Source organism: Grampus griseus (genome assembly GCF_964374135.1).
Source record: "Grampus griseus genome assembly, chromosome: 5".
NCBI classification, from domain to species: domain Eukaryota; kingdom Metazoa; phylum Chordata; class Mammalia; order Artiodactyla; family Delphinidae; genus Grampus; species Grampus griseus.
This window is the reverse complement of record NC_138998.1, coordinates 132,200,810-132,777,525: the sequence shown is the minus strand read 5'-3', so window position 1 is coordinate 132,777,525 and position 576,716 is coordinate 132,200,810. Positions and strand designations below refer to the sequence as shown.

The following is a 576,716-nucleotide window of genomic DNA, read 5'->3' as shown; positions in this document are numbered from 1 at the left end:
TCAATTAAGGAAAAAAAAAAAGTCCATGTGGAAAGAATTGTGTTAAGTTCTACAGGAGATGCAAAGTTGGATAAGAAATAGTTCATGTCTTCAAGAAGTTATAATCCAGGTAGAGAGAGAAGATATAAGTGTGTTTAAAATTAAATTATCTAATAAAGTATAAGTATCAATTCTAAAAAAATAGAAATCATTTAAAAAGAGAGTGATTAACCGCCTAATGAAGAGTACAGGCAAAAATTTCCAAAGAGTTACTTTGGGCTGGGCTGGTTCAAGAATGTTTCATGTAGGATGTGGGATTTGAGCTGGAATGGATAACATTTAGATAGATAGGAGGAGTAAAGAGAATAAACACAAGATGCTTTGATGAGGTCAGAGGATGGTGACATTGAGTGAATAAGTTGGATGGGAAGAAAGGTTTCTGTAGAAGAATGACAGGACTTACCCCTACAAAAGTGGGACCAGAGTTGGAGGGTCTTGAGCATCAGGCAGAGTCTAAGCCCCCAGCCTTTATTTCGTCCTAACATGAAAAGGAACTTGCGAGGTAGTGAACCTTTCATGGTTGGAATCATTCGGCAGAGAGTGTATGAGCATATGTGAGGAATATAGAAAGGAGATAACTTCCCTGAATGGACAAGTTCCTCCCAATCCCAAGACACGGGTCACAGATTCATGGGTTTTGAAAGAATCATTAGAAGTAGCACTGGAAAGTTGTCTGATACTATCTTGGTTCCTCCTGGAGGGAGTACCTGACTTCCTCGTCAGAGTCAACAGGGACCTTATTTTCCCCTCGTCCACCCCGTGTTCAGCCAGGGAATGGAAGATGATCTAGGTGCAACCATAAGACTCTCTCTCCCATGATCCTGACTCCTGAGTGAATGGCTCAGAGACGTGAGGACCAGTTAGAAGTCATCCATCATGCTGATTAGACCCTGCCTGCTCCATGGCTGTGGCTATGCTTCCTGCTAACCAGCCTTCCGGATACTCTTGATTCCTGGCCAGTGCTCTGATATACGGTTAATTCTGTGATTTCCCCCCGAAATATCATTCCAACAAATTTTGTTTTTGCCTAAGACATTAGAGTCTGCTTCTGTTGCTTAAAGCCAAGAACCAGAACTGACATGGAACTCTGGATCTTAGGGGTTCAATTCCCTGCATACCCTATTGGTCTTACTTCAGCCCCCTGGGGTCATATGGAGCAAGTCTATCCTCTCTTCCACATGAGTTCTTCCTAAATCTGATGACAGCTCTCCAACCTATCCTAACCTTTTCCCTCCATAGACTAAATGCCCCATGTTCCTTTGGGCACTCCTCATTTCACATGAGCTGGATTGCTTCACCAGCCTGGACACTGTTTCCAAAGGTGATAGGCTGTGACTCAATAAATATTTGTTGAATGAGTGAATTGCACAAATTTAAAGTTTTACTTTTGGCTATACTACCTTCTGTAGAAAACAATCATTCATTTCTGGTTTTTTTCCATGCAAAGACTGTGTTATAGTTAAGGTGCTGGCTCAGCTACTGAAACAGAAGTCAAAATAACAGGGACTTAAATAAGATGGCTTATTTCTCTCACATGGAAAAGTCTAAATGTAAGTAGGGCTGGAGACCCAGGCTCTTTCTAGACTTTTGCTTTCCATTTACAGCACATGACTTCTATCTTGTGGTCTAGCCTGGCCATTCCTGCTGCCAGTCTATGTTCACGTTCCAGAAGGAAGGGGAAAAGTAGACTTGGGATGTTCCTTTAAGGGAATGTTCTGGACGTTGCCGCCATCATGTCCACTCCTTTTTTATGGGTCAGAACTTAGTCTTATGGCCTTCCTTTGCCTTCAAGGGGGGCTGGGAAATGTAGCTTTTGCTGGGAGAGAATGGTAAACTAATAGTTTCAACCATGGACTATATAATGCAATTTGGAGATCTTCCAATAGACTAAGTATAATGAGATGCTACACGAGTCACAGGTGGTTAATTGTCTGTAACTTTCTTATACTCAGTGTTGGGTACTTTGCAAGTGATTATCAGGCCAGAGTTACTCTGAGTTGAGCTTTAGGTAAATTGGATTTTGTGGACTTACCAGGGGACATAGCTTGGACCAGTACTTAAAATCCAGAAGTCAGAACTACACTGGAAATTTCCTCTAATTGAGACAACTAAGCAGCTATTTCTTTTTAAAATAAAACCCATGAGTTTGCTTCATACGAAGAGTTTAATATCTTTTCAGGCATATTAGATAGTATTCTTTTGGCTACAAATAATAGAAACTGACTCTGTTTTGCTCAGAAGGGAGAGATGAATTATTATTAGTGTACCAGATGTCTCCCAAGCCTCAAGGCAATGTGCAGCTGACTGGGCTTCTGGAACAGACTAGAACCCGATGCTCTCCATCTTTTGTTTCTGTTTATCTGCCATCAGCTTAATTCTTCTCTCTCTAAAAGGACCGTTTTTCTCTGCTCACCAGTCTCCAAAAGTAGAGGATAGCTGTTCCCAGTTCTGTGGTCTACATATGATCCTTCTAGCCACCTAGATATAGTCTGAGGCTCTCTTTCAACTGGCACTCTTATTAGCTTTGCTTGGGTTAGTGGTTACCATGGGCCAATAGTCAAGTCTAAATGGTGGGTCAAATCATATTACAACAGCAAGATACCTCTGAACCCTGTAGATATGGAGGTTCATGGGTGCAGAGAAACAGTATGCAGCAAAGAGGACAGGCATCCCAATAGGCATCTTCTCCACCCATGTGTGTTTGGAGGGTTGTCATAAGCAGAACAAAATTTAGAAATATAGCTGTGTGATCTATGACACTGAGACAGGCTAGAAACATGATATAATGGGGTTAGGGGAAAAACTGAGTCTTTCTCAATACTTTTTTGGTTGTAAGTAACATAACCCATCCAAAGGCTCATAAACATGGCACTTGAGAGTTTTCATATCTGAAGGCTTTTATGTGCAGAGGATCACCTATAGCTACTTGTTTTAATGAATATTCAAGTTGTTAAAGTTGTAATATTTTTTTACATCCTTGGTACTTATTTATCTTACATTCCTAGTACTTATTTATCTTGTAACTGGAAGTTGGTACCTTTTGGCTACCTTCATCCAGTTCAACTTCCCCCAACACTCACCTCTGGTAACCACAAGTCTGACCTTTTTGTCTATGAGTCTGTTTGTTTTTGAGGTATAATTGACCTACAAAACTATGTTATTTCCTGTTATACAACACAGTGATTTGATATTTCTACCTATTTCAAAATAATCACCATAAGTCTAGTTATGATCTGTCACCATACAAAGATATTACATGATTATTGACTTTATTCTCCACACTGTACATTTTATACCTGTGACTCATTTATTTCACAACTGGAAGTTTGTACCTCTCACCTATTTCTTTCCTCCCTCACCCCCTCCCCTCTGGCAACCACCTGTTTGTTCTCCATAACTCTGTTTCTGTTTTGTTATGTCTGTTCATTTGCTTTGTTTTTGTAGATTCCACATATAAGTGAAATCATGCCGCATTTATCTTTCTCTGCTTGATTTATTTCACTTAGCATAATACCCTCTAGGTCCATCCATGTTGTCACAAATGCAAGCTTTCATTCTTTTTATGGCTGAGTAATATTTCACTATATATATAGTGAAATATATATATATATATATATATATATATATATATACCTACACCATATCTTCTTTATCTATTCATCTATTGGTGGGCGCTTGCTTGCTTCCATATCTTGGCTATAAACAATGCTATAATGAACATAGGGGTGCATATATCCTTTTTAATTTTTAATAGATCTTTATTAGAATATAATTGCTTCACAATACTGTGTTAGTTTCTGTTGAACAACAAAGAGAATCAGCCATATGCATACACATGTCCCCATAACCCCTCCCTCTTGAGCCTCCCTCCCATCCTCCTATCTCACCCCTCTAGGTCATCGCAAAGCACCAAGCTGATCTCCCTGTGCTATGCTGCTTCTCCCCATCAGCCAACTATTTTACATTCCGTAGTGTATATATGTCGATGCTACTCTCATTTCACCCCAGCTTCGCACTCCCACCCCATATCCTCAAGTCTATTTTCTATGTCTACCTCTTTATTCCTGCCCTGCAACTGGGTTCATCAGTACCATTATTTTTTTTAAAGATTCCATATATATGCGTTAGCATACAGTATTTGTTTTTCTCTTTCTGACTTACTTCACTCTGTGTGACAGACTCTAGGTCCATCCACCTCACTACAAATAACTCAATTTCGTTTCTTTTTATGGCTGAGTAATATTCCATTGTATAAATGCGCCACATCTTCTTTATCCATACATCTGTTGATGGACATGTAGGTTGGTTCCATGTCCTGGCTATTGTAAATAGTGCTGCAATGAACATTGTGGTGCATGTCTCTTTTTGAACTATGGTTTCCTCAGGGTATATGCCCAGTTGTGGGATTGCTGGGTCATATGGTAGTTCTATTTTTAGTTTTTTAAGGAACATCCATACTGTTCTCCATAGTGGCTGTATCAGTTTACATTCCCACCAACAGTGCAGGAGGGTTCCCTTTTCACCACACCCTTTCCAGCATTTATTGTTTCTAGATTTTTGATAATGGTCACTCTGACTGGCATGAGGTGATACCTCACTGTAGTTTTGATTTGCATTTCTCTAATAATTAGTGATGTTGAGCATCTTTTCGTATGCCTCTTTGCCATCTGTATGTCTTCCTTGGTGAAATGTCTATTTAGGTCTTCCACCCATTTTTTAACTGAATTGTTGGTTTTTTTGCTATTGAGCTCCATGAGTCATTTGTATATTTTGGAGATTAATCCTTTGTCTGTTGTTTCATTTGAAAATATTTTCTCCCATTCTGTCTTTTTGTCTTGTTTATGGTTTCCTTTGCTGTGCAAAGCTTTTAAGCTTATTGAGTCCCATTTATTTATTTTTGTTTTTATTTTCATTACTCTAGGAGGTGGGTCAAAAAAGATCTTGCTGTGGTTTATGTCAAAGAGTGTTTTTCCTATGTTTTCCTCTAAGAGTTTTATGGTGTCTGGTCTTATATTTAAGTCTTTAATCCATTTGGAGTTTATTTTTGTGCATGGTGTTAGGGAGTGTTCTAGTTTCATTCTTTTACATGTGGCTGTCCAGTTTTCCCAGCACCACTTATTGAAGAGGCTTTCTTTTCTCCATTGTATGTTCTTGCCTCCTTTGTCATAAATTAGGTGCCCAATATGTGCGTGGGTTTATCTCTGGGAGTTCTATCTTGTACCATTGATCTATATTTCTGTTTTTGTGCCAGTACCATACTGTCTTGATTACTGTAGCTTTGTAGTATAGTCTGAAGTCAGGGAGCCTGATTCCTCCAGATCCCTTTTTCTTCCTCAAGATTGCTTTGGCTATTCGGGGTCTTTTGTGTTTCCATACGAATTGTAAAGTTTTTTGTTCTAATTCTGTGAAGAATGCCATTGGTAGTTTGATAGGGATAACATTGAGTCTGTAGATTGCTTTAGGTAGTATAGTCATTTTCACAATATTGATTCTTCTAATCCGAGAATGTGGTATATTTCTCCATCTGTTGATGTCATCTTTGATTTCTTTCATCAGTGTTTTATAGTTTTCTGAGTACAAATCTTTTGCCTCCTTAGGCACATTTATTCCTAGGTATTTTACTCTGTTTGTTGCAATGGTAAATGGGAGTGTTTCCTTAATTTCTCTTTCTGATTTTTTGTTGTTGGTGTATAGGAATGCCAGAGATTTCTGTGCATTGATTTTGTATCCTGCAACCTTACCAAATTCACTGATTACTTCTAGTAGTTTTCTAGTGGCATCTTTATGATTTTCTATGTATAGTATCATGTCATTGGCAAACAGTGACAGTTTTACTTCTTCTTTTCCAATTTGTATTTTTTAATTTCTTTTTCTTCTCTGATTGCTGTGGCTAGGACTTCCAAAACTATGTTGAATAATAGTGGTGAGAGTGGACATCCTTGTCTTGCTAGGCCACAAAACAAGTCTCAGTAATTTTTAAGAAAATTGAAATCATATCAAGCATCTTTTCCAAGCACAACACTGTGAGACTAGAAACAAACTATAAGAAAAAAATGCAAAACAAAAACAGCTGGAGACTAAACAATATGCTACTAAACAAGCAATGGTTCACTGAAGAAATCAAAGAAAAAAAATTGAAAATACCTGGAGAGAAATGAAAATAAAAACACAATGATCCAAAATCTAGGGGATGCAGCAAAAGCAGTTCTAAGAGGGAAGTTTGTAGCAATACCAGCCTACCTCAGAGAACAATAAAAATCCCAAATAAATAACTTAACCTTACACCTAAAGGAACTAGAAAAAAAAAGAACAAACAAAAAACAAAGTTAGTAGAAGGAAAGAAATCATAAAGATCAGAGCAGAAATTAATAAAATAGAGACTAAAAAACAATAGAAAAGATCAATGAAACTAAGAGCCAGTTCTTCAAAAAGATAAACAAAATTGATAAACCTTTAGCCAGACTCTTCAAGAGAAAAAGAGAGGGCCCAAATCAATAAAATGAAAAAAGAAAAGTTACAACTGACACAAAGGATCAAGAGATTACTACAAACAATTATATGTCAATAAAAATGGACCTCCTAAAAGAAATGGACAAATTCCTAGAAATGCACAATCTCCCAGGACTGAACCAGGAAGAAATAGAAAATATGAACAGACTAATTACCAGTAATGAAATTGAATCAGTGATTTTTAATTTTTTTTTTTTTTTTGCGGTACGCGGGCCTCTCACTGTTGTGGCCTCTCCCGTTAAGAGCACAGGCTCCGGACGCACAGGCTCAGCGGCCATGGCTCACGGGCCCAGCTGCACCGTGGCATGTGGGATCTTCCCGGACCGGGGCACGAACCCGTGTCCCCTGCATCGGCAGGCAGACTCTCAACTGCTGCGCCACCAGGGAAGCCCGAATCAGTGATTTTTAAAACTCCAAACAACAAAAGTTCAGGGCCAGATGACTTCACCGGTAATATTTTTCTAAAGATTATTTCTTTAGAGCTATTTTAGATTCACAGGAAAATTGAACAGAAGGTATAGAGATTTTTCATGCACTCCTTGCCTCCACACATACACAGCCTCCACCACAGCCAACATCCCCCAGCAGAGTAGTACATTTGTTACAATTGATGAATCTACAATGACACATCATCACCCAAAGTCCATAGTGTACATTAGAGTTCACTCCTGGTATTGTACGTTCTATGGGTTTGGACAAATGTATAATGACATGTTTTCACTGTTGTAGTATCATACAGATTATTTTCACTTCTCTAAAAACCCTCTATGGTCCGCCTATTCATCCTTTCCTCCTCCCTAACCCCTGGCAATCATTGATCTTTTTACTGTCCCCATAATTTTACCTTTTCCAGAATGTCATGCAATTGAAATAATATAGTATGTAGCCTCTTTAAATACAATGCTAAAGGCACAATCTATGAAAGAAAGAACAACTCAACGGTAAAACAGGCCCAAAACCTTAACAGACACACCACCAAAGAAGATATACACATGGCAAATAAGCATATGAAAACATGCTGCACATCATAGTCATCAGGAAAATGCAAATTAAAACAATAGTAAGATATCAAAACACACATATTAGAATGGTCAAAATCCAGAACACTGACAACACCAAATGTTGGTGAGGATACAGAGCAACAGGAACTATCATTACTGGTGGGAATGCAAAATGGTACAGCCAGTATGGAAGACAGTCTGGTGATTTCTTACAAAACTAAACATACTCTTAACATACGATCCAGTAGTCATACTGCTTGGTATTTACCCAAAGGAGTTAAAAACTTACGTCCACACAAAAACCTGCACATGGATATTTATAGCAGCTTTATTCATAATTGCCAAAACTTGGAGCAACCAAGGTATCCTTCAGCAGGTGAACGAATGAAGAAACTACGAAATGTGAAATAAAATAGAGTCGCTTATGTCAAAGGGTTTTAAAATGGAGCAGAGAGAACATTAAGAAGAGCAAACATATACATCCTCCCCAGGTGGATTCAAAGCACTTTGCAAGAGCCCCTGCAACTTGTCACAGTAATGAACTTTTTCTTCTCTCTAGCGATAGACTTAGCAGTCAATCTTGCTTAGCCAGGACTAGTTTCTGCCTGCAACTCTAATTAAAATTCTTTGTAATGCAAACCTTTCTTCTTTGTCCTTAAAAGCCCCTGACTTTTATTCCATAGTGGGAGACTGTTTGGGTTGCTACCTGAATTTGTGTGTCCCGAATTGCAATTCTTCAATCCCAAATAAAGGCCTTTTGCTTGATTATTGCCTCCTAAGTTTACTTAGTTGACAAAACTATGGTACATCCAAACAATTTGATATTATTCAGCAATAAAAAATAAATGGGCTAAAAAAAATAAAATAAAATAAAAATAAATGGGCTATCAAGCCATGAAAAGACACAGAGGAAACTTAAATATATGTTACTAAGTATAAGAAGTCAATCTGGAAAGTTTTAACATTTTAAAACCTAGGGTTTTTGTAACCCTTTATGTTTAACTCACAATCTTATTCTTAATTATGTGCAGTAGTTTTTATATAAAAATAATATTAATTGCTTTCATTTTCTCTGATTAATGTTGAATTGACTCTTAAGTTTAACATAGTAAGTCTTCCTAAATAATTAACCCTATTTATAAACTTATTATCTAGTTTCTTGAAACATTTTAAGTGCATTTGAAATTAAAATATATCTGTTTCTCTAAAACACTTCACACACCTGCCATGGCAAACTTATAAAACTGACAAGTGAAATCTTTCTAAGCCTTTAATCAATTACTGAAATTTAATAAATCTAGTGAGTGAAGTTTCTTAAGACTCAAGGTGGATGACTGCCAAATATTTTCTAGTGTTAATTCTCCCATTTTTTCCCTTTAGCTAAAACCCCTGAGTTTTAGCTGGACACATGTCCACCCAACAGTAGGCTATGTTTTACAGCTAGTTGTGGCCATGTGACTAAGCTGGGCCAATAGGATATAAGCAGATATGATGTGTGCTTCTTTAAGACACTTGCCCTGGACTCTCTTCTGTCTTACTTCCCTTGGATGTGGTGGTGTGCCAACATCATCCAGGCTGATGAAGATAACACCTTAGGCCATGGCAGAGCCAAAGTAGAGAAGGAGCCAATTCCCTAGAAGACCTCACATAGCAAAGCTGCTTGGCCCACAGCTCTGGACCACTCACCACTTGACTGTTACAGGAGCATGAAGTAAACTCCTATCATCTTTGAGCCATTGTAATTTTGGGTTAGATTGTACCCTGATAATACAATTTCCAAAGACTGTCCCTAAGCTTAATTAACTATATACTCTTAAACGTTTCAAATTAAAATCACAAGTCTAATATGCCAGGTTTTCTAATATGTTAGATTTTCTTAAATGTTTCAAGGTTCTTTAAATAACACACAGATTATGATGATTAAAAGCTTATTTCTAACCTTACTGCAAAAGGAATGCTATACAGTTGACCCCTGAACAATACAGGGGTTAGGGGCACTGATCCCTCTTGTAGTTGAAAAATCATGTATAACTTGACTCCCCCAGGACTTAACTACTAATAGCCTACTATTGACTAGAAGACTTACTGATAACATAAAAAATTGTTGATACACATATTTTGTATGTTATATGTACTATATACCATATTATTACAATAAAGTAACCTAAAGAAAAGAAAATTTTATTAAGAAAATCATAAGGAAAAGAAAATACATTTACAGTACTGTATTGCATTTACGGTACCATAAATTTACATTGTCTGTTTACAAAATGAATTGTTTGTCATCAGTAGCGTCTTCAATGATACAAAACACTATAGATGTTATATGTATTACTAAAACTAGACATCAAAAATGAAAAGATAATGTGAAACAAAAATTCATATTTATTTACAGGTATAACGATTCATGCATTGATAACAAAGACGCAACAATATGATTGACTTATCATAGCCTAGTGTAATCGATATGAGATTGCCTCATGGTAGCCTATCTTATACACTAATGCACGAATTGTTATAAAATATCTATGGCATACAGTATTATAACAATGTTCATAATACAGTATTAGAAACATTGTTACAGAGACTTCCCTGGTAGTCCAGTGGTTAAGTCTCTGAGATCCCAATGCAGGGGGCCCAGGTTCGATCCCTGGTCAGGGAACTAGATCCCACGTGCATGCTGCGACCAAGAAGTCTTCATGCTGTAACTAAAAAGATCCCACATGCCGCAACGGAGATGCCACATCTAAGACCTGCTGCAGCCAAAATAAATAAATATTAAAAAAAAAAGAAAATAGAAACATTGTTACATTTAAAAAAACACTTTCCTGTGATGATAGGCTGATATGCACTTTCTCCAATTACAAGGGAGAGAGGCATACTATATGGTAATGTAATTCTTTGGAAGCAAAGTTGTAAGGCAGTAAGAAAACTAATGTATTATTAACTTTACATTCACTATGACTCACCTTATGCTGATGTAAGGATACACTACCCACTTCAATGCAAGTCTTGCCCACGATGTTCTACATGACGAATACTTCCATGATGATGGTACAAAAACATCTCACACAGTTCTTGATGCACAGTTATCAGATTTTTACACAAAGCCACTCACACATACACAGAAGATATGTTTATGAACTGTATGGCGTGGTGATTATTTACTATTCATTAAGTGGAAGTGGGTCGTCATAAAGGTCTTCATCCTCATCATCTTCATGTTGAATAGGCAGAGGAGGAAGGGGACGGTTGGTCCTGCTGTCTCCGGATGGCAGAGGTGGAAGAGGGGGAGGAGGGGGAAGGGGAGGCAGGAGGAGCAGGCACACTTTGTGTAACTTTACAAAAATATATCATAACTTCTGTCTGACTTCTTTGCTTTTTCATTTCTCTATAAGTATTTCTACATGGTACCAATCATTCTTCCACTGTTTGCTTTAGTTTCAGTGTCCATATCATAAAAGGGTCCATGTTGTTAAAGAAGTCAAAAGCAGTCTTGAGAGCTTCCCTGGTGGCGCAGTGGTTGAGAGTCCGCCTGCTGATGCAGGGGACACGGGTTCGTACCCCAGTCCAGGAAGATCCCACATGCCACGGAGCGGCTGAGCCCGTGAGCCATGGCCGCTGGGCCTGCGCGTCTGGAGCCTGTGCTCCGCAACGCGAGGGCTACAACAGTGAGAGGCCCGCGTACCGCAAAAAGAAAAAAAAAAAAAAGCAGTCTTGAATAATCGGAACTCCTTTTTTTTTTTAATTTTTTTTTTTTTTGCTGTGTTGGGTCTTCGTTGCTGTGCGAGGGCTTTCTCTAGTTGTGGCAAGCGGGGGCCACTCTTCATCGCGGTGCGCGGGCCTCTCACTATCGCGGCCTCTGTTGTTGTAGAGCACAGGCTCCAGACGCGCAGGCTCAGTAGCTGTGGCTCACGGGCCCAGTTGCTCCATGGCATGTGGGATCCTCCCAGACCAGGGCTCGGACCCGTGTCCTCTGCATTAGCAGGCAGATTCTCAACCACTGCGCTACCTGGGAAGCCCGGAACTCTTCCTCCAGATTGTCTGATGTCAATTTGTTTTCTGGCACTGTCTTTTCTACATCTTCTTCTTCATCATCTGGCACTGGTTTGGAAGCGCTCATCTCGATCAAGTCATCTTCTGTTAATTACTCTGGTGTGGTGTCTATTAGCTCTTGAACTTCTCCAAGGCCCATATCTTGAAACCCTTCACCCTCACTTTTTTTTTTTTCCATGTCCACAATCTCTTTCATGATTTCCTTGATTGGCTCCATTGTAAATCTTGTGAAGTCATGCTCAACATCTGCACACAGTGTTCTCCAGCAGGAATTCATTGTTTCAGGCTTGATGGCTGTCACAGCTTTTCTACAAAAACAATGGCATCTTCAATGATGTAATCCTTCCAGACATCCTTCATGATGTTCTCTCTATTGGGGTTCTCTCTCATAACATTGACAATCTTTTCCATAGAGTACAAGGTATAATGATCCTTAAAGGTTCTTATGATCTAGAGGCTGAATTAGAAATATTGTGTTTGGGGGTAGGTAGACCACTTCAGTGCCTTCGGTGTTGAACTCATGGGGTTCTGGGTGGCCGGGAGCATTGTCCAATAACAAAAGAATTTAAAAAGGCAGTCCCTTACTGGCAAGGTACTTCCTGACTTTAGGGATAATGCATCGATGAACCAATCCAGAAAAAGGGTTGTTGTTGTTCAAGCCTTCTTGTACAACCAGCAGTCCTGATCATAAACCCAGCTGCATTTGCACAGAACAGTAGAGCTAGCCTGTCACTTCCTGCCTTAGATCTTGGTGCTCACTTCTCTTCCTTACTAACGTATGTCCTTTGTGGCTTTTTTTTTCCCCAGAATGGGGCCTTTTCACCTGCATTTAAAACCTGTTTGGGCAAGTTTCTTTCTCCTCAATGATTTTCTTAATGGCAACTGGGAACTCATCTGCCTCTTGGTCAGCAGAAGCTGCTTCTCCTGCTATCTTGAACTTTTTTGAGCCAAATCTCTTTCTAAAAGTATCAAACCATCCTTTGCTGGCATTAAATTCTCCTGTTTTAGATCTTTCACTTTCCTTTTGCTTTAAGTTGTCATATAATGACTGTGCTTTTCCTCAAATCACATTAGAGTCTGTAGGCATGCCATTCTTATAGCAATCCTGCCCCCACACAATAGCTGCATTTTCAATACGAGATAAAAAGGTACTTCACAGAAGCTCAAGGTTTTCACATCCATTGGAGTAGCTGCAGCAATGCCTACATGAATTTCTTTTTCTTTTTTTACAGTGGTCCTTACATTGGATTCATTTATCTTGAAATGGTGGGCAACTGCCTCCTCTGTGGCACATGTCAAGCAATTCAACTTTTTCTTGTTAATGTCATGGCTTTTTTCTGCTTCTTGGGAGCACTTCCAGCATCACTAGTGGCACTTCGTATGGGTCCCAGGGTGTTATTCAAGGTTTATGGTATTGCACTAAACACAATGAAAAGTAAGCAAGAACCGTGAGAGGTCACTTTTTACTTTGAAACACAATTTACTGGAGAGAGGAACTGCTCACTTGGAAATGATGAGCATCACACTGCGTTTTTAAGTGGATATCACAACACTTGAAACACTGCCAAACAACAGAAGGTGGCTACAAATTGTTACAGTAGCGCAGTATGTATTACAGTTAACTTTATGCTGTTATGATTTAATACATCTTTAATGCATCTTTACATTTGTTTACATTTCTCTCAGCAGTAAATGGCACGATGTATGGTCTGTAAGTGTTTGTGTGCATATTTTGATAAATTTAACTTTTTATAATAGACTTGTGTTTATTTTATGGTAATAAATGATAAAATGGACTAGCATCTATGTATATTTTGTGCATTCATGACTTACCTTTTTCTTTCTTTCTTTCTTTTTTATATTTCTAGGCTACGCAATTTGTCTGTGAGTTTTTTCAAATTGTTGCAAATCTCAAAAAAATTTTCCAATCAATTTATTGAAAAAAAACCTGCATATAAGTGGACCAGCACAGTTCAAACCTGTGTTGTTCAAGGTCAACAGTATTTCATGGGATCTAAGATATCTTCAGTTATAAGATTCATCATTATTTTATAATATCGTTAAAGAAGAAGTACCACCCTTTATAGTTGTATGACACCATTGATTGTACAATGCACTACAATTTGCAAGATGTTAAAATCGATAAAATATAGCAATACTCTGGTCTTGACTTAGCTCATTTTCTGTTCTGATCTCCACATTTTCCTGGGGTTTCAAAGTTACTTACCCAACAGCCAAGAGGAGGATATTTGCTATCTTGGGCCAACTTGGTCTATCTGTGAGAGATTCAGGATCCTGAAGTAGTTACAGATTCCAGTTCTTGATAGAGAAGTGAAGACTGGAAGTGGATGTGGGTGCACGGTACTTCCAGAATGATCCTGCCTGGGCAGCTGTGAATACTGGGTTTGGGAAACTAGAGCTGGAATCTATCTCCTGTGTCAAGAGGAATCTCTGCCTATACTCTTCACCTGGAATTTCATTTCATAACACTGCCTCATGTGTTTTCTAGGTGGCTTCCAAGTTTCTCCTTTAAACTATTTTAATTGAAGGCTCTTTCAACTTTCTATCACCTGATTTGAGTAGACACACCCTATAAATACATGCAGGCTCAAACCCACACACAGCAGATTGCAGCTAATCTCTTATCTGTAAAATTAGGGTTAATTGAATGCTGTCTGCAACACTCTTTTTATGACTTTGCCTATCTCAACGGCCATCATTTTGTAGTTATTACAATGAAAAAGCAAAAAACAGGAACTTACTAAAGGATTCCAGAGTATATCCTGGAATATAATCTGGGACAGGACGTGAGGCCGAGGCTCCTGAAGAAATAGATGTGACAATTTTGGTGTCTCCGGAACTACGTGTATCTGTCTCTGCTCTGCTCTAGAAGTATCTTGTCTCTCTGCTTCTCCACCCCCACTGTGGAAGATGGCTGGCCCATAGCCTGACTGTCCTGAGGACACATGTGCTGAGTTCAAGTGACTGCTGACATTGACCATCACCTTTGGTCTGAAGAAGGAATCTCACTTGAGATCCACCTTAGAAGGTGCATCCACCCTGAATCCAAGAGAGTGTGGCCATGAAGGACAAATGCTTGGTTCTCAGGGAAGAGTTGTCCTCAGAGGAGATCTCACCAAAGGTGGCTGTTTCGGGGCAGTAGAGCTTGCTGGTAAACGGTACAGAGCCAAAGCCAGACTGCCTGGATCCAAACCCATGGTCCCATGGTTTAATGACTTCGTGACCTTGACGCAGTAACTGAATTCTCTGGGCCTCAATTTCTCCATCTGTAACATAATCATACCTAAGGCATAGGACTGTGGTCCTATGGGTTACACGGTAGTACGTGGAAAGCATGAGGAAACCTGCCTGCCATGTGGGAAGTGTTTAACAACTGTTTGCTGTGTATTCTGATTGAAAAAACAGACAAGTAAACAGATGGAGGTTGCATGAACTTTCTCCCCACCTCAGGTGCTAGAGTTATTGCATTCATTCATTAATTTATCTATATATATATATCTATCTAAATCAGATCTTCTGGTTTGGCTCCCACGTACCAAACCTGACAAGAGATTCCATTTCAGTCATGATTTGCCCCCTGGGATGTTCGTTCTCCATCTAGAACAAAGTGATGCATCCAAAGATAGGGGACTCCGTCCCTCCAGGCCAAGCACGAGTGTGGGGTTCACTGATGGACTCACCGTGGAGTGGTCACTGTACTTGCTGGGGACTGGACACAATGGCAACCGAAACCACACACCTTTCTGCCTCTTGAAAAACTTAACAGGTAAAATCAGTGAGGCTTGTTGCTTGAGTGGCTGTGGAGGGGGGAGCAGAAGAAGGTGTCAGCAGTGCCTTCTGGGCTGTGGTTCTCTGTCATTGGATGGGTACTGGTGACATTTAGGGTGATGATGTGAGAGGGAAATCACAATTTTTGTTTAGGGCAGGAAACAGGACATTTGGTAGTGTACAGAATCAGGCTGCCCGGGTTCCGGCCCAGCTCTCCGCTCACCAGCTGCACATCAGGCAAGCCCCTTGACCTCTTTATCAGGTTTCCTCTCTGAAAATGAGGAAAGTACTGTTGTGAAGATGAAATTAGTTTATACACGTAAAGCATCTAAAAGGGTGCCTGGCTCTGTAAGCGTGTAGTACATAATGGGTTTGTGGTGCCTTTGAGACATCAGCAGGATGCAGGCTCTCCAGAGCAGGGGTTGCTCCTGGTCCTTGAGACAACGCCTGACACAAAGAGGGCACTCAATAAATATTTGTTGGCAGTACAAGGTAGGGTTTCGTTGACGGGGTGGACTTTGGGTATCAACCTGTGAGTCCCTGTATGGGTGGTACCCAAGCCTTTAGCTCAGGGGAGCCCCCAGGGACGGAGACTAGAGAAAAAAGAAGAGCCTCAAACTTGGGGCCTTGGGTTCCATTTGGGACACAGGTCTCTGCCATTTCTGCCCCCATGTACCCTCCCCCTAGGGAGTCCCTTCAGCATCATTCCCCTCAGGGGGCCTGAATCAAAAACATTCTAGGAGGAACTCAAAGGCAGTTCAAACCTTAGGATAAATGCTGGCCTCTCCATCCTAGTGTCGGGTGGAAAAGGGTGACATTCTCCTTTCCTGGGTCCACAGTTGTGCAAAACAACAGCACTGCAACATCATTGGTATTTTATCTCCCTAATAATTCATCCCGCAGAGAGTCAGCTATAACACAGGCTGGCTGTCCTGTTCCTGTAGTCCAGCCCTTATTTTACTGCACCATCCATTACCCCCTCCCTCACCTCCCTCTACTCCCATCTGCACCTCTCAGGTACCAGAGACTGGTCTCTGCCACCGCTGGTGTGCCTTCCTGGGCCAGCTGTCAGCTGGCTTGCCTCATCCGGAGTCTCCCAGAGGGGACCTGCCCCTACCCCATGACACCATCCCCCTGCCTTGGATGGAGTTATTTCCCTATGGCCTGGGAGTCTACTCTTGGTACACCAGGGTGGGACATTAACTAGAGTGGCCACAGGAGGCTGAGTGCCCCACCCTCATGACCCTACCTACTGGGGGCTTCATGACTAGGGTCAGGGACAGGCTGCGAGAGTGGCTCTCAAGAACTTTCCGGAAGCTTCCCCTGCTCACCGTGTGCTACTCTTTTTTTTTTTTTTTTTTTTTTTTGCAGTACGCGGGCCTCTCACTGTTGTGGCCTCTCCCGTTGCGGAGCACAGGCTCCGGACGCGCAGGCTCAGCGGCCATGTCTCACGGGCCCAGCCGCTCCGCGGCATGTGAGATCCTCCCGGACCAGGACACGAACCTGCATCCCCTGCATCGGCAGGCAGACTCCCAACCACTGCGCCATCAGGGAAGCCTTCGTGTGCTACTCTTTAAAACTTGTGTTTAATAGGTTTTGCACACTTTAAGTGCCCACATCTCAGGACGGCACCCTATCTGCCCCACACCAAGGAGGAGATCTAGTTTCCAGGCGAGGCCCTGCCTAGACAGATCAACAGATGAACCCCAGGCCACAGAGGACAGAGGGAGTCAGAGGGAGGACCAGGACAGCCTGGTTCTTGAAAAGCCTGAGAAGAGAAGGTAGCTGTCAAATGAGATTTCAGGGTTTTAAAAAGTTATTTTTGTTATATGTATTTTTCCATTGTAAGATCAATATAACCTCATTACGGAAAAACTGGGAAACAGGAAAGAAATGCCCATAATCCCACAATCTAAACACAGCCACTGTTGAGACTTTAGAGGTTCTTTCTAGACTTCTTGTGTGTTTTTATTTACATAGTTTTAATCATACTATACACATCATTTTGTATTCTATTCCTTTCCTTGATATCTAATCAGCAGCATTTCCACGTTCTTAACTAATCTTCGTAACTAGTATTAAAACTGTGGTGTTATATTCCACCCAAGGAAATGCCATTGTCCTCTTAATCATTCCTCTGCTTTGGGCCATTTCACTTCACAATTTTTCATTCTTCATTCTTCAAACCAATCCCAAGATGAATGTCTTTGTGCATCGGATTTTTCTGCCTTTAGGAATGCCTCCGGAATGCCTCCTTCACTTGGCCTCTCAAAGAAGAATTTCCCAAATCGTTTATGGTCTACAGCCACACTGTTTTCCCAAAGAGAACAGGCCTCAGATTAGAACCAGAACTTGGAGAAACTGAGCCCCAAACGGCAAGGATCCTATGTTCTCAGTCCCCGACAAACTGCAACCAAACTTCCCCAGAACAAGGAAGCGGAAGAGGTCAGGGGATCTAGGAAGAGGAACTGGGAATGGCTGGAGATGCCTGATTTATGTGAAAATCTGTGCCAGAGAATGTGAGTAATAAGTCTAGACATGTAATTGCCCACGTGCAGATGGTGCACCTGGACCCCCCTCTGGCTGCACCACCTCAAACAGCTGATGGCTCACGTGCTGTACAGCAGAGGCTGGGTGGCGGAGAAGTACAGGAGAAGCACAGGAGAAGGCCACCATCCCAGGGGCATAATTTTTAGAGAAGCTCTAACCTCCTGGGAGATGGCATTGAAAGTTACGAAAAGACAGAAACTGTCCCATCCCTGCTTGTTCCAGGCTGCCTGCCTTGGTCCATTCCTCCCACCTCACTCCATCCTGGATTTTATCCTTTCAGCTTTCAGTCTTATTGGTCATTCTTTCATGCTTCAATTGTGTTTAATGGCAAAATCCTTTTGCCTCTGACATTGGTTCCTTCAAACCATGATTCTTGGTCCACCACCACCTCTGAGGTAGTTTTGGGTCACCTCTCTGCTTTGTCCTTTCACCTGCCTCCAGGACCCCTGCAGCCCCCTCCCTGGAGAGCTCCCTCCCTGGGCTCCCTCCTCACGCTGTCAGGTTCCATGCATTACCTAGACCCTGCTGGTGTCCACGTCTTCTTTCAGCCCAGACCTCTCTTTTGGGTTCCAGGCCCACATTTTGGCTGACTATTAACGTCTCTACCAGGATGTTCCAAATACAGCTCAGATTCAGGGGTCCAGCTGAATCCAGTAGCTCCCCTTTGGGTCCCATGTCCTGTGAGTGGCACCAGCAAACACCCAGGTCTTATGCCAGAAATCTGCAACCTTCCTAGCCTTGATCTTACTTCTTACTTCCCATGCAACCAGTCATCAAGTAACTCTCAAATCCATCTTATCCTTCTGACCTACCTCACTCCAGGATCCTTAAATTCACTCCCGATCACCCCTCACTGACTTGAATCTTCCTCCTTCTGCTTTCAGAGTGGTCTATCTCAAAAGTCAATCTGATCAGGTCCCCTCCTTATTTAAAACTCTAATTGGCTCCTGGAGCAAGGGTTGCTCTGGGGTAGCATTCCAAATCCATTCACTCATTCAGCAAATATTTACAGAGGTCCTACCATCTGACAGGCACTGTGGATATACAGTGGGAAATATCCAGCAGTGGATATACAGTGGGAAATAGAGCAGACATGGTGATATAAAATTCAGTGAAATTCAAGGTCATCTGTGAATGGCTCTCCCATACATATCCAGTTTAATCTCTCAATGCATCCCTGCCTTGTACCATACAGTTCCCTAAAAGTACCCACTTCCTTGCCTTTAATAAGTCGGTGCCTTGTATAGGCTTCCCCACTTATCTGGGTAATTATTATGTTCTTCCTAACTCAGCTGCTTTCTCAGCTCCCCTTGAAAGTTTTCCCTAACACTCCACCGCAATCCCCCTTTGTATTCACCTCCCCTTCCTCTATGCCATCAGCATCTGTTTACCTCTATAATTGCATTTACTACACAGTATGGTGACATTGTTTACTTGCCTGTATCCTCTTTCCCACCCACACCCTGCACACACACACACACACACACACACACACACACACACACACACACACACACACTTATAAGCTCCTTAAGTTAAGGGTAATTTTTATCACCCATACCCAACAATGCGTGGTACATAGTCAGCATTTGGTAAATGAACTATATACAGATAACATACATCATTCTTGTTGTTGAGTTAATATCATATTTAATGTACAGTTGAGCCTTGAATAACACAGGCTTGAACTGTGGGGGTCCACTTATACACAATTTTTTTCACTAAATATATTAAATATTTGGGGGAGATTTGAGACAGTTTGAAAAAACTCACAAACTGTGTAGCCAGCCTAGAAATATCTTAAAAATTAAGGAAAAGTTAGGTCTGTCATGAATGCATAAAATATATGTAGGTGTACATACAACATACAAAATATATGTTAACTGACTGTTTATGTTATCGGCAAGGCTTCTGATAAACAAGGCTATTATTATTTAAGTTTTGGGGGAGTCAAAAGTTATACACAGATTTTTCAACTGAGCAGGGGATCAGTGCCCCTAACCCCAGTGCTTTTAAAAGTTCAAACTGTACTTATTTATATGATTCATTATAAATGCAAGTAACTATCTTGGACACTTTGGATGTAACATTTCATAAACCCCGGAGGGACTAGCTTTAAGCTCACCTGTTCAGTGCCTAGTGAACAAAGTTTTCTTGAGTGTCTACCATGTGTCAGGCATCATTCTGGCACTTGGGATATGGCAAAGTTAGACAAAGTCCCTGTCCTCCTGGAGCTTGTAGTCTAGTGGGGAAAGATGGACTATAAACACATAGGCAAATAGAAATCTCAGAGAGTAATAAGTGCTGTGAAGAAAACCCAAGAAAAATGGGAGAGAGCATTTGGGTGGAGACGGCGGAGGGGCACTCCAAATTAGCTAGAGGGATTTGGGAAGACCTCTCTTTATCTCAACTTCCTCAACTGTGAGGTGGGAATCTAAGAACAGCTCCAAGGATGCTTGAAGGATTGCATTAGAATATATGGAAGCAGCACTGACATTTCATAAAAAGTGTCATCATTGCAGGGCTTTAAATCAGGGAGAGAGGTGATCTAATTTTCTCTCTGAAAGGAATACTCAACTGCAGGTAGGGAATCAATTGCAAGACCAGAAAGGGCAGCAGGGAGTCCACACAAGAGGCTATTGTGATGGCAAGATGAAGCTTCTGATCCCAAGTATCCCTGTGATTTACTGACACTCCCCACTATATAGGAGAGTTAGAAAATTTTCTGCTGGGTATGAAGAGCATGTCTGTGCCTGATGGGATGTTGAGAACATGTCCGTGTTTCCTGCATCTCAGAGGAATCACACAGCTGTCCTGTGTCAAGTTCTGTAGGGATCACATCTAGGCAGATGTTCACATCTGGTTCTCCGGTGTGATTGTGTCTCTAATTCCTTTCTTGTCTCCTTGGGGTTTCACACTCGTCACTGTGTCTACGTATTTGAACGCTTAAAGTTTCAACATCCCCCCTAGAGTTTCCCAGAGTTCCTAGAAGCTCCTCTGCCACTGTTACACTTTTAAGGCTTTTAAAGATTTGATGAACCAAATAAAGAAGAATGTGTGCAATTCTTAGATTACGTAACTAAACACTCAGAAATGCACGTGTTTCTTATAAACCTGATCTACCTGCCACCTGTTAATGGTGAAGTTTTTGAATGTCATGAAGGCGAGATTGGCTTGATATTATCAAATACTTGTCCATTCAATGGCTGGACTGAAACATGAAAATTACAAACAGGTCTACTTCAGGGAACACAATAATACGTATGTTTGTTGAATGAATGAATGAACTAATTCTTGACTAATGGCACCCCCAAGTGTGGATGGAAGAAAGAAACATCTAGGGAATATTCTAAGTGAAGCTGCTCTAGACTACCTCCATTGTGATCTTGGGTGGCTTGGCTCAAAATTCTGGGCTTGGTCTTTCCTTCCTCCCTCCCTCCTTTCCTTCTTTGTTTGTTTATTTTTAGTTATGCAAGTCATACATACAGCCACGCCCACCCCAGCATGCACACAGGCCTCTCCCTAGAAGTAACCACTGTTTTTAGATTTGCATAGATGCTTCTGCAATTATTTCTATGTAATGAAGAAGTATATGTAGGTATATTTGTATGTATGTACTATAGAAGTGCATGTATGAAGGTATATACAAAAATATATAGTATTGTTTGTTTTGATATAAATGTATCACATTGTGTGCATCATTCTGTAATTTAATAATGGTAGTAATATGTCTTCAAAAACTCTCCAATGTTGCTATGTATAAATCTACCTCATTTTGTTAAACTGCTACTCATCATCTCAGCACACCATAATTTACATGTATCTTAATGTAGTTAATCATTCTTTTTTCTTTTTGTAATTGTGTGTGTGAGATTGTGTGTGTGTGTGTGTGTGTGTGTGTGTGTGTGTAAGAGAGAGAGAGACAGAGAGAGAGGAGAGAGAGAACCCAAATACAGAAAAGGGAGAAAACAAAAATGTATAGTTTAATCGTTTGAGTGAACATCTATATAACCAGTTCAAAAAATAGAATATTACCAGCAGCCTAGAAGTCTTCTCAATATCTCAATCATCATTCTTCTCTGATAAAGGTGGCCATTATCCTGATTTTTATGGAAGCCACTTCGAATTAAAAAAAACTTTTTTTTACCTCCTAAGCTTATATCCCTAAACATTATTGTTTAGTTTTACTCGATTTTTGAATTTCATATAAATGGAATCTTGCAGTATACATTCTTTTGCATTTTGTTTCTTTCCTTCAAAGTTATGTTTACAAGATTAATCCATGTTGTTCCATACAGCTGAAGTTCATTCATTTTTATTGCTTACCTTATTTTATTTTATGAATATGTTACCATTAATTTATCCATCCTACTGCTATAGGACATTTTGACTGTTTAAAGTTTGAGGCTCCTGGGAACTTTCACTGGACATTCTTGTGCATACACGTGTACATGCATTTCTATTGGGCATAGATATAGGAGTGGAACTGTAGGAGCATAATGTGTGTGTGTTTTCAAACTTAATAGGTAATGCTAAACTGTTTTTCAAAGTGGTTGCAATATTTATTCTCTAACTAGCTGTGTATGAGAGTTCTTTTTGCTTTATATCTTCATCAACACTTAGTATTATCAGTCTTTTTAATTGTAGCAATTCTGATGAATCTGTTGATTCTCACTGTGGTTTTGATTTGCACTTTTCTGATTTATAGGTATATTGGCCACTTGGATAACGTTTTTTGTGAGTTGCCCGTTCAAGTGGCTTGCCTCTTTTTCTTCTAGTGTCTTTTTCTTACTGGTTTGTAAGAGTTGCTTTTTAAAAAATTCCAAATAGTTGTTGCCCTTTCACTATGTTAATGGTATCTTTTGTTGAACAAACATTCTTTTTTTTTTTTTTTTTTTTTTTTTGCGGTAAGCAGGCTTCCCACTAGGGAAGCCCATACCTTAATTTTTATGTCAATAGAAACTACAATGGAGGCTAGTGTAAAAGGGTGATGCTCCTTTACTATACAAGAGTTGACATATGAACAGTTTTTGTTGTGCTTTAATTTTTCCTATCTTAGGATGTTATTTTACTGTCTTATCAACAAAATATCTTCTTATATTATTTTTGTGACGTTTCTATAGTTGTGAGTTTATATAGACTATAGGATTAATCTATTATCTCTCAATCAGTAGTTTTTAAACTGAGCCCTTCTGTATAATTATCACCATCTGAGTTCTATGGGAAGCTTGACAAGTCTTTGTCACTACCTGCAGAATGTATAGTTTGATTAGAGGGCACAAAATAATAAAACAGAAAAAGCATATAATTAAGGACAAATTGAGGTATAAAGATAAAAATATATAGATATCCAGAGAAGAAAGAAATTAGTGCAGAATGAGATAATCATCAAACAAGACCAAGAAACTTGTATGGAAGCTTAATGGATGAGTGTCATTTGAAAAGGAGAGAAGTGAAGTCTGGCTTTTCAGATGAGAGAAACAACAATGGAAATGGTGTTTGTGAGACAGTAAAGATTCAGGCCTGATTATATTTAAAGTAGACCAGAGTCAGAAATTAAAAGAGAGACATCACTACAGATCCTATAGGCATCAAAAAAAAAAATCCAAGTATCAAAATAGATTCAAGAAAACATTACCTGAATAACTGTTAGAGAAACTGAATCTGTTGTTTAACACTTTTTCCCACAGTCAAACTCTGTTCCCTGAAGTCTTCAATGGTGAATTTAAAGAAACATTTAGAGAAGAAATAACATCAGTCTTATACCTATGGTCCCAGAAAATAGAAAAGGGGGAATTTTCCAAAACTTGTTATATGAGGAAAGCAAAACCTTGATGTCAAAACTTGACAAGGGCATTACAAGAAAGGAAAATTCAAGTCAATCATACTCTAGAACTCACAAGCAAAAATCCCAAACACTGACCAACCAAATCCAGCATTATGAAAAGATAATATCATGATTAAATTTGTTCTGAGAATAACATTAGAAAATAATCAATGTAATTTGCCTCATTAACAATAAACTATGACTATCCCAGAGATTCGGAAAAATCTTTTGATAAAATATATCATCCATAAAAGTTTTTTTTAGAAAATTGAGAATAGAAGAGAACTTAATGTGGTAAAAGTTATCTAGAAAAAAAAACTATAGCAATAGCAAACATCATACTTATTGGATGAAATGTTGCAAGTTTACCCTTTGAAAATGGGAATAAGACACAAATGTCCACTCTTATTCCCATTCAACGTTGTGCTGGAACTCCTAGCCAGTGTAGAAAAACAAGATAAGGAAATGAAAGATATACAAATTAGAAAAGAGAATATAAAACTCTCATTATTTATAAACAGTGTCATAGTATGTGTCAAAAACCTACAGGTATTGAAATGCAAAGGGCCAAGAACTGCAAAGCACTCTTAAGAAGAGTAATAAGGCGGAAGGATTTGCTCTACTGGATATCAAGTTATAAAATCACACTAATTAAAATAATGTGTATTAGTGGATGGATAGACAGATGTTTCAATGGTATAAAACAGAGAAATCTAGAAACAGACTCATGCATATTTGGACCCTGGGTATTTGACACAGCTCTCTTCAATAAATGATACAGGACAATGGATATCTACATGGAAAAAAAAAAAAAAAAGAAACTCAACCTATATCTCACACCATACATAAAATTCAGTTTCAGATGGATTCTAGATCTAAATGTGAAAGGTAAAACCAACCTTCTACCTTTGATAATATAGTATACTCTTTTCCTACTTTGATAATAAGTATACTCTTTTCCTACTTTGGGGTAGAAAAAGCCTTCTTAAACAGGACACATAATGCATTAACCATTAAAATAAAGATTGATAAATTGTACTTTATTAAAATTAAGAATTTTTGTTCGGGCTTCCCTGGTAGCACAGTGGTTGAGAGTCCGCCTTACGATGCAGGGGACACGGGTTCGTGCCCCGGTCCGGGAAGATCCCGCATGCCGCAGAGCGGCTGGGCCCGTGAGACATGGCCGCTGAGCCTGCGCGTCCGGAGCCTGTGCTCCGCAACGGGAGAGGCCACAGCAGTGAGAGGCCCACGTACGGCAAAAAAAAAAAAAAAAAATTAAGGTATGAATTGAATAAGCTTACGTAGTAAAATGTTAACTTTACAGTTCATTTAAAAAAACTGTAGGGGAGGAAATAAGCAAAATGAAACTAAAATAGAGAAGAATAATTCTAACTGGAACTAAGAAAAACCCCAACGTTTTATTACAAACTCTGAAGAATATTATCCAGATATAATGTGGATTAAATTGAAAGAGAACTCCAGGAGTCACTACACAGTTCCACAGTGTATGGACCTAGTGCATTGGAACAGGTAAACCCATTTGGAGAGCCATTGGAGAAGGAAAAACATGAAGTCATTGGAAATACTACAGAAAACATGAAGAAACTTCCAAAAAACATCTTGTTTTCATCCTTGTCTTAGTCTGTTCAGGCTGCTATAACAAAAATACCATTGACTAGGTGGCTTATAACAGAAGGAATTTATTTCTCATGACACTGGAGGTTGAGAAATTCAAAATCAAGGTACCAGGAGAGTCAGTGTCTGAGGAGGGCACTCTTTCTGGCTCATAAAGCTGTCTTCTTGCTGAGTCATCATGCAAGTTCTTTAGGGTCTTTTTTATAAAACACTAACCATATTCACAAGGGTTCCACCATCACGAACTAATCATCTCCCAAAGGCCCCACCTTCCAGTATATCACATTGGGGATTAGGTTTCAACATATGAATTTTGGGGGGACACAAATATTCAGTCTATGGCAAAGTTTACATTCACAAATCAAGCTACCACAACAATAGAAAAGATACCTTGGAAGTTTAAAAAAAAGTACATCAAAAAACTTCAATGGGGATGCTGAATAGTAAAAAGAACATTTATGAAATTCAATACATGAATAACTAAAAATTTTTTCAAAAAACAAAGACCAAAGAAATAGACATTTTAAGACTAAGATATGAAATATGAGGAAAGATCTAAGAGAGTCAGCCACTTAAATCAATTCCAATAGACAATAATTCACTTGGAAGAGAACTCATAATCCAATTAGTAATAAGAGAAAATTCTCCTATGCTAAAAGAAAGACTTGGAGCTTCACATCAAAAGAAACCAACAAACACTAGGCAGGAATACTAAATAGAAGACAGTCAACCAAAACTGCTATGGTGAAATGTCTTTTATTTTCCCCAGTTTTACTGAGGTATAATTAACAAATAAAAATTATACATATGTAAGGTATATAAAGTAATGATTTGATAGATGTGTACATTGTGAAATAATTACCACAATCAACCTAATTAACACATCCATCACCTCACATAGTTACCTTTTCTTGTTTGTTTTTGGTGAGAACACAAGATCTATTCTCTTAGCAAATTACACGTATACAATACAGTACTGTTAACTGTATTAATTGTTATTAACAGTATAGTCAACATGCTGTGTATTAGATCCCTAGAACTTAGTCATCTTATAACTGAAAGTTTGTACCCTTTGACCAACATGCCCCGTTTTCCCTACCTCCCAGCCCATCAAACACCACTCTACTCTCTGTTTCTATGAGTTTAACTTTTAAAAATTCCACATATATGTGAGATCACACACTATTTGTCTTTATGTATCTGGCTCATTTCACTTAGCATAATGTCCTCCAGGTTCATCCACATTGTCACAAAGGAGACATGAAGAGAAATGTCACGTGAAGAGGGAATCCTACACACTTCCAAACAAAAATAGAAGACCGTGTATTGAGGACTGACATTGAAATTCTCATCTGCAGTTTTCAAATGCTAGGAGAGTGAAACAACATTGACAGAATTCTGTGGGAATTCTAGAGCCAAACCATGATTCATGTGTGATAATAAAAGGAAGATGGGCTCGGACATACAAAGATTCAAATTACGTACCACCCGTGTACTTTCTGAAGGTTTTACTTGAAGAAGTTCTCTAAACCAATGAAAACAGATCAGAATAAAGATGACAAGAAAGGGAAGATTTTGTATATACTAAATATAATAGGTAAAATTTATTGAGCACTGACTATTATCAAACATGATAATCAAAGGGAGAGACTTTTGGAATGCAGGAAAATAGAGCATTCACATGCCCTTACCCTTTCTGAGAAAATTACTTAAGAATATACTGTACCCAAATAATAAAAAAGAATCTGAATCAAGAAAAAAGTCTAGTATGTAATAGTAATAATAGTGATAGTCAACATTTATTGAAGGCTTACACTGATGAAAGCACCACTATTCTAAACAACTTTACATTTAATATCTCATTTAATTTTCCCAATATCACTATAGGTATGAACTATTATTTTCCCCATTACACAGATGAAGGAATAAGAATAATTTGTCCAAGGTTAAACAGCCAGAAGGGTGGCAGAGCTGGTTCTTTGGACCCAAGAAGTTGGCTACACAACCAATGCTCTTACCCGTCTCTTTACTCAATGATGAACATGGATGGAAACCATTTGTTCGATTTTTCTAGGTGATACAGTTACAAGAGGAAATAAAACAAAATATGTATCATATCTGCATGCTTCTGGACATAAAGTCAACAAACATACATGTTCTATAAAGGAAAACAATGTAGGGTAAAGAGAGTGAGTGGAAGGAGCTGCTGTTATAGACAGGGGTGTTGGTCAGAGAGGGCTTCTCTGAAGTTGACACTGAAGCAAAGACCCAAATGAGGTGAGGGAGGCTACGATGAGGCTATGGGGGGCAAGTGTTCCAAGCATCATAAGGCACAGATGGTCTCAGAAAACTGAAGAAACAATAAGGAGGTGAGTGTGGCTGGGGTCAAGTGAAGTCAAGGAGAGCAGTGGGAGGGGAAGGAGAGAGGTATTAAGAAAGCAGATCACCTAAGGTCTTCAGACCATAGGAAGGAATTTGGATTATACTTTAGTGTGATGGGAAACAATAGAAAGGCTCACTCTGTCTTGGGTTTGGGGACAAGAGTGTAGGGAGGCAAGAGGAAATGAATCAAGATAGATAAGAGTCTATTGTGATAATCCAGAAGATATGTGACATTGTTTTGGACCAGGATGATATTAGTAGAGGAAGTGGAGATTTACATTGAAGATAGAAAAAACAGAATTTACTATTGGATTGAATTTGTAGAGTATGAGAGAAAGAGAGAATTCAAGTTTGATTCTTAAGTTTTTGACCTAAGTAACTGGATTAATACGGTGCCATTCACAGAGATGGAGAATATCAGAGGAAGACCAAGTCTGGGTATGGTTTTGGACATGCTGAGATGCTTTTTGAACATCCAAGTGGAGATGTCAAATTGGCAGGTGGAGTTTAGGAAAAAGGTCAGGATTGGAGATACAAACTTGAGAATTATCTGTGAAAGATGGTGTTTAAAGCCATGGGACTGGGTGAGGTCACCTAAAGTGTGAGGTAAATGAAGACAGGAGAGGTCTCAAGACTCAGTCTTGGGGCACTGCAATATTTAGAAGTTAGGAAGAAGAGGAGAATCAAGCAAAAGAGAATGATAGGAAGTCTCCTAGAAGTGAGAGAACACTGGGATTCTGTGGTGTCAAAGAAGCCACAGAAGGAAAGTGGCTTTAAGAAATCAATAGAAAAAATCATCAATAGTGTTGTTACATACTTAATTTTAAATTGTTTGATGGAGGCTTAAAATAGAAGACAGTGTTTTTCAAAAATCCCTAAACAGTCTGAGGAGTAGTTTGAGATGGTAGTTAAGAGCTAAGGAAAAATGAGACAGTGTGTATAAAACAAACAAGGTACTTGGCAGTTAGCACTCAACAAGTAGTAAGTGTATTATTATTTCCACTATCATTATTAACAAAAGGATTTAGGTTGTAGAGAGGTGAGTAGGGAGAGTAAGAATATGTTTAATTCTCAGATTGTGGGGATAATAGAATGGAAATTGATTTATAAAGGCTATTTCATTCTTGATGTTGATAGATAAATGTAGGTTAAAATAGGTTTGTTAAAAATTTAAGAGTATCTAGTAGTAAAAAATTTTCTCCAATCTCTTTTTTTAAATTCCTTTAAAAAATTTTTTTAAATTGAGATATAATTTACGTACCATAAAATTCATCTTTTTTAAAGTGTACAATTTAGTATATTTTAGTATATTCACAAAGTTGTGCAACCATTACCATTATTGTATTTTAATCACCACTAAAAGGAAACTACATACCCATTAGCAATCATGCCCCATTTTCCCTCCCCCCACTACCCCTGGCAACCACAAATCTACTTTTTGTCTGTATGGATTTGCTTATTCTGGATGTTTTATATTAATGGAATCATACAACTTGTGTTTTTTGATGTCTGACTTCTTTCATTTAGCGTGATGTTTTTAAGATTCATCCATGTTGTATCATGAATCAGTACTTCATTCTTTTTAATAGCTGAATAATATTCCATTATATAGATATAACACATTTTGTTTGTTCATCTTTTGATGGGCATTTGGGTTGTTTTCACTTTCTGGATACTATGAATAATGCTGCTATGAAGTTCACGTACAAGGTTTTGTGTGAACATGTGTTGTCATTTCTCTTGATTATGTATCTGAGAGAGGAATTTCTGGGTCATATGGAAACTATGTTTAACTCTTTGGGGAAATGTTAAACTCTTCCAGAGCAACTGCCAATTTTATATTCCTATCAGTAATGTATGAGGAGTTCAATTTCTCCACATCCCTGCCAACACTTGTTATTGTCTGTCTTTGATTACAGCCATTCTAATGGGTATGAAATAGTATCTCACTGTGGTTTTTTTTGCATTTCCCTAATGGTTAAAGATATTGAGCATATTTCCATGTGCTTATTAGCCATTTGTACATCTTCACTGGAGAAATGTCTACTCAATTCCTTTCCCATTTTTAAATTGGGTTAATTGCCTTTTTTATTGTTAAATTGCAATAGTCATTTTATATTCTGGGTGCTAGACCTTTATCAAGTACATGATTTGCAAATATTTTCTGCCATATTGTGGCTTGTCTTTTCACTTTCTTGGTAGTGTACTTTGAAGCACAGATTTTTTAAATTTTTGATGAAATCCAACTTATCTATTTTTCCTTTAATTGCTTGTGGTTTTGGTGTCATATCTAAGAAAAAGTTGCCTATTCCAAGTCATGAAGATTTACACCTATGTTTTTTTCTAAGAGTTCTATAGTTTTAGCTCTCACACTTAAGTCTTTGATCCATCTTGAGTTAAATTTTGAAGATGGTGTGATGTAAGAGACACAATTTCATTCTTTTACACATGTGGATACCTAGTTGTCCCAGCACAATTTGTTGAAAAGATTATTTTCCCCCAGTGAATTGTCTCTGCAGTGTTGTTGAAAGTCAATCGACCGCAAATATATGGGTTTATTTCTGGACTCTCAATTCTATTCCACTCTCTATGTGTCTATCCTTAATGCCGGTACCACACAATCTTGACCACTGCAGCTTAAGTTTTGAAATTGGAAAATGTGAATTCTCCAACTTTTTTCTTCTTTCTCAAGATTGTTTTGTCTATTATGGATCCCTTGTACTTTCATACGAATTTTAGGATCATCTTGTCAATTTCTTCAAAAAGCAGCATCTGGAATTGTGATAGAGATTGTATTGAACATGAAAATCTATTTGGGAAGTATTGCCATCTTCCAATCCATAAACATAGGTGTCTTTCTATTTATATGGGTCTTCCTCAGTTTCTTTCACCAATGTTTTGTAGTTTTCAGTGTACAAGTTTGGTACTTCTTTTGTTAAATCTATTTTTAAGTATTTTATGGATGCTATTGTAATTGAAATTGTTTTCTTAATTTCATTTTTGGAATGTTCATTGCTATTGTATAGAAATACAATTGATTTTTGTATACTGATCCTGTATTTTTTGTGGATTCTTTAGGATTTTCTATATACAGGACTTTTTTCCCTTTAGTTCTTTAGCCATGGTTTCCTTCAGTTTTTAACAACATATTTAACGTAGCTGACTTACTTTGCATGGTAAATCCAATGCCTGTGCTTCCTTAGAGACTGTTTCTATTGACTGCTTTTCTTTCCTGCGTGTGGGACATACTTCCTTGCTTCTTTGTATGTCTCATAATTTTTTGTTGAAGACCAGACATTTAAAATAATATAATGTAGCAACTCTGGAAATCAGATTCCATCCCAGGTTTTGTTGTTGTTTGTTGTATGTTTGTTTGTTTGTTGACTTTTCTGAAGTAATTCTGTAAATTGTATATTGCTTGTTGTATGAGAACACCGAAGTCTCTGATTAGTGATCAGTTAATGATTCAACAGACACTTCCTTAGATGATTGGAACGAACAAAGCTCCCAGTTTTCGCCAGGAAGTTCTGTGGGTGTTTTGGGGGACACCATCAACATTCAGTCAAGCACTTTACAACTCCATCTTAAGCAGGGGTGAGAACTAGGACCTCCTCAGGTCTTTCCTAAACACACACACACACACACACACACACACACACACACACAGCCCCGGGCATGCACACAACCCTACTTTTGCATGAACTTCTAGACTCCCAGGAATATGGTGGAGATTTTCAAAGTCCCCTATGGGTATCCATTCCCCAGATTTTCCTTTTAAGCTTTTTGTTTAGCCTATTGTTTGTCCCAACTCTTATTCCACTATCTCAGGCTGCCATGATGTTCAATAACTGCCTCTGGTATTTTCAACACACACCCCTGGGGAAAAGGCTGCTTGCACTAGATGAGCTCTGAGTGGGATAAAATAAAGACAGCATTGCAAGGGGGGTCTTCCAAAGAACCATCAACCAGGTCAAATTATGACAGTTCTCTAAGGATGGGGCTTTGAAGGAGCTCCAACCCCATTCTGCCCCCTCCTGAGGCTGCTGGGCTGCTGTGGTGCTGGGGAGGGAGTAAGGGAATACAGCAAGAGAAAATGACACAAAGCTCATTGTTCTTACCAGGATTCAGCTATTTTTCTTGAATAAATGCTCCCAGATTGCTGCAAGCTTTTGGTTGATTTCCAGAGTTCCAAAAATGTTGATTCTAACATTTTTGCCAGTGTTCTTGTTGCTTTTATGGAGGAGAGAATTTTTGGAGGTCCTTACTTCATCATTTTTGCTGACATCCTAGAATATAATTTTGATGGAGACTTTCAAACCTCTAGAAGTGTGCTCTCTAGGTAGCTATTAGCCACATGAGGCTAGTGAACCCTTGAATGTGGCTAGTGCAAATTGAGATGTGTTGTAAATATAAAATACATACTGGATTTCAAAGCCAACACAATAAAAAAAGAATTTTAAATTCTTCTTAATAATTTTTACTTTGAATATATGTTGAAATGATAATATATTGATTATCTTCGATTAAATAACACATATTATTAAAATTAATTTCATTTTTTGAAAATCTTTTCTAATGTGTGTGGTAGTCAGAATTCTAAGATGATCCCCAATGAGTCGTGCCTTTGTGACTGCTAGAAAATTTTAAATTGCATATGTGGCTCTAACTATATTTCTATTAGTGTTTGTCTAGAATGAAGAAAGTACAAAGGAAAATACTAATCTGGTAAAATAAAACAAAATAAAATCTATTAAAAATTAGAAGGAAACAGCAAGAAAGAATACTAAACAGAAAATGTAAAACATGATTATAGGAATGAGACTAAACATATTTGTTAGATTCTGTATGATGGAATACTCTGCAGATATTGAAAAGACGGGCATTGTCGTGACTGGCTCCTGGGACATAGACTCTGAGACGGAGGTTGGCAGGCCAGACTTTTACTGGGAAATGCCCTCAGGGACAACACCTGTACAGGCGTGAAGGCAGTAGGAGGGCACAAAAGGAGGAGTTAAACTGAGATGCAGTTGGAACAGGGGTCTCAGCTGATCCCACAGGAGACTCTGGAGCTGGCTGGGAAGGCTTTTCAGAGTGAAGGCTGAGCCTTTATACCCTGCACTGACCAGCCCCTGGATATGAGCTGTCCCCTGGGAGAAGGTGTTATTTTGGCCAGGGGCAATTCCAGGGGAAGGACTTAGCTGTGATCTGTCACCAATCAACTTCCAGACAGCTGGGGAAATGAGTGTCTCCACTCGGAAGTAGGATCTAGGGAGCACACCATACTTCCACTATGGAAGTTCTCTGCTATACATTAAGTGAAAAGAAGCAGATTTTAGATACTGTGGTTCATGTGTTAAGTATTAAAATATATGTTTGTATACAGGCAAATCACTAGCAGAGGCTCTTTGGGGAGGGCTAAAGAAAGTGTTGGCAGTGACTGGCATGGGGAAAAATACGTGCTTTCAGCTATTCTAATTTTTTTTACAATGATCATATATTACGGGTGAACATATGGAAATTAACGAGAGGTTTCCAGTACAGGCATACCCTATGGTGATCAACTGTGGTTCAGGATTAAAAAGCTTCAACTTAGAATTGCTTTCCGAATTTTGCCTCCAACGTGCCCCAAGACTCTACAAATAGACAATGATCTGGATAGTTATGACATTAAAGAAAATGATCCCATTTTCATTGAATTCCTACTGGGCCAGATGGCATCTGTCTCACTGTACAAACCTCATATTTTTTAGGCCACATGTCTGCTTATTTTATCTGATTGAATTATTTCAGTGACTTTCTTACTACCAAAGAAAAAAAATAGCCAATATTAATTCTGGTCCTTGTCAATGAAGGGTCTTCTCTCAACTGAGTTTTCTCAATCACCTAAACAAAGATAATGGTTAGGGGCTCCTTTCATCCTGAAAGAACCATGGAGACTTTTCCAAGCAAGGGAATGCATGGTACCTCCCACCACCTATGTGGATGGAAATTTGTTTTAATTGTCCATAAGCTGGGATGACAACTATTTAACGATCAGTGTGGTAACAGGCATTGATCAATTAGCATGGACACAGACCCTTGGGGATGTTGCAAAGTGTCCAGTCAATGGTTATTTGGCAACAAACGTGAAAGTAGCTCAATATTTTAATAGACTGAGCTGTATGTGCCAAATATCAGCCCTGACCACAGGTGCAAATGCAGGCACATGACGGGAGGGCAGGTCGATTAAGCTTACTGGGTGAATGAGTGGCCCCAAGTCCAAAGTGCCTTAATGACCCTTCTGACTTAAGCTCTGGAACATGTCAGATGGATAGGAAAGCACACGCACGTCGTTCACTTATGACTCGCCCACTTGCTCCCCATGATCCAACCTGAGTCACCAGCATCTGTAGGTTTGTCATGCACTTCAGCAAAGATAGAGGTGCCCAAATAAAGGATGAACAGTCTCCTCTTGATGGAAAGTCCGCGTGTGCGCTGCCGTCTCCAAAAGACCAGGAGTGGGAGGCAGGAAAAGGAAAGGGGAGGGCGGTTATTACACTTTAAAATTCCTCCGGACTTGTGGTAAATTGAAACATTGTTTTCAGGAATTGTAGGTATTTCCAGGCGGGAGAAATATGAGATCAGTTTGATCGCAGTAATGTTGACTTTAATTTTAACTAGTGTTCCTTGGGCAGAAATCTAAAACCATTGTGGACAAATGGATGTTCTAAAACACCTCACCGTGGGCAGAGCACTAAAGGTTTAGGACCTACTGCTGCTTTTTATTTAAATTGAAGAACTGTGCCAGCCGTCTCTTTCCGACTCATCCGACCTTGGTTATTAGACCCCTTTATGGGTCAAATCACCTGACAAGCCTCGCCAAGGTCTCACCTCCACACTGAGTCCAAATCTCCTCACCAGCCATCATCCTCCTCTCCGAGTAAAAGCCGTCTCGTTGGGTACCATCCTTCTGACCAATACACACTCTTCCCTGAGTACTAACCTCCTCCCTGGCTCCCACCCCTTCTCTGGGTGCTAATCTCGCTGGGTGCCATTTCCCGCCAAGGACAAGGCCTCTCTCATGCTGCCTGAATGCGTATTGCCCCCAACCAAAAACAAAGATCACCCGCCTCTATGTGGCCTTGACAGTTGACCAAGTACGTTCATTCACAAGGTCTCCTTTGCCCCTCCCCCATCGCCTTGGGAGGAAGTGAGAGTAGCATCCTCCATTTCACAGATGAGGAAGCGAGAACTCAGCAAGAGTAAAATCCATTCACGTCCTCATCTCCGGACCCTGGTCTCCTGTTCTTTTCGTGGTGCTCTGCAGCATCATGGCTCCCACGGAGTGTAGACTTTTGTGCTCATTTGCTCCACCTGAAGAGGACAGGCATGTGCCCATACCCCACGCTGCTCTCACATTCCAGAACCACAGGGTGCCAGCTCTCAGGGTGCCTGGCTTGGGAAGAGATGGATAGGTGTGTGTGTGCCTGAAAGGAGTTGCCCTACTGTTTCCCTACCTCCCTTCCAGATAAGGTGAGAAGACAAAGAGATGATGATAGGTCAAGCATGTATTGTCAAGCCTGGTACAACAAATGGCTGGCATTGTTACGAATTCAACCTAGAATATGCTCTGGGAGGAAAGTCTCATGTAAACCTTGCACAGCACTTTCCATGCCAAGGAGAGTTATCCGAGCAGTTGCACCCCTTACTCAGGGTCAAGCCTGGGGCCTCTGTCCAAATACCTTCCTCCGCAAGGCCATGTACCCTGCCTCCCAGGAGGCGTCCACTTTTGTGCAAGCTCATGCTCGTACCACATGCTGTGCTCCCATTCCACAGCTTTTATGACTGCACAGCAGGGAGAGGACTTGTCCCACCATGTGCAAAGAGGTCTCCCAGATGGACATCCGGCCAGGCCCAGCAAGGGAGCCCCATTCAGTCACTGCCAAGGGACCATCCCTGAGTTCCAGGACTAACAATCAGGACGGGTCCAGCCCCCCTGATATTGTACAAGACTCTCCTTGGGCCCAAAGGGTCCCAAATGACAGCCAGGATCTTGAGTTCCCAAGCTTATCAGTATGGCCAGCAGACCATGGAAATATACCAGGGTGTATACAGATGTAAACTCAGAAGTGTCAAATGATGTACCAGAATTTAACACGTGCTCACACGGAAGGTGCGTGCTTGGAAGGTTACATGCTATGCAGCTACTACTACGTGGATATTATAAATGGGAAGGGATGGGAGAAGTGTTTTAGCAAGCTGATGGACCATTTTTTAAAGATTAGTGATCTGAGCAGGTTTGAGAATCATGGGGGAATAAACCAGCTGACCCCCAAATTCCAGATCCTCTTTCAGGTGTCAAAACTTGGCTCACCAAGGTTGCATCTGGAAAACAACTGCCTCTTTGTTCTTGAGCTTAACCTCAGAAGACTTCTGGAATCTAGAGGGATCAGGATTGGAAGTGGCCCTGGAACATTTTCTTTAGGTGAAAAAAACCAAAGCAAGAATAACAATAATAAGAAAAAACACCAATAGATCTGGCAGGATTTTCCCCTCTCTTTCCCTCGTCCCTTTTCTTTGAGTGTTTTATCAACTACTGTTCGTGGGAGGCATCTGGGCTACTGGTGTTTTTCTACTTAGAGGAGCAAGAAAATTCCATTAACTGAAGAATAATATGGTTGACTGCCCCAACAGGAAAGGCATTCAGAGTGCTGCATTCATGCTTTCTGTGTCACTGTCAGGACCCCGAGGTCTAGACTTGCTGGCTCCTATTCCCTGGGTCGTCCAGGTCTCTGGGGGTGTGACTCTCATCTACAGAGAAAGTACAGTGCATGCTAATGGAGTGCCCACAGGGACAGAGGGAAGAGAAAAGAGGGTGGGGGCAATTAGGCAGGTGAATTATTTCTTTTTCAAGAAAAGAAAATAAAAGGGGAAAAAAATCCAGGCATAAATCTATCCTGGAGCTCATGCTGAGGACCCTGGAAATACAAGCAGGTTCTGGAATCATCCAGAAAAGAACCAGGAATTGACTCCCACCAATCCCTTACTTTTTGGGGTGAACGATCTCAGCCTTCTTATTTGTGTTGGTTTTTAAAAAGAGGACCAGGTAACATGCTTTGTTGGTGGACATGTAAAATAGTATAATCACTGTGAAAACTGGAAGTTTTTTATAAAGTTAAACACACACTTGTTCTATGCCCCAGTAATTCCATTCCAAAGTATATGTACTCAAGAGAAATGAAAACATAGGTCCACACAAGGCCCTGTATAAGAATATTCCTGGCAGCTTAATTCAGAAGAGCCTCAAATAGCAAACAATTCAAATGTATCAAGAAGTGAATGGATCAGCAAATTGTGGTGTATCCATACAATGGAAAAATAATGATTTCCTGTTGCTGTTGTAACAAATTCCCACAAACTGAAAGGCTTAAAACAACAGAAATTTATTTGCCAATAGTTCTGGGGGTCAGAAATCTGGAATCACTTTCACTAGGTTAAAAATCAAGATGTGGGCACGGCTGGTTCTTTCTGGAGCCTCCAGGAGAGGATCTTGATTCCTTGCCTTTTCCAGCATCTAGTGGCCTCCTGTGTTTCTTGGCTTATGGCCCTTTCAAAGTGCATCAATTTAATCTGTGACTCTGGTCACATCACATTGCCTTCTCCTCATTTGTAGTGAAACCTCCTCCTTCCTCCTATGTATTTGTGATTACATTTAGGACCAACCTGGATAATCCAAGCTAATCTTCCCATCTCAAATTCCTTTGCTTGACCACACCAGCAAAGTCCCTTTTGCAACATAAAATATGATTCAAAGGTTCCAAGGATTAGGACCTGGATATCTTTGAAGCCATTATTCAGTCAACCACAAGAATATACTACCCAGAGGATGAAGAGAACGAGCTGCTAATACATGCAAAGGGAATGAATCTTGCAAACAGTATATTGAGCAAAGGAGGGCAGACCAAAAAAAGAGAACATCTGTATGATTGCATTTATATGAAGATCTAGAACAGGCAATACTAATCTATGCTGATAGAAATCGGAACAGTGATCGCCCGGAGGTAAGGGGATTTCTGGAAAGGGACACAGAGAACTTTCTTGGGGATAAAAATGTTCTGTATCTTGACTGGTGAGTATACATGAATGTGTGCATTTATCAGAACTCATGGAACTATACACTCCATATCTGTGCATTTAATTGTGTCTAAATTGTTCCTTAATGGAAAAAAGAGTATGGTGGGCAGGGAGTAAATAACAACAAGGGAAAAAAGAAGGAGGAGGACAGGCAGAGTAAAGCAAAGCCCAATGTACTTAGGACACATTTTCCTCCCTATCACCAAGACAAACTCCCTGGTGTGGAAGGAGCTTGGACACAGAGGTAGGAGGGCCTGGAATCTCACCCATTTGAGGTCAGTCATCCTCCAGCAGCTTCTAGCATTTCAGGCACCTGAAGCCGTTGGTCTACCTCAGGTAAACTTACAAGACACCCAATGCAAAGCCTTAAATATATTGGAAACCTCCCTCCTCTCACAAGAAGTGAGAGAATAACCATATTTTTTACATATCAACTGTTTGTACTTTTGGTACTCCCTTCTAGAATTTTTATATATTCCTGTATATTTTCTAGATTGCTGTTATCATGACAGAGGGATCATTTATCGTTTGCCTTTTTCATTTAACACCATACAAAAACATGTTCCTGTTTCACTAGAGAGTCTTCATAAACACCCCCTTTGATCATTGGGTAATATTTCAGTGAGGTGATTGACATCACAATTCACTTAGCCTTTTCCTTTTTATTGGACATTACGCTATTTCTTTTTTCTCTCCCCGCTGTGGAAAAATAAGGGAGCTCTGGTTGACTTTGTTCTTCTTTTGAATTATTTAAGAAATGAATATTGAAATAAGAAATCAAGAAGAGGAGAAGGAAGCGTCAAAGAAACCTGTGGCACAGAATTCAGAGCTTGAGGAACCTCCAGAATTATCTGGTCTAAAACCCTAATTTTACAGAAGCGGAAACCAAGGCCAGGGCATATTTGAAGTGAGACTTAGCTTGGGTCTCAGCTAAGTCACAGAGCTGAGACCCAAGCTCAGAAGCCCTAAGTTTAATTCAAACAATATAAGGACAAGCTATGCTCTCTGCTTTGCCTGCACAGCAAGCACCAGCAGGGATGAATTTCTCCCATCTAACCTTGTCCTACAGTTGTGTCTCCCAGGTCAATTGTGAGAGAAATAACAACTAAAAAGAACAGTTGGTTAACAGATACACACTACTATATATAAAATAGATTAAAAACAAGGATCTACTGTATAGTACAAGGAACTACATTCAGTATCTTGTAATAAGAATGGAAATATATATATATATATATGTAAAACTGAATCACTTTGCTGTACATCTGAAACATTGTAAACCAACTATACTTCAATTAAAAATTAATTAATTAGAGACTTCCCTGGTGGTCCAGTGGTTAAGACTCCACACTTCCACTGCAGGGAGCATGGGTTCGATCCCTGGTCAGGGAACTAAGATTCTGCATGCTGCATGGCATGGCCAAAACAAAAAATTTTTAGTTAATTAATTAAAAAAAGAACAGTTGATCAGAGACTATAATGTTAGCATAAGATTAGAATTTAAGCTATCCTTTAGCTCAGCTTGAAAGGGAAATACTTCATCTGAAAAATGGAGAGAAGATATTTTTCTTTGCCTTTGTGTGTCTGGGAGATCCTCTGAGCATGTGGGTGTTAACATGAAAGATTGATGGCTCTCAATTCACTGGACTAATAGCAGGAAACCCTGTCGTAGATCATACAAAGTAGAAACAAATGCAAAAATAATTTGCAAGTGCTTTACATAATTTCCCGGCAGCAGATTCACCTTCTTAATTATGTTTACCACAAAACTTGGGTTTCTAGAATATTCATCAATTGGAGCTTAGCACGTGGCTTGTTCTATATCGTGCTAGAACGTAGAGAAGAACAGCTATTTACAATGTGCCTGTTTGGTGCCAGGCAATAAACCAGACACTTTACATATGCTCCTTCAGGGATTTTTATCCCCAATAAGTAGGAATCTGAGGCTCGGCTACATTAAGTAACTTTCCCAAGGTCACCCAATTACAGTATCAAAGTCAAGATTCCATTCCAGCACTGTCTGAAGCTGAAACCCACATGTTTTCAACTCTACCAGAGAAATCAGATCAAATTTTATTCAACAAATGCTTATTTAGGGCATCTTCCCTGACACAGGGGCTCAGTCAACAAGGATAAGGGGGTGGGTGGGAGAGGCAACCACACCTCTGCTTGAGCCCACATTCCATGCTGTCTAGCAACCCACTATGTCCCCTGTCAGCCCTCTCGCTCTGCCCATAGGCTGTGGCCAACCTTGTTCTCACTTCTCAAACCTCCAAGTGGCCCTACCCTGCCTGCCCTCAGGACAGCCTTGTATTGCAGGCCCTGGAGAGCTGTCCGGTCAAATCACTTGGCTTCCTGCAGCCAAACCTCCAGACCTACCAGTGTCTTCACCTGAGCTCACGAGCCTCCACTCTGGAGCCCATCCCTACCCCTTTAAGAGACTTTGCTTGTGACAAATTCTTCCCTTTCCTGTATTTTCAGAAAATGTTTTCCTCCCTAATGGCTCTTTCCATTAGCATTTAAATATGATCAGATCCTCATATTAAAAATAAAATCTCAACACCTTCTAGCTATTGCCCTCTGTTTCCTTATATAGCCCGATTTTTTGAGAGTCACCTGTGCATGGTCTCCATTTCTCCCCTGTCATTAGCTCCACTGTCCTCTGAAGTCAAGGGCCCCTCACTGCTACACTCATGCTGCTCTCACCGAGGTTTCTTATAACTTCCTCGTTGTGAAATCTGATGGACACTTTCCCTTCCTGTATTAGTTTCTTAGGACTGCTGTAACAAATTACCACAAATACAAGTGGCTTAAAACAGTAGGAACTTCTTCTCTCTCAGTGCTGGAGGCTCAAAGTCTGAAATCAAGGTGTGGGCAGGACCATGAACTGTCCTTGTCTCTTCTAGCTTCTGGTGGCTGCTGTGAATCCTTGGCTTTTCGCTTAGAGCTGCATCACTCCAATCTTTGCCTTCATCTTCACATGGCCTTCTTCCCTGTGTGTCTCCGTGTACAAACTTACCTCTTCTTTTAAGGACACTAGTCATTGGATGAGGGCCCGCCCTAAAATCTGGTATGACCTCATCTTAACCTGATTGTATCTGCAATGTAGATTGTATCTACTTCCAAATAAGGTCACACGCACAGATACTGGGGTTAGGACTGCAACATATTTTGTGGGGATGGGGAGGTGGGAGAGACAGAGTTCAAACCCATAACACTTTCATATCTAAACTTGACATGGCAACATTCCTTCCCTCCTTGGGACACCATCTATTCCGGTCTTCTCTGGGCCTCTCTGAAATCTTTTTCTCACTTTCCTCCTTGGCCTTCATTCCCTCTGTCCATCCTTATATGGTTAGTGTCTCTCAGGGTTTTGGGCAGGCCGCCTCCTTTTCTCACTTATCTGGAAAATTCCAACCACTCTTATGGCTTCAGTTACTATTTATTGACTGACCTTTGTGCAGAAAATGCTCAAAACATCACAGCATATTCCACTGAAAAGCCCACGCAGAAAATTCATCATCTTCACTCCAAACCTGCTCTCCCACTATCTCCTCCATCTCAGTGAACGGCACCCCGCCCCCAGCCCCGCACAAATCTCCTGCCTCCACTCCTGATTCCTGGGTCTTCCCTCTCCCTCATTCCCCTGCCATCTGAGCATCAAGGTTTATCGACTCTACCTCCCAAATACCTCTCCCTAAACTGCAATGGTCCTAGTTTACATCATCACCATCTTGCTCCCAGGCCATTGTAGGAGTTTCTCATAGTTCCCAGCTGCGGAAACCCAAATCTCAGAGTCACTTTCACATTTCATGCTTTGATTGTCTTTATTACCCTCAGAAGAAAATCCAAACTCTTTAATTTGGTTTACAGGGCCCTTCATGATCTGGCGCTATGTACCCTCTAGTCTCATCTCTCCATATTCCACCCTCATATGTTAATACTCCAGCTAAACCAAATGCTATAGGCTGAATGATTGTGTCCCCCCCCCACCCAATTCTTATGTTTAAACCTAATCCCCAATGTGATGGTGTTTGGAGGTTGGGCCCTAACAACCTTGAGAGGCAGGTCTGGCAAGAACTCTTATCCTCATATCCAGAGACAAGAAGTAACTTGTGCAAAAATCATGCTGTTGGTTGGAATCAGGACTTGGGTCCTCAGATTCTGCTTGGCCCTCTCAGGAGGTAGAGCCAGGTACACGGAGGTGAGGGTGCTTGGGGAGGTTCACCTTTGGGGGATCCAGAAAGGCTTCATGACGGAGGGGACATCTGAGGAAGTCCTTAAGAAAAATCTGAGGAAGAAGGGAGCTTTCTAATTACAGTTATGTGCAAAGGGCTGTCAACTGGAGGTGTCCCTGAGCTGCACAGTCCTTGGGCGACGTGGTTTTCTCACCGGATAGGCATCATCCATCACTATAGTCTGAATGTTTGTGTTACCCCCACATTCATATGTTGAACTCTTAATGCTCAGTGTGATGGTATTAGGAGGTGGAGTCTTTGTAAGGTGATTAGGTCATGAGGGTGGAGCCCTCGTGAATGGGATTAGTGCCCTTATAATAGAGACCCCAGAGAGCTCGCTGCCCCTTCTACTGTGTGAGGACACAGCGAGAAGATGGCCAGCTGTGAACCAGGAAGAGGGCCTTTACCACACACCAAATGTGCTAACAACTTGGCCTTGGACTCCCAGCCACCAGAACCGTAGAGATGAATGTTGTTTATAAGCCCCCCAGTTTATGATATCCTGTTACAGTAGCTCATACAGACCAAGACACAAAACCACCTGCACTCTGCCTCTTGGCCCTTGCTATGCTTATTCCTTACCTGGAATATTCTTTCCTGTTCATGTAATACATACATTTCCCATTCATTCTTTCAACAAGTGTCTTCTGAGTGCCTACTATGTGCTATGAACTATTCTAGCCACTGAGGATACAGTAGGGAACAAAAGAAAAATATCTAAATTTATGAGCTTATATATTGGATGAGGGAGATAGACACAAAGCATAAATAAGTAGACACATAGAGTGTGTTAGATGGCAATAAGTGCTATAAAGGGAAGTAAAGCTGGAAGAGGGATAGGGTGTACAAGAGGCTGGTCTAAGTTTTTAAATAAGGTGAGCATGAGCGTCCCCACCAAAAAGATAACATTTAAGCTCAGCTTGGACATTACTTCCTCCTAGAAGCCTTCTGGAAATTTTCCAAGTCCGGGTTCAGTGCCATATTTATGAACTTCCAGGCAGTCTCTATCTCCCCATCATAGCCCTTTACATGCTACAGAGTATTTTTCTGTTTACTTGTGTCAACTGTAAACTTTGGGGGACAGGAAATGAGTCTGTTATTTATTGTATATCACCAACTCCTTGTAGATGTTCGTTATGTTTGTTGAACCAACAAATGAAGCAAGAGCTTACAAGTCCTACAGATAATTTATATAACATTTATGGTAATGCTGTGTTTTACAAGGCACTCTCGCACCCTCTGCCTCATGTGAGACAGACAGGTAGCATTATCCGCTTTTAGCAGACTCTCAGAAAGGTTAGGTTTCTTGCCCAGAGTGTCACAGTAAGAGGAAATTCCAGCTCAATCCCACCTCTCATGTCTCCAGAACCAACATGCTTTCCAGAAAAATCCCACTGTCTTCCTGAATCATGTTCTGTAAAAACACAAACCACCAACTCAAGTGCATTCGCCATCCACAGCCAAGGTCTATTCAATTTTTATCATGAAAGGACGTCCACTTTCCCCCGGGTTCCCGTATTCCCATCTCCAAATGCTAAAGCCAATGTGCAAACCCAAAGGTAAGCCTTCTGGGATTCCTTGATGTGGCCACTGCGTGGCCTGCCTAAGTTTTCACATTATTTAACCGAATGTTTACTGCCTTCCTCTGAGTAAACTTTTAGTGGATCCATTCAGACAACCACAGAGTGGGGATCAATTCAAGTACTGTCATCACTGGCACTTTTGAGCTGATGTTGCCTTTGCGATGTGTTAATTAAAACATGTGGGGTTCATAAAAAGCTACAGGCAGAATCGCAAACAGGCGTCATTTAGCAATAATTACTACCCCCACCCCCCGTCTGCCCACCAGCTGACAAAGTGTTACTCCATTTGGACAAGAGGAACTGAGAAGGGGGCTGGGCAAGAAAACTCAGTGTTTGGCAAAATCTCTGCCCCTTAGAGCAGCTGGGCCTCGAAGGACCGCAGAGTGGGGAAGTGAACCTGAGCTACCCTCACTTCAGTGAAGTGACTTAAGTTGCAGGCAGGGTTGACCAGGTCTTGGTAGTTTTCCACTTGCTGCTCACAAGTCCTTACCCTCTTTGGTTCTTTGTCACTTGGCCCCATAAAAACGCCCACTTCAGGGAACTTGAACGCTTGCTCATGCCACCCACTACCCCACTGGCATGCGGGGAAGAGAGTTAGAAGTTCACATACCCTTCCCCCTTTGTTTTCTTGTGCTTCTTTTTGCTTAAGCACCTCTAAACAGGCCAAATGGTTGTCGTTGTTGCCACAGGATTTTGTACTGGTGGTTTCCTTCCATCCTCCCATCCTCCAGGCTGGTGGGCAGCAGGGGAGAGTTAACTCTTTGATGGCCAGTTTATAGGATGAGTGGGCACAGACTATAAAGCAAGCGTGGATGCTTTGAAGTGGGCTGCTTTGTAATCGAAGGGTTTATTTCCACCTGCAAGACTTCTTTACAGTCGAATAGACACTGCAAAGAATAAGCACTCTTATCTTTCTTGGAAAAAATGTGTTTTCTTAGGGAGCTGAAAAATTCTCTCGTGAGTATAAACATTTAGGGGGAAAGAAAGAGATAAGCTCCCTAATTCCAGTAACTAAGGATAACCTATTGGCTCATATGTTCTCACTGCCATCACAGTTCATCTCTAAGGCCTGTGCAGACCATATTCTGCGCACATTAGCTTTCAAGAAGGAAGAAGCAACTCTTCCATTCCTCTCCACGCTTCCGACTCAGAGCGTTCAAACAGCTGGACTCCTCTGAAAAAATGACTCCTTTAATAAATGACAAAAACACATTACTTGCAGCCCAGAATTGAGAGGGAAAAGAAAAACATTTTCTGTGATGGTTTTTCCTTTGCGCTTCTGAAAAGTGAGGGAAATTTTCATTTAAAAAAAAACCCATAAAACTGTCTCAGGATGCACTCCACATAGATGAGAGAAGACAGCTACGAAAAGAAATTACAGAATGAGAAACGGCACCATTATGATCCTCTACTGCTTCTTTTCAGAAGTGGCTTTTTCCAGAAATTTCTAGACATCTAATAAAAAGCCAAATGTTTTTAAGTCATGAGTGCCTTTTCAGAAAGGTGTCCCTTTGCCTCAATTATGACTAACAAAAACGAATAAGATAAATCTGAACGAAAGCAAGAACTCCATCCAAATGAATCAGCTTCCTTCTCAGCTAGAGATTGGTCTAAAGGGTTGTGCTGAACCATCATTCTTGGTGACTGTAGACTGAAGTCTCTGGAAGTAAAGTGCTCTGGGAAACAGGGAGTATGGTTAGGAGAATGCCTTGGAGTTTGTACTCGGTTCAAATCCGGCCTGAGTCATTTCCTAACTGTGTCTTCTTGAGCAAGTTACTTGGCTTCTCTAACCTGAGTGCCCTCATCTATAAAATGGAAGTAAAAATAATACAGCCCCATCCATCATAGGTTGTCAAGAAGATGAAAAGATAAGACAAAATGCTTAGAGATACTAACTGCGTAGGATGGCACCTGGTACCTTTTAAGGAATTGTTAAAAGAAAACCACCATTATTACTTGCATATGGAATAGCCAGAAAAATGATTCACTGCCACTGGCACACATGAATTTTCCTCATGTGTACAGGACTTGAAGCTAAAGCAAATTGTTGGAGGTATTCTCATATGGAAGCATGTTTAGCGTGGACACAAAACCAGACTAAATCATATTTGCAAAATCAACTAACAAACTTTCATCATGTCAGGTCACATGGAGAGGTTCTCAGAGATGGGAAGAAAGTGCTATAGACCAAATTTTGTCCTCTCAAAGCTCATATGCTGAAGTCCTAACCCCCAAGTGATTGTATTTGGAGTCAGAGCTTTTAGGAGCTAATTAAGGTTACGTGAGGTCATAAAGGTGGGGTCCTAATCTCACAGGATTGGTGGCCTTCTAAGAAGAAGAGAGGGAGATCTCTTTCCCCAAATGCAGGCACTGAGGAAAGGCCATTTGAGGACAAAGCAAGAAGGCGACCACGTGCAAGCGAGGAAGACAACTCTCACCAGGGTCCAAACTGGCCAGCACCTTACTCTTGGACTTCCCAGCCTCCAGAACTGATAATAAATGTCTACTGTTTAAGGCACCCAGACTGTGGTACTTTTTTATGGGAATGTGAAATGACTAAGACAGAAGGAAAGATGTCACTTTTCTTTCCCCGCCAGCAAAAAATTGAAAATGTGCCTTAATGAACACAGAATGCCTCCTTTCTTGAATAACCCTGTCCTAGTCTTGAGGGATGGTCAAACGTGCATAAAATTCGTAACAGTTTTATCTGATTTTGGAAGATAAATACATCAAATCCCATTTTTTTAGGTTAAGTCACTTTCACATGGGGGAAAAAGTTCACCTCCCACTGGAGAGCCATAACGTGCACAACCGTCAACTGGAGAATATACTTTGCTGCCCGATTCAAACCTTTCAGCAGGACTGAATAAGAAAGCTCCTCCCAATGACTTTCATAAGAAACCTCCTTAAAACTAGGAGGCTTAGTTCTTGCTGATGTACATGTCTGCAGACGATTTCTGAAGACAGATGTTATCACCAGTTATTGAAATTGTAGTTTCCCAAGGGAGTGGGCAGTGCCCCAAGAGAGATAAGAATGTAGATAGAGGATGAGTAAACTCTGAAATGTTCTGGTAATTTCTGCAGAAACAAGTTAGATGGCCTCCAGCTCCACTCTAAGCAAAATGTTGCACAGCCCTTTGAACCTTAAAAGGGTAGATGCTGCCAGACAGTGGCAAAGGCACTGGGCTGGGATTTAGAAAATTCCAGTTCAAATCCATTAGCTCGATGACTATTCGTGGAGGACCTATTACACTTTATAGTAAAGTGGAAGGGAACAGAGACGAAGCTGAACTACCAGGTCAAGTCCTGGCCCTGCCCTTGACCGGGGCCAGGTGACCTTGGGCAAGTCAGTCACTCTTCTCATGCCTTAGTGTCCTGAGGTTGATGGGATGGACTGAGAACAGTACCTGTATGTCATCAGAGGCCCCACGTGTGTTTGTTGTTGTTATCATCACTGTCATCTGGGCCAGGGTCCACCTCAGGTACTGGCATCGGTATCCCCTTCCCGATACTTCACAGCTCTGTGTGACTTTTCACAAAACATTTAGCCTTCAAGTGCTTCGGTTTTCTCATCTATAAAATGGAGATGGTAGTGGCTGCCTCACAGGATTATATGAGGATGAAATGAAATAAAATATGCAAAGTGCATGGTATAAAATGATTACTCAGGGAATGTTTTCCGATTAATAAGGTTAATTGGAAGGAAATCCAAAAAAGAGGGGATATATGTATACGTATAGCTGACTCACTTTGCTGTACAGCAGAAACTAACAACATTGTAAAGCAACTATACTCCAATAAAAATTAATTTAAAAAATAAGGTTAATATTCTTTTTTCTTTCACTTCCATCTCCCCCACTCTCCCATCACCACTGAATTATTCACCACGGAGAGTCCTTCTCAGCCCCGAGCCACAGACAAACCCTGATGATACCTTTGGATGAGAAAGGGCACTGTGATTTCTTTACGTGAACTTTCTCTCTTTGATCATCTGTGGTCAGGGTCTTACACACCCAGCGCATAGTGGAAACTGAAATAATTATTTAAATCAGGAGTCCACAGACTTTTTCTGTAAAGGGTCAAATAGTAGATATTTTTGGCTTTGTCAGACATACGGTCTCTGTCACAACTATTCAACTTGTGAAGTGTGTGAAAGCAGCCTTAGACAATCTGTAAACAAATGAGCATGGTTGTATTCTAATAAAACTTTATTTACAAAAACAGGCAGTGGGCCGGATTTAGCCTGTGAGCTGTACTTTACTACCCCTGATCTAGACTCATCCAGTCAACAAACAGATACTCTGTGTCTCATACGTAACAGGCACCATCCCAGGTACTGGGGATATTGTTGTAAATGAAATAAAGTCCTTGCCCTAACAGAGCTCTCATCATATCATAAAGGCATTTGTTATTGTCTATTTCCCACACCGAAGAGACCAAGTGAAGACACTTTTTCCAAAAAGGAATAATCATTTGTGGGAGATGCTACTAAAAGCTTGAGTAAGCTGAGGACTGAGAATTGGCCATCAGATTTGACAAGGAAGAAGCCATTGGGTGACAAGGGCAGTTTCCCTGGAACGGTAGGAACAGAAACCTGACTCGAGTGAAATCAAGAGGTGATGAACTGGAAACAGTGAGGACAGGGCAGAAGTGGGCTGTAAAAGGGGAGCACAGGAGTGAGGTGGAGGGTAGAGAGGGTTCAGGCTCAAGGAGGATTTTGTCATTGTTTCAAGATGAGAATCTTAGCACACGTTTGCATAGAGCATGATCCAGGACAGAGGGACAGTTGAACATTATGACACAGGAGAGAGAAAAGAGCGTTGTTCTGGAGTGATGTTCTAGGGTGGCGAGAGGACACAGGCCCCAGAACCCAGGTGAGGGCTGACCTCTGTGAGGGGCAGGCACAGCTCATCCCAGGTAATAGGAGGGAAGGCAGTGCAAAGGACTCAGAAACAGTTCCTTCCGATTGCTTCTCTTTTTTCACTAAAATCATCAGATGAGAATGGGGAGGGGAAGAAGTTCTGAGGGGAGATAAAAACACTCAAAATGGCCATCTCAGAGGGTAGGAGACTGTATGGATCCATGACATGGAACCAGCTTGCCAGGCAGCACTGAGGTCCCTCATAGGGGGTGACAAGCCAGCAGAGCTGTGTCTTTCTCTAGCTATTGTCCCTTGTGGGAAGAACTGTCTCACTAGGACCCTTGCTAGGCCTCTGGCCAGCCTACAGAGTGTGCCCCTTCTGGTTGGAAGTCTACTTCCGGTGCAATCAGCTGAGTCTGAGGCAATGGCCTTGGGGCATGAATCACAGCCTCTTCTCTCTGCATAACTGTCTTGCTCCATAAGTGGCTGTGTGTTGAGTCGGGGGGGGGGGGCGGGGAGGGGTCATTTCCCTAGAGGGATCTGTAGGCATCAAGCCCTAGAAGTGGGTGAGGGAGTGAATAACAGTCTCGAGTTAAGCCTGGGAAGATCCACTTGGCATCAGTGGATCAGACCTTGATTTAGCACATGACAACGAAATCCAGACATTATATAATATTCAGAGTATCCAAGACACAATGCTGCCAGATCCTCCTCTGTTTTTTAAGTTCTTGCAAATGATGACACACCCTATATCTGTAATGGGAGGCAACTCCAGTTTTGTACCACCTATTCTGTCCTTAATATGTGCAAGGCACTGTGCTAATAGCACTTAAAATATGTTCGTTCAAGTCATCCTTAAAACGATACAGTGGTCAGAACTGCTATTGAGTCCATTTTATAGATGAAGTATCCAAAGTTGAGTATGTTCAAAGTCACGTAGCAGAACACATCACTAGGTCTGTCAGACCTCAAAGTCTGTACTCTCATCCATGAGCGTAGACTAAAAATACCTCTCATGCAGTTAGATGTTGGATTTGACCGCAAGTTAGAGAAACTCCCAAAATATCAACTTAAACAAATTAGGGTTGTTGTTTTTTTTTCTCATGTAAAAAAATTCAGCGGTAAGTAGTTCAGGACTGGTATGGCAGCTGCACAACACCCTCTAGAAATGATGTTTCTTCTATCTTTCTGCATTCCTATCCTTAGTTTGTGGACGTTGCACTCATGGCCACCTCATGGCTACAAGGTGGCAACTCTACCTCCAGCATTGCATCAGCATTCCAGGCAGAAGAAAGAAAAAGACAGAGGACAAAATGTTCATGTCAATTTATTCCACCCCCACCACTCCACCTTTTTTTCTGTCCTCTTTTAAAGAGTTCACCTGGAAGCCCCATCCACACAACATCTGCTTATATCTCATTGGCTGGAGCTGCCACAGGGCCCTCTCTGGCTAAAAGTATAGAATTTTTGCTGGGTCCAACCTTAAAGAAAAATGATGTTCTGCTGCAGCTTCCATTGTTTCTCTAGCAAACCCCTTTGCCAGCATTGCTGAGGCAATATCATTCTTTAAGATTAAAAGAGCCACACTGTATTGCTGGAACATTTCTATGCACGTGAAGTGCGGTCATGTCACAGAGAAGCTCCCACTTATCATCTTAAGGAAATACTGAACTTCTTCAGAATGACTGATTCTCCCCACGAGGAGCAGAATCCAAGACCTTTATCCACCAGAACAGCCCAACTATCAAAATTCATGCACCAATTTCCCAGTGCATTTCCTAAGGATCTCGGGTTTCAAAAAGGGGACAGGCATAATTCATCCAGGGCTCACTGCACCACTACCCTTAGCAGCTAGAAAGATCCCTCTTCTTTCTCTTTCTTGGAAAGAAGACCCCCCCTCTTTGGATAAGAGACTGAGAAGAATTTATGCTTCCAAGGAAACAGGATGCTCTTAAACCAGTTACATATGTACCTGATGGGTTGACCCCAGTGTGTTTAAGGCTTAATGATAGCATCTTGCATTCGTGTGGTCCATTTATTTCAATTGATGAGCCAATATTGATACGTCATTATTAACTGAATTTCATAGTTTACGTTAGGGCTCATTCTTTGTGTGTACATTCTATGGGTTTGAACAAATGTATAATGATACATATTGCCCATTGTAGTATCATACAGAGAAATTTCACTGCCCTAAAAATCCTCTGTTCTCCACCCTTTTATTCCTCCCTTCCCCCAGCCCACGAGGAGCAGAATCCAAGACCTTTATCCACCAGAACAGCCCAACTATCAAAATTCATGCACCAATTTCCCAGTGCATTTCCTAAGGATCTCGGGTTTCAAAAAGGGGACAGGCATAATTCATCCAGGGCTCACTGCACCACTACCCTTAGCAGCTAGAAAGATCCCTCTTCTTTCTCTTTCTTGGAAAGAAGACCCCCCCTCTTTGGATAAGAGACTGAGAAGAATTTATGCTTCCAAGGAAACAGGATGCTCTTAAACCAGTTACATATGTACCTGATGGGTTGACCCCAGTGTGTTTAAGGCTTAATGATAGCATCTTGCATTCGTGTGGTCCATTTATTTCAATTGATGAGCCAATATTGATACGTCATTATTAACTGAATTTCATAGTTTACGTTAGGGCTCATTCTTTGTGTGTACATTCTATGGGTTTGAACAAATGTATAATGATACATATTGCCCATTGTAGTATCATACAGAGAAATTTCACTGCCCTAAAAATCCTCTGTTCTCCACCCTTTTATTCCTCCCTTCCCCCAGCCCCTGAACACCACAGACCTTTTTACCGTCTCCATAGTTCTGCCTTTTCCAGAACGTCATACCATTGGAATCATACAGCATGTAGCCTTTTCAGATTGACTTCTTTCACTTAGTGATATGCATTTAAGTTTCCTCTATATCTTTTCATGGTTTGATAGCTCATTTCTTCTAATTGCTGAAAAATATTCTATTGTCTGGATGTACCACATTATTTATCCATTCACCTACTGACAGACTTCATGGTTGATTCCACTTTTGGGCAATTACGACTAAAGCTGCTATAAACATACCTGTGCAGGTTTTTGTGTGGACATAAGTTTTCAACTCCTTTCGGTAAGTATCAAAAAGTGGGATTGCTGGATTGTATGGTAAGAGTATGTTTAGTTTTGTAAGAAACCGTCAAACTGACTTCCAAAGTGGCTGTACCATTTTGCGTTCCCATCAACAATGAATTAGAGTTCCTTTGTTCCATATCCTCACCAGCCTTTGCTGCTGTCAGTGTCTTGAATTTTAACCACTTCAGTATTTTTTAATTCATCCATTCAATAAATATTTAATGTGTACCTATTTAGTGTCATACATTAGAGAGAGTCAGTCTCTTAAGGTTCTTAGAGTTCAAAACGCCTTTAGTTTTAAGGTTGAAAGTTTGGGAAAGTCCTGTATCCTTTTGATCAATGGTTCCTAAACTATATCTGGCATCTGAATCACTTGGAGGGCTTGTTAAAACATATATTGTAATAGGCAGGGGAGAGAGGCAGGGCTCACCTCCAGAATTTCTGATTCAGTAGGTCTGGGATGGGACCCAAGAATTTATATTTCTACCAAGTTCCTAGAGGCTGATGATACTGCTGGTCTAGGAGCCACACCTTGAGCATCACTGTTCTAGATGCTTCTCAGGTTAAAGAAAAACACCAAATGGAACCACCACAACCTCTATATTAAGCTCGATTTTAAGACTTTGGGGACACACCTAACTCCAGGGAAAGTTCATGACATCTATGCTTCACCTGCTCCTAAAAGGTCTTAAGACTCTCTGAAACACTTAGTTTAAATACTGTTTTCCTTCCGGAACAGGAAACATTTGTTAGGCTCATCATCACCGTCTGGGGGGAGCAGCTCTGGGGTGGAGAACCCTAGCATGAAACTCCCTTCTGGAATGTCAAGCATATGTTGACATTGGAGGCTATGCTAATGCATTTTGATAAGCATGAATCACAGGTGGCGGGTGGCGGGGGGGGGGGTGGCGGCGGTGGGGGGGTGGCAGCAGATGCCTCACCTCCTGGTGCTAAATTTTGTGCTGAGCCACCAAATGCCAGGTGACCCCAAGACCTCTATCGTTTACGGTTTACTTCTCAAAAACAATGTCATCTGCAGGACAGACCTGACTGTGACCCCAGGAGTCAGCCTGTTCCACAGCCACGTCTTTTGGCTCTGCCTTTACAAACTGTGTTAATTACAGCCTCTTCTGCATCCCTAAGAATGAGATGACACTCAAGACACGTTGCTTCAAGAAGGACACCAGCTTTCATTGCCATTCTGCTTCCCAGCATTTGTTGTTCCTGACTACACCGGACACTGTGCCAGGCATTCCACATGCCTTCGGCTTAATCTTCCCAAAGCCCTCTAAAGGTGGGTCCTTTTGGCATCACCATCCCCAATTTACAGATGAAGAAACCGAGGTACAGTGCAGTTAAGACACTGGCTCCAGGTCACATAGCTAATAAGTGGCAGAACCAGAAATTAAACTCAGGTCAGGCTGATATTATAGACTGTCATGTGGAAGGGTAGTTACGAGCCAAGCTACTAAGATATGGCCCTGGAAGATAGGAGGTAAAGTCTAGAATCAAGAACAAAGACTTCTGTGATATGGATCTCCAATTGGAAATCTCCTTCCAGTTATCATGGAGCTCTATTCATACCCTGTGGGCAGTGCTTCTCTTGGACCATGGAGTAATAGAATTACCTGCACTTCATTTGTCTCATCTGCTCCAGAGTCTTGCCCAAAGTTGACACTGGGAAAGGTGTGCGTTTAGGAAATGGATGGATAGATTAAAAGTGGGCCAAACTGAGCACATCTAGCAGCTAGATCTTGGTTTCTAAAACTGTTCTCCAAAATAAGGATCCAGGTCTCCTTAGAGAAATGGTTGATTCTAGGTCTGGAGCAGGAAATATACAAGATGAACCTGATACAGGATGTAGTACCAGAAAGGAAGTGTAAGCAGATAGGGTAGTGTGTCCCCGGAGAAAGAGAACCAAGCATGGCTTTCTTGACAGAAGAGAAGCCATTTTGGCTTAAGACATTTTGTGATCTGAGCCTGGCCACAGTGCTCGTCCTTGAACAGATCTGAGTAATTACTGATCTTAAAGGAACAAAAGAATACAGAAACGAACGACTGGTTCCAGACAAGAGAACCAACAATAGCAAAGATAAAGTATCAGTTGTAAAGACTCCCAGTTCTGTTTCAATGGTGAAGATTAGCCTGAAGCTCAACCACCAGATCGACTGGAAACTAAGGGAGGAGGACGTTGCCCTTTTCTGACCCTCGTGACTTCAATCAACTAAAGCTTGGACTCTGTCACCAGCCCAAGCCTGTTCATACATATGTCCTTAGCTTAAAACTTCCCCAGTTTTGCTGTTTAGGGAGACGCTGATTTGGGAAAGATCCCCGGTGTTCTCCTTACTTTTGCTGCAAGTAGTAAATCCTTCTCTCTCCTGATCTTTGGCTTGGTTATGTCTTTTGGCTCAACACCCACTAAGAGGTGAACCCAGTTTTGGGGTGACATGGGGAGGAGGGGATCAGTGCAGAAAATGGAAAGCATTTACAGTTCTCAACATGAATTTTTTCCCAGGAAGGATGCATTTTATACGTGGATTGTTGTTCTAATAATTGCTATATTTTAGTTAAATAGTATAAGTCAGTACAACTATCCAAAGGGATATACTTTTCCTTGGAAAAAACCAGTTTGGCTTAATAAAGAGCCTCCATCCCAGATTCACAGCCCATTCCTGAAAAGGATCTCTGAAAGTTGTGGTCCTCTTCCTAGCGGCCCTCGAAGGACTTCTAGTTCCATTTCTAACCTTTTTCAGAACCACCACACTGGCCCAGCCAGCCACAGCAGGTAGACACCAAGGATAGCGGTTATCCAGCACAAGGATAAAGGTCTGCATTTGCCTTATCTGTATTGATGATCATGGCATATCCCACTCAAGCAAATAAACGGTTCAGAAGAAAAGTTGCCCTACAGGGCGTGGTCAAGATGCTGGGCCAGAGTTCCATAGTTCAATGACTTCCATGTTTGACAGCAAGGAGTGAGTCCTGCCGTATTCCCAATGGGGTGATGTGCTGGTTAAATCCATCCTTCCTCCTTCCCATGAGCTGATCACATGGAAACTAACCCCTGCCAATTGTGTTTTCCAGGCTTCCTGGTGAGTCTGGCTGAAGGACAGCAATGGAAAAAGATTGAGGAATAGAAAGAAGGGAGAAGCCAGGGAGTCGCTCTCCTTCTCTCTTTGCCTCATGGGCTGTCTCAGCAGCTGCTGCTGCAATCTCTGGCATGGTTCCAGCTCCCACCAGACATGCCCACCGTGGGTGCTGGATGACCCAGCTCCTAGCTCTGCTAACACCCCTCCTTCCTCTGATTCCCCAGCCTAGGGGACTGGCGGCCTCCTGCTTTTGGATTCCTTCACTGGCCCTTTGTTTGGCTTCTCAGAACTTTCATCACCTGCTTAACCAATTCCCTGTATTAAATATCCTCTATTTAAAATACTGAGTGGATTCTCATTTCCTGATTAAACTCTGCAATGCCTTAAGACCTGATTTTTTTCGTTTTCATCCAGATGGAGAAAAGGAAACACATACATTTTGAAATCACTTTTCATCTGTCCTCCTCATTTTATATCATAACGTTTAGAGTATATTGGAATATGGGAGCTGAACAAGGTGGATCCCCATCACTATGATCAAGTAATAAGAGGACCTGAGAGAACGGTCTAGAGAAGCATGGCTGGACTTTACAGGACCTCCTGGATCAACAACCCCAGCAAAAACATTCAGTGTATCTCATCTGAAACTAACAAATTTGTTCGCTACACACTTGCAAAACTCTCCATGGTCACACAGTGAAGGAGGCAACATTCTTCTTTCTCACCCGGAAGTCTCAGGGCACCACCCTGGTATTTCTAGGTTAACTAGACAAACTACAAAGAGCTTCCTTGATGGCTAAAAGAGTCCTCTGTCCATAAGAAGAAATGTCGTACCTTTGGTTTAATGTTGGGATCTTCATTTTGTCTTATTGACTTCATGTGGCCGGTCCCTAGGTGTCATGGCTTGGGGTATTTTAGAGAACTAGAGTTGTTTTGCAGTAATTAAGGACTATTTGGTTGAAGATCCACTTGTTACTTTGCGGGGGAGGGGTTGCCATTCGTTTTCATTGCTCTCTAATGTAATAAACTTTGCCTAAGGTAACCAGATAGTTTAAAATTAAAACTAAATGTGTCCTAACATAAGCAATTCAGATCCACCGAAATTTATCCAGAAATGGTCAATGCACTTTTTGACTTCTTGCTACGTTGATCAGACATCAGTGTCCTTTAAGCAACAAACATCATTCTAGACTTGAGTATGGTGTAAATTTGAAAAAGCATGTTTTTTGAGGACCAGGCAACTCAGACTCTTGGGTGATCATGTGTGCAGGGATCAGTATATGAATACACAAGTACATATCCATTCTGTCGTGTAAACTCGTGAACAGTAAGTTTCACTGAATTGCTTTTTTATCACTTAAAAACTGTTTGCTTCAGAAAAATGAGAAACTCGACAAAACAGTTTTATTGTTTTTCTCTTGCTTTTATCAACATGTTGCAATCACATATATTGAAGGACAAATTCTTTCCAGAAGATACACAGAAACAACCTCTTAGAAATACTGTTCTTGGGCAGATGATGACCCCTAACTGGGAAGGGACAAGATACACGTATCAGTCAGCAAAAACACAGGCTTAGAGTGATCCCTGTCTTTTGTGGTTCAAACTTTCCTTCCAACAGACATACAATTAAACAAGTTCAAAAAGAAACCAATCTCATTCTTTTCATATCCAGTGGCTCACAAACCTTGGGGTATATCAGGATTGCCTGGGGGTTGGTACAATGCAAACTTTGGGCTCCCGCTCTCACATATTTGGTGATTAGGAGACTCCAAATCTGCTATTGAAACAGATCCCATGGCTCTGATGCAGGAATGTCTCAAGATCATGTTTTGAGAAATGCTGGATGAGGCACAACTCAGAAGAAGACACAGCCCCAACCTTGAACATAATGCATTTTTACCTTAAGGGCAATTTCAATTTTCATTGGACAGGTGTCACCAACTGTACTGTAGTTAATTAGCTGATGAGGACAGGTATCCTAGAGATGGGACAAAACGTTCTTCACTTGGTCCATGCATGGAGGGTCCTTGATGCCTTCACTTGTGTGAAACTCTTGTGGGGACACCAGGAACACCTTGTGCACTTTCATTCCATGTGTTCTTTTCCAAGGAAGGAAAGGTCATTTGAAGAGCAAATCACTTGCCCTCCTCAACTGAACTCCCTGGGGAGACTCAGCAAGTATTTTTTAGAGCATGGCCTTCTGATCAGGCCCCTCTGGCCAGTCCTCTCCCAACTGATGCTTGGACAAGATTTGACAGTCTGGGCCAAATCTGGAATGGGTTTCTGAAAGCCAATTTTGGAGCATTTGTGATTGAGACCGGCCAAATCATGTCAGGAATATCTAGTTCCTTCCCCGTGAAGAGTGACAGTGTTTAATGAAAAAACACAGCTCTGAAAATTGAGACGTTCCATGCATTATCCATATTCATTAAAACTGGAACAAAACCCCAGGAAACCCCAGACACCTCCTATCATCAACACTTCACCTTTTTCTGGTGGTTATTTAATACAAATGCCATGGAAGCTATTCTACAAGGACATACCACGTGGCAGCATCTGCCAGGCCACTGTCCCCTCTCTTCCTGTCCAGGCTGATGCTGGGCAGTGCGGGGGTGGTGCAAATTAAATAAAACCTTTAAAAACAAGATTCTGGCCGGGATGTCTACTGTGCAGATTACCAAATGGATAGGCATTTTATTTTGCTAAATGAAAGGGCTAGTTTATATCTTCCCTGGATCATTTTCTAACCTAACTGCAGTGGAAACATTCTCAGAAAGAAAGACTCTCTTGTCTTTTTGCCCTTTATATTGCCACTGGTCATCCCACTCGTAGAACTTGGGCAGTGATCTGCTGCTTCTGCTTGGGGACCAGGCCAGCCAGCAAACTCTTCCAGGAGTTGACTGACACCAGCGTTTCATTAGATCACAGTCAACTCAGAAGCCCTCAGCAGTGTCGTGTTTAAGGGTTGACAGCATTCCAAGCCCATCTTTGATGGATGGACATGGGTTGTTTCCCTGGCTTCTCTAGACAGGGAACCACGACTAACCCAAGCTGTGTAAATTCTATAGACTGGTCTTTTGTTTGCGGCTTTGTTTTTGCTGTTACGCATCTAACAGGAGTTTTCCTCTGAAAGGAAGCCATGAAAAGATGGCTCCCCTGTACAGCACAGAGAACGATATTCAGTATCCTATGATAAACCATAACGGAAAAGAATATAAAAAAAAGAATGTATATATGTATAACTGAATCTCTTTCCTGTACCCCAGACATTAACACAACATTGGAAATCAACTGTACTTCAATTTAAAAAAATAAAAAAACAAGAACAAACAGAACAAAATTAATATAAAGCCAAGAAAAGAAAAGATGGTTCCCCAAGAACTACAAGGAATCCCCTAGACCTGGTCCGTGGTTGATCTTCTCTTACCATCAAACGTCATGGTTTCCTTCTCCGAATAAAGGTCAGGGGGTGGGTGTGGCCAATGTCTGCCTCTGCCTCCCCACTTTGTACTTTCCTCCCTCTTCCTCTGGCAGCAGCTAGTGGCAGAAACAGACTGACCCTGGAAAGCGTTTGCATTCCAGTTCTCCTTCTACCCACATGACCGCTGGCAAGTTTCTGAGCTGTTCTGGGCTGTTCTCCTTTCCTCAACTGATAAAATCAGCACGGATAATACCTCAAAAGATTTGGGGGTGAATTCCGTGAGCTAGGGAACATAAAAGAGCACTAAAGGATGGGTCTTTCTTTCTGTTTTGTTTTTTTTCCATGAGAGGGAAAAAGATTCGAAGGTGGGAGGAAACTGAGGTTGTTCACTTGGTACTTGGAAAATCTCTTCCTTACTGAAGCTTTGGCGTGTCTTCACTCTAACCACACAGCTGTAGTGATGCTTCAGCCGCCTTTCTGCAGAGTTCTGTCCATCTAGATCTGAGTGCACTGCACGCACTCTACAGGGGGCCTTCCGTGCAGCCTCTTTGACGATCATGATGATGAAGCCATTTCCTGCCTAGAGGAGCACAGTAATGCTTCTCACTAAAGTGATCTAATTTCACAGGAACACATTTTGTGCATATTTTGAGTGTAAATGGAAAACAACCTTTAAAATAGTCATTTTAGAGTTCCATAGCTGGGATTTCAAGGGGTCTGCAATACCTCTGAAATTATATGAATGTTTACGTGTACTGTGTACAAAAGAACATTTCCAAAGAGAATCTCTATAGCTGTACTTCCAATGAAAATATAATGTGAGCCATACACGTCATTTAAAATTTTCTAATGGCCATGTTTTAAATCAATTCTAATATATTTTATTTAACCCAATATATCCAAAATATTATCACTGGAACATATCACCAATATTTTAAAAGATCGTTAGTGAAATATTCTACAACTTTTCTTTCTTTCTTTGCTTTTAATTTTTTTTACAAAGTTCACATCCTAGTGTGCATCTCAGTTCAGACTAGCTCTATTTCAGGTGTCCAACAGTCCCCTGTGGCTAGTGGCTCCCATACTGGACAGGGCATCTCTATACCTTTCTTCAGATTTTCACATCCCATTGCTAACAGAGAGTGTCACAATGTGGCAGTGAACAGCAAGAGATTATCACTGAAAACTCCAAAACTGAGTTCTTGGTAGTCTCAATAACAACTCAGATTTCTCCTTATGAGTTCAAAAGGGCTTTCAAATAAATGATCTCATCAGATCCTCATAACAGCCCATGACATGGACAGGGCAAGCAGATGTAATTTCCTCATTTTTTAGTTTAAAAATATTAAATAATTGGCCCAAAGTCAAAGAACTAGAGGTTGGTGAGTTAGGAACTTGAACTGAGGCTTGGGATTCTAAATCCCGGGGCCTCCCTGAGGAAGAGGCAGCTGCCTCTGTCTGCCGTCACACTGCTACGGGAGCAACGTTTGTTTGCATCCCCCGCGGCATAATAAGGTTCAAGAGGGTGGGAACTGATAGGCCTCCTGTCCACAGTACCTGGCACAGAGCAGGCACGTGGTTCTTACTTGAATTAAATTCAGCTGAACCAAAAGAGTCATCCATACCAGACCCCTCATAGTTATCACCCAATCCACTCCATCTCTGGGACCTTTCGGTGAAGCCAAAACCACAAAAACCACCTACATGCTGAAGTCCTGAGTTGCCTTTGTTCACCCTTTGATGCCCCTTTAGTCCCCAACACACAAAATATAGCTTAGGGATTTTTTTCTGGACAAATAACCTTCATTGTGGCTCTGTTTTCATGCTCACATTGCATTTTTTAATGGAAATTTACATCTCTAGTGGGAAAAACACCTCCAAAGTAGTTTCAAAGTTCCTTAAAAAACTAAAAATAGACCTACCATATGATCCAGCAATCCCACTCCTGAGTATGTATCCAGAGAAAAACCATACTTTGAAAAGATACATGCAGGCTTCCCTGGTGGCGCAGTGGTTAAGAATCCACCTGCCAATGCAGGGGACACGGGTTCGAGTCTTGGTCCAGGAGGATCCCACATGCTGCAGAGCAACTAAGCCTGCACACCACAACTACTGAGCCTGCTCTCTAGAGCCCGTGAGCCACAACTACTGAGCCCATGTGCCACAACTACTGAAGCCTGCGCACCTAGAGCCTGTGCTCCACAACAAGAGAAGCCACTGCAATGAGAAGCTCGTGTACTGCAACGAAGAACAGCCCCCGCTCACCACAACTAGAGAAAGCCTGCATGCAGCAACAAAGACCCAATGCAGCCAAAAATAAATAACAAGTATATAAATACATTTATTAAAAAAGATCCATGCACCCCAATGTTCATTGCAGCACTATTTAAAATAGCCAAGACATGGAAGCAACCTAAATGTCCATTGACAGACGAATGGATAAAGATGTGGTGTATATATATACATATACAATGGAATACTACTCAGCCATAAAAAGAATGAAATAATGCCATTTGCAGCAACATGGATGCAACTAGAGATTATATTAATTGAAGTAAGTCAGACAGAGAAAGACAAATATCATACGATATCACTTATATGTGGAATCTAAAAAAAGATACAAATGAACTTATTTACAAAACAGAAACAGACTCAGAGACTTCAAAAACAAATTTATGGTTTCCAAGGGGAAAGGTGTGGGGGAGGGATAAATTAGGAGGTTGGGATTAACATACACACTCCTAAATATAAAATAGATAATCAACAAGGACCTACTGTATAGCACAGGGATCTCTACTCAATACTCCATAATAACGTATATGGGAAAAGAATCTGAAAAAGAATAGATATATGTATATGTATAACTAAATCACTTTGCTGTACACCTGAAACTAACACAACATTGTAAATCAAGTATACTCCAATATAAAATAAAAATTAAAAAAAGAAAGTAGATTCAGTCTGACTTGTGATTTGGATGCCAATTTCCACCTACCCAAGACCACCTAGAGAAGCCCAGGGACCACCACAGGAGCCTGGTGAAGCTACAGCACCAGGGAAACACCTCATTGCCCCTCCACCTTGCCAGGCGGGCTGGGTTGAATCACACAGACCTGGGAGATTGGTAAAACCCCTGACAAGCGATGTCGGAGGGCGGCTTGAAACCTTGGTGGAGACACAAGCCTATTCCCAGCCACTCCCGGCACAATCTCCAGCTGGCCCCTGGCTCACTTTGATGTCCCTGTCAGCTCCAGCCTCCTTCACTGAAGGTGCCTTTCCTGCCTGTGCAGCAGCCTGGCATTTTGGGTTACTGTGCCAAGGTTTCCCTGAGACCCGGGCCAGGTGCTGAGAGCTGCTATCTTGCCAGAGTTGTTGGGGTATCAGAGCAAAGGCAGAGCTCCAGGACTGACCCTGTCTGCCACACATCCTCATCAGCTGCTTCTTGCCAGCTTGCCACTGGGCACGAAAGAGGAATTTAGAGTGCGGGGTACAAGCAAAAGCTTATTCTGAACTTTGCATGAGCTCCTTAAATCAGACAGGCAAACATGCCATAACTCAGGACCCCACATGTGCCCCTACAAACGCAAAATGCGATCCAACTGAGTCCCATACTATTCCTGTCAAATGTGCCTTATTTTTGCAACGTTTCTCCATGAACTAGTTTTTCTGGAAAACACCCAAAATCATATCCACATTTTGGTTGAAATAATAATTTTTTAAAGCTTTGTTAAATGAACAAACTGAGCTAAGTGCAGTGAAAGAGTCACGATTCATTCCGTTAATAATTGAATACCTCCTGTTCCTGAATGTCAGAGTTTCAGGCACTAGAGAGAACAAGGTGATTAAACCACAGAGTCCCTTGTGAAGTTTACAATCTAGTGGGGATGGGGCAGACAGTAGATAAGAAGACAAATCCATAAATAAGATCATTCTAATGGTCATACGTGCTATGAAGACACCAAAACAGGGTCATGGGGCACAGAAACACACTGGGATGGGGAAGGCCACTTAGAAGGGTGGTCTGGGAAAGCTTTTCAGAAGAGGTGACACAGGGGCTGTGGAATGAATGACAAGGGGCAGCCAGCCACAGGAAGACCTGGGGAGGGGTGTGTTGAGCAGAAGGAACAGCCAAGGCAGGAGTGAGCTCGGAGCGCTGGGAGAGGCCAACATGGCCAGAGCGTGGCGAGCAAGGGGGAAAGTGGTAATGAACAACATTGGGAGGTCATCAGGGCCCCATGGTGATGAGTATGGATTCTACTCAAAGCAACAAGCAAAGCCATTGGAGGTCACCAAGCACAGGAAGTGATCTGAGCTCATTTGGGCTTTCTGAGGTCCACCTCAGCTGCCACTGGGGATGGGTGGTGGAAGGGCCAGAAGGGAAGCAAAGGGCTGTGGTGGCTTCCCTGAAGGACATCTTGATTTAGAGAAGGAGCAAACCCAAAATCCCTAGAACTCAGGTCAGAGTGCTCCAGTTAAGTTTTACAACAGAGCTTTAAATTAGAGGCTGAGAAAACAGCCAGTGAGAAAAAGCTATTCCAGCTGAGGAAATGGGAGGATTCAACGGAGCTGCAGCAGGGGCCAAGCCTGAGGCTGCAGGTAGAACACATCTTTTTTTTTTTTTTAATATGTGTTTTATTTATTTATTTAGGCTGCACCAGGTCTTTAGTTGCAGCACATGGGATCTTCATTGTGGCATGCAAACTCTTAGTTGTGGCATGCAGACTCCTTAGTTGCAGCATGTGGGATCTAGTTCCCTGACCAGGGATCAAACCTGGGCCCCCTGCATTGGGAGCACTGAGTCTTACCCACTGAACCACCAGGGAAGTCCAGAACACATCTTGAGTTTTGTCTCCCACTGACTTGAATTTCTCAGTCTCCACATGAGTTTAGTCTGATACCAAATAACCATTCTCAATCTCCCCAGCCCCGTGGGGGGCATAATTGCTGTCTTCTACAACCTTATACCCTGGTCATGGGGTATAGAGCCAATCTTTCCATAGGAACAGTACAGTCACTTCCATGTGGGTAATAGCAACAGGAAGACATCTGATTTTTTGACATGGGGAATTCAAAAGATGCTGGAAACCACAAAGGGCAAGGCCTTATTTGCTGGTTGGTTACTAAGACACATCCTGGGTGGAGCTCACTTTGGTGAAACTGTGAAGCCCTCCCAATTTGCAGGGATCAGAGCAGTTCAGAACTGCACAGGACCTCGCTCACCATCCGGTCTAGCATCTCCAGACTCAAAGAGTGGTCCTACAGCAGCAGCATCAGTATGACAGGAGCATACTGCAGATGCAATCTCCAGCCTCATGATCCCATGAACCACAATCTGCATTTTCATAAGGTCACCAGGTGATTTGTGTGCATATTTCACTTTGCAAAACACTGCTCTAGATGTTCTCAACCTTCAATGGGTAGCAAAATCACCAACACAGTTTTTTAAAATACTATACAGATGCTTGTGGCCTGCTCTAAAGATTCAGTTTCAACTGGTCTCGGGTGAGCCCAGATAGTGTTCATATTTTTTTAAATGTCCTTGCATGTCCAGGAGAACCTCTGATGTAATCCAAAGTCCTTATCTTACAGATGTGAAGCTCAGGCTCAATAAATTGAGATTTATGTCTTGCTAAAATACAGGCATTTTTTAAAAATGTAGGTTCCGTGGTGGGCCCCAAGACTCTGCATTTCTAACAAGTTCCTAGGGGAGGCCAACACTGCTCCTTGGACTATACTTTAAATAACAGGTAATGCTTGATTTTATGTATCTACTTGGCTGGGCCGTGGGGTGCCCAGATATTTGGCCAAAAATGTATTCTGGATGTGAGAGTGTTTCGGGATGGGATTAACATTTAAATTGGTGGACTTTGAGTAAGCAGATTTCCTTCCATAATATGGGTGAGCCTTACCCAATCAGTTGAAGGCCTGAATTGAAAAGAGACCAACCTCCCCCAATCAAGAGAGAATTCCCCAGCAGACTGCCTTTGGACTCAAACTGGAACACTGGCTCTCCTGGGTCCCCTGGATCTCCAGCTTACCAACACACCCTGAAGATTTTGGACTTCCCAGTCTCCATAATCACATGAGCCAATTCTTTATAATAAATCTTATAAAAATTCCTTATAATAAATATAAATATATACATATATATGTATATTTTATATAAGATTTAAATAAATCTTATATAAGATATGTAAATGTATCCTATATAAATAAGACATATCTATACTTTATTTTAACTTATATAAATCTTATAATTCCTTATTATATATATAAAATATTAATATAACATATATCCTTACATACCCTGTATCTTATAATTCCTTATTCTATATATACATATAAATCTTAAGGATACATATATCCTTTCTCTGGCCTGATTAATAGAGCATGGTTGCAGAGTGCTCTGTTGAGGTTCCAATTCCTGCCACAGTGGAGAATTCACACATACCACACATGCCACAATGGAGAATTCACACCTGTCCCTTCAGAGTCAACTCAATTGAGAAAGGAAACCCAAAATCCAAGAAACAAAGGAAAAACTATGAGAACTCTGGAAAACGACTGCTATATATATGAGTGTTAGGTGGGAGAGGGGTGTGGTAGCCTGGGACAGGGACAGCAGCTGGTGCCACTCTAGGAGGATAAAGTAGAAAAAGCAGCTTGAGTTCTGCTCTTCTTCCCTACCACTGCCTTGGGACTATCAATAGTTTCCCCCTCCCCTTTAGAAAGTAATAGTAATAGCCCAGACTGCTGGTTTAGGAGCAAAACTGGAGCAGCTCAGGAGTCACGTTCCAGTAAAATGTTTCTGAACACAAGTGAAGGCTGAGTAGCCTCTGCATTCCCTGCTCCCCCAACCCAGGGTTGGTCAATGATAATCTGTGAGTTTCTCTTCCCAGAGCTGCTTCCCCCTCACAATCTGAAGAAGAAGACTTGGTCTCAAGAGTTGCTTGCTGGATGATACCAAATGGGGGTGTCCTATTTGGGGCTTTTCCCTGGGCTTCCCCTGTTTCTCTCCTTGTTCATGACAACAAAGGTATATAAAACAAAGATAGGGAGAAATACAAGGTATGAAAATTATATAATGGGAATAAATAACACAATTAAGTCTGCTACATGGTTAAATGAATACAGCTGAAGAATAAATTAGTGAGTTGGAAAACCAGATGAGAGTATATATATCTCCAGAAAGAATATAGGGAAAGATTCAGAAATGAAAAATGTAATTTGTAGAAGCATCCAGAAAATAGGAGTAATGGAATAGAAAAAATAAAATAAAATAGAAATGGAGAGAAGGACACATTCTAAGAATTAATGGAGACAAATTCCCCCAAATTAAAGAAGACAAATAACTTCAAATTGAAAGGGTGCATAGCATTCCAAAAGGAGAAATAAGGAAAATCCAACACTTACACACATTTGAATGAAATTTAAGAACACCAAACTCAAAGAGAAACTTCTGAAAACTGTCCAAAAGAGCACATCACACAAAGGATAAAGAATCACATTTTTTAACCACAATGCTGAATGCAAAAAGATACCAGAGTATTAGTTTTAAAGCACTGGAAAAAGTGCTTTGAACCTAGAATTCCATTCCCATTAAGGTTGTCATTCAAATAAGAGAATGTAATAAAAAATATTCTCCAACATACAAGGCTTGAGGAAATCAGCCATGCTAAGGCTCACATTAAAACTTTTTGAAGATGTGATACTCAAAAAAAAGAAAAAAAAATCCAGAAGAAACTGCAAGAAATACACAAAATGAAAGGGATCACACATCTTGGAATTTTTGTTGTTGCTGTGGATATTAACATGGGGAAGATATGTTCAGAGGGTATGAAAGCATGCTAAAGCTATATAAAAGATATTGGTATGAAATTTTCTAAATAACTGAAACAGGAATTTTTAATCTTTTACTGAAATTAAAATTAAGAAGACAGAAAAAAATTTAAATACATCAAAAATTAAATAAATATAAATGACCTAAATTTTCCAATTAAAAAATCAAAGTTTTCAGATTAGATTTTAAAAACAAAATCCATCTATGTACTATTTGTAAGATAGATCAAAAGCATTAAAAACATGAGAAAGTTAAAAATGAAAAAGATAGCAGACATATGTCAATATTAGATAAAACATACTTCAAGAGAAAAAGCATAATTAGGACTTGAAAGGATCACTCAATAGCAGTGACAGGGTTAGTTCTCCAAGAAGACATAGCAATTCATAATATGAATGCATCTAATTAACTAGCCTCAAAATACAAAAAAAAAGAAGTTCATAGGAAAATTGACAAATCCACCAACACAGAGGGAGATTTCAATTATTGGTAGGTCCCAATTATTGAAAAGTTGGGCAGACAAAAACCAGCAACACAATTAACAAGCTAGACCTAATGACCATATACAGAATTCTGCAACAAATAATTAGAAAATTCACAGCCTTCTCACATATGCATGAAACATTTATTTTTTTAAATCTTCTAATAATTAATAGAGGTTTTAGTTGAGTTCACAGACACTCAGAAAAAGACTACATTTCCCAGCTTCACTTGCCTCTAGGTATGGTCATGCAATGCGACTGACCGCTTGCACCTGGGATATGACAGAAGTGATATATTTAACTTCTCCCTCAGGCCCTTAAAGGGCCTCCTACTGCCTGGATCAAGAAACCGTTGATAGGTATCTTAGATCATGCAAAGGGGGCAGAGCAATAAGACAGAAAGAGCCTGGGTTTCCTGTCCTGACACTAAGGGTTGCTCACTGCTTATTCTCAAGATATTTCATGAGAAAGAAAATTGTATCATGTTGAAATCTCTTCTTGAAGTGGGATGAGTCCCCTTCCGTTTTGTCTCCCTCAGGACCCCTAGCACAGAGTACGTATTGGAACTGACAAAACTAAAGCAATGCACACCAGACTCACCCCAGATAGAGAAGACATTAATAAGGATGATAGACAGGAAACCAGTCTTTGTCTTGCAGCAAAAATCTTAGATGCCGGTGGAGATTTTGAAGGACGAGCTCAACATGATCAGAATCTTCCACCAGTCAGTTCTGGGACACCGATCAGATATGCAGGGCCTGATGGGAGGGGTCCCACCCACCCTCATTCCCACAGAGGGGGAAAGGCAGAGAAATAAAGAGGAACAAAGGGAGGAAACACATGCTTCGCACACGTGAAGGAAGTGACAGCAACTGGTACAGGAGAGCAGCCGTTACCTTAGAGTAGTCAGGCTCAGTATGCCAAAACCATACTTGTTTTGAGATTGGATTGGAGGGAGGAGTGCTCCTTTGTAAAAACTAACTAGTTTCTGAAAGCAACAGGAAAACTGGGAGGCAGGTGGCAAGCGCAGGCCACAGTGGAAAAACACATCCTTTCATCACAAATTGCTGAAGCTCGGCGGACACAAGACTGAGGAGAACCAATGATGGAGAATGACTCAGAGGAGGAAAACTTTCTGTGGTGACGCCGACAGACTCATCGCATCACCAGAACAGGGGGCAGCCGAAGCTTAAAGTCCCTGCGTGGAGCCCCAGCCCTCTATGCCATCGTAGGGGAGGACGTGCCAGGAGTTCTAGAAGCACAGATCAACACATGAAGTGGAAAAGTACTGACCTTAGGTGGTTGCGCCAGGGTTTCCTTCCAGGAATTTCCTTAGCAGGCCGACATGCTCCACCCACCACAGGGAAGGGGCGAGGCTGGAAATGAGCCCTCTCGGAGGTCCAGGGGCGGGGCATGCCCAGCAAATCCCCAGCAGCTGGAGGCGTCTTTGGTGTCTTCTCTTCTTCCTTCTGGAAGCCTTTCCTACCACCTAGACCTTCTCTACCTTGTCCCTTTCTTCCTTGCCCCAATACGCCCAATGCTGCCATGGTCCAAACTCCTTCCAGAACGTTCTTTCGGAGCCCTCCTCTGAACCCCCAACACCCCACACCCTAAAGCCACTCGAACCCCGCTGCGTGTCTGGGAAGGCAGCTGGGTAAAGTCCAGAGCAGCGCCACCTCCCCAGGGCTATTTACAACTTAAAAGAGAACGCCGAAGAGCACCCATGAGCCTCCAAGTCAATACCTCAACCCAGGTGAGATACCTGAATCCCCGTGGAACTTTACAAAATACAGATTTTGGATTTCCACTGCTCATCTAGGTAAACAGAACACCCAGGAAAGGGGGTGAGGTGGCAATGTGCAGTTTCCAACCTTTTGTTTAAGGGATTCTGATGCCTGCCAAGACTGACAACCAGGGCTGGAGGCAATGTCCAGAGAGATGATGATACTTTGGAGCTCCAGCTCCACTAACTCACAGGTGTAGAAAGTTAAAATGAGAGTAAAGATATACCGAGAACTACAGAAAGAATTCAAACTGTTGTTCTTGCCTTCCTCACTCATCTTCCAGCCCGCCTGGGCATGGTGTACAGCTTTTTCATTCGGAAAAGGGAGTGGGGTGAAGAGAAAGGAGAAGGACCAGGTATTACCGACCCCCTTCAAAGCCACCTGCACCTGTACCTTTCTGCTTCCTCTCCCTCCCCAGAGACTGGCAATAAATGGCTATAAATAAGTAGCAGCTATTAATAATTTCCTTACTATTAGGGTAATGTTTAATCTCTTATTGTCAACCAAACTGGTCTGTGGACAGAGGATTTCTGATTTATTATAGTCATCACTACCTTAGTGTTAGTCTTATCAAAAAAATATTTTTGCTTCATTTTTATTAGTGAGGTATAGACTCTTGAATTTCTTGACAAACCAAAATTCAATCAGTATTTTTATTATTTGTTCCCCAGCCTCTAAGTCTTCTAAAACCCAACCAATTATGGTCCTACTTATTAAGGGCCTTAATTAGCTTGCTAATAGGCATTCCCTGTTTAAGGACATGATCCTGAGCAAGCACACAGACGTCTTCAACCTCAAGTGTCATTTACATTGAGTTACTCGTTGAACTTGACTGTTGCCCCCATCATGTCTCAAATTAAATTAAAACCAGGTTTCCGATCAAGGCTCTCCACCATCAGCCTTCCCCTACCTAAGAAACTTCTTGTGTCCCCCTCCCGCAATGGATGTCTTCCATTCCCTCTTCCTGGAATCTTCTCCTCCCTACGCTATCTGGCAAGCTCTCCTTCTCCATTTAGGATGGAGACCTACACCCCCCTTCCCTCTCTAGGAAGCCTTCTACACCCTCTCCAGCAGGGTCTGCATCTTCTTCCTCCAAGCTTGCTTTGACCAGAGCTCAGATATATTGTCCTGGAATATCTACACCTCTATCCTCCCAGACTTTGAACTCTTCAAGTGCTGGAAATGGGGCTTGGTTCATCACTGTATCCCCAGTGTCTTGCACAAAACCTGTCTATGGCAGGTGATCAGTAAATGCTGGAGGAGTGGAAAGAAAGTACAAATGAAAAAAGCCCACATGCAGCTCATTTACACAACACTCACTCTCTCCTCCAACTTTCTCAACTTTCATTCTTTTGGCTTAGAATAACCTGAAAGCCACACACCTACCATGAGGGCAGGGATGGTGTCCATTCTGTTCTCTGTTGTATCCCCAGTACCTAGGACCGTGCTTGGCACATGGTAGATGCTCAAGAGCTATCTGTTAACTATATGGATCAATCCTTTAAACCTGTTGCTCAAAATCCACCTCCTCTACCAGTTCTCTCCATCCCCTCCCAGCACTATCCCCAATAGTGCTCTCCTCTTGCTTCCACGTCTCCATGGCGTGACTAAGTCAAACATGACAGAAGAAGCAAACCCATGCTTGGATAAAGCAATCATTTCAGGAGCTTCCTGCACAAAAGCAGATATGATCTGATAATCCATTCGATTACTGCTCAAGTAAAGACGAAGGTAAGTACCAGAATGAAAAGCCACCTTCTGTAAATCTCTATTCATCCTACCATTCTGTCTTGATCTGGAATTTTGGTGCAAATATACTGGTTTGGAGTTTAGGTAAAGTTTTTCCACTGTGATACAATCCAGAAATTGACCATGTACTTATTTTTCCCTAGATACAAAAGAGAGAAAAGAAAAAGAGTCTGCTGTGCAAACTTTATAGGTAAATATTAGTTATTATTATTAGTCAGGTAAATATCTGAGTAGGCAGAAGAACAGGGTATTCTGCTCTGTTAAACACTGTGGTGGATAGAGAATTGCTGTTTACATCATTCATTCCTCCCTAAGTTTCCAAGAATTAGAACACAATGAAATACACTTCACAGTAAAAAACCTACCAAAAGCGAGCGGAACTTTCTTTGCTCTGGATCTACATGGCCCCTACGTGGCTCCAGGATCACTCTGAGAGGCATTATCTGTTTACAAAAGGTACAGAGGAGAGGTCCCGTGGTTAAAGGACCCACTTGAAAGGGTGCTGCGTGCGTGAGCTGGGTACACGCTGCCCCTCCACATGCTCTGGGTCTGTCTGTACCTCGGTGCCCACCGTATAACACTTTCATGTCAATAAACTCCACTGACTTCTTGTACCGGCCTGTTTGCTGATAAAACCAGCCAGCGACCTACCCCTCCAGCTCTCGCACTCCCAAACTCCATCTTCTTGCAAACTCTAGTGGGAAACTCATTTATTTTACTTTAGCTTACTCTTTCAATTTCCTTCCCCTTCTATTTATTTTTCTGAAAGTTAGAGCTACAGAGGACCTTGGTATACCCAACGAGCCATCATTTTTATAAAACAGTGCTTGAGGGCCACGCACCACAGGATAAAACAGCAGTAAAAACCTTATGCTTCGGGCTTCCCTGGTGGCGCAGTGGTTGGGAATCTGCCTGCCAATGAAGGGGACACGGGTTCGGGACCTGGTCTGGGAAGATCCCACATGCCACGGGGCAACTGGGCCCGTGAGCCACAACTACTGAGCCTGCGCGTCTGGAGCCTGTGCTCCCCAACAAGAGAGGCCGCGACAGTGAGAGCCCCGCGCACCGCGATGAAGAGTGGCCCCTGCTCACCACAACTAGAGAAAGCCCTCGCACAGAAAGGAAGACCCAACACAGCCAAAAATAAATAAATAAAAATAAATAAATTTATAAAAAAAAAAAACCTTATGCTTCAAGCTTAAGTTAATCGTTTTCGAAGGATTTTGATGGCTCTCATTTTAAGGTGAAAAAGATGACTTGACCTTCTGCATCCGGAGAGACAGGTGAAAAACCTGGAAGATTGATCTAATCAGACCTTGTAGTTAGGCCCTGACAGATGTGTCACAACATGGCTATCGTGATATTTCTAATAATAACATCAACAACGATAAAAATAATGGCTTCCATTTTATGAAGTAGGCATTATTATTCCCCTTTTACAGGTGAGAAAACTGAGGCTTAGGTTGTAAAAAGCCAGGATCAAAAGCTATTAAGTGAGGTTGCTGATACTCAGACACATCTGTGTGATACCAGAGCTCACCCTCTTAGCTACTCTACTCATCTGAGGTCATTACCAGCCCCGTTCTCTGCATGCGTGCATGCACACACTCATCCCAACATCAGAGAGCATTTGTGATTATTTTGGTTGCCTGGCATCTCTGAATTTGGGGGCTGCTTCATCCTATGGATGCATCTGGTGGGAGACAAGGTCAAGAATGTCCTCGAACAGAAGCTGAAAACACAAACTACCCCCCCTTCCCAGCCAATGTTGCCATTAGGGCTTAAGCATATGGCCAGGGCTCAGCCCATCCAGAGTCTGACTCAGGAGCGGTGATGGTGAGAAGCAGAGCCCACAGGAAGTTGTTCCAGTGCAGCCACAGAGGCCTCCACGCTGCAGGACAGAACCGAGGGCCAGTGTCCAGGGTGGGTGTGCAGTGGTCGGCTAGGGTCCTGGCTGTGGTCTTGGCTTCCTCTGTCCTGTCCACAGCCTTCTGGTTTGTTTTATGAGCTTGGTTTGTGATCAGAGTGGGTCTACCCACCAAGGCCAAGCATCTCCACACTGAGAGTATCAATGCCAAGTATGTCCTGAGGGTGCCTGGGTGTGGAGGGGAGCTGACTAGCCAGTGAGCCTCTCCAGCCTCCACCACGTGACTCCTTAACTCCACATGTAGCCAAAAGTGAGAAAGTGCTAGACAGCCTTTCCAAGCAGGACAACCCGTTTAATGGTCTGCTTGGGCTGCCATAGACTAGACAGCTTAAACAACAGACATTTATAGTCTCACAGTTCTGGAGGCTGGAAGTCCAAGATCAAGGTGTCTGCAGGGTTGGTTTCTCCTGAGGTCTCTCCCCTTGGCTTGTGGATGGCCATCTTCTGGCTGTGTCCTCAGATGGTCATTCCTCTGTGCCTTTCTGTGTCCTAATCTTCTCTTTTCATAAGGACACCGGTCCAGTTGGATTAGGGTCCACCCTTATGGCCTTATTTTAACTTAATCACCTTTTGAAAGGCCCCCATCTCCAAACACAGTCACATTCTGAGCTACTGGGGGTTATGGCTTCAACATGTGGATTTGGAGAGGGGACACAATTCAGCCCATAGCCGTATCAAATAATTTAACTTGTCCTCATTATACTTTAATACATGTTAAATGTTAGCATAGGTTAAGTGAGGATCTATTGAATGAGGGTATGTTAATAAAACATTGAAATTGGTATTTCATCATCACAACATCACCTGTACTTGAAATTTGCATTTGAGGAAGTGGGAAACTCATCAGCACAGCCTGGGTCAACTCCTTACAATGTCCTCAGCTACCTAGGGTCTGACACCCAGCATCTGGGACCTGGTGTCTGGCTAGGGTGATGGCCCCAAATCTGAGCTGACTGCTGCCACAAGGAGGCTTCAGAGAGAGGAACAGCCTTCTTCCCAGCCTGCCTGTCTGGTCATCCTGTGTGTCCCCAGCTCCTCACTGATCACTTGGGGTCTCTGGGCTCAGACCCCATGCTCTCAGCCCGAGGCCATCTTGAGGTCATCAGCTGTTGGGAACCAGACTCCGTCTTGCTCCCCTGTAGATGTCACACAGCAGACACACTCACTTGTCAGCAGGCTGGGCCCTCAGCCACCTGAAGTGTTTTACCTGCCACCTGAGCCTGCGCTTAAATGGGAAGAAGTGATTAGCAAAAGGGCTTTGCTTTAAACAGGCAAAACAGTGCATGTGTTCCAGAAGAGACTGAGGGGAGAGCTGGTAAGTGTCCTTAACCGAATCAGTTACCCATTTCCACAAGCCTTACCTTTCTTCTTAGTTTTAAATGCAATCCACAAAGCCTCTCCTCCAAGCTTGGTAGACACCATCTTTTCCCCCAGAAAAATGACTCATGGGAGGATTGCAGACCCTCCTGGGAACTCTGAGGCTCTTAACAGCACCCACCCCACCCCACCCCCATCCTTTTGCAAATCAAGCAGTCTCTGTGGAGGGTTCTTCTGCAGGGATATCAGATGCGTCCTCTGTCAAGAAGCTGCCTCCACCCAGAGGCCATGTCATGTTGGGAAAGGAGGCTTGAGCTTGAATCAGAAGAGATGAGTTTAGTCTCACTCGAAGCTTGCTGACTGTGGGACCTTGGGCAAGTCACAGAGGGCTCTTTTCCCCAGCTCTAAAAATGGCAAGAATAGGATTGGCCCAGTCTGCCAAGGAAGCTCTTCAAGGAAGCAGACAAGATAATGCACCAGAAAGCACCTGGGAATAGCACTGAGCTCTTCAACCGTTTGCAGCCTGCCCTCTCCCCCACTTTCCTGCCTGCCAAGGTCCTGCCCATCCTCCAAGGCCCATCCTAGCTTGTGGGGTGGGGGGAGTGGGGAGGGCTGGAGGCCTGGGCAATGTGCAGAGAAGAGCGTGGCTCTGCTGTGGGAAGGATCCTAGAGGCCAGAGCCAGCATGACACAGCTGAGGTCACTTTCCTCCCAGGGTTGGAGGGATTGTAGGTGGGAATCTTGCCTTGGACGTGCTGTGATCCAGAAGGGGGTTGAGCAATGGGGTAGCAGAGGGTGCCCTAACAGATCCCCAAATCCAGCTTGGTGTCATCCTCTGTGTTTATTTGCATTAATTGGCACTCACCAAGGCCGCTGGGAGTATCTTGTTGAAGGAGGAAAATTTAGAGGAGTATTTAAAGGAAGATCGGTTCTGTTGGTCTCAAGGACTGGATGAGCCCCATGGAGAGAAAGTTGTAAGGGTTTCTATTTTTGAATAGTTGGGGTAAATGGGGAGGCATGGGTGAAAGTGGGTATCTTAGTCTGTTTGGACTGCTGTAACAAAATACCACAGACAGGGTAGCTTATAAACAACAGAAATTTTTTTTCTCAGTTATGGAAGTGGAAGTCCAAGCTCAGGGTGCTAGCATGGTCAGGTGAGGACTCTCCTTTTGGTTGCAGACTTCGCACTGTGTCCTCACATGGTCGAAGGGGCAGCAAACTCCCTGTGGCACTCTACTAGTGCTCTCTATTATAAGGGCACTAATCCCTTTCATGAGATCTCCACCCTCATGACCTAATCACCTTACAAAGACTCCACCTCCTAATACCATCATACTGGGCATTAAGAGTTCAACATATGAATGTGGGGTCAGCACAAACATTCAGACTATAGTGATGGATGATGCCTATCTGGTGAGAAAACCACGTCGCCCAAGGACTGTGCAGCTCAGGGACACTTCCAGTCGACAGCCCTTTGCACATAACTGTAATTAGAAAGCTGCCTTCTTCCTCAGATTTTTCTTAAGAACTTCCTCAGATGTCCCCTCCGTCATGAAGCCTTTCTGGATCCCCCAAAGGTGAACCTCCCCAAGCACTCTCACTCCCATGTACCTGGCTCTACCTCCTGAGAGGACCAAGCAGAATCTGAGGACCCAAGTCCTGATTCCAACCAACAGCATGATTTTTGCACAAGTTACTTCTTGTCTCTGGATATGAGGATAAGAGTTCTTGCCAGACCTGCCTCTCAAGGTTGTCAAGATGTGAGGCTCAAATGGATAATAAGCATGGAAATACCTTCCCAGCTATGATGCGTTAGGCAATTGTCAAGTTTTATTATGACCAGACTGTACGTTTCTTGAGGACCAAGGGACACACAGGTCTTTACTTACCTTTGTATTTTTCATAATACCAAGTACCTAACCTGCTCAAAATCCTGGGCCTCTTGTTTGGTCCCCAGGTATATAGTCAAGAAGCCCTACGTCTTGCCTCTAGAGTCCAAAGCCCCAGAGGGCTATGAGCCCCAGCAGCTGGGCACTCATATACCTGGTGTGATGGACTGAACGGTGTCCCCCAAAATTCATGTGTTGACCCCCTAACCCCCAGGACCTCGGAATGTGACCTTGTTTGGAAATAAGATCATTGCAGATATAATTAATTAGGATTAGGTCATACCCGAGTAGGGTAAACCCTAATCCAAAATGACTAGTATCCTTATAAAAAGGAGAAATTTGGACACAGACATGCATACGAGGAGAACACCATGTGACCATGAAGACAGAGACGGAGTGATACATTTACAAGCCAGGGAACTCCAGAAATGTCCAGCAAACCATCAGAAGCTGGAGGCAGAGCCAGGGACAGCTTCTCCCTCACAGCCTCAGAAGGAGCCAAGCCTGCTCACACGTTGATCTCAGACTTCTGGCCTCCAGGACTGAGAGACAATCAATTTCTGTTGTTTCAGCCACTCAGTCCATGGTACTTTGTTTTGCAGCCCTAGCAAACCAATACACCTGGCAATCCTGTCAAGTAATGATTTGCCATATTTCCCAGACAAGCAACTGCTGGCTGGGTGACGGGAACCCTAAGAAACAATTATCTAGCTTGTTTCTCCAGGAATATGAGCTCTCCTGAGGAGCTCCCTACACAACCCCACAGGACATGTGGTGTGTGTGTGTGTGTGTCTGTGTCTGTGTGGTGTGTATGGGTATGTGTGTGCTGTGCATGTGGTGTGGTGGTATGTGTGTGGTATTGGTTATATGTGTGGTGTGGAGGGGGGTGGGTGGTATAAGGGAATGTGTGGTGTTGGGTATGTGTGTGGTGGTGTGTGGTGTGTGTGTGTGGTGTGTCTGTGGTGTGGTGTGTGTGTGGTGTGGTGTGTGTGTGTGTGTGGTGTGGTGTGTGTGTGTGTGTATGGTGTGGGGGGTGTGTGTGTGTGTGTGTGGTTGTGTGTGTGTGGTATGGTGTGTGTGTGGTTGTGTGTGGTGTGGTGTGTGTGGTGTGTGTGTGTGTGTGGTGTGTGTGTGTGGTGTGGTGTGTGTGTATGTGGTGTGGTGAGTGTGTGTGGGTGTGTGTGGTGTGAGGTGTGTGTGTGTGGTATGGTGTGTGTGGGGGGTTGTGTGTGTGTGTGTGTGTGGTGTGTGTGTGTGGTGTGTGTGTGGTGTGGTGTGCGTGTGTGGGGGGTGTGTGTGTGTGTGTGTGTGTGGTGTGGTGTATGTGGTGTGTGTGTGGTGTGTGTGTGGTGTGTGTGTGTGGTGTGTGTGTGTGGTGTGGTGTGTGTGTGTGTGGTGTGGTGAGTGTGTGTGTGTGTGTGGTGTGGTGAGTGTGTGTGTGGTGTGGTGTGTGTGTGGTGTGGGGTGCATGTGTGTGTGGGGTGTGTGTGTGTGTGTGTGTGTGTGGTGTGGTGTATGTGGTGTGTGTGTGTGGTGTGTGTGTGTGGTGTGTGTGTGGTGTGTGTGTGTGGTGTGTGTGTGTGGTGTGGTGTGTGTGTGTGTGGTGTGGTGCGTGTGTGGTGTGGTGTGTGTGTGTGTGTGGTGTGGTGAGTGTGTGTGTGTGTGTGGTGTGGTGTGTGTGTGTGGTGTGGTGTGTGGGTGTGGTGCGGGGTGTGGGAGTGTGTATGGTGTGGGGGGTGTGTGTGTGTGGTGTGGTGTGTGGGTGTGGGGGGGGTGCGGGGTGTGGGGGTGTGTATGGTGTGGTGTGGGGGTGTGTCTGTGTGTGTGTGTGTGTGTGTGTGTGTGGTGTTGGGGGTGGTACTGTGTGTGTGGGGGGGGTTGTTTAGGGGGTGTGCATTCGGGGGTAAGTGGGAGCCAGAGCAGGGAAGGAGGCCGTGTAGCAGGCAAGCTCAGGGACAAAAGGCTTCCCTCAAGCCTCTTCTCTACCCCACCCGCCTTCCACCCAGGGCCTGTCAAGCCAAACTACTTTTATTCATCTTCCCATCAGCTTAGAAGCAGAGAACGGAAGAGACAGAAGGAAAGCAATACTAACCTTCCAAGATGCCTCTCCATTTCCTTTCCCTCTCCTTCCTGCCCCTAAAACTCTGTGCCAAGTGTCAACCTGGAGAATTGAGGTGAGCTGACATTTTCTTAGCAAGCGGTTCAGTTCTGGGCCCTGCAGCAAAAAGCAGACATCTGTCTCCTTTGACTGAAAAAGAAAAAAGTTGGCAAGACCAAAGCACACACACACACACACAAAATAAAAGCAGAAGATGACACGGACCCTCCCACTATTAAAGTCCCTTCCATTCCCCAGTATCTTCAAATATAAAATATTGTGCGGAATCTACGCCAGGCCTACAGCACAGCTTCGGAGATGGGGACAGATTTCACGTGAAGTGAAGTACACACGTTTGGGGGCTGTGAGCGGTACTAGCAACGTGTCCTTTGCCTTTGGAATCCTGAGCCCCGCACAGACCCCACAGGTGAGGCAAAGGCCAAAAGCCAGACCTGGAGGCTGATTCCTGAACAGACAGCCAGGCTCTCACCAGAACTCCGAGGCAGGGGCCCGCGAAAATTATGCAGCCTCATGTGCTCAGCGGTATCACTCATGTGCCTGCATATTTTGGACCTTCCCTCGGCTGGTGGGGATTGTTTGCGTGGAGTGACCCGGTGCTACCAGGCCAGGGACAACTTTGTTTTTGAAAACATCGTTTCCCATAATAGCTCGTGAAGAACTAAAAACCGAAATGGAATGCATCCAGGCGCCAGAAACAGTCTCCTGCCGCATTCCCCAGACCGAGATGATTCTCATCAGATTCTCCTCAGATGTTACCACCTCCTCTACGTCCTCCTGAGGCAGGCGCCCAGCCTCAAAGCTGCTTTGGGCCAGACCTCCACTTCCAGAATGTTCTTCAAAATACATCCCAGCAGGAAGATGCGGTGGGCTGTTTGGTCATCCAAGGCAAGCATGGTAAGAAATGGCTCCATTCTGTCAGGGGATAAAAATGCTGCCACATGAAAGAGGTGTTCTCATCTACTTCCTCACAGTGACCCGGAGGCATCGTTCTGTGGGGGTTTTATCCCCACATAAGAGAAGAAGAAGGAGAGATGAATGCCCAAGTTCACACCACCAGACAGAGGGATCCTTTGACCCCATGTTCTTTCCATCACTCTAGAACACAGCGTAAACAATACGTGTACTTACATAACTCAGCCCGGTTGGTTGTGTATAAATGGTTACTGTGGGTTCTGTGTGAGCTCATGGCGCGTGTCTGAATGTAAACTGGGATGCCTCTTCTTCTCCCCTAAGAGACTGTGGAATGTTCTTTGAGGATCAAAGAGCTGGAGGGCAGTAGAAGAAAGTGTCCAGGACAAGAGAAAACCCGAAGGGGGCTTCCCTGGTGGTGCAGTGGTTGAGAGTCCGACTGCTGATGCAGGGGACACGGGTTCGTTCCCCGGTCCGGGAAGGTCCCACATGCCGCGGAGCGGCTGGGCATGTGAGCCATGGCCGCTGAGCCTGCGCTTCCGGAGCCTGTGCTCCGCAACGGGAGAGGCCACAACAGTGAGAGGCCCGCGTACCGCAAAAAAAAAAAAAGAGAGAAAACCCGAAGGGACCAGCAGACCAATGCAGCAGAGTAAGGAGTTGCCAGAAGATGTGGGCTGGGGGTGAACAGATCCCCTCGACTTGACTCCTCAGCCAGCAGGGCCAGGCAGGAGGCAGCCAGGAAGAGGAACTTGATTCAGATCAAGTCCAGGACCACAGGGACTGTCCCCACACTGGACAGAGCTGTCCTCTGCCCCCATGACTGCCGCAGAGGTTCTGGTCAGCTGCACCCATATCCTCACTCTAGGGTCATCTCTGTGGTTCTGGAAGACCTGCCCAAATGAGTGGACCAGAGTGGGTGACCTGCTAGCTGCTCCCAGGGCCTCCGGCTACAGCAGGAAAGACAGACAGCAAGCAGCTGGCTGGCCCAGGAGGGGTTATTGCATTTAATAAACCAAGTGTTCAGACATTATCCAGGAGAAACTGAACCCTCATGCATGCTGATGGGAATGCAAAATGGTGCAGCCACCATGGAAAACAGTCAGGCAATTCCTCAACAATTCAAACATAGAGTTACCATATGACCTGACAATCCCACTCCTGGGTATGTACCCAAAAGAACTTGAAAGCAGGTGTTCCAACAAGAATTTATACACGAATGTTTATCGTAGCACTACTCATAATAGCCAAAAGGTGGACACAAAACAAAGGTCCATCCAATGCATGAATAGATAAACAAAATGTAGCATATCTACACAATGGAATATTATTCAGCCATAAAAAATGAAATACTGACACAGGCTACAACATGGATGAGCCTTGGAAACGTTATGCTACGTGAAAGAAGCCATACATAAAAGGCCACGTTTTATGCATCCGTTTAAAGGAAATGTTCAGAATAGGTAAATTCATAGATACAGAAAGCAGACTTGTGGTTGCCAGGGGCAGGGAGGCGGGTGAGCAGAAACGGTGAGTTACTGCTTGACAGGAACGGGGCTTCTGTTTGGGATGATAAAATATTCTGGAAGTAGAATGCACTTAATGCCACTGAATGGTACACTTTGAAATGGTTAAAATGACAAAATTTCAGTTGTGTGTATTTTACTACAACTGGAGGGGAGACAAAAGAAGACTGAAAAAAGAGTTATCCAGAAATTTTTCCAGTTTGAAAAATTTGATTCATTGAAAAGAAACTTGATCCATGACAGACGAAATGCTAAGTGTCAAGCTTTCAGTCATTCTATGAGGTCAGGTTTGCTTCATCTGGAAACAGCATCACGTTTGCAGAGTGCTTGCTGGGTCCAAGTCCTCAGATTTCCTCTCATCCTCATGGCAGCACCGAGAGGGAGATAGAGCCGTGGTGATCTCCTTCCTGCAGGAGAAGCTGAGGATCATGGGAACAAGGAGCAGGGACTTGCTGAAGGTCACGCAGCCTCGCGGTGGCAGCCCCTAGACTCTGGTTCAATGCTCCTTCTCCCACAATCTCCTCGCTGCCTCTTTACGTGGCATCTCAGGCCCGAGCCTCGGAATCCCTGGCAGAAAACCTCTGCCCGAAACTCAGGAAACTCCGTAGCGGGTTGCCTGAGTTCGGTGATGACATCAGAGAAGCTTGTGTTATTCTTCTGTCCAAATTCTGCCCATGGGGAGGCAGCTGGTCTGCCCAAAGGCAGTGGGGGAGTGGTGAGAATCTTAAAACCATTAAAGGGATTTTTTTTTCTTTTTTTCCTCCCCAAGATCAGTCGCCTGGCTGTGTCCTTATAAAAAACGTCTCTAGAACTCAAGCACTCTTAGATTAAACCATGTGACATCTGCGTCTGCAAGTATAGTGGGTAGAATTGTGTCCCCCAAAAGATATGTTAAAGTCTTAACCCTGGTACTTGTGACTGGGACCTTATTTGAAAATAAGGTCTTTGAAGATGTAATCAAGTTAAGACGAGGTCACACTGAATGAGAGTGGGCCCTAGCCCCATGACCGGTGTCCTTATAAGAAGAGGGAAATTTGGACACAGAGACACAGGGAAGAAGGCATGTGAGGACAGAGGCAGAGATTGGAGTGGTCCAACTATAAGCCGGGGGATGCCAAAGACTGGGCATTAGAAGGTGAGGAGAAGCAAGGAAGGATCCCTCCACGGAGCCTTTGTCAGGAGCACGGCCCTGCTGACACCTTGATTTCAGACGTGTGCCTTCTAATACTATGAGAACAAATGTTAAAGTTACCCAGTTTGTGGTGACTTGTGATGGCAGCCTTAGGAAGTTAATACAGTGAGGAAAACAAGGTTGGACATCAGCCATTTCACATGCTTCCAGCTAATGGATATGCCTGTCATGAGCCGCTATGACCTCAGCTGTCCAGAAGATGCTAAGCTGGCCCGGTTTGCTGGGCCCCTGGACGCAGTTGCTCATAAAGGTGATACCATCTTGGTGCCCTGGCCTCACAGGGACAGTGGCTGACCCTTGACAAGCCCTGCCCAGGCCTCAGCCCCTGTATCTCTTCTCTTTCTTCCTTCCCTCACTCATTCCCTAGGCCAAGAAAGCAGCCACAGACGATGATGAACTGAGTTCCTATTTTAAAATTTATACAGAAAGCAAAGTCTCCTTGAAAATTTCAAAAAACTAAAAAGACTATACCTCAACAAATGAGCGTAGTTGGGTTCCTATAAAACTTTATTTGTGAACACCGAAATTTGAATTTCATATAATTTTCATGAGTCACAAAATATTATTCTTTTAAACATTTTTTTTCTAACATTCAAAAATGTAAAAACCATTGGTACAAAAAGAGGCAGCAGGCTAGATTTGGCCCGTGGGGAATAGCTTGCCGACCCTCGTCAATCTCACTGGGTTCCCGGGGCTAAAAATGCTAAATCTGTACGATAACCCCACAAATCAAATTCCTATCTTTTACCCAGACTTCTCTCTGAGCTTCAAAGACCTCAGCCATGTCCACTTGGATGTCTAATGTGTATTTGACTTTCCAAATGTAACATTCTAAGCACAACTTTTGATTTCCCTACCCACTTGAAACCTATCCCATCCCTCTGGTCCCCGTCTCAGTTAATGGTGTTACCATTCCCTATCAGGCCAAAAATCTGTCATCATCCTTGACTCCTTTCTTCTTCTCAAACTCCGTATTCAATCCATCTGCAAAATCTGTCAACTCTACCTTCACAGTACACCCAGATCTGACAACTTCCCACCTCCTCTGCTCTCATCCTTGTCCAAGCTACCAGCACCTCCCAATTTATCTCCGGGGTCTCCTACCATCTATTCTCCACACAGTGACCAGTGAGATCCTTTTGAATTTGAGCATCCTGTTCTCCTACCCTCAAGCCTGCCTCTCATCCACTGAATGCTCCCTACCGCCCTTAGAATAAAATCCAACACCTGCAAATCAAAACCACAATGAGATACCACCTCACATCACTTAGGATGGCTACTATCAAAAAAAAATTAGCAAATAACTGTTGGAGAGTACGTTGGAGAGAAATTGGAACCTTTGAGTACTGTTGGTGGGAACATAAAATGGTCAAGCAACTACAGAAAACAGTATGGTGGTTCCACTAAAAAAAAAAAAAACACACACACACACACAGAATTACGTTATGATCTGGTAATTCTGGGTACATACCCAAAAGATTTGAAAGCAGGGTCTGGAAGAGATATTTGTACACCCATGTTCATACATAACAGCTTTATTCACAATAGTCAAGAGAAAGAACCCAGGTGTCCAACAACAGATGAATGAAAAAGCAAAATGTGATATATATACATACAATGGAATATTATTCAGCCTCAAAGAGGAAAGAAATTCTAACACACGCTACAACATGGATGAAGCTTGAGGACATTATGCTAAGTGAAAGAAGCCAGAAACAAAGGACAAATTCTGCATGATTCCATTTGTATGCGGTCCCTAGTGTAGTCAAGTTCATAGAGACAGAAAGTAGAATGGTGGTGACCAAGGGCTGGGGGCAGGGGGAATGGGAATTTTTGTTTAATGGGTACAGAGTTTTAGTTTTATAAGAGAAAAGAGTTCTGGAGATTGGTTGCAAAATGTGACTGCACTTGACACCACTGAATGTACACTTTAAAACGGTTAAGATGGTAAATGCTACGTTATTTTTGTTTTACCACAATTTTTTTAAAAAGGCAACTCCTTCCATGTTCTTTGCACCCTTATGTGATCTGGTGCAGCCTCTGTCTCTGACTTCATTTCCCAGCCCACCCCCTTCCTCCTCATCTCTAGCCATCCTGGCCTTCCAGTTGACATCCTCCCTTCCACCTGGAATGATGTTTTTCCTCCAGACATTCTCAGGACTTACCCTCCCAGCACTGCAGGCCTGCGCTCGGGGAGACCTCCCCTAACTACCCTTTCCAAAATGGCATCCTCCCTTGCTTTTTTTCTCTTTGTGGCATTTCCCACACTTGGCGTTACGTTACAAGTGCAATTGTTTGCTTCTTTATTGTTTCTCTCTTCTTTGTGTGCACAGGGGCTTTTTCTGTTTTGCTCACCACTCTCTCTCCAGCTCCTGGCACACAGTAGGTGCTCACTCAATACGGTGGCTTAGTGAGAGAATGAATGTGGCCCTACAATGCAGTCTTATATCAAAAGACAAGGGTAGGGGTCCCCAGGCACCCAAACCACCCACCTACTAATCAATAAATCCAATTTCCTCCCTGGACAGTGGGGTCCCTTCAAATGCCTCAAAGGCTGAGATGGTAAGTAATGGAATCCTATACGTAAAATACTGTGAACTCTTAGAGATAATAATTATGAAATGCGTAATAAGCAGCACACAGCAATGCTTGTTGTTTGTAGAATACAAATATTTGTGTTGGCATGATTTAAAATTTTAAACATAAGCTGTTTTTCCATTTTCTCCAACCACAAGAAGGCTGCTGGTCGGGGGTCAGGACATCTGAACTCTAGCACTGGTGCCACCAGATACCTGCTTTGTGAGCTTGGGCAAGCCAGTTTCCTCTCTGGACCGTAGTTTTCTTTCTGGTCCTGTAAAAGGACTAAGCTGGTATCCCATGAGTCCTTTTCTCCTTGAAGATTCTAGCATCTTTGATTAGTTGTAGTTCATTCTCCCTGCAAGATTGTTGAGATTTTAAGTTCATCTCAAATTACTAATTAATCAGATTCCTTTTGCATGCTTCCATCAGTTGGCAATGCAATAACAGTAGAAAAAACAATTCTACCCAGGAGCAAAACCTCAATGATTCATGACTTGTTAAACCTACATGTAATGGGGGAGGGGAGGAAATACAGGAGAAATGGGAAATTTACTGATTCTTGGAATAAGAGGAGCTTCAGCTCAAAACTGCATTATTCACGGTAACATCGTTCATCGTGACAAGCTGCTGTGTTTTTCATGAGGGTGTAAGATGTGATTCCTCAGGCATTCATATGATATTAGGATGGTGGAGTCCCCTCTTGTCAATGAAAATGGAATAAACTGCACTTTTAGGGAGTCCAGGAGTGAGTCCCAAGGGACAAGCACAGAGGGTGACACTGTTCTGGGAGCAGTCCCTGGGACTGGACATAGAGTGTCCGGGATTAGGAGGGCGGGGACTGTGGGTGCCCCTCTCCCCAAGCTCACAGCTGACTCCCAGTCCACTTAGGTGAAACAGGAAGTAGGCAGGCAGGCATGCCCGGGCACACCAGCTCCGAGGCTGGGAGGAGGGTGGCAGGGACTTTCAGAGTGTGGCTGTAGGAAATTTACCAAGTGGAACCTGGGGACTTGAAAGAGTGCATGTGCTTTCCCGAAGAAGAGCTCAAGGCACTTAGGCCAAAAATAGATGAGTAGCAGGTGTGAGTGAATGTGTGTGTGTGTGTGTGTGTGTGTGTGTGTGTGTGTGTGTGTGTGTCAGGTTCGGTAATTTATAAAGCAGGTTCTGTGGCTCTCCCCATTCAAATCCTCCCACCCCCATCCTCACCCCCACGTCCCCCTCCCAGGTTCCATGTGTCTGAGAATGTCTGGCAGCGTGTGAGGTGCCCCCCACCCCCGCCCCAGAAGCTAACCTGCGTGCACCGCGTCACTCAAGTGAGTACCTGAAAGGAAGGGAAAGTTAGGCTTGAAAAGCTTGACTGCCCTCTGAAAAAAACGTAACCACTATCAGCAAATGGGAGGGGCTGTTATATTTACAGTCTACTCTGATCCCTGTGACCAGAATTGTCCACGTGGGCTATAGCCAGAGGAACTACAAGTGAATATGGAAGGAGTTGTTTTACTCAAAATATTAAAAACTGGCCCAAGCAGCTTAGGGACCCACCACCGCCTCTGCCACCCACGTGTGTCACTGTTGCACAGATAGCTGTGGGGCTGCAGCTTTCTGAGAACCTCAGAGGATACAGACTCACCCGGATCCTCTGAGCGTCACTTAGTGTTTTGGCACAATAAGCAAGAGTGACATTGGTTGTCTGTGGAAGAGGCAATGACCTGCGGGAGGCAACTTTCACTGAAGGCAAACATGAGGTGACTTCACGCAACTCTGCAGATGGCAGAGGCTTCTCCTTGAACGTGACTGAGGGCTACCAGGGCAGGAGAGGAAGACCAAGCAGAACGCTGGGGAATCGTGGACAGGTTATGTCCCTGATGTGTGCCCTCTCGGCATGCCCAGAAAAAACTGGAGCTGGTCATATTCAAAGACAACCAGACATACAAGAAAACACGACACCATGAGTGAGAGCCAACAGACAAGAGAAACACCAAGATTTCAGATATTTGAATTACTAGACACAGACTCAAACAATTCTGTCAAAGAAATAATCAGCAAGTTTGAAAATTTTAGCAAAGAACTGGAAGCTATAAAAAGGGTCATAATTGATGTTAAAAAGAATTTCTAGGTGTGAAAAATACGTTAGCTAAAATTAAGGACCTAGTGGATGATTTTAACCACACTTTTATACACAGCTGAAGAGAGAATTTGTATACCAAAACTAAAGCAGAAGAAACTATCAAGATTATAGTATGGGAAGATAAAAAGATTATAAAGACAGAAGAGAGGGTAATAGAGTATACAATGAATAAACCTAATAAACATTTAATGTATGTATCAGATGGAGTAAAAAGAGGAAAAGACACAGCAAAAAAATATTTGAATATCTGATGATGGATGATTATTGAGAACTAATGACACTCATCCCCAGAATCGAGACCAATGAATCCCAAGCAAGACAATGAAAAAGACACTCATATTCAGAAAAGAGAAAAAGAGACAGAGACAGAAAGAGAGGGAGAGGAAAAGAAAATCTTAAAGCAGCCTGAGAAAAAAGAGATTGCCTTTAAAGAAGCCATAGAAAAACAATCAGCTGACTTCTCGAAAGCCACAATGAAAGCCAGAACACTATGCAATGATGTCTTCAATTTGCCAAAAGAAAAACCCAGATCCTCTAGGCATGGGAAATATCCTTCAAGAATAAAGGTTAAATGCAGACATTTTGGGACAAGATAAAATGCAAAATCCCAAGGGCATTCACCACCAGCAGATCAGCATCTAAAACGAAAAGGAGAATTACCCCAAATGGAAGGTTAGAAGTAAAAGAAGGAGTGAGAATTAAAGAATGATGAATATCTTCATGTGGAAAAAGTGACCAGATTTTCATCAAATCAGGAGTGTATTTGGAACGACCTAAGCTTGGGCTCCATGGCATGTGAGTCATTGACTTTGGGGAGCCTTGGGCAGACCTCAAAGGAATCAGGCCAGCAGCCATCCTCCAGGGCAGCTGAAGCTGAGCCAGCGGGACCCACCTGGCAACTGACCAGGAGAGGCATGCCGTGTCTAGTAAGATTCAGAGAAAGCAAACCAGGTTTCCCAATAGGAGGGAGAAATGGAAGGTCACAAGGACATTTGCTATGGCAGCTAATGGTTGACAGCAACACTGATTCTCTCCTGACACTCTTCCGTGTGCCCCAGGGTGAGAAACCTCAGGGGTCTCTTTATTCAACATTGGTTAATGATCACCCTGTCTCCCTAGTAATCCATGAAGAAAACTACACCTAGAGTAGGGGTAAAAATCTGCACGGTCATGCAAGTTGGAGATGACATTGGCTTGGAGCAGAGTGGTGGCCGTGCAGGTGGAGTGGAGTGGACACGTATTTTGGAGGGAAATGCAGCTCACCTACAAACAGACCGGATAGGAAGTCTGCAGTGGGGATCGAGGATTACTCAAAAAAATTTAACGAGAGACTGGGGGTGCCTTTGACGGAGATGAGAAAGACACAGAAAAGAGCACATTTCTAAATTTTGGGACAGGAGAAAGCAGATTCAAATTGTCCATTGTAGACTTTTAAAGTGATAACACCTGTAAGACCTCCGAGTGGAACCATCACTTCTGCAGTCGGAGCCCAGAGGAGGGGTTTGTGCTACAGACATAAACCTTGGAATTATTAGCACATTATAGATGGTATTTAAAGCCTGGGATATGGATGAAATTCATCTAACAAAAATGTGTACAATTTTAAAATACACGTAAGTTTTAGAAAGAAAATAAAAATCATCTGTAGTCTATGAACAGATATCATCTATAAATGATCTAACCACTTAAATATAAATTTATAGAATTTTATGTTATTCACATGTAAGTATATGTATCATCGGGAGGATAATATTATTGAAATAATAAACAAAGATCTTAGCCACAATTTCCTTGTACCCTTAGCCCTCTCTTCTTTCCTCCAAACTTTAGAGGGAGCAGCTGAGTCATTTGATGCCCAGTGCCTCGGCGAAGGGATGTGATAATAGCATATCTTCTAGTTTTGGAGTTTCCAAGGGACATGGAAAGGACCAAGATCACCCCTAGGTGACAGGTTGGGAAGAGCATCCAGTGAACACGTGTTCCAGTCTAAGTAAAGCTCTTCTGGATGGGAGGAGAAAGAGGACCACATGGAAGCAATGGGCCACAGGTGCTGATGGGTCCCAATGAGAAGAGCCCTCCATCCCCACTCCAGGCCAAGTGCTGGACCAACCTCCATGTGGACTCTGATAGCAGGGGAATCCTGGGCCTCTTTGCTCAGGTAGCACCCAACAAGCAGGGCCTAGACCCCAGAGGAGGAAAAACTGCTAGGTAAAATGACCTTGGCCCCCACTGTAGGGCAGAAGCAGTGGCAGGTTACCGTGCACCCAAGTGTGGATGGGAAACACAGAGCTGATGGACTGAACAGAGCTTGCAGCAAGGGAGGGATCCTGGCAACCTGTGTGGACCAACGACCATAGACAACTCCACGGAAATCAGCAAGGACTGGATGGACTCCCAGACATATCTTGGCCCATCAAAGCCCCCTGGAACATATATATCCCCAGGGGAAACATGGGAACCCTAACATGACATGGCAAAGTGGGGGTTCAAGATAGGAGTTAAATTCAGCTAGGGAAAGGACTTTCCTGGTGGCACAGTGGTTAAGAATCCACCTGCCAGGGCTTCCCTGGTGGCACAGTGGTTGAGAGTCTGCCTGCCGATGCAGGGGACACGGGTTTGTGCCCCGGTCTGGGAAGATCCCACATGCCGCGGAGCAACTAAGCCCCTGCGCCACAACTGCTGAGCCTGCGCTTTAGAGCCCGCAAGCCACAACTACTGAGCCCACGCACCACAACTACTGAAGCCCATGTGCCTAGACCCCGCGCTGCTCAACAAGATAAGCCACGGCAATGAGAAGTCCATGCACCACAATGAAGAATAGCCCCCACTCGCCTCAACTAGAGAAAGTCCTCGCACAGCAACGAAAACTCAAACGCAGAAAAAACGTTAAATAAATAAAATAGTAGTAACTAAAAAAAAAATTCAGCTAGGGAAGATTTTTTTTTTTTTCAGTACGCGGGCCTCTCACTGTTGTGGCCTCTCCCGTTGAGGAGTACAGGCTCCGGACACTCAGGCTCAGCAGCCATGGCTCACGGGCCCAGCCGCTCCGTGGCATGTGGGATCTTCCCAGACCGGGGCACGAACCCGTGTCCCCTGCATGGGCAGGCGGACTCTCAACCACTGTGCCACCAGGGAAGCCCGGGAAGAATTTTTTAAAGTTATACTTCCTGTGATATATCAATAAACTCTTGGAGGTGGGCTTTGCAGAGTGGTTGGAGATTCTGCAAGAGCAGGCACAGGCAAACGTGGAAGAAACACCATCGGTTACTATTCACAGCATAGCATCGTACCTCCCAGGGTGGTGGGGCTTGGGAAAGAAAGAAAGGAGGGAAGGGAGAAGACAAAGACAGAGGGAGAGCCCTCGCCAGTACCTGGGACACAGATGGTGAGTTTGGAGAGAACGCCAAACACGCCCACTTCGCTCATCACTGGCACAATTCCTCAATCAATGTTAAGCATCTAATGAACGTTTGTGGAATGACTGAATGGTAGGAACACAATAAATATTTGTTGAATAAACACACATATCGTATATGTGAGATGTAGAGTTTATTGAAGCAACATAATATTGTTGGAGAACAAAATAGAAGAAAAAAATTTTTTATGTCATCTAAATCCCATCATCCCCTGAAGTCAAAGCATTAACTTTTTTGATACTCCCTCCTGTTGTGTTCTGGATAAAGGTGGAGTCAGAACATCTAGCCATGACTTATTTTCCTGAAAAAGTTTTCCTTCTCTTGAAGTAAGCATTTGCAATTACAGCTGTTAGCCTCCTAGAGGCAGGAGTCTCATGCCGATGTCCCCACTGTCACCGTGAAGGGCTAGAGTCAGCACACTCCATCAGCGCCTGCGCAGTGGGACCACAGCCTCCTGTCCCCGTGGTCCTGAGGGCCGAGGCAGCCGGTGGCGGAAGTTGCCGCAGCCTGAGCAGCGGATGGACCCCGTTCTGGTCCTGACACTGGCACCACCATCCCTCCATCAGCAGCCCGGGCTTCTGTTCCCCATCTGAGCTGATGATCTTGGAGATGCCTTTCAGCTTAAATGTTTGATGATTTTGAGTTTCTTTGATTAAAGTAGCCGATTGTCACGGGGGATTGATTCCAAACGCGTGTGTCAGCACTGAAGCTGACATGTGAAGAAGCCTGCATCTCCCCCGGACGGGAAACCCAGGCATGGGGAACGTTCTCCTGCATGGCCAATGAGCCAGGCTTAACTTACATCCCCACCCCTGGCCCTTCCACAAAAGAGGAGAAACTCTTGCTGGGAGACCGAGGGTTAGGGCGAGAGGTGGGGAGCTGCCAGCGTGTGTGCCCCCCTCTGGCCCGGCAGCAGCGTCTGCACTGGTGCCTGGGTCTCTGGTGACTCCAGCTTCCACGTGTCAGGCCCACCCTGGCTCCAGCACCCAAGGGTGACCCCAACCCCCAGGTCCAGTAGCCCTTCCTCCTTCCTGCAGCCTAGGGGTGGTTGTGGCATCTGTTGTTGCTAGTCTCTGAGTTGTCTGACTCTTCCCTATTTGGCTTCTCAGTTTTCCCACCAATTTCCTGGATTATGTATGTTCCCTTGTTTAAATACTTAGAAGGCCTATTTCCCCAATCGGACCTTGACAGACGCAAGGGCTGTGCAGCTCCTGGAGAATGCAGGCCAGACGCAGGCACTCTCCCCCCGAGTCCCCTCTGCACAGGGGATTGGGTGTTTATGGGAGGCCGTACAAAGGGTGACAAAGTCGTCTCAATTTGCTCAGTTTTAGAACTGAAAACCTCACAGACCAGAAAACCCCTTAGTGCTGAGCAAACGGTGATGGCCGGTCACCCTATACCTCAACAAGATGGCTCTGAGGAACATAAAATACAGTCTTCAAACTGAATAAATCCATAAGAGGGGTCAGAAACAGGCAAGTTCCTGGTTCTTGGCGTCATGAACAGAGCCCTGGACTCAGGCTTGGCCACGTGTGTTGCGTGTCTCTGAAAAGCCACTCAAGCTCTCTGAGCCCGGTTCCTGTGGAGTGGAGACTAAGACCTCTGATGTTACATCTCACCCATCCCCTGAGTTACCAGGAGAGTCAAAGGAGGGACTCTCGGCAGGCTCCTGGTAAGGCAAGAAGAGCCGTGGGGGCAGGGGGTGATGGTTGCCTCATCTCCCTCCCTTCCAGGGACCGAAAGAGTATCATTTGGGCTCAGGCACTTAAGCAGATGACAAATGCATCAAAGCTCCTGTGATAGGAATTCACAGGTGCATCGAGCAGAAGCCCAACTGTAATTCCTCATCCCGTGACTAGACTTGGGGGACCCACGTGTTCCCTAGGAGAGCCCCTCTCCAGGCCTTGCCCCCTCTCCTGACCACGGGCCTGTGAGCCCATTCTTGCTGGCTGCACCCATGGAATTCCCAACATACTTCCATCTCTGAGCACTCTGGCAGCTCTCTGTCAGAGGCCAGAAGGATGGTGACAATTCCAGGGGAGTGGCTGCACACACTGGCCCCAACCCCCCTGCCCTAAGAATGCTGAGGAGTAATCTCATTCCCCAGGATAATAAAGGTCCACGGGGAAGAGGGATTATGTAAAGATCAAGAGCCCACAGGGTTCCATAGGCAGTGACCACACTGCCTTCCTGGAAACAAAAGACGTTTGTGTGGCTTCTCTTCCTATATAATAACATCATAACTGCCTGGTGAATATCCAGCTCAAGAAAAAGGAAGAAGGTATTTGCCGCTGTGGCTAGAGCTGGGGCCCCAAATGCATTAAGACTCTTGATGGCGGTGTTCAACCTGACACCTCCTGGCATTACAAGGTAACCAGGTACTATCAGATCTCTAAGCAGTAAAAAATAATAATCTTCCCACTTGGGAGAAATGAATCGTCGTCATGCTCGAGCAAGGTCAGAAAGCCTGGACTTCTCTGGTCATTAGCACCTGGGTCTCTTTCTTGAAGCATCTTCTGCCTTCCTCTGAACTTTGCTCCTGGAGTCATTCTATGGCCAAGGGCACTGGCACCTATAGCCAACTCAGACCCTGAACATTCCCCAGCCCACATCAGTCCTGGCCCTGTCACTCTTTATTGTGTCCATCTGGGGTAGAGACTGGCCAATGGGAGGGCAACTCCTCGCTCTTCCAGACTCAGTGACATTTATTGAATTCCACTATGTATATTTTCACAAATGTTGCCTCTTTTAATTTTTGTGTCCTTTAGGATAGGAATTACTATCTTTGCTTAATAAATGAGTGTGGTAGGCTGAATAATGGCCCCCAAAGATGTCCATGCCCTAATCCCTGGAATCTGTGACTATTACCTTATATGGAAAAAGAGCTGTTACAGACGTGATTAAGTTAAGGTCTTGAAGCTATTATTCTGGATTATCCAGATGGGCACTAAATGCAATCACAAATGTTCTTATAAAAGGGAAGTAGGGGCTTCCGTGGTGGCACAGTGGTTAAGAATCCGCTTGCCAATGCAGGGGACACAGGTTCGAGCCCTGGTCTGGGAAGATCCCACATGCCACGGAGCAACTAAGCCCGTGTGCCACAACTCATGAGCCCGTGCGCCACAACTACTGAGCCCGTGCGCCTAGAGCCCGAGCTCCACAACAAGAGAAGCCACCGCAATGAGAAGCCCACACACCACAGCGAAGAGTAGCCCCCGCTCACCGCAACTAGAGAAGGCCTGCACACAGCAATGAAGACCCAATGCAGCCAAAAATAAATAAATATTTTTTTTTTTAAAAGGGGGATGTAGAGGGAGATTCGACAGGAAAGAAGGCAGTGTGACCACTGAAGCAAGATGTTTTGCTGTTTGAAGATGGAGGAGGGAGACAAGAACCACAAAATGCAGGGAATATGGCATTAGAAGCTGGAAAAGGCAAAGAAACGGACTCCCTGCTGGAGCCCCCAGAAGGATCGTGGCCTTGCCAACACATGACTTTAGCCCAGTGAACTTGATTTCAGACTTCTGACCTCCAGAATTCTAAGAGAATAAATGAGTACTATTATTATTTTTTTGCGGTAATTGGACCTCTCATTGTTGTGGCCCCTCCCACTGCGAGCACAGGCCCCGGATGCGCAGGCCCAGCAGTCACGGCCCACGAGCCCAGCCGCTCCGCAGAACGTGGGACCATCCCGGACCGGGGCACAAACCCGTGCCCCCTGCATCTGCAGGCGGACTCCCAACCACTGCGCCACCAGGGAAGCCCTAAATGAGTATTATTTTAAGCCAACAAGTTTGCGGTAATATATTACAGTGGCAATAGGAAACTAATAAAATGAGTAAACAGGGAAATTTACTCTGACTCGCTTCAAGCCACCCAGCAAGTAAGTGGAGCTAGACTTCACACTCTGGCCTTTGACCCTAAGCCTCACATTCTTTCTGTTACACCACGTTGCTTCTGAGACTGCTGCAGTTTGCGATACAATAATTGGGAAACAGATAAGTAAGCATGCGGATGTGTACACACACACACACCTGCGCATGCACACACACACTATTAGCAGGAGGAGAGAGAAGCATGAGAAAGAGAACATATCATTGAACTGCATTCATTCCTCAAACCGTAGCCAATGGAAAACTGAGAAGCACCAGATAAAAACTTGACTAGGACGAGTCATTTTTAAAAGCCATCATTGAGCTCAATGTTGTGCTTTGTTGGTCCTGTCTACCTCACATGCCCACCTCCAGCAGTGGACTTAAAGAAAGGTTTGCAGGAAAGCAAAGGTCCTGCCCCTTGAGAGTCCTGCTAAATAACAGAATGTGAGTAGGATGGATACCACCAAGGGTTCTCATTTGGAAGGTCTTGAACTCCAACGTTTGCCTTTCCTGAAGTTGATCAGAAGGCAGGCACATCATGAATAGACGCTGGTCACCTTTGTGCCGGAGCCCATCCTTGAGGCCTGTTCACCTGACTCGTGTTGAATTTTCTCTTTCATTTTTAGCTCCTCCAAAACCCCAGGAATGGTAGACTGAGAAAGTACCTCATTTAACTTAACAAGGACTCTGAGGCCCAGAGAGGTGTAAGGTTGGCTCCAGGGCTCACTAGAAGGAGTGGGGGAAGCTCCTCTGACTTTCTGGATGCTCTCAATGGAAGAACTGCAAGTATCTGTCCTTGTCTCATCTTCTGAGAAAACAATTTATCAGGAAAGCCTGTCTGTTGCTGAGCTAGTCAGTATTCTTTTACATATGAAAGCTTCTCCACGAACGACTCCCTTTGATACAGAAATTTTGACCTCACCTAGCTTTAATAATGTATATGTTTATGTATAAATAAAGGCCGGTTAGATACATACTACTTGGACATGATACCACAGTATTATCGGAGGGATCACAGCACATTTCATGCCCTGGGTTAAAGAGAACAAATAAAAGTGAAAGACCCCTAGCCAGAAGATGACAGCATGTCAAAGCTTAATGTGAAGGGGCTTTCATTTCTATTTTTGGCACCTTTAACTTGGGCAAACATACCAAGTAACAAACACTGAGAAATGTAAGTTGGGTAGGTCCCTCTAGTTGATTAAACTCTCTCATTCTTTTCCAGGGTTCCCCACCTCCCAAACTCTAAAATCCCCTATCAGCTCTCATAAGGACGACAGAAGGAAACAAGCATTTTCTAAACACTTAATCCTATGCCTACCTAACCTCCCTCGCTGACTGTGCCAGGCTTCCTGTTTCTTTTTTTTTTTTTTTTTTTTTTTTGCGGTACGCGGGCCTCTCACTGTTGTGGCCTCTCCCGTTGCGGAACACAGGCTCCGGACGTGCAGGCTCAGTGGCCATGGCTCACGGGCCCAGCCGCTCCGCGGCATGTGGGATCTTCCCGGACTGGGGCATGAACCCATGTCCCCTACATCGGCAGGTGGACTCTCAACCACTGCACCACCAGGGAAGCCCTGGCTTCCTGTTTCTTTAACTCAAACTCCACCGCTGGTTTAAAAGCCACCAACACCATCTCTGTTGCCAGGAATTTTCTGTAGCTGGGACCCACTTGGCTTGTTTTAATTAGGGGGGTTGAGGTGGGAAGCTGTCTGAAGCCCACCTTGGGGGACCAGTGTGGAATCAAGGTAGATTATTGATGGCTGGGGTAGCCATCCTCAACTGAGACGAGGTCGGCTCAATGAACGACAATCACAAGATCTGCTGAGGAGATCTTTGCTCAGGGCCTGCACCTTTCGCTTGGCAATTCCTCACGGATGCTGACCGCATACCAGACAAGAAGGCAGGAGTTTAAATAGCATGGCGGAAGATATCTAGAGCCATCCCTAAATTCTAATTCCCTGAACCAGAGGACTTTGCTGAGGGAAACATGCTTATTTTGTCAATGACATCTACTGGCAGAGAATCCGAGGCCAGGGAAGCAGTGGGCATCCCTACAGGCAGGAAGAGTCACCAGTTACTTTGGCACATCCCTGGTTTCTCTCCACAGTTGACAGCTTGATGGCATTAGACAACATCTTCTACAACGACTTCTACAACCTTGCCTTTCTGTTTCAAGTTGCCCTCTTTGGAAACTCTGATCAAATTCTTATGGGCTAAAAGTGTGCTATCTTAAATCCAGCTAAATGCAAAGATTCCCAGGTTTGCTTTGAGGAATCCACCGGACTGATGGCCACTTGTTCAAAATTCAGCAGCTACTCTATTTGGTTAAATCCAACAAATCGTTACTGAGCGGTGCTGTGGCCAGGCTCTGCGGAGCGCAGGGTCTTCTGGTCGTCTCTGACCTCCTAGAGCTCCCAATCTCGCTGGGAAGGCACGTTTAAATAGGGAATCACAAGTGTGATGAGCTTTGCAGAGTGTGCTATAAATAGCAAGGGAGTTAAAGCTAATCTAGAGGGCCAGCTGCTGCTGCTGTTGCTGCCACCGCAACAAATGGAAGCCAGAAAGAGAAGGAAAGAAAATGCAGGAAATGTGCCTGAAAAAAAAAAAATAATAGCCTGGTGGCCACACACAATGGTGATCAAGTTTTTTTTTTTTCCCCCAACTTCCAATGAAGCATCCATTCATTTTTATTTTGTGAGATTGAAGCAGTAATAGCTGGGCGTACAAAGAATTTCCTGTAGATTAAATGAAGCTGGAAGGAGTTGATACACTTCAGGCAGCGATTTGGGCTATTAATCCAAGCCAGTCATTCATTAACCCTCAGGAAGTTTTCTGTGCCAAAGTCATTATTATTATTATAAACTAAACCCCAAGCCTCAAATGGGTGTACAGCTACTTTTCTCTCCAGGATGTTCAATGTATGAGTCAGCCAGGGAGCCTGAATCATTTCCTAAATTCCCCCCGGTGTGCGGGGACTTGAGCGTTGTATAGTGTATTGCTGCTGCTGGAATCCAGCAAAGAGCCCTCTTGAAATGTATCACTCTTGCCTTTTTAATGAGGTCCTGAGAGGCTCTGACAGGCTGCTGATTGTCCCCCAATTTCAGTTCTCCTTTCCTTTCACCATGTAACCTTTTAGCTGGCAACGTGGACATCTGGCTAAAGACCACATTTCCCGGCCTCCCCAACAGTGGGCGTGATCACGTGACTAGGTAAGGTTGGCAGAAGCGATGAGGGTCGTTTCTTGACCTTGCCCTCAAAGAATTGGAAGGATAATCCCCTCCCCACTCCCAGTCCCTTTCCCCTTTTCCTTTGCTGGAAAGAGATGACAGGAACTAGAGCAGACTCCTCAGAGCACAAAATGGTCCAGGTAGCCATTCTCCACGTAGAGGATGAAGAGCTGACCCAACAGCCCTGAATGGCTGACTGGTACATGGGAAAAACATCAACTTCTATCTTGGTAAGTCACCACACTTTGGAATGTCTTTGTTACAGCAACCAAGCCAGTACTCCTACAAATACAGTTAACTACTGAGCAAGCGCTGTGGCCCCAGATCAAGCCCCTTCCCACAGCCTAAATCTGATGTATTGGGGCAGTAGTTTTTATCCTGAGCATATGTAATATGGGGTGCATTCTATGTAATGAGTGTTTTTTTACATTATCTCATTTAATTCTCCCAATAGCCCTATGTGGTTGGTACCACTGCTGTCCCATTTTAAAGATGAGGAAACTGATGTACAAATATATCAAAAAACTTGCCCAAGATCCCACAGGCAAGTAGGTGATGGAATAAGGATTCAAACCCAGGCAGTGTAACTCCACCTTCCTGTGCTGCCTCTAACCAGTAAGATGACATGTTCACATAAACATTCCCTTTGGAGTCCAAATAAACACATACCCAAAGTTAAACAAGTCCAGAAAATAGTCAACTATTTGCTCTGTGCATCTAACCCACATCTCTCGCTTTTCTAAAGGCACCATTGATCAGCCACCCTCAGAATCTCTGCCTGGAGGTTCAATAGTTCAGCAGCTCCGCATTGATTGAATTCCTATTGTTTTCCAGGCACTGAGTTTGGGGACATAAAAATGGGTAACACATGGCCCTGGGTCTCAAGAGACCTGCCTTCCAATGGGAAAGAAAAAGACTTGAATGGATTCTTTTAGTATAATGAATGCGACAAGTGATGAGAGGATGCGTAGAGCATCACTGCAAGCTGTGAGATTTTGTTTTTTTAAGGCTTCCTGAGGGGTAAAGAACTACCCATTTGGTACTTGAAGGGGAAGGTAAATAAAAGAACATCTGCTGAGACCCCGTGCTATTTTGTAATACATGTTATGTTATCTAATCTTTACCATAAAACTAAGAGGGGTATAATTTTATCCCCATTTTACAGAGGAGGAAAGTGAGGCCAACAGAACCTAAGTAATGTTCCCAAGTTCCTACACTCTGCAGCAGAAGCAAGATTTAAATCTAGTTTTGTCTGACTTCAGAGCCCATGTCTTGTTGTTGTTGCTTGTTTTTTGTTTTGTTTTTTAAACTGAGGTCTATTTAACACATAACATTATATTTGTTTCAATATTTTTTATATATTGTGAAATGATGACCACGATAAGTCTAGTTAACATCCATCACCATCCACAGTTACAAACTTTTTTCTTGTAATGAGAACTTTTAAGACCTACTCTCTTAACAACAACATCCAAATATGTGATATGGGATTATTAACTATAGTCATCGTACTGTATATTATATCCCAAAGACTTACTTATTTTATAATTGGAAATTTGTACTTTTTGACCCCTTCAGCCATTTTGCCCAGCTGCTCCCCTCCCCCGCCTCTGGCAACCACCAATCAGCTCTCTGTATCTATGAGTTCTATTTTTTGTTTGTTTTTTTAGATTCCACATAAAAGTGAGATCATATGATATTTGTCTTTCTCTGTCTGACTTGTTTCACTCAGCATAATGCCCGCAAGGTCCATTCATGCTTTCACAAGTGGCAGTATTTCATTCTTTTTTTTTTTTTTTTTTTTGGCTGAATAATATTCCATTATGTATCTATAAAGAAAACATGAGGAGTCCTGGGGACTGCGAGCTGGAGGAGCTTCAAGATGGCGGAAGAGTAAGACACGGAGATCACCCTCCTCCCCACAGATACATCAGAAATACATCTACACGTGGAACCACTCCTACAGAACACCTACTGAACGCTGGCAGAAGACCTCAGACCTCCCAAAAGGCAAGAAACTCCCCACGTACCTGGGTAGGGCAAAAGAAAAAAGAAAAAACAGAGACAAAAGGATAGGGATGGGACCTGCACCAGTGGGAGGGAGCCGTGAAGGAGGAAAGGTTTCCACACACTAGGAAGCCCCTTCAAGGGCGGAGAATGTGGGTGGCGGAGGGGGGAAGCTTCGGAGCCGCGGAGGAGAGCACAGCAACAGGGGTGCGGTGGGCAAAGCGGAGAGATTTCCGCACAGAGGATCGGTGCCGACCAGCACTCACCAGCCCGAGAGGCTTGTCTGCTCACCCGCCAGGGCGGGCAGGGCTGGGAGCTGAGGCTCGAAATGGTCAGAGCGTAGGGAGAGGACTGGGGTTGGCGGCGTGAACACAGCCTGCAGGGGGTTAGTGCGCCACGGCTCGTCTGGAGGGAGTCCGGGGAAACGTCTGGACCTGCTGAAGAGGCAAGAGACTTTTTCTTCCCTCTTTGTTTCCTGGTGCGCGAGGAGAGGGGATTCAGAGCACCGCTTAAAGGAGCTCCAGAGATGGGCACGAGCCGCGGCTAAAAGCACGGACCCCAGAGACGGGCATGAGACGCTAAGGCTGCTGCTGCCGCCACCAATAAGCCTGTGTGCAAGCACAGGTCACTATCCACACCTCCCCTCCCGGAAGCCTGTGCAGCCCGCCACTGCCAGGGTCCCAGGATCCAGGGACAACTTCCCCAGGAAAACGCATGGTGCCTCAGGCTGGTGCAACGTCACGCCGGCCTCTGCCACCGCAGGCTCACCCTGCATCTGTACCCCTCCCTCCCCCCGGTCTGAGTGAGCTGGAGCCCCCAAATCAGTGGCTCCTTTAACCCCGTCCTGTCTGGGCAGGAACAGACACCCTCAAGCGACCTACACGCAGAGGCGGATCCAAATCCAAAGCTGAACCCCAGGAGCTGTGCAAACAAAGAAGAGAAATGGACATCTCTCCCAGCAGCCTCAAGAGCAGCGGATTAAATCTCCACAATCAACATGATGTACTCTGCATCTGTGGAATACCTGAACAGACACCGAATCATCCTAAATTGACGAGGTGGACTTTGGGAGCAACAATATATATATATTTTTTTCCCCTTCTTCTCTTTTTGTGAGTGTGTATGTGAATGCTTCTGTGTGTCATTTTGTCTGTATAGCTTTGCTTTTAACATTTGTCCTAGGGTTCTGTCTCTCCATGTTTCTGGTTTTTTTGTATAGTTCTAAGAGCTTGTTATCACTGGTGGATTTGCTTTTTGGTTTGGTTGCTCTCTTCTTTCTTTTTTTTTCTTTTTTTATTACTTTTTAAAAAATTTTTTAATAATTATTTTTTATTTTAATAACTATTTTATTTTATCTTCTTTCTTTCTTTCCTTCTTTTCTCCTTTTTATTCTGAGCCACGTGGTTGACAGGCTCTTGGTACTCCAGCCAGGCATCAGTGCTGTGGCTCTGAGGTGGCAGAGCCAAGTTCAGGACACTGGTCCACAAGAGACCTCCCAGCTTCACGTGATATCAAATGGCAAAAGTCTCCCAGAGATATCCATCTCAACACCAAGACCCAGCTCCACTCAACGACCAGCAAGCTACAGTGCTGGACACCCCATGCCAAACAACTAGCAAGACAGGAACACAACCCTACCCATTAGCAGAGACACTGCCTAAAATCATAATACGGCCACAGACACCCCAAAACACACCACCAGACATGGACCTTCCCACCAGAAAGACAAGATCCAGCCTCATCCACCAGAACACAGGCACTAGTCCTCTCCACCAGGAAGCCTACACAACTCACTGAACCAACCTTAGCCACTGGGGGCAGACACCAAAAACAATGGGAACCATGAACCTGCAGCCTGCAAAAAGGAGACCCCAAACACAGTAAGTTAAGCAAAATGAGGATACAGAGAAACACACAGCAGTTGAAGGAGCAAGATAAAAACCCACCAGACCTAACAAATGAAGAGGAAATAGGCAGTCTACCTGAAAGAGAATTCAGAGTAATGATAGCAAAGATGATCCAAAATCTTGGAAATAGAATGGAGAAAATACAAGAAACGTTTAACAAGGACCTAGGAGAACTACAGAGCAAACAAACAGTGATGAACAACACAATAAATGAAATTAAAAATTCTCTAGAAGGAATCAGTAGCAGAACAACTGAGGCAGAAGAACAGATAAGTGACTTGGAAGATAAAATAGTGGAAATAACTACTTAAGAGCAGAATAAAGGGAAAAAAATGAAAAGAATTGAGGACAATCTCAGAGACTTCTGGAACAACATTAAACGCACCAACATTTGAAATATAGGGGTCCCAAAAGAAGAAGAGAAAAAAGAAGGGACTGAGAAAATATTTGAAGAGATTATAGTTGAAAACTTCCCTAATATGGGAAAGGAAATAGTTAATCAAGTCCAGGAAGCACAGAGAGTCCCATACAGGATAAATCCAAGGAGAAACATGCCAAGATACATATTAATCAAACTACCAAAAATTAAATACAAAGAAAAAATATTAAAAGCAGCAAGGGAGAAACAACAAATAACATACAAGGGAATCCCCATAAGGTTAACAGCTGATCTTTCAGCAGAAACTCTGCAAGCCAGAAGGGAGTGGCAGGACATATTTAAAGTGATGAAGGGGAAAAACCTATAACCAAGATTACTCTGCCCAGCAAGGATCTCATTCAGATTTGATGGAGAAATTAAAAGCTTTACAGACAAGCAAAAGCTAAGAGAATTCAGCACCACCAAACCAGCTTTACAACAAATGCTAAAGGAACTTCTCTAGGCAGGAAACACAAGAGAAGGAAAAGACCTACAATAACAAACCCAAAACAGTTAAGAAAATGGTAATAGGAACGTTCATATCGATAATTACCTTAAATGTAAATGGATTAAATGCTCCAACCAAAAGACATAGACTGGGTGAATGGATACAAAAGCAAGACCGGTATATATGCTGTCTACAAGCAGCCCACTTCAGACCTAGGGACAAATACAGACTGAAAGTAAGGGGATGGAAAAAGATATTCCATGCAAATGGAAATTGAAAGAAAGCAGGAGTAGCAATTTGCATATCAGACAAAATAGACTAAAACAAAGACTATAACAAGAGACAAAGAAGGACACTACATAATGATCAAGGGATCAATCAAAGAGGAAGATATAACAATTGTAAATATTTATGCACCCGACATAGGAGCACCTCAATACATAAGGCAAATGCTAACAGGCATAAAAGGGGAAATTGACAGTAACACAATCATAGTAGGGGACTTTAACACCCCACTTTCACCAATGGACAGATCATCCAAGATGAAAATAAATAAGGAAACGCAAGCTTTAAATGATACATTAAACAAGATGGACTTAATTGATATTTATAGGACATTCCATCCAAAAACAACAGAGTACAGTTTCCTCTCAAGTGCTCATGGAACATTCTCCAGGATAGATCATATCTTGGGTCACAAGTCAAGCCTTGGTAAATTTAAGAAAATTGAAATCCTATCAAGTATCTTTTCCGACCACAAAGCTATGAGACTAGATATCATTACAGGGAAAAAACTGTAAAAAAAAAAAAAAAAACCAACACACAGAGGCTAAAAAATACACTACTTAATAACCAAGAGGTCACTGAAGAAATCAAAGAGGAAGTTTTAAAATACCTAGAAAAAAATGACAATGAAAACATGACGACCCAAAACCTATAGGATGCAGCAAATGCAGTTCTAAGAGGGAAGTTTATAGCAATACAATCCTAAGTTAAGAAACAAGAAATTTCAGGGCTTCCCTGGTGGTGCAGTGGTTGAGAATCTGCCTGCCAATGCAGGGGACACGGGTTCGAGCCCTGGTCTGGGAAGATCCCACATGCCGCAGAGCAACTAAACCCGTGAGCCACAACTACTGAGCCTACGCGTGTGGAGCCTGTGCTCTGCAATGGGAGAAGCCGTGACAGTGAGAGGCCTGCACACCGCGATGAAGAGTGGCCCCCGCTCTCCACAACTGGAGAAAGCCCTCGCACAGAAACGAAGACCCAACACAGCCAAAAATAAATAAATAAATTTATAAAAAAAAAAAAGACACAAGAAATATCTCAAATAAACAATCTAACCTTTCACCTAAAGCAATTAGAGAAAGAAGAACAAAAAAACCCCCAAAGGTAGCAGAAGGAAAGAAATCATAAAGATCAGATAAGAAATAAATGGAAAGAAATGAAGGAAACTTTAGCAAGGATCAATAAAACTAAAAGCTGGTTCTTTGAGAAGATACACAAAATTGATAAACCATCAGCCAGACTCATAAAGAAGAAAAGGGAGAAGACTCAAATCAATAGAATTAGAAACGGAAAAGGAGTAGTAACAACGGACACTGCAGAAATACAAAGTATCATGAGAGATTACTGCAAGCAACTATATGCCAATAAAATGGAAAACCTGGAAGAAATGGACAAATTCTTAGAAAAGCACAACCTTCCAAGACTGAACCAGGAAGAAATAGAAAATATGAACAGACCAATCACAGGCACTGAAATTGAAACTGTGATTAAAAATCTTTCAACAAACAAAGGCCCAGGACCAGATGGCTTCACAGGCAAATTCTATCAAACATTTAGAGAAGAGCTAACACCTATCCTTCTCAAACTCTTCCAAAATAGAGCAGAGGGAAGAACACTCCCAAACTCATTCTACGAGGCCACCATCACCCTGATACCAAAACCAGACAAAGATGTCACACAGAAAGAAAACTACAGGCCAATATCACTGATGAACATAGATGCAAAAATCCTCAACAGAATACTAGCAAACTGAATCCAACAGCACATTAAAAGGATCATACACCATGATCAAGTGAGGTTTATCCCAGGAATGCAAGGATTCTTCAATATATGCAAAACAATCAATGTGATATACCATATTAACAAATTGAAGGAGAAAAACCATATGATCATCTCAATAGATGCAGAGAAAGCTTTCAACAATATTCAACATGCATTTATGATAAAACCCTCCCGAAAGTAGTCATAGAGGGCACTTACCTCAACATAATAAAGGCCATATATGACAAACCCACAGGCAACATCTTTCTCAATGGCAAAAAACTGAAACCATTTCCCCCAAGATCAGGATCAAGACAAGGTTGCCCACTCTCACCACTATTATTCAACTTAGTTTTGGAAGTTTTGGCCACAGCAATCAAAGAAAAAGAAATAAAATGAATCCAAGTTGGAAAAGAAGAAGTAAAGCTGTCACTGTTTGCAGATGACATGATACTATACATACAGAATCCTAAAGATGCTACCAGAAAACTACTAGAGCTAATCAATGAATCTGGTAAAGTAGCACGATACAAAATTAATGCACAGAAATCTCTTGCATTCCTATACACTAATGATGAAAAATCTGAAAGAGAAATTAAGGAAACACTCCCATTTACCATTGCAACAAAAAGAATAAAATATCTAGGAATAAACCTACCTAAGGAAACAAAAGACCTGTATGCAGAAAATTATAAGACACTGATGAAAAAAATTAAAGATGATACAAATAGATGGAGAGATATACCATGTTCTTGGATAGGAAGAATCAACACTGTGAAAATGACTATACTACACAAAGCAATCTACAGATTCAATGCAATCCCTATTAAACTACCACTGGCTTTCTTCACAGAACTAGGACAAAAAATTTCACAATTTGTATGGAAACACAAAAGACCCTGAATAGCCAAAGCAATCTTGAGAAAGAAAAATGGACCTGGAGGAATGAGGCTCCCTGACTTCAGACTATACTCCAAAGCTACAGTAATCAAGATAGTATGCTACTGGCACAAAAACAGAAATATAGATCAGTGGAACAGGATAGAAAGCCCAGAGATAAACCCATGCACTTGTGGTCACCTTATCTTTGATAAAGGAGGCAAGAATATACAGTGGAGAAAAGACAGCCTCTTCAATAAGTGGTGCTGGGAAAACTGGACAGGTACATGTAAAAGAATGAAATTAGAACACTCCCTAACACCATACACAAAAATAATCTCAAAATGGTTTAAAGACCTAAGTGTAAGGCCAGACACTATTAAACTCTTAGAGGAACACATAGGCAGAACACTCCATGACATAAATCACAGCAAGATCCTTTTTGACCCACCTCCTAGAGAAATGGAAATAAAAACAAAAATAAACAAATGGAACCTAATGAAACTTAAAGCTTTTGCACAGCAAAGGAAACCATAAACAAGACCAAAAGACAACCCTCAGAATGGGAGAAAATATTTGCAAATGAAGCAACTGACAAAGGATTAATCTCCAAAGTTTATAAGCAGCTCATGCAGCTCAATATCAAAAAAACAAACAACCCAATCCAAAAATGTGCAGAAGACCTAAACAGACATGTCTCCAAAGAAGATATACAGATTGCCAACAAACACATGAAAGGATCCTCAACATCACTAATCATTAGAGACATGCAAATCAAAACTACAATGAGGTATCACCTCATACCAGTCAGAATGGCCATCATCAAAAAATCTACAAACAATAAATGCTAGAGAGGGTGTGGAGAAAAGGGAACCCTCCTGCACTGTTGGGGGGAATGTAAATTGATACAGCCACTATGGAGAACAGTATGGAGTTTCCTTAAAAAACTAAAAATAGAACTACCATACGACCCAGCAATCCCATTACTGGGCATATACCCTGAGAAAACCATAATTCAAAAAGAGTCATGTACCACAATGTTCATTGCAGCTCTATGTACAATAGCCAGGACATGGAAGCAACCTAAGTGTCCATCAACAGATGAATGGATAAAGAAGATGTGGCACATATACACAATGGAATATTACTCAGTTGTAAAAAGAAATGAAACTGAGTTATTTGTAGTGAGGTGGATGAACCTAGAGTCTGTCATACAGAGTGAAGTAAGTCAGAAAGAGAAAAACAAATACCGTATGCTAACACATATATATGGAATCTAAAAAAAGAAGAGAAAGGTCATGAAGAACCTAGGGGCAAGACGGGAATAAAGATGCAGACCTACTAGAGAATGGACTTGAGGATATGGGGAGGGGGAAGGGTAAGCTGGGACAAGGTGAGAGAGTGGCATGGACATATATACACTACCAAACGTAAAACCAATAGCTAGTGGGAAGCAGGGAGATCAGCTCGGTGCTTTGTGACCACCTAGAGGGGTGAGATAGGGAGGGTGGGAGGGAGGGAGACGCAAGAGGGAAGAGATATGGGCATATATGTATATGTATAACTGATTCACTTTGTTATAAAGCAGAAACTAACACACCATTGTAAAGCAATTATACTCCAATAAAGATGTTAAAAAATAATAAATAAATAAATAAATTTAAAAAAGAAAACATGAGATCATATATATATATATATATATATATATATATATATATAAAATCACTTTCTTTATCCATTCATCTGTTGATGGGCACTTTGTTTCCATGTCTTGGCAATTGTAAATAATGCTGCAGTGAACATGGGAGCACATATATCTTTTCAAATTAATGTTTTCGTTTTCTTCAGGTAAATACCCAGGAGTGGAATTGCTGGATCTTATGGTAGGTTTATTTTTAGTTTTTTGAGGAGCCACCATACTGTTTTCCACAGTATCTGCACCAATCTACATTCCCACCAACAGTGCAAGAGTGTCCCTTTTCTCCATATCCTGGCCAACATTTGTTATTTCTTTTCTTTTTGATAATAACCATTCTAACAGGTATGAGGTGATATCTCACTGTGGTTTTGATCTGCATTTCCCTGATGATTAGTGATGTTGAGCATTTTTTCATGTATATCTCAGCCATTTGTATGTCTTCTTTGAAAAAATGTCTCTTCAGATCCTCTGCCCATTGTTTTTTTTTTTTTTTTTTTGAGGTACGCGGGCCTCACACTGTTGTGGCCTCTCCCGTTGCGGAGCACAGGCTCCGGACGCGCAGGCTCAGCGGCCGCGGCTCACGGGCCCAGCCGCTCTGCGGCATGTGGGATCTTCCCGGACCGGGGCACGAACCCATGTCCCCTGCATCGGCAGGCGGACTCTCAACCACTGCGCCACCAGGGAAGCCCCTCTGCCCCTCTGATTGTTTCTTTGCTATTGAGTTGTATGAGTTCTTTATATTTTTTGGATATTAGCGCCTTATGAGATATATGATTTGCAAACATTTTCTCCCATTCAGTAGGTTGCCTTCTCATTTTGTTGATGGTTTCCTTTGCTGTGCAGAAGTTTTTTGTTTAATGTCAGAGCCCACATTTTATCAACCGCTCCCCAAATAAAAAAATAAATTGATCTTTAGATTGGGGAATTTTTCATCCAAGTCTTTGACTGGAATGCAAAATACCTGGATTGTGGAAACATCCAGGCGAAAGGGCTCTATAAACATTCTTTAAGAAGCAGTGCTTTGTATCAGCCTCAGAGAGAAAATGTCTTTTGTTAGCATGGGGAAAAAAGGCTCAGATTATGATTGTTGTTTCCTTTCCCTGTTCCTTTGAGGAGCTGCTTCTCCCCAAGTTGATGTGGTTCTGCAGGGCTGAGCCTCAGTGCCCCCTGAGAAGGTAGTGACAATGGCGCAGGTCTGGCCAATCACGGGCCCCCTCGGCTCCTGCCAACCTGGAAGGCCAAGGGAGAGGCATGTGACCAAGCAGGGCCGTCCAGCTCGTCCACAATTTCACATGTCCCTGCTGGGAGAAAGAGATGCTTCCTTTGCTCCTCTGGGCATCAAGCCATAGCGACCTGGGAGTGAGGCATCACGTTTCTCTGGTCAGAGGACGCTGGTCTGCAGACAGAGCCGGAAGGTATGATGCCTGGGAGAGCCAAGCTGCAGGGACCAAGGGGAGGTGGACAGACTCCCAACCCTGCTCATTCCCGAGCAGAAGCAATAAATAAATAAGTAACATCCCCCTTTGTCCTAAGCTAGGCTGGGTTCACTTTCTCTTACTTGCCAATTAAAGCATCCTAATACCATAGGGAAGTGGGTCTGAGTGAAAAGAGCCAGCTCACAATTTCAATACTTCTATTTCTTATACCTATTTCTTACTTTATATGTTATATCCTTACATAATATTATATGTCATATTATTACTCATTGTATTTATACTTATGTAGAGAATATTTTTATACTTTTATTGATGATCATCATATTTATATTCTATATCATATTCTTATGTATTTCATAAATTTTGTAAATTCTGAGAATTTCAGGCATACTCCATTTTCAAATGAAATCACGAAGACAAATGCCAAGGTCAAAGCTCTGGAACTGCCATATTTCCTCTGGCTCCTGTAGCATTGGTCTTCTGTGTATTTCATAACTTAAGTCTGGTCCCCATTTTTAGCTTGTATGTTACCAAGGATGCAGACGGTAACTTCTGGCTTAACCCCACCCCCATGAGATGTCATCTGTGCATACTGAGGAGTCTTTACATGTGTGTTTCTACCTGAATTGCCAGTTTTGTCTAACAAAACTCATCCTATGATTAACTTCTTTCATTTTCTCTTCTTTCTAAAAGGTGTCACTCAAAATGGATTTCCCTAGCTTTTCACGGCTTTCTAGAGTTTGTGGCCAAAAGTAGGACTATTTTTCCATTTCTATTCTCTGGGACCTGGCCTGATGTGTGGACAGATTTGGGGGCGACTTCAGGGCTTTGGGGTCCCTGCCTATCCCAGGGCCTCACCACTTGCTTCCTGAGGTTTAAAAGTCCTTCTTGGTGGAGCACGGCCTCTCATTCCTCAGAGATAACTTAAAACTGGACTCCACCTGGCAGAGGGGTGAATTATTTAGTGACTGCCGACTGTGTGCCTGGCCGTCATAATTTCCATGTGAAATGAAAATAGGTGAGAGGGTTTATTCAAAACATATTAAGGATTTCAAGATATGGACGACAGAGCATTAAACCAAGCGCAGGGCCCTGTGAGCACAAGACCAACATGCCTGCACAGGCTGGCCATGAAGCTGGCTCTGCTGGCAGTGTTTTAGGAGCCAGGGACACAACGGTGACAAAATAAACAAACATTTATACCGTCGTGGGGTTTACACTCCAGCAAGAAGAGGTAGACAGTAAATAAAATAAATAATAAAACAGAGAGAGAGAGAATAGTAGAAGTGCTATGGGGGAAATAGATCAGGAAGGTGGGGTAGGGGGTCAGGAAAGGGGGGTTATTTGCTATTTTCATTAGGATGATCAGGGAAGAGCTCACCAAGAAGGGGGATTTGCATAAGGACTCAAAGAGACAAGGGATGCACCGTGCAGGTATGTGGCAGAAAGACTTCCAGGCAGAGGGAACAGCAGATACAGAGGCTCTGAGTGGGAGCCAGCCCACTGTGCCAAAGAGCATGGGGCGGGAGGGGAGTTAGGGAGGGCAGAGCAACATCAGGTGACGTCAGAGAAGAGAAGGATCTGAAGGACTCCATCTGAGGCCATCCTCATTATCCAAGTGACAGATGGTGGTAGCTTAAAGCAGGGTGGGGACTTCTCTGGTGGTGCAGTGGTTAAGAATCTGCCTGCCAATGCAGGGGACATGGGTTCGAGCCCTGGTCCGGGAAGATCCCACATGCCATGGAGTAACTAAGCCCATGTACCACAGCTACTGAGCCTGCACTCTAGAGCCCGCGAGCCACAACTACTGAGCCCACGTGCCACAGCTACCGAAGCCTGCATGCCTAGAGCCCATGCTCCGCAACAAAGAGAAGCGACCGCAATGAGAAGCCCGTGCACCAAAACAAAGGGTAGCCCCCTCTCACCACAACTAGAGAAAGCCTGCATGCAGCAACAAAGACCCAAAGCAGCCAAAAAAAAAAGCGGGGTGGGACGGGCAGATGGTGAGAAGTGGTCAGGCTGCAGATGCATTTGGAGGGTAGAGCCCAAAGGAAAGGGCATCAGAGAGGAACAAGGATGACTCCAAGCTTCTTGGCCTGAATAATGAGAATAAAGTTGCCATCAACGGAGAAGAGAAGTGTGTGGGGAGGAGCAGTTTGGAAGCATCTTAGGAGCTCAGTCTTGGACAGGTTACGTCTGAGATGCCTCTTAGTTGTTCCAACAGAGGCACCAAGTGGGCAGCTGAAGATATGAATTTTGGAGTTGGGGGAGGGAGATACTTATGTGGGCGTCTTCAGAGGTGATGTGGGACACAAGAGGAAAGGACCCTCTGAGAGCTTCGGTCCACCTGGAGATAAGACACACACAGAAGCTTCAAGCAGAACTGGACGTTGTGTGACGAGAATGGAAAAGAGACAAAGACAGTAAATCTGAAAGGAGTTCAAAGTCAGGTGTCAGAATGTGGGGAGTGGCCAGGGCCAAGCCTGGAGGATTGAGGATGAGGAAAGCAGACAGACTGGCCAAGAACAGGACCAGCGGAGCCCACGAGGCCAAGTGCGGAGGGCCCCAGGGCTGCTCCCTGACAGCTCACCCACTACCTCGCAGCCACCATCAGGTCCCGTCCCTTCTACCTCTGAAATACCTTCCAAATCCACCTGTCCCTTTCCTTCTTCATTACCAGCACCCCAGGGACAACCACAGAACTCACCTCTGCTGTTACTTGCCCCTGATGCTTCCTCTTCTCAAGACTACCTGGTCTTAGCATATAAATCACATCTCATCACTCATTTGTTTAAAACCTACATCTATATGGCTTCTCACTGCATTTCAGGTTCAGCCAAACTCTTTTCCAGGGCTTCCCGAGTCCTGCATGATCTGGCCCCTGCCAACGTCTCAGGCCACTTCCCTTCCTTTCTGTGCTGTGACCACACTGTTCTCCTTTGATTCCTGGGGGCAGGGTGGTCCAAGGAGGTGGTGAAAAGTGAACGATTCTGGATATAGTAGGAAGGACTTGAATTGAAGCTTGAGACTCTAAGCTTTTTCCCATCTAGGGGCCTTTGCATGTACAGTTCCCACAGCCTAGAACATTCTCTGTACCATCTTCCTCTAACCCGTCTGGTTTCAGAGGGGTCTGGACCCTTCCATATCCCTTACGGCACTTTGCACAGTTTGAAAGGATAGATGTACTAGTTTGTTGTTGGCTTGTGTTTATTCTCTCACAGCGGTCCACAGGCCCCATGAGGGAAGGACCATGCTTGTATATACTGCCGTCTGATCAGCTCCCCTACCCTGGGCGCTAGGCAAACAGACTCTGGATCTAAAGTCGATCCTCATTATTCATGGATCCCATATTTGAAATTCTCCTACTTGCTAAAATGTATTTGTAACCCCCAAATCAACACTCGTGGTGGTTTCATGACCAGTCACGCACAGAGGACGGGTGAAGAGTTTGTGTCACCTCTGCATATGTTCCCGGTGAGGCTGATCAAGGCAGGGCTCTTGGTTCTTATTTCAGCTCTCAGGCTGTAAACAAGTGTCCCTTTCCCGGGCTCTTCACTGTCACACTTTTCACATTTGGTACTTTCTGTTGGTGACCTCACTGTTAAAGTGTCCCCCAAGCACAAGCTGAGATGCTGTCTACTGTCTCTACACACAAGAAGGCTGGGATGGGCCTTATGGAGAAAAGACGTATGTTAGAGGAGCTTCTTCAGGCTTGTGGTCTTCTGTTGGGCATGAGTTCAATGTCAGTGAGTCAACAACGTGTATTATACATGGTGTCTTTAAACAGAAACACACATAAAATAAGGTTAGGTGTTGTGTCCATGAAAATGTTGTGACCAGAGGCTTGCAGGAACCTAACCCTGATTTTCTGCTGGGGCAATGATGCGTTATTCGCTAATTCTCTTCTAGAGGAGCAAGGCAAGGACCACCCTTCATAGGGCCACCCCAGGAGCGAGCAGGAAAGAGCTGCCTAAGCATTCGCTATTTGGTAGCCACACTACTACCCTGAGAGCCTACCACTCACCCATGCTCAATGCTGGGGGTCTATAAATCCTGTTAACTAAAGTCAAAGCAGAGATGAGGGCAGAGTTACAGAAACCTAACTAAGAAGTCTGGAACATAAGGCCAGAGGTTTACTCTATATCCTCAGAACTGCTTCACAGAGCTTCAGAAACTACCGTCAACAAAAGCAGGTTTGACCCTAATCAGAGCTGAGGCTGTACTGCAGGTAGATGTCAAATGGCTTCCTCGGTAGTGGGGTGGGGTGGGGGGGGCGGTCCAGAGCTGAGAACTCATTCCAGAACTGGCAGCCCACAGCAATGAGGATCATGTGAAGACTTCTCAGAGAAGGTGGGTCTTAAGTGGGTCTTGGAAGTAGCCACTGGAGAGGGGCAAGGAGCTCATCATTCCAGGCCAAAGGAATCATGGAAACCAGTGTTTCTCAAACTCCTTTTGGCCAAAACCCACAGTAAGAAAGAGATTTTACACCCATACCCAGAAACAATAATTACCCTAACTACACACAGTTCAACTTTTTAAAAATTCTATTCTATTCTAACCTATTCAGTTCTATTCCATTCCATTCTACCTCATTCTATTCTATTCTATATCATTTTTATTCCAATTTTTTGCAGGTGAATCAGTCTGGCTAATAATGGCTGATATGTATTGAGCAACGTGCCAAACATTATGCCAGGTACTTTGGTACAATATTATATTTATTCCTCAAAATAAAACACTTAGGGTTAGGTAATGTATACCTATTATACAGTTGAAGCCTTCTGAGGTTTAAAGAGGTTGAGTTCTTTGTCCATGCTCAGCCAGCAAGAAGTTTTCCTGACTCTAAATCCTAGGCACTTAGCCCCTACACTGGTGTAGTTATATAGGGGACTACAGGGAAATGAGATGGGATGGTCAGATTTGGGCCAGACATCTTGAGATCATATATGATTTTATCTCAGAGGCAAGGGGAATCATGGAAGGGTTTGGAGAAAATTTATTTTTCCAAACTCCTTTTGTTATTATTATAAATATTTCACACGTTATAGTATAATAACAATAGAATTAACTCAAAGGTACCTACCACCTGGTTTTATTATTTTATCCTATTTGCTTTATCTCATTTCCTTTTTTTTAACCTAGGTCATTACATTTAAACTGGGGTTTTTTTGTTGACAGCTTATTTTGGGGTCTTCTTTGTTATCCAATCTGACATTCTCTGTTTTTTAATTGGTGTGTTTAGATCATTTACATTTAATGTAATTATCAGTATGGTTAGATTTAAGTCTATCATTGTAGTATTTGTTTTCTGTTTGTACCTTCTGTTTTTCCATCTCATTCCCTCTTACCCATTTTATTTCAGACTATTTGAAATTTTTTATTTTGTTTTAATATATCTGTTGACTGTTTGGCTATATCTTTTCATCTATTTTTTTAGTAGCTGTTCTAGGGATTACAATATACATTTCTAACCTTTCATAATCTACTTCAAGTTGATATTTTACCCCTTCCTAGTAAAATGTAGACACCTTACAACCATATACATCTTTTTTTCTCTCCCCTCTTCCTGCAATTGTTGTCATATGTAATATTTCTAAATACACTGAGAACCCCACTAATGTTATAATTTTTGCTTTCTAACATACTTGAAGAGCTTAAGAGGAGAAAAACAGTTTATTTTATTTACCCGGATGTTTACATTTCTTTTGCTTTTCCTTCACACCTGAAGTTCCAAGTTTCCCTCTGATATGATTTACCTTTGGCCTATAGAGCTCTCTTTAGCATTTATTTTAAAGCAAGTCTGATGGAAAAGAATTCTCTTACTTTTCCTTAATCTGAGAATGTCTTTATTTTACCATTATTCCTGAAAGATATTTTCTCTTCATATAGAATTCTGGGTTAACAATTCTTTTCTTTAAGCACTTTACTATTCTACTATCTTCTGGCCTCCACAGTTTCTGGTGACAAATCCTCAGTCATATGAGTCATTGTTCCCCTAAGTACAATACGTTACCTATCTCTGGCTGCTTTCCAGAATTTTCCATTGTATTTGGTTTTCAACAGTTTGATTATGATATATCTAGGCATGATTCCCTTTTGTTTATCCTGTTTGAGGTTTGTTGAGATTCCTGCATCTACAAATATATGTTTTTCACCAAATTTGGGATGTTTCAGCAATGAATTCTTCACATATTTTGTTTCCGCTCCAATCTCTTTCCTCTCTCCTCCTGGTGCTCCAACAAGAATATTAGAACTTTTGATCTTATTCCACAGGCTACCTGAGATTGTTAAATTTGTTTTTAATCATTTTTCTCTCTATTTCAGATTTGATCATTTTTTAAATCTATCTTCAAGTTCACTGACTTTGCCACCTCCACTCTGCTACTGAATTCATTCAATGAATATTTTAATGTCAGATATCATTTTCATTTCTAAAACTTCTCTTGCACTCTTTTTCAGTGGTTTCTGTTATCTGCTGACCACTTATGTCTTTCCATTTGAGAGTGTTTACCTTTACTTTATGGGCATGATTCTAATAACAAAGTATTTGTCTGATGATTCCAACATCTGGGCCATCTCAGGATTAGCATCATTAATTGCCTTTTCCTTGGAGAAATGGTCATTTTCCTGGTTCTTTGTATGTCAAGTAAGTTTGCACCGTATCCTGTACATTTTGAATATTATTCTGTAAAACTCTAGATCCTGTTTAAAACAAAAGCAAACCAAAAACCTCTACAGAATGTTGGCTTTTGTTTTGTTTTGTTTACGCAGGCAGTCAATCCAGTTGGGTTCAGATCATAAGTGCTGTCTTGTCTTCTGTTTGTGGGGTTCCATTGTCAGGTCAGTTGTCAAAGCCTTTGCAGCACTGCTTTTAGGTTTGCCCTGGGCATATGCAGCTCTGGACCAAGCCCAGGATTTGTGTTGGTTCACACAGAGAATTAGGGGACCCCCTTCTCTGGCTCTCTCCTCTTCAGAATTTCTCCTACTCTCTAGCTCCGCATCCCTTTTCTCAGTCTTCTGGCCAGAAGACAGGATTTCTCTCAGAATTTTTGCCCACAACTAAGTTGCCTTCTGATCAAAGCTGAGACATGAAAGGGGGGAAAAATGAGCCTCTCACCCCTGAATGAGTCATTCTTCAAGTTTTTACTTCCCTCCCCAGTCTGATCGCGATTACCTGAGAGTCCTCTCGTAGCTACTCCTTCTGTCCTGCATTTTGGGTATAATTAGTGGGAGAGATAGGCTTAGAGGGTACACTCCATCTGTACCAGGACAGGGAGCTGATCTTTTCTTTTCTTTAAGTTATTTTTAAAAGCACTTCAGATACTGTTGGCTATACCCTAATATGTCCTTCTCTCATCCGCCTTTTCTCCTTTCGTGTCCAGAAAAACAGCAGCCTGAACTTGGGACTTACTGCTTCCATGTGTTTTACACTTTTAATATGTGTAATATTCACAAATATTGTATAGTATAGTTTTACAAGTTTTTAAACATTACATAAAATGGCCTCATAATGTAAATGCCTAGTATCTAGTCAACTTCTATAAATCTTCCATACTTGCTTAGAAAGCACATATATGCTCTACTGCTGAGTATAGAATTACGGGTATGATTATTGTTCAAGCTTATTCATTGTGTTGTCCAAATCTCCTATAATCTTACTGTCTGTCTTCCTGGCTTATCAATTACTATGGAAGATATGTTAAAATCTCCCACCATGATCGTGAATTTGCCAATATTTCCCTGTAATTACATAAGTTTTTTCTAGATATATTTTAAGGTGATCTTGTTAGATGCAATCCAGGTGGACACATCTTAATGAACTGTTCCTTTCATCATATGTCGTGACTATTTTTCTCCCCAATAGTGCTTTCATACTTAAAGACTATTTTGTCTCATATTATTATAGCTACACTAACTTTCTTTTGGTTAGTATTCTATTGGTGTATATTTTCTCATTATTTTATTTTCAACCTTACTGTTTTACTCTTGAATAATGTATTCTACATATATACTTATTATGATTACTCATACATTTAGGTTTATTACTATTGCCTTATTTTGTACTTTTCTCCTTACCCTACCTTTTCTTTTCTCTTTTTCTCCTTCTATTGGATTGTTTGAGTTTTCTTGATTTTTCTTTCCCTCTACACTACAGATACATATTTTTTAATTCTGCTCAGGACTTAAATGGGCTTCCTGGCTTTTAGGATTCAAGTCTTTAATCAATTCTAAAACTTGTTGAGCCATTATCACATTGAGTACTGCTTCTTTTCTTCCCCATTATCTATCTTCTTACTTTCTGAAAATCCCATTATACCTGTATTGAAAATCTCATCCTGTCCTCCTGTCTCTTAACCTCTCATTCATATTTCCCATTTTTAATCTCTCTGAGCTGCTTTCTGTGAAATATCCTCTGCTCTACCTTCTGATTTCCTAATTCTCCTTCAGCTTTGCCTAACTTGCCCATTGACTTTTTAATTTAATGACTATATAGTTTTCATTTTTATTAGTATTATTAGATTCTCTTTCAGATCTGCCTCATTCTTTTTAATAATGCCTAATTCTCTTTATATGTTTAATACTGTCTTTTAAGTACTTATTTTAAATACATTTATTTTATAGTTTATTTGATAGTTCTATTATCTTAAGTTGCTGGGACCTAATCTCGCACTTGCTTATCTGCTGACTCCAGCTCATGCTGGACTTTGGTTCATTGCATGTTTTGGAATGTTGGTTTGTGAACTCATATTTAGTATGCTTCTACTTTAGCAATCTTGAGCTCCCTGGATTGAGGGCATATCCCTCCAAGGAGGTTCTTTATTTCCTTCTGACAGGCATTGCAGGGATATTATCACTGCTTGGGAACAGTTTTATATTAACTTCTCAACTTGGAAATTTCCAGACCAAATGGGTAGTGTACATTTGAACCTTGAACCTACATAAGGAATTTACAGTAGCTTCAATAAAACATCAAATACCTAGGTATTCGTGTAATGGAAGTTGTACAAGAGCTTTACCATGTTCATATATTGGAAGATTCAAAATTGTAAAGATATAAAAACTCTACCATTTGATATATTTAGAGTTTTCAAAGTAACCTTTTATTTTTAACATCTTTATTGGAGTATAATTGCTTTACAATGGTGTGTTAGTTTCTGCTGTATAACAAACTGAATCAGCTATATGTATACATATGTCCCCATATCCCCTCCCTCTTGCTTCTCCCTCTTACCCTCCCTATCCCACCCCTCTAGGTGGTCACAAAGCACCGAGCTGATCTCCCTGTGCTATGCAGCTGCTTCCCACTAGCTATCTATTTTACATTTGGTAGTGAATATATGTCCATGCCACTCTCTCACTTTGTCCCAACTTACCCTTTCCCCTCCCCATGTCCTCAAATCCATTCCCTACATCTGTGTCTTTATTCCTGTCCTGCCCCTAGGTTCTTCAGACCACTTTTTGGCTTTCCTTTTTTTTTTAGATTCCATATATATGCGTTAGCATATGGTATTTGTTTTTCTCTTTCTGACTTACTTCACTCTATATGACAGACTCCAAGTCTATCCACCTCACTACAAATAACTCAATCGTTTTTTTTCTGGCTGAGTGATATTCCATTGTACATATGTGCCACATCTTATTTATCCATTCATCTTTCGATGGACACTTAGGTTGCTTCCATGTCCTGGCTGTTGTAAATAGAGCTGCAGTGAACATTGTGGTACGTGACCCTTTTTGAATTATGGTTTTCTCAGGGTATATGCCCAGTAGTGGGATTGCTGGGTCGTATGGTAGTTCTATTTTTAGTTTTTTAAGGAAACTCCATACTGTTCTCCATAGTGGCTGTATCAATTTACATTCCCACCAACAGTACTAGAGGGTTCCCTTTTCTCCACACCCTCTCTAGCATTTATTGTTTGTAGATTTTTTGATGATGGCCATTCTGACTGGTGTGAGGTGATACCTCATTGTAGTTTTGATTTGCATTTCTCTAATGATTAGTGATGTTGAGGATCCTTTCATGTGTTTGTTGGCAATCTGTATATCTTCTTTGGAGAAATGTCTATTTAGGTCTTCTGCCGATCTTTGGATTGGATTGTTTGTTTTTTTGATATTGAACTGCATGAGCTGCTTGTAAATTTTGGAGATTAATCCTTTGTCAGTTGCTTCATTTGCAAATATTTTCTCCCATTCTGAGGGTTGTCTTTTTGTTTTGCTTATGGTTTCCTTTGCTGTGCAAAAGCTTTTAAGTTTCATTAGGTCCCATTTGTTTACTTTTGTCTTTATTTCCATTTCTCCAGGAGGTGGGTCAAAAAGGATCTTGCTGTGATTTATGTCATAGGGTATTTTGCCTATGTTTTCCTCTAGAGTTTTATAGTGTCTGGCCTTATCTTTAGGTTTTTAATCCATTTTGAGTTTATTTTTGTGTATGGTGTTAGGGAGTGTTCTAATTTCATTCTTCTACATGTACCTGACCAGTTTTCCCAGCACCACTTATTGAAGAGACTGTCTTTTCTCCACTGTATATTCTTGCCTCCTTTATCAAAGATAAGGTGACCATATGTGCATGGGTTTATCTCTGGGCTTTCTATCCTGTTCCATTGATTTATATTTCTTTTTTTGTGCCAGTACTGTACTCTCTTGATTACTGTAGCCTTGTAGTATAGTCTGAGGTCAGGGAGCCTCATTCCTCCTGCTCTGTTTTTCTTTCTCAAGATTGCTTTGGCTATTCGGGGTCTTTTGTGTTTCCATACAAATTGTGAAATTTTTTGTTCTAGTTTTGTGAAAAATGCCAGTTGTAGTTTGATAGTGATTGCATTAAATCTGTAGATTGCCTTGCGTAGTATAGTTATTTTCACAATGTTGATTCTTCTAATCCAAGAACATGGTATATCTCTCCATCCGTTTGTATCATCTTTAATTTCTTTCATCAGTGTCTTATAGTTTTCTGCATACAGGTCTTTTGTCTCCTTAGGTAGGTTTATTCCTAGGTATTTTATTCTTTTTGTTGCAGTGATAAATGGGAGTGGTCCCTTAATTGGTCTTTCAGATTTTCCATCATTAGTGTATAGGAATGCAAGAGATATCTGTGCATTAATTTTGTATCCTGCTACTTTACCAAATTCATTGATTAGCTCTAGTAGTTTTCTGGTAGCATCTTTAAGATTCTCTAGGTATAGTATCATGTCATCTGCAAACAGTGACAGTTTTACTTCTTCTTTTCCGATTTGGATTCCTTTCATTTCTTTTTCGTCTCTGATTGCTGTGCCTAAAACTTTGAAAACTATGTTGAATAATAGTGGTGAGAGTGGGCAACCATGTCCTGTTCCTGATCGTAGTGGAAATGGTTTCAGTTTTTCACCATTGATAATGATGTTGCCTGTGGGTTTGTCATTTATAGCCTTTATTATGTTGAGGTAAGTTCCCTCTATGCCTACTTTCTGGAGGGTTTTTATCATAAATGGGTGTTGAATTTTGTCGAAAGCTTTCTCTCCATCTATTGTGATGATCATACGGTTTTTCTCCTTCAATTTGTTAATATGGTTTATCACACTGATTGATTTGCATATATTGAAGAATCCTTGCACTCCTCAGGTAAACCCCACTTGATCATTGTGTATGATCATTTTAATGTGCTGCTGGATTCTGTTTGCTAGTATTTTGTTGAGGATTTTTACATCTATGTTCATCAGTGATATTGGCCTGTAGTTTTCTTTTTTTGTGATATCTTTGTCTGGTTTTGGTATCCGGATGATGGTGGCCTCGTAGAATGAGTTTGGGAGTGTTCCTCCCTCTGCTATATTTTGGAAGAGTTTGAGAAGGATAGGTGTTAGCTCTTCTCTAAATGTTTGATAGGATTCACCTGTGAAGCCATCTGGTCTGGGCTTTTGTTTGTTGTAAGATTGTTAATCACAGTCTCAATTTCAATGCTTGTGATTTGTCTGTTTATATTTTCTATTTCTTCCTGGTTCAGTCTCAGAAGGTTGTGCTTTTCTAAGAATTTGTCCATTTCTTCCAGGTTGTCCATTTTATTGGCATATAGTTGCTTGTAGTAATCTCTCATTATCCTTTTTATTTCTGCAGTGTTAGTTGTTACTTTTCCTTTTTCACTTCTAATTCTATTGATTTGAGTCTTCTCCCTTTTTTTCTTGATGAGTCTGGCTAATGGTTTATCAATTTGTTTATCTTTTCAAAGACCCACCTTTTTATTTTATTCATCTTTGGTATTGTTTCCTTCATTTCTTTTTCATTTATTTCTCATATGATTTTTATGATTTCTTTCCTTCTGCTAAATATGGGATTTTTTTGTTCTTCTTTCTCTAGTTGCTTTAGATGTAAGGTTAGGTTGTTTATTTGAGATGTTTCTTATTTTTTGAGGTAGGATTGTATTGCTATAAACTTCCCTCTTAGAACTGCTTTTGCTGCATCCCATAGGGTGTGGGTCATTGTGTTTTCATTGTCATTTGTTTCTAGGTATTTTTTGATTTCCTTTGATTTCTTCAGTGATATCTTTGTTATTTAGTTCAAAGTAATCTTAATAAAAAATCCCAGCAGGTTTAGTGAGTATACCTGGAAATTGACAAGTGGATTCTAAACTTTATACATGAATGCAAAGGATCAAGAAGAACCAAGACAGGGACTTCCCTGGTGGTCCAGTGGTTACGACTCTGTGCTTCCAATGCAGGGGGTGCAGGTTTGATCCCTGGTCAGGGAACTAAGATCCCACATGCTGTGTGGTGCAGCCGTAAAGAAAAATAAATAAGTAAATAATAGAAGAACCAGGACAAGCTTGAAGAAGTTGAAGGACTCTCTCCACCTGTTATCAAGACTCATTATAAAGCTAGGTAATGATATAAAACGTGATATTGTCACAAGGGTAAACAAACAGACTAGCGGAACAGAATAGAAAATCCAGAAACTGACCAATACATATATGGTCACTTGACTTATTACAAAGGTGACAATGCAGTACAAGGGAGGAAAGAATACTCTTTTTTTAATTAAATGGTTGGGATCGATTGGATAACTCAATGTGAAAAAATAATATCAACCTCTACATATACAAAAAACATCTATATGTACAAAAAATGAATTCTAGATGGATTGTAGATATAAATGTGAAAGATAAAACAAAAGCTTCCAAAAGAAAACATAAGGAATATCTTTATTATTTTGGAGAAAACAATAATTTCTTAAATAGGTCACATAAAGCAAGTACTATGAAGAAAATCTGATAATTGGACTTTATTAAAATCAAGGACATCTATTCATCAAAAAACATCACTAGGTTAATGAAAATGCAACTTACAGAATAGGAAAAGATATTTGCAATACAGGTACCTGACAAAGATCTATATTTTAAGTATAGAAAGAACTATAAATCAGGTAAGAAAAAACAGAAAAATGAAAAAAATACTTGAACAGACATTTCACAAAAGCATATGCCAAATTGCCAAAATACTTATGAAAAAGTGCTCACTCTCATTAGTCATCATGGAATCACAAATCCAACCAGAGTGGCTCAAATGAGGCAGAGAAGAAAAAAGACAATATCAATTGTTGGGGAGAATATGGAGCAACTAGAATGCTCATTCACTGGGAATTTTAAATGGTCAAGCACTTTGAAAAACTGTATAACAGTGTCCTTCAAATCTGAGTTTATGAATATCTAAGATTCAATAATTTTTCTTTTAGATATTTGTCCAACAGTAATGTCTTATGTACAACCAAAATTAAGGTACTAGAATGTTCAAAGCAGCACTGTTCATAGTATCCCCAAACTGGAAACCACAAAATGTTGTGGATGAATCTTCAAACCCAAGTGCCTATATTAACAAAAGCAGCCTGTACATCCTACCTCCATCCCCAGGGATGTCACTGCTTTAGTCATATGCTTGATGCGCTATCTTGCAATTCCCTTTGTCCCCTTTACTTTCTTATGACCTTAGATCTACACTTAAAAGACTGTGCCTGACAGTTCATCCAGAACATCAGGAGGTTTTGCAACAGAAGTGTCACTAGGTTACATGGTTCATAACGTGCACCATCATCTTTCCATGTCCCCACCAAGGTGTGAAAAGTCTTCCTGACACTGTTTTTACAGTCTAAAGATGATGTTTGGTTGGAATAGAAGAGGAGAGAGTAGAGAGGGAGAGAGAAAATACTTTCACTTAACACCAAAGGGGCAGGGGAGCATAGTGGAGGAAGTACCTCTCCCTGCATTTCCTTTGCTAAGACGCCCAGGTGTAATACATTCCACATCCTTGCTGCCCAACTGGATAGAGACCAACTGCCTGGCTGCTCTAAGGACCCACCTCTGGTCCCATGAGGTTGGCAGCTCTTTGCGGAGCCTCCATTCACCCCTGTCAGGCCCCAGGTTTCTGCTATAGCCAGTCTGGGATTTAGGCTGCCAAGCCCTGCTGACAGGTGTGCAAAGAAGGTGGATGTGAGGGCAGCCACTCCCACCTGTTGCCCTGCCTCCACAGTCCTTGTGAGATCCCCTTCAAGGTCACACCTCTGTGAAGGAAGAACAGGTTTAATCCCTGGGTACAGCTTGTACTTCTTGTGTCCTAATTTTCAACAGCCCATGAGGCCCCAGTGCTACGCCCCAGGCCACCCAAAATTAGGAAATTGTTGGCAGGCTGGGAAAACAGTAGTTCTTCCCAGGGAGCTGGACTCGACCCCAGAGCATGGTGGTGAGTTTCCTGAAGACCACTTCCCTGTGGTTGAGTGAACAGGCTTTCACATTTTGAGGTAGAACTGGGGCTTCTTACAACCCACTGTCATCTTTAACCCGTAGCAAAAGAACAAGTGTGGGTAAACAGCTTCTTTTCCAGAGAGATGTTTAGGCCATAACAACACACACAAAAAAGAGTTAACAGTTCTAGAGTATTCTGTGTGCCAGGCACTGTACAAAGTGCTTTAAATGGATTATCTCATTTGTCTCAAAATAACCCCAAAGGTATGTATTATTATCCCCGTTTTCCCTGATGAGGCTCTAAGAGGTTATATGTCTTGCTGGAAGTGACAAAGCCAGGACTGAAAGCTAATAAGTCTGGCTCATGTTCCTTGACCAGCGTTGTAGATGTGAATATTTTGTCACTGATCCTGGACTCTAAGTCACCTCTACTGCACAGAGTGTCCTGCCTTTGGAGGAATGCTTCTTACCTTTTCATGGTTCGGGGCTCCAAAGCACTCTTGGGTGGCAATGGGAGTAGGGGAGACCCTCCCTGGTAGGACTCCCAAGAGCCCCTCCTCACCCATTTCCCTCTTCCTGGCCATTGGTGCAGCCCTCCGCATAGCCAGGGTCTCCCGAATGCACTGACCTACCTGTCTCCTTCGAATTTACTTTGCCCATCAGTCTTCTCACTCAACTCTGACCTGGAGTCAACCTAGACTGATCCCTTGTTCCTCTTCCCAGTCTCCTAAAAAGGAGTGGCACACCCCTCGGACCATGGGATGTGGCTGCCTCAGGCTAGTGTTGAGGACTGTCTCCTTGGCCCTTCCTTGGCTGGTAACACCAGACCAGGAAGGCCCCCGGGGTTTCCTTCAAAGGGAGTGGTTTCTCTAAGAGCAAATGGTTCGGATTCTTGGGAGTGAGAGGCAGAGCCTTTAAATGTACAAAATAGTATTTTGGGTACCAACTGAGGAGGACTTACTGGAACCAACCATCTTCAGTGGTTGTGGTTTAAAAGCTAGAATCAGAAAGTCACCTTCAGATAAGGCATCCCACATATTTCCTGTTTGAGATCTCGACCTCTGTGGGGCATTAGACACAGCTCTAACAGCTTCAGAGCAGAGGTAGCATAACGTGCTGGAGTTGTCGGACCCAGCAAAGTCATCCTCCCAGGTTCCCGGGGCACATCCTTCAGCTTCATCAGACCTCCATCAAATTCCAGGTCTTGACCACCACCAAAATCTCACAGTCAGACAAGGGTTCCTGCCAACCAACCTTGTTCAGTCCTATAAGGCGGAACATCGGTCCAGGGTAAGGCCCCCAAAGCCAAGGGATAACTTTAAGGAAGGCAAACAGATATCATAATGGGCCCAGAAAAAAGATCACTGAGCCAGGAGTCTGAGAACTTATAACCCAACCCAATCACCAAGCATCAACTTTGACAATCCAGCTGGATCCTGCCCCAATGATCCACTGGAAGAAGTAGGGGGATTAGAATTCCTTGTTGGGCTGAACCAGATGACATCTTAAATTCCCTTCCAACTGGGAATCATCTATGATTCGCTCAATCCTTGTAATACCTGCCACTTAGTAAACACTGGGAACCAGGCATATTGATGCATTGCCACACTCAGCCCTCCCCAAAACCCAGTGAGGTGGGTTTTATTAACATCTTTTTCAGAAATGGGGAGAGAAACTTGCCAGGATGCCAGAGCCGGTTGCGGAAGAGAAAGGATTTGAATGTAGGTCTGTCTAACCCCAAAGCTGATACCCTTTCCTGCCCATCCCTCTGCCTCTGGCACTGGATCAGCTACTCGGCCTGCTGCCCCTTGAAAGGAAGTAAAAAGCACCGACAGATGGGGCCCAGGTAGAGACCCTACCCAGAAAATGGGCACTTCCGGAGCAAAACAGCCACAGCGACAGGCCTTGTAAACGACAGCCTCCAACGGTTAACCACAGGGCTGCCTCCCATGTAGAAACAGGCTCCCTTTTGTCCACACAGCCCCACACACAAACAATAGCTCTATCATACAGGAGACCACAGAACAAAGGGAGGGGGAAAGATATGGACAGAACAGGGTATAAATAAGATGCTGTATGGGCAGAGAGAAAAGAAAATGATTTAAAGGCAGAAACACCGGCATATTTGACATGTAGGCTTTTAAATTATGCCTACACTCTTTATGTGAAGAGTGTACACAAATGAGTGTGTATTTTCAACTACGTCACATGCCCTGCTTTGTAACCAAAAACAATATTTGTGCTTCATGTGCTGCACTGTGGTGTTTTATACACAGAATCACCTGGCACAGGTCCTGTACCCTAGATGCAAATTAATGCTTTCATGGGGGAGGGGTTCGAGGGAAGGCGAGGGGGAGGCGTGTTCTGCCGGCCACACTCCAGCGCTGACATTGCTGGGCATGATGGATGCTGCCAGCGCTGTTGCTTAGCAACCCAATACCCTTCAAGAAAATCCAGCCGTCTCGCTGGCTTGAAGAAGCAAGCAGGGCTGGTTCAGCATGGCATTGGGCATGGAAAGATAATAATGGTTTTGTTCCAGTTATTAATAATCATTCTTTCTGATTTCCTGTATAGATCAACATACCTGAGGGTACCCAGAGCCCTGCACTAGACTGGGGCTGAAAAAAGCCCAGGGTTTTTAAATTACCTCCAAAGCGGCTTCAGAGAGTAGTGGAATTTTACTGGCTGGTCCCATGATGCTTCTTCAATCCCAGGCCCTTTCCACAACATAAAGGCAAATCTCCACGCCGTGACTCACCAGCATACCTTCAGATAGTTGTTTGTTAGCCCTGTCATGAGTCATCCTTTCTTCAGCTTTCTTTTTTCTCAAAACTGAAACACTTGACATTTTAGAATGGGGTTGGGGGAAGGTTTTTGATTTTTTTTTCTTGAAGTCGCTCTGTGGCTTTGTGTGCAAGTGTCGGGGTGTGTGGGACGAGGTGAGTAATGGCTGCGAGAACAGGTAAACAGGAGGGAGGTTCTCCATGCCATCAGTCGCCTGGAAAGCCACCAAGTGTGAGAATGCTGTCATTTGTATCACGCAGGAACGGAACGCCCCTGGGCTACATGCTAGAAGGGACAGTACCCCGGTCAGCATTCTGCCGTCCACCCGTTCCTTTTCAGCAGTGAACTGCTCCCTGTATCCCTGACAAAGAGATCTGCTTCACTTTGTGCAGCACAGATGACAGCATCATTGTAAGGCTTTAAGAAAAATCCTGCAGGAGTTATAAGGAACAAAGGAAATTGGGATTTTCAGGAAAAAAAAGAGAAGCGTAATTGCCACACAGAAATTGTGCTGGACCAAACAGACGGCAGGACCCCTGGGTTCTGGTTCTGATTCTGACATTCACTGGGAGTGGGATGAACTTCTGCTTATTTTGCATGGCCCAGCACAAGTCTCTTCTTCTCAGTGAAGCCCTCAACCCTGTACACTTATTCACTTAGCACTGTTTTCCTTCCCCAGGTATGAGCACCTCAAAGTCAGGCACTATTTTATGTGTGTCTGTATCATGTCAGTCCAGCATCTTAACAGATGTATAGTAGATGCTCAATGCATGCTTCTTGTCTGGAGGAGAGATAAACAAAAGAATTAATTAACCAGGGGCTTCCCTGGTGGCGCACTGGTTGAGAGTCTGCCTGCCGATGCAGGGGACATGGGTTTGTGTCCCGGTCTGGGAAGATCCCACATGCTGCGGAGTGGCTGGGCCCATGAGCCATGGCCGCTGAGCCTGCGCGTCTGGAGCCTGTGCTCCGCAACGGGAGAGGCCACAACTGTGAGAGGCCCACGTACCGCAAAAAAAAAAAAAAAAAAAAAAAAAAAGGAATTAATTAACCAGCCCAATAACTGGATAGTTAACCTCTTGGACCTTTATTTGTTCCCATGCTTAACGATACGCACTGTCTATTCACAGAAAAGGAATGAGGGTCTAGGAGTAGCAAATGAAAGCATTTTGAACACTACGTAACACCATGTTATTACAGAGCATTATTAGAAAAGAAAAAATAATGATGATCAAAAGTGTCCCCAGGGCTTCCCTGGTGGCGCAGTGGTTGAGAGTCCGCCTGCCGATGCAGGGGACACAGGTTCGTGCCCCGGTCCGGGAAGATCCCACGTGCTGCGGAGTGGCTGGGCCCATGAGCCATGTCCACTGAGCCTGCGCGTCCGGAGCCTGTGCTCCACAACAGGAGAGGCCACAACAGTGAGAGGCCCGCATACTGCCAAAAAAAAAAAAAAAGTGTCCCCAAAGGCAGGGATCAGGACCAATTCTGCACATAGACAAAGTAGGGAAGGAGAAAGTGTGAGCTAATACAAAATATTTCTTCTATCAGGTTGGGGTAATGCCTGAAATTTCCAAAGTATTTCTTACTTTGTCATAACAATGTATTTCTTCGTTAAGACATTACAGATCTTTGCTTAAAATGTAAATGCTCTCTTACAGCAATCAGATATTAATCCATTATTAACCTCGAGTGCTTTAGTTACACGTATTAAATCCACTCGTAGAGAGTAAGGGACACGCGACAGGAAGTTACTTTTTACTCTTCATTATGAAAATATTCAAACATACAAAACTAGAGGCAATAGTATAATAAGCCCCTATGTGTCCATCAGCTTCAACAACTGTCATCCTAAAACTGATCCTGTTTCATTCATCTACCTCCCCAAACTGGATTTTTAGAAGAAAATCCAAAACCTCCTGATATTTAATTTCTGTGTATTTCAGTATAGAGCTATAAAATACAAGCACTCTTTTTAAATTAATTTTTATTGGAGTGTAGTTGCTTTACAATGTTGTGTTAGTTTCTGCTATACAGTAAAGTGAATCAGTTATACATATACACATATCCACCCTTTTTTAGATTTCCTTCCCATTTAGATCACCGCAGAGCACTGAGTGGAGTTCCCTGTGCTATACAGTAGGTTCTCATTCATTATTTATTTTATACATAGTAGTGTATATATGTCAATCCCAATCTCCTTATTCATCCCCCCCCTTCCCCTCCTTGGTATCCACAAGTTTGTTCTCTACATCTGTGATTCTATTTCTGATAAGCACTCTTTTTTAACATAACCACAATATCAGTATCATACCTAAGATGATAGTACTGATAATTCCTTAATGTTAGCAAATAGCCAGTCAGTAATCAGTGTTCAAGTTTCCCTGATAGAATAGTTCAGTTCTTAGGTAAAAGTAACATTTGATTCAGAACATGGCAGGGGCTGGTCCTAGGGCTGGTCTTACCCAGGGGAAGAAGAAATGAATTTCACTCGTTTCACTGTGTTGTTTTGTTTCGTTTTCCAGTTTCACAATTGCCAAGAGCCATCCACACATGAGGAAAGACATGAGTATGTAAGACAAAATATGAATTACTCTCCCTATTAGCCGATGGCATTCACCAGTTTCTCCCAGCTCCTATAAAAATAATAAAGCGTTAGGTTTCCTTAACCTGACAACAGTAGGACTTGATTACTTAATCCTGTTGTCAACTTCATCTGATCATAGATAAGCCAAACATACTTGTCTGAGCCTCAGTTTCCTTGTACAACAGAGGCAATAACAGGACCTACAACGGAGGGCTTTTAGGAGCAGTAAAGAACATAATGTATGTAAAGCACTTAGAGAAGCTCTTGGCACAGTAAATGTGTAATGAACATGAACCATTGTGTTGTTATTTCCAAGTGTCCTTGGAAACCAAAGCTTGGGCAAGCTGATGCTTGATGAAAAGCCTGACGTTCTTCTCTTGGCAGCCTCCTCTGCTTGACAAAATACTACACCTGAAATACTTTAAGCTAGTATTCCTGAAAGTGTGCTTTTCAGACCACCTGCATCAAAATCACCCTGAACAATTATTTAAAATGTGGATCACTATGGGCAATTCTTAAGAACCCTAAAGTTTGAGAACTTCTACTTTCAACTTGCTTGAGTGGTTGTAGAGTGACTTTTCCAACCAGAGAGGAAATGGGGTGTCTGAAAGGCAATGAGGAGTAGCAGAAGGGACCTGGGACCTGGAATCAAGAGGCCAGCAGAGGAAACTGGCCATCCATTTACCTGTGGAACGGAACTAGTCATATCTCCCTCATGGAGCTACAGAGAGAGCCAAATGGGATCTGGAGAATGGGAAAATATTTTCCATTAACCAACTGATATTCGATGTTACTCACTTGTATTTTTATCCAAATTCCAAGAACCTAAATATAGAATTCCTATTTGGTGCTTCCAAAAGAGGACCATGTGGTCTAATGATGTTTGTGACAAAGGACATCATTCATGAGCATCTCATCCATTCATTCATTAACAAATATTTGTTAAGTGTCAATTCTTTGCCAGGGACTGTGCTGGCGTAAATCAGGGGAAAAGTAGTCACACTCCCCGCCTTCCTGAGCACATAGAGGGCTCTGAAATATCCAAGGACAAAGAAGGGACAAGGAGAAACTTAAAGCTCACAAGAGTCTAGAGCTAGGAAAGGACCTTAATGGACACGATTCCTTCATAGAACTGGTGAAAAGACAAAGACCCAAAGAGGCGAAGCACCTCCTCGCCCCCCAGTGAATTGGTAGCTAGAAAGGCACTTATTCCTTAGTTCATGGAACTATTCCTACCCTGTCTGTTTCACCCTTTCCTGCACCAAGAAAAGCAAAGAAGCAAAACAAATATTGAGTTGCCATTTCTCCATGTCATCAGCATGAGTCATTTGAGTTGACGGCAACAAAATTCTTCCCACTTAATGCAGTGCTTTTAAATTTTCATTTTCCATTTAATTTCAAAGCGGGTTACAAAACAGCGTGCAGAGCGGGATCTCGTTTTTGTAAACAATCTACCTGTGGTGTATACGTGTGCGTAGAAAAATGGCTGTACAGATCAAAGGCTATCGATAGATATTCCCTAGGGGCTAGGATTAGGGGCACTTTTTATTTTCTCCTTTATATTCCTGGAACTTTCTCAGAATTTTCCAAATCTTCTACAATGAGCACAAATTACTTCTGTAATGAATAAAAAGTTTATTTCAAAATAATGTTGGGTTATTTTTTTTTAAGTCACTGAGTTTTGCCTTTTTGAGACTAAATCTATTCTCATGAGAGGGTTCTAGAATCTTTTTGTCCAGATTACAGCCAAAGATTAAACTCAGTGTTGGTCTTCCAACAGAAGTGATGAAGCACAAAATAGCCACCTACTGACAGAACTCCTGGGATATTCCTTGCACGTATCTGGGCAAAGACAGCTGTAGTCCTGAATGGAATCAACTCTTCTAAAAGTATTTCCTGAACCCTACCAAGTTCAAGGAACTGCACTGTGCCCTGTGTCCCAAGGTCAAAGATGCGTAAGACACGTAAAACACAATCCCAGTCTTCAAGAAACTCAGGATTTAGCTGAGGACTTTGAATATATACAAAGTTTAGTAACAGAACATGAACAAGAAAGTGATATTGGAAAGTACACTGTGCGCTGGGCCCACAAGGACAGTTTATTTCAGGAGCCAAGTGGCAGAGAGGAGATGGGGGACAGTGGGGAGCCATGAAGGTTTTTTAGGGGGAGGTGGCATATGATCTGTGTTTCAGGAAGACTAAGGTCTGTGCAATGCACAACTATATTTGCACAGGGAGAGACAGAGAAGAGGGAAAAAAACAAATGCAAAAGAGGTCAAGTGAAAAGAACACTGGGTTTCAGGTCCAGCTCAACCACTAACAAGATGACCTTGAACATGTCACTTCTACTGCCTGCAAGTAGCTTTCTCACCTGCCAAGTGAGAGAGTCAGACCAGACTCTCCAAGGTCCTTTTCAGCTGTCAAAATTCTTTAGTTCCTTTATCTTTAGGCAAGAATGATAAAGGCCTGAAAGAGGGTGTTGCTGTGGCAAGCATGTGGTTTTTTCCAGCAAATGCCTCGCAAGGAGAGCGGCTAAATCACCTTCACACAGGCACCAGCAAGATCACATCAGATTGTCCCCCTTACTCTTCTTATTTTTAACCCTTGGGAGGCTTGGGGGCAAATTTTTTCTTTTTACTTTTTTTTAACTGAGGTGTAATTTAGATACCGTGAAATTCACCGTTTTAAAGCACACAATTTAGTGGGTTTTAGTATATTCACAAAGTTGTGCAACTATCACCACTATCTAATTTCCAGAATATTTTCATCACCTGCAAAAAAGAAATCCCGTAGCCGTCAGCGGGCACTCCCCAGTTCCGCTTCCCCAGCCGCTGGCAACCAGCAATCTGCTTTCTGTCTCTATAGATTTGCCTCTTTGTGGACATTTCACATTAATGGAATCATACAACCTGTGACCTTTCGTGTCTGGCTTTTTTTACTCAGCATGCTGTTTTCAAGGTCTGTCCATGTGGTAGCACGTGTCAGGATTTCATTCCTTTTTTATGGCTGAATACTATTTCGTTGTAGAGATATGACTACTTTTTTTTATCTTTTCATCCACTGATGGACATTTGGGTTGTTTCCACTTTTCAGCAGTGCACTGAATCTTATTCTCTTTGCTATCAGAGGTAAAGCTGTCACATAAGCTTCCACTATTTGAATTTAAAAAGAAGTGGAAATTTTGGGTGGAGAGAGCATGGTCAATTCCGGATGGTGACAAAACCCACTTCATCTGCGGTAACCATTACAGACAACATTCTGACAAGTTTTTCCATAGATACTGCAGGGGTACACAAAATATTTGTACCTCCAAAGAGTGTGTGACTTCAAGTGAGAATTTTTGAGCAGCAAATGCCACAGGATTAGGGGATAATCTTTAGCTTTCATGTTCTGCCAATGAGATGGCATTGAGTTTGTAGATTCCCAGGCATGACGGAAGCTGCGTCTCAGCCTTTGTGTGTGACCTGCTTTTCACTCCAGAAACAACCAGTTCAGACCCATTCCTATCAGAGCTTCAGCATAACTTCTCTTTTTCCCACAGTCCAAGCTGTTCATTTCCTCACTGTATTTTTAGGAGCCAGAAAAACATGAACTATCACTGAACTGTCAATGTTCGTTTTACATTATAAGACCCAAGATGTCTTTGTCTTTTCCTAAATCAAACTGAATTTCTTAAAGTCCAATAAAACATTTATCTGGTTGACATGAGACCTCTGCGTTCAGGCCTTCCTAAATGGGAAGGGGAGGGGGGAAAACTCAGCTGCATGTTTTCTTCTTCCAGTCATTTACTATCATTTTTAAATTACCACACAGACCGAGAAAGAAAGGAGAGTCTTAAGGCTGAGAACTTTATCACCAAGAAAAAAACATTTACTGAGCACCTACTTTGTGCCAGGAAGAGTAATGAGTTCCATGGTCTCTTGTAATCTAGTTGAAAAGATATAACCATTAAAAATCATCATAATTTGCCAGAGGCTGTTGGGGGCAAAGAATGGGGGGGGGTGATTGTAACGGGTATGGAGTTTCTTTTTTGCCGAGGTGAAAATGTTCTCGGATCAGATAGTGGTGATAGTTGCACAACCTTGTGAATATACTAACAACCACTGATATGTACATTTTAAAAGGGTACATGAATTTTATGGTATGTAAACCGTATCTCAGTAAAATTAAAAATTGAGATAATAATAATACCCCATCATTTTATTACAAATAAGAGTGGGGAAAAAAAAAACATGCCTGGGAGTAGAGTAGAAGATAGCTTTTCTTTCAAATGTGAGTTTCACTCCTAGGCAAAAACTGTAGTATATTTCCCTGCATCCTTGTCACTGCCCAAATTTCCCAAAGCCCTCCCTTAGCTGTTCCCACTGCAAGGGGCTGGCCTCCCCAAATCCCCAGCTTGCCCTGGTTCAATGGACACCCCACTCCACAGACTTCTGTGGAAGTTCTCTTAACTGCTTTGCCCCCGAGAATGTTTCAGGAGAACGCTGCCTGGCTTACAACGTGATTTGGAAATATGCTGCTGGCTGTGTTTTATGCATTTTATCAAGTGTTTTTAACTTTGTACTGGCTGGGACCATGAAGGGCACAGTTTTCGAAGGTTGAAGTTAATAATTTCACACCAGAAAACGTTCAACCGGGGTCGCCAAGCAGCAAGCTGCCTGAGTCTCAATATTCTTGAGCCCTGGAGGCAGCCTCACAACGAGAGGTTGCACAGTGGCCATGGGTCGAGTTTGAGGCTGGATAACATAGTAGTTGAGCCCAGGCTTTCTTGGAGACAAGCCAACTGACTGGCCACGTAATCTCAGGCAGGGTAATTAATCTCTCTAAAACCTCAGTTTCCTCATCTGTAAAATGGGGTAGGTAACCTCTGGGTTTTTGAGAGAATTCAATAAAATGCTTAGCGCTTCCCTGGTGGCACAGTGGTTAAGAATCCACCTGCCAATGCAGGGGACACGGGTTCGAGCCCTGGTCGGGGAAGATCCCACATGCCACGGAGCAACTGAGCCCGTGCACCACAACTACTGAGCCTGCGTGCCGCAACTACTGAAACCCGTACACCTAGAGCCCGCAACAAGAGAAGCCACCACAATGGGAAGCCCACACACCGCAACGAAGAGTAGCCCCCGCTCGCCGCAACTAGAGAAAGCCCGCGTACAGCAACGAAGACCCAAGACAGCCAAAAATAAAAAAATTTAAAAATGCTTAGGCAAGTGGCTGGCAGGCACTAACCACTTCCTAAGCAGTGGCTGCTGTCAGAATTGCTATGACTCCTCGTGCTGTTGCTCTCTGACTGTCCTTAAGGAAGGAAGGTGTTTGCCTCATCAAATGACCCTCACGGAGGCTGGCAATCTGGCTGGGTATATTTTGATTGTCATCCCACTTAGATATGTCACATTCTAAAATAAGACAGCTAAGGAGCATGTGTCCAAGGACATCCTGGGGGAACTTAGTAGACATTCCATGATGAAACCAACAGATCAGGTTTTCACATTCTCCATTTTCATCATCTTTAGACTTTAAGCTATTTAAGGTCAAGGGCCCATTCCTCACAGGTTCCCAAAGGATGGTACCAGAGAGTCTGTCAGAACCACACAGGGTGTTTGTTTAACATGGGCAATTCCCAGCCCCGCCCCCCTCCAGATGTACTTCACTGGCACCTGCAGGGAGGGAACGTGCCTGTCAACGAGGTCCTCACAGCCTCTTCTGCTGGATTTGAGGAAACTGAGCCTCTGCGGCCCAAGTGCCTAAAACTGTCAATGTATAGCACACAGCAGGTGCTTAAGACATTTTTTCCTTAATAAATAGAAAATAACATTAAATAATATTAATAGAAAATTTTTAAAGGCTAAATAGAAATCACGAATGAATGAATGAATGAGACAGTCATGTGTATCTAGTTTCCTTTGCTCCTTCTCACCACATTGTCCCTGATGGGGAAACCACTAACATTTACTGAAGGAATTTTTCCCCAGTACAAAAACAATATACGCTTGATGCTTAAAACTTAGAAAAGACAGAAAAGCACCGAGGAAAAGACTAACGGTGGTTACCACCTTAGGCGTATTTGTGCGGTTCCTTCTGGCTTTTTGTACGATGCATACAAATACATGATTATTTAATAAAATATCATCAGATTATACACCAAATGCTCTTTTCAGCCTCCTTTCTTTTTAACTTAGCAATGCATTATGAATAGGTTCTCAGCTCAGCAAATATTCCTCACTATAATTTTAAATGGCAGCAAGGTATTCTATCTAGACATACTACATGTTATTTAATCCCTGTCCAATCACTGAACATTCAAGCTCAATAATTAATTTAAAATAAAATGTACACGCAGATTCTAATTCACACGTCTTCGGTGGCTATCTGTAGTTTTTTAAGTTCCACAACTGATTCCAATCAGTAGCCAGGACCGATGGCTGAAAAACCACAATGAAAAGCTACTTCTAGGATGTTCTCTCAGGAAACCTCCGGAGTTGGAATACAAATGAGGAAAATTTCCATGCCTCAAGAATGTCAACAAATCTGGATTACAAAAACTCTGCTGATTCCAGGGTGCACAGCACTGTCACAGATCACAAAAAGAAAGAACATTGGTCCTCTTGTCATCGTCAAAAGTGGATCAATTTGGGGCTTCCCTGGTGGCGCAGTGGTTAACAATCCGCCTGCCAATGCAAGGGACACGGGTTCGAGCCCTGGTCCGGGAAGATCCCACATGCCGTGGAGCAACTAAGCCCGTGTGCCACAACTACTGAGCCTGAGCTCTAGAGCCCACAAGCCACAACTACTGAGCCCACGTGCCACAACTACTGAAGCCTGCACGCCTAGAGCCTGTGCTCTGCAGCAAGAGAAGCCACGACAACGAGAAGCCCGCGCACCACAATGAAGAATAGCCCCCACTCACCACAACTAGAGAAAGCCCACACTCAGCAATAAATTTATTAAATAAATAAATTTATCTTTTTTTAAAAAGTGGACCAATTTGATCCAGTGCCACCAAGAGGGTATCAACTTTATTTCTGATAAACAGCCACTTTGAGAACTATACAGTGACGCTTTGCCAGCTGGAATGGTTTATTTTTATCATTTCTTCCCCTTTCGTTGCTTCAATTAGTTGCCAAGATATGATAGGAGGAGGTTGCTGTCCCTTAGGAGCCCAGATGTAGAAGGGATTCCTACAAAATAAAAAGATTTAAAGATAGCCCAGAGTTTATAAAATTATGTTGCAATTTAGTTAGTTTGATTTTTAGCCAAACACCATACCAATTTCTTTTCCAATGTGTAGAACAAAGGGGAGGTCATTTTAAAAAGTGAAAAACTGGGAGTTCCTTGGTGGCCTAGTGGTTAGGATTCAGTGCTTTCACTGCTGTGGCCCAGGTTCAATCCCTGGTCAGGGAACTGAGATCCCACAAGCCACGCAGTGCATGCAGCCAAAATCTTTTAAAAAATAAAAATAATAAATGAAAAACTCATTCAAAGGGAGCTGGCAACAGCTCCTTGAAGGCAAAGTCATTCTTGGTTGCCTTCATTCTCTACAGCATCTATCATGATCTCTAACATGCAGCTAATGTTTGGTAAATGAATTAATGCCTGAAAGAATGAGTTAATGAATTAGGGGATGGTCCTCTATCCCACTTCAAGCCATATAGTATAAATGGTCTGAACTACTCAGTTTTCCTGCAGATTGGCCTTAATCTCCAAAGGCCACCCGACCAATAACTTCCCCGTTACTGAAAAACTCAAAATAGTTAGTGTTCTTATTCAACCTTGCAATTCAAAGCACAGAATCAAAAACCCACAGAAATAAGTCACCAGTCTCCCCCTAGGAGGTACTGTCAACTGAAGTAACAATAATAATGATGATGATGACGCAGGATGCTGCAAATAAGAAAAAGAGTTTATTTGGGGGTCTTAAGAATTGCAATTCAGAAGACACAGATTCAGGTTACTTGGAAAGAGTGTTCTGGGAAGGAAAAAAGTCAGGGGCTTATAAAGCCAAAAATCACAAGGTTATTAAAAAGTTGCCTGGAGAGAATTATGATTGGCTCTGATGCAAATCAGAAAATATTTGTCCTTAAGGAATCATAATCTGTTTTAGGGTAGGGGTCTGAGAATTAGATAGACTGTCATGAGTTTCTGGTAGATGTTCTGGATGATTTGATCAAGTCACAGGTCAGATTCCATCCAGGCTGAGACATGCACAAGTCACCCTCTCAATGGCCTCCCAGCTCCATTTCAGAGAGCTCTCTTAGCAATACTGACTCCATCTTGAGCTTCCTTTCCCAGTACCCAGTTAGCAAAACGAAAAGTCTCATTATTCCTTGTCACTTCCAGGTCACAAGGGCCATCTGCAAGGTCACACTAATTCATTTGCTACAGAGACAGTGGCTGTCTTTAAACTCGGAGGTGGAAAAAAGTCTCCTTTATTCTGAAGTCACCTTATGTACACTGTTCCCAGGCGCTCAGCTCCATGAGACTGGACTGGCCGTTGTTCTTCTCCATCTTCCTTGTACTAAAGTGCACCACCCCAAACAGCTCCAGCCCGATTTACCAGGAACCTCAAAGTAAGCGTTCCTCCCTGTGTGCTTCTTTATTGATAAAAACGACACAGTGGTTGGTCTGCCACCAGGGTTCATCAACACTTTGTTGGGTGCTGCATCCCACTGTGAGATCCAGAATGATCCCATCTCTCTACTGGGCATTTCGAAATCTGACTGGACCACACACTGTCCCGTGTTCTGAGAACGCTTCCCCTCCTCTCTGTATACATTTCATTCCCTGACTTTTATTTTCCCTTTTACTACAGCTAAATAACTGTGCAAAGAAAAAAAAAAAGTATAATTTTTTTCTTTATCAAACAATTTCCTTTTCCACACCAAACTCCTACAAAGCCTTCACTATTCTCACATTTTTACTTGCACCAAATATACATACTGCTTTTTTTTTTTAAGTAATCAGTGTTCAATGCTTTCTTGTTCACCAGTATATCCTGAGAGCCGATTGTTCTAAAAACACCAGTCCGTCTCTTGTAACCTCCCACATGAGGAGACCCAGTTGGGACTCACCAGCTATGGCCCTTCCCCCTGCAGGCAAGCTCCTTCAAAAAGGAGCTGCTTTTGACGATAACAATTTCCCAGCTTTCAGAAGCCACAGTGAAGCTCTGCTCTACGTTCTGGGCCACAGCACAAGAAGGAGATGAAAATAAGAATTAAAATTCCATAATGAAGAATGACCCGGGTTTGTGTTCCTCCTGCCTCTGTATGGAAAGATGCTATTTAGAGAGATGGTCTTGAGGAGAGTAACAGTTCAACTCCATGGCGCGCTGGTTAGCTCACATGACCTGTATGGTTCCTATCTGCATTCTCCAGGTGGGGAAACCGAGGCACAGCGGTTAAGGGACTCACCCAAGCCACACAGCTGGTGAGTGGCAGGGCTGGGATTCCAACCCCGGCCGGGCCTCGGGGCTGCAGAGCCTGGCACTACCTCTGCAGGAACAGCAGACAATGACCAAACCGCAGGGAACCAGGGCCTCCCACGCCCCCAAAGCCCCATCTGGACCACCAAAGAGAAGCAAGAATGGGAGCTGCGGAGCGCTTCATTACATCAGAAAAGCCCCCAAACATACACTGTTTACTGTCAACATTTTTATCAAATCAACAAACAGAAGAATGTTCTGCATTTATCATTTGCTCGTTCCTTCCGTCATTACCACCTCCCGGAACAGGGCACCCATTGAACGGTATAACTTTTCCCTGAACTGTCCCAAACCCAGAAAGAAAAAGGACTTTGATAAGAAAGACTTCGGTCCGCTCTAACCCACGAGCGATGATCTCTAAAGCCTGTGGAAGCAAACGCCGAACCAGCCCCAGGAAGTGTGAGGGCTGAGGAGGAGGCGGGGCCCGCGCCGACTGGAAGGAACATGGTGGGGGGGAGGGGGGAGGGGGGAGGGGGGAGGGGGAGGGGCGGGGAGGGGAGGGTGAGGGGAGGGGAGGGGGAGGGGAGGGGAGGGGAGGGGGAGGGGAGGGGAGGGGAGGGGAGGGGGAGGGGAGGGGAGGGGAGGGGAGGGGGAGGGGAGGGGGGAGTGTCCCTGGGGGTCCTAAGACCGGCTTCCCCACTGAGGCTGGGTGACAATAACAAGAAACTGTGAGCCCCGAAACACAAGCAGCCCGGATTAGAGCATCTCTCAGGAACCAGTTTGTTAGTCAATCTCACAATACTCTGATTCATACTTGCTTGTGTGAGCTGTGACACGGGGGTTTGAATGGCGAAAGCTCTGGAAAGAAATTGATTCCAAGGCCAGAGGCTGAGTTGACAACGTGAGGAGATGGCGCCCCCCAGTGTCAGGATGATGCTTCGGAAACCTGGACCAGGCTGAGCGCGCACAGTGACCTTGAGGCCTCAAGGTAGGCACGACCGCTGCAGAAGGGGCGGGAAGGTGCCCGTGGCCGGGGAGGCGAACCGGTTCCCGCAGTACCTGGTTCTCCCTCTGTCGCCGTCCAGGTCCCGGCTCTGTGCTGCAGACCCATCTAACGCAGCTTTCTCCAAAGACTCAAAAATATCACCAAGCCGTTTTCATGTGTTTTATTCACTCTTTTCTTCTGTAGTAGATGCATCAAATCCCGAGGATAAACAGTTTAAAATCATACGGTCTCAGCACCTGGAGCCCCACTGTCAACAATTTTTCTTGTTCAAAGCCAGATCAGTTCCAGCCCAGGGGCCTCTGCTGATTGGCAGGACTGGCCTTAAACCCCCTTTAACGCCATAGACATGTGTAGAAAGCTACCAAAGTCACTTTCCCATGCTTAAGGTTTAAATGGAAAGACAAGCTACCTATGAAGTTCTAAATCGGGGCTGCCAGCCTGGGTCCCCAGGACAGCAAGTGGCTCTGGTCTGCTGTAAAGTATCCGTGTACAGTTCTCAAAATAAACTTGGAGGGGGAGAGAACTAAAAGAAAGAGAAAACCGATGGAAATTCCCTCCAAGATAAACAAATATATGAATAATGCAAACACTTCCCGGGTCCTTTCAGTGTAACAAAATGTGTAGGGAAAATCTTAACACCCTTTGCCCTGAAGATAACATCCTTAGTATGGATTCTGCAAAGCTCAAGAAAATGTTCCCTGGGCTGGTGGAGTCTAGTTGAAGCTAACCTTGGAAAGAAATCTTAGAAGTCCTTTGGTCCAACTTTGGAGCCTGGTCCCTCATGGAACTCATCAACTTGAAGCATTTCCCTGCAGGTCAGAAGCTGGGCATTATCAGAAAAGAGAGTGGATGGATCTCTTCTTTACTGGGAACATAGTTAAGGGACAGGATCACGGTATTCCGCCCCCCCTTTTTCTCTTCTGATTATGGTAGCGACACGTGCTCATTATAGAAAAATACACAATGTGGTTTGGAATTTTTTCCTCAGTGTCATTAAATATTTTTCTATGTCACTAAATACTTTTCGAAAATTTCACGGTATCAGCTGCACAATATTCCATTTTTAAAACCATTCTCTTATGCTCAGACATTTGTTTCCAATTTTTTGCCATTTTAAAGTGAGTGCAGTGAACATTTTGCATATTAACCTTCATCCAGATTTCTGAGTTTTAGAAGGTTCTTTCTGGGTCAAGGGGAAAATCACTTCACTTTTTAAAACATGTGCAATTGAGGGTCTCATGACACCACGCTGCTGGTTTTCATGACAGCCTATGGTGCCTTTAAAGAGAAAATAAAATGGTGAGAAATATATTTGTTTTGAATTGAAAATCAGCTTAAAACAAAAAAGCTGAGATTTGATGTCTGGATTTCACTACCGCTGTAGCCCTGGACTGTGGCCTTGGGCAAATCCCTTTGACTCTGTCAGCCTCAGAGTTAAAATAACTATTTTTTAAACAATTTAGTTTGTACAGGAGGAAAGCACTATAAAAGTAAAGTGTTAAGTCTTTTCCCTTCTTCTGTGGGACAAAATTCTTTTTTTCTTTCAAATTCTCTCTTCTTGCATTTAAGAAGTTTCGATAGTCCCCCATCTGGGAAACTGCTGTCAGGGTCCCTCGTGAGAGTTTGTCTCTGAGGTCCTGGCTGGTCATTGCTGGGCTTTGCTTGCTGTGAGATTTCAGCAGACACCCAGGAATCCATGAGCAGGTGGAGGGAGGCTTGACTGTGGAGGCGTCAGGCATCAGGGCTGCTCCTGTGTTTCTCCAACTGTCCAGATCACCAAGATGTAAGCAGCGTACACTGGCATCAAAATCTGACACCCGGAAATGCATCCTGAGACCCAGAACTGCCATTTCCTAGATGAGCTGCCCAAACAGGATCCAAGAAGTTTCAGCACCTATAAAGTAGGGGAGTACCAGACTACTTACATCTTAGAGTTATCCTGAGACTCAAAATAAAAATGAAACCATACATGTGCAACCATCTGATAAACCCTAAAATTCAAACGACCACAAACTATTATTTTGGCAAAATGCAAAGGGCTGAAGTGAGATGGGGGTAAATACAAAGGAAATAGAGGGACTCTCCCTGTTGCTATGCAACCTTACCGCTTCCTTATAATTAATTATTAATGAGATAGTCTAGAATTTTCCAAGTATATTTGGCCCCAGAACTTTTGATTTGAATTACATTTAATAACACCCACACATTAGGAAACATGGGGTTTGTGGTTTGGTTCCACATAGAATATAAGGTCCATGAAGGCAAGCACCTTGTCTTGTACCCTGCTGTACCTCCAGGGTATAGAAGAGCTGCCTGCACATAATAGGTGCTCAATAAAATCTGTTGCATAATGCATATACTTTCCATTAGACATGTTTGAAGACAGCCTCCCAAAAGAGTTTGCAGAGAAAAGTAAAACAAGGGTTTTTATGCACTGCTAGTGAAAGCATAAATTGGTTTAAAGTTTTGAAAAGAGCATGGCCTCATTCATCAAAGATTTTGAAAGTGCTCATACCCTCTCGCCAAGTTGTGCCAGCTCTGGAAATCTATTTGGAAGTTATCCTAAGGAAGAAGAAAAAAAAATTTGTGTCTGAAGATGCTCAGGAGATGAAGTGTTGTTTAAAATGGAGAGAAAGAAAAAGGCAACCATCTGAATTATGTTCAAAATTATTGAATGATTAAGTTACAGAATATAAAAACAAAATAGAGAATATTATTCAGTGCCAGTCTGTCAGACAATTGTTCTAAATCTATAGATAGATGGATAGATAGACAGATAGATATACAACTTGTTCATTTTTTCCTAACAGCCCTAAGGTAGGTGCTATTCTAATACTCATAGATTAGAACACTGAAGCACAGAGACGTTATATAATTGGGCCAAGGTCAATGAAAGGACTGGGATTCAAGCCTGGGCAGTCCAGGCTACTATCTGAAAAAATAATGGGAGACAACACACTCTGAGTGTTCGAAAAGAGGGCAATTACATCCCTTCTACTTTTCTGCATTTTAACAAGTTTATGTAATGATGAGAAACCTGCACTCGAAAAGGGTAAATTAAGGACTTAATCTGTGTTCCTATAATAGATCTGAGCAGAAAGACATCTTAATTGACCATAGGACCCCATTACTGCAACCAGGAAACTCCAACCAACAGCCAACTCTTCTGTACACAAGAGAAAATTAGAGTAAATTCCATTTAGAGGGAAGTGGGTTGAAAATAGGTTGTTTTTATGAATGCAGAGAAACTAGCCAAAGCTAGTGTTGGGTTCCCAGTTTCAATGTCACACTTGCTCAAACACCAGTTCTATTTTTAGGTATGGTTCTCAGATAATCACTCTGCCTTACCCAGAAGGAAGTGTTTAAACACCAGAACCTCACGCGTCCGCACAAACCAAGAGGTCAGCGCTGTACTCAGGTGAGATGGGGCGGAGGTGGGATAGAGGTATGCAGGAGCAGTCACGGCCCAGGCACTGGGCACGTAGTGTCCGCTGCTGGAGCTGTAAGGCTCGGGGTTTATATATACATACAGCGCGAGGAAGTGCGCTTGATCACCTTTTAGCGTGGTAGGAAGAAAGGGTAAACACGCTAATGATGCTAGTGATGAATGTGAAATGGAACAAATGCCACCGTACTTATCTAAATGGAAATTTTAAGCTAAGGGCACTATATCTATTCTACAATAAGGGTCACTTAGTAACTCTAGAATTTCATTTCCAGGTGCTGTCTGAGCCCACTAGTCCCAACCCCTAGCCCTGTGGGTCCAGCCCTGACCACTCGCTTCTAAGGACTACAACTCCCAGTCTGAGGGAGATCCCTACGCATGCGGCCTGACGACCTACGCCTACATTTCCCAGCAGGCCGAGCGGCTACGCTGACGCACGCGTGCGCTCTTGGTCGCTTTTGCCAACTCTGGTTTGACCTACAGCCGCCAGGAGAAGATGGCCGCGCCGGTAGTGTCTGGGCTCTCCCTGCAGGTGAGAGAACGGAGGTCCTGAAAGCCAGCGGGAGAAGCCCTCCTGGGGTGACTCGTACCAGACCCCTAAGTTCCACGGTTCCAGGCCACAGCTGGGGAGCGTGGCCGCCGTTCAAGGTCGCGGGGCCAGGCGAGTGGGGGGCGACGCCAGGCTGCCTGGGCAGCCCCGCTTTCCCCTCGGGATGCGCGCGGGCCGGTGGGCTTGGGGCTGCGCGTGTCCTACCTTGGCGTCCTCTGAGCACAGCCTCGAGAAGCAGCTGGTTTGAAGGGCACAGGTGAAGGGGGATCGCTCTTTGTTGTGGTGGTCACACCTGGCTGGGGTCACCAGTAATGCTAAGGAATATTTGTAAAAACACATTTCACGTTTTAATAAAAAAGTGAGGCCGAAAAGTTAAAATGACTCGTCCTTGGCTTGTCAGCCAATAAGGGGTAGAGCTGAGATTCGAATCCACAGAGCTGGAAAGAAAATTCGTGCTCTTTATATTACACGATGCTTTACATATCATGACAGCGTACAGCTTCCGTAAGTTTTCCATAAGTGTTATAAAGTCTTTTAACCCTCACAACCGGTATAGTACATTTAGAGCTGGAATTATCTGAAGGTGACCTGTGCCTTTGCAGGTGCCTTTTAAACTCTGGATTCCAACTCTTGATAGACAAGATACCATCTCAACAATATCAAGGTAGTATTTTGCTAGACAAGGTACTAGGGCCTGTTCTCACATCAGACGGCTGGAGTACCCAAAGAATTCGTCTGTATTTTCAGATAGCATTTGGATTCTAAGAAGGTCCATCTCTTGCAGATCATGCCTGGAATCCTCCCACTTTTTATTAAAATCATGCTCGAGGGTGGTAATATAAATGCCGAAAATCTTGTTAACATTTTTGGAAGACACATTTCACCAAACTTAGTGTTTCCTCTCTCAGTGGTGTGCTTGCCTCAGCCTACTCCTAGGAAACCAGGAAGTTAGAAGTAGAAAAGCAATTTCCCAAGCAACCTGGAATGATTTCCAGTGGGGAAATTTACTCCTAGGTAATAAAGAGCAGCTCACCCTCATGTAATCTACGTGATGATACAAGGAAACATGAGAAGCGAATCATCTAGAAGTCATGTTTACTGTTTATTATTGCAGGTTTAACTGCAGAAACCCTTTAAGTAGTCTCATTTGGATCTACTCTCTCTTTGTTTTAAAGGTGCGATGCTTCAGTACATCTGTGGTCAGGCCGTTTGCCAAGCTTGTGAGGGTATGTCTTTTGTGATTGTAAAGCAGATGAATGTGTGTGAATCAGACAGCCGTACACTTAGGGGCATGGATTTTGTATAGTTACCCCTGAACCTTTCTGCATGATCTGTGGTTCCCCAAATATGATGGGGGTGGAGGGGCTAGGGGACGGAATAATGTTGAATGCCTGCCGTGGGACAGGCCCGTGCATAACCTTTAAGTAGGAGAATTTCTTAAAACCCGATAACAGTGATGGGAGGTAGCGGGTCTTCCCATTTTACAAAAAAGGAAACAGACTTTGGGAAAACTTGCCCAAGGTTATTCAGCTTAGTCTTTTTTCTTTTTTTCTTTTTTTTTTGGCAGTATACAGGCCTCTCACTGTTGTGGCCTCTCCCGCTGTGGAGCACAGGCTCCGGACGCGCGGGCCCAGCCGCTCCGCGGCGTGTGGGATCCTCCCGGACCGGGGCACGAACCCGTGTTCCCTGCATCGGCAGGTGGACTCCCAACCACTGTGCCACCAGGGAAGCCCTTCAGCTTAGTCTTAAAGCTGGACTGAAACTAAATCTCATCCAAAGCCTAAGCTTTTCCACTACAATCACACAGTACCACTAAGCATATGTAGTCATACACTGATGGTAGTGTGGTTTTAAAAGCCAGTGGTTCATTGTAAAAAATAATTCAAGCCTCAGGCACTTAGTAAATTGCTGAAGGGCTCCATTAAACTGAACATTCATGGAGCTCTGTAAGGGATATTTGCAGTATTACTCTGAAATGTATAAAAGTGTGCTTGTGTGTGTTTCATAAACACCTGTTTGCCTGGTTCTAACGTGTTCAAAACTGCCTTCTATCAGTGTTTAAAACCTCCCAAACTTGGAATTAAGTAGTTATTGAATTCAAAGGAATCCTAAGCTCATCTCATAATTAACATAGTTGAATTATAGATAGTTAGAGCAGAAGGGGACTTCAGACACCAAGTTTCCTAAACCTCTCGTTTTAAGGTGAGAAATTGGAAGGTCACAGATAGAGTGACCTGGCCAAGGAAACATCCCTCATTCTGAGACTTGTCATTCAGGATAGCTCTTTGATGACATATTTAAACTGTTTTGTGCTATAAAAGATGTATTTTTAAAATTATAAATATTTCTTTCTGCTATTGATACCGTAGTATTGTCTTAACTGATTTTCCTTTTCGCTTCCTCCCCTCCTCCACCCTTGTTTTTAAAGCCACCTGTTCAGGTATACGGTATCGAAGGTCGTTATGCCACTGCTCTTTATTCTGCTGCATCTAAACAGAATAAACTGGAACAAGTAGAAAAGGAATTGTTGAGAGTAGCAGTAAGTAGCCTTTCCTGTTCATTACTTATTAAGTTCTCGTTGTATATATTTTGCTTAGATATTTGACTCTGCATCCCTAATGAGGTATATCCTAAGAGAAAGAGTTGCAAGAAAAAGGAAAAGCATATTTTCTGTAATGATGTTGATAGTAATAATACTGGGTATTATCGTTCTGAACCTATTGTATAATAGGTACAAACTGACGCAGGTAAGGATATTAATATTAGGAACCAAGATTTGGGGCTCAGAGAAGAAATAGAAAATCTAAATTTAAGATGGTAATTTAAGAAACATTGTCATTTCAAAAGAGAATTAAAAAGTCACCTTGATAATCTTTGCTTGTATTTCCAGGTATTTCCAAAACAGTCTTTAGAATATATTATGATTTTGTTTAACTGGGAATTTATTTTCCTTATGAAGCCTTTTGTGAGGAGAAAATGAGCGGAGCACGCTGGGCAGCAAAATTAGTGAAGGTGCAAGAGTTTCATGACGATAATAGAGAACTGGCAAAGACCACAAGGCTACAGGGGAAAGTTTATTTTTACGTGTTTTTTAAACATGAAAAGAAGAGTAAATGAACTGAATTAACAAAAGCCTACAGTGTAACTTAAATAGAAGAATCGCCACTGCAGTTTCCCCTGAGTTTTCTAGTTAACACATTTTGTTTCTTCCCCTGCTCCTTTTACAGTAAGTCCCCTACATAAAAACGAGTTCCGTTCCAAGAGCACGTTCATAGGTCCAACAGAGTTAGCCTAGGTACCCAACTAACACAATTGGCTGTATAGCACTGTACTGTAGTAGGTTTATAATACTTTTCACACAAATATATAAAAACTAACAAACAAAAAACAGAACATTTTTAACCTTACAGTACCTTGAAAAGTACAGTAGTACAGTGCAACAGCTGGCATCCAGGGGCTGGCATCGAGTGAACAGGCAAGAAGAGCTACTGACTGGAGGAGGGAGAGGAGGTGGGAGATGGTAGAGCAGAAGGGTCATCAGCAACAGGAGACGGAGGGCTGCAATTTCACTCACATCCCGGGCTTGAAATAAAGATACTGTACTCTATACAGTACAGTACTTTCTAGTTCCCGCCTCTGGCAGTAAGTTCTGCATTAAAGAAGGGGGATGTACAACTAGTATATAATCTCTCCAGAGAAAGTTGTGTTCTTTTTTTTGATTTTATGTTTTAAGAATTTCTTATAATTTTTAAACAACTTCTAAAGATTTTTTTTTTTAATCTTACTGTTTGTTAGAGGGGATAAAAACCTTCACAGACTAGTTGTATAGAACAATAAGTTTTGTTCGTTTTTTCATTTTGAGCTTTTGTGGGAACTTTTGTCCTAACAGACAGTAATTTTAGCTCTGTTTTCCTCCCTTCGTCCATCTATCTCTGCAGATAACGCTTTTGATCTCAGTTGGTACTGTCAACTGTTCTGACCCTCACAGAATCATACTTACTGTTGGAGACACTCGGGGGACGGGTAGCAGGAGCAGACAGGGTCACAAACAGGCTTTCGGGAGGTGACGGTGACTGCCCGCCGCTCGTCCCACGCACCCACTTTAAACCTGAGCACCGGTGCTCGCCAAGGGGCCAGTGGCTGGCTTGTGGACGTTAGAATGGGGTTTAATTAAAACTTGAAGTCGGTTAAGACGTGGAGACATAGAGAGGACGCCATTACCTTAAGACTCTTTATAAAAGAAAATCAGCCATTTCTTGGCACTGAGAGGAAAATATGCTGCCCAGGTGTCACTAACTGTCCATGGGTGATGCAGCAAAAACAGATAAGAAACATGAAAAACTGTATGGTTCCAACTCCAGAATGCTTGTAGTTTGTATAAGCTAGCAGTTTTTATGGAAAAATATTGTTTCTTTGGGGTCGCTCAAGTTGAAGTTTTAGCATTAGATGGCAGTGTAGGCAGGTAGCTAGGATCAGAGACAGAAATTGTCCAGGAGCCCAGGAGAGGGTGCTGACAGAGGGGTTGAGGGGCTAATAGAGGTTCATGACTGAAAGATGCCCAAATGGAAACAGCCGTTGGTTTGCTGGAGCTCTGGCCTGACACTCAGGGGAGCAGAAGCTGCACGTGATCACTGACCAGACGTTGGTGACGTAACATAGCGGAGACAAAGTTGTGTCTCTCATGGTAGTTGCACTCCCGTTTTTTGGCCGTTTTTCCTCCCAGACTGGCTGAGGCTGCTCTGGAAGCCCCAGAGCTCCCGCACAGCGCTGGGTTGGTTCTCCTGAGCTCTCTGAGGGGCAGGACAGAATCCGGGTCAGCCTGAGAGGGAAAGGCCAGGAGGCCGCCTGCAGTCAGCACATCTTGTCAGGTCTACACTTGAGTGTGGGCATCATTAGCGCCCTCTTAGCATGGGAAAAACTAGAGCATTACCCATAGTAGGTACATTAAAATAGGTGGTGAATTGAATCTTTTGGCTGCTTAGGTTTTCTTTAATCTCTCTTGAAAGGCAAAAATAAATTTAAGAAACTTCATTAAAGTGGTTTTAAGTATTTTCAAGAAATACTGTATCCTGTGTAAAATCATCTTAAAAGCAAAGAAAATTTTGTGATTGTAAGCTTCCCTTCATGTGCTTTGAGAGTGCTAATTTTATTTATGAAATGTATGATTCATCAGAACATATGTGTACGGCAGCTAGGATCATTTATCGCTTAAAGAGTTTAAGAAGTTATTTTTTTGGTACTTTTAGCAAATCTTGAAGGAACCCAAAATGGCTGCTTCTGTCATGAATCCCTATGTAAAGCGTTCCATTAAAATGAAAAGCCTAAATGACATGACAGCAAAAGAGAAGTTTTCTCCCCTCACGTCCAACCTGATCAGTAAGTATTAGATGTTTTTTATTGAAGTCTCTGAAAATTCTGCTACTGAAACTGTCCTGCATGGGCCAGGAGCCCCAGCACCGCCTGCCTTTCGGCAGTGAGGAATCTTGGTCTCCCCCAGCCTGCTGAGTCACAATCTACATCTTAACTGGCTCCCCAAGTGAATTGTTTGGGCGTTAAAGTTTGAGGAGCATTGTCTAAAGGATATTAAGATGCAAGAATGTCTGATTGCACAGTTTCAACCCATGGACGAGACCAGTGGGACTCATACCAAGAAAATGGTTTGTAACCAGTGGCTGTGCCCCTGTCCTTGAAGACATTTGCATTCTTTAGTACATTTGAGTTGCTTTTCAAATCCCATGATCACTCAGAATTCAAAGAAAGCGTGTAGTGAATATAGACAGCGTGTTAATTTCAGGATTTATGGCCAACACTGGTATCTGTGGCATAAACCTGAAAATCAGATTGAAAGCCGTATCAAGAAATCTACTGCAAATCCATGTAAGACACACACACCCTTACAAGTTTAAATCCTTGTTTGTGCAGTCTTTTTTTTTTTTTGAACATTGCATATTCTTTTTAAATAAGTTGTGTCTTCTCCATTCACATTCTTAAATGACATTGAATTTTAAGGCCACAAATCTAAGTTTGCGTTTGAGGTGAATATAATGTTTCATGAATGACCTGATTTAAGTGAAATACCTTTACTTTCCCAGGTTTGCTTGCTGAAAATGGTCGCTTGAACAATACCGCTGGGGTCATTTCTGCCTTTTCCACCATGATGAGTGTCCACCGGGGAGAAGTGTCTTGCACAGTTACCACCGCATCTGTAGGTGACGGGCTGTTGCTGCTGCATTTGCCTTGACATCCCCTGTGTCACATTTTGCAGAACAAAAAGAAAAAGGCTAAAATCAAGAAATCGGGACAGGCGGCTTGGCACTTGGGCGGTTTGCTTCATTTATACCAGCTCTGTGCACCTCTGCTTTGCAAGGGCCAGCGTGTCTTCTTGGTGCTTCCCTAACCAGTGATTATTCATAAAGAGTGTAGATTGAGTTAAAAATGTGTCGGGAAATACTGGTTTACGTTCCTTTAAGGTTTAAGTTATTTTGTAAATATCACACTATGTAGTTTACTGAAATGCGTGTCTAATCTTTTGCGGTGGTGAGTGGGAAGGGGTAAGGCGGAAGGGCCCTTTGGTCTTACTGACTCGCTGAAGTGGACTGAATTTTGAAACCTACACTATTCTGGGTGCTTTATTTTAATATCAAAGGTCTGTGTGAAGCAGAAGTGTTACTATCTTCATTTTACTGGTGAGGAAACTGAAGCCCAGGGGAATAAGTTGCTTGCTCGAGGTCACAGAATGTGGAACTAGGATTTGAACACAGGCCTCTCTCTCAGAAGTCCGTGTTCCTTAATCTGCACTACCTCCCCAGAATTAATTTTGTTGTTGTTGTCTTAAGTATGTATTCTCTTCCCACTGTAGTTCAGTCAAGGTAGGGAAACAGTCTGTGGGGCTTAATTATCAGTAGAGCATGGTAGATTTACTTGGGGTACGCAGCACCTGACCTCACCTAGATTAACATTTCTAGTGTTGAAAAGATATTCTAACTCTCCAAAAGAGCATAATGTGAAGGAGACATTTTGGCACATAGTACCTATTCGTACATTTGTAGTTCAGTAGTTGGTGCCCCCAAAGCACATTCCTGGCTGAGAGTCAGCATAGCTCAAATGTTTTCCAGAGCCCACCGTGACTGCACTGGTTCTCCTTGACCATAGAGCTCAGACCAGGCTTCCCTGGCCAGATGGTCACGCCATCCCCATGGCCAAGCACTGGTGCAGGTCATTCTTCAGTGATTACAAGGACATGATTTTGTAAGTTTCTTAGAACCAACTGATGCTAATGTTTTTGACATTGAGTCTCCCGGGTAAATAATTTCCACCCTTAAATATATATATATATATTTTTTAATATATATATTAAATATATATATATATATATACCTTGATTAATGACTAGGGGCACAGACTTTAGAAATAGACTGATTTCAAATATTGGCACTAGTCCTCACTTGCTGATGGGACCTTAGGTGAGTTCTTTTTTCTTTTAATTAATTTTTATTGGAGTATAGTTGATTTACAATGTTGTGTTAGTTTCAGGTGTACAGCAAAGTGAATCGGTTATACATATATCCACTCTTTTTTAGATTCTATTCCCATATAGGGCATGACAGAGTATTGAGTAGAGTTCCCTATGCTATACACTAGTTTCTTACTAGTTATCTATTTTTTATAGGTATATATATATATATGTGTGTGTGTATATGTTTATCCCAGTCTCCCAATTTATCCCTCCTGCCCAGGTGAGTTCTTCTCAACCACTGTGAGCCTCAGTTCTCCCGCACGTAAAATGGGAACAGTAACTCCTGACCTCCCGGAGTTGTCCAGGTTAAGGAGATGGTGGCCTAAAGTGCCTGGCACACACGGGTGCTTAGCGCGCAGCATGTGTCTGAATAGACGGTGGGGCGTATACTTCTGAGTTCTCTAACCTCAGAGCCTCAGCGAATGATTGATGGAGCACTGATAGACTTCCCCACCACCACCCCCCAAAAGACACTGTCGGATCTTTGCAGAGCTTAAAGGCTTCTTTGCTAGCTTTTGGACTCTTGGGTGTGTGGGTTGGGAGGTAGGATTTGTGACAGGTGAAATGCCGCTCCTTCAGCAACATTTGCCGTTCTCACCCAATCAGGGGTAAAAGTTGGGGCAAAAAGGAGAGAACACTGTCTGGATGGTCAGGGCACTTGTTCTGTAGGAACAAGATTACAGAGCTGTACTGACTTCAGGAGCCAGCCGCCTGCGCGGGCTCTCTGTGAGCTGCAGAGAGTGGAGCGGCATGCCAGAGCTCCTGGTACCCGCAGATTCCAGGTCAAACTGCAGCTTTTCATCCAAGGGAATAATAGACTCAGGCTGCACCCGGGGGAGCTGCGCGGAGGAGAGGCCTGTCCTCAGGCATTATAAACTTCAGGTTTTTCCCCTAATCGTTACTTCTAAGTTGTACTGCTAGTACCATGGAGCAGAGATGGGCAGTAAGTGAACCTAACCTCCCAGTGTGAGCTGCCCATGTGTTCTTGTGAGGCAGGGCCTTTGCACACCCCGACACCAGCATTGATGAGTGACCATTGCGGCACAACTCCAGGATGGGTCCTCAGATATCTAAGAGAGGAATTCACAAGGCCTGTCTTGGTGATACGTTGCCAGAGGGATGTTTTTTCTCTCCTTCAACTATAGTAACTTTCTGTTTTGCTTTATCTAAATTTAAAGGATGGTTTTGTCCTTTTTTAGCCTTTAGATGAAGCCACTCTTACCGAATTAAAAACAGTCCTGAAGAGCTTCCTAAGTAAAGGCCAAGTATTGAAATTGGAAGTTAAGGTAGGTTTTTAATTACGTACGGTACGTTTCCTCAGGTTGTTTGACACCTAAAATGGCTATAGAAAGTGGAAAATTAGATTTGATTATGTAAAAACTTGCCTATAGTAGAACCTTCATATTTATATTCAATATAAATGATTATTGAGTCCATTCACAATTTGACTTGTCATTTTCTAGGTATAATTGTTACCGCTTACAGTTATGTAGCACGTAGACTTTTCAGAGCACTTTTTCATCTTTCTTTTTGATTAATGAAATGTCAATGTGTTTTCACATTTCCAACCTATTTTCTTTCCTAGGTTGATCCATCAATCATGGGTGGAATGATTGTCCGTATTGGAGAGAAATATGCTGATATGTCTGCAAAAACCAAGATTCAGAAGCTGAGCAAAGCGATGCGGGAGATTCTCTAAAAGTGTTGATTTCCTAAAAGTGAAAGTTCTTAAACTTGGAGCAACAATAAAATGCTTCCTGAACAGAATATACTATGTTTGCTGTCTTTTAAAGTGGAAATATAGGGAGCCTTATTTTTATATCTTTCACAATCCCCTTAGTTTAAAGGTTAAAAGGCCCTTTGGAACTTAGTTTGTGTCGATTATTCTTAGGAATTTATGGAAGCTTGTATCCCTTAGGAAAAAGTTAACCTTTATACCAGGGACTGTTAAGTACTTCATGTATCTTACCTCATTTCCTTTGTCTTCAAGGCCTGAGCCTGCACGTGGAGTTAAGGTAAAGCAAACCGGTTGTCATCTCCAAGTTTCAAGTGCTGGGGCCCATCTCTAGTCAGACACTGAAAGTGGTCCCTGAGCCCACGCTGGTCAGACACTGGCAGCTGCTCCTCCTCTGCTGCTTCACGCTTCTTGCAGCTTCTGCAGCACGTGGGCCAGCCCCTACTGCTATGCCCCTGGGGTCCCATGTCAGCCAGGTGACTGGGCTGCACAGAGTCCTTCAAATAGGCCCAGGTTGTGCTCACCTGCTGAACTCTTAACAAGTACTTCCAGCGTGTGCATTCGGACTTGTTTGAGCCCAAAGTGATTTGGCCTACAGTCCCACCCTCCACATTATCCTGCTTTTAAAGGGAGTAATGTTTTCTGTAAAAGCTTTCAGAGAGATTATTTCCGAAGAGATGCCTCTAGTCTAGAATCTAGAAAATCTAAAAGCAGTTACTCTGCTAACAAGCATTCATTCCCTCACCCCACTGAGCACAGAGGTCCCCATCAGAGCTGTGCCCTTCGCAAGGGAAGGCAGCGGAATGGCAGCTTTCTCAGCCAGCCGGGTGCACAGCCCCCGAGAATGTCCTCTGAACCAAGGAATGGCCAGGAGTGTCTGCACAGAATGGAATCACAGGATTTTCTCCCCTCTTGGGAGCAGGTATTCCGATGGAAGGTACACTGATAGTTAGAAGTCACTGCTCTTTGGGGCTTCCCTGGTGGCGCAGGGGTTAAGGATCCACCTGCCAGTGCAGGGGACATGGGTTTGTTCCCCGGTCTGGGAAGATCCCACATGCCGCGGAGCAACTAAGCCCGTGCGCCACAACTACTGAGCCTGCATGCCACAACTACTGAAGCCCGTGCACCTAGAGCCCGTGCTCTGCAACAAGAGAAGCCACTGCTCACCACGACTAGAGAAAGCCCACATGCAACAATGAAGACGCAACGCAGCCAAAAATGTAAATAAATAAATAAATGCAAGTCCCTGATGTGTGGCAGAACTTCTGCCCATTGGTCCTGCCAATTAAGGCCTTTCCAGCCAGGCTGAGGGAGCCAAACTTGAAATAAATCTTTTTGCTTCTCTGATAATTACAATTATCCTGAAACTGCCCGAAGAGATATCTCAAACACAACCTGGTGTACATGCAGCCACCACACTTGAGGTCATAAAATACATCCTGACAGGACTATAACATCTGCACCCACAGTGAACGTATTACTTCACTGGGGTAGTAACCCTTTCCCAGACTGTAGAGTGACCTAGTCGGGAGTAATAACCACTCTACAAAACTCGTTCAACAGGAAGTTTCATAAGGGGATATGACATGCTGTCCGCGGTGAGTCCTGTGATGTTCACTGCTTTGCTCTCTGCAACAGTAGACGAGGTGACTGAGAACGCATCTTGGGGCATTTGGGGGGTGTATGTGCAAGGCTCTGCTGTTCCAACCCATGAAGCATCCCACCTTCAAGGCTCGGTTTCCACCCCTGTAAATGGAAGAAGCAGTAATGCCCACTCCCTGAGTGGCTGCGAGAGTGAAGCAAGATTATGATGAGCTTAGTACCAGGTCTCACAGATGTAAAGGTGTCAGCAAATGGTGCTGGTTACTAAGGTCCAAAGACCTCTGACATCTCTGGGCCATCTGACCCCGGGGGTTAAACACTGCACCTGACAGGTAGTAGTCACTCAAGCAAGGTCATCTGGCAAGTCATTCTGCCTGCCAGACTCTCCTGTCTTCAAGAGTCATTCAGAACTCCTGGTTCCTACTAGATCATTAGGATGACTCGCTCCATCGGTCCTCCAGGGAAGTCTCTCCCCAGTAAAATGCCCTTAATCCTGACATAACACCCCTAAGTGAAGGATGCTCTGCAGTTTTCAAGGCCATTTCATGTATATCTTACTAAGCTTTGTAACAGCCTTGTGGTCCAGGTGGGACAGACATCACCCCACTCTACAAATGAGGAAAGAGATGGAGGGGCCTTAGAGATTTGCTCAGGACCACGGGCTTGGATGGCTAGTGGGACAGGTCCCAGAGCCCAGGTCCTTCACTACTCCTGCCCCCACCTCTGCCCCATTTTGTGCTTGTTCCAGCTTGTCACTGGCCACACCCTGGCACATGGTCCCTCATCACTGGAGCCAACAAGCCAAGCTAATCTTAGGTGAGTCCCTGTGTCCCTTCCCACTTTGTCCCTAAGATGCTCCCGATTCACCCCTTAACCCGGGTCAACTCTCCCCTACACTTTCCCTCCTGTGGGCCTTGTTAGAGAAGATAGAGTGGTCCAGACAACAGCCATCGCAGGCGCCCATTCCTTGGTCACCCTCCAAGTGTTTGGACAGCAAACTGATTCTCTTCCCAGAACTACCTCTGGGTGGGCAGGGGCAGGACGACGGCAGCTAGGAAGTCCTGCAGGGCAATGAGGGACCCAGGGCCACATCCTAGGGCTCAGATCAATGTGCCCTCCATCTGCCATGACATTTCCCTCCTGGCTGTCACGTTGCTGAAAATCTGGCCTCCTCCTGGCAAACCAGCTCCACAATCACCTAACATGTCCACTGACAGAGACACCACTTTGGGTTCCGCGGTTCTTTCCCAGGAGCCGGGAGTACTCAGACTGGTGTGTGGCCCCAGTATCCAGTCACCTAACTTTCACCTGGACATCTGGCCACCCAGCCGGGGACTACATTTACCAGCCTCCCTTGAGATATGTGACCACGGAGCTAAGTTCCAGCAGATGAGAGGAGAGGAAATGATGTGTGTGCCTTCCCGACTGACCTCATGAGAACCAGGCACACAATTCCCTTTCCCTCTGGCTAGATGCGGACGAGACAGCGGGAGCTGGAGCAGCTGCACTTCAAGGTAAAAGCTAAGTGATTTCAAGGCCTTGCCAGGCCTGACCTCGGACCTCTGGGCTGTTAACATGAAGGAGAATAAACCTGTCACTGAAGCCACGGGATGATGGGTCTCTGAGTCTCAGTAGCTGCGTCTGTAACCCAGCCAACACTCTGGTTCGCCAAGACTCACCTGCCTTCCTCCTGGCTTGCTTCCTGATGGCAGCAGGGCTCACACTGCACCAGACAGGGCATCACACACTGCATACCCCTGTCAAACCACAAGTTTCCAAGATACGTGACGGCTGATAGACAAAATATCTTTGGGGGTAATACTGCCCATATCCTTCAGAATCAAACTCAACAACCTCCCTGTAAATTAAGCGCATAGAAATGGGGGGAAATGGTGACATGCTTCAAACACTGCCTTACATGGTCATCAGAGATTAACCCAGAGATCTGTGGACAATGATATTCTTCACGGCACTTTTTTACCACGGTGAAAATTTTAAAGCAGCCTCAACATGTAACCATTCATGATTCTTTTTAAAAATTAGGGTAAACTGGAATACATTCAGGCAATGGGATACTATGAAGTTCTTAAAAATCAAGTTGTTGAAGAATGGAGATAGATGATAGATAGATAGATGATAGATATAGATATAGATCTGATTGAAAAGAAAGCAATCAAAATATAAGTGAGATGATTTATGTAAATTGTGTAATTGAACAGGGCCTTGCATAAGGGAATTGTTCAAGTTTATTGGTTATAAACAGTACAAGAGCATCTAAAATGCAATGCACACACACACACACACACACACACACACACACACACACGCACAGAAAAATAACAGGAAGAGTGTGCATCAAAATGCTAACATTTTTTTTGTGGGAAGAATACCCCATTAAGTGATTTTATTTCCTTTGTATTTTTCTGTGTTTGCTGAATGATCTGCATTAACAAATATTACTTCTGTAATTAGAAGGAAAGCAATAGATATTCTAGAACAAAATATTGCCTTGATTATGCTGGTTACTAAATGTAGTGAAATAGGCAATTATTCAACATGTTTCATACCAGTGATTCACTCCACCCACCAAGGGGGACCTTGTCAATCTCACAGAAAACTAGGTGTAGTTCGGAAAAAGTACTTTATTTTCTTTGTTTTTCAATGACGTTTAATTTATTTTTAGAACTTCAAATAACAACCAAGAAAATAGCCTAAGATTTTTTATGTTTGTCAAAAATGGGGCCTACTGGTTTAAAAAAGGCAAAGATTTGTTGCTTCAGAATCAGTCTTTTTAATGTGCTATAATAATTCAACTAGTGTCCAAGCCAACCAGCAAATTTAAGGGATTTGATCATATTTAGATAAATCAGTGATGAAATAAGGAGGAATTACCTTAAAACCAGAACTGAAGAAAATGCTAGAGCTTTCCCATGGAAATTTAGGTTACAATAAAATTCTATGTTGGTTTGCTAATTCAACCCAGAGTTAAGTCAAAGTTCTGAACATGTGGAGTTTTTTGTGTTGGAAACTTCTTTGGGGAAAGCCTGAGGAATCTCTCTGAATGTCTCTGTAAGACAATATTCACTTTTGCTTTCCCCTCACATCCCCTGGCATGTCTCATGATACACAACATAGAACTTCTGAAATTCTCAGAAATACTTGGTACAGGAAATCCATTTCTACTTTGTGCTAACATTTGTCTGAAGAAGACATGGGGGGTGTTGAAAGGGTGGTTGGTTTGGTTTGGTTTTTTATGTTTCTTTTTGCATAAATTTCCTTCCACAACTATAGCCTTGTCTGTGGGAAAAGGAAACACACAGAAAGAGATGCCATTTGCACAGCTGTCAGTCTGCTCAGAAAGGAGGTGGGGCAGAAAGAACCCAAATCAATCCACTGTAACAGGGTTGGTTTTTCTCCTTTTATTCATGAACTATGTGAATTTAAACCATACAGGTCAAAATGACCAAAGAGTTGTTTGGAAGAGATTCTTCTTTTTAGATTCAAGATACACAGGAATAGCCATCTGTATTGATGTTGCTACTGGTTTAAAGAAGGAAAAAAAAAAAAACTCAGTTATCATAATCTTGACCAGTAAAATTTAACATTTCTTACATAAATAAGGTGCCAAAGGAATGCTCAGACAGCAAAAGTAACCTCAGCTTCTTTCAAACAAAAAAGAAACCTAATGTTTTGGCCCTGTTTCATCAAACCTTAGACAAATATGTAATTCTACAATTTATAATAGTGTCTAGTAATTTTTGGAACTCCATTGACATTACACATCAAACAATATAGTCTCCCTTTGATGGGAAATTAAACAGTACCATTATTTGGCAACAGAAGTATATTACAGTCAACAGGACGTCCATCAGGGGTGGCTTAGTCCCACCCCTGGGCAGGGCTGTAAGGGGAGCAATATGCCACCAGCACTGTGACCCATTTGTCACTGGAAACACAAAGGACTCATGTTAGGATTGATACATTCTTTTCTAAACAGATGAAGGCTAAGTGGAATGGCTTGAAGCAGTCACTACTGGGCAGGACCCCACATCCTCTGGCTTTTCTTGACCCCAGACTTTTGCAACAACCAGGGCCCAAAGGGCGGTTGACCGGCTGACTCATTCCCACTCACAGCCCTCTTGCCACACCAGCCACGAGGGCTTGGTGCCCAGGAAGAAGGTCAGGACTTACACTGGGTGAGTGGACCGGAGCTTGTCCACTTCTGCTGGCTGGCTTTAGATGGCCTTCCCTGGCCACCTTGAACAAAGAGATCTCTAAACAGCTCCATGTTTGGAAATGAAGTCAGTTACATCCACATGGACAGTTCCTCAAGGAGATTTGCAGATTACTCATATGACAAGAGACTCCAGGAAGCTTCCAGAAATCACAGCTCCCCACACCCCAGAAGTCCAGGAGGTCACTTGGACTCCAGCATTTGCCGATTTCAGGCATGTCGAAAAAGGACTTTGACTGTTGGTTGACATTATTAGGAAGCACACAACTTGTTGAAAACCGAAGGCACGCACTCCCCATTTGTCTTTTCAAGCCATGGCCCTCAACTTTCCACAAATGGTGATCCACATGCAACACCCCCAGATCACCAGGAACTGGCTATTTTCGCCACTTCATCATTCCCAGCTTGTTAAGGGAGGGGTTGCACTCACGGGGTTGCCACCTCCTGAAATGACCTCTGAATGTACCTCTCAGGGGTTTAGACCTTGAGTTTCACAGGATTTTGCATTCCATCCCTCCCTAGGTGGCCTGCGGGGACATTTCTGGTAGCAAAGTATAAAAAGTCTGTGCCCCAGAAGTAGCCTGGACCTCTGACCCTTTTCTGGGACAGAGAAAAAGAGGAAGGCCTCTTGCCCAGGGGTCTCCATCATGGACACAGGCACCTAGGAGGCTGCTCTGTGCTGCCTGTTCTGTGTGCCAGAAACAGCTTAACCCACAAAGCCCCAAACTTCATCCTTCAACCCACCCAGCAGTGCCATAGGTGAAGACGGTGAGGATGCCCCAGGAAATTTCATGGAAAACGCAAACACCAAAGGGATGTGCTGAATCTATCCAGGAAGAGAACTGCAAAGGGTGAGCCAGGGTGGGTCAGGGGGTGGCCTCCCTCCCACGTCAGGAACTCTCTAGAAGGATGGTTAGGTCCACCCAAGATTCCTGACCAATATGCCAGAACCCATGGAAGCTTCTGGAGCACATCACACAGATCTGATGGGAAACAGGCTCTCAATCCTCCTGTCCTACCTGTTTAATGAAATACCTGGGTCTCATCCAAGGTCATGGCTAGAAGGTACTTATCAGTTTATCACAACACCACCCACTTTATTTAAATTCATCACATTCTATGCCCCTCAAAAATGACTTCTTTGAATTTCTAACGTATGTAACTCGGATTTTCTTTTTAATATAAGAAATTTAGTTGGGTTGAACCCAAGTAATCTGATTAAGTATTTTCTACTCCTGGGATAGGTTTTTAATTTTTTTTCTATAGTTTTATGCACTTAAATTAGATTCCTAAAATACTCTCATATACATACAGAAAAATAATCTCTCAATGACAAATCACGTTTTACAATAACAAGTTAAATATTTATAACTACAGAATCTGTGTTAGTTTATGCAACATTTAACCATAGCCTCTTACACGCTATATGTACATTTAGTCATGGACATTCCCATAAACATACAGCAGAGATTTCTGGACAGACCATTTAAAGAGCGTAACTTTTTCACTTTATGTAGTGGAATTCTGCATTTTTCTTAGCTGGAAACTGTATAAAACGCAGAAAATCAGAAGCTAAGAACTGATTATCATACACAGGACATTTTTGTTGCAGATTCTCATCTGTTTACATGTATTTACACATATATTGACCACCTATAGATGTGAAGGTACAAAGCTGATGTAGCAAAGGCAATAGGACATGAATTGTATGATTGATTGCCAAGTTGTCTATCTAGGCAGGGCTATGAAGGGGTAAAAGAAGTGGGTCAGGAGGATACAGACCTCAGCCTGCTGGGCTTCAGCAGACAAGATCTGAAGTTGGTTTTACAGTCCAAAGACACTTGGGCTATTGGCAATGTATGTTTTAAATGCATGTGTTAAAATAAATATCATTACCAAAGATCTTGCTAGAATATCTACTTTCCAATAGTGAATATTTAGCAGATGACATTATAAGGATGTTGATTTGTAAAATGTACACCAAAATGTTCATTCATGAAAACTAACGTTGACACAATATTAATTAAATGCTTCTAGAAAACACTTCTGAACTTTCAGTAGTCTGGACGATGGCACTACACGTAGAAACAAAGCTATAATTTGCTATTTCGTTCAGAGCGACGCCATCAAATCCATGCAAGGTGAATTTGATATTTCTGTTCAACTTTCTTTCAACACTTTTACTTAGCAAACTTTATAATCCCAGACAGAATCGGGAAACATAGACGGGATTATTGCTCTGTGTGTGTAGAAGTGAAATCGATTTGCAAAGACAAAGCAGAAGTGCAAAGGTTTTGGAGCATCCAGCGGAGTGCTAGAAAACGCTAGCGAAAGAAAGTAACAATAACCACACGGCAGGAGGGGCAACTCCGTGGTCAGCTGCCTCCCCGGCACGTGGTCTTCTAGAACTCGAGGCTACTCACGCAGTGGGGTCGTTCCTCTCTCCCCACATCACCCTGCTCATGGATGGGATCCCATGGGGGAGAGCCCAGCTGGGAAGCTGCTGCCCTTCTGAAGCAGGAGCCCTCCGGACACCTGTGGAGCAAGGGACCAGCCTGGGCAGGGTGGCAGCGGGCTTCCCTCTCTCCAGGGAGTGGAGATGCAGGTGCAACGTCCAGCCCCAGGGGAGGGGGCACTGAGCACTACCCTACCCCCGCCAGTTCCCCATTCTTGTTACCATCACCTGGATGGTCACTTGAAAGGCAGAGGCTGGAAAAGCCTCTCTGTCCTACCAGCAAAGAGGAGACAAGCCCCCAGTGGATGACTAACGACTGAAAGGAAGGGTTTTATTTCAAATCAGTGGGTTAAATGGTAAAGGCTTGGAGGCCTCTTGGCACACATGGCCTGCCCTGGACTTGGAGCCCGGAGACCAGGCGCATCTGTCAGCTAGAGGCTTGGGTCCTGTACCCTGTGATTGGTCCAGACCATCTGTGCCTTTACAAAGTAAGAAGCCAAAGGTGAAGCCCCACTTGCTTCAAAAATCAACTGAAAATACAGTGTGACCAGGTCCAGCTTCACGGGTGTCCAACCTGTGCAGTCACATGGGACCCTGTGCTTAAGGGGGCCTGCTCTTGGTTTAATTCTCTGCTGTCATCACCTCAAAATTCTTCATAATTTTGAACAAGGGGCCTCACACTTTCATTTTGTACTCAGCCCACAAATTATGTAGCGGGTCCTGAGTGTGACTCTGGGAGGGTCAGACCAACCTGTTTTCCTGTTCAATCCCCATATCCACTCATTCCTCCCGGTGCACATGCAAACACACACACACACACACACACACACACACACACACACACACACACACACACACACACACACACACACACACACACACACACACACACACACACACACACACACACACACACACACACACACACACACACACACACACCATGCAATGATCTGCATGGCCCCAACAGTCCCTTTACATCCGAAAGCCCAGAAGTCACAGTCTCCAAGTAGAGACTCTGCTATCCAATCAAGCAGAGGGGACCTTACTTCTAGAACCCTTCTTGGGGAGAGGGCGCCTCACCCAGTGCACCCGCCCCGCGTCAGCCCAGCAGTGGGGGGACACCTCCGACTTGCAACTAAGGCCCCTGCTGGGATGAATCTCAGGGGCCTTCATCAAAGCAGATGCAGAAAAGGCAGGAAGGCTAAGAACCCCTTATAGCCCCAACCCCAGCAGGAGAGAAAGGCAAGGTGTCACCAGGTACCCCAGGGGTGCTGGGTTCGAGTCTCACGCCGGCTTCTAACCCTCCCCCCACCCCTTCCGTCTCAGACCCAGCAAGTTCGTTCCGTGATTTACACGAGAGCAATGCCCGGGAGCTTCAGTAGGTGGAGCCAGCGCCCAGGGATCCGCCAGTGGGACCTGCAAGTTCCCAACAGGGAGATCGCCCCCTAGCGGTGATAGTGGGTATAACGGCAGCTGCTGGTTCCTCAACCAGGCACTGCAAAGACTCCACCAGCACCCACCCCTTTTCTGGCTCCTGCATCACCCTCTTTGCTCCAGGCCCCATTCTGTTTAGACAGAGAAATGGGAGGAAATAAGGGGTTTGAGTATGAGAGGAAAAATGCAAAGGAACTCAGTTTTAGGAACACCGCCGCATAGGAATGTTATTCTTTTCAACGAAAAAAGTACAAAAGCAGAGTTCCTAGCAGAAAAATATGCATTCTTTCCACTGCATAAAAAGAAACCCTGGTTACTGGATAATTCTCAGTAAATATCAGAGAAACGTTCAACTTTTTTCAAGGCTGACCACGTAAGCCCACTTCTGAACAGTTTATTTGGTGGGCTTTGAATCCTAAATATTCACTCTCTTCAGATGATTTTAACAATGTAGGCTGGTATAGAAAGTAGAACAAAATATTAAAAAATGACTCACAAAACACCCTGACATACACTAGGGGCAAATTTACCCTGAAATATGACAACCACACATAGTGATGAACACGTTATTATGTGGGTGTTTTCTGGTTCCCCGGGGCCAGATTAAAGAGGGTTCCTTTCAGTGGAGGAACTGACTGAACCTGCATGTCACTGAAGTAATTATTTGGAGGTGGAGATGAATTTTTACAAGCACTGGCTGTTATTCAAATGACTTAAAGTTAGATCTACAATTAGTCTGTGAAAGCCACAACGGCAGGCCCCTCTTCACCACCTCCCAGCCCCTCGGATGGTGTTTTGGTCCAGAATGGGGACTCCCTGAATGAACAGCGCGCTATTAACAGTGTTGACTGTGTTACTGAGAGGCCACAACCCGGACATGGGACTTTCCAACTGTTGGCATCTGGGTTTTAGTGCTTCCAAGATAGGGAGCTATTAGAAGTTTTCTATCTTTCATGTGGCATGAGTTTTCCATGCTTATCAGGAATAGATTTTGGTTCCTAAAGATAGCAGGTTATGTACCTTAGCTGAGCCTGGTGACCTACAAACATATCCTGGAACTGACACAATGCAGGGTGAAGAAATGGGAGTTCTAGAAGGTTCCTTTCCTCTAGCTCAAATAAACAGCTGCTTTCCAGGTGCAATAAACATCCCAACCATATTGACACAATACTAAGTGGCCCCCATAAAACATGGCTCAGGGCACTGCCAGCTGAGTCTTGGCATCAGATCTGAGCCATTCCCTGCAGTCAGGAGAAGCCCCTGAGTGCAAAGAGAAGGCGGTATTAGTTTTACCAGATACCCCTTAGGGTGGCTCAGGCCACAGCATCTGAGGGCTTCACCGTGTCACTGATTCACTGATTATGCTTCCACCTGGTAGGAATTAAAGTTCTAATCCTAAAATCCAAACAAGAATATCCAGCCTCATCTGTTGTCATCTCCTCACGTTCTGTACAGGAAGCTCTGAACTTTCAAAGCAAGTACATCTGGAGTAGGCAGACCCAATGCTAACCTCACACTAACTTCAAGTCTGAAATTACCCTGCCACCTCTAAAGTATGCAGGCGTCCATTTCAAAGTGCTAGTGTCCGCTGTAAGCTCATCTCCAGCCTCAAAGAGAAGGGAGAATGCAGTGAATTGAAATAAAATGAAAAACTACTTGCTGTTCCCAATGGAAATTCTTCAAATCTTTACATACACAAAACAAATATTCTTCTTGCGAATCAAAAAGGCCCAACCAATTAGGAAAAAATTATTTGGAGTAGAGATAGAGAAGTCTTTTTCTGCTCATACAAAGTACTGGCAAACTCTCAAACAGACTCCAAGGATCTCCTTTTAAATAGAACCAGAAGACTTCATTCACTCCCCTTTGTTCTCCAGTCCCATCAGATTCTAGAATGCCCCTGTTCTGTTGTGGTCAGTGGCTTTACGCTTGCACCAGCCAACTCCTGGAGAGACAGGAGTTTGGGGTACCAGGTCACCGAGACAATGCAAGTGAGCAATTTATCCATTTTCCAATGGATTTTTTTTCCAACTAAATTCAATGCCACTCAACCAGCTGAAATCAGTTACTTTCATAGACTTAGGTCATGCTTAAATTGTTCAAAAACCAAAGAAGAAAAGAATGATCCTTTTAACATGAACGTTCTTTGGGAGCATAGCTCTCTCCTCTGCCATCAGAGGTCAGGGGCACATAGGAAGCCTGGTCCCAGTTTCTCAAGCATCCGTGGAGACCCCAGCCTAGAAAGGTCTCTCTCTGTGTGTCAGGCCAGCCCTGGGTCTGAATGAAGCCCAGGGCACAGCCCTGTGAGCAGAAAGGCCCCTGGCTGGGCTTAGAGGAGGTCAGCGTAGCTCAGAGAAAAGGGAAGCTTGTGGGGGTGTCTAGAGGGCTGGGGTCGGAATGCCAGGAGGTAGTGGCCTGGAGAAACCCTGTGTTTCGAAAGCAAAGAGCTAGGGCTTCCCTGGTGGCGCAGTGGTTGAGAGTCCGCCTGCCGATGCAGGGGACGCGGGTTCGTGCCCCGGTCCGGGAAGATCCCACATGCTGTGGAGCGGCTGGGCCCGTGAGCCATGGCCGCTGAGCCTGCGCATCCGGAGCCTGTGCTCCGCAACGGGAGAGGCCACAACAGTGAGGGGCCCGCGTACCGAAAAAAAAAAAAAAAAAAAAAGCAAAGAGCTAGGAGATAGAAAGTTATTGGCAATGGACATTTCATCTCTATGAAACACAGCCCGGGCAGCCCAAAAGGTAGAAGGGAAGGACTAGAGGTCAAAGAATTTGAGACTCCACGCATCACCCACATTCCTGTATCACACATGACTCACGAGTCACACCTGGATCTGAGGGCCAGCCTATCTCATCCATAAGGAGGATCAGTCACCTCACAAATTACCCCAGTGAGTACAAAGGACAGAACTGCTACCCTGGAGGAGCATCTAAAGGATGCTCAGTATAGTCACTTGGGAAAAAAATTCATATATTGCTTCTTCATGCTACATTAATTCCGATAATGGGACTCTGCGGGTGGGGGACCTGGTGGACCTAGAAAGGTGACAAGATGTTTGTCATTGAGCACATCGCATCCTCCCTACATGAACCGAGATGCCCGGCATTCACACGCAAAGAAAGCCGATGAAAAAAAGGGAGAACAGAAAGAAAGGGATTGGAATGGTGACCCAATATGACCCCATTTTCACAGGTAACCCTTCTTTTTCTACCATAGTAATATGTCCTTCTTCAGAAGTACACTGAACAAACTGTATTTGTTATAGAATAGGAAAGCATGATTGGTAGGTCTATTCATAGATTTAAGTTAAAACAGTTTCCTAACAACATCAAAAAATATAAACTTAAAGTATTTGAACCATGTCTGCTGCTGGAAAGTGGTAAACGAATGCATGCTTGAAGTTGAACCTGGTCTCTAAGGTCTTCAGTTGAGAGTTTCTAACTAAAGGGTATATCTGCTTGCTTCAAAAAATACTTATGTCTGTTGTTCTTGATACAAAAGTCTACACTATCTTTAATAAATAAATAATAGAGTGTTTCTTAAAAGTATGAAATGTAAACTTTGTTGCCTTTTCTGACACACACATTTTAAAAATCGCTTGAACAATGACAGGGCTCTTATGGGAAAGGATGACACGACATATTCAGTTCCCAGCAAAGTGGGTAGTTCACTCTGCCACTAGGTTGATGCTATCTTCAAAAAGTGTTTCTACAACCCTAATTAAATTCTAAGGACCTGCAATCAAAGAGAACGCCATCTCACACAGGAAAGCTAGATTCAAGGACCGAGAGAACGCGCAAAGAACATTAGATGAAAACCACGAACTGGGATGATGAGAACATTATCATGCAAACAAAATACGGCCCACGCTTTTCATTAGCGAATCAAGTTCTTATGTGGTTAAGCAGCCTATCTCCTGGCATTTAAGGAGAGAAACTCAAAGAGCACAAGCCAGACTTCGCACGTGTTCATACACTCCTGACTGCCAACGCGCCATGTATTTTTCCGTTACTGAGAGGTTGCTTGTGTTACAGCAGGGTTTGGGAAGGAGTCTCAGGTCTTCTTCCCTGGAACTGAGGGGCTTCCATGCTTCTCAGGTCTCTCCCCCACCACGTAATAGATTTCCTCCACCGATTGTCACTTCTCCTTCTCACACCTTGGGGATGCCTTTGCGGGGAACGTACCAAAGACATCTGCAGAAATTTCCCATGATAATCAGGCAGGAGTAGGCTCAGATCTGGTCACCAACAACTACTCTTGTGAAACATCACAGGACCTCCAAGCCAAGAGAGCATTTTCCAACCGGCCTGGCAACCAGGACCCCATAATGTCGGAAATTAGCCTTTCAGGTGACCTGCAGTGATCTAATCCAGCAGAGTATAACTTGGTAGGTAACAACCTTCCTTAACCACCTTCCAAGCATGCTGGAAATCAGAATCAGATCACCTGATAGTAGCCAGTGATAGTTTTCATTGGCGTCTAGCAATAAAAGACCTGGAGGAGACTGGAAATGCTCTAACAGCACAACTGCTGGAATCTTCCATGGACCAGCTCTTCGAAGAGCTAGACCAGTGTCTGATCAGGCGACCGTCTCCCGAGTGATCAGATGCAGGGGAGCATTTCAAATAAGGTCCCAGTGGGAGAATGAGATTCTGAAGCAATAACAAGATCATCATGATTATTTCTAAACACACCAAGGACTCAGGCATCATAGGTCAGGGGGCCTACCTGGAGGCTGGTGGAGGTAAGAAACAGGAGGATTACATGAGTTCTCCAAAAATACAGACATGGCATTTATAAATCTATTTTACAGTAACCAGACCCAAGCCTCAGGCCCAGGGATGGGTCAGACTCCCAACCGAACGTAGCTAGGGGCGATGGGATTTCAAAGACCCTGGAAGCCATGATGAGTCCTGCAGTGAAAACAAAGGAAAACACAGTTTCGCTTCACAAAATGGGAAATTGTTTAGGGGGCAGGATTGTCAAGAAGTATTCCCAGAAGCTTTGAGGGTCCTGTCTTTGCTGTCCTGTTGCCCTGTGGCTGAACACCAAACAGTGGTCCTCGAAAAGCAACACCATTTCCAGACAGCATCCGCTGCCTCAGGCTGGAACGCTGCCAAGCACACCCTGGGCCGGCTCCCTAGGGCTCATCAAACAACTGCAGGTCCAAGCGGACCACGATCTCTCCCGTGGGAACTTCATGCAGCAGGAGACACTTTGTAACTGGACCCTTGGAACCCTGGTCCTTCTTGATGTCAGCCACGCGGATCTCCGTCCGACCCAAAAAATCTGAAAGGAGAAACACACAGACCCTCCTCAGAGAGGATGCCTTCTCTTCAAGGCAGGTACTTGCCATATGGGGAATGTCCCAGCAAATTGTTATACTCTTCCTTCTTCCAAAAGGGAGTTAGGTCAGTTTCCGAGAATCCAGGGACGACAATGACAGCATAATTTTTATTTTCTTAATTTTTTTAAATAAATTTATTTATTTTATTTATTTATTTTTGACCCCATTGGGTCTTTGTTGCTGCGCGCGGGCCCTTTCCAGTTGCGGCGAGCGGGGGCTACTCCTCGTTGCAGTGCAGGGTCTTCTCATTGCAGTGGCTTCTTTTGTAGCAGAGCACGGGCTCTAGGCACACGGGCTTCAGTAGTTGTGGCATGCAAGCTCGGTAGTTGTGGCTCGGGGGCTCTAGGGCACAGGCTCAGTAGTTGTGGCACACGGGCTTAGATGCTCCACGGCATGTGGGATCTTCCCGGACCAGGGCTTGAACCCTTGTCCCCTGCATTGGCAGGCGGATTCTTAACCACTGCACCACCAGGGAAGCCCAGCATAATTTTTAAATGAATTGAAAACAAAAAGGTACCAGGATGGGGATGAAGGAGAGCCCAGAAGGAGCTCAAAACACAGACTTTCCTCACACTTGAGGACCCCCAAAGGGCTATGAGCTTCCTGGGAGGCAATGCAGAACCAGATGTCCTATCAGCTGCACAATTTGCAACTTACATGAAATTTAAAGAAATTGCCCAGAAGAAAGTCAGCTATTTCTGGGACAAAAATTGGACAGTAGTTTCTCCCAGGGGTTGACCCAGGAACATGCTTCGCGATGTTACACTCCTTTTGGAAAAGTCAAGGATGGTGAACAAGGGCTGGTCCTTATAATGCACCACTGTAAGTGCCAGAGAGCAAACTTGAGGGGGTGGGGAGGAGGTGACAGCACGGGAGCTGCGTGCTTCCAGCCATGCTCCCAGGACTATCTCAACACCACTTTTTATCAAATATTGAGTCAGTATGAGAATGGACGTGAGCGTGTTTGAAACAATTTTTGACGCTGTGCAAATGCACAAGGGTGTTAAACGGGCCTCCAGACCATTAACTCCTTCATTTTTTCATTCAACGATTAGTTTTTGGAATATACTATGATCCAGGAACACTTGTACAGGAAATAGCTTTTCTTTCAACGGTTAAAACCTGGGAATTTTTTCTGGTGGAAGATACCGGTTTATTTTTCCCCTTGTGCATTTCATGGAAATGATCTTTGAAGTAAGAACAATACTAGGATTTGCAATTTAAACTCTAATGGAGCTGCCATTGTGTCGTGGTATTTCACTACTAAAATAAATCCAACCTCAAGCCTTTATTTATCAGAATAAACACTGCCAATGAGGGACTTCCCTGGTAGCTCAGTGGTTGAGAATCCACCTGCCAATGCAGGGGACACGGGTTCAATCCCTGCTCCGGGAAGGTCCCACGCGCCGCGGGGCAACTAAGCCTGTGTACAACAAGTATTGAGCCTGTGCTCTAGAGCCCGTAAGCCACAACTAGCGAGCACGCTCGCTGCAACTAGAGAAAGCATGTGCGCAGCATGGAAGACCCAACGCAGCCAAAAATAAATGAATAAAATAAATTTAAAACCAAATTGCCATTGAAACACAGTGCTTCAGAGCCCAGACTTATGAGTCAGATGGGTCTGGTCATGTTCTAACATCTAGCCAGCTATGTGACCATCTCTGGGCAACAATTAATAGTAACTAACTCACAATGAGATAATTCATATAAAAGTACGAAAAGACAAAAGCCACGTGGAGCAATTTAAGCCTTGCACAGATCATGCCTGCACTGGACCCTCACTCCTAGCACTTAATTTTACTCCTTTGAATATAATTAGGTTGAGACCGCAATCTTTAAACTTACTCTCTTATTTTTGTTGCGTTGAGGAAGGGAGAGAGAAGTTTCTCAGAATCATTGCCAGTCCCATTTTTTTTCCAGGCTCAAGCAGAAACAGAAAGTTGGTTGAAGGGATGATGCATCCAACACGATCCCATCCCTTTAATTAACCAGAAATGTCACCCAAAGGGCACTGATTGATTCTGCCACGTTTTTTGTGGGCTAATGTTCTTCTTGCTCTACTGGCTAATTTTATGAATTTTCACCATAGCTTTTAGCCAAGGACTAAAGAATTGGGTGGAGGCTTTGTGGTATAGCTCTCTCTGCATTTACTTGCTTTGGGGAAACGCGGGACCATGGTCTTTGTCTAGGGCAGCTGGACCACTCTAGACCAAGCATGCTTTGTCCACCTTCTCTGAGACAACCTGGCATCAGTGAAGGCCTCTTTCCAAGGGATGCTGAGTCTTGTCTAATGCCAGCCTCATCTCTCTGGCAGGAAGCCCAAGAAATTCTGGGCACCAAGTTCCCAGGTAGAAAATATTTATCCATGAAAGCCAAGTGACAGCGAAAGGGGAAGGGTACCTCGGGGCAGCTTTTTACTCACCGTCTGGAGAGAACTGGTCCCTCTCGAACACGGTGATGCAGAGGACCTCCTGCTCCAGGTCTTTGATGAAGAACTGGCAGTTGGAATTCCACTTGGGATTCAGAGTGTCCTGGATTGTCTTGGTGATGTGACACTGGGAGCCCATGGTCACCTCGCAGTACGGGTTACTCTTTCCTAGAGGTAACAGAGCCTGCTTGACTCCCGCCTGCCGCCCAGCTCTTCTGGGTGAGCGTGGCGGGGTCACAGTCATGTGGCAGCTGTTCCCGCCACACCCCCTCATTTTGATCTCACTCCAATGCCACACTTAATAAGCTGCATAAAATGGAGAATCCAGGCGGAAACTCACACAATCCAGCATCACACTTAAAGTATACTACTTAAATATTCATAATACTTAAATAATTACATTAGTGGGCTTCAAAACTAAGCCTTTCCTGTCTCCTCACTTTAGCCCTAGATTGTGTCAAAACCACAGTCATCCCTCAGTATCCACGGGGACTGGTTCCAGAACCCTCCACAAATACCCAAATGCTCAGATACTCAAGTCCCTTAGATAAAATGGTATAGTCTTTGCTACCCACATCCTCCCATATACTTTAAATCACCTCTAGATTACATGTAATAACCTAATACAATGTAACTGCTATGTAAAGCATTGCCAGTGTGTGGCAAATTCAAGTTTTGCTTTTTGGAAAATTTTCAAATTTTCTTCGAATATTTTCGATCAGCAGTTGGTTGAATCCGCAGGTGCAGAACCTGCAGATACAGAGGGGTTGACTGTACTGTGAAAGGGCGGCCACTCAGATCTTTCTCAAAAGCAAAACGGTGGAAAAGAATTAAAAAAAAACTTTTTTTAAACAAGTGCTACAAAAACCAAGTCTGGAAAGAAATTGAGGATTATGGAAACAGCACATTTGTTTTAAAGCCAGGTGGAGGGGATGCAGAAAAGGCTTCCACCACTAATATGTGACAGAGGGGGCCTCTTGGGTCCTTACCGTGTGACCGACAGGGTTTCAGTTCAATGCCCTCAACCACGTTCACCATCAACCTTCCAATGCCTGTGGCCCTTTGGGAACGGACTATGACGGCAAGAGAAACAACACAAAATGCTCCCGTTTAGGATTTGCTGCCTTTCTGGTTTGCCTCATGATCTGTCTTATGCTCCCCTGCAAGAACAATTCCCCACCCCTACTCCACCTTGAATTCTCGCTTCCTTGATCCTGTAATCTGCCCTCCACCCCTCACCTTGCAACCCGCTCTCCCTCTTCCGCGTGCCTGCCCCCTCAGGCTCTCCCCTACCCCCAGGCCCATCTTCCAGCTCTAAGGGTTCTAGGCACAACCAAATGGCTCTGTATTTACCCAGGTACGCCTTCTCCCGCTTCTTCTTCTCCGTCTCTATGTAGAGTTCAGAAGCAGCTTTGATTTTCTGCACCCAGGCGGTCCTTGGAAAGGGAGAGACAGAACGGTGCCAAACAGAACTCAGGCTTCAGGTCTGTACAAATTCAGTTTCTAGGACTCTGCCTTGCTCGTTTGATTTTTACAACAAAGGCTCAGCAAAGAAAGTCTGGTTTTATGTCACATGGTGCTAATCATGATTTCTATCATGCACAACGAAGGCACAAGTGACATTTTTACTGATGTACTCAAGACCTGAGTTTGCGTCCCCATGGAAGAAAATCTATGATGATAAATGCTGCCCTGGAGGAGATGTTGGCAACAACACCTCTTCCTTCCTTCTTGAAAAGCATCACATATTTGCCTAATCCAATAAGGCCAGAAGGATTTCTCTTACTAAACCATACAAGGAAAGAAACCATTTCCCAGATAAGGAACCACTTTCTGTGAAAGAGCACACACACGCTGGGGAAAGCATCTTGGCTTTCCCCAACATCTTGGCGTGATGTTTTCGCCTTCCTTTTCCTGAGAAGCATATGCATGACGACTTTAGCCAATTTCCTGCTTTTTGCCACAAATGCTCTTGGAATGCTGTAGGTCGTATGTCAAGTTCACCCTTCAGAAAATAATCTGTTTCATTTGGCTCCGGGGCAGAACCTTGAAGAAGAGATTAAAGCAAAAATGCCCACAGTTCTAGGATCCAGAAAGTCTGTCTAGGGGAGCCAGCTGAGGAGGGGGTCAGGATTAGGTGGTCCTATCCATCCCCAAATCACTTTCCTACTGGTTTCTGCCACCTGGGAAACCTTGGGAAATGAGATGCTCCATTTATCTCAAACTCTGAAAATTGCTTTTTAAAAAATTCTCAAGCAAAATTCATTTCAATGTCTTTTACTTTGCAAAATTCATGCCATGGGTCAAACTTCCGAGAGGCTCTAGAAAAACGTATTAAGACCGCTCCACCCTCATGCCCCCACCCCACCTCCAGCCAGAGGGGGTGGCATTGCAACTGAAGGAACGTTGGGACCTGCTGATTAATTAAATGTCCCACATCTGTCCTACACCTGGTGGGACCTGGGCGCCCAGTGCCAGTGAGGAGGCAGGTCTTACCTTTCGTTTATGCTTTCTGCTCGGAGGGTGTAGACTCGGTCAATGTGGGAAATGTGGAAGATGGGTTCATCCCCGGAAGGGTCAGTGGGCAATTTTACTAGAACCTCATTTAGGAAAATAGGCTGAAAAATAATGCACAGCCATTACAAAACCAGACTGGGGGCCGTGTACTGCAATAAACTATGAGTACGTGTGTGTGCTTATGTGCACGTGTTCTAATAAACTAGACTGAGGGTGAAGGGTGTGTGTGTGTGTGTGTGTGTGTGTGTGTGTGTGTGTGTGTGTGTGTGTGTCTACGGCGGGGGTGGGAGGATGTTTCAGTAAACTATACCAGAATAATGATTTTGTGTTCATATTAACTTTCAGATACTGCAAATTATAAATATGGATTTCCCCCCTCTGTTTTGCAGGTATGTTTAAAGTCCTCCAGAATAAGAACTGATGGGTCTGTTTTTCTCATAGTATATCCTAATCAGCAGTTTCCATCAACTCTACCTCCAAGCAATTCTCTCCAAGTTGTTCATACAAAGCTGCTAGTGGCAATCTACTAAGTACATTGTGCTTTTCCCCAAAATAAAGCTAACTGCTGCTTCAGAGAGAATTCTTCTGTGAAAATACCCACACAGAGACAAGTTTAGAAAAACAATATCCCATGACACAAAGACACACAAACACAGCCACGCACGTAGAAGCAGACCACATAAACAGCTTAGGAAAATTCTCTACACGTTGACTATTTAGACTGGCTTTTGCTGGAAAAAGGTGAGGGGCACAGATGTTCCAAACAATCTGGAGAAGTTTGGAGGGAGATCTGGGAATGTTCGGGAAGAGGGTGCTTGAGTTCTAGTCTCGAACTTTCCCACACCTGCCACACTAGACCGGGAACCCCACCAGGGCAAGGCATACCTTCAACACATCTGGGGGACCCACAGTAGCCACTTGACAGCTAATAGATGTTTTGTCAATGGATTTGAGCGTCGTTCCTTTTCTGATACTGCTGGACTCGTGATGCTGTGGTCACCCTAAATCCTGTCTCAGCCCCTGCACTTCCTGTATACCACAGCCCCCAAACCCTGCTGAAATGCTCCTTTTGGAAACTTCCTCCTCCCCCCAAACATCAACCCTGATAGTGCACTCTAGAATCAAACTTACGGTTTTGTACATTTTATACTGCAGGTTTGATTTGGGGCTGAAGACTTTGTCGGTGCCCGAAGAGCCCAGGGGCTTTATGATTTGGGTCAGCAGGAGGAAGTCGTTGAAGAGGAAGCCATACAGCTCCTTGTTGCTCTTGGCCTTGTAGAGTTTCCCACTGTGAAGAAACTTGCGTGGCCCCAAGCAATTGGTCACTGAATTGAACACAAGTTGCTGAGAAAGGAAAACAAAACCCAAAGAAGACACGATGAAGTGAGGTCATTTTTTTTGTTTGTTTTGTTTTGTTTTTCTGCATCTGAAAGCATGGGTTCCATCAGAATCTGAGGCCTGTAACTTAGGCTCACATCAAGGACTGCTTTGAAAACTTCAGGCAGGGACTTTTGAAGCCAAGAAGTCAAAGTCGTGGTTCTGGAGGTTCCACGTGTCAAGATGATCGTTGGCTATAATTCCAAATGCTTTTCCTTGAGGTCTGCTCAGTGTCCCAGGGCGACTGCTGCTTTTCTCCCTTGTGTTTATGGGGGAAACTGGGCAGCAGGAAGAAAACACCCAGCCCTCTCCCTCCTTGACGGGTATGTGCTGTGTGCAGGCTAGTCCGCCGGAGGTGGCGTGAACCAGCTCCAATGATGGCCCTGCACAGGCTCAGACAGTCCTACGCGGTTCTGGAAAGCAGCAGCGACTCTCTCTGTACAGTTCTACAGGACAAATGCTACTTTCCCAGGCGCAGCTTGAGTCCAGGCCCCTACCACATGGGTGGACTACAAAACTCAGTGGTGCTGACAGATGCCTCGAAGCCAAGCAGAACAGACACTGTCGGTGCCCATTAAATCTCACCCAATTCAATGGTCCTGAAAATGTGAAGGGGACAGGCAGCTCTCTTCCTTCCACTCCCCAAAACTTGGAGACAGATCTAAGTGTGGAAACGCAGCTCTGTCATCCCCCTGGGCTCTATCATCTCATGCTCTATCATCCCCCCCCCCGGGCTCTATCATCTACTGTGAGCAGGTTCTAAAGGGGCAGGGGGAGACTGTAGAAGATATGACCCTACTAAGGCCACCCTTTTGGATAGCAGGGGAGAGATTGAGGGAGGGGAAGGCCACAGCTGTGCCCAGGAAGTGATACGATCCAGGCAGGAGTCAGAACTTCGGGTCTCCACCTGCCCACACTTGGGTCCCAGGGGTATCCTCCATCCAGCAGCCTTCAAGGCTGAGGCTCTCTCCAGAGCTATGAACCCTACAGACCTCCCTGAGAAGAGTATTAATGAAGAGGTGACAGTTCACAACACACATTCCCCAAGAGATGCTGCTGGCCACCTGTCTGCCTCCAGTGTGGGAGAAAGAATCAGTGGGGCCTCTATGACCAGCGACCTATAGGCAGCAAGGAAGAGTGATCAGTCCACTCTGTTCTCAGGTACAAGGAGGGACGAGGGCCTCTAACCTCCCACTGAGGTTCTGAGGGAGCCCCAAAGACTGAAGGTGACACCACAAAGAGAGCCTTCAAAGGATGTCAATCTAGCCCTTTTTACTCACCAAGAGAGAGTTCAAGCCACTTGGGGGCAATGAATCTGGCAATTCACTTGGATGACATAGAGTTGATGTGGTTTATTCACACTCAAAGGTTAGAGCCTCCAACTGGCCAGGCTAACACTGAACATATGTGAATTGGGAACAGACTTGATAGCTCTTGATCTTAAGACAAGAATGCCAAAGACGGCATTTATTTGAAACTTAATCACCGGTGTGTGTCCAGATCTGGGCCAGGAAACAGAAGCCAACACGCCCCCTCCCCACGATTGTGAACCCTGACTGTACAGACAAAACAGACCATACAGAAAGCTAGTGTACAACAGCCAGGAAGGATCGATCACTAAAGAAGGACAACAGTCTATTTCAAAGAGGGTATATACATCCCAAAAAAGCAAATGACAAGAGTTTATTTTATTCTTAATGTTTTGAGGGGTTTTTTATTGCTGTGCCATGTGGCATGCAGGATCTTAGTCCTCTGAGCCCATGCCCCTGCAGTGGAAGTGTGGAGTCCTAACCACTGGACCACCAGGGAATTCCCTATTCTTAATGTTCTAAGATGAAGACACAGGCCTCACTGAGTCCCGTGACTGCAGCCCTGAGACTCAGGGAAGGACTCCTTTAAAAGTGCACAGTGAGGGGAATTCCCCAGCAGTCCATTGGTTAGGACTCTGTACTTTCACTGCTGGGGCTGGGTTCGATCCCTGGTCAGGGAACTAAGATCTTGCAAGCCACGCAGTGTGGCAAAAAGGAAGGAAGGAAGGAAGGAAGGAAGGAAGGAAGGAAGGAAGGAAGGAAGGAAGGAAGGAAGGAAGGAAGGAAGGAAGGGAGGGAGGGAGGGAGGGAGGGAGGGAGGGAGGGAGGGAGGGAGGGAGGGAGGGAGGAAGGGAGGGAGGAAGAAAAAAGATAGGGAACACTGAAAAAAAAAAAGAAAAAGTGCACAGTTGCACTTCAGCCTGGCAGATTCAGGAGCTGTTCATGTCCAGTGTCTTCAGGATCAAGTTAATGCTCCTTGGAATGATACACAGCCCTTCCTTGCCCTGGTTTCAACTTGCCTTAAAGCTTATCACCTGTCACCCTACATTGCTCACCGAAGTCCTGCACAGGCTGTGCCCTCCACTGAAATGCCCTCCCCCTGGATTCTTTCCTGGAGAGGTATCTTCATCCTTCAACACCCAGCCAAGTGTCACCTTCTCCAACATGTCCCTGAATCCCTCCATGACGGTTCCTTCCTCCATGAGTGTCCAACAGCACTTGGCACCTAGATCTGCCTCATGATGTCTCACACTGTGTGGTAAATATTGGTTTGATCCCTCTACTTGGTCCAGGACTGTAGGCTTCTTGAGATGGCGTAGGTCACATCTTATTGATTTCCATGTTCTCAGTGTTTAGTACTGAGCAAGGCACATGGGCAGTAAATGTTTATTGAATGAATGAATGAATAAGTAAGCCAGCCAACCAGTGAATGCCCCTGGATTGCTTATCAACACAGTTCCAAAATGGGAACCCACATCCATCACCTTGGTTTCCACATGGCTGCTTCCATAACTTTGGTTATCCCACACCTTCACGGAAGGGGGACAGGAGGCAGGGCAGAGAGGAAGCAGTGGTGTAACTTCCTCAGGTAGTGAATGCCTTTGAAGCTTGTAAGAAGGAAGGAGCCACAGGAAGAGTGGGTGAGGGAGACAGTCTGCCTGGGCATTTTGGTAAACCCTAGTCAATGGTGTGTGTGCATGAATGTGTGTATGTATGTGTGTATCTGTGTGTGTGTACAGAGGCAAAGAGAAAGAGAGTGAGAACAGGCAGAAAGAATGAATGAGACTAAAGTAAAGATAAGGGACAAGAAGAGAATCAAATACTACAGGAGAGACTCTGTTTCTGGTAGTATGGTGGACTAGAGACTCTGACTCACCCAGTGAAAAATTTCAAAACCGAATAAAATATAGAACTGTAGTTTTTAAATGCAAGTGAGGTGGTAAAAATTAAAAATGAAAATAAGAAATTTGCAGAGGCCAAAAACAGCATGAAAATGTGAACCCTGGAAGATAAACAAGTCCCTAAGCTGGCTTTAGCCCTGAGAGTCTTTCTTAAATCTGGTGACCTTAAGCTTCCATTTTAAAGGCTATGGAGGGTGCAAGAGACAGGAGATATATCCAGGGCCCACATGAGATAACAGGAGATCCCAAAACGCTGGACTCCAAAGGAAGAATGACAAGTAAACTCAGCACAGAAGGGATGACCAAGAAAACTTGCTTGTTTTTGAACTTGGTGTAAGTGGAGGAAAAAAAAATGTCCCTGAGAATGTGTAACCACGATGCAGTTCTCATTTAAGTTTACAACCACAATTCACACACTAGTGTGATCTGAAAACCCCTCTATATCTAATTTAGGGTGATCCTGGTAGCTAGCAACCCTTGCAGGAGGAATACAACTTCAGACCTCAAAGAACCCACAGATAAGTTCCAAGGAATGTTGAGCTCACAATCAAAAATCAAAGTACATACAGAGAAACAGACATGTGTGGTGAGAGCTAGCAGAAGCAACAGACAAAACAGTGAAACTCATAACCTGAGTTAATGGAATGATCAGATCTGAAATATACAAGAATAGATTTTAAATGTGTTAGGAAACAAATGAGAAGCATGGTCATTTGTGAAAGGACCAAGACAAGAAAGAAACCAGCAGATTAGAGAAAATAACTAGAATGCTGGAAAGGGTAAAAGAAAATAATTGAAATTTAAAAAACTCAGTAGATGGATTAAACAGCAGATTAGAAGCAGCTGGAGAGAGAATTAGCAAACTGGAGGCCAATAGGGAGGACATTCATGTTTTTTTTCTCGTCCTCCTTCAGGCCAGCTTCCAAGGCTCAGTGGGGGAGACCCAGGTCACACCCTAAGGCGCTACCTCAGACAGGCCTTCACACTGCACATGGGCCTGGATCCACTCCAGCCGGTCCGAGTTCTCCTTCTCCCGCACCCCTTCGTTCACCTGGGAGCACAGCTCCTCTGCCTTCTCCAGGGCGTGCTTCAAATGGCTGTGGTCTGGGTGGTTTTCAGGAGTGTTTTCCAGGATCTATATTGGAGAACAGAAGACAACATCCTTAGGCAGTGTGGGTGAGCCTGTGGTTCACTGTCCTGGAGGGCCAGACCCAACAGAGGTAGGGCATAGCACAGACCTTTCCTGAACAGTGCCCACAAGAGCAACTGAAGCTCTAAGCACGCACCTTGGCAATGACATGGAGAGAGATGACCACTCTTTGTTGGCAGGGGACCCTTGGGGGGGCAGGGGCTGCCACATTATCTATACTTGGGGTATGAGGAGGGCAGTGGCTACAGCAAGGGCAATATCGCACCACATGTGGCTTTCTCCCTGGAGAATGGCTCTTTCCTGGGTCCATGCACAGCTGTAGGCATCTATGGACCCATGGAACTACATGCTAATGGGTGCATCTGAGCAAAGGCATTTTTCTGGATAAATTATTCCAAGCCAGTGGTTAAAAGTGCCAGCTCTAGAGCAAGACCTCCTGGGTTAAAATCCCTGCCCTGCCACTGACCAGCTATGATATGGGTCAGTCACATAAATATTCTGAGCCTCATTTTCCTAATATGAAAAATGGAGAAACTAATAGCACCTCCTTCATAAGGTTGTTTGGAGGACTAAATGGCTTGATACAAGTAAAGCACTTTGCAAAGTACCTGGCCCTTTGAAGGTGCTCAGTAAGTGACAGCAGTTACCATCAGATTCTCAAAGGACTTTGAGGACATTGAGAACAGTCATACTGAGGAAAGACACTAAGAATGAAGAAAGGTCCTAACCCATCTTTGCAATGTAGTAGGATTATGTGGAGGGTGTACTTGCCCAGGTCTTGTCCATATACAAATAAGTCAAGTGGGTTTTACCCTGAATAATATCTCATCCCTAGGGTATACTTTGGTTTAAAGTCCTAAGGAGGCATCCAGTTTGAGGAAAACACCCAATCTGGGTCCTGTGTGTCCACCAATCATCTCCAAACAACAACCCCAGTCCCGGGTGGATCTTGGGTGTACATAGAGTCCCTCTGAAAAGTCCTGATGCCTCAACTCTGACCATATCAGAATCCCCAGGGGTGGGACTCAAGCATTGGAATTTTCTAGAGCTCCCTGTGTGATTCTAACGTACAGCCAAGACTGAGGACAACTGCTCTCGACAGGAAGCCCACATAGCTGAATTGTGTGAATTCTTTTTTTGTTTGTTTTTTGTTTTTCAAAATGAAAATAGGTTTATGTTTTTTCTCATTGTAAAATTATTATTGTATAAAATTTAGAAAGTTATAAAAAAAACCTAAAAACCACCCATAATTGCACCATCAGGAAATAACCTCTGCCTATCTATTCATTAATACACTCTGCATAGATATAAATACATATAGTTTAAAAAAAATAAACATTGGATCATGCTACCATACTACACTGTACCATTTTGTACTTGCTTCTTTCCCATTTCATGTCAGTTATAGCACAGCATTTAGTGTCCACTTTATATGGACCTAGATCATTATTTTATTATTTTTTAATTGAAGTATATAGAGCATCATTTTTAAAGATTCTATAATATGTCATTGTAAGGATGAACCACAATGCATTTAAACAGCTTCCTTCCCATAAAACTTAATGTTTCCAATTTTTCAATATTTCTCTGATTATTTCTTTAGAATAAATTCCTAGAGATGGTAGTGCTGAGCCAAAGAGAGCGTGGAGTTTGATGTATACATCACCCTCCAAAAGGCTGAACCAGTCTACCTTCCACAAGCAAACTTGCCAACACTGAGGACTCACAATCTTCTCAATATATGCCTACCTGGCAAGCCAAAAGCAGGTATTTTCTTGTTTGCTTATGCATTTCTTTTATTACCAGAGAATTTGAATTTTGTGTACACTTAGGACATAAGTACACTAAATGATAAAGCTAACATTTATATACAGCTTAGTAGGAGCCAGACATACATATATTCACTCAGCTGATTTCTCACAACCCTATGCAGTAGGTACTATTAGCATATCTATTTTACATATAAGGGAACTGAGGCCCAGAGAAGTTAAGTAACTTGCCCAAGGGCACACAGGAGTGGTACCAAGATTCAAACACAAGCAGCCTGGTGCCTGACATCATTTTCTGTAATTATTTTTTTAACATCTTTATTGAGGTATAATTGCTTTACAATGTTGTGTTAGCTTCTGCTGTATAACAAAGTGAAGCAGCTATACATATACATATATCCCCAAATCTCCTCTCTCTTGCATCTCCCTCTCACCCTTCCTATCCCATCTTCTAGGTGGACACAAAACACCAAGCTGATATCCCTGTGCTATGCTGCTGCTTCCCACTAGCTATCTATTTTACATTTGGTAGTGTATATATGTCCATGCCACTCTCTCACTTCATCCCAGCTTACCCTTCCCACTCCCTGCATCCTCAGGTCCATTCTCGACATCTGTGTATCAATTTACATTCCCACCAACAGCGTAAGAGGGTTCCCTTTTCTCCATGCCCTCTCCAGCATTTATTTTTTGTAGATTTTTTGATGATAGCCATTCTGACCGGTGTGAGGTGATACCACATTGTAGTTTTGATTTGCATTTCTCTAATGATTAGTGATGTTGAGCAGCTTTCCATGTGCTTCTTGGCCATGTGTATGTCTTCTTTGGAGACATGTCTATTTAGGTCTTCTGCCCATTTTTGGATTTGGTTGACTGTTTTTTAATATTGAGCTGCATTAGTTATTTATATATTTTGGACATTAATCCTTTGTCTGTTGATTCATTTGCAAATAACTACTCCCATTCTGAGGGTTGTCTTTTCGTCTTATTTATGGTTTCCTTTGCTGTGCAAAAGCTTTGACGTTTCATTAGGTCCCATTTGTTTATTTTTGTCTTTATTTCCATTACTCTAGGAGGTGGATCAAAAAAGATCTTGCTGTGATTTATGTCAAAGAGTTTTCTTCCTATGTTTTCCTCTAAGAGTTTTATAGTGTCTGGTCTTACATTTAGGTCTTTAATCCATTTTGAGTTTATTTTTGTGTATGGTGTTAGGGCGTGTTCTGAATTCATTCTTTTACATGTAGCTATCCATTTTCCCAGCACCACTTATTGAAGAGACTGTCTTTTCTCCATTGTATATCCTTGCCTCCTTTGTCATAGATTAGCTGACCATAGGTGCATGGGTTTATCTCTGGGCTTTCTATCTTGTTCCATTGATCTATATTTCTGTTTTTGTGCCAGTACCCTATTGTGTTGATTACTGTAGCTTTGTGGTATAGTCTAAAGTCATGGAGTCTGATTCCTCCAGCTCCACTTTTTTCCCCTCAAGGCTGCTTTGGCTATTTGGGGTCTGTTGTGTCTCCATACAAATTTTAAGATTTTTTGTTCTAGTTCTGTAAAAAATGCCAATGGTAATTTGATAGGGATTGCACTGAATCTGTAGATTTCTTTGGGTAGTATAGTCATTTTCACAGTGTTGATTCTTCCAATCCAAGAACATGGTATATCTCTCCATCTGTTGGTATCATCTTTAATTTCTTTCATCAGTGTCTTACAGTTTTCTTCATACAGGTCTTTTGTCTCCCTAGGTAGGTTTATTCCTAGGTATTTTATTCTTTTTGTTGCAATGGTAAATGAGAGTGTTTCCTTAATTTCTATTTCAGAGTTTTCATCATTAGTGTATAGGAATGCAAGAGATTTCTGTGCATTAATTTTGTATCCTGCTACTTTACCAAATTCATTGATTAGCTCTAGTAGTTTTCTGATAGCTTCTTTAGGATTCTGTATGTATAGTATCATGTCATCTGCAAACAGTGACAGTTATATTTTTTCTTTTCCAATTTGGATTCCTTTTATTTCTTTTTTTTTTTTCTCTGATTGCTGTGGCTAAAACTTCCAAAACTATGTTGAATAAAAGTGGCGAGAGTGGGCAACATTGTGTTGTTCCTGATCTTACTGGAAATGGTTTCAGTTTTTCACTACTGAGAACAATGTTGGCTGTGGGTTTGTCATATATGGCCTTTATTATGTTGAGATAAGTTCCCTCTATGCCTACTTCCTGGAGGGTTTTTATCATAAATGGGTGTTGAATTTTGTCAAAAGCTTTTTCTGTATCTATTGAAATGACCATGTGGTTTTTCTCCTTCAGTTTGTTAATATTGTGTATCACATTGATTGATTTGTATATATTGAAGAACCCTTGCATTCCTGGGATAAACCACACTTGATCATGGTGTATGATCCTTTTAATGTGCTGTTGGAATCTGTTTGCTAGTATTTTGTTGAGGATTTTTGCATCTATGTTCATCAGTGTTATTGGCCTGTAGTTTTCTTTTTTTGTGACATCTTTGTCTGGTTTTGCTATCAGGGTGATGGTGGCCTCGTAGAATGAGTTTGGGAGTATTTCTCCCTCTGCTATATTTTGGAAGAGTTTGAGAAGGATAGGTGCTAGCTCTTCTCTAAATGTTTGATAGGATTCACCTGTGAAGCCATCTGACTGGGCTTTTGTTGGAAGATTTTTAATCACAGTCTCAATTTCAGTGCTTGTGATTGGTCTGTTTATATTTTCTATTTCTTCCTGGTTCAGTCTCAGACGGTAGAATTTTCTAAGAGTTTTACCATTTCTTCCAGGTTGTCCATTTTATTGGCATATAATTGCTTGTAGTAATCTCTCATGATCCTTTGTATTTCTGCAGGGTCAGTTGTTACTTCTCCTTTTTCATTTCTAAGTCTATTGATTTGTCTTCTCCCTTTTTTTCTTGATAAGTCTGGCTAATGGTTTATCAATTTTGTTTATCTTCTCAAAGAACTAGCTTTTAGTTTTATTGATCTTTTCTATTGTTTCCTTCATTTCTTTTTCATTTATTTCTTATCTGATTTTTATGATTTCTTTCCTTCTGCTAACTTTGGGGTTTTTTGTTCTTCTTTCTCTAACTGCTTTAGGTGTAAGGTTAGGTTGTTTATTTGAGATTTTTCTTGTTTCTTGAGGTAGGATTGTATTGCTGTAAACTTCCCTCTTAGGACTGCTTTTGCTGCATCCCATAGGTTTTGGGTCGTCATGTTTTCATTGTCATTTGTTTCTAGGTATTTTTTGATTTTTTCTTTAATTTCTTCAGTGATCTCTTGGTTATTTAGTAGTGTATTGTTTCGCCTCCATGTGTTTGTGTTTTTTACGGTTTTTTTCCCTGTAATTCATTTCTAATCTCATAGAGCTGTGGTCGGAAAAGATACCTGATACATTTCAATTTTCTTCAATTTACTGAGGCTTGATTTGTGACCCAAGACGTGATCTATCCTGGAGAATGTTCCATGATCACTTGAGCAGAAACTGTATTCTGTTGTTCTTGGATGGAATGTCCTATAAATATCAATTAAGTCCATCTTGTTTGATGTATCATTTAAAGCTTGTGTTTCCTTATTTATTTTCATTTTGGATGATCTGTTCACTGGTGAAGGTGAGGTGTCAAAGTTCCCTACTATAATTGTGTTACTGTTGATTTCCCGTTTTATGGTTGTTAGCATTTGCCTTATGTATTGAGGTGCTCCTATGTTGGGTGCATAAATATTTACAATTGTTATATTTTCTTCTTGGATTGATCTCTTGATCATTATGTAGTGTCCTTTTTTGTCTCTTGTAATAGTCTTTATTTTAAAGTCTATTTTATCTGATATGAGAATTGCTACCACAGCTTTCTTTTGATTTCCATTTGCATGGAATATCTTTTTCCATCCCCTCACTTTCTGTCTGTATGTGTCCCTACAGACTTCCGTCTGAAGTGGGTGTCTTGTAGACAGCATATATACGGGTCTTGTTTTTGTATCCATTCACCCAGTCTATGTCAGTGGGTCTCTTGTAGACAGCACATATACGGGTCTTGTTTTTGTATATATTCACCCAGCCTATGTCTTTTGGTTGGAGCATCTAATCCATTTACATTTAAGGTAGTTATCGATATGTATGTTCCTATTACGATTTTCTTAATTGTTTTGGGTTTGTTATTGTAGGTCTTTTCCCTCTCTTGAAGTTCCTGCTTAGAGAAGTTTAGCATTTGTTGTAAAGCTGGTTTGGTCGTGCTGAATTCTCTTAGTTTTTACTAGTTTGTAAAGGTTTTAATTTCTCTGTTGAATCTGAATGAGATCCTTGCTGGTAGAGTAATCTTGGTTGTAGGTTCTTCCCTGTCATCACTTTAAATATGTCCTGCCACTCCCTTCTGGCTTGCATAATTTCTACTGAAAGATCAGCTGTTAACCTTATGGGGATTCCCTTGTTATGTTATTTGTTGGTTTTCGTTGCTGCTTTTAATATTTTTTCTTTGTATTTAATTTTTGATAGTTTGATTAATATGTGTCTTGGCGTGTTTCTCCTTGGATTTATCCTGTATGGGATTCTCTGTGCTTCCTGGACTTGATTAACTATTTCCTTTCCCATATTAGGGAAGTTTACAGTTATAAGCTCTTTAAATTTTTTCTCAGTCCCTTTCTTTTTCTCTTCTTCTTCTGGGACCCCTATAATTCGAATGTTGGTGCATTTAATGTTGTCCCAGAGGTCTCTGAGACTGTCCTCAATTCTTTTCATTCTTTCTTCTTTATTCTGCTCTGTGGTAGTTACTTCCACTATTTTATCTTCCAGATCACTTATCCGTTCTTCTGCCTCAGTTATTCTGCTATTGATTCCTTCTATATAAATTTTAATTTCATTTATTGTGTTGTTCATCATTGTTTGTTTGCTCTTTAGTTCTTCTAGGTCTTTGTTAAACGTTTCTTGTATTTTCTCCATTCTATCTTCAAGATTTTGGATCATCTTTACCATCATTACTCTGAATTCTTTTTCAGGTAGACTGCCTATTTCCTCTTCATTTGTTTGGTCTGGTGGGTTTTTACTTTGCTCCTTCATCTGCTGTGTGTTTCTCTGCATCCTCATTTTGCTTAACTTACTGTGTTTGGGGTCTCCTTTTCCCAGGCTGCAGGTTCATAGTTCCCATTGTGTTTGGTGTCTGCCCCCAGTGGCTAAGGTTGGTTCAGTGGGTTGTGTAGGCTTCCTGGTGGAGGGGACTGGTGCCTGTGTTCTGGTGGATGAGGCTGGATCTTGTCTTTCTGGTGAGCAGGACCACATCCAGTGGTGTGTTTTGGGGTGTCTGTAGCCTTCTTATGATTTTAGGCAGCTCTCTGCTAATGGGTGGGGTTGTGTTCCTGTCTTGCTAGTTGTTTGGCATAGAGTGTCAAGCACTGTAGCTTGCTGGTTGTTGAGTGGAGCTGGGTGTTGGCGTTGAGATGGAGATCTGTGGGAGAGCTTTCGCCATTTGATATTATGTGGGTCCGAGAGGTCTCTGGTGAACCAGTGTCCTGAACTCAGCTCTCCCATCTCAGAGGCTCAGGCCTGACACCCAGACGGAGCACCTAGACCCTGTCAGCCCCACGGCTTTTTTTCTTTTCCTCTGTGCTCAGTGTAGTTCCACTTGCTCATAGAGGGCCACGTTCAGAGGCCTCCCCCCTGCACTTCAGACCAGACTTTCTCATGAGAAATGGTGACAGTGACACCTCAGCTCGAGGGCAATAGTTGTGACTCTTCTTCTCTGTCCAGTTTCATGTGCTTATAGGGGGTCGTGTGCAGAGGCTTTGTGTCTAACGCGTCAGATCACAGATTCCATGGCAGACTTCTGCACGACACCTCATTGAAGATGACAGCATGTTCTTTACCGCTATTCTACACTCCTCTCAGAAATGTCTAGTTGTATATTTTACCTATTTTTCTATTAGGGTATTTGTCTTTTTCATTCTGAGTTATAAGAGTGCTTGAGATGACAGATAGATAGATAGATAGATAGATAGATAGATAGATAGATAGATAGATAGATAGATAGATATTATAGATAGATAATCCATGTGTATTTCAGTATCTTCTTATATACAGTTAAAATCTGTTTACTCAGCTTATATCTGTCATTTGTCTTTTAATGTTCATTATATTTTGTTACACAACATTTTTTAAGAAAAATGTTTATTCAAATAATATGAACACATTCTTGATATGCAAGAGTCAAACAACACAGAAGTATAGATAACAACTGTGCTCTATCCCCTTTGCTCTCCTGCCTCAGAGGTAACTGTACCCAGGCTTAAGGGCATCCCTTTATTTCCCTTCAGATGCTCCACATACATTTAACAGTCACACAGAGTTTTTCCTCAGTTTTGCAAAATGGACCATATTGTAGGATTGCTTGTGAAAGGTTGTTTTTGGGATTTGTTTGTTTGGTTGGTTTGTTTTGTTTTAACTTAACAGCATTTCCTAGATATCATTCCAGCTAATATAAAAAAGTCTCTTTCATAGTATAAACTCACCACTTTATTTAACTACTCTCCCTAATGAACATCTAGGTTTCTCCCAGAGGAAAAAAAATTTTTTTCAAGTTGCTACAACTCAAAATTCTTTAAAGTTCTGTCTTTGGTGCCATGCTAAGAATTTCTCCACCTCAGTATTATAAAGAATATTTAATCTTAGTATTTTTACAGTTTTCCATATGTATGTTATAACTGGCCAACTTTAAAAATTCTCTTCTTAGGTTTGCTAGTTTTCAGTTCGTTCTTTTGGGTTCTCTAGGGTAACAATCATGTTTCTGCAAAGAATGATAATTTGATTTTTCTTTTTTGATATTTATGTCTCTCAGTCCTTTTCTTGTTTTTGTTTTTCTCCCCATTAGCTAGATCTAGAACACCTATTTTATTTTTTTTAATATTTATTTTATTTATTTGGCTGCTCCAGGTCTTAGTTGCAGCATGCAGGATCTTTGCTGCAGCATGTGGGCTCTAGTTGCCTGACCAGGGATCAAACCTGGGCCCCTTGCACTGGGAGTGTGGAGTCTTAGCCACTGGACCACCAGGGAAGCCCTTAGAACTTAAAAAGCTTGTTTCCAACTTCAATTCCCAACTAAATATTGGGGGAAGTAAAGAAAGGTGTTGAGTTAGTTTAACAGTAACTGTCAAGTTGGAGAAAAGGAAACAGTAGATTGAAAGCTTCTTTCAAAACTAATTCTTTAGGGCTTCTGTGGTGGCGCAGTGGTTGAGAGTCCGCCTGCCGATGCAGGGGACACGGGTTCGTGCCCTGGTCCAGGAAGATCCCACATGCCGCGGAGCGGCTGGGCCCGTGAGCCAGGGCCGCTGATCCTGCGCGTCCGGAGCCTGTGCTCCGCAATGGGAGAGGCCACAACAGTGAAAGGCCCGCGTACCGCAAAAAAACAGAACTAAACAAACAAACAAAAACTAATTCTTTAACTCAACCAATGTGGCCACAGTGTATTTTGTGGGGTCAAACTGGGCTTGGACTGAGGAACTGGCGTATATGAGAGGGAAATTTGCTACATATAAGGGGATTCAGCAAATAAGTAAATCTATTGAGGATAATGAGAGCCAGGCTTCTCATGGAGAAGAGAGTTATATACAGAGAAAGGGGAAAGGCTAGAATAAATTCCATGATACTAGATTAGAACAGGAAGTACTGGTGTAAACTCATGGGTTTTAATACATATTATAATATATATAAATCTTGAAATAAATATGTTTGCACACTTATGTTATGTAAATATGTGGGTATGAATATATACACATATATATATTGCCTGGCTTGGCCACTGAGAGAGTCAAAAGGCAACAACACCTCAGTATCAGTGAGCACACCAGTGTCTAGATCTGGGTTTCTAAATTCTCCATTGAAAGGAACCAGATCTAAAACTTCTCTCCAGGAGCTTTCCTCCCTGTGGTTATAGAGTCACAGGCTCAGAGGATGTCTAAGTCTGCTCACTCACTTTACAGATGGGCATGTTGAAACCCTAATTTTTCTATTCTTTTCTTTTGGTATTGGCTTTCTTAAAATGACAGGAGAAAAACAATCATCTAATATCAACATAGAGTATCTCACAATGGCTTTCTGAAGATGAGTGGTGGAAACTATATTTCTTTCTCTCTTTCTTACTAGGAAAACCAAGGCCTAAAGACACTCTGCCTGTATTAGGAAAAGAACTGAGCTCTCATGTTCCGACTTAGAAGGTGGAGGCCACTTGGTTGCACAGCTGAAGGCTGTGTATTATTAGCTCTTTTCATGATAAGCCAGCTTTTCTTTCTGAGTTACCAAGTAGATGCCTCCTGCAGCCGGTTGGTATAAGATTTCTACACAATAGATACCAGGTGTGTTGGCTGGCTAACCTGCCCATGGCCCCAGATTCCTGACCTGCTGGGAAAGCATTCCTCTACTTGAAAAGGCAAGACAGTTACTTACATTTTTAATGATCAGTGGGTATCTCGTTACCCGTTGCATAGGCTTCAGTATAAAACTAGAGAGTGGCATTCCCTTACAGCGAGGGTCCATGGCCAGTCTCTGCAATAAGAGATTTTTTTAAATGTACTTAAGAAGTTTGCAAAATCTGGTCAGTGACATCAACATCGATGTTATTCAGGACTCCCCACCCATCACATTGTCTCATTTAGTTGAATGACAGCTGAGGAACCGGAGCTGGAAGAGCCGGGCTGGTTATCCCCAAGCCAGGAGGAGGCACGTTCCAGATGGAGAGTGGGAATCTACCTTGGACGTGACTCAGCTGCAGGGTTGACCCCTACTCCCCAGATCCAGTGGACCTTCCATGGGACATGCGGTTCCTTACTTCCAGAGATGAGATTCTGGCTTTAAAGAGAATATTTCCTCTGGATACCTACCAAAACTTTATAACATTCCCAGGAGCAAGGAGAGTCACAAGACTATAGGGTCAGAACAAAAATCCCCCTTAAGTCCCAGAGATGCTGGAAGCGCCTGGCCGGATCTCACTATCTGTTTTGGGTGAAGCCTGCACTCGCCGGTGGGAGCCCCAGAAGGGTAGGGTTGGTGAAGCCGAGACATGAGGGTCAGGCCCCCAGTCCCAGGGGCTGTGGTTATCTCCACTCTGGACTCCCTGCCTCTTTCCTTCCACCACTTTTGTCAACTTGACTGGAGGACAAGAGTTCTTTTACCTCCAAAAGGTGACCCTGTCTACAAGTCACAGGGGTTATATGGTGACAGCTCTCAAAGGTTTAATGTCTTAGGAACAGGTTTAATGCCATGACCTGGACCCCAAGCCCTGGGACCTGTCAGTGCCTGAACCTGCTCCATCCGTGGACACCATTATTCCAGGAACACTTTGCAGCAGGCAAAGGCATGTCAAAGTCCCACAGGAATAAGGCAGGGAGAGGGGATGAGGGGAGGGGTGAGAAGGGGAGGGGCAACAAGGCCCCTCCTGGGCTGGTGTCAGCATTTTCCTCAAGTTCAAGTACATCCAGTGATGAACTCATCCTGCCTGCACCCAGGGAGGATGCGGCCCTTGGCTGGAACCCCAGGTGGCCCATGGCACCTGGCAGCCCAGTATCTGCTCTCCAGTCTCCAGCCCACCCTAGGCCTACTTCATAGCAGTGTTTCTTCCCTTAGATGCCCCACTCATTGGGTAGAAAATCAGAGCATTTAATATTGAGAAATAGGGTGAAAAAGAAAGAACAAGAACATCTGATGCTACGGCTGAGAAGAGATGGCATTTTCCCCTCCCAGTGATGACTCCACAAACTTGGTTACTCAGGGGAGTGGGAAAGGCCTGCCCCCAAAATGCAGGAGGTACAAAGATAAGCCTGTCATTAGTATGATTATTTTGCTGTCTGTTCATCAAAATGTGCCTGTTTAGCAGACGTTATTTTATTCTCTTTTTTCTTCCCCTCTGGGAGAGGTTGGGGCTGATTGCATGGGCTGGCCTGGCCAGCAGGGACCCACCCCAGCGAAGGGCAGTAGACCCAAAGCCTGGGGTCTCCAGCAGCATGGGGCCCACTTCCCCACAATGTCCCTTGGTGGGCACATGGCTCTCCAGACCCTTGTTATCCTCCAAGGCAGAGGTCCTGGCATCCCACATTCACCCCCATGGGCTTCTTAGAGCTTGAGCCCATCAAAAAGAACCAATTGGGAAAAAAACAAAGGGTCCATTGGGATTGCTGGCCATTCCCTTTGCAGGTGAAGGGCAGAGAGCAGCAAAGAACTGAGGATGCTCAGATTAAACAGAATAGGAAACCTGAGACCCACCAGCCCTCCTAGGCCTAAAATTGAGATGGAGGATTTAAACGTGTATTCAAATAACACCACTCACACCTGGCCAAGGCAGAGCTTCTAGGCCAGCACTGGTCCCTCCTCTCCAAGCCCACCCCTTTGGTCCCAGCCACTCGCCAGCAAGAGGCAGCCCCTACTGTTCAGCCGGGACCTCACCCTTGTTGGCCTTCTGTAAATGTGTGAATCAGCCCCTCACATGCCCAGCTGCTGGAAGACGGCCACTCGGCAGGGGCAGAGACTCAGCTCAGCCTGGGCTCCTTACTTTGACAAACTCCTTGAAGTCGGGGGCCTCATCTGTCTTCTGCTGGATCAAGGCAGCCCCGTTGAGTTGGCAGCTGCAGAAGCGGATGTAGGGTTGCATGTGTGGCAGCTGGGCAGTCAGGATGTCCCCGATCATCTTCACAGGCATCTTCTCCCCAGACATCTTCTTGCGAACTCTCAGCGCTCTGCACAGAAACACGAGAAGTGAGCGCCCTCTTCACGCTCTCTGACGCGTACACAGCACACTTCTAGGTGGTACAGAAATGGGATGTGTGTGAGGGGCACAAACCCAGGGCCACTAAAGCATCTATGTGGCAGACAAGGAACAGGAAAAGAAATGAGTCTAGTGCTACAAAGAGGTATCACTGGGGCATTTTTCTTTGACATGAAGTCTGTTTACTGGCTCTTCGGAAGAAAAACTTAAAATAAAAAAACACAACTTTGCTGAACAAGTCAGCATAAAAGACAATTTTTTCTTGTGGAAATATATGGAATCCTGTTTTTGAATAACTCAGACAGGATCCCTGGGTGGATGTCTCACTTTATGGTGATCTGTCCAGGCTGGTATGGCCCCAACACTGAACCTGTTTCCGGGGCCAGTGCTACCCAAGGGAAGCTGCTGTTGCCAGGGGCCATGGAGGCTCAATTTCAGACCAAACAAAACATAATCAAGATGGTAAATCAACTGCCACAGAAAAACAATCCCATTGTGTTCACGAAAGCCAGGTATAAATGATTGTCTGAACAATCTGTGCCATTCTTTGGTTCACTGCTCCATCGCTGTGGCTAATTTGAAGTTGACTGGATTAAGAGGAGTTCTGAAGAGAGAAGCCTATTCATATGATAATGGGTCATAGACTCAAACAATTTATATCCTGGAAGCTGAGAAGGGACTAGAGGGACTGGAAAGTGTTTGTTCAGGAGTCCAGCTGCATCTGAGTGTTCAAGACCATAACAATCAGGACTGTGCATCCCACCCTTCTAACTCGTATGTCAACTCCTAACCCAGCATCTATAAGAAGGGCGTGGCACCGAGCTTTTATGCAGCAAGGATAGCAAGGTACTATAAGGGCAGGACCTCGACATATGAGGCCATGGGTGTGTTCTGCCTACCCTGGTGATTATGGATGATGGATGGCTGGATGGCTGGATGCCTGGATGGATGGATGGATGGATGGAAGGAACAGAATGGTATGATATGGGATTTTTACATAAGGCTGGGAGGATGTTACTATGAATTCCTCTGGCTGCTTTCAAGGTCATGGGTAGGGCTATATAATTCTAAGAAGGCTCTGCAATCTTTGTATTAAAAACTTCAGATCACTTTATTTTCTTTCTCCTACATTTTTGGTTAAAGAAAAAAAAATCTTTGGACTGGGAAACAAGCCAAGGAGAAAAACTTTAGGGACAGTGCGTTATGTGGTCCAAACAATGAGCCACTCCCCCTCAAGCAGGTGCCCTTGTGGGGAGAGGTGCTGGTCTGCGCTGGCTGCCTGGGGTGTGAGGAGTGGCAGGTTGGTACCCTCAGGATGGCCAGGTGGCCACTGCTCATTGCGGGGTTGGTGTGGAATATCTCCCAGTGTGTAGAAATTTGCTCAAGGGTTACGTCACTACCAATCCTGGGGGATGAGAGTGCTGAATAACGATGTTACAAACTTGCTATGGACGGAAATGGGAAGAAATTCCATCATTCCATGATCTTCCAATGAGGAGCAACACAATCTTTCTGCAAGGGAATAAGAGTGCGTTCACCTGCTCCCCTCCTTGTATTTATTTATTTTAATGATGGGGAGAGAAGAAAAAGGGAAAAGAAAAAAGATCACACGCAGATCATCCCTGTCTTGAGGAAGTCAAGCCAGTTCCTGGGTTCTGGAGGCCCACACTTGGAGACCTGAGCTGTTCAACTGCGAGACAGACCTAAAATCAGGCCCCTGCTATGGACAGGCACCTGTTAGGTTGAACTGTGAGTCAACTTCTGGGATGTTCTACCATACAGGCAAGGCTTTTGAGGACTGAGTTGGAGTGGGTTGAAACAGGGCACGTCACCAGGCTCAGGGGTCACATGAGTCCATTGCTGCAGCCTCAGCCCCGCCCTTGGGTGAGCTGATTTGTCATCTCATATAGAGGTCTATGGAGTCAAGGTCAGCTAATGAACACATCAGAGAGCCTGACATTTGCTGACCGAACAAGTAGCCCTCTGAAGTTCTCAGATCAAGGGGATGGTCAAGAGAGCTGGCCTTTATGAAGGTGTCCTATGTGTCAAACAATTTTTTTTAACCTATATGACTTCTTATCCCTATTGACAGTTGGGGAAACCGAGGCATGCAGAAATCGAGTGACTTGACCAGAGTCACACAGCTCATGGGTGGCAGGAAGCCCTGGTCTCCAGAGCCCACAGTCTGCAAGAACCGCATGTGAGAACAAGCACCGTGCCCAGCCCCGCCTCCCCTCAAGCTGCTCGGGGCTCCTGGCCTGTCCTCACTCCAGAAGCAGCTCCTGCCATCCCACCAAGGGGGGCTTCCACGGCCCCTCTGCTCTTCCCTTCCCTTCTGTCCTTCCTCTTCATTTCCTCGAGCCTCTCCCTCCTTTCCTCCCACCCTGCCCACTCCCACCCAAAGCCCCTTCTTTCCTTCTCCCCACCCTGTCTTTACCCCACAAGGTATCTTTTTCACTTTTTATTTTTCTTTGTTTTTCTGCCTAAAATAAAATCATGGCTATTCTTCTTAAGTTAAAAAGAAAACTGAATACTTAATATTTAATAAAAACTTTTTTGGAGGGGGAGAAGTTCTTTCATTTATTTATTTTTCAAGCAAGGAGGCAGGAAAGGATCTTGATTAAAGAAACAGCTGCAGTACGTGGCTCTACACACCCTATCTCACTTCTGCGTCCCTACTGCTATCGCTTCTAACAGCCACCCCTAGGGGCCTGCGCCTAGCTCTTAACTTTAAAATGTTCTAGATTCTTTTCCCCTACTCTGCTCATTGAAGACAAACTTCTCAGCTCTCTGCTCACAGGTAAGACGGTCAACCATCCATTTTCACCCCCAACCAGAGGCGGCATTAGTAGGAAGTCTGTGTGCCCCAGGTAGATCCCTTTTATGATCATTTTATTTGTTTCTTATTTATCTGTTTGATAAATCCTACGTCCCCCCTCTAAGTACAAGGAGTCGCTGGCCCTTGTATCAGGAGTGAGAGATACGTGGCTGCCCACTGCGGCCTTCCAGGGAGAGCTGCCTTAAGTTCTCTTCATCTTCTTCCATCCTGCCAGGAGTCCTAAATCTTCCCATCATTGGGATTAGTCCTTTGCACAAAGAAATTAAGTCTATGCAGCAAAAGTGTATAATCTACAATATGGGCGCTCACCATAAAATTCTTTCAATTTTTTCTGGTATGTTTGAAAATGTTCATAATAAGATTTTGAAAAGGAAAAAAAAAAAAAGAAAAGAAAGGAAGAAAGAAATCAGGTCCCCGGAAAGCTCCTGCTAAATACAAGTATTTTATCTGGAAAATGAAAAGATCAGCCCAACTAACCAATCAGGTCATCAGAGGAAGGCGCAGAGCATACCTGTGACGGGAGAGGGGGTGTCTGTGCCCGCTGGTGCCATGATTGACAGGACGCCAGCTGTACACCTGATCTCCTTGCTCCCTGGGATAACCCTGCATGCTAGACAGGGCAGGCGCCCTGACTGCAATTTTACAAGCTCTAAAACAAAGGGGTGGGGAGTTATCCGCCCGAGGTAACTGCCCAAAACGAGTTAGAAGGCACTGGAGCGCAGATGAAAACTTGAGACGTCTGCCTCCTGGTCTCACCTTCTTTCCATCGAGGGCAGGACAGTGTGGAACCCCTAGTGGGACCCTGGGCGTTGTCCACTGAGCAGCCCAGGGCACCCTGATCGCCTTCTGTGTGACTTTGGACAAGTCACTCAACCTCTCTGAGCCTCGTTTCCGCGGTTGCAAGAGCGTTCTCAATTCCTACCTCTGGGGCTGTGGAGCCCATCAGCGCTAATGGGAGGAAGGAGCACGCAGGCCTGGCCCTGACAGAGCTCAGGAAAGGGGCTTCTGCTTTCCTGACAGGAGCAGGACGGAGGGTTAAAAGTACAGAGACAACAGAAAGGCATGGGGAGCGCCGATGCTGGGAGGGCTGGGGAGGGGTGTCACTCGGGAACATCAGATCCATTTCCCGCCTCCCCACCCCCATGCAGCCGCCCAAGGAAAGAGGTGTTAACTTGTAGGTATATGTTCAACAGAAAACCTCTTCATCTATTTCAAAACAACCTGTCTCCAACACTTGAGGTTTAGTACTTGTAGGTTCAGGGGTTAACTAGCCCACCTGCCTCAAGTGACAAGGCAGCCTCTCTCCAAGGCAAGAGTGGGTGCTCAGCCCACCCTGGGGCCCAAGCCCAGCACTTATGAGGGACCAGGCAATCGCTGTCTAAATGCTCCCTAAGGAGAACCGTACATGGTAGATACTATTATCACCCCCATTTTACAGATGAGGACACTGAGGCCCAGGGAGCATAGGCGACTTGCTCAAAGCAGGTAGGCAACAGCAGGGTGTGAACCCAAGAGTCTGACCCAGACCTACGCTAGAAACCTCTACAATATGCTTCTCAAGGGGGGTAATGGAAATACTTTCTCCAAGCCACCCCCATGCCGTCATCTTTGATTAACGTCTTCTAGAACATAGAGACAGAAGACGTTATAGTTTTTCTTCACATCCACCTCTCTGTCCATCCCTTCATCGACTCCCAAACACACTCAGGAAAGTGGGGACCTGAAATCCCTTTATAAAATCCCAGGGACCACATTCAGGGAATAGCTGCTTCCCGATTATATGAACCTAGAGAGCTGGAATGGACACCAGTTCCCAGGGCCTGTGCTTCCTCCTGGCCCCCAGGATCACCACAGACTTCATCTGTTTTCTAGCAAATGATGTTATACCGAGGGCCTGGTGGACACAGATTTGGAAGTTCTTTTAAGAACTGGAAAGGACTTTTGTGATGATGTAATCCAATCCCTTCCTTTTACCGGTGGGGAAACTGAGGAAGGGCAGCAAGTTGGGCTCCAAACCCAGGTCTCCAGACTCCTGGCCCAGTGTTTCTCCCTGGCCCTGCAGCTGCCTCTGAGAATTAAAACAGGAATAAATAAAATAGCAACCGCTCCAGGCCAGCTCCTCAGAGGCCTATGCTGAGAACTGCCGCTGACCGTGGCCATGCGCGGTCCCACCGTTTCCCATCTTCAGGAGCCAAGAGAGTCTCAAGAGACCAACATTCCCCCAATGGAACCAGGGTCTGAGGCATGGGGGGCTGCCCCCCGCCTGGATGGAGCTGGCCAGCGATTAGGAGCCAGAATTGGCCCAGCTCTGTTCATTCTAGAACCACGGTAAAAGCAGGAACCGGGATGCCTGAGCAATCCGTTCTCCCCAGTGAAAAATTGGGGGTGTGTTTCCAGAAAGCACCAGGGCAAGAAAGAGCGATGGTTCTCGTGAGTGGAAATGAGGAAGAGAGGCAGAAAGAAACACAGGGCGGCATGCACGGAGGGGACACACGGACGAAGCCGCGTGGCAGGGCCGGTGCGCGAGGGCTAAGGCGGGCTGGGGTAGAGAAGAGGCTTACTTCAGCAGTTTGATATTACACATAATCAGGTCCTTCCAGTTAACAAAAATCATAGCACCCTCTTTCTCTGTCAGCAGCTCAGACTCCATCAGGGGTTTCTGAAAGATCTACAGATGCAGAAAACGAAGCAGTACAGAAAGCAAACAGTTAGCTTAAAACTCAAACGCACGCACACACCGGCCTGTTCAGAGCCACGGGAAGGACCGAGGCATCTGCAGCTTTGGCTGGGAGGCCCAGAAGCTGCAGAGTTTCTGAAGCAGGTGGCCCTCCCTCTGCCGGGGGCTATGGGGGGTGGTGGGTTCCCATCAGGTCCACACTGTTTTACAAGGAGGCCCACTAAACCCTGGAGGACAGGCCTTAACTCCGCCAGGACTCAGCCGGGGGTCTGGACAAAGGCACTCAAGCCCTCACCTGCCACGGTGAGGAATTGGGCACAGGGGGGAAGTGGAGGGCCGAGAGATGCATGGGGTGGGGGGCACTCCCGCATTCCTGCTCCCAGCATCGGCTGCACAGACAAGCCTCAGGAAGCCCAGGGGAGCAGCCCTGGCAGCCGGGCCCCCAACCAGCAGCCTGGGGACAGGATGGACTCCTCTGCTCTGCCCGCAGCCTGGGCTGGGCCTGGGACGGAGCCAGTGAGTGAAGGCCTGGTACCAGGTGGGCGCTGCCCCCCTCCGGGGCTCCAGGAAATTGAGGAGCGTCACCAAGCTCCGCGTGGGTGGGCAACTCACAGCAGACCACAGGTCTTGACTGAGCCCCACGTGGTGAGCCCCTGCCTAGAAAGAGGTCATAGCTGCCATTGCAGGCAGGCCACTCGCTGGAAGGTAACTTAGGGACCGGGGCAGGCTGAGGCTGATCCCTGGGAGCCCAGAGCACTTCATGAGTCTTTAAGCCGATGTTGAACCTGGCATATACCAGGCCACTGCACGACGTACCGTATCTAAGAGGGTGACATTCACAGCCTAGACATCCAAGACTGTATACTTAGTGACAGTCACATGTCTTGAGAAAGGGACACCTCTTCATACCGATGCTCCCTAAGCATGAATGATGGCCTTGGGGGCCATCAACTCATCCTGCATCCTGTACTCATCAACACTGGGTAACCGAGCAATGCCTTTCGGGGTCGTTAAGACTATCAGAGGAGATGGTTTCACAATAGTTGGGGTACAGGGGTTCCCAAACGATGATGGTACTTTTCAAACTGTAGGGTGACCCCGACGTCCAGCTCTGCAAACCCCTGTCTCCTAATATGGCAACCTCCCATGAGTATGGACCAAAGGCTTCCTGAAAAGCAGAACTTCCCAACTCTGCACCTCCCCATCCTCTGGACTAGGCAGACAAGGCCCTTCAACAGCTCCCTGGGAGGAGAGCCAAAATGAGACATCGTCCAGGACGGGGGAGGGAGGGTACGCACGGGGTGCCGGGAGGAAACATCTTCATTCTCTGCAACAGATTTTTCTGGTGGGTAATATGTAGCATGAGGAATAACCAAGATATCAGCAGATGACTGCCATCTTTCAGATGTCACTGCTGAGGGCCAGGGAGATGATGCTCTATGGCATCAATTAGCTGGTGGCTGAGCTGCAAGTTCTCTGAGCCGAGCTCAGACTCCCACCTCACAGCCCGTGTGTCCCCTCTCATGCACTCCTCACAGGCTCATCTATCCCTGGCTTGAAGGGTCTCTGCCCCTCTGTGGGTAGGACTCACAGATGAGAATTGAGTCCGTGGCCGCGGATGAGAATTAAGCATCTTCTCTTGGGTAAGACTCTCCTCTGTGATGTACCGTCCTGATGCTCCCGTACCTCAGAAAGCTTCTCACACTGGGAATCAGGACCCAGCCCTCCTTGACAGAGTCGCTGCCTTCCCCACCCTCTGCCAGTGCCCCCCACCCTGCCCCAGCACCCCCAGCTGCCCTTACCTCCGTGACCAGCTGCAGGTCATTCACATAGTTCTCCTCCGTGACAATGAGCTCGTGGATGTAGCCCTGTCGCTTTCTCTCAGTTGGGGTCAACATATCCAAGAGGTGTAAGTCTGAACACCCTGCAAAACACAACCATGGGGACAATTTAGTCCAGGTCTGGGGAAGCCTGTACAGCTTCATGGGGAAGATCCCCAGGGTCCTCGTGGCCTCGTGGTCTCACTCCAGTTAGACAGTGTTGTCCCCTAAAAAAATATGTTCAAGCCCTATCCCTGGTAACTCTGAAGGGGACTTGTTTGGAAATAGGGTCTCTGCAGATGCAATCTAATTAAGACAAAGTCATATTCAATTAGGGCGGGCCCTAGTCCAATATGACTGGCATGCTTATAAGAAGACTACACAGAGACAGACAGAAGGAACGCCACATGACGACAGAGGCAGAGCCTACAGTGACGTGTCTACAAGCCAAGGAATGCCAGGGATTGCTGGCAGCAACAGAAGCTAAGGGAAAGGCATGCAATAAATTCTCCCCTGAAGCCCGCAAAGGAACATGGCCCGGCCCAAACCTTGATTTTGGACGTCTCACCTCCAGAACTACGAGAAAATAAATTTCTGTTGTTTTAAGCCCACCCAGTTTGCGGTCATTTGTTACCGCAGCCTCAGGAAGCTATTACAGGCCTCACACTCCTGCTTCAGCAAAACCACTAAAAGAGTGTCAAGAGAGAAGACTTAGTGGGGACTTCCCTGGCAGTCCAGTGGTTAAGACTCCGTGCTCCCAATGCAGGGGGCACGGGTTCGATCCCTGGTCGGGGAACAAAGATCCCACATGCCACATGGGGCGGCCTAAAAACAAACCAAAACAAACAAACAAACAAACTAAACAGAGTAGACTTAGTAACAACTGGCTGACATTTCCTGAGGGCTCTCACCATGCCAGGTGCTCTACCAGGAGCTGAACACTGACAGTTGTGTTTAATGCTTACATAGACACTAAAATCATCCCCATTGTACAGACAGGGAAACTGAGGGTCAGAGAGGTTGCCTCACCCAAGCTCTCTCAGCTGGGTGGTGGAGAAGCTGAGATGGGAACCTGACACTTTGACCCCAGAGACTGGGCTCTACCCCAGATCACTGCTGTTAGATCCGAGCTACAGGAGGGCACATGGTTATCCTGAGGTTGGTTTTTGGAGGATGAAATGGCGGTGCTGAGGCTCCTGATGGGCCCGGGGATAGGGCAGAGGTGGGGCACATCCAGACGCTGCTGGGCAAACTCTCCTGGACCAGGCTGCTGTCCTGCACTCACGGGAGCTGAGCAGTGAACCTACAGGCGGACAGGGAATTCCTCCAGGTGCAGATGGCCGGACACAGCTTTGGCTGCAGGTCCACGAGGAGTAGGCTCTGCTGACGTGGGGTGGGGCAGGCACAGCAGGTGGCGCCCGCCCTGGCCTCTGCTCACTCAGCCAGTTACTTGGGGTTGGTCTGCTTTGGATGCTCTCGGGTTTTGGGCAGAGGCTGTCCCCTGCCCCAGGCACACTGGAATGAGGGGCGGGGAAGCTCGCGGCTCTAGGGAGTACCCCTCCTGCAGGTCTGGACCTACCTCTTCCAGGTCAGTGGTCCCCTCAGCCCTGTCCTTTTTATCAGGGGTTCTTTGTTTAATCACCAAAACCAGATTTGTAAAGAAGACTGGGAGGTGTCTTGGATGTAGGTGGGGGTGAGGCGCTGAGTCCCATTCACTTGCTTTCCGCATCCCTTCTTCTCCCCACAAGGGGGTGCGGTGGAGCACAGTGCGGAACCCCCTGCTGGACACCAGTGGTTCTCAAAGTCGGGTCCCTAGACGGGCAGCATCAGCAGCACCTGGGAGCTTATTAGAAATGCAGATGCTCAGGCCCCTGCTGACTAGACTGTGGAGTCAGGGCCTGGAATCTGATATAATAAGCTATCCAGGGGGCTTCCCTGGTGGCGCAGTGGTCGAGAATCTGCCTGCCAATGCAGGGGAAATGGGTTCGAGCCCTGGTCTGGGAAGATCCCACGTGCCGCGGAGCAACTGGGCCCGTGAGCCACAACTACTGAGCCTGCGCATCTGGAGCCTGTGCTCCGCAACAAGAGAGGCCGTGATAGTGAGAGGCCCGCGCACCGTGATGAAGAGTGGCCCCCGCTTGCCACAACTAGAGAAAGCCCTCGCACAGAAACGAAGACCCAACACAGCAAAATAAATTAATTAATTAAAAAAAAAAAAGAAACAAGCTATCCACGTAACTTTTTAGGTACACTCAAATCTGAGAAGACTGCTCTGAACTATCAGGGGTTCCTCAGAGTTTCCATCTTCCCCCGAGGGAGCTTCTAGGCTCGTGACTGATCTAGTCTATATGCTGGAAGCTTCTGCAAATAGAACGATCCCTCTGGGGCGAATGATATCATAGACTTCTTGGTAAATGCTTCACTAGGCCCAAGATTAACTCTGAGCTGGCGCTTCCAGCCTTCAGTTGTCCCCTCCCCTGGCCAAATGCCCTCTCTAGAATGCTGGAGCTTCTCTTCCTGGGACAGGATAATCCCAGGATGGGCAGATGGATGCCAGGAAAGCATCAAGGCTTTCATGTTAACACCCTCCACGCCCTTCCATCCGAGACCTCATTCAAAGCCAAGGCAGTGCGGCTAAACTACAATTCCACAGGGCCACGGGCTGAGTATGAGCCTTCGCGTAGGTCTGCAGATGTTTCTGGGACTCGGGCCCTCTGTTCAGCCACCAGCTTGGTCTAGCTGTCCTTCCTGCCTCGGTGCATTGACTGTGTTTTATTAAAACAATTGCATCAACAATGAATTCTCAGGGAGGAAGCAAGTCATGACTGCTCATCTGGGGGGCTCAGCCAACCTCTGCCAAGGTGACGCGTGAGCCCCGGCTTACCGGAAGCTGAGTGATGTCACCAGTTTCTTTAGCTTTCTTTAGGAAAGCCACCCAGGAAACACTCTTGAATTTGGGAGGAAAATATCTCATTCCTGCCTTATTCTTACCAAACTTTCCTGTTAGTGAGTCCAAGGGCCCAGGGGTAAGTCCATTTCTTGTTAAAGGGTAGAATACAGCCCTTGCATTACAGACTTGTATGAACTCAGGGAAGCAGAGTCTCCCCTGCAATTTTCAGGACATTCCTTTCTTCAGGGATATGAGTACTGGTACAGACCAGCAGCTCTAAAACTCAGTTCCCACACACTGTGCAGTGACATTTGCAGGGACACAAACATCGGGCTAGTAGTGGACACTGGTTGGAACAGTCTTCCAAATGTCCCCGTAGGTCACAATTCCTCTTGCAGAATCTGGTGGATGCTATGAACTCTTACCTCAGAAAACATATGCATACAATGCACACAATATACACATTCTGCACACAATTTTAAAGGATTTGCAGACCCTCTTGAAGCTTGCTCATGGATCTCATTCCTTCATTCCTTTGACAAATATTTACTGATATCCTACTGTGCTGGGTGCTGGGAATTCATGATGGAAGAGGAGAAACGCCTGACCCCCAGAACATAGCGCTAAGAACCCTGGGGTCGTCAGCTGGGGGTGATGCCGCCCCCCCCAACAGTACTGAAGGCAGTACTGCCCCCCCACAGGCTGAAGACGGTACTGCCCCTCCTACAGGCTGAAGACGGTACTGCCCGCCCACAGGCTGAAGATGGTGCTGCCCCCCTACAGGCTGAAGATGCTACTGCCCCTCCCCCAGGCTGAAGACGGTACTGCCCCTCCCCCAGGCTGAAGACGGTACTGCCCCACCTACAGGCTGAAGACGGTACTGCCCCCCTACAGGCTGAAGATGGTACTGCCCCCCCCAGGCTGAAGACGGTACTGCCCCTCCCCCAGGCTGAAGACGGTACTGCCCCTCACCCAGGCTGAAGACAGTACTGCCCCACCTACAGGCTGAAGACGGTACTGCCCCACCTACAGGCTGAAGACAGACTGAGGGTGGTATTGCTCCCCACCAGGCTGAGGGTTGCACTGCAACCACCACTCAACTCCAGGCTGAGAATGAATTCTTGGTTGTCATGACTGGAGGTGGCTGCTGGAATTTGGGGGGCTGAACCAGGGCTGCTAGATGACCTGCAATATACAGGACAGAGAATGGCCCACCTCCAGTGCCAATAGCACCCCACTGAGAAACGGTGACATTCCTAGAAACTGATAACTCTGCAGCAAGGATGGTGCACGTGACCAGAGACACACAGAACGACTGAGGAACCGGACACAAGGACCTGTGAGGAAAGATGACAGGAACTGGCTTGCTTTGGATTTCAGAAGTTCATTCTTCTGAGTCTTCAAGTTTCCCACAGTGTGGTTTTGAAGAAGCTCAGAGCCAGAGCAACAGCAGAAGGTCCAGGGTGGATTTTGGGCCACTGGTCTAAGAATCCCAGGTGCTGAGGCCAGTTCAGGGTGAACTGACCGTCTCCTGCTCATGGAGGTGGGGGACATGAGAAGGCTGCATGGCTTCCTACTCCCGGCAGCTCCAGCCTTCGGTCAATCCACCCAGCAGGCTGAGAAATATGGGGGGCCAGTGCTGTGTGACTCTAGGCTACTTGCCCCAACAAATCCCACCCTGTGCTGGCCCCCCAACCAGCCTGCCTGGAGACAGAGTGATGGTCCAGATGGCCTCTCCAGGACCCAGAACCCAATGAACAGCAAAGATTTTGTGGGGAGATTCGTCTCAGCATTATGTGCCAACAATGTTGGCTTGGAAGAGTCTTTTCAGCTACTGAACTGACCCACAGGATGCTGTTTTAAAAATTCTTGCTGATGAATGCCAGACCAAGAGAACCATTAAAGACTTGAAATAGGTACTTTGAACTCAAAAATATCCTTCCTTTGAAAATTTAATATTTAGAAAAACAAAAGAGTTTAGAAACTCCATTATTCAGAGCAGGGTAAGTGGAAAAGACATTTCAAATAGAGAGTTTTCTTTAGGGGTGGAGGGATGTGGTCTTTCTCTCCTTTGGGAACCAGTATAAACATGCTTTGCTGGCTTCCTTTCCCAGTGAAAAACGAGAGGGCAAAGCACAGCAAATAAATTTCGTGGCCATCTCGGCATGATGGAGGGATTCTTATAACTAACTATAATCCACTCGCAGCTGAAATAATATTGCAAATGACTCCAGGCAGTCAGAAATGATCCCCAATTACAACCCATGTAAAATTCCTAATCTGTGTGCTGTCCCTTATAATTTCATATAGTTAAACACATTTACAGAACAGAGAGAGCCGTAATGCCCCTCTGAAAGGATTTGAGTCTGGGGCACTGCAGAAAAGTATCTTACCCCCAAAGATCATCTTGTCCCCTCGGTGGGACATTGCTCATAGGAACAGCATAATCTAAATAAATCGCTTTTTCACAAAAGTAATGCACGAACACATGCTTATTGTAAACAGTTCCAAAGACACGAAGTGTCGAGATGTAGGGTAAAAAGCCCCCTCTCCCTACCCCAATCATTCTACTTCCTTTCCCAGCGGGGACCATAATTTTTAAAACCAAACCAGGCCCCACAGCAAGCTGGCCACAGAGCAAAGCAAATAAACAGGCTTCATTCCTCTTATGAAAGGGCCAAAATATACAATGAGATGGTCAATAAATACGCATTGCATTCCCCCTGAAGTCCAAGAGACACAGAAATAAGCAAGGTAATGTCCTTGTCCTCAAGGAAACTCAGCCCTGGGGGTGACTGGACATGAAAATTAAATTTAAAATAGCAAGCAACAAAGAATGGTCCTGCGGGCTGTGCCAACGGTGGAGAATGCAGCAACTCAGAAAATGAGATGCTCTCCATCCTGATGGAGGAAGGTTGTACAAGGACCTGGTCCTCCTTGCGCCAGGCTTCTATACGGCCAGGGAGGATGGGGCCATTATGTTGGGGACGTGTGGGCCAGCATGCCAGGTAAACACAGAGATGCTATGGAAGGTAAGTGTAGACAGTAGATAAGGTGGGAAGTAGGTTACAGAGGCCATGATGCCAGAGGGACAGGGGAGAAGCAATATGGAAGCTTGGGCTATGGTTTTTCATCTTTAAGGGAAAGGATCTACCAGTGTCTGTGGGGACATTCGGTCCAAATCCTCTGGCTAAATGGCCCTGGGTCAGCACGATCCATATTAACTGGGATCCTGGAGCTCCCGTCTACACAGAAGGCTTCTCCAGGGTTGGCCTGAATGTAGGAAATGGGAGCGTCATGGCCCTGGTGTCTCCTGCCAGGTGGGCGCACTTCCCTCAAGGCCACACTAGATTCTCCTGGGAAAATGAATCTAATCGTGTTGCCCTTATTGCCCACAATGGATGTGACCACAAGAAGGTTCTGTGGTCAGAGCACTTCGTCCTTGCCCTGCAGCCGATGTCTAAGCCCCCTCTTCTCTAAGCTGTGGCCCGCTATGGCCGCAACTGTGCTTGATGCTGGGATTCACTGATGAAGGAGCAGGACAGGCTGTTGTCCTGCAGGAGCTTCAGTCTGCTGGAGGCTGGGGCATCCCATCCACACTCTGGTCCTTGCTGATTCACAGGTACCTCACAGAGGACACCATACACCCTGTCATCCATCCCTGAGACCTCAGAGGTGCAAATCCTTAAGACTGGATTTTTTTGTTGTTGTTTTTTGCGGTACGCGGGCCTCTCACTGTTGTGGCCTCTCCCGTTGCGGAGCACAGGCTCCGGACGCGCAGGCTCAGCAGCCACGGCTCACGGGCCCAGCCGCTCCGTGGCATGTGGGATCTTCCCCGACCGGGGCACGAACCCGTGTCCCCTGCATCGGCAGGTGGACTCTCAACCACGGCGCCACCAGGGAAGCCCAAGACTGGATTTTGATGGGGGTCTAGAAATGCCAAGTGGGCACGGAGGCCTGTGGTGAGAGGTGGGGGAAATGCTACCGGATGGCACCAAAGAGCCCCTGAGCTATGTCCAGCTGAGCCCAGGCATCCCTCTGCAGCCTGTCCGGGGACTCATCAGGGCCTTCTGCTCAGCTGCACTCAGTCACAACCCGGAAGTTTAAAAGCGCCAATGTGGTTTCCAGATAAGCTTAATTGTCTCCCAAGAAGGAGAATCCAGCTACATGGGCTGCTGGGCAATTTAATGACTGTTGAGAAGTGGCGAAAATCAAATTACTCTCAGGGATAAATCATCTCTTAATTTTGCATCAAAAAGAATGTTAGTAATTTTTTTTTAATCAAAGGCATATCATTCATGGCTTTATAACCGATGTTGGAATTCCTGGCGTGCCATCAAGTGCCCCATGGTCTGCATTTGTTAGCTCATTCCTGGCCCCGTTTATGTCACCATCCTTGTTTTTCTTTCTTTCTGAGTTCCCGCTGTCAATGAGCTCTAACCTGCAGTATTTTAGGGGTCCTTACTAGCCGCCGTAAATAAATCTTTTGAGTACACAAGGCAGATCGGTGTGTTAGAAGTACAAACACATTTCTATTGCAGTATGAGGAAGGAGGCCATAGTGTTTTTTTTATATAAGTTTATTTATTTTATTTATTTATTTTTGGCTGCATTGGGTCTCTGTTGTTGCACATGGGCTTTCTCTAGTTGCAGAGAGCAGGGGCTACTCTTCTTTGTGGTGCACAGGCTTCTCATTGCGGTGGCTTCTCTTGTTGTGGAGCACGGGCTCTAGGTGCGCGGGCTTCAGTAGTTGTGACACGTGGGCTCAGTAGTTGTGGCTCATGGGCTCTAGAGCACAGGTTCAGTAGTTGTGGCGCACAGACTTAGTTGCTCCGCAGCACGTGGGATCTTCCGGGACCAGAGCTCGAACCCATGTCCCCTGCATTGGCAGGCGGAATCTTAACCACTGCGCCACCAGGGAAGTCCCAAGGCCACAGTTTTGATGAGAGGGATCTGGGAATATTTTCCAGAGGAGGAGGAATTTGAGTTGAGCTTTCCTCAGGCAAATGTCAGGGTGGGTGAGTAGGAGTTAGGGATCAGAGCAGAGGGGCAGTCGGAGAAAAGGGCAGCAAGAGTGGGGTGGTAGGGCTAGAAGGCAGGTGTGGAAGAGGGAAGCAGAGGCTGGGGTACCAGGGAGAACGGAAAGTTCACACGGATGCTACTCTGAGCCACATGGTTCCAAGTGCTGTACGTTCATGGACTCACGAAATCCTCCCCAGTAATCCTATGTGGTAGCCACTGCTGTTATTCCCCATTGAACAAACAGGGAAACAGGCACAGAGAAGTTAAAGTAACTTGCCAGGGACTCAGTTAATAAAAGGCAGAGGGGATCTTACCCCAGCGTTCTTTCTCTTGATCACTATGCCTCTCGCCTGGTGGAAGGGTGATGCATCAGTCAGCCGGCCTGCTGTAACAGAGTTCCACAGACTGGGCGGCTTGGACAACAGAATGTATTGTCTCACAGTTCTGGAGGCTGGAAGTCCAAAATCAAGGTGTCAGCAAGTCTGGTGTCTTCTGAGGCCTCTCTCCTCAGCTGGCCATCTTCTCGCTGTGTCCTCACATGACCTTTCCTCTCTGTGCGATCATCCCTGGCGACCCTTTGTGCCCAAATCTCCTCTTCTTAGTAAGGATACCAGTCAGATCGGATGAGGACCAAACTTGATGGCCTCATCTTAATGACCTCTTTAAAAGTCCCTTCTCCAAATTCAGTCGTATTCTGTGGTATGAAGAATAAGGGTAAGGGCTTCAACATATGAATTTTGGGGACACAATTCACCCCTAACAGGTGGGGAAGTACAGTCGAGGAGGCTCTGAACAATGTAGCTAGGTGTCTGGATTTTCGTCTTTGCTTGGGGAGCCAGGGAAGGTCTGGCTGTATTTTGGGAGGGTGTCTGTGGCAGCTGTGTGGAGGATGGAGGGGGCCGTGGCTCTCGAGTTTGGCTGCACGTCGGAATCACCTAAGGAGCCTTTAAAAAGCCTGGCGTCCCCGCTGTACTGCAGACTCATCGAATATGACTGGCTGGGGTGCGACCCGGGTGTCCATGACTTGTAAACCTTCCAGGAGGTTCTGATGCGCAGCCAACGGTGAGGACCACGCCATGAGAGGGAAGCTTGCCTGGAAACAAGGCGCCTGGCGTGAAGAAGGAGTAAGACTCAGAAACTAGATCAGTCCAGGCACATGCAGGATGAGAGTGGCCACAACCGCTGAACCGACTCCAGCCCAAGGCAGCTCACTCACGCCACTTGTCCAAGGAGATGTGATGGCCGTAACCACAGAATGCCATCCTCTAAGGCCATCCACACCCCAGAGCCCAGAGAACCTCTGATGCTCTGTTCCCGGAGGCCACACTGCCACCACCACCTGACCCCCAACTCCAGGGCTAGAGCTTGTAAGATCAGTCTGCTTGATGCCCTCATTTTATGGATGGGAGAGCAGAGTCCAGAGATGGACGGTGACTTCTGAGATCAGGAATAAAACCTTTGCTCTTGCTGTCTTGGAAAGTGGAGACTCACAAGGAAACCACGAGCTTTTGAAAGAGTGGGGCTGAGGGTGGCCCATACCCATGGCTCTCCCAGTCCATTCCTGGATGACCCAGTTGAGAGGACACTCCTGTCCTCGGAGCCAGAGGCTGGTGGGGGTTGGTGGCAACCAGACTGGGTCAAGGCTGCCAGGTCTCCTCTGAAAATGACCCTGGCTGACCAGTCCCAGGGCAGCCCCAGCCCATGGGAAGCTCCGGACACCAAACCAGCCCTGGGTGGTCCACAGGGGCATGGGTGGACTTCTCATCCCAGTGGAACTTTCTTCACAAGGGTCTAAGAACAACCTGGTCCCCTGTGGTCTCTCCTAACTTGGCAAACTGACCCCACTGGAACACAAGAGACCACCCGAGCCCATGACATCTCGTTCTCTTTCTTAGCAACTGCAGAGATGCCCTCAAGTCCCTGCTTCCATGGAGCTTCCATTCTAGTGGAAGGGAGACATAAAACCAAACACAAAATCAATATATATTATTCAGGGTGGCGTAAGAATGGTGAATAATAAGTCTCATGATTAACAAGCTCATTTCCTGTTCTAAGGTCTTCTCACATGGATTTTTTTTTTTTTTTTTTTTTGGCTGCAACCGCACAGCTTGCGGGATCATAGTTCCCCAACCAGGGGTCGAACCCAGGACATGGCAGTGAAAGCGCCACGCCCTAACCACTGGACCACCAGGGAATTCCCTCATGTGGATTTATCTTTTCAGAGCGGTGCCTTCCCAGGTGCAGTTGGTGCAAGGCTCTAGGCCACACACAGCGGGGAGACTGGACACTGGGGTGCATCCTTTCCCTCCAGCCTCGCTGGGGATGAAGAAGTAAGCCTGCGGAACGACAGGGGGGCAACACCAGACTGTCCACCACTGACACTTCCTGAGCAACGGCCGAGAGTGAGGTACCGTGGGGAATACACAAGTGTGAGAGGTAGGGGCTGCCCTCCAGTTTCTAAGCAGATGGGGAGACTGGGCATCATTCAGTACTAAATACAAAGGCAGGTACCTTTGCTATTTAGTGTTTGTAGGTCTTCATGGGATAGGACCTGGCTCCCAAGAAGCTCACAGTCTGAGGAAGGAGGTACGAGTATCTCTGTCTATGCATCAGCTTCCACCCACTCAGCTTATGTACGGTAAGTAACTAGTATTCAGCAAAGAGCTCAGACATGGCGGGTTAGAGGGGCTGGCCAAGGCAGCAGAGAAAGGAGGGGTGAAGGTGGGCAGACACAGCAGGGAAAGATGGGGTGAGGGCATTCCAGCTGGGGCCCACCAGTGGCTTCAGCTGAATGCAAGAATCTTGGAGAGGTGGTGAGGAAAGTGTGGTGATAGAAGGCCTGGCTGCGTAAGACTCGACAGGCAGGGCGGGGCCGGTGATGGGGGTCCATGGACCCGAGCGCACATACCACCTCCCCCGGACATGCAGGCACACAGAACCCTGGGAGGAAGACGAAGCTCAGGGAGGTTGAGTCGTGTGATCTACAAGGCAGGGAAAGGCTCCACGTCCATGCTGTCTGCCCAGCCAGGATGCCACAGTGGAGACCAGTGATGAAAGTGGACCTTTCTTTTTTTTCTGGCTGCATCACACGGCATGCGGGACCTTAGTTCCCCGACCAGGGATTGAACCCGTGCCCCCTGCACTGGAAGCGTGGAGTCTTAACCACTGGACCACCAGAGAAGTCCCAAAAGTGGACCTTTCCGTAAGTAATTTGGAGGTCAGAGGAGGCAGTTTTCAAGAGAGCCAGTTGGAAACCCACTGGGCCAACAGAAGCCCAGACTTCTGTTTAGGGTCATCATGGTGACCCAAAAGGTAGCAGAAGGAAATAGAAAGAACATTACACCAGGATGCTGGACACCAGCCTGGGACTGCACCTCTTTAAGCATCAGTATCTCCTCCTGGAAGCCAGAGTAGCTGCAGCCCCTGCACCCGCAACCCGTTCTGATGCCAGAAACGTGGAAGGTTTGTAGATGACAGAGGCCACTAATGGTGGTCCCGTCAGCAGCTCAGAAAGGAAGACCCTGGTTGGGGAAGGCTGAGCACAAAATGGGCAAACAGGTAGGAATAAATGATGAGAGGGCAGGGCAGGGGCTGCGCATGGGCAGGAGAAGGGAGCAGATCAAGCGGGGCCTCATGGACCAAATGCAAGATTTGGGTCATTATCCCAGGGACCTCCCTGGATGATTTTAAGCAGAATTAATTGGGTTTTTAAAATAGTTCTCTGCCCATGGTGTGGAGAAGAGGCTGGAAGATGGCAAGCATGGAGCAGGTACCAGGTAGAAGACTAGTGCATCCTTACGGGAGGAGCAGGAGAAACTCATCAACCCTTGGGGCCTTCGCACTGGTTGTTCCTGGGGCTTGGAATACGCTTCCCCTTGACGTTTGCATGCCGACTCTTTTTCTGCAGTCAGATCTCCACCCCTCCACGTTACCTCTCCAGAGAGGCCATCTGCTATAGCCCTGGCCTTCCGTCACACTTGTCCCAGGTCATCCACCACTAGCTGAAACGATTCTGCTTATTTGTCTGCTGGTGGCCTCTTCCCGCTCGGAGAGCAGGCACCCTGTCTGCTGGGGTTCTGCTGACCCCAGCCTCATCGCCTGGATCCGTATTCCTCAGCTGAGATTCTCAAGGAAGTAGCGGGAAAGGAGGTGCTTGCTGGAAATCAGCATGCAGGCGGTGTCCTGAGCCTGTGATACAGTCAGGAGGAAAAGGGACGGAGAGGATGTACTTCTGCCCCTTGAGGATGCGGTAGGGTGAAGGTTCCTACAGGAGGTCACATCAGCGGGGGATTCAGATGCGTGGGGCCCTTCCCAAGGGGTCCTCAGAACCCCAAGGCAACGCCCCAGAGAGGAGAGGGGGCATCCTGGCTTTGCCTCCTGAGCTGGGGCAGACTGTAGGGCTTGCGGTCTGCTGGAGGCCCGGCAAAGAGGGCAGAGATGCCCAAGGCCCAAAGCTCTGGATCCTGAGAAGCATCTCAGGGTGTGCACAGGGGGGTAGGAGAGAATTAACCTCCAGTCTTCAAGTGTGCTGGGGGTGGTTGCTCTGGAGACAGTACCTTGGGGAAGCAGCCCCTAGTGATACACATCCCTTAGGCAAGCTACATGGTTGCTTTAAAAAACAACGAGCTTCTGGCATATTTGGGGGCTGAACGTTCCAATCTTTGCTGGCAAGAGAACACAAGGCCACAGAATGCAGTGATGAGAAATAAAGGACCCAGTGACTCAATGCCTGTGTGACAGGTTTATTGTGGAGCGCCGCATGGGCCTGCCAACACAGTCCACAGACGTGACATTTAAAAGCCTTGTGCATTCCACTGGCTCTGTTGGTCTCCCCACTGCCAACCAGCCGTGTGAAACCCAGGGCGGCTTCTCCCCCTCTGCCAGGACATCTGCCGAGACTGTGGCCCAAATCCCAAATGTCCCTGCACGTTTAGGGAGCACAGGAAGGTGTTTGAAAAAGCTGCTTGCTTTGACATGGGCCAGCCTCCTGCTAACTGAGAAGGGCCCCGATTTGCGCACAAATGAATGAGACGTCTGACAGTTTTCAGGGAAGCTGTCCAAGCTTTTTTCTCTGAAATCCCCATCTGCAAAAGCGTGTTTTCTGAAAGTCTTAAATGCACACAATCCTGTGCTGTCTGGGTTTAATGCAAGAAAACAGGAAGCCAGTTAAATGGATTCCGTGATGCTCACCGACCAGGCACAGATGCCTTTTCTCCTCAGCAACAGTAACAACAAAGCTAATATCTATTGGGAGCTTACTATCTGCTAGGTGTTATTATTATCTCTCCATATGTAAACGAGGAAAATGAAGCACAGAGGTTAAGTAATCTGCCCACGACCACACAACCAGTGAGGGGCAGAGCTGGGATTTGAACCCCTGCTCTGAACTGCCATCTTGTATTGCTTCCTAGCCTCTAAAAGGGCCCAGGATACAGTTATGTGGATCCCCCACGCTCCCCTCTACTATCTACCCAAATAGAATGTTCCAGGGAATTCCCTGATGGTCCAGTGGTTAGGACTCGGCGCTTTCACTGAAGTGGGCCCAGGTTCAATCCCTGGTCAGGGAACTAAGATCCCACAAGCTGCACAGCACAGCCAAAAAAAAGAAAGAAAGAAAAGCAAGTGTTCCAAAATTTTAAGAGAAATGGAGTCAAATATTACACTAAACTTGTAGATAAGTTGTGTTATTATATACAGCGGCCAGGGAATGAAAATTGAGAAGCTACAGCAACACGTGTTCCTAGGTTGGTCCAGAGTGAGGGCAAGCCTGTGTCTTTGGAAAATCTGCCTGCAGTTGCAGTGAGAAGGACTACGGTTGAGGAAGCCAGTGGCGTCTTGAGCCCATGTGCTGAAAGGGGCAGCAATATGTTGGAATCCTTCCCTCCCATGGCAGCCCCAGGAGTGGGAGGACCACACAAGGGAAGGGGAACTCGCTCTCCATCTTTCCACAGATGCAGTCACTGATGACGTGGAGGTGGGTGGCTCTGAAGCCCTGGCAGAGATAGGGCTGCTCTTCTCAAATGCACAAGCCAGAGAGTCTGGGAGCTGCCTTTGAGAATGTCACTGTAGCTCCCAGACCGTCAGTGCCCTCAGCTACAAAGTGCAGGGCGTGTGCCCAGTGTTCTCCAAGACTTCAACCTCCTCAAATAATCCCGGGGGGCAGGGGGTAGCACCTCTGCACGTACCTGCGGCCACCGTAGACCTTTTCCTATGTGGGGCCTGGACTGCAACTAAGTGGACTGGGACCAAAGGGGACTGTGTGTGGCAGGGACCGAGGGGGGAAGGGGCAGCTTGGGGCATGTAAGGGGAGTCAAGTTGTTCAGTACTCTGAGTGAAGCAGCATCGTTGATGAAAAATGGCAGCTCAAAAGTGCCTTTCCCCCTCCTGTGTCAGTTAGGAGAAAATACACAGAGGAGACTCTGTCCAACTTTTAAAAACATGATGGGCTGGGTCAAAGGAAGGGATGCTTCCTCTTTGGAAGCTTGTGGCATCATCTGACATTATGTGCCAAGCAGATGTGGGAACAGCGGCTGTCAGCCTGTGCCAGGATCTTCGAGAGTGATACTTGTCTGCTTACTGGTGGTACTACGAGCTCACCATTCACCCACTATTACCAAGCTACTGACGTGGGCATTTAAGTCACCTGTAAATCATTGTCTCTCTTTGTCTGTCTGTCTGTCTCTCTCTCTCTCACACACACAAACACACACACACCCAGTCTGCTGACAACATAAAATAATAACATCGTAGCTTCAAAGAGGTAGCATGCTTAACAGGAAGTTGCACTGATACAATTTTATAGCTGATTCTCATTTTCTACAAACAAAACCTTCAGTTTTTGTGACTCAAGTTATATTATTAAAAAATGCCCAGGGAGTTTTCAGTGTCAAGAACAGAACCTTCCTAAGAGGCAATGGAAACCTTTGATATGGAATCACCACACACCAGGAAACATTTTGGAAGTCTGGTTTTTATGTGTGGAGTTTTCTTAAAGAAAGGCCCAAGAGAAGTTTGGCTGAAGTGAGATGTTCACATCAAGCTATCGTGATCCTTGACCTCATTATGTTTCCCTATCCTACCAGATCCAAAATATCAGACATTTTGAAGAAAGGGCTATTTTTCTGTGCAGTTTTGGGACTGTTGGCATTCCATGTCGTTTCCATAAAAATTCTCTTGGGTATTTTGGGAACTAAAAAGAATGAATAGGATTAACTTACAATTTTGCTAGAAGGAAAAATGAATATTCACTTTCTCTCATAAGTGATTTTCACTCTGCCAGGAAACAGGACTGACTGATTTGTTAGGCCTGTTCCCCAGATAAGACCCGGGCTGGCATGGAGACCTGGTCCAGACGCAGGGGAAGACGCCCTGGCATCCCAGTCCTCAGCCTCCTGCACTGACCAATGAGCGAGAGGCTTCAGGAGCAGCCCCTTCTAAGGAGACTGTTGCTCTCAGGAAGCTCACACCTAAAAGCGGAAGGGAACTGCAGAGACAGCCCGGCCTCTCCTCTCCTCTCCGGGGGTGATAGACTGCGACCCAAGAACCGGAAGTCGGTGCTTTCCTCTCATTCACTAGTTCCCGGTCCCACCCACTGGACAGGCATTCTTGAGCACCTACCCTAGTATGTGCCCAGAGATCATACAGTGTATTGGGTTGAACCACATGAAACTGCCGTTTTATAGGTCAGAAACAGGAGTACTGGCAAATACTTCATACAGTTAAACCCACCACTTCGAAGGTTTTCCTAAGCTAGTGTTAGCAGGTTTTTCTTCTGATGCCATCAGAGAAGGTGGAGAGGACCCAGTCACCACTTGCTAGGGGATCTGGGCCTAATTCCAGAACAGGGTGGACATGCAATGATGTAATACACTGTAACTTTACAGGGGAATGAATCCTTGCTTTAGATCGGCTTCTCCCAGATACCATTTTATGCAGAGGCAGCCTGGAGCTTGGGCCACGTGGCTGCCTTCAGCTCTCTGGGTCCTGCTCTGCATGGGCGGGGCAGGCGGACACAGGAAAGCACGTTGTCCTCTTCTTGTCCACGTGCCACTGGGGCAAAACTGTACCCAAAGTTCAGTCGCAAGTATATTCACCCAGAGCAACCAGGAGAGCATTACCCACAGCAGCCAGTGGGATGAGACCAGGGTTTCTCAACCTTGGTACTGGTGACACCTGGGGCCGGATCGCTGTGGCCCCAGGGGGACTGTCGCTGTGGGGGACTGTCCGGTGCACTGTAGGATGTTTAGCAGCATCCCCAGCCTCTACCCACTGGATGCCGTGGTCTTCCCTCCCTCTGGTTGAGGAGCACTGGGTCAGATGGCTACTCTACAATCCAGTGCAAACTGAATGATCTGGGAGGGGGAAAGAGCAGTTTCCTGGGGACCAACCTGTGTCAACAAACTCAGAACACAGCCTAGAGGGATGATCTATGGAGAGGGGCCTGGAGAGAGTTATAGAGAGTATTAGAGAGCATTACCCACCTTGGCAACTGCGTCCCTGCTAGCCGAGCTCAAGGCTGGAAACACTGACTTATACAGGTGAAGGGGTCCCGGCCAAGAGACCGCTCACAGGGGGGTGGGCTGGGGGACAGTGACAGGGATCTCTCCGCCCACCTCTGGGCCTCCGTGTGACATCTCTGCCTCAAACAGCCACTTCTCTTCCCGGCTTCATCCGGCTCCTACCCATCCTTCCGGTCTCAGCTTACACATCCCTTTCTCCCGGAAGGGTTCTCTGATCCCTCCCTTCAACGCCCTCCCCGCCCGGTCGGCTCTGGATGTCCTGCTCAGTGTTACCTGGCGTCCATATTTCTCCTAGCATAGAACGTATCACCTTAGCACACACACGCACACGCACACACCCACCCCACATATATTTATGTACAGATACTTATGCAGTAGTTTGGTTTTCTGCTTGTTCCTCCCATTAGAACATGAACTTCATGAGGACAGGGACCCTGTCTCTACTGACGGAGCAGCACGCTCTCCCCAGAACCCAGAGGGGCGTCCACACCCGATGGATCTCTCCCCCACAATATTTGGTGAACTGATGAAGGAAATCACTTTTCCACTGAATGGCAGGGGAGGACCAATAAGTGAAGTTCCTGAACGGAATCAAGCACGTGGTCATCGTAGCCAACAGTTCCATCAACGTGTACACCAGTCTGTTTCTGCAAAGGCAACGAGACTGGAGTGTGCAAGGCAGAAACGGATGGAGAACAACAGTATGGAAGATGTGAAAGTTTCCGTATTTACCCACATCTGTATGTTCAACAGACCCTTATCGTGATATATCTTTTGGACAAATGTTTTATACTCTGAGTCACATCACACACCTGCCAATGTATCAGCACCATGTACCAAAAGCCCAATGAGACAGTTAAGCACGAAGCTGGGTGGTAGTTCTATTCTTCAAAACCAGTATTATGAGGGTTAACTGTTTGCAGATTGATCAGGGAGGGGTGGGTAGCAGGGGAAGAGGGAGGGCCATTCAAAGAACACTCAGTGAGGCTCTCATGGTGTCTGTATCACAATGGACAGCAGGCCACCTGCTCACGTCCAGTCTGCTTGTTCCCCGTCACCACTGCCAGCTTCCAACATCAAGAACACAGAGACATTTCCATCTAACTTTTATATGAAGAATTTAATTATCTATACACATAACTAATTCAAAAGTTGTATTACAGTTGTTAAAGCCGCAGGTTTATATATTTATATATTTTACATTCATATCCATGAAAATACTGACGCGCCAGTGAATGAGGGGGAGTCCTCGTTCTCGGCACCATGTGAGTGGAGAAAGACCTCTACACAATCGCCAGCATGGAATCCCCAAGGGGAGAGATGTAGAAACAGAAGTTCACTACTGTTAAAAAGTCATTAGTAGAACCGCTAGGTTGTGCTTGAGGCTCCCTGCCCCCCGCCCCATTTTCTGTGCTGTCGGCAACGGCGTTTTTATTGAGAGCTTCCAACTAGTGTTTAAAAGACAAACATGGCTTCAGCTACAACATATCCAACACATTAACGGACCATGAGCTCCATTTCATATTAATCTGTAGAAATTCCACAGTCTAGTTTAAAAATGTAAACATTGGAAATTAATTGCAGGGAGACTCCTATACATTCTTTCTTGTCAAGAAAATTACTTGTTCAAAATACGTCATTCCATGAAAAGTCACTGGAATAAAACTTGGTGTAACAGAGACTAAGGCGAGATTGTAGATATTGTTGATCGTAACAACCTCAGTGGCGTTGTCTACGGATTTATGGTATGAAAACACGCAAAATTAAAAACCCAAAACAGAAAACACCAACTCAACCAGATAAATCTGAGACCGAACAAAAACACAGGTGCTTTCTCGTGTGGCTACAAGGTCACTGTGCAAAATAAAATTAATGTAATGTGATTAGAGCATCATACAAGATAACAACTTTTGCCATGGAAAGAACTAATTTCTTATGTACAGGATGTATTATTACATGCTCAACAAGGTACATCTGATACACACAAACAAGCACAAAACAGCTTCTGTTTAATTGGCCTCGTTCTACACGTCTTTAAAACAGATATACTGAACTCCTCTGTACTTCTATAGTAGGGGGTCAAAAACCCAAACGACACAATTTAGTTGGTAACACTGGACAAAATGAAAAAAATACATCGAGTCTCAGATTTATGGACATTTGGAACATTTTTTAATAGCACATGCAGCATTCCTTGATAGTGGGTCTTTTTGCAAAACCAAAATAGCAAAGAAGTAATTCACTTTTTTTTATTAAAAGGCTAAGATATTTATTTTAAAATAATTTGAAAACTATTGGAAGCACCTGTGCAAAGGTGGGGGGAAGTCAATTTGAGTCACTAGGAAAGCCACAAAAGGACCCACTACCCTGTGTATTTTTGTAATTTTTTTGCTTCTATCTGTGCAAGTAATAACTCAACATTGCCATCACATGCAACTAAGGTAAAATGAGGTAAACTGCTCTGCAGTGAGTTCTTCTACTCAGAAGGCAGTAGGTGATCATGCTGGAAGTCACATGATCAAGGCTGCATCTCCCATCATCCCTCTGGGCAGTGATATGGGATAGTGGGTCTCTTTGAGGACTTTCAAGCCTGAGGGGGGGATGGACAACATATGATTCCTAGAAAAAGGAGGAAAACAACACATAAGCAAAACAAAACAATGAGCAAAATTCAAGCTAGGAAAATGAGTCAGGCATGTAAACAGCATGGTGCCAAAATGATTAAAAAGAAAAAAAAAAAAGGAAAAGGGGGGGAGGGAAGGGAGGGGACATGCTACAGAAGGAATGATTTTTTTTTTAAAGAAACAAAACAAAACAAAAACCCCACGAGATAAAGTCTTGCATTACAGAAGGTCTTCAAAGAGACTGTTGCGAATGCAGCAATGGTCTAGCTTTAAGTTCTGCAAACAAAGCTCAGCAGAATCAGAGCAATGCTGCATGTTTCACCATGAGACACCAGAGAGGAGAGGCAACCGAGGCACCAGGGCACTTACATTGCTGGCTGGGGTCCATGTCTGTGGTCAGCTTCACGTAATTGGACGGGAAGAGCCCCACTTGCCCGTGGACTTCTCCTTTCCACCAGTCGGGGTCCTCCTTGTTGAGGACGTTGATGATCTGGCCCTTGTTGAAGGCCAGCTCGTCGTCATTCTGCGCGGTGTAATCGTACATCCCGATCACCTGGCACACTGCAGGAGACAGGCCAGGTGAGGGGCGGCGGCACACCTGCGTGGCTCGCGGGACGGGCTACCTGGGGGTATTAGGTACTCTCGTGTCTCATCTGTGTCCTTTCCGAAGAGGACAGAAGTAAGTGGAGGGCTCTGATGGGCTTTGTGTAGTGGGGGCAGTAGAGGAAGACGGAGGATTGAAAACCAAGACGACAGCAAAAATGTCAGACCAAGCCTTGAGTTTCTATAATATCTTCCTCTTTTACACGTTTAGTTGTCAGCAGAAAATGTACAGTGATAACTGAAAGCTTCCATGGAATCATTTCTATTTGAGTGCAGCGGCACTCCTTCAAAATGCTGACTCTGAACATTGGCCCAACTTCACACACAGCTGCATATCATGGGGACTTCACTGTTGCTCTTTATTTCTTTCTTTTTTTTTTTTTTTTTAAGGTGGAAGGTAATTATCATCTGACCTCCAAAAAGTTCGACTCTTAGTGAAAAGTAAAATCAGTGTTTTATTCTGCTGTACCTTTGTGTCTCAAAATTTTTTCTCAAAGAAACACACAATTTCCACATTCAAGAACAATTTTTCTTTTCTCATTTTCCCCTCAAAACTATAGGAGGTTACACTGCCTTTATGCCCTGGCATTTTTACACTTCAGATAAAGTTTGCCTAGTTAGGTTTTACCCCCAGTTAATCTTTCCTAACCAACCTCTATACAGTCTCAGGCTTTAAAGATGCTCCAGCTAATCCAATCACCTCAGCAAACTATTTCTGCGGGTTTTAACCAACCTGATGAAGGGGACGCCGCCAGGCCTCCCCAAGGGAGAGGAGATCCAGCTGGTACCACACTCCTCTGCCCACATGAGGCCACGGCTCAAGCAAAGGGGCCCAGCTGTGGTTGGGAACCAGTCACAGTGTTGGCCAGTCCTTTCATTTCTTGCAAAGGCTGCCAGGCTTTAATCTGATTTCGCTGGGGATGTACAGCATAGACATTTAACCACAAGGTACTGGAATGAAACTTCTGCATTTTCCACAAGTGCCACCCAAGCACTGATGGCTTAAAGACCTAAAGCAGAAGTCTGCTCCCCTAACCTCGCCCATCTCAACTATTACCGAAGCATCTAATTTGGTCTCTTCAATCAGAAAACAGCCAACCATCTAAGCTGCCGAGCCTCTGTTCCTTTTTAGCCCTTTAGCAGAGCGTGTATAACATCCTGTCCATTAAGCGCAGCCCCTGTGTTCACAGGAAATGTCGCAGGGGAGCTATTTCAGTCTCAACTGAGCGGCACATTACAACCAACAGAGCCCTGGGGCCTCCCAGCTCAATCTCCTGACCTATTTAGACCCCGGCCATTTATTTTTAGGAGGCCCTTTTTGTCCCCTCGCCCCCAGCCCAAATTCCAATTTAAATAGCTGGAAGGAAATCAAGAGAAAAATCTGGCTTCAATGGCATAGCATTCAGGGCCCCTTTAGGAAGCCGGTTCCAACAAGGGCTCTGTTGTACCCAGCACAGCAAAGCTGCTTCGATACTTGGTCCTTTTGAAAAACATACTCCATATCACATTAGCTGGGTGTCAGCCCCAGCAAGTACAAGAAGCGCTTACAGCCAGTGTGAAAGACAATCTAAGCTAAAAAAATTGAGTGGAAAGGCTACCATGACGCATAGACCATTTTCTGAGCAGAGAGTATAAGCTGCTTACCTGCTGGGAATGCTGCGGGCTTAGGTGGCTCTGTTGGAGTGATTTTGCTCATCCCAGGGCTTAAAAGTTTGACATAGTTAGCAGGGAACCAGCCTATCTGGCGCTTTTTCCCACGTGCCTAATAACAAAAAATTACATTACAATGTTTCAAAGGTTCATGTTCTTTCATGTTATACTTTGCACTTATACCAAGTTTACATATAACTGAAAAACAAATGACATCAATAGTAGAATCTACGGATTACTGTATTACAAAATGAAAACATGCCAGCTAAAATTCAAATCGTGGCAGCTATCAATCAGCAAAGCCTAGAATGTTCTGGCATGGGCTGGACTGTGTGGATCACAGAGCACTATGTAGTATGTACAGGATGGGAAACTGCTCATTTAACAGCTCTCAGCTGTCATTTTCAGGTAATGTAGAGGTTATGGTTTATGCCAATGTTATATATGGATTTTAGGAATGATAATAATGGCAGTCAGCACGTGCTGGGTGCTTTTTATGAGCCAGGCCTGTGCTAAGCACCTTATCTGCATTTACCTACACAACAATTCCAGAAGGATAATACTATTACTATTTCCGTTTCCCACTATTACTATTCCTAGTTCCCAGATAAAAAGAGTAAGGCTCAGAAAAGTTAAGTGACAATCTCAAGGTTACAGGCTAATCAGTGGCAGGCCAAGATTCACAGTCACATCTGCGATCTTCCTATGGAGAATAACTGTACATATACGAGATGACATACACGCAATATGTGGAGGACACAAGGAGTCTAAACTTCACCTTGTTTTCAAAAGCCATCAGGCTTATGTGATGGATCAGCCACATTTTCCACCACCATTCCTGCCTCCTTCTCTTTTATCTAATTCGACACAAAATCCATTCATTGAGTGTTTACATGCCGGGAGTTGTTGGAAGGGGATAGTATATGACACAGAGGAACTTATAATGAAGTTGGCGAACGAAGACTTGCACTCCTGACACAATTCCATGAGATGAAGACTCTAGTTAGGGATGATGATAAGTGTTATAACTACCCTTCTGCACATCACCAGGAGCAGAGAACTTAACTTACAGCACGTATACACACACACACACCCCCCCTCTAGAAGCAAGGCTTTGATAAAAACAGCTGCCTTTGGGGACAGGGTGGGAGGGAGACATTTGAATTCCCTTTCGTAATTTTAATTAATTAATTAATTAATTTTCTGGGGGTCACGACACGCAGCATGTGGGATCTTAGCTCCCCGACCAGGGATTGTACCCGCGCCCCGTGCAGTGGAAGCACGGAGTTTTAACCACTGGACCGCCAGGGAAGTCCCTTGTAATTTTAAAATTTGAAACCATGTGAATATATTACCTATTCCCAAAATAAGGAAATAAAATTAAGAGAAAAGGAAACTTCCCACCATCTTACCTCTGCCCTCTCATCTGATTCAGTTTATCAAGAGGGATACTTCTGGGTTACTTTTAGAATGCCAATCAAATTTCACTTTCCTTGGAGTCATAGATTTCATGCCCTTGGCTCAAGGACTAAAGTTCTAATCCACTGTTAATCCACCAATGGTTGAAGCCACTCTTTTAAAAGCTCCCCCATGTTAATCTATTGAGCATATACTGCCGTAGGTCTCCCATCCCTGCAGCTTCACAAGGGCAGAACACAGAGCTCACTGGCAATTTCTTCATTTGTGTATCCACTGGGGAGAAGGGCTGGTGAAAGCACCAGAAGCCCCCCTGGGCACGGCAATTATGGATTGCAAGAGCCACTCAGGACTCTCTTTTGAGCAAGGTACAAGGAACGTGATGATGAAAAAATACGGTTTCTGCCTTCAAAGAGCTGATAGCCTACAAGAGGAAGTAAGAAATATGCATGGAAGTAATAATATCCACATCAACACTAAATACCAAGAGTGGTGCAGGCATCGGGGCCACCACGGTTCACGGGAAGAAGGCGTCGCTTCTGGTGGGATGGTCACAGAAAGCTTCCGGAAGAAGTGGGATTTGGCCGGCTCTTGAACGGGGGAGAGGTGGAGATGACCATGTGGGGAGGCGCTATGGGCAAAGGCAGTGAGGCATCGGGGTCTGAGGGTTGCTGCTTGTTTTCAAGAGAGCAAATCACCGAATGAGGCTGGAGTAGAGATGTCGCTGTGAGAGGCCAGACTGGTAAGACAGATGCTGGAAGGGGAAGAGGGCATCTGAGGGGAGTCTTGGCCAGCGGGCTGATAAGGAGGGCCAGTGGGGACACCCCCTTTTTTAAAAAAAATTTTTTATTGGGGTATAGTTGTTTTACAATGTTGTGTTAGTTTCTACTGTACATCGAAGTGGAGTTCTCTGCGCTATACACAGGTTCTTATTAGTTATCTATTTTAGTACATATTACTGTATGTATGTCAAGGGGACACCCCTTAAGTCTTCAGAACAGGGGAGTCACATATGGATGGGAAAGCCAATGAGGTGGCAACTCTCTACAAGAAATGAGACCCACCGGTCTGAGGAAGGCCTCCTCCTACCCAGTGAAGGAAGAGACATATTAAAAGGGGGAGTGGAGGGCATTCTCTGCCAGTCCAGCGGTTAGGACTTGGCGCCCTCACTGCCGGGGCTTGGGTTCAATCCCTGGTCTGGGAACTAAGATCCTGTGCGCCATGCAGCCAAAACACTCCATCACTTAAAAAAAAATTAGAAAAAAAAAAGGGGAGGGGGGGTGGATTCCAGGACCCCAATGGAATCCTAAGCCAATAAACTGTATCTCGTCCTCCCTGCTCGATAGGGCTTTTATGGCTGCCCACCAGCAAGCTCCCAGGGGAACTTTTGCCTTTGGGTACTCCAGGCTGTGCCTTCTATTCCAGCCAAGATACATTTCTTCAGTCCACCAGCTCACTCTTCACTCTCCGGCACTTTAGTTTTTAATTAGCTGCACAGAAAGGTGCTGTATTTCTTTACCTCACCACAACATAGACCTCTGCCTTCCTGACCAAGGTTTGCCTTGACAGAATGATGAATTGAGGACACACAAACACACACACACACAGGAACTAAAACTGTTGTGCTGTACAGATGTGGCTTTGAATGCAAAGGCTACTCTGGTACCACACCTTATAGCACCGCTCATGGAAAGCTCCGCTCCTACAACGCTGTGACTTAAGGATGACTCCGTCATGAATTCTCACATCCTACCACTCACTGTCTGAACTCAAGAATCCAATAGATTTAGACACATCTTCAGAAGCATTCTTAGCTCTCACAATTCTGTTCCTGGCTGCCCAAAGCTTAGGAACCAAATGGATTCAGATAACATGGCATCCCTCACTACACAAACGCAGGATTTAGGTGGTGCAGGGTTATCTGTACTTTGCAACGAAACGGTGTCCCTTTGAGATCTTGCATATTGAAATTTGGGCAGAGAATTTTAAACAAATGGAAAAGACACTGACTTGCAGCTCTCCTTCCCACCATCCACCTGGGTTCTTTTTTCGGATCAAAATCAGCTGACCAGGGGCGAGGGTAAGCTGCTCGGGACCAGTAGCAGTGTAGGACGCAATAACCTGGGCAATTTCTGGAAAACAAGACCAAACATAGCAGTGCACCATTAGAGTCAGGAAAAGGAGAGCCTAAGAAGACACAGCCACCTCCCAGGGTCACGGGTCAACATCGTCAAAGCCGGTGTACGGGCCAGTTTTCTATTAAACGAAGAAGGCTCGGTGGCCCTTCTTTGACCACACGGCAAATGCAGTATTCAGGAGCTGGGCTTGTCTTCCGGTTCTGCCCAGTCTGCTCGAGGACCCCCTCATCTCCCAGAACGTACCAACTTGCCTCCACAACCTCCCACTCTCCCCCAAGTCCGCACCCTACCCCCACTGCCCCAATTCCCAAGAACACCCCGATGCAGCAGCTGGGCCTCATTCATCCCCAACTGCCCTCCGCCCTCACACAGTGCTGATTATTATTAGCACATGGTCCAGTCAAGGATGGTTGAGCGAATCAAGGAACTCAAGTGAACCTTTTCCACCTGCCAAGTACAGTAGAAAGAGAAATCTGTTTTCTTCAGAAACCACCAGGAGTGTGCACTAGCTAATTTCTTTCTATGTTACGACTTTCTTTAGACTCTCTCTTCTACCCACAAGCCCATTTTCTTTGAGGCTCACATTTTGAGGGTGATCCCTGAATATCAGGTAGGAATCACATCAATGTAAGTTTACTTCTTTTTACTTCAAGTTAGAGGACGATCCTGCAGTCAAGAGGAGGGATTTTATGCAAAACAACAATTCAGCACAGAAAACAAAAAATGTAAACAGTTCTGTACTTTTCCTGAATGTGAACAGTCTCATGGGAAAAATTCCAGCAGTACCACAGACCAGGCTCTGAAAAGTACATTTCTCCTGGCACAGGAGTTCAACTACGAAAGGACAAAATCCTCCTCTGACCGAATGCTGGTGTATCCGCAGCGACAGCCTTGTGAACTTCTAGAAGCAAGACAGAACAGATTGTTCTATTCCTCTCCACTCTCTCCCCATCATAACTGTTCTTGAAAGAAAGAGATGAAGAAAGAAGGAATGAAGTAAAGACAGACAGACAGAAGGAAAGAGGTGAAAGGCCCATGCTCCTGCTTCCCTGAAGGCACATTAGCCCCCTAGGACCCTGTTCTGTAATAAGCGGCCACCAGGCTAGGAGCACCAGACCGTCCCGGTGCAGACTGGCCCTGACGCATGCATCCCAGAGCTCAGGCGAAGCGAGAAAGAGCCCAGCGTACACATACGTGGGCTCCACTGAGAGCTCAAGCTGGGGAATCTCTGCTGGGGATGAGAATTCTCCCCCAACATGCCAAGGACTAGCTCTAAACTCCACGAGTTTTCCATTTGGAAAAGATCCAAATCAGTGCCCGATTTGGCCCCTGATGTCCCTGCTCCTCAAAGGACCTGGCCTGCGTAGCCAGTGACCTGCCCTGACACTCTTTTCTGTCTTTTCCAGCTTTTTTGAGCAGCTCGCTGGTTTCAGTGCAAAGTGAAGCCCCTCTGGAATGACAATTCAAAATGTAGCATACTCCTGGTTAAAACAGACATTTGACCGGGGTGGTCCAACATCTGAGTCAGACTAAAATCCTACAACTGCCTAAAAACCCACCTTTCCTTGCCAGGTAAGCCCATTTGGAGCTGAGCACCAGACACAGATACACATCCCTGTCAGCACTGCGGTGACTCTTTCAACCTGTAATTTCTTAAGGCTGTAATAGCACAAAAGCTCAAATGACCTAGAGAGGAAGACAGGCCATACAACCGTATGATTTCACATCTGCTTCTTTCTTCTTTCAGCTTGTATGTATAGAATATGTGATTTTGTTGAAATAAACTAAAACACTCTGAGTTCAGAGGGATGACTGTGATTTTTGTACCTTCACCGTGTACCTGAGGAAAACCACCCAATGGCTTCTAAATTAATAGGACCTGCACTCTGATAATACATGTTGCTCTCTCATCTCCTCCGTTATTTATGTCCTGGGACTAAATATGCTTCCAGGAAACAAACAAGGGCTTCCTGAACCTAACGAGAGGAGGACTAAGCAGCTGCTGACCCCAAATCCTACAGGTTCATGCATTATAACTTCCCACCATCTTGCCTGAATTATTTCTTCACATCCCAAGAGAACATTGTCTGGTAATGTCCCTACTCTCCATGTGTGAGGCAACAGCCACATTTCATAACCATCTATAAATACATTATTAATGGATTCCAAGGAAAGGATCTCCTCCAACCACTCTTCGGACAGATTCTTTTGTCTTTTCTTTTCTTTTTTAAGGCTTCTGGCCCCAATAAACAAAGATTGGGAGCAACTATCAATTACATTTAAAATATTGAAAAATAAGCATCAGGGTTTGTCACTTACCAGGTTTTTTTCCTAAACTCCCTGTTTTCCCAGCAGTTCCAGAGCCCTTAAAACAGAGCAGAAGGTCTCATTTGCATACTGAAGAGTTTTGGTCAAGCAACTTAAAAACGATTAATGATGACACAAACCCGCTTGAGCCCCTAAATTCCCCTTTTCATTCCGGGGAAACATAGCATTGTATCTCCTGACATTATGATCTGTATCAAGGAAAACATGGGGCGAAATAAGTACTTTAAAAGCATGTAGCTTTTACTCTCTTCTTAAGAGAAAAATTAGCGAAGTAAGTGGCATTGTAGGACCCCAGAGGGCTCAGGTATTGACTGTGTGTAACATGGGCGCATCCTGTCCCTGGGTCAGGTGAAACAGGGGCTGCCCCGCCAGGAAGACTGTTAGTCTACAGCCTAAACACTAAGCTCATGCTTGATGTCCAAATGGTTAATTATTAAACACTTCACACATAAAAAATGTACAGAGACTATAATAGACATCCATGAGTGCAATGGATGTCTATTATAGTCTCCATATACTAGAGACTAAATATGTGAAAATATTAATATTATTAATATTCTAATTAAATTAATATTAACAATACATGGAAATATTAATATTTTGGTACATTTGCTTTAGGGCTTTCTTTTTTTTTTTAAAGAAGGAAAACAGTACAGTGGCAATTCAAACACCCCTTCCCCCATCCCATTATCCAAAGAGGCAGCCACTCTCCTGTATATCCTTTCTACCCAAACCTTAACACTGTTTAAACACTGAAATTTCTCTTGTAATGCTGGACACACCGCCCATAGAAGCAGACCATTTTTTTCCCCAACTACTAAGTGCTTCAAAAGTGCTCTGGGGTTGAATTCCTTCATAGATACTCATGGAATTTTAAACCAGCTGAGCAAGCCAAGCCAGCAGAGACTCAGCTGGGACAGGGGCCAGGCCGTAATCTGTCCTTGCAAAGTGATTTATTCCAGATTAATTTTCACTCTTGTGTCCCTATCTTCCAGTAAATTAAGTATTCCAATTAAAACAGAATAAAACAAAAGGTTTAATTAACTAAATGAGAGTAACTTTAAGAATAAAAATATGTAATTATCTACCAGGAACACAACTTATCATTGTCCCTACCTATATTTATACTGAAATTCAATAACCATTTACCAGGGAAAGTTTGAATTAAAATGTTTACTCTGATTATGCTTTCTGTATTAACCAAGTTATACAATACCCATCTTCCTTGCAATTTTTATAGGCTGCATATAAAATGAAGGAACACTAATGATAGAAGATTCCAAATGACCAGTTACTTTCCCAGTACAGGCTTAAATATACTCTCTCTATTCCATAAAAAGAACAAAGCAATTAGCAAGCCAGTGATAGAATTCAAGCAGCTTCAATGTGCTCCCTTTTAAACACCACAGCCAGCACTTAAGCTGAGACGCAGTCAGATGGCCAGGTTCCATCCTGGCGTTTCTTAAGAATGCAGCAGAAAAGTTGATCCAGGCTACGTGCCCCAGCCCTGCTCGTGTAGAGAAGGGAAGCAGGTTTAGGACAACCTCCCCCTTGTCCACGGGTCAATTTTGGTATCTGAAGCTGGGTCTGGTTTTTAAGTTTGGCGGGATATGGCCTTATAATATTGAAGTCTATGTCCAAGTAGGATGAAAGAGCTGCCTTTTTTGATTTTTTCATTATTATGAACTAATGTTGCTAAATGTCTAAAATCTTTGGCACTGTTAGTTCTTCTGTGGCTGATATTTAAGGCTGCGGTTAAGAAAGCACTTTACAACTCAACTTACCTTTAGAAAATGTCACAGTGCATTTTTTGAAACTTACTGACTTTGGATGGTTTTTGGTAGAAAACTCTAATTTATTAAAATCTAATGCAAGTAATGGCTTTTGTGTTTAACTGATCCCAAAGGTAAAGCCATTTTAAGAGGTTTTGTGCATGGGAGCAGAAATCCAGTTTAGTTTTTAATGTTTTCCCTCTACTCCCCTGAAATATCTCCATGGTTCTTATTGGATATAACTGGCTGGCCTGCAGAAGAGTTGAATTTTCCCTCTCCAGGTCTGCAGAGGACAATACAATGACTGTCCTACAGAAAAGAAGTACTTTCTTTCCAGCTTCTGCCAAATTCTCCAAGGGTAAAACACTTATGCAAATCCCTCCAGGGGAATTTCAGCAAGCTGCTCTCAAGACCAAAGCAAGGGAAAACAAACCAAAAACTCCCCAAACAACAATGACATTCCTTAAAAAGAAAAACAAAGCAGCAAATAAAACTATTCCTAGGAACTGCAGGGAAGGTGAGAAGGCTGACATGGAAGAACTACCATAGCTTATCACCAGGCCCAGCTTCGCTCCCCAGGCAGCCATGGGTCTGTTAAATGACTACATCTATAACCTGAAATTCCCACTAACTTGAAATTGGCCACTACGAGATAGGCTCCCATACTCTAGTAGGCCCACACCACCATTTCCTTAATCTTGTGCTATCTCAAGGCCACTTCATGCAACTGAATTTTTAGGGCCCCATTAACAACAATGGGGAGCTACTTCCAATTTGTAAGGATAACAGCATTTAAAATAAATTCAGTCCAGGGGGCTTCCCTGGTGGTGCAGTGGTTGAGAGTCCGCCTGCCGATGCAGGGGACGCGGGTTTGTGCCCCGGTCCGGGAAGATGTCACATGCTGTGGAGCAGCTGGGCCCCTGAGCCATGGCCGCTGAGCCTGCACGTCCGGAGCCTGTGCTCCACGGCGGGAGAGGCCACAACAGTGAGAGGCCCGCATACCTCAAAAAATAAATAAATAAATAAATAAATTCAGTCTCTGATCAACGGAGATACTAAGTTCTAGCCAAAGTGTACCAATTTCTTAGATCTTGAGTCTTCCTAGTGTGTAGGCAAAAATACAAATTCTAAAAACTCTACTGCCCAATATTCTGGGGCCAGTATCACCAAAATACTTTTGTTTACATGGGCAAGATATTGCTGTGTATCTTTCTTGAAGTTTCTCAAATCAGTGACCCTGAAGACTAAATCTAGAATATTTACTCCAAATCCTAAGTCAGTTACATTCAGGAATAGAGATGAATCCTGAGTATTATCCCAGCTGACGCAGACCAGCCTCATTATGAGCAGTCTCCACTGAGCCCCGGGGGGGGTTCTTCTGCTTCTGGGAAGCCAAGGCTGACCCTGCGGCACCAATAGACAATTTCAAACAATTACAGGTCACACTGTATTTGCTGTCACGTTCCAGAACTTAGCAAAACCCAACAATGATGTTCCACCGGCAAACATCATGACTCCCTGAAAAGAGAATCGCTGCACAGAAAGGGAGAGGAAACAGTTAATGTGGGTTTACCTCTGAATCTTTAAGCCTCACATAGTTAGAAGGGAAGACTCCGGACTTGTCGCCCACTGTTCCTGTCCACCAGTCACCATCTTTCTTGGTAACCAAAATCACATCCCCTTGCTGAAAGGTTAAATCGCCTTGCTCAGAACTCTCGTAAGTGTACATGGCAATAAATTCTGGTGGGGAGAAATATTGAGATACGGAGAGAGCTTGATCGTTTACAGAAATCCCAGACAACTTTGCAAAAGCAAGATTATGAATAAGGAAATTATTAGGATAAGGTCCATTCAAGAGAAAGGCTAGTCACTGATAAAATGCAGAGTTACAGAACCCCCTGGGCTCCAAATTCCCCGACTGCACATAAAAATTCAATAACTGCAGCCGGGGAGACAATTCCTGTGAAGACCCAGGACCAGGAACAACAACAAAAAAAACCCAACTGCATGTCCACCAACACCAGTACTGACAGTGATCCCCGATTTAACACCATGGTTTCTTTTTACATGAAAATGGTTTTCACGTTCACTTTTAGCTAACATTTACTGAGTACCTAGGTCATGCTGAGCACTGGGTTAGATGCACTGACATGCCAGGCTCCTTGGTGACCTCGTCAAATATCTGTGATTCACTTTTGAAGATACCAAGTCACCATTTTAGAGAGCTTTTAGACATGGTATATCCTTTATGTAAATTAAGTAAGACACGTTTTTCATTATTCAAGTGCCTCGGTGAAAATTTAAGTCCTATTGTGCCATATACACAGATGGCAGGAAGCTGTTAGAACACAAAATTTAAAATATATATTCTTTGGTTAAAAACGGACACCTACTTGTCATTCAAGTATAAACAGGTAGAGTGGACTGCTGACAAAAGTAGTGTCTACCCAATCCCAGAAAATAATCACACCTTTCTGAACAAGTGGAAAAGACAAATCACAGTTTCTTACATTTGATTATTCATGTAATTTAGTCGTAAAGGACAAGAATTAATGTTCTTTACTGTCCTGAATGTGAAGGATGTGCATTCCAGAGGAAGTTTTTCTTTTGAATTATAAACAGCTGACTTTACTAAGGCTTAGAAACCAAGTCACACTCTCAGAAAGATCACTTGACACAAAGTTCTAGACACTACACTAGGTAGAGAATAAAAGATTTCCGGAAAGATGAACATACGTTTCTTATTTCCACTTTTTGTCCATTTTATCCTAGGCCTTTGTGTATTTTTTAAAAAGCAAAAAGCAAAAAACTCCCCCCCAAAAACGACAAAACAAAAAAACACCATTTACCGGAAAAGTTCATTTTATGATGGATGATGGATGGAGTGTTTCTTGCTAAAATTTCATATGATAGTCCTTAAATGCAGAGCTTAATGTAAATTAATTTAGTATGGAGGACTACATTAATTTAGTCCTAATTATAAGAGCCTCTGCAGGAGGCACTAATGAAAGCTAAAACAAACACCAAAAAACACAAACCCTCCTAATGCTTATGCTAATGTGGGCAGCTCTCCAAGGGGCTGCTTCAGCCTCCCTGTGCTGACCTGTAGGCTGAGGCCAGCAGACCCCGAGATACAAGGTCATCCAAATGTACAAGGCAGAACAGAAGCCTCTCTGTCTTTAGCCCTCCAGCACTGGTGACACACACCTCCACAGTTAAAACTGGAAAAATGATTTCCCGCACAAGGAAATCAAAGTTTGGCAGCTTGAATAAGGACATTGTTTTTTCATTAATATATTCCTTTTTCGGATTTCTCAACATTCTGACCCTTCCCTTTTCATTTTGTTCCGTTACTTGTTCCTTAGCTCATGTTTGGCCATTTCAGATTGGATCCTTGGCAATCAATCCTTTTCCCAGTGATTCCTGCACTTAAAAGTCACTTTCTTAAAATGGATCCAAAGTTTGAAGTCACTTTCGAAATGCTTAAGAAACTTCAGAAGTGTGAACTCTAGCTGAACTTCACACTGCAGCAGAAGATACCAAGGAGACAGGAAAGACTGTGGCTTTACTTGCCCTGTGTGCATGCAGGCATCTGCGAGGACCCTCTGGATTCAATGAAAATGGGGAGACGTGAGGACCGCTATGCGGGGCCTCCTCACCACTCAGACCCTCTTCCCCAGACACGTAACACAGGGCACTGGCAATTCCCAAGCCCATATTTTAAGAGCTAACCAAATTAACCATCTATTTAATCTGGTTTCTGGTTTACGTGAAATCTGATTACATTTAATACAGTACTGATAAGTGGTCCATTAATATAATTAAGTATCTTTTCTCAGAATTTCAGATGTCAGTGCGCTCTCACACCCCTCCAGAAAGTCAGCAATCTCTCCTCAAATTTCTAATACCTAAATCATTTCACAATGGATGTAATAAATGTCAACCAAGGTTAGAATTTAACTCTCTTCTGTTGCCCAACTTTAAGGATGTGTGTGGTTCATCTGTAACCTACTTGTTGAGGCCTCAAGCGTAGAGGCCTCTCTCTGTACAATGTTTCAAAACAAATCAACATTCATCAACCCAGCTGTTGGAAACTAACACACCATTGTAAAGCAATTATACTCCAATAAAGATGCTAAAAACAAAAACAAAAAAACCCAGCCTTTGGATGAGAAAGCTCACTGCTTTAAGTGACTATCGATAAATCCAGGAAATGAAGCAAAAAGGAAATAAGAGTAGCAGACATTTACTGACCTTTATTCCAAAAGCTTACACTATTATCTCATAAGCCTTGTAATAATTTCCTACCTCAAGTGGTGATTATTATGCCCATTTTACAGATGAGGGAGTTAAGGCATGACTAAAAGTAAATGGTCACTAGGTGAGAGAGTCAGGATACAAACTCTGGTGCTCCAGTGAGACTGAATGGATATAACACACTGAATTTGGGGGGACGGGAGGCACACATAATTTGCCTGACATAATACTGACTACACGTGCTGTGTTTAAAAGACCTTCTTGCCTGTTCTCCTAACAGTGGATAAAAAAGTCATTAAGATGACAAAAAATGTATGAAGAGAACTATCTTAATGATTGTTTTGGCAGTAATGGCAAAAACTGGATACAATAAAATACTGGATTTGTTCAGTGATGATGAAGTTTTACAGCTATACCTATAAACCAAAAAAAACTTTTTACTTCTGAAATTCCTCTTGAAAAAGTAACTTTGTTACTACCTGAAATACCATTAAATTTTAACCCTTGCTGTCTCCATTGAAACAATTGCTTTAATAATTCTATTTTTCATAAGGCAAAGTTTCTAAGAAATGTAAGTCTCATAATGGCAAACAAACTGAACGAAAGATTCCACCCTCGTGGAATTTATTCAAGGAACCTATGAAAAACTACTATACAGTTGTGTAGACATCTGTTAGCTACAAACACTGTTCATACTTCAACATGGAAAGCCTGTCTAACTTGGGTAGCGCTCATTCTTCACTTAGTACTCTGATAATGGCTGGACCAAATGAAGAAAAGACATGAGATTTTTACCATTAGAGCCTGAATTATGCAGGTTTTGTTCATTTTTAAACCTATACTATATATTGGCATATATAATCGAAAAGATTATGTCATGAAGAAGAGGAAATAAAGCAATTAATTATTTGTGTAATAAACACTCAAAATACAATTTTTAGGCCTAAATAATCTGCTGTGGTTATTTACATGGAACACAGAAATGAAACTTCTGTTTCATTTGGGGTACAAATGGCACTGACGTTACTGTGACAGTTTTCCTGAACTGTATAGTTATGGCTTTAAGCCTTAATACTTACCTGTATAAAGTCAGAAAAATAGCAACTACCACAAATTACCTGTAGAGATGCTCAGAGAACTTGGTCCTTAGTGACTGTGATGGGCCTCTTTCAAGAGTCAAAGGGCTCATAATCAAACATAATTAGAAAATTCAGTTTTTATGATCAATATATCTGATAGTATTTTGAAAGTCTCCATAAAGTACTATGACTTTGTGAAGAGCTAAACCTCATTTTAGCTTAGAGTTTAATATAATGAACGTAAATTAATGTAAACTATTTAAACATGAAATCCAACTTCATTTCCAACATTCACTGTATTACACGATTCCCTCCACCTTCTAAAGAACATGATCTGAGTCAGGTTCTCACCTTCTCCTGACACGGCCGGCTTGGCTGCTGGGGAAGCTACTCTCTTTAGACTAGCAGGACTTTCTGAAGAACCAGAATCCATGCTGGAAGAGGGGGGAAAGTATTTTAATTTTCGCCCTCAAAGAAAACAGTACAAATGACACTGACTTTTCTTTTTAAAAACTGTTTAACATTTAAAGCATTGATAATCTACAGCTGAAATAGATGCACTCAGCTAAGTCAAAACACATCACAAGGGGCCACAGAGGCCTGATTCTAAGCTCACATCCTTGTTTGTCAGCACTTTGCTTTGCTGGATACACAGCTAATGTATTGGTCTATTTCAAAGCATGACTGACAGATGCTCATTCAGTAATTTTGCTCTTCATTTCTTCTTGAAGCTCATAATTTGTTTTGACCACCTACATGGTTAGAACAATTAAACAACAACCTTTATGTTAAGGTTGCATGCTATAAGTTTCCTAATGAAAAAGATAATTCATTCTTCCATAAATTTTCCCAAATGCTTTGGGCCTCTAAGTAGTCCTGTACGTCTGGAACAGTACTGGATACTAAGCATGAAGAGGGGCATAATCTCCAACAAATCCACAAGAATGTTCCAGGTCTCAGAGTAGAATTCCCTCATGCATAAGTCAATGAAAAACAGGATATACAGGTTTCTATGAGCAAGGAAAAAAATGACCATTTATCTGTAAGAGGCTCTCCCCTGTTGCCATGTACCCTAATTTTTGCAGTTAAAAGATCCAGTTTAAAGACAAAACAATCCTGCAACTCCTATCTATGAATCTTAACTAGTGCAAACAATAATTTCATGCCTGACATGGTTTTCATCCAATAGAAGCAGATAAATACAAACATACCTCGTAGATTTCCTTATCGGCCCTGAAATGAGTTTCACGTAGGACTTGGGGAACCACCCCTTCTGGCCTTGAACTTCTCCAAACCACCACATGTCTTGCTGCTCCAGGACTGTGATGACATCATTTTTGTTAAAATTTAAATGGTTGTCTTTTTTGGCTCTCCAAGGATACAGGGCTTGTGCTTGTAGCCCCTCCACCTTTTCGCCCTTGTGTGGAAGAACATAAAGGACCTCTCATCACTCTGTGATTTGTTATCCATTCAGGTGACGTGAACACCGGCTCCTCCCCTGCGACGGGCACACGCAGGCACATGCTCAGCCGCAGAGGACCCTGCCTCAGCACAGCACTGGTGCCACATGCTCCACTGTTTTCAGTAACTGTTTATTTCCAAAAGTGGAGGTGAAAATCTGCTAGCCTATTCACAAAGCCGTGGTCGGGCCATCTAGAATTCTCTATTTAAACAAGCCAGGAGGTCGTGTTTATTCTGTTGCACCCGGCTGTGTGCCTTTTCTGTTTGGGTTCTATTTTAAGTCTCAAGTTGCTCAGGGCACTCCCACTCCTGCCAATTTCCAATCGGATTTGGGTGTTTAGTGGGGGATTAATACCAGAGCAGAAACCTTATAAAATCTCAAAAGGTAATTAACTGATATCTTAGTTTAGGTGGACACAGGGAAATACACCTTGCATTGGATTAGGCTTGTTTCAGTTCCTTTTTAGAGGAACAGGGGTTTGGCAAGCATAAATCCACTGTAATCCTCATTTACTGTAAATACATCTATATGCAAACCATATACAAAGATGAATAAAATGCCATCTCTGCTCCCCCAAATAATTTAGGTTAAAACACTTTATTAACCAGAAAGCACTATAAAAATGGGCAGTATGATATTATTACCAAGGAACTCATAATTAATGAGGAAGAAAGAGATACAAACAACTATGCCTACCACCCGGCAGAATGAAATAGGCTAAGAAGAGGTTCCAACTATTCACTGCCGGAACAGAGAGAAAAGAGGGATTAATGCTGCCTGAGGGCAACATGGGGAGTTTCACAGAGGAGGCAGCATTTGAGCTGAGCCTTGAAGGATGAGAAGGATTTTGGTAGCTAGGGCTTCGGAGGAGGGGCACTCCAGGCGGAGGGCACGGCCGCGCGACGCTGTCCCGCAAGGTCCAGGAGGAGAAGCGCGATCTGGGGGTGCATGTGGCCTAGTCTCATGGAGGGGTGGAGTAGGAGGTGAGGCTGGAAAGGTGGGGTGAGGCATTTATTACCTTTTTTAAGACTGTAACATAAAACAGTTACAGTATCTTAAAACAGTACTAAAAAATACAACAACATCAACTTTCAATTATATACGTAAATGGACAAGAACAAGGGATAATGCCCAATGACAGTTCATTCAGAACCAACTTGGACTTGCCTGTACAAGATATTTTCATAATGACATTTAACTGTGATTATGTCTGACAAGTGGAGAATTTATGAGAGGTCAAAGAGTTTCGGCTTCCATGTTGGTCTCCATGGGTTCTCGCCTTCTTAGACCTATGACATCCCTATTTCTTTCCATCTCGACTGTACACTCCACCCAGTCTTCAGAACTGAGGAGGGGTCTCTGGATTCCAAACGCCCCCCAGGACCACAGAGTCTCTGCCCACCGTGTCCCCACCTCGTGCTTGCAGGGAGCCTCACACCGGAGCCGTGGATCTCAGTGCTTCTGTGTTGCCCAATCCTCTCCATCACTTCCGTTTAGTCTCTGCCATTTCACCTGGGCTCCAGTATTTCATAACCTCTCACCCCGAGAAATCTTTGCTGCACCTGCCCTGTCCATCTTTCCACGTGGAGACGCCTGAATAACCAGCATGGAATCAGGCAGAACACGGACTCTGGGTTTGAATTCCAAGTCTGTCACTTACTAATTGTGTGACCTTGGACAACTGTTTAATCTCTCCAGGCCTCAGTTTCCACATCTCTAAAACAGAGACACTTTCTTCAAAAGGTGGTTAAGAAAGTGTAACAGGATCTATCTTTAGAGCAGCTATGAGAGTAATAATCTTAACAGGGGTGGCTTATGTTACTATTATTATTTCTAGTCCCAAACTGTGCAGTATTGCTGAAGAAAGCCAAGATAATGTGTGATGACCAGTTACACGTTCAGGTTAAATTCAGCCACGTCAGGCTTCATCGTTCTTTACGCAATTCCTTTTATGCATGCTCCGAAGGCCCTCGGGCGCCCCTCCTGAAAAAGCTGCCCAGAGCACAACCTGATCTCCTTTCCCTCTTTCTCCAACCTCTCTTCACCCTTCCTCTCCCAGAAGAAAAAGAAGCCTGTCTTCTTTTCTGTGCTTTTAATGCTTCTCCCACTTAGGTTCACAGATATGTTCTACTTGCCTCTTTGCCCAGACCACCGCCTTTAATAATATGAGCACCACCACCCCCGCTTTCTGGAAACAGCCTTCAACTTCGCCTCATTTTCCTGGTCCTGAGCCCTCCTCCACCAGAGTCACCACGGCTGAGCATGACACTTGTGCCACCTGCTGAGCTGGAACAGATGCAAAGAAAAGGAACAGCTCCTCTCAGGAGCTGCCCTACTTCCAGGTCAGAGAAGACACACGCTCTGTGCAATTTCCATCTTCGTGCACTCTCTCTCCTTTGAAGAGCTCACTCATTTCCTGAGATCTGATCTATGTCCCAATTCCTGCCAGACAGAATGACCTGGCTGTCCCCCTCTCACCTTAAAATTAACACGTCTAAAACCCAACTTCTTTTCGCTAAAAATCAATTTCTCTTTCTGCCTTCCTTGTTCCCCTGTAAAGTCAAATCTTTTTCTCAGTCCCAGACCTTTCCTTTCCCTTTTGCTCCCACAGGCACTGGGGCTCCACCCTCTTCAACTGTTGTCAGTGCCCCTGTGTCCCCGACTCGAATCTTCCTGCACACACCACCCTCCACGTGAATCTGCCCGGAGCCTGTGTTCACTCTGGCTGTTCCCCGAGCAGAAACTGTCCCTGACCCCAAATGCCTGCCAGATGGGCAATTTCACTGTTTGGTTTGACAATTTATAGAAATTTCATTCCTTTATTTATTAAGTAAATAAATAAGGGAATAAATTCCTTTACTTATTATCCTTTCAGAAATTACTTTCTTAGCAAGGCATTTAAGAGCTTCCCATTAATCTGTAATCGGTCTATCTTTTTGGGTAAATATTCAATGGTCTAGCCAAATGGATTGACCCACGACTTTCCTGAAACACTCTCTGACCTCCTACCTAAAGCCTCTCCTCACATTATTTTCTTTTTATCTTTTTATTTTATACTGGAGTAGAGCTGATTAAAAATGCTGTGACACCCTCACAGTATTTTCTGTCTGACATGCCAGCCCTCTCCGTTTCCTAAGAAGCTCTTACCCACTGTTCAAGATGGAGTTCAAATGTCTGAACTCCATCCTCTGAACTGTCACTATTCCCTCTACTGGGAAAATGTGAACTGGATCCCGCCCTGCCAGCCGACCCAGATGCATATAATGAGGCTTTACTCCTAAATGACATTGACAACAAGCACTGGCTGAATCTGTCCGCCCCACACAGGCACTTGAGGTCCTCCCTGCTCCCATCGATGCTGTTACCTGGCCTAAAACAGGAGATGGAGAGGAGCCCGTGGCTGTGGCTGGAGTGAAGGCTGATCTCTGTCTCAACTGCCCGGCGCTCGGAACGGTGAGGGAGGGCTGGGCTGCCCATGCATCCCAGTTGTCGGTTTCTGGTTTCTCGTTCGTGCTGGTGGGCCACCTGGAAGGCGAAGCACGCCACCGTGAGTGGCAAGGACTTCCTGATGCACCGACATTTCTCCCCCCATAAACATACACCCAGGATGTGCCTGGGGCTTGTTTAAGAACAAGGAGGGGGGAAAGAGCACTGGACTTGGGTTTGGGTCTGACCGTCACACACTAGCAATGGGTCTCAGGCAAATTCTAGTCGTTTCTCTGAATCTTGATTTCCTCGTTGATAAAATGGGAACAATATTGTGCCACTCTCGTTAGTTGTGAGGGTCACATGAAATACCACATAGAGAAGTACTTTGCAAGGAGAAAGCACCAGAGAAACATCCTCTCGTGATCATTATCTTCATTTGTAACGACAATCCTAAATAAGCAAAAAGAAGTTTCGCACCACATATGAAAACATGCCAGCCCAGCGGCTGGTGCATCTCTCTGTCCCATCATCACACAGCAAGCACCAGGCCATGTGCTTGGATACTATGGTAACTACCAGTGGTATCCTTACAGCAACCTGTTGTCCTGATATCAGGGATGGTTTTAATTTTGCGATTTTATAATTTTAAATAAACACATCTGTGTCAGTGCAGATTTAAATTCAATTGACTTTTTAAAAATCTTTATAAGACATAAACAAATCTGAAAATTAGAATATTTCCTTTGATAGATGGCACATCCTGATTCAGGGTTTGGAAAATAAGAAGCCTGGAATTATAGCAGGAGAGTTGCAGACCACACATTTATCGAGCAAGAGAGTAACACTGACTGGATCCACAGCAAAACAAAATCCTGGAAAACACAGCACTTGTCTTCTTAAAATTTTAGTGTAAGCTTTAGTTTCAAAAGTCAGAACTTTTTTTTTTTTTTTTGCGGTACGCGGGCCTCTCCCATTGCGGAGCACAGGCTCTGGACGCGCACGCCCAGCAGCCACGGCTCACAGGCCCAACCGCTCCGCGGCATGTGGGATCTTCCCGGACCGGGGCACGAACACCGTGTCCCCTGCATCGGCAGGCGAACTCTCAACCACTGCGCCACCAGGGAAGCCCAAGTCAGAACTTTTCAATCAAAATCAGGACAAGGGAATACAAACTACTATACACAAAAAAGACAGGCAACAAGGATTTACTATACAGCACAGGGAACTATAATGTCATGTAATAACCTATAATGGAAAAGAATATGAAAAAATATATACAGTAAGTCCCCTACATATGAACAAGTTCTGTTCCAAGAGCGCATTCGAAAGTCCAATCTGTTCATAAGTCCAACAAAGTTAGCCTAGGTACCCAACTAACATAATCGGCTATATAGTACTGTACTGTAATAGGTTTATAATACTTTTCACACAAATAATACATAAAAAACAAACACAAAAATAAATAAAACATTTTTAATCTTACAATATAATACCTTGAAAAGTACAGTTCAGTACCAGCTACATTATTGCTGCTTTTATGCTTGCTTCCCGACATCCTGGGGTTGAAATAAAGATACTGTACTACTGTACTCTATACAGTACAGTATAGTAAAGTACACAAAAACACAACCATGTGACAATGTACGCCAGATGCGTGAACTGACTTATGTGATTGGACATGCGAACGCACGTTCACATCTTTGAAAGTTCGCAACTTGAAGGTTCGTACGAGGGGACTTACTGATATATAACTGAATCATTTTGCTGTACACCTGAAATTAACACAATATTATAAATCAACTATACTTCAATTAAGAAAAAAAATCGAGAGGAGAATTTCCACTTGTTTTCAATCATCTAATAAAAGACTACTTTTTAGCAGAGATTAGATAGGGAGGACCTTCTTTAGCACTTTCAACCATTTATGTGAAAATGTAAGTATGAAAAACTTGCTATTCCTTACATCCTTCCCTCTACTTCCTCCTGCCTTTGGTCATCACTCACCTCTCTTTCCTCTATTTCCTCCACCTGGTCTTTCTCCAACATTAAGCCCTGACTCCTTGCCTTCAATTTGTTTCTTCTGAAAGATGATCAGACTTGAAAACAAATTTTAAACACTTCTTACGTCCCTTTTACTTGAAAGCCAGTATAAAATATTTTTAGACTACTGCACACCTAGACCAGTCCTATAACTGGAAGCGTGGACAGCGGCTTCATCTCTGCTTTCAAACCTCTGCTTACACACTGTTTTTAATGCCATTTCCTGATGACCAAAGGCATAGCACGAACAGTGGCCAAGAGTACACATCTCTTCGCTCTGGTGTACGTTTGTACAGGACTGATGAAAGAGAAAAGCTTCACAGGAAACAGCTTTCTATCTTATTCAAAACCACATGACTAAATTCAATTTCTGTTTCTGTCCAGGAAAAAAAAAGTGCTATTTCCGTGCAGGAAATGACTCTAAATATTTGCTGTCATGGGTGTCAAGCACATTATTAGGAAACTGTAGTTCTCCATTTCTTCCACAAGAATGTAAGATACAGACAAATTATTGAACAAAACAAGGGTCATAGGCTTAACTTTATCCCAGGGCAAATCACTGTTGAGCAATGATATAGTTAAATCCGGGTCAGAGAATGCAATCCACAATTTGCCAGAAGACCAGAGAAAGTGGCCATGAAAATTACTCAGAGGTACAACCCAAGACTATAACAACACTTAAAAGATCACTAAGCTGGGATTTCAAAAATCATCAGAAGTAGCATCCTACACATACGTGGAGCTGAAGTCGGCCCAGTTGTTGGGGGTCGTGGAGGGCTCTGCAGAGGTCACCGCGGAAGGAGCAGGGGTCTCACGTAGAGCCAGTTTGGGTGCAGGGGTGGAGGCAGCATCAGTCACTGGTTTGACTGGGGCAGGAACCTCGTTTTCTGGGATTTTCTCTGCGTAGTTTGCAGGGAACCATCCTGTCTTTCCTTTTAATTCTCCTCCAAGCCAACCCGGTTCTCCAGTTTGGCTTTCATCCACCTGCAGGAAAGTCATAAAGTTTAATTCAGTGGAACTAAATCAACCCCTAAAGACACCAAACACTCTACCAGAACAAAGCCCCCGCCTCTGACCCGGTCAGACTAACACACGGCACAGACATTTCTTCACTTTATTCTTAGTCTAAGAGTCTGGAAAAATGGTCTCTAAACTTTAACTCTGAGGAAACAGTAGGTGCTATAATTCAAGTTCTTAGTCTTTTGTGCCTGTTTAGCTTCTTCTTTTTCCCCTAATAATAGCAGTTAAGACCAATAAGGAATCCTAATAAAGCCTACAGTTTAAATTTTTAGAGCTACTTTGAATTAGAAAGTGATTGACAGACTTCATCACTCAGGAAGTCATGTAATTATTAGAAATAATTTGACTTAGGTTTATTATTTAAAATTGAAAGCAAAGGGTGCAATCAATATGAATTTAGCACTCTGAAAAAAATCTCTAAACTAAGCAGTACTTATTCAGCATAGGGACAAGGAGATAAAAAACAGAGCCTTAGATGGTTTCTACAGCAAGTAAAACTGGCTGCTGTGTTTAGCCATTTAAAAGCTCCATAGATACATGACGAGAAAATTAAGGAAATGATTATTTACAGCAACAATTAATTTTATTAAAGTACTAGAGTTTTCTTTTGTATAAATTTCACTTTAATATTCACAAACATGCACATGAGAATATAGAATTCCGCTGTTAAAAAATTTCAGAGATTTATTACACCCGTGTTTTTAATGCTTGCATTTTATTTTAATTCTGACCAAAAGGATTAGTCAAAATCCCCAGAATGATTCTACTTATCTTTAGAAGTTACCCTCACTATTTTATGAGCAACAGGAGATCAATATGAGGACAAGTACATTCACTAGTAGGAAATTATTTTCATTACAATAAGTCAAATAAGGTTCTGTCAGAGACCTTATCCTATTTTGATTGCATAATATACTGCCTAAGGAGTAAAACATTGGACCTTAATGTTGCTTTTTCGAAATCACAGAAATGAGTATGTAGGGTCTTAACAATGATTTTGGAAAAAGGGGCAAAAATACCAGTTTTCTAACCCAAATATTCAGTTAAAAAAAAAAAAAAACCCAAAGCAAATAACTATGGGACCAAACATCTGTTTGTATTCAGTGTAGAGTAATATGGTATAATGTTTCTTAGCTTATTTGAATTAAAAAAAAAATGCCTGGGGTAGGGGTGGAGAAAGTAGAATACAGGACTTCCTACTTAATTCTGCATGTTATTTATAAAATATTCAGTCCGTAGGAGAGCTTCCTTGCTGCTCTACCTTAGGAACCCTATTGTCATGGGTAAAAGCAGTTTTTAAAGCTGAGAATTCTCCAAAAAGGAGTTCCCCGAGATAGCCGCTGCTTCCAAAGGTTCTATTTTTGGCTTTACAGTTCTGGTGCTAACACTTGTATCAATGTGAGCACGTGGGCCACTTCTCATTCAGCCGCCCAGCATTGTTTTCTTCTTTCTTTCCTTTTTCTGGGCAGCCCGAATTGTTTCTCCAGGTGAGGATTTAAGGTGACATTTTTTTCCCACTTGGATCTTATTTTCTGCTGAACTCAAATGGCTAGATGCCTTTTCTCTCTTGTTTATATTTATTGGTGAGATTACGACGCACTTTAACTTTATTGCTGTTTTGCACTGGAAACACAGCTGTTTCTAGGTCAGGCTGAGCCGGGGCCTCCCCAGCTTCTCAGCCGGTTAAACAGCCCAGTTCCTGCCCCTTCCACACGTCCCAGGACCAGAGGTAAGGTCTGGCAGCAGTGAGTGAAGACCTGGAGCCAGACACAATCACTCCGCCTCAAGACTGCAAAGTGGGGCTTCCCTGGTGGCGCAGTGGTTAAGGATCCGCCTGCCAATGCAGGGGACACGGGTTCGAGCCCTGGTCTGGGAAGATCCCACATGCCGCAGAGCAACTAAGCCCCTGCGCCACAACTACTGAGCCTGTGCTCTAGAGTCCATGAGCCACAACTACTGAGCCCGCGCGCCTACAGCCCGTGCTCTGCAACAAGAGAAGCCACCACAATCAGAAGCCTGCGCACCATAAGGAAGACCCAACACAGCCTAAATTAAATAAATAAATTAAAAAAAAAAAAGACTGCAAAGTGTCATGATTAAGAGTAGGGCTCTGCAATTAGACTGCCTCAGTTTTAACACCACTTCTACGTTATTAGCTGGTTGACTTTGGGCAAAGTGTAATCTCTTGGTGCCTTGGTTTCTTCATCTGTAAAATGAAGGATAATACCAGTACCTGTTTTATAATAGTTGTTGTAAAGAATGATAAGTATCTAGAACACTGCTTGGCATATGAGACGTACTTAATGACAGATTTTCTAAAGCCATCTCTCCTGTTGTCCAGGTCTGACTCTACTGCAGTTCTCTTTTGCCCTGTTCTAAAAGCCTGGCCTCTATTTGACCCTGTTTACTTTAGGTAACCAGAGATTTCTGGTTCTCTATGGGGAGTTCCCTGCTCTAGAAACCCGTCTAGCACCTTAGGCCCTCGGGGTTGGCCTTCCTATCTTCCTGTAGGGGCTGGAATGTGATCCCTGATCACGACCTATCAAACTCCTACTGGTCTAAGCTAGTTGGACCTCCTTGAATGCCAGCTGCTTTACCTAATTATGTCCTGTGACCCACTGTCATTCCCTTGAGACATGGGTCTTACCAGGTTAACCAGACTTTTGGTTGACATCTGGAATTAGATCTGAAGCCCTGAGGAAATGTTCCACCCTATGGGCAGGTCTAGCTCACACCCTAGTTGATCACACCCAGCCTTGTCCCCTGATATGACAGAAAGCAGGCTTCACCACTGAAAGGTGCTTGTGTGTGCTCAGGAAGGGGAGAGGGTGCCACATCAGCTCCTTATCCCTGCAAATAAGAGTTTCTGCCATCCTTGAGGGCAATGGTGAAATCAGTATTTCACTTTTAACCAAGGAAATCCATCAGTCAACTTGAACAAACAATAATCTCAATTAGTTTGATCTATTCTTATATGAATCCATTAATTTTAATGAGTAATTAAAATTTAATTTTAAGGTTCAGAGGTTATAATAAAAATTCCCTCCTAACATTAAATTATCCACTTAGAAAAAGCATAAGGGGTCTCATATGAAAATGAGAAATATTCCTTCCTGGATTTGAAAAGCTTTACTCAAAATGCCAATCCCCTTGTGGAAAAACGGGACATAAAATTAGGATAGAATAAGCAAAGTCAAGCACACAAACTTCTTTGTAATGTGGCTGGCTATAATGTGGACTTATACACACATAGGGTAGATTCATCTATCGGTGGCTGTAAGTCAGGGGGATTTTGATATTAACAATATTGGTCTTTTTAAAAAATTAATTAATTAATTTATATTTATTTTTGGCTGCGTTGGGTCTTCGTTGCTGCGCGTGGGCTTTCTCTAGTTGCAGTGAGCGGGGGCTACTCTTCATTGCGGTGCACGGGCTTCTCATTGTGGTGGCTTCTCTTGTTGCGGAGCACGGGCTCTAGGCGTCGCAGGCTTCAGTAGTCGTGGCATGCAGGCTCAGTAGTTGTGGCTCGCGGATTTAGTTGCTCCGCAGCATGTGGGATCTTCCTGGGTCAGAGCTCGAACCCGTGTCCCCTGCATTGGCAGGTGGATTCTTTACCACTGCACCACCAGGGAAGCCCAACAATATTGGTCTTAATACAATTTCATTTAATCAGCCCCACAGCAACACCTCAAAGCATTTGGGGTCATTCTAGTGAAACATCAAAGTGGGAAGCACAAACCCCAAATGTTGCTTAAATGTCTGGGAATATGTTACAGATCTAGTCTACGAACTGTTAATAATTATGCACTGCATACTGTAGGGCACTGATGCAACAGTCAAATGCACATAGCGTATCAGGTTCAAGTACACGTGGCTGAAACCCAATAATATTTCTTTTCTCAATGTTCATATGCTTCATGACCGCCATCTTCATGGTGACACTAAGATTTTTAAAGCCTCTGACCTTGTCACAAAGAAGGGTAACAGAAATTCCCTCTCCCCTCACAAGCAGGACAAAGGGCATGGACAGCAAGCAGGTTTAAACTGTGTACCAACTTAGACCCACCAGTGCAGCTGCCTGGGATGTGCTGCAGAATGTAGGGAGAAGCACGTTTTGTACATTTGCTAGTTTGGAAGTAAAAGGTTTCCCCCTAAGATCCTGGATGAGGATATTAAAACTGTTTTCTAAAGCGCGAATCTAGAGGTTGGCAAAATTCTCCTTAACTTGCGCAGTGACTGAACTGTGCAGCTGTAGCACAAAAGCAGCTGTAAGCAATATGTAAATGAACACGCCTGAATGTGTTCCAATAAAACTTTATTACAAAACAGGCACGGGCTGGATTTGGTCCACCCCTGGAATCAGGTATGTGCTGATCCCTCAACACAGCAATGGCTCAGATGTTAAGATTATAGAAATCTAAGAAAGGCAGGAAATAAAAGGTACTGACTACATCGAAACAAAACAAAACAAAACAAAAAAACCCCAAAACAATTCTCCATCAAGAAAAGGAAAGGAAAAAAGAATGAGTTTAAATTGTTACAAAAGAAACACTAAATTAGAAGATAAACAACTTTCTGAATGAACTAATGGGTTGATGACTGACAGCCCCTAAAGAAGTCTCCTTTTTTGGATATCTCTAAGAAGAGGATATTTCCCAGAATGACTTGGGATTAGTCCAGACAGAAAAGAGATTAGGTTAGATCAGTGGTTCCCTAAACTGACTCCCTGATAGAACCACCTGGACAAGATTTTGAATCCTAAATATGGATGAAAAGTTCCCACAGTCTCTGGGGGTGAGCCCTGGATTGGTTGTGGGGTTTTTTTGTGTTTTTTTTAAGGTCCCTGAGCAGGATTGATGCACTCAGCCCTGCACCATTTAAAACCAGCTGAGTAGATCATCAGCCTGTATTCTTAAGATAAACTTCAACAAAATGGCAGTGAGCAGAGGTGTTCCAATTTCTTTTTTTTTTTCTGGCTGCGTGGCATGTGGGATCTTAGTTCCCTGACCAGGGATCGAATCTGCGCCCCCTGCATTGGAAGTGTGGTCTTAACCTCTGGACTGCCAGGGGAGTCCCTAATCTCTTATGCTATTCCAATACATTGTGGATATCAAATTGGACTTATTCACCCTCCAGGTATTGGGACCTCCAGATCAGAAGACAGGCCATAGATTTGCAAAGTATCTAAGCCTTAGTTGTCCAGGTCAAACTCAATTAAGATGTTTCCATTCAGAAGTCTTCCCTGAGCACCTTAGTTCACTCTGATTTCTTTCCTCTTTTACATTCCTAGCAGTTAGTGAGCATTCATTGGGAACTTCATCACACAATGGCCTTTTCATGTATTTCTCCCTATTTTTCTAAAGAGATTTTAAACATATGAGTGGGAGAATTATCTTATATTTTTTTGTATTATCAACAACATTTAGAACAGGATGATATATAAAATACCACTTTAATTTTTGTTAATCATGAAAAAATATTTTTGGAGAAAATTGCGCTGATAATCAAGTTTTTTTAACAACAAAATATTTTTTAAAGCCCCCTCCAAGACTGCCTACATTAAAACAGAAAACATTGCTAGACTTCTAAAATCTAACAGGTATAGTTAGCTACTTTTCAGAGAAGTTTGAGAAATCTGAGAAGCCGATGATTACTGTGCCCACAAAAGTAAGTGAACTCCTGATTATTCAACCGAGACAGATTGCTAGGAATGTTCTATTGCATATTTTTCATGATCGTGTTTCTCAACTGCAAACTTCATGAAATAAAAAAATTGCTATGATTACATGTCCATTTCCACTTGTTGGGTACCGATCATTAGCCTCACAAACATAATACAGTAGAATGCCATTTGAGGTGTCTTGCTGCATCTTGTGGTACAAAATGAAGACACCAACGCTGTCCCCTCCGCAAGAGAATACAGTATACCTCACAGCACAGCCCCTTCGTTAACATATGTGGGATGTCTGAGATAAAATAAACACCATTCCGGGCCTGGGGACACATTCTCTGTTAATAGTTGTCAAAGTTGGATTTATCTTTAGTGTTTCATTAAAAATTACAAATGTTAATACATTTGTAAACATGAATATAGAATTACATAGAATTAAACGTGAAAGACACCTCTCTAACTGCCCAGTGGTAACCACTGTGAACAGTTTGATGCCTATACCGCGAGACTGTAAACTATATACGTAAAAACATTCATACACACACACAGAGCTTTTTATTTAACCAAATGCAATTATGCTATACATATTGTTTCTGCTTTTTTACTAGAGTTTATTTGTATATGTAGATCTGTGTAATTTTTAAAAACATCTTCATTATATTTATTGTTTAGCTGTATCACAATTTATTTAAACTATTCCCTTACTGATGGATACTGGGCTGTTCCTTGTTTGCTTTTACCAACAATGCTGCAGTGAACATCCATGGACACATTATTTGTGCACTTGCTAAAAACAGCCTAGAGGAGGGAGAGTAACAGAATTCCTAGGTCAAGGGGAATGAGAATTTTAAATTTGAATAGGTACTGCCAAATTGCCCTCCAAATGGCTTAGCCAATTCATACAACCATGCTGACGATGTATACTGTATCCACTTTCCTATTCCTACACTCTTGACAAAGCTTAATATTATCAAACTCTTAAACTTGCTCTCTGGAGAGATGAAATATGCTATCTCATTTTTAATATTTACATTTTCCTGATCACCAAAGAAAGAAGCATCTTTTTGTATTTTTTTTTTTTTTTTTTTTTTTTTGCGTTACACAGGCCTCTCACTGTTGTGGCCTCTCCTGTTGCGGAGCACAGGCTCCAGACGCGCAGGCTCAGCGGCCATGGCTCACGGGTCCAGCCGCTCTGCGGCATGTGGGATCCTCCCGGACCGGGGCACGAACCCGTGTCCCCTGCATTGGCAGGCGGACTCTCAACCACTGTGCCACCAGGGAAGCCCCTTTTTGTATTTTTTTAAAATCATTTACTTTTCTTCATCTGTATATGTCTCTTTATATCCTCAGCCAACTTTTTAAAGCTGTGGGTTTCTTTCATATTAACTTTTCAGAGTCTTTATGTAATATGGATAGTGACCCTTTGTCTCCTATGTATTTTGCAATCTACTGGATTTAATTTTTTAATATTGTCAAATCTGTCCATATTTGTCATTGATGGTTTCTAGTTCTAACTCAGAAAGGCATTTCTTAGAAAACTATTCCAATATTCTCCTTAAAAAGAAAGGAAAAAAAAAAGCCTTTTAAAAAAGAATTTTAACTTTTAAGTTTAACACTACTTGGAACTTATTTTTGTCCATGATCTGAGACAGAGACTTGACCTAATAATTTGCCAATACGGAAACTTCAAGTTAGTCCTTTCATGGAATCTAGCAAACAGAAACCTGGTAACACAAACTTTTACACCTTTTTCTTCATTTTCTATTTTAAGCACAACCTACTACACAAACTCAAAACATCTTTTTACTGCCACGACAACACCCAAAGATATGTGTACTTACACAGAATTAAACTGATTTAAGAGAACAAAACATTTAATAAGATGCAGACTTCCTGACAGTCACAAGGCACTCACCCATTCCCCTTTAACCTCCACCAGGAAAGCAAAGGTTTGAAAGCAAGGCAAAATACATGTTTAATGAAATGTTTCATTCTCATGGTATATCTACACTCTATTCTTCTAGTGGGCTGGTAGTTAACTAGTCAGTTTGAGGAAAAGGACTCAGTACCATTGTAACAAGACTATGTTTCAAAAAAAATAGCAATATATACTCATTAAAATATAGATCATCTGTAACATTTCCTTATCGTAGTATTTGGTAACACTTCCTTATTTCAGGAAGAGAACATTACTTTTCTGCACCTTGTGTTGCAACAAAATCCAGTTTCAAATGTTAGGCTTTTTTTTTTTTTTTTTAAAGCAGTATAAAAATCAACTTTGTAATGAGGTCTTCTCTGCTATGGCATTGTACCTTCATAATGTTTAGATTCCTGCTATTGCATGGTATTTAGATAATTTCCAATTAATCTGCTTTAAAAGGCACAAGATATTTCAAAGACTAGGCAGGAGGAATAAAGCAGCCTCAGGCCATTAGGAAAAAGAAGATGGGGAAGAAGCTGCGAAACACTCGGCCCGGGTCACCATTCACGTGCAGTGTGGTGCGTCCACACTTGAGAGAAACCAGCAGTTCTTTCTGTAAAGAATGAGTGAGGCTGGTGCCCAAGCAATCAAAACTCTGTGCTGGATGAAGGCAGAGAGATTACTGGAAGAGGGTTTCGTTACTGTCAGGGAGATGTTGACTTTGAAAACTTCTGGAGCATTGGGCACGACTCCCTTATTTCCAGCCCATAAGAACTAGAGAAAAAGCTATCAGAAAATAAGGGGAGAAGGGATTGAGTTCTTTGAGGACCAAACACACTGTTCTTTCTATATATTTTGGCCCATGAAAGATCACATACTCTAAATACAGATACGATGCATAAATGGAAGAGGAATGCATGAGTAATTACAGTGACTGCATGACACCCTTTTATACTTCAAAGACATGGGTCCTACTATGGGAAGTGTGTTTGTCTCAATTCTTAACTTTCATAGTTCTTAAAAAATATTATGAACATTTCCATAATAAAAAGAAAAAAAAAAGCCAACAGTAATGCAAAGCTTAACCACTTCTAAGGCTTACGTTAATAACTGGATTGAGGAACTACTATTTTCTTTTAGGAAATAATTTAGGTCAACCACATTGCTTTATTCTTTCTTAAACTGGTTACTCTAGTTTTAGTTACAATCATAAGATTATTATTATTATAATTAAACAAGCTGTAACAAGCAAAGTTCTAAACTCTTTCATCTGTTCATTTATAGAGTAGGAAAGCAGGTTAACTGTATTTAATTCATTACTCTTCACACAATTCAAAGTTTACACAAAGGGAAAAAAAGATGCTTTGACCCAAAGATACAAAAATTATCAGTGGCAACTATGAAAATGATGATCAAGCATTTTGCATTTAAAACTATTTCTGAAAGACTACTTTTAATATCTAAGTAGTAATCTAAACTCTAAAATTACCAGAGCTTTACACATTTAAAATTATGCAAGGCTATGTTAAGAACCCATTTTCTTTTAACAATCTTATTTTAAAGTGACGCTGGGATACGTTTTTAAGTGCCAACTTTCATTCTAATAGAAAAGGAAGAAGAGTGAGGCTATACTTCAAAAACTCAAATGCTGGGTTACTGGATTTCACACTCACTAACCATTTTACAATTGTCAAATAAAGTACAAAAAGAGGACAGATGTTAACCATGAACAGAAAGCATGCTTTCGCTGGAGTCTTTCTTACCATGACTATATCTCCTGGCTGGATCGTGATTTCATCGTGACTTCTGGACTCAAAGGGATAGAGTGCTCGGTAATACACCACCTTTACATTCTCCTGTGCAGAAATGCTAAGTGGACCTTTTTCTGTTTACGAGGAAAGAAGGAGAAGGGAACAAAAATAAAACGTTACACGGAACACAAATGCATGACACAAGCCAAATTACAGACATCTATCTCCTCTGCTGCCTATCTTAACATCTGAACAATTTATAACTCCTCAAGGAATTTCTGGAACACATAGTGAGGAGGTGTTTGGTTCTGAAACCAAAGGAGAGCCAAATCTGATGTCAGCAACTAGGACCCATCAGAGAGGTCATTAGTGGACGCTAAACCAAGGTCATCCCAGTGCTGGGTGCAGTGAGGCTGCCTGAAGTCCCTGTTCTCTGCTCCCTGGCTTAGGCGTCAACAGTGCGCCCCTATAAAGCATCCAGACCTCTTTCCCCCATGCAGGGTGTCTAGCACGATGCAGCAGTTCGAATGTGATGCAAATTTGAAACAGCCAACTCATAGGGGAGGGGGCAAAGAAGCACAACTTTAACTTTCCATATTAAGAGACATGGAAAGGTTGATGTTTTAGGCCCTCAATGTGGTCATGTAAAACATAAGTGCTGATTTCACCAAGAACCGTTCTTATTGATCATTCAATTGTAATTCCTGGTGAATTACACGTCCTAGAGAAAAAAATGAACCAAGGACAGACCCTAGATGAAAATAATGTAGCTTTACAATGAAGTAAAATTTTTAAAAATGCAAGTGAGCAGAGGATATTTTGGATCCTGATTAATAACTACTCACAGCCCTCTGAACTGTTTTTACCCAAGAGCTGCAAGTATTTTGATACACACCTATTTTCTCTGAAAAGCCGTGAAAGTACTATCTTTGTGTCATCTTGAACTGAATGATGTGCATAATTTCCCACTGACCAAAGGAGAAAAAATATCCTCATTTTATACCAAGAGGACGCATAAGGAACTTAAGATCAAGTCATGGTGAAATAATTTTCAGATCAAAAAAAATATTAAAACATATATTTTGTCCTCGTATGGCACAGGCTCCTGTGTGGATCTGATGGCTTGCCAGTCTTTCTCCCTGGACTGCATGCATCTTGAGGCAGGGAGGGTGTCGGCCAACTCTGAACCCTCACTCCCATCCCTGCCCGCTGTGCAAACAGGAAACAAACATTTGTCATTTGCCAAACAAAGGAAAAGGCCATCACTTTCCTCAGCTGAGTATTATCTCCTAAGCTTTACAATATCGTACAGCCACACAAGAATTTAAAAAATACATTCTAGTTTGCATCTGATAAAAGGGATAATGTTTTCTAGCTATTTCAAAGTCTTTCATTTATCGTTATTTATAAAGATGTAACTTATGTTCAAAGGGCAAAAAAAAAAAAAGTTTCAAAAGGTAAGAACACAGTTGTACGCAGTGCAGACTGAGGACAGTGAATGTCACGTCACTATAGGCAAGGGGAAGAAGTGCCACTTCCTGCTTTTGAGACAGCCCTGAAGTTCCCAGAGAACATAACAAAACAGAGAAGCAGGAAGGGTTACGACCTCCATTTGGAATACAGGTGTATGAATGGGGCTTGGCAATGAAACTTCATGCCACTGTCGTCTGCAGAAGACTTCTGGATGCCAAAGGTTGGCACGGTGTGGGGAGAACTAAACAGACATCTGATGATGCTAGAAGATGAACAGCTGCACCATCCAAAAAAAGACGCTGACGTTCTCATCGCTATGAACACAGCCAAGATAGAGCCTGATAAGACATGAATATTTCCCAAGAGGATCCGGGAGAACAGGATTTTTTTTTTTAATTTTTATTTTATATTGGGGTATAGTTGATTTACGATGTTGTGTTAGTTTCAGGTGTAGAAAAGGACTTATTTGCTAGAATAATTTTGGCCTCTCATACCTGCGGTGGACCAGGGTGCTTGGACAGCTGGCTTAGCTGGCTCTTGTTGATGGAAAAGCCGACTCAGCTTGTCTTGCATTTCCTGTTTGCCCTTTTCCTCACTCTCCTTCTTTTTGACACTCTCTTCCCTTTTGAGTTTTTCCTCCTCGTGGGGTTTTCTTGGCCGCTGATGCTCATCTTCTTGTTGCACGTGCTCCAGCCACTGCTGGTCCCTTTCCTGAGCTCGTCTGTCAACAAAATGCCTGATTACAGCAGGGAAGCAACTCCCAAGTTAACACTGCTGTGTGGCCTCTTTGCACAAAGAGCTCCATCTAGTCAATGGGATGCTAAACACCAAGGGATATTGTTCTTCAGATGGAGGGATCGGAATCAATGAAACAGAGGCTCTCAGGGCTCCCTTTCTGAGTGAGATGAAATCACATGATGTAGAAAAACACAGAAAGAAAATTCCTGATGTAGCTAGCTTATAAAGTGATTAGAAAAAAATCACAAAAATACTTCTCGGTTTTAAAACTGGCATAAAATTGCAAAGAAAAATAAAAGCCATACAACATAGGAACATAACTTCCATGAAGAGAAAGTATACCCAGCACTGCAAATGAAATATTGCTTAAAGAAGTCCATGAACAATTAGATCACTGAGGGGACACACTGTATGTACACGCACACAAGTAGCTCCCCAGAACTGAAGCGGGAACCAACAGGTTATTTTGAACCCTTCAGGTAGTAACCAACCCTTACTAAGCAACAGTTTCTATGTATCTTACTGAATTCGACTGCTTTGTTTTTTAAACTAGCTGACACAAAGTGCAATTAAATATAGGCCTTGAAAAATATGATGGCCTCAACCTGAAATCCATAGGAAAAGATCAGGGATGATTTTTCCCTCATTCCATAATATTTTAGAAAATCAGAAAACACTTTAAATGATCACACATTAAATGAAACTAATGTGGGACTTCCCTGGTGGCACAGTGGGTAAGACTCTGAGCTCCCAATGCAGGGGGCCTGGGTTTGACCCCTGGTCAGGGAACTAGATCCCACAGGCATGCCGCAACTAAGAGTTTGCTTGCCACAGCTAAGGAGCCCGCCTGCCGCAACTAAGGAGCCCATGCACTGCAACTATGACATGGTACAACAAAATAAAGAAAGAAAGAAACTAATGTACAATAATAAATGATACCATGTTAATAATAACTAGTCCTCCACGTTTGTTAACTACTTTAACCCTCACACTAGGTAGGTAGGTCCTATCATTATCATCCAAATTTTACAGATGAAAATGAGGCAGAGGGAGTGAATGACTTGTCCAAGGTCACACAGCCACACCAGCTTGGGGACCACTTCAGGCAGCCTGGTTCTAAAGTCTACAGCATGAATCGCTAGCCTGTGACATGGCTAACGCACAAAGGTCATCTCCTGGAACTAGGAAACTGCTAAGGGAACATGATATAAACAAATAAAACTTTTATTCTCCATTAAAAAATATTATATTTATTTCTACTCTGTATAAACGTGAAGCTTTACTGCAGTAGAATTCTTTTCAATTTAAATCAAGCATTTCACTTACAATTTTCAAAACATCTTTTAAGAAAGCATAACAGACATTTTTTGGAGGGGTAGGAATGTTAATTGTTATTCATAACAACAAATAAAATTTGCTTAACATATTCCACCAATAAAGGCCACCATTTATAAAAGCATATAACCACGTAATTTCTGAAGTTAAATTTTGGGTGCTATTTATCATACAATTGTAAGCAGAAAATTTAAACTTTTATATCATGACACTGTATGTGTATTTCTACTCTGTAGGAAAGTGAAACTTTGGTGCAGTATATTGTGAATAATAAACTTCGAAGATAAGAAAATGATGGAGTTAATCAACATATCCAAGGAATTAATCCCTGGGACATAATCCTAGACCTACCTCCTTCCACCGAGAGAACCATAAAATAGTCCTCTAAATTGGTTTGAAACCCTACCTACCCACTGGCATGATAAAAAAGACCAAAACACCAAATGCAAAATACAATATGTACCCATAATAAAAAGTGCTGCAGAAGTGCACCCTGGGGACTTCCCTGGTGGTCCAGTGGTAAAGAATCCATCTTCCAATGCAGGGGATTCGGGTTTGATCCCTGGTTGGGGAACTAAGATACCACATGCCGTGGGGCAACTAAGCCCATGTGCCACAACTACTGAGCCCGCTTGCCTCAACTAGAGAGCCCATATGCTGCAAACTAAAGAGCCCATGCGCTCTGGACCCCGCATGCCACAACTAGAGAAAAGCCCGTGCACCGCAACGAAGATCCCACATGCCACAACTAAGACCTGATGCAGCCAAAAATGAAATTAAAATAAATAAATAAATAAATGTTAAAAAAAAAAAAAAATGTGCACCCTGGCAGTTAAACTGAACTCAGGCCAGTAAAAGACAGTGACTTGCCTAAAGTATGAGTTTCTTCATCTTTTTAGTCTAATTTCAATAACCAATTTTTATAATTTACACTATATCATTGGGATATTTGGTCACTTTTGTTTCTTGGGAGTCTAAAATCAATTTGTAGTTTAAAAAGCAAATATCTGATAACAAAATCAGACACACCAAAAGGGAAACAATAAATTTCTACAATTTACTACGAAAGGTTACAAATAAAAGACTACAGACATAAATATTCAAACAAAAATGTGTCTGTGTCCTAAGCAGCAACAGCAACAGCAAATTTTCTCCTTTTGTACTCGAGTTTCATTTGCAGTTGAAAAAAAAGAAGAAAGAAGATGGCATGGTATACTTTCTGTCTCACTGGAGAAACCCTGTGTGGCCACTGAGCTCAGGGACTTTGATTTGAAACCCAGGACTCTGATGGCCACTGTTATTAAAAGGCTGTGAACTGGAAACGTATTTTGGTCATTGGCATGCAAACAAGCATACCAAGTGTCCCAATTTCTTGTATAATTACATTTATCTACATAGTCGTAGCCTGAGAGAGCTCTGGGCACCAACCAAAAACTTTGGGGGGTACTTATACATGCAAAGATTTATATATACATGTGCCCACACACACATTAAAGACTGAAGGCTCTTTCTGGTGCAGTAAGAAGTTGGAGAAGCCCGGCAAAGAATAGTAAATACTCAAAGTTCCTTCCAGAAGGGTCCACAATCCACTGAAAAGACTCACCTTTGGGCTTCTCCTTTTTGTTTTTCTAATTCTATGATCTTTCGCTCTTGTTCTTTCTGTTTCAGTCGTTCAGCCTCTATGGACTTCTGTTTCTGTAGCTGCTGCTTATTATGTATTTCTCTTAGTTCCTATAAATGATCAAGAAACAGTTCATGTAATGACATGCGCTGATAGACATTTCCACTGTTTATCAGCATGCAACATTTCATAGTGGGGAAGCCCAGACACGTAGGAGATAATGCTTCAGGTTTGAAAAACGTTAACTTGGAAAACTAAAATTACTCTACATTTTGACATGACTGATCTCCAGAAGCTGTCTGAGATCATATTTTAGTGAGCCATAACACACTGCACCATGGTCCATGAGGTGCTTTAGAAGGAGCTTGCTAGGGACGAGCATTAGAAAAACTATACTGCTCAGGGCTCAGCAACAATAATGGAACTCAACCAATTTTGAGACACGGTGATGATCATGAATGGAATCTTAAGATTCTTTTGATAATAATCAACACCAACCTCCACTGACTTTGAAGATGTACACACTTCTTCATACACTTGCTCCACTAAACCATTACAACCTCACCTCCTTCTTACGATATGGTGCTTTGAAACAAAACGACATCCTTCTCCTTCACAGCTTTGAGTCTCCCCCCAGGGTATATTTTTCTTCAAATCATACCTCTTCCGAAGCATCTTTTCTTATTAAAACCATGTGTGAAGCTGACAGCTGCCCCAAACTAAGCCAGCAGTCAGATGGAAAGTAAAAAGCTATAATTTGATTATCACTTTGGATCCGATTTCCTCATTTGATACTAACACAGGAATAACAGTAATTTCCTTAGCATGCTACTGAAAATAAAGTGTATTTTATGATATTTAAAGTACTCAAGTCAGAAGTTTAAACATCCAAAAATATGAAGAACAAAGAAATGCCTGTTGGTGGGGGAAAACCCTCTGATTCCATAGGAATCAAATGGTCACTAACAGATTCAGTCACCAAATCTCTTCTTACTTGTGTTAACAATAAATCAGACAAGTCAAAGTGTCCAGTAGAACCAAGACTAAAGTTCCAGTTGACTTCTTGGTCTGGCTAACTAGGGGAGCAGCCAAGGGGTCTATATGGTGAGATTTAAGAACTAAGGCCTGGGCTTCCCTGATGGCGCAGTGGTTGAGAGTCCGTCTGCCGACGCAGGGGACACGGGTTCGTGCCCCGTTCCGGGAAGATCCCATATGCCGTGGAGCGGCTGGGGCCGTGAGCCATGACCGCTGGGCCTGCGTGTCCGGAGCCTGCGCTCCACAACGGGAGAGGCCACAACAGTGAGAGGCCTGCGTACCACAAAAAAAAAAAAAAAAAAAAAAAAAAAGAACTAAGGCCTGCCCTGTCTTCTCTTGATTTGCTCACTGGTAAGTCCAGATGGGTAGGTTTCTTCCTGCCTTATTTCTACCTTTAGATTTCATTCACAGATCAGACATCAAAGGTAGAGAGATTGTCTGAAGAAGATCAGTGTTAAAATGCACTTATTCCTAGAGAAATGCCCTAAAGTGAGGCTAACCTTTTCCTACTAGCTAGACCGTTCTTAAGATAAAGTTAGAATGTATGTAACAAGCATTCTGTATACCATAAGTGACATTGAGAGGTCCTAAAAGGGATCAATGCGATATGAGAAAAAGTTTAACTGGAGATCAGGAGGTTAGGGGGAGCAGGTACTGGGCAAGGAGGAAGGACTGGAGAGAAGGAGGTACTTGAAGAGGGGGAAGGAAGGAAAGAAGGAAGGGGCTTCAGTAGAGAACCCAGCAGATGAGCCTGGGAATAACCAGACAGGATGCAGCAGGAAGACACAATTTTGTAAGGCACAAACTGAAGGACTATTCCCTGTGGCTGCAGCCATGGGCATGTGACTTCCAAATTATGACGCGTACTTGAGACAGGAGTTTAGCTATAGAGGGGCCATGGAAGGCCAAGAATGGAAACTGGAACATAATGATGACGCCTTGGTCTGTTTACAGTTCTAAGAGACAAAAATCAACATCACAAAAAAAGAATTCCATTTTTCATCATCTTTCTCACTGCTATACCATGGGATGTAAAACTTCAATGTGCTAAAAGTTCAGCAGTATTGCTTTTCATAGTAATTTGGAATCAAGCATAAATAGTAATCTCTAAAAACATGAATAAAAAATCTGGTTAATATCTGGGATTTGATATTTCAGAGACAAATGGAAAATAAGGGTCAATTTCTGTTAGAGTTATTCGCACTCTTGGTTCAAGTTAATATCTACGTGAAAAGGAAAACTGCAATGGAATGCTATTAATCGAAACTCTATATGTCCTAAGAGAGGAAGTCAAAAGTCTGCCTCTGCATAGACAGGGATGGCCCACTCTGTCACTGACCCAATGGCTGAGACCCTTTAAAAAGAAGGGTAAGAAGTGATGAAAATTTACTTTTTTTCCTATTTTCAAATTTCATCTTCAACTGCACAAAATTCTCAAATAGGTTCAGAAAAATAATTTATGGCAACAGACTATAATTGAAAGGTACTGAACTGGGAACAAAGATACCAGGATTTTAATCTCAGGTCCCTGATATGCACCACAAGCTAAATCAGAGTAGACAATCTTTAGTTTTTAGTTTTAAGATCTGTTAAATTGTTAGACATTGTTCATCACCATAAAAATTTATTCTCTATTTATCTGTGTCTCTTTTATTTAGGATTTTATTCTTATTACATAAACTAAAAAGGTATAACCAGTAAGCAAAATAATTCTAAGCTGAAATTAAACACAAAAGAGTAAGAAATGACAGAGGAGGGGACTTGCCTGGTGGCGCAGTGGTTAAGAATCCACCTGTCAATGCAGGAGACACGGGTTCAAGTCCTGGTCCAGGAAGATCCCATATGCCGTGGAGCAACTAAGCCTGTGCGCCACAACTACTGAGCCCGCACACCTAGAGCCTGTGCTCCGCAACAAGAGAAGCCACTGCAATGAGAAGCCTGCACACCACAACAAAGAGTAGCCCCCGCTCGCCACAACTAGAGAAAGCCCGTGTGCAGCAACGAAGACCCAGTGCAGCCATAAATAAATATTTTTTTTAAAAAAAGAAATGACAGAGGAGGAATCTGATTGTATATTAAAACAGAAAAATGCTTACTTCATCCAGGAAAAATGTATTTTAGGCATAGTGATATTCAAGACACTTAACAACACATACTTACTGCACAAGAGCTGGCCAGTTAGAATGGACGCTGGCCATGATGTACCAATGCATCAGGTAGACCGGGGCACAAATGAAGATTTTTCATTTTAACAAAGAATTATACTGCATATTTCCTTTCTATATTGGGCTCTAGTAATTGGATATTAATTTATAGATCAATAATTACCAGATACAAAGTCAAGACAGATGGAAATAAAGCTAGCAACATATTATGAGGGACTATAAAATGAAAAGCAATAAGAAATAAACTTAAAGCATCTATAGGAAAAAAATCACGCTAATGAGAGTTTGAAAACAATTTTTAAATGTTTCAAATACATGAAGGAAGATATTTTTAAAAATTTAAAGCACACTTATTTTTTAGTATAAGAGAATTGGAGGATAAGCTGAACCTGTCTTCGAAACTGTCTAAATAAGCTGCAGTTTCAAGTACCTCCAAGGAAATGGAGCTTGCAGGAGCCATAAAATAACAGATGTCAAATGAGGTAACAGAAGGCTCTGACATCTTCTGATCCAGATTTGAAGACTGCAAAGTTTTTCTGTCATTTCCTTCATCCAAGTCAAATACTGCTGAGATACACAATCAAGTGTAAGAAAATCAAGATGCTATGAATAGTAAGGCATTCTGGGTTTTCCTCTCTTTCCTTGGACTTGGGAGTTTAAGATGGCATGAACTAAAATAAGCAGGAAATGTATGATTCCTCAGTTGATTACTTTTTTTTTTTTTAAAGCTGAACTTCTGAGATGGCAATCTATAGAATGAAGGAATATAAACTAAAAACTAGCTAACAACTTGCTTTTCTGTGCATGACAAGGAGCAACGGGTCCTTTCACATGGGAGCTGAGGGCTGCCCTGTTCCTTCATTCCTTTTCAATACCGTTTAAGAAATTCAAGTATAAGTATAGTTATTTACAAGTTGCCTTTTAATTCTTTCAGGGAAAACATTTTCCAGGTGACAAATAAATCTGGTGTTTTATTAATTTTTTTATTTACTTAGGAAATAAGAGAACTATTGGGAGAAGTAGCTAAGAAAAACTTCCCCACACAAATCGTATCAACTCTCCTGGTGATCAGCCTGATGTAAGTGACCCTGCAAATTCTGTTAAATCTTGTCACGGTTATTTCTCTATTATAACTAAGATAAGCAGAACAAATAAGAAATTACTGCCATTCAAAACTAAGTATCTCACTTGTAGCTCTTCCTCAAATTAACTTACTTTTTTCTAAAGTAAGTAACTCTACAATCACATATTTATTTATTGGCTGTATATTTATCTAGCAATATGGTATTGAGTGTACAACTTTGTTGACCTTTCTTCTGAGTTCTACTCAAGGGTATATGTTTTACACTAGATATACTGAACAATAGCTTAATATTAACTCCTAATAAAGTATGGTGACTTTCTTAATAAATAAGAAATAAGCATGCATTCAATAAGTTTTAGCTACAAATAAATATATAGGAAAAATAAAACTCCTATAAAATGCATAGTATATATAAATTAAAATAAGATTTTGTCCACCAATAATATCTACAGAATTCTAAGATAAAGCAGAGTTTCTTATCCAGGATCTATGAAAAAACTTTGGCTCTGTGAACACTATGAAATTACATGCAAACTGGAGTATACTGGCATTTTTCTTGCTGAGAAGGCACATAGCTTTTATTTGACTCTCAAAGGGGTGTTGGATCAAACACAGATTATAAACCACAATAAGAAAATTATTGGCAAATAAAGACTCTGTCTTATATTAGTTAAGATTAATGAAAATCAGCTTGTTTTTAAATTTCTTCCTTCAACCAAGGGGGAAAAGTCACTTATTTCCCCTAAAGAATTAAGATATTTGCACCATAAAACATCTGTGGCATACAGCCAAAGTATTTCAAAAGCAATATGCTTCACAAATTGAATACTCAAGAAGATCCCATTTTTTGCCCTGAGAAATATGGCTCACTTTCAAGTTTACTAAAGACAGTTGTTCTACTGCTATGCAAGTGGCACAGAATCACTTAATTAAAAAACTGTGAGTGTTTCTCCTTCATTTGGTCTTAGAAACACTCAAAAATAAATGTATTATGTGAAGGGATGTTACATAAAGTATAAAGAAGTACCCACTGGGGTTCAAGATGACGGAGTAGAAGGACGTGCGCGCACTCCCTCTTGCCAGAGCACGGGAATCGCAACTAACTGCTGAACAATCATCAACAGGAAGACACTGAAACTCACCAAAAAAGATACCTCACATCCAAAGACAACGGAGAAGCTGCAATGAGACGGTAGGAGGGGAGCAATCACAATAAAATCAAATCCAATGACTGCTGAGTGGGTGACTCACAAACTGGAGAACACTTATACCACAAAAGTCCACCCACTGGAGTGAAGGTTCTGAGCCCCACGTCAGGCTTCCCAACCTGAGGGTCTGGCAATGGGAGGAGGAATTCCTAGAGAATCAGACTTTGAAGGCTAGCGGGATTTGATTGCAGGACTTCAACAGGACTGGGGGAAAAAGAGACTCCACTCTTGGAGGGCACACACAAAGTAGTGTGCACATCAGGACCAAGGAGGAAGGAGCAGTGACCCCATAGGAGACTGAACCAGACCTACCTGCTAGTGTTAGAGGGTCTCCTGCAGAGGCTGGGGGTGGCTGTGGCTCACCCCGGGGACAAGGACACTGGCAGCAGAAGTTCTGGGAAGTACTCCTTGGCATGAGCCCTCCCGGAGTCCGACATTAGCCCCACCAAAGAGCCTGTAGGCTCCAGCGATGGGTCGCCTCAGGCCAAACAACCAACAGGAAGGGAACTCAGCCCCACCCATCAGCAGAAAAGCAGATTAAAGTTTTACTGAGCCCTGCCTACCAGAACAACACCCAGCTCTACCCACCACCAGTCCCTTGCACAAGCCTCTTATATAGCCTCATCCACTAGAGGGCAGAAAGCAGAAGCAAGAAGAAGTACAGTCCTGAAGCCTGTGGAATGAAAGCCACATTCACAGAAAGACAGACAAAATGAAAAGGCAGAGGACTATGTACCAGTTGAAGGAACAAGATAAAACCACAGAAAAACAACTAAATGAAGTGGAGATAGGCAATCTTCCAGAAAAAGAATTCAGAATAATGACAGTGAAAATGATCCATGACCTCAGAAAAAGAATGGAGGCGACGACTGAGAAGATGCAAGAAATCTTTAACAAAGAGCTAGAGGAATTAAAGAACAAACAAACAGAGATGAACAATACAAAAACTGAAATGAAAAATACACTAGAAGGAATCAATAGCAGATAACTGAGGCAGAAGAACGGATAAGTGACCTGGAAGACAGAATGGTGGAATACACTGCCGCGGAACAGAATAAAGAAAAAAGAATGAAAAGAAATGAAGACAGCCTAGGAGACCTCTGCGACAACATTAAATGCACCAACATTCACATTACAGTGGTCCCAGAAGGAGAAGAGAGAGAGAAAGGACCCCAGAAAATATATGAAGAAATTATAGTTGAAAACTTCCCTACCTTGGAAAAGGAAATAGCCACTCAAGCCCAGGAAGCGCAGACAGTCCCAGGCAGGATAAAACAAAGGAGAAACACGCTGAGACACATAGTAATCAAATTGACAAAACTTAAAGATAAAGAAAAATTATTAAATGCAACAAGGGAAAAACTGCAAAAAACATACAAGGGAACTCCCATAAGGTTAACAGCTGATTTCTCAGCACAAACTCTACAAGCCAGAAGGTAGTGGCACAATATATTTAAAGTGATGAAAGGGAAGAACCTACAACAAAGATTACTCTACCTGGCAAGGATCTCATTCAGATTCAAAGGAGAAATCAAAAGCTTCACAGATAAGCAAAAGCTAAGAGAATTCAGCCCACCAAACCAGCTCTACAACAAACGCTAAAGGAACTTCTCTAGTGGGAAACACAAGAGAAGAAAAGGACCTACAAAAACAAACCCAAAACAATTAAGAAAATGGTACTAGGAACATACATATCGATAATTACCTTAAATGTTAATGGTTTAATGCTCCAACCAAAAGACACAGGCTCGCTGAATGGATACAAAAATAAAACCCACATATATGCTGTCTATAAGAGACCCACTTCAGACCTAGGGACACATACGACTGAGAGGGAAGGGATGTAAAAAGATATTCCATGCAAATGGAAATCAAAAGAAAGCAGGGAGTAGCAATACTCATATCAGATAAAACAGACTTTAAAATAAAGAATGTTATAAGAGACAAGGAAGGACACTACATAATGATCAAGGGATCAATCCAAGAAGAAGATATAACAATTATAAATATATATGCACCCAACCTAGGGGCACCGCAATACATAAGGCAACTGCTAACAGCTATAAAAGAGGAAATTGAAAGTAACACAACAATAGTGGGGGACTTCAAAACCCCACTTTCACCAGTAGACAGATCATCCAAACAGAAAATTAATAAGGAAACACAAGCTTTAAATGACACAATAGACCAGATAGATTTCATTGATATTTATAGGACATTCCATCCAAAAACAGCAGATTACACTTTCTTCTCAAGTGCACACAGAACTTTCTCCAGGATAGATAACATCTTGGGTCACAAATCAAGCCTCAGTAAATTTAAGAAAATTGAAATCATATCAAGCATCTTTTCTGACCACAACGCTATGAGATTAGAAATGAATTACAGGGAAAAAAATGTAAAAAACACAAACACATGGAGGTTTAACAATACGTTACTGGGAGATGTGAGAAGATGGCGGAAGAGTAAGACGTGGAGATCACCTTCCTCCCCACAGATACATCAGAAATACATCTACACGTGGAACTGCTCCTATAGAACACCTACTGAACGGTGGCAGAAGACCTCAGACCTCCCAAAAGGCAATAAACTCCCCACGTACCTGGGTAAGGCAAAAGAAAAAAGAAAAAACGGAGACAAAAGAATAGGGACGGGACTGGCACCAGTGGGAGGGAGCCGTGAAGGAGGAAAGGTTTCCACACACTAGAAGCCCCTTTGCGGGTGGAGACTGCGGGTGGCGGAGGGGGGAAGCTTCGGAGCCACGGAGGAGAGCGCAGCAAAGGGGTGCGGAGGGCAAAGCGGAGAGATTCCCGCACAGAGGATTGGGGCCTACCAGCACTCACCAGCCCAAGAGGCTTGTCTGCTCACCCACCGGGATGGGTGGGGGCTGGGAGCTGAGGCTTGGGCTTCGGAGGTCGGATCAGAGGGAGAGGACTGGGGTTGGAAGCATGAACACAGCCTGAAGGGGGCTAGTGGGCCACGGCTAGACGGGAGGGAGTCCAGAAAAAAGTCTGGACCTGCCAAAGAGGCAAGTGACTTTTTCATCCCTCTTTGTTTCCTGGTGTGCGAGGAGAGGGGATTTAAGAGCGCTGCTTAAAGGAGCTCCAGAGACGCGCGAGCCGCAACTATCAGCACGGACACCAGAGACGGGCCTGGGACGCTAAGGCCGCTGCTGCCGCCACCAAGAAGCCTGTGTGCAAGCACAGGTCACTATCCACACGTCTCCTCCCGGGAGCCTGTGCAATCCGTCACTGCCAGGGTCCTGTGATCCAGGGACAACTTCCCCAGGAGAACGAAAGTGCGCCTCAAGCTGGTGCAACGTCACGCCGGCCTCTGCTGCCGCAGGCTAGGCCCGCATCCGTATCCTCCCTCCCGCCGCGGCCTGAGTGAGCCAGAGCTCCCGAATCAGCGGCTACTTTAACCCCGTCCTGTCTGAGCGAAGAACAGACGCCCTCTGGCGACCTAAACACAGAGGCGGGGCCAAATCCAAAGCTGAACCCCAGGAGCTGTGCGAACAAAGAAGAGAAAGGGGAATCTCTCCCAGCAGCCTCAGGAGCAGTGGATTAAATCTCCACAATTAACTTGATGTACCCTGCATCTGTAGAATACCTGAAGAGACAACGAATCATCCCAAATTGAGGAGGTGGACTTTGGGAGCAAGATATATAATTTTTTCCACTTTTCCTCTTTTTGTGAGTGTGTATGTGTATGCTTCTGTGTGAGATTTTGTCTGTATAGCTTTGCTTTCACCATTTGTCCTAGGGTTCTGTCCGTACGTTTTTTTTCTTTTCTTTTTTTTTACTTAAAATTTTTTTTCTTAATAATTATTTTTTATTTTTCATTTTAATAACTTTATTTTATCTTACATTATTTTATTTTATCCCCTCACTTCCTTCCTTCCTTCCTTCCTTCTTTCCTTCCTTCCTCTCTCTCTCTCTCTCTCTCTCTCTATCTCTCTTTCTTTCTCCCTTTTATTCTGAGCCGTGTGGATGAAAGGCTCTTGGTGCTCCAACCAGGAGTCAGTGCGGTGCCTCTGATGTGGGAGAGCCAACTTCAGTACACTGGTCCACAAGACACCTCCCAGCTCCACGTAATATCAAACGGCAAAAATCTCCCAGAGATCTCCATCTCAACACCAACACCCAGCTTCACTCAATGACCAGGAAGCTACAGTGCTGGACACTCTATGCCAAACAACTAGCAAGACAGGAACACAGCCCCATCCATTAGCAGACAGGCTGCCTAAAATCATAATAGGGCCACAGACACTCCAAAACACACCACCAGACATGGACCTGCCCACCAGAAAGACAAGATCCAGCCTCATCCACCAGAACACAGGCACTAGTCCCCTCCACCAGGAAGCCTACACAACTCACTGAACCAACCTTAGCCACTGGGGACAGACACCAAAGACAACGGGAACTACAAACCTGAAGCCTGCGAAAAGGAGACCCCAAACACAGTAAGATTAGCAAAATGAGAAGACAGAAAAACACACAGCAGATGAAGGAGCAAGATAAAAACCCACCAGACCTAACAAATGAAGAGGAAATAGGCAGTCTACCTGAAAAAGAATTCAGAATAATGATAGTAAAGATGATCCAAAATCTTGGAAATAGAATAGAGAAAATGCAAGAAACATTTACCAAGGACCTAGAAGAACTAAAGAGGAAACAAGCAATGATGAACAACACAATAAATGAAATTAAAAATACTCTGGAAGGGGGCTTCCCTGGTGGCACGGTGGTTGAGAGTCCGCCTGCGGATGCAGGGGACACGGGTTTGTGCCCCGGTCCGGAAAGATCCCACATGCCGCGGAGCGGCTGGGCCCGTAAGCCATGGCCGCTGAGCCTGCACGTCCAGAGCCTGTGCTCTGCAATGGGAGAGGCCACAAGAGTGAGAGGCCCGCGTACCACAAAAAAACAAACAAACAAACAAAAAAACAAAACTCTAGAAGGGATCAATAGCAGAATAACTGAGGCAGAAGAACGGTAAGTGACTTGGAAGATAAAATAGTGGAAATAACTACTGCAGAGCAGAATAAAGAAAAATGAATGAAAAGAACTGAGGACACTATCAGAGACCTCTGGGACAACATTAAAGGCACCAATATTCGAATTATAGGGGTCCCAGAAGAAGAATAGAAAAAGAAAGGGACTGAGAAAATATTTGAAGAGATTATAGTTGAAAACTCCCCTAATATGGGAAAGGAAATAGTTAATCAAGTCCAGAAAGCACAGAGAGTCCCATACAGAATAAATCCAAGGAGAAACACGCCAAGACACATATTAATCAAACTATCAAAAATTAAATACAAAGAAAATGCATTAAAAGCAGCAAAGGAAAACCAACAAATAACATAACAAGGGAATCCCCATAAGGTTAACAGCTGATCTTTCAGCAGAAACTCTGCAAGCCAGAGGGAGCGGCAGGACATATTTAAAGTGATCAAGGAGAAAAACCTACAACCAAGATTACTCTACCCTGCAAGGATCTCACTCAGATTTGATGGAGAAATTAAAACCCTTACAGACAAGCAAAAGCTGAGAGAGTTCAGCACCAACAAACCAGCTTTACAACAAATGCTAAAGAAACTTCTCGAGGCAAGAAACACAAGAGAAGGAAAAGACCTACAATAACAAACCCAAAACAGTTAAGAAAATGGTAATAGGAACGTTCATATCGATAATTACCTTAAATGTAAATGGATTAAATGCTCCCACCAAAAGACACAATTGGCTGAATGGAAACAAAAACAAGATCCGTATATATGCTCTGTACAAGAAACCCACTTCAGACCTAGGAACACATACAGTCTGAAAGTGAGGGGATGGAAAAAGATATTCCATGCAAATGGAAACCAAAAGAAAGCTGGAGTAGCAATTCCCATATCAGACAAAATAGACTTTAAAATAAAGACTATAACAAGAGACAAAGAAGGACACTACATAATGATCAAGGGATCAATCCAAGAAGAAGATATAACAATTGTAAATATGTATGCACCCAACATAGGAGCACCTCAATACGTAAGCCAAATACTAACAACCATAAAAGGGAAAATCGGCAGTAACACAATCATAGTAGGGGACTTTAACACCCCACTTTCACCAATGGACAGATCATCCAAAATGAAAATAAATAAGGAAACACAAGCTTTAAATGATACACTAAACCAGATGGACTTAATCGATATTTATAGGACATTCCATCCCTAAACAACAGAATACACGTATTTCTCAAGGGCTCATGGAACATTCTCCAGGATAGACCACATCTTGGGTCACAAATCAAGCCCTGGTAAATTTAAGAAAATTGAAATCGTATCAAGTATGTTTTTTGACCACAACACTATGAGACTAGATATCAATTACAGGAAAAGATCTGTAAAAAATACAAACACATGGAGGCTAAACAATACACTACTTAATAACAAAGAGATCACTGAAGAAATCAAAGAGGAAATCAAAAATACCTAGAAACAAATGACAATGGAGACAAAATGACCCAAAACCTATGGGATGCAGCAAAAGCAGTTCTAAGAGGGAAGTTTATAGCAATACAATCCTACATTAAGAAACAGGAAACATCTCAAATAAACAACCTAACCTTGCACCTAAAGAAATTAGAGAGGAAGAACAGAAAAACCCCTAAGTTAGCAGAAGGAAAGAAACCATAAAAATCAGATCAGAAATAAGTGAAAAAGATATGAAGAAAATGATAGCAAAGATCAATAAAACTAAACGCTGGTTGTTTGAGAAAATAAACAAAATTGATAAACCATTAGCCAGACTCATGAAGAAAAAAAGGCAGAAGACTCAAATCAACAGAATTAGAAATGAAAACGGAGAAGTAACACCTGACACTGCAGAAATACAAAGGATCATAAAAGATTACTGCAAGCAACTCTATGCCAATAAAATGGACGACCTGGAAGAAATGGACAAATTCTTAGAAATGCACAACCTGCCAAGACTGAATCAGGAAGAAATAGAAAATATGAACAGAGCAATAACAAGGTCTGAAATTGAAACTGTGATTAAAAATCTTCCAAGAAACAAAAGCTCAGAATCAGATGGCTTCACAAGCGAATTCTATCAAACATTTAGAGAAGAGCTAACACCTATCCTTCTCAAACTCTTCCAAAATATAGCAGAGGGAGGAATACTCCCAAACTCATTCTACGAGGCCACCATCACCCTGATACCAAAACCAGACAAAGATGTCACAAAAAAAGAAAACTACGGGCCAATAACACTGATGAACATAGATGCAAAAATCCTCAACAAAATACTAGCAAACAGAATCCAACAGCACGTTAAAGGATCATATACCATGATCAACAAATTGAAGGAGAGAAACCATAGGATCATCACAATAGATGCAGAGAAAGCTTTCGACAAAATTCAACACCCATTTATGATAAAAACCCTGCAGAAAGTAGGTATAGAGGGAACTTTCCTCAACATAATAAAGGCCATATATGACAAACCCACAGGCAACATCATTCTCAATGGTGAAAAACTGAAACCATTTCCACTATGATCAGGAAGAAGAAAAGGTTGCCCAGTCTCACGACTATTATTCAACATAGTTTTGCAAGTTTTAGCCACAGCAATCAGAGAAGAAAAAGAAAGAAAAGGAATCCAAATAGGAAAAGAAGGAGTAAAGCTGTCACTGTTTGCAGATGACATGATACTATACACAGAGAATCCTAAAGATGCTACCAGAAAACTACTAGAGCTAATCAATGAATTTGGTAAAGTAGCAGAATACAAAATTAATGCACAGAAATCTCTGGCATTCCTACACACTAATGATGAAAAATCTGAAAGTGAAATTAAGAAAACAGTCCCATTTACCACTGCAACAAAAAGAATAAAGTACCTAGGAATAAACCTACCTAAGGAGACAAAAGACCTGTATGCAGAAAAATTATAAGACACTGATGAAAGAAATTAAAGATGATACAAATAGATGGACAGATATACCATGTTCTTGGATTAGAAGAATCAACATTGTGAAAATGACTCTACTACCCAAAGCAATCTACAGATTCAATGCAATCCCTATCAAACTACCACTGGCATTTTTCACAGAACTAGAACAAAAAATTTCACTATTTGTGTGGAAACACAAAAGACCCCGAATAGCCAAAGCAGTCTTGAGAACAAAAAATGGAGCTGGAGTCATCAGGCTCCCTGACTTCAGATTATACTACAAAGCTACAGTAATCAAGACAGTATGGTACTGGCACAAAATAAGAAATATAGATCAATGGAACAGGACAGAAAGCCCAGAGATAAACCCACGCACATATGGTCACCTTATCTTTGATAAAGGAGGCAAAAATATACAGTAGAGAAAAACAGCCTCTTCAATAAGTGGTGCTGGGAAAACAGGACAGCTACATGTAAAAGTATGAAATTGGAATACTCCCTGACACCATACACAAAAATAAACTCAAAATGGATTAAAGACCTAAATGTAAGGCCAGCCAGTATCAAACTCTTACAGGAAAACATACGCAGAACACTCTATGACATAAATCACAGCAAGATCCTTTTTGACCCACCTCCTAGAGAAATGGAAAGAAAACCAAAAATAAACAAATGGGACCTAATGAAATTTAAAAGCTTTTGCACAGCAAAGGAAACCATAAACAAGACCAAAAGACAACCCTCAGAATGGGAGAAAATATTTGCAAATGAAGCAACTGACAAAGGATTAACCTCCAAAATTTACAAGCAGCTCATGCAGCTCAATAACAAAAAAACAAACAACCCAATCCAAAAATGGGCAGAAGACCTAAACAGACATTTCTCCACAGAAGATATACAGATTGCCAACAAACACATGAAAGAATGCTCAACATCATTAATCATTAGAGACATGCAAATCAAAACTACAATGAGATATCATCTCACACCAGTCAGAATGGCCATCATCAAAAAATGTACAAACAATAAATGCTGGAGAGGGTGTGCAGAAAAGGGAACACTCTTGCACTGTTGGTGGGAATGTAAATGGATACAGCCACTATGGAGAACAGTATGAAGGTTCCTTAAAATACTACAGATAGAACTACCATATGATCCAGCAATCCCACTACTGGGCATATACCCTGAGAAAACCATAATTCAAAAAGAGTCATGTACCACAATGTTCATTGCAGCTCTATTTACAATAGCCAGGAAATGGAAGCAACCTAAGTGTCCATCAACAGATGAATGGATAAAGAAATTGTGGCACATATATACAATGGAATATTTCTCAGCCATAAAAAGAAAAAAATTGAGTTATTTGTAGTGAGGTGGATGGACCTAGAGTGTGTCATACAGAGTGAAGTAAGTCAGAAAGAGACAACTAAATACCGTAGGCTAACACATATATATGGAATCTAAGGAAAAAAACAGATCATGAAGAACCTAGGGTTAAGATGGGAATAAAGATGCAGACCTACTAGAGAATGGACTTGAGGATATGGGGAGGGGGAAGGGTAAGCTGTGACAAAGTGAGAGAATGGCATGGACATATATACACTACCAAATGTAAAATATATAGCTAGTGGGAAGCAGCCACATAGCACAGGGAGATCAGCTCGGTGGTTTGTGACCACCTAGAGGGGTGGGATAGGGAGGGTGGGAGGGAGGGAGATGCAAGAGGGAAGAGATATGGGAACATATGTATATGTATAACTGATTCACTTTGTTATAAAGCAGAAACTAACACACCATTGTAAAGTAATTATACTCCAATAAAGATGTTAAAAAAAAAACAATACGTTACTAGATAACCACGAGATCACTGAAGAAATCAAAGAGGAAATCAAAAAATACCTAGAGACAAATGACAATGAAACCATGATGATCCAAAACCTATGGGATGCAGCAAAAAGAGTTCTAAGAGGGAAGTTTATAGCAATACAATCCTACCTCAAGAAACAAGAAAAACCTCAAATAAACAATCTAACCTTACACCTAAAGGAAATAGAGAAAGAACAACAAACAAAACCAAAGTTAGCAGAAGGAAAGAAATCATAAAGATCAGAGCAGAAATAAATGAAATAGAAAGAAAGAAAACAATAGCAAAGATCAATAAAACTGAAAGATGTTCTTTGAGAAGATAAAATTGATAAACCTTTAGCCAGACTCACCAACGAAAGGAGGGAGAGGACTCAAATCAACAAAATTAGAAATTAAAAAGGAGAAGTTACAATGGATACCACAGAAATACAAAGCATCATAAGAGACTACTACAAGCAACTCTATGCCAATAAAATGGACAACCTGGAAGAAATGGACAAATTCTTAGAAAGGTATAACCTTCCAAGACTGAACCAGGAAGAAATAGACAATATGAACAGACCAATCACAAGTAATGAAACTGTCATTAAAAATCTTCCAACAAACAGAAGTCCAGGACCAGATGGCTTCACAGTGAATTCTATCAAACATTTAGAGAACAGCTAACACCCATCCTTCTCAAACTCCTCCAAAAAATTGCAGAGGATGGAACACTCCCAAACTCTACCGGGCCACCATCACCCTGATACCAAAACCAGACAAAGATACTAGAAGAAATGAAAATTACAGACCAATATCACTGATGAATATAGATGCAAAAATCCTCAACAATATACTAGCAGTCAGAATCCAACAACACATTAAAAGGAACATACACTATGATCAAGTGGGATTTATCCCAGGGATGCAAGGATTCTTCAACATACACAGATCAATCAATGTGATACACCATATTAACAAATTGAAGAATAAAAACCATATGATCGGGCTTCCCGGGTGGCGCAGTGGTTGAGAGTCCGCCTGCCGATGCAGGGGACATGGGTTTGTGCCCCGGTCTGGGAAGATCCCACATGCTGTGGAGTGGCTGGGCCCGTGAGCCATGGCCACTGAGCCTGCAAGTCCGGAGCCTGTGCTCCGCAACGGGAGAGGCCACAACAGTGAGAGGCCCACTTACCGCAAAAATAAAACCAAAAAAACAAACAAAAAAACAAAACCATATGATCATCTCAATAGACGCAGAAAAGCTTCTGAGAAAATTCAACACCCATTTATTATAAAAACTCTCCAGAAAGTGGGCATAGAGGGAACCTACCTCAACGTCATAAAGGCCACATAAGAGAAACCCACAGCAAACATCATTCTCAATGGTGAAAAACTGAAAGCATTTCTTCTAAGATCAGGAACAAGACAAGGATGTCCACTTTCGCCACTATCATTCAACATAGTTTTGGAAGTCCTAGCCCCGGCAATCAGAGAAGAAAAAGAAATAAAAGGAATACAAATTGGAAAAGAAGAAGTAAAACTGTCACTGTTTGCAGATGACATGATATTATACATAGAGAATCCTAAAGATGCAACCAGAAAACTACTAGAGCTAATCAATGAATCTGGTAAAGTTGGAGGATACAAAATTAATGCACAGAAATTCCTTACATTCCTATACATTAACAATGAAAGATCAGAAAGAGAAATTAAGGAAACAATCCCATTCACAATTGCAACAAAAAGAATAAAATACCTAGGAATAAACCTACCTAAGGAGGTAAAAGACCTGTACTCAGAAAACTGTAAGACACTGATGAAAGAAATCAAAGATGACACAAACAGATGGAGAGATATACCACATTCTTGCATGGGAAGAATCAACACTGTGAGAATGACTACCTCAAAGCAATCTGCAGATTCAATGTGCAATCCCTATCAAGTTATCAGTAGCATTTTTTACAGAACTAGAACAAAAAAATCTTAAAATCTGTATGGAGATACAAGAGACCCCGAATAGTCAAAGCAATCTTGAGGGGAAAAAAACAGAGCTGGAGGAATCAGATTCTCCGACTTCAGACTATACTACAAAGCTACAGTAATCAAGACAATATGGTACTGGCACAAAATCAGAAATATAGATCAATGGAACAGGATAGAAAGCCCAGAGATAAACCCATGCACCTATGGTCAACTAATCTATGACAAAGGAGGCAAGGATATACAATGGAGAAAAGACAGCCTCTTCAGTAAGTGGTGCTGAGAAAACTGGACAGCTACTTATAAAAGAATGAAATCAGAACACTCCCTAACACCATACACAAAAATAAGCTCAAAATGGATTAAAGACCTAAGTATATGGCTGGACACTATAAAACTCTTAGAGGAAAAGATAGGAAGAACACTCTTTGACATAAATCACAGCAAGATCTTTTAGACCCACCTCCTACAGTAATGGAAATTAAAACAAAAATAAAGAAATAGGACCTAATGAAACTTAAATGCTTTTGCACAGTAAAGGAAACTATAAACAAAACGAAAAGACAACCCTCAGCATGGGAGAAATTATTTGCAAACAAATCAATGGACTAAGGATTAATCTACAAAATATATAAAGAGTTCATGCAGCTCAATATTAAAAAAACAAACACCCCAATCAAAAAATGGGCAGAAGACCTAAATAGACATTTCTCCAAAGAAGACATACAGATAGCCAAGAGGCACATGAAAAGCTGCTCAACATCACTAATTATTAGAGAAATGCAAATCAAAACTACAATGAGGTATCACCTCACACCAGTTAGAATGGGCATCATCAGAAAATCTACAAACAAATGCTGGAGAGGGTGTGGAGAAAAGGGAACCCTCTTGCACTTTGCACAATAGGTGGGAATGTAAATTGATACAGCCACTATGGAGAACAGTATGGAGGTTCCTTAAAAACTAAAGATAGAATTACCATATGACCCAGCAATTCCGCTACTGGGCATATACCCCAACAAAACCATAATTCAAAAAGACACATGCACCCCAATGTTCATTGCAGCACTATTTACAATAGCCAGGTCATGGAAGCAACCTAAATGCCCATCAACAGACGAATGGATAAAGAAGATGTGGTACATATATACAATGGAATATTACTCAGCCATAAAAAGGAACGAAATTGGGTCATTTGTAGAGACGTGGATGGACCTAGAGACTGTCACACAGAGTGAAGTAAGTCAGAAACAGAAAAACAAATATCGTATATTAACACATATATGTGGAATCTAGAAAAATAGTATAGATGAACTGGTGTGCAAGGCAGAAACAGAGACACAGATGTACAGAACAAACATATGGACACCAAGGGGGGAAAGTGAAGGGGGTGGTGGTGGGATGAATTGGGAGAGGGGGATTGACATATATACACTAATATGTATAAAATAGATAACTAATAAGCACCTGCTGTATAAAGAAATAATAAAATAAAAGTCAAAAAAAAGAAGTATCCACCTGAACAATATGTACGGCTTTCCTTTTCATAAACATGACATTGCATAAAGGTTTGTGAAGAGAGAAAAAAAATGAGCGAGCAATGGGCGGGGGGCGGGGGGGCTAAAAAAGACCAGCAGTTAATGAGAATATATTTATTGCTAATTTGGTCATCTAACTTTTCTGAAGGATTACACTGCTTCTGGTTTTTGCCTCAGGCTATCTCTTGGAAAAGAAACACAAAACCAAACATACCTTGATTAATTACTAGAAATTCATGAACTCAACACTATAAATCAAAATAAAACTGTTGAGGACACATCTCCTATTTACAACAGTCTTGGTACTGTTAATATTAAATGGAACTCTTAGGAAATTAATTTAGTTACCAGCAACAGAAATTGCAGGTGTTTGTTTTGTCTAGACCTAATACCTACAGAAAGTTAGAAGCAGAAGTGCTTTTATTTATTTTTTTCCCCCACACTCCACCCAGGACACTCAGCTTGAATCTTTCCTGGCTTCTACAAAAAACTTCAATAAATGGCAGAAATCTCAAAGCCTCCAGACCCTCTTGTCCCTGGGAGTCAGCCTGATAAAGGAAGAGTGCAATTGGCAGGTCCTTCTCTAAGCCTCTGTTTACTCATCTGCAAGACTTGGGAGGTAGTACCTGTCCTACCTACAGGAAAGGGAAGGCACTATGAAGAGCAAACAAGTGAATCTATATGGAAGGAAATGCCTTGTAAACTGTCCCGTTTCTATACAAATGTTAGGGGGAGAGGGGAAGTTACAGATTTTACAGATAGGCGTGCTTTTGTATAAATAAACATCACTTTACTTCTCACCCAGGGATATTGTGTAGCACACAATATCAGAATTTTTAAAAGGACTTTTGAGTCTTTAAATATAGTAACTTATCCCAATTAAGTGGTTGTGAAACAAATGGAAAGTTATTAAAGAAAGCCAATCAACAAACCCAACGAAGAGAGGGGAACTCCTATCTGTGTGGAAAAATCTGAAAAAAGACCATTTCAAAAGAGAAATTTTACCCATATCAAGGTAAACTGATATTCCATTACTGCAAAATTAGAAAATGTATTCATTCTTGATGCAAGAAAAATCAGAGGAGTATAAAAAAATATTGATTGGTTATTTAAATTCCAAAAAGGGGTATACTAACATTTAAAAACATCCTTAAATATTACTTCTAAATCTGTAGTCAGTAATTCAACCAGATAGTAAGTCCAACTCCCCACGGCACAAGGCGGCAGTGAATGTATCATAAGTGCTATAGAAGAGCCAAAGAGGGATGAATTGGGTAGCGTGTAGGTGCATGTGTCTGTGAAGGGTGAGGCGATAGGCGAACAAAAAATGGGAGAAGAACTAGAAAACCCTATGGTTTCTGCAAAAGAAATAGCTAACTAAGAATCTTTTCTGATATCTCCCAAGAGCCTTTGCTAGACACCCATATATCCCAGAAAGAGAAAACGGACTCCATTTTGTCCTGAAAAATTTGTTTACCCCAAAATGTCTCAACTTTATTTATAAAGCAATATCCCATTGTTTTAAATACATGTCATTCTAAAGGATAAAATTGTCAAGGGGGTTGAGTTGGCTAAAGAAGAGAATCAAAAAAAAAAAGAAAACATCTTTTTCAAAGACTGAGTTCTGCTTTTGTCCCTTTCCCAGATCACCTTTTGTTCAGTATTTTTGAAAACCCTCAAAAGAAAAACCCACACTATTACTAAAAACTCAACCAACCAACAAGCCTACTGGTATGGAACAGAATCTGATGTACAATGTCTGTTAACTATTTTGAGTCTTGGGAGTGTTCTAATTATTTTTCTACATTGAAGGAGTCTGTGTAAAGTTTCCACAATCACAGGTACATTGAATGAGAGTTAGAGCATTTTATTACTTCTGTGCAAAAGAGGTCTTTTCGAAAGGATCATAGAGGTAAAAATAAAATTTAATCTTGAACAAACCATGAAACAGCCAAACATTAATCTACTAACATAAGAAAGCAACACTGTAATTTGAATTCACACTGATTTCTCTTGCTGTCTCTGCATCTCCTCTTTCTGGATCTTTTTCTTTCCTTCCTTGTTTCCCTTCGCATGCATTTTTTTCCTGACTTCTCATTCTGTTCTGCAGTTCCTTCTCCAGATCTTTTCTTTTCTCCCCTGGTTGCTAAACATTTTGCCTTTCACTGCTTTCAAAATGAATGAGGCTGCCATGAAAGCAAGTGTCAGAATCCAAGAGCATAAAAGCCTTAGTTAAGCCAAGAACCTCATTTACTGTAACTGGCATCCTCATTTCAACAACAATTCTGTTCCTAGGAGCAATTTTTAGGACAGGTATCATTACAAGCAGAGTTTATATTTCTAACAGCCTCTTGTGTTCAATTTGCAAAGCCCGGATTTCCCAAATATATTAAGGAATATAATTCTTAATTCTGAATTAGTCCTAAATACATTTTTCTAAGAAATAAAATACTATCCCCTTTTGGAATAGTATACTGACTATACTATCTGATGATGAAAATTTGCATATCAACCTAAATAATGACTAAGTGTTGTCTTTCAAATTTTTGCAGCCACATAGCAAATTCAATGATCTAAAATATGCTTGTTATAAAGACTACAGTATACAGTACCTTATCCAGCTTGTAGTTCAGAGCTTTCATCTCACACACACACACACACACACAATTTGTCAAGAGGAAAGATTCACTCATACTCCAATGATGTATAATAACTAATCATTATTAACTTTTATAAAAAAGGATTAGCGCTTCATGGTAAATGCTGTCTTAGACACTGAGGACTCATCTGCACAGGGAAAACTGAAGCACAGAGCTGGAGATGGTTCACCATTCTTAGTTTGAGAAAGATGTGCATTGCCTGAGTAGGGCATGGAGACCTTTAGAAAGAAGTCTAAGTGGATGACACTGCCCAGGAGAACTGCCAGGCACTACAACACTGCCTCCTGCATTGCCACTGACTGGAAGAAAGAAATGCTCCAATGTAAACGCCATTCACGTTAGGACTTGGCCAGCACACAGTGACTAGATGGGAACCAACAAGGACTCAACTTACCAACATGAAACACAATATCTAGCCTCTTTGCCTGGATTCTCTTTATTTGGCTGACAATGGAGCCCTGAAAACTATAAGCTGTACTTTATGTTGCTGCTCTGTTATCACAGTGGTCTTTAAAGTATGGAACATTAAGCTATCAGGGCCAAGGAAAACTGTTACAGTAACTACTAACATTGCCAAAGGCAAGCAGTCAAACGCTGCTGTCTAAAAAGTCCCTACTGGTAATGGTATTCGACACTTGTTAGAGCCACAATTTTACACCTATAGCTAAGCACTGTATATAAGAAAAATAACTATCAGAATGATTCTATGTGCCTAAAAGGTAGACAGATTCTCCAAAAAATGTCGAGAGCTTTAATTTTCCTGTAAAACAAGGTAAAAAGAGAAAAGTCATAGATAAGTGATAATTTTATTTTTTTAATAAATTTATTTATTTTTATTTTTGGCTGCGTTGGGTCTTCGTTGCTGCATGCGGGCTTTCTCTAGTTGCGGCGAGCGGGGGCTTCTCTTTGATGCGGTGCGCAGGCTTCTCTTGTTGCGGAGCATGGGCTCTAGGTGCGCAGGCTTCAGTAGTTGTGGCACACAGACTCAATAGCTGTGGCTCGTGGGCTCTAGAGTACAGGTTCAGTAGTTGTGGCACATGGGCTTAGTTGCTCTGTGGTATGTGGGATCTTCCCGGACCAGGGCTCAAACCCATGTCCCCTGCATTGGCAAGCGGACTCTTAACCATTGTACCACCAGGGAAGTCCCAATAATCAATAATTTTAAATTGATGTTTCTAGGCCATGAACATGAGAAGACTTTTTATTCCTTAGCATGAGAAATATTTGCTGCATATATAACACATTTTAAAAGCAGAAAATTTGATAAACAAATTTGGTCCACTGAATTAAAGCTACTTCAAGAAGGGTTAATTCATCCTGGCAATAATTACTAACAAAATCAACTATTCCTGGTTAAATCATTGGTTAAATTTTTCATTAGATCATCAAAAATTTACTGTTCACACAAAAGGCAGTAAAAATACAAAATCTATCAATTGGGAATTTGAGCACAAAAGCTTCAATATCAGAGTGCTATCATTTCCCCCCTTTTTGCTAGATCTACAAAAGCCAAGTTTATTCCCTCTGTTTCCTTTTTTAAGTAATTCTTCGCTTTGGGTGATAAATTAGAAAGACACTTATGTCTTGGGATCAATTTTGGAAAACATAAATATTGTATCTATAAGGAAGATATCTACCAAAATGCATGGAAAAATAGCCTTTTCTAAAAGGAGAAAAAGAGTCCTCAATTTCCATGATATCAGATAGAAATGTAAAGGTCCAAGATTCTAGAGACCTTATGTTCCACAGCCCTGAATAACACGTCCCCAGAACTGAAGTATGCTTTATATTTTCAGTGGGTTGCTACCAATATGAAACAAATACCTGTTAATCTAACTGCAAAAGTAATTGTTTTCCTCTTTAATTAATGCCTTGAGTTATTTCCATCATTGGTTATCAGATATTGAATTAGGAGGCGTAAGTGCAGTTCTTGTTTGAAGAAAAAAGGAGAGATTCTCAAAAGAATGAATCTCAACTAGACACCTGGTAGACAGAACTAATCCAGACTGCATATTAAAAAAGAATAAGGGCTTCCCTGGTGGCGCAGTGGTTGAGAGTCCGCCTGCCGATGCAGGGGACACAGGTTCGTGCCCTGGTCCGGGAAGATCCCACATGCCACGGAGCGGCTGGGCCCGTGAGCCATGGCCGCTGAGCCTGCGCGTCCGGAGCCTGTGGCCATTGAGCCTGCGCGTCCGGAGAAGCCACAACAGTGAGAGGTCCGCGTACCGCAAAAAAAAAAAAAAAAAAAAAAAAAGGAAAAAGCATACCTAAACTCTTTCTCATTCAAGAAACTAAATATAATTATACTTCCCAATCCCAGTCTTATGCTTAAGAATCTGGGCTAAAGCAGGGTGCTATTGTTCCCATGACCTTATCCCTAAGGAACTGGACATGACCTTGAGTGTGCATCAAAAGAAGTGAATGGCTTATTGTAAGCGGTTTTGTATCAAAGGAACTATGAGAGTTGGATTTTGCTAAACGGAACCCTCATTTACGGAGCCAGCCATTGAATATAGGTTTAATGTTCCAATCAACTAATTTTAAATCTTTGCACTCCATAAGGTATTTCTCCAGTGTCACCATATTAGTTGATAATGAGTGAATTAAACTTTCTTTCTCTAGATGAACACTCTATACGAATATAAAACAATACTAAGTCCGAATTTCTTTTTTCTACTCTCCAGGCTGGTTTCCTTTTAGGAGAGGAAGGTTTAGGATGGAGCAAATTCACACCATCAAATTCGATGTGTGGAATGACTGGGCAGTTGAACTGTTTCACTGTCAGCAAGGTAGAAGTAATTTTTGCATCATTAGTGAAGATGCTGTAAAGGCACTGCTGTATCAAGGGAGACATGGAAGAAATCCCAACGGGTCAGAATGTGGCTCTCTTGGTCCATCACAAGAAACTACAGCTGCTAGTGAATATATGCTCTAAAGTCAGAAAAAAAAAAGCTTCATATTCTCCAAGGTGACTACAACAAAGAAAAATTGGCAGGAGATACTCAATGGATACTTATATCTGCCTCTGAGTTGTCTCAATAAAATTATAAATCTTTTGATTCTTCAATGTAACTGTTTCTGCTTTGGTCTCACCAGGTTTGAGAGGAATAATAGAAATAATAACCGTCAGGTAACATAATATAGTCACTAAGTCCTCCAAACGAGTTTTAAATAACAAAACAATATAGCTACATACTGGCTTGTGATTTTGTTTTTTACTCTCCACATTGACTTAAATTTAAAGTAATAATGGAAAACTAAAATAAAAATTACAACAGAAAGGAATGTTCTTATTTTAAAAATAAGTATATTTGGAAAAGGGGCTAGTGGAATAAAGGGCTAAAAAATTAGCCTTTGTATAAGCAACTCTCTGATACTGAAGGCAGCATTAGTCAACTAAACACAGTAACAGTGACAAACACCACATTTTAAGGGTGTTCTCTATAGCAATGACAACAGTAATCCAATAGCCGAAATACAGCCAAAATAATGTGTAAGTCATCGAGGCGTTATCAAAAATCACCCACCAGGGACACTTCCCGGGTGGTGCAGTGGATAAGACTCTGTGCTTCCCAATGCAGGGGACCTGGGTTCGATCCCTGGTCAGGGAACAAGATCCTACATGCATGCCACAACTAAGAGTTTGCATGTTGCAACTAAGGAGCCCTGGAGCCACAACTAAGGAGTCCACCTGCCAGAACTAAGACCCAGTGCAACCAAAAAAAGAAAAAAATAATCCACCAGAATACCCCTTCCCCCTTCCTTCCTTCCTCCCTCCCTTTCTCTCTCTTTCTCTCTCTCTCTCTCTCTCTCTCTCTCTCTTTCTTTCTTTCTTGCCACACTGCAGCTTGTGGGATCTTAGTTTCCCAACCAGGGATCGAACCTGGGCCCCTGGCAGTGAGAGCGCCGAGTCTTAAGCACTGGACCGCCAGGGAATTCATCAGAGTATTATTTTCTAAAATGTGTGAACCTTGTTTTGGGTCGAACTTCTATAGGAAGGAATCTTAAGATTAAGGCAGAAATCTAGAGTACTGCCTGGGTTCACAAGATACCTGAATACTTAACAGTTTATAATCCAAGAGACTATTAAAAAGGACTACAAGGGCTTCCCTGGTGGCGCAGTGGTTGAGAGTCTGCCTGCCAATGCAGGGGACACGGGTTCGTGCCCTGGGCCGGGAAGATCCCACATGCCGTGAAGCGGCTGGGCCCATAAGCCACGGCCGCTGAGCCTGCGCGTCCAGAGCCTGTGCTCCACAACGGGAGAGGCCACAACAGTGAGAGGCCCGCGTATCACAAAAAATAAAAATAAAAAATAAAAAGGACTACAAGCTTGCACTAGTGCCATATTCCTTTTGCTTGAAATAGGGACAAGTCATAAGAGAGTTAACATGTTTCTACTGTACTTATTCTAGAGAAGGAGAACTGATAGCTGTACTTCCAATACTTACATGTGACACAATCATATGTGTACGAATATAGAAAAAAAATATATAGTACATACACACATGTACACAAATACATATTCTGTGTAAGCATGAAAGCAAAAAAAACCCCCAAACACTAAGTTTACTCAAATAATATTTCCCCTAAGATCACTTTCCTGGAATTGTATAATTGAGAAAAGCTTATTACTTATTACTCTGAAAAAACAGTACAAATACTTCAAACTCAAATGTCTAGACAATTTGGCCTAGAATCACAATTCAAAAGTCAACTAAAAATCTCAAATATGCTTTCTAATTTGTTTTTCTATTTCTACTAATGAAGAATAGGATTTTAACTTTTTCCTAGTGTCAAAAGCTAAATTGGTCAGAATCAAGTATAAAGGATTTTAGGTTGGAAAAAGAAAATATTTGAGAAAAACAAGTGTAAAATCCAACTTTTTATAAGAACATAACTGATTAAAAATGCCAATAGCTACTTAAATCTACAGTATATGATTGTTATTGATAGGAAATGAGCTGTTTGCACTTCAAGATATTTTATTACAAGACAATAATCATTCTTAAGATGATAAAGTTCTAAAGTTAAATCAAAAGCACCAAATCAGAAAAAGGCTGTGATCTAACTACTTTTACATTCCCTAAGAGCTTTGGCATTTTCCTGAGTTTTACTGTGTAAATATGACAAAACCATACACCACTTCTGCCACAAAGACAAAAGCAATTACTCCATTAAACAATAATATTTTAAAATGTGAGGTGACAAAATAAAGACTTATATTCAAGTACAATCTTGAAGGTAAGAAGTGGAAGAAAAATTCTTAGTTTTAAAAGAGACAACAGTTCCTTTTCAGTAGTCTTCAAAGAACATAAGAAAGATGAAGCTTTTGGAGCCTAGCTTTTGGAAATTCAACTTGATGTAGTTCTCTACATACAAAAGGATGAAGATGTGTAAAAATGTAATTCAGGTAAAAGACAGATGTCATGTTGGGGCCATTCACTCAGCCCTAATTTAGAGATGCCAAATTCATTTTTATATTTTAAAGGAGAATAATTCAACTTAGATTGTTTAATGTTTATCCATAAATGTGAAGGCTTTCATGAAGGCTGACAAACCAGCCTAATAAATTTTTCTGCCTGGGATCAAATATCAGCTAATCATCTGGCCAGTTAGAGAAATTAAAAAGTAAGACATACATGTAGGCACACACAGAATAGTTACCTTCAGCTGATTATTGAAAATATCAATCTCCTGTAGTTTTGATCTAGTTTCTTTCTCCACTTCATCCAGTTGGTCTCGTAGCTGCTGCCGAGCTAGTTCTTTTGCTTCTAAGGCTCTTTTGAGTGTAAGAAGTGAATCTCCTGTTTTAGAAAAACATCGCAAGATAAGAAAAACAAACTGGCAGTGAGGAAAAATGGTTTTTAACGTTCTCATTTCAATTAAGAAAATTATTGCCAGGAAAAAGGGAAAAAGTCAACTTTTATAAAACACCTACTGTGCAAACTGTTCTGCTGAACTTGTTTTAATTGGTCATTGAGTATCTGTTTTTCTGGAATAAGTCTTCCAAGCATTTGCTGAGACTCCTAGGAGAGAAAGAGAACACAGCAATGAATGATGGAGAAAACCACCATGTTTCCTCATCCCTCAAAGACTCTCCTAATCTCAACCTGAATCCTCTACAGTGAAACTGTCAGGGTGGTTTCACAACTCAGCAGAGAAAATGGAAAGCAATGATCTCTCAATTGCACTGGGATCAAATGCAAATGCAGTGACCCTGCTGTTTGCAAACTGACTCAGGAGTTTAAACAGGAACTGTTCTGTCCTGAACTTTGAGCCTTAATAGGGTTGAACTGGATTACCATACACCTGAAGTTGGAAACAGAAATCAAAAAAGGACTTTTAACAATTAGAATCTTAGCTGCCATATATGTTTGTCCAACACTCAGGATAGAGGCACAATTTTAAACAGCTACACAAAAATCTTGAACCAACTATTTTTTAACTGACATAGATAAAAGCTAAACCACATTGTACAAGCCTATTTGGAGTTTTCATGGGTGACTTGACAAGCAATTGTATTTGCCTAAGTTCAGCTGAAATTATTCAATATAGTTTCTACACATTTTAGAAAAAGGACAGATTTTCCAGGCTTTATTAAGGAATATTTGACTTTTATTTTTACTCTGATTTGAGAAAAAAATCTCTGTATATTAACTTTTGGTTTGAAAAAATTAAAATGTCAATTAAAAATTTTCACTAGAGGCTAAGAACCAGTCCCTTTCTGGAACAACCACCTTTAGATATAGACTGGCTTGTGTGTAATAAATCTTTGTGTACTATATGTCTGAACAGTAGATACAGTTCAATGGAGAGGATTTGGTAGCATCTTCTCATATGAATAATCCACACAAACACATATACCCCCCATCCCCCAAAATTTGAACAAAACAATACAAAAGTCGATCATTTTCCCAAAAAAGCATAGCCAACTAAGCTTCTCCTCTTGTTCTCCTTGCTAAATTAAGGCAAGGCCTCTTACCCAATCCCAAAGATTCTTTCCTGAACCAGGACAAACAATGAAGGATCAAGATGAAGCCTGGCTCAGATCACTCAGATTGTTTCATTTATTTAAACGTTACTTTTAAATGGACTACCTGAGTTTCAAAAATAGGTCAAACCAATATGAAGGGCTACCTGACTCATTTGCAAAGCAAGAATTTGCTAATTACTGTAAAGAAAGGAAACAGATTTCTCACGGCCTACTATGTACCTGCCTTTCTTCAAACCATGTATTATTTTTAACTTCACTACTTTTTCAGGAAACTTGATTGGTATTTTATTATCAATAACAATATACTAAGCATCAATCTTAAATAATAAAAATATGTTTGGACACAGAGCATTCAGTGAGATAATAAACACATGGCCTTCACTCCTAAATTTTCAACGGAATATTTTATGAAACTTCTCATAAATAGTTAATGAAAGACACAGAAAAACAGTTACCACAGAAAAGAATACACTTTTAAAAGGTGCATGCATTTTGAAGTATTTTCAAACAATTTCTAGCAGTGAACTTCTGATACTGTTTACATTATACGTCATATCTTAATATCTCAAATTGATTAGGACTTCAGTGATAATCAGTAAGGACACAGAAGACATGAACGACATCATGAAACAACTTGATCGACTGACATTTACAGGACACCCTACCCAACTTCAACAGAGTACACATTCTTTACAAGTGCACATGGAATATTCACCAAGACAGATCAAACGCTGGGCCATAACATAAGTCTCAATAAACTTAAAAGGGTTAAAATCATACAGAGTATGTTCACAGATCATATCATAAATAAATCAGAAATCAATAAGACAAATGGAAAAAAAATCCGAGCATTTGGAAACTAAACAGCATAATTCTAAATAATCCATCAAAGAAATGACAAAGGAAATTTTAAAAAAGGTTTTGAATTGAGTGGATTTAAAAATACAACATATTCATATGGCTATGACAATGCTTTGAAGGAATTATATAGCTTAAAATGTTATACATTATCAGAAATGAAGAAAGATCCAAACTCAATAATTTAAGCTTCCTCTTTACGAGGCTAGAAAAAAGCAAATCAAACCCAAAATAAAGAGATGGAAGGAAATAATAAGAAGCCTAAGTCAATGAAATAGAAAACAGACACACCACAGAGAAAAAAAAAATCTATAAAATCAAAACCTTTTTTAAAAAAACCAATCAATAAACCCAATATGCTCCTAGCTAGATTGATGGAGTAAAGGAGGAAGAGGGGAAGGGAGAGGAGGAAGAGAAGGAGAAAGGGGAGGGAGAGAAGGAAGAAGGAGAGGAGGAATTGGAGTGGGAGAGAAAAGATACAAATTCCCAATATCAGGAATGAAAGAAGTAAAATCACTACAGATACTACAGACTTGCAAAGAATAATAAGATATTATTATAAACAATTTTATACAAATAAATTTGTTAACTTAGATGAAATGTTCAAATTCATTGCAAGATACAAAATTATCAAAACAGACCAGAGAACAAATAGAAAACTGGAATAGCCTTGTGTCAATATCTATTGAATAAATTTTGCAATTAGAAGTTCTACCACAAACAAGACTCCAGACCCAGAAGGCTTCACTAGTGAATGCCACCAAAAATTTAAGGAAGAAACACAGTTAACCCTCAGTATCCATGGGGGATTGGTTCCAGGATCCTCTCAAGAGCAAAATCTGAGATTGCTCAAGTCCCTTATATTAAAATGGCATAGTGCAATCAGCCTCCCGAATCCTTTAATCTGCACATTTGGACCAACTGATCTGATACTGGAACCAGATAGCTATTCCAGGGGGTGACAGAAAGTTTTATAGAAATATACAGGATTTTAAGAGACAAGCTGATGGGGTTAGCTAGGAAGGCAGTGTAGTGTCAAGGTTGAGGTTGGATGTAAAGTCTTGAAGTCACATAGATCTGGATTCGAATTTGGATTCCTGTTTCCCAGCTAGAAACTGAATGCCAGAAACTGATTCTAGAATGTTCCCTTCTCGAATCTTCACTTTCTCACGTATAACATGAGAGTAATGATAGTGCCCTTACCAGATTACTGTGGGACTCTATTAAATATCCACATTAAGGTCTTAGCACTGAGCACACTGGCACATGCCAGGCTTTGGATAAATGGTAGCTACCACTACAGTCAGTCCACCATATCTGGATTCAACCAGCCTAGGATCGAATTTCAATTCAAATATGCCAATATGGAAGAACTACTGTACTATCGGTTTTACATAAAGGACTTGGAGCACCCACAGATTTTGGTATCCCCAGGCAACTTGGAACCAGTGCCCCCACAGATATCAAGGAAAGACTACCATCATATATTTTTAGAAACTAAAAGAGAAAAGAATACCCTACAGCTTAGTTTCTTATTTATTACCCTGATACCAAAGCTAGACAAGGACATTATGAGAAATCGATAAACTAATATCCTTCAAGAATTTCAATAGAGACCCCTAATAACAGCAAGTTGAATCCAGCAAAATGTTTGTTAAACAATAATACACCATGACCAAGTGCAGTTTACCCCAAGAATGGAAGGTTGGTTTAACATTCAAATATCACCATATTAACAAAATAAAGGAGAAAAAAACCACATAAACATCTCAGTAAATGCAGGAAAAAAGAATATGACCCAATTCAACACCCATTCATGATAAAAACTGTCAGCAAACAAGGAAAAAAAGGGAAGTCCCTCACCCTAAAAAGGGCATCAATCAGGGCTTCCCTGGTGGCGCAGTGGTTGAGAGTCCGCCTGCTGATGCAGGGGACACGGGTTCGTGCCCCGGTCCGGGAAGATCCCACATGCCGCGGAGCGGCTGGGCCCGTGAGCCATGGCCGCTGAGCCTGCGCTTTCGGAGCCTGTGCTCCACAATGGGAGAGGCCACAACAATGAGAGGCCCGTGTACCGCAAAAAAAAAAAAGGGCATCAATCAAAAAAAACCCTACAGTTAACATCATACTTCATGGTGAGAGCAATGCTTTGCTCCTAAGATCAAGAACAAGACTCTCACCACTTCTATTCAACATAGTACTAGAGGTTGTAATCAACGCAGTTAAGACAAAAAAAGAAATAAAAGGTGTATAGATTGGAAAAAAAAAAAGTTATGGTGGCACAGTGGTGAAGACTCCATGCTCCCAATGCAGGGGGCCCGGGTTCAACCCCTAGTCAGGGAACTAGAACCCACATGCATGCCACAACTAAGAGTTCGCATGCCACAATTGAGAAGCCCGCCTGCCACAACTAAGACCTTGCCACAACTAAGACCTGGCGCAACCAAATGAATAAATAAATATTAAAAAAAAAAAGAAAAAGAAGAAATAAAGTTATCCTTATTCACAATGTTTATGCATGTAGAAATTCTAAGGAAGCTACAATAAAGCTATTAGAACTAATAAATGAGTTAGGCAATATCACACATATAATGTCAATATATGAAAATGAATTCTGGTTCTATATACTGGCATCAAACAACCGTAAATTGAAATTAAAATATGTAATACACAATAGCATCAAAAACCTTGAAATTAGGGCTAAACTTTACAAAATATGTACAAGACTTGTACACTGAAAACTACAAAACACTGCTGTAAGAAACTTGTAACAACCCAAATAAAATTAAGAGATATACTATTAAGACTCAGTATTGTTAAGATGTCAATTCTTCCCATACTGATCTATAAATTCAATGGAATTCCAATAAAAACTCTAAGAACTTTTGTAAAAACTGACATGATGATTTTAAAAGCTTCTGTGGAAATGTAAAGGACCTAAAATAGCCAAAATAATTTGAAAAAGAAAAATACTGAAGAACTCACACTACCTGATTTCAAAAATTATTATAAAACTAAAATTATCAACAGAGTGAAATACTGGTGAAAGGATAGACATAGATCAAAGGAACAGAAGAGAATCTAGAAAAGATTTTTTACAAATGTGGTTAATTGATTATCAACAAGCTACCAAGGCAATTCAATGCGGGAAAAGGACAGTGTTTTTAATAAATGTTGGTAGAACAACTGGGTGTTGGTATGGAAAAAAACGAACCTCACCCCTTACCTTACACTTAAGTAAAAACCAACCTGAAATGGATCACAGACCTAAACATGTAATATAAAAGGGTAAAACTTCTGGAAGAAAAGATAAGAGAAAATATCTGCAATCTTGGGATAGTCAAAGATTTCTTGCATCGAACACGGAAAGTATAAACCATAAAAGAAAAAAATGAATAAATTGAACTTTCCCAAAATTAAACACGTCTGCCCTTTAAAGAACACCATTACAAAAATGAAAAGGTAAGCCACAGACTGGGCGAAAATGTTTGCAAAACATCTATCTGACAAAGGACTTCTGGGACTTCCCTGGTGGCACAGTGGTTAAGATTCCACGTCCCTAATGCAGAGGGCCCAGGTTCAATCCCTGGTCAGGGAACTAGATCCCACATGCATGCCGCAACTAAGAGTTTGCATGCCACAACTAAGGAGCCGGCAAGCTGCAACTAAGGAGCCCTCCTGCCACAACTAAGGAGCACATGTGCCGCAACTAAGGAGCCAGCGAGCCACAATTAAGGAGCCAGCGAGCCACAATTAAGGAGCCTGTGAGCTGCAACTAAGGAGCCTGCCTGACACAACTAAGACCCGGCACAACCAAATAAATAAATATTTTTTTAAAAAAGGATTTCTTATGAGAATATATAAGGAACTTTGATAATATGCTAAACAACCTACTAAAAAATGAGCTAAAGATTTTTTCACAAAAGACACACAGAAGAAGATGCACACTAATACACATATGAAACAATGACCAACATCATTAGCCTTCAGGAAAATGCAAATTAAAGCCAAATGAGATATTGTTACACACCCACCAGAGATGTTAAAATTAAAAATAATGGCAATACCAAGTGTTGACAAGAATGAGGAACAACTGAAGGACTCATACACTCCTGGTGAGAATGTAAAATGGTACAACCACTTTGCAAACAATTTGATAGTTCCTGATAGGGTTAAGCACATACTTACACGACATAGTAATTCCACTCCTAAAATTTAACCAAGAGAAATAAAACACATTTCCACATAAAGATGTATAAGTAAATACTCATTGCAGCTTTATTCATAAAAGTCCCAAACCAGGGACTTCCCTGGTGGCACAGTGGTTAGGAATCTGCCTGCTGGTGCAGGGGACACAGGTTTGATCCCTGGTCTGGGAAGATCCCACATGCTGCAGAGCAACTGAGCCCTTGCACCACAACTACTGAGCCTGCGCTCTAGAGCTCGCGAGCCACAACTACTGAGCCCGCGCGCCTAGAGCCCGTGCTCCGCAACGAGAAGCCACTGCAATGAGAAGCCCGCACACTGCAACAAAGAGTAGCCCCTGCTCGCTGCAGCTAGAGAAGGCCTGCGCACAGCGATGAAGACCCAACGCAGCCAAAAATAAATTAAAAAAAAAAACAGTCCCAAGCTGGAAAAAAACCTACATGTCCCTCAACAGGTGAGGGGATAAACAAGGAAATACTACTCAGTGATGAAAAGGAACAAACAACTGATTCAGTCAACAATATGGATAAATCTCAAAAAAAGCATGCAGAGAGGAAGAAGCTGAAATAAAAGTCACAATGTTCAAGGGACTTCCCCGGTGGGGCAGTGGTTAAGAATCCACCTGCCAATGCAGGGGACACAGGTTCGAGCCCTGGTCCGGGATGATCCCACATGCTGTGGAGCAACTAAGCCCGTGCGCCACAACTACTGAGCCTGCGCTCTACAGCCCATGAGCCACAGCTACTGAGCCCGCATGCCTAAAGCCTGTGCTCCGCAACAAGAGAAGCCACCCAATGAGAAGCCTGAGCACCGCAATGAAGAGTAGCTCCCGCTCGCCGTAACTAGAGCAAGCCCGCGTGCAGCAACAAAGACCCAACGCAGCCTAAATAAATAAATAAAAAGAAAGAAAGAAAACGTCTCTGAGAACACAGAGGTTTTAAAACGACTTACAAAAAAAAAGTCACAATGCTCAAAACTGATCATATTTCATGATGATATGCAGAACAATATCTACATGAATTTGATGCCCCCTAGCTCAACACTTGAAACCAAACCAGGTGATACTGTAACAACTTGGTGGTCAAGGTTGTATAGGTAATAAAATGAAAGCAGAACTGCTTAGAGTACTCCACTGTCTCCAACTGTTGTGTATACATACATTTCTGGAACTCCCCCTAATATACTTAACTGCACTTCTTTATTGTGCTCATCACGGTAAAGCCAAAGTCCCATGAATGGACTATAGGCCCTGTGTGATCCAGCCCCCACTTGCTCCAACCATAGTGGTCTCCTTGCTGTAACTGGCATCCCAGAGACCAGCTACAGCCTCAGGTCTTCTGCACTATTGTTTCCCTACCTATAACTTGCTCTGCCAGATATTCACATGGCTCAGACACTCATCTCTTTCAAGTCTTTGCTCAAAAAGCATGTTCAGAGAGAGGCCTGTCCTGACCACATTACTCAAAATCACAGCTCTCCTTACTACTGGGGACTCTCTTCCCTACTTGCTCTCCAGAGCAACTTTTCATCTTCTAATAGAGTACATACTTGTTATTTTATTAGTGCTTGTCTCCCCTGCAAACAGAAGGTAAGCTCTGTGAGGGCGGGGTTCCTGTCTCTGCTGTCCACTGCTGGATCCTCAGTGCTTACCAGAGCTTGCATTGAGCTGGCATGTAGCAGTCTCGGCAAGTGTGCTGAGTTACTAGACAACCTATTTTCAGGCAACGACCTTATCTACTTCATCTTGGCTTCCCAGTGCCTATTAGATGCTTGATGTTTGTTGAGTGAATAAATGAATGAGATGAATCAGAGAAAGGCATGTAAGCCAAAAAGCTTTTAAGGGACATATTTTCTCACCTGTAATTGTTGCTGTAGGTGGGTGATTTCAGCAATTCTCAACTCTCTAGATTTGTTTGTGCTCTCAATTTCTTGCCTTTGGGTTGTCAATCGACATCTGATATCTTGAAGTTTTCCTTCCAGTTGATGCTTCTTATCATTCTTTAACAAATGAAAAATAATAAGAATTATTAGCATTTTAATGGTTCAATGTAAGTAGATTCCCAAAGCATAATCAAACTACTCACTAGAGCTTCTAATTCAAATTCCAAAGTCTTTTTCTTTGCTTTCAGCACAACTATGTCCTCTTGTTCTTTGTTTCTTTGATTTAATAGTTCTTGTCTTCGATTCCGTTCCCATTCAAGCTGTCGTTGCCTTTCAAGCTCCCGTTTTGCAGCCTATGACATACACAGACGATTTATTAATTCTTCAGTTCTTACACTCTTCAAGGTCTCTTAGTAAGCATTACATCTAGTAAGTCTTTTCTTTTAGGGGTGAAATATTATTAAACATTACAAGAAATTTTTATTTTAATATAGCAGAAAAATTTTATACAAATATAATATTCCTTCTATGGGAAAACAGAGAATATTGAGAAAGGCTATTATATTTACATGAGCTGAGAACAGACTGGATTGTTTCACCACTGACATTCAATTCTTTACGCTGCTAAGGATGCTTGGTGTGCTAAAATAAGCTGCTCTTCCTTATTTACGGACTCATAAAAAACAAGGAAAATTAATCTAGTAAAATCAAGCCAAAAACCCCAGAACAAAAAACAAAACAAAAAAAGCTTTCTTCCATCAAACAAGTAATTATTATTTCTTCTGTCACATGAGAGATTATTATTTGTCTCAAGCTTTAAAAGTCTGTAACCCCCATCTCCCTAATCATTCATTTCCTTTTTAGCACTGAAGGTTCTGTAATTTCTCTGGCAATGTCAGCTCTCTTCAACGCTGACTCTGATGGCTGCTAGGCAGAGTAACTGTGGGAGCACCTGGCACTCTTTATCGTATTGTAATTGCTTCTTACATACCTGTGCTCCAACTACACTGCAAGGGCCTGGAGGACAGGTGGAGTTCCTGTTTATCACCATATCTCCAGGGACTATCAATGCCTGGCACATGGTAAATGTCAATTAAATAATCTTGAATAAACACTCTAAAATACTTTTTTTTTTTTTTAAAACACTGAAGAAGGAAAGGCTGTCTACCTTTTGGTTGTCATCCTGGAAATGAAAATCCTGTTAGTATCTGTGTGTGTCTGCCCGAATGAAAGGGAGCTTATAGCTACAAGTTTTCTAAAGCAATCATCAGGAGATGAAACCAAAGTATTATTTTTTTATAAAGACAAATCCCCCATCTTTAAAATACATTTTATCCACACAAGAGAATCATGTCATTGCTTCTGTAACAATATACTAGGACTTCCCTGGTGGCGCAGTGGTTAAGAATCCACCTGCCAATGCAGGGGACACAGGTTCGAGCCCTGGTCCAGGAGGACTCCACATGCCATGGAGCAACTAAGCCCATGCACCACAACTACTGAGTCTGCACTCTAGAGCCCGCGAGCCACAACTACTGAGCCTGTGTGCCACAACTACTGAAGCCTGTGTGCCTAGAGCCCGTGCTCCACAACAAGAGCAGCCACCACAATGAGAAGCCCATGCACCGCAACGAAGAGTAGCCCGCACGCAGCAATGAAGACCCAATGCAGCCATAAATTAATTAATTAATTAAAAAAAAACAATATACTAAAATTGGAAAGACAGACAGGAGATAGGCTTGGCCCCTATCCAGGTATGGCACCAAATTTAGGAAGCCATCCATAAAATACAGTGAAGATTACTAGACATATATTCTAAAGTGGAAAAAGAAAAAGATGCAGAACAATAAAATTAGCGTGATACCATTACAGTGGTTTCATAAAACAATTTCAACTAAACCTTCAACCTCCCCACCATATAAACCTTTTTGTTTCTATATTTGTATGTGAATGCAGAAAAAAGGCTAGAAAAAAATACTTAACTGCTATCAGTGGTTTGTTACAAGACTGTATTATCAAAAACTTGTACATGAATGTTCATAGCAAGAGTATTCAAAATAGCCAAAAAGTAGAAACAACTCAAATGTCCACCAACTGATGAATGGATAAATTTAAAATGTGGTCTATCCATATAATGGAATACTATTCAAACACAAAAAGGAATAAAGTAATGATTCACGCTACAACTTAGCATGAAAACATGCTAATCGAAAGCCAGACACAAAAGGCCACATATTATGTGAATCCACTTATACAAAATGTCCAGAATAGGCTAACCTATGGAGAGAGAAAGGAAATTCGAGGTTGTTAAGGGCAGGAGGAGGGGGAATGGGGAGTAACCGCTTAATGGGTAAGGAATTTCTTTTTGGGGTGATGAATTAGTGGTGACGGTTGCACAATTTTGTGAATAACTAAAACTACTGAATTGTAAAAAGAAAAAAAGACTGTGTTAATATATTACTTAAACAGCTCTGGAAGAGCACGCGTGTTCATGACGGGGCTGCTCCCCAGCTGCTCACCTCTCGCCTCTCGATTTCTTTCCTGCGCTCCTCCTCTCTCTGACGTTCTAGCTCCCGCTGCTTTTCCAGCTGCTTCTCCAGCTCCAGTTGCCTCTTGCGCTCCTGTTCCTGGCGTTCCCGCTCCTTCCTCTCCTGCTCCGCCCTCTCCAGCTGGGCCAGGCGCTCTTGTTCTTTGCGCTGCTGCTCCAAGAGCGCTTGTCTCCGTTTCTCCAGCTCCAGATTGCCACGTTCAAAGTTCTCACGCTTCTTATCTTCAAAGGTTACTTTAAAACAAGACGTAACGATTAGGAAAAGCCATGATTTTCAACATAGTATTTTCAAAGGGAAAACTCAATGGCATATTGGAAATGTGTAGTGTGCCTGCAAACCTGAACTCCCAAAGCTTCTTTCTCACCTGTGCCCTCACTGATAAGCACTATGAACGTGCCCTTCACCCAGCTTCTTGCTTATATACTCTCCCCTCCAGATGAACCACATCACAGTGTTCAAAATGCCAAACGCGGTTTCTGGAATAATCTTTTGACAGCAGTTCTGCATCATCACCCAACCTCCATACCTTCCCTGTCACTCTACCCTTTCCCTTTTCTATGACCTGGATTCAGCAACTGACCCCTTGTCACTTCTGTACCATGAATCTTTCCCTTTCTACCTCTTTTTTCTTTGCTTAAAACCGTGCTGTTGTGTCTTCAATTTTAACAAACAAGACAGTTTCTGAATGCAGAGGTAAGAAGGTAAGTCTCCTCCTGGGTTTCACACTGAAGAGCAGGTTGTGCCCTAATCATCATGGAAATGATACTCCGTAAGTTATTTTTTCTAACCCATTACTCAGTTTCCTTCTTTGAGAACACCAATTATGAATTTTAGAACTATCCCCAGGTCAATAATTGTTTTTCTCTGATCCTTGCTAACACTGTTTAGATCCATTTTATTTTACTTTAAAAAAAAATTCCATCCACCACATCCCTTACTATGTTTTCAGCAGCGTCTATTCAGTTTTGTGTTTGCCTCACACGCTTCTCCTTGGAGCCAGCCCCAGACAAGGGAAGCTCTCACTGCCAGCCTGTGCAGCATGTCATTCCCATTGTTCCCAATCTATTTCAAGGGCCGTCACTTCACACACTGTCTTGAGATGTGTAGCTGTGAGCATCCTTTCTTGGCTTCTTCCCACATTCCTGTCTGGCCTTCACTGAAAACAGACCTTCCTTACATACTGTAGTTAGATTAGAGATCAGAGATGGCAAGCAAGTTTTATTTTCTTGTTCTTCTGGCTCCTTTTGTGATTTCAGAACAGGCAGCAATCATTTTACTCTGCCACCTTAAAATCGAAAGTCCCCTCCGTCAGAGAAAGGAATGAAGTAATGATACATGCTACAATGTGGATGAATCTCAAAAACACTATGCTAAGTGAAAGAAGCTGGATGTAAAAGGTCACCCACTGCATAATACCATTTATATGAAATATCCAGAAGAGGTAAATCCAAAGAGACAGAAAGCAGACTGGTGATTTCTAGGGGCTGGGGAAAAGGGAGAATGGAGAGTAACTAGGTATGGCCACTGTTTTGGACTGAATGGTTTCCACCCCACCAATTTATAGGTTGAAACCCTAACCCCCAAATGGGCTGGTATTTGGAGATGGGAACTTTGTAATTCCAGTTAAGATAAGGTCATGACGATGGGGCCCTCATTATGAATTAGTGGCCTTATAAGAAAAGGAAGAGAGAGCTACCTTTCTTTTTCCATGTGCACACACCGAGGAAAGGCCATGTGAGGACCTAGTGAGAATGCAGCCATCTGCAAGTCAGGAAGAGTGCCCTCACCAGGAATGGAAGTGGATGGCACCCTGATCTTGGACTTCCTATCCTCCAGAACTGTGAGAAATAAATTTCTGCTGTTTGAGACACCCAGACTATGACATTTTATTATGGAAGCCCAAGCTGACTTAGACAGCCACTGAACTGTACACTTCAAAATGATCAATTTTATCTTAAGTAAATTTTACCTTGATTTAAAAAAAAGAAAAAAACTGAAAGTCCCTATACATCTTTTTAATTCCAAAATCTGGCCCTATTTCTGGTACACAGAGGCACATAATAAATGGTTGTTAAAAGAAAGAATGCACTAACCCAAAACTCTAATACTGTCACATCCTGTTCAAAACTTTAAATGAATGTCTTCTACCAACAGAAAAAGAAAATTCCAAATTCTAAGGATTCCTGTCCTTATTTGCTTTAAGACTTTACTCCCATTATTATCAACCTGAAATGTTCCTCCCTTCCACTTGTAATGACCCAATTACTCTTCAAATCTCAACTCAACTGTGACCTCTTCCATAGAGATTTAATTGCTTGTGTATTTCCCAGTCTATGCCAACCAGCTGTAAGTAAGCTCTGCTGTGCATCTATAATTCTGTCTTCAGGAATTTATCATACTTATGCACTGCTTTGATGATTGTTTATATGGATGTCTTAAATCCTCAGTTGTATTATAACCTTCCAGAGGGCATGGACCATGTATTATTAACATTTAGATTCTTCACTGTACTCAACACACTTGAACAAAGAACATTTTCAGTAAGCAGTTTATCACTGAACAAAAAGTAATTTAGTTAAAGAGGAGACTAGGAGACCTAGTGTCCTGAGCAGGTCAATTATCCCCTGAGCACTTTAAATGCAACAAAATGACACTGACAGAGTATTAAACATAAAGAGGTTCCATAATAAATTTCATTAGGGTGTCAGTATCAATTGTCATCTCATCATTAATAATTCATAGCTACCATAGAATATTTTAATAGTATGATGAATTTATCTTTGTAAATGAGGATAATTTAAATTAGGTTCATATTAAATTTAAAATAACTTCTTGTTATCAAGGAGCTTCCGATTCTATAACAACATGAGAAAACAACAGTAGGCAATTTTACATTCTATTTCTGCAACCACCTTAAAGGCTTATCAGTTTTGAGCATTTTATAGATAACATTTATAAAATTTTTGTTAAGTGGTAAATAATCAGATTTCAATTTAAAAGCTAGAACAAGGGTGCATTAGCAGAGTACATAATGTTCTTATTTCTATACATATATTCAAATCCAAAAGCATATGAAAAGTGTCTCCTTTCTGACTAAGGTCAGTTAAAGAAACATAGCAAGGGCTTCCCTGGTGGCTCAGTCGTTAAGAATCTGCCTGCCAATGCAGGGGACACGGGTTCGAGCCCTGGTCCGGGAAGATCCCACATGCTGCGGAGCAACTAAGCCCATGTACCACAACTACGGAGCCTGAGCTCTAGAGAGCCTGTGAGCCACAACTACTGAGCCCGCGTGCCACAACTACTGAAGCCCACACGCCTAGAGCCTATGCTCTGCAATAAGAGAAGCCACCGCAATGAGAAGCCCGCGCACCACAACGAAGAGTAGCCCCTGCTCGCCACAACCAGAGAAAAGCCTGTGCACAGCAACAAAGATCCAACACAGCAAAAAAATAAAATAAATAAAATTTAAAAAAAGAAACATAGCAAGAATGTCAAAAGCTAAATTTATTTTTGCCTCCATCTTTGCCTTAGAGATAGAAAATCTCTAATATGCTATAATTCAAATATAAGGACTGTCTTACCAGGTAATTTCTTTTCTAGTTGTTGCTGTTCATCTTCTAAAACTGGTTCCTCTGGTAACCTCTGATCTACCGAAGTTGAGCTTATGACAGATATACCACTGCCAGATCGAACTCTTCTGCAGTTGTGGAAAAAAAGAAAAAAAAAAAAAAAGGATTCATGTAAAGCTGTCTAGGTAGAATTGGGTAAACTATGAAAAAAAATTTTTTTTAAGATTATGCCACATATCATGGAGCAAATTTCATTTTTAGTGAGGAAAAGATAAAGATTTGGTCTTCTCTATTTACAAGAGTTTCTTAAAAATGAGTATCTGAACGTCATCAGACTCTGAGTGCCATATTCATTCAAATGTTTAGAACCATCACCAAAAGTAGGACAATTCCAAAGGATTAAATCAATGAACAATTGTCAAGTGGTTAGACCAGTACCTTGGACATAGTAAGTGTTTGCTGTTCCGATCATAACCCTCCTATGAAACATTAAATTTCCAAGGGAAGATTAGCAGCTCAGCTAATTGAGAGCATCTTTTTTTTTTCCCTTTACAAAGTCTCTCCACGTTATCTCTTAACAAACACATGAAATGTCTATACTTTATAGTTCTTAAAACAAATCACTTAGTTTACTGGTTAGTTTCACTTTACACCATTAATCTTGCTCTTTTAAACCGATCTACCTATCTTCTTTTTATGCTTTTTTATCAGCTTCCAGTGTTGTGTTTCTTGTAGCGATTCTTGAAGCTGTGAGATTTTGTGGGCAAACTGTCCAGCTACCGGTTTCTTCCTACACATTCACAGTTTTCTCAGCTCCCCCCTGCACCATGTATGTGCTGACAGTGATGGCTTCATGTTTCATACTTTTATGGGGACTTTTCCCCCAGTCCTTCCTGTGAGGAATTAGGACAGAAATTCTTATCTGCGCTTCTTTTGTTCTTCTTTGTCTCGTAAGATCTCAAATTTGTCTTTTAAGTTAAAGCTTTGAGACACAGTTGTCCAAGAGGGCTGTGTATGCGTGGTTGTGTGTAGGCGGAGGATACCAGTAACTGCAGAGTCTTCCCAATTGGACCCTGAACTACCCTCTCAATGTCTCCATTGAGGTTATGTTTCAGACCATGAAAATTTTCTTTAATAATCTTCCTGATTATAATTTCTACATTGCCAGCATTTTGTTACCTCTGTCTGGAATGTGTAGAATTCACAAGCAGAATCTCCTTGCTTTATTTTCTATGTACAGGTTGATATCATTGCACTTAAACTGCTAAAGTTTTGGGTGAGCTTTGATTATATGGATTGTCTCAAAAATCACAAAATCTGTGATGTTTTACTTGACTGTTTTACTAATATCCTATGAGTACTTTAAAGAACAGAACAGGGAAAGATTAACACAAACCTACCTAAGAAGATTTGCTTGAATTCATAGATATTTCATTTACTTGCCAAGAATAAAAAATGACTATAAGATACACAGGCAACAAAGCCAAGTTTGAAATTCACATACTCAGCGCACAATTTCTTATGAGAGCCAAATATTCCTTACCTAAAGGAAGGTGGAATGTATTCTGGGGGCAGGACCGGTGGCAGTGGTTGGCCAGACATAGCTACATCAATTAGGTGCATAGCCAGGATAAATTCTTCTGCTGTGAGTTTTCCATCTTGATCAATGTCAGAAAGATTCCTATTCAACAAAAAGTTCATTGTAATCTAGCTTCATGAAAATGCATGCTTGTTACTATTCATGAGTGATTTAAACGTTCTATTTTCTTATTCTGACTCTAGGCCAACTGAGTTCCTCTGTGCCTCAGTTTATAAAAATAGTACCTATTTCACACCACCATTGCAAAGACAAAATGAGACAATCCATATAGCTGGGATGGTGTTCAGCATTCAACAGATGTTAACTATGATTATAATTACACTCTTCTCAATCACTGCAACCCATTTTAAATGTATCATACATTCCATGTGTCTAATTTAGACTACGCTCTGCAGACTATCAGGTCAGATAGTAAATATTTAAGCTTTGCAGAACACACAATCTCTATCACACGGAATTCTGCTGCTGCAGCAGGAAAGTAGCCACAGACAATATATAGAGAAACAAATGGGCACGGTTGTTTTAAAAAACAAAACCAGGTGCAGGCCAGATTCAGCTCACTGGACCAAGCCCTGATCTAGGCCTCCAAGGGTGGATCTTTACGGCCTCCAGCCACAGAGGCAAGGTGTTTTCTGTTCCTTAATCTTAGGATTCAATCGTCACTGTTCTTCATAATCAACTTGCCCTGGTAGCTAATTAAAGTAAACAGATTTTTCTAGCAAGTCCAAGAATGTGATTTTACTTAACAACTTCTGGACACCAAAAGAGGATGCAAGACCACAACACTGTTCACTAAAATACCAATAGGACAGATGCTACACTGGGCAACTAACTGGCTTTGCTGATGCGATAAATCAAGAAACTCCTCTTAAATCTGAAATTTCCTCAGGTGGCATAAACTCTTTTTTTTTAAGGTACAATATCCATACGGTAACATCCACCCCTTTTAGAGTACAATTCTTCGAGTTCTGACAAACACATTCAGTTGTGTAACTCTACAATGTATAGAAGTTTCATCATCACCGAAAATTCCTGTCTTTTTATAGTCACCCTTTCCTTTGCCCCCAGGCCCTGGCAACCACTGATCTCTTTTCTGTCCCTCTACCTTTGCCGTTTCCAGGTGCCAGACTCCTGTTTTTAAGTAGAACACAGCCACAAATGAAAACTCTGCCTGTTTTACCTTGTTCTCTCTTCCTTTCCACTGCCCACTCCTACGTAAATGCAATTCAAAGGCAGGTGGAATTCCTATTTGGTTTTTTCCCCATACCTGCCTGAAGAATGGCTGTACACATTTAATTAAATATCTTTTTATCATATAGAAAGAGAATATAATATTCTAGTAGGAGAAGACTCAAGTATTTTTTTCAAAGAGGGCAGGTTATAAATGAGAAACTTAAACATTTCATTATATTCTAGTGTCATGAGAACAACCAACGTCCATAAATGTTAGGTCTTTAGTTTTTATTCCAGAGGGCCCTAGGATATTGGTACACACCCAGACTTAAAGAGGTCTAGATGTGTCATAGATATAAGATGCTTGCTAACTGGTCTGTTATTATGCTATTGCAAGAGGCTGACCCTTTAACGCAAAGCAGAAGGGACTATAATGGGTGAAGGGAGCAGCCCTAGAGCTTGATCACTTATGAAACAACCACATCAATGAGCCTGCAGCAAAATCTTGAACCTAGCAGGTAAGTGGTACAGACCGGGTTTATCTTCCAGGTGGAATCAATGGATAATGCATAACTGAGAGATATACACTCCTGAAGAGTGTGTGTTCTAGTTAATATTTAACTAGATATTAAAATTAAATATTTAACATTCTAGTTAATATTTAAATGTAAAGAATCCTATAGGATTAGGCAAGGCTCATCAATAGCTACTAAAACTCATTACAAAATAGACAAAGAGACATAAATGTACCTACTGATGAAAGTACTCGGTATCATCTCTGATGTATTTTGCAAAAAAAAAAAAAAAAAAATTCAAACTTGAATCTGATGAGTGGTTCTCAACCACTGATTGATTTAGTACTGCAAAGAACATCTGCCAATGTCTGGAGACATTTCTGATTGTCACAAGTGGAGGCGGGGCTCATGCTGCTGCAGTAGGCAGAGGCCAGAGATGCTACTTAACAATCAAAAGTCCACAGGACAGGCCTCCACCACAGAGTCATCGGGCCTAAAATGTCAATAGCACTGAGGTGCAGAACCCTGCTCAAGATCTAATTACCAATCTACAGGAAATACAAGAATGAATTAACACCACAAGGGTGCCATCAGCTAAAGTTAGGCTATAAGAAACTATAGGACAAATGATCTGGGGTTTTTTTGTGGGGTGGGGTGGGGGAGGAGTGGAAAACAAGACAAGGGGGAGTTTATAGGTTAAAGGAGACTTAAAAGATGTATCAACCAATTGTTACAAAATATAGATTTATTTCAGTCCTGATTTGAACAAATCAACTATAAAAAAATTATGAGACAATCTAAGGAATTTAAACACCATCTGATTAACTTAATGATAAGAATTACTATTTAACAGTTTTAAGTGGACTTTTGGTATTGCAGTCATGTGGGGAAAAAATCCCTATGTCTTTTGGAGATACAAGCTGAAATATGTGCAGATGGAAATGATATAATGACTGAGATTTGGCTTAAAATAATTGAAAGGAGGAGGGGAGAACCAGGACAAGTCATGAGTTGAGACTTATTTAGGCTGTATTATGAGTTCTTGAGAATTCATTATATTGATTGCTCTGCTTTTGTATTTTTCAAAATCAAAAGGGGGGAAAGTAAGAGGGGTAATCATAACAACTCATTGGAAAATTAAGCCTACTCCATATATCCCCCTTAGAAATAACGGTATTAATCTAAAGACCCATGAGCCATATCAATTCAAGAAATACAGTTTCCTCTTTATACAAACCAAGGAACTTTTTCATTCCTTACCATATTGAAGCCAGCTGAGCCTGTGGTAAACTTGACTGCATAAGAATGGTTCTTGCTTGGGGACCTAAACAAAAACCAGGAAAAAATATAAAGATGAATCAGCAAATCTTCACTGATCAGTGTTCTGCACATAGGTACTATGTAATCTCATGCAATCACAGTGCTTTAAACGATATTTGCTATTACCCGAGGGGCTTTTTAAAAAGGAAATTAAGCCCCAATGAAAAAGGCAAGAAACACAAAGCACCTGGCACACAGTCAATAAATTTTTGTTAAATAGATGTTTAATGAGGAATGAGTATGTAAAGGATTAGAGTTTCAAAATATAACCTGCCCCTCTGTCCAGGTTACCATCTCTATTCGTATCAGGCTTTTATTTACAAAGCTGAAACTTATTCTCTCTAAATTCAGCATCTTGGCCACCACCTGCTTCCTCCACCATGATGACTATCAAATTCAGATAAGAGTCAGAGAATCTTAGAGGAGGAAGGGACCTTAGAGAGAACTCTTCTACTCATTTCATTATACAGACTCTAAAACAAAACTAAATAAAAAAAACTTGCTCAAGGTTGTATAAATGGCCAATTATCGCAGCCATTTCCTAGGTTAGTGATAAAGAAGAATTTCTGGAATTTCAACTCTCATCTCAGAATCAGCTCTCACTTCTTAAAATACTTGTATATATCTTCAGTTTTGGCATGAAACTAGCCTTAGATACCAGAAAGGCTACAATGTAAGAATTTGAATGTTTAAATAAACTAGTGTTAGGAGGAGAGAGATAAATGTCTTATGTCCATCACTGACTCCCAAGGTGTGGTCCCAGGATGACATGAAGACCAAGGAATGGAAAGTGGTAGCAACTGTGTTAGGAAGATTACCACGCATAAAATTTTGCTTGTTCTGTGGTATACTGGAATGAGAAAAGTTCATTGATCATTTTATTTAGTCTCTAACATTGTATTTAGAATGTTGGCAACATTGAAGTAGAATTAGCAAAAGTTTAGTGAATGCTTCAATTTATACTTGTAACAATTCTGCCCACTTCAGAACTATATAAAAGAAAGTTCATATTTCATCTATTCAATAAAAAGTGTAACAATAAATGAAAAGAACTAACCCTGGACCTGGATATCAGGACATATGGATTCCAGTCCTGACTCTTCCACTCCCTAATGACATGTGACATTAACAAAACTACTTTTAGGAAGTTCTTTTATCTCTGAAATGAGGAAAATGATCTAGAACAGGGATTGGCAAACCACAGTCTATAGGCCATATCCAGCCCTCCACCTGTTTTTGTAAATAAAGTTTTATTGAAACATAGCCATGCCCATTCATTTAAGCACGATATACGGCTGCTTTCATACCGCAACGGCAAAGCTGAAGAGCAGTGACAGTGTATGACTGCAAGTCTAAAATGTTTTTGTATCTGAAAGGGCGAATTACAAGTATACACAAATTCTCTGTATGCCTCGCTCACTCTGCTAAAGCAGTAGCTGTCACTTTTATACATAGCATGAAAAACCAGGCCAGCTTATATGGGCACTGAAGGAATATTTAAAGGTAGTTTTAAGTACTGTTTAACATGGTTTGACACCAGTGTGTCATATAGACCCAGACCTGCATTGTCACTGAATCTGAAAACATTATTTTGCTGTTTATAGAAGAAGTCTGTTGACCCCTGCACCAAAAGATTCCAACTGTCTTTTGCAATTTCTAATACTTGACTCTAAGTCCTAAGACAAGGTTGTGAAACATTAAATTAGATCAGCAACAGCAAAGATAGTAACAGGACAACATAAAAATCAAGCTCTGAGTGTTCGGAACTATTCTGTAGAAGCCTACATTCATGAAAGGCAGACTGGCTTATAAGGAAACATTAAGGGAATAAACACAAATCTCAAGTTCACAAAGCCTACAGTGGGTAGCTATGTTTCAGTAGGGAAGCTTGAATGGAAAGAACAGACAATTAAATGAAGTTAATGCTTTACTTCAAACAATGACTAAGACTTTTAGCATTTTGTGATTAGCATATGAATAACCAAATAACATATGCACTGTTTCAGAATGCAAGGAGATAATTGAATACCTCTTTGAGAAGTGGACTAGCAAGAATAGCATTACCAGAATTCTAGAGCTACTTATATAACTTAGATTAGGAAGGACTCCTTCTCTCTTTTATAAGAGTGTCTCTTTTAAGAGCGTGCAGTAGCATATACATCAGGTTGGGAAGGAACAAAGGGGTGCCCACCTAACCAGGTGTATCAGCGAAATCAACCCAGGTAATCAATGGGGTAAACTGTGCCATTGCTAAATATTTCACTTCTGCCTCTTTCCATTCTGGGAACTATTCTCAACTTTCTTGATATTCTTCTTAATCTTACTCAATTCTTAAGCTGAACTGAGTAACTGCTTTAGGGGTTGAGGATTCACACAATTATTTTCACAGTTGTGATCATGAAAATAATCTTTGTATTTCATCTCAACAAAACCTGTTCTGCTTCCATCAACAGTCTTATTTAGCCTAAAACACACCTTATATTGATTCCTCACAAAGGGAAAACAAATTAAATGTCTTTTATTTACTATTTTAAAATGTACTGTAATAAATTATTCTTTCTATTTGACATGACTATACAAAGATTTGAAAATGAAATTCCCACCTTAAATTCCTTCCAGGACAAAACAGTAATAAGTATACAGCTAAACAGTAGCAAAAATCTGCTCATCCATCCAGTATATTTCAAATTTTATTTTCTGCCTCAGATATTATAAGTTCTAAATATTTAAGTTCCTGCGTCATATACCTTCTACCTGATACTATACTTCGGTCATAAAACACAGCCTACCAAGAAAAGAGAATTTCAGCATCAACATCGCATCTGAATACTATTTTAAGTAACTCCCAGCAAACACCAACAGTGCTTTAAAAAATGTTTTCAGATTCACTGACAATGCAGGTCTGGGTCTGTATGATACACTGGTGTCAAATCATGTTAAACAGTACTTAAAACTATACTTTTGAATATCCCTTCAGTGCCCATATAAGCTGGCCTGGTTTTTCATGCTATGTATAAAAGTGACAGCTACCGCTTTAGCACAGTGAGAGAGGCATACAGAGAATTTGTGCATACTTATAATTCGCCCTTTCAGATACAAATATACGCTTATTTGAAATGACTGCTGAGATTCTTTACTGGGATAGGGTTCAAGGTTAGACCAGAACCCTTCGAAGTCTCACCCAATCCTGACATTTTTAAACAAGGATGAATTTTTCTCTTGGAAGTAAAAATTGCAATTGCAAGTGATAGAAAAAAAAAAAGATAGTAAGAATCAGAAATTTAAAATGTTTTTTGCTGAATATCACTGCTTCTCCACCTCAGGAAAATGACCCCATTCTCCCCTCCTTTCATATTTGTTAAAGAGCAGTTATATTTTCCCCCCTTTTACACTTAATGTTTGTATTGGAGATCTCTATTTTCCTTTATTAAAATTATGCTTTTCTTTATAACTCTCTAACAATTTTAAGTGTTTTAACCCCTTATTAGAAAGGTTTCTGGACAGTATCATAAAATCCTTTGAATCCTTCTAATGTAGACAACAATCTTTTTTTAAATCCATAGAGACCACATACCTTAACTCTGGCCTTTTATACATGAAGAAATAAGATCCAAATACGTAAAGTGGCCTCCAGCTGGTTAGTGGCAAAGCTAGGTTCTAAACTCCCCAACCATTTACTAACTTTCTCCCTGTGTCCTGCCATAAACACTGATTGTTTGAGTAGACAGTTTCAAGTTCATCTACTAAGTTGAACTTCAGAATGTGAACCAGGCTTTGTCCACAGCAGTGTTTCTTTGCAAGTGCGCTGATTTGCACAACAGTGGCATCTAGGGTGCTGGGGGATCCTTGGTCTAGGTTCTATTTACCAAGAAGCAAAAGCCTGAGGCACTGGAGAATAAAATAACTATGGCCTTATCAGTAGATGAGAACTGGAGGTAAGGGGAATAACAAAAACCCTGTTTAGAAAGAAGTACAGTAAATGGAGGAAGACATTGGGAAAATCTTCAGCCCAACATCTAGAAACAATTTGCATTTAGAACAAAGATCATGTTTCACTAACTTAATTCTCATCTGTAAATACCTGTTAAGTGTCCACTCATGGTTTTGTCATGACTGTTGAATAACTGTCGGTATTTCAGTCTGGATGGCTGAGGAACAGCCCATTCAGCTGCGGGAGGAACACTGTGGGGCAAAGAGAGGAAGGAGAGGAAAAAAGGATTAATAGTAAGGAAAATCACACTTAAGTTCTCTAAAAACAGTAAACTAAGAACTTCTCTAGAAAACTAGATTTAATATTTTATTCACTTCCTAATCACTTTCTGAATTTTCTATAATGATTTTTTCCATTTTTTAAGGTTATAAACCTTTCTCTCCAGATAAGCTCATTATTTTTTCCAAATCAAGGGTAAACACAGCAGACCAAGTGGCTGGTTCAAGTTATATGGACAATTTACTAATTTAAAGTTTCTACAAAAGAATGGAAAATCTCCTCGGAACTGAGGTGATACAGTAATGACCAGGCTTCTCTAAACTTCTAGAACAGTCCTCTTTAGGTTCAAAAAGCAATGATGATAGAAAACAAATAACTGCTTTTAAAGGTATTAATTCTTTAAAATGTTTAACTTTCTTTACACCAAAATACAGAATGTATTTCTTAATGAAATGGAGTTATTTCATTCTGAGAATTTAAATGCCCAAAATGGAGTTTCCCAGAGAGAAGAGAACATTCCCAGGGCGGTTGGCAAATCAGCAGTGCAGTATGGGAAGGAGCTCTGCTTCTGACTGCAATCCAGTGCTGACCTTTCCTTGCCAACATGCAGCTGACCTCAGGAAACCCTTGCTGGCAGCCAGTTCGGGTGTAGACCTCCTTGGTGATCAGTTCCTCCGATTAGTTCCCACACAGTATCATGCTGGTTGGTACCCATGGCTTCTTGAGAGCCAGATGTTTCAATTGGGCAATTTAAACACGATGGCTGAGCTGGCAGTAAAAATGGCATTCCACTTCCAGGACAGATTACAACTAATGCCCCATTTGCAATTTCCTTTCATTTCAACAAAAATATCTATTTCTCACAGATTACAGTGAAATTTTAATCATGAACTGGACCTTTTAATCATCATTTATGTATGTTACCTATGCACTGATACTTACTATGTACACTTCTCAAAGCACAGAAACAGCTCCCAAACACTTGAAAAGTACCTATAAAAATTTATCTTTTCAATTTTTATAAACTTCTTAATAAAAACATTTACCAAGTTCTAATCTGCTGTGCATACTTCTGCAACAACTCTCTCATTTTAAACTAATATTTTGAAGATTCCAACTCTTGCCTATTTGTCAAGAAGTTAATTATATCTCTCCTGCACCCCAGGAATGTAGGGTATTACACAGAAGGTGTTCAAGATTACACTTATCCAATCATAGTTTTCTACCAAATTCCTGAGAATTTAAATAGGCCTAAAAATGCATTAACCAAAAAGTTAGATGCCACATTATAAAAACTTGCTAGAAACTTAAATTATTGAAAGGTAACTACCAAAAAAACCCCAGTGTTTTTATAACCGGAGCAGGACCCTATGGGGCTTTCTGGGGACAGACCCCTCCCCTCACGTCCTCTGCCTGCCTCTCTCAATTTTTTTTTCTCAGCCTATCTCTTGTTTGTAGAAAAGCTGTAGTCTCCCAGGCCTCCCCTGAGTCACAAAAGGCTGACTCAAGAATTAATGATTGAAAGTACATGAACGTGTAGTGACAAAAGCAGCAACTGGGCCAGGAGAACTGGTAACAATGTAAACAGTCAGCCATATGGCAGTCACAGAATCTTTAGTTCCTCCCTGAAGTACCTAGATAACAGTATCTGATGCACATTCCTGAGTTGTTTTACAGATGCGAAAACTCCACCAAAGGGAAGCTGGAGCCTAAGGATTGATAACATTAACCCCTGTGGCACTGCCCTGTTACCTCACCATCAACCAATCAGAGAACGGCGCACAGCTGATCACACATCCTGTGACTCCCTTCCCTCATCTTGCCTTTAAAAATGCTCCCCTAAAACCCATTGGGGAGCTCAGGTTTTTTGAGCATTAGCTGCTCCGGACTCCTTGTCTGGTGCCTTACAACCTGGTGTCAGTAGATTGGCTTTACTGCACATGGGCAAGCAGACCCAACATTTTAATAGCATTAATTTTGCTAATACTGGCTGTTTGTTCATTTTAATGTCACAAGTCAATTTTAAGACAGATTTCAAAATCACTTGTGGAAAGTCAGAGAATACTCAAAGTTCAGCGTGATATGGGAGAAAGAATAGAAAACATGGAATTTAGTGTTAGATCATCTCAATTTAAATCTCAGCTCTGCTGTTTAGTAAGCTGTAAACTATGGGTGAGAAATATAACCTCTCCGGGTGTTTCTTCATTCACAATTCTGAGCCAATTACTACCCTACAGGTGGTTGTGCGGGTTAAATGGGATTAATGAGTCAAAGCAGATACTCAATAAATATTCCTGCATCCTAGGAGTAAAACTTTAATTAAATGGAACACAAATACCTGTATACCACAATTAACCGAAGTTTTCAGGGCAAATTTTAAGAACATCTGCCTTAAAATCAGAAAGATCTCAGTTCAACTCAGCCCTATCACCTAGGAGTTAAGTTATCCTGCACAAGTCACTCCTGTCTCTGAGCCTCCTCGTCATCTATAACACAGAAAATCAGTCATCTTATGGGGAAGAAGGTGAGCATTAAATGAGTTAATGTGCATAGAGCATCTGGCACAGTGTTTTTCAGTTTATGGATTTTCTTTACATTATTTTTTAAAAGGCAGTGAATTATTGAATTATATTCAACATGCTCTTTTCTTTAAAGAGGAAAAATGACTCAATTCACTTAGGAAAGATTCCTAAAGAGGACTGAAACAAGAAAAGATGGAATCATCTTCATTTACATCTCCTTTTCATTTGGAAAGCTCTGAGACAGCTTATCAAGAGACTTAATTTTTTATTTTAGTACAGCAGCATGCAAGGGGAAAAAATGGGTAAAATAAAAATATGAAAGATAATATGAACCAAGATTGGCCAAAACAGAAGCAAACAGGTCATGTAAGCTGTACCCAAAATTGAGCCACATGTTTGATTTAATAACAACTGTCCCGTAACCTGAATAACTCATTTCATAAAACCTGATCTAAAGTTTTACTAACAATCCACACAGACCCCATAAGATTGTCTGAGATAAAATTAGAGCCCGTTTTGGCTCTAATCTTCATATAGTATTTTTTATACATAAACTTTTAAATGACTGACACAAAACAGTTAATGTGCTTTTTTCCCTCATACCTAGAGTTCTATTTTTTTAAACATTTACTACTACCTATTTATCATCCTCTTTAAAAAAAAATCAACATGCAACGCTTTCAAAGGAAAAGTAGTGTTCTTGATTCTGTCATCTCTACAACAAATAAATAATAAAACCTAGTAACACTATCCAGAATTAAGAAAATTATTAGCATTCTGCAAACTAAAACAAGACAAATAAAGAACACAGAGCTAATTCACTTTCAAATGTATGAGTCAATCAGATAATGGTTGAACCAAACCACCCATTTAAAAAAACAAGCAAACTTACCTAGCCACGTCAAATGATTGTGCCTTCTGTAATTTAGTGTTTAACTGTGACCCTGGACCAGATCTACTAAAGGAAGAACTCTTTGGCAATGTGGCTGCTGAAAAAATAAATAAATGTTGAATAATTTTAATTTTACAAAAGTAACAAACATTTCCCTATTTATAAAAATTAAAATGCATAGTTATCAAATCTGAGGCAGAAATTATTCCTCCCTTCTTACCATTCCAGACTCAAAAAGTTATTCCCTCCTTGCTTCCTGCCCTCTAGCCAAAAGTGTTTTACTAGTTCCTTCAGAAAACCACCTTACTAGGTAGTAATGTTTACATCCATAAAATCTGACTCTTCATTAGACACTTAGTATCACATTTTAGAGGATCTGTTCCAATAGTTAAAGAAGTAACAGCTTAAATAGATAGCTGGCATATTCTTAACTGCACTGAAGGAGCTGAAGTATTAGTTCCAGATGTAAGAGCCAAGAAGTCACAGACTTGTCTTGGCCAGATGACACGTAATGCCAGGAAGGGCCAGCTTTTGTGTCTGAGTCTCATTCAAGCTGGTTAGCTGTGTGTCAGGAGAAAAACTTCGAGCCTTAACCAACATTCCCTTCAAACTTGCCTACTGTCTTGCAACATTCGCCGCAAAAGAAAACAAGACACAGTGCGGGGATTCACGGCTACTACTGGAAAAATAATTACAAGCATTTTCTCAGCTGCCATCACACCTGCAGTCACGGTCTCCTATGAAAGATAAACTACCTGTGAAAAGAACATCTTAAAAACAAGAGGTCGATTTGGATTCTGTGGCTATAACTTAGAGACACATCCTGACAGATGTAATAAATGCGGGGGCCTAGGCAGATTCATATATAAGGCTCAAACCCACACTGTCAGTCACTTACAAATTTATTCAGACATATCCGAAGTACTTAAAAAACAAAAAAAAACCTTTCCATATTGATATGAATCCCTTCTGATTTGTTAGACTAAGACCATCTACATCTACACTATGCTTTTCTTTAACTAAAGGGAAAAAGACTTTGAATAAAGTCTCAATTAAGCAAGCATGTAATACTATAACCTTAATATATTTAGCCATTCAATAGACTTCCTTCCCCCTCTATGCCTGATTCACTCCACCTCCTCAAAAAAAAGAAAGGCAATGTTCTTTTTTTTCCTCCCACATAATTCTACTCCTAAGGGATTGGCTTGTTTATTAGCAATTCATGGCAGCTGAAGAAAAGTAGTAAATGATACATGGAAATAAAAAGTGTTCAAATACTGTTCAAACTTGAGCTGCTCTCATCAAGGCCTTGTAAGGAAATTATGCTCTTGGTTTTAGCTGTTGAGTTCACCTCTGTGTACAATGGCACCCAAAGCTTCATAATTTCATTCTCCTTTCCCTCTCTCTAGCCTAGCTCATCCCCAAAATGAGACATTAAATGAGAAAAAAGAAAAAACTGAAGATGATTTCTTCTGGAATAAAATACCATTTAAATATAATCAGAACGTGAAGACAGAAAACGAGAATGAAGAGTAAAATACAGGTAAAAGTTCGGCCTGTGGCTTCAGCAGGTCACGTACCAGGATGAGTGAATGCAGGCAGAGGCTGTATGACAGGGGGCGTCCCGTTAGCCAGAGGAGGCACTCCTGCCGCAGGAACAGAGGATACTAGCGGGGGAGACATTCCGACAACAGGAATGGAACCCATTGGCACTGGAGCAACAGCGGTCAGCGGTGGCATGCTGGCGATACCTCCCATACCTATGAAGGGAAAAATCCCAACAAAATTCACATGGAACCACATTTCAACATTCAATGATAATTAATCCAGGACTGCATGGAGAAGAAAATCCCTTTCCAGTTGTAATACAGTTCCATTTAAAATATGAATTCAGATTAATCATTTTGAAGGGGAGTAAAAATTGTCAAGGATCATATCAAAAGGGCTCAAGACCCAACTTAAAGAAGGATCTACTGGCCAAAGTTGAGGATCAATAAGAATAATAACTGCAGTGGACTGAAAGCCACCAAAGAGAATTCAATTCACAATGATTTTTTTTTAATCCTAATTGGTCACCATAGGCAATCAATTTATTTTGAAAACTAGTACATAAAGGCAGAAAATAAACATTTATCCTGCCTTTCTTTTATTGACTGAACCTCAGAGTAATCAAACATTTGATGAGAAAGTTTCTCTTTATAGAAGTATTCTAACCAAAAAATGAAGAAACGATAGAAACTAAAATAGATGTTTCTATTCTTTTAGTTTCTCTATCCTAACTTGTGATATGGTGATATAATAAGAAATATATATCTGGTCTCTGTCCCCAGGTCTTGATTCCTGGCAGAGCTCCTAAAACTCTTTTAATTTCCTGACTGATAGGAACATCTTTTGCCAAAACATTTGGTCTCAGTCCCTGGTTCCTGACACAGAGCTTTTAAGATCCTTGGAATCTCTAGAGTGGTAAGAGTATCTTTGTGTGTTTGATGTGGTGACTGATGTCTGGGGACCCCTAAATAGCTGCAGGATGGGAGCTGGTCACGGGAAAGATCACAGCATGATTAGAGAGTTGGAACTCTCAGCCCCACCCAACTCCCACCTCCACACAGACCTCAGGGGAAGGCAGAGGGGCTGGACACTGAGCTAACCAAATGCTACCGATTTAATCCATTATGCCTGCATAATGAAACCTCCATAACAACTCCTACATACCAAGGTTTGGAGAGCTTCTAGGCTGGTGAACAAATCCACGTGCTGGGAGGGTGGCGCTCCCCAACTCCTCGGGGACAGAAGCTCCTGCACTCAGGACCTGTCCGGACCTTACACTATGCACCTCTCCATCTGCCTGTTCATCTGTATCCTTTATAATATGCTTTATAACAAACCAGAGAATGTAAGTAAATGTTTCCCTAAGTTTGGTGAGCTGTTCTAGCAAATTATAGAAAACGGGAGAAGAGTTTGTGGGAGCCTCTGATTTTTAGTCAAGTCGGACAGAGCATGGGTACCCTGTGGCCCATTACTTGTGACTCAAGTCTGAAGTGAGGGCAGTCTTGTGAGACCGAACGCTTAAACCTGTGGAATCTGACGCTGACTACCAGAGTTAGCGCCAGAATTGAATTTAATTATAAGATATAAAGTTAGTGTCCGGAGAGTTGGAAAATTGGTTGGTGTGGTTTTTCTGGACACAAAATTCTTGGCTGATTCTTTCCCTGAGAATCCTAAATATGTCACTCCATTTCCTTCCGGCATGAAGCACTGCTGCAGAAAAGTCTGAAGATATTCTAATTTTCTTTCTCATTAGCCATGTGTTTTCTTTTTCTTTGGGCCCAAATGATTTTTTGTCTTACTAGAATGTATCTTAGTGTTGATCTTTCCAGGTCGATCTTCTCAGGCACATACTATATATATTCGTTCAAATTTAGCTTCAAACCTTTTATGTCAAGAAAGCTGTCTTGAACTAGTTTTTGCCATTTGTTCTGTTCCCTTGCTTTGGTTTCCTTCTTCAGAGACCCCAACTAACCTACTCAATTCTCTTTGCCTTCAACATTTGCCACTTTTTCTCAAATTCTTTGTATCTCTTTTTTCATTTCCTTTTAATGTTTGAAATCTTCCTCTTTTTACCTTCTATTTCCTTTCAGATAGTCTCTCTTGTGTTGCTTCTGGCTCACTCTTCATTTCTGAAATGACTCTTTCTTTTATGTCTCATTCTTTCCTGAGTGGTCACCTGATTTCTGGGGTTTTAAAATTCTGATCTCTGTTAGTCTTTCATGACTCGCATCATTTTCTTAGTACCTTTCAGCTTGTTTTGAAATAGTAGGTTACTGATGTGCTGTCATCGTCCACAGGGGTGTTACTCGGCTCTTCATCCTCTTTTTTCTAATAATAACCGTGTGTGGGATTTGACCTTGGCCTGATACTGCCTGATGCTCGTTTTGATATGAGCCTTGACTCCTGGGATTTCCAGGCTCGTTCTCCTCCCCCACTTTGGTCTGGACCTTCTCCTCCTTCTGTCTCTGTGTCGGTGCCCTGCTTAATTTTTATTCCACTCCCAGTCACTTCTCCTCAGTGTGAGATCCTGTCCCCAAAGGCAGCCTTGTTGGGCCAGTGCTGAGAGTTCACAGGGACCAGATCTTGCAGGTCTTCTTATTCTCTAACATCATAATTTTTCCATTTTAAGTTACCTACTCAGCTCCTAAATTGCCACTGCAAAGACTACCATCCTTGTACCAACTGACTGCCTTTTCTGAATGAATGAGTGCTTTCTGAATACTTCTAAATAAACACACCTACCAGAGGCTGTGCTTTAGATGCCATCCCTCATGACGGTGCTAAGTCTCAATTCCTGAAGTTTCACCCTCTCTCCTCAACCACTGACGGAAGCACTTCCCACCATAAACACACCATTCTTCAGCTGACATGCTCCCCTTACAGTTAAACACTCCCCTCTTCCAAGCCTCCAGCAGGCTCCTGTCCCTACCACTCCAAGGAGTTCGTCAAGGTGAGGTCCAAGATCGTCTTGCCAAATCCAATTACTTTTCTGTCCTATTCTTACTCAGTTCCTCAGAAGCAACTTGAACAATGGGGCACTCCCCTCCGAAACACTTTTCCTTGGCTACTAGGACACCAACTTCCTCCCACTTCACTCTGTTTCTGGCTTCTTCCCTTTCACTAGAGCTTTAAATGTCACAGACCGCCAAGGCCTGGACCTAGGTCTTCCGCCTACTCTAAAGCTACACTTCATCAACCTAAGTAAAGAGGAAAACTGAGGCAAACTTGAATTACCAGAAGTTGAGTTTATGCAGGCATAGCAGAAGAACTGCAATTCTGATATGCCTGGTTTTTTTTTGGTGGGGGGGGGCGGTGGGCACCACGCGGCATGTGGGATCTTAGTTCCCCAACCAGGGATCGACAACCCTGTGCCCCCTGCGTTGGAAGCGTGTAATCTTAACCACTGGTCCGCCAGGGAAGTCCCAAGAATTGCAATTCTGGACACGCCAACTGCGGTAAGCTACAAGTGAGACCTCTGAGGCTTTGGGGTGGGCTGGATACATGGGCAAGGATCACAAAGAGGAGGGAATTCAATTAGAGTCCAAGCAGCAAGTTCATTGGCTTGAGGAGGAGAAGAGACTTTTGCAGGATGTTCGTTAGTCAAGGGATCAGTTTCGATTTTCTATAAATGCCTGACCAGTCCCTTGGTCCTTAAGTTTCATTTTCCTGAGGACCCATGCATGAGATTCTCCATTTTATATCCTCTGGTTCCATTTAAGATTGAAATCTTCACACTTCTCTCTAAGATACCGTATCCAGCCCCGGGGCTTTCAATGCCATCCGCACCCAAACTCACCCAGAACTGACGGATCCCTCCTGAGTTGCAGACATACAGATTCACCTGCCTCCTTCACATCTCGACTTGGAAATCAACGAGGCCCCTCAAACTTGAAATGGTCAAAATCTGATTTATTTTTTTCTCCACAATACAGGATATCATGAATCTAATTCTACCCTATCTTCCACGTTTATTATCACCACCCAGATCTAAATTACCATAACCTCTTGCCTATGGAAAAAGACTCCTTACTGATTTCCCTTTTACTTGTCCCCCTGCAATACAGTCTTCAAATAATACAAATGACAAAACAACAAACAAAAAATAACAACACCAAAGAAACAAAAATAGTCTTCAGATAACACAGATTTTTTTTTCTAAGTGTCTATCAACCATGTCACACCCCTGCTTCAAAGCTTTCAACTGCACTTAGACAAAAATGCTAACTCTTTAGTGGTTTTATCAGGCCCCAAACCACCTGCCTCCTGCCTTACCTCCCTGACCTTAAGGCCTAAGGATACTTCAGCTACAAGGGAAGTATCTCATTTTTGTTCCTCTCACACACCAAGCTTTGCCTTAGGACCTGTTGCTTTTGCCTGGGGGTCTTCTCCCCTCACGAGGCTCTCATGCTTAAGTCAGCTCAAAAGTTATCTCCTCGGAAAATTCTCCCCTAACCACCGGGTCCTACTTGTCTCTATCATATTACCCCATTTTATGGAATTATTTGTTTGCTTCCCCCAACTTGTCAACAAGCTCCATAGCAACAGGAGCCATGATGTCTTGCTCACCACCATATTCCCAGCAACTAGGACACACAATCAGGGCTTAAAAATATTGATTGGTCTGACTTAATAAAACCATGGACTCTGGCAAAAACAAAAGCAACAACCTCCCCCTGAAACAGTTGAGTCCAGAGTATAAGAAGAATGATGCTGTGTGCAAATACACTGAAGGAAGAAGGTATGAGGCATACTCACAGAATGTCCTTAAACACAGTTGGCAAATCACAATATGACTGCACCCCATTTTCCTCTTCTTAACAAAAATGATTATCCAACCCCTAGCCAGCCTTAATTCCACAGTGTGTTAACATTTGCATTAACCTTGGAAGAGTGACAATGCCCCATGTCACCCTCATGATTTAGTGATAAGGAAGGTGGGAAGAGAGAAGGAAATAAGGAAATCAAGAGCCTTCAGGAAAACTGAGTTTGAACAGGCTCCACCTCCCTTTCAGAAACATGGTCTCAAGCAGACTGTTCAACTTCTTGGAATCTCAGGTCTCTCGTTTGTATAAGAGAGCCAATAATCTCTGCATACTTTTAGGGTTACTGTTGTGACCAGATAAAATACTATATGTAAAGACAGACCACAGGGCTAGGAAACCCATAGTCAGATAATGTCTAATATTAATTAGAAAATAATAATAGTAATAAATTATGTTCTCAAGTAGCCAGAAGAAGTATAAGAAAAAAAAATTACCTTGGCAAAGGCCAGATCTTTTTTTTTTTTTTGCGGTACGCGGCCCTCTCACTGTTGCGGCCTCTCCCGTTGCGGAGCACAGGCTCCGGACGCACAGGCTCAGTGGCCATGGCTCACGGGCCCAGCCGCTCCGTGGCATGTGGGATCCTCCCGGACTGGGGCACGAACCCGTGTCCCCTGCATCGGCAGGCGGACTCTCAACCACTGCGCCACCAGGGAAGCCCCAAAGGCCAGATCTTTGAGTAAACTTGGGCAAAGTGGATTAAGACCATGTACTTTTAACTTCTCTTTATTTTCTATAATTCCCTCATGATTTATCTTCTTGAAAACAGTTTACTGAGAAGGGTGACGTGACGAGAAGGAGGGGAGGGAAAGCAGTGGAGAAGCTGGGGGTAAGAGCTAAGGTCTGGCTGGCAGGAGGGCAGCTAAGAAATCCTGGCTTCCCTTAGAGGCCGGGGCAGGTTACTCAGCTGACTGTAAAACCCTCTGGGCAGTGAGGCCACCCCTCCTGAAAATAAATCGGCACTATCCCTAGCGTTGAAATTCCTATAGCAGGATGGACTAAGACGAGACATATTATATGTCAGAGGAAGAATTACTGACACCCGGGTTTCTGGGAAAAAGAGGCAATGGGATGTCTGTGGTTATCTGACCCTTTCTCCACTCCGAGGTTTCTTCTTGCAGCCCCAGAAGGGAGGCCAAAAGAAAACCAAACACCCTTTAGCTGTTTTGGGTTTCGACCAAACGCTGGCTACAGGGCCCTTCAGAGATTCAGAGTAACTTCTACTTTTAACTAAGCTGGTTAACTGAGGACTAGAAACCGCGAACACACGATGGACAAGATCAACAGGGGCCCTGGTCCCTTGCAGCCTATGGCACTGCTCACCTCTGCTCTTCCTGGCCTTTGCTCTCACGTGACTTCTTGAGTTTTCCTTCTTCTCTTGGATCACTGTCCTACTTGCCTAACCCAAAACCTGTAACCTTCCCGTTAAAATATCCAGACTTGCGGCTCAACCTCACCAAAAGAAAGGCAATGCATAGTTTGTTTGTTTTTAATAGTGAACCTTTAAGTAAAAGCATAGCATTCATTTATCTCAGCTTATCATTAATTGTATCAGAGACAACCTGAATGACTATTGACTGTCCCCTCCCAAACCTCCTTCACTTTACTCCCTGTCATCAGATACATCAGGATGAAGAGAGAGAAGGAAACTCTATCCACAATTTTTGTGTTTTGTTTAAACTGTCTAAGAACTTTCCCATGAATCAGATGTTGGATCTGATTACTGTAATCTTTAAATCAACCTAAATAATTAAAGTCTAGGTTGAGAACAGGTAAGAAATCAGAACTGTTGGTGATCTTAGCTGACTAATTACCATTTAATTTTTAAGAAAAACATCTGACTAAAAGACAGCTTTTTATGGAATTATGTTTTAAATTGGGATAATAATGGATTTTTTTCCCTGTGGAATTTTGTTCTAAGAAATAACTTAGGACTTCCCTGGCAGTCCAGTGGTTAAGACTCGGCACTTCCAATCCAGAGGGTGAGGGTTTGATCCCTGGTCCGGGAACTAAGATCCCATGTGCTACGTGGCGTGGCGCAAAAAAAAAAAAAAAAACTTAATATGGCCAATTGCCTCATTACTGTGAATAAAATACATATTTCTTAATACCATAAAAAAAAGGAGCACAAGGAAACACAAAGATGCTCTGGAAACACAAAACCTTTCAAAAGGAAGTATGTGACAATGTGAAAGGTCAAGAATCCAATAAGAGCAAGAAAGAAACAGAAGATGCAGCAGGACACTGCAAGTTTGTTCCTTTTTCCCTGACAATCTGCACCTTTGATTTCATTTTTTGTTGGTGTTCTGTCAGAATTTAATGTGTAAACAAATACAGAAAAATAAGCACTACAGCAACAAAACAGGTTTGCATCTTATATAGAAATTTTAAAGACAATTCACCAACAAGTATGAGGTTAATCTCTGTATTAAAGCTTACCTTCTTATAGAATAATTTAGCAGTCTCTGAGATTTTAAGCCAGAAAAACAAGACTCATGCTGGTAAAGCAACCTGCAAATACCTTCTGTCTGTTCTCACAATTAGTCTACTTCAAACATAAAAAGACCTTCCAAAGGAGGAAGACACTGCACTTAATGGAGATTGCTGGGACCTTCCTGGGAAATCCTTGCCCAGAGGAGACGCTTTACCACCTGCAGGACTAAAATGGTGGCAACAAATTGAAAGCCAGGAAAAGATTCCTGTAGCTTTGGTGTATTTGCCCAATTTAAGTGTTACCTTCAGATGTATAATAAAGCAAGTAAACAGAACCATAAAGATAAGCTTTCTATAAATTAAATGGTATTTGGCTATAGTACTAAGGAGGTGAGAGAATAAGAAACTTATGTTAATTATCAATCCTAAATGACTACTTGCCCATTGCAACTGAAAACTGAGGACTCTAAGTATGGCAGATTGCTAATACTTTAGAGTGTTTTATTCATGTTTTCCATTGAGAATCCTTAAAATGTTTGATAAGCTCCTTTAACTAAGAAATCACATAGGGGCTTCCCTGGTGGCGCAGTGGTTGAGAGTCCGTCTGCCGATGCAGGGGACACGGGTTCGTGCCCCAGTCCGGGAGGTTACCGCGTGCCGCGGAGCGGCTGGGCCCGCGAGCCATGGCCGCTGAGCCTGCGCGTCCGGGGCCTGTGCTCCGCAATGGGAGAGGACGCAGCGGTGAGAGGCCTGCGTACCGCAAAAAAAAAAAAAAGAAATCACATAGGATCAATACAATACTGAACTAACAATGGTCCTCACAACCATACTGCATTATCTGAGGAAATATTACAATTCAAAGTGGTCTTTTTCCTGAGAAAGCCATGTTACAAAATGGCATAAGACAATACACATTTTCTCCATTTTTTTCCACCAGCAAATAAGAAGGGAAAATCAGATTATAATATATTTTATGAGGAAAACATGTTTGTTTCTTAAAACTGTTTTCAATCACTTTTCCGTCTACGATTTTTTTTTTTTTTTTTTTTTGCGGTACGCGGGCCTCTCACTGCTGTGGCCTCTCCCGTTGCGGAGCACAGGCTCCGGACGCACAGGCTCAGCGGCCACGGCTCACGGGCCCAGCTCCACGGCACGTGGTATCTTCCCGGACCGGGGCACGAACCCATGTCCCCTGCATCGGCAGGCGGACTCTCAACCACTGCGCCACCAGGGAAGCCCCATCTACAATTTTTTAAAGGGTGAGAACCAAATTTAAATTAAGAATGACCATTCCTACAAGGTGAGAGAATGAATACATATGGTAAACTTTGTACTTTATATTAAAGTGAAGAAACTAAGGCACAGAAAAGTTAATCAAGCTCAATTTCAAGGTTGAGTTTAATAGTAAAGGTAGAAATAGAATCTAGGGCTCTGATTCTCAGGTTAGAGGGTAATGGGTGGTATCTTCCCAAGACGGAAACATTTATTTCTTTTGGTGGGTAATGTTCATAAATCATTTTTAAAATATATAATATGAATTTCCTTGAAAATCTTTGGCATATGTGAGTCACTGGAGGCTGAAGTTTATAGAAATCCTCTCCCCCACCCCAATACAAAAAGGCAGGGGAGCTAGTTTTTAAATGAATCAAAAAAGATTAATCTTGAATGGATAAAGAAGATGTGGCACATATATACAATGGAATATTACTCAGCCATAAAAAGAAACGAAATTCAGTTATTTGTAGTGAGGTGGATGGACCTAGAGTCTGTCATACAGAGTGAAGTAAGTCAGAAAGAGAAAGACAAATACCATATGCTAACACATATATATGGGATCTTAAAAAAAAAAAAGGGTTATGAAGAACCTAGGGGCAGGACAGGAATAAAGACACAGATGTAGAGAATGGACTTGAGGACATGGGGGGGGGGAAGGGTAAGCTGGGATGAAGTGAGAGAGTGGCATGGACTAATATATACACTACCAAACGCAAAATAGATAGCTAGTGGGAAGCAGCCGCATAGCACAGGGAGATCAGTTTGGTGCTTTGTGACCACCTAGAGGGGTGGGATAGGGGGGGTGGGAGGGAGATGCAGGTGGGAGGGAGATGCAAAAGGGAGGAGATATGGGGATATATGTATATGTATATGTATAGCTGATTCACTTTGTTATAAAGCAGAAACTAACACACCATTGTAAAGCAATTATACTCCAATAAAGATGTTTAAAAAGAAAAGATTAATCTTAATTTCAAAGTGACCTGAGTTTTATTCTGCATTGTTATAGAAATCAATTGGATAGCTGAGTCCTGTGAAACGTCACAGAGGGCACTACACCTCACAGATTACACACACATGTATCCTGCAATGAGATTTATATGACTAGAACTTAGTCCACATTTTTATAAAGTACAAAATTAAATCTCAGTCTAAGTTTTCATAAGCCAATGACTCAAAGATATCAAACTTGTTACAGTGGGATGATTAATTCATATATTGTATGCTATGGAGTTAGCCCCCAATTCAGGTGTTTTTATTATTCATCCCAGGCCTTTGTATTGGTTGAGATGTAAGCTGTGAAATTTATTTATTTGCTTTCATTTTGATTACTCTCATCCCAGGGTTAGAATGTGACCATGCTTCTTCCCTTCCATCATTATCTTTCTGCACAGGGCCATCATTTTTCAGACAGAATACTTCCTAGAACTTCACAATGCTACAGACTGAGAGAGGAGGGTGGGAGAAGGGAAATAGTTATTTTAAAAACATGTAATGAAATATAGGAACCAACTCCTTTTCAGACTCACCAAACGCTGGTGCACTAGAAATAGCAACTGGTTGCTGTTTCATGACAGGGGGAAGTGCGGAGGGGAGCTGATATCCTTGTAGCTTCAGTTTGATGAGTTTCATAGCTATGGAAAACTCCACTTGATCCATTCTTCCATCATTATTCATATCAGCAAGCGCCCTGCAAACCAACAGCATGGGCTTAGAATGACTGTGACCTTAAAAGAATCTTTCCCAAACCACCACTCCCACCCACACAAAAACTAAATAATCAGCTCCCTCGGTCCCGGGGAAAACGAAACAAAACAAAACTTGTTTACCAAGCTGTAGGGAAAAACTGAAAAGGTTTTATATAAATATGAAATATGTTTTATTGTGTTACTCTCTACTTTTACGATACACATGGTAATTTTCAGTCTGAATGTCAGGATATATACCATGGACATCAAATGGGGTTTCTGTTTGGAGTGAGAAAAATGTTCTAAACTGGGTAGTGGTGATGGTTGCACAATTCTGGAAAGACTAAAAACCAATGAACTATACACTTTAAAACTGCGACTTTTGTTATGTGAATTATGTGACAATAAAGCTATTAGGAGGAAAAAAGTATTTAGAAACAGAGTTTATTTCTAGATACTTGATTAGATTGCATCAACTCCTCTGTGGGGTTCTACAAACCTCACCACGGGGATGTGACACACTATGCTCTACTATACTGTAATACTAGCATACTTTCAAAGCTCTGGAAATTCATTAAATGACCTTACAAATGCACTTACTATTTGAAAGTGGTACTCAAACAAACGGTCAAGTCAATTTCCAATGAGTTATTATGTAAAGCATTTCTCTCAAATAAGAGTAAGAGGAAGGAAGAAAGGGGTTTGTACTTGCAACTGGAAACTACATTTTTGCTAACTGAAACTGTGCATATTCATGATTTAACCTCTTCTGCACAAAATATGTTCATTCAGATTTCATTTGTTGAAGTCTAGATTTTAAGGGCATAAGGATTTATTTTTTAATCCTTTCTTAAGAAAAGTTTTATTTGAAACTTCAAATGTTAAGACCAGCTACTCCAATTACAATGCCATCATTGGCAATGTTTTAAATGAGCCACATAAAGATTGTGTCCTCAAAAGAAAATTAAGCTACTTAGAAAATAACCCTACATTTCTAGAGTTAACTCAAAGTAAGAAAACATGAGGCACAGTAAAAAGCGTAATAATACAACAAAGATTAAAAATCTTTAAACATGTTAAGAATTGTAAAAGTCAACACTATTCTTCAGGAAAAATTTTAATGGTCATAAAGTCATAAAGGGAACCCCATGGCTACAGAAACCACCCTTCTGCCTCAGATAGGAGTGCCCCAGGCCTCCTGTGGTCAATGACCGCCTTCAGCATACCACACCAGTGGAATCTGAATTTCACTCATTTCTAGTGGCCTTGAGCATCGCTTGCCATGTTTCTTGGGCACTTGGACTCGTGCTTCCATGAACTGCTCATTCACATCCTTTGCCAAGCTTTCTGATGGACTGCATGTCTTTTCCTTGTCAGTTTAAAAGCACTCACTGTATATTACATATCAACTGTTTATCTGTCAGTTGTTGAAAGATTTTTTAAAACTCTGTCCATTTTGTGTGTAATATCTTTAGCATACAGAAATTCTACATTTTTATATGTGTAAAATATTTCTTTTATCACATAGCTTTCTTTTCTAAGATGGTATTACTTTATTACATTTCAATCTTTAAACCAATTGTAATTGCATATATGTGTGTGGTATGTTACCCCAGGGTTCAACCAGATTTCCTTCAGGTGGATACCTAGGGTTCCCAGCAATGTTTATTAACCAATCCATCCTCTTCTCATTGAAGTAAAAAGAAATATTTTTGGGGTTCATTAAACGTCCATATGAAAGGAGATCTATTTCTGGATTATCTACTCTGACTGAACAATTCCCAGGTCAATGTGACAATAATCTGATCCCACTGACTCTATGGTATGTTCTGGTATCTGGCAAGGCTTTTTTAAAAAAAACTTGTTGGATGGACCTAGAGATTGTCATACTGAGTAAAGTAAGTCAGACAGAGAAAGACAAATATCATGTGATGTCACTTATATGTGGAATCTAAAAAAAGGGTACAAATGAACATATCTACAAAACAGAAATAGAGTCACAGATGTAGAAAACAAAGTTATGGTTACCAGGGCGTAAGGGCGGGGGGAGGGATAAATTGGAAGATTGGGATTGACACATATAAACTACTATATATAAAACAGATAACTAATAAGGACCTACTGTATAGCACAGGGAACTCTACTCAATACTCTGTAATGGCCTATATGGGGAAAGAATCTAAAAAAGAGTGGATATATTTATATGTATAACTGATTCACTTTGCTGTACACCTGAAACCAACACAGCATTGTAAATCAACTATACTCCAATAAAAAAAAAAAACTTGTTTGGCCATTCACAGACATTTCTTTTTCCCTATTAACTTTTAATTTATCTATTCTATAAACAACTCTAATGAAAATCAAGATGGAACTGCATTAGATACATGAATTTTTAGAGAACTGACTTTTTTTTTTTTTTTTCACGGTACGCAGGCCTCTCACTGTTGTGGCCTCTCCCGTTGTGGAGCACAGGCTACGGACGCGCAGGCTCAGCAGCCATGGCTCACGGGCCCAGCCGCTCCGCGGCATGTGGGATCCTCCCGGACTGGGGCACGAACCCGTGTCCCCTGCATTGGCAGGCGGACTCTCAACCACTGCGCCACCAGGGAAGCCCGAGAACTGACATTTTTATGATAGTTAGTTCAGAAAAATAGTATGTTCAGTTCTACTAATATTTCCTTTAATAAGATTACATCACTTCCTTCAATATAAGTAACTACTTTTCTTGTTAAATGTGTTCTTAGGAATTTTATCATTTCTGTCACTCTTTTAAATAGAACATGTCCCCCATTTCCATATTTAGGTGCTTATTTCAAGCATAGAGAAGAATTTTGCTTTTAATAATCATTTATGCTGGGTGTATTGAGCAATCTTACCAAACGTCTGTGAATCTTACACAATCACATAACTAGCAAAAAAGAGAGTTAACTTTCGTTTCCAATATTTATACCATTCCTTTTTATTGTAAATAAATAAATATTTATTTACTTCTATTTATTTGGTTGCACCGGGCCTTAGTTGTGGCACGTGGGCTCCTTAGTTGCGGCATGTGGGATCTAGTTCCCTGACCAGGGATCAAACCCGGGCCCCCTACATTGGGAGCTCAGAGGCTTAACCACTGCACCACCAGCGAAGTCCCCACCATTCCTCTTTCCTGTTGGTCTTACTGCCTCTATGACATTACTAAGTGAGCATCCCTGCTTGGTTTTGAGTTTAAATTAAATGGTTTTTTAAAAAAAATGACTACAGTGTTTCATTGTTTAGAATAATATTTGGTACTGATTTTTAGAAAGTAATCTGACATATTTAAGCAGTTCCCTTTTCTACTTATTAGAAAATTATTATTACTATACTCTTTATCAAATGCTTAGTCAGCATCTGCTGATCTGATCCCACATTTTCTTTTTCCTTTTATCTCCTGATATAATAACGTTGAGGGAATTCCTTGATTCTGAACCAATCTTGCACCCCTGGCATAAACTCAAGTTGGTCATACTTTTTGTACATTGTGGAATTCTATTTGCTAAGATTTTGTTTTGATTTTCTGTGTCTACGATCATAATTGAGACTGGTCTCCGGCTGCTTTACGTTTGTACTGTTTTTCAGGTTTTATAAAGGAAACTAAATCAATAAAATGAAATGGTGAGCTTTCTCTCTTTTACCAAATTTTTTTTTTTTTCGCGTCACCACGCAGCATGAGAGATCTTAGTTCCCCAACGAGGGATTGAATCTGTGCCCCCTGCAGTGGAAGCACCAAGTCTTAACCACTGGACCACCAGGGACATCCCCAAAATATTTTTAAAAAGATATTCAGCTATTTCAAATGGTTTTCATGGATTAAAAAAAACCTCCCAACAATCAACATTGACATGCATACTTAAAAAAAAAAAAAATCAGGCAGATAGATTCCCACTCCCTATTCCCCACACTACTGTCCCCAAAATATGTTTTCTAGAGAGACACAAAAATACCCAGTGTGGGATAATGAGTGGGTTCTGAGAGAAGAGACTTTCTAGTAATGGTTTAATTAGGAGAAGCCTCAACAGGAGAGGAGAGGAAACACATAATGCTCAGGTTCTAGACATCCACCAAAATTCCAAAACTTTTTTGACAATTTTGTGTGACCTTTTTAAAAAAATTCTTTTGCTCAACTAACAGAATATAACTGTTGGGACTCCTTTGTAGTAAAAACTCAAAGGTCTTTTAGAACTATAGCAGTTACTCCTACAAAGCTCAACTCTCCCCACCCCCTCCTAATATACTGGAGTAGATTTGCAATTCGATTTCTCAAATCTTCTCTGCAAAATATGATTTCAGCTCTGCTGTCCAGTTCATCTCTTATTTATAGTTATTTCTCAGTTTACTCATTTCTTTTTTTTTTTAATGAAAGGTTTTTTTTATAATTTATTTTATTTATTTATTTATTTTTGGCTGTGTTGGGTCTTCGTTGCTGCGCATGGGCTTTCTCTAGTTGTGGTGAGTGGGGGCTACTCTTCGTTGTGGTGCGCAGGTTTCTCATTGTGGTGGCTTCTCTTGTTGCGGAGCACGGGCTCTAGGCGTGCGGGCTTCAGTAGTTGTGGCACGTGGGCTCAGTAGCGGTGACTCGCGGGCTCTAGAGCACAGGCTCAGTAGTTGTGGCGCACGGGCTTAGTTGCTCCGCAGTATATGGGATCTTCCCAGACTAGGGCTCGAACCCGTGTCCCCTGCATTGGCAGGCGGATTCTTAACCACTGCGCCACCAGGGAAGCCCAGTTTACTCATTTCTAATAATCTCCCCAAAAGACTAACTAGAAGTCTGAGGATCCTGAAATTAAATTCACAAAACTTCCAAAGCTAAAAAGAAAGTATGATAAAAAATATTTTCAATAAAAAAAAAGACAAAATAGCTATCTATGACTCCTGAAAACAAACTGATCTTAAATACAGTGTTTAGTCTGATATTAAAATCTATATATAAGGACTGCCCTGGTGGTGCAGCTGTTAAGAATCCACCTGCCAATGCAGGGGACACAGGATCAAGCCCTGTTCCGGGAAGATCGCACGTGCCTAGGAGCAACTAAGCCCATGTGCCACAACTACTGAGCCTGTGCTCTAGAGCCCGCGAGCCACAACTACTGAGCCCATGCGCCACAACTACTGAAGACTGCACACCTAAAGCCTGTGCTCTTCAGCAAGAGAAGCCACCACAATGAGAAGCCTGCGCACTGCAATGAAGAGTAGCCCCTGCTCGCTGCTACTAGAGAAAGCCCGCATGCAGCTATGAAGACCCAATGCAACTAAAAATAAATAAAATTTTTAAAAAAATCTATATATAACAGGCATGGCTGAGATGAGGAAAGGTCCACAAGTATGCTGAATACTAAGGGTAAGTTTTCTGTTTGATTTGTACAAATAAACCACATAGCACTCTTACATACTGTCAGCAGGAAAAAGTGCTTCAACTCCAAGTGTAGGAAAATCTGGCCACATCTACAGAACTACATATGCATTTACTCTCTGACACAGTGATTCAATCCTAGGAATTCACCCTGAAGATACACTTCCAACAATACAAAAATACATGCTTTGGGCTTCCCTGGTGGCGCAGTGGTTGAGAGTCCGCCTGCCGATGCAGGGGACACGGGTTCGTGCCCCGGTCCGGGAGGATCCCACATGCCACAGAGCGGCTGGGCCTGTGAGCCATGGCCTCTGAGCCTGCGCGTCCAGAGCCTGTGCTCCGCAACGAGAGAGGCCACAACAGTGAGAGGCCCGCGTACCGCAAAAAAAAACAAAGGAAAAAAACATGCTTTAACTCATTCTTTGCTGCATTATCTGTAATTGCAAAATATTAGAAATAACCCAAATGCAGAAAACACAGGAAATTAGCTGAATAAACTATGGTATATCTTCAACAATAACTATTATATAACTGTAAAAAGAAAATGAGGAAGATCTCTATGGAATGTTATGAGCGATTTCTAGGATACACCGTTAAGTGAGAAAAGCAAAGAACAAAAGAACATTTATAGGAGGTTACTTTCAAAGTAGAAGGAAGAGGAAATAATTTAAATATAAATTTGCATACATATTATGGACATGCTTTTTCCCCACAGAAATAAACAAAGAAAGGATAATAAGAAGCTAATAAAATAAGTGGGAATGGGATGAAGCCATAGGACAGCGAGTGACACCTCTCTGAGTTCACACTTTTGTAGAGTTTAGCTTTTGGAATCTTGTTAATGTGTTACATATTCAAAACATAAAATTAAGTTCACAAAGATGAGAGCAGATCCCTAAACTAAATAAAAACAAAAACATATAAACCAAGGGGGGGGGGATAAATTGGGAGACTGGAATTGACATGTACACGCGACTACATATAAAATAGATAACTAATAAGGACCTACTGTATAGCATGGGGAACTGTACTCAGTGTGCTGTAATGACCTATATGGGAAAAGAATCTAAAAAAGAGTGGATATATGTATATGTATAACTGATACACTTTTCTGTACACCTGAAGCTAACACAACATTGCAAATCAACTATACTCCAATAAAAATTCATTAAAAACAAAAAAACAAGCAAAAAAACCAAATCAACCTAATAGTATTTTAAATAAGTAACATGTCCACATAGGAAGAAGGGAAAAAAACTAATCTAAATAACTTCTGAACACAGTACTTCATATATCCTCAGGCTATAAACAAAAGAACTATGAAGTAACCTTGAACGCCATTGAATAGGTTTGTTGTTTGTGGTGGATGGGAGTGTAGAAATTCTGAAACTATCTTGTTTGTATCATAGGATTCAGAGAAAAAAGGAGGGCCTCCTCTCGCTCAGTCTCATTCACTACACCAGAACTGAAGCCAACAGATTCCTTTAGGAGCCTACTTCACCCACAAAGGCTCATCACAGGCTGCTCACCTCCCACCGTGCAGATTAACCAGGCCTAGTCACTCACCCATCTGTTTGTTTATTCATCCGAAGTTTTTTTTTTGGCCGATTGAACCTGGACCACCGCAGTGAAAGCACAGAGTCCTAACCACTGGACCACCAGGGATTTCTCCAACAAATATTTTTGAACAGGTCACCTACTAAGGTCTCTATCCAGGAACTAGGCTTACAACTAAGAAAAAGACAGGCAAGGTTCCTGCCCTCAGAGCTTGTTTCAGTGCAAGCAGACACTCAACAAGAAAACTAGTCAGATTATTCCACACGGTAAGTGCTATTAATAAATAAAGCAAGGCCTTCCCTGGCGGCGCAGTGGTTAAGAATCCGCCTGCCAATGCAGGGGGAACATGGGTTCAAGCCCTGGTCCAGGAAGATCCCACATGCTGCAGAGCAACTAAGCCCGTGCACCACAACTACTGAGCCTGCGCTCTACAGTCTGCAATGAGCCCGTGTGCCACAACTACTGAAGCCTGCGTGTCTAGGGCCTGTGCTCCACAAGAGAAGCCACCGCAACGAGAAGCCCGCGCACCGCAACAAAGAGTAGACCCTGCTCGCCGCAGCTAGAGAAAGCCAGCACACAGCAAGGAAGACCCAATGCTGCCAAAAATAAATAAATAAAATAAATAAATTTATTAAAAAAAAAAGAAATAAAGCAAGGTGATGGGAAAGAGAAGACGTTCTTCAGAGCAGGTGGGGAGAGGGAACTGCTTTAGATTAGTGGTCAGGAAGCCCTTCTCTGGGGAGGTGAACCAAAACCTGAAGGGTAATCGGCCAAATATGTGAGGATCTAGAAGAGTTGCATGATAGGAAGAGAATATGCCAAGTGCAATGACCCTGAGGCCAAAGGAACCCATTTAAAGATAGAAAAAAGGTCAGAGAAACTAGAGTGCAAAAATTGAGGAAGGGAGTGGTACAAAATAAGAGAAGAGGGAAAAAGCAAGAGCCAGATCATATTGGGCCTTGTGGCCTTGGTCATGACTTTGGGTTTTCTTATCAATGGAGAGTTTTAAATGGATTTACTTTTTCAAAAGATTGTTGGGGTGCTGTTTGGAGAATGGAATCTAAACAGGCAAGTGTGAGAGACTCCAGTCAGAATGCTCGGGAGTCAGAATGCTCGAATAGTGGGCCCAGCTATTAGGCCCACTATGACAAATTAGGATGGTAGCAAAGGATACAGAAAGAAATGGCCAGATTGGGGATACAGTCTGTAAATGGAGTCAAAAAGTACCTGCTGATGGATTGGTTGCGTAGGGTAAGGAAAAGAGAGGAATCAGGCATGGCTTCCAGCAGCCGGGTAGATGCTCAATGCCATGAACTGAGATGGTGAAGACTCAGGAATGTCCAGGATGACTTTTTCTGGGGGTAAATGACTTTGGCAAACTGATCTTGCTGGGGGCTGAAGGCCCTCCTGACATATGCTCAGTGGTATCCTAAGATAGCATCCAAAGGCGTCACACAGGCGTTAGCCTTGCCCCCTGCCACATCCTTGAGCCAGATCACCAAGATGTTCTAATTTCTGCCCTTATGCCTCTGGCTTCCTCCTCCTCTTGGGGCCCATTTCTAGGTGGTGCTGCCTCTCTTCCCCTCATTTCTCTCCTTAAGAGCTTCTAATCCCCATTTCTGTGGCCCCTACCTACTGCCTCTGATTCCAAAGTCCTCATTCCACCTCTGCTTTCCTCCGCCTTCAAGGCTCTTGTCCATTGCCCTCTGCTTTCTTCTTCTCTGTCTCCACACCAGATCAAGGTTGCAACAATGTTAAGCATTTAAGCTGCCAAAAGGATATAGGATACTGGCCCTGTTCCTTCCAGTTCCTTATTAGCAAGACAATTTCTAGGAAGATATATCATCTTTGGCCACAGTTATAATTTGGCATTACACACACTGACTTGACTCCATTCTGAGGGAGAATTCAAGTTTTCCTGTATTCTTAATTGGAAACTGGGTTGGAGAGATAGGTAGTTCCAAAGTATTAGTAGGTTATAGTTCCAAAGCTCATAAATTAATTAACTGGAATATAATTTCTACATGGATTCCAACAGATATTTCCCAGCTGTGCACATCACTCACACTTTTGAATGGTCCAGAGCAAATGAAAGTAAGGCCCAGAGAGAAAGAGAAACTAGAAAAAAGTCCTAATTCTCAATCCTCTGGGGAAGAAGAAAATTTTCTTCTTCCCCAGAGGAATGACACAGGGACTGCCTAAAATTTTAGACTCAAACCCACTTCTCTCTCTACCAAAAGTGGCATTGGACTTGCCCTGTGATCCCATCAGAAAAACCACATGAGAACACAAGATTAGCATGAGAGATAGGGAGGGAAAACTATTTCATTAGGTCAGCTGTTATTTATAAATTTATAAACCGAAATTTGAAGAGGTGAAGTATTGCTCAAGCTTCCAAAGTGAAGAAGCATCAGAGCTAGTGTCAAAAGACAGACGTTCCTCACACTCTGCACCACACCATTCCAGCATCTTAGCAGGACATCTGTGGCTCGAGAAATTTCTAACGACTTTTCAGAGATATTGCTTTTGGGAAAAGATTCTTAGAGGTGTGTTTCATTTTGTTTTTTTTCCCCTGATAGCAATTCTTGATGAAAGTAAAATATGCCATCACAAATTTATTTAACAAAATGTCAGAAAAAAATTAAAGACAAAGAACACTTTTGATTTAACCTAAGTCTGCAGACTCATTATATTCACTGTTAAAAAATTTTCACAATGAAAAGAATAAGTTGGTAAAAATGACTTTGGTATACTCTGGTTAAAAAAAAAACAAACAAAAAAACCCAAAAAAACAAACAAAAAATTAACTGTCTTAATTGAAAGAACTGAAATTTACTAAATAATACTTTATTTTTCTCCATTACACTTATTAACATGTGACAGTTTTTATGCTGTTATTGACCATCTCCTTCCACTGGATTGCAATTTCGATGAAAGCACAAATTTTGTCAGTTTTGTTCACAGCTGTATTCCCAGCACCTACAACAGGCACAGGCCCATAGTAGACATCTGATAAATATTCTTCCACTGTTGAATGAATAAATGTTAATTTATTATAGATTTCCTTGCAGCAGAGTATTCATTACAAGACCGCTTCTTGAATGAACCTTTATAGATTGGAAATACAGTATAAAAGCAGAATTCAGTGAAGGAAGCTAAGTCTGGGAAAGGAAGATTCTAGTGAGTGATCTTGGCTGATGGTGTGAAAAACAATCACACAGCAGAACACAAAGCAAAAAGAAATTTAACACAGATGTCACAAGTTTCTTGCATTTAGACTTAGGCACTTAACCAACAGGTCAGTGTCCCTGTGCTCAGAAGTACATGAGTGTTCCTTCTGTGTGTGTGTGTGTGTGTGTGTGTGTGTGTGTGTCTTTTACTTTACTTTAAAAGTAATTCCAGGGACTCCCCTGGTGGCACAGTGGTTAAGAAGCCACCTGCCAATGCAGGGGACACGGGTTTGATCCCTGGTCCAGGAAGATCCCACATTCCGTGGAGCAACTAAGCCTGTGCACCACAACTACTGAGCCCGCGTGCCACAACTACTGAAGCCTGTGCGCCTAGAGCCCGTGCTCCGCAACAAGAGAAGCCACTGCAATGAGAAGCCTGTGCACTGCATCGAAGAGTAGCCCCCACTCACCACAGCTAGAGAAAGCCCGTCCGCAGCAACGAAGACCCAACGCAGCCAAAAATTAATTAATTAATTAAAAAAATAATAAAAGTAATTCCAAAAACCTTGGTTATCTGAATTTTCTACTTCAAAGTAGATGAGACATTAGCACTAAAAGGGTATCATAGTTGAAAGAGACAGTCTGGCAGCCCATATGCTGACAACCAGGAAAAAGAAAATAAAGCAGACACCAAAAAAAGCACAGGAATCTGATATCATTTAATTTCAATTCAAATAAATCCACACACAAATAATATATAATTTCCCATGAAAGTTTTGCTATTTCAGAACACAGTAAATGATTTTCATACTGACAACACTTATAATCAAGCTTAGACTATGTTCTGTAGACTCTGCTTAAAGGCAACAAGGAACTATGTCTATCTTTATTTTTGCGTTCCGTAACATCTTACAGAAAAACCCGAACGAACATTTTTGGCCAGCTCAGTACCTTTCTGGGGTTTTGTTTTGAGGCTCTATTATGTGCCAGGGCCCACGCTAAGTCCTTTACATACAGTTTCTCTGCTAATCCACTCAATAACCCTGTAAGGAAACAAGTGTCTTCCCATTTTCTAGATGTGAAAACTGAGGCTGGGGGGGGCGTAAGTACATGTTCCAAATCAGAAAGATAGAAAGTAGTACAGATGGGATTCAACTACAAATCATGTGTTCTTTTCACCATAACAAGCTGCCCACCACAACACTAACGAACCCAGGGAAATGATGTACTAACTGTAAGAACCATACACTGCAGGAAAACGTGGCTTCTTGGCCAAAGAATTCAGCATGGCTTCCCAAAGTCATAAACCTAGAACCCAAAACTGTATTTGCCAGTCTTTTTCATTCATTCTCTTTCTTTCCTGTGGTTTCAAAAGACTGAACACTTATTTGTGCTAGTTAATCAAGAGATTCAACAATATTTTTTATGTGCTCACCTTGCACAACACTGTAATGAATACTGGTTATTTCACTCTTTCACTGGTTATTCCATTATTAACCTCAAATATCTTCTTTACCTTTTATTCAATGAAAGATACAGAACTATCACATTATAAAGCAGGAAATGTGGACCATTTAGATGAATATGGGTGATGTGGATGAAGGTAAAACAAAGTGGTGAGAAAGGGACTTCCCTGGCAGTCCAGTTGTTAAGACTCTGTGCTCTCAATGCAGAGGGCATGGGTTCAATCCCTGGTAGGGAACTAAGATCCCACACTCCAGCATGGTGTGGCCAAAAAACCCCCAGAAAACAAACAAACAAAAAAACCAAAGTGGTGAGAAAATATCAAAATGTAGATTTCTCAACTGGAAATTCAACTTTGTAACAGTTATCTTGCAAATGTCACCACTTTTTTTTTTTTTTTTTAAAGTTCCATACCAGAAAGACACTTTTCAGAAGTACTTCTCTGGTAAGAAGTAGTGGGGTATTTCAGACTAGAAATACATGTTCTCCTCTGTAACTTAAGAAATTAAGATTAGATATTACTGGACTAGTTTATAACCTTCTGCTTGTATGAAGTCCCAACTTACCATATCTGTGCTAAAACAGGTTGAGGTAACCCAGATTGAAAAAAAAAGTTTCTAGCTTGATCACCTGTAAATGAAATGGAAAAAGTTTTAGAAGAAAACAGCAGCTGACAGAAAACCACTTATGGCAAAATTACAAAAAGAAAGAGGTTAATAATCCTGTAAATACTGAACTGAATACATTTTAAAAGCCAAATGATAAGTTTATAAATAACAATAAAATGAATCCATCAGCACTGACTTTAGAATGTAACACTTAAAAAAAAAATCATCTCAAAAAGGGCCTACCATTGTGTAGGGGTGGATTGTCCACTTTAATTAATCTGCTAGTAATTAAGATGGTAACAGCTACACATTACAACAAAGTGAACCTACAGAAATCCTCAAGAAACTGATGACCCATACTTCTACTTTACAAAAGAGTTCTTTGCCATTCTCATTTACCTACACTTCAGATTTTTGGTACTTCTAACATATTTATGGAGAGTTAGTAACAATGATTAAAAGAATCACATCGAGGACTAAGAATTAGTAAGTTAAAGAGAAGTGAAACAAATACACACAAAAGCAAGTTCCCAGGAAATCTAGATCCCATTTTTTCTAAAGCTAATTCCTGAAGAGTAATCAAACAGGAAAGAGATTAGAAAACGCAAAGTACAAAAGGACCTTAAGGACATAGCAATAAGAAAAAAATTTTTTAATGCTCATAATCTGTTAATTTACTCAAGCCAGTTCAAGATCAGAATTAAGGAAGTGTTTTTGCTCAAGGACCACAGTCCAATGCTACAATTACTTAAAGAATGTGGTCCATTAATCTTAAACAATTCCCAACAGTGATATGCCTAAAACAGTGACTTGGCATTCATTAAAAACTGTAAAAAAGACTTGAGTGCATTGGAAGAGAAGCAACTGTAAAAATACAGACTCCAGGTTAAGGCAAAATAGGCAAAGTGTACCCTAGATCACATGTGCCCACCTTCGCTCTGCATAATAGATTTTCCACAGATATATGCACTATGGTAAGTAAAAATGTAAAAATACTGACTCCAATTACCAGTAATAAATCCAGATATTGGCTTTAAACTATGGAACTGTTGATCATGCTTTGCTCTTTCCTCTACAGTTATGGCCCAAATATCCAGGCTACCTACAATCCAAAGAAAAGACAAAGAAATTATTCAATGAGAAAATAAAAACAAAGTGCTCACACGCACAGTTTCCATAGTACCTCAAGATACTGTCGGTATGTTATAAATGATTTGATAAGTTAACATCTGTTTGTCCTTGGAAGTTTTGAATATAAAGTTAGAAAGCTAAGAGTAGACATATACACACCACTATATATAAAACAGACAACTAATAAGGACCTACTGTATAGCACAGGGAACTCTTCTCAATACTCTGTAATGACCTATATGGAGAAGAATCTAAAAAAGAGTGGACATATGTATATGTATAACTGATTCACTTTGCTGTACAACAGAAACTAACACAACATTGTAAATCAACTATATGCCAATAAAATTTTTTTAAAGAAAGGGGAAAAAAAAGAAAATTAAGAGTAAAGCAGGCCAAAAAAAATAAAAGATATTAGCACAAACTCTTTTTTTAAAAACTTGTCCTATAACCCTGTAGTTAGCAGGACTGTATGAAGACATGTTAATAATCATCATTTATTTACATAAACAGACTGATTTACAAATCAATAGTCTAATTTAAAACAGTATTTTCAGATATCTTAAATGCCACAAGTGAAAGTTATGGAAAAATTGAGCTTCACTAAATTAGTATCCTATGTGATTCCATGAAAATCTTTTTGGAGTGATAAAAATATTCAAATACTAGATTGTAGTGAATTTTATGGCATGTAGATTATAACTCACTGAAGCTGTTTTTAAAAATGGGTATCCTGAAAAAAACAATGGCAAACCAGAGGGAACAGGGTTTAAGTCCTTCAGTTTCAGTTCTTGGACTGACCAGATATCCCCTTGTTTCTGGGATTTTCCTCACTTTAGTGTTAGGTTTTCTCAAACAAATTCACCAAATAACTCTAGATTACACAGGTAGAAGGTTTTCAAAAGTTCAGACATTTTCCCAAAAGGTGGGAACAGACAGTATGTGAAGGTGCCTAGCATACAAGCAAAATGCCTAAACACTGAAATCTCCCTTCTCTGCAGGGTCTGATATGACAGCGACAGGCAGAGCAGCAATTCATTCAGTCACTGAAAACAGACTTGTTGAACACCTCCTATGTGCCACATACTGTGTTAGACATTAGGGATAAGATGGTGACCGAAATAGATCAGATCCCTACCCTCACAGGCCTTACAGTCCTGCAACTTCTATTGCCCTGTCAAAATTTGTCAAACAGAAACAAACCCCACCAAACAAGCAAAACAAAACAAACAAAAAACTTGCTCAGTAACTAAGAAGGGGGACAAAAACAAAACAGAAAATAAAACAGTAAGACTAATGGTTCTGAAAAGGTTGCAGACTTCTGTACTAGAAGCTCACAGAGACTTTTACAGATGTAATCCCAGGGATGGGGCTTTATGCTGCCTTACTCTCTTCACGGTGGCTAGGTTTGACAGCTGCCAAGAGAAATTCAGTCATATGGCATGCTCTCTTTAAAACAAAACAAAACTTGGCCAGTAAGCAAAACCAACATTTAACACTTTCCTAATAATCTTAGGGGAAATTACCTGAAAAACACATCTTATGCAGATTGATGTTTCAAGCAGATTAACTAAAGTAAAACAAAAATGTCATGCTTTAAATCCAGTCTAAAGAAAAAGTACAGAATAAATGACCCAGTCACCTCAACAAATAAACTGCAAAACAAAAAACCAAAAAAACAGGGATGGAGAAGGGTTCACTAACAAAGCAACTTAGGAAACACATGAACTAATTGTAATGTGTGTGTCTTGTTCGGATCCTGATTTGAACCAACCAACCATAACAACAACAACGAAAAATATCTAAAGACTATCAGGGAAAATTTTAACACTGACTTGATAGTTGAAGACATTAAGGAATTACTAGAAACTTTACAGGAGTGGTAACAGTATTGTAGTTATATCTTTAAAAGTGTTATCTTTTAGAAACACCCACTAAAATGTTTGTGAATGAAATGATCTGATGTATGAGAGGTGCTCAAAAGAATCCAGGTGAAACTATATTGGCCATTAGTTGATTGATAATCACTGAAACTATATGATGGGTTGATTATATTATTCCCTCTACTTACGTGAATATTTGAAATTTGCCATAATACTAAGTTTTTAAAAATGCGATTCCAAGTACATTAAAAAAGGAAAATCTTTGAAAACTTACCACCAAAAGGTGTTGGAAACTGAGCCATGTTTCTGTTACTTTCACCTTGCTAATGGACGCCTGTAATTGAAATGCAACATTTAAGTTTATGAAAACTTCACTCCTAGGTACTTATAAACACACTAACATGCTGTCTTAATGACCTGAAGACTGATACTAGAGTTAGGGGATAGCACTGCAAATGAATGTTACAACTAAGGGTTCATTCATTCATTCCTTCTCTGCACAGTTTCTCAGTCCCAGGTACAATGATGGGCACTGAGGAATGTGAACGAAAGACTCTCCAGCAACAAGAAGCTTTCAGTCTGGGGAGTGATACTATTAGCTCGGGACAGCCTATTATCTCATTATTTGTATTGTTGTATTTGTTATTTTTTAAATATATCTTTTTCCTAACCATCTACATATACTACTCCATCTGCTTCATGGTTACAACAACTGCTCTTTTTAATGAGCACTTAGTACATGCTGCACACTGTCTTATCTCTCCGTTTTTGGGGGTTTTTTTGGCTGCACTGTGCATCATGCGCAATAGTTTCCTGACCAGGGATCAAACCTGTGCCCTTGCAGTGGAAGTGCTGAGTCTTAACCACTGGACCTCCAGGGAAGTCCCTTAACTCTTTCCATAGTATCACAGCCCTATGACATAGGTACTATATTACCATTCCATACTACACACGAAGAAAATGAGAATCAGAGAGGCGAAGTGATTAGAACAACATCACACATTTGGTGACCAAGCTGGATTTGAGCAGGGGAAGCAAACTCCACAGCCTGTGCTGCTTTTATGAAAAACATTGTCTGCGATTGCTGTTTTAAAATGCATATTACACTAATGTCTGCCCAGAATACCAAACACAAACCCAGGCTCAAATATCCCCATCAGGCATTATTTGCTCATGAACAGTCAACGTGAAACCAAGCCAGTCCTCTTCCCCAACTGAAAAAATCCAAACTTAATATTTTCCTTACGCTTAACTAAACAACATAGTAAATGCACACAGTTAAAAATGAATACTAAATAGTAACAGAAAAAAATTAGATAAATTTAGAATTAAAAAGTGAGAGTCCCTTTGCCCTAATACTCAATTTCATCTGTCCATGGAATTTTTGTTTGTTTGTTTGTTTGTTTTTGTTTTGCGGTACGCGTGCCTCTCACTGTCGTGGCCTCTCCCATTGCAGAGCACAGGCTCCGGACGCGCAGGCTCAGCGGCCATGGCTCACGGGCCCAGCTGCTCCGCGGCATGTGGGATCTTCCCGGACCGGGGCACGAACCCGTGTCCCCTGCATCGGCAGGCGGACTCTCAACCACTGCGCCACCAGGGAAGCCCTGTCCATGGAATTTTAAAATTCCAAAAGCTCTATCTTGTTCTCAACTATTTATTCCTAGTGTTCTCCTCCATCTCTTTTTTAAATGGACACAACTTCTTTTATTCTTCTGATTTTTTGTTTTCATTTTACTCTTTAGTTTTCTTCTGTTTCTTGCATCATTTGATTCCTTTTTTGTTTGCTCACTGATAGTTCGTTTAGGGTCATTCTCTTTCACTTTTGAGGCTTTGCTCATATATCTGGTGATCCTTGGATGTACCTTCATATTTAAGATGGAGGCACTAAAACAATGCTCAGAAGCTGGGCATGGGTGGCAGGTTTATTAATTGATGGGCTTCTCCCTATGATGATCAGATATATCTAGTCACCTGTTCACTGGGAGATCTCCAAATGTCAGATTTTTTCTATTGAAGCTATATTCAGCTAGATGTGGTATTCCAGCTGGCTTCTGGGGAGGAGTGGAGAAGGGAGAAAGAAGTGAGGGGCCTAACTTCAGTGGGTGGACTTGTATACAATCCCTTTATTTTCAACCCCATGTTTCACCCTTCTAGTCTGGAGCATCTCTGGCCTAGTGCTCTTCACATCTCCCCAGAGGAAGGGGGCTGACGTAATCACCTGTCTGCTGGGGTGCAGGAGAGAATGGTTCAAAATGTCTGAAACACAGACTGTTGAAGAATTTCGATTTTCAGCTGCAAAACTGACCTAGGAATGCCAGGAGCCTCCAAGTACTCTGGGCCTGGGACAAGCTGCTTGACCTCATCTTTATTTGTAGGCACTGTTTATCTACCTCTGAACTCAAATTAACACTCCTTTCCAAAGTTATGTTTCTCTTTACAAAAAATTGTCAAAATCTTTTGTCACTGGGGACTTCCTTGATGGTGCAGTGGTTAAGAATCTGCCAGCCAATGCAGTGGACACGGGTTCAAGCCCTGGTCTGGGAAGATCCCACATGCCACGGAGCAACTAAGCCCCTGCGCCACAACTACTGAGCCTGAGCTCTAGAGTTTGCGAGCCACAACTACTGAGCCCGTGTGCCACAACTACTGAATCCCATGCGCTTAGAGCCTGCACTCCGAAATAAGAGAAGGCACTGCAATGAGAAGCCCGTGTACCACAATGAAGAGTAGCCACTGCTCGCTACTAGAGAAAGCCCGCACGCAGCAACAAAGACCCAACACAGCCAATAAATAAATACATACATACATTTATATTAAAAAAAAAATCTTCTGTCACTATCTTCTCTACTGTTATCTTTTTCCTTAGGAGTTTACATCTTTTAGCTGCCTATGTGATTATGGCAGACATCAGGGAAGGAGAAGAGAAAACACATGTGGTCAAGCCACCACAATGAACTGAAAGTCTGTGAGTCCAGTGATGAAGCAGGCCACTTCTCACTGCCAATTCCCTTTAAAAACTACAGCTGCTATTCTGTTCTTCCACTATTTCTCAGTCAATATATTATGTAGGTAAGCTTGATAATTTTCCAAAAAATTTTAGTTTTCCACCTCACTTAATCTTCATAATGTCCTTGAAATTGACAAGTCATACGTCTTTTGAGCTGTATCCCCCCAAAATTACAGAACAAGACTGTAAAGAACATGCAAAAATTCTTCACCAAAGAAGAATTCAAAGCTGAAACTCAAAAATATATAACAAAGGATATACATTGGCAAAAACATAACCAAGGGTTTATGCAGAAGTCAAGGTTAATTTAACATTTGAAAATAAATTAATGTAATCAACCATATTAACAGAATAAACCAAAAAGCTCATATAATCGTTTTTCCATAAATGTGGGAAAAAAAGCCTTGACAAAACCTCAACACCTAGGGATGATAAAAACCTCAGGAATCTAAGATTAGTAGGAAACTTCCTCAAACAGATACAGGGCATCTATGAAAAAGCTATAGCTAGCATCATAGTTAAAGGTTAAAGACTAAATTTCTCCCCCCAGAGATCAGGAAGAAGGCAAGGATATCTACTTTTACCACTTCTATTCAACATTGTTTTGAAGGTTCTAGCCCTGAAATAAGGTAAGAAAAACAAACAGACCAAAAAAAAAAAAAAAAAAGACAAAGATTTTTAAAAAATCTATAAAACTCTATTTACAGATGATATAACTGTTTACATAGAAAACCCCAAGAAATCTACAAAATAGTACAATAAGTGAATTTGGCAATATCACAGGATGAAACGTTGATATCAACTGAATTCTTATATATGAACAATAATTGGCAATTGAAATGAAGACAAACAATCCCTCTTATAGCAGTGTCAAAAAAATGTAAAAGTCCTAGGTATAAATTTAACAAAAGACATCCAAGGCCAAGGTCTCTATGCTGAAAACTATGAAATATTGCTTAAAAAATAATTAAAGAAGACCTAAATAAATGGAGAGATATACTATGTTAATAGAAAGATTCAATATTGCTAAAATGGCAATTCCCGCCAAATGGATCTATATATTCAATGCAATCCCAATTAGAACTGCAGCAGGCTTTTGAGTAGAAATTGGCAGGCTGATATTGACATTTGCTTGCAAATGCAAAGGACCTAGAATAACCACAGCAATTTCTAAAAAGAACAAAATTGGAGAATTTATTCTACCTGATTTCAAGATTTACTAAAAAAGCAATGTAATAACCAAGGCCTTTTGGGACTGATGTAAAGGCAGACATACCAGATCAATAGAACAAAGCATTGAGAAATAGATTTACACATGTTTGGTGAATTCATTTTTGGCAATGGCAAATCACTGGAGGAAAAAAGTCTTTTCAACAAACTGAAGTAGATCAACTAGATATGGGGAGGTGGTGGAGGCGGGAGGGGGGAACACCGATCCTACTTCACAAAATACACAAAAATTAATTCAAAATGGATCAAAATTTAAATTTGGCCTAAATTTAAAACCATATAGTTTTACACAAAAAAATTCTAACAAGAATATCTTCGTGACCCTCGGGCTAGGCAACAATTTCTTAGGACACAAAAAAGCATGATTTATTTTTTAAAAAAGAGAGAGAACAGTAAATTGGGCTTCATCAAAGTGAAATGTTATCTCCTTAAGAAAACAAAAAGGCAAGCCATAGACTGGGAGAAAACATTTGCAACACATACATCAGACAAAGGAACTGTACTCAGAATATATAAAGAACTCTTGCAACCTAAAAGTAAATAGTAAGACAAACAACTTAGTGAGGAAATTGATAAGAGATGTGAACAGACACTTCACAAAATAACTCTCAGAAACGGACAAGAAACACATGAAAAGGTGATCAACATCATTAGCCATTAGGGAAACTAAACCAAAGTCATGTGCCACTATGTTTCCACTAGAATGGCAAACATGAAAAAGACTGAGCATACCAAGTGCAGACAAAAATGTGGAACAGCTAGACTCTGCTGGTAGGAATGTAAAATGGTATAATCACATTGGGAAACAGTTTTCTTAAAAAATTATACAGGGCTTCCCTGGTGGCGCAGTGGTTGAGGGTCCGCCTGCCGATGCAGGGGACACGGGTTCGTGCCCCGGTCCAGGAAGGTCCCACATGCCGCGGAGCGGCTGGGCCCGTGAGCCATGGCCGCTGAGCCTGCGCGTCCAGAGCCTGTGCTCCGCAACGGGAGAGGCCACAACAGTGAGAGGCCTGCGTACAGCAAAAAAAAAAAAAAATTATACAGCTACCATTCAATCCAGCCACTCTACTTCTCTATATTTAGCTACGAGAAATGAAGATTTCTATCCACAGGAAGATTTCTACACATATCATATCAACTTTATTTTTATTTATTTATTTTTTTGCAGTACGTGGGCCTCTCACTGTTGTGGCCTGTCCTGTTGTGGAGCTCAGGCTCTGGACACGCAGGCTCAGTGGCCATGGCTCACGGGCCCAGCTGCTCCGCGGCATGTGGGATCTTCCCGGATTGGGGCATGAACCCGTGTCCCCTGCATCAGCAGGCGGACTCTCAACCACTGTGCCACCAGGGAAGCCCCTCAACTTTATTTTTAAGAGCCAAAAACTAGCAACCCAAACAACTGATGAATGGATAAATAAACAATGATATACCCATACAATGAAATACTATTTAGCAATAAAAAGGAACCAACTGTTGCTATAAGCAATAACATGCATGAATGTCAAAATTACTATGTTTAATGAAAGAAGCAGGTATACACACACACACACACACACACACACACACAGAGTATAACTCCATTTTTGTAAAAATTGCAGAAAATATTAACTACTCTATAGTGATAGAAAACCAATCAGTGATTGCCAGGAGATGACAGTAGAGGAAGGGACAGAATGTAAAATTACAGAGAGGCACAGGAAAACTTTGGGGAGGAATGGAAATGTTTGCTATCGTCATAATGGTCATGGTTTCACAGGTATATCCATGTGTCAAAACTGATCAAACTGTGCACTTTTTTAAAAATTAATTAATTTTTTGTGGGGCGCTGCATAGGGTCTTTGTTGCTGCGTGCGGGCTTTACTCTTCGTTGCAGTGCATGGGTTTCTCATTGGGTGGCTTCTCTTATTGCAGAGCAGGGCTTCTGGGTGCGCGGGCTTCAGTAGTTGTGGCTTGCAGGCTCTAGAGCGCAGGCTAGGTAGTTGTGGTGCACAGGCTTAGTTGCTCCGCATCATGTGGGATCTTCCCAGGCCAAGGCTCGAACCCGTGTCCCCTGCATTGGCAGGTGGATTCTTAACCACTGTGCCACCACGGAAGCCCAAACTGTGCACTTTAAATACATACAGTGTAGTGTATTGATACTTCCCATTAGGTCACAAGCCACAAAGAAAATTCTAAAACTAAAAGTCAAGAGTTTGGCAATCCTAGTAGTTGAATACAAACTAGAATATCTACATTGGATTATCGTCTTAAGAGAGTTTCCAATAACTTTCAACAAGTATTTTATCTTTAAAACACACATAAAAAAAGACTCAACTTTAAGCTCAAGTTAAAAAAAAATGGAAGGGATAGAACAAATGATGGACAGACAATACGGCTTTTGAGCAAGAATACTTAATATAATTAAGGAGTTTACAATGACCTCATTTGACTCAATAGAAAAATAATGTAATAACAACAACAACAACAACAATTTTTAAATGGGCAAAGGACCTGAACAGACAATAACAACAACAACAACAATTTTTAAATGGGCAAAGGACCTGAACAGACACTTTTCCAAATAAGACATACAAATGGTCAACAGGTACACTGAAAAGGTGCTCAACATCACTACTGATCAAGGAAATGCAAATCAAAATCACAATGAAGTATCACTTCACTCCTGTTAGAATAGCTATTATCAAAAAGAGATAACAAATGCTGGCGAGGATGTGGAGAAAAGGAAACCCTTGTGCACTGCTGTTGTGAAATGTAAATTGGTGCAGCCATTGTGGAAAACAGTAGGGAGGTTCCTCAAAAAATTAAAATAGAACTACCATATGATCCAGCAATGCCACCTCTTGATATATATCCAAAGGAAATGAAATCATTATCTCGAAGAGATATATGAACTTCCATGTTTGCTGCAGCATCATTAACAATAGTCAAGACATGGAAACAACATGTGTCTGCGGATGTATAAACAGATAAAGAAAATGTGGGATACATATACAATGCAATATTATTCAGCCTTAATAAAAGAAGATCCTGCCATTTGTGACATGGTTAAACCTGGAAGACATTTTGCTAAGTGAAATAAGCCAGACACAGAAAGACAAATACTATGTGATCTCACTAATGAATGAGGAGACCTGGTCAAAGGATACAAACTTTCAGTTATAAGATGAGTAAGTTCTGGGGATCTAACGTGTAGCATGGTGACCACAGCTAATAATACTGTCTTGTATACGTGAAATGTGCTAAGAGAATAGATCTTAAGTGTGCTCACCACACACACAAAAAAATGGTAGATAAGGTGTGGATGTGTTAATTAGCTTGACTGTGGTAGTCCTTTCACAATGTATACACATACTGAATGCTGTACATCCTAAATATATAAGCTTTTAATTTGTCAATTATACCTCAAGAGAGCTGGGGGTAAAAAGGAGTTTATAATTAAACAGGGGATGGAAAAATCACATCAAAAATCTGTGTGTATGTGTGTGGGTAGAGGGAGAGAGAAAATGTAGGTGACATAATAATTCACTAAAATTGTATTATTAAATGCTACTAACACGCCTGACCTGTATTAGCCAATTTAATCCAATTGACAACACTATGGGTTAAATAATATTACTATCCCATCTTAGGGATGTGGAAACAAAGGCACAGTTTATATAGTCATTCAAATTTCCTGAAGGTTTGAAAATTTTCTAAAAGACGGAACAGAGAGTCAGTCTTGTTTCTGTGCTCGTGTATAACCTCATACTTTTAGGATTAAGAACTTAATGGAATATTCCTGAAGTAGTTAGCCTGGTAAACCTTCCAGGGTGGAGCTGGGGGTAGGGAGTGAGAGGATACTGTCCCAAGCAATAAAAGCGCTGGAAATCAAAAAAACGAGGGAAGGGAAAGCAAGTGGGTTTGTTTGCTTATTTTTCATAAACTTATTTATTTATTTATGGCTGTGTTGGGTCTTCATTGCTGCTCCGCGGGCTTTCTCTAGATGCAGCGAACGGGTCTACTCTTTGTTGCAGTGCACAGGCTTCTCATTGCGGTGGCTTCTCTTGTTGCAGAGCATGGGCTCTAGACGCGTGGGCTTCAGTAGCTGTGATGCGTGGGCTTCAGTAGTTGTGGCACGTGGGCTCAGTAGTTGTGGCGCATGGGCTTAGTTGCTCCGCAGCATATGGGATCTTCCCAGACCAGGGTTCGAACCCGTGTCCCCTGCATTGGCAGGCGGATTCTTAACCACCACGCCACCAGGGAAGTCCTGTTAAAGTGTCATAGCAGACCACAGAGGAAACTGAATGCAGGAAATAAGTTTAATAGAATTTTGCCAGGTAAGTCCAAAGAGCTTTTACTTCTTATATGAAAAGTAAAATGTAAGCATTTATCAAACGGAAGTTAAAAGTCTTATATTAAAAAAAAAAAACTAACAGAGCAGTTTAAAAAAACAAAAAAGGAGTGAGTGAAGGCAGAAGTTCAACCCATATGATGGGATTTCAGCAGGGTACGGTGTGTTACCTACAATGAAAACATACAGAAACGTAGGAATCTACCTGGAAGAAAACAGAGAAGGGTTTTCTTCTCCCTACGGTGCTTGGCCCTACTGCCTGGGAAGCAGGGAGGCAGGACCACTGCCCCAGAACAAGTGCAGAAAGCTCAGCAGCTGATGCAGTGCTTCCGGGGGGGAAGATCTGTTCATACAGGCAGAGAAGGTAGCCACCACGAACACAAGCATGCCCACCCCATTTTATTAACAGCTTAGTGTTTGTATTTCCTCAATATACAACTGTGCCTTCTTTTGGACACTTTACATTATAATACATACTTTCCCAAAGTTAGTAAAACCTTTCATAAACACATTGCTGGCTTAGATATTAATTTTCAGAGTGAGGCAAACACTCCTATATTTACATATAAAAGATAGAAAAACACTCAGACATATTGAGTAATCAAGGAACAGGTAAATAGTGGTTTGAAAGGCTTGGCTAAATGTTAGGATTTTTAAGCCAAAAGCTAAAACATGGTTGAGAAAAGTCTTCAATCTTTCTTCATTTCAGCTTCAGAAATGAGAGCTGATTATAGAAAGCTGAAAAAATAAGTATGACCCCTAGTTTCACTATGTACATTAAAATCCCAAATGTTGATGTATTTCAAGTAGAAGACACCTCTATAAATGTGTATGTATAAAACAGGTAGATCATCCTTAAAACAGTATTTATTAAAATGTCACTTTGCATGATAAAAAACTGTTAAAACAGGTTTGTTATTTGATTTCCAATGTTTTGCTATCATAAATAAAGGGAGATTATTCAGAAAATATTAAATGATTTCAAAAAACAAAATACGAAACGTGTATAACTGGTTTCTAGCACACAACAGACACTAAAATTTTAGACACTAAAATACTAAAAAAGGCAAAAACTAATCATGAGGAATAAAATTTCTAAACAATTATTGGCATAATTTAAAATTTTTAACCTTATATTAAATAATTAAACTATTTAAGATGTCTTTAAAAACAAGTATGTCACATTATTCTTCTGAATTTCCTGAAAGTTTGAAAATTTTCTAACATGTTTTAAAATTAAAGGGGGGAAAGGGTAAATATAAAAAGAAGTATCGAGATGAAATGAGATAATTCAACCATATACTCATTCACAGAAAAAGAAATCCTCACAATTACGCAATTCTAATAATTAGCAGAATTCTAACAACCAAAGCAGGGCCAGTTAAGGATTAATGACTGAAAGACCAAAAGGAGATTATGAATATACAGTATCTGTTTTTTACTTAATTAATGCCCATTCCCTCACAGAATCTTGGAATCATCTTATATACGTAAGGAAAACAAGTCCCAACAATTAGCAAGCAAAGGCTATAGGAGAGGCAGAGACCTGGGCTGTGCTGTGAACACGCCACCCTGACTTATGTTGCTGGATTCATAACCAGAGAACACCTGGTCTCAATATTTAAAGATATACTCTTGGTAGAGAAGGCATTTTATGTACAACGGAAAATTATAAACAAATTAGGCTTACATTCTCCCACCTATTCTCCTTAAATGTACAGTATTCCAACAGTTCTAGATTGCAGGAAACTACTTTCATCACCACAGAAAGGCAAGCTGGCTAGAAGGTATCAGAGGCCAGAGACGTAAGGAAACAAAAGACCTATTCTTCCTCATATTTAAAATAGACTTAGTTTTTGGCTTGCATTTTAACAGGTCTATTGTCTACACGCAGTTCACAGTGTCCTTTCCCAATATTCAGGCTAATTTATTTGAAATAGATTTTCATGGTACTAAGGCAATAAACTTTAAATTCACTTCTTATTAAAAAATTTTTTTTTTAATTTTGTTGTAAAGTTGATCAAAAGGTTTAGTTTTAGGTGAAAGGACCTACATGATGGGAAGGTACAGAATAGAAATTGTAAATTTCTAGCAATTTGGCATCAATGAAACATAGAGAAAGAAAGGAAAGTGTCAAAATGTGGGAGAAAAATGAAAATATATGTATAAATATCTTGAAAAATATAAAAATATTCTCAGGAACACATAAAAGTATATAATATACTCATATCATGATACTGTCTCATATTTGAGAGTTGTGAGGGTCTGGTTTAAGGCACTGTTCTGCCCATATTCATCCCTGTTCTAGAATAAAAATTAAAAGGAATCACAAAAAATAAAAACAAACTATTGTCCCCACACCTCTTACTTTTGGAGGCCTTTACATTTCTAAAAATTTTAAATTAGAAAACCTTAAAAAAAAAAAAAGGAAATCTCTTTTATTAAAAAAAAAAAGTCTGCAATGAATGGAAAACAACTAGAAGAGCCTATACCCCTGCTTTATAAGCAAGTCTTACACCAAATTCCACTCCTGTGAAAAATGAGCAGGAGGTGAACAAAAGGCAGAAAGTTGCCCTGTAAGATTACACATAAAGGCAGGATGTAAACAAAGCTCTTTTGAAACACAGAGAAAAGGTACTGAAAGCCACACAATAAATGGACGAAGAAACTGACAAATCCCAAACATACAGCCAACCTGATCAATGCCGAATTGTCATGTCTGAAGTCATGGACCTCCAATGTAGCTTATAAATGTGCTACTGTTTGAAGCTGAACAAGATGACCTGTAAGGACGTGCAGCTTGTTCATGAGTAAGATTTTAAAACTGCATGAAGGGTGAAGAACCCAATGAAAAAGAGAACTAAGTTCAAAGAGACATTGTCAACGTTGTCTGAGAAGCTGTAGTGAATATTCAAGTTGTCCTCTCAAAAGAGAACAGGCGTGCCTCCCAGATTTTTGTTGTTGGGGGAAGGGTTGGTGGCAGGGGACAGAGGTGAGAAGGGGATGCATCAGGAATGACCAGTGGTCAGCAATCACTGTCAGGCCCAGCTGTCAGCACATCCCTTGGCAACACTCACTGGCATTTTAGCCGACTTGTCCATTTACTCCTGCTTACTTTCCACAAAGAGAAACGCCAAGGAATGTCGCCTATAGAGCTCAATGAGCAGATTTTAACCTCAGTTCTTCTAAATCACCCTTCCTTTAATATTTGCAATAGGAGAGAATTCATCAGGGAGCAATAAAACCAAAACTAGCTACAAAGTTGAAAAATGAGGGACAGTGAACAAAGAGACAGAGAAAGGCATTCTTGTTCTAAGAGAGAAAAGGAAATTAACCAGCGCCTCTTTGAAGCTTATTTGCACCTCTAGACCAAAGTCACATCTGAAAAGTAGGTCATTAACTTATAGCTTGTCTAACTTTTTTTTTAAGAAATCAGATTCTAGAGCACTACAGCTGCAGACAGGATAACCATTCATAAGCCTTCAATGAAATAAATGAGGGACTTTATTTCTTCCAGAAGGTCTCATTTTCAAGAAGGTCATTAAGAATAAAACATTATCACTGAAAGGTACTGAAAGCTGAAAAAGTAATTTCTGGAAAAGAGCAGATTACCCCAAACCAAAGAGCAAACAATAAAGAATCAATGAGTGGGAGAAGGGCATTTCAGATTAAATTTTATTTTAAATATAAAACTTTTGGAATTTCAAGATTATCCGCCAAATTAATGAGATTATATACATTTAACCTCCTATCAACTCACTTTCCAGTTGCTTCCCAAATAAAAATTAATAAGTGACCAAAAATTGAAATTTCACAGGTAATTGTAAATACTTACCACATTAAAAAAAAAAAGTAATGAACTAAGTAACGGGAGAACAAAATGTTGTCCTCTGTGTCATGTGGATAAATATGGTGGTCACTAAAAAGAGATGATCGAAAGGTTTTCTTTCAACTAGAAACTGAATTCTCAACACATTACAAGGCACATGCACTCTTAAAAGAAAATATTAAAATAAGCTTCCATGTCGTAGCACAAGAAATAATATCACACTTAGTCTTAAATCAACACAGTGTACCGGTTGACTACTCTCACCTTTATCGCTAGATAATTAACTTGTAAACCTCCAAATACAGGCAGCAACCAAGCCTGGTCTTACCAGTTCAGCTGCAGGAACAGTGGTAACCATAGGCAGAGAAAAGTTTTAGAGAAAGCCTCAGCATTGGAAAAGAAGTCAAGGAACTACCCAGAAAGCACCGATTGTGCAAAACAGCACTGCAACACTGAAAAGAGCAAGAAAGCAGGAAGGCCTCCTGCCAGATTTTTAAGCCTCGTTCAACAAAAATAGTGCAACAGCTGCAACCGGATAAATTAAATATGAGTTTATAGATCATAGTAAAAGAAGAAGGAAACATACGCATGCTGTACAAAAAAAACCATGTGCTAGTGTTGATTAAATGCTCTGCATTTGAATATATTCATCAAAATTAAATTTGGCTACATGTAAGCCTTGATAACGAGTACACAACTGAGAAGCCAGCGAATATTTCACACCTTTGACATCTTCACAGATGCAGTGTGCCACAATGGACAACAACGACAATTAGACCAACTCCTGATGCCAGCAAGTGGAAACTTCAAGGGAGATTTGTTTTAATCTCTTAGTAGAGTCTTTGCTAAGGACTGGTAAGTGTTTCCCCAATCAGAAGATAAAGGAAATCTACAGAGCTACCTGTTGATAACCTGATCCATGCACAGATGCTGGTTGCCTCCTGCTACAGCTGAAGATTATTTACCAACGTGTAAAGAATGGGCGAAGTCCAAGGGAAAAGCCTTACTGCAACATCAATGAAAAGTCACTGAGTATCATGAATGCGAGTAAAGGACAATGCAGTCATTAACAAAAACCAACTGCACCCTGCTAGGTGACCTAGAGGACTTCTATGCAACACAAGATTTATCGACACAAGGAAGTTTTAGGACTAAAAAACTGTTCAATAACATTAGCATCACTAAAACACTCAACAGACAGAAGCCAACAGAAAACCAGAGTTTTCAGAAGGCAACAGATACATGATTCCAATCTTTAATTTCACTTCACTTGACTGAATTACACTGAAATATATTCAAGCCTGAGAAAAAGGAGAAAACCTGAAAAGAATCCTGGTCATTATTATTTACTGAGGAGTTCACTCAATTTCTTTAAGTAGATCCATCTGTACCATTAAAGTACAGAAAGGAAGCTTGGAAGTTTCTGTTAAAAATCACAAATAGTGGGAGGGAGATGCAAGAGGGAGGGGATATGGGGATATATGTATACATATAGCTGATTCACTTTGTTATACAGCAGAAACTAACACAACATTGTAAAGCAATTATACTCCAATAAAGATGTTAAAAAAAAAGGACTTCCCTGGTGGCACAGTGGTTAAGAATCCACCTGCCAATGCAGGGGACACGGGTTCAAGCCCTGGTCCGGGAAGATCCCACATGCCGCAGAGCAGCTAAGCCCGTGTGCCACAACTACTGAGCCTGCGCTCTAGAGCCCGCGAGCCACAACTACTGAGCCCACCTGCACAACTACTGAAGCCCGTGTGCCTAGAGCCCGTGCTCCACAACAAGAGAAGCCATTGCAATGAAAAGCCCGCGCACCGCAAAGAAGAATAGCTCCCGCTCGCCACAACTAGAGAAAGCCCGTGCACAACAACAAAGACCCAATGCAGCCCAAAATAAATGAAGTAAAATAATTTTTTAAAAAAAAGGATGCTTTCAGAAGGTAAACACACACACACACACACAATCACAAATACACCGTGGTCTGGAACAAAATTGAAAAAGAAGAAAATCCCAGTTTTTCTCAATTTCGTATTTTCTTTAAAAAGGTTCAACTTCTCATAATATGAAAAACTTTGTAGAAGCCAATTTTATTCTCAAAATGTGAATTCCAATTCAGTTTATCTAGAATTAGAATTTAGGCATGTTTGCACATGTCAAGTTGACTGCATTTGACTTCAATGTTGTGAAATCCAGTAGAGCTACTAAGCTTTACAATTCCGAATAACGATCAAAAGATTTTGAAAAGATAACTATTGTTACTGAAGAGAAGAAAAGTTAATTCATTCAATACGCAGCTCACTGATTAACATTCATCTACGTGGACATTATAAACTAACCCTTTTATTCCCTCTGTGACAAAGCTTTTCTTATTTCCTTTACACCTCAGCCTTTAAAATGGACATTAGAAAGTTTTTGTCAGAGGGACATTTTACTTGGGAATTTGAGCCAATTTAATTAAGGTCAATCCAGCTTGAAAGCTCACCACAAAGGAATGAAGTAAAACCTCGAAATAAATAAGGTTATTATTGCAGATTTCCAATATTAATAACCGTATAGCCACTAGAGCCCCCCTCCCACTGCTGGTGGGAGGGCGAACTGTTACATCTCCTTTGGAAAGCAATGTGGCAAAGCTTCAAGAGTGAAAAATGTTCTTTAACCATGTAACCAATAATTCAGCTCCTGGGAATCTGCCTTAAGAAAATAATCCAAAATGCAAAGACCTATAGCCAAAGATGTTTACTGTGACTTTATTTTTCACAATTAAGAACTGAAATAATCTTCATCTAAAGCTTGTGCAATGATTCACAGTCACTACTTCCCATACCTTGCATCAAATGAAACAACCCACGGGACTGTGAAAGCCCAGAGAAAAAAGCTACCAACTTACCCAAGAGAATAAGTCACTCTTCAGAACAACTAGCAATGAGTGTGACTGAAATTACTAGCAGTATATAGATACATAGGAAACAGCATTCTAGACTAAAGAACAGGACGAAGGGCATGGGCAAAGCACCATATAAAAGTTTAATAGGCATCCAAGGACTAGTCAATAATTCTGAATGGCAGGAACGGAAAAGGGACAAGAGAATATAAGAAATGTTATACATAGGATGGGAACCCAGTAGTGGAGAGAAACCTCCAAAATGTCTTGCAATCTAAGGAACCTTGTCTTCATGCTAAAGCGGGCTTCCTTTGAACACAGACCACAGAAGCAGCAGCTATATAAGCTACTTGATTTTTAATTTTTATTTCTCATAGAAAATAGAGAAATCACACAAAAATGGTCTTTTTCAATTACTACCATTTAGAAAACAGCCCATTCATAAAGTTTACAAGGTAACTCACTCATACGTGAAGAGCTCGGCAGAGAAATAGATTGATTTTTCTCCCTTCTGTGGTTATATCTCAATAGGTGAGATCCAGAAATCTGGCTGAAAAATGTTATTCTGCTGAATATATATATATATAAGAAAATAGAAATGTGTATAAATAGTCACACCATCTATCTGGAATTCTAATAATGCTAACATTTAAATCCCTCTTTATTGCAACCTGAGTATGCTGCTCCAGTGGAAATCATGGGCCTTACAACAGCATTGACAGCAGCAAGGCCACGAGTCATTCTAAAAGAGAGGCAAACTTCTACTGACTCTCACAGTAGGTTAGCAAAAATTAACTGAGCCATCACAGGCAGGACACAGTCCAGAAAATGATCAACAGTTTGAAGCCTTCAGATGGAAAGCAACCAGCAAGCATCCAGCTCTGGTACTTACTGGCTGTGGACCTTGTGTAAGCTATTTAGACTATTTCTAAGCTTTAGATTCTTTATCTATAAAATGCAGATAATAATAGTACCTAATTTAAAAGCTCATAATGACAAAGACTTTCCCCTGACCAAACTTTAATCAGGCTGCTCTGAGCCCTCTTCTGGACTAGGCCTCAGCCTTGGCCCTGTGCTGTCTTCAGTCTGCCTAGACCAGTTTTAGCAAGAATCCTGCTAGTCAATTGAACAGAACCTCCCTACCCCTGATATCTGATCACACCTGATATCTGATCGAGTTCCTCATCTCCAGCCTTTGATGTACCAGTCCCTGTACTAGGTCAATTTAGCAAGAATCCCCCTACCCTGAAGTCTCCTCTTAGTAAACTTCAACCCACTGACCCCCTTCACCCTGCTCCTTGGCTACAGATCCCCACTCATCTTTGTTATACTCAAAGTTGAGCCTGTTCTCTCTCCTCTATTGCAATAGTCTTCAATAAAGTCTTCCTTATAGTTTTAACAAGTGTCAGAATAAGTTTTTCTTTAACAAGGAGGATAAAATGAGTTTTAATATAAATAAAACACTTGGAACATTAACTTATACACTTTTGTTCAGTCACGATCATCATCCAGTAAATATAAAAGAGTAACTAAATGTTTAAAGGCTAAACTGTTCAGCTTAAATCAATTAATGGCTATTTATTACACAGCAGTTATTGTGATAAACATAAAGACCCAAAGAGAGAACGATACAGGGCCTGCCTCAGAGAGCTTAAATTTAGAACAGGAACAGAGAATCACTCTACATGTGCTCATACAACAATGGACAGCAGGTCAGGGTACAAAGGCAGCAGAGAAGAGAAACTGATGAACTGAGTGTAGTGGAAGGGTCACCAGACAGGCTTTGAAGGAGGAAGAGAAGTTGCAGAATCACTTTCAAGGTGGAGGATGAACACTCAGGAAGAAGGAAGCCATCCCAAGGGCAAAGGTGTAAGGGTGGAGTTGAGACCAGACCATGTCTCACTGGCACACTTGGGCAAGGGAGCTACTGAAAGGTTTAACAGGAACGTGCCAGGACCAGAGTTACCTTTTCCAATTTATGTTTTTCCAGTCTGTCCCTCTCCAGCAACTAAGAAGCCGGATTTGGGAAGGTGGCAGCTTAAATCCAAATAAACGCACATTATGTAATTGGCAAGAAAATGTAGATACTTCCCATCAACAAGCACAAAATGGACAAGGGAAAAAAATAGAGCACGGACAGTTTGTAGAAACACACCAAGGGAAAAAGAGCCAAAATTAATATGTCAACATTAGGCAACCATAATGATTTACTGTACAACTATTACAGATTGGTAACTATTAACTACTGGACTATCCTTATAAAAGAATTGAATTTACCCCTTGTAGGGCTCTACCCATGCTCCCTCTCTGTCCTCCCTTCTTGACCTGGCTAACTCTTCCTGCTCTTCTAAACTTGGGCCACATGTCCTGTTTGGAGGCTGGAATGGTTTTAAGTGGATTTCCTCTATTGTTCCCTTTGCACGCTCTAAGCTTAGAACTAAATCCACTGTAAACTGCTTGTTTACTGCGTGCTCCTTAGACAAGACTTTGGTCCCTTGAGAACAAGGACTTGTTTCTGCATTTCTAGCACCTGTTACATGGTTTGGCCCATGAATGACACACAATGTGTACCGAATGAATAGGTCTTAGAACGAGTGAATGAAGTAAATACTGAGAATTCCATGTGATCACCCTTCCACCTTCAGGGGTCACCTGCATAAACTGAGGACTAAACAAGGAGTCTTTCCCCAGTCAGATTCCTGATATTGTATAATCCTGCAAATGTTCAGGAGCCAGACCAATTTCAATTTTCCAAAGTGACAAATATCAAAGCAAAAACCAAATCTTGATTTTAGAAGTTCCAAGGAATAAAAATAATCCCAAGGAATACAACAGAAATGAACTTGTTCCCTACATTTCACAGTACTATATTAGCCATGTTAATTTTCAAATCAATTATCTGGAGTTAAGACAGAAATACATAAAACATAGACCAACTAATGAAGCTGATGCTCAAGCAAATGCCTTTTCAAAAAAAAAAAGCTATGAATGAAAACACTGATGACTTTTTAACTTAATATTTTAACAGAGGCAAGGCAGCTTTTTTTTTTTTTTTAAGATAAACCAGACAATCATGTTCTAGAAATTTGCTATTTTGGAAGCAACAATCAAAACTCTTAGGAGGTTTTTCTCTTTATCTGTACAGGGCATAAGTTTCTCTTAGAAACAGTCTTCATTTATTTGGCCCTAAAATCAAATAAATTCAGTTTAACATCAGAGGCTTCCTTTGCTTATTTTATTTACTCAGTACCAAAGTACATCATCCCTGTTTTTTAAGGACCTTTTCAAAGCAAGGCAGTTGTCGCAGTTGCCAATTCAAGTTGTATGACACAATGAGGACCACTGACAACTGTCCCTACCTATATATTTGGAATGCCCTCCTAAGCAAGTCATCTCACTTGGTCTTGAAAGTTAACTCAGGGACTTCCCTGGCGGTCCCATGGTTAAGACTTCACGTTCCAATGCAGGGGGTGCAGGTTCAATCCCTGGTCAGGGAGCTAAGATCCCACATGCCTCAGGCCAATAAGACAAAACATAAAGCAGAAGCAATATTGTAACAAATTCAATAACGACTTTAAAAATGGTCCACATTAAAAAATAAATCTTAAAAAAAAAAAGTTAATTCATTTCCAAACGTAACAGAAACCAAACCCTTTGAGTAGGTCAATATAACAATGTAACGAAGGGGACCACCCTCTGAGAAAGAGAAGCTCCTGTTCCCTGAAGAACCACCAAGCCAAATCCTCAGGCTCTCAAGTTCTATAAACTAGAAACATCAAAACCTAAATATATCACAGCTCATCTCCTTATGTGAAAAGCTCATGCCTACAGAAGCATCCCAATGAGGCTGGGGAATCCTTTAAGTAGTACCAAAGTTAGAATTCTTCAACCTTAACTAAGTACAAGGTTGGCCAACCATGGTTGGGACTAAAAGAAAATGAATCTTCTGCTAAATGTACATGAAGCATGTCCAAACTTTTCCAAACAATACAACCCAAACCTGATAAGAGAACGCTTTCACCCATAAGTGCACAATAAGCCCAGAAAAACTGAGGAGTCTAGTGACATGGCTCTCGTCACAGATCTGCTCTCTAATTCCTGTCGCCTAACACGAAGAATTTCATTCTGACTTTATTAGACAGCACTAAGCCTCACTGCAGTAGTTAGCCAAGTAGATCATCTACACTGAAATGCAAGATATAAAATAAAGCTGGGGCGGGGGAGGGGATAAGACAAAAATTGCATTCAAGACAGCCAGGCAGCAGGCAAACTGATTCAGACTACCCAGTCACAGACAGTGAAACTGTCACTGTAAACAGTAACTCTACCCTGAAAGGGGAGAGGCCAGAGGATACACAGGCGAGCACTTAGTGCTCAGTTCAATTACCTTGCCATTACCTGAGCCATCTATCCAGACTCATCACTGTGTACTAAAAATAGGACACAAGATTGCTTTTATAGCATCCCAGCTGCTAAAAATGTTCAGAGAACAAATTTCAAAACATGTAGCAGAACCTGCACCAGGAAAAGAGAAAAGTAATACATGCTTCTAGTGTTAAAAACACAAATCAAGAAAAATGAGATGTTAATAACACCTTGCTTTTATATAGCACTTATCTGTGAAGCAGCTCAAATATTCTTGCAAATTAAAAATAATCTAATTATAGGACTTCTAACAACACCTCTGTGAAACAGGTGGAATGTAAATATAAGTACTTCTGTTTAGCTACTGAAGAAAAGTAGACATATTTAATCACACTGCAAATTAGAGTTCTGATCTGGCTCAATCCAGCACTTTCAGCATCCCATACAGCCAAGTCACCAATAACCCTAGGGATTGTAACCAAGTAAAATATAAAAACGAACCCCACAGTTTCCTATGTTCAAGAACTAAACTCTAACAATTAAGTCAAAATTGGTTTTAGTTTTTGAAGGAAAACAGTTCAAGTATTCTATTTAATCTGTTGAATCTACTTTTTAAATTTTTTTGGAATCTACTTTTAGAAGTTGAGAAACCATTATGATGGTTATTAAAGCTACTTGAAATTTAGAAATCACAGAGAAAAGTAAAAATTCTATTTCTCACACTCACCAATATAAACTGACAGTTTTATGCCTCCTTCAAAGGATGAAAGGAATTCAGTTTAAAGTGCAAGGTCAAAATATACAAAAAGACACATTGGCCTGGAAAACCAATAGGTTTAAAAACAAAAGATGAGTCAACTAATACTTGCAGATCTCAGGTACTTGAAAGAATATTTTATTTTAACTCAAAAAAGGAATTAAATTGTCCCACTGATGGCTAGGAAAAGAGATCACCTTTAAGTGTTTTATTTGTGCTTTTTAAAAGCTATTATTATGAGGTAACTTTAAAAGCTAGTATATTATTACAGCACTAAGGGGCACTTCCTACATATACCCAATATATCTAACTCCTCTCAAAGCCAACTCCGGGTGAAATAATTCTTTCTTCCCTTCAATACTATTTAGATAAGGCACAGCCAAAGCAGTACAGGATGACTAAACCTGAACTTGCTACAGGAATTTCCAAACAGATAAGAACTTAAGAACTTTGCAAATACATGCCTATTTGAAAGACAAGAGAAACTTGAAGAAAGTATCCAGTGAAAATATGAGCTCTTTTCTCAAAAGGTAAGCTCTTCAATGCAGAGTCTGTCTCCTTATAAATTCTATTCAGCCCTGAGAGTCTGTGCTAGTGCCAAGAGGGAAAATGGCTTCTACAGTCACTATCAAAAGCAATTCACTTTAATGAAATGATATGATGTCTAGAATTTGTTTCAAAATAATCTAGAGTTGGGGCTGGCGGGAAAGATGAAACAAGACTGATGAGAGTTAACACCTGCTGAAGCTGTGTAATGGGGATTACTACTGCCCCCACTTCTGTAGTTGTTGGAATTTTTCATAATAAAAGGTTAAACAGAGAAAGAGAAGAAAGCTAGTTTTAGAAAGCAAATGCCTCTCAGCTAGCCTATTTCTATAAGACCAGCTTATAGAAATACTTAACTGAGAATTCTAAAGGAATATAATATAGCAAGAATTATCTAAATTCTTTATAGTCATAAACAATTAGAATGACCCTATGGTTCTTCTGTTGTTCACACAGGTGTGAAAGGATGAATTAAGAAGTTACCTGTCTCTAAATTGCTATTGTAACCGAGCTGGACCCTATGGGGTCTTCCCGGGACAGGCCTTTCCCCATATCCTCTGCTTTAGCTCCTCTCTGAAGTACCTAGATAACAGTATTTGATGCACATTTCCTGAGTTGTTTTACAGATGGGAAAACCCCCCACCAAATGGAAGATGTTAACTACTTGATGACCATGAGCACATGGGCCCAGGCCTCCTGGAGCCTAAGGACTGATAATGTTAACCCCTGTGACACCACCCTGTTACCTCACCATCAGCCAATCAGAGAACTGTGCACGTGCTGATCACATACACTGTGACACCCCTCCCTCACCTGGCTTTTGAAAATGCTTTGCTGAAACCCTTCCCAGAGCCGGGGCTTTTTAGGGCATGAGCCACCCATCTTCCTGCATGGCCCTGTAATAAAGCTTTCTCTGCCCCAAACTCCTACGTTTTAGTTTGTTTGGCCTCACTGTGTGTCGGGCACACAAACTTGTGCTAACAACTTGTTTTCTCCTTTATCTGTCATTGCAATTAAACCTGATTAAAAAGAATTACTGGTCATTTTTTTCTTCATCCCGACAAAAGACACTCTTTCCAAAATTAAGGAAATTAAGAGATACCGTAGGGAAACTGTTTCTACCCCAAAATCCAGACTTTTAATGAAGCTTAGCATATTTTAAACTACCCTTTACATCAGTTTCTAAGAGTTAAGCTTAGATTAAACTAAAGTAAGCTGATTTTTAACATATTACTTTAATCTTGATAAGTATTCTCATAAATCATGCTAGTCCATATTTGGAAATTTTCATTCTTTTAAATTCTGCTAAAAATTGCAACACAAAAGAGACCAAAGCCCTGATGTCTTTTACTCAACAGAATCAGTACTCTGATGAGTGCCATCAAGATCACTTTAGCCTCCAGAATTGATCTGAGACACCTGACAACCAAGATTAATGTCTGACCTGTGAACTGACCTTAATAATAGATACTTTTCTTAAAGGAGATAAATGTTAGATAAGTAATCACATGGAAACTCAAAGTTATCACTGAATCGCATTTCTTTAAGAAGTTATCAGCACTCTTTTCATACAGAATTTACCAAGATACCTTAATAGAACTGGGAAAATTAAAATCTAAGGTGGGAACCGAAGAAAAACTTGCAAGGCTCACATCATCTCTAACATATGTTACATGGTGGGGTTCATTCTCCTGCTTTTCCCCCCTTTCTCTTTGGATCTGGGAGCTTTACTTAGAGGCATCTGCTTCAACAGCAAACAGATTATTTAAACTGTTGCTCTGCCCATACTCCGAACCTATTCGGCAGAGCAGACATTTCAAAACTGGACAACTATGAAAACTAAACTAGAAAAATTCACCAAAATTCAAAAACTGGTCACTGAGCTCCCTGAGTCTACATTTGGTATTTTAAACTATTTGGAAATTACATTAAGTACAGGAGTATTCAAAAGAGTTTAATAAATAGTTTGGTTAATCATGTCATCTATATGGCAACTCTTGATAGCCCCAATCAGATCCCTTTGTAAAATGGACACAAAAGGTATCTTTTAGTAACGTGTAAGGAATTCAGTCTATGCATTACAAGAGACAAACCAGTTAGATCTCTACTGAGACAGCAAATATTTCATGCATTCACCTCAGCAGGGTGGATTTCCAGCACTGCAAAGGACCAGATGACTCAAGAGTCAGCCATGTTTCCAAAGCTTAGAGGGAACATGATTAATGATACAAAACAACAAGGCATGGTGAACTTTTACAATGGGTTGCTTACAAAAGCTCAGTTGCTAACTAAAAAGTGCTTCAACCTTAGATAAAGAGGGCACTCAAATCATAGGTTCAAGTAGGGGCTACATTCTGGAACGACTCACATTAAAGTTATCTAGTACATCACAAAAACATAATAGTACTGAAACCAACTTATTATCAAGTTTTTGACTTTCAAAAGACTGTGAAAACTCCAAGATATGAAAAACTGATTTCTTAGTAAAAGAAGAAAAAGAAAAGATTAAAAAAGAAAATGAGAATTCCCTGGCGGTCCAGTGGTTAGGACTCTGGCACTCCCACTGCCAGGGACCCGGGTTCGATCCCTGGTTGGGGAACTAAGATCCCGCAGGCCAGCCAAAAACAAAAACAAACAAAACAAAATATAAAAACAAATAAACACACACACAAAAAAGAAAATGAGCTTGATGCTCCTGGAGCTGATTATCTAGTCTGAGAATCACCTTCCCACCTTATTTTTCATGCCTCTGGTCTACCTTTCACCATTCTTCTGCTCATTTCCATGCTTGCTTCCGTGAGACAGAATAGGAACAGGGTGTGACTTTTCTGATTAAGTGAATAGTTTATATGAAAGAGGACAGTCAGGAAGAGAGGAGAAGAGGGAAAATTAAAATTAATTTTATAATACTCATCATCTATGTCCCTTACAATTGTTGATTCACAGCATTATGTGTTAAGCAAGAGATACTGCAGAAAGTACAAAAATAAGTAATCACAATATGACTATAAATATGGACAACGTTCAAAATCCATATGGAGAATAAAAGGAGGAAAAGAAAATACACTGGGATATATAATAAACATTATCAGTAGTGGTCCTGAGTAGCCAGATAGAAGATTATCCTTTCCTTGATTGTATTTAATGCAATCAAAATTTTCTATAATGAATATGTAGGTCATTAAAAAAACAATTTCTTACATGGCAAAAAAGACCCCCGAGAAAGCATTTTTCATTTAATAACATAACACATGTAGTTTATAGGACCTGCTCTATAAAATTCTTTCAAGCTAAGCTGCAAAAGGCACTAAAGATAATGAAAAGATTGATTTTCTTACTATTGTTAGAAGTCTTTGTCCACTAATCCAACAAACGTTTACTAAGCAGTTATCATGTATTAAATCCACTGTCTGCTGAGGTCCCCAAAATGTAATTAAGATATACTAGTCAATTCTCACTATCAAGGTGCTTAAAAATGTAGGCTGCAAACCTTCCTGCCCCATCTCCAACTCTGAATACCCCTCAAAAAAACCCCTAGGAAACCTTTTTGTAAGGTCACTACATCCAAAAATATACTGCAATGTTACTGTGAAAATATTTGCTCTCCTTCCCTTACCGGGTCCTTCCCTACCCGTTCATCCCTGTAGGGGATTATACTTTTTATCCACTGAGGCCATGTTTGACCACGTGACTTGCTTTGGCCAATGAAGTATGAGTAGCAATGGCAAATGTCACCTTCTAAGCAGAAGCATTAATAGCCATGGGGAGGGTCTATCATGGCTCCTTCCACTCTTTCATCCTGGGTCCTGGAATGAAACCCACAAAGTATATTAATGTGAGAAATAAACTTTTGTTGTTGGAAGCTACTGAGATTTGGGGATTGTTACTACAGCATAATTTAGCAAAAGCTGACGAATTCATATACCCTTCACTAAACTTTGATACATTAAAGACCGTCACTCACCAATGGGCAGGAGGAAGAAATAAGTAACCTCCTCTATAGTTTCTAACTTACTCTTGCAAAGTATATGACAATTTGACCCCAAGCAGGATATCACTAGCCCACTGCTTGTTTTGTTTTGCTTTGTTTTCTCTCTAGACGTCTGGGCTGGCCAATTTGCTGCACTTCAGGCATTTGGAGTTGTCCTCTAATTCAACCCTTTACACAGGTATGAAATTCCCTTCCTTAAAGAAAACCTGCAAAATATGGCACCAATGAAAATATTCTACAGGACACAAGAGAACAAGCAACGTCCAGAGGAATGAAATCTACTATTTTCTTTTGAAACAAATTAACTGTAAGAATCATTGTTGTACACCTGAAACTAATATACTGCTATATGTCAATTATATTTCGATTTTCAGAAGTTAACTATAGGGAGTTCCCTGGTGGTCTAGTGGTTAGGATTTGGTGCTTTCACTTCCATGACCTGGGTTCAGTCCGTCGTCAGGGAACTGAGATCCTGCAAGCTGCGGCAGCACGGCCAAAATCAATCAATCAATAAATAAATAAGTTATTTTTTAAATTAGAAGCTATTTGCTTGGGAAACAATAAAATGCAGAAGAATACTGTATCTATTAAACAATAGTCTGCTGTGAAAAGAGCAGGCCAAGCTAACTAGAATACACCTGAAATAAAAACAAGAGAGGGAATTCCCTGGTGGTCCAGCAGTTAGGACTTGGCAATTTCACTGCCAGGACCTGGGTTCAATCCCTGGTCATAGAACTAAGATTCTGTAAGCTGCGTGGCGCAGCCAAAATAATAATAATAACAAAATAAAAGACAGAGACTGAAAATTTAAAAAAAACACAAAAAAGAAAGGAAGAGTTATTAAATTTAATAAAGTACCACTTCAAGGAAAAAGCTGTATACAATAAAAATTTTTTATTTTCATAAGATGTATAATCTACAATGAAAAGAACAGTTGTAAAACTTTATACTCCCAATACTATAACATGAAAACACATTAGACAAAAACAAGAGGCAATCTCTTTGAACTTACTGGTTAAAATGTAGAAAGCAATAACTTAAGAAACAACTGGGATGTTTCTAATTAATAAGAGTAGCCGGAAACTAAAATACTGAAATTGTCATAGGACAACTGTCACAGAAATGAACTAATATTTAGGGAGCAGCTACCTGGTATAGAGTATCAAAACAGTGAGGAGTTAAACAGGAAGCACAGAAGTCATAAACTACACTACCATATACATATAGATCAAGGCGAAGATATGTTTATATGTATGAATAACACACGTGGAACATAAAATATTTACACAATAAAGCTATAAAATGCTTTGGCTTGGGGCTTCCCTGGTGGCGCAGTGGTTGAGAGTCTGCCTGCCGATGCAGGGCATACGGGTTCGTGCCCTGGTCCGGGAGGATCCCACATGCCGCGGAGAGGCTAGGCCCGTGAGCCATGGCTGCTGAGCCTGCGCGTCCGGAACCTGTGCTCCACAACGGGAGAGGCCACAACAGTGAGAGGCCCACGTACCGCAAAACAACAACAACAACAACAAAAAATGCTTTGGCTTGAGATTCAGGAAGCATTCTTTTAAAAGGGTAAATATGAGATGCTATAATCTCATAATCATCCTAATTATAGGATTAAAAACAATCTATAGTATGCAGTTCAGTAAGTAAAGAAAAAGCAGGAAATGTTTAAAATCTTGAGCAGGAAATGTTTAAAATCATGCTGTACTCATGCTTGCCCCTTCAGGTTGAAAAGGCAGGAACCATATCACCAATATACTTAGGAAGTGAATGCAACACTCTGACAGAAATGTCAAATCAAAACCTCTTCTTCCTCATATATCCTCAGAGTAAATTCCTATCTTCTGAGGAAATTATCTTCAAACTTTTGTTAACCAACAAAACATTCTGTACACAAAACCTCACCCCAGCTCAAGACTGAACAGCTGAGCTGCTATGACTAAAGTGTAAGTAAGGCAGGGCCACAGGGTGGGAGCAGTTCCACAAATGGCTACCAAGTACCTCCCACCAGTAAGGAGCACCATGAGCCAGGCACTGGGCTAAGCACAGGGAATTCAGGAGGGAACAAAACAGAGTCTCTGCCCTTAGGCAGCTTACATTCTAGAATGGGGAGAAAGCTAATAAAGAAGTAAACAAACAAATATGATCATTTCACACACAGAGAACCACTCCAAAGGAAATGAGGTAGGGTAACAAGGCAGATGATGGTTGGAGGTGGTATCTGGGATTTCTCTGTATGCCTGGGTAGTCAAGGAGAACCTCTCTAAAAAGACACTGGGGTTCTTTCTGGGAGGGTTCAGCCAGTGGAAAGACCCATGGAAGGAAAAGAAACTGTCCAAGGAAGAGAAAGAGGCCAGTCCAGCTGGAGCAAAGTGAACAAAGTGAGCATAGAAAGAGGAAACGGGAGAGGCAACAGAGACCAAAATACAAGCATCTCTTAAAGTGAGGCTTGGATTTTATTTTAAGTGTAATGGGAAGTCTTTGAAAGGTTTTGAGCAAGGGAATAACAGGATCTGATTTTTAGCGTAGAAGGTGCTGTGTGGAACAGATTCCACGCAGACAGAGTGAAATCAAGAAAACCAGCGAGGAGATCATGGCAGACACTCACGTGAGAGGCAGTGGTGGCCAGGAGTAACATTTAACAGTGGAAATGATGATAAGTGGTCAGATTCGGGATGTACTTTGAACAGAAAGCTCACAGAACTTAACGGAATAGATATGGAGCAGGTAGAAGACAGAAGAATCAAGAAGAGCTGTGAAGTTTCTGGCCTGGAGAACTGGGTGGATAAGGGCGCCATCTGCTAAGACGGAAAGGTCTGGGGTGTGTAGATTAGACTGGGCATAGCATCGAGAATTTTTTTTTTTTTTTCTCTCACTGTTGTGGCCTCTCCCGTTGCGGAGCACAGCCTCTGGACGCGCAGGCTCAATGGCCATGGCTCACGTGCCCAGCCGCTCTGCGGCATGTGGGATCTTCCCAGACCGGCGCACGAACACGTGTCCGCTGCATCGGCAGGCGGACTCTCAACCACTGCGCCACCAGGGAAGCCCGAGAATTCTGTTTTTACAGTTGGCCAATAGGCACATGAAAAGACACTCGACATCACTAATTATTAGAGAAATGCAAATCAAAACTACAACGAGGTACCACCTCACACGGGTCAGAATGGCCATGATTAAAAACTCTATAAATAACAAATGCTGTAGAGGTTGTGGAGAAAAGGGAACCCTCCCATACTGTTGATGGTAATGTAAATTGGTGCAGCCACTATGGAGAACAGTATGGAGGTTCCTTAAAAGACTAAAAATAGAGCTACCATATGAGACAGCAATCCCACTCCTAGGCATATATCCGGACGAAACTATAATTCAAAAAGATACATGCACCCCAATGTTCATAGCAGCACTATTTACAATAGCCAAGACAGGAAACAACCTAAATGTCCATCAAAAGATGAATGGATAAAGAAGATGTGGTATATATATATATATATATATATACATATATATATATATACATATACAATGGAATACCACTCAGCCATAAAAAAGAATGAAATGCCATTTGCAGCAACATGGATGGACCCAGAGATTATCATACTAAAGGAAGTCAGAAAGAGAAAGACAAATATCATGATATCACTTATATGTGGAACCTAAAATATGACACAAAAGAACTTATCCACAAAACAGAAACAGGCTCAGACATAGAAAACAGACTTGTGGTTGCCAAGGGGGGGAGGGGGGAGGGGGGGAGGGAGGGATAGATTGGGAGTTTGGGATTACCATATGCAAACTATTATATATATATATATGTATAACTGAATCACTTTGCTGTATACCAGAAACTAACACAGCATTGTAAATCAACTATACTTCAATAAAATAAATTAAAAAAAAAAAAGAACTCTGTTTTGACCATGTTAATTTTGAACAGCCTATCATTATGTTCCCAAGAAGACCTGCCTACTTAGATGGTGCCTAGCTGACCACCTCAGTATGCAGTTCTTGGGAGAAGTTGGAGCTGGAAACACACATATACCTCCCACACCTCTATTCCCATGGCAAACCCTTTAAGACTTCTCAGAAATCCCAGGGCTCCCCAGAGCAGTGTGAAAACTTAAATGCTTACCTCCAACTTGCTACCTAAACTTGCCTAATGTTTGCATAGTGTAGACAAATAATTAAATTAAGAAAATGTAAATCACATTTGCCTACACTAGAATAAATTTGTTGACACCAAAACAAATTACAGATGGCTTGAAGATTCTAGTGAAAAAAATGAAACCATGAAAGTATGCTAGAAGAAAATATGGGTTAATATTCATAAAATCTTGGCATGAGAGAGGACTTCCTCATTTGACCGCAGGCAGAAATCCTTAAAAATGGAAAATAACGGTGGATTGTCGGGGGGGGGGGCAGGTAAATACTTCTATAAAAGAAAACACCACAAGTTTTAAAAGCAAATGAAAAACTGGGAATAAAGAAATATCCCTGGACTTCCCTGGTGACTCAGTGGTTAAAAATCCACCTGCCAATGCAGGCGACACGGGTTTGAGCCCTGGTCCAGGAAGATCCCATGTGTCATGGAGCAACTAAGCCCGTGTGCCACAACTACTGAGCCTGCGTGCCACAACTATTGAGCCCACCTGCCACAACTATTGAAGCCCATGCGCCTAGATTCTGTGCTCCTCAACCAGAAAAGCCACTGCAATAAGAAGCCTGCACACCGCAACGAAGAGTAGCCCCCACTCGCCACAATTAGAGAAAGTCCACATGCAGCAACAAAGACCCAATGCAGCCAAAAATAAATAAATAAATTTATTTAAAAAAAAAAAAGAAATATCCCTAAGTACAAGGAGCCCACATAAATGAAGAAAACAGATTAACTCCAAAAGAAAATGTGACAAGGACAAGAGAAAATTCCAAAGAGAAGAAATAATATACATGAGCAACTAACACAAAAATTTTTTTAAATTAACACATTAAAAAATGCTAAACTTATCAGCAAAAGAAATTAAAACAAGGAGATACTATTTTTTTCCCTATCGTGCTCATAAATATTAAAATGGCAATGAGCATAGACTTGGAACCTGGGCAGTAATTACTAAGCCCTTTCTGGAGACAATTTGGTAAAATGTATCAAGAGCCATAGATTTTAGAAGCTCTTTGACCTACCAATTCTGCTTCATGGAATTCATCCAAAAGGCAGGGGTATCAGGGGGTTTGTTTCAAAAGATTTCAGCACAAATTATGTTTTTCAGATTAGAATATTCTGCACCTAAAAAAGAAATGCTTCAGAATCACATCTAATAACATGAAAAGATATTGGATTTTAAAAATTAGGTTTTAAATGAAAAATCAGAAAGAGAAATTAAGGAAACATGCCTACTTACCACTGCAACAAAAAGAATAAAATACCTAGGAATAAACCTACATGAGGAGGCAAAGGACCTCTATGCAGAAAACTATAAGACACTGATGAAAGAAATCAAAGATGAAACAAACAGTTGGAGAGACATACCATGTTCTTGGATTGGAAGACTCAACACTGTGGAAATGACTATACTACCCAAAGCAATCTATAGATTCAATGCAATCCCTATCAAATCACCAATGGCATTTTTCACAGAACTACAACAAACATTTTTACAATTGGTATGGAAACACAGAAGATTCCGAATAGCCAAAGCAATCTTGAGAAAGAAAAATGGAGCTGGAAGAATCAGGCTCCCTGGCTTCAGACTATACTACAAAGCTACAGTAATCAAGACGGTATGGTACTTGCACAAAACCGGAAGTATAGATCAATGGAACAGGATAGAAAACCCAGAGATAAACCCACGCACCTATGGTTACCTTATCTTTGACAGAGAAGGCAAGAATATACAATGGAGAAAAGGCAGCCTCTTCAATAAGTGGTGCTGGGAAAACTGGACAGTTACATGTAAAAGAATGAAATTAGAACACTTCCTAACATCATACACAAAAATAAACTCAAAATGGATTAAAGACCTAAATGTAAGGCCAGACACTATAAAACTCTTAGAGGAAAACACAGGCAGAACACTCTATGACATAAATCACAGCAAGATTCTTTTTGACTCACCTCCTAGAGTAATGGAAATAAGAACAAAAATAAACAAGTTGGACCTAATGAAACTTCAAAGCTTTTGCACAGCAAAGGAAACCATAAACAAGACGAAAAGACAACCCAACCCTCAGAATGGGAGAAAACATTTGCAAACGAAGCAACTGACAAAGGATTAATCTCCAAAATATACAAGCAGCTCTTGCAGCTCAATATCAAAAAAACAACCCAATCCAAAAATGGGCAGAAGACCTAAATAGACATTTCTCCAAAGAAGACATACAGATTGTCAACAAACACGTGAAAAGATGCCCAACAACACTAATCATTAGAGAAATGCAAATCAAAACCACAATGAGGTATCGCCTCACATCAGTCAGAATGGCCATCATCAAAACATCTACAAACAATAAATGCTGGAGAGGGTGTGGAGAAAAAGGAACCCTCCTTCACTGTTGGTGGGAATGTAAATTGATACAGCCACTATGGAGAACAGTATGGAAGTTCCTTAAAATCTAAAAATAGATCTACCATATGACCCAGTAATCCCACTACTGGGCATATGCCCTGAGAAAACCATAATTCAAAAAAATACATGTACCTCAATGTTCATTGCAGCACTATTTACAATAGCCAGGACATGGAAGCAACCTAAGTGTCCATCGATAGATGAATGGATAAAGATGTGGCACATATAGACAATGGAATATTACTGCGCCATAAAAAGGAACGAAGCTAAGTTATTTGTAATGAGGTGGATGGACCTAGAGTCTGTCACGCAGAGTGAAGTAAGTCAGAAAGAGAAAAACAAAACCATACGCTAACGCACATATATGGAATCTAAAAAAAATAGTACTGATAAACCTAGTGGCAGGGCAGGACTAAAGACACAGATGTAGAGAACAGACTTGAGGACATAGGTGGGGAAGGGGAAGCTGGGACGAAGTGAGAGAGTAGCATTGACATATATACACTACCAAATGTAAAATGGATGGCTAGTGCGAAGCTGCTGCACAGGGAGATCAGCTCAGTGCTCTGTGACCACCTAGAGGGGTGGGATAGGGAGGATGGGAAGGATGCTTAAGAGGGAGGGGATATGGGGATATATGTATACATATAGCTGATTCACTTTGTTGTACAGCAGAAACACAACACTGTAAAGCAATTATGTTCCAATAAAGATATTTAAATACATAAATAAAAGTTTCAAAATAAATATTAGGTTTTAAAATCGTGGTCAGGATAATACATAGCAATAGGCATATTCATAGAAAGAGATCTCTAATAATAAATTATAGGAAATTAACAGTGGTTCTGTCTAGAAAAATTAAGTGTTCTTTATGATCTTTTTCTTTCATTATAATGAGCATATATTATTTGATAATAAAAACTTCATTTTGGGGGGAAAAACAAAAATAAAAGTCCTATGCATATTGAATAGAAATTACCAAAAAATTAACAGGAGATATTTTCAAGTGATAAAATATAATTTTGCGAAATTTTTCATCACTTCTAGAATCGAAATTCTCTGTATTTTACACACTTCCCATTATGAACATGCACTACTTATTTTTTAAAAAGGTAAAACAAACTTCTAAAAATTACTTTCCAATTTTATCTTAATTTGAATGACCGTTACAACTATCACACAGTATTTTCAAGGGTTTATGCCCTTCTCTTCATGTACCAAAACAAGTTCTTCTTCATTATTCTAAATAGCTTAGGGGAGCACAAAGGGATTCTCCTGAAACACGCTGGGTCCCATATCTCCCTCCATGTTAATACCTTTAATGGACTTCAACATTTTAGCTCAGTGGTTCCCGAAGTCTTGTCCCAGACCTACAGCACCAGCATAAACAAGGAGCTGGTAAATGCAAATTCTTGGGCCCCACCTCAGACCTAGAGAATAAGAAACAGGGTGGGACCCAACATTGAGTTTTATCATGATACTCTAGGTGATTCTGATGCATGCCAAAGTTGGAGAACCACTGTTTCAGCCTATAATCTTTGGGTCTTCAAAGATTTGACTCTCCTAGACAGTCAAATCATTTTTCAAATTATATCTTTCAGAATTCTAATGGTAACACATTAAATCATTCAAGGGGACTGAGCTGCTAAATCTCTAATCGTAACAGCTGAAAACAAAATTTTTAAAGAAAAATAAAAAGATAACAAGGAAAGAAAACCATACCTGTAGAGATGTCTTAAAGGTACCAGTGAGTCCTAGAGACATCACTTCAAGCCTTCCACGGCCTTTGAGGTTGACACACCTGGCCTCCTCAAGGAACACGCTAAATGCGAACTCATTTAACTACAAGTGTCAAAGGCAGGGCTTCACAATCAAACAATCCACCAGACTCCTCAGTAAAAACAATACTGAAGCCATATCTAGACATAAATACAACAATCAGGGGGCTTCCCTGGTGGCTCAGTGGTTGAGAATCTGCCTACTAATGCAGGGGACATGGGTCCGAGCCCTGGTCTGGGAGGATCCCACATGCCTCGGAGCAACTGGGCCCGTGAGCCACAACTACTGAGCCTGCGCGTCTGGAGCCTGTGCTCTGCAACAAGAGAGGCCACAATAGTGAGCGGCCCGCGCACCGTGATGAAGAGTGGCCCCCACTCGCCACAACTAGAGAAAGCCCTCGCACAGAAACGAAGACCCAACACAGCAAAAATAAATAAATTAATTAATAAACTCTACCTTAAAAAGAAAAAGTTCAAAAAAAAAAAAAAAGGCGTTTATCAGGGAGTTCCCTGGTGGTCTAGTGGTTAGGATTCACCACTTTCACTGCCATGGCCCGGGTTCAATCCCCAGTCAGGGAACTGAGATCCCTAAAGCCGCGTGCGTCACAGCAAAAGAAAAAAAAAAAGTAGTTTCTAATGATCCTGCTTTTTTAAAAAATATTCATCTATCTGTCTGTCTATCTATCTCTCTACCCATCTATTTTGGCCGCACCAGGTCTTAGTTGCGGCACGAGGGATCTTCGTTGAGGCACGTTTAGTTGCCACATGCAGGCTTCTCAGTTACAGCATGCGGACTCTTACCGGGCCTCCTGCATTGGGAGCGCGAGGTCTTACCCACTGGACCACCAGGGAAGTCCCCTAATGATCCTGCTTTTGAATGAGAAAAATTATCTATAGAAGCAACAGCAACAAAAAAAGGGCAAGACGAATATGGAACAAAAATATTAATACTGATTATGCTGAATGGGAAGATTATAGATGATTATTGTCCCAATTCAAAATTCTTTTATAATGTAAATTATTTTTTAAAAATGATCATCCAACATTTAAAAAAATTTTTTTTAACCCAGCCAAGATTCCATTAATCAGTAGTTCTCCACAGGTTTGTACCACTCCCCAGTAGATGTTCGGAAACATGTGGGAGTGTTTTTGGTTGTCACATTCACTGGGAGGCACCACTGGCATTTAACAGGCTCCTGAGAACAGTCCCACACAAGGAACTGTCCCATGTGACTCGAATGTCTGTCTAGACATTCCTGTAGGGGAAACAAAATCCATTTATAACTCTCCGAACCTAGAACTAAATTCCACTTTACATATAAACACAAAGGACTTTTTACAAGTTTTTACTATACACCCTAACCCTAGTAGGGTGCTAGCAGTATATGTCAAAAGAACATTGTTTTCAGTTTTACCAAAAGTTGTTCACAATTTCGGAAAAGCCACGTCATTAACTATACTGCCCTTCTCAATATCTGAACCACGTCCAACAGGGTACACCGGTAGCCAGTGCATTCGCAGTGAGCATCTCACTCCTGTGTCTTCTGGTGCAGTCAAGACCAAGCTCGGACATACTCAAATGCCAAAGAAATGCTGTGATTGCTTCTTTATAAAAAAGTTGGGGCATTACATTGAGAGTTTTGAAATTATGTGTATATTACTGATGAATTTACCTCATGAGACTAAAGGAAGCATTACAAAAAGGCAGTGCTGGGTGTGACAAGGCTGAGAGCTGTGGTGACCCGAGGAATGTATGCAGTGATCAGAGTGCTGCTGACTTCTACTAGGCCAGACATTAAAGAGATCTGCAAAACCGCAAAACAGGGCCACTTATCTCTCTACAATTCTTTGTTATGAAAAATAGAGTTATTTTCATTAAAGAGTTATTTATGCTCACTTGTAATGAATTTATTATTTTTAAATGAATTAATAAAGCAAAAGTGTTAAAAATAGGTAACTTTTCTGTTTCAATTTTAATATGGAAATACCAATGAAGAATACATAAACAAAAGCTCTGATAGTCTTCAATACATTTTAGGTGCGTGAAGGGGGTCCTAAGATGAAAATGTTTGCAAACTGCTGCTCTTATAGAAAAAGGTAAGGAAGGAGGGCACTTTTGGCTGGAGAGGGAGCAGGTCACAAACCAGAGCAGTACCTGAGTAGGGTGAGGGAACTTCGAGAACCAAGTCAGTAGTGCTGGATTACAAGTGGCGAAGGGAGAGGAAGGAATCCCGGAATGAGGTATAAGCTTCTGACTTGGGCAGCTGAATATACAGGATGCCACTCAGAGGAATTTTAATACCATAACCATTGCGTCATAAAAACAATTTTTAAGTAGAAAATAAACCCACAAACATAAAAGTTTAAATGAAACTACCAGCACATACAGCCCTTTTTCATGCAGACATAATAATAGTCAAAAATACCTTCTTCTCTCACTGCTTCTGATACATGTTAACAAACCAGACGTTTGGACAATAGTCATGAACATGACTGGAGCCCACTCCATGGCACCAAAAGTGGAAAAGGAGAGACAGTATCCGCCCTCATTCCCCCCTCCACCCCCTGCCAGGCCTCCTTCAGCCAGCATCTTCAAGGAGTCCATACAATATTTTTTTAAGGATTCAGCTTCAAAAACCTTTTAAATCAGAGATGTTCAAAGAAGCAGGAAGGAGGGACCACCTACTGCCCCGTGGCAGGTTTCTGCAGGAACTCCTGGGCAGGCTCTGCCTCTCACTGGCCCCGCAGGGTCGTGCTTTCCCTCCCAGAGTTCAGGACAGAGGAACGGATATGGCCACGCAGCAAAGAAAGTCTCTTAAGGAAGAGTCCAAAAACGCCCAATTTTTAACACTAGTGGAGCCACCCCGTCACACAAACTGTCTGGAACCAGGCCCCACCCCTGCTTCCTACATCACCCCAGCGCATATCTTGGACCTAGAAAGGGAGCCGGGGCAGTAAGACTGATACTAGGAAGAGAAAATCAGGGAGTTCCCTGGTGGCCTAGTGGTTAGGATTCCAGGCTTTCACTGCCGTGGCCCAGGTTCAATCCCTGGTCAGGGAACTGAGATCCCGCAACCGCATGTGGAGGCCAAAACAAAACAAAACAAACAAACAAAAAATAAGTAAAAAAAGAGAGAGAGAGAGAGAGAAAGGCAGGAGGTGGGATGGGAGGGCACATCCTTGAGCCCCAGGGCAGATCTCTTGGCAACATTCCCCTTGTAGTCCAGGGCTAGAGGCCTGGGTTATTCCGCCTCTCCTTGCCCCAGTGGTGACAAGCCTAGGGCAGCCCACACCAAGGCAGGTGACATTCTTAGAGGTTGGTAACTTTTCCTTTATATGAATCCCAAGGACCCTTATCACCATTAATAGCTGTACCTACTACTTCTAAGTTACTTTTATTATTTTTTAATCTTAGCCAACTGTTTTTTCTGTTTTTTGTTTTAGTATTTATTTATTTACTTAGGCTCCACCAGTTCTTAGTTGCAGCACGTGGGATCTTCGTCATGGCATGCAGGATCTTTTTTTTTTTTTTAGTTGCAGCATGCGGGACAGGCGCAGCCGCTCTGCGGCATGTGGGATCTTCCTGGACCGGGGCACGAACCCGTGTCCCCTGCATCGGCAGGCGGACTCTCAACCACTGCGCCACCAGGGAAGCCCTTGTGGGCTTCTTAATTGTGGCATGAGAACTCAGTTGCAGCACGCACGCGCGATCTAGTTCCCCAACCAGGGATTGAACCCAGGTCCCCTGCATTGGGAGTATGGGTGTCTTACCCACTGGACGGCCAGGGAAGTCCCTTAAAAGTTACTTTTTTAAAGGCTGTCTTTAACACCTTCCCCCACCCCAACCTTTTTTCTCATTTCTAGTTGGTAGTAAAAACCCGCAGAATCATTCAAATGGGGTAAATGCATGACTCAAAGACAGATTAGGAGAAAACTGTGAAAACCTAACTTATTTCAAAGGGCTGAAGAAAGGGAGAGAGATGCTCCTATAAGCCATAAGCTGAGCCAATCCCTAGGAAGGAAACATCCAACTAGAAAACTGGACCAGAGGCATCCTGGGCAAGAGGTTTGGCACCCTACAGCTCCCCAACCTCCTATTCTTGCTCCCCATGTCTCCCTGAACCACTTCTTTGCTGGAGACCCTGCCCTAGGCACTAGACCCAGGCCCCCTCCCAACCCTAGCACCACTGTCACACAGCACTACAATGAGGTAGAAGTGTGGGCGGGCCTTCCAAGTGGGAACTGTCTCTATATATTCCCAGTGAGTTATTATTATACAGAATGCATACATAAACTAGTATATAGCATAGTGCGAACAGTGAAGACTCTGGAAGCCAGACTGCGTGGGTCCTAATACCTAGATCTGCCATCTACCAGTTGTGGAATCATAGGTAAATTATTTAACCACTATAACAGTACTTATTCTGCAGAGTTATAGGGAGGATTAGATGAGTTATCACATGGGGAAAGACCTAGAACACTGCCTACACATAGTAGGCACTCAGTAAACATCAGCTGTTATTATGAAGCTTCAAATACATTATGGGTTATACAAGTTTGGGGGAACTGAATATGGTAACCTTAATCAACATATCTAATATCATTCCTATTGTAAAATGTGTTCAAATTTAAAAACTATAGACTTAACCAATAACCAAGATCCTTTTCCTAAACTGGAGACTTACAGTGTCCAGAAAAGAACACCCTGGTTCCAAATCTAATAAGCTCTGAGCAATAAAGACATAAAACCACCACCACCAAAAAAAGCCAAAAAACAAAAAAAAAAATTGGCTTACAATTATTTTCCCTCTATTTTCAAAAATGCATAATGTAGGTACTTCATACATTTTTAAAAAATTATTAGCACATAACATTTTTGTTAAGATACTGATTCTCTAACTTTCTGGCCTCAGGACTTTTTTACATTCTTAAAAATTAGTGAGGAATCCAAAGAGCTTACCTTAGGAAATTCTAAAAAATAGACATATATAAGCACATAAAACATTAGCCATCAAAGGAATGATGTCATCAAATGCATAAAGCCACTGGAAAACTACACTGAACACATGGAGAAGGAAAGTATAAAAGGGAAATCACATCTTAACCATCATTACCAAAATAATCTGAACTTGCAGATCCTTTGAAAGTGTCTCAACAATCCCCAGGGGCTCCAGACTACATTTTGAGAACCTCTGCACTAAGGAAAGAACAAGTATCAAAATCCTCATTGCTTTCATTTTCTACCTTTTCTAGATCTACAAGAGAATAATTATAATATATTTCACCGGACTATATACGAAATGAAAATGATCACATCCTAAAATTATTTTTAAAATAGTCTAAGAAAATATTTTGACAAAATTGCCATTGGGGTAAACTAAATGTCATGTCTAATTTTCTCCCTTTTTTAAAAACACAGAATGTAAAATTTACCATTTAAATCATTTTAAAGTGGACAATTCAGCGACATGTAATACATTCACAATGTTGTACAACAAACACCTGGTTCCAGAACATTTTCATCATCTCTGAAGGAAACCCCATATCCTGTCCCTAGCAAATAATCTGCTTTCTACGGACTTGCCTAATCTGAATATTTCATACAAATGGACCATAGAGTATGTGACCTTTTATGTCTGGTTTCTTTCACTTAGCACAATGTTTTCAAGGTTCCTCCATGTTGTGGATGCATCATTCATTCCTCTTTATGGCTGAATACTATTCCATTAGAAGAATATACCAAATTTTGTTTGTCTATTGATAAACAAAAGTCGATGGACATGACTATTTCCACCTTTTGGCTACTGTGAATAGTGCTGCTATGAACATTCCACATACAAGTTTTTGCTTGAACACCTGTTTTCAATTCTTTGGGGTATATACCTAGGAATGAAATTGCTAGGCCACATAACTCTATGTTTAGCTTACTGAGGAAGAGCAGTAGCACAATTTTACATCCCTACCAGGAATTCCAATTTTTCCACATCCTTGACAAAACTTTATTTATTTATTTATTTATTATTATTATTTTTTTTGCAGTACGCAGGCCTCTCACTGTTGTGGTCTCTCCTGTTGCGGAGCACAGATTCCGGACGCGCAGGCTCAATGGCCACAGGCTCCGGACGCGCAGGCTCAGCGGCCATGGCTCACGGGCCCAGCCGCTCCGCGGCATGTGGGATCTTCCCGGACCAGGGCACAAACCCGTGTCCCCTGCATCGGCAGGCGGACTCTCAACCACTGCGCCACCAGGGAAGCCCTCTGTTGTATTTTAATAGCCATCCTAATGGGTGTGAAGTGGCATCTCATACTTTAGATTTCCATTTCCCTATTGACTAAATATCAATACATTGAACATTTTTCATGTGCTCGTTGAGTGTTCATACTACCCTTTTTGCAGAAATGCCTAGTCACATCTTTTGCCCATTTTTAAAATTAGGTTGTTTCTTTGTGTTGTTGGATGTAAGAGTTCTTACGTCTAACTATTTTTCTGTAAGTAGCTGAAAGCACTTTAAACCTACCAGGCATCTGGTTCTCTCCTCTCTACCAAGCTTAAGACAAATGCCAACCTTCCAGATGACAGAAAGAGCAACCAAGAAGTTAAAAGAGGTCACAGAATCAATTGGCAATAATACTATATAACACCTTCATTTCTGTCTTAAATTATAAATCCAGGATTGAATCATAGATGATGATAAAATAATAATATTCATTTCTCAGCAAGTGCTTACTATTTAGTGAGGCACTGTCTTAGGTGCTTTAACATCCTCACAGTAACCCTACAAGGCAAGAACTGTGATCCACCTCATTTTATAAATGAGGAAATAGGTGCATTAAAGTTAAATAGCTGGCTTATGGTCATACAATCAGTAGCTGAACAGCTTGGCTTCAGAATTTGTGCTCTTAATCCCTTTGTTAGACTACCTCTCAACCATGAAATAATAAGCCTTGCCTGAATGCCTGAGGACTTTTTTAGAAAATGCTAGTAGCTACATTTTGATATGTCACTTTCAAGTTCCAATCCCCACTGTCTGCACAAATCTTGGTTCTAGAACTCTTTAATCGGGCTTAGGAATGTCACAAAGAAGTAAGCCGAAAACCAAAGGGGTGAATGTCATTTTATCATTCCAACTTAGGTCTTTTCTAAGATTTCTGAATCTGACAAAGGCCATTCAGGATGTGACTCAACAGTCTATTTCTAAGAGCATCTGGATTGCATCTTGACAGTAATTATAAGAGATTACAGTTACCAGCAAAGCCAGTGCCTAAAGGTCCATCGAACTCAAACCCATAATTTGCAGTATAATTATACAGCAGTTAATGGCTTTGCAAACTGAATCTCAAACTTGAGAAGAAATCTAAAAGGTAATATATTTCATAATAAAACCAATAAGAACACAATACTGGAGTTTATAGATTTCATTTTCCGAGCAATAATTAGAGCCATAACTTCCTGATATTTCTAACATTGCTGCAACTGCCTGGAGTTATGGGACCTCAGAATTTGAAGGAACTTTAAGCCATATCTAGAATAATCCTTCACAAATAACTCTTGCTTCTTCTAGAATTAAAAGGTGGACCAAAGCGCTGAAGTGTGCCTACCTGATACACGTTCATTTATACCAAGTGTCAGTTCATAATGTTATCCTCCTATTTACTTTTGCGGTAACTCAAGAATTTTATTTAAGTTCAGCTATCCAATGTGACTTATAATGTTTTCATTACTACAAATGTAGCAAATGTGAGGTTCTGTTTTCTCATCTGTGACATAAGGGTATTTGCCATCTATCTCACAGAATTGTGGAAAACAAATTAGATGGGATATGTGAAAGTCCCTTGCAAAATACCTGAGCTGGGACAGGTACTCAGTAAGCATTCCTCTGTGTGTGTGGGGATGGGCAGTATGGGTGTGTGCATGGGGGGAGGGGGTGCGGATAGTGACAGGTGTGGGTCAGATAAAACCAGAAGTCATTCTAAAGCATACTTTACATAAGCTAAGCACAACTCAGCTTACTTATCTAAAGATGACTTATCTGATGAACTTACGCGTATATAACCCCAAATCTAGATGATACCAGAAGAGTTTCCCAATAAGGAAAATGGGTATCATTCATGTAGTTATTAAAGGAAATCAGGTTATTCCTTGGGTAGACCAATCTATAATACCATTTCTGATAGAGCAGAAGGCTCCAAACAAATATCTCACCCCCTGTTTGTTCAAATGTTTCACTGAATTATGGCTAAGAAGGTTCAACATGTAAAACATTAGCATGAATAAGCTTAAGTCACAAGAGGGATGTAAAATGCTTTCCTGTTATGACAGGCTTGTGAAATTAAGAATTGTAAATCAAGGGACCTGGGAAATAGATGGAAAGAGGTACACTCAAAAAAGGTTGAGAGGGGGTGGGATCAGAGAGAAAATGACTAACAGCTGTGGCAGGACCTTCCGCCTCAGGTAGGTCCAGTTTGGCCTAGAAGGGTATCAGCCAGAACCAGAGTAGGGGAGGCAGAGGAAGAGGGCAAAGGAAAATGCTCGCTTGGGGGAAACGAAATGTCAAGGTAAGTGCATGTGACAAAAGGACGACATTTTGAGGTGCAGGTGGCCGGAATTGGGAAAGGTGAGGTATAGCTGGAGAAGAGGAAAAATTAGAAAGGTCAATAGGAACAGAGCATAGACTCTTTAGACTGTGCATAAAGGTTTAGACTTTATCCTGTAGGGTGGCAATCAGTGTGGTCTGTGGATCCCTGGAGTTCCCAAGACCCTTTCGGGGATCCTGAAGTTCAAAATTATTATCATAATAGTACTCAGACATTACTCTCCCTTTTCTTATGTTTGCATTGATATAAAAACAAGGGTGGGGGACACTACAGCCACCTTAGCAGAGGGACCAAACTGTACTAGTGGTCCTTGTATTCTTCACTGCCACACACTCACATTTAGATAAATTAATTTAAAAAAATTAGGGCTTCCCTGGTGGCGCAGTGGTTGAGAGTCCGCCTGCCAATGCAGGGGACGCAGGTTCGTGCCCCGGTCCGGGAAGATCCCACATGCCGCGGAGCAGCTGGGCCCGTGAGCCATGGCCGCTGAGCCAGCGCGTCCGGAGCCTGTGCTCCGCAGCGGGAGAGGCCACGACAGAGAGAGGCCCGCGTACCGCCAAAAAAAAAAAAAAAAAAAAATTAAACAACAATTTCACCTCAGAATATCCTTGATGAGTTATTAAAAAGTATTACTTTATTAAATCTCGGCCGTTGAGTACATGTGTTTAATACTGGTGTGACTAAAGGACACTTCTATGGCACACCAGAGAATATGACCAATATCTCCAGGTAACAAACTTGTGCAAATGAGTTACAAGCTGAACTAGCCACTTTTTTCATGGAACACAATTTTTGTTCAGCAGAATGACAACAGAAAAACTATGGTTATTCAGACTTGAGTATCTGGCAGATGGTTTCTCAAAAATGAAGGGGACCTGCTGCTTCAAGAAAAATGACTGACAGTATTTGTTGCTGATGATAAAAGTTAAGCTTCAGGGTAAAAATTTTAAATTTGGAAAACTAGTATCTGCTACTGTGAGTTAGACTGCTTCCCTCAAATTTAGAGACTTTTCTAATAAGATGGGTGGTAAAATTAACAAATGGGATTTCGTGATATTGTTTAATGAAATGTATCAACATCTGGAAGACCCACATAACTTAGTGGAGCAATATTTTCCAAATGACCAATACATGATGTTACAAAATCACAGAGGAGTAAAACATCCATTCAAATTGCAAGATGGATCAATAGATTTTATTTTAACAGAGCATGAAGAGTTTACTAATATAACTTCAGATTCCACACTGCAACTAACCCTTAAGAAACTACCAATGTCAAATGCTGGTATAGTATCAAAGAATAACCACAATTTTTGGAAAATGCCATTAAAAGACTCCTGCTTTCTCCAACTACATATCTGTGTAAGACCAGATTTTCATCAATTACTTCAACCAAAACAACATTTCGTAACAGACTACAGAGCAGATATGAGAATCCAGCTGTCTTCTACTAAGTCAGACATTAAAGCGCAAAACCGTAAAACAGTGCCACTCTTCTCACTAAATTTGTTTTTTTAAAAAAAATACATTTATTTATTTATTTTTGGCTGCATTGGGTCTTCGTTGCTGCGCGCGGGCTTTCTCTAGTTGCGGTGAGCAGGGGCTACTCTTCGTTGTGGTGTGTAGGCTTCTCATTGCAGTGGCTTCTCTTGTTGCGGAGCACGGGCTCTAGGCGTGCAGGCTTCCGTAGTTGTGGCACGTGGGCTCAGTAGTTGTGGCTCGCGGGCTCTAGAGCACAGCTCAGTCGTTGTGGCCCACGGGCTTAGTTGCTCCGCCGCATGTGGGATCTTCCCGGGTCAGGGCTTGAACCCGTGTCCCCTGCGTTGGCAGGTGTATTCTTAACCACTGCACCACCAGGGAAGTCCCTCTGTTTTGTTTTGTAAAACAGTTTTCATAAATATCTGTTTTTTATGTGAGTGTGTAATGGGTTTATTACAGATATTTTCAATAAATAAATTAATATTTTATAACTCTCTCAGTTTTAATTTCTAATCTGATAAATAGTGATAAAACACACGTAAAGAAAATCTGCTTGGGGTCTTCAATAACTTTTAAGAGTATACAAGGGTCCTGATACCAAAGTTTGAAACCCATCCCCGTAAGAGATGAAACCACAGGGGAAGATTTCATCGTGAGGCAGCATGTGAACCAATACACTCCTCTGGCAACAACATGCGGGTGAGACGAAGTGGATGAAGGAAGCCTGACTAGTCAGGAAGTGGAAGCCAGTAAGAGCAAAGCAGTCAAGTGAAAATAGGTAACTGCCTGGACTAAGACAGCTGCAACGGCGAGAGGGAGAAAGGGGTGAATTCAAAAGATATTATGGAGACAGAATCGACAAGACCTAGCAACTTCAGAATCAGAAAGAGACCAGGCTGCTGCTTGCATGGCTGAATTGTAACTGACTGTCCATTTTTCTGGCTTAGACACAGGTACTGAGTCTACACCATATACAGTTGGCCCTCCGTATCCACGGGTCCCGTAGCTGTGGATTCAACCACCCTCATATCGAAAATACACAGAAAGAAAATTTCCAGAGAGTTCCAAAAAGCAAAATTTGAATTTGCTGAGCACTGACAACTATCTGCATTGCATTTATATTGTATCAGGTATTATAAATAATCTAGAGATGATTTAAAGTATACGGGAGGATGTGCATAGGTTATATGCAAACACTACACCATCTTATATGAAAGGCTTGAGTATCCAGGAATTTTGGTATCCGTGGGGGGTCCTGGAACCAATCTCACCACCCCACAGATACCGAGGGACAACTGTATAGACATCTACAGACTCTACAGTCAGGGTATGGTTTTTTAAAAAATATTTATTTATTTATTACTTTGGCTGCGCTGGGTCTTAGTTGTGGCACGCAAGGTCTTTAGTTGCGGCATGCAGACTTATTAGTTGCGGCATGTGAACTCTTAGTTGTGGCATGCATGCAGGATCTAGTTCCCCAACCAGGGATGGAACCCAGGCTCCCTATATTGGGAGCGTGGAGTCTTACCCACTGTACCACCAGAGAAGTCCCAGAATATGTGTTCTAACAACAATTCTCTGACATCAACTAGGTGTCCTACGGTTCAATTTAGCGCAGACCCCACAGGTTAAGGACTCAGTCCCACTTCAACGCCAGCCCCAAGTCTCAATGTTCCCCAAGCTACCAGCACTTCTGCCATGTAGGCTACAAACTCGCAGGGTCCCATGACCACACCGACCCCCGCTGCCCCAGGTTCAATAACTCACAACTCACATAACTGAGGAAAGCTCCATACTTGTGATTACAGTTTTATTATAAAGGATATAACTCGGGAACAACCATTTGGCCATTTGGGCTAATAGGGCAAAGTATGGGGGAAGGGAGGTGCAGAGATTCCACACCTTCCTCTCCTCCTCCATGGAATACAGGTGCACTCCTTTCCACACAGCTAAGTGTTCGCCAAACCAGAAGCTCCCCGAACCTCATCATTCTAGGATCTTTATATGGGATTCCATCATGCAGGCATGACTGACTAAATCATTGGCCATGTGACTGACCTCGATCTCATCCTTCCCTCTTCCTCTTCCCTGAAGGTGATGGTAGTGGGGAGCTGAAAGGTACTTCATTAGCATAAATTCAGGTAAGGTCCAAAAGGGCTCATTTTGGATAACAAAAGGCATTCCTACCAACTCAGGAAAGTCCAAAGGTTTTTCTGTGACAGGAATCCTGAACAAAGACTAACTGTATTTTTTTTTTAATTACACCAGAATATCTGATAACATAGTTATTGGTATATAACAGTATTCAATAAACAACTGCTGAAAGAATGAACAAAAGGGCAGATAACAGTATCATTCACCAGAATGGGAAATACAGGCAGAGAAAGAGGTTGTCAGAAGAAAGGTGGTGGTGAGCTCTGTTTTGGACACACTGCATTGGAAGTGCCCAAGGGTCACAGGAGGCACTCAGATAAAGGGTCAAAACCCAGAAGAAAGGACAGAGCTCCAGGTATGGACATGCAGACAATAGGACTTAATTGTGACAGATAAAACTAAGAGTGGAGATGACCGTCCTGGAGGACAGTGTAGGGTCAAAGGAGGGTAGAGGGGACTTCCCTGGTGGCACAGTGGTTAAGAATCCGCCTGCCAATGCCCTGGTCCGCGAAGATCCCACATGCCGCGGAGCAACTAAGCCCGTGCACCACAACTACTGAACCTGCGCTCTAGAGCCCGTGAGCCACAACTACTGAAGCCCGAGTGCCTAGAGCCCATGCCCCGCAACTAGAGAAGCCACCGCAACGAGAAGCCCGCGCACCGCCATTAAGAGTAGACCCCGCTCGCCGCAACTAGAGAAAGCCCGCGTGCAGCAACGAAGACCCAACGCAGTCAAAAGTAAATAAATAATTTTTTTTAAAAAAAGAGGGTAGAAAAAACACCCCTGGGGACAGCAACATATAAGGATAAGGAGCCCTCAGAGGAGACTAAGAAGTCCTAGATGTGAGAGGGGAGAACACACAAAGCAGAAGACACAGAAAGCCAAGCAGAAGAGTGTTTCTACAGAACGTATTGAAAGTCACAGAAAGATAGAGAAATGAATTGACAGGAAATTGTGCATGGGACTCAACGATGGAGGGGCAGAGGCAGACCCAGACTGCAACAGGCAACAGGGACAAGCAGACACCCAGCACAGCTATTCTTCCAAGAGACAAGGCTGTTAGAGGAAGATGTGAGATGACGACAGTGCAGTGTCGAGGGGGTCAAAGCTGAGCGGCGTGAAGGAGCGAGCAGAGACCAGGAGGGCATGGAGGACACGGGAGGCTGAGAGCAAGCGTGATTCAGATCGGGACTCTGAGATGGACACCGAACCCTTCTGTACATGCCTGCAAGGTCCTGCACATCTGGCCTTACCTCCCTCTCCAGCTTCTTCATGGCGGCCACGGTGCCTTCTACTCAAATATACTGTGCTTCTTTATGCCACAGGCCCTGTCACGTTCTGGTTCCTCAGCCAAACAACTTCTTCCCTTCCCTGATGACCTGCTAGACATCCTTCAGATGCCAAGGAAATGTCACATCTTCCCTGGACTCTAGGACTAGACTAGGTCCTCTTGGACACTTTCTGAATAGCACTTACAACAGCTAGGAATCATTTATTTCTGTGATTGGGGGGCGTGGGGTATGTCTGTCTGTCCCTAGTAAAATATAAATAGAGTGAGGACAGGTACCTGTCACTACTGTCTCCCCAGCTCCTACCACAGCACCTGCACACAGCAGTCAAGCGGAATGGAGTTGTGGCTCTGATGAGGGACTGAGCTCAGAGCCTCAGAGGAAACCGAAGAGGACGGCATCTAGAACCAGGGGAAGGGAAGGAGACACCTGCCTCTTCCTTCACCCTCTTATCTCAAGAAGCAAAGAGCAAGTGTGAGTCAGATAGATTTACGATACCTGCCTGGGAAGTGGGCAGCAGGCCCAGCCAGGAGGCAGAACTGCTCCTGAGAGCGAAGGTTCAGAGGAGCAGGGAGGCTTGAGGAAAGGGGCAAATGTGGTACAGTGTCTGTGAGGAATGGAGAGAGAGCGGAGGAAGAACTCCTAGCAGAATACAAGCTCAGGAAGAATGCAGCTAAATGGGTAAGGACAAAAGTCCGAAAGTTTGTTCAGTTTTTGTCAGCTGACTTTTAACAGCACAGATACAGGAAACAGAACACAGATAGTTGGCTTGGTCTAGCAATGGAGGTCTGCGGGGTAGACGTGACAGAAGGATACCAGGGCAAGGAAATAGCTGGGGTGACCCACTCTGAGGTCCCAGCTGCAGGTGGAAGGAAATGAAACTGGGGGAAACTGACAATCTGAGATAAAAGGAAGAAGGTCCAGGAACCAGAGTTTATGGGTGGAATTGTTGTAATCAGAACATGTGAAATATTGATAAATCATGCTGCAGATATATAATTTAAAAAATAAGTGGGAGTTCCCTGGTGGCCTAGTGGTTAGGATTCCAGGCTTTCACAACTACGGTCCGGTTTAAATCCCTGGTTGGGGAACTGAGATTCTGCAAGCCATGGGGCGTGGCCAAAAAATAAATAAATAATAAAAATTTTTTTTTAAAGTGCAACATTTTTCAAGATACCATAAGCTCTCACCACCTACTGTTATCGGTCTCTTAGAACAAAATAAAACAAAACAAAACAATTAAAAATAGACCCATGCCCTTCTGAAAAAGGTCAAACTGCTATCTTTCCTGGAGTCTAATTTAAAAAAGCAGATGGCTGAAGAAAGGATATCCCCTTCCAGCTCCAACTTTTCCATAGTATACACATTTCCCCAGCAGTTCCAGATGAACCATAAGTTAGAAAGCCTCCAAATACACACCAAGAGAGAATACTAACATACCTTTAGGCATGGAAAAAAATCTGACAAAATCTATAATTACAGAAGTAGTCAAACTAGTGAAATAATGTCCACACTTCTAAACCAAAGGTGATCTAACCAGATTAGAGATGAGCTGCCCAAACTTCATCGTATCTAGAGCAATCACAGGATGGTAAAATATATTTTGTTTTAAAATGAATGAACAATACAGATTCTTGGGCAGCATGTTGAACATTTAAATTTAAAAAGCTTTATTGAGAAGAAAGTGCGTATATACTTTGGATTGCTTTGATGTCTTTGTATTATTGTTTTATTAAAGACTATCACTCAAAAGGAAAAAAGAGGGTCACCATCAGCCCCTTTCTGTCGGATCACTGTATACGATGAGTGTGTTAGCCTGCCTGGCATTCTTTCTCCCCCTAATTGATCCCACTTGCCCTCCTTCTGCTAATTCCAGGAGTCTAGCTACTGACTTTACAAACTGGTACAAAAGGTGGACCCAAAGGCCCAGGACAGCCAATGAGAGTCCTGCCTTCCCCTGGCCATGGTGACTGGTTCAGGCACATGATCAAGCCAGGCCAATCAGAACCCTTGGACTTGACAGTTATGTGAGTCAATACATTTCCCTTTTTTTCTTAAGACAATTTGTGCTTCTTCTGCTTGCAAATGAAAAAGTTCAGATAAATACAGTTATGAATAAGGAGAATTACAGCACTGAGCTTTCTTCCTTCTCTCTACTACAATTCTTTCCTTCTCTTCCTATCATTCTTCATTTTTTTCCCCTCCCCATCCAATGCCTTTAGGATAGTGGAGTATTTAAACTTAGCACTGAGTACTTATGACATCACCATGAGACAGAAAGTTAACCTAAGAATAAGCCTAGCCCCAGGTAAATTATACTGTGATTCAATTTCTTGATATTTAGATATTAAAGTTAAGAGTCTTCTTTCACTGGCTGGAACAGAACACGCTTGAACAGACCCTCTATACAGATGCAGTATCATTTTTTTCATGAGGTCAAACGGTTATATGTATGTGAAGGGGAGTAACTCCACTGAAATTCTAGGGCATTTGGAATTAAGTTCAAAATCTCTTCTTTTCTGTTTTCCCTCAGCTAGAGATCTGAACTGGCTTAAAAGAGGTCAGAGGGGGCATCCACATTTGCAAAATGGCCTTTCCAATAAAATCATAATTGCCTAAATTAGCTTAAATTTCTGCACTTCTGTGTCTCTTGCTGTCTTTAATTTTTTTTTCTTTTTTGGCAGTACGCGGGCCCCTCACTGTTGTGTCCTCTCCTGTTGCGGAGCACAGGCTTCCGGACGCGCAGGCTCAGCGGCCATGGCCCACGGGCCCAGCCACTCCACGGCACGCGGGATCCTCCCAGACCAGGGCACGAACCCGTATCCCCTGCATCGGCAGGCAGACCCTCAACCACTGCGCCACCAGGGAAGCCCCTAATTTTTTTAATTTAATTTTTATGTTACATTGGAGTATAGTTGATTTACAATACTGTGTTAGTTTCAGGTGTTCAACAAAGTGATTCAGTTATACATATACATATATCCATTCTTCTTCAGGTTCTTTTCCCATATAGGTTATTACAGAATACTGAGTAGAGTTCCCTGTGCTATACAGTAGGTCCTTGTTGATTATCTTTCTTTTTTTGGCTGCGTTGGGTCTTCGTTGCTGCGTGCAGGCTTTCTCTAGTTGTGGCGAGCAGGGGCTACTCTTTGTTGCGGTGCACAGGCTTCTCATTGTGGTGGCTTCTCTTGTTGTGGAGCACGGGCTCTCGACACGCGGGCTTCAGTAGTTGCAGCACGCAGGCTCAGTAGTTGCAGCATGCAGGCCCTAGAGCATTCGGGCTTCAGTATTTGTGGCACGTGGACTCAGTAGTTGTGGCTCGCGGGCTTTAGAGTACAGGCTCAGTAGTCGTGGTGCATGGGTTTACTTGCTACGTGGCATGTGGGATCTTCCCGGACCAGGGATCAAACCCATGTCCCCTGCATTGGCAGGTGGATTCTTAACCACTGTGCCACCAGGGAAGTCCCATCTAACTTATATATAGTAGTGTATCCTTAATTTTTGATGTTGCTGTTATATGGAGAAAATAATAATAAATTCAGAACTTCCTCAGACGATAGTCAAGAAATACAAGAGATGAGGTAGGATTATAAAAAGAATATAGAGCTGAAAATGAAGAGAAGGCTTAGATCAGAGTAACAGAACCCAACATCAGCTGGCTTCAACTAACACGTGTGTTCAGTGGAGGGGGGATGTAATCATAAGAATATAGGAGGACTTCACAGAACTCAGAAACAGGAATGCAACCAGCTCCAGAAAGAACTGGAAGAGATGTTTCAAGTTATCAGTCTCAGGTAGTAGTTCTCTCTTCCTGCTTCTCTCTAGATACTTGCTTTATTTTCTCCATCCACAAACCACCTTTATCTGTCCCCAGACACAACAGCAGAACGTAACTGCCTATAACTCCCAAGTTTTTACGTTATGGCCCGTGAACACACTGAGGTCAAATCTCCAGGAAAGGACACTGATTGGACTACCTTGGGTCAGGGTCCCTAAACCTGGTTCAATCCTCTGTGTCTTCTGTGGGAATGAAGAAGTATGCAGGGGAGTGGATGTCTAGGTTAGAGGACAGTTAAGGGATTCGTGTTGAGTCAGGCAGACACTCCAAAAGTTCCCATTACACATTCCCAGGGTTGTACCCTGGTTTTCTCATCATCAAAATAAAGGAAATGGTCACCAAAGTCTAGAGTTTAATAGAACTTAAGAGAATTAACTGAATTTAAGAAATGAGAGGGTAACTAGCATTCACCACTGTTTGGGGAGTTCATGTCAGTAAGAAATACAAGCCAAAAAATTAATTATAAATTCTAGAAATAAAAAGTATCTTTTATAAATATGATGGTCTACATGAAAAACTCAAAAGAAATGAAAAAAATCATGAGGTCTTGGAGAGTTGAGACCTTTGTCTTGGTTCAAGGCTGGACACCTAGAGCAATGCCAGGCACAGAGCACGTGCTCAAACATTCACTACACCACTGACCAAACTCAGAACTTCTCACCTGTAGATCTTTAACATGGGTTAGGGGTGTGCTCAAGGTACTGATGCCCTCAGGTTTAGGGGATGATGCCTGCCATTAGAACTAATTACTAGGACTGATGTGGTACAAATATTATATAATGTTAGAAAGGTTGAGAAGCACTGAATAAATGACCAAAGCACTACTGGAACTCAGAGTTCCAGCAAGGTGGCTGGTTACCAAGTAAATCTGTATAAGGCCAATAAGCATTTAAATGTTCAACTCATCAGCAGTACCAAAAAATGCGAGTTAAAACTAATAAAACTGGCTAAGATTTTTTTTTTTCTGAGTTGGTTCTACCCAATGCTGGTAAGGAAACAGTAGACAGGTACACACTGCCGAGGTAGCATACGGTTAAGGCTTGGGAATATATTCCAATATACTAAGTGAAAAACACAGGCTACAAAACTATATATATCTGAGGTTATAAACTGGCAAGGCAAAAAAGACTGAATGCAGCCCTCAGGTATGCTTTGTTTGAACCCCAGCGTGTTATTAAAAATTGTGGCCCACATAAAAATTGGGAGATTTCTTATTAAATCCATATTTCTAGATTTCCAGCTTCTCTTAAAAAGCTAGAAGGTGTAGTAACACCAAGATGCATCCTCCCAGGGCCACAAATGTCTGGGCAGATTGGCCCTGGGCTGCCCCATCCATGGGACCATCTTCAGTCCCCAGAGTCCCTAACATGCCTTCATGTCTCCCAGACTGAATACAACTAAACTTCTAGGTAATTTGAGCAAGCTGATCCCTCACAGGGTATGGATGGTCATTATCTCTGGACAGTGAGATTCCAGATACGCTCTTTTACTACTTTATCTGAATTTCCAAAGTTTTCTTCAATAAACATGCATTGCTTTTGTAGTAAGAAAAACATGTTACTTTTTAAATTACCAAATCACAACTGCAATATCACTTAACCTAATGAGATCAAAACAACTAAAGATAATAGATAATGACTATGGTTTAAAACTAACAGAACTAAGGAAGTAACGTAAGGTTACAATTACTGCAGTATTTCCCTCCCTTTGATACTAATTAAAGCACCAGATTGGACAGACAATATTAGCATTTTACAAATAAGATCTTCCTCAAAATGAATAGCTTCTATAGACACTCAATTCATAACACAGCTATTTTTAAGGATTCATTTCCATATATTTAAAGTTTCTTTCACCAAAAAATGTAAACAGAAAAATCTTTCCTATCAGAAATCTATAGTCATAACCTCAATTAAATTAATGGTTAAAAAGTTAAATAATTCCTGATCTTTATTTTACATTGTTTTATTTTATTTGATCCATAAGAATAGTGGTTTTATGGGGTTCTGTTTTCCTCAGAGAACTTCAAAAGTTTATACAAATCACTATTCATCTCACCCCATCAAAGAGTAAATCTTATTACCCTCATGGCAAAGAAAAAGTACAAGGCCAGGTAGAAATGTCAACTTTCAGATAACTGAAAGCAGGGTCAATTTAACATTTCTCTCTTGCTCTCCTCCAGTCCACTCCCACGTGACATCCAGAGGAATCTATTCAAACAAAAGGTACTCCCCTGCTTAAAACTGAGGTTGGGGGCTTCCCTGTTGGTGCAGTGGTTGAGAGTCCGCCTGCCGATGCAGGGGACACGGGTTCGTGCCCCAGTCCAGGAAGATCTCACATGCCGCGGAGCGGCTGGGCCCGTGAGCCATGGCTGCTGAGCCTGCATGTCCAGAGCCTGTGCTCTGCAACGGGAGAGGCCACAACAGTGAGAGGCCCACGTACCACAAAAAAAACCACAAAACAACACTGATGTTGGCTTCCTACTTCCACTGACTCTGAATAAAATCCAAACCAGCTCCTGTCTCCTTTATTCCTCACCTGTCTCTCCAGTGCTCACCTGACCTGGGTGACTCGGGCCTCCAGGTAAACAGAGCCTCAAACACTAATCTATTCAACATGCCAGCATGCGACTGTTGAGTGTCCACTGTGCACCAGACACTGTTCTAAGTCCTGAGGATAAGGCAGAGAGGAACGCAGACAAAACTCCCTGTCTCGTGGAGCTCACACCCTAGTCAACCCCTCTACCAGGTTCTCTCCCTCCTCAATTTCTCTAATCATTTAAAGAATATTAAAACAGCAATTTTAATGACAATATCTCAAGGTATCTGAAAATAAGCAGTACTACCTATAAGAGACATATTATTATTTACTGACTTTGTTTAATATTATTTATTGTAAGTGAAAGAAAGAGGAGAAATAAAGGAGGGTGTACCTTTAACTACTGAAACTTGGTATATATACCAGGAATGGTACTAATTTTTTTGTCAACTTTTCAAGGTTTCTCTCATTACTAGCTATACAGCTTTTATATGTCAGTGATCAAAGTGGAATACCCTAATTCTGTAAGAATGGAACAGTTGAGTTTCAAATGATTCCAGAAACTGAAAGATTACTTGCTTCTAAAATCTATTATCCTAAGATTACAGCAGAAATGAATTGATTTTTATAAAACAGTGGATCCACAACACTCTTATTATAGATAATGCACAGGAATGGGTGTGTGTGTGTGTGTGTGTGTTTATACAATGTCTTATAATACAACACATTACTCTTGTTAGAATAAAACTGCTCGGGAAATTTGCCTCAGAGAGAGATGATTAGCCCTCTACACACACACACACACACACACACACACACACACACACACACAACGAATGACTCCGATGACACCTTGTTTCCAAGGTTTTATCATAAGAATCAGTGTCCTTCGTAACCAGGTTGGTGAAAGCATGACACTAAAAGTCAGTTGGCCTTGTCCATTTCCCAGTATCCACCAGTCACCAGAAGGACTTGCAGACAAAATGCTGGGATGAACAAAACTACCCCTGACAGAGAAACAAGTCAAAGGGTTCACCAAGGCACACAGGATCCAAAGCTGGCCCTCCTGCGTTAGCATGGTGTACAAGAGTTCCGTTTCCCTCCCCCTTCCTTTTTTTGGGAATGACTTAACCAGTGACAAACCTAGTGAACTGTTTGCATTTTTAGGAAGAAGAATGGGATGTTATTGTGACCAGTTTGGTGGTGTGATATGGAAAGTCAGAAAATTCATACACCTGTCACAATGATAGCTAACTTTTTTTTTTAGCTGCATTAGGGAGAAGACGTTTAATTTTAACCACCAAGGATTAAAAAAAACTTTGACCAACTGCTATGATCTTGTTATTGCGTTCACAAAAAAGTTCGTTCGGGTTTTTCTGTAAGATGTTATGCAAAAGTCCGAATGAGCTTTTTGGCCAACAATATTTTCTCAAATTCAGCTGAATCCGAAACTATCGCATCCCTCAGTTCACCTGCTGGCTCCACCACTGGATGAGGAGTAAAGTGCCCCCAGGACCACTCCCACCCGGCCTGGGTGGAGCTCCAGCCCTCACAACAGTGAGAGTGGGTTTTGGTGTCCAGCTTAAAACTGAGCGGTGGTCGTCCTGCCTGACTGAGCAGCTCAAACTAAGGCCAGAGAGCTGAAGTCAAAATGATTTCACCAGCCCTCTCTCTGGGCAATAAGCTAGTCAGGTAAGCTGCCAATCATTAGTCCTACTAGAAAAAGGTGAAAAGAGCAATGATGAATTCAAACAGATTAGCTTACTGGAAATTCACCTTGTTAGAGGGCTACAGTCATGAGCAACAAAACTTTAATGATATTCTACCATCACACTTATGAATAGAAGGGTTTTTTTTTTTTAAATGGTCTCCCAATGGATGGGTGACAGCTCTCTACAGTGAGGCCTTTGCATTCCTGAACTGAACTTCCACTGGGCACTTCAAATCTCCAAACCGGCCAACATAGAAATGTTTGGACAGACTCCCGGCTGTCTCCCTAATCACACTTCTGTACGTTGTCTCGTGTTTCCAAGGCAAGTCCACACCACAAGTAAACTGCCTTTTCCAATTTCGCTAGTGTTCTCTGTGACTCTAATCCTGTTTCTCACGCAGGGGTGCTTTAGGAAAACCACTACAGAGGAAAGGGTAGCACACTGCTTTGAGAGGTGGGTGCTAGACAGGACATGAGGCTTGTTTATGTGCTAACTTATGCGATGAACTCCTCAATGAGAGGGCTTCAAATCTGTGCCCCACCTACTTAATAAATTAATGCACGCCAAGAAACTGCTAGGTTATTTCAAAACAGAAATCAGGAATGTAGAAAGTACCCCCAGTGCCATACAACATGTGCAGGAAATAGGCAATCCAGCGCTGTGGCTAAGAGTTTGGGCTCTAGAGTAACAAATCTGCATAGCCACTTGCTGGCTCTCTGTTACTTAACTGCAGGTACCTTGGTTTCCAAGTCATATTCATCTAAAGAACAGAAAAATTTTGAAAATTAAGTGAGTTAATGCTTATAAAATGTTGTAAACGGACTCAATAAATGTTAGCTATCAGGAATTCCCTGGCGGTCCAGTGGTTAGGACTCCGTGCTTCCACTGCAGAGGGCACAGGTTCAATCCCTGGTCTGGGAACTAAGACCCCACAATCCACCCAGCACAGCCAAAAAAAAAAAAATAGTTAGCTATCATTGTGACAGGTGTATGAATTTTCTGACTTTCCATATCACACCATCAAACTGGTCACAATAACATCCCATTCTTCTTCCTAAAAATGAAAACAATTCACTAGGTTTGTCACTGGTTAAGTCATTCCCAAAAAAAGGAAGGGGGAGGGAAACGGAACTCTCATACACCATGCTAACAGTGTAAATTGCTACAACCTTTCAAAATGACAAACTGGAAATATGTATCAAAAACTCTTAAACCATAGCATGCACTTTGATCCTGCAATCAAACCTCTAGAAATTTATCCTAAGGAAAAAAAATCTCGAAAGTATATATAGAGATGCATGGAGGATAGTCATTGCAGAGATACTGATTATAGTGGTGGGAAAAAAATAAACTAATGTTTAATAAAAACAAATTGGTTAAATTATCACAGACCCATAAAATGGAATATTATTCAACTACTATTATAACTGACTATACAGACATGAAAAGATTCATGTAAGATGTTAAGAAAAAAAGTACAGGTTACAAAACAATCATGTATAGCAGGATCCCATATTTGCTACCAAAAACTGTATATAAATAACCACATGCACACAGAAAGAGGGTCTGGAGAGAAATGTATTCAGGTAGTGGACCTCTAAGTATTTTATGGTTTTCTACTTTCTGCTGTTCTGTATTTCAATTGTTCTACCATAAACATGCGATTCTTTAAAATACAAGGGATTATCTAAACTGATTATTAGTTTCTTTCTGAAATAATACTATTAAGCTGAAAGTGATGACAGGTTTATCTTTATTTAGAAAAAAAATTTGCGTAGAACTTGATGTTTTATTAAATACTTTTAATGTTTAGTTATTGTTATAATTTAAAAATTATACATATTTAGTGCCAAGAAATTAGCAAGAGACTTCTTTTTTAAGCAATGGATTTCTATTTACTACCATAAAGTACAGTAGTACAAAAACTGAGCGGACTAGCTAGAGTTTTATATATTTTTATATACCTCAACTTTTTATGATCATCGTAACTACCATTTATTAAATGAATGGATCTGAAGAACTTAAGCAAGCACTTAGAAGTATTAAATTTTACTACAACTATTCCCATTTTCAGCTGAGAAACCTGAGGCACTGAGAGGTTAGGTGACTAGATCAAAGTCACAGACTATGTGTGGTCAAACCCAATATTCTCTAGATGTTGCACTCTTAACTATCCATCCCCTCAACTACACAACAGAAGCTGTTATTTATGGGGCTGAGTCCTGTGCTGGACTCTGAAAAAAAGGAGTGAAGGTCATATGTTACGAGGATGAAAAATAAAATCAGAAAACATACCAGTTTTCTACATTTTTTGGAAACCAATTTTTATTGCATTATGTTGGGCTTATCATAGCTTATAAAATGGCATTTTAATGTAGTGATACCATAGTAATTTATCACTATACTGTGACTTATATTTATATTTTGAGTCTAAGCAAACATTTTGCTAGGAGCCTTCTTTCCAGCTTATCGCCTTGAGCAGTCTAAGCTTGGGAAAGATTCTCTCCTTTCAGAGCCAACCAAACTTACAGAAATGACTGGGGTACAATACTTGCGGCTCCAAGCTTAAAATCAATGACTACAAAGTGATAAGATTAACTTTACAAGTAAAGGTTTAAAGACGTGGCCTCACTGTGATGTAATTCACTCAAGAGTTTCATGAAGCTCCTCCAGGCACTCTTCTAGGCACCAGAGGTACAATGATGAACCAAAGTCTCTGCCCTTCTGAAATTTATATTACAGGTGTGTCACATACCTGAATGTCATAGTTTTTTACTAGCAGCCTAAGGGATAAAAGTTATTGTCTCTTGAAAAAACTTGCTATCCTCTTCAAAACATGGTCTTAGGACACGCTCAGTGAGAAGGAAGCACAATGCCAGTGGTTCTCCAACGCTACTGTGCAAGAAAACTTCCTGGAGGACTTGCTGGAAATCAGATTCCAGGAGTCTGTATTTTTAGCAAGAACCTCAGGCAATGCTGATATAAGTGTTCTGAGGTCCAGACTTTGAGAAACCTGTCAGTAAGTGGAACCATTCAGAAGAGAATGATCATTCAGAAGAGAAAAGCTCTATGGCAGTGGAATGTGAACTGAGTAATATAAACCCAACCGACCTGTAATTAATTCCCTATAATTCACAAATCTAGCAAATTAAAAAGCTGAGTAAGGGCTTCCCTGGTGGCGCAGTGGTTGGGAGTCCGCCTGCCGATGCAGGGGACACGGGTTCGTGCCCCGGTTCGGGAAGATCCCACGTGCCACGGAGCGGCTGGGCCCGTGAGCCATGGCCGCTGAGCCTGCACGTCTGGAGCCTGTGCTCCGCAACGGGAGAGGCCGCAACAGTGAGAGGCCCGCGTCCCGGAAAAAAAAAAAAAAAAAAAAGCTGAGTAAGAGTAGAGGGATTTACCAGCACCGCCTTCTTAACCCCCATTATAGATTTGAGTTTGCCTTAATCTAGTTATTTGGGGAAAACATGAACCTAAGCAGAATTTTACTACCAATATTAGGGATAAGCATTAAGAAAAAGGAAATTGCTAGTCAACTGCAAAAAAGAAAATTAGCTAAGAGAGACAAACATTTCAGGGAACTAACTTGCTACCACTCATTTTATGCCCTATTTCACAATGCTTAGTATCTGAACAATCCACAGGGTTCCAAAGTACATCAAAAATTTGTTCATTTCCTCTCTTACTCAGGTAGAATAATAATAGAGTTTTGTGAAGGTACCATGTGCCTCAGCAATTTCAATAGATAACATTCTTAGATAAAGAAATAGCCTTTAAAAAAAAGGTGTATCAGAAATGCTCCTTACTGGAGCTACTTAAAGAAGTTTTAAATAGTTTTTAAACCATCACTAAATTAGTGTCCCTCATTTCTCAATTTAGATTACCTAAAGTTTCTGGGTTCTTTACAAACCTCCTACAGAAAGAACTCAATATTTTAAAATGGTTTTTTCTTTAGTAATAAGCAAACAACCATCAAAACAACATAAATGTTTCAAGTAAACTATTAAAAATTTGAGAACAAAAACACATAGTATTTTGTTCTCAGTGACAGGTAGAAATCATAACTTTGGGGGCGTTTAAGCTTCTGCACCTTAAGTCATCTAAAAATAAAGGTATCCCAACAAATACATTCCTCCTATTTCAGAGGTTAAGAGTAGCACTACATAAACCAGCTGGCCTGCTGGATCCATGGCCCCAGTTCCTTCCCTCAGATCCTGTCCACCACATAATCCTTGAGATCTCTGAGCCTGGTCTTCATCCTTTCAAAGGGATTAGTAAAAACTGCCTCCCCGTTGACAGAACTGAGATTTTCCAGATGCATTTTTTGGTATGGTATTTGTTTTTAGTATCTATACTTTTTATTGTACTTGTTTTTATTATCTGTACGTTCCGACCACGGAAACATTAAGAGTAGGATGCCAGCAGATAAGCACAAAGAAACGCATCTGTCCGGAGTCTGCATGTATTTAAAATTTCAGGCTGGTGCTGCCTTCAGAATAGCAATGATGATGGCAAAGTTCTAAAGGAAACTTTCATATTAAGAGGCGATCAAAAATCTCCATAGCCTTCAACTCAACATAGAAGCCGCTAATTTATTTCTTCAAAAGCAACGCCTTTAGTCTGAATCACAACAAAAGATGTCTATAGGAAATATAATCTACGAAGTTGCCTTCTAATCCAAAGGCAAACAAGGAGTAAAGGAAGGCGCAACCCATTCCTCGTTGGTTTCCTTTTCCTGGGGATTCTGATTACATTTCCTCGTTCAAGCAAGAGCCGGTAATTGTGCCTTCGGTCCACACCGTAAAGCCGTGTCTGTGCGTAAAGAAAGGAAGGGGAACGGCAGACACCGGGGACGCGCTCCCACTGAAAGGAGAGCCGCTTTCCGTTAAATACCATCAGAGACAGCCCCAGCAGGAGGACTCAGGGCCAAACGGCATTGACTGTCCTTCACTGACAGGGATTTTGAAGGCACAGGAGAGAGAAAAAGGGATGAGCCGGGGACTCAAGGCCGGGGGAGAAAGGCGGGAGGCGCGACGCCGCTCCCCGCGAGCTCCGGATCCCCGGGAGGCTGGCGGGGAAGCGAGGCTTGGCCAGCCCGCCAGGCTCAGGCGGCCGAGGGCAGCGAGGTCAGCCCTGGAACGACCGACCGCCCCACGTCCCCCCTGAGGAAGGAGGGACCCCGCTCGCCGGCCACGGCTGCAGACGCCCATTCAACCCGAAGCCCGTCCCGTAGCCGCCACCCCCTCAGTCCGTCGCGGAGCCCTGGCCTCCCGGCGCCCGCCAGCCGGCCGCCCCACCGCAGCCCCCGGGAGAATAGGAAGGACGAGGCACAGGGTTTGCGGGTGCCGCGCCTCCCGACCGTGTGGCAAAGGGTGAACGGCGCCCGGAGGGACGCGCACCGGCCCGGGGAACGGGCGCCCCAGGCGGCCATCGCGCCGACCCCCGCGCCGACCCCCGCCCCTGCCGCCTTCCCGGTCCAGGCCGCCGCGGTCCAGCCCGCTCCTCACCTCATCTCCAGGCGGGTCCACGCTGCCGCCCCAGGGACAAATCAGTGCAGCTCACTCGCAGCGGGAGGGAACGCAGGAGCCGCAGCCCCGCACACCATCCCCGCCCGCCCGCCTCTCCGTACGTCCCGGAGCCCGCTCGGGATTCTCCCTTGCGAGCCGCCGTACTACGGAGCAACCAAGCTGCGCTCCCTCCCCTCTCCTCCGCTCTTCTCTACCTCCTTCGCTCCCTCGCTCCCGCCTATCTCCTCATCTCCCTCAGCTGCCTCCCCTGCTCCCATCCACCCCTCCATCTCCGCCCCCGGGTGGGTGGGGACAAAAAATCTACCAATCGAAAGAAGGGGCCTACACCTCCTCACCGCCCCCTACCTCTAGCCCCGCCCACCGCGGGGAACCAAAGGAGGGGCAGCTGAAAAAAATGAAAGAGGACGGAGTGACAGCCGAATAAACCAATCAGCAAGTGCAAAGGGGGCGTGACCTGGTCTCTCCTTCCTCCCCACCCCCTTTCCTGAAGGCGTAACTAGAGACGTCAGGTCTGGGATATTCCTGACGGGGCTTAGGCATATTTTGTTCCACGATTTCGGTGCATTTCTCCGTTGCCGTGCGAGGCGAGACACTAGTTAGGATGCATTCAACTAACGGAAAGTGTTAAAGGAAAGAACAATGTGGAGGCAAAAGGGAGGCGGGGCACAGTCCAAAGAAGATGATGGGGATACAGTTGGAATGAGGAAGGGTGTGGTCTTTAACTGATATTTGCATAAAACTGAACCCTTCGGCAACTAGGACTTCGCGCATTTATTGGTAGCCCCTAGTGCATCGCCGTAGAGCATGCCGGGAGATGTAGTTCCATGTTCGGTTGCTATGGCGTTCCCTACAGCCTCGGGGAGTCCGAGAGCCTCCGAGACTGACGAGCGGCCTGGCCAATGGGAACAGCCCCTGGCCCAGAGGGGGCGGGCCCTCTGCAGAAGGACTCGAAGGTGGCTGTGGTGAAGGTGCAGGCCGTTGGAGCTGCTCCGAGGCAGGTGAGTGCCGAGAAACGTGCTGCGTGTCTTGGGCAACCGGGCCTTGGGGGAGAGAGCGGGAGACTCCCCGGCGAACCGTCGAGCCCTGGGGCGGATGGTGGTTACCGTCCTCAGATCTCTCGGGCCCAGGCCTCGCTTAGCTGAGGCCGCTGAGGGGCGGGTAAGACTTGAATTGACTGACGATTTCCTGGTCCTTACAGGTTTGGATGGTAGATTTTACCTCAGTTTGTATCTCTCTCCACATTTATGGAGGCAGAAGTCTGGAAGTTCCCTTCCACTGAATCTCCCAGGTTGGATTTCTCCCCTTCCTGCATCTTTTTGTTCCTCTACTTGGAGTTTCTTTTTCTTTCTACCTTACTCCTTCCCTCCCGCCGCTTTCTCCTCCACTTTTCTTTTTCGGTGAGCACTTACTTAAAGCCAGGGTATTCGCATTTATGTAACTGTAGGGCCAGGTTTGTCCTCCAGAGTAAGCTCAACAGAGGAACACTGGAGCAGTGCGTGAGAACCACCTCAGAATCATACTGAAGCGCAGATGCTGATTGTGTAGGTCTGGGCGGTCCTGAGAATCCGCAGTTTGACAAGCTCGCCATCAGCTCTGAGTGCAGATTTAATGAGAGCCACGTTTAAAAAAAAGAAAGAAAGAAAAAAGAAAAGAAACATGAAATTAATTTTAAAGTTTCATTTAACCCAGGATGTCTAAAATATTGCCATTTCGGGATTTCCCGCTGTCCAGTGGTTAGGACTCCGAGGTCTCACTGCCAAGGTCCCCGGTTCCATCCCTGGTCTGGGGAACTAAGATCCCACAAGCCGCGCGGTGTGGCCAAAGATAAAAAATAAAATATTATCGTTTCGATACATAATCAGACATTTTGAAATCGAGATATTCTTCATTCTCTTTTTCTTCATATTAAGTCTTCGAAATCTGATGTGCATCTTACACTAACAGCACATCTCAGTTCTGACTAGGCACAGTTCAAGGGCTCTTTGGTGGCTAGTGGCACAGATCTAGATGATATCATAGCCCACGGCCAAAATTAAAAGGTGTTAAAACTCAAGTTGCTCTGGACAGAACCCCTCGCTGCTCTGTGAGATGGGCTTTGGAACTCTTGATATTTTACAAGTTCTCTGCTCAGTTTACAGAAATAATAGTAAAAACAGTCAACGTTTATTGAGCACTTACTGTGTGCCAGGTATTGTACTGAGGGCTTTGCATGTATTTTTTTAAGCCTTACAGTACCCCTTTGAGGTAACTACTGTTATTATTCCTGTTTTATAGGTATGGAATCTAAGGCCCAGAGGGTTAAAATTACGTAGCCCAAGTCATACAGTGAATAAGTAGGAAAGCCAGGATTCAGGGTAGGGTCAGTTATGACTTTTCAACTGTATCCATCAATCACTGCAGTGTCTAATTATTACCTTTTATCACTAATTTCAACTTATTGATGCCTCTGCTCTAGATGGCAGAGGATGAGACATTCAGATTTGAAAGAGAAGGTTCACCATACAAGGCAAAGTTGCCTGTCAGTTGCAGTGAAATATTTTGGTAGTTTTACAACTCTTTGTACTGTGCATTCAAAATCACAGTTCTAGATTGAAGAAGAGTGCACAAAACCTCAAGGAATATATAGGCCTCTGAACCAGTACTATACCCTGGACAGTAATGTGTCTTGGTTCATTTGTGTACCTCCTTGAAGGAGGAAAAAGGGAAGGCTTGGGAATTCTTAAAATGTTTCACTATGGAATCACAGTGTTTTGGGGGGTTGTTTTTGGTGAAATATTTTTTTAATTGATAAAAATGTTTTCTTGCTCCTGTGAACTTCACATAGAATAGTTCAAAGACAGCTTTATTTATGATTTTTCTAGACCCAATAAACAGTATACGTTGAGCTAATGACAGTTTTATGAGTAGAAAAGCAAAAACACACATATCCACATAATGCTAAAATGTAGTATTTTGCAAAATAATTTTCTTCTCTTTTTATACATTATAATAAAGATGACATCTTGTGTATTATTTTCCCTTGATTGTGAATTTATTAGTAAATATTTAATCAAAATTACATGTCCTACTTTGCATCTGAAGTAAGAATTGATTTAAAATCCTATAGTGATTTAGAAAACTAAGTGTTGACAAACTGCAATAATGTTAATCTGTGGAGAACATCCCTTAAGTCAGTTGGAGAAGAGGGAGAATGTATTAGAGATATAGGGAGGATCCCTCAATTGCTTGTCTTCTTCATCACCTTCATTGTCCCAGTGTCACATGATTAAGCCAGCAGGAAGGGATGACTGTCATTCATGCCACCATTGGCTCCACTGTTCCCCAGTAGTACAATATGGGAAAATATTATGCTAATTCAGAAATATAAATGAAAGTTAAGTTTCTGTCATTCTAGATCTTACTGTATTAAATGGCCCTACATCAAATAGAAACTGTAGCAAAAATTTCTAATCTTTCAATTAATAACCATCCCACTTCCCCAATCAACCCACTACCCACCTCCCAGCAGTACTAGCAAGGGGGTCCTACTAGTAAGAATTCTTAAGTGAAAAGGTATTTTGTAAATCAACAAATAACAATAGTTAAGCTCTCTTAGAGGCAGGAGAATTAATCAGAAATTCTTTTGCGATTCGGAAGAGGTCATTGCTGAAGCCACTTGTTGCATATATAGCCAACAATTTGACGTATCCAATCAAATGCCTCTTGTTGTTGCGTCCACCTAAAGCCCATATCAAAAAAACTTTTTTTCCTTTCCTAATTCTTCACCTGTCTTTAGATCTCAGGTTGTGTGAGTTGTAAAGATTATGCGTCACTTGTATAAATTCAATTGAGTATGTCTTGATAATGTTCATATAAATCTAGATTCTCATAATTAGAAGAGACTGTTATGGTCATCTCGTCCCTCGACCCCCTCAACTGATGCTTGAATCTCCTTTATGATGCCACTGTAAATGTGTATCCAGCCTCTAGTTTAAATCCATCTAGTAAGAGGAACCATTGCAACTTCATGCATTTTCCTGTTTTAAATCATATACCTAAAATGTGAAATAAAAAGTTCTTATAGGGGCTTCCCTGATGGCGCAGTGGTTGAGAGTCCGCCTGCCAATGTGGGGGACACGGGTTCGTGCCCCGATCCGGGAGGATCCCACATGCTGCGGAGCGGCTGGGCCCGTGAGCCATGGCTGCTGAGCCTGCGCGTCCGGAGCCTGTGCTCCGCAGCGGGAGAGGCCACAACAGTGAGAGGCCCGCGTACCGCAAAAAAAAAAATTTCTCATAATACATGTTATTAGCTAGAAATGCTTTCCAGGTTTAGCTAGGTATGAGCCACTATCACAGTGTCTCCCATGCCCATCTTGTAACAGACCCAGGAGAACAGTACAGTGTGTAGCCAAACACCTATGTATTCATTGCTTATCTAAAGTGTCCTTGAAATATACGGATTTCTAGAGACTGTTGCCTGCAAGATGTAGAGATATGCCTTCCTCTTTAAGAAGCAGAGCTGGCCTATCTAGTTAGGACTACCAGTCTCCTCCACAACCTGCAAAGTATGGTATTTGAACCAAACCTCCATTAGTTACTTGGATTATGCTGACCATACGTTTTATGGGTACATGGTTTGACATACTTCTTTCTGTGATATGTAGATATGTATGAAAAGTCCCACAGATGGGTAAGAACATTGTTAAAACTTAGTATTGTCACCTCTTCAATATAACTGAAGATTTACCCCTAACAATCCAGCTAGCATCATAATGCTGTACACTAGGCCCAGCATGATGGGCCAACATTTCAGAGTTGACTTCATCTGGTTTTTTTGGCAGCCTAGCTGCTTGACAGTGTATCTGTGCTTTCCTTAAAATATAAATTAGGGTGGGTTAGAAGCATTAAAACTGAATCCCAGGCTTCCCTGGTGGCACAGTGGTTGAGAGTCCACCTGCCGATGCAGGGAACACGGGTTCGTGCCCCGGTCCAGGAAGATCCCACATGCCACGGAGCGGCTGGGCCCGTGAGCCATGGCAGCTGAGCCTGCGCATCTGGAGCCTGTGCTCCGCAACGGGAGAGGCCACAGCAGTGAGAGGCCTGCATGTCCCCCCACCAAAAAAAAAACAACTGAATCCCGAACCTGAAGTGGCCACCAAATTGTAAAGTTTGTGTTGAGGAGAAATGGAAAATTGAGCATATAAGAAGAGTTTGGACTTTCAGGCTTAAGTTGTTCATAGAGTAACAGGTGTATTGGATGAAGGAAAGAAAGAAAGCCATTCAGCAGCCTGTGGCCATAGCGCAAGCCTGAGGCATTGCAGTGTTAGCCCATCGCTTGTGCTAACAAATAAAATGAGCAGGTAAGCCAGGACATTATAAAGGAAAAGGAAGCCTTATGGTTGATAACTTAATGCAGAGGAAGGAATTATGATAGATTCTAAAATGTCCTCGATTACTGAAGTTTGGTACAGCAAAATCTTGTTTGGGGGAAAAAAAACGAGTCTAGTTTTATGTCCATTGATTTTGAGGTTGATCTGATACTCAGAACACTTTTGGTCTGAAAGTGTAGATAAGGAATGATCTGTAGAGGTTTTATTTACAATTATTAATAGATGAGCTCCTTGGGGCATAGTGTAGCAGGGGAACAGCAAGTGGAGTTCATGTTGTTATAACTAAGATGAAACCATTTGAAATTTCTTCCCATTGTTTTTTTTTTAGAAATTCCTTAAAAGATAGTACTTTCTTTAACTACTTTCTTGGTGTTATTTATGGTAAATGTTTAATTTATGCAAATTCCTTATTCTGCTTTGTACCAAAAATTATTTAAAATAGAGGTCTTAATGTTTGTTTCTCCAAATTTTTAATATGTTACCATTATAAAAATTTAAAATATTACAACCATAATCTTCAATTTGTGGACTTATGTCAAATATATTTAAAATCAGATGTACCTGGAAAACTTTAAAATCTTTGTGCTTTTTATAGGGCTTTTTACATCAGCCTATATTTTTAAACATTTATTTTTATTTAAAAGTTTTACGTAGTACTTTTTTTTTTTTTTTTTTTTTTGCGGTACGCGGGCCTGTCACTGTTGTGGCCTCTCCCGTTGCGGAGCACAGGCTCCGGACACGCCGGCTCAACGGTCATGGCTCACGGGCCCAGCCGCTCCACAGCATGTGAGATGTTCCCAGACCGGGGCACGAACCCATGTGCCCTGCATCGGCAGGTGGACTCTCAACCACTGCACCACCAGGGAGGCCCCGTAGCTCTTCTTTGATAAAGGAAAGCTTACAGTAGAATATATAATTTTGAGGTTGCATAACATTCATCCTTGGAAATGGCATGATAAATAATATACATTTAATTTATACTTTTATTTTATGAGGTGTTCAGTTATTTTATTTTCTGTATGCAAATATCTTTACATTCAATAAAAATTTTGTTAAATAGTGGACTAAGTGTTCCATTTAATCTGGACCAGTGCCTAAGAAACTTAGTGGGACTTGAATATCATCCATTCTACCATTTTCTCCCTGTTAAGAACTTAGTGTTGGGACTTCCCTGGTGGCGCAGTGGTTGAGAATCCACCTGCCAGTGCAGGAGACACGGGTTTGAGCCCTGGTCTGGGAAGATCCCACATGCCGCAGAGCACCTAAGCCCGTGTGCCACAACTACTGAGCCTGTCCTCTAGAGCCTGAGAGCCACAGTTGCTGAGCCCGCCTGCCACAGCTACTGAAGCCTGTGCTTCTAGAGCACGTGCTCTGCAACAAGAGAAGCCACCGCAATGAGAAGCCCATGCACCGCAACAAAGAGTAACCCCACTCGCTGCAACTAGAGAAAGCCCTTGTGCAGCAACGAAGACCCAACGCAGCCTAAATAAATAAATTAATTATTTTTTTTAAAAAAAAGAGCTTAGTACTCATTTTGGGGGTTGCAAAACAAGTAATAGTTCCTCAATTTTCTTCTGGCCACTTTTGTAAAAACACTTCTCTTTCTTCACTTTGTAACTTTGAGAGGTTTTTTTGCTCCCACATGTTTCCTCATTGGACCAACTAAACATTACTTTTTTCTACCAGCCAGATTGATTGTAATCTAATTTGGAGGAACTATTTAGGATGATCAGACCAAAAATACTGGCAGTATTATGTATATAACAGTTGTCTTAAGGGACACTAGGGGTTCACACAAACAGCTTCCAGGGTCTTTGAAACTGGAGGTGCATACAGTATGAGATCCACGTGACTGCTGATCTGGGAGACATGCCGTATGTTCTCAGATGCAATGGGCAGGGAAGACAGTGGCTTCCAGAATTACAAAGGGAGACACTTTGAAATCGAGGTGTTGATGTGTAATTATTTCATTTCTCAAAAAGGCAACTCCAGTAGCTCCAGACTGAGTAGGAGCAGAGGTTTATTTACTTCGTAATAAGGAATATTGATTCTTTGAAGCAATAGCTGGGAAAACCCACTAGTTAGTGAGTGAATAAAGCAAGGCTTTGTTTGTTAGTATGTAACAATGAAATCTAGAAGCATGGGACAGATGGGGTAGATTGCAAGTCACTGGGAGGTGATTTCAGATAGGGAATAGGACTTGAGCTTTATTTACTTCACAGAATCTATAGCGTAAGTACTGTGCAGTCTCAGAGAGCAGGCAGTGCCTTGGAGCCCTGAGACAGCGGTGGCCATATGGTGTGAAGTCATGCTGACTAGATCAGACAGGGTATGTGTTGGAAAAATGGGGGGAGTAAGGTAGACTAGGGACAGTGGGTATGCATCTAGACAGCCTTGACAACTAGGCAGAAGAGCTTAGATTTCTATAAAAGGGAATGCATAGCCTCTGTTCTGTGCTTAGGTTCTTCCCCTCTCCCCTCCACCCCAGCAAACATATTGATGTATGTACACATGCACACACCCACCCCAGAGGGCTTCTCTAACCAGAGGGCTAGACTTAATTTAATCTTCCTACCTGGCTCTTCTTTTCTTTATGTACTTTGTTGATAGATGCTACATACATAATTTCTATAAATGTCTGGAATGTGTACTCATTTCTCTTAGTTCCAGCATTTGATTATTACCTTCTAGAAAGCAACCATTACTGAACTGCTCAGTAAAAATCCACTATACAGCTCCATTAGATCCACTAAGATTCTGCTTTCAGGGCCGGCTTCATGAGCACGGGACCTATGCAGTCACAATGGACCTCACACTCAGAAGGGACTCAGGCTTGGTTTAAATGCTTGGCTGTCACCATCTTGAAATTTTAATAATTTCTGGACAAGTTTCCCCACATTTTCATTTTTCAGTGAGCCTTACAAGTTGGGTTGCTAGTTCTGTCAACAAGCACTTAATTATCAATCCTAAACTATAAGAGATAGGATTCTAGTTTTAAGTGATACATCTAACGTTAGCAGCTCAATAGAAAACCATTAAATATGATGGTTAAGAAAAATGACTTTGGAGTTGTTAGCACCTGATTTGTCTCAGCTGTAGCCCAGCGGGTGCTCTGAGACCCCAGGTATGTGCCTTAGCCTCTGTAAGTCTCAGTTTGCTCATCCGTAAAATAAATTCAATAATACTATACTACTTTCACCAAAAAATATGTACAAGAATGTTCTTAGCAGGATAATTTGTAAAAGCCTTAACTGGAAACAGTCAAATGTCTATCTTTAGTGGAATGGATAATAGTAATTTATTCATACCATATAACAATGGTGTGAATGGAATACCAGATAACAATGAGAATGAATGAAATAAATACAACTACAGGCAACAGCATGAGTGAAATTCATAACACTGAGAGAAAGAAACTAAACATAAAGGAGCATGATTTCATTTATATAAAGTAAAAAACAGACAAAACTAACCTGCTCTTAAAACTCGGATATTGAGTGTCCTTAGGAGGGGAAAGTAGTGACTAGAAGGGGAACCAGGGAGCTTCTGGAGTTCTAGTGATGTGTTTCCTGCTATGACAAGGCCACATACACTTTGTAAAATTCAGCAAGCTGTACACTTAGGATCTGTGAACTTTTCTATGTGTATTTTTTTTAGTTAATTTTTTTTTGGTAAGTTTTCCTTTGCTTGTTTGTTTGGGTTTTTGGCGGCACCACGCAGCATATGGGATCTTAGTTCCCTGACCAGGGATCGAACCTGCACCCCCTGCATTGGAAGCACGGAGTCTTAACCACTGGACTGCCAGGGAAGCCCTTCTATGTGTATTTTATACAGTACTTCTATAAAATTTACATTTAAAAAATAGTCTTGTCATACAATTACTATGAACATTAAAGAAACGGCTGTGAATCCTTAGAGGTGCTTCAAGAAGTCTGCAGAATACAGGTTTAAATACTTCCATTAAATGGCTTATAAACTGATACAGAGGAATTAGGGGTACAGTTTCAATGAGTGTCTTGATTGTCCACTTTTTCCTTTTTTAATGGTCTTTTTTAAGACTTTGAAAGCCCTTTCGTTGACACCTTTGGTTATTAAAATTGAGCCCTCTGGCCTGCATAAGGCTTTTTTTATTTTTTCAAGTACATCTCAAACTTTTTATTGAACAGTAAAGTGAAGTTAAGCACATGCTCACCTTTGTGTGAAAGGCTGAACTATAAGCCCATTCTCAAATGCGTACCAGAGATTGTTGCATACTATCTTGTTTGATTGCTTTCAAGAACTATTACCTGAATTCGTTTGAAGACAACACTTAGAGTTGTCATTTTATCCTTTGCCAGCACTATTTTTCAATTTTTACTTTCATTTGATCTGGAAGACGTTTTGTTGATTAGTTGATTTCATGTATATTTTTTCTTTTTTTTGTTTTTAGGTGACTATGAAAGGCTTATATTTTCAACAGAGTTCTACAAGTGAAGAAATAACATTTGTGTTCCAAGAAAGGGTAAGAAAAATTGTTTAATCATTAAATGAAACAAGATAGTGTATTTTCCATATGTGACAGACCCAGTTTTAAATGGCCTATTACAAATTATTTTGAGTTGAACTAAATGAGTGAAAATTACTTAAGTGAAACCCTATAAATTAATCTTATGTGAAAACAGTGGTCCATATTGTGGTATAACTATATTTTTTAAAAGAGTTGCTACAAAAGAGTTTTTAGTTCCTCAGGGTGGTGGCATAAAAGATATTAGGAAAACAGAACAACTTCAGTAGTCTTATGTGTTGCGAAATTAACCCAGTTTATTCTGAAGACCACAGTAAAGTGAGTTTTCAGATTGTAGGCATATTTGAGAAAATACTTTCGCTCATATTGGGAAATGAAAGAGGTGGAAAAGCATTGTTTTTCACACTAACTTCTGAGCTGTGCGAAGTTACCTCATTCACTAAGCCTTAAATGGTTTCCAGTTTTTTACCACTTTAAGCATAGATAGTAGAATTTTCATACATTGGTGATTGAAAGGTTTGTGGCAGGCCAGAGTCATTATCGCACTGTAAATTTAGGGATGAAAACTAAGTGCTATATGTATTTCATAGTGCCTGTATATTTCATAGTAGTAATAAAAATTTCCAGCTCATGAACACAGTCCAGTTTTCCTGTGTTATCTTTCTACAGCTCCAAAATCATTTAAGTTAGGACTCTAAACCTCAGACAGCTTGGTTTCTACCATTGGGTCAGGATGAAAGGTCTAAGAGTTTTGATTGGCTCTCAGGAGCAATCATCACCAGGTTCACACAATCATGAGTAAAATCCACAAATTCATCGATATTGTTGAATATATTCGTGTTATCACCAATTATCAAATCTGAGTTTTAAAAAGGGATAGCCCAGAGTATTGTGTTCATATCAAATTAAACACAGTGATCCCTTTGATAGAACACAGGAGGCACTGTGCAAGTAGCTGTTCTAGCCAACTTTTGATCTAATATTGGGCATATCAGGGGTTGAAGAAAGCATTTTAATTATTGGTGTCATTGGTGGATGACATTGAGTACCTGAGTCTGAAATATCTTTGCCTTTGAAGTTATATCTAGCTGTGCAATATGAGGAATAATTAAGTTCTATTAAATTTGTATTTTGACCCCAGAGTGCCATGGGGCATGCTGAAATGTCCAAAAAGATGTTAAATAAGGCAGAGATTAATAAATGACACTAACGAACTTTATTTATAGCATTAAGAAAATTCCATAATCAGTACACTGTATATATTATGTGTATGTGTTTAAGGCTATCCCTGCATGAAGGTTTGATGCTTTGAGATTATTTAAATTAAAATGAGGTACAGTATTTGTTGCTCTACTTCGTTATCCTGTGTTCATTGCCTACACATATATCCCTGTCAGTATCTTAAGTACCTTTTCAAAATATGTACCCTAACTAAGGCTTTTTAAAATTTTTACCCCCAAATTCCCTATATTCTTTTGTATTATATGCTATAGGATAATTGCTTGTTCCTTTTCCAGTTAAGTTAGGTGTAAGATTTGGAGTCTGTTTGATTTTGTTCGATTATGTGTGAAAATTTTTGCGACATGAAGGCATATTCTCAAAGGAATGTGTAATTATTTTATTATTTGGTTCTAGGAAAATCTTCCTGTTACAGAGGATAACTATGTGAAGCTTCAAGTTAAAGCTTGTGCTCTGAGCCAGATAAATACAAAGGTATAAATACAAAGGTATTGGTGCTTTTATTTTGGCCAAAAGTCAAATGAGAGTTTCACAATATATTTAGTGTACAAAAATTATAATAATAACAACTGACTTCTGAGTACAAAGAAATTATCATTCTTAGAAGAATAGAACAGCTAGGAAAAAATTAAATGTTCATTTGTGTATTTCTATATTAAGGTAAATTATTAGCCTAATTGAAGTCATGCATTTTATATTATTATATGAAAATATTTTATAAACTCCTTTACATTGTGAAAAGCTGAGAATTTATAATTACTAAGGCCTATAATCAAGGAAGAAGTGACTGTTTAAATATAGTAAAAATAGAAACTAGAAACCTAAAATTAATTTATTAAGTCTCTAGTCTGTAGATATTTCTAGTCAAAGTCTTGGTAGGGTTCATATTCTTCTTGTCATTTCTCTTTGTCTCTCTCTCTCATACACCACCTCACACCACCCCACAGTAATCTTCCATTATTGACCACGAAGTGCATGGAAAGTCTTCAAATGGTAAATAAATAAAGTATGGTTAAATGTGCCATGATAAATAGAGCAGGCCCATTTACTCAGTTTTATAAAGAGGAATACTATAGTTTTATTGGACCCTTAACTTATTGGCTTATAATGTCAGCATAACTTCTAGGGATCTAAAAGTTTTCTTCAGTAAAGTCACATTTAGGGAAACTACAGAACAAAGGTATAGGCTTCCACTGGGCGATTCTGTAACATGAGCATGACTTGAGAAGTGAATTAGTGAGATGCCCTGAAGTCCTTTCACTGGGAATAATCTACTGTTCCTTATCTGGAGAGATCTGTGTTCAGCCCTTCCAAGATGTTCTTTATAAAACTACAAAAAATCCATTCAAATGCTGGTCTAGGAAATTATCTCCATGTCTAACAGAAAGAAATGGTAAATTACAGTGAAATAAATTTGATTTTACAACTATTAATCATAATGATTATGGAAACTGTAGGAATGTGAGAAGATGCTTATGGTAAGTGAAGGAGAACAGGGTGCAATTGCCATAACCATGATTTTAGCTCTGCATAAAAAATAAACACTGTAAAACACCGAGTATTTCTGTAAGAATGTTATGTGAACATCTTAGGAAAAGGGTAAAGTTCCACATTGAGAAAGAGACTTTTCTGGCAATGAAGTATGTATAGGAGATCAAAGAATTGAAAAATAAGGGAAATATACAAGAAAATTATTTCAATTTCTTTTTACTTACTGTTCCTAAAATACTAACATATCTACAAATATGTTCAGCATCTCTAGTATTATTATAAAAGTATAGTAACTTTTATACTTTTAGAAAAGTATAAAAGGAGCTTAAACTACAGGCTTATCTATGTACACTCTTGTCACTTTAAAAATCAAATGCTGAATGTGGTCAGAATCTAACAACATACTAATCTCTCAAAAATAAATAATTTGGACTTCCCTGGTAGTCAGTGGTTAAGAATCCTCCCACCAGTGCAGGGGACACGGGTTCGATCCCTGGTCCAGGAAGATCCCACATGCCGCAGAGCAACTAAGCCCGTGCGCCACAACTACTGAGCCCAAGTGCCACAACTACTGAAGCCCGTGCGCCTAGAGCCCGTGGCTCCACAACAAGAGAAGACATCGCAATGAGAAGCCCGCACACCGCAGTGAAGAGTAGCCCCCACTCGCCACAACTAGAGAAAGCCTGCACATACCAACAAAGACCCAGTGCAGCCAAAAATAAATAAATTAAATAAACAAATGAAAAATAAATAAATAATTTATTCTTTAAAAGAAGAAACTCCAGCCTGAGATTATGTCGCAGTTGCCCTGTGTATATCCATCACGACTTCTCACCTACTCCCTAACCCAAGGCTTGTGAGAAACACTCAAACCCACCCCACCCAAATGAGGTGACTGGTACAAAGTGTTTAGCCAACTGAGAATTGTTCTGGCTATAATTTCCCTTCATATTTGGCAGAATAAAGATGTTAAAGTATGTTGATGGTGGTTTGAATGGTAATACTCATACCTAAGCCCTAATGTCCACTAATTCCTCAGCAAACTTGGTTTCCTACTCTATAGAGGAACCTGTTTTGTGAAGTTACTTGCTTTTTGTCTTGATGCCAAAAATGGAGTCATATTTGCTTTTTATGTGGTTTGGTTTTTGCTCCTGCTTTCCTCATGTATGAAAAGAGGTTCGGATTTATTCTTGACAATAAATTCAAGCCTTTGTCATTATTTAGCTTCTAACAGAAATGAAGATGGAGAAGGATTTCTTTCCTGTTGGGAGAGAAGTTGCTGGAATTGTGTTAGATGGTAAGTTTACAGATATAAGTATCTGTATTCCTTTTCTAAGGTAAAAGAAATTAAATGGTAGCTAACTGGTTTACTGACACATAAAATTATACACACTTCTTCAAATACAAAAGTTAATTATGCAGAAGTGTTTTCCCTTTTTTTAATTAAAAAGAAAACTAGAACAATATTGGTATTTTATAATTGAAGAGCTTATTACAGTTTAGTAAATATTTAGAGATTATGTATTTAAATCCATGAGTAATCACATTGAATAGAATGACCAGTATTGTCCTTTTTACGGTATTTGCAGACCAGCATAAATTACTTGTGTAAGTTGGCTTTGGGCCAAAATTTATATAATGGTCAGTAACTACGTTCACATTAAATTTTTAAAGTATGCCTAAAATGGAGTATTTAAAAGGTAAACAGTTTGCTCATCTGAAATTGGTTCTGGGGAGAAATAACCAGTAATATTTTATGATTGCCTTAAATAAAGAAAAATTTTAGTAAATAATGGTCTTAACATGCAGAACAGTAAGCCTAAGTACTTGAAATAATTTCTGAGTAAACGTAGTGTTCATATTTTCTGCTAATAGTTCATGATCAATCAGTTTATGGTTGCTCTTCTTGCATATGTGAGTGGATGAATGAGCATTATCACGTGGGTTAGACTATTTGAATTTCACCTGTAAATTTAATCTATAATACATCTGATACTCTTAATGTAATCTTCTAACATAACTAAATCATAATTTTATTTCCTCTCCTTTCTTCTGCTTGGATTGTACGAAAATAAAAATAAGAATTATAATAGCCAGAAGATGATCAATTATTCATTCATTCATTTATTTATTTATTCATCATTTAATGAGCACTTGCAAAATGCTTGGAATGTGAAGATAGATAAGACAGTCCCTGCCCTCCAAGAGTTCACAGTCTAGGGGAGAGGCAGACAAACACGTATAGGCAGATTCATTCTGAAAGCTCCAAGGAGAGGTGCCCAACCAGCCAGCAGAAACAGGAAAGGCTTCTTGGAGTAAGTTAGCCAGACAGTAAGGGGTGGGCAGGAGGAGAATTCTTCTCCAAGAATCACGCTCAGCAGAGAAGATAGCATGAGCAAAGACGCAGAAGCAGGTAATAACGTGATGTATGTAAGAATTATGGAGTTCGGTGTTACTAGAGCAAAATTAAGTTCTGGGCATGAGTCATAGGCAAGGTACTTGGCAGGAAAAAAACCACTGTGTCAAGAAAATTCTCCTTCAGAGATCACAGAATAAAAGATTGAACAGAATCTTTTCATGATGATAGGAACACTGATTCCTTCCCCCCCAAAACATGAGACAAAAGGGTAGGCAAGGGCCAGACTCATGATGAGCCTCCTATCTCAGATTGGGTTGTAGAGAGAGTATTAGAGTGGCCATAAGAAGGGTGGATTTGAAGCAAAACAGGCTGTAGGCAAGAGGACTGTTTGGGTAGTAGACCAACAGGCAAGAAACGGCATGAGGCTTCCGGGTGGCGCAGTGGTTAAGAATCCGCCTGCCAGTGCAGAGGACACAGGTTCGAGCCCTGGTCCAGGAAGATCCCACATGTCACAGAGCAACTGAGCCACAGCTACTAAGCCCGTGAGCCACAGCTACTGAGCCTGCGCTCTAGAGCCCGCATGCCACAAATACTGAAGCCCGCGCGCCTAGAGCCTGTGCTCCGCGACAAGAGAAGCCATTGCAATGAGAAGCCCGTGCACCGCAACGAATAGTGGCCCCTCCTCGCCGCAACTAGAGAAAGCCCGCACGCAGCAACGAAGACCCAGTGCAGCCAAAAATAATTAATTAAAAACAAAAAATGACAAAGTCCATAACCTAGACAGTGGCGGCAGACGTAGTGAATGTATTCAAGAAATAGTAAAGCCAGCAGAACTTAATAATTGACTGGAACAGGGAAATTAAAAACAGGTAAAAGCAGGAAATGATTTACAAGATTCTGGTTACATTCGAAAGTTCTCAGCTTATAGGTTGTGTTTGAAACTATAGAAGGGTAATGAGTTCATCCAGGGAGAGAGTTGAGGTGAAGGAGACACAGCATGGAACCCTTAGCAATGCCACTGTTTGAGGGACAATTAAGAGGAGTACGAAGGAAGCCAAGAAAAAAGGATCAGGGTGATTTCAGGTAGACAAGAATCCTCAGCAGGAGGGAAAAAGAAAAGTACAGAAGCCAAAATTATTGGGGGATAATGGCACAGAAGAGATCCAAAGAAGCAGCAAACTGGGGCCCTTTTGCAGACAGAGCCAGCCTGAGGCGCCGCTTCCAGATTTCAGGCTCTACCTTACTTCACTGCTGCACCTCAGTTTCCTTGTCTGTTAAATAGGAGTAATAATAGGTACTTAATGGGTATGCCATGAAGATTAAATGTGATAACACGGTAAAATGCTGGGCACAAGTAGGCCTTCATGGAGGTTTGGGATTTTTCCTCCCATTTCCTTTTGTAACTATTTGAACAAAAATATTCTAAAGAATTGACTGATGGTATAGGACTTTTCTCTACACACAAAGAGAAAATGGAACTATCACTTCTGTATAGTCCCCAAAATTTCTTGGCACCATTCTGAACTTATTCCATAATCCCAAATCAAAGTAGTTTATATGTGATTCTAACCAGAATTCCCACTGTGCGTCAGAGATTTTACAACTCAAACAATGACAGATTGGACGAGCCTCAGGAGGGGTGGAACCCAGTGTATCCAATGTCATCATCATAAGAGCTGTGGAGTGGATTATTTTCCTTTATTCCTTCATCCTTAGCTGAACAGAGAGATATCCTGCTCCACGGTGTCAACAACCACATGGCCCAGATATTGGAGAAAATTCAGATTTGATATGTTCTTTCCTACTGTCCTTACAGACTATCAAAATGTCCTAGAAGTTCTGAACTTTTTCTCTGAGTTAGTGACTTTTTATTAATCCATGGCTTTTAAAATTCATTTTAATTGTTCAGTTATATTTAATAACCTCAAAATAATGATTATTAATTTTCTCCACTCTTTAGTTGGAAGCAAGGTGTCATTCTTTCAACCAGGTGATGAAGTAGCTGGTAAGTTATAGGTCCTAGTCCTATTTCAAGTCGTCTGTCTTACTGTTGTTTCTTTTTCTTTTTTTCTATACAATTGCTGATGCTTAGTGTGACCTTTCTTCATATACAAGTACTTACCTAAGTTTTGGAATTTACTCTCAAATATCCATTGATGAAGAGAATTGGGAGTTTGATCACAATAGCAGAACATTTAAAACTTTTCAATATTTGTAGATAGGATAGAAAGATGACCATAGTTGTTACTGTCCCTGGTGCAGCCCTTCACTGGCAGGACCCCGGTTTATAGTTAGACTGAAGACTCCAGAGAAAAGAAAAGTCACAGTCCACCTGCTTGAAGACTACTGACTGACTTGGCTACATAGAAGCTCTTCTCTCCACATCCGACTTGAATTGTACAGAGCTGCTCCCTTACCACCCTCGTAAAACTAAAAATTGACTGGAGACATTTAATTTATTGGTTTTCTTTTTTAATCCATAGTTAATACCATTTTGCAAAAATATACATTTATACTTGTGTCCTAGACATTCACACAAATATAAAGTATGCATTTAGTAGTAGTCTTTGAAATTGCCAATTCTCTGTAGAAAATATTCATAGGAAAATATTCATATAGACTTAGAAAATGTATAGCTTTACAGCATGCTTGAAGCTGTTAAGAATAAATTTATAGGAAAGTTTTCATCAGCTTTTAACACAATTGCCTTTGACTTGGGTATTTTCTTTGAGAATTTATTATTTCTATCTTATCTTTATTATCTGCCCAAGAAGTCAGTGACATTGTATTATTCAAGATCCTGGGGCTTCCCTGGTGGCGCAGTGGTTGAGAGTCCGCCTGCCGATGCCGGGGACACGGGTTTGTGCCCCAGTCCGGGGAGATCCCACATGCCGCGGAGCGGCTGGACCCGTGAGCCATGGCCGCTGAGCCTGCGCGTCCGGAGCCTGTGCTCCGCAATGGGAGAGGCCACAACAGTGAGAGGCCCACGTACCGCAAAACAAAAAACAAAAAGAACAAGATCCTTTTTGTAAGAGACCAAAAATAAAATCAGATTAGCTCAGGGGAAAATGGGATTTTACTGGAAGCATACCTCACTACCCTATAGAACCAAACTCTGGGAAGGGAGCCGTGAATCAGGGACAAGTTTAATGAGGAGCACAGATGCCCCCAGGACTCTGACTTTGTTCTGTACATCAGCCATCGTCTTTATCATCATTCAGAGGTGAGAGAAGAGGAAGAAAAAGAAAGAGGTAGTACAGGTATTATAGTGTTCGTATCAGAAAATAAACTATCTACTTCCCTTCCTTAGTTCTGAAATCTCTCCCTTCTCCACACTAGTACTGGAACCTTCCTAAAAATCCCACTGAGGAAAATTTAGACTAATGCTTACTGGCATCTCATTAGGAGTGAATTCATTTTTGGATTGTGCCCCTAAAGTTTCTCATTTTAATTTTCAGGAATTTTACCCTTGGATTCTGAAGACCCTGGACTTTGTGAAGCTGTTCGAGTACATGAACATTACTTGGGTATGTGGTAGTCCAGTGTTTTGGAACTCATGTAAGCCTTATTTCACAGATGTATGTGGCTTTTAGTAACAGTATGATTTATTTTTATCTGCTGTGAGTGTACCTAGGAAATAACTATTGGGTGGACATATGACTACTTCTAGCTTATATTTTGTATCCATAAAATACATTTTCAAGCTAAACAGTATTTAGACCTTTAAGTTTCTCTTACACTGCTCATGGTAAGAGGTTTGAAAAGCCATTTCTTCCTTGGCTCTGAAATTATATCAGTAACCAGAATTTTTTACTTCTTATTCTTGGTTATTAATTGAAATTTTTAAATGTATAAAATCTAGACAATACATGTAGAGTCTGAGTCAGGAAAGACTCAAAAACACTTATTCTTGTTTCTGTTGATAATATCTTTTGACCAGTATTCAATGTAACTTAAATGTTAATTTAAAAATTTTCTACAGTAATTTACTTCTTAAATATTTAAATTTAAATGAATAAATGTATAAACACAGACACTCTTCATGAAACCATAGTGAAAAGATGCTGCATCTCCTTAGTAATCAGGGGAAAGCAAATTAAAACCATTTAGAGGGCTTCCCTGGTGGCGCAGTGGTTGAGAGTCCGCCTGCCGATGCAGGGGACACGGGTTCGTGCCCCGGTCTGGGAGGATCCCACGTGCCGCGGAGCGGCTGGGCCCGTGAGCCATGGCCGCTGGGCCTGCGCGTCCAGAGCCTGTGCTCCGCAGCGGGAGAGGCCACAACAGTGAGAGGCCCGCGTACCGCAAAAAAAAAACAAACAAACAAACAAAAAAAAACCATTTAGAGATACCATTATGCATCCATGAGAATGACAGTTATAAAGTTTGACCATCCTAAGTGTTGGCAAGGATGTGGGGCAGTAGAACCTTTTATGCACTGGGAGTGTAAATTAGTACAAATGCATTAGAAAATAACTTAGCATGATCTAATTAATGATGTATTAACACCTCAGACCTAGTAATTCCACTGGTACTTTCATACACCAGAGAAGCTTGATGTGTACCAGTAGCACATGCACAAGAGTTCATAGTAGCATGGTTTGTAATTGTGGAATAAAAAGAGAAACAGCCAAATGTTCTTCCTGGGAAAATGGATAACTCAAGATATTTCTAATTAACTCATCAGTGAAAATGAATAAATAACAGTCAAACATATCAAGACAGATGAACCTCACAAACTGTGCTGAGTGAAAAAAGCAAGTTGCAGAAGGATACGAACAGTGTGATACCATTTCATTTCTATGAAGTTCAAAAACATACAAAGTTTAATTAAGCATGTGTTATTTAAGGATATAAGGAACAGGTAGGGATGAAAAGTCATGTGGAAGTTACCTTTGTGGGCAAGGCAAGAGGATGTGATCAGAGTAGATCCACGGGACTACAGTGGTACTGCCAGTCGGCTATTCCTTATGTTGGGATTCATGTTGTTTTTCATATCTTATCTATAGGTTATTATACATTCTTTTGTGTTCTTGAACTATTTTATTAAAATTTTTCCTAAGTTCTTTCTTGAATGATACAAATGCTAATCAGACCATATGGGCCAATTTGGATTTTGGACTATTAAAAATAGTAAATTTGAGTCTATATAGTAACTTGAACTAGGGTAGGAAATCTTTGGCATTTCATTTTTGAAATTATAAATTGTTAAGTAATTTATATTTAAATTAATGACATTTACTATGTCTAAAATTTCCAAGTAATACCATCTTGTTTTATTAAAAATTAATTTTTGGGCTTCCCTGGTGGTGCAGTGGTTGAGAGTCCGCCTGCCGATGCAGGGAACACGCGTTCGTGCCCCGGTCCGGGAAGATCCCACATGCCACGGAGCGGCTGGACCCGTGAGCCATGGCCACTGAGCCTGCGCGTCCGGAGCCTGTGCTCCGCAACGGGAGATGCCATAACAGTGAGAGGCCCGCGTACTGCAAAAAAAAAAAAATTAATTTTTTATTAAATTTTATTCATTCATTCATTTATTTATTGGATGCGTTGGGTCTTCATTGCTGCGCGCAGGCTTTCTCTAGTTGGGGCGAGAGGAGGCTACTCTTTGTTTCGGTGCACAGGCTTCTCATTGCGGTGGCTTCTCTTGTTGCGGAACACGGGCTCTAGGCATACAGGCTTCAGTAGTTGTGGCGCGCAGGCTCAGTAGTTGTGGCTCGCGGGCTCTAGAGCGCAGGCTCAGTAGTTGTGGTGTACGGGCTTAGTTGCTCTGCAGCATGTGGGATCTTCCCGGACCAGGGCTCAAACCCGTGTCCCCTGCATTGGCAGGCGGATTCCTAACCACTGTGCCACCAGGTAAGTCCCTTAAAAATTAACTTTAAAAGACAGTTTTCCAGAAGTCTGAGGCCTGTACTTATTTATGTATATATTAAGCCTACATATGGAGCCAACTATGTGTCTTCCTTTCAAAGATAAATCTCACTTCCAAATACCGTGCAGTGAAAGTCTCTGATCCATGACTATTTTGATATAATGCAGTTTGAAAATTGAGGACGGCTGCTGTCTCTTTTATGGGAAGCTCTACTATTTTTAATCCCAGAATTTCCTTGGGCCCTTTTTTTAAAAATATTTATTTATTTATTTATTTTTGGCTGCATCAGGTCTTAGTTGTGGCTTGTGGGATCTTTTGTTGCATTGCGCAGACTCCTCTCTAGTTGTGGCGTGTGGGCTTCTCTCTAGTTGTGGCATGCGGGCTCAGTTGTTGCGGCGTTCGGGCTTAGTTGCCCCGCAGCATGTGGGATCTTAGTTCCTCGACCAGGGATTGAACCTGCGTCCCCTGTGTTGGAAGGCAGATTCTTAACCAATTGGACCACCAGGGAAGTCCCCCTTGGGCCCTTATTGTCCCTGTTCTTTTGAGAACCTTGTAAATATGGAGTCAACTAAAACCTTTAGTTTGGATTCCTAGGCTTGAGTTTTGATAAAGTAAGCTAAATTAAATTGTTATAGAAAGTTAACTGTTGAAAAAACAAACCAAGAATAAAAAAGGTGCATTTCCTTAAGCATTGCTGAACACTGGAGGATTATAAGATGGACCAGAAGAAGAACAGCAAACTGGAACATCAAAATTTTCTAGCTATAAAGCTTAATCTAAGACAAGAGAACCACACAAGTGACCTTTTATTTTCCTACAAATCAGGAGGATTATAGTCCCAAAATCCACCAACATATACAGAGAAAGCAATTCTATTGATAGATATTCCTTTAGAAGGGAAACACAACAAAATGTTTCTTTAAAAGAAGTACTTTAAGAATGGCCACTAACACCTGAAACATTGTAAATCAACTATACTTCAAATTAAAAAAAAGAAGAATGACCGCTAACTGTGTGACCTTTAGGCAAGACCCGGGCACATTTTACTTTGTCTTTAAACAAGCATGCCAAACTAGATAACCTCTAATCTCTGCTGTAGCTCTAACATTCTATGAAAGAGAAAATAATTTCAGTATGTCCCCTGAAGATTTGCAGGGAGAAATAATTTAGTTCCTGTTATAATTATAATTTAGTTCCTGGAATAATTTAGTTCATGACTCTATTTTAGTTCCTGTTAATTATTTGATGATTTTTTAAAATAAAAGCTCACAACTCAGTCACCTTCTAGTAAGTCAGTTCTTTTACCAAACCAAAGAACCAGGCTCCAAACAACTCCCAAAAGATGTCTTATTAATCTTGTTTCAAAATGTTGAGGACAAAGGTAAAAAGTTGAGTAATTCTTCCAGATCTTTTGTGCTTTCAGTTCTCAAGCCATTCTGATTTTATTTTTCATACAAACAGCTCATGCAGCTCAATGTCAAAAAAACAACCCAATCAAAAAATGGGCAGAAGATCTAAATAGACATTTCTCCAAAGAAGACATACAGATAGCCAAAAAGCACATGAAAATATGTTCAACATGGCTAACTATTAGAGAACTGCAAATCAAAACTACAATGAGGTATCACCTCACACCAGTCAGAATGGCCATCATCAGAAAGTCTACAAATAATAAATGCTGGAGAGGGTGTGGAGAAAAGGGAATCCTCCTACACTGTTGGTGGGAATGTAAATTGGTACAACCAGTATGGAGAACAATATGGAGGTTCCTTAAAAACTAAAAATAGAAATACCATATGATCTAGCAATCCCACTCCTGGGCATAATCTGGAGAAAACCATAATTCAAAAAGATACATGCACCCCAATGTTCATTGAAGCACTATTTACAATAGCCAAGACATGGAAGCAACCTAAATGTCCATCAACAGAGGAATGGATAAAGAAGGTGTGATACATATATACAGTGGAATATTACTCAGCCATAAAAAAGAAGGAAATAATGCCATTTGCAGTAACATGGATGGACTTAGAGATAATCATACTAAGTGAAGTCAGTCAGACAGAGAAAGACAAATATCATATGATGTGACTTATATGTGGAATCTAAAAAAATGATACAAATGAGCTTATTTACAAAACAGAAGCAGACTCACAGGCTTAGAAAACAAACTTCTGGTTACGAAAGAGGAAATTTGGGGGGGAGATAAACTGGGAGTTTCGGATTAACATATACACACTACTGTTGATACATACAAAGTAGATGATCAACAGAGACCTACTGTATAGCACAAGGAACTCTACTCAGTATTCTTTGGTGACCTATATGGGAAAAGAATATGAAAAGGAATGGATATATGTATATGTATAACTGGATCACTTTGCTGTACACCTGAAACAAGCACGATGTTGTGAGTGAACTATACTCCAATATAAAATAAAAGTTAAATTTTTAAAAAATTGGCACACATTTTCAGCATTATTCCTTTGGACCTGAGGTAGAAAGAATTGAAATTGTAATTCTTGGGCTCTGACATACTGTTATTATTGATCCATACATGGCTCTCTTCTATTTATTTTCTTAGTTTTTATGACATAATAAACACTTGTGTACCACCTAACACAAAAGCAAGGATCTCAAAGTTAAACCATGTCCAACCATGTAATTTTAAAGCCTCTGCAATCTTAAATGTAGTTTTATTACTGTTAGAATTTTTTAAGCACTGAATTTGTTATTTCCTAATGAAAGTATAGGTAGTCCCAATTCTTATGATGAAAGATGTTCCCAAAAAATTCCATATAAATAAATTTTACATAGATTGAACATGCACTGTTAGAGTAGATGGGCTTTAAAGTCAGACTTTGAAACTTGTGGCCTCAGACAAATTAATTACCCTGAACCCCATTTCATAATCAGTAAAAGTGGGAAAATAGCTATCTTGAATTTGGTAAGGAATAAAGTACTGTGTGAGATATCCCCTGTTTTACTCTTTTAATGCCTTGCTTGTCTGTCTGAACATTTTCATCATGTGCTTGGATGCTTTGCTTCCCCACTAGATGGCACTAATTAGTTAGTAAATTCAATGCTGACTGGCCATGCTAACCCATCTGAATCTATTGACATAAGAAGAAAAATAGTCCTGGTAAAGACTACAGAAAGTGTTATAAACTTGATTGTAGGTAAAATGAGAAAGTATTGCCTATACTGTGAAAAAAATCACATTCAGTGTACAACATAAAAACAATAAAAATTAAATAAACATATTAAAGAGCAGCTTAATGGTCAGAAAACATAAAGCTAATATGGCTTAAATTACAGTATATTAGGAGTTTGCATTTTGTTCCAAGTGCAATAGAAAGCCATTGATTAATTTTAAACACAGAAGTGTTAGGATGTCATTTATGTTTTTAAAAGATCATTCTGACACTTCTGTTTTTCAAAGACACCACTAAAGAGATTGAAAAGAGAAGCCATAAAGTTGAAAATAATTATAACACATAAACAAGCAAATGACTCATCTAGAATATATTAAGAATTTTTACAAATCAATAAGAAAAAGTCAACAACAATAGAAAAATTAATAGAACACTTGAACAGTCACTTCACAAAGGGAATTCCATATGGCCAACAAACACGGAAAGGTACTCAACTTCATTAGTCGTCAGGGGAAAGCAAATTATCAATAAGATCACATGTAAGAAACCATTACACATCCATATGATGGGCAAAAATGTATAATACCAGGGTTGACAAGGATGTTCACAACAGCAGCTGTGGGAGAGTAAATTCATACAGCCACTTTGGAAATATAAAGTCGAAGGTCATATATCCTGGAGCTGGGATTTCCATTCCTCAGTAAATATCCTGGAGAAAACCTGTGTACCAGTGTAGGAGTAACTTTTATACAAGAGCATTCTTAGTTACGAATGCTTAACTACCAAAAATGGGAAAAAAACACAAATGTTCCTTGACTGGAGAGTGGATAACCAATCCATTCTATGAAATTTGATGTTGCCATAAGACATCAAAAATGGAAGCACTGGGCTTCCCTGGTGGTGCAGTGGTTGAGAGTCTGCCTGCCGATGCAGGGGACACAGGTTCGTGCCCCGGTCCAGGAAGATCCCACATGCCGTGGAGCGGCTGGGCCCGTGAGCCATGGCCGCTGAGCCTGCGTCCGGAGTCTGTGCTCTGCAACGGGAGAGGCCACAACAATGAGAAGCCCGCGTACCGAAAAAACAACAAAAAAAAATGGAAGCACTATACTATAGCCACATGTAACAAGAAAGGATGTGTCTTAAAAAACGATGTTCAGCAAAAAAGAAAAAATGTGTATGGTACAATTGCATTTAGATAAATTTCAGAAACAGGCAAAACAAAATTATATTGTTTAGGAATGGATACTTGAGTTATTAAACTATGAAGGTGAATAAGAAAATACATTAGAATGGTGGTGACCTCTGATGTCAATTATATCTCAATTTTTTTAAAAAACATCTCTGGGGCTTCCCTGGTGGCGCAGTGGTTGAGAAGCCGCCTGCCGATGCAGGGGACACGGGTTCGTGCCCTGGTCCGGGAAGATCCCACATGCCGCGGAGTGGCTGGGCCTGTGAGCCGTGGCCGCTGAGCCTGCATGTCCAGAGCCTGTGCTCCGCAGCGGGAGAGGCCACAACAGTGAGAGGCCCGCGTACCGCAAAAAAACAAAACAAAACAAAAAAACAAACAAACAAAAAAAAACGTCTCTGGCCGGAGAGGCGAGGCTGTTGGCGTGAGGGCTGTGTCCTCTCTCTCAACCAGGATGGTGGTTACTTCATATTTATTCATCCAGCTGTACTTTATTTCGTGTACTTTTCTGCATACATTTTACTTTAACAATAAAACATTTAAAAAATACGCACACACACACACACACACACACACACACACACACACTCCTGTGCTGAAAGTGGAGTATGCATGGGTAAGAATGGAAACAGAGAAACTGTAATGTAGGTGAGAGATACTAGAAGTAGGCTTGGACCAGGGCCATGGTGGGAGCAGAGATGGAGGGAAACAAATCCAGGAAGCAGATCTAATGGGACTTGCTAACAGATTGTTTCCTCTTTTTCTTTGTGGTAGTTCACAAACCAGAAAAAGTTGCGTGGACAGAAGCTGCTGGAACCATTCGGGATGGAGTACGAGCCTATACAGCTCTGCATTATCTTTCTCATCTCTCTCCTGGAAAGTCAGTGCTGATAATGGACGGAGCAAGTGTAGGTGCTAATGGTTTTGTTAAGAAACAGACCAAAATACAAATAAACTTAGGGAATTGAGAAATGGGCCATCCATTTGCTAATATAATTTGTTGCCAGTTAGCTTATTCACTGATACATTTACCAAACTCCCATTTTCTAAAATAAGCAACTTTTATCAAGGAGATAAAAGTTAGCATTACTGTGTTTAGTTTCTTTTTACTTTGAATCTGCTAGTACTTTAAAAAAGCAGACAAGCCATTTTTATTCATGTCTGTTACACAAAGCCTGAAATAGCTCATAGTCTGAAGCCAGACCCCAGGACTCCCTGCCAATTTTGTATTATATCCCTCATACTTACACTTATGTGATTAAGGTGTTACATTTATAGATAGATCACACAAGCTCAAAACTGTGCTAATTTAAACATATTACATACATCTTCAAAATATAGTTCAAGATACTAAAAGAGATTACATAAAATATAATTATAATAGAAAAATGTCACAAAACTTGGGGTGATTTTATAGTTTTATTTTCTAACTGGCTGTTGATGAAAATGCTTTTTCCCCTGCTTTTCATTGAAAAAAAGGCATAACTGTCTTCAGCATTGGCTTCATCCTTATGTCCTACATCAGGATAGTAGTGTTTCCCTGAACTTACTCCACAGGTCAGCAAAAGGATGGAACTTTTGAAGTTGAGGTTGCTGGACTTGCATATGTATTGATATTATATAATTAGCTTAGTACATTATGCTGGCAAGGCCCTTAATGGCCCATTTATCTCATTCCAAGGCCGTGTTCTGAATTCGGCCTCTGTCCTTGAAATTGTGTGCTGCTTGCAGTCAGACTGGCTGAGAGCCTGTGGCACACATAGCTTTTCCACCACCCCTCTTGAGGAAGAGTGTGTCAAATGTTTCCACTTCTAAACTTATCCGTATTTTTTTCTTTTTCTATCAGACAACATTTTAAAATATACTGAGGTAGCACTAAACTATTACAGTTTATTAAACGACCTATAAAATGCATTAGATACGGCCTCTGCCCTATATCTATAACACCATCGTGTATTTGTTTCCACACAGGCACTTGGAACAATAGCTATTCAGTTAGCACACCATAGAGGAGCCAAAGTGATTTCAACAGCGTGCAGCCTTGAAGACAAGCAGTGTCTTGAAAGATGTAGGCCTTCTATAGGTGGGTAATAGTACTCAACACAGACTTTAAAACATAAAATTTTGAAGAGATATCACCTTAAAAACTGCACTTGTAAAACAAACTGCAGGGCTTTCCTGGTGGCTCAGTGGTTGTGAGTCCGCCTGCCGATGCAGGGGACACAGGTTCGTGCCCCGGTCCGGGAAGATCCCACATGCCGCGGAGCAGCTAGGCCCGTGAGCCATGGCCGGTGAGCCTGCGCGTCCGGAGCCCATGCTCCGCAACGGGAGAGGCCACAACAGTGAGAGGCCTGCATACCGCAAAAAAAAAAAAAAAAAAAACAACCAACAAACTGCAAAATGCCAAATGCATGTCATTTAAAAAATGCACTTAGTATCTGTGCTAAGTCCAAGTTTACATAAGTTATAGTTTAAATTTTAATGATTTGTTTCTTAAACCTACATTTTTTAGTGTTTTTTCTTCTTTGCCTCATTGTTACCAACTCACCCAAGTTTGAATTAGGTGAACTTTGACACGGTTGAGAAACACCTGATGCCTCTTTGGTTTTAGTCAATAAATCAATATATTTTTGCATCACTTTTCATGTTTCTCAACCTCTTTTACCCAGTGATATGCCTCTAAATTTGTCTGTTTCCTGTGATACACTAGGAAGGGAGATGAGCCACTTACACAGAAACCCAGGTCAGATATAGTTTAGGATAAATAGGACATGGTAGAGGCTGGGGAACTCTTGAAAAGATTGAACGTATACGAATAGTGATGAATATGGAAAGGAGAAAGAAAATAGAGATTGAAAAAGAAGAGAAGAAAGATAGGAATGGAATTTTACAGACTGGAGTTAACTGAATTAATGTTGGAGTTTAACAGATGAAGAGAAAAGAAGATGAACAGAGTGTAAGTGAGGGGCAGGCAGGAAGGAAAGTAAGGTTCATTGAGTGTTAATATGGATGATAATTCCTTAAATCCTCAACAACCCAGTGTCAACTAACTGGGAAACAGCATCTCAGAATTTAGCTTGTCCAAGGATGTACCACTAGATGTACCACTGGAATGGAATGGAATTTGAACCCAAGCCTGCCTAATAGTAAAGCCTGTGTTATTTCCATAGTTATGTTATGCTTCTGGCAGAGATAACCAAGAAATGGAAGGAAGGTTAAAACAGGGGCTGGAGAAAGGAGGAAAATAAGAAAAAAAAGGTAGAAGAGAGATTGAAAATGGAAGGGGGTGGGTAGCATGAATAGTATTGTTGAAGGGAGCGGTTTCCTCTTGGTTAACCCTGCCCTTCTGAGGTGCTTCAGCCCCCTTTCCCTCGAGTCCCCCCACCCTCACCTCCATCCCCCGAGACTTCAGTCACCACTGGACAACACCTCCAATCTGAGAATCTCTGAGAGGAATTCTCTTTACTGAGAAGGTGTTAAAAGATACAAAAATGAAATATAAACATGTGTCTTCGTTTGCCAATTCAAATTGAGATTTTTTTTCTTAGTTCTCTCACTGGCTTGTTGTATTAACACATTAAAGCAACCAGTTAAAATTAGTTTAATTTTTACTAACCCTGCTTCAAATAATCCTGGGTTTTTTTTCACCTTCGGGATTTTTTTTTGTTTTGGAGGGCAAAGTCGGGAGATGCGGGTGTGGGCTGGGATCTCTATGACTGAGAAAGGTTAAAACGGCCTCTAACAGAGAAGTACCAAATCACATAAATATATCTTTGTACTTTTTAGCTCTAAACTCTATTAAATCTGAACATACTTAAGAAATTGCTTAATCTTTCAGTCCACATCTTCATATATATGTACCTCTGTGGTTTAGAGATTCTCAGTTCTGGCAAAATATCCTTTAGCTGTAAAGAACAATCCTCTGTGTCAACAAACCAACGTTGGGACACATTATCCACAAAATGCTCATATTTTTATTTTATTGAATATACCAGTTCCTTCATTTAAATTGATCCTTAGCAATACTGGTTAGATGAGAAAAAGTATAATTTGATTCAGTAATTGCTTCAACCATTTAATTCATTTCAGAGAAGAAATATTTATTTGCTTTTCTTTCTCTTCTTCTCTGAGTTGTGTTGATCACACACAGATTGCCTGACTTCCTGTCCTTTACAGCCCGAGTGATCGATGTGTCCAATGGGAAAGCCCAGGTTGCTGAAAGCTGTTTAGAAGAAACAGGTGGCCTTGGAGTAGATATTGTCCTAGATGCTGGAGGTGGGTACTTTACTACATCAGTAGTCTCTGTAGTTTTTTTATTGTGATGGGTGAATTCCTGGGGAAAAAAAATATATAACCAGGAAGTATTTATTTATATATTATTAAATTGATGTGTAGCGTTTTTTTTATTTTTGAACTTTTCTATTTAAATTGGCGCTTCTTCATTTTATTCCCATTGTAAGCACTGTCTGGAAGAGAGAACATACTTGCCTTTTAAAGTGTAGGCATTGGACTTTAAGTATCTCTACAAGAAATCTGCAGACATGATCTCCTCAGTGGTTCCTAGATTAGTTCAGGTCTCAGCCAGTTGCTTAATTAGTCAGTTCTGCTATGTATGGCTGCCCTCTATTGGATGGTAGACTTCTGCAGTCCTTGTTTGGAAAGTGCACAGAATTTTGTTGCATTTTCACCTTGCTTGAACTTCTGTAGTTTAACCAATATCTACTTAACACCTAATCTTTACACTCTTAGGTAGTGCCATCACACCTAAAGAACAGGTTTCACAAGCCTGCAAAGGGATTCTGTTTATACTTCGTTAGAATTTATCTTCTATCCTAAGAATCGTAATGAATACAGCTATGACCATATGTATTCCTTCTTAGCCAGTATTTTGAAGATTCGAAATTAACTCAGAAAAATCTTTCAGTGGAAGTGAATGTATACTTCATTAACTTTTCAAATGGACATTTCAATAATTATGTCAAAATATGACTGTCTTTTTTTTGTTTGTTTGGCTACATTGGGTCTTTGTTGCTGCACGCGGCTTTTTCTAGTTACAGCAAGCCGGGGCTACTCTTGATTGCAGTGCGCGGGCTTCTCATTGTGGTGGCTTCTCTTGTTATGGAGCACGGTCTCTAAGCGCGCGGGCTTCAGTAGTTGTGGCACGCGGGCTCTAGAGCGCAGGCTCAGTAGTTGTGGCGCACAGACTTCGTTGCTCTGCGGAATGTTGGATCTTCCCGGACCAGGGCTCAAACCTGTGTCCCCTGAATTGTCAGGTGGATTCTTAACCACTGTGCCACCAGGGAAGTCCCAGTATGACTGTCTTGAATCTGAGTTCCTTACTCAGAAGTCAACTTTTCCCAAAGTGTTAAGCTATCAATGTTATGATTGAAACTATCAGACTTAGTTATGTGCTATGTTATCTTGCCTGATTTTCAAATTAAAATAGACTTTTTATCTTTAGTTATATCACTTATAATTAAATCTAAAGTGTATGACCAGTTTTAATGCAAAAAATATATTTTAAGTGTCTGAATACAAAATGCTTCCTTGTTACTACATTAAAAAGTAAAGAGAACTAGTTTGAAGAATAAATTTTTATCAGATTACTATAAAATACATTTTCTCTCTCTCTCCCTCTCTCTCTTTAAACAAATCCTTTGTAAGTGAGATTATATAGTAAAGATGATGAACCAGCTGTAAAATTACAACTACTACCACATAAACATGATATCATCACCCTTCTTGGTGTTGGAGGCCACTGGGTAACGACAGAAGAAAACCTGCAGGTATTATCAGAAACAATAAAGCATTACTGATACACCAAAAGGATGCAATTAACAAAGAATAATGCTTAAGTCTTTTAGCAAGATGTGGCTAAATTTGTATAAATTCTGAATTATATCCTATTTTTAAAGAAATGTAGCTTTATTTGTTTTAACTTCTAGCTGTTGGCCAAATGTTGAAATATAGTGCTTAGCAAAGGAGTTCATTTAACTTTTATTTAGTGGTTTGGAAGTAGTGACATGAATTTTTTAATAGTGTTTCAAATAAGATTTTTTTCCTTAGTAACAAACATTCTTGTTGACATATACTTAAAATATTTCTATATAAAATTATGACAATTTCCTAATTCAAATTATAATTTACTATATATGTGTGTGTGTGTGTATGTGTGTGTATACACATTGTCTTCCAAAGTTACATTTCTCAACAAAATTCAATTCAAGTATTTTTATCATGGTTGATATGCAAATACCATAATTCTCATGTACCAATCTTCACCAATTTTCCAACTTCCTCATGAAGATGACTGGTGAGTAGCAACGAGAAATATCTCTCTCTCACACACCCCCGCACACATATACCTACTACTGCTTCATCACCTCTAGATTGGCCTTGCATTTGACCTTGCTGTTTCATCATTTTGGACAATGCATTAGAAAAGAAAACATTATAGTATACATATTATTATTAAAGTTTGTGTGCTGATTATTTGTGATTTGGGTATTATTTAATTTGTGTAAAAGCTTTTCTGGCTGAAGATGCCAATCATTCTTCTGCTATTAAACTCACAGTAACTGATCATTCTTTGTGCATTCTATCCAAGCTGGATCCTCCAGATAGCCACTGCCTTTACCTCAAGGGAGCGACGGTGGCTTTCCTTAATGATGAAGTTTGGAATTTGTCAAATGTACAACAGGGAAAATATCTTTATATCCTTTTTTTCTACTGACTTGAGTTTCTGGCTTGAAATTTACCTTGTATTCTCATCATTAAGTTCTTTAATAATAATAATAATAATTAATAATAATAGCAACTAACTTTCATTGAACATGCCAAACAGTGTTCCCAGTGCTTTATAGGTATTAATTTATTTAAATATTAAAACAGCCCTGTGAAAGTTAAGTACTACATTATCCCTGTGTCACAGGTAAAGAAACTGAAGGACAGAAAGGTTAGTACATGCCTAAGGATGTAGCTAGCAAGTGGCAGGACAGGAATCACACCCAGGCAGTCTCGCTTGTTTCTGAATGAGAAACTATAGAATACATGGAAGAGTTTGCTTCATTTTTAACCCGGCATTATGGAAATTACAGATCACTTTGACAGGCTGCGTCTTTACTCCTATGGTGGTGCCATTGTGTTAAACATTTCAGAATAGTTATCAAAATTAAGAGTTTGTGGGGGGTTTTTTTGTTTTTTGGCGAGTTTTTTTTGGCTGTGCGGCTTGTGGGATCTTGGTTCCCCGAGCAGGAATTGAACCCGCCTCCCCTGCATTGGAAGGGCAGAGTCTTAACCACTGGACCACCAAGGAAGTCCCATGTGGGGTGTTTTTAAGAATATCAATACTAGGAAATCTTCATCAAATGAAGATGGGTTTGATTTTTTTAAATGGAAGTGATTCAGTAACAAATCTAGTGAATGAAATCGATCATTCCATTTTGGTAAAAGTAATGAAGAGTTTTCTTGAGAATATGAGAGCAGTTCCAAAAGAAAGGTCCAAACCTCTTTAGAGCAGGGTCAACTTAAGAATAAACGTTTTATTTCTAAGACGCCTGTTTTAAAGGCAGCTGTACTTGGTAAAAACTTTAATATAGTGGATAAAAAATAAGTTCTCATTACTTAATAGAATATAATTGTGCGTGAAGAAAGAGACTTGCACAACCGTATGTTTGTCTCACTGAATACCATTCTTTATTTTTATTAAATGTGCATTGTTACAAATGCGTGACGTGTACAAAGGCCAGCCTCCTCTAAGAGCAATGGCAGACTTAATACAGAGCTTTCAAATAGTTGAATAATATTTAATTAGTATACTGCATATGTTGAGTTTTAAAGAGTACACATTTCAAAACCAGAACGTCCCCTTAATGTAGTGAATGTGTGTGTTTAATGTATTTCTGATTAAATATTTTCATATTAAATTTGGAAAATAAACTTAATTTTCAACTTTCTAAAAGAATTCTTTAAATTTCAACTTTAAATAATGACACATTCAATAACATTGTAATTATCAAGAATACCATGGGATGTTAATGACAGAGACCATGTATTAAAAGTAACATAAGTTAGTATGTTTTGAATCTTTCATGTCAGAAGGTAGCCTGGCTGCTAAGCCTGCGTTACTTAATAACTTAAATCTCTCACCTGCTCCCCTTTCTCCCCACCATGAGATTTTAACCTATTTGACAAATCCATGGACCATACTGAAACGTGCCATGTTCATATGAAATGTTAAACTTCCTGAATCAGACTTCAGTCCTCACTTGTGCACACCCCCTCAGTTGCATCACACATGAGCCAGTTGCTGCTTGTGATTTAACATAGCAATCTCCTTCCAGTTGTGTGATTATATGCCATAAATAATTCTCCTGTACTAGCAGTTATATAGACTCTCAGTTCTAATATTATAATTTCAAGTAAATGACTAGAGTTTTAAATTTTACCCTGCTTTTTAATTCTCTTAGTGGCATATATTACACACACAGATTATTAACTTTCCTGCATATGTATTTATTAGCTGGTTTAATAAATAAATGTGCACCCAAAGTAAGAGAGATAAGTGCTAAAATTGTTTTTTAACTAAAAATAACATAAGTGGCGCTAAAATGAAACCCTGACCCCATTCTGTTACCATCCATTTGGGATAACACTAGTCATTACTTATGACAGGCATTAGGCTTCTTTCATCTCTTGTCCTTAGAAGTTTAGGCTCTATTATGTCACCGTCTCTCTCAAATCAGTTCCCCCATTTTCCTGTTTTAGAGGTAAACATGACAGCTTACAGAATTTCTATTAAAAAAAAAAATAGGTGACCTGCCTAGTACCTTCTGCTTATCAAATGGTTTTATTTACTCCTCTCTCCTTTACGTTGCCACCTTAACAGTCTTTCCAGCTACGTATCTTAAAAGATGTGATGGAGAAGTTATCAACTGGTGTTTTTAGGTATGCTAAATGACCAAATTATTGTTCTTGTTTATTTTTCTATTCTCCAGGAGATAAAATGGGCATTCCCATTTTTGTTTCCGCTTTCTCAGTACACCTCTTGCCTCCATATTTTATTATTTTGCTTAGATAAATAGCTGCTCTTTAGTATTTCTCGAAGTGTATATACACCAGTATGCATTCCCTAAGATAGACGTGGTTCGTTAGTTTTCCTTACTCCATTCCATACTGTACCTCACCCTTTGCTTATCCTCATCACCCCTCCCAAAGCAACTTGAAATAACCTACAGGTTGACAAGAAAGTACAATTTTTTTTTCAGCTGAATCTGTTTATCAAAAAAGAGAGAATGCATAAAATAGGTATTTTCCCCCCTTCAAAATTTAACTGCTTTTAACAGTGGAAATGGACAAATTTGATTTAAAGTAATAGAGTTGAACTATAGCAACTTTAAACTACTATGCTGTGTGCTCTGTTCATCTTTAACTAGACATTTCTAATAATTTCATTCTTCCTCAGACCTCAGTTGGATGAACCCATTCCACTATACGAGGCAAAAGTTACCATGGAAGTTGTTCAGAAAAATCAAGGAAGAAAGAAGCAAGTTGTTCAATTTTAATTTTGTTCTTTCTCAGACCTCAGTTGGATGAACCTATTCCAGTATTGAAGCCAGAGTTTCCTTGCAAATTGCTCAGAAAAGTCAAGGAAGATAAAAGCAAATTTTTATGTTTTTAAGCACGTTTTCCTGCTGAGACACGATGCTCAGAGTTATCTGAAGTATTTGAAAAGTATTTGGAAACAACGTACAGACGGGTCAAGACAATTCTACAATTTAACATCTAAAGGGAATATTCTGAAAGCCTTTTAAATTATTGTTCCTATATATTTGCCTCTTATAAAATTCTTTACATGAAGAAGACTGCTTTCAGCAGAAGCCACGCTACTCTGATAAAGCTGTTGGAGTCTTGCTATGTCAAAATAACATTACTTTTGTTATCAACTCCATTCTCAACCCCTTCTTTAACATCCTTTGCTGTCGTAATTTAATACTTTGAATATATTTTCAAGTCTCAAAGGATCTAGCCCATTGAAAGCTAAATTTTTTTTTCAAATATTCATTCACTCCAGGGTTTCCTCAGGATCGAACGGGAGCATCACGGTAACTCGTCCGTGACCACTGCAGTGTTTGCGTGGAAGGCTGCAGTGCCGATGCTTGGGAAGCGGGGCGGGAGACTGCGCTTGCGTAGCCGGCGTGCTGATTTCCTGTTGGGGCTCTGTGTTTCGGGGGAAGGGGAAGGAGGCCCAGGCCTCCCTCCAGCTCTGGACGTCGCCGCTGCGCTCGGGAAGCTTATCGAAGGGGCAGCTCAAGTGTGACGTTTCGTTTTCATCCTGGCGCCGTGCCTGGGGCTCATCACACCCTGCTGCGGATTTGAACAGCGCTCATCTATTCCGGTGCGCAGGACCGCGTGCTTCCCAGCCACCTAGCACCCGGCGACCCGACTACAGCCGAGGACCCAACCGGACCGCCAACGCGGCGTCCGGCGAGGCCCAGGGCCCTCTCGTGCCCTCGGCCTCAGAGGAACACAGCCGGGGGCGGGGCCTCGCGAGCGCCGTACGGCACACGCGCCGAGAGACGCCGCGAGGGCGGGGCTACGTCGGGGCGGGGCCGCGGCGCGCGGGAAGCGCCAGGGGTTGCTGCGGGTCGGGTCCTCGGCCTCCGAGGCGCGTGATGGCACTGTCGGTGCCCGGCTACTCGCCCAGTTTCAAAAGGCCGCCAGAGACATTGCGGCTCCGACGGAAAAGGGGCCGGAGCCTTGGGGCCGCCTCTCCGACCGAGGAGCGGCCCGAGCCGGCGACCCGCCGCGCCGCCCTGACGGCCGGGCTGCCCCTCCGCCCTTTCCCGGCAGCGGGCAGAGGCGGCGGCGGCCCGGCCGTGTCCCGAAGGAACCCCTTCGCCCGCCTGGACAACCGGCCGCGGGCCGCCGCCGAGCCTCCCAGCGTGCCGTCCCGCGGCCAGCAGGAGGCGCCGGGCCCGGTGAGTGTCTTCGTGCCTGGGAGCCGAGGGGCTCTCGTAGTTCGTGGGTCGATTCGGCTGTGAAGTAGAGATGGCGGGTTCTTGCGTTCCAGGAGCGAAATGGGCGCGAAGCCGAAGCCGCCCGCGGCCTCAGGGGGCCCCGAGCCCTGGGGGTGGCTGCCCTGCGAGGTCGGGGCGGCGTGAAGTGCGCTTCACAAGCTGCCGCGGGACTTGCGGGGCCTTCCCATCCTGAGGAGTGGACCCCGCCGCCCCGCCCGGCGCGCGGCGGGGGAGTTTGGGCTGCAGCCGTCTGGTGGGGGGTTGGAGATCAGTGGGAAGAGAGCTTCGAGTAATCCTGGCACTACTCCTGGAAGGCCACCGTTTGATGGGAAGGTTACAGGACCCTCTTTCCTGCGTGATTCAGTGCCTGCCTTCTCACACGCTCAAAATTGTTCTGGGGTTGGGGGAATGTTGAGTATTGATGGGGTCAGAATTTACTAGTATTTGTCTTACCCCACAACCTTTTGGATCTTTTGAACTGAGATTATTGATTACTGAGTTCTTAGTTGCGCAAATCACCTGCCCTTTTCTTGGTCCATTTTGATAGTAAAGTTCAGGCACAAAACAAGTGAAATCCTCTGTTATACTGATTTGCGCTCACGTGAATTCCTGCACTTGCTGAGAAACTTGTATGCCAGGTGAAGGTCTACATGTTTAAAGCGAACTCCAGCATCATTTATAATTTAAAAGGACCATTTTTTAACCTCAGTTTTTAGATTCTAATCGAGAAAATGATTTGATCTGGGAAGAGAAGATTCCTGAAAGAACAGCCGTTACTGAATTACCCCAGGTAATACTTTTTAAATGTCATTAGAGTGTATATTCTTATAACATAAGTGTATACTTCTCAGAAGTGTTTTACTCGGAAAATAGTTTCACAGAGAGCCCCAAGTGATCATCTCTACCAGGGTTGAAAAGATGGCAGGCGTCAGCCTTGGTAAAGGACTTTTATGTTGTGGTAATGTTTATAATGGCACCAGTGCCAAAGCAGGCGTAGATGTGGGTTTTCTTTCTGCCCCCAACAGTTTTCACGCTCTTCTGTAGGTAGTGACAACTCCAGCTCATCACTCAGAGCCAGTGCCTCCAGGCTCAGCTGCTTTTTGAACTTAATTCTTCACTGCATCTTCAAACCAAATCCCCAAATTAGTTCCACAGGTTGTGGTATATCACTGAACCTCCCTACCACCACCATACACACAGAAACGCTTCTTGATTCCATTCTTCAGCTGCTTCTTTCGTGATAGTTTAACAAATGCATAGATTGTCCTAATGGGAGCAGGCTAGAAGAGTTCCCAAGACCCAGTCTCCCTTCCTTGCAAATAAATGGCCTTTGGGTCTCTTGGAAATAGTTCCCTCTTCCCCGTTATTTTTTAATAATGTCATCTAGAAGAATTATTGTAACGTGGAGAATACTGACTTGACAGCAAAACAGTTGGGGAGGAATTTTTGAGGTCGGCAAATGCTTCTTAAATATGGCCTCTAAGAACCCAACCTAAGTTACCTGCAAGAGCAACTTAGACCTGGTTCCAGAGTTTTAGAGGCTTAAAAAGTGCTTTTTAAAAAATACTTGGAAGATTTCTGCTTTGATAGCAGTATCAATAGTAGATGTTTTTAAATCATGATCGTGAAAATAGTACGTCTCTTGTAACTAAACTATATAGAACTATAATAAACTAAAAAGTGAAACCTGCCCTTCCACCAGCCTCAACAAGAAATTCCCACTTTCCAGAGATAACATCACTGTTAATGGTTTAGTGTGGCTCTTTCCAGACTCTTTCACAGTGTGTAGTATATGTTCAGTGTTATTTATTGTACCGTTCATAACATTTTGAAATTTCAGTGGTCATGAGTATGTTAGTTGATGAATTCTATAGATTGAAGGGGTTTTTTCCATGGTACTCTACTAATTTTTGTGTTCTTTGTTTTCTGAAAGACTCCTCATGTATCATTCTCCGAATCTGATATTCCGTCCTCAGAAAGTACTGAGTTACCTGTGGACTGGAGTATTAAAACTCGACTCCTTTTCGCCTCTTCTCAACCCTTTACCTGGGCAGATCATTTGAAAGCACAGGAAGAGGCTCAAGGTGTCATCCAGCATTGTAGGGCAACAGAAGTTACTTTGCCTCAAAGTATACAGGTAATTCTGTAAGAAAATAGCTATGCTTAAAAGTAACAAATTAAGTGTAAAATGTACTTCTCTGCAAAATATCAGAGATATTTCCTTCCATTAAGTTTTTCTTTTGACATTTAAAGACACAGAGACTTGGGAAATTTTTTGTTTCCCAAATGCTGCTTTCATACTGTTTTTTAAATCAGATTTAGTAACTGCTTGTTAAATTTATAGACCTGTTCTGAGAATTAGTCACTGCTGCAGGCAGGAATTGTTTGAACTACACTATCCTTTTCTAAGGCCTTTTGAGAAAGAAAACATAAGAAAATGAAAAGCAATTGAGGAGTAGGATTGCAAAGACAGATTGGTTATTTTACTGGTTTTCTCACATAATGTATACTGTATTTTTTAAATGCACTAATTCTTACCACCTGGGTGATGGTCTGTTGTAAATTTACAAGAGTTAATGAGTGCTAGAAAGGTTTTAGAGAAATGTAATTGCATTACTTTCAAGCAGCTCATCAACTCAAACTAGGTTAAAAGAGATTACCTGAAAGAGGCCTTGGTACATCTTTTTTGATAAATAGATCCATATGATTTGTGATTGGGATTATCGGTTTTTATTGGCTACTTTTGAAACAGTGCTATGAGGGGAGGGGGTTGAATATAGTGTTACACACACGCACGCGCACACACACACATCCAGCCACCCACCTACCACCGCCACAGCCGCCACTCCCCACCACCACCACCCGCCCTGGTGATAAAGAGTGATAGTCACTGTTCTCAAGGATGGTAGAGACAGGCGAATATTCCCATCTGCGTCTAAGCATCCCTTCTGGTATGTGGTTTAACAGACTGTAATGGCTGGGAAGGAAGGTTTTCCCAAACAATAATAAACTACATTTTAGCCCCTGTAACAGTTATTAACACTTTCTTACAGGAAGCAGTAAAGATCCTGAGAATAAGTGTTTGGTATATTCAGTGTCTTTTTAATTAAATTCTGTACTTCTACTGGGGCAAGAACTGTCCAATATCATCTTTGTATTTTAGGATCCCAAACTCTCCACTGAGCTCCGTTGTGCCTTCCAGCAGAGCCTTATCTATTGGCTCCACCCTGCCTTGTCTTGGCTACCATTGTTCCCTCGTATTGGAGCTGACAGAAAAATGGCTGGAAAGACAAACTCTTGGTCAAATGATGAAACCCTGCAACACATTTTAATGAGTGACTGGTAAGATTAGTAAAAATTTGTGCAACCCCTTTTCGCAGTATTGTCTCCTTATTTTATTTATGATGTGGAGATGAGCAGTAGTAGATGGATTTCTGTGTCCTTCTGAATTATTTTATTTAAACTGTAATAACTAACATTTAAATTGTTTACTTTTGGGTAATTCCCTGGCGGTCCAGTGGTTGGGACTTGGCGCTTTCACTGCTGTGGCCCAGGTTCAATCCTGGTCAGGGAACTAAGATCCCACATGCTGCGTGGTGCAGCCAAAAAGAAAAAAAATGTTAATTGTTTATTTTTTTTAGCTCTTATTCACTCTTTTTTTTAATTTTAATTTTTTTTTGGCCACACTGCACGGCTTGTGGGATCTTAGTTCCCTGACCAAAGGGATCGAACCCATGCTCCCTGCAGTGGAAGCGCAGAGTACTAACCACCAGATGGGGAGGGAATTCCCAGCTCTTGTTCACTCTTTACGTAGTTGTGGAATATATATATAAGTGTTTGATAAATATATAGAGACCTAATTCTTTAACGTTGTTATACTTTTTGCCAGTAGCTGCTTCCCTTCCCATCAGTGGAAGATACTTATTAAAAGTCAGCAACCAGGGCTTCCCTGGGGGTGCAGTGGTTGAGAGTCCGCCTGCCGATGCAGGGGACACGGGTTCATGCCCCGGTCTGGGAAGATCCCACATGCCGCGGAGCGGCTGGGCCCGTGAGCCATGGCCGCTGAGCCTGCGCGTCCGGAGCCTGTGCTCTGCAATGGGAGAGGCCACAACAGTGAGAGGCCCGCATACCGCAAAAAAAAAAAAAGCTTTAAAAAAGTCAGCAACCAGGGCTTCCCTGGTAGCGAAGTGGTTAAGAATCCGCCTGCCAATGCAGGGGACACGGGTTCGAGCCCTGGTCCGGGACGATCCCACATGCCGCGGAGCAACTAAGCCGGCAGGCCGCAACTACTGAAGCCTGCGTGCCGCAGCTACCGAAGCCCGCACACCTAGAGCCCCCGTGCTCCGCAACAAGAGAAGCCACTGCAATGAGAAGCCCACGCACCGCAACAAAGAGTAGCCCCCCGCTTGCTGCAACCAGAGAAAAGCCCGTGCGCAGCAACAAAGACCCAACACAGCCAAAAATAAATAAAATAAAATAAATTTATTTAAAAAACAAAAGTCAGCAACCAGTTATCAATTAAGTTTTGTTTAAAGACAAAATGGCTAGTGTTTAAATGGTAAACACTGTTCGTTAAAGTATTTAGAAGTCATCAGTGAGTCCTGTGACCAATTTCAGTCCTTTAAAAAGCCAAGTTCTATGTCATGGCAAAAATTCAGACCATTATCTGTAATATTTGTGTTTTAAATCAGGTGAGTATCAAATTAAATTATACAAAAACTATTTTAGATGTTGAGTTAGTTTTAACAATGCCTAAAGAAAAATGTTTTTCTTCATAGGTGTGTGAGCTTTACTTCTCTGTATAATCTGCTGAAGACAAAACTTTGCCCCTATTTCTACGTTTGTACCTATCAGTTTACTATCCTTTTCCGTGCAGCGGGATTAGCAGGAGATGATGTAATCACGGCTCTCATGTCTCCTACAACTAGAGGTATAAGAGAAGCTATGAAAAACGAAGGTAAAACTAGAGGTTTAAAGTGAGAATACCACACTATATAGTAAACACTCCTTAAAAGCTAAAATTTGAACTGTCTTTTAGCAGTTGAATTATCTTCTACCAGTTTTATCTAATTGTTTTAAGAATTATTTTATTCATTTTTTAATTTTTTTTCCAGCGTTTAATTAAGCTGTCCATTATACATAGCTTTAAGTTGTGTTCCCTTCTCTGATCTCTAAACATATATCAAGCTGGAATGTCCCAATCTGAATATACTCCTATAGAAATTCTTTTATAATACAAATTATCTACCCCCTTTTGATAACATGATCTTTAAAGAGGCTCAACTCATTAGTGGGTCATGAAATCTATTCAGTGGACTCATTCAGCACCTTATAAAAAAATGAAATAGAGTAGTATATACTTGATGAAAGAGTACCACATGTAGTGAGACTATGTATTGTCCTGAACCATTTGTTTCAAGGAGATATGTGTGTTGTGAGCTGCCGTCAAGAAAGCATGAAAAGTACTGCTTTAATACATCAGGAGTAAAAACTCATTTTCAAATATACTCTCTACAAGTCGGGCACACCTGTTTAATTCCTTCAGATTATATTAAAGAAAACATAGTTACATTTTTCTTTTCTCATGTAGGTATTGAATTTTCTTTGCCTTTAATAAAAGAAAGTGGCCATGAGAAGAGGAAAGCGTCTGGAACAAGCTTGGGACATGGGGAGTATGTGATTAAAATAACCTTTTACATCATCTGGTGACTTATGGATTCAGTGTAGAGGAAATAGCTTTAGGAAATGGGAACCCTGACTAACTATAGCAATTTCCTAGGGAGCAAGCAGTCAGCGATGAGGATGAAGAAGAAAGTTTTTCCTGGCTGGAAGAGATGGGTGTGCAAGATAAAATTAAAAAACCAGATGTACTTTCTATCAAGCTGTATCCTTTCAGTTGCTGTTAACTAGAATTTATTTTCATTGAATTAAGTTAGCAATGTAATTTTTTTTTTTTTTTTTGGCCGTGCCACACAGCATGCGGGATCTTAGTTCCCCGACCAGTTGCCCCCTGAAGTGGAAGCGCAGATTCCTAACCACTGGACCGCCGGGGAACTCCCTTGAGCAATGTAATACTGACTGACAGTTTTATTTAAGTATAAACTTAAACTATCTTTAAGATATTAAAACTGATACTCCATCATGACATTAAAAAACCCCTAAGTACCAAAAAGCCATGAACAATTATTAAACTTTTTTAAGTGAAAATATTCTATTTTGGTTAAGTTTGTGAGGGAACTGGAACATATTTTTGACTAGAGGAGAAATCAGTTTTTGTTAGGTATCAATTTCTAGCTAATTCAGATGGTCAAAAAAATCATTTTGATCATTCAGATGCCTTATAATTGCAGTGAAGAGGATTAGCAAGAGCATTTCCAGTTTGGAGTGGGGGAAGAGGGTTCCAGGTGATTCAGGATTAAGATAACTGCTGTTCCTTTTGGTATGGGATTTGCATTTGCAGTTTCCTTGATTGTCATGTCCAGGCGTAAAGAGATACATGAAGTACAAATGGATCACAGACCCGAGTCTGTTGTGTTGGTGAAGGGAACGAATACCTTTACATTGCTAAATTTTTTGATCAACTGTAAGAGTTTAATCGCTACCTCAGGTCCCCAGGCAGGACTTCCACCAACCCTCTTATCACCTATAGCTTTCCGAGGCGCCACAATGCAAATGCTTAAGGTAATAAAAAAAAAAAAAAAGAAATTCTACACTGATCCTCATAACCTAGCTTTTAAAGACATACTTTTCCTTTTTTGATACGATAAATTCTGTATTTTAGTAACTCCTGACATTTTTACATGGTGCGTATTTTTTCTTTCCTCCCAGTAAAAAAATTCCTTGATATAAAGTTATTATCAAAGGAATTATATGAAAAGTTATATTTGAATTATTGCCATAAGGAAAAGTTGCTTTCTTAAAGTTTGTCTTTCATAACCAGTGAAAGAATAGAGCCAAGAATGTTATGTTAAATTATAGGCGGTCTCAAAAACTGGATCATGGATAAGTGAAAAGAATAACTATATATCCATATTGTTGAAGAATTACACATGTAATTTTCATGTGTGTTACATATGCTGAAGGTAATAGCAACAGAATCTAATTTTTATTTTCCTAATATTATGCATTGAAAGTGCATTAATCAGAAAGGATACCATATTAAAGTTACATTCTCTAGAACTAATACTTAAATTGACAGCCTCATAACTTGGAGGAGAGGATGCTGGAAACAGAATTACTGAACATTTTTTACTCATGTAACATTCTTTTGATGTCTTGTGAACTACTTTTGTTCCTTAACTGTTAAAGAGAGGAATACCCAAATGAGAAGTTATTGATCACATTTTTAGTTAGGGACAAAAGCTTGAGAGATGACCATAATTTTCTTTAAATTATTTTTGAAGGCGCGAAGTGTAAACGTGAAGACACAAGCTCCTTCTGGATACAGAGATCAATTTAGTTTGGAGATTACAGGTCCTATCATGCCTCATTCTCTACATTCAATGACTATGCTACTCAGATCTTCACAGAGTGGGTCATTTTCTGCAGGACTGTATACACATGAGCCAACTGCTGTATTTAATATCTGCCCACCAAAGGATAAAGTACTGGATAAGGTAAGTAGACAGCTGGTAAACACATTTAGTTGCAGTTTTCTCAAACTAAATGGATGAAGTCAGTCACTTATGATGAGCCAAACTGGTGTTTCAAGTTATTAAACTGTACTGCTTAATATTATCAATTACAATTACTAAGAGGGAAGGGATAATGACTATAAAGTATTTTTGTGTGTGAGGTAAATTTTATGAATTCAGGCTGTTGTATTCAACACTGACTAAAGAACTTCCCAAACAAAAGGCAAGTTTTCATTGTTCTCTCAGATCCAGAACCTAACAGTGCCTGCTTGCTTACTGTGGGGGTGGGGGTAAATAAATAATTATGGGTGTTTATTTAGCTGCATAGGCCTTTTTTTCTATAGAACTTTTTCTTAGATTCGGGGAGGGATGAGCTGCTTGTTTCATGTGATCCAGCAGTTTCTAGATATGTATCCACACTTTAATAAAACTGAAGTAGCTGCTTTACAACATATCTGCCTTTAATTTTGGACATATAGCTTTTTACTTAGAGGTAATGAGACCTTTAAAACTATTTTTATCCGTTTGCCAGACTTATAAAAATAACCAAAATTATTATTTTTGGATGCTGTCATTATGCAGAAATTCTTAGGATGAGCTTCTATTGATAATGATAACAATGAATTTGCCCTTACTGAATAAGGCATCTATTTGTCAAAGAGCCCATGGTAATTTTAAAAACTCATCAGTGTTCAAGGACTCTGACAGTGCTTTTTACTGACTTGCATACATATTTCCACAGGAGGCTGTTCATGAGGAGCTTGCCAACTGTGGATTGCACCCTAAAACTCTGGACCACCTTAGTCAAACACCGATACTGGGGAAATCATCTTTACGGCATGTGGCAATGAGTGACTACATTTATAATTGGAGATCCTGAACACCAAAGTAAGCCTAAAAGGAATCTTTGAGGAAAAAAGCCTTCTAGCAAGGAAATTCAAGATACTTGTATCTTTGGCTTTAAAGTTCACTTTGGAAGTTTAAAGGAATATAGCTTTAAAAATACTCAAATGTTTACAAACATTAACCTTTTACAATACTTTTATTACATGCACTAAGCAGTAAATAGGATTAAGGTTTCAAAATCAACATTTGTTTTTACTTTTTTGATTAAATATTCAGATATGAAGATAAACTTTTTAAAAACTTCAAAAACCAGGCTTCCTTGGTGGCGCAGTGGTTGAGCGTCCGCCTGCCGATGCAGGGGACACGGGTTTGTGCCCGGTCCGGGAGGATCCCACATGCCACGGAGCGGCTGGACCCATGGGCCGTGGCCGCTGAGCCTGCCCGTCCGGAGCCTGTGCTCCGCAACGGGAGAGGCCACAACAGTGAGGGGCCCGCGTACCGCAAAAAAAAAAAAAAAAACTTCAAAAACCTTGAATGAAAATTCTAGATCCATTAACCTAATTATAAATTGGGTAGAAAACTGAGCGTTTCCTTGCAAATGGAAGTTGAGGCTTAGTATCAATTATCTCATGCCATTGTGACTAACAGCATCAGGGCAAAACTATCTTTAACAAGTTCCTTAGGATTATTAGCAAGTTCTAGTTATAAAGGTAGAAAACAAATGTAGACAGTATCTACTGAGCTGATTGTTGACGCTTCCACCTTAGTTGTTTTCCTACCTGTTTACAATTCCTCTATTCTCCATACATATTACTTGTTTTAATGCATGTTAACTCAGATGAGGGTATTTTGTATTCCATATAGAATAGGATTAAGAGTTGTAAAGTATGCTCAGCTGTCATGACAAAGTAGTATTTAATATGTTCTTGTAGGTATTTGTGTATGTGTGTGTATATATACATATATAATTCAAATTTTCTTAAATAAAAGTGCTTAGAAATCAAAAGCATTGGGTGAAGAAGTAACAGTAGTGAAGAAGTATGTGTTCACTTTGTAATCCAGAAAATAAACCACCACATTTATTCCAGAGAAGTTTATATTTGGGCCTTAAGCTTTTGAAAATAAAGTTTAGAGACAGAGCATATGAATACCACTGTAATACACATGAAATATTCTATCAGACCCTAAAAATTAACATAAACTTAAACTTTCTCATAGTCAACAAAATAGTGGCTGGGTGCCGATTTTATTAGATAAGTTGGTTACAGCATTTTAATTATCATTTTACGTCTATCTAGGTGTAGCTGAAATTCAAAATGCACATCAAAGTAAAACTATATCACAACTCAATGCCATACTAAATGTACTTGGCCTCTGCAGTAAAATTCTAGTCAGACTTCATTTTAACTCCCTTCTCATTCATGGCCCAAGTGGCTTTTGACAGAAACGCAGGACTTAGTGCTGACCATCACACAACATACCACTTTCTTTTTTTTATAACCTCTACAAAATTTAAAGGGGATACAGTGGCGTTAGCCCTGTGGAACAGATCTTGCTTGATTACCTCAATAACACTGGCCCAGTATCTGTCCAGCAGAACCCATTGTGAACTAGTACAAGGTGCACAGCCCTTCACTGACTACAGGCAAGTGTTACAGCAGCCTAGCCATAAGTAAGGGGAGTTGACATCATAGTACAAAATACAGTATAAAAGCGTTATTTAACATTCCACACTGAAGATTACGGATGCCTTCAAACAATCGTTTGGATGTTAGCCACTTAAACAAATACATCACTAAGGTAAACAATATAAACATACCAAAACCTTGTATGGTTAAATACAATTTCCATGGTACAAAAATCAAAGCCTGGAGATGTTTGTACAGATTGCTTTTTACACAATGTCTTAAATTGCCAAATATTTACAACATTAAAGAGGAAATACATTTTGATGCAGAGTAAAATTATCTGAAATGATTAATATAAAACCTCAATCTATCTACGTGAGGCACTCCTGAAGCAAGTGGCATTAGCCATGAGGTCCTTTGGTACAAGGCCCATTGCTTGAAGAACCACAGTAGCTGCTGTGGCTTTAGCATGCTTCTTATTAGGGCTGGCAAAGCTGGGCTGGTAAGCGCTTCCATTTATCAATACCTATTCAAGAAAAACATACAATTGGGCTGGTAAGGGCTTCCATTTCTCAATACCTATTCAAGAAAAACATACAATAAGAACAGCATCAAACTTTAATATCTATTAGCTTTGTAATTTTTTCACTAAATGCTAGAAAGATAATTTACAAAAATATAAAACCCATACCATGTAAGTCAAATAAATCTCAACCCTAAAAGAAGCAAATCATTTGGGAAAAGGGACTTGACTGCAAATTAAGAGCAGGTCTCCAAATTGAAGCGCGGGGGGCGGGGGGGGGGCACGGCGGGAGGGAAGCCTGATAAAAACAATTAGTTCCCCACATTCCACTAGAAAAGGTCAACAAATTGTTCACCAGATTTTGCCCACATCTTTCCCGCCAACATTTAAAAAATAATAGGATATTAACAGGTCACATTAAAGCATATACACATATACACACTCCCAACCCACAAACAATACATTAATCCTGTGATCATATAATGCTTATCCCTCACCCTCTAACATCAAGTTATCAAATTAACAAATGTATACAATTAATGCAGAAATTCATATTTACCCTAAAGAGAAAATGTTTGCGATGATCAGGGCCACTATCATGGACCAAGAGAAATTCAGGTGGTTGCCACCTTCTCTTATTACAGATTTCCATCAAGGCAGACACAGGATGTTTGCCTGCAGAGAAAAAAATAACCAGTTATAATTATCTCCACATCTGAGGCAACAAACTTGAATTCAAGGGGAAGGTGGAACAAGAAGAAATTCAAAACTGTACTCTCACCTGACAGATCTTTCATTGCGGCAGAGAAGTTTCCAGACCTCTTTTGTGCTCTTTCTCCTACTGCAACAAGACCTTAAAAAAAAACAATGATCACTGAATAAATTTCAAAGCATTAAAATTACAATATAGCAAAACAACTACTCCCTCTATAGGAAACTGAACCTCAATCCAGGCCCTCAAATAGAAGTCAACACCCACCCACTACCCTTGATCTTGACTTCTATTTTGTTGTTTCAATACGTAAATCTATACATTGTCTTCATTTATCTTAGTACTGGAAATTGTACAAAATTAAAATTTTCAGAAAAGTTAATGTGAATACATAAATTGCTATAATTATCAACAACTCCAGATCTGTTTCTTCCTAAGTTTAAAAAGTAGTGGCTCTTTGCAAATGATTTCTAAAGGTTTCTCATCCCTTGAAAAATGATGCTCAGTTTAAGTATGTTCCCCAGAAGTCGAGGATTTTAGGCCAAAAAAAAGTGAGAAAGGCTCTCATGGATAAATGGGTCCATTTCTTTTCCCAGCTAACAAGCCCTTTCTGACTTCAAACATGAGATGTACTCAAAAGACCAACAGCCTCAGCCTCACTTTCCAAAAGGGGTTTATTTAGCTACGTTCCTAACTAAAATCAATGCTTTCCATTTAAATCCTAGGGGGAATTTTTCAACCAGTTCTTTGCCAATTCTGCCACTATGCTTTCCCAAACCCAGGCCACACTGCACAATTCCAAAGGAACTATTCCCTGGAATTATGCAATGCACCCACAGATGTTGTCTTCTCATAAACCACCTTTTATGACACACAGAATCTATGCAACTTGTATAAGCAGTATAATGTCAATGTGACAATAAGTACAATGTCGTTTTCTAATTTAAAGTTTGCATTAATGCTGCATTAGTGGATGATTGTGTTATTTCCAAGTATCACTATTACAATAAATTCTCTCCAATTTGGAATAAAATGGCAACATACTATTCTTGGTAGATGACAATGTAGAAATTCTGATACAAAACATTTTTTAAAATACATAATTTGGTCAGAGCTAGTTGGTTTCCAAATTCATTAGGACAGTAATTTAACTGAATTAACTTCAACTTAACTTTCTGATTACAAAGATAAGGAAAATAAATTAGTTTTAAATTTTCCAGTTTTTAAAAATCAGCTTTAAACAAGCTATTGAAATCACATTTAGCTGGCAGCCCCATGTGATTCTACAATAGACATTATTCCAAGGGAAGAAATGCAATGTGAAGAGGTAATACTGCTGTCAGCAGTGGGTCTACTCTCCAGTCCCAACCCAACAGAACTCAATTACTGAGCTTGAAAAAAGGGATGTGCAAAAGGGGTTTAGAAAGTGAAGACTAAACAGAACTCTCTAATAGGAAAATGAGAATATGTGGGATAAAGATCTTTGAAAGAAAAAATAAATCCTAGAAACAAAAACAAGCACATGTTCCCTGTCAAGAGAAAACAAAATGGAAATTCTATCTAAATATGAAATCTAATTAAAAACTTAATCATATATTGCACATAACAAAGGTTGTCGCCTTTTACGCTCAAATTAGTGTCTCCATCTATATATAAAGCTTCTGAAAATGGGTTAAACATTTTTTTCCTAACAAAAAGCTATATATACTGTAAGAAGTGCCTCCAGTTCAGGATCACTGGCATCAGAAGAATTTATGATAGTAATGAAATCCTAAATGTTAGAGGAGGTATAATAAACATTCTAAAAAAACTTACCTTTTCGATCTGTCTTAAAATCAACTAGAATAGGTTCCTTATTTCCTTCTTTGTTTTTTCCTAATCCTTCTCCTTCTTTCCAGCCCATTTTTCTCATCAAAACGGCTCCCATTCCTCCAGTTACTGGGGCTGCTCTTAAGAACTGATCCTATCCAAAGAAAGAAAGGTAAAATATCCCCATTTTATAGTTAGAATTTGACTACAAACTCAGTGCAACTTTTTAAAGAAAGAAAGCTTATTTTACTTCTAGATCTGTTATAGTTACAGAAATTAAATGCTTCTATACTTATATACATACTGTAGTGTGTATGTTCTAATTATTTTCACATAAACATAACAGTATTTTCAAAGTCAAATAAGTCAAATAGCAGGTTTTACGGTGGCCCTTGTGCCCCCCTCCAAAAAAAAATTAGAACACTCCTGTTTTCGTCCACTATTTAGGTTCACTGGTATCTCTTCTTAGCTTGCAAAATAAAAAGAAGGCAATGTTAAAACAGTCAATAATATTAATTGTCCCAGGTGTACCTAGTTAATGAATAAAGCCTAGAAATCATTTAGAAATAGTCTGGACACTGAAGAAGCATACTGTTATCATCCAAAGTTTTTTCCCCCCATTCTACCATAAATCAAGTATAAATTTTTTACTTAGAAAATCCCTATGAAGCAAAAAGATAACACATAAAATACCCTGTAATTATACCAAACTGAATTTTGAATTCTTTTAAAACCTAACTTGATGTTAAAAAGACTTTTAAAAAACTCCTTAAACGTTTACATACCTAGGCCTCGGTAGCAGCAGTGTTGTGAATAGTAGGGCTGGCACTGACCGGGGCAAGAAGACAGCTACAAGGATTTGGCCCTGAAACAAGTTTCCATACAGAGGGGTGAAAGTTCACAGGTTATTCTGTGAACAGTCATCTCTCTTGTATCCAACCCACTGAACCATAATTTCCATCAAAGCAGCAAACCACTTAATGTCGTAAGATGCACAACTATATACATTAGCATGGTCAACAGTTATTTTCACACGTTAAGAACTATGTGATGCCTCTTTTTAAAGGGCATCCATGTACATGTAACAAACCACTGAATTCTACTGTTGATCTTTATGTCCATTTTTTTAAAATTTATAACATACATATCCAAATCATGTTTTATTTCCCCTTGTTATTAAACAGTCTAGATTTACATTCTCTAGCAAATGTAAGCAAAAGTCATTAACTTATCAACAGAGGCAGTCAAAACTTTTGGTAGCTCTAGAAATAGTATACATTAATCTCCTCTACTGATAAGTTAATACTGAATTTTTAAATCTTGGTTTTTACACCATAGTAAAACTGTGTACTGTTATTTTTTCCCAGCTTTTTAATTATCTGCTGGGGAGAAAACATGCCAATGAAGTGTGACTAGACATTAAGTTCAACATGGTACTCTGATGGAAGGAGGCAGCTGTGGAGGTAAAAACATACCCCTGGTTCAGTTCCTTACTTGGTGCAGGCCATGCAGTGTTGGTGGACAGAGAAAAGTTAGCTGATGCTTGGATACCAACTGCCTTGTTGCTACACACCTAAAATTACTTTTACTTACTTCCAGGTTCATCCGCCCCTCTTTTCCAGGAAACACTCCTAAAAAAAAGGGCAACTGTGCAGAGTATAATACAAATCCCCAATAACGCAGGTTTCCGATTTTGTTTCCATTCTCTAATATCTTCAAATCTTTACACCAGTGTGTATACAGTTCAACAAAAAGCTAATTAATGAGACTACAAAAGTAAACAATATTCATCACGTCATGGCCAAATCATTTCATTCCAGAAAATAAAGCTTCTTTCAAATCAACAACCATTTAAATTTTTTTTTACTAATAATAAAGTCTCATACTTTTTCATCTAAGAATACACTGCAGCAAAGTAAAAAAGAATATGGAGAATGTTGGCATTCCATGTACTCTTTAATATTAAAAGAGGGTGCTGGCCTACAGCAAGGCAAGAAAACACCAAATGAACATTCTGAAAAAGTTTTCTAAATGAAACAAGTAGACAGTTTGTGATACTTGACAGTGAAGATGAATGTTAAATTTCTAGCTGCCTAATGACTTTTTCCATGTTTTTGCTCATTTTTATAAATAAAATGTTCCTGGCCTTAACTGACATTAGCAGCATATATTGTTCAGTAACATACAAATGGAACTGAAAACACTGCTTTCTTCTATAATTATTTAAAAATTTGGTCTGATGAATGAACACATCTTTCTCTTGTGATAACTTATCAAAAATGACTTATATCTACATTTTAAATGATGTAAATTATTTAAAATCTGCCAACTGTCTACAAGACTGGAAATCAAAAAAAATTAAGGGAAAGTTTACAGGGAACCAATTTAATCATTTTGTAAGAGTTATGTTAAAGCGATGACGTTTAGAAGTCTGTAGCATTATATATGGATCCGAACTTCACTGTACAAATGAAGACCAACTTTGCAATGGAATCACATTCTGAAGTTTCTACCTAGTAATGTACATGACTATTTAATTATTATGTGCTAAACACCCACATAAACTTCAAGTCTAACTTTCTGAAATATGGAGTACTCAACTTCAACATTAAATAGTATTAAAGAACTAAAATTGTTAAAGAAATAGATGTACATTTATAATTATTCCCAATGAGATGAAAGCCATTTTTCAAGCACTACATGAATCACTTTGGTATCTTAAATACTGTAATATAATTAGTCCAAAACTAATTCAAGCTTCAAAATATTTTGCTAGATTTTCATCTTTTTTCCAACATCAACCCCTAGTAAACTAAGTAAGTTGTAATTTTTTTAACCAACTTGATTGTGTACTCACTATATACATATTGGTGCAACTATTCCCCCCTCCCCCAAAAAGGGGGGCAGGCAAAGTAAGGATATGCTTTACATTAATTTGTTAATAAGATCACCAGAGATAATGCTATCAAAACTGAAAAAAAAAGTTATGAGATTAAAAGGTCCAAAGCAACAAAAAATATGACTTTTCAGAAATTCAGCTCACTCACTGGCACTCTCAGCAGTTTTCTATAGGTACCCATCCCATTACTGATCACCACCCTGCGAGGCAGGAAGAAGGCACTTGCAGACTGAAATTCCAAGTAATTACTTGCCACAATCACAAAAGGAGTCAGGAGTACAGCAGGATAAAGAAACCTTCCCAATCCATTAGACCACACAGCCTCCCAGTTTCAGCACTGCTATGCTGCCAGTACTCCTGAAACAAATTTCCCCATCACCCATCCAACCAAGCCACTCCCTTCACCAGAATACATTTTCTTCAGAAAGCCCTCTGTAACCACCTAAGACTCCCCCAACAACGAGGCAGCCGTAGGTGGAGTGCACACGTCTCACTGCAGGAGGAATCTGAAACCAGGAGCACCTACATCTTCACAGCACGAGGCGTCCGTCCTCTCCCTTGAATTTAGGTCTTACATATCCTGTTTTTTCACGAGATCAGCGGTTCTCAAATTGAACCTGTGGATCACCAGAGGCCACCAGGGCCTAAATGGTGGTCCACAGATAGTATTCGCCATCCCCGTCCCACCCGATTCCCCACCCTTCAGCACTGCCCACCCAACACTTCAGCCATCCTCCCCCAGCTTTCCAGACCCCTGGCAAGATCACCACATGCAGCACTAACACTGGGGCCTCCCAACCACGTGCTGTAACCAACAGCTGACAACCATGGGGACCTGGGGCTGGAGATCACAACAGGAATGAGGACTAGGGGCCAAGGGAGCTTACAGGAGGGCGCAGGCACTAAGGAAGAGGGGAAGAAGGGCACAGGAATAGAGGAACGGAAAATCAGGTGGCAGAAGGCTCTTGGGGGCAGTGCACCAAAAATAAACCTGTAATAAAGTATCCCATGATGAGAAAAAATCTGAGAACCACTGCTTTGAAATCATTAGATTGGTTGTCCAACAGGAACTGTGAAATATTCTGAACAGCACCTGATATACACTGTTAGCATTCAAAACACAGTTTAAAAAACCACCCCCACAAAACCCAGGAGCAGCAGGATATAAATTAAGTGGCTCTTGAGCCATATTTATACATTAGCCATTGTCTCATCAATCGATCCATCTTCAGTGTCCATCCTGGAGGATATATATACACATAGCAAATTTACCATGAAATTGGTTAGATTCACTGGCCTCTTTCTGCACTTTTAATAAAACATTTTCTTAAAAATTTTAACTTTGTACGTTGACACTTTTGTATGTGCATATGTTGTGTACCTTTTTAATCCAGGCCTGGGCACCAGTATTGGCCAACTGTTCTTGTGTCAGAACCTGTACTCCCGTACTTCCTGTGAACTGGCCAGGAATAGAGTTCAGCTGAGCCCAGGCATCAATCTGAAGAAAAGAAGAGGCCTCAATTAAGTAAAATTACTTCTCTAGTTAAAGTGCTACTGGTATTAATTTAATTCCCTAAATGAAATGGTTTACTTAGTTCCCGAAAAGGCTTAATAACAAAGTTAAATATTCAACTTTTCAAAAACAATATACTGAATTTGTACATCTTTAAAATTGTTTTCCTAAACATTCCAAAGCAGCAATTCAGTAACTGCTCAGTGGATCCCACTGATAAAATTTGAGATATCGCTAACAACTAAAAAGCACAGCTGACACTCATTCTTCAAAGTATCACACGGATACATGAAAAATATAGAAAATCACTCATATGGCAAAGGATCCTTGCCCTCCTGCTTACATATCTCATAAACGCATGCTAATTTGACAACCTCAATTTTTAATTACTTTCTTTGAAGTGTTACAAATCGAGAATAAATTCAAGATACATAGTTAGAGAATAATAAACATAGGAAATTGTTCAAACACTGTGATAACTAAAGAATTAGCTGTCATTCATTCAAAGTCTATTTACTGAACACCCGGTATTGTCAGTCAATTTATTTTCTCTCTGAACATGTACTTACTGCTTCCATATATTTACCATAGAAAAGCAGCCTATGGAGCCGCTGTCCACTGTTAAAAAAGCACAGACTCTGGATTCAGACTGTCTGGGTTTGGATCCCAGTTCCCTACTTAACTAGTTTTGTGACCTTGGGCCTCATTTAGCCACTCTTTACCTGTCTTCTCAGATGGAAAGTGGATTCAGACTGTCTGGGTTTGGATCCCAGTTCCCTACTTAACTAGTTTTGTGACCTTGGGCCTCATTTAGCCACTCTTTACCTGTCTTCTCAGATGGAAAGTGGAAACTCAATACACCTCACAGGGCTATTATGGGCACTTAGCTATTTTTATACATTAGATTATAAATTCTATGAGGGCAGATAATTTTTTCTATTTTTATTCTCTCAAGAAACAGCTCCTGCCCCACAGTACACAACATATACTGAATGATCAAGCCCCAAATCACTTTAAGTGAGCTTGCTAGATAAATGATCATGTAGACATTAAAACTGCTACATACCCGTTCCTGAGCACGATTTAACATGCTCATAGCTTCAAGGTCAAATGCATTCTCGCTGAGTCTTTTCTGAGCAAGTGCCCGCTCACTCATTGCTGTAGAGATGTCCACAGGCTAAGAAAGAAAATACAGATAATTATCTCAAATAACAACAGACCCCCTAAATTCTGAAAAATGCTCATATCTTTAGTTGCTTCATGTCAAAAACAAAATAAGTTTTATAGATTAAAATTTTGTAAAGTAGGGAGAAGAAACTAACCTTGAAAAACAGACAAGGATTGTTTAAGGTAAATTACAAAGTATCAGGCAGCAGTTGAACTCAACCTAAAATCCGACTTCTTTCTACTACATCAAATTACAATCATAGAAAGTTCCATGAAGAACTTAATCTCTGGCCTTCACTAACAAAACAGTCATTTATAATAAATGCGAATTTTTGAACAATTAATTTTGTAACTCATTAGCATTTTTCATTTTACCCTACTTCTCAGCATAACCCTCAAAAGCAATAAGCAAGGTTCTTAAATAAGCAGAAAACCACTATCACATCAGTGATCGTTCCTTCACTCGTCTGTCTGCACATGTTTTCACCTACTTGCAGTTGTTCATATAGTTTGGTCTTAGGAACTCGGTTTCTTCAAAGAATATATTTACTATATAAGTAAGTGGATCTTTTGTTTTCAGTTTATGTACATTTATGGTGGAAGTTAAAATATTTCTGTGGGGTACATAATTAATTGAAGCACTTAAAATACGTTTGAAATGTCTTAGGTCCTCCTTTTCAAAGCTCATATTCTACTTGTAAAAAGCTTAAGCTAAGCAGATGGGACTTAACTTTTTAAGAAGTATCATAATGTCCAAGAAATTTTTAAGGATAATCTTTAGAGCAAATACCGTATTTGCCAAATTTGTGGAGGGCTCAACCAGAGAAAGAAAAATTTGATGTTTTTGGTTCTAACATTAAGAGGTTAGGTTGATTGATGTTTGTCAACTCACCAATTCTTAATACTTGTTTTTCTTCTAACACTACTTAACCCATTAATATTTTCTAGTATTTCACCCAAGAAAATTCATTTTTGGAAAACGCTTATCTGACATGAAGTATTCCTAAATTCACTTACAAAGAATGACTAGTAAGTACTGCATGGATGTGACAAATACAAGGAAGTCAGTAAAATAACACAGGTTTTTTTAAAAAGCTAAACTAAGGTTACCTGTAATTTGACTGTGTAGTTGAGTATGAAATACTTCTTTTAAAAATAAGACCTATATAGTTGAGAAGGGTGTATGACTTTGAGAGAATAATTATACCTCATGCATAAAGATTAGTAATCTTCCTTTTTCCTATCTTCAGAACCCCTTAATCACTCCATCATTCTTAGTTATCTTGCTGAATCACCTAGTAAGATTCCTTTAGCAAAACTCAATTTTTCCTCCACAAGGTACCAGAAAGTACAGATTTCTATATATCTGCCTTCTTAAAATGAAAGCAGAATTAATCTGAATTCATTCTGTAACTGTTTATTAGACTGCTTACATATCTCATTTATGAAAGGTCCTAATTTCTTAGTCAACCTAGTAAATTATCCACACTAATTAGAATATTTCTGGGGCTATATAAGCAAAGCCAGATTGAAACACTAGAAAACTTAGTAAGTTCACTTTTCACTTCTATTACAATTGTGATCACCTGCTGGGACTTTAAGTGGGAACCCAGATATCTTAGTTCAAAATGTACATTCCTTTGGCCTTAGATGTTAAGATCATCGAAGTAATTTTTGAAAGCCCACTAAATATATCTCAAGTACTGTTCTTTAACCTTGCCAGAATTACTCCAGGTTTCATACCCATCTACAAATCTAAGTGTTAGAGTATTTAGGTATAAAATAATAGGTTTTTATTCTAAAAAGTCAAAACACAGAGGAGATACTGAGGAAAATGCACCTACCCATTACCACCCCAAGCTCCGATCCCCCAATTTCCATCTGTAAATTAGCCATAAAAATGTAGTTAAGATGGCTCCGAAAACTCCCAACTTTTCTAGAATAAAATTACTTCTTCCCAACTGGAAAGCAAATTAACATACCTATCTGTGAATTCTTCCTTCTGAAGACATTTTTATATCTTCATACTTTTTTCTCTTTTAACCTTTATTAAGTAAGTAGGTAACCTAAATACCCCATCATCATCCTCAGGATGAAACTTCATTCAAATCTCAGTAATATTATACGTTAAATTCACATCTCACTTTGAAAGGAATTTTTATTTATTTATTTAAATAGTATTTATTTAATATATCAACATTGGGATTTAATGTAAATTTACTTTAGATAAAATTACAACTAGTTTTTTCCTAATACAACTTCATTTATTCTTCAACAGGCTTACCAAATGAGCTGTAAGTTCATGTCAAAACTTTATTAACAAATAGTAATTTGACTATTAATTTCATATTCATACTTTTTAATGTGGAAAAATATACTCAAAGTATAATCAATCAGGATTATCTTAATCTCTTAAGGATTCTCAAGAGTTTGTATCAAAAAGCATATTTCCAGGTTTTCAAGGTAACTCAGGATATGCAATAAAAAGCCCCAAAGCAGTAATATTCAAAGACTACACCAAATGTTATGCATCAGTATTAAAACACTCATAAAATATCACAGCTACCCTTTAGAACAGCACTGTCCAACAGAATTTTCTACAGTGAAAGCTAATGAGCACTTGAAATGTGTCTAGTGCAATTAAAGAACTGATTTTTCAGTGGTTCACTTAATGACTACTGTATTGGACTGTATAGCATTTGTGCATATATAGTATATAGTAAACTATACAGTGTAGCAGGGCTTTAGAGTCTTAATCATCTTTTAATGTTGCTCAAAAACAGTAATGTGTAAAAGGTACCAAAATGATGCTAAAAGTTTTAGAATGCTAAAAACTGGGGGGAAAATTATCTTAAACTGTACAGAATACTGTTATCAAACTATCATCAAGCCTTATTTATTTCCACTAATACAAGACAGACTTTCTATGTAATGTGTAGTAATACTCTAAGTATTATAATGGGGGGAAATGTTTAATTTCCTTCTCCCTAGGACTTGTTCTAAAAGGTGAAATCCACATAAAAGACTATCCTCAATTATAATTCCACTTCTCACATTAATAAAAACCTGTCCAAGTTATTTCAGCCCTCTACATCAGTAACACAGCAGATTACTACTTCTATAACCTAAAAAGTTGTCAGGACTAATGAAACACATACAATTGACACCATGTAACATGCATTTCATGGCCTAAGTTGTAACTGTGTACCTTCTATATCTTCATTTAAAAAACCCTTCTAAGTCAATTTACCTCCCCCCTTTGTTAACCCAACTGTTTATATAAATAGAACAATTATCTTAAGTATTTCCTATAAAGTCAATGAAAGTATACAAAAGAACTGAAGACATTAGAAGGTGGTCAGTCAGGTAAGGAAAAAATAATCCCTGTAATAGGCAAATTATTTTCTACAGAGGTAACTGCAGGTATCTCAAATTAAAAGATGGTAAAAAAGGAAATTTTTAATTGTAAGAAAATAGAATTAAAGAAAAAGCACCTAACCTGCATACAAAACATGATTTTAAAATATTTAGCTAAAATTAATAAAATACAAAGAGTTTCACGTAGAAAATGAAAACTACAGAAACAAAAGCCACACTAAATACACACTACGTAAAGTTGTTACGTAAAGTACGTAACAACGTAAAGTTGTTACGTGGCTTGGTTTTAAAAACTGATTTATGAACCTTTTCATTATTTCACATAAAATTCCTTAGTGCAACTCTTAGTTAACTTGTACATTTAATCCAAATGAATCGTAATAAGAAACAGATAAACCATTAAATGGTAAAGAAATTCCACGTTAATCACCTAAGAGAATCTAAGGAGAGAAGAATGAACAACAAAGCTGTACTTAACACATGCTAGCACTGCCAGGACCTAGTTTTATTTTCAATTAAAATTTTCGTCTTACCACAAGAACTCAGCTTTCCTAAACTTCAAAAATTTAGAGCTTCTAAATATAAGGGAATTTTAGCTCCACTGGACAGGGAAATATTCTTCAATAGTAACAAATCAAGCACAGTTGCCAGAGACAAAAACTGTCCTAACATGTAAACAATCACTAGACTTAATGACAAGCTACCTCTGGACATTTATGATAAATAGTTAACCCAAGGAAATTTTACGTCAGAGACTACATTTATATCTTCTACCCAATAAGTCTTTGCTAACTTTATTACCAAGAATTAATGCCCCCGAGGACAATTTTTAAAATGTTTTCCAACACTTTTGATTTCATTTATAAATCAAATTGACACAAATATGATCAAGGTTCTGCAGCCACTCCTTACTGAGGATGATGCTGGTTGGCTTCTGGGTAGGAAGACGATGCTATGGCAGTAGGGCACACAGTCTGATGAGTTGATATTCCGTAAGATATGGATTTATGCTGATCCATCCACGTTTATCCACTCATACTTATGTCAAAGAGCACTCATGTGCAAAACAATTGGGGGGATTAAGGATCATAGCAAAGCTGAGATCAAATCTGTGATCTTTGCCTAAATGTTTCATGCTCAAAACTAAAGAACCGCAAATTCCGTTTACATTTATTAAAATGAAAAAGACTAACAGGTAAAAAAAATTAAAAGTACTATTCAGTTAAAATGTTGACCATTTTAGAAGAACTTTCCTTTTCTCTATAAATTCTTTATTTCAACCCCTGACAGGGAATCAAGAGTCAATGCTCCCATAAAATGTCACCAATAGTATTCTACAAACATTGGAATATAGAACATTAATCTTACAAATATATTTATAAGATACAGCTAAATAAATGGAACTAAACATTTTATATTATGAACATTTCCTCTAGGTGTTTCATATCACTGCTAGGTAAAAGCACGAAGACCTGAAAGCAAGAGCAAAATTCTGTCCCTTCCTAAAATTTTGGGATTGTTTTATTTGAAATTATAGTTAACATATATTTTTTTTAGTCTAATCATCTAAGAAACTAGCTTAGAGTTCTGATATCAAATAGCTGTATATATCCTCCCCACAGGAGAAATCTGCTTCATGAACAAAACTTTTTTTCCCCTCCTGCTTTAATAAAAGGCTCCTTTACTTATTATAAAATCTGAATACCCACCTACTCCCCCGTAGGATTTCTCTGGAATAATTCCCCCCAACTTTTCATTCAAATCTGACAACCACTGTTGATGACAGACAATGTAAGGCACCACGGTTTTAGTGTTAAAGCTGAAAATGGCTAAATACTGAAATATATATATTTACACATAAGCTCTCAATCAATAAGAACCATAATCACCAGGATTCACTAAGCACTCTCCCGATGTTCAACTGAAGTCAAAATAGTTATGGTCACTTATCTTCCCAGGAAAATCCCTTGGAATTTTGCAATATTTATAGGGCTTCACTCTGTTGGAAAATTTTTCTCACATAAATAATTCCCTTATGTTTTTTTTCTGTTAATTGCTTAATCTTCAAGCAATTACTAAAAGCGTATGTATCAGAATTTCTAAGTCAGTCTGTTCAGCCCTCTCACCATGGTTTATATTCAGCCTCTACAAGATTTAAGTCAGTTAACAAATGTCAGTTAACCTTTCCCTCTTGAAATGTGCAGGTAGCTTGATTTGGGAATTAGCAACTGAGCTACTCAACTGGCTTCTCTAAAAACTGTCCCAACAAGCTATCTATCCTCTCCCTCACTGGTGACGGTATAACTTGCTTCAATTGTTGACCCCCATGTAAATATAGATCATCAACAGTGACTGTAAGTTGCACTGGCTAGTTATGTCCAGCTTCATTGTATATAACTTGCTCTCTTTTCAAATGCCACAGGTAAAAAGAAAACCACAGTGAAAATGTCACCTGTGAATAGCCCAGGGGAAAAAAAATACTATCAAAGTTTCTGATTTGGGTTCTGTTCACTTTTAACTTTATAAACAGAATTCGTTTATTTGTATTATCAGAGGTGTTTATTGGACGACGATGATATGACCAATAAAGTGAACCTGTATGTGAAGAGTACAGGTCTCTCTGACCCACATATCCCAGAACTGCAAGGAAAGGAGCAGGGGAAGAATTCCTACATTGTAAGGGCATCAGATATCTAATCCAGTCCTTGGACAAATGTCTGGGCTTTGGAAACGAAGGGCAAGAGGTGATGACTAGTCTATGGTATCATTTAAAACTCCCACCCCCCTAGTAAGTCTCCACCCTCCCAGATCCCCCAAGCGTGATTTTGCACAACAAGTTAAATAAAAGTAAACTGTTTATTAAAAGATACAGCAAAGGTACAGATACAGAGATACATACAAAGATACAGATATATATATATATATATTTACATATATATACAGTCTTGCTGTTTTCATGTGCACTATATTTAGCAGCACATTATTTAATCAGGCGGCATTTTAATGGGGCTGTTTTGACACTTGGCATTATTACCGCGTCATTTTTGACAAGATACAACTATAGCCTCCTGGAAATTTCAAGGTGTGAATTCCACTTCTCCAACTTTTAATAGTAGCAAAAAGGGGAAGGAGAAGGGAAATGGAGTACCAAGGCTGAACATTAGGTTAAACACAAGAATCCAAAGGGCCAAGGTAGCATAGGGAAGGGAAAATAATTAAAATTAAAGGCTATCTGACAAACAACCCAGAGAAATAGAAACCATTATTTAAGGGCAATGGGCTATGTATCCAAGATGCTCACATCAGCCTACAACGCCTTTTCCAATCCAGTTCTTGTGTTGAACCTGAGGATCTGCCTCTCTCTGCTCAATCCCTCCACCCAATAAATTTGCTACCACCAAAATCTAGAGCTATAGAGCCTTGAAGCAAAACGGGAAGCTAAATAGTTGTACCTTGGGCTACCTTCCCACAAGTGCAAGGAGGGCCCAATGTTGGGTAGGGATGTGATAACACTGTTCTCTGCAATTCGATGCTTTTCACTTTGTGGCTTGGTTCCACAAAGTGAATTGCATCGAGTTACTGTCAAATGAGAAGCTGCGGGTTGTTTCATCTGTCGTCTAACCCGGCCCTGCCGTTTAACCCGGCCCTAAGAAGAGTGAAACAGAATCCAAATCAGATATAAAATAACAATAAAATGCAGATTCAGGTATATAAAAGGAAAAAAATACATAATATTCCTTTTACTTACCTCAGAGGGCAAACTGCTGCTGAAAACATTATCATCATCTTTGTTTTCTTCACCATTTTTCTCTACAGGAACCCATTCTCCATAAACACTATCTGCTTCTTTTTTCCGATGTTGAGATCCAGATGACACAGGGAATTCTTTTGTTAATGTTACCTGGCTTTTTGGTGGAGTTGGCTTTGCTGCAGCAATCTAAAAAATAATGTTTTGCTTAATTAAAACTCAATAGATGTTCAACATAATCTGAAAATGACTTTGTTCATTATTTCACACAGTATTTAACCTAAATTAAAAACTAAATTCCATTTGAATTTTACTTAAACAGTTCTACAAGTTGTGCTGTTTCACTAGTCTAGAAACACGAATACTCACATTCAGATTGAAAAAAATGGGTTTGGGTTCACTGAGTTTAAAAGGATGATGATAAAAAGGAGGTTCTTCTTCCTCTTCATCCGAAACATGAGGTTTATTCACTATTACATCATCATCTTCTTTACTCTGTGCAATCTGTTTGCATTTCTTAAAAAAGTAAAAACAAACAAAAGATAAACCTTACACTTTATGCAGAGTAACATGTAATTTCTTAAAAGAATCAAAACCACATAATATCAATTTTCAAAGGTAAAACAAGATTAATGATAGGTTACAGATATGTAACTTAGCTTACTGGTTACTATTTAAACACACTCTAGCTGGTCAGTCAGTTAACAACATTTATTGAGCACCTACTATGTGCAGAGCACTGTACTGGGCACTGTCCAGGGAATACAAAAAAAATAAAGTAAAAGACATGGTCCCTGCTCTCAAGGAGCTTACAATCTAGTTCAATAGACGGAATACATACACATGAGATAATTGAGGAACGCTTTTACAGAGCAACACAATTAACAAGTGCAAACTGATATAATACAAACTGAGTACATAAGTGCTCAAAGAACAAAAGCTTAAGAGAACAGAATCAGGCAGAATCTGATAATCAAGGAATATTCCTCGCAGAGTTCTAAGCCAGATTTTCATAGTTACGAACAAGGATTATCAGGGAAAGGAAAAGAAAGTCACCCTAGTCAGGTAGTGGTAAAGAGGTGAGAAAAAACTTATTAGAAGGGACAGAGGGCTGAAGATGAGGCTAAAATATATAGGGAAACACTAAGTGTTCACAAGGTTTTGGATAAGGAGCTTGGATTTGATAAGCAAGCAACAGAAGCCTTCACTAGGTCCTTAAACTTAAAAAAAAAATTGTAATAAATCTAAGTAAGGAAACAGATTAAGAAACTATATGATCCCCAAATGTATGGCTAAATAAAATCTCAAACACTTGCAACTGGGTTAGATGATAGCATGTCTTTCCATAAATGTTTTGTAGGTTGAGTCTCTAAAGGAACAGAACTCAAGAATGGAATATAAGGCATGATGGGGAGGGTGCAATTGATGAGGTCTGACACATAAAGCAAAGTCAATTCCGCCTTGAGAAGCAAAGGAACCGACTCCATTACCTGGCTTTATAAAAAGGTCAGAGTAAATTTGGGTGGACATGTCTCTATACTAGCAGTAGAATCTGTCATATCCCTTATCAATTGAAAATATTTTAATAGGATAAAAAGCTCATATAGCCAAAAACACAGAATATACCAAGCTTGTAACCAAGGGGAACAGAATATATTGACAGTGGCAGGCTGGCATAAGGCTAGCCAATAACAAGTTTCAATATCTGAAACAATGTGGTATTTCTGGATCCTAGCAGCAATATTTCAGCGTCCTCCAAAAAAAAAATTTTTTAATAAAATAAAGCCAAAAGACAAAAAAAAAAAGCCTCAATTTAAAAGATCAAATTCTTAAAAACAAAAATAAGTGTGTTTAAAATATATATGTTACTGCCAAAACCCGAACCGCAGGAAGAACTGATAATGGCCGGCCATTATCACCAATGGCTGGTACCAAACAGCCAAAACCCGAAATGTTGATGCGAAAGAAGTTCCTTTCAGGCAATGGCCAGCTATTCTCATTAATTTCCAAGCTCCGGTGGCAAAAGATCATTTCTGAAGATTGTCTGTGTCTTTGCGTATATGCAGTACACTCGTGGCGATCAGTGAACACGTCGTGAATGGAAACGAAACTGTAGGCGAGCTTCTGCGTGTTGCTCACTCAACACCTCCTCCATTCAAACGAACCGTCCCACTCCTCAGTCAGTTTGGCTTCTAAAACTGGAAAGCAAAAGTAATGGGAAGTAACTTTTAGCTAGCGGAGCTTAGCCATCCCGGATAATGGCCTGCTAAATAGAGCTTCTGCCGCTGCCACGTCTGTATTTCGGGTTTTGGCCACTCGGTGCCAGCCATTATCAGTTCAGCCCACAATTCGGGTTTTGGCACGCTCCAGAGTCAACATCACTGGAATAATCCATTTAAGAATGACAAATTCTGTCTAGCTTACCTCAGTTAGTTCTTCTATAGTAGCTCCTCCTGATTTTTTAGCAACTTTCTCTTCTATTGAAGGTGGAGGTGCAGGCTTTAGGTTTGGCGGTAAAGGAACACCAGCCTTAGCACACATGGCAGCTGCATTAGCTTTGGCTATTTCAAGTAACTGAGCCTTATCTGCAAGAGGAATATATAAGAAGCAGTTTTCCTAAAAGGCTGTACATTTTGTATTATCTAATGTTTCATATGCTAACAAAATTAAAGGCATCAATCTTCTGCCCTAACTTACAGCTGTGATGAAATCACTCTTTGGCTCAAAGTTTTAAAACAAATGCCCCATATTTAAAAAAGAATTAAGTCCACATTTAGCTTACCATTCAAACACTATACAAAATAGCTAGACTACACAACTATAATGATCACTCTGCCACACACATTAAGACACACACCTGCCCAAACCTACTTTATTTTCCACAACTATCACGCCCCTTAAATTACTTTCCTTCTAATCTCGGACAACATTTTAAAGCACTCTTGGAGCCCAAGTTCAAAACTGCCACCTCTTCAAAGTAACAAGTCTTAAGTCAGAATTTAACATTCCTCTCCACCGTGCTCCCAAAGTACCTAATCTATACCAGTAATTACAGCAATCATCACATTCTACTCTTTTTGGTAGTTTTACTATTTGGTAAAAGAGACATATATGCATTTTATCTGTGTCTCTTGTACTAACTTGTAATCACTCCAGAAATTATATACTGTTTTTTGCTTTGAATAAAAAAAGAACTCAGAAACATTTGTTGAACTGAATGCATTCTCCCTTGCGGTTCTGTTAAGATCTTTTTCTTTAGACAACTCTGACCTGGAAATGTCCAATCCACTGGGATAATGATAAATTATCCATTATTATTACAGGTAGTCACGCATGATCCATCAAGTTTTAATCACCTCTGCACACTTTTTAAAATTAGGAGAAATTAGAACACTTCATCTTTTAAAAGGCAGACTGAAATCACTTTAACTCCCCATATGCAAAATTCCCTACTCACTTCCATCACCCATTATACCAATCAGAATTATTTTCACAAACATTTAACAGTACTGTATTGCCAGTTTAAGACATGTAACTTATTAAAAAAGAAACATTTGATTTTAGGCTTATCTGCAAGAATTTATGTTGGAATACATACAATAACAACCTAAGCAGATACTAGCCTTGTCTTTAACTGGACTTCTACCTGCCATTTTTAGTTATGGAATATGGTTAAAGCAAAAAGAAAGCATTCAAGCATGGAAATACCTTGGTTCTAATTTACTCCAAAGCAGGTCTTTTAAACGCTAATTACAAATGTACTTATTCCTACATTTTCTAAACAGAAGTTAAACCTAACTACAAAAATTTAAAGATAGAAATATTTATCCTAAACCAATAACCCCAAATATTCCATTTGACTCACAGAAAAAAACTCAGCTTTAAATCATTCTCTAATACCATTAAATTTTTAAATGACTCACTCAGATCCGTCAGACGTTTAGGTGATCTGCCTCTTTCAGAAGACCTGGATCGTTTACGGCGGATGGGAGACCTGCTAAACCTTCTTCTCAAGGGTGTTCGTGATCGCCTTAATCTGACTGGTGATATACTGAAGCTTCGTCTTCTTACCACAGATCTTGATCTTCTCCGACGGCTCGGGGTGCGGCTCCGTCGGCTCGGGGTGCGGCTCCGTCGGCTCGGGGTGCGGCTCCGTCGGCTCGGGGTGCGACTCCTTCGGCTCGGGGTGCGGCTCCTTCGGCTGGGGGTGCGGCTCCGTCGGCTCGGGGAGATGCTGAAGCTCCTTCTTCCCCCAGATCTAGATCTTCTTCGACGACTCGGAGTGTGACTCCGGCTCCGACGGCTTGGGGTGCGACTCCGAGCTCTACCTGTTTTCCGGTTATCCCTGGAGCTTGATCTTTTTCTTTTTCTTTCCCTGGACTTGGATCTGTGCTTTGGCGATCTTTTGCGCTTCTCTTTTGATACAGATCGCCTTCCTCTAGACTTTGATCTTGACCTGCTGCTCCTCCTTCTGCGTCTTGATCGTGACCGTGAACGTGTTTGAGAGCGATGAGACTTGGACTTCGATGATCTCTTCCTTGCCCTAGAACGAGATTCACTGGTGCGCTTTCGCGATTTGTGTTCAGAAGACTTGGAACGCTTACTTCGAGATCTTAACGAAGAGTCCCTTTTCTTCTCTTTCTCACCTTTGTCACGGTTCTTATTTTTCTTGCTTTTTTCATGTGTGTCCTTAACTTTTACAAAAATTTCATAATCATCTTTTTCCTCTGAAGACGACTCTGAAGCTCTTTCTGGTATACTAATTACAACTGGACTGGCAGCAGATTTATCCCGTTCAACTTCACTTGCAAGTAAAGGTCCTTCAATACCAGCTCTAAGGCTTGTAAGACGTTCCATGTCCTTAGGAAGTAATGGTCTCACTAAATCAGCTTCATTAATATCATCAATGTTGGCAGAAAATCCTGAATCAGACAGTATCTCTTTAGTAGGGAGAGGTACTTCTTTATCTTCTCCACTACTTTCTTTAGGACTGAGAGCCACTGCTAATGTCTGGTCACTCTCCTGTATAGGTAATGATCCTTCTGCATCCTTACTGACAAAGTTATTATTAGCTGGTATATCAGGATGAATGTCTTTAGCAGGTAAAGGTCCCTCTATGTCAGCTTCACTACCACCACTGGGGCTGGTGGAAATTACCATGTCATGTTCAGTATCTTGAGTAGTTAATGATACTTCAACATCATATTTACTAATTGAACTGAAAGCAGATGCTGTGGCAAATTCAAGACCCTTACCAGTTCCCAGTGCATCAGGTTCAAGAGCAAGGGAACCAGTAGAAGACAGAGTCCCTCCTACATCAGTTTCACTAACAGTAGGACAGGTATCCAATACTGTGCATTGTTTAGTCTCATTGGTGGGCAAAATCTTCTCTTCACCAGTTTCACCAACAGCACCAGTGCTGGCAGCAGACACTGTGTTATGTTCCATCTCTTTAGCAATTAAGTGATTATTTATATTAAGGTCTATATTCATACCACTTTCAGTTTCATAAGAATCATTCTTCAGGTGTCCTTCAGCATGTGGCTCTTCGTCTGAATGCATGGGAATCTCCTGCACGCTAATCTCTGGAGCAAGATTTTGATCGCCAGACAGTAAATTCATTCCTTTTATAACGTTAGACTCCAGTATCATTGGTGTAGACTCTAAAACCATCTCAGTGGGTATTACTTGAGTCTGCTCTGAGAGAGTGACAGGAGGCTCTGAAATTGTCACAGTAGATTCTTGGACACAAATAGATGGTTCTGAAACAATCACGTTAGGTTGAAAGACTGACACCGCTGGTTCCAGGACAGGCACAGTAGGCTCCAGGGCAGAAACAACTGGCACAGGAACGGTAATATGCTCTGGCTCAGACAAGGCCAGGGGCTCTGGGACAGCCTCAGCCGGTGGGTCCTGGACAGCCACAGCCGCTGGGTCTGGCACAGCCTCAGCCTGTGGCTCTGGAACAGCCATGGCTGGTGGCTCTGAGACAGTTCCAGCTGGTTGCTCTGGGACAGCCACAGCTGGTTGCTCTGGGACAGCCACAGCTGGTAGCTCTGAGACAGCCATGGCTGGCAGATCTACAGTGCTCTGGGATGGCTCTGGAATAGGTACTGCTGCCTCCAGCAGGGACATAGATACCTCTGAGGCAACATGTCCTGAAGCCCTCATGGAATCAAAAGTTTCTGCTGCCTCTGACATAACAGAAGGCTCTGATGTTAACACAGTCGGTTCACCTGATGTTGTGGGAGTTTCCGACACCATATAAGTCACTGGTCTTTCTGGAATAATTTCATGCTCTTCTGCTACAGCAGCAGACTCTACAGGTGTTGATGTGACCAAAGACTCTGGCTCCAGTGGTGGTTCTGGAACAGTCATGGAAGCCTCTGATGCTAACATTGAAGGCTCTGATGCTGACGCTGAATAATTAGCAAGCACTGCTGAAGGCTCTGAAATCTCACTTTGACTCACAGGAGGTTCAGGCAGCGACACAGACTCTTCAGGAGGTAATGCTGGCACCTCAGTAGGCCAAGTATTTTCAGCTGTTAATGCTGACTGCTCAGTGGGTAATGCTGGACCCTCTGGTGGTTCCTCAGGAGGCAATGGCGGTGTCATTGGTGGCTCTTCAGGTGGCAATGGTGGCATTGTTGGAGGCTCTTCAGGAGGCAAAGGTGGCACCATATATGCCTCCGTATATGTATCAGTGTAAGAATCGGTGTAAGAATCAGCTGCCATAGACATCATTGAACGATCAGCAGTATAAGATGACATCATAGATCGATCAGCTGCAGAGTACGATGACATCATAGACCGGTCAGCAGCAGAGTATGAAGACATCATAGACCGGTCAGCACCCATGGACATCATAGATCGGTCAGCCATCGGGGACATCATGGAGCGCTCATAAGCTGACATCATAGAGCGTTCATAAGCTGACATCATAGAGCGCTCAGCCATAGGGGACATCATAGAGCGCTCATAAGCTGACATCATAGAGCGCTCATAGGCTGACATCATAGAGCGTTCAGCCATAGGGGACATCATAGACCGCTCATAAGACATCATAGAGCGTTCGTAAGATGACATCATGGAACGTTCTGCAGCATAGGACATCATCATAGAACGTCTAGATGCTAACATCAGGGGTCTAGGTGCTAACCTATATGGCCTGGGAGCTATTCTATAGGATCTGGGTGCTATCCTATAGGGTCTAGGTGACATCCTATAGGGATCAGGAGTTAGTCTGTAGGGATCATGGCCTAATCTATAGGGGTCTTGCCCTAACCTGTAGGCATCATGACCTAGCCTATAAGGGTCATGACCTAACCTATAGGGATCTTGAGCTAACCTGTAAGGATCCTGAGCTAACCTGTAGGGATCAGGAGATTTTGAACCCAACATAGCAGAATCTTGGGTACTAGATGCTAACATCTGAGCATCCATGGTACCAGACGCTAACATCTGAGCATCCATGGTGCCGGAAGCTAACATCTGAGAGTCCATAGTACCAGATGCTAACATCTGGGAATCCATAGAGCTAGTGGCTAACATCTGGGAGTCCATGGAGCTGGTTGCTAACATCTGGGAGTCCATGGTGCTGGTTGCTAACATCTGGGAGTCCATGGAGCTGGTTGCTAACATCTGGGAGTCCATGGAGCTGGTTGCTAACATCTGGGAGTCCATGGAGCTGGTTGCTAACATCTGGGAGTCCATGGAGCTGGTTGCTAACATCTGGGAGTCCATGGAGCTGGTTGCTAACATCTGGGAGTCCATGGAGCTGGTTGCTAACATCTGGGAGTCCATGGAGCTGGTTGCTAACATCTGGGAGTCCATGGTGCTAGAGGCTAACATCTGGGAGTCCATGGTGTTGGACGCTAGCATCTGGGAGTCCATGGTGTTGGACGCTAGCATTTGGGAGTCCATGGTGTTGGATGCTAACATATGGGTCTCCATGGTGTTAGAAGCTAACATATGGGATTCTTGGGCCATCAAGGGATCCACTCCTACTGTTACAGAAGTCTCCCCCACTAATGTAGTAGGCAGCTCCTGTGCTACCGTATTATACGACTCCAGCGCTGTCGTCGAGGGCACCTCCAGGGACTGCGACACGGTCATCGTTGACAGCTCCGTTGTTGTCACCACAGACTGAACAGAGATCTCCAGCGCCACAGTTGCCACAGGCTGCCCAGGCAACTCTGGCGCCCCAGGCTGCCCTGGCAACTCCAGCACCCCTGTTGCCAAAGGCTGCCCCAAAAGCTCCAGTGCTCCAGCTGCCCCAGACTGCCCCGAGAACTCCAGTGCCCCAGCTGCCATGAGCTGCCCAGGCAACTCCAGTGCCCCAGTTGCCACAGGCTGCCCCGACAACTCCAGTGCCCTAGTTGCCGAAGGCAGCCCTGGCAACTCTGGCACCCCAGTCACCGAAGACTGCCCTGGCAACTCCAGCGCTGTCGTTGCCACTGGCTGTCCTGGCAACTCCAGCACCATTGCTGCCTCAGGCTGCCCCAGCAACCCAGTTGCCGTCGTCACCTCAGGCTGCCCAGGATGTTCCACCGTTGTCATCCCCACAGGCTGCTCCAACTCTGTCGTCGTCACAGGTTGTTCGGTCAACTCCATTGCTACTGTAACCACAGGCTGCCCTGGCAGCTCTACTGCTGCTGTCACCACAGGCAGCCCTGGCAACTCCTGTGCCATCACAGGTGGCTCTGGTACCTCCTGTGGTGGCTCCAACCCCATGGATGGTGCTGGAAGCCCTGGCAATTCCTGCGACAACTGTGGCACTGACGTCACAGAGGGCCCCGGCAACTCAGGCACTGCTGTCGCAGGGGGCCCTAGCAACTCAGGCACTGGGGTAGAAAGGGGCCCTGGCAACTCTGGCACCGGGGTAGCAGAGGGCCCAGGTAACTCCAGCACTGGAGTCACAAGGGGCCCCTGCAACTCCAGCATGGAGGTCGCAGGTGGCCCCGGCAACTCCATCGCTGAGGCCACCGACGACTCCTGCAGCTCCAACGCTGTGGTCTTGGGCAGCTCCAGCATCTCCTGCGGTCTTGTCATGGATGAATCTGCAATCTCCGATGGTACTTCTACAGGCTGCTCTGGCAATCTTAGCACTTCAGTTGCCGATGACTCTGGAAAATCCATTGTTGTTGATGTGCTTGGCTCAGGGTGCACCTGAGTAGGTGTCTCTGATGACACAAGGGTTTCTGATGGCTCTAGCACTTTTGCGACTGGAGGCTCTAACAACATGATCTTTGATGGCTCTGGAGGTGTGCTCTCCAAAGATTTCAGCCCAGGCTTCACCTGACACTCCACTGACATTGTCACAACCGGCTCAGATGACTTTAGCACTACTGTTGTAGTAGGCACTGGTGCTGTTGCAAAGGAATCCAGAATCTTTGTCGTGGATGGTTCCAGCATTACTGCTACAGACTGCTCTGACTGCACTGAAACTACCGATGTAGATGCAACTGACAGTTCTGCAGTTTTTGTAGCTGGCTTCAGAATTTCTAAGGTGTGTGGCTCTAATACCTCCATAGATACTACAGGAGGTTCTAGCACAAGTGCAGGAGACTCACTGGTGTCAGATAGGCCGAACGCTCTTACAGGATGCTCCAGTGCCATTTCTGAAGGTTCAGAATCAAACTTCAAAAAGGAATCTGATTCTAAATCTACGTTCCCATCATGATGTGATTTCGGCTTTGATTCAGATTCTTCTGGCTGTCTTTTATACTTTTTTTCCTTTTCTTTCTTCTTTTTCTTCTTTTTATTTTTGTGCTTTTTATGTTTCTTCGACTTTTTGGTAGGTATTTCATCAGTAGGATCTGTTTGTACAGACACACATCTACTTTTTCTGGAAGCCTCCTTCAAGTCTGAAATTTAGGAAAATTAATTTTGTCAAATATCCCCCAAAATAGATTTAGGTAAGTCGTATAAACCAAAACTTACAATCCATGTTAAGATACCATAACACTTCTTGTTAAACAAAAGGTTACTAAATAAACTATTTTCCATAAACCAGTTATCTGAAGACTGACACTTTTCCAATACTTCTTTTACAACTGAAGCCTGGGTTAAAAATAATTTCTTAATTTATTACAAAAACTTTTAGAATTACATTAAGATGTGTTTTTACTAAGTTCATTTAAAACAATTACTTTCTCCAGCTCTCACTATACAGCAAATTACTTTTAAACTACAGTTATGATGAATATCTTTCATATTATTAACTCTAAGAATTTCCACAAAAACACACATTAAAAAACTTTTGTAACTATTTTATCACCCTTATTTATACAGAAAGCAACATGGCACTAGCTCTGGAACACACTGTCTGCTTTTGGATACTGAATCAATTCACCACTCACTAAATGAATAGACGTGGCCAAACCGCTGACACTCTGTCTTCCAGAGTTAGAGGACGAACTCAGTTAAAACATACAAAGTACACTGAATAATGCCTGGCACCAAGTAAGCCCTCAGCAAATGCTAGAGATTGCTTTTATAGTATAAGGTCTGAACAACCAATGTAAAATACGGAACCTGAATTTTCACCCATGTTGCATTCTAATAAAAATAACATCTTCCCCCCAATACTCTTCTAAATTACTAAGAAGTAATTTTTTTTAATGTTTCTACTTTAAAAATGATAATAAAGTCATTTGGAGAAGAAAATTCGTACAGCCCTTAACATGTAACTTAAGAACATTTCAATCTGCATATCTAAAAGAAAAAGTGGTTTATAATCCACTTTGTAACCAGATGAGATTTACTCTAATGCCAATATCATATTAGATAAACCTTAATGATCTTAGGTGATCGGAAATCCAGGTCACCAAGATTATGGAAAAAGCAAATCAACACATGACAAGACCTCTTCCAAAGCAAAATTAATCATTTTCCACTAATTGTTTATTATGTACCAAATGTTAGCTACATTATACTTCAAGAAAAAGTTGCTAGAGCCATGAATCTAAGCAAGGCTACAGTCCATGCTATTTTTTTTTAACCATACTCTATACTAAAAATAAAAAAAAAAAAACCCATACCATGGCCCCCCATTTACAAAACTAAACAATATTGTTATTTTTGTGGCTGATCACAAATCCTTCATTTCTAAGCATCAATTATTTAATCAATTCCCCAAATGCTAAATATCCAGCAATGATTCCTCTCCATTCATTGCACCTTTAAGAGGAGTAGACACAAAAACAAGATCATCTCTAATCTTGAGCTTTAAAATAAAACCTTCCAGGGTTTTAGAATCATTACAGATATGGTCCGGACTCCTGTACCTTCCAAAACTGACATTTATACAACTGTTCAATGAAAACCTACATTCAAAATCCTGGCACTGAGGCACTGTAAGACTAAACCAAACAAAGATAGTTATATTCCACCAGCAAAGTAAACAAATGCATCGATGCTCATGGTTCTAGTACAATTGTATTTTCAAAAAAATACTTAAGAAAATCTTCAGTAAATCAATTAAACTAAAAATTAAACTTATTGAAGTTTTAAATCTAATGAACATCTTAAATACTCTGCAATCAAGAAATACTACTGTCAACTATTAAAAAAAAATCTTCAAGTTTTCAAGACAACTGATTATCTCCAACTTACCTGGCTTATATCGTAGTTCCGTATCTAAGACCCCAGAAAGTACTTCCTCTATCTTCTGAACTATTTCTTCATTTGGTAGGCTCCTGGCAGAAGCAGCTGCATCACCTGCCTGGTTTCCTTCAATAGGTGTATTTGTTTCACCATTGAGCTGGCCTTCACTCCTTCCACTTCACAAGAAAAGTTACCAAAATTCATTAATATTTTTATCATGCCATATAATAAATTAATATTTGTAACTCAACTGATTAAAACAATCTTATTTGTACACTTCACCATTTTTTATTTATTTTGGATGCTATTCCCCATCAAAAGTGCTTAACACTATCTACTTACAGTTGGTACATTTTTATTTTCACACGATTAAAGTTTTCAGAACTGTGAAAGTTAAGAAAAAGTCTTTCAAACAGGTTTCTAAGCTCATCTTTTTTTTTTTTTTTTAACAAAATACTCCCCAACCAGCATATTTCTCTCAGGGGAGGAAAATTATTATTAAGATCACAATCACAAAACCAAAGAAAAATACATGACCTAACATTATGGTAGAAGCTATAGCCACAGTAAAGCCACACTTGTGCAAGTATCACAATCACCATCAGCAGTATCAAGGAACACAACTTTAGCCACTGACACATTAAGTCAAAACGGTAACTTGTAGCACTGGATCAGGTTTAGACTGATCAGACTTGCTGAAATGCCATAATGTTGAAAAGGAAAAATACATTTATATAATTTTCACCCAGTTATCAAAAATCATGTAAAACAACTCATTTATAATAACAGTAAATGAATCACTTAACATATTTTCAATTCACGGGAACAGAAGAATCTTAACAGACATAAAAACATATCATTTACTTAGTCTTTTGTACTATTTTGTGTAAATTTACAAAATTGTTTTGAAAAATACTTTAAACAGCACGTTTGACTTAATGTAACTTAAATTTTAGGTAGCAAAATGGGTCGACAATTATGCTCCACTACCTGATAAAAGTCTGGTCAAAACCCAAAAAAATTCAGTAGTTAACCAAGTGTTATTAAAAAACATTTGGTTTTCTAATACAATTAGTCATACAATAGCAATATTTAACATTTATTAACTATTAATTAGGGTTGCACGGTTCTACATTTTTAAACTCATTTATCCTAACAAAACTCTAAGATCAGCACTATTTTTCTGATTATTTAAACGAGGAAAATGAGGCACAGAGAAGACAAAAAAACCTAGCTGTACATCATACATCTAATTAAGAGGTAAAGCTGGTATTCAAAACCAGAGCTCACACTCAACCATCTATATATAATAACTTAAGCTGTCTAAAAGGTCAGTCTCCTCACCCAAACCCATATTCATAAAAGTGAGAAAAAAAGGAACTATAGTTCACCGAAATGGCAAATAATCAAAAACTTCTTTTAATACTGACAATATATAGCATAGTATTTGAAAAGAAGCTAAATATTCCCTTAGTAATAAACTGCTTTATCTAATATTCTTTTTAAACTCTCTTCCTGGAGCTCTTTTACATTTTTCCTAAGCACTTTCACAGTGCGTACCTTACTAAAAAGGCCACGATTTAAAAATCAGAAAAGTAGGGCTAAAAAAAAAAATCTGTCAGTCTATAACAAAGTAATCATCTTAAAGCTGTGAGGATGCTTACTGAACTGCTGCAAAGGAGTGGAAATTTCAAAGCAACTAAATATCCATCAATACAATCCTACAACAGAATTCTATGGAGCCATGAAAAATGTTTCAAAGACTACCGAGACTGATAAAACACAAACGTGTTCACAATATATAGGTGAAAAAAACAACCAACACACAACAAGATGATCACACTTGACAAAATATGTGCATCTGTATGCACAAGGAAAAAATGAAAGAATATGAAGATCAATAACCATTTGGTGTTTTAAAATTTTCTTTCCTCTTTTTTCCTAAACTTTCCACGACAATAACACTTCTAATACAAAAACTGAATTTTAAAAGGTATAGAAAAAAGACATTACAACCAGCAAACACAACTACTTAATATATGCAACTATAAAAAAGTTTTCAGGAAAATTATATTCCCTTAACTCAGGTCGTTTATCATCATCCTAAAAATAACCAGCATATAACAAAATTTTAAAAAGCAACTAAATCAATGAGAAGATCTATTTCCCAATGAAATAACAATATACCCTGGAAAAATATTACAGCAATACTGTATCACTGCCCCAGTAACCTTATGTTAATTTGAGCGCTCAGTTTACAAATGCGTTTTCGGCTGATTTTCAAATTCACGTTACGTGTGGTTCTTGCTCTCAACTTTTAAAATACAACCAGCAAATACATTTGAACTCGGAACAAATATTTACGTTATACAAAGCAAAAAGGCAATCACTGAATAACAACATGACCCACGCGATTTTCGTTTCTGAGTAAGCAAGTATTTCTTTGAAAATCTCTTCCCATTCAAATTGTGGGGAAGCAAGGGTAAACCAGTAGCAATGACAAAAGTAGCGTGTTGGTCAAATATGTCAATTGGGTCAGGGGCGGCAAAAATATTTAGAGCTACACATGAAGTCCACTTTCCGCTGACTAAATTAAAAAAATTACCACTAATGCAAAGTCCCCTTCCATCCTCACCTCGAATATTCTGTCAAAGTAGCTAACATTAATTTGAGCTGTTTTAATTTAAACTTCCAATCTATTAAACTATTAGAATGCTACCTGGTGGAAGCCACAGAACAGTAGGACCCAAATAATCTAATTAAAGGATCCCGACCCCCAAATGGTCTGAAGCTTGCAATAATAAAGCGGATTTAAGATTACCCAAGAAACGGCCGTTAGACCCCTTTCCGGTCAAAGACACCGGCCGGCGAAATCCGCGGAGGCAGAGAGGGGGAGGGGAAGCGCCGCGGCGGCTGAGGAGCTGAGGAAGGAACTAGGCCCGTCCCTGGTGGACAACCAGGCCTACAGTAGCTAAATGGTAGGGAATGACCAAACGGGGGAGAAGCCTGAGCATCCTAACTCGGTTCTAGAAGAGGGAGCCTGGGATTACCTCGGAAAGGGCGAAGTTCCTCGCTGGAAGGGAGGGAGCGGACGGGGGTGGGGGGGGGGCCGGAAAATGGATCCCAGGCCCAGGCGGGGCTGTAGCCGGGCCTGAGACGAGGAACGACAGCGTCCCTGAAGAAAGGTGCCACGGACGGCTACGTGAGGCCCTATCGGTCCCTTGGGAGCAGAAGAGCCTGGGAAGAGTTTACCTTGAAAGCTCCTGTTGAATTTCCCGGAATTTACTGACCACGAAAGACCTAAAAATCTGCTCGATGTTGGTCGCCATGGCGTCCGCTCCGTTCTCTCAACTCCTCCTCACTAGTCCTCCAGGCTCCCAGCATGCCTCGGGAGGAGGCGCAGCGGCCAATTCCGTCTCTAGCCGTCCTGATTGGCTCCTGTGGGAGCGCCCAGTCCGGCACGCTCCGCCTCTGAACCAATCAGTGAGCACGGCCCCGCTCTCCTCCGCTGTTTCTGAGCGTCTGGGGTAGAGCTGCTGACGTTTGCGCCGCGCACGACTATGTCCGCCATGTTAGTGACTGACGCAGGCGCCATTACAGGAGAAGTCTCTCTAGAGGCGACTGTCAGCTTAAGCTGTCAGTCTTCAACAGTGTTTGGGGGCCTTAAGAGGTTTATTTTGGTCACTAAACACCCTAGATTAAATTCCGTGAGGAAAGGGAGCAAGGAGGGCAACATAGTGTTTGACCGGGGACTCCAACTGTCCCGGATGGCACCGAGTTTCGGCAGGGAGATCCATCCGGGAAAACATTAATCAGCGCTTGCCCCCATACGAAGAATACGTTTTTACCGCCATCTGCCTCCCGTGGCATCCTATTATTGGCCTCGGCTTTTTTTTTCGTTTTAGCATTAGGCCAGAGGTCCTGAACCACGTGTGTTCAAACCTTGGTGCATTTTAATCTCGTCAGGAGCCAGGCGTGTCACGAGACTTTTGCACGGTAGCTGGTCAGTCCTGACTCGTGAGCAACACACAATTAGCTGAACATGGGTTAAGCATTTTGGTGCTCCCCCTCCTCAGAGCTCAGGAGGCTCTGGAAGAAGCGAAGAGACGTTACGTGGCACCTGACCCTACAGTGTTATATTGTAAACTCGCTAGGGCTTGGGAGCTTTGCTCTGGGGGAGGTTCAGGCCGCGCCCGAGAGCGGGAGGGAATCACTCTCGATTACCTCGCGGTGGGGCCCACTGGCCACACCGACCAATGGGGAAGCGAAGCCAGCCGGGGGCGGGGCGGGTGGGCGGGGGGCGTGCGCGCCGGATCCCATCGGCCGACTTCCGGCGCGCGGCGGGAGAGTGGGCTCAGAGCGCGCAGCGAGGGTCTAAGTGCGAGCGCCCAGAGAGCCTTGGGTCTGTGGGTAAGCTTCCTCCGCTTTTCAGGAAACTACATTTATGGTTTGGTTTGGGGATTACTATCAGGAATTGGATGAAACTGTAGGAACTGGTTTGGCGGTAGGGATTGTCCTCTTATTTTTAATCGCAGTGGGTGAGGGTTGGCCATGTGCTTTTCAGTTTTAACTGAGGTTTACATTGTATCTATCACTTTCTCTGCTTTGTAAGGTGTCAGGGCCTTTTTGCATCTCTCTGCTTTTTTAGGTTTTTTAGGTCATGCACCTAAATTGCATATTTTCTCATTTTGCATCGTTTGTCTCTAGCAGATTACTTAGTCCCATTTTGTAGTTGGTTTCTACCTTATTTTATTCACCAAGTCCTTTGTTTTGTTTTGTTTTCTTTTTTTTGGCAATGCTGCACAGCATGCGGTATCTAAGTTCCCTGACTAGGGATGGAATCCAGGCCCCCTGCAGTGGAAGCGCAGAGTCTTAACCACTGGACCGCCAGGGAAGTTCCAATTCACCAAGTCCTTTGAAATGGCTTTTCCTGGCTCTCTAATTCTCCTCGTGTTACCCATTTAGATGATTGAGGCCCAAGAAGGTTAAGTCCCTCAAGGTATCCCAGCTAGGAAGTCTTAACTCCTTAACTCAAACCTAGGCAACTCTGGCTGGCGGCCTCCTAGCCACTCCTGGGTGTAGATTCCCTCAGGCTGAGTCCTAATCCTATTTCAGAGATCCGCGGCAGTAATCAGGATAATTTCCCTTCACTGACCCTCTTATTCAAACTAAACATAAATGTTTTCTCTAAATTTAAAGATACGTTCATTTTAGATATGTCGATACACGCGGCAAGTCTTTTCCAGTAAGCTAAAATAGTGTTTTTCTCCGAGATGATAATTTAGTAATTTTTTTCTTCCTCATATTTTCAACTGTTAAAGAGTATCTGAAGCAAAATTGGTTCCGTTGGAATCCAGGCTACATCCCCACTTATCTATGTGACCTGCAGCAAGTTACATAACCTAACTGAGCCTTATTTATCTGCAAAGAGGGCATGGTAATCCTATCTGCCTCACAGAATTCTTAAGATTAAGTGAAGTAATTCGTGAAAAGCATTTAGAATAGCATCTGGCACGAAGTTAGTGCTCAAAAAATCTTCTTTATATTAGCAAATTATATTTTTCTTTAAACGTGTAATGCTAGCATCTCACGAGAAGTAACTGATTTCAGTTTTTCCTGTTATCAGTTCGCCTTCTACATAATTACATGTCTTCTGAAAATCAGTAAATGAATGTGACAAGTTATTCATTCCTTTGGCTTTTTTTTTTCTTGTTAGAATTTCTTTCTCTCCCTAAAGCATCAATTTGGCAAAAGTAATAAATAAAATATAGCAGGTTAGCATTTACTACTGCTGAGTGTAAGAAATTGTACTAATTGTTTATAAATGTCATTTCAATTCTTACTAGGCCTCATAAGACAAATTCTCTTAATTCCACCTTTTATGATGTGAAGAAATTGAATTGCAGGTAGTAAGAGCTTAACCAGGGTCACACTGTTAGCTTGAGAGATAGTTGCCTATCCTGCCCAGGATCAAATGCCAGAACTAAGCAAGACGTGTTCAAATTTGATTTTTGCCTTCTCTACCAATTTTCTGGCATATTGCACTAACTTCTTAAATAGGGGTCAGCAAACTACTGCTCTTGTGCCAATCCTTCCTACTACCTGTTGTTGTACAGTCCACCAAATAAGAATAGTTTTTACATTGTTAAATGTTCGTGGGAAGAAAAGGAAAAGTGATGTTTCTGTGACACATGACAGTTATACAAAATTCAAATTGCAGTGTCCATAAATACAGTTTTATGGAAACACAGCCACAGTTATGCTTTATAAACCTCTGATAGCTTCCTGTTACTTAGAGAAGAAGTAGGCAAACTATGACCTACAGCCAACTGCCTATTTATGTAAGTTTTTACTGGACACAGCCAGGCCACATTTGTCTCTTGTCCAAGGCAGCTTTCATACTACAGTGGCAGAGTTCAGTAATTGCAACACAGACTATATGGCCCTCAGAAAATATTTACTATTTGACCCTTTATGGGCTCTAGTCTTAAACATTTCTTTGAATTTATTGTAACTTTAAAGTCTATTATTTATAAGACTAAAGGTTTAAAAACAGTTATTTTCAATTTGGTGTCTAAAGTTAAAACATTTTCATTTTTAACTGAGATTTGATGACTTTTAAATCTTCTAAAAGTGAAGCCCAGGGACTTCCTGGTGGCCCAGTGGGTGGGAGTCTGCCCTCCCAATGCAGGGGGCCAGGGTTCAATCCCTGGTCCGGGTAGCTGTATCCCGCATTGCATGCCACAGCCAGCACTCTGCATGCTGCAACTAAAAGATTCCGCATGCTGCAACAAAGATCCCACATGCCGTAGCTAAGACCCAGCACGGCCAAAATAAATAAATAAAAGTGAAGCCCAAAGAAGGGTGATTGTTCATAGATTTTGTTTTAATGCAATAAGGAGCTTTAAAGTACTGCTCTAATCCTTAAGAGTACACAGTCGTATTTCTCAAATTATGAATCCTAGTTTTTCACAAATGAATTGCTGGGATAAAATGTTATTTGTATGATTACAAATAACTACTTAAATCATATTTAGAAATCGTGGTTTCTAAAGTATATGTATTCTAAACTATCAACTGTGGTTTTCTTTCTGCAGCTTTCATTTTCCTGCTGAATTCCTGCTTTGCAGACTGAGCAATGGCAGCCCGAGTACTTGTAATTGGCAATGGAGGAAGGGAACATACTCTGGCCTGGAAACTTGCACAGTCTAATCATGTCAAACAAGTGTTAGTTACCCCAGGAAATGCAGGCACTGCCAGCTCTGAAAAGATTTCGAACACTGGTAATCATTTTTTTGAAGTAAAAGTGAACGATTATAAATGATAAAACTGTCACTCACATCTCTTCTTTATAAAGGTCAATTGCTGTTCAGATTTGAATGCTTTTTTTAACCCAGAAATTTATGTGGTAATTTGAATACTTGCCATATGTTGTAATTTAAGGTATCCTGTTGTTCAGAGTGTATCATTTTCTTACCTTAGATTATTTTAAACCTTACAAAACACGTCCACTGAAAAAGTTACAAAATGCCTAATATAGGTTAAAGGTGTTTTGGTGTGTATTTTGGGGAATGCAAAATTGAGCAGTGCTATTAAATGTAAGTTCTGGCAATTCTTACTCCATAATAGATCTCAGCCTTCATCTCTTCCACCGGTAAATAGGAAAAGATGATCGGTTCTTATGCTGCACTAAATTCTTCAGTGACTTCTCATAGTAGTCAGTATAAAACTCAAACTACTGTCCTTACGAAACCCTCTGTGATCTGGCCTCTGCTGGCCTTTCCAGCCTGATCTTTTATAGCCCTTGTTTTCTTTTCACTGTGCCCTATCCATGCAGTCCTGCCAGTATCCCAAACAGAGCTGCCTTGGACTTTGTTCTCACTCCTAGCATGACTGGCTCTTCATCATTCAGGTCTCAACTTATGTTACCATCTCAAAGAGGACTTTCCTAAAGTTTCTAAGTAAAGCATGTTCACCCCCCAATTCATTTGTTTTCAATCATGGACTATTATCTGTATCTTCTTTTACTTTTGTCTGTCTCCTATCTTCATTTTCCTCCTAGAACATAAGCTCTAGAATGTAAACTGCATGAGGGCAAGGAAGTCGCATGTCTTTTTTTAAATAAATTTATTTATTTATTTTTGGGTGCGATGGGTCTTTGTTGCTGCGCGTGGGCTTTCTCTTGTTGTGGCGAGCGGGGTCTACACTTTGTTGCGGTGAATGGCCTTCTCATTGCGGTGACTTCCTTGTTGCAGAGCGCAGGCTCTAGGTGCACAGGCTTCAGTAGTTGTGGCTCACGGGCTCTAGAGCACAGGCTCGGCAGTTGTGGTGCATGGGCTTAGTTGCTCCGCGGCATGTGGGATCTTCTAGGACCAGGGCTCAAACCAGTGTCCCTGCATTGGCAGGGAGATTCTTAACCACTGCACCACCAGGGAAGTCCCGTGTCTCCTGTCTTATTTTGCACTGTGTGCAATGTGCCTAGTACCCTACGTGGCACATAATATTTATGGAGAGAACATAGACCCAGCAAGGTACCAACTGGGAGAAGATAATTGTGTACATAGGAGCAAAAATAATAAGAAAAAGATAAGAAAATATCTGCTTCCCTGGGATCTTAACTCTGGGAGTGAGGTATTGTATTTTTTTTTTTTACAGAAATGGCACATTTTATCTAGATGCAATTGATGTTATACAGACCAGCCCATGAAAATCTCCCAATATTGTCATGAGGCTGCTATCACTTGTAGTGACAGGTTAGGTGTGTCATCTTCCTCTTGCCACCCTTTGCTGTGCTGAGGTAGTTGGCTCTGTTCAGCCCAGTTGTGTTTGCAGCTACTAACCCAGAGTGCATGGTACTCCATCCTTATCCCACTCAGGCAGTTCCTGTAGATTGAGAACTCTGCCTTTTCTGCACTTATCCCCTACACATCACAAATACCACATATGTACAGAGACTTCAGCCAGCTTAAGAATGGTGGCCCAAATAACAGTGAAGCAGAAGAGCACCTATAGAACCTACTCATGATTAATATATGGTTGATCCTACTACTACATAGAACTCCCATCAAGAAAGAAAATTTACCTGGCTTGTACATTGGAGAAGTGAGCTAGGTCTTAAAAGTCATCCTTCAGTTCTTAGCTTAAACGTCTTTGCAAAGAGACCCTTTCTGGCTTAATCAGAAATAGCCTCCCAGTTTACCTCACATCAGATTTGCCTAATTGTTCACACTTTGTATTATTTTGCTTGGATATTTATAACTCAACATTCCCACAGTGAAATATAAGCATCTTAAATATAGGGACCCTGTTTGTGTTTACATCTTAACCTGGTGACTAGGACAGTATCTAGCATATAGCAGTTCTCAGTAAATCTTGAATGAATGACATTTAAAAGACCAGTTTCTGAGTATATTCTCTGGTACACTTTTTTGTTTGCAATCAGCACTGGCAACATGAACACCATAGTCAAGAAAGTATAGCTCTTGGAAAACTTACTCAGTTCTCTGCTATCACTGTAGTGATAACAAAGCAGAGAACTGAGCTTTGTTGGTTAGCCTGATGTACTGTGCTCTAAATTTCTCATGGTGAAACCCATCTGTACCAGTAAAAGAAAACCAACAATTAATAGGCATACCAAAGTATAGTACTTACATTTCAGATAGACAGTTAACTTAAAGAATGTTTTTATAAACAAGGTGGGTTTGTTTCTTTTTTCTTTTCACAGACATCTCAATCAGTGATCACACTGCCCTTGCACAGTTCTGCAAAGATGAGAAAATTGAATTTGTAGTTGTTGGACCAGAGGCACCTCTGGCTGCTGGTAAAGTTCATTGCTGTTTATTATTATGGTATACACCGTGCTAACAGGAGCTTGGAGATCATCTCATCTAATACATTTTACAGATGAGGATTTCTAATATAATACACTGAAAAAGATTTCACCCTCTTGAAATTTATGGATTCCAGGATTCCCCCCCCCAAGCATCAGTAGTATGAATAATAAGACTAAATTTGAATGAGAGATCAAATTTGCAGCTGTAGGAAATATTTTGTTTTTATTCTGCTCTATTCTGGTGTCTATTTAATAATCCATGTATTTGAATATCAGACATGATTTTTGTTGGATTTGAATCATGTGTCAGTAGCATTTTGTTTATATCCTATATAAAACATGAAAAACGTAGTTATTCTCTGCCATTTGCTTCATCTCAATGTATATTTAGCCTGATCCTAATTCTTCAGAATGAAAAGGCCCTGCAGAGAGCTGGGCTACGGCTGCTTGTTTCCATCCCTAGGAATTGTTGGGAGCCTGACATCTGCAGGAGTGCGGTGCTTTGGCCCCACAGCAGAAGCAGCTCAGTTAGAGTCCAGCAAGAGGTTTGCCAAAGAGTTTATGGACCGACATGGAATCCCAACTGCACAGTGGAGAGCTTTCACCAAAGCTGAAGAAGCCTGCTGCTTCATTATGAGGTAAATAGAAGATAGCCTGTGAAGGGCACTTGTTATATGATATTTGAATATACGGGTCACTTTTATGTTACGAGTTTATAGTAAGATAATTCTAGGGGAAAACTCATAGGATGTAGACTGCCTTTTTCCAACATCAAAATAAAATGGGATTTACTCTTGCGGCCTTGCAGAAAGATAAATTTTTTTTTTTAAGATAAATTTTTTTAATGTTTGTTGCTGAATAGTTTCTAGGGGAAAAGGATACATTTGGTTGTATAGGCATTCCCTCTTAGCCAAATTGACACATAAAGGATGGTGATTTTTTTCATCAATAATTAACTAGAGTGAGGAATCATCACTTGGCCTTCTGCCACCACTGTTCAATCCTAAATCTTAAAATTAAACATCCTGTTCTCTATTATATGGAGAACATTGAGCAATAAATGAATGTTGGTAGATACATGCCTTTGCCCCCTATTTTTGTTGACACTTTTCCTTTTTACCTGGTATGTTTTCTTTTTAGTTGGGTCAGTTTCATTCTTTGTTTTTTCTTCATCCTACATTGAATTTTATTATTTCCTAGTAGCCAGATACCTTCCAAGTAACAATTTTGTTACTTACTTTGGGTAAGTCTCCTTCTAGATCTCCAGTTCTACTCAACAGAAGGAACTACCAACAACAGTTTCTTATGTGTACTTGGAGAAATGATCTGTGTATCCATGCTTATATTGGTCTTATACAGCTACATCTTTTACTTGAAGGAGAGCATGATTCATTACTTTATATTGTATCTTAAAAGGTCATTCCATATGCATGCTATGCAAGTGTTGTTTTCCCCCAAAGATTTTGCTTATATGATCTCATGGTAAGTGAGAAAAGCAAAACTATATGTACCATATGACCACAACTATAAAGAAATACATAGGAAAAAAAAATCCTGGCAGGAAGTACATCAAAATGGTGTTAGCAGTTTTTTTTTTTCTGCTTTTCAGTTGTTGCTATAGCATATTATTACACAATGCCAAAGCATTTTAAACTTTTGAATCTTAAAGATTTATTGGATATTGAAATTTACTCTGTCTTCACAGTGCAGACTTCCCTGCTTTGGTTGTGAAGGCCAGCGGTCTTGCAGCTGGGAAAGGGGTAGTTGTCGCAAAGAGCAAAGAAGAGGCCTGCAAAGCTGTACAGGAGATTATGCAGGTAAGTTGATGCCTCTTAAAAAAGTTTATAATTTTCTAGTCACACTGGATAAATAAATACTGTTAAGCTTACAAATATTCCTCAAGGCAAGGAAAACGTATAGCAAACAGTTATTTTTCATAGTACTATGTATTATAATCCATCTCTGTAAAAGGGTTGTTACACATCTACACTGATGGCTAAACTATGATTCTGTTCTTTGCAAGTAAGTTCTGTTTAGCATCCTTTGTTGTCTGCTCTGAAAGGTAGAAAGTCCTCAGACTACAGAACATATAAATAAACACTCAACAATCCATGAGGACAAAAAAAGTATTTATCCTTTGTGTCTCAGGTCTAAGAAAAGTGAAGCAATGAACTAATATACTTTGCTTTTTATGATCCTTCTTGGTTGTTGTGGGTTTCTCCCCCTTGTGGAAATCTGTTTTCACAGACATTAGTATAATTATTGTAAGCAAACATAATTATAAGTCAGAAATAGAGTTAAATGGTAATGATGAAAACATCTGTTTTTCTGTTAACCTTATTTGAAACTGGAAAGCTGGACCCCCAGAAGAGTTTAAATGATGTGTTCATCTCATCTGTACCAGTGCTAACTCTACATCATTGCAACTCTGAAAATAGGAAACATTCGGGCTTCCCTTGTGCACGGTGGTTAAGAATCCGACTGCCAGTGCAGGGGACACGGGTTCGAGCCCTGGTCCGGGAAGATCTCACATGCCGCAGAGCAACTAAGCCCGTGCACCACAACTACCGAGCCTGCGCTCTAGAGCCCGCGAGCCACAACTACTGAAGCCCGTGCACCACGATGAAGAGTAGCCCCCACTCGGGGCAACCAGAGAAAAGCCTGTGTGCACCAATGAAGACCCAATGCAGCCACAAATAAATAAATAAAATAAAAATAGGAAACATTCATATATGTTCCTGTGCAGCTTTCAGAGAGAGAAAGAGAAATTATAATACTAGTGCGTTGGTTCATAATACAAATGGTGCAAAATGACAACAGCCAATTAAGTAAATAATAAAAGCTTATAATTTATTTCTCTTTGTTTTGTTTTTATCGACAATAAGGATAAAGCTTTTGGAGAAGCTGGAGAAACAACTGTCATTGAAGAACTTCTTGAAGGAGAAGAGGTGTCTGTATGTATATTCATCTTTTGGACTTTTACAGAGTATAAGCTGTGTTATCTGACCTATGATCCCAAAAAAGGCTTGGTTTACTCTGGTCGCTTCATCCAAGAGCATAACCTGAGCAGTTACACAGGAATTTGTATACGTTTAGTATTTCAGATACAAATGAAAAAAGAATTTATCTTCTTTTTTTAAAATATATAAACTTATTTATTTTTGGCTGCATTGGGTCTGTTGCTGCGCGGGCTTTTTCTAGTTGCTGAGAGCTGCGGGGCTACTCTTTGTTGCAGTGCGCGGGCTTCTCATTGCGGTGGCTTCTCTTGTTGCAGAGCACGGGCTCTAGGTGTGCAGGCTTCGGTAGTTGTGGCACATGGCCTCAGTGATTGTGGTTCTCAGGCTCAGTTGTGGCTCGCAGGCTCTAGAGCACAGGCTCAGTAGTTGTGGCACATGGGCTTAGTTTTCTCCGCAGCATGTGGGATCTTCCCAGAACAGGGTTCGAACCCGTGTCCCCTGCATTGGCAGGCAGATTCTTAACTACTGCACCGCCAGGGAAGTCCGAAGAATTTATCTTCTTTTAATCATCCCCAGTGTAGCAGTAGGCAAATTGGACTTACATCATCCCCAGTGTAGCAGTAGGCAAATTGGATTTATATCACCCATTATTTAAACAGGGGAAAGGTTGAAATTTTTTACTTTGAGAGTAGCTTGATTTCCGCGCCCCCCCAACCTAGCTCAAAAATTACAGATCCTTCAGAACAGAGTATACAGGATCTTTTGATTCTCGATCTAGGAAACTTAGGGTTATTTATGTTTTAAATCATTTTACTTTAAAAAAGAAAACTTTTCCTCTAATTAGAGTTAAGGTACATATAGTTCTCCTTATTAAATTATTTTTTTACTTTTTGGCATTTAAGGTTAAGTGGACCGTTTGTTTTCTCTACAGTGTCTGTGCTTCACTGATGGAAAGACTGTGGCCCCCATGCCCCCAGCACAGGACCATAAGCGATTGCTGGAGGGAGATCAGGGCCCCAACACAGGGGGAATGGGAGCCTATTGTCCAGCACCTCAGGTACTTCACAGAGGCTCAGCTGAAGTTCAGTAGTCATTTTTTGGTCTTCTCAAAGAGCTCTTAGGCACTTTCTGTTTTTTTTTCTGTAAATGATATTACTAATCAGCAAATTGGTTTTCCTAGTAAATGAAAAGTGTCTCTTCTGGTCTCACTCTAAAACTAACCTTTTCTAAAAGCCTTTGAGGAACTAACTTAAGTATCGATTGAACAGATCCTTCTAGCCCCTCCTTATTCATCATTGGATATCCAGGGCCCTATACACAAGTGCTCAGTAAGAGTGGGTATGGTGAATTGAGAACCAGGTCAGACTACCATTTGTTCTTCTAGTCTTTCTACTTCATAACGGATAGAGCATGTTTCCAAACAATTCCTTGACAATGTTTATGAAAAATATGCATTGAGCATATTATAAATAAATTAGCACTTCAGAAACTCACCCATTTCCTTTCACTGCTGATAGTTATAATTGTTTGTGCTAATAATATAGTGCCTTTTAGATATTTTTCTTAAGTAGATTAAAAACCAAACAGGGTTTACTTTAGACTTTGTGTATTAAAACTACCATTTGGTAAAAGTGATTTTATTTACGTATATTTTTTACTTAAAAAAAATTGTTTACTTATTTATTTTGGCTGCACTGGGTCTCAGTTGCAGCATGTGGACTCTTAGTTGCAGCATGCATGTGCAATAATTTCTACAATTAATTTATAAACTCTAGATTCTCAATTTATAGGCTAATGAGGTATGCATAGAATATACTATAAGTATACAAAGGAGCCTCAGTGTGGGCGAGGACTTTTTCAGTTAAATACCAGTTACATTTAAATAAGTCTCTATGTTCCCTAGGTTTCTAAGGATTTGTTGCTAAAAATTAAAAATACTATTCTTCAGAAGACAGTGGATGGCATGCAGCAGGAGGGTGTGCCATACACAGGTAAGCATATTGATGTCATTGTGGACATTATTTATAAAGTAAGTTTGCAACATTTTCTTTTTTTATAAATATATTTATTATTATTTATTTTTGGCCACATTGGGTCTTTGTTGCTGCACACGGCTTTCTCTAGTTGCTGCAAGCATGGACTACTCTTCGTTGCGGTGCGCGGGGTTCTCATTGCGGTGGCTTCTCTTGTTGCGGAGCTTGGGCTCTAGGTGCCTGGGTTTCAGTAGTTGTGGCACACAGGCTCAGTAGTTGTGGCTCACGGGCTCTAGAGCGCAGGCTCGGTAGATGTGGTACATGGGCTTAGTTGCTCTGCGGCCTGTGGGATCTTCCCAGCAGGGCTTGAACCCATGTCCCCTGCATTGGCAGGTGGATTCTTAACCACAGTGCCACCAGGGAAGCCCACCATTTTCTTTTTTTAATTGACCACTGTTACAACATTTGTTACGGCCATTCCAAAACTTTCAGTACTATAAGTTTATATTCTGATTTTCATAGTCACAATACAGTGTCTTCATTATAGACTCTTTTTTTTTCCCCATTTTTTAACGAAGGTATCCTCTATGCTGGTATAATGCTGACCAAGGATGGCCCAAAAGTTCTGGAGTTTAATTGCCGTTTTGGTGATCCAGAGTGCCAAGTAAGTAATAAAGATAATAATATAAAGTGTTACTTTGTAGAATATGTGTGCTGTTTTAATCTTAGGATTTATCAGCCTTGAAATAATTACCTTTGAGAAACATATGCAAGTTCTGGTATCCCAGTGAATAAAATGTCTAAGGACAACTGAAGTTTCTCTTAGTTGCCATGTTGATTATGTTTTTCCAGGTGATACTCCCACTTCTTAAAAGTGACCTTTATGAAGTGATTCAGTCTACCTTAGATGGCCTGCTCTGCACATCTCTGCCTGTTTGGCTTGACAACCGCACTGCCGTAACTGTGGTCATGGCAAGTAAAGGTTATCCAGGAGACTACACCAAGGGTGTAGAGATAACAGGTGAATATCAGAGAACAAAAGGTTGGATTGCAATGTGACAGGTGACCAGTACCACAGTAGGCCTTTGTCCCATTCAGTGTTGTGTTCCTTTTAAGGGTTTAGAGACATCAGTAACCTTTTAGGGGTTTCTAACATAAGCATGTTGCTTGTTGGATACGGGTGTCCATATATCCAAAATTACTGTATTTAAAGAACTGCCGTCCGTTTCTCTTCCTGCACAGCGAAGACTTAAGTGGGCCTAGCTAAGTTTCCAGAGAATCACCCAGTGCTGTTTTTCTCGTCCATCCTCCAAGAGCCAAGAAGATAATAGGAATGTATGAGAGTTGGAGGAACTTTAATATAAATTACATCAAGGAGAAAATTTCAGGGCTTGATCTCTGAATGATCACAAATTAACCCCCCAGTTTGCAGTGCACCCCATGGTCACTTTGATGGCAGAATTAAAAGTTTCAGAAGTATAGCCTTCTCTTCTGTTTCTCCTTATAGGAGGTGAGGCATCTAGTTAAATGATGTTAGATAAAGCAGTGTTTTAAAATGCTAAATAAGTTCCAGCACGATAAGGCCAACACCAGACCTTTAAAATCCCTAGCAGGCTGTCATTTGGCAGCCTGCTAGGGATTTTAATACCCCAATACTGTGTTTGATTCAAACACCCTATTTCTGTCTTACCCAGACAGTAAGTCTTAATACCCCAATACTGTGTTTGATTCAAACACCCTATTTCTGTCTTACCCAGACAGTAAGTCCATTGCCCTGTGCGTCCCACACATGGCAGCTGGGCAGTTAGGAGCTGATTGCCTTTTAAAATGGAGAGAGGGAAGGGATAGAATCACGATCTTTTGTATTGGTGAAATTTCCCTAAGATTGGGGTGACAAGTGTCATAGTTATTTCTGACACCCCAATATTGGGTGTTACTGATACCACCACATACTTGAGTACCTGTGACTGAACGCCCCTATGTTATAAAAACACCTGGGGGGACCTCCCTGGTGGTCCAGTGGGTAAGACTGTGCTCCTAATACAGTGGGCCCAGGTTCGATCCCTGGTCAGGGAACTAGATCCCTCACGCGTGCCACAACTAAGAGCCTGCATGCCACAACTAAGACCCAGAGCAGCCAAAATAAATAAATAATACATAAATATTTTGAAAAAATAAAAACATGTAGAGAAGACACGATATTATAAACAACTACAATAAAAAAAATGTTTTAAAGAAAATTTGATACAGCAAAAAATAAAAAACACCTAAGGAAGATGTGTATTAACACATTACCAAATATGGTGCTAAAAGAGAAATGGAAAAGGACAAACTAGGGATATGAAAGTTTTTTGGGGGGGACTTCCCTGCTGGCACAGTGGATAAGAATCCGCCTGCCAATGCAGGGGACATCTGTTCGAGCTCTGGTCCGGGAAGATCCCACATGCCACGGAGCAACTAAGCCTGTGCACCACAACTGTTGAGCCTGTGCTCTAGAGCCCATGAGCTTAGAGCCCGTGCTCCACAACAAGAGAAACCACCTCAATGAGAAACCCGTGCACCACAATAAAGACTAGCCCCCGCTCACCACAACTAGAGGAAGCCCGCACACAGCAGCAAAGACCCAACTCAGCCAAAAATAAATTAATTAATAAGGAAAAAAAATTTCTTTTTAATTAAGAGGTTGTCTTTTTATAAACTGTCCGTGTTGGTCATTTCAGAATTTAGAAAACACAGTCTAATAATAATTTAAATGTAAAATATATATGTGAGATCTTAAAACTAATTCAAAAGAAAATGAAGCAGGGGACGTCCCTGGTGACACAGTAGTTAAGAATCTGCCTGCCAGTGCAGGGGACACAGATTCGATCCCTGGTCCGTGAAGATCCCACTTGCCACGGAGCAACTAAGCCTGTGCACCACAACTACTGAGTGTGTGCTCTAGAGCCCACAAGCCACAACTACTGAAGCCTGCATGCCGTAGAGCCCGTGCATCACAACTACTGAGCCCACTCGCTGCAACTAGAGAAAGCCCGCACACAGCAACGAAGACCCAACGCAACCAAAAGAAAAAATGAAGCCAGGGATTTTCTTTTAGGCTGAGCCCTAAACCTAATTTAAATCATATTTGTCTTAAAATTTTACAATTGTTGTATTAGGGAAAAGATTATGTTTTGCATTGCAATGATCTTACTGGTTTTTTTAAAAAAGAAAGCAACTTTATTTAGTTGGCTATGATAAAGCAAAAAGATATTCTTTTACTCTTCAGTAAAAAATGTGATCAAATGCAGGATTTAGGGCTTCCCTGGTGGCGCAGTGGTTGAGAGTCCGCCTGCCATTGCAGGGGACATGGCTTCGTGCCCCCATCCGGGAAGATCCCACATGCCGTGGAGCGGCTGCACCCATGAGCCATGGCCGCTGAGCCTGCGCGTCCAGAGCCTGTGCTCCGCAACGGGAGAGGCCACAACAGTGAGAGGCCCGCGTACCGCAAAAAAAAAAAAAAAAAATGCAGGATTTATTCATGGTGTTTAGGTTTTGTTAATTTTTTTTTTTTTAACTTTTCGGGAGAAAATAACTTTATGCTTCTAGTTTCAAACTTTTCAGGGCTTAGCTTTTTTTTTCCTTCCTTATTGAAATAATCACTCTTACATGAGATTTATGATAACACAAGGTTTTAGTAATACAGTTATCACCCTAGAGCGGAACAGACTGTTCTTAGGAGAAAGGCTGTATTTACTATAATATTACATTAATTCCTTTCTGATAGGATTCTTGTGAAAATTCATTTAAGTGAAATAAAGATTTTATTTAAAAAAAAACTTCTGGAAATTATAAGCCACAGTGTAGAATATTATTACTGCAATTGATATGTCAAATATGCTCTCTTACAGGGTTTCCTGAGGCTCAAGCTTTAGGACTAGAGGTGTTTCAAGCAGGCACTGCCCTAAAAGATGGCAAAGTGGTGACTAACGGGGGTAGGGTCCTTACAGTAACGGCCATCCGGGAAAATCTCATCTCAGCCCTTGAAGAAGCCAAGAAAGGACTAGCTGCTATAAAGTTTGAGGGGGCCATTTATAGGAAGGACATTGGCTATCGTGCCATAGCTTTCCTCCAGCAGCCCAGGTAAACTTCTGACCAAGGTGATTATAGCACAGCTTCAGAACTGGCATAAATGGTGATGTAGAAAACTCCATTAACCCTGTACTAAGTCATTCTGTATTCTTAACTCTATGAGACTGATCTGATTTTTTTATATATATATAAATTATTTATTTATTTTATTTTTGGCTGCGTTGGGTCTTCGTTGCTGGTGTGGGCTTTCTCTAGTTGTGGTGAGGGGGGCTACTCTTCGTTGCGGTGCTCGGGCTTCTCATTGCGGTGGCTTCTCTTGCTGCGGAGCACAGGCTGTAGGTGTGCAGGCTTCAGCAGTTGTGGCTCGCGGGTTCTAGAGTGCAGGCTTAGTAGTTGTGGCTCATGGGCTTAGGTGCTCCGTGGCATGTGGTATCTTCCCAGACAAGGGCTCGAACCCGTGTCCCCTGCATCTGCAGGCGGATTCTTAACCACTGTGCCACCAGGGAAGCCCGACTGATCTGATTTTGATTTGCATTTAGTTTGAATTGAAACTACTAGTTACAGCAATATTCAAATGAAATGGAAAAAACTTCATGGTAGCTCATGTTTGAAAAGCTCAATAAGATCAGTGCTGTTGAAAGATTTTTTCACATTGTACGTTTTAGATATATGCAATCAGTTGTCAATTATTCATCAGTAAAGAAGGGGGAAGGGATTTTTTTCCTTGAGTTATCATATATTTATATATTACTGTTGTATTTATCTTTTTTTAATAAATTTATTTATTTACTTATTTAGTTTTGGCTGCATTGAGTCTTCATTGCTGCACGTGGGCTTTCTCTAGTTGTGGCGAGTAGGGGCTATTCTTTGTTGTGGTGCGCAGGCTTCTTGTTACAGAGAACGGGCTCTAGGTGCACAGGCTTCAGTAGTTGTGGCACACGGGCTTAGCAGTTGTGGCTCTCAGGCTCTAGAACACAGGTTCAGTAGCTGTGGCGCCCGGCCTTAGCTGCTCCACGCATGTGGGATCTTCCTGGTCCAGGGCACGAACCTGTGTCCCTGCATTGGCAGGCAGATTCTTAACCACTGTTCCACCAGAGAAATCCCTGTTGTATTTATCTTAGTTCATGATTTTGTCAAAGAATTCAGGATGAAAATATTGGTTGTCTAACTTTGCAACTTTATTTGATTGTACTATAAATTTTGGCCATCTCATTTGGTCACTGCATTTATATTTATTACTGAAATGTATTTTGTAAACCCTTTATTGATTCATTTATTGTCATATACAACTAACTATTCCTTTGTAAAATCAATGAACTATTAACTGCAAATGTGGGTATTTTGATCTCATCACAATTACTATTGCTCATTGAGTTCATCTATGAGAAATAAATATGTTTTAGGACAAAATGAGAAATTTTTAGCAACTTAATTCAAGTTACATTGTTACTGATAGGCAAATTTTTTAAGGTTAAATAATGGAATTTTTTTGAACATTAAAATACCATGCTAAAATTTTATTTTTTATTTTAAAATGACTAGATTCTATTGAAATGACCTATTTCAAGTGACTTGAAATCTTAATATTCATCTGATTCTTCAAAGATGAAGAAGATGAGAGGCTACAGTGCCAATTGCTACCTGACAAAAGAGTTGTTTTTAACCAGTAGAACTTCGTTTCCTATATAAGCATGACCCCAGACTGCTAACTTTATTGGAGTTAACTGCCACATTTCTCTCAAGTCTGTACCCTGGCACCTTGCTTCTAATAATACTTGACATATTTCTTCACGTATCCCTAAATCCCACTAATCCAGAGTTGTCATTTTTGTAAGGCAAGACTAATGAAGTCACATTGCCATTTATAAACTTGATCTCTAAATGTACTGTTCCAACTTGTTGGCACTATTATAGATGGAAATGATGCACTGAATATCATTACCTGGTTTTGCTTTTTTTGGAGTTTTTTAAATCTTATTTCTTACTGTCTTTAGTTATAAGGAAACATACAGTTCTCTATTATTGCAGTAAGGGCTCAGTTTCATTATTGAGGATTTCTTTGTAGAGTCCTTATAATCCTAATTTCCACTTTTTTGACTCCGTTTTGGCACTCCTTTCCTTCCCATACCAAAATTGAACAGAGAAATATTACGGCCAAATATTGGTATATTTAACTGCCTGTGACAAGTACTTCTGGAAGAAATAGTTAAGTTAGAGAGGTAGTTACAAATAGTGAAGTTCCAAATAGTGATGATCAACTGAGGAGGTTGTTTAAACACATTTCAATTCCTAGGACCTGCCCTAGACCAGCTAAATCAAAATCTCTGGATATGGCCCAGCGTATTGGGGGATATGAAAATCACTAGTGATATCTTCTGCTTTAAATAATATGTTAAGGTTAAAATAATTCTTCCCTGGCATTTAGGTGATGTCTTTGTTTTTTTAAACTCTTTAGGGGCCTGACTTACAAGGACTCTGGGGTAGATATTGCAGCTGGAAATATGCTGGTCAAGAAAATTAAGCCTTTAGCAAAAGCCACCTCCAGACCAGGTAAGTCAGGGCCTGTCCTTTGCTAGTTCATTAACTGTGACAAACATTGTGTATTGATTTGTGCTTTGTAGTTTACTGAGGAAAATGTTCCAGATTAATGCCAAGTTGCTGTAAGTCTTGCCCCATTTAAGCCAAACTCATAGTGTTCGGCTTTCTTATCTCTAACACTAAAAGCATTTCTTACCCATGACCTTAAACTCAAAAGGATATGTATACCCCTTTAATATCTGCTTTCTTGATCAACTCTTTGCTGTTGAAATGCAGCAAGTAATTAATTTTCTCTCCAACAGGCTGTGATGTTGATCTTGGAGGTTTTGCTGGTCTTTTTGATTTGAAAGCAGCCGGTTTCAATGATCCTCTTCTGGCCTGTGGAACAGACGGCGTTGGAACTAAACTGAAGGTAATCAGACACCTATGTGAGTAAAGGCCTTTTATGAAAGATATGAAAGAATTTACTGTGTATCAAATACATATCTTTCGGGACTTCCCTGGTGGCGCAGTGGTTAAGAATCCGCCTGCCAATGCAGGGGACAGGGGTTCAAGCCCTGGTCCAGGAAGATCCCACATGCCGCAGAGCAGCTAAGCCTGTGAGCCACAGCTCCTGAGCCTGCACTCTAGAGCACGCAAGCCACAACTACTGAGCCTGCGTGGCACAACTACTGAAGCCCGCACGCCTAGAGCCCGTGCTCCGCAACAAGAGAAGCCACTGCAATGTGGCGCGATGAAGAGTAGCCCCCGCTCGCCACAACAGCCCACGTGCAGCAACGAAGACCCAATGCAGCCAGAAATAAATAAACAAATAAAATACATATCTTTCCCCTCTTGACATATATGCACTAAAGAGAACCACACCAAGTAATCATACAGTTGGCTACAATAGCTACGTGTTTCTAATAACACAGTGTTGGTGAGACTATATCCGGATAGAAGGGTTATCTTAGGGGAAAAAAGGGAATACTTTCGGACCAAGTAGCTTATCGGAATTTAGTGTTCTTTTGTCTTTAGGTGTTCAGAGCACCTAGCCAAAAGTCAGTAATATTGTTCGCCTCCACTGATAATTGACAAGGTATAGGTTGGAGCTTATTCTCTTATGTGGATGTTTATATTCTTCTGTAGATTGCCCAGCAGTGCCATAAACATGAAACCATTGGTCAAGATTTGGTTGCGATGTGTGTAAATGATATTCTGGCACAAGGAGCGGAGCCCCTCTTTTTCCTCGATTACTTTTCCTGTGGAAAACTTGACCCCAGTACAGCTGAAGCTGTTGTTGCTGGAATTGCTAAAGCTTGTAAAAAAGCCGGATGTGCTCTCCTCGGTATGATCATCCATTTTAATCACACATCCTTCTTATGTATTTCAGCCCTATGTACAAACATGATCGGTTACCAGTATACCTAACGAGACAAACTGTGTGTCACAAGACGAGGCAAGTAAAGTATAGATGACACCACCTAAGGACAACTTAGACCTTTGTGCCCTCGAACCCTCCCCTCAAGGCTTGGTCCCCAGACTGAGACTCATACTCCACCATCGCCCAGGCCTTATCTTCTCCCTGATCCTTAGCCACCATTTCACTCCCATCTCTCTCAGTGGCCTCCTGGACAGACAGGGTAGGGGGCTGTTTCCTCCTTATGGCCCTGCAGCAGAGGCAGCTCGGGTCTTGGCTTTCTGAGTCTTAACTTAAGCCTTATTTTCCCACAGAAATGACACTAAGAATAAAATGTACCCAAGGTTTACAGAAATATTAAATACATACATGAGGATTTTGAACACAATTAATTTGTAGGTTGACCAAGGAACAAAACTACCTATTTTATATTACCATTTCTGTGGACAGGTATGTCCCCAAAGCCAAACTTGCCTTTCAGCCATCTTTGAGAACAGTTCCTAATTCGGATCTGCCTGCCTAGACCGTGTCTTTACACAGTATCGTGGTAGTATGAACTATGACATATTTTTTAGGCCAGGGCATTTAGAGTTAGGCAGGTCTATTAAATCACTTCTCTAAGCCTGTACCATTATTGGAACATAGAGTGATTGTAAAGATCAAATATAGGTGAAAGCATTTCTGAAACTAACTGCTAGAGAAATGGTGTTATATTCAACTGAGTATTCATCCCGTAAAAATAATGATGTTTGGAGGCTATACTCACCCTTTGTGGAAATTAGCACTATTTCCCCTGAAATCATGCTTAGATGTTTGCGGAATACAGCTTTTGTTTAATTGTTCATATGAAGAGTAGCTGGTGTCACTACTTCCTAGACAGGTTTATAATATTCGGTGATTTCTTTGCTCTTGTTTTCTCTTTCTGCCAGGAGGTGAAACGGCAGAAATGCCTGACATGTACCCTCCTGGAGAGTATGATCTAGCCGGTTTTGCCGTTGGTGCAATGGAGCGGGATCAGAAACTCCCTCACCTGGAAAGAATCACTGAAGGGGACGCTGTTATTGGAATAGCTTCATCTGGTCTTCACAGCAATGGATTTAGCCTTGTGAGGAAAATTGTAGCGAAATCTTCCCTTCAGTACTCCTCTCCAGCACCTGATGGCTGTGGTGGCCAGGCCTTAGGTAAACATACTCAAATTTAAACTCTCCTGCTTGGGAATGTCTGAGCAACCACTTAGTTGGGTTAGGCTTTCGTTACTTAAAGTTAGAATGGAACAGACTGCGTATGTTTTGGTTTTATATTCATAGACTAAGTTTTTGTCTCATCTTCCTAATATACAGGTGATTTACTTCTAACTCCAACCAGAATCTACAGCCATTCACTGTTACCTGTCCTGCGTTCAGGACATGTTAAGGCCTTTGCACATATTACCGGTGGGGGATTGCTAGAAAACATCCCCAGAGTCCTACCTCAGAAATTTGGGGTGGATTTAGGTAAGATTGCTAAAAAGAACGTTTGCTCAGAAAACTGTTATGAGAAAAAATACATTGTGGAAGGAAACTTTATGGGTAGTTAGTACACATATGATTATGTGGAAAATTCTTTTTTTTAATATTATATTTATTTATTTGGCTGTGCCAGGTCGTAGTTGCGGCATGCAGGATCTTTTTAGTTGTGGCATGCAGAATCTTTAGTTTTGGCATTCGAACTCTTAGTTGTGGCATATAGGATCTAGTTCCCTGACAAGGGATCAAACCCGGGCGCCCAGCATTGGGAGTGCAGTCTTAGCCACTGGACCACCAGGGAAGTCCCTACCTGGAAAATTCTCAGATCATTGGGGCTTCTTGTGGAAAAAATAGGACTGACCTTTTCCACCTTTTCTCGCTTCATTAGCCATGTTTATAAGGCATAAAGTCCTCATGTAATTGACTTAGATGAAATTCTTTAAGCAGATTCTCCAAGGGGGTCAGTAAGCTCAAGCTCTATCAAGATGGAATCAGGAACATGCTGGGAAGGGAAGTGGTAGTTATTAAATAGTCTGTGCAGGGGATAAAGGAGACCTGAACCAAGGCATAGAGAAGGGAAACAGATTGGAGAACCATTTTGTGCTTAGAAGGAAAAAAGAAGTCCCAAGTTTCTAGTTTAGTAGGTGAGTAGATTTGGAATAGGAAGTGGAAATACAGTGTTTTACATCTTTGAAGTATTTATTGTAGTGTTTTTGTGAGCAGAAGTTAAGTTGGGTACTTATATGCAGATAGTAATAGTTAATCACAAAGAGAATAGGAGGGACCAAAAGGTTGTTCCTCAATATTCCACCCACCTTAAAGTTTGGCAGAGGTAGAATTTCTAAAAAAAGAATAGTCAAAATCAGGCAGTAAACCATGTGAAAGTATCAACTCCGAGCAAGGATTTCAACATGACACTGGTTAGCAGTGTCAAAAAGCAGCTTGGTGAGGATAGATACCACCCCCCATATATTGGAGCGGGGGGTGATGGCAGAGATACAGAGACAATGAGTGAAGATTGCTGTTTCAGGAACCTTACTGGTTGGGAATTCCCTGGTGGTCCAGTGGTTAGGGCTCAGTGGTTTCACTGCAATGGCCGGTTTCAGTCCCTGGTCAGGGAACTAAGATCCTGCAAGCCATGCAGCAGGGCCAAAAAAAAAAAAAAAGAATTTTATGTGTGTGTCTATATAGGTATTACCTAAAATTTTTTATTAGAGATTTTTGTTGTATTAGAGGATAGGTTCTTACACCTAAATCTAGATTTTTTTTTTTTTCACATTCACAAAAGGGTAGTATGCCGACCTTTACTGGAATTCAGCCATTAGAGCATCTAATTCATTAGGGGATTTCTAAGAATCTAGTTAGTTAACGCAGCACAAAACTTCACGCAATCGTGAATACTGGCCAAGTGTGACAAGAAAAGTGTTCTTAATGCCTGAGGTACAAATGGATCCCAAAAAAACTTCTGAAAGGCCCGTTTATAGTTTTACCCTCTATAAAATAGCAGTGCTGGTTTTAATTTCCATAGGTTTGTATATGTACATACTTCTATACTTTGTGTCAATAATAGGTTAATTGAACAACTCTTGCCTGTTTTCAGATGCCCAGACCTGGAGGATCCCCAGGATCTTCTCGTGGTTACAGCAGGAAGGACACCTCTCTGAAGAAGAGATGGCCAGAACATTTAACTGTGGGATTGGGGCTGCCCTCGTGGTATCAAGGGATCTGACACAGCAGATTCTGCAGGATATTCAGCAGCACAAGGAAGAAGCCTGGGTGATCGGCAGAGTGGTTGCATGTCCTGAAGGTAACTGTTCCTTATTTAGTTGCTCTGTTTCAAGCCATTGATAGGCAACTATCTTTACGCAGCTGTAACATGAAAACACCTATGCCAGTAATACCATGCATCTCTTCATTTCTGCCTCAGGGCTCTGACACCTCTGTGTAGCAGTGACATATGCACAACTACACCCTGCAGGACAGCCCTTGACCAGCGGGGTGAGAACTAGTGAATGAATGCCCACTTTAGGGACAGAAGAAGGGAGCGGTTCTGAGGCACAGTCTACATGGCTCCTTTGAGGGTCTCAGTGGAATCAAGCCCCAATTGCCCACAGAGGTTACCAGTTTAATAACACAGTCTTATATTGGCTCTTGCCCATCCTCATTCTGGTTCCCTAGGATCACTTCCCAAAGTAATCACCTCGCATGTAAGACCTTGTCTCAGGCTCTGCTTTGTGGTTCAGCTCAATTCAAGGAGTAGTGAGCAAGCACCCTGACCAGTACTGTGTATGACTTAGAACTCTGTTAGAAGTACTAGAAATTGGCAGATTAACAGAAAACCAACTCAGTTTCTCTAACAGAGATGTCAAGGCTTCTTAATTTTGTCTGTATCTGCCTTTCATCCCTTTATTGTGTGGCTTTCACTTTCAGGCAGGCTCTCCAAATACCGGAAAGATGTCTTGAGCCCACATCCTTCAACTCACATTGCAGTAAGAGAGGCCCTCTCTTTCTCAACATCCTATATCGAGTCTTTGAATAGCCTTGCTTGGGTCACATGCCTACCCTTGAAGCCAAGAGGTCATAGCACTATTGTGGATGCAAGACTTGCGGGAAAGGGGAGACAGAACACTGGCAGGCAGTAACATATCCACTTTATGTTTAGATATAGTGCTGTATCTTTTAGGTGAAGTGGGCAGTTATATATGTTCACCATCAGGAAGTTTGTATGAATGAGTGACGATAAGTGAAGCGAACATATTATTTTAGTCCTTGCATATCTTATTTTCAGAATAAAATACAGTACTCTAAAGTTTTTATAGAACACTTCTCTTTCCATATTACTGTTAATTCACAGTTGTTCTTTTTTTTATTTATTGGGTGTGTTTGAAACAAAGGTTCTCCTCGTGTGAAAGTCAAGCATCTGATTGAAACCATGCAAATAAATAGATCAGTATTGGAGAATGGCACCCTGAAAAATCATGTCTCTGTTCAACCAAAAAAGGCAAGAGTAGCTGTCTTAATATCTGGGACAGGTGAGATGTGGCTTCCTCTTTACTATAGAGCTGTAGAAATGCTCTTCCTTTTCTCCCACCCACACCACCCCCCCCAAAAAAAAACCCTCCTTCCGACTCTGAGAACACTCTCAGTACTGGGGCCTAGGTATCATTAAGGAGTGTTATCTTTTCTACATCCTCAGTCTTTCCACTTTCTCAGGCATTTGAAGCAGCTTCTAAAGGAAGAGTAGAGGGTGTGGGGAAGATGGTTGAAGAGAGAGAAGCTAGAAAAGACAGAATGGAAATTCCAACTTCTTTTGAATCATAGCTTTGTAGTTGAAAAGTCTTAGGACAGTTGAGGCTTTTTTAAATTGTTAATAGTAACAATACAAAATTTGTGTTTGACTCTGCGGACAGTGGGGTAAAGTCCTAAGAGCATTGTATTCTCTCATATGGATGGATATAGTATGATTCTTTTTTCCTTTTATTTTTTTTATTTGCACCATGCCATGCAGCTTGCGGGATCTTAGTTCCCTGACCAGAGATTGAACCCAGGCCCTCAGCAGTGAGAGCAGAGTCCTAACCACTGGACGGCCAGGGAATTCCATCCACTGTTTTAAGTAACATTGCTATGAACATTCTTTTAAATATACAATAAGTTTGTAAGTGCATATCTGGTTATTTCTTTAGGTTAACTTTCCCAGAAGTATAATTGCTTTACAAGTCTATTTTAAGGTTTCAATATACTTTAGACCCAAGTTGATGGTAAAGCAAAGAAACTACTGTAAGGGTCATAGTGGTTTATTCTTCTTCAGAGGGTTGATTTTTTTGCTTAATTAAGCAGCTTATTCCTCATCAATCAGTCTTAAAATCATGTTATACTGTTTCTACTGGTCTGCTAAATCATATTATTTTGCAGGAGCAATTACGTATCCTTGAACCAGGAGTGCCTATGTTTTTGTAAGATACTAATCCATTATTCTAAGAGGAACGGAATTTTAAAGCCTCACATATTTTGCCAATCTTTTCTAAGACATTTTTATTCAAAAATCTTGACCATTCCCTATTCAAAATGGTATAAACGTTTTAAAGAAGTGTGCACTCACCTGTGCTTTTCTCCCTTTTTCAGGATCAAACCTCCAAGCTCTCATAGACAGTACTAGGGAGCCAAGTAGCTCTGCACACATTGTTGTTGTGATCTCCAACAAAGCAGCAGTGTCTGGCTTAAATAAAGCAGAAAGAGCCGGAATTCCCACCAGGGTAAGTTACTGTGAAAAGTATCTTTCAAGATTACTTACACTCATAATCTGCCCCCAAGTGTTCTTTGGATGCCTGGATTTGGGGTGGGTGCTGGGCTTGCCTTTATATTCATCCTGTCCATTCCTTAATTCTTGACATCACGTGTATCTTCAGAAGGAGGTGAAGTATAGTCTATATAAAGGTTGAGTTTTAAATTATTTTTGGTAATTTGTTGGAAATGGATTGTACTTATCTTTTTCTATTCTAGGTAATTAATCATAAATTATATAAAAATCGTGCAGCATTTGACACTACAGTAGACCAAGTCCTTGAAGAGTTCTCCACAGACATAGTCTGTCTTGCAGGATTCATGAGAATTTTATCTGGCCCCTTTGTCAGAAAATGGAATGGTAAGCAAAAATAGTTTGATACTACATTGAGGAATTGACTGAAAATGGGCTATAGGGTGGTGAACTTGCCAAACAATCCCAGTCATGGTATTTACTGTGATGGTTTATTTTGACACACGTCATAACTGAATTTCCTTTGCCTTTAGCCCGAAGAATAATGATTTATTATCCTGCTGTCTCTATCAGTTTTCTTTGGCCTGCTGTAATTACGGTTTCTAATGTAGCTTAGGTTGGTTTCACATTACTGCAAACATATTATTTCATCTTCTGGATAAATATTGGGAAGAGACTTTTTTACTTGTTTAGAAGCAAGAGAAGGTGACTCTCTGTATCCCAAAATAGAGTTCCTCTTCTGAGGAACTGTGAACCATTGCCAGAAGATGGAAAGGAAGGCATTGTTGCCAGATAACATAGTGTCTGCTGTTAATGCCTTTCCCGCAGAAGTTTTGACTGCTTCCTGTGGTTCTTTTTTGTGCACATATTTGGTCAATAAATGTATTTCCTCTTTGGAGAGTTTGTTTTCTTAAGTGAATATAGTTAGAGCACTTGTGGTGTAATATACCACAGGCAATGCTTTTGGTGACATAAGGCACACAGACTGACTAATCCGGCATCTGTGGATTAGTCACATGTGAACATGCCACTTTATGGTTAGAAGTCAAGCACATAGACACTACGCAGGAACCGCCTGTCTTTCTAATATTATGTGCCAGGGACAAGCTGAATTTTCTTCAAGAGCCCTATGATCCAGATTAGAACCCCTCCCATCCAGCTTTGAGTCAGTGCAGGCGCCTGTTCAGAAGCCCCTTGGTGTGTCTTCAGCTGTGCAAGGCAGAAACCTGCTGCTCCCAGGGCCTCCTTGGATGAGAACGTGTATTTCACTTTTCCTCATTTCTGTCTTTGACAAAGAAAACACCCATCCTAGAAAAACCTTGCTCCTATTGACTCCTGATTCTAGAGAGGAAAGTGTATGTTCCTTTGACAGAATACATAGGGTTTTTTAATTCTGACCACTATGTTTTAATTAATTTCCAGGGAAAATGCTCAACATCCACCCATCCTTGCTCCCTTCGTTTAAGGGTTCAAATGCCCATGAACAAGTCCTGGATGCCGGGGTCACCGTCACTGGGTGCACCGTGCACTTTGTAGCTGTAAGTATGTCTCTTTCTACCAAAATCTTATTAGTATTTAATGTAAATTGTACTTGGCAGAAGTAATGTTCAAAACTTTCTCATTTTTCTTTTCCAGGAAGATGTAGATGCTGGACAAATTATTTTACAAGAAGCTGTTCCGGTGAAGAGGGGTGACACTGTTGAAACTCTATCTGAAAGAGTAAAATTAGCAGAACATAAAATATTTCCCTCAGCCCTCCAGCTGGTGGCCAGTGGAACTGTACGGCTTGGAGAAAACGGCAAGATCTGTTGGGTCAAAGAGGAATGAAGCATCCTAATCCAAGAATGGAGCCAGCTTTGAAAGAATTCTAGCTACTTGCAGGGTGACTTTTATCGTGGACTCAGCCTGAAAGACATCTAAGACATATATGTATTGCTTCCAGTGGTCTTTCAGGTTTTACCTGTTTGGGGCCTTTTTGTTCATCATCAAAACAGGCATTCAGAATTCCTTTTACTTTCAGCCAAATAAGATACCAAAACTTAATCTTTCTTATATATTCGTTTTCGAAGAGCTAATAAGTCTAATAAGTTAATATCTCTTCCCCATATTGTATATCTGTACTGATCTGAATTGAGACTTCTCTAATTATTCTGATCCTAAGTTGGTGTCATAAAATTTTGAGGTAGTTCCCATTTCTGAGGGATAGTGTTCTTTGTACTTTGAAATATCATTACACATTCCTATAACAATTGACAATTTTTGTAACACCCAGATTTTAGCTTCACAGTTTGGGAGGATGGAAGGCAATCTACTCAGACTAGTAAAGAGTATAATGGGACTGCATGATTTCCCACTCTAGCCAGTCATCTCTAATGTGGATATGCAGTTCTGGAACTGGGAGGTCTAGGTTGACATACTGGGCCACATGTGCATGACCCTACACATAGGACCACATTTCTGTCATTGCTGAGGAAACAGGGAATGGCCACCTGGCCCATAGGCAGCCAGCCAGCCTTAGACTGCTGAGCCACCTTCAGGGTGGCCTGAGAGCTCTGCCTGCCCAACAGGGGGGCACCTTACTGGAAGGGTACCTTGAAGCCCTGTTCAAGTCCTCCCTTGGAGTTTAAACTCAAAACTTAACGGCACAGGACTCTTACAGTAGTTATATACAGAAGAGAGTAAACTCTCGCCTTAATACAGGAAAGAGGGTCAAGAGAAGCAGAGTGCCAGAAAAAAGGACAGACACCTTTGCCAAGAGACCCTCATCACTGCCTCTGGTGCTAGTCAGTTTCCCCAGGCAGCTGGCCGACATTACCCTACCTCTCCTTGACTGTAGTCAGCAACTGTCGTCAAATGATGTCCAGGTACATCATTTTACATAGGTGTCTTTGCTGCAGAAACAATTGACTTACCTTTTTCTAGAAAGCTCACTCAACATAATAAGCACCTATTGTGTATATGCCAAACTATCCTATGAAGGTTTTAGAAAGTTAGAAGAGATAAAGGAAAATGTTATTGGTTGATAAAATCATATACTGTAATAAAAGTAGAAGCTGGTACCAGGGTAAATTAGAAAAATCAGTAAGAGTTTATGACTTTAGAAATACAATTTTCCAGCCCTTATTTAGACACTAATATCCACTAAAAGGAACCTGGACACCATGGAAGGTAGCTGATTCAGTATCTTCAGATAGGAAGAATCAAAGTGTGTCTGAAATATGTGGTTGACAGAAACCAAAAAAAAAAAGTTGAAAGTAGCAGGGATGATACTGAAAGGACAGAGGAGTCAGCTGAAAGGGTGTCCTACTGTCTAGTTTGTGATAAACAATATTATTTGGACATGTTGAGTGTGTGAGCAGCTGTTGGTTTATGATACTCAAAACGTCATTTAAGTTATGAAAAAGACAATGCATAGAAGGGTGAAAATGTTAGTTTTTTATTAATGTAATAAATATGGATATTTGTCTTTTATTATAGATGTCTCTGTTTCTATTTGTGTAAGCAGGAGTAAAACAAATGAGCCCCTACATCGTGTTCAGGTAGAAAGATATGGGGTGGATAGGGGAAAGAGGGTTCAACTGTTAGTCAGGTCTGCTGGTTACACACAACAATCAAAGAGGATTCAAATGTGAGTTCTAAAATGATGAGTAAGCCAAATGTTCTAAAGAGGAATGTTATAATAATTTCTAAGAGATTTTAGTCTCTAAATGTTCCTTCTTAAATTTTTTACCATTTTTAACTACTGCACATAAACTTTAAAAATAACTCAAGTACAGGGAATTCCCTGGCAGTCCTGTAGTTAGAACTCGGCACTTTCACTGCCGAGGACCCAGGTTCAATCCCTGATTGGGGAACTAAGATCCCACAAGCCACGTGGCACGGCCAAAAATAAATAAATAAAGTACAATATGGTATTTAATTATAATAAAGTTTAACGACTGGTACAGCTAGTCCCTCCTCATTACTTATTTTCAGAATTTTCTTGGCTATTGTCCCATGCTAAGCAGCCAGAACCATGGCCAAAATCACGCCCAGGAAGAGACTGGCAAGGACACTGCTGCCATGGCCACATCAGCTCCTTCGGCCCTACTTCAGTGAGCATTCAATTTGTAGCTGCTCCCGCAATCAAAATGCACTCAGAATGCCTCTATCTCTGGGTCACTTGCCCAGGCAGGATTATCTGATTGCTCAAGTCTAGGTCTCTCACCCTGCTCTCATGGCCGGGAGTCAAAGAAAACAGGAAAATGGTCTTTGGGCTGTCACGAGAAAAACTGCCTCTCAGGCAATGGTGGATGCCCCAGACAACAAGGGATTCCCGTGCTCAGCAGCCCCCATTTGACAGAGGTCCAGCTCCACAGGTCACCTGATAGATGCAGCTGCAAGTAGTTCAGGAAGATTAATAAAATTCCAGTTGTTTGTTTTTTCTTTTTAAGTTCACGTTCTGCTGACAGTTCCTCCTGGCTTCTTTATCTCCCTGAACTGCTTTTTACCAATTATCTAATACATAGATTTTACCTCTTCCATCAGTATTCTCTTTCAGACAGCCTTATAGCCATTCTTTCTCAAGCCATGTAAAGCTTACATTAACCACAACACAAGGCCATAAGTAGAAATAATCCAAATGTCTGCCAGCTAATGAATTGAAAAATAAAATGTAGACTATCCATACAATGAAATATTACTCTGCCGTGAAAAGGAAAGAGATACTGATACACCCTACAACATGGACCAACCTTACAACGTTACGCTAAGTGAAAGAAGCCAGTCACATGACTGCACGTGTAGGAGTCCATTTATATGGCATGTCCAGAATAAGCAAATCCTGACACACCAAGGAGATTAATAGTTGCCCAGGGCTGTGGGGATAGAGGTATTTGGAGATGATGACTAAAGGATGCAATGTTTCTTTGGGGGTAACGAGAATATAATAAAAGCGATGGTGTGATAGTTGCACCACCCCGTGAACACACCTAAGCCATTGAATTGTACTCTTTATTTTATTTATTTATTTATTTATTTTGCGGTACGCGGGCCTCTCACTGTTGTGGCCTCTCCCGTTGCGGAGCACAGGCTCCAGACACGCAGGCTCAGCGGCCATGGCTCACGGGCCCAGCCGCTCCATGGCACGTGGGATCTTCCCGGACCAGGGCACGAACCCGTGTCCCCTACATCGGCAGGCGGACTCTCAACCACTGCGCCACCAGGGAAGCCCTGAATTGTACTCTTTAAATGGGTGAATTCTCTGGCATATGAATTATATTCAATAAAACTGTTCCCCAAAAAAGAGAGATACAACTCCTTCTCTGTTACCGTAGAAAGATTAATTCATAGTTTTTGAAATACATCAAGATTACATGTAATCTTATGTTATAAAATGCATCAAGCTTACATTTAAAATACTTCACGTTCAGCATGAAGTCACTTAAATGAATACAGATAGGACTTGCACACTTTGTCACAGAAACTGATGGCAAACCTCGGCCTCTGCGCACCGCTGTCAAATCGGATCTCGGAGAGAGCTTTGGGGGAAATAGAAAAGGATAGCTTTATTGCTTTGCCAGGCAAAGGGGGACAGAACGGGCCACTGTCTCGAAAAATGTGTCCCAACCCAGGAGGATCTGATGAGGAGTTTTATGACAATACTCCAAGGGTGGGGTTAGATGAGGGTGTGAGCAGGGTCTCAGGCAGTGGGTCTCTTAATCTGGATGAGCTTCTCTGGTCCCTTTAATCTCACCTCAGGTGGTTTCTTGGCTGCTCCTCCCTTGATGAGCAACTGTACGAATCTGCCCTTTGGAACTCGGAAGGTCATGGAGGCTGGAGTCTGGTCTACAAGGAAAGCGGGGCACAAAGAGGCCTCCATGCCCGGGAGCCCCACAGTCACCCCACCCCACCCGCCCTGGTTTCCAAACCATACTAAAGACTATCCATCAGCACAAGCAATCCTAATCCTCAAAGCCTCCATCTGTTAACCTGGTAGTTCCCTGGGTAAACTTATTAAAAATGCTAACTCCCGAGCCCCATCTGTATTCTGAGCATTGCAATAAAGCATTGCATGAAAATTTTAATACTCCAAATCGATTTCATTTTTTTAAGTTTCATGAATTGAAATATTTGTGGACAATGAAAGTCAAATTTAAAATTTTTCTGCACCACTAACCTCCAAAAATTTATAGGAAAAAAGAGTTTGGGGGACTTCCCTGGTGTTGCAGTGGTTTAAGAATCCGCCTGCCAATGCAGGGGACACGGGTTCCATCCCTGGTCCGGGAAAATCCCACACACCACGGAGCAGCTAAGCCCGTGCGCCACAACTACTGAGCCCGTGCACTGCAACTACTGAAGCCCACATGCTCTAGGGCCGGCTCTGCAACAAGAGAAGCCACCGCAATGAGAAGCCCGCGCACCTCAATGAAGAGAAGCCCCGCTCGCCGCAACTAGACAAAAGCCCGCATGCAGCAACGAGACCCAACGCAGCCAAAAAAAAATTGTTTTGTGTAGCAGTATCACTCAATTCCTTGACTGCTTCTGTTACAAGCAAAACCAAAATGAAACAAGATCTATCATTTAAAAATCATGTTTAATTAAATATTCAGCTAAGGGACTTCCCTGGTGGTCCAGTGTTAAGACTCTATGCTCCCAATGCAGGGGGCATGGGTTCGATCCCTGGTCGGGTAACTAAGATCCCACATGGAAAAAAAAAAAAAAATCAGCTGACAAAGCTATTAGGGTGTGCTGAAAGCCAAGCACTGGAAAATCTCCAGTTTTTTAAATAAGTTATTTCTTATTCTCTACAAATAAGAGAATAATCTTATTCTCACGGCAAATCAGCCTTTTCAACTGTGCCTCCGTTTGGAGCCCTGAGGGTGTTTACAGCATCCTGTAAGATTCAGGATAAGTGCTAGGTGTGCAAAATAAGGAAAGAATAAAGTTCAAAGGGGAGGAGGCAGCAGCAGCCCCAGGGTGAGACCTGTAGGACAGGGCATGTCTGCAAGAGGGAAAGGAGAGAGCTAAAACTTCAACTTGCTTTCAGAGTTTTCCATCTGAGAGGAAACAGCTTGGATAATACAAATTCCTGAAGTCCACTGAAAGAATACATGAGATCAAAGAGAACTGTTGTATTAGTTTGCTAGGACTGCTATAACAAAATACCACAGACTGGGTGTCTTAAACAACGGATATTATTTTCTGACAGTTCTGGAGGCTGGAAGTCCAAGATCAATTTGTTGACAGGTTTGGGACTTCCCCAGTGGCACAGTGGATAAGAATCTGCCTGCTCATTCAAGGGACATGAGTTCGAGCCCTGATCCAGGAAGATCCCACATGCTGCGGAACAACTAAGCGCCCGTGCGCCACAACTACTGAGCCTGCGCTCTAGAGCCTGCATGGTTAGTTTTTATGGGCTGGGTAATTTCATAGGCTAATGAGTGGGAGGATTATTCCAACTATTTTGGGGAAGGGGCAGAGATTTCCAGGAACTGGGCCACAGCCCACTTTCTGGTCTTTGATGGTTGGCCTCAGAACTGTCGTGGCACTGGTGGGTGTGTCACTTACCTTACTCTAATGTATTACAATGAGTGTATGATGAGGCTTAAGGTCCACTGGAAGTCAAATCTTCCGCCATCTTGGATCTAGTTAGTTCTAACCAGTTTTTGTCATGTCCTATGGCTATATCATTCTTTTAAAGGTTGTACCCTGCCCCCTTCCCTCCTGTTTCACTTTCTACGTCCAGATTTCTTCCTCCTTGTAGGACACCAGTCAGACTGGATTAGGGCCCACCCTAATGGCCTCATTTTAACTTCATCACTTCTTTGAAGGGCCCAATTCAGCCCCTAACAACTATTATCTCCAAATCTGAGGTGCAAGTTCACAGATGGCCTACTGGGCCCGACAGCTGTCACTGCAGTGCCATCTTCCAGCCACTCAAAGCGAAGGACCAGCCCAACAACCGTCCAGGGTTGGCTATTCATAGAGGTCATTCTGAAGAAGGGAGAGAATTAAAAGGTGGGAGTAAACAACATGCTTATGTATAGACTATCTCTATGAGGACACAAGTAACTCTGTTCTGTCGCCCCAGCAAAGGAGGGGGGCAGAAAAGAAAGGGGAGATTTTTCAGGCATATTTTGCTTTTTAAAACTAATAATTAATTTATTAAAGTTACAGTATTGAAATTCAGCTTACATATCTTATTATCTTATTTATAAGTTTAACAAACGTTTACTGTCATTGTTAAGGGAACTTTAGTTAACAGTTGATTCCAGGGACTTCCCTGATGGTGCAGTGGTTAAGACTCTGCACTCCCAATGCAGGAGGCCTGGGTTCGATCCCTGGTTAAGGAACTAGATCCCACATGCATGCCGCAACTAAGAGTTCACATGGTGCAACTAAGGAGCCTGTGAGCCGCAACTGAGACCTGATACAAATAAATAAATATTTTAAAAAATAGTTGATTCCATTAACAAATGAAAACATTTGAGGCTGAATTTTAAGTTTTCTATATTTGTTTTCCTTTCCAAATACTTCTATTATCTGACTTAAGAAAATAAAAAGCCTGAGTATTACTATGATACATTAAACTTACAAAATAAGTTAATGGCTAAAATTCTCTTAGATATGCTAATAATGTATATAAACTTAGGAAGATTTCAATTTTAAATCAAAGTCTAAATTACTCAATTACACATTTTCAATTATAGTTTAAGACTGTCCCAGAATTCTATTAGGTGTGAGTTTCTAAATATTCAACTATATAAAATACCAAATATACTCTAATTTCTTAACACAAAAAAATTAACACTTCTGATTTTTCACTGAGATATAATTCACACACTATACTTTTAAAGTGTACAATTCGGTGATTTTTAGAGTATGAACAAAGTTGTACAACCATCACTACTATCTAATTCCAGAACATTCACATCACTCCAAAAAGAAACCCCTATCCGTTAGCATTCACTCACCTTAGTGTTTTGCTTCTTCCACTTAGCATAATGTTTGTAAGGTCCATGCATGTTGTAATATGTATTGGTACCACATACATTCTTATGACTGAATAATATTCCACTGTATGGATATATCACATTTTGTTTATCCATTCGTCAGTTGATGAACATGTGGGTTGTTTCTACTTTGGGGCTATCATGAATAATGTCACTGTGAATACTCATATACAACTTTTTGTGTGGAAGCATGTTTCCAGTACTCTTGGGTAAATAGGTAGGAGTAGAACTGCTGAATCATTGGTAACTCCATGTTTAACCTTTCAAGAAACTGCAAACTGTCTTCTAAAGGGGCTGTTCCATTTTACATTCCCATCATCAATATATAAGGGTTCTGATTTTTCCACATCCTCACCAACACTTGCTATTGTCTATCATTTTGATGATAGCCATTCCAGGGGTATGAAGGGGTATCCCACTGTGGTTTTGATTTACATTTCCCTAATGACTAAGCATCTTTTAATGTTTTAGTGGCCATTTGTATGTCTTCTTTGGTGAAATGTCTATTCAAATTCTTTGCTCATTTTAAAACTGAGTTAAATATCTTTTTATTAATGAGTTGTAAGAGTCCTTTATATATTCTGGATACTAGACCCTTATCAGATACATGATTTGAAAATTTTTTCTCACTTTATGTGGCTTGTGTTTTCAGTTTCTCAATGGTATTCTTTGAAGCACAAATATTTTTAATTTTGATGAAGTCCAATTTTTCTATTTTTTCTTTTGTTACTTGTGCTTTCGGTATCATATCTAAGAAATCATTGTCAAATGCAAGGTCACAAAGGTTTACACCTATGTTTCCTTCTAAAAGTTTTATAGTTTCAGCTCCTATATTTGATCCATCCCAAGTTCATTTTTGTATATAATGTGAAGCAAGGGTTCGACTTCATTCATTTGCAAGTGGATATACAGTTGTCCCAGCAACATTTATTGAAAAATCTATTCTTTCCCCCATTTAATTGTCTTGGCATCCTTGTCAAAAATCACTTGACCATAAATGTATGAGTTTATTTCTGGACTCTCAATTATATTCCATTTATCTATATGTCTATCCTTATGCCAGTACCACAAAGTCTTGATTACTGTAGCTTTGTAGTGAGTTTTGAAATCAGGAAGTGTGACTTCTCTAACTTTTTTTTTTTTCTTTTTTTAAAAAATATTTATTTAGGCTGTGCCTGGTCTTAGTTGCGGCGTGCAGGATCTTTAGTTGTGGCATTCGAACTCTTAGTTGCTGCATACATGCGGGATCTCGTTCCCCGACCAGGGATAGAATCCAGGGCCCCCGCATTGGGAGCGTGGAGTCTTACCCACTGGACCACCAGGGAAGTCCCCTGTTCTTCTTTTTCGAGAGTATTTTTTATATTCTGTGTTCCTTGAATTGCCATATAAATTCATGATCAGCTTGTCAACTTTTTTCAGAAAGGCCGACTGAAATCTTGAAAGGAATTTATTTTAACCTGAAGATTAATTTGGAGAGTATTGCCATCTTAACAATATTAAGTCTTCCAATCAATGAACACAGGATGTCTTTCCATTTACTTGGGTCTTGTTTCATTTCTTCCAGCAATATTTTATAATTTTTTAACATCTTTATTGGAGTATAATTGCTTTACATTGTTGTGTTAGTTACTGCTATATAACAAACTGAATCAGCTATACGTATACATATAACCCCATATCCCCTCCCTCTTGTGTCTCCCTCCCACTCTCCCTATCCCACACCTCTAGGTGGTCACAAAGCACTGCACTGAACTGATCTCCCTGTGCTATGCGGCTGCTTCCCCAATAGCTATCTATTTTACATTCAGTAGTGTATTATTTTATAATTTTCAGTGTCTTATACCTCCCTGGTAACATTTATTCCTAATTGTTTTCTTTTTTCATTTTGATGCTATTTTAAATGGAATTGTTAATTTATTTTTCAGCTTTTTCAGTGCTAGTTTATAGAAAGACAACTTACGTTTGTATTTTGACCTCGTATCCTGCAACTTCGCTGAGCTCATTTATTAAGTCTTGCAGTGTCTTTATCAACCCTTTAGGATTTTCTATATAGAAGATAATGTCATTGGAAATGCAGTTCTACTTCTTTCTTTCCCACTTTTTTCCCAAATAAAATATGTCTTTTATTTCTTTTTCTTGTCTAATTTACCTGGTTAAAACTTAAAGCAAAATGCTAAATAGAGGGCTTCCCTGGTGGCGCAGTGGTTGAGAGTCCACCTGCCGATGCAGGGGACACGGGTTCGTGCCCCGGTCCGGGAAGATCCCACATGCCGCAGAGTGGCTGGGCCCGTGAGCCGTGGCCGCTGAGCCTGCGCGTCCAGAGCCTGTGCTCCGCAACGGGAGAGGCCACAACAGTGAGAGGCCCGCGTACCGCAAAAAAAAAAAAAAAAAGAAAGTGCTAAATATAAGTGGTGAGAGCTGACATTCTGTCTTGTTGCTAGGGGAACAAGTTTTCAATCTTTCCTTTTAAGTGGATTTTAGTAGATACCCTTTACTAGATTGAGGAAGTTCCTTCCTAGTCCTTGTTTGTTGGGTGTTTTTATCATGAATGAGAGTTAGATACTGTTAAATGCTTTTTCTGCATCAATTGAGATGATCATGTGTTTTTTTTCCTTTCATTCTATCAATATGGTAGATTAATTGATTTTCATATACTAAACCATCCTTGCTTTCCTAGAATGTCTCTCTTGGTCATGGTGTATAATCTTTTAATATGCTGCTGGATTTGACTTGCTAGTATTTTGTTGAATTTTTTCATCTATATTCATAAAGCATATTAGTCTGTAGTTTTCTTTTCTTGTAATGTCTTTGTCTGGCTTTGGTGTCAGGATAATACTGACCTCAGAGAATGAGGAACATTTAGGAAATGTTTTCTCCTCTTCTATTTTTCTTTTCTTAGCACCCTTCAAATAGACCTTTACCGCCAGGGCAGAGAAAGTTTCAAAACAAATCAAAGTAACTAATTTTATCCCATCAGCTTTGTGCACTAGAAGAGTAGACAAACTGATCCTTCAAGAATTTGGATGGTCACTAATCATTAGAGAAATGCAAATCAAAACCACAATGAGGTATCACCTCACACCAGTCAGAATGGCCATCATCAAAAAATCCACAAACAATAAATGCTGGAGAGGGTGTGGAGAAAAGGGAACCCTCTTGCACTGTTGGTGGGAATGTAAATGGATAAAGCCACTATGGAGAACAGTATGGAGGTTCCTTAAAAAACTAAAAATAGGGGCTTCCCTGGTGGCTCAGTGGTTGAGAGTCCGCCTGCCGATGCAGGGGACACGGGTTCGTGCCCAGGTCCAGGAGGACCGCGGCTGGGCCCGTGAGCCACGGCCGCTGAGCCTGCGCGTCCGGAGCCTGTGCTCCACAACGGGAGAGGCCACAACAGTGAGAGGCCCGAGTACCGCAAAAAAAAAAACAAACAAACAAAAAAAAAAATACCGAATGCTAACACACATATATAGAATCTAAAAAAAAAAAAAGGTTCTGAAGAACCTAGGGGCAGGACAGGAATAAAGACGGAGACGTGGAGAATGGACTTGAGGCAGGGAGGGGGAAGGGTAAGCTGGGACGAAGTGAGAGAGTGGCACGGACATATATACACTACCAAATGTAAAACAGATAGCTAATTGGAAGCAGCCACATAGCACAGGGAGATCAGCTCGGTGCTTTGGGACCACCTAGAGGGAGATGCAAGAGGGAGGAGATATGGGGATATATGTATATGTATAGCTGATTCACTTTGTTATAAAGCAGAAACTAACACACCATTATAAAGCAATTATACTCCAATAAAGATGTTAAAAATAATAATAATAATAAATAAATAAATCTCTGGAGAGCCTTTGAGGAAAAAAGAATTTGGATGGTAAACAGATTTTACTCATTTCTCATTAGCGATTAGAATAAAGAGATTTTATGCATGTGTGGGCATGCACGTGTGCATGAACACACAGATATGTGCATATGAGTGCATATGTGCATATGAGCAAAAATTAAAAAGAGATTACCTGGACTTCCCTGGTGTGCAGTGGTTAAGACTCTGCGCTCCCAATTCAGGGGCCCCGGGTTTGATCCCTGGCCAGGGAACTAGATCCCACATACATGCCACAACTAAGAGTTCGCATGCCACAACTAAGGAGCCCACCTGCTACAACTAAGACCCAGTGCAACCCAAATAAATAAATAATAAATATTTTTTTAAATAAGAGAGAGATTACTAACTCAATGCATTATCAAGGGTGTGTAGAGTAACAGGCAATCACCAATATGCTGGTAGTGAAAAGTGGTTCATCCCTTTCAAACATAATTTAGCAATATTTATTTATTCACAAAATACAATGGCCATCTTTCCATGGCTTTGCCTAGAGATCCATGTCAATCTTTTTACAGGCTGTAGAGGATAGGATGCCTCATAATTTATTTCTTCAATCTCCTGTAGTTATTTGATTCCCCCTGCCTTTTTTTGCTCTTATAATTAGTGGTTCAAATGAAACTCTTGGACCCTCTTCCTGAAATTTTCAGATGTAATCAAGATCCTAAAGTTTGTGTGAATTGTTTTTATGCTGATCACGGCCTTTTAAATGGAGAATTTATTGATTAAGAACATTCTGTCATTGTTACTTTGTTTTATGTATTTTTGTCACGTTAATGGTTTGGATAAAAAAATCTGATTTTTCTTACTAGCAGAATTTTACTCCTATACCTAGAGAAGAGGAGAGAAATGTTTTGTGGTTTGAATCCTCTGAGAAACCAGTCAGCATTGGAAATGAGACAGACACCATCATCCCATCTCCCACCTTTAGGCACCCAGTTGAGGATAATAAACGGTCCTTGAGAGGCTGGGTGGATGGCAAACTTCAGTGATTCTATTTTCTACATGAAGTTTTGAAACTTGGAGTGCATTTCAGAGGCAAGGCAGGGAGAAGGAAGGAGATGAGAGGTGTAAGGCAGGAGAACAGGATGCCTACAGGCAACTTTTAGGAAGTTTTGCTTGGTGGCTTTGAATGGAACCCTCCCCTCCGTGTCCTCTAATCTTCGGCAAAATGTCCATTTTTCATTGACATCTTATAATATGAAGAGAAGTACCCAAACCTGCTCCAGAGCTGTAGGAGGCAGCAATAAAGGCTTGCTGAGAAATTATTTCTTATTCTTAACACTTTTGTCAGCTGATGATTTGGACACAAAGAATATGTTTAAATATCTAATAAATGGGGCTTCCCCGGCGGCACAGTGGTTAAGAATCTGCCTGCCAGTGCAGGGGACACGGGTTCGAGCTCTGGTCCAGGAAGACCCCACATGCTGCGGAGCAACTAAGCCCATGCGCCACAACTACTGAGCCTGCGCTCTAGAGCCTGTGCTCCACAGCTACTGAGCCTGTGTGCCACAACTACTGAAGCTCGCGTGCCTCGAGCCCATGCTCCGCAAGAAGAGAAACCACCGCAATGAGAAGCCCACGCACGGCAATAAAGAGTAGCCCCCGCTCGCAGCGACTAGAGAAAGCCAGTGCACAGCAACAAAGACCCAATGGAACCAAAAATAAATAAATAAAACAAATAAATTAGAAAAGAAAATCTAATGAATGACTTAACAACAGTCTGGTACTACTAACTACATTTTGAAACAATTTCTCCTAGAGTTGAGATTGTTAATTTAGAAAGCTCTGTGCCAAGCCGACATGCAAATACTCTAGCACTTCTTTTCCTTCTGCAGCACTTCAGCATGTTTGTCCTCTGGATGGGGAGGGTCATAGGAAAACATCGCGCAGTAGACTCTGCCACTAACTGTATGGCCTTGGGCATGTCATTTTTCTCTCTCAGATGAGTAAGACTACATGATTTCGAAGGTCCCCTCTAGTTCCAACATTCTTCTATTCCTTGATTACCAACTCTAGCACATCATAATAGATCTAGGGGGAAAAACAGGAAAAAGAGAAAAGAGAGAAAAAATGGTCCACAGCAGAATCCCCGATCCTCAGCATTATTGACATTTTGGGCCGGATAGTTCTTTATTGTAGGGGCTGTCCTGTGCACTGCAGATCTCAGGGTCTACTCAGTTTGCCTCAGATGTGGTCAATGGAACCCCTGCATCAGTATCATCTGAAAATGCATTAAAGATACAGATTCTGGCTCTCTGCAGCACCACAGAGTTAGAATCTCTAGAGGCAGCATCTGGAATTATTAAGAAGCTCCTCAAGTCACTCTTTTGAACACTATAGGGTGAGAACTCTGCTCTAGGCCCTCCCAGTTCAAATCTGAAGAGAGCCATCAAACACTACTCTGCTCGAATTCAGATTAGCCCAAAAGAAGGAAAGAGCCTCCAAGTTCCTGATTCTGACTATTGAAACACTGAATTCAAAATAAACCCTGACACAGTGCTCACCACATCCTTTACAACATTAGCTCTTTGAATCCACACAGCAATATTACCAGGTGGATACCACCATCACTCCCTTTTTATAAATGAGGAAACTGAGGCACAGAGGAGTTAAGTCACTTGCCCAAGAACATTCATCGAGTGCTAGGCATATCCAAGATTTGAGCAAAGGCAGTATGGATCCAGGGCACATGTACTTAACACTCTGCTTCACTTGAATAGATCCGTCAGGACACAATGGCAAAGCAAGGAGTTAATCAGGGAAAGAGATGGGCAAGAAGCGGCCTCCTGGAATCTAGTCAACTCTGAGTTTGGGAAAATCATGAGCACACAGTAGGTTGCACCTACTCAGGAGCAATCAGAACAGGACATGAGCAAACTTGAAAGTGTTCCCCAAGCTACACACAGAACTGCCCATACAGGGCAGAAGCCTCACGGGCACAAGAGGCTTAAACACAATCTCTTACTAACGTTGGTTCACCAACAAGCTACTCTGACCCAGAAGCAACTTCCAGGAAGCCAGGCCTAAAAATACCATACTCATCCCTGGCAGTCTGAAAACTGTGTGCATGTCCAAGGCTGTGCCCTTTCAGGAACGATCAGAGAGGAAACCTCCAAGTTATGATTCCCTGGCTGAACATAAGGCAAAAACATAAATTCCCTGAACCATGATAGCCACACACACATACAACGGTAAAGAGCAAAAATCTAACTGGCTAGGAGGGCTTAAGCACAACCTTTGCCCAGTAAGTGTCTTATTCCCACGCAGAGGCAACCCCTAAATAGCCATGTTAAAACAGAAAAGCAAGGGCTTCCCTGGTGGCACGGTGGTTGGGAGTCCGCCTGCCGATGCAGGGGACACGGGTTCGTGCCCTGGTCCGGGAAGATCCCACATGCCGCGGAGTGGCTGGGCCCGTAAGCCATGGCCGCTAAGCCTGCGCGTCCGGAGCCTGTGCTCCGCAACGGGAGAGGCCACAACAGTGAGAGGCCCGCGTACCGCAAAAAAACAAAACAAAAAAACAAAACAAAAAAAACAGAAAAGCAAGAGGGGAATATCTGAGCAAGAACATCAGAGGCTACACATTGTGGAGAAATAGACTTGGCAGAATTAGTTCAGCCAACTCACTAGACAAACAGACAACAAAGCAAATAACAACCACCTTTAGAGGGGGGAAATCAGTATCCAAAGTTGCTACAATATATTACATAAAATGTCCAATTTTCAACAAAAAATTACAAGACATGCAAAAAACAGGAAAGTGTGACCCATATACAGGAAAAAAAGTAGGTAATAAAAACTGCCTTTGAAGGGGCCTGAATGGTGCACTTTGCAAAGACTTCAAAGCAGCCATTATAAATATGTGCAAAGAATTAAAAGACGGGGGACTTCCCTGGTGGTCCAGTGGGTAAGTTCATATGCCGCAACTAAAGATCCCACATGCCAAAACAAAAATCCCACGTGCCGCAACTTAAGACCTGGCACAGCCTAAATAAATAAATAAATATTTAAAAAAAGAATTAAAAGACGGTATCATGAAAATGTCTCATCAAATACAGAATATTAATAAAGAGATAGAAATTATTTTAAAAGATTCAAATAGAAATTCTGAAGTTAAAAAATATAACATTTGAAATGAAAACTTCACTAGAGGGACTCAGTAGATTTGGGTTTTTTTTAAGTTTTTATTTTTATATTTTTAACTAATTAATTAATTAATTTTATTTATTAGGCCATGTTGGGTCTTAGTTGTGGCATGCGGGATCTTTTGTTGCGGCACACAGGCTCTTTGTTGTGGTTCACGGGCTTCTCTCTAGTTGTGTGCACAGGCTCCAGAGCGTGAGAGCTCAGTAGTTGCAGCATGTGGGCTCTAGAGCGCATGGGCTCGGTAGTTGCCCTGCAGCATGTGGGATCTTAGTTCTCCAACCAGGGATCGAACCCGAGTCCCCAGCATTGGAAAGCGGATTCTTTACCAATGGACCACCAGGGAAGTCCTCTCAGTAGTAGATTTGAGCTGGCAGAAGAAATGGTGAACTTGAAGATAGATCAAATAGAGATTATCCAACCTGAGGAACAGGGAGAAAAACGAATGAAGAAAAATAAACAGAGCCTCAGAGAAATCTGACACCATTAAATACACCATCAAATGCATAATGGGGGTGTCAGAAGGAGAGAAAGGGATGAGAAAAACAATTGAAGAAATAATGGCTGAGAACATCCCAAATTTTATGGAAAAACATTCATTTACCATCCAAGAAGCTCCATGAACTCCAAGCAGGATAAACTCAAAAAGATTCACATCCAGACACATCAGAGCCAAAATGTTTAAAGCCAAAGATAATGAATGTACATGGTAGTAGATACCAGGGGAATTCGGATCACACAGGACTTTAATTGTTGAACAAACCCAATGCATAAGAGAAAAAGAACGCAATGGATCTTAACTTCAGATAAAAATTCTTTACCTATAAATGAAGTCCCAGGTTTCCCAAGGATTGATGAAGGCTTTCCACCCTGCAGTTGGGAATCTCAAAAAAGGAAAGAAAGAAAAGAAAAGAAAACGGTAACTATGTGAGGTGATGATATGTTAGTTTGTTAATTAGCATGGTTGTGATGATTATTTCACAATTATACATATACGAAATTATCAAGTTGTGCACCTTACATGTATACAATTTTTGTCAATTATACCTCAATAAAGCTGGAAACAAATTTTGAAGGATGAGAAAAACATAGTGTTGTGCTGTAAAGCGGTGATTTTGATAAACAGGTTGGGTAAATATAATATGGGTTGGAATCAATTCAAATCTTGATTCTCAGGCAGCTGATGTGCATTTGTTTCCCTATTAGTAGCCTGCAAGTAGAGTGAGGTATATACATTATTCATAGTTCCAAGGAACAGAAGGCACTAGAGATCAGCACCAGTCAAATGCAGATAATTCAGGCTCAAATGACAATAAATCAACATGTTAATTCGATGCCAAATATGGAAACTGGCATCCTGGGTTGGGAAAGGCAGTTTTCCATAGCAAATGTCCACAAATCCTGTGTGTGGCCCTTACTGACCACCTTAGAATGGTTCAATAACTGGGTAACCCACCTGCGAAGAGGGAAAACGGGAAAATATCTAAATGAGTGTGAATCTCCTCTTTTCCTGGGTACCTTTTCCCAACACCCCTAGCCTTTAGGTCTTTGTTATGCTAATTAAGTTAATCTACTGCCTTTTTAAAAAAAATTTTGGCCACACCGTGCAGCATGCTGGACCAGAGATAAAACCCAGGCCTCCGCAGTGAAAGCACTGAAACCTAACCATTAGGCCACCAGGGAATTCCCTCGTTGTCTTTCTTTTAAAGCTGACACTGCCTACAGCCAACTCTGCCTTGATCAAATAGAGTAAAAAATGAATTAATACACTCAAACTAACATAATACTGTACCTCAACTCTATTTCAATAAAATAAACAAAAAAATGAATTCAGATGAATTGAGAATCATATTTCATAGTGAATGAATTGAGAAGCATATTTCATAGTGCTTCTGGGAATTGTAGCTTCAGAAGATAAGATTCGCAAACATCACTGAAAAATATGTGATTTTAGGATGCAAATGGAACGATAAATCAATCTTCAGGGGAGTATGATTTTGGTTACTACGGCACCACAGTTATTGGAAATAAATCAACTTCTTTGCAGTTACTACAGAACCAGCAAATGAAAGAAAGGGGAAAAGAAGAAACAGATGGATTAAAACAGAGTCCTCACTTGCTTAATTTTCTTTTTTTAATATTTATTTATTTTGGCTGCAGCAGGTCTTAGTTGTGGCATCTCCGTTGCGGCATGCGGGATCTTTAGTTACAGCATGAAGACTTCTTAGTTGCAGCATGCATGTGGGATCTAGTTCCCTGACCAGGGATCGAACCTGGGCGCCCTGCATTGGGATCTCGGAGACTTAACCACTGGACCACCAGGGAAGTCTCGAGCCCTCACTTGCTTTAGTCAAAGTGTGAAACTACATCTGAGAGTACAAAGAGAAAAGAGGTTACTTTTGTAGTGCCATGCTTCTTGCAGTAGCTCAGTGAAGTATTTAATATAACTATAAGGTAAGAAAATTTGTTTTCTGGTAACTTTTAAAAAATATCACACATCTATTTCCCACCCACTCAGAAACAGAATTAATGATTAAGTTTTGGTGTGCTAACTAAATTCATGCCAATTCTCTACCCTCCCTTGTTTATGGGGAAATTTGTTTCAAAATGCTCAACTCTATTCTGAGAGCATGGAATTATGAAAAAGATGTTCCAGACTAGGAAATGTCACACACATCTAATCCAACACACTTTAATTTAAAACCAGCCCTTATGTGTAAGATTATACTACAACCCAGCTGACAGACTGGAGGTAATAATTAGACTTTCTGGAAAATAATAGACTGAGGTTCAAGCATGTTGATTTGAATCATGACATACCTTAAAGTGGTTAACAATTTTATATAGAAAATGAACAGGTTTTTAAAAGTCTGTGGAAGTACTTCCCTGGTGGTCCAGTGGTAAAGAATCTGCCTTACAATGTAAGGATGCTGGTTCGATCCCTGGTTAGGGAACTAAGATCCCACATGCTGCGGAGCAACTAAGCCCGCGCGCCACAACTACTGAGCTCATGTGCCTCAACTAGAGCCCGTGTGCTGCAGACTACAGAGCTCACGTACCCTGGAACCTGCACACCACAACTAGAGAGAGAAAAGCCACACGCCACCACTAGAGAGAAGCCCACGCACTACAATGAAGAGTGTGTGCGCCACAACAAAAGATCCCGCATGCCTCAGTGAAGATCCCGCATGCCACAACTAGGACCTGATGCAGCCAAAAATAAATAATAAATAAATCTTAAAAAAAATAGTCTATGGAGTTCAAATAAGCGAGGTAGCATGATCACATTAAAAACGCTAGTCAACCAGGAATTCCCTGGTGGTTTAGTGGTTAGAATTCGGCGCTTTCACCGTGGCCTGCGTTCAATCCCTGGCCGAGGGAACTGCCAACAAGCGGCACAGCCAAAATTAAAACAAAAAAAAAGCTAGTCAACCTACGTGTTTGGTTCTGACTCTAAATGTGATCCTCTGATCACTTCTTATAATCTTTAGGACCGTTGACTGCAGAGTATGCAGGCACCTTCTACAAGGAAAAGAAGTAGGACTTCACTGGTGGCGCAGTGGTTAAGAATCTGCCTGCCAATGTAGGGGACACGGGTTTGAGCCCTGGTCCGGGAAGATCCCACATAGCCACAACTACTGAAGCCTGCATGCCTAGAGCACGTGCTCCACAAGAGAAGCCACTAAAATGAGAAGCCCACTTGCCACAACTAGAGAAAGCCCACAGGCAGCAACAAAGACCCAACACAGCCAAAAAAAAAAAAGAAAAGAACTATATTTTAATTCTTTTATTTGTTTTTTTTTTTCCTGTTTTAATGAGAACTATATTTTCAAATGGTGGACTCTTTCTTCCCATAACTAAACTGAGGAAGACCTGCTGACTTAAAAGTCCATGGGGAAGGGGGGGCTTCCCCGGTGGCGCAGTGGTTGAGAGTCCGCTTGCCGATGCAGGGGACACGGGCTCGTGCCCCAGTCCGGGAAGATCCCACATGCCGCGGAGCAGCTGGGCCCGTGAGCCATGGCCGCTGAGCCTGCGCGTCCGGAGCCTGTGCTCCGCAACGGGAGACGCCGCAACAGTGAGAGGCCCGCGTACCGGTTAAAAAAAAAAAAAAAAAAAAAAAAAAAAAAAGTCCATGGGTTGCGGATTCCCTGGCAGTCCAGTTGTTAGGGTTCTGCGCTTCCACTGCAGGGGGCACTGGTTCCATCCCTGCTGAGGGAAACTAAGATCCCAGATCCCACAGGCCATGTGGCATGGCCAAAAAAAATAAATAATAATATTGTATCTATGTTAAATCTGCTGAATTTGATAACAGTGCTAGGATGATGTAAGAGAACGCCCTTGTTTTGAGGAAAAAAATACTTAAGTACTTTAGGGTAAAGGGACGTAGAACATGTAATTACTTTTAAATACTGAAGTACTTTGGGTAAAAGAACATAATATATGCAATTACTTTTAAATAATTCAGAAAGAAATACATACATGGAGAAAGAGAGAAAATGGTAAAGCAACTCTTGGTAGCTGAACCAATACCAGAAACTGCCTACCTCCACCATTTCATATAAATAAGAAAAATAATCCCCCAAGTCAGTTAGCTAATTTACACTTTGCAGCTGAAAGCGTGCTTTACTGATAACTCAGCTGACTCCAATTCACCTTCTACATGTACAGAATCACACTATAGAATTGACATTCTGAAAACAGAAATGGACTTAGAGTCCCAGTAACTTACAGAGTCTAGTCACTTAACCAAGTCACTTAACTGCTCGCGGTTAAAGTATAGTTACTTATAAGATGCGAACATCAAAATGGCATTTGTGATGAGTGCATTGTAAAATGCAAAGTGCTATATAAGTACGGGTGTTTCTAAAACTGTGTTTCTGCTTTTTTACCCTTTTATAGCTTTGTTTAAAATGTTGGCTAGAAGAGTTAAAACTTGTAGAAACATTTTCTTTCGCACAGGAGTTCTTCTACGCTCATTGTTTGCTTATAAGGAAATACTTCTGAATAAGAATTTAACCATTTTCTGCACACTACACAGAAGGTAACAAATTATTACACTGTCTATAACTCAGAAGCCTTTCTAGGCTAGTACCTATTTCTGGCTTCTTTTAGGAGACACAATCATAACAAATATATTTAATGTGCCAGGCATTGTGCAAAGTGGCATACGTACATTGTGTAATTCTCACAAAAACTCAGTGAGTTCGATGCAATTATTATTTCATCATCAGTAAAATGGGGAAAACAATAGCAATTACCTCACAGGTCTGTTGTAAGGATTTGAAAAGACTATATATAGAGCATTTAGCACAGTGCTTGGCCAAAAGTAACTGCTAAATACAGTTTACCATTAGTTAGTACCTTCATTTTACAGATAAACAGACACAGAAAAAAGGCAAGTGTAAGCAACAGGATTTTCAACTCAGGTCTGACTCCCCAAGTTTCTGCCGCTTTCTTTCTTCTTTCTTTTTTTACAATTATCTCCTCGTACAGTAGGGGGGAAAAGTAAATCCCCATTATAGTGGCTGAACTTAAAGCCAGGAAACACCTAATTTAATTGTCTTCGACTGTGCTTACCCCCTACCAACGCCAGGCAGAGTGAGCTGCTCACTACGTTCTTGAACTAATGAAAGACTAGGTTTCTAACCCGGGTGAGCTAGATCTTTCTGGGCTGGGTAGTTTCCTCGTCTCTGAACTGGTGTCCCCGGCTGCAGACCCGAAGAGGCTGTTCAGGTCCTGTTCGGGGAAACGGACTTGTCTTCCCCTCCTCAAAAAACAATTTACCGAGGGCCACTGCCCTCCGACCCACTAGGACTTGAAGGATCCCAACCTACATTCGCCTACGGTAACTCCTATATGTCTCCACCACCTGCACGGCGACCTTCTCGGAGCCCGGCTCTACCCGCGCCTTCCTCTTGGCAGACGCAGGCGCAGGCGCAGGCGCGCGGCAGAGTTCTGCGCGCGCCGCACTTCCCGGCAAACTACAGCTCCCAGAATCCCCGTCGATCGATCCACCTCCCACTCGAGGTGGGGGCGGAGGCGGAGCAGATTGTCTGGGGCGGGGCGTATCATCTTGAAATGTCCTGCTTGTGTCCTCTTGGGAAGTGTTCGTTTTAAAAGAGATTCTGGGGTTCCCTGATAAGGTAGGACATCTGTTCCTCTTAGGTATAATACTGCCCTCCGCACCCCGAGGGTTCCCTCAGTGTAAAACGCAGGTGGTCTAGTCCAGCGGAGACACTTGCCCCCGGCCACGGCGGGGAAGCCTAAGGAGTGAAGGGTCCATCGCCCACGCATGCGCACAGGCGTAGCATGGGGGCGGGAGCCGCTGAGCCCCTTCCCAGCATCTGAGGTGAGTAGGGGGCGGGGCGGGGCGGGGCGGGGCGTGTCCCGGGTTGGGATTGACCACTCCCCCGCGACGGCCACAGTTCGCACAATCACTACTATCCCAATCAACTCTGAAACCCCCAGACCCCAATTGTCCGGAAAATTGGAGTCCCCAGGAGCTCAGTTTTAGCGTTTATACATCAAAATACTGTTTTCAGTTAAACCACTTCCAGCATTTCACTGCCATTATCTGTGTACAAGACTTTCTTCTCTACTATACCGTGCTTTTTGTTTGATTTGGGGTGTTTTTTTTTGCGGTACGTGGGCCTCTCACCGCTGTGGCCTCTCCCGTTGCGGAGCACAGGCTCCGGACGCGCAGGCCCAGCGGCTGTGGCTCACGGGCGCAGCCGCTCCGCGGCATGTGGGATCCTCCCGGACCGGGGCACGAACCCGTGTCCCCTGCATCGGCAGGCGGACTCCCAACCACTGCGCCGCCAGGGAAGCCCTACCGTGTTTTTTTTTTTTTTTAATAAATTTATTTATTTTTGGCTGTGTTGGGTGTTCGTTGCTGCCTGCAGGCTTTCTCTAGTTGTGGCGAGTGGGGGCTACTCTTGGTTGCAGTGCACGGGCTTCTCATTGCGGTGGCTTCTTGTTGCAGAGCACGGGCTCTAGGTGCGCAGGCTTCAGTAGTTGTGGCACGTGGGCTCAGTAGTTGTGGCTCACGGGCTCAGTAGTTGTGGCGCACGGGCTTAGTTGCTCCGCAGCATGTGGGATCTTCCTGGACCAGGGCTCGAACCCGTGTCCCCTGCATTGGCAGGCGGATTCTTAACCACTGCACCACCAGGGAAGCCCTATACCGTGCATTTTTAAAATAATAGCGAACATATTGGGAGGCCTCACCTTTCATCTTGGTTTTCCGGCATGCAGCAGATAGCTCCTTCCTAACAAGCTGTAGAGCTTAAAGTCTTTTGGACACTTGATTCTATTCAATTTAGTGTCAGACTAGGTACATACTTTGTCATGTTCTCTGATTGTTTCACGTATGTCTTCTCATGACAGGACTCCTTGGGACGATAAAGACAATGATACACTCACTAACTAAAGTAATGGTGGTGCCAATGAAATTTATAATCTGCTGGGGATACAGACAATTAAGCAAGGGGCTTATTGTGCCCTAACCCTAACCATTTTGCTTACAACTTGCTGTGGGACTTGGTTATGTTGCTTAACCTTCTGGGCCTACATTTTCTCACAAAATGAGAAGATTGGACTAGATGATCTCTCAGAACTTGCCAGCTCTAAAATTCTGTGGTTAGTTAGTGAGGAGTAGAATCCAGATTATATCATAATATGTTAATGCAAAGCATCATCAACTTCCATTTCTCTGCTAACATAAATGGAATATAGCTACAAGAATTTTGGCAGCAACATTAGAAAGAACTACCCCTTGTTGTACTGTAATTTAATCCTTATTGCTGAAAATATGAATTTAGCTGATAATACAACTGTCTTCACCCTATATTTGTTGTCGTTTTATAGATCATTGCTAGGAAGAACGCTGGGTACAATAATGAACACAGTGTATGTGATGATGGCTCAAATCTTAAGATCTCATCTGATAAATGCTTCAGTGATTCCTAATCGAATGAAAATGGGTCCATATCTTGGTGTCATGAGAACTAGAATGATGTCAACTCATAAATCCAAAAAGAATATGAGAGAATATTATAGGCTGCTGAATCTGGATGAAGGATGCTCTGCAGATGACGTCAGGGAATCTTTTCATAAGCTTGCCAAGAAATACCATCCAGATGGTGGCTCTAATACTGCTGATTCTGCAACATTTATAAGGATCGAAGAAGCTTATAGGAAGGTGCTTTCCCACGTGATAGAACAAACAAATGCCAGACAGAGTAAAGTTGAAGAAACAGAAGAAGAAGAAAAAAAATTCAAATATAACACACCCCAACACCGGCATTATTTAAGTTTTGAGGGTATTGGTTTTGGGACTCCAAGTCAACGAGAGAAGCAGTATAGGCAATTTAGAGCAGACCGTGCAACTGAGCAAGTGATGGAATACCAAAAGCAGAAACTGCAAAGCCAGTATTTCACCAATAGTATAACTGTTAAAGATGTAAGACACAGTAAGGAACAAAAGATAACTCAAGCAATAGAACGTTTGGTGGAGGATCTCATTCAGGAATCAATGGCAAAAGGAGACTTTGACAATCTCAGTGGGAAAGGAAAACCTCTAAAAAAATTTTCTGGCTGTTCATATATTGATCCCATGACTCACAACCTGAACAGAATATTGATAGACAATGGATACCAACCAGAATGGATCCTAATGCAAAAGGAAATAAAGGATACTATTGATCAACTCAGAGAGGCAATTTTAGTGTCAAGGAAAAAACTTGGGAATCCAATGACACCAACTGAACAGAAACAGTGGAACCAAGTTTGTGAGCAGTTTCAAGAAAATATCAAAAAACTAAACAAGCGAATTAATGACTTTAATTTAATTGTTCCCCTTCTGACCAGGCAAAAAGTCCATTTTGATGCACAGAAAGAAATTGCCAGAGCCCAGGAAATATATGAGACGCTTATAAAAACACAAGAAGTCACAGATAAAAACCCAAATAACTTTGATCAGGGAGAAGGAGAGAAAACACCTGGAGTCAAGACAGGTTTCTTTAACTGGATGAATGTGTGGCAATTTATTAAAACATGACCATCTCGTTGCTCACAGAACTGCCCCCAATCATTTTCAGTAGTACTGACATCACACATAGAGGCTGAGATTTCTTTCTGTAACACAAGAGTCTGAGAACTGTGTGCCTCTGTACTTTTCACAAAACAAGTCACGTTTCCAGTGATGTGTAGATGAGAGAGCTGTAAGAAACTAAGTCAGAGAAATATTCAACCAGCTTTGCTCTGAGGATATGGCAAAACAAGAGGAGAACTTACTTTTAAGGAAACAATTTAATACATTTCAGTTCGTAAATGTCGGTCATCAGGTGAAAGGAGTTAGGATAGGGACTCAGGCTGGGAATCATAAAGGGTATTCCAAAGTCTTAGTGCAGTTTTAAACTCTAATTTAAAAACATTTGTTGTTTGCCATCTTCAAACATAGGTACTTCAACAACAACTAAGAATGTATCATGAAAGGTCACAAAATGAAAGAAGTATGGAATGTAGGCAACTAAACCTCCAAATGATGTATGTTTTTCACAAGTTTGCTGCATTTATACACCTGAGGTTATTAAAGTACAAATTTTTCTAAGACTTTTGGGACATTCTCTATATGGTTGGAAATGTTAAGATCAGAAAATTAGCCTCGTGGAGTTATGACACTCTTCTTTTTTATAAAGCCCTTCTCTCTGGGTACTGAATAAAGAAACCACCAAATATCTTGGTTATACTTTTTCCTGCCTAACTTCATGAGCCATTGGCAGATCCATCAGCCAAGCTAGCTGATTTAGCTATTCTAGAAATAGACTCCAATGTCCACTTTTAAAGAGTTTGAAAGTATTTTCTGACCTTTCAGAGGTGGGGGAAAAAAAATCCTTGGGCTCAATGGAAACAAGATTTCACCTTTGGCTTCATCTCTAATCAGAGTTGAAGTGTTAGGTTTACATAAACCTACCTGAAGCCTTTCTTTGTTATGTATCAAACTCCCCAGAGGCTTTTTCAGTGATATGAAAATCTCAGTTTACTGTCTTAGGGATCCAATTTCCTGTCTTAGGAACCCTTTAATAAACAAAGATACGGTACCCACTTGCACCTTTGGCAAATGACAGGAGATTGACATCCATGAGATTGTGTCTCAACCACTTTCAGAAAGACCTGACTTCTTTAGGTTTGTGTAACTGCCTATTCACAGAATCCGGCAACTAGAGGATAATGGAGAGTGGTCAAAAGGAGCAGGTCTGTTTCCTTATTTAATTCGGAGCGCTGTACTATGGAAGTGCCTCAGAAGCATGTCACTTGCCCCTCTGATTTTGGAAGAACAAGTTATTTTGTAAAGTGTGTGATAGTTAAATAAAATTACATCTTCAAAAGGAAATTTCAGACCTTTCTGCTTACGTGATGGGGCATTAATTGGCATATGTCATTACTTTATTGAATGAGTCATCATTAGCTTCTGCAATGACATATTATTCTAAATACAATTGTGAACAGTGTGAAATAAGAGTTTATAATAAAAGCTATAGTTCCAAAACATTTTAGAAGGCTATGATTCTGTGAATCTTCTTAAATATTAGAATTAGATACCTAATTACATTGCAGCAACATATATGAATGAAACCATTTTTGCTATTAGATAATGAGAAGTCAAAGTTATCAGGAAACTCCAGTAATTCCTAATTTCAGCACAGCACACTTTATGTTTGTAAATGTTGTCTATGTTAATAAAGTTAATAAGGTTAATTAATAAAGTTAATTTTAATGATTAAAGTTAATTTTAATGATTGTTCTATAAACAACTAATAGTAATAAAAAGCATATTTTTGCCTGGCCGTCTAAGTTAATCTTTTTTGTCTTTTTTATGGATAATGTTAAAACTGACAGAGACATGGACTATTCTTTTTTTTTTTTTTTTTTTACTATTCTTGTTAAGAAGGCAAATTTGCCTATGTAAAAACAGATTCACTTATTTAAATAACTACGTTCCAGGCCAGAAAAAAAGATTTGGGCTGGTTCATTGGAGTTTGTGGAATAGGAATCTGACACTTACCTCTGTTTTGATGTATTGTGTTAGCCAAAAAGTTTGTTCCGGTTTTTCCGTAACATCTCATGGATGTTGGTGACCCAGCAGCTTGAGGATAGATCCTCAGATCACGGATCACAGGCTTTTATCTCTGAGTTGTGTTCTTGTTCTGTGTGCCTGAGGTTCGGCCTCCGTCAGTAGTCTGGTCCCTCAGGACTATAGTTTTAAGTTCCTTGATAGAACTACTACATTATTATTCATTTTCTTCATCGTGCTCCCAGGATATAGCCCTGGTTTGGGGGGTACCCCTCCTAGAGATGGGTGTCCCCTGTAACGTTGTCTCTATGGCTGGGGCCGTAGTTCCCTGCTACCAACTGCCTGAGTCCCCATCCCTGGGCCTCAGCCCCCTTCTGGGACATTTCCAATACCTCTCAGGCACAACTCATTCTGATTTGCCTGTTCCTAGAAGTACTGATTTTCCTTTTCGACAAAGTTCTGTTCATTCAACATATGGTTACTGAAGTCCTGCAAGGCAATCCACCATTCCACCATCTGGATTCTCAGAAATCAGTAACTAGGGTGGGGTGCAGCAAAAGGATGCCTCACCCCCAAATGTAGCCCTCAGATACTCACTTTGCTTGGTATTCCTGCTACCACTGCGACCTAGCTCCAGGGGCGGGGGCTGGGCAGGGGTACGAGGCTTCCTCTCCTTCTCTGGCCTAAGGGCAGACCCAGAGGTATTGTTATAATACCTCTTGCCTGGCTGAGACCAGACTGGAACATCCAAACACAGCTTTCCTCAAGGCTCAGGGATGACAGAAAAGAAAGGAAGACAGTCCCTAGGATGGGATGATACAGCTTGTGACCCTCTCCAGTTTGCCTCGGAGCCCAGTCCCCAGCCTGCTGGGGAGGGAAAGAGCACACCCCTCTTCCACTTTTGTCAGGGCCCTCAAGTGCCCTCAGCATGCCTCTCCTCCCCCACATCTAGGCTAGGAAAGTAAGGTCTTAAGGCAGGGGTCCCCAAACCCCAGACTGCGGACCAGTAGCGGTCCGAGGTCTGTTAGGAACCGGGCTGCACAGCAGGAGGTGAGCACCGGGCGAGCGAGCGAAGCTTCATCTGCCGCTCCCCATCGCTCCCACCGCCCCCACCGCTCCCCATCACTCACATTACCGCCTGAGCCCTGAACCATCCCCTCCCCTCCCCACCCCCTCCGCCCCAGTCCATGGAAAGCTTGTCTTCCACAAAACCGGTCCCTGGTGCCAGAAAGGTTGGTGACTGCTGTCTTAAGGGACTTCCTTTACCGCTAAGACTGATTTCAAAGGTCTGGCTTCCTGTTCAAAGACCCACATCTTTCCTAGGTGATTGATGTCCCCCCATCCCCACTAAGTGGCAGATCCTACCTGAAGGTTTCGACAGGACAGATAACATCTGAATACACTCCAGTAAGATTAAGATTGTTACAAGAGACCTACTCACAGTTGTGTGTGTAGGGGGTGGGAGGTCTTTCCTGGTGCACCAAGAGGACCTTGTATTGAGGAGCATATGGTCCAGTGGCAACTTGGCTTTGGCATTTATAGCTGGGCCTCTGTGCTCTCTGTGGTTTTATCCTGCGGGGGAACCTGGTTCCATGGCCTCATCCTCTCAGCTCCTCCATTCAACCACAGTTTATGCCATGATTGGCCCAGCCGAGCCCCAAGATTCCCAGTGAGCTTTGCTTAAATGGATAGTAGACAATTGTTGTACTTTTGGTTGCCCATCATCTTCCAAATAGTCCACCCATATTGATGACGGCATCTGTCATTCATCTGGGGAGGATGTGGTTCTTAGCACAGGAAGTCAGACCTTTGAAGTTGGTCTTGGCAAGAGAGAAAATCCTAGTTCACTTAAATATGCTCAGAAATGGGTGCCTGACCTAGACTGCCAACAAGACTTGTCCTTGGGAGACATGTGTTCTGAATGAGGCATGGGAGGAAATGCGTTGGTTCTCTGTGAAAGTTCCACTTGGCTGGTACAGGAAGGCAGTGGCTGCCAGGTGGAACTGCTGGCCCAGAAGTGGCGTCAGTGCTGGTGGCAGTGGCACTCAAGTTCCTGGCGTCTAGTGCATGGTGGCCACAGCCATTCCTGTGTTTTTTTCACCAGCCCAGTTCTTCAGTGTGGTTTTAGGCATTGTTCCTGGAAACAACCTTGAGCCACTTTCTCCACCCTCCCCAAACTTCCAGTGTCCTTTAGTAAATCCCTTTTCTGCTTAATCCAGCTAGAGGCAGGACTGCCATTTGCAACTAAGAAATGTGACCGATACGGATGAGATCATGGGAATTTCATGGTTTGGGGATAAACAGGCACTATACACTAGATTGTAGGGCCTGGGGCACGTGGACTCATTAAACTTTCAGCTCTGCCACTTTGTAGGTGTATGATCCGTGACCAAACCTCACGGACCTACAGGTTTCTCAGGTGTAAACGAATGCTTCTTATGAGGATTCAATGATCTATTGTACGTGAAGAATCCTGTGTGGTTAATGAAACGCGATGAGCACTCCACCCTAAGTATTAAATTATGTACCCTGTTGTGCTAATATAATAATAAACAGAAGTTTTTATTATTTTTAAGATTTGTTGAAAAAAAATGTTCCATAGTTCTTCTCTTGGGGAAGTATCGATTTCAAAGCAAATCTTGCCAGTTTCAGTCAGTTTCCTGCATTGACTGAAATTTCTCCGTCTCATCTTCAGCTAGCTGCAGGCTTTAAATGAAAATGTAGAAGGCAGTCAAGAAAGACCACAAATTGTATGATTCCATTTGTATGAAAAGTCCCGAGTAGGCCAGTCTGTAGAGACAGAAAGTAGATCAGTGCTTGCCTAGGGCTGTAAGGAAATGAGTGACTGCTAATGGTGACAGGTTTTCTTTTGGGGGGTGATGAAAATGTTCTGAAATTGACTGTGGTAGTGGTTGTACAACTCTGTGAACATAGTGAGAACCATGGAATTGTGCCTTTTATTTTTTTTATTATTTTTATTTTTTTGGCCACGTCACACGGCACGGTGGACCTTAGTTCCCTGACCGGGGATCAGACGCACGCCTCCTGCAGTGGAAGGGAGAGTCTTAACCGCTGGGGCAGGGAAGTCCCAAGAACCATGGAACTGTGCCTTTTAAAGGAGTGAATTTTATGGCATATGAAAGCTTTTATTAAGAAGAGAAAACAGTAAAGGACAACGCAGAGGGGTTCTGCTTTTGGTAGGTTGCTTGCTACTTTTCTATAGGCAAGAAATATCTTCAGAAGCATAGGAAACGAGAACTATTTTATTTTATGTTTTAATTTTTTTTTGAAGTTTTAAATTTTCTTGATTTTTTTATACAGCAGGTTCTTATTAGTTATCCACTTTATACATATTAGTGTATATATGTCAATCCCAATCTCCCACTTCATCACACACACACACACACACACACACACACACACACACACACCGAGAATTATTTTAAATTGTGTTAAGCAGAGAAATGACTGCCAATGTTTTAAGAATTTTATTTTAGATGCTTTTATGGCTGCAGCAAAAATTGATTATTACTTACCAATTTCTGCCAAAACCCCACGAAACTTTGCTAGTATTCCCAGGCCTTTGTTACTGTGTCTTTCTTACAACAGATAGCTACTCTTACCAAACTGAGCAGTGGCCTTACCTAAACAAGAATCCATAATGTGGAGAAAAACTAGATAAAAACAAATGCACATTTTGTGAAAATGACTGAGAGAGAGTGGTCTTTAATTACATATACAGACTTTTTACTTTAAAACTCAGCAGGTGATCAAGCAGTAGTTGCGATGTCAATTCCCATTGTTTCCTGTTACACATCCTGTTGCCCACAGCCTGTGGGGAAACTGAGGTCTAGGGAACCTACCTGCCCTCTCTTCTCTTTCTTTTCTCCAACCCTAAGAAAAAGCATCCTAAGAAGTCATGATTCCATGGCCTTCTGGACACAGGGAGCTGGCAGAGGAAGGCAGAGCACGTGTGCATGCCTCTGGGTCCCACTTTTATGGACTTGAGTATCCTGAGAGGTTTGGAAGATACTCATTCTAAATGTATCGATTACAGTGCCTGCCTGCCCACAGTCCCACAGGGGCCAAAGCCATTGGCCTGAGGACAGGGCCAATCATCAACTGGATGATGAGGTGTTACATAGTTCAATAGGTAAGGTTCTTTATTTGGGGGAAAAAGATTATTTTAAAAATTTGTATGTATATAGTAAAAAATCCAATCAATGAAAAAGGATAGGCAATAAACAAGTGAGTTCCTCTTTACCCCAGACTCCTCCAGATCCAGACCTCCTGAGCCTACTTCCCAGATCTAATCTTCATCAACAATTTCTTGCTTATCTGTATTATGGATGCTGTAACAAATGACTGCAAACTTAGAGGCTTAAACAACACAAATTTATACTCTTACAGTACTAGAGGCCAGAAGTCCAAGGTGGATCTTACTGGGCTAAAATCAAAGTGCTGGCAGGGCTTCATTCCTTCTGGAGGCTCTAGAGAAGTATCTGATTCCTTGCTTTTTCAGCTTCTAGAGGCTGCCTGTATCCTTGGCTTGTAGCCCCTTCTTCTGTCTTCAAAGCCAGCAACAGCAGGTGGAGTCCTTCTCATGTCACACGATTCTGACTATCCTGCCTCCCTCTCTCACTTTTAAGGACTTTTGTGGTGACACTGGGCCTATCCAGATCACCCAGCATAATCTCCCTATTTTAAAGTCAGTTGAGGGGCTTCCCTGGTGGCACAGTGGTTAAGAATCCGCCTGCCAGTGCAGGGGACATGGGTTCAAGCCCTGGTCCGGGAGGATCCCACCTGCTGCGGAGCAACTAAGCCCGTGCGCCACAACTACTGAGCCCACGTGCCACAACTACTGAAGCCTGCATGCCTGGAGCCTGTGCTCTGCAACGAGAGGCCACCACGACGAGAAGCCCGTGCACCTCAACGAAGAGTAGCCCTGCTCGTCGCAACTAGAGATAGCCCGTGCACAGCAACAAAGACCCAAAGCAGCCAAAAATAAATAAATTAATTAATTAATTAAAAAAAATAAAGTCAGTTGAATATACATGCTACTATGTATAAAATAGATAATCAACAAGGACCTACTGTATAGCACATGGAACTCTACTCAATATTCTGTAATAACCTATATGGGAAAAGAATCTAAAAAGGAGTGGGTATATGTATATGTATAATTGAACCACTTTGCTGTACGCCTGAAACTAACACAACATTGTAAGTCAACTATGCTCCAATACAAAACAAAAATTAAATTAAAAATGAAAAAGAAAAAAAAAGTTGATTAGCAACATTAATTCCATTTGCAAATTTAATTTCCCTTTGCTATGTAACATAACATATTCAGAGATTCTGGGATTAGGACATATTTAGGGGGGCCATTATCCTGATACCACAATATCCTTTCAAAAATTTCTGCACAGCTGACCCTCAAACAACACAGGTTTGAACTGTGCAGGTTCACTTATATGTGGTTTTTTTTTCAATAAATGCGTACTACAGTACTGCACGATTCACAGTTGGCTGAATCTGGGATGTGAAACCAAATCCAAGTTATCCTTGGATTTTTGACTGCACTGCACCCCTAACGCCTGAGCTGTTGAAGGGTCAACTGTATGTGATTTATATACCCACACTGTCTCTCCATTGCTTTCACAAAAATACACAAATGTGAGCACACTATACATATTCTTATGTTTTTCTTCACCTGCCTATTAATATATCTTCAAGATTTTTCCAATTCAACACATATAGCGCTATCTCATTATCTGTTAAACCAGCATGAGATTGTTGTATGCTCTCATGGAAAGTAGAACTAACCAATACGGAGCAAATGAAATAAACAGCAGTGCAAGTTTGCACAAAGACAGATGACAAGGCATCGAGAGGGCAAACGCAAGCTGAAGTCATCATGAATCAGGAAGGTGATAGGGCGTAATAACGAGCCATGAGGTATGAGATACAGAGAAGGCGACAAAAGCCCACACTTGTTGAACACCTTCCTTACGTTAACTAACTTAATCTTCACAACAATCCTATGACATAGGTATTATTATTAACTGTTTCTGAGAGACGGAGAAACTAAGACACAGATGAAATAACTTGGCATGCAGCTAGGAAGTGGCAGAGTTGGGATTTGAATCCAGACTGACTATAGTTGGTCTGATTCTAGATCCCTGTTGTTACCCACACACCAAGCTATGGTGTTGGCAGAGAGGAAACTGGAGCAGATCACATTACTGAGTGATGATTCCAGAACTCCAGACACTGAGGTTCCTGGGGCTGCTTTGCATTCAGTGTGTGGGTTTTTTTTTTTATTTTAATTTTTATTGGAGTATAGTTGATTTACAATGTTATGTTAGTTTCAGGTGTACAGCAAAGTGAATCAGTTATGCATACACATGTATCCACTCTTTTTAAAACTTCCTTCTGCATATAGGTCGTTACTATATGTTTGGAGTAGAGCTCCCTGTGCTGTATAGTAGGTAGGATTCAGTGTGTTTTCTAGCTGGATTATTATTCTTGTCCTTTATTTCCCTCGAGGTCCCTGCCTCCCTGACTAACTGTAACACCAACGAGCAAGAGGAAATGTGATGTAGGGGAGAGGAAATGAATGGGCTTCAGAGCTCGAGAGACTTGAACTCAGATCCAGGGTTTTCCACTCGCTAGCTATGAGACCTTCTTGGGCTTCTGTTTTCTCACCTGTCAAATGCAGGATTGTTGTAATCCTTTGAGAAGATGAACATGAAATGCTGGGTGCAGGGTGCGGTCCTCAGTGGTAAATCAGTGGTTCTCAGCAGAGGCATTACTGCCCCCGAGAGGACGTTTTGGAAATTTGTGGGAGAATTTTCAGTTGACAAGGTGATTAGAGGGGCACTACTGGCCGAGCTTCTGTTTAGCCCATTTGGACCAGTATGTCATGCTGGCTGGCACCTATTCTGATTGGTTGGTAAGTCCATGGAATCCTAGATTTATTTTTATTAATTTTTATTGGAGTATAGCTGCTTTACAATGCTGTGTCAGTTTCTACTGTACAGCAAAATGAAATCAGCCATACATATACATGTATCCCCTCCCTTTTGGACTTCCTTCCCCTTCAGGTCACCACAGTGCATTAAGTAGAGCTCCTTGTGCTATACAATATGTTCTCATTAGTTATCTATTTTATACATAGTATCAGTAGTGTATATGTATCAATCCTTATCTCCCAATTCCTCCCCCTCCCCCTCTCCCCCTCCCCTTTCCTCCTCCCCCTTTCTCCCTCCCCTTTTCCCCCTTGGTAGCCATACATTTGTTTGCTATCTCTGTGAACCCTAGTTGTTGAGTATTTCTTTTTTTTCTTTTTCTTCTTTTATTTTTTTTGGCTGCGTTGGGTCTTTGTTGTGTTGCATGGGCTTTCTCTAGTTGCAGCAAGTAGGGGCTACTCTTCATTGCGGTGCATGGACTTCTCATTGCAGTGGCTTCTCTTGTTGCGGAACACAGGCTCCAGGTGCACAGGCTTCAGTAGTTGTGGCACGTGGGCTCAGTAGTTGTGGCTCGCGGGCTCTAGAGCGCAGGCTCAGTAGTTGTGGCGCATGGGCTTAGTTTCTCCGCGGCACGTGGAATCTTCACAGACCAGGGCTTGAACCCATGTCCCCTGCATTGGCAGGCGGATTCTTAACCACTGTGCCACCAGGGAAGTCCCTAGTTGTTAAGTATTTCAAATATCACCCCTGATCACAGGCATTCAGGAGGTGAGGCCAGGGATGTCGGGTGTTTTGCAATGTACAGGTGGTTGACCAAAATGAGGGATTGTTCTGTGTCCTGCTCAACATTCAAATGTCCCACCAGACATTCATGTGGGTGAATACTCTGTTTATAGTCATCTAAGCCTAGAATGGGATTATATTTTACATACAAATATGACATAATTTTGCATGATTTTAAATACACTCATTTTTTCCCATAAATACAACTACTGTGAAAATTGTACTTCATTTTCTTGGGAATATTACCAAGAGTTGTACCTCATTTTAGAAAAACATGGCACCATGGCTTACGGCATTAGAATTACCAGTACTACATGCCTACTGGAGTTTGCATTTGCAGTGCTGAAGGCAAATATGTACCAGAGGAGATCAGAGATCCCTTTTAATTTAGAAGCAAGTGTTATTAAATTAGTGGAGGTCATAGCTAGTGTCCAAGACGGTCCCTAAAAATCCCCTTTCTGATAGTCACATTTTTTTGTGTAGCGCTCTCCCACAATAGAACAAACATGATGGTATGCTCTGTGTGACCAACAGAATATAGCAAACGTGATGGTATATCTCTTCTGAGGCTAGAAGCTTCCTGCTCTCACGCTCTCTCAGATCAGTCACTCTGAGTGAAGTCAGTTGCCATATCTTGAGGCAGCCTTGTGGAGAGGCACATGTACTCAGGAACCAAGGTCTCCAGCCAACAGCCATGTAAGTAAGCTCTATGGGAAGCAGATCCTCAGGCAAGTCTTCAGATGTTTGCAGCCCCAGCTGACAGTTTTATTATAAGCTCATGAGGAATCCTGAGCCAGAACAACTCAACTAAGCTGCTCTCAGATTCCTGACCCTCAGAAATTGTACAAGATTATAGATAAATAGTTGATGTTTCAAGTTGCTGATGTTTTGGGATAATTTGCTAGATAGCAATAGATAACTAATACAGAAGATATACATGAAACTCAGTAATCTCATTAATTTCATCAATAAGCATTGTTTAAAAAACATTTCATATGTGTTACCCTTCTAGTATAATTAAAGTCAATCTATATTATAAAAATTACGTGTTGAAATGATTTATTAATTTTGGGGTCACCTATTGTATTTCTGTCTTATACTGTCCCCAGAGACCTTCCATCTAACTTCTTTAGGGTTTCTTTTTAAAAAATTTTATTTATTTTTGGCTGCATTGGGTCTTTGTTGCTGCATGCGGGCTTTCTCTAGTTGTGGCATGCAGGCTTTCTCTAGTTGTGGCGAGTGGGGTCTACTCTTTGTTGCAGTGCATGGGCTTCTCATTGCGGTGGCTTCTCTTGTTGTGGAGCACAGGCTCTAGGCATGCCGGCTTCAGTAGCTGCAGCACGCGGGCTCAGTAGTTGTGGCACGTGGGCCCTTGAGTGCCCAGGCTTCAGTAGTTGTGGTGCATGTGGGATCTTCCTGGACCAGGGATTGAACCTGTGGCAAGTAGATTCTTAACCACTGCGCCACCAGGGAAGTCCCTTTATGGCTTCTTATACTACTATACTACTGTATATTTTTCTGACCCATCCTCTGTTCCCTGTTACCCACTGAAGAATTTGTCTCCGTATCAGTCTTTTAAACACTGGTGTCTGAATATATCCTTGACATACAGTACTTGTAATATTTCATCACCACCTCTTCCTGTGTCACAACATAAATGGTTATTTTAACATGACACATAAAAAATCCTGACTCATTTGTGAGAGTATCATACTTCTCATTTTCTCTGTATGTATCTCTATTTAAACTGAGATTATGTCCCCCTTTTTCTGTTCTAAAACTAGTTTTTTTGTTTGTTTGTTTGTTTGTTTTTACTATTCTAAAAAGCCAGTTTGAGACTGTTTTTTTATGTTATTTGTAACTGAAAGAAACCAAATGATAAATGTATCCACTGTCATCAGAGTCTAGACTCCAGAAAGAAGTGTTTCCTCTTCTGCCTAAATCAAATGATCTTCCAAGCTTTGGTATACTGTTTTCCCTCTAAAAGACCATCTTTTACCTAGATGACTGATACTGACTATCCATCCTTTTAGGAGAGGGTCATTTAAGATCCAAAGGAATGTAATCTTAGTCTTAAGTCAACTTCATCCAAATACAACAGTTCTAACTGACTTACTAACAGGAAGTCTTTTTGTTTCACAACCCAATAAGCTTACAGAGAAAGACAGTATTTTGGGAAGTACATGGTTACACAATATGCTTTACATAACATAGCTCCTGCAGTATACTTTGGTGTACTTAAAAGATGGGACATGAATGCCATCCATTAGAGTAAGTTCATGAAGCAGCCTCAAGAAAGTAAGAACAAACCAGAACCTGTGGGAACTGGTGTGAAGGACAGCCTGGATTGTTCCTTTCTCTTAGTAGGTTTGAACCAACTGGACTGGATTCTACCTGTCCAGTTTTAGGTGAAGTAGGTCTTTTAGAACCTGTCCTGGCCCAAACCTGAAAATGGTCCTAAAGTCACAAAGACTCCAGAATCTAGGAGGTAATAGGAATTTAAGAAAACATGCTTAGGTAGAGAGATAATCGAATACCAACTGAATGAGGGCATATGTGGAGTTTTTTTAAAGCTGATCGGCAAGTTTACTAAAGACTCAAATCAGTACATTTGAAATGCTGACACTGAAATGTTGACATCAGCAACTTAATCCCAATATCTTTCAAATGCCCATATTTTTGAAAGCATAGCTACATACATGTTTGACTCTCTGTGAAGGAGAGACTTACAGAATGATAGAGAAACAAGCTGCATTAGTGCAAGTCCCCCCTCAGGTCTGGGAAGGCAACTCAAAGCACGTGCATCCTAATGGCAGGTCAACAGTAACATCCTTCTTCATAACTGGGGGTAAGCATTTGTTCTCAGATACTCTTCTGTAATAAAGGTAAAACATCTAGTAGAATCTTAAAATACTTAATGTTTTAAACAGTGATGCGATTTGAGACTATGGTAGAAACTTCTACTTGTCCCCCAGTATCTATTCTTCCTTTCTTCCTCAGTACTGAAACTGCATTTTCTAGCCTCCCTTCCAGTTTAGTGTAGCCAAGTGACTAAGTTTTTGCCAGCAGAATGAAAGCAGAAATGGTATATGCGAACTTTGGGAAAGGTTCTTTTTTTTAAAATAGTACAACCACTTTATTTATTTATTTATGGCTGCGTCGGGTCTCAGTTGTAGCATGCGGGACCTTTCCTTGAGGTGTGAGGGCTCTGTAGCTGTGGCATGTGGGATCTTAGTTTCCTGACCAGGGATCAAACCTTCGTCCCCTGCATTGGCAGGTGGATTCTTAACCACTGGACCACCAGGGAAGTCCAGGGAAAGGTTCTTAAAGAGAGGACATGTTCCCTTTGTCCTCTCACCTTCTGGTTGGAATGCAAGTATAATGGCTAGAGCTCCAGCAGCTCTCTTAGACCATGAAGTGACATTGGGAATGGAGGCTGATATCTTCCAAATACAAGTATATTTGAAAGCATAAATAAATACATGTGTGACTTTCTTGGCTGCAACAAGGATGCTGCATCTGTCTCCATGAAGTGCCAGGCCAGCTCTAGGCTAACTTTGGACTTCTAAAACTTGAGAGGGAAATACCAATTTTTGTTTAAGCCACTCTTATTTTCTGGTTGTTTTCCCCTGCTTCATGCAGCCAAACCTAACCCTAATACAATAATCAAAAAAGAAGGGCTTTCCTGGTGGCACAGTGGTTGACAGTCTGCCTGCTGATGCAGGGGATGCAGGTTTGTGCCCCGGTCCGGGAAGATCCCACATGCCGCGGAGTGCCTAGGCCGTGAGCCATGGCCACTGAGCCTGTGCATCCAGAGCCTGTGCTCCGCAAGAAGATAGATTTTGAAACCTTTTATTTATTTACTTACTTTTTGGCCACACTGTGGCCTGCGGGACCCTAGTTCCCTGACCAGGGATCGAATCTGCATCCCTCGCAGTGGAAGCACAGAGTTCCAACCTCTGGACAGCCAGGGAAGTCCCTAAAAACTTATTTTAAAAAGTCAACTTTCATAGGTCAGCAATTTAACTAATTTTAAGGTTGCACATATTTTTAAAGTAATTTATTCAACAAATATTTATTGGGCACCTAGATCCTAGCACATGTTATCAGGATGATGGGTAATGTAACTGCAAGTGTATATAAAATATAAAAGATAGAAAAACAGTATCCATGAAAATGAGAACTGATAGTGGAAAAAACATCAAAAACTAGGGATTGTTCCTCTTACACGTATAAGAGTTATAGGAGTAACAGGAGTAGAAGAGGATGGCCTTTTGTGATAACTTGGGACACAAAACCTTTTATTTTATTATACTTCAGGTAAAAGCTTTTTTAGATTTCTATTGATAATAACTGGACTTACACAATGCCTTTCCCCCAAGCAACTAAATGACATTTTATATTCCGTAGGAAATTTAGACAGACGGGGCTTGCAAAGGCTGTTGAAGTTACATTGAAAATTCAAGATGTAGCGTCTGTAAAGGATACAGTAGGAAGAGACCTGACAATAAGAAAAACAAAAATCTGGTGGATGGCCGGGAAAAGCTTCAGGACAGAATCAGAAGACTAGTTAGTTGTGTTGGTAACCTCGGGTTACAGTACTAGTTGGTAGCCTTGGACAAGTAACTTCACCTTTCTAGGCCTCCATTTCTGAGTGGCGGGGATTAGAAAAGGACATCTTTACAGACCTTCAGTTCCTGAGAACCCTCTTGGAGCACGTGCCCTACACTCGGCAGCTGGTGGTCAACGCCGCTGGGCCTGTAGGCAAAGAGAGCCCCTGCCCCTGGGTCTTGGGCTCCCCCTGCACGTGATCTCACGGATGCTGCACTTGAAGTCCCTGAGCAGGAACGCAGCTGTGCTGCCATCCAGAAGACAACATGAGTGGTCAGGTATACGCGTCCGCTAATTTACAGACGCCAAACCTGGCCAGCAGCTCCCGGAGAGCCGGCAAAACCCGGGAGCCCTCGCTCCGCCCCGTGGCGTCCTCGCCCCGCCCCTAGAGCCCCGCCCCGCCCCGGCCGGCCACTTGCTGCGCGCGGATTGGCTGCTGAGGTGCGCACGGCGCCGCGCCCCGCCCCGCCGGCGCCCTCGCCTTTCGCCCGCGGACTGCTACCGGCTCCCGGGGGCTGAGGTGGAGCCGAGGACCCCGGCTCTGCCGCGGCTTAGCCGCCTCTTCCTCTGCGCTGGCGCTTGGTGTCGGCTTGGACGTCGGGTAAGCCGGGTGAGTGCGGGAGGCCGGTTTGGGGCGTGCGAGGGGCTGGCGCTTGCCGCCCGCGCGTAGGAAGGCACCCCCGGTTCGTCCGGCCCGGCCTGCGAGGTGCGGCGATGCCCGGCCCGGCCTGGCCTCTCCGGTGAGAGGCGCCGCCGGGCGGAGCGGGTCCGCGGGGCGTCCGGGCGTTCTGCGGGGCGGGTGCCGCCGCCGCCCCCTCCGCACTAGCCCGCGTCCCCTCGGGCGAGCGTGGCTGGCGCTCGGCCGGAGCGGGCCGCACCGCCACGTTGTCTCACCATCGAATTGCTTCCCTGGAAGGTCTGGAAGGGTTTCCGTCTTGAGCCTGTCAGCTTCCCGGGGCGACGGGCGGTGGGGAGACGATGTGCGGCCCGCACGGGGCGTCAGGGGGCCACTCAGGTGCTTCGTCGCCCCTCCCGTTTGCTCTGAACCATGGCTGGGAATGTTTTCAGTGTTCGGCGCTCTTTTCCGAGTCTCTCCGTAGGAGAGTCAGGTACAGAGGTGTGAAATGGAAATGGAAGAGGGTCAACCTTCTTTCGCGTATTAATCATAAAGTGTTCGTGCCTTTTTAGATAAAGAGCAGCAGAGAGTTGCCCATGTAGCAAAGGTAGTTGTGCTGGGGAAGACCATTTTGGTTTTTAACCAATAAATTGGCTTCCGAGTTAATCAATGGAAGGTGCTTAGTTTGAAAGGTAAATATATGACCTTTTGAAGCCCAAGCAGTGCTGAGATCGACTGTGCTCGCTCCCTCCCCGCTGCTGGCGCCGCGCGCGCGCGTGTGTGTTTGTGTGTGTTGGGATTTCTCTTCGGAGTGTCCCACCTCTTCTCTCAAACTGTTCACCTACCTGCGCTATAAATCCCTTTCCTTAACAATCACCAAGCCTCTTACTCCCAGGATTGTTACACTTCTTTTCCATCATCTTCAGACAAACGTAGTTTTCAGACGTAGAACAAACGTTAGACATTTTTTTTGCCGATAATAGTGTTGCAAGCCTCTTCGTCCTTAAAATGAACATCAAAAGTTATCTTGAATGTCGACCCGACAGGAAAAGCTGGGTTAATGAGAGCACGGAGAGGATGCAGTGTTCCTCTTCCGGAGACACGCCTTCCCCTCCCCCATCCTCCTCGGCCCATTACTGGCTGGTCATTTCTGAATTCACTTCTGGAGTCCGAGGTAAAGAATTTATCTTATTGGTTTATCCTTATCTGCCCTTTTTAAATGATTACGGTAATATATCCAGGTTGTAAACTCTTTTTGTAATGTTACAGGATAATATCAAGTAAAAATTGAAACAGCACGGAAGTATATCAAGTGAAAAGTTAGAATTCCTTGTTTCTTTACTTTGCATCCTGAATTCCAGTCCCTAGGAGGGGTTAGTACCGTGATACTGTTGGGCAACTGACTTAATATAAGGACACGTCTCCATATCAGTGTGCACCTACCTCATTTTTAAAGTGCTGTACAGTACGCAGCTGTTTAGATATACTCTAATATATTTTATTGGTCCCTTAATGATGGACGTTTGGTTGTTTCTGAGTTTTAGCCATTAAAAGACTTACTGCAAGAAAATCTTTTGGGCATTGTTGGATAAGTTTCAGGTAGTGCTCTTTTTACCAGGAATCTTTTTTTGTAACTTGAAGGATTTTATAATTTAAAAGCAGTAGTTAATTTGCTTGAAATAAATGCATTTCTTAGAATCTGTGTGTCTTTTTATATTTAGAGACTGGATCAAAAAAATTTTGAGGACCAGGTTAAATAATGGTTAATTTATTAACCTTGTTACAACTTAATGGTGTTGACTTTAAGGTTATATTGACTCATTTGATTAGCTTGGCAGGAATGAATAGAGAAGGCCTTAAGGAAGAGAAAATTTGAACAGAGGCCGTGTAATAACCCTCCTGTGGTAATCCCCTTGAATATCCAACAGTAACAGATGTTCTTTTGTTGCAAAATGTATCTCAGGTACCAAAAAACGTGTACAGAATATATATAAATATATAATTTAAATAATACTATTGCAATGATCAACATTGTATCTACAACCAAATTAAGAAATGAAACATTTACATCTTTCTTCCAGAGGTGGCCTCTACCCTGATTTTTTAAATTCATCTTTTTCTTGCTTTCATTTTGTTTTGTTTTTTGGCCATGCCGCGCAGCTTGTGGGACTTTAGCTCCCCGATCAGGGATCGAACCTGGGCCCTTGGTACTGAAAGCGCCGAGTCCCAACCACTGGACCGCCCGGGAATTCCAGTCTTTCCCTTGCTTTTTAAAATAAGCTTTACAGGGCCTGCATGCTGGCACAGTGGTTAAGAATCTGCCTGCCAGTGCAGGGGACACAGGTTCAAGCCCTGGTCCAGGAAGATCCCATATGTCGCGGAGCAGCTAAACCCGTGCACCACAATTACTGAGCCTGCTCTCTAGAGCCCGCGAGCCACAACTACTGAGCCTGTACTCTAGAGCCTGCGAGCCACGACTACTGAGCCCACGTGCCACAACTACTGAAGCCCGTGCGCCTAAAGCCTGTGCTCCGCAACAAGAGAAGCCACCGCAGTGAGAAGCCCACGCACCACAACGAAGAGTAGCCCCCGCTCGCCGCAACTAGAGAAAGCCCGAGAGCAACAATAAAGACCCAACGCGGCAAAAAAGAAAATAAATAAATTTTAAATAAGCTTTACACATAAATACATAAATATACACATGTACATATATGCACACGTGTATAAATATTTACACATAAACAGTATATTTAGTTTTGAGTGAAGTGTTAAAAACAAAACAAAATTCTCATACACATAGCATGTTTCAAAGTTTTATTTTATAGTTATTGAGGGTGCCACAAAGAACTGTTTTTTTTTTTTTTTTTTTGGCTGCACTGGATCTTCATTGCAGTGCACAGGGCTCCTTGTTTAGGGTTTCTCACTAGTTGCCGTGCAGGCTTAGTTGCCCTGCGGCATGTGGGATCTTAGTTCCCCAGTCAGGATCGAACCCGAGTCCCCTGCATTGGAAGGTGGGTTCTTAACCACTAGACCACCAGGGAAGTCCCACAAAGAACTGGTTTTAAGAGGATTTAAGAAATAGATATCTGTGTAGTCCATAGGGAAAGGAATGTCTCAATAAAATTGCTGAGTTAGATATAATTGGTTAATGTTCCAGAGGGCAACAAAATCATAATACCTTGTGATTAATCATTTCTACCAGACTATAAAATCATAACACCTTATTAACTTCCGCAGTTAAACTGAAACCTTACAGGACTATAAACTGTGTCTTTATTAACAGTGAATTGTTCATTAAATAAACTGTGATAATAAAGTTATTTTCCTCAGAGCACAGATGAGGTCCAAACAGGCTTATTAGAAAATGCTAGCGCTTTCTCAATTTGAGATTAAAAATTTGTTCCATAATTGTAAGCACAAACCTGACTGTGTAAGGAAAGGACAATATTGTCACTTTTAGATGAAAGCTTCCAGGAAAGATGAGCAGGATGGAATGGCTTCAGCTTCCCTGTTTCCCTGACAGGGGCCCTTTCTCAGGAGGTCAGTGGGCAGTGTTACGAGGGAGTCTTGGCTACGGTGTTCACTCCAGTCAGGGCATCAGAGGGCTCTAGTGTGCACCAAATACTGGAAAGATGGCAGAAATACAGACTGAGGGAGTGGGCTGCTCACCGTGGCCTGCATGCAGTGATCAGTGTAGGTCAAAGTAGAACCTTCTGTGAGGGAAGTGAATGTCCTTTGCTGATGCAGGCTGCAGGGTTCAGAAGGAAAGCAGGAACTGCACCAGCATATGATCAAGATCAAGCCAAGCACAGCTGAGTACAGATAGGAATCTGGGTCAGGTTCATGGGGCATTCAGTCCTCAGGTTAAAAAGCTGAATAGGGACTTCCCTGGTGGTCCAGTGGTTAAGACTCTGCACTTCCCAGACTAAATGTCCATTGACAGATGAATAGATAAAGAAGATGTGGCACATATATACAATGGAATACTATTCAACCATAAAAAGAAATGAAATTGAGTTATTTGTAGTGAAGTGGATGGACCTAGAGTCTGTCATACAGAGCGAAGTAAGTCAGAAAGAGAAAAACAAATACCATATGCTAACACATATATATAGAATCTAAAAAAAAACAAAACGGTACTGATGAACCGAGTGGCAGGGCAGGAATGAAGACTTAGACATAGAGAATGGACTTGAGGACACGGAGGTGGGGTGGCGGGAGAGTAGCATGGACATATATACACTACCAAATGTAAAATACCTAGTGGGAAGCAGCCGCATAGCACAGGGAGATCAGCTCAGTGCTTTGCGACGACCTAGAGGGGTGAGATGGGAGGGTGGGAGGGAGGCTCAAGAGGGAGGGCATATGGGGATATATGTATGCATATGGCTGATTCACTTTGCTGTACAACAGAAACTAACACGGTATTGTGAAGCAATTATACTCCAATAAAGATGTATTAAAAACAAAAAAAAGACTCTGCACTTCCACTGCAGGGGCCACGGGTTTGATCCCTGGTTGGGGAACTAAGATCCTGCATGCCATAAATAAATAAAAACTTAAAAAAAAAAAAAAAAAGCTGGCATAGTACCTGGTTACATTGCTTCAGTCTGGCCTGGTTGTCCTCGTCTGGGGCATAGCTGGATCCTCTTTACCTCTCCTGTGTGGGGATCTTTCCTGTATTCTCTTTCGTTGATTTACTCTCTCCGGTGGCACTCAAACTCCAGTAGCTTCTTGACAAGAAGAGTTATGTTTTCTTGGAGACATTGCCTGTCTGAATATGTTTTTATTCTATCCTCATACTTGACTGATATTTTGGCTGGTAATAGAATTTTAGTTGGAAGTAATTTTCTTTCAGAATTTTGAAGTAATTGGTCCATTGTCATCTTGCTTCTCGTGTTGCTGAGAATTCCAAAGTATTATGATTCCTGATCCTTTGTATTTGACCTGTTTTTTTTAAATTAATTTTTATTCGCGTATAATTGCTTTACAGTGTTGTGTTAGTTTCTGCTATTTGTTTTTGTTTTGTTTTGTTTTTAATTTCTGCAGACTAATTTCTGCTTTGACTCCAGTGGTTTGAATTTTAAAATGGCCTGTCTTAGCGTGGGTCTATTTTCATCCATTAGGTTGAGTATCTGATGGGCCCTTTAAATCTGGAAATACAGTACTTTCTATTCTGGAGAGATTTTCCTGAATATTTTGTTATTTTTCTCCCTTGTATTCTCTATAGTGTCTCCTGAAACACCTCTTATTTAGATGTGAACCTTTTAAAGGTCTTCTAATTTTCTTACCTGTTTTCTTCTGTTTTCCACCTACTTACTGCTAGATTTTGGGGGGCTGGGGGTTGGGGGCACCACGTGGCTTGTGAGATCTTAGTTCCCTGACCAGGGATCAAACCCACGTCCTCGGCAATAAAGGAGCAGAGTCTTAACCACTGGACCACCGGGGAATTCGCACTGCTAGATTTTCTTAACTTTTATTTCTCAACCTTTGTATTTGGATTAAAAAAAAATTCCACAGTTATGTTTTTATTTTTCAAAGCTATTTTTTAGTCTCTGAATGTTTCTTATGATAGCATCCTGTTCTTGCTTTAAAATGCAATATGTTCTCTTATCTCTGAGGTTATAGTGATTTTGTTTTCTTTCTCTGCATAGCTTTCCAGATTCTTATCTGGAAGGAAAGGATCTGGCTGCTAGTCTTCTGCACCAGAACAGAGGAACAGAGGTCCCTTCTGTCCAGTTTTCAGTATGATACCTGCATCTTCTGTTGTGCCTTGTATCCCCCAGTCCAGAACACAAGACATAGGGGGGGAAAACCTCAGATTTCTGCCAGGATATGGAAGAAGCAGTTGCCAGTACCATGACGAGAAAAGGGACAGGTTCTGGGATCTGACTTTTCTTCCTGCTTCCTCCCAAGTTGTCAACTGTGTTGGTTCTCAGCTTTCCCCACCACTGGCTTGGGAATTCGGCTTTCTTGGGTGTGCTAAGTCAGTTACCATGTCCATCTGCTTTCCAGCTTTCAAAATTTTATTGCTATTGTTTCATCTTCTGTTCTCCCTATCGTTAGGAGTTTATGACTTTTTAAAAACTCCTTTTATTGATTGCAGTTTTCGTGAAGTTTCAAGAGGGAGCAGAATGAGGTGCTGTGTACATCTGCCATCATCACCCAGAGATAGTAATCGTTTTTCTCTTCCAAACAGTAATGGCAGTACTGCCAGGAGCAGAGTCCCTCTACAAAAGCAGTCGTATGTATGTGAACCATCTTCTTGGTAGGTAGTGGTTGATTGCATTGAGTGATCACATGTGCTGGACACTGCTTTTCTTATTAATTCTCACTTACTGAGGGATGTGCTGTCATATCCCCAGTTTACACCTCAGAGGACCATAGCCCAAGGACATTTAAAGCTTGAACAGTGCCTGTCACACAGCGACTCTTCCATTAAAAGTGGAATGGATAAATGAACATGGCCAAGTAGGCACAGCTGGGAAGAGGCCCAGGCCAGTGCTAACTCCAAAGCCTGTACTGTTAGCTGCCTGCATGGTGGCTAATGCTGGAGGAGGATAATTGGTACTTCAAGGCATCCACTTCCTTTGAGCCCCTTAGAAATGTTCTTACTCTAGGCCTTTGGCATCGCAGTACTGCTTGCCAGGTGGGTTCCCTTTCACCTGTGTGGTTCAAAGCTGTGACCCTGGAGCCAGTGTCTCTGAACTGGGGAGTAGGGCATTTTCTGAGCAATCCCAGAGGATGCAAAGATGCCTAAGCATGGCTTCTTCTGGGAAACCTAGGTAAAGATGGCCTCAAAGAGTGAGTGAAGTTTTGCCATGGCTGGATCAGCTCTGGGATTGTGTAGCAGTCATCTTTTTTAGGTGGCAATTCATGATAGTATGGCTTTCTATTTTTTCAACTTTTTATTATAAAAAATTTTTAAACATACAGAAAAATTGAACAGTACATTCAACATTTTAACATTTTGCCATATTTGCTTTACTTTTTTTTTCCTTAATCATTTGATCATATGTTGCTGACATCGACACCTCACCCCTAAATATGTAAGAATGCATCTCCTAACAAGGTCATTCTCTTTACGTAACCACAATACTATCATTATCACATCTGGGAAAATAATTCTGTAATATTCTCTGTCTGACCTGTATTCAGATTTACCCAGTTGGCCCAGACTGCCTTAAAAAAATTTTTTTTTTGGAAACCAGAATCAATAAAGGTTTACACATTTCACTTGGTTTGTTAATTGTATGTTTTGACGTAGATGAAATTAATGATGAAATCTTTTGAACTTTCTAGTTCATATCGCTCTTGGAGACTGCTTCATTACTAGAAGGGTCATGGTTCTCAGAATCTTAGCAACGGAAGGGATCCTTGATGTAATCTGGTTCAGTTATTTCCAAACTTGGCTGATGTGTGTCCTGAAGGTTGAATTGGGAGTTTGTCTGTAGACAAAGAGATGAAAGGGGCATTCCAAGGACATAGATAGACATATAGAAATAGATATAGAAATATGTAAATAAATATATTAAAATTATTTAGCAGTTTTCCTAACAGTAGGTATTCAATAAGTACTGGCTACCTTCTCCCTTTTATTTCTTTGTGGCTGGAGTAAAGAGTACATCAAGATAGTAGGAGATCAGAAAGCTATAATAGGGGAGACTGTAAATACCCTGTATCTTTTGGACTTTATCTCAGGCTGTTGGAAGTTTTTGATGAAAGGCACGATCTGGTCTGAGTTTTAGAAAATTCTGGCAGGATCTGGACTTGAGGAAGCAGGGAGAATGGTTTTAAGAAATAATATGTTTTAGGGACTTCTCTGATAGTCCAGTGGTTAAGACTCTGCGCTTCCACTGCAGGGGGCATGGGTTCGATCCCTGGTCGGGGAAGTTCTGCATGCCATGCGGTGCGGCCAAAAAAAAGAAATAATATGTTTTAATATATTGTCCTGGCAAGATTTATTTCCCTCATTGAAATGATGCTTCTTTTTACCAGCGTCTACAGATTATCAGTTTAAATAAACCTAGGTGTAAAGAAGTAGACTTTTTTTTTTTGTGACAGGATAATGAGACAGGTATTGCATTTCAAAATTTGAAAGACAAAATAGTTAGTCAGTCATTCAACAAGTATTTGAGTGCCTATTGTATGCCAGGCCACTGTGCTAGGCTCTGGGAGAACTACATTGAGCAAAAATGAGCATGGAATGTCCTTTGTGGATTTTACTCTCTTCAGGGGAAGGTATGTATTAATCAAATAACAAGATTAATAATGAAGTACTAAGGGGACTAGATCTGGCCGTGGAGTCAGGAGGTCATGGAAGTCATATCTTTTTATTATTATTATTTTTTTTTGCGGTACGCGGGCCTCTCACTGTTGTGGCCTCTCCCGTTGCGGAGCACAGGCTCTGGACGTGCAGGCTCAGCAGCCATGGCTCACGGGCCCAGCTGCTCCGCGGCATGTGGGATCCTCCCGGACCGGGGCACGAACCCGCGTCCCCTGCATCGGCAGGCGGACTCTCAACCACTGCGCCACCAGGGAAGCCCAAGTCATATCTTTTTAAATTTTATTTTATTTATTTATATTTTTGGTGGCCGTGCCATGAGGCATGAGGGATGTGGGATCTTAGTTCCCCTTCCAGGGGTCGAACCTGTGCCCCCTGAAGTGGAAGCGCGGAGTCTTAACCACTAGACAGCCAGGGAGGTCCTCATATCATCCTTCACTTTCAACAATATCATCCTTTCAACAACCTGCACCACAACTACTGAGCCTGCGCTCTAGAGCCCGTGAGCCGCAACTACTGAGCCCTTGTGCCACAACTACTGAAGCCCACACGCCTAGAGCCCACGCTCGCAACAAGAGAAGCCACCGCAATGAGAAACCCGCGCACCGCAAGGAAGAGTAGCCCCCGCTCGCCATAACTAGAGAAAGCCCGTGCGCAGCAACGAAGACCCAATGCAGCCAAAATAAATAAATAAATATTAAAGAAAAGAAACCCCCTGTGCTCCCTGTCTTTTACTTTGGTTTTTAGATTTAAATCTTTTATGAAAATTGGTGGTACCTACTAAATTTTATTCTTGTTATAGATGATTTACAAGTCAGAAGGCAAATAAGCATCCTGAGATTATGTAAAATGTCTTTCCAAAAATGCTTAGCTCTCTGAATAATCATACTGTTGGATTTTAAGGCCTATAAAATATTCACACTGTGACTACCTAGACACCAGGCTTATAGCAACCTAAGAAGAAAAACTGTATTCTCCAGACTGCTTTGTCAAGTTGTGAATCAACAGTAATCACCACTGTCATTGTAGACCTCACTGGACTGCTTTCTTCTGTTTCCAGGTGATCGCAGTATTCATCTAAATTGGGGCTCTTTCTCTTCCATCTCGTTCTTCTTGCTTTCTTCACCACAGGCAGTAGAATAGTAACTTTCTCCTCACGAAATGGAAATGAGAGAAATGCTGTGAAACTGTCTGGCAGCAGTACAGTGTATTGGTCATGAGCACAGGTTTGGAATCAGATGTGAACTTCAGTGGAATCCTGGCTTTCCTTCTTGCTAGCTGTGTGACCTTGGGCTAGTTACTCTGTAAACCTTTTTAGTAATACGAGATAATAATAGTAACTGCCTTAGAGTATTTGTGAGGATTCAAGGGAATCCTCTATGAAAAGAGTTTTTCTGAGGATGGAGTAGAGTTGCCTGTAACCTGTAAGCACCCTATAACTAAGAGCCACTAGTAATAGTAATAGTAGTAGTAGTAGTAGGGAAGATGTCGATTTTATTTTTGTTTAATTTGAGTCAGCTGTTTTGCTCTGGCTATGTAGACCTAATACCTTGCACGATATTTAAATTTAATTTCTGGATTTTTTTTGCTAACTTATTTATTTATTTATTGGCTGCAGCATGTGGCATGCAGGATCTTAGTTCCCCGATCAGGGATCAAACCCGTGCCCCCTGCAGTGGAAGCTTGGGAGTCCTAACCACTGACCCGCCAGGGAATTCCCCCAGATTTTTTAATGATACAAATTGTAATTTAATTTTAAAAGGTGTTAATTGATTTCTCTGCCAGTTTGTAAATCTCCTGATGATGAGGGCCAAGTTTTATTCATCTTTATTTTCCCCACAGTGCCTTGCTTGTAGGACATGTTCTGTAAATATTTCATTCATGATCTAGAAGAGTTTTGTGCTGATTAAATACCATTGTATATGTAAGTCTGCTGTAATGCCTGGCAGACAGTAATGCAAGGAAGGAAGAGAGTGAGTCAGAGATGAACACTGAATCAGTCCTCAACCCTCTTCCATATTTTCTCCTTGAGATACCCTAGCTGCTCCTGTGACTTCAGTTACCACTTAATTACTATCAGCCTGTAATCTGTATTTCTGCTTTAAACCACTCTTTCAGTGGTTTCTGTACATCTGTCTTACATACATTTCTACCTGGATGTCCTTCAGTCACATCAAACACATTATGCTCAAACTCTCCCTTGCTCCCCTCCCTATTTTGGTTAATGGTGTCTTTCCAGCCGTTGGGTACCCAAACAGTCATTCTTAGCTCTTCCTTGCTTGTTGATAATACCACATCAATATTTCTCAAATAAAAACCTTTTCTTTAGCCTGTATGAGTATGGCCTCAGTTTACATCCTTATTCTCTTCCTTTCTAGAGGGTGTCTTTAACATTTTCCTTCAGTCCTCCTCCATACTGCTGCCACCAGAATTGTCTTTCTAAATCGCAGAGCTGATTTTGTCACTTCCCTGCTTACAAGCCTCTGGTAGTTTCCTAGTGCTTAGAGCAGGGGCCTGCAGACTATGAGCTGTGGGCCAAGTCTGGTGGTCTGCTGCCTGTTTTGTAAATTTAAGTTTTATTGGAATACAGCCATGCTCATTTGGTCACATATTGTTTATGGCTGCTTTTATGCTATAACAGCAGAGTTAAGTGGTCGTGACAGAGATTGTTTGGCCTGCAAAACTAAAGATGTACACTATCTGGTTCTTTCCAGAAGTTTGCTAATCCCTTGGCTTAGAGATTAGAGGTCAAATTTGTGTAGGCTGAAAAATCCTTGATGATCTTGTCCCAAACATGTTAATCCCATCACTCTTTGAAATACCTTAAACTCTACCCTGTTCTCTTGTGGCCCTACATAATTTCGCATATTTTATTCCTTCTTTTTCATCTGTCAAACTCCTCTTCTTGCTTTAAAACCCAGCCAAGTTTATTCTTCCTTTATCAAACTTTCCTCAACTCTTCCCGGGAAGTAGTGTCCTATAACACTCTTTTCATATTTCTATTATAGCCCTTTTGTGTATGTATAGTATAGCACATTTTATAATGCAGTTATTTATTCTTGTGACAATGTCCCTAACTAGACTGTTTTCTACATTGATTGTCTTAATCGTTTTTGTATACACAGCGCCTAACATTTGTAGCATTTAACAACTAGTGAAGAGCTGGATGAACAAACAGATGGTAACATGAAAGTTTGGTCAAAAGAAAAAATTTTGAATTAGGTATGTTATTTGGACTTTGATGCATATGGAAATCACTCAGACCATGTTTATATGTTAAAGTGTGTAGTTGTTTTCTCCTCTTGCTTTTTGCAGCTATCCTTTGGTTTCCTAAACTGAGTGTTTGCAATTTTCACAGTTGAATCACTTAAAATGCTCTCTAAAAAGGACTCATTTCCTTTTATAAAGAGTTGCCTCTCTAGTAATAGGAATAATTGCTATCTAATGTATTATAAGACTTGTGGGTCCATTATTTCAGTTCAATAATCTTGTTTTTTTAAAAATTGGTACCTGGGTCAGTTTTGCGGGAGAACATACCAGTAATTTCCTTGATCTCAAAAAAGTTTAAGTTTATTTAAAATAGTTACAGACATAGTACATTATATAAGAGGTTTCTCAACAGGCACGAATCAACAATTCATTGTGTTAATTACAATAACTTTTAAAATCACTTTGCATTAAAAAAAATGTAATTCATGCTCAGTGCAGCAAACTTTGAAAATAGAAAGCAAAACAAACACACCATCCTGTGACCCATATATAAAATAATATTATGAAAGTACTGGTGTTCGTCCTTCCAGTATTTTTATGCATGTATGTGTTTATATATATATATATATATATATATATATACTATTAATTCTTTTTTCTAAAAAGGAAATAATGCTATAGATACATTAAAAAATTTTTTTATTTTATTTATTTATTTATTTTTGTCTGTGTTGGGTCTTCGTTGCTGCGTGCGGGCTTTCTCTGGTTGTGGAGATCAGGGGCTACTCTTTGTTGTGGTGCACAGGCTTCTTATCGTGGTGGCTTCTCTTGTTGCAGAGCACGGGCTCTAGGCGCGCGGGCTTCAGTAGTTGTGGCACACAGGCTCAGCAGTTGGGGCTCGCGGGCTCTAGAGCACAGGCTCAGTAGTTGTGGTGCATGGGCTTAGTTGTTCTGCAGCATGTGGGATCTTCCTGGACCAGGGCTCGAACCCGTGTCCCCTGCATTGGCAGGCAGATTCTTAACCACTACGCCACCAGGGAAGCCCTAGATACAGTTTTAATAACCTGTTTTTTTCACTTGGTATTAGTCATTACCATTTACTCATGCCATTAAATGTTTTTCAAAAATAGATTAAAAAAAAATTTTTTTTGTGGCCACACCCCGTGGCATGTGGGATCTTAGTTCCTCGACCAGGGATTGAACCCGCACCCCCTGCATTGGAAGCATGGAGTCTTAACCACTGGATCACCAGGGAAGTCCCTCAAAAATAGATTTTTAAATGTCTGCATTAAGTAAACTATTTTACTTAAACATTTATTCTATTACTGAACATTTAGATTTCCTCTAAGTAGTCTTTGCCTTCATTAAGTCTCCAAAGGCCTATTATCTTAAGTTAAATATTGTATACTTATCTCCACTTTAAGCCAGGTGATCAGTGTTAGTATTGTCGATTGCTGTTATTAAATCAAGACTGTCATGATAAAATGTGCTTATTTTTTGGTAAATATCAATAAGAAAACCCATATGAAAGTCAGTCTTCTCAGTTCAGAGTGTTAGTTCTTAATATACTAGCCCTCTCCTAAATGTTTACCATAGTGACCATCTTGGTGCCTTTGCTCCTTTTATCCTAACGTTCTTCACTTGGTTTCCCGTTGCACTTGGTGAAACCCCAAATCCATCATGAAGTCGACATTAATCTGCAAGGTGATCTGGTACTTACCTGTCTCTCTCCATATTTATTCCAAGCCACTTTCTCCCCTAACTTACTATAGTCTTATTCTCTTTGGTACCAGCTAATTCTTCCTTGCTAGTATCAAAGGGACTTAGTGGCTTTTGTATGTAATCTTCCCTCTCTCTGCTCTGCCTCTTTTGCTTTTCCTTAATCTAATTAACTTTACTCAGCTTTTAAATTTCAGGGTGTTTTAAAATTTTAGCACGTGTTGCCTCTTTAGAGAGGCATTCCCTGACCATTCTCAAATAGGTCTCCCTTATTTTGTATCAGGATCATGTGCATTTCCTTCATAGTAACTGTTTGTATTATTTTGATGTTTCTCTGCCCCACCCAAACCCCTGACCCTCCAATTTAAGCTCCAGGAGGGAGAAGACCATGACATTTCAGAAATTAGTGTGTGGAAATAGCCCTCTGTATCCTTGGGTTACACATCCACAGATTCAACCAACCAGGGATCAAAAATACTCAGGAAAAAAAAATTCCAGAATGTTCCAAAAAGCAAAACTTGAGTTTGCTGAGTGCTGGCAGCTATTTACAGGGCATTTACATTGTATTTATAACTATTTACATAGTATTTACATTGTATTAAGTATATAAGTAATCTGGAGATGATATTAAAGTATATAAAGGAGGTTATATGCAAATAGTATGCTATTTTATATAAGGGACTTAAGCATCCACAGATTTTGGTATCCGAGGGGGGTCCTGGAACCAATCCCCTGTACATACTGAGGGACAACTGTATGTTTTCTGCTTATAGAACTATTTATAAATAGGTTAATATATGCAAAATGACTTTTATAATAGGAAACATGACTTTTGTTTTTATAATGTCACTTTAAAAAAAATAAATTTATTTATTTATCTTTGGCTGTGTTGGGTCTTCGTTGCTGTTCACGGGCTTTCTCTAGTTGTGGCAAGCCGGGGGCTACTCTTCGTTGCAGTACGTGGGCTTCTCACTGCGGTGGCTTCTCTTTGTTTCCGTGCACAGGCTCTAGGTGCGCAAGCTTCAGTAGTTGTGGCTCGTGGGCTCTAGAACGTAGGCTTAGTGGTTGTAGTGTGCGGGCTTAGTTGTTCCGCGGCATGTGGGATCTTCCCAGACCAGGGCTCAAACCCATGTCCCCTGCATTGGCAGGTGGATTCTTAAGCACTGTGCCACCAGGGAAGTCCCATGACTTTTGTTTTAACCTTCAGACATTGTCTTAAATTCATGGCGACCTTCCCTAAACTTGTTTTTAACCAGTTAATATTTAATCTTTGATAACAGTTCATCTCTGTGTCTGCAGGCTATCTTGATAAAATGTGCCCATAATGCGTACATAGTAAGGCTTTAGTGCAGCTGAAGCATATCTAAGTGATAAAATTTTTAAATCTTCTTTGTGGGTAAAATTTACATACTGTAAAATACACAGATCTTAAGTGTACACTTCAGTAACTTTTGATAAATAAATATACCTGCATAATCACTATCCCATCCAAGATATAGAACATTATTATCACCCCAAGAAAGTTCCCTTGTAGTCAGTCCTCAGCCCCTATTGGCAACCACTGTTCTGATCTCTGGGACTATTGATTAGTTTTGCCTCTTCCTAAGCTTCATTTTAAATGGCATCATACAGTATATACTACTTTGTGTTTGCCTTCTTTCACATAAATCAGGTTTTTGAGATATTTTTTTCTATGTGGTTATATATATCGTTCATCATTTTTTGTTGCTGAATAGTATTCCATTGTATGAATCCATCATAATTTGTTTATCCATTCTCCTGTTGATGAATATTTTGGTTGTTTCAGTTTGCTACTAATATGAATAAACCTGCTATAAACTTTCTTGTAAAAGTCTTTTTGTGTGTGGACATATGTTGTTACTTCTCTTGGTAAATACTTAGGGATGGAGTTGCTGGGTTATAGGGAGGATTATTTTTAACTTTGTAAGAAACCGCAACCAGAAATGTATGAGATTTCCAGTTGTTCTGCTTCCAACAGTCAGTCTTTTTAATCTTAGCCATTCTAGTGGATGTGATGATATTTCTTTAATTTGCATTTCCCTGATGACTAATGATGTTGAATACCTATTTAGATGCTTTTTGGTCATTGTCTTTTTAAGTCCTTTGCCCATTTCAAGTCTGTTCAACTCCCGTGCACACTTTTTATTGCCTATATTTTGTTTTTTTTATTATTAATCTTTAAGAGTTCTTTCTATATTGTAGGTACAAATCCTTTGTCAGATACTTGTTTTGCAAATATTGTCTCCCAGTCTGTGTTTCCAGTGTTTGGACCTTCTGTAGTATATTTATAGTCCTTCTTTTCAGATTAACAATTAGACCCATTACTTTAAATTTAGAGGTATTTCACTTAAATCCATATTTAAGCATATTATTTGAAAATGTAACTGACATGCTATTTAGAAAGTTTATCTTTGTGGATATCCTTTACAATGTTATAATTTTTGCTTTAAATAGTTGTCTTAAATAAAGAGAAGGAATAAAAAATAGTCTTTTATATTTACCCACATATTGATTATTTCTGGTATTCTTCATTCCTTCCTATAGATCTGAGATTAATCTGGTGTCATCTCCCTTTAACCTGAAGAATTTCCTTTAGCATTGTTTAGTGCAGATTTGATGATGAATTATCTTAGTTTTTGTTTACCTGAAAATATTTTTTTATCCTCATTTAAAAACTTTTTTGAGATACAATAAAGATATGATAACAGTCACCTGTTTTAAGTGTACAGTTCAGTGATTTTTAGTATATTTATGTGCAGTAATCGCCACAGTCTAATTTTATAACCTTATGCCTATGAGTACTCACTCCCTATTACACTCCGCTCTCCCCTGCCCATCACTAGGCAACAGCTGATTTACTTTCTGTGTATAGATTTGCCTCATCTGGACATTGTATATAAATGGAATATACCATACGTGGTTGTCTTTCACTTAGCGTAATGTTTATGAGGTTCATCTGTGTTGTATCATGTATCAGTATTTCCTTTTTATTGCTGAATTTGTATTCCATTGTATGGTATCCCACATTTTATTTATTCATTCATTAATTGACATATGTTGGGTTGCTGCACTGCTTAGTTATTATGAGTAATGCTGCTATGAACATTTGTGTACAAGTTTTTGTGTAGACATATGTTTTCATTTCTCTTGGGTAGATAGATAGGGGTAGAACTTCCATCACCCTCACTTTTGAGGAATACTTTTGCTGGATATAGCATTTGAGATTGATTTTGGGCCGTGCTGAGTGGCTTGTGGGAGTTTAGTTCCTTGACGAGGGATTGAACCTGGGCCCTCGGCAGTGAGAGCATGGAGTCCTAACCACTGGACCGCCAGGGAATTCTCATGATTGCTTTTCTTAAAAGCACGTCAAAAAATGTCCTTCCATTTTCTTCTGGCCTCCATTGTTTTTGATGAGAAGTCAGCCATCATACATATTGTTCTACTACCCCTGTATGTAATGTGTTGATTATTTTTTCCCCCTAATGTTGCTTTGTTTCTTTTTATCTCTGGTTTTCAGCAGTTTTATTATGATGTTTTCCTTGTGTTTGTCCTCCTTGGAGTTTGCTGAGCTTCCTGGATTTGCAAATTATTATTTTTCACCAAATTTGGGAAATTATCAGCCATTATTTCTTTAAATATTTTTTCTTCCTGATTCTTTTATTTTTCTGGGACCCAATTAAACATATGTTAGACCAGTTATTAGTGTTCCTAAGTTTCCTGAAGCTTTATTCATTTTTTCCCCCTAATTAAAAAGAAAAAAACCCTGTTCTCTAGATAGGATAATTTCTTTTGATCTTTCTTCAAGCTTACTGTACTTTTCTTCTACTGTCTCTGATCTCCTACTGAGCCCATCTAGTTAATTTTAAATTTCAAATATTATAATTTTCAGTCATAAAATTTACATTTTAAAGTTTCTCTACTGAGATTCTCCATTAACTCGGTTATTTTGACCATGTTCCTTTGTCTTTGATGTGTTTATACTGGCTGCTTTAAAGTCATTGTCTGCTAATTTTCAATATCTGAATTATGGGGGGGGGTCTGTTTCTATTGACTGCTTGTTTTTCCTCCTTGAAGATAAACCACATTTTTTCTGCTTCTGTAAAAGTCAAGTAATTTTTTTTTTTTAACTATACAGTTGACCCTCAAACAAAACAGGGGTTAGGGGTGCTGACCTTCTGTGCAGTCAGAAATTCATGTTTAACTATACATTGGTCCTCCGTATCTGCAGTTCTGCATCTGTGGGTTCAACCAACCATGGATTGTGTAGTACTGTAGTATATATTTAGTGAAAAAAATCCACATATACGTGCATCTGCATAGTTCAAACCTGTGTTGTTCAGGGGTCAACTGTATATTGGACATTGTGGATGATACATTATAGACACTCTGGATCAGTTATCTTCATCTAAAGAGTGTTACTTTTTGTTCTAACAGGCAATTAAAATACGGACTGATCACCCTGAAATTGTGGAGATTTGGTTTTATACTTTGTTGGAGTGTGTGGAAATCCCAAGGTGTTTACTAATCTCTGACCTGGTGGAACTCAAATTCCAAAATGCCTTGCAGGGGATAGCAGCTGAAATCTGTTTAGTACTTTTAGCCTTCCAGATATTTTTTTCTGCTGAGGTCCTTGGAATCTCCTTCATGCATGTGCTGTTCAGGGATTAGTCAGGATTTAAGAGGGTTTATATTAGTGTTTGGGGCTCCCTCTTGTGACTTACCCCATTCCAAGATTTCCCCTTCAATTTCCAGCTGCTCTTGTCATCCTGAACTTCATCCACTGATACCTGAAGCCAGAAAGACTGATTTTTTGCTCAAGTTTTAGCTATTCTGCACCACAGGGACTCACTTGGCTGGGAGTGAGAGGTTAGGGGATTCTTCAGGGGGAAAAGCTGTATTAAAGTGGATCTTGCTCATTGTGTTTTCTTTCAAGCGGTAAATGACCTCCAGTTTCTGCCTGCTTTTCAGCACTCTTTAGTGCTTTAAAATAGTTTTTTTTTCCCCTTTTCTTTCTGGAACTTAAGGTGTTCCTGAATCATCACATCTGAACATACTCTCTTTGTTTTGAAAATTTGCACAGCATGCTGTACCCTTATATAGTTTTTTATGCATGTGATTTTTCTCCTTCCAGTTATCTATTGCTGCATACAGATAACTCTAGAACTTAGTAGTTTAAAACAGCCATTTTATTATGCTTACAGTTCCTGTGGGTCAGGAATTTGGAAAGGGCATAGCCAGGATGACATGTGTCCGCTCCGTATACCTGGGGCCTCGTCAGGGAAGTCTTAAAATGTGGGAGTAATGCTAATAACCAGAGCAGCAGTCACATCTGGCAGGTGGCGGCTGGGCCGCCACCTGGAACCGTGGGCCAGAACACCTCTACGTGGTCTCCTCACAGCACTGTGGCCTTGGATTTTTTACAAAGCAACTCAGGGCTCTAGTGTTAGTGTTCCAGAGAACCACCTGCAAGCTGCATTGTCTTTTATGATCTAGTCTGAGAAGTTGTATGGCAGAGTTACATAGCATCACTTTCTCTACTTTATCGGTGAACCAGCCTTTTTTGTTGACCTAAATTCAAAGGTAGGGACATAGATCCACCTCTCAATTGGAGAAGTGTCAAAGGCTTTGCAGACACTTTACTTTTTTAATATGTCTTTATTGGAGTATAATTGCTTTACAATGCTGTGTTAGTTTCTGTTGTACAACAAAGAGAATCAACCATATGCATACATATATTCCTATATCCCCTCCCTCTTGAGCCTCCCTCCCCCCCCATCCCACCACTCTAGCTTGTCGCAAAGCACCGAGCTGATCTCCCTGTGCTGTGCTGCTGCTTCCCACTAGCTATCTGTTTTACATTTGGTAGTATATATATGTTGATGCTACTCTCACTTCATCCCAGGTTCCCCCCACCCCGCCCCATGTCCTCAAGTCCATTCTCTATGACAGACATGTTTTAAAATCTCCATGCTCATTTAACAAATAGTAAGCTCCTTATGTGTCCTAGGACAGTCTTATGTATATCTCAATAGATATTCATTGTAGTATTGAATTTTTCTTCTTAACTATAGTAGATTTAGACCTAAAGTTAAATTTGTGTTTAAAGCTTTAAGAAAGGAGTAAGATATTTCACTTCTTAAAAACATTTCCTTAGATCGATTTTTTTTTGTCTTTTTATTTGTAGAATATAGTATTTAATGAAAAGTCCATGCTTAAGTGGTGAAAATGGCAGGCTTCCTAGATAATTTCCGTTGGCCAGAATGTGAATGTATCGACTGGAGTGAGAGAAGAAATGCAGTGGCTTCTGTGGTAGCAGGTATATTGGTAAGTGAAAAAGCCTGGTTGGTGACATTTATACCTCACTTTTTGCCCTGAAAATTAATCTTGATTCCTTTGAATTGTGAATACCCATGATAATACAGTTTTTGAAGGCAGTAGTTTTTTAAGTAAATTATGTAATATGTGTCATTCCTTTAGGATCCTCAAAGGCTCAGAATTTGATGTAACTAATAATATTGTTGTGACTCATTGAAATTCAGGATGTGCAGACAGTAGTAACAACCTTAGGCTGCATTAGAACTGAAGCCCTGCAGCCCTTTAGGGAAGGGTTGCCATCTTCATACCCCAGCTGCAGCACAGGCAGGAAGCGAGAGGAAGAAATTTGTGGAGGAAACTACTGCTTAATTTTCTTTCCAATATTTTTTTAAAAACTTTTTTATTATTGAAAATATCAATAGTATACACAAAAATAGAGAGAATGGTATAGAGTCCTCTCTCATCCCCTGTACTTATCATTGAGCTTCAAAAAAAAGTCAGATCATGACCAATCTTGCTTTAGCATTCCATCAAGCACTCCCTGCCCCCACTGCACTTTTTGAAGCAAATTTCAGTATATGTTCCACTTAATTTAAATTAATCTTTTCCAGTATATAGTTCTATACCTGAAGTTCAATAGAAAAGATAAATAAAGAAATAAAGTGGAGCAGGAGCTAAAGATATTGGGGTGGCCAAAAAGTTTGTTCAGGTTTTTCCATAACATCTTAGAATTGTGAAGCAATATGCATGCAGAATTCTTTTAGGTGTTTCCGAGTTTTTCTTGCTCTCTGTGGTCACCTCGCCTGCACTTAATTTGTCTGTGAAATTCCTTAGTAACTTGTCTACTTTAGTTCTATTCAGCTTAGTTTACATAGAAACATTACATTTTGCAAACTCATGTTTAGTCAGTTTTGCAGTATTTAATCAAATTACATAATTAAAATTATAGCAAGCGTAGATATTTTTTGGAGACGTGGGAGCTCATTTGTGGAAGCAAAAGTGCTTGGGCATATTAAAAAAGAATGTTCCACATTCTTTTTAATATGAAACACATCAGGTAATCAGGGAGCTGGTTAGTTGGAGGTTAGTTAAGAGAGCTTTGGTTGTATATAATTTTATAGTGGATAAAAGAAGCAGAAAATTCATTCCTAGGTAATAAATTTTTCATCTTGCATTAAGAGCAGAACTTGAATCCTACACGGATTTGATTAGATTCACCTCATATGCTATAAAGAATAAGTAAACAAGGAATTCTTGTTTTTTATAGTTCAACATCTAAACCTCAAAGTAGACATATTTTATGTTTCAATTATATGGTCCATAGAAAACATGGAATGTTAAGGAACAGTATCATGCTAAGCCAAAGTGTTAGTGTTATTTTAATGACATGGGTTCTTTCTCAAGTTTTTTACAGGTTGGTGGATAATGATTGATGCAGCCGTGGTATATCCTAAGCCAGAACAGCTGAACCATGCCTTTCACACATGTGGTGTATTTTCCACATTGGCTTTCTTCATGTAAGTATGAAGGTAATTCTCAATTCAAGATTATTTTTCTAAAAACATTTTTTCCTCAAAGTTTAATGCTATCTGGAATAACTTTTTAATTTCATTGATTGATTCTTCTTTAACATGATAAATATATGTGTGTATATCTATATTGCCATTTTATTAAGATTTTTAAAATCAAGAATGAGTGTTGAATTTGGGGGGGAGAGATTAATTGGGAGATTGAGACTGACATATACACACTACTATATATAATATAGATAACTAATAAGAACTTGCTGTATAGCGTAGGGAACTCTACTCAGTACTCTCTAATGGCCTATATGGGAAAAGAATCTAAAAAAAAAAAGAGTGGATATATGTATATGTATAACAGATTCATTTTGCTGTACACCTGAAACTAACGCAACATTGTAAATCAACTATACTCCAATAAAAATTTTTTTTAAAAAAGTGTTGAATTTAGTTAGATAATTTTATTATACTTTATAAAGATTATCATGTGATTTTTGTTCTTATATTTGTTAAACTGACAAATTACTATGTTTTATAGATCTTAAGATTTTTTTTGTATTTTAATATCTTTGAATATCAGTGTGCTTCTTGTAGTCATTGGTATCTTATAATTCATAATATTTTTTCCTTCTTGGCAGTATAAAAAAATAATGGTGCATCTTAAAAATCATTGGCATCTTAGGTTTAATGAAGTATGTTATATTTCTAGATTTTTTAGTAGGAAGTCATCCTTGAATACTCTAATACATTCAACTTTTTTTTAATCCTTTTTAAAATTTATTATTTTTATTGGAGTATAGTTGCTTTACAATATTGTGTTAGTTTATATTGTACAGCAAAGTGAATCAGCTATACGTATACATATATCCTCTCTTTTCCAGATTTCCTTCTCATTTAGGTCACCACGGAGCACTGAGTATCTAATACATTCAACTTTTACCATGGAGTATTATTTTCTTTAAGTGTGTCACTTAACTGTATTTGCCAGTATTGGAGGGAGGGCAGGACTGGCCTTAAATGAGATTGATCTATGGCTTTCCTTTTTTATTAAATCATATTTAGGTTTAGCCATTATCTCACTTCATAAAAGAGTTTGGAAGCTTTTCATGGATGTCTTTTAATAATTTAAAAAAATATGTTAAACATTAAGATTACATAATTTTCTTATACTGTCAGGAGCTTCAAAAAGGTAAATTGTAGAAGATGGAACTACTTATATTCATTCAGGATGCTTAGAAAAGACAATTCCTGCTACAAATATACCCGCTCTAACAAGAATGGAAAGAGAAGCTGAATAAAGTAGGCCTATTTATTATACCGAATGTTCTCTGAATTTGAGAAATGGATGAGAGAAAATCACTTGACTTTTAACACAAAGAGAAACTTTTGAACTCTTGGTTATAATGAGAACCTTAAAATGGGGTAACTCATGGTGGGTCATTCATGTATAAATATAAAATAAAATAGACAAAGAACTCAGAAAATTGGTCTCTTTCATAATCTTTGGAGACAAGTGATAGTAATCCCTTAAAATTAAGTATGTTTTTGTTTGATGTTATTATAAATGGAAATGTTTTCTTAATTTTGTTTTCAACATATTTATTACCAATATATAGAAAACATTGATATTTAAAAAAAATTAAGTATGTTTTCTGGGTCTACTTTAGGAAAATAAGACTAGCATGGTATTTCTATCCACTAGGATATTTAAATTAAAAGATAATGTTCAGTTATTCAGATACTGGCTTTAGATAGGAAATGCTTCCCTTCTAAATGATATATAAATATCTCTGAATATTTTAGCAGCATGAAAGCTTATTAGATGATTTTGTATTGTTCTAGGATAAATGCCGTGTCCAATGCTCAGGTGAGAGGTGACAGCTATGAAAGCGGCTGTTTAGGAAGAACAGGTAAGGGCACTTTGAGTTGTTAATGTATGCTGGCAAAAGAGGGATTTATCAGCAGAAAAAACAAAGCCTCTAGTGAGTCTTTATTTAGGGATGATTAATGATTATGTAGGATTTTTAAAAATTTACTTTTAAAAAAAGTTCCTGTGTTATTTAAAACTTTAAGAAAGTTAAAGTTACTGCCAGAGGTTACTGGTTTTTGTCATGTTATATTGCCCATAGTATATAGATAAAATGTAACCATGCAAAATCAATGGATCTTGACTGTTCCTGTGTTAATGATGGATTTATTCTTATCCCAAATGTTGACCAATAATATTACTTACAAGATGGCTGACTGTGATTACTGAATAGCAAAGTATGGACACATTAAGAGATCAAACCTAGGACTACAGTGTTTTTCACATTCAGTTCTGATCACCTGAGTAACCACCCATATAGGCTACAACAGAAGTATTTCGAAGAAACATGCTCTTTGTTTACATATACATATTTTGTTTAGTTTGAATTTTTTTTGGTTTGTCATCCAACAGTATTTTTCTTTTGTTCAGATTATAACACATTCTATTAGAATCTAGGGGTTTGTTTTTAGTGGAATTTCCATGCTGTATATAAAAAGCTCAGGACTAGACATTCTATTTCCAGCCTTTAAGAACTAGGAGGGGTGACTTGTGGTTATAGCAGGAATTTGGAGTAGGTGGGGGAGGAAGTTTGAAGGATGGTTAAGAATAATAGCAAGTACTTGTAGAATACTTAGTGTGTACCAAAGACTGTCCTGAATGCTCTACACATATTAACTCAATTAATTGTCACAATAGTCCTATAAGGTAACCACTCTTGTCCTCAGTTTTAGATTAAGGAACTAAGGCACAGAGAGCTTAAGTAACTTGTCCAAAATCATAAAGCAAGTAAGTGGTGGGACCAGGATTTGAACACTGACAATCTGGTTCCAGAGCCCATGCTCTTGGCCACCATGCTATGTTTGTATCCAGTCGAGAATCATTTAGTCTCTTTGTCTACAGTATCATATATATATATACATATATTTGTCAGTGTATTTGAGGATAACTTATATAAAATATAAAATAAAATTCAATTTAAAGCGTACAGGTCGATGAGTTTTGACAAATGTATACAGTTGTGTAACTGCCACTACAATCATGATATAGAATATTTCCATTACTCCGGAAAGTTCCCTCATATCTCTTTGTAGTTAATCCCCTTTCCCCCACCTCCTGGCCACCACTGATCTGCTTTCTATCACTGTAGTTTTGCCTTTTCTAGAATCTCATATAAATGGAATCATAAAGTATCATAAGACATTAAACCAAATCAAGGAGCTGACGAGCTTAGCTTTAAAAAAAAATTATTTTTTTTGTAAGAACACTAAACATGAGATCTCCTCTCAACACAATTTTAAATGCACAATACCATATTGCTAACTATAGGCACAGTGTCGTACAGCACTCTAGAGCTTATTCATCTTGTGTAGCTGAAACTTTGTACTCGTTGAACAGCAACTCCCACTTCCCCCTCTCCTAGCTCCTGGCAACCACTACTGTACCCTCTGTTTCTATGAATTTGACTCTCTTAGATACCTCGCATAAGGGGAATGGGCCTTAAAAAAGAAGGAAATCCTGCCATATGTGACAACAGAGGTGAACCTGGAGGACATTATGCTAAGTGAAGTAAACCAGTTACAGGGGAACAAATTAGCTTTCTTTTGTACCTGATGCTTTAAATGCTGATGCACATTTTAAAATTTCACTTCCATTGTGATCCTTGAAGAATGGGAGAGGATGGGAATAGTGATAAATGACAGATGAACCCAAGTTAAAAGTGCATTGTGTGTGTCTGTGCATGCATGTTTACACACACATGCATGCCTTGTGCCCCAGCTTCAGCAGGTAGTGTCAGGAATGAGTGAGAATAAAGAGTAAAAAAGCATGTATTAGCAAGTGACGTTGTGCATAGAGCACACATTAACGTATTTGATCATTTTTCTTTCAAAAATATTCCACAGGCATTGCTGTGGATTATGTTACTATTATCTATTTTCTGTAGAAAATTTCATTGTAACTTACCCAAACTTTTTAGCTTAAAGCTAGAACTTGTATGTGCCTTGCGTCTGTCTGGTTCCAAAGCCCATACTTTTTACTCTCAGTAGTGACTATAACATTTTATTCCACGATTATTTCTTACCCAGTTAAAATTCACAGTCAGTTTACGTCAGTTTACATTTATACGTGGTACCGTTAGTGCAAGTTCTGTCTAGTGCTTCAAAAATTCAGGGCAAACTATCTTGTAGGCATGCTCAGCTCTTGCCACACTAAGCTTTCATACTACTTAAATGGTTTGTGTGTAATTTATTCCCATTTAATTCCCAGAGGAATTTGCAGGAAAGTGTTATTAACGTAATAGATATACTACAAATGGAACTGTTAAATAAGAAGGAACAGGAACTAGGTAGAAAGAAGATCATGTATTGATACTTAGACTCTAGGACAAAATGGATACTCTTAATTATTAATCTTGACTCTGAGCTTCCTGGTAGTCAAAGCAAAAAAGGGAAAATGTTACAGTTTTTTATTTTTTGCTAAACAAAAGTGTACTCATTTTTCAAGGGAAGTTATTTTCTTGTTCAGTTTTGTTAAAAATTTTTGTGTGGTCATATATAAAGGACATGAAGGAAAATAATTACAAGGATTTTTGATACTTCCTTTCATTCACTTTAGGTAAAAGCTGTGATTGAATTTGGAGGATGTTTTCCTCCAAGGAAGTAAACATTGTTGTATATTTCTGGAGATCTGTTTAGTATTATAATAAAACTTAGATAACCTAGGGACCCATTTCTCTCAAATATTAGCTGTTCTACTCATTCTGAGCTTTGAGCTTCCTGTATATCTGGTGTCTAAAATATATGAATTTCTGTTCAGTTAGTAACAGAATATCTGAAATTGAGGCAAATTTAGCTTTCTATTATGGAAATTGGCTTGGATTTTATTTTCACTTCAGGGGAGCTATATTCCCCTTCCATAGAGTGACAGGCCGTCAATATACCTGTGATCAGGGTCTGGCACAAATGCTAACTTGCTTTCCTGAAAATGTATTGAATCTACTCAGGTGTCCAGATGATCACTTTATTGAGATTCTGTTGTATAACTTCTAAAATTCTGTACAGTAGGGGGTTGAAGAGATACTTTTGTCCTTGAACTTTTCAAGGGTATGTGGTACAGTTTGGCTGAATAAGAGAGATTGAATATATGGTTGCTGTTAGTACCATGTTGAGTAGTACCATGATATTAACGTTGATGAAAAGAAGTCATATGGTCCTTATTCATTTGCATTCTCTCATTCCTGTGTGGTAATGGCTATCTGAAATACATTTGCTACTTCTAATAGAGCAATTACTTTGATAATATATACAACACGGTAATTTTTCAGTTAGGGTTTTTTTTTTTTTTTTTTTTTTGCGGTATGCGGGCGTCTCACTGTTGTGGCCTCTCCCGTTGCGGAGCACAGGCTCTGGACGCGCAGGCTCAGCAGCCATGGCTCACGGGCCCAGCCACTCCGTGGCATAGTGGGATCCTCTCGGACCAGGGCACGAACCCGTGTCCCCTGCATTGGCAGGAGGACTCTCAACCACTGCGCCACCAGGGAAGCCCTCAGTTAGGGTTTAATTAATCAGTTTAGTCAAATAATTACTTCTGAAGCTTTCCTACTTTAGTTAACTCAGCTGTTAGTTTCTCTAGCCAGTAGAATGGTAACTTACCCTTTTTCCCTTTCCAAGTATCGCTTAACACCTTTTAGTTTTAGTTTCTTTTTTTCAATCTTCATTCAGTTAAATGTTTTAGCAGGTGTATATAAATACGTGACTGTCTTTGGTAGGCATAGCATATATTAGATGAGCAGTGTTCTAGTGTTACGTATTCCTAAGGCATAGAGCTGTAGAAATGAGCAAAATCATAAAGCCTATTTTTCACACAGGTGCTCGAGTTTGGCTCTTCATTGGTTTCATGTTGATGTTTGGGTCACTTATTGCTTCTATGTGGATTCTTTTTGGTGCATATGTTACCCAAAGTAAGTATTTATTCCTCTTTTATTTCATAGGAAAGATTCAGATATGTCCTTTATATTTGGCTTAGTCTGTCAACTCCCCGTGGAGTAAAATTTAGTTTAATAATTCAGTTAGCTTGAAGGTAAGTCTCTGTTTGAAGATATAAATTATTTAATAAAACTTCTCAGTGGGGTCATTTAGTGCAGTGGGATAGCCTCGTTAGGAAAACCAAGCCACTGACAAGACCAGGTAACTCTCAGCTGTCTCTAGAGGTTCTGATTTCCTTCCTTACCCCAGATAGCCGGGCTCTATACCAGAGGCCTTTTACTGAGTGTTGTAGTGGTAAAAGTGAGAAATCTGTACAGGGCTACAGCCCCTTATACACAATTCTAAAATCCACAAAAGTGCTGAAGGTCAGGTTTTTCATAACCAGTTTGGCAGCAAAACCTGACCTAATGATCCAGGGCTCATTATAGTCTTTATTTCATTTAATAAGTATTCAAATGTTTTATTAGAGGAATGTGGTTGTATTTGATTGTGGGATGCTGGTCCAAACATAGTTGGGGGTGCTATGTAATATTATGCCCTGTGTTACCGTTTTTCTTTTTTTTAATAAATTTATTTATTTATTTATTTTTGGCTGCGTTGGGTCTTTGTTGCTGCGCATGGGCTTCCTCTAGTTGCAGGGTGCGGGGGCTACTCTTCGTTGCGGTGCGCAGGCTTCTCATTGCTGTGGCTTCTCTTGTTGCAGAGCATGGGCTCTAGGTGCGTGGGCTTCTGTAATTGTGGCACGTGGGCTCAGTAGTTGTGGCTCGCGGGCTCTAGAGCTCAGGCTCAGTAGTTGTGGCGCACGGGCTTAGTTGCTCCGTGGCATGTGGGATCTTCCCGGACCAGGGCTCAAACCTGTGTCCCCTGCATTGGCAGGTGGATTCTTAACCACTGAGCCACCAGGGAAGTCCCCCTGTGTTACCATTTTTAAATCTGAAAAATCCTGAGTTCCAAAACATACCTTGCCCCAAGGTTTTCAAGGTAAGGCGTTGTGGACCCCAGTATCTTTCTGTCCACTGATACGTCTTCTCTCCAACCCCAACCTCTAATTTTTCATTCATAGGTACAAGGGGAGGGTTTTTTTTGTTTTTTGATTTTTGTTTTTTAGGGGGCAGAGGTGCTGAGAAGCACTGTCAGTTCACAAGGGGAGTTTTTTAAGTGCAAGACTGAAGACGTGTGTAGCCTTCATGTTGAAACTGGTGATGCAATGGAGTGAGCTCTTAGTATACCATTCTGAGTTTTGTGACTATTCCACTCACCATAGCTTTTCATCACGGGGATGGCGAGAGGTTTTGAAAAGCAGGACCCAGTCTCAGCATGTGCTTCTGGAAGCATCAGAAGAACCTCTTTCACTGGCTCTCCCTTCACTCCAAAGACAGGAATAAGTTTCAGATAACAGTTTATTCATCTTCTGATGCCTCTGTCTTTGGAATCTCTTTGTCACTCTGCTTAACTGTCACATCTTGTCCTGACCCACAACTGACCTTTTAATATCTTGATAGGATCCCTTAAGTATCATAGATTGATCAGTATAAGATTTGGGAATACCTTTGTCTTTCATTTTGCACAAAATAAGTCAGTACAAGAGGACAGTGGTTGTCTAATGTTTAATTAATACTACTCTAAAATGTGTTATTTTAGTTAATTAAAAATACCCTGGAGCACACAGTTCTAGCATGAAGCTTATTTGAGGGAAAGTAGTTTTTTTACTTTCTTTCTTTTTTCTGGGGGCTGTGCCACGCAGCTTGGGGGATCTTGGTTCCCCAACAAGGGATGGAACCCGTGCCCTTGGTAGTGAGAGTGCAGAGTCCTAACCACTGGACCCATGGAATTCCCTCAGTGGTCGTATCTTAATCTTTAAAGAACTAGTACATACTGAGAAATTTCTCAATTATGGATCTCACCTTCATATTTCTACAGCGTTGCTCATTATATATACTTTTTAGTTTGTAAACTGACTTCAGAGAGCATTTCTAACACATATTTCAAATCTTTTACTGTACAGATTTTTCTGGAACTGTTAATAATCATAGCAGCAGCTAACATTTATATAGCACTTTATGAGCCAGGAACTGTTCTGAGCACTATGCATAGTCCACATCTCACACTCTGTGGGGCAGGTGCTGTTACAATGCCCATTTTACAGATGAGGAAAGTAAGGCATAATGAGGTTAAATAATTTGCCCATGGTCATACATTTAGTCAGTGGTAGAGTTAGGATTCAAATCCAGGGGTATTGCTCAAACTTGGGGCTTTTAACCATGCAGCTATATTGTTTGCTATGATATCAAAGGCTACAAATTGAATATTTCTTCATCCCAACTAGTATTTTTAATCAACATTGATAGTTTTATAAAAGTTAAATATCCACAAAAATTTGAGTAATTTCCAAATTTTTCTTTTTCCTTCCTATGAAGATAGGGGCTGTTTTCTCCAGGAGAATATGATGATGAATTATAATGATTCTTTTCATATATGTCAGATTTGTGCAATAAAACTCCTGAATTCATGAAAGAAAATAAAATGAACAGACTGTTACATCATCAAAAATTTAATTTGTATCTTTCTAACATTGTGTGTTTCTGTATTGGCCATAGGAAGTGAAGGGGTGAGCTGCTGCTTCCTCGGCAGTTCCGATGCAGCTAAAACCATAGCAACTACTTTAGACAAAAAGAAAACCTAATAATTTCATTGTCTTTAATCCAGAGTGAGAGTAATCCTTTGTATTGGGAGAATGAGATTGTCATTTTCTTACTTCAATTTCATTGTGGATTTCTTAGAGTTAATGAATAATAGTAGTGTTTTATAATATACAGAGCATGTCATTATGAATGGCATGAATACTTAGTTACTGCCGTTTGCCTTTTGTAATTATCTGATCTGTTTTACTTTGTGTGTGCAGATACTGATGTTTATCCAGGACTAGCTGTGTTTTTTCAAAATGCACTTATATTTTTTAGGTAAGTTGCCTAATTTTTTAACTATACACCTGTAACATTTATAGAAACATCATCTTTATTATAAGAGCAGCATAGGCACTGGAACATGTATAAATCTCTTGGATTAGTTACAATGTATAGAACTTCTTTTAAAAGGTGAAAATTCTACTATTGCATAAAAGCGTACACAAGCCATTTAATTAGGGGCCCTGCTATGTGCCAAGACCTCAGCTAGATGCTTTATATATGTTACCTTTTAAATTCCCACTTAATTACCTTAAGTATGTAAAACAGGTGGTGCTCCCGTTTTATACATGAGGAAATAAGACTCAGAGCTTACTTAAGGCCGCTTAGCTAGCAAACGCAGAACGGGGATTTGAACCCAGACTGCTGCTTCCATAGCCTGTGTTTTGTTAAGAAACCATATCATGTACCTTTAATAAAATAAGAAAAAAAGAAATTAGAATTAATACATACTATGCATGTCGTATACAAAACCTGGTTGGTGAATTGGGTTTTGTATTAAGTTTTTAAGATAACTTAAAGTAAGTATAAAAATAAAAGAATATCAAAAGTATTTTTTAGGGGCAATCTTCTAAAAAGCTTCCAAAATGAGGCCCTGTAGCCTTTGCTTTCCAGAATGAAATGTCTTTTAGTGTAAAGATAGGTATTTTAGGCGTCATTTATAAAATTACATCCCTTACCCCATACCCCTCTCACAAAAGCATTAAGAGCTAAGCCTTGAAGAAATTTGTTTTTGTCATTGATTTTAAGCAGTTTGATTATGGTGTGCTGTGGTGTCGTTTTCTTCATATTTCTTCTGTTTGGGGTTCATTGAGTTGCTTGGATCTGCGGATTTATAGTTTTCATCAAATTGGGAATCTTTTCGGACATTATTTCTTCAGATACTTTTTTCTGTCCACCCTGCCCTTCTGGCTTCCAATTACATGTATATTAGGCTGTGGGAAGTCATCCCACAGCTCACTGGTGCTTAGTTCTTTTCATGTTTTTTTTTGCCCTACCTCTCCACCCCTACTCTTACCCCATCACTCCATCAAGTATTCTCTTTTCTTGTTTTCTCTCTGTATTTCATTTGGGATAGTTAAATCTTTAAGTTCACTAATCTCTACCTCTGTCATGTCTAATCTGCTATGACTCCCATCCAGTATGTTTTTCATCTTAGACATTGTATTTTTCATCTCTATTAGCTTGATTTTTTTTAAAACAATTTCCATGTATCTCCCTAACATACTTATGCTTTCCTCTGCCTTCTTGAACATATGAAGTATGTTTATAACTATTTCAGTGTCCTTGTCTAATTGTGTCAATTCTTAGTCTGTTCCTATTGATTATTTCTACTTATTTTTTTCATTCTGGATCTCTTTTCCCCTGTTTGCTTCTTTGCATGAAGCTGATTGGGGGCTGGACTTTGTGGTATTCCTTTAAATGCTTTTGAGCTTTGTTCTGGATGCAGCTCAGTCACTTGGAAACAGTTCAATCCTTTCAAGTTTTGCTTTTAAGCTTCGTTAGGCAGGACCAAAGCAGCTTTAGTCTGGAATTAATATGTCCCCCTTACTAAGGCAGTACACTTTTGAGTATTCTTCCTGATTCTCCACGTAGTCTGAGGTTTTCCACTCTGCTATGAGATTCTGAAGTCTTCCCAGCCCTGTGGGAGCTTTGGGAATTGTTCTTTCCAGTGATTCCTGCCCTTTTCTTGGGTAGTTTCCTCACATGCATCTGCTGTCAGCACTTGGCAGAAGCCTCAAAGGGAACCCCCTACCGATCTCCTGGGCTCCCCCTCTCTAGTTCTCTGTATCCCGCCTTGCACACTCCAGCCGCTTGGCCTCCCTGAACTCTCAACTCTGTTTCCTCAACTCCGGGAGACCACTGTGCCCTGCCTGGGTTCCCTCTTATTGCACTGTGGCCTTGGACACTCTTGGTTTTTAAAGATGTTCGACAGTTTCTGCTGCCTTGTGATTGTATTTCTTGGCATGTGACTGACAGCCTTCTGGGAATACAGTGAATTTTCATGAAGATACCTTAGGCACTGTTGAGAGATCAAGTTTAAATTCAGATTCAGCCATTTGTAGTGGTAGAGGAGTCTATATAAATGACAGTTGGATGAACAGAAACCTTGTATGTTTAAAGGCCTGTGCTCACGTGGGCAATGACCACTGCATCAGCGATGCGCTATGCCCAGAGGCTGGCAAGTTATCCAGCCAGCTGTGTGCTTCCTGTGTGCCAGGCCTTTTCTAAGCACCAGAGTGCACTCCTACTTCTCCGGCCACTCTTCCTCTGTTTCTTTTGCAGGCTGATCCTCCACCCTCTGGCCGCTAACTTTTGAAGTTTCTTAAGGTTCTGTTCTAAGCCTCTTCTCAACTCGTTCTTGCTCTAGGTGAGGTCCTTTTTGCTTGGGACTTCAGTTATTGCCTATATGCCAGTGAGTCACAGCTGTCTATCTCCATGTCTAAACCACATATCCAGATTCTTACTTATCCCCTCTTGGGTGGCTGACATTTCAAATCTACCACCTCCAGCATACCCACAGCTCAAACTCACGTTGCCAGAGTGTCCCATCTCTGCCCCGCTCCTTCCCTTATACCTTGCTGAGATAATTCCCACTCTTCTTTTAGATCTCAGTTCAGTCACTACTTCCTCAGGAAAACCTTCTTGACCTCTAACTAGATCAGATCCTTGTATTTCCCTCTCTTGGTACCATGTGTGTCATTGAGTTGGAATTTGATTGTCTCCCATTAGTGAGCACATTTGTCTTGTTTTGACTCACAGTCACATTCCCAGTGCTTAGCTAGGTGCCTGGTGCCCAGCCAGTACTCTGTACAGTAATTATTTGTTAAATGAACGAAGAATTTCAACATGGTCTGTTAGGATGCTTCAGTGTTTGTAGCTCAGACATTGTAGGATCGTAGAGATGTGAGTGGCCCTCATGCCGGCTACTATGAGAAATGCCCCCTTTCCTTACAAGTGACCTATCTAGTAACTTCAGGCTTTAAGAAAAGATATTCAATTAAGCTCAACCATCAAGGTCAACAAACTGCTTTATAAAACAAGCAAATTCAGACCAACACCACCACAATCTTTAATTTTAGAAATTGATACAAAGGGATCAGTGAGGTACCCATCAAAGCATATTTAGAAAATAAATTCTCTTTTGCGTTTCTATGTGATTTTACCTCATGATTTATTTTAATATCTTTCTAGCACTCTGATCTATAAATTTGGAAGAACTGAAGAGCTATGGACCTGAGATCACTTCTCAAATCACATTTTCCTTTTGTTATATTCTATTTGTAGATAAGTTTTTATCTCTCAATATAATTTACACATTGCCAAATGGAATAGATTGTACATTAAATGTTTTGTTTCTTTACACTTTTATGCTCTGAGTTTTGAAATAGTTTTATGAAATTTCTGTCCTTTTTTTTTCATTGAATAGATTGTTAATATGTACATAGTATAAGACTATATAGATGAGATGATCTGTGTTGGTTTTTTTATTCTTGAAGACTTAAAGCTTAATCTGTTCCCTGAGCCAGGGTTGTATCATCATCTAATTATAGAGTTAACTACTTTGTCTCAGTATCTCTAATTTTCAAAATGTGCAAAAAATACAGCTCCATATACCTGAAATAAGCGCTGAGCCATTTAAAAAGGTATTTCAGCAAGTTGTAATTTATTTTGGCTTAAAAATGAGATTTTTTTTTTAAAGGAAAAATGTTTGTTCTTATGTATAAAGTGGACTTTTATATGAAGATTTTTAAAAATGTCTGAAGGACTAGTTTGAAAGCCTCTTTTAAAAACAATTCCTCTCATATGACTTTATTTGAGAAGGGTTAATACATGATCAGATAAGCTCAGTTTTATATGGTTGATGTAAAACGACTGTAAGGCAGCTCAGCAACGTGCTTCTTACAAAAGCAGCTTAAATGGTTCTCTTTTGACAGCCTACTATTATCTGACATTACAAAATTCTATATCAAGCAAGTTTGAGACAACTGCAGCTTAAAAGCATGAACCATATAACAAAAAGTGGAACAATTAGTTTCAAGATAAAGCACTTCTTCCCAAAGGGGATTATTATGACGTAGTGAAAAATTAGGCATTTCATCCACTCAGTTACTGACTGCAAGTGTCTTTTTGCTCTAGCTCTCAAGCTTTAGGTGAACTCTTCCTGCAGAATACATCTTTAACCTGCAAGTTCTTACTCCAGTCAAAAACTTCTTTTGCTGAGTTTGAAATACTGTATTTGCACTGAGTGTATTCCCGTGAGAGATTTCAGAGGGATAGTTGGGTCTTTATTTCTACTTTTGCTTTCCTTTGTTATACAGGTTTTGTGTTGTACTTTTTTCCTCCAGAGGGATTTTTCTAGAGTCTTTTGTTGTAAGACAGAATAATATCAGTGGTATTATATGCAGCTTCTAATATAAGCCTTATTTTGCTTAATGTCTCTCCTCTCTGAGGATTTACTGTGCACAGAGCATGAAGCAGTTGTGGAATGCTGTGCCTTTGTCTAGATACCATCTTGTTTAATTACTTCTTTCTTTGTTGTTTTTTCCTCAAAAAAAACCTGTGTCTTGCTTCCAACAAATTTTAAGACTGATTACTTGTTTCCACTCCCTTCTAACCTCTTGCAATAAATATTACTTCTCACACATTCTAGTATTGTTAAATCTGTTGGAGAAAATGAACTATAAAAGTGGGTTGGCTGTTCATTTTGCAGTTACTCAAGTGGACCTGGTCAAAGAAGCAGTTTCCTTTTATAAAATAAAGAGAAATATATATATATATATATTTTTGGGGGGGGGGCGGTGGAGCATGCCATGAGGCTTGTGGGATCCTAGCTCCCTGACCAAGGATCGAACCTGGGCCCTTGGCAGTGAAAGCACAGAGTCCTAACCACTGGACCAGCAGGAAATTTCCAGGAGAACTATATTATACTCAGATTTGTGAAATGCTAATGTGAAGGCTAATGAAGGCCATCCAGAAGGCCTAGTGGCAGTTTTTTCTGTTTTTGACTCTGTCATGAATTTGTTTTAATTGTGAGCAAATCACTTAATTTCCCTGTTTGTTTCCTCATTAAAAAAAAAAAGATAATGTTAGTATCCACTCCTATCAGACATTGTGAGTTAGAATAGGGTCCTTTGTAACCATTTAAAGATACATGTGATTCCCTTAATATAAAGGTCTCCTGGGGCAGAGTCAAGATGGCAGTGTGGGAAGATGCCGAATTAGCGTCTCCCCACAACTAGGGTGCCTGCCGGCCGCTGATGGGGCACCCTGATGCCCAAGGAGATGGGAGGAACCCCCAAGTGAACCGATAGGGACGTGGTGGGGGCAGAACGGGGAGGAGAAGTGGAGGCCAGACAGCATCCACGCCCCTGAGGCCGGGGAGTTCAGGAGAGGTAGGCAGGAGGGACCCTCTGGGAGGAGTGGAGGGCATTTGCCCCACCCACTCAGGCCCTGGGAGCCCGCTGAGCTCCCAGGCCAGTCCCCTGCCCTCCAAGGCCCCCTCCACTCCCCTGCCACATTGGTCCTGGGAGCATAGGAAGGAGGCTGGGGAGATCAGGAGAGGCAGGTGGGAGGGGCCCTCCAGGAGGACCAGGAGAGGAGCAGAGGGTGTTTTCCCCACCCACTCAGGTCCGGGGAGCCTGATGAGCTCCCAGGCTGGTCCCCTGCCCTCCAAGCCCCCCCCCCCACCGCCGCTCCCCCTGGCCACATTGTCCTGGGGGCATAGGAAGGAGGCTGAGGGGAGTTAAGGAGAGGCGGGAGGAGGGGCGCTCCAGGAGGAGCAGGAGAGGAGCAGAGGGCGATTGCCCTGCCCACTCGGGCTCAGAAAGCTTGCTGGGCTCCCAGGTGAGGTCTCCCGTCATCTGAGACCAGGGGTGGGGGGCACGCCTGGGCCCCTTCTGTTCCTTGAGCCTAAGCCCCACCCCACCCCCAGCCCCCAGGGCCTTTTCCAGCCCTGTGGGTCCTGAGCATTGGCCCTGCCACCGCCGTAACCTCACCCTTGCTTACACCCTGCCCTCCACAGCCAAGGCCTTTACCCCGCTTTGTTTGTTTTTTTTTTTCTTTTCCCTCCTCCTCTTTTTTACTATTGTAGTACTGATATACCTTCCGGTTGTTGATTCGTCTATATTTTTATTTTTATATTCTTCCTAAAATATCTGTTAGTTTCCTAGTCTATTTTATTTTTTACTTCATTTTTCTTTTTGCTGCCCCAGGTGGCTTGCAGGATGTTGGTTCACGAGCCCAGGGTCAGGCCTAAGCTCCTGCAGTGGGAGCTCCGAGTCCAAACCACTGGACTAACAGAGAACCTCAGTCCCGAGGGAATATTCATTGGAGTGAGGTCTCATGGAGTTCCTCATCTCAGCACCAAGACCCAGCTCTACCCAATAGCCTACAATCCCCAGTGTTGGAAGCCTCAGGCCAAACAACCAGTAAGACAGGAACACAATCCCACACATTAAAAAAAAAATTGAGGGCTTCCCTGGTGGTGCAGTGGTTGAGAATCTGCCTGCTAATGCACGGGGACACGGTTCGAGCCCTGGTCTGGGAAGATCCCACGTGTCATGGAGCAACTAGGCCCGTGAGCCACAACTACTGAGCCTGCGCGTCTGGAGCCCGTGCTTCTCAACAAGAGAGGCTGCGATAGTGAGAGGCCCGTGCACCGCGATGAAGAGTGGCGCCCGCTTGCCACAACTAGAGAAAGCCCTCGCACAGAAACGGGGACCCAACGCAGCAAAAAAATTAATAAACTCCTACCCCCAACATCTTTAAAAAAATAAATAAATAAATTGAGATGGCAAAAGTGTCACAGATGAAGGAGCAAGGTAAAAACCTGCAAGACCAAATAAATGAAGAGGAAATAGTCAATCTACCTGAAAAAGATTTCAGAGTAATGATAGTAAAGATGATCCAGAATCTTGGAAATAGAATGGAAGTGTGGATTGAGAAAATAAAAGAAATGTTTAACAAAGATCTAGAAGAACTAAAGAACAAACAAACAGGTGAACAACACAATAACTGAAATGAAAAATACACTAGAAGGAATCAATAACAGAATAACGGAGGCAGAAAGAATAAGTGAGCCGGAAGACAAAGTGGTGGAAATAACTGCTGAGGAGAAAAATAAAGAAAAAAGAATGAAAAGAATTGAAGACAATCTCAGAGACCTCTGGGACAACACTAAATGCACCAACATTCGAATTATAGGGGTCCCAGAAGAAGAAGAGAAAAAGAAAGGGTCTGAGAAAATATTTGAAGAGATTATAGTGGAAAACTTCCCTAATATGGGTAAGGAAATACCCAAGTCCAGGAAGCACAGAGAGTCCCATACAGGATAAACCCCAGGAAAAACACACCAAGACACATGTTAATCAAACTAACAAAAATTAAATTCAAAAAAATATATTAAAAGCAGCAAGGGAAAAAAAAAAATCACACACAAAGGAATCCCCATAAGGTTATCAGCTGATTTTTCAGTGGAAACTCTGCAGGCCAGAAGGGAGTGGCAGGATATATTTAAAGTGATGAAAGAGAAAAACCTACAACCAAGATTACTCTACCCAGCAAGGATCTCATTCAGATTCAACAGAGAAGTCAAAAGCTTTTCAAAGAAAAGCTAAGAGAATTCAGCACCACCAAACAACTTTACAACAAATGCTAAAGAAATTTCTCTAAGCGGGAAACACAAGAGAAGAAAAAGACCCACAAAAACAAACGCAAAACAATTAAGAAAATAGTAATAGGAACATACATATTGATAATAACTTTGAATGTAAGTGGATTAAATGCCCCAACCAAAAGACAGACTGGCTGAATGGATACAAAAACAAGACCCATATATATATGCTGTCTACAAGAGACCCACTTCAAACCTAGGGACACATATAGACTGAAAGTGAAGGGACAGAAAAAGATATTCCATGCAAATGGAAATAAAAAGAAAGTTGGAGTAGCAATACTTGTATCAGATAAAATAGACTTTAAAATAAAGACTGTTACAAGAGATAAGGAGGGACACTACATAATGATCAAAGGATCAATCCAAGAAGAAGATATAACAATTATAAATGTTTATGCACCCAACATAGGAGCACCTCAATACGTAAGGCAAGTGCTAACAGCCATGAAACCACTTACACCAAATAGATCATCCAAACAGAAAATAAATAAGGAAACACAAGCTTTAAATGACACAATAGACCAGATCTAATTGGTATTTGTAGAATATTCCACCGAAAAGTGGCAGAATACACTTTCTTCTCAAGTGCACACGGAACATTCTCCAGGATAGATCATATCCTGGGTCACAAATCAAGCCTCAGAAAATTTAAGAAAATTGTAATTGTATTAAGCATCTTTTCTGACCACAACGCTATGTGACTGGAAATCAATTACAGGAAAAAAACTGTAAAAAACAATACATGGAGGCTAAACAGTGTACTACTGAATAACCAAGAGATCACTGAAGAAATCAAAGAAGAAATTAAAAAATACATAGAAACAAATGACAATGAAAACACGATGACCCAAAACCTATGGGAAGCAGCAAAAGCAGTTCTAAGAGGGAAGTTTATAGCAATTCAATCTCACCTCAAGAAACAAGAAAAATCTCAAACAATCTAACTCTGCACTTAAAACAACTAGAGAAAGAAGAACAAAGAAAACCCAAAGTCATTAGAGGGAAAGAAATCATAAAGATCAGAGCAGAAATAAATGAAATAGAAATGAAGAAAACAGCAAAGATTAATAAAACTAAAAGCTGGTTCTTTGAGAAGATAAGCAAAATTGATAAACCCTTAGCCAGACTCATCAAGAAAAAAAGGGAGAGGATGCAAATCAATAAAATTAGAAATGAAAAAGGAGAAATCACAACTGACATTGCAGAAATACAATGGATTATAAGAGACTACTACAAACAACTATATGCCGATAAAATGGACAGCCACAAAGAAATGGACAAATTCTTGGAAAGGTACAATGTTCCAAGACTGAACCAGGAAGAATTAGAAAATATAAACAAGCCTATCACAAGTAATGAAATTGAAACCATAATTAAAAATCTTCCAACAAACAAAAGTCCAGGACCAGATGGTTTCACAGGCGAATTCTATCAAACATTTAGAGAAGAGCTAACACCAATCCTTCTCAAACTCCTCCAAAAAATTGCAGAGGGAGAAACACTCCCAAATTCATTCTACGA

At 41.4% G+C, this 576,716-nt stretch overlaps 8 protein-coding genes across 22 annotated transcripts; 6 read left to right on the top strand and 2 right to left on the bottom strand.

The window, feature by feature from the left end:
* Positions 1-141,332: 141,332 nt before the first annotated feature.
* On the top strand, positions 141,333-150,774 carry ATP5PO (ATP synthase peripheral stalk subunit OSCP). Its single transcript, XM_082655668.1, has 7 exons — positions 141,333-141,473; positions 142,667-142,717; positions 143,920-144,030; positions 146,738-146,867; positions 147,584-147,696; positions 150,207-150,293; positions 150,593-150,774. Exons 1-7 carry the CDS (start codon positions 141,438-141,440, stop codon positions 150,704-150,706), a joined length of 642 nt encoding a protein of 213 aa, XP_082511794.1. The 5' UTR covers positions 141,333-141,437; the 3' UTR covers positions 150,707-150,774.
* A 63,099-nt stretch (positions 150,775-213,873) lies between these two features.
* ITSN1 (intersectin 1) lies at positions 213,874-394,388 on the bottom strand. Its single transcript, XM_082654560.1, has 29 exons — positions 394,198-394,388; positions 334,079-334,138; positions 331,800-331,892; positions 330,749-330,812; positions 318,453-318,613; positions 308,428-308,607; positions 306,848-306,944; positions 303,305-303,405; positions 299,164-299,227; positions 296,159-296,296; positions 294,628-294,743; positions 291,017-291,279; positions 288,701-288,850; positions 288,474-288,614; positions 280,500-280,587; positions 280,226-280,365; positions 253,083-253,210; positions 249,901-250,127; positions 247,946-248,067; positions 238,307-238,554; positions 235,467-235,626; positions 231,851-232,056; positions 230,991-231,073; positions 226,877-227,043; positions 223,523-223,568; positions 221,076-221,197; positions 217,644-217,761; positions 215,766-215,957; positions 213,874-215,391 (listed from the first exon to the last, which is right to left on the bottom strand). Coding segments are annotated over exons 2-29 (3,645 nt in total). The 5' UTR covers positions 334,107-334,138; positions 394,198-394,388; the 3' UTR covers positions 213,874-215,389.
* Positions 394,389-395,140: 752 nt separating this feature from the next.
* CRYZL1 (crystallin zeta like 1) lies at positions 395,141-429,401 on the top strand. 3 transcript variants are annotated; one of them, XM_082655250.1, is made up of 14 exons: positions 395,193-395,216; positions 395,417-395,506; positions 404,017-404,088; positions 405,727-405,804; positions 408,046-408,118; positions 411,141-411,185; positions 412,639-412,707; positions 420,165-420,298; positions 421,362-421,473; positions 423,567-423,665; positions 425,055-425,176; positions 425,998-426,103; positions 428,291-428,336; positions 428,854-429,400. In XM_082655250.1, exons 3-14 carry the CDS (start codon positions 404,023-404,025, stop codon positions 428,951-428,953), a joined length of 1,050 nt encoding a protein of 349 aa, XP_082511376.1. In that variant the 5' UTR covers positions 395,193-395,216; positions 395,417-395,506; positions 404,017-404,022; the 3' UTR covers positions 428,954-429,400. The 3 variants fall into 3 exon arrangements, with proteins under 3 accessions (XP_082511374.1, XP_082511375.1, XP_082511376.1); XM_082655248.1 differs by lacking the exon at positions 395,417-395,506 and having other exon boundaries at positions 395,141-395,216; positions 428,854-429,399; XM_082655249.1 differs by lacking the exons at positions 395,417-395,506; positions 425,998-426,103 and having other exon boundaries at positions 395,141-395,216; positions 428,278-428,336; positions 428,854-429,401.
* Positions 429,402-430,063: 662 nt separating this feature from the next.
* Positions 430,064-450,156, top strand: DONSON (DNA replication fork stabilization factor DONSON; the record flags this gene model as incomplete). Of its 6 annotated transcripts, XR_014296776.1 has the most annotated exons (13): positions 430,064-430,369; positions 431,118-431,198; positions 432,342-432,545; positions 433,572-433,750; positions 435,187-435,365; positions 435,999-436,080; positions 436,188-436,292; positions 436,891-437,089; positions 437,812-438,024; positions 438,785-438,930; positions 443,650-443,732; positions 444,928-445,023; positions 450,088-450,156. XR_014296776.1 is itself a non-coding variant. In XM_082654883.1 (11 exons), 10 exons carry the CDS (start codon positions 430,064-430,066, stop codon positions 438,920-438,922), a joined length of 1,686 nt encoding a protein of 561 aa, XP_082511009.1. In that variant the 3' UTR covers positions 438,923-438,930; positions 444,928-447,830. The 6 variants fall into 6 exon arrangements, 3 of the variants coding, with proteins under 3 accessions (XP_082511009.1, XP_082511010.1, XP_082511011.1); XR_014296777.1 differs by lacking the exon at positions 444,928-445,023 and having other exon boundaries at positions 450,088-450,116; XR_014296778.1 differs by lacking the exon at positions 450,088-450,156 and having other exon boundaries at positions 444,928-447,830.
* Positions 439,967-471,245, bottom strand: SON (SON DNA and RNA binding protein). Of its 5 annotated transcripts, none has more exons than XM_082654877.1 (12): positions 471,125-471,245; positions 467,882-468,048; positions 460,189-466,131; positions 458,690-458,850; positions 456,635-456,781; positions 456,266-456,454; positions 449,039-449,149; positions 447,841-447,957; positions 443,567-443,714; positions 441,821-441,892; positions 441,599-441,714; positions 439,967-441,042 (listed from the first exon to the last, which is right to left on the bottom strand). In XM_082654877.1, exons 1-12 carry the CDS (start codon positions 471,199-471,201, stop codon positions 440,884-440,886), a joined length of 7,407 nt encoding a protein of 2,468 aa, XP_082511003.1. In that variant the 5' UTR covers positions 471,202-471,245; the 3' UTR covers positions 439,967-440,883. The 5 variants fall into 5 exon arrangements, with proteins under 5 accessions (XP_082511003.1, XP_082511004.1, XP_082511005.1 ...); XM_082654878.1 differs by having other exon boundaries at positions 440,900-441,095; XM_082654879.1 differs by lacking the exons at positions 439,967-441,042; positions 441,599-441,714; positions 441,821-441,892 and adding an exon at positions 444,346-444,425 and having other exon boundaries at positions 443,571-443,714.
* A 3,750-nt stretch (positions 471,246-474,995) lies between these two features.
* GART (phosphoribosylglycinamide formyltransferase, phosphoribosylglycinamide synthetase, phosphoribosylaminoimidazole synthetase) lies at positions 474,996-499,852 on the top strand. Its single transcript, XM_082654882.1, has 21 exons — positions 474,996-475,155; positions 477,597-477,692; positions 478,168-478,342; positions 479,410-479,521; positions 480,590-480,658; positions 481,593-481,718; positions 482,565-482,652; positions 483,213-483,298; positions 483,487-483,655; positions 486,525-486,756; positions 489,161-489,255; positions 489,546-489,655; positions 490,372-490,570; positions 491,572-491,823; positions 491,983-492,135; positions 493,748-493,954; positions 495,042-495,179; positions 496,270-496,400; positions 496,648-496,789; positions 497,825-497,940; positions 498,038-499,852. Exons 1-21 carry the CDS (start codon positions 475,011-475,013, stop codon positions 498,227-498,229), a joined length of 3,033 nt encoding a protein of 1,010 aa, XP_082511008.1. The 5' UTR covers positions 474,996-475,010; the 3' UTR covers positions 498,230-499,852.
* Positions 499,853-519,493: 19,641 nt separating this feature from the next.
* Positions 519,494-524,121, top strand: DNAJC28 (DnaJ heat shock protein family (Hsp40) member C28). The gene is made up of 2 exons (XM_082654376.1): positions 519,494-519,767; positions 521,282-524,121. The coding sequence occupies exon 2, from the start codon at positions 521,313-521,315 to the stop codon at positions 522,471-522,473; it is 1,161 nt and encodes a 386-aa protein (XP_082510502.1). The 5' UTR covers positions 519,494-519,767; positions 521,282-521,312; the 3' UTR covers positions 522,474-524,121.
* A 13,200-nt stretch (positions 524,122-537,321) lies between these two features.
* Positions 537,322-572,137, top strand: TMEM50B (transmembrane protein 50B). Of its 4 annotated transcripts, none has more exons than XM_082654676.1 (7): positions 537,322-537,455; positions 556,889-557,028; positions 558,424-558,536; positions 560,385-560,452; positions 564,437-564,529; positions 567,457-567,514; positions 570,713-572,137. In XM_082654676.1, the coding sequence occupies exons 2-7, from the start codon at positions 556,930-556,932 to the stop codon at positions 570,756-570,758; spliced, it is 477 nt and encodes a 158-aa protein (XP_082510802.1). In that variant the 5' UTR covers positions 537,322-537,455; positions 556,889-556,929; the 3' UTR covers positions 570,759-572,137. The 4 variants fall into 4 exon arrangements, with proteins under 4 accessions (XP_082510802.1, XP_082510803.1, XP_082510805.1 ...); XM_082654677.1 differs by having other exon boundaries at positions 537,343-537,464; XM_082654679.1 differs by lacking the exon at positions 537,322-537,455 and adding an exon at positions 538,549-538,644.
* The last annotated feature ends 4,579 nt before the right edge of the window (positions 572,138-576,716 follow it).

What these genes read in the sequence shown, in the direction of transcription:
- DNAJC28 (XM_082654376.1), top strand. Translation starts at nt 521,313, where the DNA reads ATGAACACAGTGTATGTGATGATGGCTCAAATCTTAAGATCTCATCTG.
- SON (XM_082654877.1), bottom strand. Translation starts at nt 471,201, where the DNA reads ATGGCGACCAACATCGAGCAGATTTTTAGGTCTTTCGTGGTCAGTAAA. An exon ending in TAAATCGTGCTCAGGAACGG is followed by an intron (nt 447,958 to 449,038) that starts GTATGTAGCAGT and finishes TCTTTTCTTCAG; the next exon opens with ATTGATGCCTGGGCTCAGCT. An exon ending in CCCAGGCCTGGATTAAAAAG is followed by an intron (nt 443,715 to 447,840) that starts GTACACAACATA and finishes TTCTTTGGATAG; the next exon opens with GATCAGTTCTTAAGAGCAGC.
- ITSN1 (XM_082654560.1), bottom strand. Translation starts at nt 334,106, where the DNA reads ATGGCTCAGTTTCCAACACCTTTTGGTG. An exon ending in GTTTCCAACACCTTTTGGTG is followed by an intron (nt 331,893 to 334,078) that starts GTAAGTTTTCAA and finishes TTTGGATTGTAG; the next exon opens with GTAGCCTGGATATTTGGGCC. An exon ending in TTTTCAATAATCAGCTGAAG is followed by an intron (nt 253,211 to 280,225) that starts GTAACTATTCTG and finishes GATCATTTATAG; the next exon opens with GAACTAAGAGAAATACATAA.
- TMEM50B (XM_082654676.1), top strand. Translation starts at nt 556,930, where the DNA reads ATGGCAGGCTTCCTAGATAATTTCCGTTGGCCAGAATGTGAATGTATC. An exon ending in CGGCTGTTTAGGAAGAACAG is followed by an intron (nt 560,453 to 564,436) that starts GTAAGGGCACTT and finishes TTTTTCACACAG; the next exon opens with GTGCTCGAGTTTGGCTCTTC. An exon ending in AATGCACTTATATTTTTTAG is followed by an intron (nt 567,515 to 570,712) that starts GTAAGTTGCCTA and finishes ATATCTTTCTAG; the next exon opens with CACTCTGATCTATAAATTTG.
- GART (XM_082654882.1), top strand. Translation starts at nt 475,011, where the DNA reads ATGGCAGCCCGAGTACTTGTAATTGGCAATGGAGGAAGGGAACATACT. An exon ending in GCCTGCTGCTTCATTATGAG is followed by an intron (nt 478,343 to 479,409) that starts GTAAATAGAAGA and finishes CTGTCTTCACAG; the next exon opens with TGCAGACTTCCCTGCTTTGG. An exon ending in CCTATTGTCCAGCACCTCAG is followed by an intron (nt 481,719 to 482,564) that starts GTACTTCACAGA and finishes TATGTTCCCTAG; the next exon opens with GTTTCTAAGGATTTGTTGCT.
- CRYZL1 (XM_082655250.1), top strand. Translation starts at nt 404,023, where the DNA reads ATGAAAGGCTTATATTTTCAACAGAGTTCTACAAGTGAAGAAATAACA. An exon ending in CATTTGTGTTCCAAGAAAGG is followed by an intron (nt 404,089 to 405,726) that starts GTAAGAAAAATT and finishes ATTTGGTTCTAG; the next exon opens with GAAAATCTTCCTGTTACAGA. An exon ending in ACAACAGGGAAAATATCTTT is followed by an intron (nt 426,104 to 428,290) that starts ATATCCTTTTTT and finishes CTTTCCAGCTAC; the next exon opens with GTATCTTAAAAGATGTGATG.
- ATP5PO (XM_082655668.1), top strand. Translation starts at nt 141,438, where the DNA reads ATGGCCGCGCCGGTAGTGTCTGGGCTCTCCCTGCAG. An exon ending in AGGAATTGTTGAGAGTAGCA is followed by an intron (nt 144,031 to 146,737) that starts GTAAGTAGCCTT and finishes TGGTACTTTTAG; the next exon opens with CAAATCTTGAAGGAACCCAA. An exon ending in GCACAGTTACCACCGCATCT is followed by an intron (nt 147,697 to 150,206) that starts GTAGGTGACGGG and finishes GTCCTTTTTTAG; the next exon opens with CCTTTAGATGAAGCCACTCT.